This window comes from Neocloeon triangulifer, unplaced genomic scaffold (assembly GCF_031216515.1).
Source record: "Neocloeon triangulifer isolate White Clay Creek 2 clone unplaced genomic scaffold, ASM3121651v1 ptg000002l, whole genome shotgun sequence".
NCBI lineage: Eukaryota > Metazoa > Arthropoda > Insecta > Ephemeroptera > Baetidae > Neocloeon > Neocloeon triangulifer.
In genome coordinates this window covers 979,714-1,469,711 of record NW_026775545.1, presented here as the reverse complement: position 1 = coordinate 1,469,711, position 489,998 = coordinate 979,714, and the positions used below count along the sequence as shown (strand labels likewise).

At 35.5% G+C, this 489,998-nt stretch overlaps 39 protein-coding genes across 73 annotated transcripts; 16 read left to right on the top strand and 23 right to left on the bottom strand.

Annotated features, from left to right (window-relative positions):
- Nucleotides 1–7,312: 7,312 nt before the first annotated feature.
- Nucleotides 7,313–11,328, bottom strand: LOC132203725 (CLIP domain-containing serine protease B8-like). 2 transcript variants are annotated; one of them, XM_059631711.1, is made up of 12 exons: nucleotides 11,011–11,327; nucleotides 10,651–10,720; nucleotides 10,425–10,592; nucleotides 10,250–10,371; nucleotides 9,863–10,045; nucleotides 9,292–9,403; nucleotides 9,014–9,199; nucleotides 8,721–8,948; nucleotides 8,554–8,669; nucleotides 8,226–8,399; nucleotides 7,805–7,967; nucleotides 7,313–7,661 (listed from the first exon to the last, which is right to left on the bottom strand). In XM_059631711.1, the coding sequence occupies exons 1-12, from the start codon at nucleotides 11,119–11,121 to the stop codon at nucleotides 7,426–7,428; spliced, it is 1,869 nt and encodes a 622-aa protein (XP_059487694.1). In that variant the 5' UTR covers nucleotides 11,122–11,327; the 3' UTR covers nucleotides 7,313–7,425. The 2 variants fall into 2 exon arrangements, with proteins under 2 accessions (XP_059487694.1, XP_059487703.1); XM_059631720.1 differs by lacking the exon at nucleotides 9,863–10,045 and having other exon boundaries at nucleotides 11,011–11,328.
- Nucleotides 11,329–13,720: 2,392 nt separating this feature from the next.
- Nucleotides 13,721–39,377, top strand: LOC132205304 (uncharacterized). The gene is made up of 6 exons (XM_059634273.1): nucleotides 13,721–13,880; nucleotides 29,017–29,142; nucleotides 34,688–34,852; nucleotides 35,847–35,944; nucleotides 35,999–36,227; nucleotides 37,382–39,377. The coding sequence occupies exons 1-6, from the start codon at nucleotides 13,769–13,771 to the stop codon at nucleotides 37,612–37,614; spliced, it is 963 nt and encodes a 320-aa protein (XP_059490256.1). The 5' UTR covers nucleotides 13,721–13,768; the 3' UTR covers nucleotides 37,615–39,377.
- Nucleotides 39,378–39,504: 127 nt separating this feature from the next.
- Nucleotides 39,505–53,337, bottom strand: LOC132205326 (uncharacterized). Of its 2 annotated transcripts, none has more exons than XM_059634306.1 (14): nucleotides 51,375–53,337; nucleotides 50,855–50,988; nucleotides 48,222–48,378; nucleotides 47,721–47,834; nucleotides 45,604–45,752; nucleotides 44,244–44,417; nucleotides 44,033–44,183; nucleotides 43,836–43,979; nucleotides 42,481–42,653; nucleotides 42,288–42,388; nucleotides 41,548–41,667; nucleotides 41,391–41,480; nucleotides 40,699–41,066; nucleotides 39,505–40,199 (listed from the first exon to the last, which is right to left on the bottom strand). In XM_059634306.1, the coding sequence occupies exons 1-14, from the start codon at nucleotides 53,278–53,280 to the stop codon at nucleotides 39,835–39,837; spliced, it is 4,146 nt and encodes a 1,381-aa protein (XP_059490289.1). In that variant the 5' UTR covers nucleotides 53,281–53,337; the 3' UTR covers nucleotides 39,505–39,834. The 2 variants fall into 2 exon arrangements, with proteins under 2 accessions (XP_059490289.1, XP_059490290.1); XM_059634307.1 differs by having other exon boundaries at nucleotides 40,699–41,060.
- Nucleotides 53,338–72,284: 18,947 nt separating this feature from the next.
- Nucleotides 72,285–76,766, bottom strand: LOC132204459 (beta-1,4-glucuronyltransferase 1-like). The gene is made up of 6 exons (XM_059632975.1): nucleotides 76,409–76,766; nucleotides 75,338–75,719; nucleotides 74,426–74,704; nucleotides 73,997–74,158; nucleotides 73,814–73,939; nucleotides 72,285–73,585 (listed from the first exon to the last, which is right to left on the bottom strand). Exons 1-6 carry the CDS (start codon nucleotides 76,666–76,668, stop codon nucleotides 73,379–73,381), a joined length of 1,416 nt encoding a protein of 471 aa, XP_059488958.1. The 5' UTR covers nucleotides 76,669–76,766; the 3' UTR covers nucleotides 72,285–73,378.
- Nucleotides 76,767–77,543: 777 nt separating this feature from the next.
- On the bottom strand, nucleotides 77,544–139,941 carry LOC132204577 (tyramine receptor 1-like). 4 transcript variants are annotated; one of them, XM_059633179.1, is made up of 9 exons: nucleotides 139,808–139,941; nucleotides 86,635–86,788; nucleotides 85,405–85,549; nucleotides 84,075–84,303; nucleotides 82,833–83,063; nucleotides 82,460–82,540; nucleotides 81,584–81,681; nucleotides 79,528–79,710; nucleotides 77,544–78,895 (listed from the first exon to the last, which is right to left on the bottom strand). In XM_059633179.1, exons 2-9 carry the CDS (start codon nucleotides 86,782–86,784, stop codon nucleotides 78,702–78,704), a joined length of 1,311 nt encoding a protein of 436 aa, XP_059489162.1. In that variant the 5' UTR covers nucleotides 86,785–86,788; nucleotides 139,808–139,941; the 3' UTR covers nucleotides 77,544–78,701. The 4 variants fall into 4 exon arrangements, with proteins under 4 accessions (XP_059489162.1, XP_059489179.1, XP_059489170.1 ...); XM_059633196.1 differs by having other exon boundaries at nucleotides 86,635–86,784; nucleotides 139,808–139,844; XM_059633187.1 differs by lacking the exon at nucleotides 139,808–139,941 and adding an exon at nucleotides 88,629–88,719.
- On the bottom strand, nucleotides 97,729–98,843 carry LOC132205007 (endocuticle structural glycoprotein ABD-4-like). The gene is made up of 3 exons (XM_059633813.1): nucleotides 98,765–98,843; nucleotides 98,578–98,705; nucleotides 97,729–98,138 (listed from the first exon to the last, which is right to left on the bottom strand). The coding sequence occupies exons 1-3, from the start codon at nucleotides 98,813–98,815 to the stop codon at nucleotides 97,865–97,867; spliced, it is 453 nt and encodes a 150-aa protein (XP_059489796.1). The 5' UTR covers nucleotides 98,816–98,843; the 3' UTR covers nucleotides 97,729–97,864.
- Nucleotides 139,942–146,743: 6,802 nt separating the features above from the next.
- LOC132204858 (uncharacterized) lies at nucleotides 146,744–148,498 on the bottom strand. The gene is made up of 6 exons (XM_059633703.1): nucleotides 148,340–148,498; nucleotides 148,188–148,277; nucleotides 147,932–148,091; nucleotides 147,765–147,875; nucleotides 147,466–147,631; nucleotides 146,744–147,400 (listed from the first exon to the last, which is right to left on the bottom strand). The coding sequence occupies exons 1-6, from the start codon at nucleotides 148,428–148,430 to the stop codon at nucleotides 147,173–147,175; spliced, it is 846 nt and encodes a 281-aa protein (XP_059489686.1). The 5' UTR covers nucleotides 148,431–148,498; the 3' UTR covers nucleotides 146,744–147,172.
- A 132-nt stretch (nucleotides 148,499–148,630) lies between these two features.
- Nucleotides 148,631–151,769, bottom strand: LOC132205431 (uncharacterized). Its single transcript, XM_059634472.1, has 5 exons — nucleotides 151,547–151,769; nucleotides 150,952–151,358; nucleotides 150,592–150,889; nucleotides 149,413–150,455; nucleotides 148,631–149,278 (listed from the first exon to the last, which is right to left on the bottom strand). Exons 2-5 carry the CDS (start codon nucleotides 151,319–151,321, stop codon nucleotides 149,058–149,060), a joined length of 1,932 nt encoding a protein of 643 aa, XP_059490455.1. The 5' UTR covers nucleotides 151,322–151,358; nucleotides 151,547–151,769; the 3' UTR covers nucleotides 148,631–149,057.
- A 152-nt stretch (nucleotides 151,770–151,921) lies between these two features.
- LOC132205432 (proline dehydrogenase 1, mitochondrial) lies at nucleotides 151,922–160,927 on the bottom strand. Of its 2 annotated transcripts, XM_059634474.1 has the most exons (12): nucleotides 160,416–160,927; nucleotides 155,757–155,965; nucleotides 155,498–155,509; nucleotides 155,181–155,218; nucleotides 154,986–155,129; nucleotides 154,859–154,923; nucleotides 154,620–154,804; nucleotides 154,392–154,566; nucleotides 154,094–154,336; nucleotides 153,815–154,011; nucleotides 153,671–153,759; nucleotides 151,922–153,613 (listed from the first exon to the last, which is right to left on the bottom strand). In XM_059634474.1, exons 1-12 carry the CDS (start codon nucleotides 160,707–160,709, stop codon nucleotides 153,408–153,410), a joined length of 1,857 nt encoding a protein of 618 aa, XP_059490457.1. In that variant the 5' UTR covers nucleotides 160,710–160,927; the 3' UTR covers nucleotides 151,922–153,407. The 2 variants fall into 2 exon arrangements, with proteins under 2 accessions (XP_059490457.1, XP_059490458.1); XM_059634475.1 differs by lacking the exon at nucleotides 155,498–155,509 and having other exon boundaries at nucleotides 151,924–153,613; nucleotides 160,416–160,926.
- A 1,575-nt stretch (nucleotides 160,928–162,502) lies between these two features.
- On the bottom strand, nucleotides 162,503–165,552 carry LOC132205433 (sialin). Of its 3 annotated transcripts, none has more exons than XM_059634477.1 (4): nucleotides 165,263–165,356; nucleotides 164,642–165,203; nucleotides 164,153–164,586; nucleotides 162,503–163,844 (listed from the first exon to the last, which is right to left on the bottom strand). In XM_059634477.1, the coding sequence occupies exons 2-4, from the start codon at nucleotides 165,166–165,168 to the stop codon at nucleotides 163,210–163,212; spliced, it is 1,596 nt and encodes a 531-aa protein (XP_059490460.1). In that variant the 5' UTR covers nucleotides 165,169–165,203; nucleotides 165,263–165,356; the 3' UTR covers nucleotides 162,503–163,209. The 3 variants fall into 3 exon arrangements, with proteins under 3 accessions (XP_059490460.1, XP_059490461.1, XP_059490459.1); XM_059634478.1 differs by having other exon boundaries at nucleotides 165,267–165,329; XM_059634476.1 differs by lacking the exon at nucleotides 165,263–165,356 and adding an exon at nucleotides 165,379–165,552 and having other exon boundaries at nucleotides 162,504–163,844.
- Nucleotides 165,553–165,774: 222 nt separating this feature from the next.
- On the top strand, nucleotides 165,775–169,415 carry LOC132205430 (uncharacterized). The gene is made up of 14 exons (XM_059634471.1): nucleotides 165,775–166,018; nucleotides 166,089–166,226; nucleotides 166,485–166,829; nucleotides 166,887–167,016; nucleotides 167,069–167,193; nucleotides 167,261–167,395; nucleotides 167,450–167,600; nucleotides 167,656–167,849; nucleotides 167,903–168,053; nucleotides 168,110–168,258; nucleotides 168,316–168,469; nucleotides 168,518–168,757; nucleotides 168,813–168,956; nucleotides 169,008–169,415. The coding sequence occupies exons 1-14, from the start codon at nucleotides 165,959–165,961 to the stop codon at nucleotides 169,196–169,198; spliced, it is 2,307 nt and encodes a 768-aa protein (XP_059490454.1). The 5' UTR covers nucleotides 165,775–165,958; the 3' UTR covers nucleotides 169,199–169,415.
- Nucleotides 169,416–169,949: 534 nt separating this feature from the next.
- On the top strand, nucleotides 169,950–172,763 carry LOC132205543 (T-complex protein 1 subunit gamma). Its single transcript, XM_059634647.1, has 12 exons — nucleotides 169,950–170,062; nucleotides 170,126–170,187; nucleotides 170,325–170,501; nucleotides 170,666–170,820; nucleotides 170,893–171,079; nucleotides 171,136–171,285; nucleotides 171,346–171,504; nucleotides 171,559–171,702; nucleotides 171,756–171,953; nucleotides 172,008–172,164; nucleotides 172,215–172,330; nucleotides 172,388–172,763. The coding sequence occupies exons 1-12, from the start codon at nucleotides 170,023–170,025 to the stop codon at nucleotides 172,499–172,501; spliced, it is 1,659 nt and encodes a 552-aa protein (XP_059490630.1). The 5' UTR covers nucleotides 169,950–170,022; the 3' UTR covers nucleotides 172,502–172,763.
- A 97-nt stretch (nucleotides 172,764–172,860) lies between these two features.
- Nucleotides 172,861–173,915, top strand: LOC132205547 (cuticle protein 7-like). Its single transcript, XM_059634652.1, has 3 exons — nucleotides 172,861–173,014; nucleotides 173,205–173,358; nucleotides 173,425–173,915. The coding sequence occupies exons 1-3, from the start codon at nucleotides 172,985–172,987 to the stop codon at nucleotides 173,667–173,669; spliced, it is 429 nt and encodes a 142-aa protein (XP_059490635.1). The 5' UTR covers nucleotides 172,861–172,984; the 3' UTR covers nucleotides 173,670–173,915.
- On the bottom strand, nucleotides 173,712–179,361 carry LOC132205542 (protein Aster-B-like). 4 transcript variants are annotated; one of them, XM_059634643.1, is made up of 14 exons: nucleotides 179,268–179,361; nucleotides 178,276–178,366; nucleotides 177,703–177,900; nucleotides 177,479–177,647; nucleotides 177,221–177,324; nucleotides 176,984–177,160; nucleotides 176,145–176,288; nucleotides 175,698–175,968; nucleotides 175,502–175,645; nucleotides 175,312–175,433; nucleotides 174,820–175,255; nucleotides 174,574–174,766; nucleotides 174,403–174,523; nucleotides 173,712–174,347 (listed from the first exon to the last, which is right to left on the bottom strand). In XM_059634643.1, exons 3-14 carry the CDS (start codon nucleotides 177,865–177,867, stop codon nucleotides 174,231–174,233), a joined length of 2,163 nt encoding a protein of 720 aa, XP_059490626.1. In that variant the 5' UTR covers nucleotides 177,868–177,900; nucleotides 178,276–178,366; nucleotides 179,268–179,361; the 3' UTR covers nucleotides 173,712–174,230. The 4 variants fall into 4 exon arrangements, with proteins under 4 accessions (XP_059490626.1, XP_059490629.1, XP_059490628.1 ...); XM_059634646.1 differs by having other exon boundaries at nucleotides 175,698–175,842; XM_059634645.1 differs by lacking the exon at nucleotides 179,268–179,361 and adding an exon at nucleotides 179,116–179,134.
- LOC132205544 (putative GPI-anchor transamidase) lies at nucleotides 177,079–181,096 on the top strand. 3 transcript variants are annotated; one of them, XM_059634650.1, is made up of 9 exons: nucleotides 177,079–177,171; nucleotides 179,458–179,606; nucleotides 179,674–179,801; nucleotides 179,869–180,004; nucleotides 180,065–180,273; nucleotides 180,329–180,446; nucleotides 180,507–180,617; nucleotides 180,679–180,842; nucleotides 180,903–181,096. In XM_059634650.1, exons 2-9 carry the CDS (start codon nucleotides 179,550–179,552, stop codon nucleotides 180,994–180,996), a joined length of 1,017 nt encoding a protein of 338 aa, XP_059490633.1. In that variant the 5' UTR covers nucleotides 177,079–177,171; nucleotides 179,458–179,549; the 3' UTR covers nucleotides 180,997–181,096. The 3 variants fall into 3 exon arrangements, with proteins under 3 accessions (XP_059490633.1, XP_059490632.1, XP_059490631.1); XM_059634649.1 differs by lacking the exon at nucleotides 177,079–177,171 and adding an exon at nucleotides 179,223–179,241; XM_059634648.1 differs by lacking the exon at nucleotides 177,079–177,171 and having other exon boundaries at nucleotides 179,385–179,606.
- Nucleotides 181,097–181,338: 242 nt separating this feature from the next.
- Nucleotides 181,339–184,021, top strand: LOC132205545 (Golgi phosphoprotein 3 homolog sauron). Its single transcript, XM_059634651.1, has 4 exons — nucleotides 181,339–181,703; nucleotides 181,837–182,083; nucleotides 182,389–182,564; nucleotides 182,982–184,021. The coding sequence occupies exons 1-4, from the start codon at nucleotides 181,509–181,511 to the stop codon at nucleotides 183,228–183,230; spliced, it is 867 nt and encodes a 288-aa protein (XP_059490634.1). The 5' UTR covers nucleotides 181,339–181,508; the 3' UTR covers nucleotides 183,231–184,021.
- A 7,921-nt stretch (nucleotides 184,022–191,942) lies between these two features.
- Nucleotides 191,943–198,701, top strand: LOC132205146 (long-chain-fatty-acid--CoA ligase ACSBG2). The gene is made up of 12 exons (XM_059634046.1): nucleotides 191,943–192,096; nucleotides 194,759–194,977; nucleotides 195,380–195,772; nucleotides 195,885–196,080; nucleotides 196,149–196,250; nucleotides 196,329–196,475; nucleotides 196,531–196,781; nucleotides 196,839–197,004; nucleotides 197,057–197,191; nucleotides 197,258–197,548; nucleotides 197,606–197,731; nucleotides 197,790–198,701. The coding sequence occupies exons 1-12, from the start codon at nucleotides 192,071–192,073 to the stop codon at nucleotides 197,982–197,984; spliced, it is 2,247 nt and encodes a 748-aa protein (XP_059490029.1). The 5' UTR covers nucleotides 191,943–192,070; the 3' UTR covers nucleotides 197,985–198,701.
- A 138-nt stretch (nucleotides 198,702–198,839) lies between these two features.
- On the top strand, nucleotides 198,840–199,921 carry LOC132204128 (cAMP-regulated phosphoprotein 19). The gene is made up of 3 exons (XM_059632413.1): nucleotides 198,840–199,052; nucleotides 199,124–199,240; nucleotides 199,376–199,921. The coding sequence occupies exons 1-3, from the start codon at nucleotides 198,975–198,977 to the stop codon at nucleotides 199,580–199,582; spliced, it is 402 nt and encodes a 133-aa protein (XP_059488396.1). The 5' UTR covers nucleotides 198,840–198,974; the 3' UTR covers nucleotides 199,583–199,921.
- A 789-nt stretch (nucleotides 199,922–200,710) lies between these two features.
- LOC132203402 (RNA-binding protein 7) lies at nucleotides 200,711–201,697 on the bottom strand. 2 transcript variants are annotated; one of them, XM_059631182.1, is made up of 2 exons: nucleotides 201,551–201,697; nucleotides 200,711–201,497 (listed from the first exon to the last, which is right to left on the bottom strand). In XM_059631182.1, exon 2 carries the CDS (start codon nucleotides 201,483–201,485, stop codon nucleotides 200,940–200,942), a length of 546 nt encoding a protein of 181 aa, XP_059487165.1. In that variant the 5' UTR covers nucleotides 201,486–201,497; nucleotides 201,551–201,697; the 3' UTR covers nucleotides 200,711–200,939. The 2 variants fall into 2 exon arrangements, with proteins under 2 accessions (XP_059487165.1, XP_059487172.1); XM_059631189.1 differs by having other exon boundaries at nucleotides 201,561–201,694.
- Nucleotides 201,698–201,720: 23 nt separating this feature from the next.
- Nucleotides 201,721–203,240, top strand: LOC132203394 (proteasome subunit alpha type-4). The gene is made up of 7 exons (XM_059631169.1): nucleotides 201,721–201,841; nucleotides 202,090–202,132; nucleotides 202,216–202,378; nucleotides 202,434–202,600; nucleotides 202,661–202,791; nucleotides 202,844–202,967; nucleotides 203,020–203,240. The coding sequence occupies exons 1-7, from the start codon at nucleotides 201,839–201,841 to the stop codon at nucleotides 203,151–203,153; spliced, it is 765 nt and encodes a 254-aa protein (XP_059487152.1). The 5' UTR covers nucleotides 201,721–201,838; the 3' UTR covers nucleotides 203,154–203,240.
- A 1,362-nt stretch (nucleotides 203,241–204,602) lies between these two features.
- Nucleotides 204,603–207,408, bottom strand: LOC132204466 (CREB-binding protein-like). Of its 2 annotated transcripts, none has more exons than XM_059632988.1 (9): nucleotides 207,116–207,408; nucleotides 206,616–206,835; nucleotides 206,421–206,558; nucleotides 206,109–206,371; nucleotides 205,987–206,056; nucleotides 205,682–205,912; nucleotides 205,447–205,629; nucleotides 205,276–205,395; nucleotides 204,603–205,224 (listed from the first exon to the last, which is right to left on the bottom strand). In XM_059632988.1, exons 2-9 carry the CDS (start codon nucleotides 206,830–206,832, stop codon nucleotides 205,070–205,072), a joined length of 1,377 nt encoding a protein of 458 aa, XP_059488971.1. In that variant the 5' UTR covers nucleotides 206,833–206,835; nucleotides 207,116–207,408; the 3' UTR covers nucleotides 204,603–205,069. The 2 variants fall into 2 exon arrangements, with proteins under 2 accessions (XP_059488971.1, XP_059488978.1); XM_059632995.1 differs by lacking the exon at nucleotides 207,116–207,408 and adding an exon at nucleotides 206,888–207,026.
- Nucleotides 207,409–215,842: 8,434 nt separating this feature from the next.
- LOC132203228 (uncharacterized) lies at nucleotides 215,843–218,491 on the top strand. Its single transcript, XM_059630855.1, has 5 exons — nucleotides 215,843–216,032; nucleotides 216,137–216,373; nucleotides 216,431–216,884; nucleotides 217,130–217,627; nucleotides 217,685–218,491. Coding segments are annotated over exons 1-5 (1,950 nt in total). The 5' UTR covers nucleotides 215,843–216,030; the 3' UTR covers nucleotides 218,444–218,491.
- A 262-nt stretch (nucleotides 218,492–218,753) lies between these two features.
- LOC132205341 (vesicle-associated membrane protein 7) lies at nucleotides 218,754–220,494 on the top strand. Its single transcript, XM_059634333.1, has 7 exons — nucleotides 218,754–218,883; nucleotides 219,067–219,277; nucleotides 219,338–219,475; nucleotides 219,541–219,631; nucleotides 219,685–219,752; nucleotides 219,810–219,902; nucleotides 219,970–220,494. Exons 2-7 carry the CDS (start codon nucleotides 219,074–219,076, stop codon nucleotides 220,099–220,101), a joined length of 726 nt encoding a protein of 241 aa, XP_059490316.1. The 5' UTR covers nucleotides 218,754–218,883; nucleotides 219,067–219,073; the 3' UTR covers nucleotides 220,102–220,494.
- A 2-nt stretch (nucleotides 220,495–220,496) lies between these two features.
- On the bottom strand, nucleotides 220,497–222,220 carry LOC132205342 (lysozyme P-like). Its single transcript, XM_059634334.1, has 2 exons — nucleotides 221,913–222,220; nucleotides 220,497–221,449 (listed from the first exon to the last, which is right to left on the bottom strand). The coding sequence occupies exons 1-2, from the start codon at nucleotides 222,165–222,167 to the stop codon at nucleotides 221,108–221,110; spliced, it is 597 nt and encodes a 198-aa protein (XP_059490317.1). The 5' UTR covers nucleotides 222,168–222,220; the 3' UTR covers nucleotides 220,497–221,107.
- Nucleotides 222,221–222,730: 510 nt separating this feature from the next.
- Nucleotides 222,731–225,721, bottom strand: LOC132202970 (uncharacterized). The gene is made up of 5 exons (XM_059630352.1): nucleotides 225,416–225,721; nucleotides 225,309–225,361; nucleotides 225,152–225,232; nucleotides 224,814–225,097; nucleotides 222,731–224,728 (listed from the first exon to the last, which is right to left on the bottom strand). Exons 1-5 carry the CDS (start codon nucleotides 225,464–225,466, stop codon nucleotides 224,349–224,351), a joined length of 849 nt encoding a protein of 282 aa, XP_059486335.1. The 5' UTR covers nucleotides 225,467–225,721; the 3' UTR covers nucleotides 222,731–224,348.
- A 370-nt stretch (nucleotides 225,722–226,091) lies between these two features.
- On the bottom strand, nucleotides 226,092–231,598 carry LOC132205279 (neuronal synaptobrevin-like). The gene is made up of 6 exons (XM_059634236.1): nucleotides 231,461–231,598; nucleotides 230,697–230,841; nucleotides 230,248–230,326; nucleotides 230,111–230,190; nucleotides 230,000–230,051; nucleotides 226,092–227,875 (listed from the first exon to the last, which is right to left on the bottom strand). Coding segments are annotated over exons 1-6 (498 nt in total). The 5' UTR covers nucleotides 231,463–231,598; the 3' UTR covers nucleotides 226,092–227,735.
- Nucleotides 231,599–232,454: 856 nt separating this feature from the next.
- LOC132202535 (transient receptor potential-gamma protein-like) lies at nucleotides 232,455–321,652 on the top strand. Of its 13 annotated transcripts, none has more exons than XM_059629538.1 (26): nucleotides 232,455–232,577; nucleotides 277,939–277,981; nucleotides 292,627–292,784; nucleotides 295,926–296,056; nucleotides 297,862–298,099; nucleotides 298,859–298,888; nucleotides 300,437–300,579; nucleotides 303,404–303,605; nucleotides 304,091–304,162; nucleotides 304,231–304,329; nucleotides 309,353–309,587; nucleotides 309,652–309,846; nucleotides 310,863–311,002; nucleotides 311,096–311,208; nucleotides 311,798–312,067; nucleotides 312,244–312,439; nucleotides 314,546–314,740; nucleotides 314,872–314,913; nucleotides 315,942–316,082; nucleotides 317,110–317,293; nucleotides 317,717–317,865; nucleotides 318,206–318,496; nucleotides 319,199–319,473; nucleotides 320,087–320,415; nucleotides 320,714–320,812; nucleotides 320,868–321,652. In XM_059629538.1, exons 3-25 carry the CDS (start codon nucleotides 292,665–292,667, stop codon nucleotides 320,743–320,745), a joined length of 3,822 nt encoding a protein of 1,273 aa, XP_059485521.1. In that variant the 5' UTR covers nucleotides 232,455–232,577; nucleotides 277,939–277,981; nucleotides 292,627–292,664; the 3' UTR covers nucleotides 320,746–320,812; nucleotides 320,868–321,652. The 13 variants fall into 13 exon arrangements, with proteins under 13 accessions (XP_059485521.1, XP_059485505.1, XP_059485498.1 ...); XM_059629522.1 differs by having other exon boundaries at nucleotides 312,244–312,511; nucleotides 317,720–317,865; XM_059629515.1 differs by having other exon boundaries at nucleotides 312,244–312,511; nucleotides 320,714–320,808.
- Nucleotides 289,514–290,985, bottom strand: LOC132205330 (beta-2 adrenergic receptor-like). The gene is made up of 5 exons (XM_059634312.1): nucleotides 290,636–290,985; nucleotides 290,352–290,566; nucleotides 290,162–290,282; nucleotides 289,926–290,069; nucleotides 289,514–289,870 (listed from the first exon to the last, which is right to left on the bottom strand). Exons 1-5 carry the CDS (start codon nucleotides 290,792–290,794, stop codon nucleotides 289,517–289,519), a joined length of 993 nt encoding a protein of 330 aa, XP_059490295.1. The 5' UTR covers nucleotides 290,795–290,985; the 3' UTR covers nucleotides 289,514–289,516.
- Nucleotides 321,653–322,162: 510 nt separating the features above from the next.
- LOC132204167 (LIM domain only protein 3-like) lies at nucleotides 322,163–477,371 on the top strand. 4 transcript variants are annotated; one of them, XM_059632497.1, is made up of 9 exons: nucleotides 322,163–322,306; nucleotides 322,606–322,826; nucleotides 415,073–415,139; nucleotides 433,086–433,117; nucleotides 456,920–457,020; nucleotides 457,571–457,708; nucleotides 458,307–458,432; nucleotides 473,002–473,143; nucleotides 476,684–477,371. In XM_059632497.1, the coding sequence occupies exons 5-9, from the start codon at nucleotides 456,941–456,943 to the stop codon at nucleotides 476,909–476,911; spliced, it is 714 nt and encodes a 237-aa protein (XP_059488480.1). In that variant the 5' UTR covers nucleotides 322,163–322,306; nucleotides 322,606–322,826; nucleotides 415,073–415,139; nucleotides 433,086–433,117; nucleotides 456,920–456,940; the 3' UTR covers nucleotides 476,912–477,371. The 4 variants fall into 4 exon arrangements, with proteins under 4 accessions (XP_059488480.1, XP_059488471.1, XP_059488499.1 ...); XM_059632488.1 differs by lacking the exons at nucleotides 322,163–322,306; nucleotides 322,606–322,826 and adding an exon at nucleotides 381,567–381,645; XM_059632507.1 differs by lacking the exons at nucleotides 322,163–322,306; nucleotides 322,606–322,826 and adding an exon at nucleotides 401,116–401,244.
- Nucleotides 323,160–325,045, bottom strand: LOC132204157 (brachyurin-like). The gene is made up of 7 exons (XM_059632477.1): nucleotides 324,906–325,045; nucleotides 324,624–324,789; nucleotides 324,377–324,572; nucleotides 323,997–324,160; nucleotides 323,832–323,933; nucleotides 323,633–323,772; nucleotides 323,160–323,498 (listed from the first exon to the last, which is right to left on the bottom strand). The coding sequence occupies exons 1-7, from the start codon at nucleotides 324,987–324,989 to the stop codon at nucleotides 323,322–323,324; spliced, it is 1,029 nt and encodes a 342-aa protein (XP_059488460.1). The 5' UTR covers nucleotides 324,990–325,045; the 3' UTR covers nucleotides 323,160–323,321.
- On the bottom strand, nucleotides 325,761–328,292 carry LOC132205443 (brachyurin-like). 3 transcript variants are annotated; one of them, XM_059634491.1, is made up of 7 exons: nucleotides 328,224–328,292; nucleotides 326,963–327,134; nucleotides 326,721–326,904; nucleotides 326,506–326,669; nucleotides 326,347–326,448; nucleotides 326,139–326,278; nucleotides 325,761–326,086 (listed from the first exon to the last, which is right to left on the bottom strand). In XM_059634491.1, the coding sequence occupies exons 1-7, from the start codon at nucleotides 328,272–328,274 to the stop codon at nucleotides 325,913–325,915; spliced, it is 987 nt and encodes a 328-aa protein (XP_059490474.1). In that variant the 5' UTR covers nucleotides 328,275–328,292; the 3' UTR covers nucleotides 325,761–325,912. The 3 variants fall into 3 exon arrangements, with proteins under 3 accessions (XP_059490474.1, XP_059490476.1, XP_059490475.1); XM_059634493.1 differs by lacking the exon at nucleotides 328,224–328,292 and adding an exon at nucleotides 328,144–328,163; XM_059634492.1 differs by lacking the exon at nucleotides 328,224–328,292 and adding an exon at nucleotides 327,417–327,538.
- Nucleotides 328,122–334,138, top strand: LOC132205442 (probable multidrug resistance-associated protein lethal(2)03659). 2 transcript variants are annotated; one of them, XM_059634489.1, is made up of 15 exons: nucleotides 328,122–328,376; nucleotides 328,429–328,623; nucleotides 328,682–328,786; nucleotides 328,863–329,067; nucleotides 329,127–329,349; nucleotides 329,398–329,554; nucleotides 329,602–329,921; nucleotides 329,974–330,650; nucleotides 331,140–331,690; nucleotides 331,748–332,247; nucleotides 332,301–332,428; nucleotides 332,493–332,600; nucleotides 332,657–332,902; nucleotides 332,953–333,113; nucleotides 333,278–334,138. In XM_059634489.1, the coding sequence occupies exons 1-15, from the start codon at nucleotides 328,369–328,371 to the stop codon at nucleotides 333,411–333,413; spliced, it is 3,720 nt and encodes a 1,239-aa protein (XP_059490472.1). In that variant the 5' UTR covers nucleotides 328,122–328,368; the 3' UTR covers nucleotides 333,414–334,138. The 2 variants fall into 2 exon arrangements, with proteins under 2 accessions (XP_059490472.1, XP_059490473.1); XM_059634490.1 differs by lacking the exons at nucleotides 328,122–328,376; nucleotides 328,429–328,623; nucleotides 328,682–328,786 and having other exon boundaries at nucleotides 328,925–329,067; nucleotides 329,195–329,349.
- LOC132205440 (ATP-binding cassette sub-family C member 4-like) lies at nucleotides 333,430–340,728 on the bottom strand. Its single transcript, XM_059634486.1, has 17 exons — nucleotides 340,501–340,728; nucleotides 339,048–339,266; nucleotides 338,799–338,930; nucleotides 338,521–338,746; nucleotides 338,171–338,393; nucleotides 337,953–338,109; nucleotides 337,607–337,896; nucleotides 336,919–337,062; nucleotides 336,214–336,857; nucleotides 335,724–336,162; nucleotides 335,439–335,661; nucleotides 334,852–335,354; nucleotides 334,663–334,796; nucleotides 334,250–334,606; nucleotides 333,950–334,119; nucleotides 333,761–333,890; nucleotides 333,430–333,607 (listed from the first exon to the last, which is right to left on the bottom strand). Exons 1-17 carry the CDS (start codon nucleotides 340,524–340,526, stop codon nucleotides 333,473–333,475), a joined length of 4,152 nt encoding a protein of 1,383 aa, XP_059490469.1. The 5' UTR covers nucleotides 340,527–340,728; the 3' UTR covers nucleotides 333,430–333,472.
- Nucleotides 340,899–349,970, bottom strand: LOC132205441 (probable multidrug resistance-associated protein lethal(2)03659). 2 transcript variants are annotated; one of them, XM_059634488.1, is made up of 16 exons: nucleotides 349,903–349,970; nucleotides 349,518–349,708; nucleotides 348,095–348,304; nucleotides 347,290–347,421; nucleotides 347,029–347,233; nucleotides 346,757–346,979; nucleotides 346,436–346,592; nucleotides 346,089–346,378; nucleotides 344,068–345,499; nucleotides 343,482–343,754; nucleotides 342,713–343,073; nucleotides 342,114–342,470; nucleotides 341,890–342,059; nucleotides 341,348–341,477; nucleotides 341,169–341,279; nucleotides 340,899–341,101 (listed from the first exon to the last, which is right to left on the bottom strand). In XM_059634488.1, exons 2-16 carry the CDS (start codon nucleotides 349,547–349,549, stop codon nucleotides 341,039–341,041), a joined length of 4,146 nt encoding a protein of 1,381 aa, XP_059490471.1. In that variant the 5' UTR covers nucleotides 349,550–349,708; nucleotides 349,903–349,970; the 3' UTR covers nucleotides 340,899–341,038. The 2 variants fall into 2 exon arrangements, with proteins under 2 accessions (XP_059490471.1, XP_059490470.1); XM_059634487.1 differs by having other exon boundaries at nucleotides 349,774–349,919.
- LOC132204996 (protein catecholamines up-like) lies at nucleotides 366,286–367,551 on the bottom strand. The gene is made up of 2 exons (XM_059633793.1): nucleotides 367,263–367,551; nucleotides 366,286–366,791 (listed from the first exon to the last, which is right to left on the bottom strand). The coding sequence occupies exons 1-2, from the start codon at nucleotides 367,402–367,404 to the stop codon at nucleotides 366,403–366,405; spliced, it is 531 nt and encodes a 176-aa protein (XP_059489776.1). The 5' UTR covers nucleotides 367,405–367,551; the 3' UTR covers nucleotides 366,286–366,402.
- LOC132205201 (uncharacterized protein DDB_G0271670-like) lies at nucleotides 368,853–369,518 on the bottom strand. The gene has a single exon (XM_059634140.1). It carries the CDS (start codon nucleotides 369,516–369,518, stop codon nucleotides 368,853–368,855), a length of 666 nt encoding a protein of 221 aa, XP_059490123.1.
- On the bottom strand, nucleotides 389,228–391,252 carry LOC132205042 (tetraspanin-6-like). The gene is made up of 6 exons (XM_059633869.1): nucleotides 391,038–391,252; nucleotides 390,887–390,967; nucleotides 390,727–390,834; nucleotides 390,471–390,659; nucleotides 389,882–390,094; nucleotides 389,228–389,821 (listed from the first exon to the last, which is right to left on the bottom strand). The coding sequence occupies exons 1-6, from the start codon at nucleotides 391,122–391,124 to the stop codon at nucleotides 389,756–389,758; spliced, it is 744 nt and encodes a 247-aa protein (XP_059489852.1). The 5' UTR covers nucleotides 391,125–391,252; the 3' UTR covers nucleotides 389,228–389,755.
- LOC132205069 (G-protein coupled receptor Mth2-like) lies at nucleotides 424,014–426,427 on the top strand. Its single transcript, XM_059633922.1, has 8 exons — nucleotides 424,014–424,234; nucleotides 424,286–424,432; nucleotides 424,487–424,569; nucleotides 424,627–424,894; nucleotides 424,949–425,027; nucleotides 425,358–425,539; nucleotides 425,601–425,784; nucleotides 425,866–426,427. The coding sequence occupies exons 4-8, from the start codon at nucleotides 424,711–424,713 to the stop codon at nucleotides 426,227–426,229; spliced, it is 993 nt and encodes a 330-aa protein (XP_059489905.1). The 5' UTR covers nucleotides 424,014–424,234; nucleotides 424,286–424,432; nucleotides 424,487–424,569; nucleotides 424,627–424,710; the 3' UTR covers nucleotides 426,230–426,427.
- A 5,551-nt stretch (nucleotides 477,372–482,922) lies between the features above and the next one.
- Nucleotides 482,923–485,016, top strand: LOC132205063 (uncharacterized). The gene is made up of 6 exons (XM_059633912.1): nucleotides 482,923–483,181; nucleotides 483,441–483,488; nucleotides 483,700–483,739; nucleotides 483,811–483,872; nucleotides 483,943–484,057; nucleotides 484,167–485,016. The coding sequence occupies exons 1-6, from the start codon at nucleotides 482,966–482,968 to the stop codon at nucleotides 484,403–484,405; spliced, it is 720 nt and encodes a 239-aa protein (XP_059489895.1). The 5' UTR covers nucleotides 482,923–482,965; the 3' UTR covers nucleotides 484,406–485,016.
- The last annotated feature ends 4,982 nt before the right edge of the window (nucleotides 485,017–489,998 follow it).

The following is a 489,998-nucleotide window of genomic DNA, read 5'->3' as shown; positions in this document are numbered from 1 at the left end:
TAATTAGAAAAAATGAAAATTCTCTCTTGTCAAAGTAAGAAATTTTCTACGATTGTTAATTTGTTAATTTGAATTAATTAAAAATAATATACTCGGTGGCAAAATAGAAATTCTTTGAATTGATTTTTTTTATATTTAATTATTTAATTTGTTTTGACAAGAGTGCTTTTTTAAAATAGAAACAGCCTATAGATGAAATGAGATTTTAAATAGGTTTGGAAATAATTTTTAGTTTTTCAAATATTTATTTCGATTTTTTATATTTGTAATTATTTTTCAATTTAAAGAAAGTCAGAAGTATTTTTCATAAATATATTATTATAAGAAAAAAATTTTGATTTCAAAAAGTGTAATTTTTTCTTCAGTCTTTACTTAACCGTTTCTTTAAAAATTTCCACTTTAGATGGTATCGATATCACGTTTGCTCACCCCAACACGTTTCTGCACTTCAAAGTCTACTCGAGTTATCTGTCGACGCAGAGAAGAGGCAATTAGAATGATGGATGAAGCGTTATCTTAATAGAAACTGCGAGAGCCCAAGAGGAGTTCCTCAAATCTTGTTTGAACTGCAAAGATGATGCGAGCCGCTAGGAGGCGCGAACGAATATCTGCTGGGACGACTATATAGTTGGAGTGGTTTGCTAACGCCTGCCAAACGCAAGCTAGGCATTACGCTGTGCAGCCGAGCTTGCCACGTTGCCTACGCGTGCAGAAGGCGTTTGTTTGCCAAAGTTGGGCGTAATTTTAGCAGACTTATAGGGGGATTAGCAGCGAGGACGTCTATTGACAGCTCTGTGGTGTTGACAATCAAAAGATTAGCAAACTTTGAGAAGAACTTGGTACAGTAAAAAAGTAAAAGCTGCAAGATAAAAAAAGAGAAAGAAAAATATTTATATTTTGTAAATTTTGTTTATTTTTTTACCAATGCAGAGAAGCTTCAAATTTTAAATAAATATGTGACTATTTTTTTTAATAATCTCTCTTTAGCTATATTTAGGTTGAATTATGAAAATTATAAAAATTATTTTATTTTAATAAAAAAGCAATGAAAACTATCTTTTAGTTCTAACAAGGAAAGGATAGTCGACGTTGTTCAAGTTAATCTAGACTCACATCCCTCTGTGGCTTGTTCTCCGAACGCTTATAAGCGAAATCCTTTCCGAAGACCAAATTACAATAAGCCGCTCCACTCCGTCCTCTTTTGCGGCAGATCGACCAACCAGAAGCGACAACGGATCTTCTTCTTTTTCGACCCATTCCAGCCAAATCTGTGCTCTCGTAAAAGCTGCAGCAAGATACATACACGCATTTTGGGCAGGAGAAACATTTATCCAAGAAGGACGCTCCAAACTCTCGGTTGATGATGATGTTTCGGGCGTTTGGATGGAAAAAAAGTTGAGATATAAAGAGAAAGAGCGTTTTCTTCCCCGCGAACTCTGACCTTTGCCAACGTGGCGCCAACTTTTTGCATAAAACGCTCGACCCAAGCGCAAATAAATATACACAGCCGCCACTCAAAGTCATGAATAATTTATTCCTATCAAGGCTTTAGTTACTTCACTTACAAAGGTTGATTTAAAAGGGAAATTTTACAAATTTTGAAACAGATTTTTTTTTCATTAGGCGTCAGGTATTGATTTGCGAGGGTTTGTTTATGGCCTGTCAATAACTTTTGTCTTATCAATAGTAAATTATCTCCCACAAGCACAAAAGATACGGGGGCGAAAGCGGTGAAAAGGGAGTGTAAATTCTGCTTATACACATATGTGGTGCGCTGCTGGTGTCACGGACAGCACTCTCCATTCATTCCTATCTCATTTGTTATCTCCCGAGCAATAAAGCGCCGGCCGTAATTCCCATCATCTTCCGACTCAGAATAATAAAAAAAGGGGCAGTATCTGACTTTTGCGACGGTTATTATTTCCCGTCTTTATGATTTAAAAGCAAAATTTAAATAGATTTGCATAACTTTTTTTAATTGGGCCACTTAATGTTTTATTGCAAAAATTAGAAAATTATTACTTTAAATAAAATTTTGAATAAACATAATAATTTGTAAATTTATTTATTAATAAATTTTCACTTTAAATTTATTTATTAATAAATTTTCACTTTAAATTGATTTATTAATAAATTTTCACTTTAAATTGATTTGAATATTTTTTTCATGGTTTCTGTGTTGCACGTAAATTGCAGTAAAATTGTCATAATTACTCTAATTTTTTTTATTAAATCAATCATTGAATTAAAATGGCAAAATATTAAATAATATTATAGTGTTTAATCTAAATAATATTTTTTTTTTATTTTTTTTTTACTACAGTCACAATTCTTCCGCAACCCTCGCGGCGCAGATCTGCACTGCTGCAAGCAAAAATGCCATTGTTAGTAAAGTTGGAACACATTCAAATTTTGCAAATTATTGCTCTTTGGCAGCAGCTACAAATACGCAGCTCACTGCCGCACAGCAACCGCATTTATAAAAATTTCATAATATTTTTTTTTCTTTTTATTTAGCAAAAACTCATTTTTTTAGCGAGACCAAGCAAAAGCTGACCGTATTTTTTATGATCTTTGAAGTAATTTCATATATTATGTAATCAGAATATTCGTGTCAATCGTCAAACTCCATTTCCCATCTCTGTTTTCTTTTGAGAGCGGCACTTACGGAATTTCAAAGGCATGCACAACCAACTTGAATATCCTGATATCCTCCATCCGCAAACAGTATTCGCAATGCAGATTCCTCACAGGCAATTATTTGCCCGCAGCATCACTTCAAAGCGAAGTGGATGCATTTCTATCTAGATCATTTAATTTAAATGGAACATCACCTATTTTCAGTGTATTTTTCTATTATGGAAAAATCAGTAAAGACAGATGATCAAAACATAGAAAAATGTGTTTTGTTTTTCTCTAAAAGCTCATAATTGAATAAAAAATATTGGTTTTTAAAAAAATTCATTCATTTTTTAAATTTGAGCTTAAAAACCTAGAATCCTAAGTCAAAACGAACCAATTGAGTCCCAGAATATTTTTTTTTTTGCCCACTCAAATGCCATTGAACCGTGTCTGTTGTGCAATTCGGTGGAATTATTCGTTTTTGAACCGACGAGAAATTACACTCGTCCCACGAGCGGAGTTGAAATGCCCTCAAGTCCACACAAGCATGGTATTACTGTTTGACTTTTGAGCTCACATCGCTCTCATATTGCGTTTCATAGCCCCGAGTGCAGCACATTTTTGTGCACACGACCCACTTATTTCCCGTTTTATTATTCGCCCGCAGAGCAAGCGAGGGATGAAGCAGCTGGAATTTGGAGCGCTCGAGCCAAATTATGAGAGGCCCACCTGCTGGAATTAATTGAAGCAGTCAGGGTTGGAATTAGTGCTTGGGACAAATTGCTACTGGGATTAAGACTGCGAGACTCCGCCCGGCGAATTACTTGCATTTTGCCTCTTATTAGATTAACTTTATGAGACATTGCTTCGTTTCATTTGTTACAAACGTGTACAGCGGAATCGGGCACCCAGTTAGTTATTTGGGTCTTATTAACTTTTATTATTACTGCACGTCGGGATGAAGTGTGTCCTGGACATTTTATTTCCTCCAGCGCCGATCTGGCTAGTAAACAAAGCTTGCTGTCATAAAAAGGAAGGCGATTTGCGACTTGAAGGGTTAAATCGTTTAAATTATCGGAGTATTGAAAGTTTTTTTTTTTAATATCAATGTAGTCAAAATCAGGACATGAAAAAAAAATTAAAAATGAAGCCTATTCGTTAGAAAAAGTGAAATTAGGGGGAAAATAAATAGAAATATCCACTTTTAGTTTAAAAAATTTCAAAAATCAACACAACCATGCAATTTGGCTGAAATAGTTGACTGAAGATTTAAAAATACATGATTGCTTATGTGATTTGGTTGCAGAGTAGGTGAAAATTTGTAAACGAAGCTAACTTTTTGTTGTTGTAAAACTTTAATAAAAAAACAAAAACTTCTTTTGAAACTTTAATTATGCTTCGAGTGAAGTTTTTGAATGCGATAAATATGAAAGATTATTATATATCACAGGGGCAATCGATTCCATTACAGTTTTATCCAATCATAAAAAAGCAATCGGTTTTGCAACTTTGTGCTTCAACTTTTCCCGCCGATTTACCAGTTTCTAAAGTGAACGGAAAACTTCTCGGTCTTTCTCGTCTCGGTGGAACTAATCAAATTTTTTTCCGAAGAAAAGTTTCAAAGCAACTTCAAAGGCAGTTGATAAACAGCTTGAATGAGGTTCCTTTTTGCGGCACCCTGCATTCATCAACACGGAGAAATGGCTATTTTTGTATACTTGAGCCTTTTTCCGAGACATTTCCTGGGTGACGTAAGTCGACGGCTGCTGTGTCATAATTAAATTCAGTGTTTCTTTTTCTGTGCGAATTATAATTTGCGGTTGTTGTCTTCCTTTGACGACTTACGCAGTGGGATGATGAAAGCCAGGGTGGGCTTCTTTGCTATGGCAACCACGTCTCGAGAGCGAATAAATTATACGCGTGCCCATAATGCGCGCAGGCAAAACACACCAGCGAGGCTCCGCGTGCTGACTACAAGATGTACTTAATTGCGCCTCAATCAGCAGGCACATACGCTTCTATGTGCTGGAACTAGATTATCTTGACCTTCTTTCGCGATGAATCTTAGACATAATGCAAGGAGACAGGCCTGTTCAAGTTAATTTTTCATGTTAGCAGCAAATATAGAAAAAAAGATAAGATTGAAGTAAAAAAATTACTCAGCAACTTCAAACTGACTTACTATTAAGATAATATATTATATTTTTCAATATTTAATGACATATTTTAAATTAACTGTGTATAGATTTATTAAACAACCATTTTTCGTTGGTGAATAATTTTAAGCTCATGATTTTGAGTATTAAAATAGGATTTAAAAATTTGAGCGGAAAAATTTTTAAATTAGAAAAATATAATATAAAAAGATAATTTACATAATTACCTGATAGCAGCACAATAAAAAGACAATCTTGCTAAAATCGTAATTAAACTGCTCTGCAAAACCATTTCTCTTCTTTTATTTCAAAGACGTAGAGACGCTGCAGTTTGGCGCTTCGCAGAATGTGCCAAAGTAGGTGTCTGGATAACCGGAAAGACAAGTGGAAAAAATTGTACTTAAGAGCAAAAAAATCTCATAGTCATCACTCAAAAGCCTATCGAAGAATGATGGATGAAAGCATCTCTCGGCACTTGTTCCATATTTGGGTGGGCATGTCATGTATAGTCGCGGACGTTTTTGATAATGTCAGCATGACGCGATATTGCGCGAATGAAAAATGACACAAAGCACATCCAAAATAAATCGCCATAAATTAAATGGATGTGCGCAACCAGCACGCCGCGCTCGCCATGCGGGTGGCATAATTGCTTCCTCTACTTCAATAATACCGCCATGATCATAATTCAAGAGCGGGGTTTTACAGATCACAGAGCCGAGAATAATGCGATGAAAAGATTAAAAACGGTTTAGCAAATTATGCAAGAAAGATTATCAAGTTTCTTAAAAAAAAAAGCGTAGCTACATATGATAATAATAATTGCCTAAGAATCATGTAACTTATTTATAAATTTTAGCTAAAGTATTAAAAAAATAAAAAATATTATTCTGTATTGATTATAATTTTCACTATATTTTTAATTATTTAATATTGTTACCAAATTATTAAAACAATATTCAAAAATTTTTAGTTCAATTATTTATATTATTTTAATAGATTAAGCATATAGTTAAATTTACATCATTATATTTATTTTAAAAGTATATTAAATAAAAAATTTAAATTATTTTAGTAATTTTCATGATAATTTAAATCATACAGCCAAATTATTACATTTATTTAAATAGTAATTACAAGTGTCAATTATTTAAATAGTTTTGCCAAATTTGTTTCAATTTACTAAAACATTTTTACTCTTAATCTTGAAGCCCCTGTAAATATGAAATTTGATGAATTTTCAATAACCTACATGTGTAAAATATGAATATTTTTCTTCACCCTTAGAGCAACCGATGTGCCAAATATTAAATATTATTTAAATCAGTCCCCCTTAAAAAAATTGCCTTCAAATAAAGAATGAAATGAGTTCTCCATGTACGATTTTATTTAAATAATATAATATTATACCGTTTAGAAAGAAATTTTCTAAATTAGCACATACAATTTGTAGGAATTTATTTTTTGGAGTATTTTGCAAAGAAATTTGAATATTTTTTCTTTAGGTTGACACATCGATCCATCTCCTTCAATTCAATGCTTATTTCCTTATTCAAGTGTAAGAAAGGGGTGCGAATTTGCTTCCCGAAGGAGGATATTGGATTGCTAGCGGCTTAGAAAGGCAAATACGGCGGCTGATGTGAGGGCGAATAGATCTGGAGCATCACAAGATATATCAAGAAAAAGCACGTTCGGATCTCTATTTTACATCGAGATGAAAGTATGGAAGGAGAAGCACCTGAGCGTAATCCAAAGAGTTTTGCCACCTGCATTATCAAGCCGCTCGTAAAGCTCGCGGACAGAATGAGATGAGTGAAGATGGTGAATCGTACTATAATTATAGTACATATTGTATGTACCTGCAGTACATGGTATTTTTGCGTGCGCTAACGGTGCTCTCATTGTGGTTTTAGTGAACACTTGAACAAACCCAAACAATGCAACTCTCAATATGAGCTCCAGTTCTCTAGAGAACGCGAGCAACCCTTAAGAGCAAACAAATAAAGCTGTGTCTGTATTTCCGTTGTTAGAGATGAAAACGTAATGAGAAACATAGAAATATATGTCTAGTATGACATTAGCCAACCCGGATTTACTCGTTTGCATGCATGAGCTGAAATAAATTATGAATGCAAAAAGTTCCAATATTTAGCAAAAACATTGTTTAACTTAAGTTGGTATTTTGATGTTTTATGTTTTTATGAATTGACGGAAAATATCATAATTTTTCTATTAAATGTAGAAATTTAATTAGAACGATAGTCCAAAATAATAATTATTGAATTTTCTGAGATTGATTAAAAAGAGGGGTTTACAAGTGGATTTGCTCCGTACTCAACAAATTAGAGAAAGATTAAGTTTTTAGCCTTTAAATCTTATAGTTTTGAAAGAAAATTAGTCAATCAAATAAAGTTTCTAAATTTTTAAAATTAAAAAAAATAAATAAAAGCAGGACAATTGACTAAATTTTATTAATCAACAAGAAATTGACCAAAAATATAAGTATAATAGTCATGAAATAAACAAGAATAATAGCAAGTGTATAAATAATTTATTCAAATAAATATTCCCCAATCCATTTTTTTTTGGCATAAAGAATTCGAGGAATTGAAAATAACAAATGCAAGAAATTTCCGGATTCAAACTTCTATGACTGGGGTTGACTGATATCTGGTATTTTGTTCACGAGCCACTGCATGTAATTGGTGACATCAGTGTAGAGTGCGTAGTAACTAGGGTTGCAGGTATTGACGAATTCGCCTTCATCTGTCACCACGGTTCTCGAACGTCCGGCGCTGACCACCCCGCGCAAGAAAAACAGCTCCAAAGTGTCATTGAAAAAGACAAAACCACCACCACTGTCTCCGCTGCAGGCGCTCGTTTCTATAAGCAAGATTTAAGTAAATATATATTTTTTTTACCGTGGTCATGAAATTCAGACCTTTTCAGGTAAAGAAATTTGTTTAAATTGTTTTCTATAACGTTTTAATCCAAAAATTTAATCCAGTTTGTGCAAAAAAACTTACGATTGTGTGGAAAACCAGCGCAGAAGTTCTCGGTGGGTCGAAGATTTCGAGAGAAGAAAAGCCTCTTGCTCTCATAGCACTCCTCGTAAGACGCGATTTTCAGCACAGCCTCTTGTAAAATATTTGCTTGTCGGTAATCAGACGTGTGGCCCCAACCTACTACCTGCAATTAGATTTTAAATGTTATTCCTAATTTACAAAATTTTAAAAGCTGAAGCAAGCTGAAGATCATTCATAAAAAAATTAAGAAAGTTAAATTTCAGCTTTCAAAGACCGTTTAAGACTCGCATTATAACAAATTTCGTTATTCTCTGAACTCTGGTTTCAATTTACATTTTATTCTCAAAATAAATATTATTAGAACGAGAATTTTCACGACTTGAGTGCCAAAAGGTTCCAAGATATCTGCGGTATGACTTACTTTGCCTGTTTTGTTTGCTATTTTATCCAACTCGTAATCGTCGTTCCATAAACAAGTTGGTCGGACGTAACTGTTGAACCTGACCTGGCCCTCGCGAAGAATTATCACTGCTATGTCATCTCGAAAGTCACCTTTTGAATGGTTATAACCAGGATGAACATGGAGTTCTAATGCCTGCAAATTTAACTGATTTAAAAAGCATACGTACAAAATTAAAAAGTTCAAAATTTTTCTTTTTTCACAAAATTTCATTTAAATAACTAATTTTTTTTGTTAATTATTTAATTGAAAAAAATTAAAACTGAATAATTTAAGTATCATTCAATACCCTGAACCTTTGCCTTGAATCTTCTTCGTCTTTGGACGCATCGTGCATGCCCAGTGTTATTCCAAGTCGCGCTGCCTCTATCAAATCCGCGTTTTCGTCGAATAGACAATGCGCAGCTGAGTATTAAAATTTTAGAGAATAATTATTCTTTCCAAAAAGATTTTCACCTGTGATAATAGCCCTTTTGGAGACCAGCGTGGCTCCACAGAAATCAATTGCAAGAGGGCCTGTGTCAGAATAACGGGTTAACGCCGCGTGCCACGGCGCTCTTCCTTTGATTGCGTCGTAACTATTGAAAATGAAACTTTCGGCTGAAAACTTTTCATCTCTTTTCCTTCGAAAACCCCGACGTGCCACTCGGCCACAGCCAGGGAAACTCTGATTCTCACCAAAATCTAGAAATTTAAAGCAGTTTAATGGATTCATAATTTTACATTTAATTAATTTTAGCGAGTCCTACCAACTTTTTCCTTCGGCGCAGGAATATGTGGCAGCATCGCTAGCCCTGCGGACGCTGACACTATCTGGCTCGTAAAGGGAAGCAAATCGACCCACTGTTTAAACTCTTTATTACTCGTCCAGTTGTACAACATTCCCCTTAAATAAAAACGATCATCTCGATTTATCACCAAGTAAAATCCAGAATCTGTTACATGAGAAACATAAGCCATTAATTAAATGTAAATTTATATAAATCATGGATTTTGAACAAACAAATGACAATATTTCATGACTCACTAAGTCCTTTGGTGCAGAGTGAATTTCCATAAAGGTCACACTCTCCTTTTGTCACTGTGCCTAAATAACAGTTTTCCTCTGGATTAATATTTACGTCTATGCTGTGGCCTGTCTGCACGTAAAAACAATTTTTATTTTATTAGATTTTCTTCTCACAATTCCTCTTTGTAGTAAATCTCAACACGTGTGCATTTTATTGCTGGGCATGCCAAGGATTGGGAATAGGATGAGCGGCTGAGTCCTTTAAACTGAACCACCTCCACTTGTATGTGGACCAACTGGCCAGAAACAAAGCTTTTATATACCCTGGATAAAACCAACAACCACCAGAGCACTAACCATTGAACCTCATCACAGTCGTTCATATTCCTTTGTAAAAAAATTCAATAATCTCATCATTAAGCAGGACAGTAAAAGGGTAAGATTTTCTTTACTGGCCACCTTGAGTAAGAAAATTTAGCTGAATATACCACACGTCATTGAAGAAAGGAAAACTATTATAAAGAAACTTTTTAATATAGTTGTTGCAATTCTGATATACTAAAAAAAGTAAAAAAAAAAAAATACTGACTCCAAAAGCTAGACCGTAATATTTTTCAATCTTATTATTATCATCATTTTTTTCGTTGCGGTTCCACAAGCAAATAGGCTTCAAACTGTCGGAAAATTGAATCCTTTCATCAACTTCCCAAACGTGTATAGTGTCTCCGAATAATGTCTTGTGTCCTATGTATATATCTGACACTTTGCGGATCTGCAAGTAAGCCCAACGTCAATTTATTAAAAATAAAAATTAGAAATCACAGTAAAAAATTATGCATTTTGTAAATACCACAACCACAAGCCCCGCTATCTGCAAGAATGGCAGGCTGCATTTTTGCATTAATCAGCAGACAGCAGTAATTATCATTTGAAATTATTTGAAAGAATAATAAAAAAAAATAATAATTTATTTCACCTTTTGAGTAATTAAACGGTGATTGAATCTGCAATTGTCGCGCTCAAAACATCTTTCTCCGCCGTAAATTGAAACACCCGTAATTTCATTTCTATTGTTGAATCCTTTGAGTAACGGGCACTCTTTGATAAAAAATAATTAATTATTACACTAATATTGAACTGTTTTTATTAACCAAACGAGATGAACGTTCTATCTGACACAAGAAATAAAGAACAAGTGTTGCCATCTTTTCCATTGTTGGCCAGCCCATGCCACGGACCAGTTTCATTTGCACTTGCACTCCACCGCCCGCAGTCTTTGAAGCTGAGATTCTCTTCATTATACGTTTTAACTCTGAAAACTTATATTTGAATTGACAGTGAGGAAACAAATAACTTTTTAAATATTTAAATTCTTACCAGGGGCAGGTCGAACAGTCTTCTCGTGGTTATTCAAGCAGTTTGTTAACTTCCTTGTCTGCTCAATGCGCTAGAAAAGCAAAAGAGAGTAAAGCAGCCAATACATAATTTTGTGTATATTTATAATTTGCCGGAATCATACAAAGTCTAGTCATTTTTTTTTTGTTTTTTTTTTTTAAATTTAAAAATATGTATCAATTGTCCATGTGGGAAAAGTGAGTTATAATGATTTGTTTATTGATTTTTTTTAAAGCGTTTAATATTAATTTTTATTTTGTTTAATAATTGAGCAATGTAAAAATATTATAGGATTTTTGATAAAACAGTATGAACGATTTTATGGACTAAATGCATACTTACGGTTTCTAGCTCCATTGGATAAATTATGGGTCCATCATCTTGAGAGAGAACGCAAATGCAAAAACTGGCAAAAAGAAGCCATATTTGACAGAAATCAGTCTTCTTTTTCATTTTTGCCTTGAAAAATGATGCTGTACTGTATCGTGCGGGAGGTGAGCAATTTGAGAAATTAATATTAATTAGAAATGTCCATATCTTCTCAATAAATAAACATGCAATATTGCAAATTCTTTTCTGTAATCGAAGAACACAACTTGCCGAGTCCGTATGCTGATTCGACTGCGCCACGTATAAGATTGTCTTCCTAAAAAAACTTTAAATGTGCTTAAAAGGGCTATTCAAAATGGTAACTGCAAGCGTGCATTAATCTTGAAGATGCTCGAAGCGACGGCAACCCAACTAATTTGAATACCCTTAAGTTGAGTTGCGATGGTAGGCACATCCTGAAGGTCATTAATATCTTATTTTAGAAAGGTGCTAAAAAATTGAAAAAACAAAGTAAATCCCGTTCTCTTCTGTTTTATATTTCAACGCCATAGTTTAATAATATTAACATTAATGAATTAATTTTCATTTTAATTATAAATTAGGTTGGTTTCTTTAGTCTTTGATACCGGCGTGATTGGGAAAATTCACAAAAGGAGGCGTGCGGTGTACGAGCTGCACGGGTCCGCTTTTATTTCAATGGAAACAATAACGGGCGCACCTACAGTAGGAGGCAGCAATAATCTGATGTCGGCGAAACTCAATAAAGCGCTCGCCGCTCAAATTAAGTGGCTTCGTTTTCAAATTGCGTGATCGAGAGCCGGCCACTCAATTTACATTAATGAGAAACCGCACGACATAAGCGGAGGCGCACATTATTTCAGCTGTCAGTGCTGCACGTTGCACAAATGATGGCTTACAAATCAGAGCGGGCCCTTTTAACTAAAGGAAGAGCGGCATTAACTGCATACATATGCTAATTGAACTGAGAATTTAAATTAATTGATAACTACAGCTGCAGGTAATTGCACTGCTAAACTGCATTCTCTTCAAATGCAGCTTGTTAATTAATTTTAATTTATAAATAATCAATAACAATTAATTTTTTTTACAAATTATGATTCATAAATAAACACTGATGCATGTTGCATTAAAAATATTGCATTTTTGCATTTAAAAGATTTTATTTAAAACTAAATGCATAATTTGTATTTCAAATGTTTTAATTTTTTTGAGACTTAACAGCTGAATAAAATTGAAGGAATCATTTGAAGTTTTTTCTCCTCATCCCATCCATTATCCGATCACGCTCCAATTTTACAGTCGAAGGAGTCGCGAATTCGCAATTCCGCTCCCAAGTTTAATGATCTCGTCACACGTCTGACGTGACAAATAGTAAGTGGCTGCCGTCGCTGATGAGCAAACACCTCAACCTTGACAAAGGTAAAGGGCCCGTCAGCGTTTGATGCCACCTTTGTGCAAAATTATTTCGGTGTGTTTGCACTGCGATCCAAAACTTATGATGCTTTTATTGTCGCTCGCTCTATTTGTTTTGCCGCCTCAATCGATCAGAAAGCGTTCGCCAGCTCTAGGGGGTGCGCTAGACTCAAATGGTACAAAAGACTTACATAATAGCTCAGAGTACGGACTGGAACGCCAACTGATCAATATTTTCACAATTTTTACTAATGGTCCTGCAATTAGTGCAAATATGTCTTTTTTTAATGATTTTACATATCTTACAGCTACAAAATATACATTAAATAAGTACATCAATAAAAAATTTAACCTATCACATGGAAATAGAACTAATTTTAAAATCGATCAAATTTTAGGCTCTAAGCCAAACATTGGCAAATATATGAATCAAATGAATAAATTTTAAAAATTTTAAAACAAGTATGGTGCATATTTAAAGCACTTTAAATCAAAATAAAATATTAAAACAAAGTAAATTTTTAATAAGATATAAGTAATAAACTAAATAATTATTTTTTACATAAATAACAAATAAAAACAATAACTTTAAAAAATATTTAATATTATATAAATGTTATTAAATTTTTAATATTAAATGTTTTGTGTTATTGTTAAATACGTATATTTAACAACAAGCACGGAAATTATTATTGATTATCAACATAGCTATCATTTATCAATCATTTTCTCCTACTTTAACATTATTTTTTCAATTTAAAATTATTTATTTATTCATGTATTACCCATTCAAATTGAATTATTTTAAAAAAAAAATTTTTGGTAAGAATTCATGGGTAGTAAAATATTATTGACAATTTGTATGAAAATAGTGCATTTTTCTATTATCATACGAGAAAATTTCTGGATTTTTTTTTTTAATATTTTAATAAGAATAATTAATTCCAAAACTAGATGATGAGAGTCGAGACATTCGCGGATGAGTTTAGGTTTGAACGCTGTCCGTACCTGCGGAGAGCGCTTTGCGCACCTGTTGTCAGGCAGGCCGTCGGGAGGGGGCATACCTGAGCCGGTCTGCGGTGCGAGGCTAGCGCGGGCAGCCAGGTATGGCAGCCGGAGGGAGGGAGGGAGGGGAGTCAAAAGTCATCCGAGTGTTGGCGGCGGGGAAAAGAGTTGCACGTTAAAAAAGAGCGGCCGCCGCATTATTATTTGTATCTGAATTTTTTACAGCGCCCTCCCTCCCTCCTCCTCCGCCGCCGCTGCCGCCGTCGGTGTTGGCGCTCCGAAGGTGGCCAGTCAGTTAGTTAGTGCTAGCCTACGTGAGCCTTAAGATGTGATGGATAAGTCGGTCTACACGACCATAGTAGCCACGCTGGGCTTTATTTGCTTCACTGTGGCCGCTATCGCCGTCGGACTGCCGCTCTGGGGATACTTCGACAATCCTGACGGTGAGTCCTGGCCCTCGACCCAACTTTGACCCTTCGCGCTCCAACGATTACCGCACACCATCCGCCAAACTTTCACTAATCACAAAGTGAAAAAAATGGGCTCGTCCTTTTGTTTATAATTTTTTTTTTAATTATCAAAATTAAAAATTTTGAAAAATAATTAAAATTTTACTGCTTTAATAATCCTATTTTTGAAATGGATTTTTTATATGAATTAACAATGAAAACGATAAAAAAATTCCACAAAAAATTTCACAAAACTTTTTTGACCCCTTTTTTGTCGGTCGGCTTTCTATATCTCTTTTTCTTTCATTTCTATTTGTTCGGAGAATCGCCCTTCACCTTCACACAGGTCGTCAAGGGGTGATGCACTTAATGGTACTGATAAGTGACTCGCTCGCAGGTGGAATATCAGACACACGCCTTCTCTTTTCCTGTTCTCTTTTATTTCTTTTCAACATTTGCGGCGAAATCGTAAAATATCTGGTCAAAACGAAATTGCGATTTTCGTGTCACTGGCTTTGGCGTGGAGAAAAGTCGATATGGCTCTCTCGAAATAGATTTCCGTTTGCACGATGAGGAGAGATTGGAATTCCTGCGGGTTCCCATCAGATGGATCTGTGGATTGGTTGTGCAAAATTTATAGACTCTTCTAGAAAGCCATTTCCACAACCGATACTTTGTTTATAATTAAATTGATGCCATGAAAGTTTGAGCCAAATTAAACATACTTTGCTTTTTTTACAATTTTGCTATCTGACTCTTGCACTTCCTAACTACGCAATATGCAAGTAATGTCAATTTGCCAGCTGATTGAGTTTTATTGACTTGAGAGAAAAGACGTGGTGTCTCCTTATGCGACACGTTACGTAAAAAAACCACAATTCTTTTTGCGTTTAATTTTTTTATTTAAATTTTTTGAACGTTGTGACACGCAAAATTTTTATATACGCACTTGTTTTACAGTTGTATTATTTTGTTATTGCATCCATTTTGGAATTTCCTATGCATTATTCAGCCGGTACGTGTGTTAGCTAAGGGGCTAGGCATGCGCGTGGTCAATGTTGCATAATTCACTTCACTATAGCAACCACGATTCTTATTTAAATTAAATCGATTAACTTGAGCCGCGGCGAGAGTCAGGCGATTTATTCTTGGACTGCTTTGTATTAAGTTTGCACATCATTTGAACCGAAGGTGAAAATGGCAAATGTATGATATTTGGGGATTAATTAGAGGCGCACCTGTCAAGCTGTAAGTTTAATTATTTATTATTATGAATTCATGATTTTGTTAGATAATTTAAATTTATTCATTAATTTAGGTACTATTCATTTTACTCATTCCACATTATAGAGAATTACAAGAAAATAATTAGTGTTATCTAATTTTCTGTTTTTTTTTTTTAAATTAAAAAATGTTGAGTGTTCATTAAAAAATTAATGACTAATTATTTAAAGAAATAAAAAATGTACATACTTATAAACTATTATAATTTTTATTTTTCACAATAATTATTAAAAATTTAATTTAAAAATAATAAAGTTTTTAACAAAGTTAAATTTTATTATTTTTTATTTCTATGTTACATTTATTTAAAAAGTATTTGAAAAATAATTACAAAACCATTGATTACTGCACAAAAATGAATGATTTCGTACGCTAAATTTTCAGCAAACGTCAATACTGAGACTTGCATGCGGCATAATCGCATTTTATATTTGTGCAGTGCGTGAGTGCAATTAAACGATAGGCGAATATCCGAACGAGCCTCTTCTGTCTGTCTGGCTGAGCGAGGCTTAGACTCCGTTATGCCGGGCTTTGTTATTCACAGTTTAGCCGCTTTCATAACGGCATATCGCTCGTCGCCTCCATCAAATCCATGCACTGTTCACGCCGGCGGATTCTCAATGCTACGCAGTCAGCCTCAAATCGGATAATCCGTGCCTCTGTCGTTTTCCAGCGTTTCAAATCGTTTTAATGTCTCTCCGAACGTCACTATGCTGTAAAATTTTTTTCTCCTTGCTGGAAAAAAAATGTATAATTTGACGCCTCCACTGAATTTCGTAGCTGCAAAAAATGAATGGAAATTAATGTTAACATTCGAGCAAAGGCCAAAAATGGAGAATAGAATTATATTTAGTGAAGTTACCGATAGAACACAGAATTCCTTTGTGTTAGGGAATTATACTTTTTCAAGATACTTTATTTTTGTTGATATTTACAAATTATTCTAATGTAGTAGTGATTAAACTAAATCCTAACTCAGAGATGTGAAACTCGATAAAAAAATTTAAAATAATTTGATAAAATTTTATTTTTTAACCTTAATTGTTACTTTCAGGATTCACTATTTACTAGAGAATTAAAAAAATTAACAAAAAATAGAGTTAAATATTTCTAATATCATGGTTAAATAGATTAAAGATCCCTAAAAAATTATTGAATGGTGTGCTTTTTGGTAAAGAGCTAGGCTGGAAAGTTTTCACATGTGTGGCTCATTTACCAAGAAAGAAAGATAACTGTCCGATTCATATATTTCAACCCTATTTGCTTTTTATATTATGCACAAATTTTTCATTAATAATTTAAACCAATATTAATTCCGCTGTAGTTGAATTTTTGAAAACAAAATTAATTTTTTAAATTTAAACCTTATTTTAGAATTCGCAAAAGTATGATTTGTCTCTCATCAAAATAATAATAATGCAACTTGGCAAGTGTTGGCCTGTGTGCAATATGGTTTTTAAGTGGTGTCGTCTCAGCCTGTCTAGTCCTCTTCCCTCATTAAAGCACGCGCGCACCGACAACCTACGTACGAACGTTAAAGTGGATGGCGCTCTGGGATTATTTTAAGAAAATGTGTGTGTCTTTGGCCAGCACACCGGCGCGCTTTTGTTTTTGTGCACACACAGGATGAGCGCTGATTGCACGCGGCCGGCTAATTTATTCCGTACATATGCGCGGCTCTGGAATGCGGCGCGAGAGAGACTTTTTGCGTTTCCACGCTCTCAGTCAGACCAACTCTTATGAGATTTTCTTCTTTATTTGCGCTCGTTTTTTTTCACAACATTCAACGGATGTTGACCTTTTTACTTTGGCCTCGAAACAATTAGCGCCGGAATTAAACCGCTATAAACGTCCAAATTTTATCTGTGAAACAATTAGAGTTGTGTAAATTATAAATTTATAAATTAATTTCCATTGCATCCGAATACTAGGGAATTTTTCTTTAAAACTTACTAGAAAATAAGTTGATATAGATTTATGAAAATGGTGTGTCATTTTGATGTTAAATTTTGGGTTTTATGAAATACTTTTGGCTTTTTAATTGAATTTCCTGCAGTATTTTTAAAATTCACACCAATAAGTAAATGTTTCTCATTAATAAGTAAAAATTGCAAGTGTATCAAATGCATTTTTTAACATGAAAATGAAAAATTTTTTTGCTAATATAGAAAGAATCGTAAAAAAATCAGAAGAAAATTGATGCGGTAGATAGACAAATATGTTGTTTTTAATTTTATAGAATTAGTTTTAAAAGTCCATTAAGAAAAAGTGAGATTTTTACTACGTTACTTTTTTATTAATTAAATCTGAGACTATTGGTTTTTTTCTTGATTATAAAATGAATAACTTTGACGAGGATTAGTAAAGTTCCACTCTTACTCATGATTCAATTAAGGACGACTTGTTGCTAAATGCATTGAGCAGCTCAAGTTCAAGTTGAATTAGTCATTTCTCAAGAGTGAGTGAAGCCACTCGAATTGGGTGCACTGCGCTCTGCTCTGGCAATAAATGTAGGTTTGGCCTCTGACCTCGACGCAGTGACCTTTGATTGACCTGTGACGCGAGGTGCCCACATAATTAGAGGCTCTGCTGGCTGCACGCTCGCGGTGTTATGTTCTATCTGGTCCAGCAATATATAGGCCGTCACCCAATCCACTGCAGTGTTCTCAAATCATCACAGCAGATGAACCTAATTTTAGCAAGTGCAAGAAAATCATGGGTTCATTCAATAATTATTGGAAGTTTTTGCTTGAACATTATAAAAGTTCTCAGTAAAAGGACCAAAACTAATAACAATTTATTGGAAGGAGAGAGACGAAAGAGCATCATACACGGTATTATAAAAAATACAATTTATAGAGAAAATTGTATTAAATAAATAATTATTAAGAGCGTATATAAAATTAACAATTTAGTTGCATTGGAAATCATAAAAAAAGAAAAAAAATTCAAAATTTAAGTTTTAAAAATAAAACAAAAGTATAAAACTAAAATAATAAACAAAGAATTGTAAAATGTATTGAAAAAAGTTTAAAAAAAATACAATCAATAAAATAGTTATCATCTAATAAAGATGTCAATTTTTATGTGTATACAAAAAAATAAAAAGCATTAAAAAAAATAGAAAATTTATAACTTTCAGCCGTATTGGAATTTCCAAACAAAGACAATTACTCTCTGTACTCTCAAGTGGACATCTGTTGCTCCTGATTAAGCTCTCTCTTTGTACTTAGTGCCTGGGGACAAATTGAAACGTTTCGACGTTTGTCGCGCAGCAGATGTCTCGTCATTAAGAGCACGTGGGAAAGATAAAAGCTCAGTGGCATTGGAAGAAAGTAAAAATATATCGTTATTAGTACGAGTTCGTTTTCTTTCTCTTTCTATTAACTACACTCGGGAGAAAGCAGCTGGCAAGGGGATATACAGAGAGAGAGAGACCAACCTTGCCTTGCGCACCGACGAGAGATGATGACCTTTGGAGAAAGTCACGTCTTTTGCCTTAACTCGTCGGACGTGCCGCGCTATTATGGCCAGGCGTTTTTCGAGTGGAATAATCGCTTTTCGGGGGTGGTGGGAAAATTTCCATGCTCGGAATAAAATTCGAAACGTCCGCGTTGATGGATGACCGCAATTACGGCTTGAATGCTAACAAGGGGGATAAATCAAGATAAAAATAACAATGATAATAAAAAGGAGTTAAGGGAATTTTATTGAATTTTTATTTTAAATTGATCTCGTTTAATGTTGGTGTTTGTGAAATTTATGCCATTTCCAGTCTTCTTTAATAAATTTTGAGCTTGTTGAGCATTCATTGTATTAATATTTGCCTTTAATTTGTGATATTTGAAATTTATCTGCAGATTTAGAGAATGGAAAAATATTTATTTGATTTTCAAATCACATTTACTAAATCCTTCGAATTTATGATTACAATTTTTATTATTTCTGTTATTATTTTTTACTCTATTTAAACCTTTTGCTGCATTAAAGTCGTCAATTTGTTTAAGCAAAGAAAGCTTATTTGATTTTTGTGAAAACATATCGCAAAGTTTAAGGTGGCAAGAGACAAATATTAATTAATTCGGTTAATTAATTAATTTTTTTGTCTGAAGGTTTTAAACAGCATCCAAACTTAAATTTGGATGGAGTGGAATTTATCCTTTTATGTTTGTTAATTCTTTTACAAGGGCCTCTTTTTATGAAGTAATTCTAGGAAAGATGAAGTAAATAATTTTTTACTCCATATAAAGTGAAAATTTTATTTATTGTTTTTAACGTGAGAATCATTTTAAACATTTACAATCATTATTTTGAATTACTGTTTCATTTAATTTATTATAAATATTAAAAAAAAAATACTACATAAGCAAAACCAAATTTTATTAAGAACGTCAACCTTTAAGATTCCAAGATTAAAAGGATTGAACAAGACGGAACAAGACTTTCTTGCAATACGCATGGCTTGCTTGGGAAACGTCTCTGTGAAGCGAAAAGTGTCTATCGGCGGTTTTTATCATTCCGCTCACGTTGGGGTGGCGCACAAATGAGAATAGGCACACATAAATATTCATCCTCACTCGCTGCCGCGCGCTGTGCATTTATCAATGTTTGGAATTCCAGCATGCATTGAGCATTCCTTTGAGATAAGAGAGCGAGCGAGCGAACGGAGCCATAAAAATAAAAATTTGATAAAAAAAAACCGCGTGCAGCTCAAGTGGCGTGGGCAAATGAGTAAAGCAGGCAGACAGAAGCGAATCCTTGAATTCTCTCGTTGAAAGGAAGAAGAAGAAGCGGCACCAAAGAGGTGTCAAATAACATGCGAGAGATTACTCTCTAAATTAGGTCACGGCGTGCGCGCCTTTTAAACGAGAGAGACGCACCAAGAAAATTAAAAAAATTCCCTCGTCCAACAGCAAACCAACTTTAATAGCCACTGTGTACAATAAAAGATGGCTTTTCCTGCACCACATTTTTTCGTTGTAAAACACGAGCGGGATTATTGTTTTTTGCTGCGCGAATTTTATTGTTTTTTCATTTTTTGTAATGTAAATTTCCACGTCCACACCAGATATTGTAATGCGTATACATGCGCGTTGTTATGGCTCTATTATATTGCTTTGAAAATTTAAATTAGCTGCCATGCAGGAAAATTTATGGACACAAGGTAAACTTTTTGATAAAGGAAAAATTGGCCAAGCGAACGCACAATTACAGGTGTAATAATTTTTGATGAATTAGAAATTGGAAGCACAACATTATTTTAATTTTTTTTTTTAACAAATTACACGTTTGATTAGATAAAAAAAAAAATTAAATAGGAAGCAATTATTTTTTAAAGCTTCACATACAGAATTTTAAAGGTGACTAGACACTTCAGTAAAAGTTGATTGCAATGAAATCCTTTTAAATATGTTTTGTCAGATTATAAACTGTACAGGCACTTTAACTCCATCAAAATGTTTTATGATATTCAAAACTAAAAAAATTTGGTTATCTTCTCAATACATGGCAAAATAGAAAGAATCCTGAAATTTGAAATTTAAATTTTTATGGCTACAAATTTACATAATTTAACAAATAAAAAAAGATGATTCATTTTGATTCAACTTAGAATTAAAAACTAATTTCCCCAGAATTTTATAGATTGAAGCTCATAAAAAATTGAAATTTTTCTTATTTTTATGATATGTTTAAAAGAATTTTAGAATATATTAAATTATGATTATTATCAACTGTAACTTTTTTTATTCAGGTCTTCCTTTGAGCGGATATTGCTCATTGAAGGTATAAAAAAATTAAACAATATAAGATTCACACATTATAAAAATTAGTAAATTTTTATTGGTGGGAATTTCAGCGTGTGAAAGACAAATTATTGAATATATCCGTTGGCGGTGCCGTGCGCGATCGATAAATCAACAAATACTTGTCACGCTCCTCGTCGACAATAAAACTGAAAGCTTTGTGTCCATTTATTAATTTCGAGCGAAGCTTCCGTCCATTTAAAATGCCTCCGTGTGGTAAAGTGCACAACGAAGGAGAGGCGATTTCCTGCGCGTGCATATGTTTGTGTCTGGCCATAGCTTGTTTTAAAATATGGGGGGCCCCGCCGTTTATAAATGCAGAAACCCGAGAGCAGTTTTTTACGGGCCCTGTCACAGGTGAAACCCCTCGCTATCTAATTTTATCGCACCTGCAGCAGCCAAGCGTGCACTCGGCCGAACCGCACCAAGCGCACTGAATTCGAGTAGGCGTGTTTGGGGACCGCGTGTTTGTTGATTCTGCCTGAATGTGTGCGTAGGCCAATTTATTTCATCTCGTGATATCTTCAAGTGGGTGGCGGATTTGCATAGAAATTGCTTTGATTCTTTCAAATTTTTCAAATTTTTAACAGCGTTTTTTATACAGTCATGCAGGGAAAGAATGAATATAGCAAGTCTGCAAATTTAATATTTATTTTAATTATTCTTTTGAAAAATAAAAACGGAAACTGGAATGCACCAAAATTTACAGACAAACACGCTATAACAAATTAACAACATTCTTTTTGTTCTTTCTATTTTTGTTTTTGAATGGTTGCTTAAACTTTAGTAATAATAATTATTTTTATTTTACCCCAATTTTTCAATTCCAAAAAACAAAATAATGATTTGTCTTTATTGATTTTTTTTATTTATTTATTGATTTTTTTTTTTTATTAATTTTTATTTTTATTTCCTATTATTTTTACAGAAATTATTATTATATACTCTTCTCGGTCAATACAAAAAACTTATGAATTGGAAATTCTAATCGAAATTTGTAAGCATTAAGCATTTACTTGACATGAAATTAATGGGGAATAATTGAATACAAGTTTCTGAAACGCATGGATATGAATTAATTAACAGAACACAGAACATAATTTAATATTGCTCTTTAGCGTTTAGCACAGCTTTGGCATTTTTGGCATTTGATACCACAGTTTATCATTTGGGTTTACGCAGTCATGAAATCCTATAATTCTAGCTCTGTGTGTCTTTTGCATAAATAAGATCAAGTGAAGGAGTGACGCAAACATACAGAAATGATTCACGCGAAACCTTGTGCATTTCAGATCGTGATTCTGCATTAAAACAAGCTGCTAATGAACTGACTTCCACATAAGTTGCTTTGCAATCTTTGCTGAAAGGGCAATTTTAGTCACGTAACCTGCAGGATTTAATCAGGTGCTTAAAGATCATTAATTTCAACTAGACCGTGAATAAATTAGATTCATAATCAAAAGGCAAGCCGGGGATTAGATTAATTAGTTTAGGGTACATAATATAATTAACTTTGTCAACCAACAACTCTTGGTTTTTTAAACCAGAAAATGGATCATAGGGAGTTTCAAACGAAAAAAATATATTTCTTGTCCTAGAGTTTCGTTTTTGAAAATCAAAAAGTTGTCTTGTTCAGTACCAAATAAAAAATAAAATGTGGATATTTTTAATTTTTATGATTATCCAAATATCTGAAAGTGCTCTGTGTAAAAAATAAAAATGAAAGGGACCAAAGTGTCGATCACACACACATGACTTGCCCATTAAAACCGATCTTTGGCTTGTCCCTTGAGTGTGACGTACCGAAAGTGTGAGGTTGCGGGCTCGTTTCAAGCGCGCAAATGGGCGGTCGGCGGCCGTCCATAAAATCAACCCTTTGACGTCAAAGTCTGTTGGTGAGACGGAGTGCAGCTTGCGGGGGTGCGTTTCGCACTCGAATTCGCGGTGACGTCGGAAAAGATTCATATTTCCTCCACTTAAAAGGGGTGCACTCGGTCGAGTAAGTGAAACCGAGATTGATCCTTGCCTTTTACGTCAGTTTGTAGAAGCGAAGCGTAGATTCAGGAAATAAATTTGTTCTGTAAGAAGAGAAGAGAATGCCAAAAATATAGAATTTAATTGTTTCTGGTTTATTTACAGAAACAGAAAATATTAAACGCTGGATATTATTTAATTTTCTTTCCGCATCAAGCTTATGCAATGAAATGAAAAAAATTTAATTCTGTTGATTTTGATTGATCATGAAATGACAGCAGAATTTTCTATCATGCACAATACACTATTAAATTTTATTTATAATTTTTAAAACATACAATCATAAGAGACTTGTAGGTAATGATAAGTAAATATGAATATAAAATAAGATAATTTATATAAAAACTATAAATTAAATATTTCTTTAAATATTAAAACAAAGAAAAATAAGTTTGTTTTATTTTATTATAATAAGAAATAAAGTAAAATTTAATTTTGTTTTAATAACCACTGCTATTTTTTTATATACATTTACATAATAGCCACCCTTTTGATCCACTTTCAGAGCCATATCAAAATAAAAGTAGAATTTGTAATAATGGGACTAAAAAACAACCTCAAAAAAGAGATGATCGTTTGCATCCTCCCAACAAATTCCAGCCTGGAGTAAAGAGAACCCAAGAGAATGTGCGTTTTAACCTGGATCGGATATTTATCAACGTGGAATTATTTTTTAAACCTAGAGAAAATAGGAAATTTAAAAGGATTTTCGGTCGTGTGCGACATTGTCTAGCTACAAAGTAGCGGAAAAATTGCATCTCTTGAGGGAAAATTTCAAAGGATCTAGGTCCAATAAATTGCTCGTCTCGGCTCGGCTGTAATTTGATACATGCAATCATAATCTTCTCTTCCCAGCTTGCACTCAATTTCAAAGACGAAAGGCTGAACTCTCTCATATTTTATTTATCGCTCCAAATAGACGGCGAGTGGAACGAGATACGAAAACGGATTTGCGTAAGAAAGTCAAAGTGACGCTTGGAAAGAGAGAATAGCGGATTGTATGCAAATGCGGTTTGTGCGGATCAATCAAGGTTACGGCGCTCGTTTGCAAATATCGATCCATTTGCACAGATCGCGTTCGGCAATATTGTATTTTTCTTGCGTGGGAACAGAGGAGGTGTGATCTTGATCTTATTCAAGTGGCTCATGTGGTTTTGACGACGGACAATTAAGTCACCTTCACTCCAAATATAGTGTTTCAAAAAAAAATTCGACACCATTGTTTTGTCTATTCGTTTTGCAGAGCTCATTATTTTGTGTGCAGAAAATAGACTAACAATAAGAACAAAAAATTCAATTACTTTATATAAGAATGAAAAAATAAGTAATTTGACTGGGGATGGATATAAAAATTAAAGTAAATAAATAAATCACATTTATGCGAGCAAAATGTAGAGTTAATTTTATCAGTAATCCTCATAATAAATATTATATATATAACAATTAAAATGTGATTTATTTGAGCCCAGTTTGGTTACAAAAATCAGTTATAGCTATCGCAATTTTTCTGATGAAACCAGCAACATCCCTTTTCTCATTGTCTGCAAACACAATGTACGGAGAAGCAGAGCAATTACCGGAGGAAGAAGGATTTATATCCATCATCTCCTAACAATCGGCAGTAGCAGGAAAAATCTCAAATTGCTGCTTCGACAGTCCTCAGCACTTTTCCACGCTCGAACGAAATTAATCTTCCAGCAGAAGAGATAAAAAAATATATATTATATAAAAAGCATCTCGGCCGGAGTAAAGTGCGCGCGGAGAATAAAGTGGGTGCCACGAAATCCTAAACCCACCTACACATACAATGCAGCCTCCGAGTCATTGAACTGTCCGGCGGCGTTACTCGGCGAAAGGGATCGTCCTTTTTCGAGTGTACGTGTCCTGGCAACCTGCTGCTGCTGCTGTCGGAGAAAAAAACAACAATGTGAGTTGCGCGCATTGTTCTTCTCGAATCACGGCTGTGTTTGCGAGACGGCATCGATCGTGCGAGTTCGCGATGGCTTCGTTAGGGCGAAGAATGGCAGCGGCATTCTTCAGGGGCGCTGGAGCTGAAACAGATTGATTTGATATCGATGATGATCGCGTTCAACAGCTCATTCGGCCAAGAGTCATGTCTCGATGATGAGACACATGACTTTTTTACTTAACAAAGATTATTTTTGTGCAGAAAAATAAATGCGCAATTACTGCAGGAATTATTTTCTAAGTAAGAGTAATTTAACGTGCAGATCTGGTACAAATTTCTAATCAGATATTTCAATATCTCAGTTCAAAATTTTAAAAATATGGATTTTTCAGCCTTAATTAATCTACAAGTTAAGTAACTTCCCATGTTATAAATTTTGCGAATAGGGCACACTGTGTATAGTAGTACAAAAATCTTTTTAAAATTGCAATCAATAAATTGAAGCAGTAATTGCTTATGTTATTTATATTTAAATAGATTACCTTTGCAATTAAAAACCGGTTTTGTATTTCAAAGTTAAAATTTAATTTTATCTTAAATCATCAAATATATTATTCTAAAAGCCATTAAAATTTAAAAACAACAGATTTAAATAAAAATGATTTAATTCATTATTAAATTATAGTTAAAAAATTGATAGACTAATATCTTGTTAGGCGTTTCAGCATTATGTTTTACGTTACAATTTGTTCTTTGTACAAAATGTTATTGAAAGCATCAAACTACCAATCGGTAAACCAAATTATACACTTTAACCTGTAGTTCATTAATTAATTTGTATTTACCCTGCAATTATTTACACTATTGATCTTTGGAATCAAGTAGAGCAAACAAATCTTCACCCACGTCAAGGACTTTCTTTCACCCTAGCGGTGAAATTGCCTGGCATTGTTGGACGAAAAGTTGGATTAGCTCTTACTTCTCCTGGTTTCCTCCTCCGCCCGCCTAATAAAAGCTACGGGCAAATACGGCACGCGGCGCAAATAAATAAACAAAAGAGCCCTGCGCGCGTCTTCCAGCCGGCGTAATTGTGTCTGAGAGATAACGCTTTTAGTTGAAATAACACCAACAACTTGGCCACCGGTGTTATAGTTGACTCGCGCTTCTATAAATATTTTGCCTCCAAATTAACCCAATTTCTGGCTCTAAATTAACCCCGTTATTAGTCCGGTTTATTTTCATAGCGAAAGTGCGGCACTAAACAATAACACCCCGCAGCGAGAAGGATTATAATTTATTATTGCTTAATTGTTTTATGGACTCATTGCAGACAGAGGTTGCTTTTCCCTCATGTAACAAAAAAAAAATATTGTTAAAATTGTTTAACCAATTTTAACAATGATAAATGCGTTAAATTTTCATTCCACGCTTCTACGTTTATTTTCTTTTCGTTGATTTAAAAATCAAAAGATTGTTCCCTTTTAAATTTAACATTATTCACTGCTTTCTTAAAAATTCACTTGCATGAAGTAGTGAAACGAAATTTTTCCCATTTTTTCCATCATCAATGATCATTTATAGATGAATCAAAACTGAAAATTTCACTTAACATTCATTAAAAATATGTAATAAACTTGAGAACAGTTAAATAAAAATGAAAGGACGTAATTCCCTTTTGATAAAATATCAAAATCAATTTTGAATTAAATCTAGGTAAATTCGATTTTATTTGTCTGATCAATTTTTTGACAGCAATTCAATTTCTTGTAGCTCGTATATTTTTTTGCCAATGCCACGAATAAATAAGCCAACTTTTCTTTTCAGTTGCCCAAATCAATAGCCTCGAGGTATTTTTTTCCTGGAATGGGTGGAAGAGATTTTCCTCAAAAGGGCAAACCGAAGGCTCAACGGAAACTTTTCCGTCAGATTGCCTCTAAAAATCGTATATTTTTCATATTTTCTGACTTCTGACCGATGGAAAAACTCCAAATGCATGGATCGCGTGCGTGGCTTTGTACTTTCATCGAAGTGGACATTAAACTTGCGGTTGGCGACAAATCAATATAACGCTCAAAGCCTGCCCCACAGGCCAGCTCTTTTGGTCGCAGCCAATTTAAAGCCATGGCAGCCATTCACCGACAGAGATTTGATGCTGGTGATAACGTGCAAGCTGCTTAGAAAAGAAAAGCAAAAAGATCAAAAATGCTGAGAGGGAAGTGATGTATATGAATCATGTGGGAAAAGAAACCATTTATTTCTTTTGACTTAGCAAATGTTGCAAAAGAAGGAAAAAGTTATTTTTATATTTTAAAAGATTCATTCCGATATGAGGTTTTTTTTTCAAATAAAACTTCATATTTCTAGTGAATTTCATATTGACTCCAACAAATAAAAATAAATACCCTATCCTAACATCAAACAAGTCTATTTTAAAGGACAAAAGGCCTCAGATTTAAGTGGGCCTACTTTCACTGATAAAAACTGTTTAAAATATAATATTTTTTTAAAGAGTTTAGTCAGTTATTTGTGAATTTTTTGATATTTTCCAAATATTATGAATAAAATGTGGGCACTTCAGGGGAACTTCTTAAAAAGAAAAACGGCTTGTCTTTGCTATAAAAAAGCGCTGTACCAGTTGATGGCGTGCGATAATATTTCTTCAGAAAGAGATTTGCAAGGAAATAAGAAATAAGTAATTAAAAATAATGCAATTCTATGGCGAAAAAGGAAAATGATTTAAAATTTTCCAGGTTTACTTTTTAATTTGCGTATTTTCATATTTTTCTTGTTCTTCAAATAGGATCTCAGACCTTATTGATCTCTAAAAAAAAAAATGAGTTTCCAATGAAGACGGTTTCCTCTTCAAATGAGCAAATTTCGTTATTATATACGTATGCAATTTTTATAATCATAAACAAAATATTCACTTACGTTTGCCTCTTGAAAAATTAAAACCCGTTATTAATAGTTGTTTGCAATTATTTGTTTTAAAACTGTTAATACATAATACTTATTAAGTTAATGGAAACGTTCTATTAATTAGAAATTTATAAAAATATATTAATGTACAAAAAGCAAAATTATATCTGATTTAACTTCCAATTTGTGAATGAAATCTGGGATATTAAATTCTTGCAATCACAATTTTTTGTCCCTTTTCCGCTGCACATTTTGCTCTCCTGAATGAACACGGCTGACAATTTTTAATTGCGTAATTGCACCACATCCGAAATGACGCATTTAATGCATCTCTCACTCTGGAGGAAACAGACGACGCGTTTTACCTCTTATAAAGAGAAGTAGTAATTCAGTCAGGGATGCAAGGCACACAGTGTGTAGATTCCGAGCCGAGATTCCCTGGCGGAACTAGTTTTATATATGTAAGTCGGCGGTCGTTGAACTCTCGAGCGTTCTCCGTCCGCAAACAGGCAAACTCGGTCTGGCTTTGACGCGCGGGAATCCTCTCGCGAGACTCGGCGTTTGCTTTCTTTTCGCACTTGAGCAACATAATTAAATAAGTTGTGGTAACTCGCCGTGCACCGAAGGACTAAACGGAAACTCGCCATTAAAAGTGCCAGGGAAGAGAGTCTTCAGGGCCCCTTCAAGTTTGCCTTTCTCACTTAAATTATTGCTGTAGTTTATTATGGATATTTTCATAATAATTGAGGTTTATAATTTTATTTATAATTACAAATCAAAATTTATAGACTCATCCATATAACACTATCAGCTATTTGTTAAATCAACTGTTACTGCATACATAACTAAATGCATGAAATATAAATATTTAAAATATCTCATAATACATTAAAAAAAAAATTAATCAGTAAATCAAACTAAAAAATTAGCAAAAAGACGTTTGTACCAATTAAATTTAAATATTTAATTATTATACACAATTTATTGTTAAATTACGTTATGCAACATTAAAATAAAATATTAAAAAATTTAAAACTATAAATAAAAAATAATCTTGTTTTTATTTTACTTCAAAAAAAAAAAAAAAATTATGTTCCCGCTATTTTTGTTTGACCACACGACTATTTCAAGTTCTTTTTTACTTTCCTGCTCATTGTCAGTTCTTCCTCATTTGTTGCAGTTGGATTTGGCTTTGGCATCAACAAAGCCTCGGAAAAGGGCTACTTCGGTCCTTGGAAAGTCTGCCAGGAGCTGCTCTACGGCCGTGAAAGATGTGGGACTGCAATTTCCTCGTTTCAGCCCATCGGTGAGTCATGTTTAGAAAAAAAATCGTTTAACATTTAAAACTAAAAGAAATTTAAGGGGAATATAACAAAATTTGTTAAAATAGTTTTATAAGAAGTGCAGCGTTTGCTTACTTAATTTAAATCGATGTGTTGATCTTTTTTTAAATTTAAATTCATCATTCATAATATCAAATTAGAAAAATATTTACATAAAAATCAATAACCTTAGTAAAAAGGCATCTCTAAATATATTAAAATTTCATCCGCCTTATGAGAGTTTTTTTGTGTTTAACAAGTAATAGAAACATTAACTTCACATATCAAAAGGAAGAAGACAGATTCTTTTATTAAAAAAATCATCTATGAAGCATCTTGCAAATGTCTGTTTGCCTAGGATGCAAAAGCTGTCCTGCTAATACCGGCTTGCAATTTGCTGACTTACAAAAGCCGGCCTGAAATTTTTAATTTAATTTAAACGGTTTTATATTTTATCAAATGGAAGATTAAAGCTTTCTTATTATTTTATTAAAAAAAAATTCTTATTTTGTTAAGCTAATTAAATTTGTTTCCCTTTGACTTTTTTTTTTAATTTAGCTGTATGGAAACTGCCTTCCTTTGAGAGTCAAAGCCCTTTTGACTCAAAAGACTCATGTTATTCAGTCTCCAGTTCTAGGAGCTGATAACAAAACATTAGCGCGTAATCGCTTTAATAAACGCGCGCTGGCCTCGTTTCACTGCTTATTTTGCACGACTTGCATGTTTTGGTAAACAGGTGCATGCACTGCTTTTGTCGCTGCAAGTGCACGCGGAATATAATTACCCGGCCAATTATACAATATTATTCACCTGCTGCCTTGTGTATGCAGAACATTTCACGCGTCAGCAGCATAGCCGTGTTTTCATTTGCTGCGCTTTTGACGAATTCACACGCGATGGTCACGCAGCCGGAAAATTTGCTCCCATTTTTGCGAGGAGAAAAATCATGATAATCACGAGCGTGTTTCCTAATCTAACATCACCGAAATTGAAACTTATTCCTTATTGTTCAAATCTTTCAAAACAAAGCAAGGAAATTGCGCAACATTTCTGTCACCTTTGGCAATGTCATACGTTTGCTCAGGAATATATTTGAAAAAGGCGAAAGAATAATAAATTGCGCAAGGAGTTTTATTATTTTAACTTGCAAGTTTGTTCAACACAAGGCATTCATTAATGTATAATAGAAAATTGTGATATTGAGTAAATGCATATTGTTTTCAATATAATTAATTAATAATAATTAATATAATATAATTAATTAATATAATAAATATAGCAATTTATTTATTGATATAATTTAAAAAAAAATCACGCAGAAATAATATCAAAGATCCGTCAACATCTACCTAACAATAAATTTGATTTCTATACATGAAAATCATTGTTTCCGAGGACCACGTCTACATAGTAATATTTTTCCATCTCATTTAAAAACATTTTCGTTGATCTCACTTAAGCCCTATGGAGGGCCTGGAGAGGAAAACGTGATTTCCTCTTGTGATAACAGGTGTATAAAAATTCCTTATCAGGAGGGACTCGTCAGCCTAAATAAAATAATGGAGCGTGCGCTCATTGTTGCCCCGACTTAAACTACTCTTCGAAGGAACGCGCGCAGAGGAAAGTAAACAAGCTGTTTGTGTGCATTGACTGTGCATGGTTGTAAATCAGCATAATATGCCCGTGAGTAACCGCAGCTCAAAATAAAATAAAAATGCACCGCCCATTGTTCGCAGGTGTGGCGACGCAATAGAGGATTTATGCTGATTATGTTCAGGAATTTTGTACCCCTTGAAATGGCTTTTCCTATATTATCGGCGTGAAGATTCAGTTTTTCACTATACATGAGATTGCACATGACATTGGAAATTTAAAACTCAACCAAAATTATTTATAAAGATTGAAAAATCAATTTTGCTAGTGATCACCCTAAATTTAATTCAAATTACAAAATAGACTTTGTTCTCTTTACAAGGTATGGAAATAAAATGAGAAATAAAATGAGATAAAATGACGATGAAAGATTTCACAGAAGTTTCCTTTCCGAAGTTTAGTTGCATATTATGCAACTCGATATTATGTTTGCTCGGTGGTCGGTGCAGTGCTCCTTAGCTTGCTTGAAAGGACGCTCTTGGCTTGTTCTCGAAGAAGTCGTAGTGGCGCATGCAAATGCAAATAATTACTTCTCACGGCTCGCAAGTCACTCCCCGGAGCAACAGCAAGGACGCTGATGATGATGCGTTTACACCGAGTGTAAGAGGGCAATAAAAGTGGTTCCGTCTTTTGCTCACGAGAAAATTTCCCTGCAGGATTCCAACCTTCTTTTAGCGGAGAAAGAAAGAAAAGTTCAGAGAGAAACAACACGTCGGCTTGTTTTCTCCCTGGAGTGTTATTTTCATATTTGTTCGAGACATATTCATTATTCCTGTTGTGTCACCAGCAGTGGCTCTCTTTTATTTTTGTCTCTCGTTAGACCGATTTTTCTCCCGCCTCTTTTTCTTTCCACACGTACTAATTAACGCCGACACGCTCCGAGCATGATTTACGTGAGCGTATTGAATATTTTTAATTTTTAATTTTCGATTTCAGCGACCATGAAGGTCGATATAATTCAGGACCGCAACAGGTTTGCGCGTCTCCCATTAATTTTCAACGCTACGACTTGGGTTGTTCCCGAGAACCGGTTTTGGCGAGTGTGGATGAGAACGAACGTTATCCGAGTTAAGCTTTGCCGCCTTTTTCTACATCAGAATAGGCCAAAAAAGGACGCTTTAAATTGCAGCACGGGAATTCCCAAACTTATTGAAATGCCTTTTTTGCTCACGGAAAAATAAAATGAAGTTAAATTCCTGACAAAAAAAAATTATTTTTTAATGTTATTTTTATAAATGGAAATTGAATGAATCAAAATCTATTTCAACTAGCTTAAAATTTGGAGGGTTAGGTGAGATAAAAAATTATACAAGTTAAAGTTGTTTTAGTTGTTCATAATGTGTTCAGTACATATGCACTTAAAGTTGATGTAAAGAGCTAATAATTTTGTTATCAAAACTCAGATATTTCCAATAAACTGCACAACAAATTTACAAAACTATAAAATTATTGCAACATTTAAAGCTCAATTAAAAGAGAATGCAATTTAGTCAAAAGCTCATTCCCAATTTCAATCGTTTAGACGTTTTTAATTCATTTTCCAAAAATCATTTCACAGAAGAAAACTGTCTTATTCAAAAATTTAAAAGTCTGATGTTTAGAAACAAAGTAAAATTTAGTCATTCCACTTTTAATCAAAGTTTGTCTTCCCTGTAAAGAGCTCTTTAATGTATGTATTTTACATATAATGTATTATTCTTCCGCTTATCATGCCGCGTACATACGCAGTGGTGTTTTATTCGCGTCTAATAAAAGTTGCAAAACTTGGCAAAATCGCTGGCAGGCGAACGAACTTCGCCGAGCGTGGAATAAAAAGGTCCGCGAACCAGATTGAAGGAGCCAACGTAAAATTCACAAGCTTCTTTCGCATCAGCTTTCGTTCGTCTTTTATTGCCCTGTAATGGAATTTATTTTGATATGAGCGTGCCCGGCTCGAGAGAGAAACAAGCCTCAGAATTTGTATATTTACCAGGGAATTATTTCCCAGCGCTGACGGGTGGGCGCACACCGAGCAAACTTTACATCTCTGATTTATTTTTCTTTTGATCTCTCTTGGAACACACAGTTAATATTATGCATAAACTGGTTCCGGGAAAATATTTGTTCTCAAAATTCATATTGATGCAGAATTTGGTTTATAAGAATAGAAATTGAATTAAAAAAAAAGGAAAAAATGTATGGCAAATTTTCTTTTTACTCTAAAAGTTATTTTCGATTTTGAAATTCGTCTAGAACAGAAATTAAAAAAAAATTACTTCCATTTTTATCAGTAGCTAAGATCAGTAGATAACTGTTAAAACAAGAAGTTTTGACTAATTAAATCAATTTGTCCCCCGTAATATGTCAACCTATTTCCTTAAACAAAATAACCTGAAATTAAATTAGCCTATAACATTTTTAAATTTTTTATTTAAAAATTCAAAAGCCTTATTTTTTTATATTTTGTGCTTGGCCATGGCAGCATATTTTTCAAATAATAAAAAATTACATTTCTTTGAAATTAAAAATCTGCTCTTAACTTTAATTACAAAAGTGTTCTTATTTTTTAACATTTTGTGAAAATAGGCGGTGCTGTAATCATCTTTCTTTTATAGAACATCTCGCATGATGGCCCTGTAAAAAGTTTGCCCTTTGCCTTTGCAGTCTATAAAAAAAATGTGTCTGCCGTTCTCCGAAAGGGTTTTTGATCGACAGAAAACAACCTATTGACTTATTTTCTTTTACGTACCCTCGAAAGTTCTCGATTGTTCTGCTCTCTTATTTTTTACGAGCGAATAAAAAAGCGCAGATCGTATTTTTCTCCAGAACCCCTTTTTATTCTTCCGCGTGTTAACTAAAAAAAAAGTTCAATTTCAGTTGAAGGGAAATGAGAGAGATTTTTTGCGTACACTACTCGAATTTCTCACTGTTGAAGCGATTTATCGCACCCCGTTGGTTTCGATTGCTCGTGTGTGCGAAACAGAGATTGCGCTCGCTCAGTTGGTTGTGGCGAAATCTAATCAAAAACACGCATCACAAGTTGCATACCACCGCGTTTGTATAAATATATCATCTGCTCATACATTGGAGGGATGAAATCGCGTAACTGTGAAACGAGGAATTAATTTCTCGCCGAGCGATTTTGATTATTATTTTTGCTGGGGCGATGCAATCCATCTCTCGCGCGCGATTTTCATTTGTCATTTGGCACCCCCTGTCATTTTATGCGAGGGCAAATTGAAACTCGATCCTACGCATATGCCAACGACGCACATATTGCGCCGCGGTGCAAAAATCAACAACTGGATTCTGATGCGATCCAATTTGTAAATAGCAAAGGGGTTGAGAAGTGACCTATTTTTGGTAAATTGGCACAATGAATTTTGCTATACAAAGGTACAACGGTGTTTAAAATGATATTGGTGTATTTTATTTTAATTTTTTTTCTAGCCAAATGTACATAACAAAACCTTTAAAATAAATTCTTGCCACAATTTTAAAGTTAATAATAACTTATTATTGTGCCGAGTTGGTTTAAGTTTGAAATTTACAAACAGTTGAAATACTTTTGGTTTGTCTAATTTTTTGCCAATTATTAGTGACAAATAGTCGCATTGCTTTGTCTTGACCTGAAAAAAGTTATGATTGTAAAATGAATATAACCTAATTTTTAATTTCCACGACACTGTTCGATATTTTGTGAAATTTAATGCTAGCTCAATTTTCAGCTTTCATAATTTTTCAATGGACGTGAAGGAATTTTCAAATATCCAATAAAAAAATTATTTTTTTGCAACGGTTTAGACAATTTAGAACGAATTTTAATTCAACTTTTATTTTTGGCATTGATTCGAACTTTGATGCAAATATTTACAAATTCGTCTATTCTATTTTCAGGCGCAGTGTACGGAGCTGGAATTGCGGCAGCCGCAGCTACAATCCTTCTGGGCTTGTTCTGCGTGCTGAGCGTGTTCCAGATTGCGATGGTGGTGAGCAAGGACCGAGTTGTGATGCGCTACTCGATGCTGGTTGTCGCCAAACTGACGTTCGCCATCTTAGCAGGTAATTAATTTCAGCAAGATCCTCCGATAATCTCCCTCTCGAGCGAGAAAATAGAGGGAAAAAAATATTGTTTGGTTTTAATTAAAACTCAACACACGATACTTTTTGTCTTCCGATGAAAAAAAAGGAAAGGTTTAAAAAAAAGGTACCTGCGGGGCGAACGAAGGCTTGGTTTCCTCTTCGCCTGCAGGAACTGCGCGCATCTGCTCTAATTAAGCGCCTGATTTAGTTTTAAGGGAAGACGCAAAAAGTATTGGATTTCCTGACGGCTCGAATACCCTCGGGGACATGCGTGTGTACGACGAGAAAATTTATATGGATCTCGGTCCGCTGTATAAAGCAGCGACGCGAGAGAGTGACATTTAATTATCAGATAACGTTATTTGTGTGCCCATGGTAATTGTTGCAAAACCCACACACGTCGCGAAATGAAAAGTCTCAAGGGGGAACATGCAAAATGATACATGTATTTTATTCGAAGTGACGAAAATCAATTCTCCTGTCAATTTCGTAGCAACCTAAAAAAGCTCAGAGGTTGGGAAAAAGCGTAAATTTTAAAGAGAGAATCCGCTTCAAAGTGTAACTCCAAAAGGCGACTGAAATTTCGCAGAACAAAATAATGTTTTCATTTTATAAAATGTATGCAGGTTTGGGTCTAAAAATAAAAATACAAAATTAGAGGGGTAAATAAATGTCATTTAATTTACTAAAGCTCAATTTGGGAAGAACTGATTGCTAGGATAAATTTTATTTATGACTTTGAGCGTGTCTGAACTTGAACCTTTGGAGTTGAATTAATCATTTTTTAAACAATTACATGACTACCGAAAATTAGGGAATGAGATCCGAGTCTACTGGGAAACAAAAAGTTGGAAAAGATCAAGAACTACTTAGATTTTTGCTTGAAATTATCTTACAATGAAATCAGCAATATTTAATATTTTTCAAGTTTTTTCTCAGCCCTAAACTAGATTCGCTATTTTTTTTTTTACAGTGTTGCTGTCCATTCTAGCAGCGGGACTTTTCGCCATCCAGACAGATGATCTGGACCACAGATTCGTCATCACAAGAGGACCCTCATTTTACCTGGAGGCAATTTCATTTTTTATTTTTTGCTTAAAAAATTTAATATAATCTGATTTTTAGGTGGTTTCCATTGTACTCAACTTTGTATTGTTCCTGCTCGCCCTCTACGACGTGCTTTTCTCGCGAAGGGAAGACGGTGACCCGACCAGAGTGGATGGTCGCGACCCCACGGGAGCCAGGGCGGTCACTTTCGGCAATCCGGGCTTCAAAGAGAACGGCGTCGCAGTGACTAATGCCAGTGGGAGGCCGTATTCGCCCAACAGGCCCTATTCACCACCTTACTCTCCAGGTATAGCAAAAAATAGTTTAAAACTTTTATGCTTTACTTCAATACAATTTAAAACTGATTTTCAATATAAAATTGTCTTTAGGCCATTTACAAAATATTTATAATTCTTTATTGTATAAATTTCATTTGCAAATTAATAATATATTATTATTAATTCATTTAAACCGTTATTATTTGGATTATTTCCATTTTTCTGTAAAATATTTTTAAAAAAATAATTTGACAAGGTGAATTTCACAAATTGTAGAGTGAACTAATTTTAAGAAAATTAAGATGCTTTGACACAAGGGATCTATATTAGCTATGATATATTATGAAACTTTAAAAATATTTCTTTATAATCGCAATAACAATTAAAAGTTAATCAATTTAAAATTAAGTAACGATTTTTTTTCAGCAAAATATTTTAATCTTTTTGCCATTCTTTCCCTTGCTCAACAGTTCAAAAATTAGATTATATTTCTGACGAATTAAGCTGCACATTCGCTTCTACGTTAGATTAAGTTTATTTGATGCGCAGTTTTAAAAGCGACGTACTTAAAGAATCCGTTGATGAGATCTTCGTTTTGGACCCAAAGTTTCCAAGTGCCACATTTCGCTCTTGATGAAGCAATTAAATTTATCTTTCTCGCAATCAGCAAGTCACTTCACTTTCTGTGCGACGGAATTGCTCTCATTTAACCCGGCCGCCGAAATGAAATATTGATCTCTGCCTGCATTTGTATAAATTGTATTTCGCAACAACGATGGTTGCAAAATCTTTCCATTTCATCTCGGCGACGGTATCGCAACTGGAGCAAATTTTCCATTTGAATTATAAGCAAAAGCACATTTATTTTCTTCCTCTTGGAAAATGAGAGGGCTTTGTATATTTGATGAGAGACATTAATGACTAAATTACGTAAAAAAGTTTTGCAAGAAAAGTTTTAAACGAAAGGTTCAAAGTGAATCATAAAATCTTTTTCATGCATAAATACAGTGTTTAGAAGTTAATTTCTTCTAAATCATTTCAACTTAATTGATATTTCTTTCATTTTTACTTCATTGCTTAATAATTATAAAACTACAGTATTAGTTTTCATAAAATTTTCGTTAAAATTAGAAATGAATTGATTGGAATTAATTAAAAAAATAAAAAAATTTTTGATTTTCAGGCTCTCCATCGACAACAATGAGCACAGTAACTGGAAGCATAGGATCTGTGGCGACGATTTCGACCAACGGTTCGACGCGAAGTCCACTGCGGTCGAGTCTGAAGAAGCCGCGGCCGAAGGGGGTGGACGGCCTGGGCATCCAGAACCCCGGCTTCAGCGGCGGTTCGCCCACGCTCTCGCGGAACGGCAGCGTCAAAAAGGTGCGCATCCAGACACACAGTACTGAAGTTTGAGTACAAAAAGTGGTTGGTTAGTGACTGACTGTGATACTTCTGCTTTCGAGTGGTCCTGTGACAAAAGAAAAAAAAGAATAATTTCTTCATTTTTGGAAAAAAAAACTTCTGCTTGCTTTCACCTCACTATCGTCGCTAATTGACTCTATACATTCCATCGTGTTTAGAAGTTTTAACTAGTCGCAGACTGTATATTAACGTTTATACATATATTTTTTTTAACAAACCGCGAGTAATTTTTATTGTACATGAAGAAATTTGTTTGTAACTAGCGAGATTTATCAATGTTCGTCCCGGCTTTGAGAAAGCTCAAATTTTAACACGTGTTTGTTTTGTTGGTGTTTGTGACTTGTTGATTTAATGATGTTATCAACCCCCAGTGAACCACACTGATATTATAATTTTAGACAGTGTTCAATTGAAAATCAGTATTCGCTGGCGAGTTTCCCAAATTTAGCAATGGGAGAGTTACGAAGATTTTATGACGAGCGAGAAATTTACTTGAAAAAAAAAGGAAATCTCACTCTCGTCACGAAATCTTCCGAGGGTGAATTTCTTAATAGAATTCACCTTTGTAAATGTACAGCTTCCATTGGTGAGTTGGAAGACTCGCTGGCCAAAGTAGGAAAAGTTTTATATAAGATTAGATTTTAATGTAAAAAACTTACGAGATGCCTTGCGAAATCCGTCCATTAGAGTAAATCTCGCCAGGGGAAAAGTTCTTTCAAGAAATTGAAAACTCTTTGTTCGGCGGGACCAAGTAGTTATCTTAAGTAAAAAAGATTGCTTGCGGGAGTAAATGATTAAATTTAATTTTCGCTGTGATTGAAACTGAAAAAAGTGTGATTGAGTTAAAAATAATAATTTAAGTGCCCTATTTAATTCCGTCCATTAGAGTAGGTTGGAGCGAAGTTTTTTCTGAAAAAATTCCTCTAATTGAAGTAATGTGCGATTGTTTCAGATGCAAGTAGTTTTGAAACGGCCTTTTTTAATTAATTTTTAGTGAGCATGAATGAAGATTTTTATTTATTTTCTATTAAGAAAGTGTCCTTGGGAAAATCCGTCCAATAGAGTAAGTTTCAGGTAAATCGAGAGTATTTTACTCTAATTTCCTGTCACTGAAGTAGATTGTAAATAACTTGCTTGATTGTCAAAATGTACATTTTTTTAACAGAGTGACTTACTTGGAGCATTTCAGAGTGAACCATCGAATGCCTTATATACTTTATTGAAAAAAACTAATCTCAAAACTCCGATGCAATATTATTAATTTAATTGTACAGCGCGTTTTCTAACCTGTATAAAGTGACCAACCCTCAAACAACTAAGTAATAATAAATAACATATCACACGTTCATGTATCATTTAGAGCAGGCGGGATAGACGATTCCATGCATTTAACATCAAAATTAATTTTTAGCATTCATAATTATTTGATGTAACTCTCTGGTGATGGTGATTTTGTAAAAAAATTCAAGTTATCGTTCAGTTTGTTTTGCTGGGATGAGCACTTCTTCAATTATCATTGTGATCCATACGGAGATATTTTTTTGAAATAATTTCGGTGAAAAATTGCAAATTTAAAGCAATTTCTAAATAAATTGGCAACAATTAAAATTGTGCTTGGTTAAATTGCTGGTCAAAAAGTGTTGATTTGATATATTATTTGTACTTCAGAGGAAAAATTTCCATTACGATTTGTCCATTACTGTGTAGCAAATTTTGTTTTCTTAAAAATAAATAAGCGACGTTAAAAGAACAGATATTGTATTTGTTTTACTATAATTTTTAATGATAAATCATAAAAAAAGTGAAATATTTACTGTTTGCTTGAGTAATTAAAAAAATGCAAGATAAAATTAAATAATTAATTAATTAATTGCAAAAACGTTTTGTTTATTATTTTCATTTGACTTCATTATTTGCTCTTTATTGAATTTTGTCACATTTAATTTCCACAAAAAATTTATAATTTTTGTAAAATCCTTTTTTCTTGCAGTTGATCATATTTTTGCTGAGAATATCACGAAACAGATCACCAAATAAATCACCGCGTCACATATATTTACTATTTTCTACGAGTCCTCCTCTTCTTTTTCTGTCTCTGGGCGGCACATTTTTCAAAATATATAAAAATAGCGTGTTCATTATTATTCTTGTGTCACTCGGAAAGTCGTGTGTGTGTGCGATGGGATCTCGTTGGTTGTCAAAATAATTAATTCACACAAACGTCTCGTGCTCTTTGGGGTCACTGGCGATCAGTTCGCGCCGCTTCCACTTCTGCGAGGCGCGGTTCGAGTCGGAGGCGGGCGCGGCCCCCGCACTCTCGAGCGCCTCCACGTCTGGAAAGTTGACGGTCTGGTGGCGCGTGTCCGAGTATCGCCGCCGCGTGTACTTTTTCTTCTCCTCTTTGGCCGACGGCGTCCGCTCCACCTTGCGCAGCACCGTGTGCAGGGTCGTGGTCACCTTCGACCCCGAGGTCACCACCTGCAACTTTGACTCGGACGAGGTCATCAATTTTGTTTTGCTCGGCTCTTCTTTTTCCTTTGGCTCTATCGTGACTTTGGTTGGGATGAGGATTCGTCCTGAAATTATAAAAAGAATTTTGTTTTTCTGTTTTGCTGGAAATTAAAATTATTTAAAATATAATTACAAGGCAAAGCTTCCTTTTTGGTTAAATTCCAACAAAAAAGGGATGGGTTAGTTTTATCAGCTATAAAATAAACCTTTAAAATTGATCATTTGGTGAAAAATTATACTATAAACTAGACCCTTAACGCAACAAATGAAATTGGCATGAAGATCAAGATCATTTTTCACAGGAATATTATGTAAATAACATTGTTCTTGTTATGAATATATAATAATTGTTAATACTAATTAATACAATTGTAGAAAAATAATCATTTTATTATACAAAAAAAATGCAATAAAATTTATAATAATTACTTGTTAAAATTTAAAAAACATAATAAACTATGTTTAAATATAAAAAGTAAATTTATTGAACTAAAATAGATAAATTTTATTTGTTAATAAAATTTTAATTTAATTAATTTTATTTGTTATACTAATTATTATTACCTGAAATTCCCTCATCAGAGGGTGAACTAGCGCCAGACACAGGGCTGAGGGTTGATCCGATGGCCGAATCGGTGCTCGGCCTGCTTCTCGTGGTCCTCTCATCTTCAATGTAAGGAATATCGTCCAGGCTGAACGGGATCTTGAGACTGGCAGTGATGACGCCCGAGGCGTCCAACGATGGCGAGCGGGACGACGGAAAACTGAGGGTGGGTGGACTTGTGATGGGGGTTGCGGGTTCGCTGCCGCCAGACCGACGCCGCCGGCCTTCCTCGGACGAACTTTTTTCTCGCTTCCGCGACCCTTGGAACCAGCGAGAGGTGCTTTCCTCCTCCTTTCCGCGCTTTTTCGAGCGCTCGCGTCCCCTGTTACTGAATATTAGTATTTGTAAAGATTGTCTTTCAATTGAAATTTTCATTTAAATTTAGTCCGAAGACTTTGGATTTATTTTACGATTAAATAAAAAATATGTATTTTTTCCTGTTTTCCCCTTAGAATTTAATAATTCAATTTCAGATAATATGAAAGTTTTATTCAAAAACCTGTAACAAAGTTAATCAAATTTATTAAAACTTTTCTTTTTACTTGCATTTTTCAATTTGATACAAAAAGTCCAAACGGTAAGAAGAGGAATTATGAAATTCTGTATATTTTTTCTATTAAAAACATGGTAGGAAGAAGATTGCAATATTTACTTGTTTCCCAAGTCTGGTCCTCCCATGCCGGCCGTTTCGTGCAGGAACTCTTCTCGCGTCCACACTTTCTTGGGTGAGTCAGCCCAGCCCCTGTTGTGACGCAAACACGCCATTAATAAACACAACAAAAATTTCGCGGCTCATTTCGCTGCCTCACCTCTGAGGGTCTTCTGCTGTTATGGAGACGGGGGTGAGAGTTCCTTCTGTGGGGGTTCGCGGCACCGAAGAGCCACCCTCGCTGCCTTCGAAAACGCTGTTGTCCCCATCATCAGCCAGACTGCAACAATTTGAAACATTTTAGTTTAAAATTCATATTAAAAAAAAAACTTCGTCTGTATTGGATTTTATTGAGATACTGATAATTATTTCTTTATATTTTCTTATTTTTAACTAGTACATGAGTTTTTTAGTTCCTTCTAACTTTATATTCTAATTACTCTGACTGAGCAAATCGTATCATGATTTCCTAAAATTTAACAGAGTGGTCTGTAAATTTTCAATATCCGTGTGCCTGGAATATTACCACAAACCTGGTTATTTGATTTCTCATTAAATCTTAGTAATTCATGTCATCATTTTTAAGAGGAGGATACTTTTTCTTTCATTTAAGTCTGTAAAAAATGAATTAAGTTCATGAAAAAAAGTATTTCTTTTTTCACGGTAATAATTAAATAAAATTATTTAACATGAGGTGAGATGGTTTTCATAACAACAAAAAGTATTTTGATAGTAAGAAAGCTGCAAAAATGTGGGTCAAAGGTTGAACCCAGGGTAACCTGACTCTATGGTTGAAGGTAATGACCAAAAATATTAATATAACATGCAAATATAAGGAACTTATTTAAAATGTTTTAATTTAATATGAATTGGGGATTATGAATGAAAAGTTGTTCTTACTCGTCGCTGCCGTAGCAGAGCTTCCTCAGTAGCTGGTCCAGAGTGTCTGGGTGACTGTCCATCATGTGCAAATACACCTCGTCCAGCAGCTCGGCGGACACCTATGCGGCAAATCATCGAGTTAGACAGACGACGAGAGAGCGAGCGAGGGCTGGTCTAAATTTAGGCCTAGCTGTCGATATTTATCACTCACTTCAAACACTTCGGCGTGGTGATCAATTAGAGATCGCGTCACGTTGATGGCGTCAGAGCGCTCCTCGGGTTTGTCCACCTCTTTGGCGCCCTGCTTGAAGCAGTGCAGAATGTTTGGAGCGAACAGAGTGGCCAGGTTGGTGCTGTCCATTTTGTTGCCGGCCACCACCTCGCCTGGAACAAAAGTTCACGATACATTTCACTTCTTCTGCTGGCTTTTTGCCGCCGCGTTTCGATCACACGGAGACGAAACGGCAAACAAGCAGGGCGGACTGTTTGTTTCTGCGAGCGCCGCCGGCTATTTTTGCAACACACACACGCAGACTTCAATCATTTTGCCAATTACTGCAACAAAAGACTCGTGTCTGCCTTTGAGTTGCGACCCTCAAAACAATAGATCACGACTTAAATAAATTCTCGACTATATTTGTAAGTTCTATTTGTGTGTTTATTTAAATTCAGGGCTGTTTCTGTAAAAATCCTTCAATGGTTTACTAAAATATTTTCAGATCAATACAAGCAGAACGCGCAAATAAATTCGTATAATTTATTGAAAACTGATGTAAATAAAAAATTTCCAAAATAATTTTCTACTTAAAAAATAAAAATCTTTCTTCTTTGCAAGCAATCACAGCTTTAAACATTTTGATACATGGAAAAGGTGAATTTCTTGAGATATGTTTTGACTGATATTTTTTATTTTTAAACTTTAAAATTCATATCCAATTATTATTTATTCAAATTATATTTAATACGTATCATTTTGGAATGAAGTCAAAATTTGTTCAAATATGTAAACAATTTGGTTTAAATGCATCGATTTATATTCTTCTCAAAATTTTGATAATAACAAACTCGTCTTTAAAAAACAAACTTCCAACGTAAGCGAAATCATTAAAAATTCGTTTTATTTAAGTATTTACTTAAAATGATTTTAAAGCTGTTTTAAAAAATAAGGTAAATATAAAAATTATGAAATTAAATTATTTTTGCTACTATTTAAATATATTTTAACTTTACTAATATAACATTATCTGCTAGCAACAAGTTCTAATCGTTTTTTGATTGGATCAACTATGTCTTTGATTCAATTAGAAAATATACAAAAGCAATCTTTTAATTGAATACTACACTTTGCAATGGTCCAACACATCTCATAAAACGTCAAATAAACCTAATAAGGTTATTTTCAATACAGTGAAAATAATTTTTTTTCAAAACGGGTGTACTGCAACAATATTATTTCTGATTATTTCCAATAATTTGGTCTAAAATTGGAAAATAAAATAAAAGGAATTAGAAGATAACTCCATAAAATAAGCAAATGATTAAATACATTTAAAATTATCACAGTACCTGAATCGTTTTTTCTATCACCGGCGTTTTGCGACACATTGTTGAGGAAAGTGAGAAGGGTGGCGAGCGTGTCCCTGTTGGCGACGGGCAGGAGCTGCACCAAGTGGCACAAAGCCTCCAGTTGCAGCCGCCGATTTCTTATTCCTGCACAAACTTTCGTTATTTCCATTTCCTTTTCGTTTTTTCTTCCAACTCACGCTGCGTCTGAATGAAGGCCGGGTAAAGTTCTCTGCTCATCAGCGGGTCGGGCAAGTCTCGGAAAAACTCCTTGAGCAGCGCGGCCGCGTCGTGTGGGCAGAGGTCGGCCGCCATCTCCACGTCGCGTCCGCTGTCAAAGTCGTCCCTCAACTGCCGAGTAAAAAAAAATATTGGTATTCGTGGCGCTATCCGAGTCGCAGCTTTAATTACCTGTCGGACCCGCTTTTTGGAACTGCTCACGCGGAAAATGCCCAAGGTGGAGAGACCGTATTTTGATATGTGGTTGCAACAGGTCGAGACGAGGTGCGGCACCGACGGCGAGATTGGATCGTCGTCCGAAGCCACTTCCAGAATACCTGCCGGCAGCGATTCGCAAGACCCACCCTGAAATCAAGACAGATTTGTGACTTAATTAGAGCTTGAACGGAAAAGAATGAAACTGTATTAATAATTTTCAATAACTTCTGGCGCAAAAGTGATCAAAATTAATTACGAGGCTTAAATCAGTAATTCTTTGTTCTTACAGTATTTCACATTAAAAATGACGTTTCCTACATTTTTTTCGTTTTTTATTATAAAAATTCAAGAACCTCTCAATTATAATATTTCGTAAATAAGACACTATAAAAAACTATTCTAAATTTTCTTCTGAAATTTGAAGCGAGAAATATTGCGAGTGCGTTTGTTTTCTTTGTGAAATATATTGAAAACTTTTGCAACCACTTTTTATGTATTGCTCATGACTTTGTTTAAACCAATGTATAAAATTAAAACGATTTTCTATTTGCGTTTCTGTGGGATTTTACAACAGACTTATGTTTATGTTGTAAATCGCTATAGAATGAAATTTAAAATTAATACTATCATAAATATTTTTCGTGGCATTCTTTGCATGTGTAACACAGTTTAACAAAAAACAGCAAAAACAAGATAAACGTATATATTTTTCAACTCAAAGTTTAAGACAGAAACCAGAGGTAGCAACAATATATTGTAATAAAAGTTTTTATTTTTTATAAAATAGCCAGTAGCACACTAAGTAAGTAAGATGAAAAAAATTATTTGAAATATTTAATAAATTAATTGTAAATAATAAATTTAAGTATAAATAATTATAACTTTATATTAAAGCAACATAAAATTTTTATTAATAAAAATTTTTGTTATAATTAATACTTGACAAATAAACTTTTTTGTATGTTGTTAAAATAATATATAAATATTATCATTTTTATTTTGATACAATTTTAGTAAGGTCATTTATTCAAAAACTGATATTTAGCTCAATCTCTAAATTTGCAAAAATTAACTGTATTCAAGAGTGCTTGATCTACTGATCACGTTCGGACAGACCCTACTCGATTTCCGAAGCACACACTCGAAACGCCTACGATCGTTTGCACTCGAGTGAGTGAGACGAATGCGTGAGCATGTGGTGGCGTCGCTTTTCCTAACAAAGTAATGCGACGCTCCATTAGAGGCAATTTGCTGCGGCTCGCAATTCATCGCGGTTATGCAGCCCGCGCGGCGCGAGTGCGGCTCGGGTTGCAGCGCTCGTAAATTGCAGTACCTTCTCGGGCTTGGCCGCCTCGGCCAGCGAGGAGCAACTGGTTCTGCTGCCGTGGTGCGACCGCCTCCGCAGCTCGGTCCTGCCCTCGCTCAGCCGGTCGTTGGCGATGCACTGCACCAGGGGAATTCCGAACACCAAATTGGCACCATCTGAAAATCAATCACATCCGCCAAAATTTATTTCCGGTGATTTTTTTTATAAAGTTTTATGTAAAACGTATTTTAGAGCTTAATTTTTGTTCTAATTAAAGAACTCTTACCTGTCTGGTTTTAATTTTCCAGATGTGAGATTTGTAATTTAAAAGTGCCTTAATAGACTCATTTTTCTTCGATAACTAATTTGATACATTTTGCACAATCTGTGTTCATTAAACTAAATTATCTTACTTTTTTTGTAAGATAAATAATGCAGCTCATAGTAACAATTTCAAATTTGAATGATAATCTTAATTAATCATGAAACCAAATTTAATCTTTGCTTTCATTAGTCCACCAATAATTAATACACGAATTCAGTAAAAAATATGTAAATACTTAAGTAAAATTATTATTTCTAATTGTAAGAGCAGTTCTTCTAGATAATTAAAAATGCAAACAGCTTAAATACTCTAAATCAACTGTGAATGAAACTTAGACTTTTCGAATAGAGTTCAAAATTTTGTATATAAAATAAAATCTCTTGTTCTCCTTTCTAAAATGTCTGGTTACCCATTTTCTCAAAGCAAAATCAACCCCGCTCGTAAAAGGGTGGAGGAGATGATGATGATGAAGGGGGTGTACATCCAGATCAATACCCCTCTCTTTTTTATATTAAAAAAGGAAAGATGGGAGAGCGCGTGGTGCATTTATTTAGATGACACAAGAGCCGATATTTTGTTTACGCCTCGGCCTTGTTTATTATTCGCACACGTATGTGTAGGTACAGGGGTAGTTGTATGTATAAAAGGCAGTCGGAGCTACGAAGGCAAAAATAGAGCGCGTTATTTGTTGATGTTAAGACAGTTTCACTTCTCTCGCTCGCGTCGTTAATTCGATTTTAATATCAAAACCCGCCAACTCTCGATTTTATTACGCGATACGCTATTTTCGTCGCTGCTCATTTGCATCCGCCGTCGGCAATATTAATTAAAAGCCGGTTTTATTGCGCCCCTGTCACATTTGGCCGCCCCACTAAGTGCGAAAGAGCGAGGGAGGTTCTGCCAAATTCTGCGCGGTGCATCGAGGCTCTTGATTATTTTGACTGCGGGAAGTGCCCTTGGGAGTGAATTCAAAATTAACAAAACCTCTAATTAATCTTCACGAATACATAAACTAGGAAAGTTTGGTTTAACCGAAAAAAGAAATCTTAGCAGTTTTAATTTTTACCGTTTATGGGTAGTGCTTTGAGGGACATTTTCCAAGATTTTCCACTGCTTGTCGTTTAAAATGTGGTGTATTTTTCATTAATTTTACTACAACTTTGTAAAAAAAATCCTCCAAAGATGGTAAATTTTAATAGTTCAAGCTAATTTATTATCACCATAAGACAAATAAAAAAATGACAATATTGTTACTTCCATGCAAAATTGATTATGATATAAATTATGAGTGATAGAATAAAATGAAATTTTAAATATTTAGTGAGCTTATGGGATTCGCTGATTCTAACTTACAATTAGTATGTGAATATCCTCTCCATTATTTTTTACGTCTTAATCTTAATTCATTCGGTTTCAATTTTGGAAAAAATACAAAGTATCCTCTGTTTTAATTATGTCTACTTTCAGTGTTGATAATCTCATGATAAATTAATCTTATTACTTAATCCTATTAAAATCATTAAATCACATAATATAATTATGTATGAAACAGTTAATTACCTATTGATACATTTGATATACTTGCAGGTAAATCCTTTCAACGATATATTTTATTTTAATTAACTTTTACTGTTGAAAATGTCTTTAAAAAAATACATAAATTAGTGTTATTGAAGTATTTAAAATAAATATAATCAAATATAATTAAATTAAAAACAATTTTGCAGCCAATAATTAAGTTATTTACTTTTTATCTTAGATTTAAAATAGTTGAAAATTAAAATATTTATAAACGTTTTAAAATGTTATAAAGTTTTACCTTTTTCTTTGTTTTCATCTTTTCTGCCCGTGTCAAAGAAGCCTGTTGTGAGCGCTTTCCTCTTCAAAAGATACGGCCTTCTTTTCGGCTTCGCGGCGGGGGTTGTGCTTTCGTCTGAAATTGGACAAACACAATTAAGAGAAATTCTTCCAGCGCACCTTAATTAAGAGCAAGATTTCAATTACTCAACGGGGAGAATTAATTCCAAGAAATGCGGAAATTCTCTCTTGTTCGGATTTCCAAACAAAAAAATCAAATTCAGGTCATGACGCGAATCGCGTCTGGTGCACGTGGAGGAAAAAGCACGTTGAATTGCACACCAGAGAGAGATAAATTTGCGTCTCTAGCTCGATTGGCGGGTAATTTGCCCACGTTTGTAATCATCCCTTCTTGTAATTAGCAGAAGGAAACACGATATTCAGTATGTTTGCGCTCAAAGGGATCTAACGACGCCTAAAATGATCGCGCAGCCGAGTGCAAAATCGCGTTCGAAGAAATTACCTGCGGGCACGCGAATGCTGACTCCCAAGTTGAGCTGCTGCAGTTTGGCCAGGGCCACCTGTTGAAGGACGACCCTCTCGATTTCCGACAGTTGCAGCAGCGACGATCCCAGCAGGTTGACGCTCCTCCCCGTCACACTCGTCCACCGACATTGACCCTGGAAAGCAACGTTATTGAATCAAAGGTATCTCACTAAAAAAAGTAGACCGCTTAGAGAATATTGATTTTCTATCTAAAATTATGACAGAGTGCTAATTTTTCTTTTTTAATAAAAAAAAATAATGAAGAAGAGACTTTCGTGAAGTAAAACACAGGCTTGTAACCAAAAAAGAAACTGCTTTCGTTGAAACTGATCAAAATAAATTTCTTCTGCTAGGATAAGCTCGTTTTTCACTTCAATATAGGCATTTTGTTTCATAAAATTTAAATGAAATGATTCAAATAAATTATAATCATTCAAATTATTTCATTAAATTTAGGCTTAAAGCTTCAAACCAGTTGGCGAAAACATTTTAGTTACAAAAGTTTGAGCTAAAAGGGAATTCACTAAAAAATTAGCAGATCAAAAAATGTTTGGAAATTAATTGCTTTCCTTCTTGCTATTATCGTTATTTTTCTTGTTATCCCTATATTATTATCCTCAAGGCTCAAATTACGGAGGAGAAGTGGCGCAAAATGCGAAATGTGCATTAGTGCAAACAACCAGTGACATTGAGTAAATTGAATTCAGGGAAAATTTAAAAAAAAAAATTATAACCACGTACCAGTTCTATACTTGTTAGGACAGCTGTTTAGGCAAATTCGAGCTCTTGTCAGGTACTTAAGTTACGTGCTTAAGATTTTTCGCCAAGAAATGCACAGGATTGGTTTGTACTTTAAGAATATTTAATTAAAATTAAATTTACAAGTTGCTCGCTTTGTTTACTTTCCTGTCCTATATTTTTACCAATTTTTAAGACAGTCAAGATTGTAGATAGCAAATAATCATTTTTTGCTTCAATGTAGCAGGGAAATAAAAAATTTAGCCAGAAAGAGCCGAACCAATCAATAGAAAAGGCTAAAAAGTACTTTCATTAACTAATTTTTATGAATTTTATTTAGCATTTAGCATAGCTTTAAAAATATGGGCTGAAAATTTTTATTTAACTTTTATTAGAGTTAGATATATTTAAGTACTAGGCTACTGTGGTGTTAGATTTGTTAAAAAGTAAACACCAATAATATAATAAAGTTCTCAAATAAATTGTTACTGTCTTCCTCTAAACATCATTAATCATTACTTTATTTAACAAATTTTTAAGTTTTTAATAACTTATTATTTTTACAGTGATTAACAGGACTATATAAATATTACATTCAAATTTTTTTCTGGCTTGAAGATCAAAGTTAAAAGATGATGACGTACGACGAATCAGAAAAATAAATCCCCTCCTTGAAGCAAATATGAATAAAATTCTAAATCAATCGGCAAGGGAAATCCGAGGCTTCAAAGGGTATTTTTAATCATCCCTGACTCGACCGGCGGCACAAAGGAGTGAAAAGTGGCCGTGTGAGAATTGCGCTCTCACTCGCGTACGTCAATTCGCTCGTAAAAGCCTCACGTTTATTTTAATTCAGGATGTGCACCCTCAACAAGCCGGCATATTTATTAATTTAATGAATCATCGGGTAATTGCGACGGAAGGGAGAGTGCGAAGGGCCAAGTCTTTTTCTTAGAACGCACGCGACTCGCCAAAGATAATGATCGCGCGCGCCGGCCCTTTCAATTAATGATGCTCGCTATCTAAAAACGCCCGAGCCTTGCTGCCGTCACAGATTTCAAAGAGATGCGCGCCGAGCAAGAGGAAAAAACCGGCAACAACTTCAAACATCTCGCGACGACGACCAGTTTTTACTTGCAAGGTGTAAAAGGGTTAAAGGCTCGAGCAACAACGCGCGGAATTCGTGTAAGACGCGCTCAATTTGCCAAAGGATACGATCTCTCGCGGAGGAGATTTTGCTCTTTTGTCTCTATCATCGCACTTTCAAATGAAAACTGTGCAAAACAAGTTGCGAAAGAAGACCTTTGCATTTAATCAGAGGTCAAATGAGGAGGAAAAATTCCATAAATTAATTTTCAACTATGATTCCTTGTAAGCTTACGATATAAGTATAACTTTTTTTGCTATACACAGTTTTTTAGTCATTAAATAAATTTAATTTAAAGTATTTTATATTAACGATATCAATATTAAAAAAGTGTTCTTCATGGTCAAACATAACAATAAAATTTCATTTTATTTTTCAATATTTCCTCATACAAGGTGTAAAATAAATAAAATTTAGCACATATATTAGAAATTGCTTCACATCCAATTGAAGATTTTAACTGTATTTTAAAATTGAATAATGTTATATTAAATATATACCAAATATGTTAAAATTAATATTTTAAATATTATAAAAATTAAAGAAGAAAATTATTTGCATGAGGATAATAATAAATTTTCATATTTAAATTTTTTTTAAGAAACACAAACTGATATACACAAACGTCATTTTAAGAAAGCGCTTTTTCAATATAATTTGGGTGGAAGTGAATGGCCCCCGGAATAGGGTCTTAAAATTTTACGAGAACAAACTCCTCCACTCACCTGCGGCGTCCACAATGACGTCGACGATGGAGTCGCTCGGCTCTGGCTCTTTGATCGCGTCCTCCAAATTTTCTTGGCCATTAATCTCGATCCGTGGTGACCGACGTGCGATGAGGACTTGGACTTCTGCATTGCTGCAACAGACACGGGAAGCGACCGTTTAAAAATAGTGTCTTCTCACACGCGAATGCGTCTATTCTGGGCGCTGTAATTAATGATTCGCGATATTTTCAGTTATGTTTTAATGGGTTGACATGTTTTCCTACGGCTCGCAACTTATGAATTAAATTGTGACTAATTGAAAAAATCCATCTCGCGCGAAACCAGACCTATCCGAGTGAATAAAAAATTTGTTTGTTTAAATGTGCCAAAAATTAGAGAGACTTTGAATTTGGTCTCGCTTCGGATTAGAAAATTTTAGCGAATTAATATCTTTGAAAACACGGCGGGCTTATTTTTAAACTGGCTCTTTCTCTCCAGCGGCTTTTTTAATTCAATTTTATTTTTTGATTGGCAGTACCTGCTGCGTGCTGCAGACCGCTGAACAGTTGTGACAGAAAACTCTGACCCTGTGACATCTCGCCGGCGTCAAAACTGTCCCTGCTCGAGAAACCCAAATCTGATGAATCGGAACTGAAAATAGCCGATTCCTCAAATAAATTCGGGTCTTCCGGCATACCGAGCCAGCTCTCGTTTGTCTGCACACCCTTTTCATTCTCGTCCTCAATCGGCCCTTTGGCCTTGATGAAGCGCAGGTTGCGGTCATAGTTGACCGTTTTGAAGCGGTCAGGTTTGTCGGCTGAACTTTTTTTGCGCGCCATTTTCAGGTAGCGCATCAGTTTGTCACCTACGGAGGGGCTGCAGTCGTCGACGGTGCTGCCCCTGTCAATGCTCGTCCTCCGGGGCGTGGAGGTCTGCGAGGGTGTTTGTGAGGCGTTTTTCGGGGTCGTCTCCTGCGGCACCGGAGATTGCGTACCTGACTCAGGAGCCGCTTCTTTCGGCTCGTGGATTATTTTGAGATCTATGATGGCCATTATTGCGTCACTAATTGCTAGCGTTTGCACTCCTTGATCACAAATTTTGGCGCGGCAAACCGGCGCTCTCTCAGACTTGTTATCTTCCTCCGTTGCCGGGGTGACATTTTTGTCCTTGAAGGTCGTCTTCAGGTCGGAGGTTTTAAAGGCGAAACGGAACGACTCGTAGGTTTGCGTGTCACGCGTTGACGTTGACGGCGTCGGCCGCAGGTCTGCAAAGGATTTGGGACTTGAGGGCCCGCCCTCAGAACCATGGTGGTATCCACTGCCACCTGAACCTCCTTTGCTGCCGCTACCCGCACTGGAAGTAGAAGAAGGTACGAAACCTTTCGTTTCATCTGAAGGGCTGTGCCGCCAGTTTGCCAGGTGCGACTGGAAACTGAAAAAGTCGCTTTTGCCAGTTCGCCTGGCGATGGCTCTCTCCTTCGGTTGAATTTGCCCTGAACTTGGGTAGTTCCCAGGTCGGGAGAGGGAGAGCCCTGGAAGGGTTAGATTGTGCCTCAGGTTGTAATTTCTAGACGAATAATGCTGCCCTGAGCCCAGGTTATCATCGTCATCATCGCTGACTAAAGTTTCAAGATTTGTTTCGTCTACGGAAATTGAACGATCCAGGTTGCGGGTGGAAGGCCGGTAGAACCTGGAGGTTGCGGATTGGTGCAGGTCGTGAAGGGCAGTTTCACTTTTGCGGATGGCGCCCTTGAACCAGGACTCCCTGTTGCTGTCAGTCTTTCCATCCCTTTCCTCTCTATCAACGTGCCTGAGGCGCACCTGCTCCCTGTCAGGGCTGCTCTCCACAGGTAGGTTTCCAGCACCGTACCTGATATTCCGGTCAATGGTCATTGTGCCCTGATCTTCCGTGGGCACGGATTTCCGCACGTCCTTTTCCTCTTGGCCGACGTTCAAACTCCGCACACTTTCGAACGACCCTTTCCCTTTTTGGCTTTTCTGTCTATTCCAGAAATGCGGTTTCTTTTCCACCTTTGACCGCCTCGAAGGTCCCGCCGCATCAAGGTCTACCCACTCATTCAGCTCCTCCTCCAGGGAGTCGCCTGGCAGACTATTTCTCGCGCCCCTCAAACGCGCACTAATAATGCCCAGTTCAAGTTCCGTGGTCGAGCCGGCTCGATCCTTGACCTTTCCGGGCCTGGGCGCCGCCCGAAGGCTGCGGCTCGTTTTCAGTGCACTCGGGTACGAACTTTTGCGCCACAAAAGGAATTTCTTCTCCTTCTTGCAGACCTCCTGGAAGTTGGCCTCGATGGCCGGCAGGTCTTCGTCCTTGTTGGTGGCACCTTCGGGGATCAGTTTGCGACCTGCGTCGGCCATGTAGCGCCATGTTTTCCGAGTTAGCAACCACCGCTCTTTTTTGCTTTTCACACATTTGAATGTAGCCATGATGTTGATGGCCCCACTCGCCTCTACACCTATAGCACTGCCAGAGTTGTTGGACTAACTGACGGGCTTGGAGCAAAAATATCTTTTACTCTTCTCCGAGAAACGGCCCGTTACCCCTACCCCCTAGGTCTACTGGCTTGAGAGAAGATCCTCGGCTCTACGCCACTTCGCTCTCTCTCCTACTGTTTATATCAATCCGAGGTGTCATCTAAGAGCGGTGTGATTTAATTTTCGCCGGCTAAAACTTCGTCCTCAATTAACTCTGCGCGCAAGAATTTTAACCCGAGCAAAAATATCCTCGGCTAAATATTTTTGGAACGGAAAAAAAATTATTTAGCATCATCTCGGTATGAAAAAAAAAACATGCGAGTAAACACGGAACAAAATTAGAGATCGTGGGTTGGAATTTCAAGCGCCTAGGTGGTTAAGAATTTTGTCACAACATAATTGGAAACTCATTTCCAGTGTATACGATTTGGCTGAAACGCCCAAATTGCGCCGCCGTAAACACAACTAGCCTCACTCAGTTTAGGTTACTTTCGGCAGCCGCGCTACACAAAAACACACAATTAGAATGCACGGAATGTCTTTGGCTTAAAAATAAACGCTGGCCGTCATTCTTGAAAATCACGTGGAAGGCGGTGAAAATTGGAGCTTTTTTTTCTCCCGCATTCGTCGAAGCGTAATTATTAAATTTACGCCCGGCCTTTGAGGAAATTTACGGAGGCGATAAATAAAAAACGCATAAAAATCAATTAAGATTGATGACGCACGTCTGTCATGTTCACAGCGGCGGCCAAAACAAACGATTTGAGTAATTATCCGGCGCGTGGATTTTATTATTATTATCATTAGTGTAGTATATAGTAGGCCTAGTTTTCCTGCTCGTAGCAAAGAAAGTAGTATGTGTGTAATTGTTTGAGCGAGCGCGCCAACTGAAGAGTTTATTATTTTTACGCGAAAATGACAACCCGTCTGTTACGTGTCTTGCGAAAAATGTAAAAAACGGCCTGATGGGTTCTAAATTTAAAACCTCTCGCATTCTACGCGCTGCTTTTGTGTGTTGAAGGAAAACTTCTTTTGAGCCGGCTTCTCTTACTTACTTACTCATCACGTCAAAGCACTCGCTTTAACGTGCTCAAAAATATGTTAACTAAAAAGGCCATAATTGAATGATTTTTTTACATGTCCCTTTCATCTTGCCTATAAAAAAACATACTCAGAAATTATTCTTTCATTTGATCTCACATTTTAAAGATTTGCCAATTATAAACTCTAATTAAAATGTCTCTTTAGGTCTACATTTTTTTTTAAACAAAAAGTTTTGCTCATTACAAAGGTACTAGTAATATTTGATTTTATTTTGCCGATTAAATTTGGTTGATAAGAAATTGATTTGGTAAAATTTTAAGGATTTTTTCATGCTCCTGAAAAAGGCAAAGTATATTTCCAAGAATTTATTTTTATCAAGATTTATCGTGCCATAAAAATTACCTGTAAGAATAAAAATGACAGATATTATCAAGATATAAACCGTTAAAAAAATGAATAAATTACATTATGAAACTTTTTGTTATTTTTAATTAAATTGTATAAGAGTCCTTTTTGATTTTTAATTTTTCTTTTAAGGAATTAATTTTTATTTGAAATTCATTTAATTGGCTGTATAAAAGAAGGCAAAGTCAGTTACCAATAAAGCGTATTATCAATCTTCATTAAATTTCATAAAGGACTCTAATGACTAAAATTTGTTTGATTTAATCTTACATTAAAAAAGTTTATTTATATCTAAAAAATATTTTTTATTAATTTTTTTGTCTATTGTTGCTTTTCTCTGCTGTTTTCAATAATGGCTATATTTATTGGAAAATAAAAAATTTCACTACTTTTCCAAAATTAAATGGGATTGAAAAGAAATTGAAAGAGGAATTTCCTAAAATACGTTATTTTCTGACATTTAAAATTTGATTAAATTAAACGTTGCATATTAAAATTAAATTTAATTTCAATAACTTTCTTGAACTGTTTTCAAAAAGCATTTGGCTTCGGAGTGAGTTTTGTTGCTTGTGAACTTGGTCTCGATCTCGTGTCACGCGGCGGCTCTCTAGAGAGTCGCGGTCCCGAGCGGCTCGCTTGCGTCACAAATCCTGAATTAAACGCGTGCAATTTATAATAAAGCCAACAATAGCCGCGCTAGGTATATTTATAAGCCGTGTGCGCGCTGCAAAACATTAAATTGCCGCGCGCTATTAAATCAACACGCTGCTTCGTCTTCGGCGCGAGTGTCTATTTGCAAATTCCAACTTAGAATAGCAGCAGACATATACGCGCGCGGAGAGTGGCTTCATTCTTTGTTGGCAGCTCGAGAGTGTTTTCGAGCAAACATTGTCCAGCAATAGACTGTTTGCCTGTTTGCAACATCAATTCTTCACTAATGGTCAAGACTTGAGAGCTACGCGGAATTTGAAGTTCACAAATTTTATGAGGTATGAAGCAAAACACATGTTGGAGTAAAAAGATGCATAGAGTTAAATCATAAATCCAGGGTATCTTAAACTTCACTCGCAGTTTACAAAGAAAATATACTGAAATCCAACAATAAGTCAACTTTCAATGAACTTGGAAATTTTCATTTTTTTTTTTTTTTTTTAGGATATGTAGGTCATGTTTATTTGAAATAAAATAGACTGGCGGAAGGTGAGAAATAAGTTAAAGTGGATCTTAGGCCAAAAAAAACTAAAGTTTTTGGCAAAACATTTTTAAAAATAGGAAAAGCATTAAATTTTTATCAAGATCTGCTTTAGTAATGCATCAGTCTCATCAAATCCTTGCAACAATAAAACACAATTTTCGCGATTATAGGAAAATTAAGCTGTAATGTGCAGACTTGTTGCTAATAAAGTCTTCAATACACCAACTCAGATGGTGGCTAATTTCCTCGTTGGAGTGGAAATTAAATTGAACAACAAAAAGGTTTATAAAAAAAAAGGAAAATACTTTAAAATGAAGAAATGATAAGAAGAACAGTTATTGTGAAAAATTTAAAGCGTCATATTTATTTAAATTAAGGACAAAGGCGAATCCATTCTATTCAACAATTGGTGAGTTCAAATTTCCAATTGCTAAAAATGTAGAGACTTAGTTTGACTATGCAAATAAAGTCCTTGTTAGAAAGCTCTAAACTTATTTTAAAAGAATTTTTTTTTTAATAGTTCAAATTGAAAATAATTTTAAAATTCACGTCATTACATGTGATTAATTACCAAGTAAGTTTATTTCAGAAAATATATTTAAAAAAATAAAGAAGTCGGGCTTTTTCCTCGTTGAGCCCTTTGTTTTCTCATAAAAAACAATTTTTACAACGAGGAAAAAGCCCGACTTCTTCATTGCCATGATCATCTCCTCGAGTGTCAACTTCTTCAAACAAGTATTTTTAAAAACATGCTTTTTTGATGATTATTAATTCAAAAACATAATAAATGCTCTGGAAAAAGGCCAATTTTTAGTGAACTGAGAGATAATTAGTTCAAGCGGCTTAGTATTAATTTGTAATATGTAGTAAAAATAAATAAACTTTAATTAAAAAAATTAACCACCAAAACAAAATAATATTTGATACTAAAATTATGTTATTACAATTGTATACTTTGGAATGAAAGACAAGAAAATGACGGTCAAAATTTTTTCCCCTCCGATATTTATTTTAATTTCACCTAAACCTAACAAATTTGTAATTATGCGAATTGCTTTCAATTCGCATCTTGTTGAAATTTTGGGAGTACGCGAGCGAGTGAGCGAGCAAACGGGCGCTCGATCGAAAGACACCCTTGATGAACGTAAATACTGAGAGAGTTTGCAAATGATCTCGGCACTCCTCCTGACGGCTGGATCAACAATGGCCTGAAATAGCGGCGCCGCTTTCAAGAATAGAAACATGCACCCACGGCAGGAATGTGCCGTGCCCGACCGTCGCCCCCCCCCCCCCCCACCCCTCCCCGCTCGCTGCCCATCTCATAACTCAACCGCTTATTTATCACTGCATGGACACTCGCTAATTGCCGTCGATGTCTCTCGCGCCGCCGCACAAAATTACTGCCCCAAAGGCACGCGTTCGAAAGAAAGCAATTTATGCTGTTTCCAACTCAAGCAAATCACATTTCATGCATCTCGACCAAAAACATATTGACCTTCGATGTTAAAAATATAAAAATAAATCAATTTATTCAGAATAATTTATGATTACACAGATGATTTATAGAGCAAAATTTTGTGGAAAAATAAATAACAATTGATAATTAATATTTACAGTGAAAATTAGCTCAATTTTGGAATAAGCAGTTTTTTAAGTTTTCATGACTTTCACCGTTCCAGCTCAGCACAAGTTTATTAATCAATTTTATTTAACAAAGCTTCTTTCAAGAATTCAGTAAATCAGTGACGGTAAGCAATTTTTTTCATTTAAAAAAATTAAAAATTAAATAACACAATATAATCATAACTAGGAGGTTGATAGAAAATAAATTACAAAATTTATTACAAAAAATTAAAAGCATTTCAAAATGAAAAACTTTCTCTATATTTAAGCTTAAAATGAGTTCACTTCCTTCTTTTCAAGATGGCATTGTTTTTGCATTTTTTTTCCTGAGTATGCAATGTGCACTACACGAAGGACGCGCGAGTTGCCTATGCATCACTGAAACATAGTTTATTATGCTACTTAATTATTTTATTTTATTATTGGAAAATAGAGGTGGATCTGAATTTTATTCAGGGCAGGAATTATTTAATAGTTTTTCTACACTTAATTTTTCTTCTTAAATATGCAAAGAAAATATTAAAAATTTATAACCATCTCTAGTGTTCTTCGATTTATTTTTAATTCTACATGCATTTTTCTGATTGTTACATTGCTAAATTCTACAAAGAAATAAATGTTGAGAGGGAATACTGTTTATTTAAATTATCATTTTCTATTAGCAGTCGGCTGTATTTTTAGGATTTTTAAAAATAAAAAAGGCCTATAAATAATATTTGGATCAAATTTAACTTTCCTCCGCGTGTCCTCTTAATTAAAACACAAAACAGTGGCTGTTGGGGCGATAAATTCATCCGGGGCGGTCGAAATTTATGTGTTGGTGCGCGCCCACCTCAAGGTGGAAATAATTTTTATGAGACCAATGAACCGCGACGTGCGAAGAAACACGGTGAAAAATTCACTCACGTGGCAGCCGACACATTAATAAAAAGCGGCAAATATATTTCATCTGGCTTGCGCTCGCCCGCTAACTAATGCGTCTTCTGGGGAGCCTTTGAGAAATTTGGCAAAGCGCAGGAATTTTTAAGTCCGCTGGACTTTTATTGGCTCTAAAACAACATGCTGCAATTAAAGCTGCGCGTAAACGACCCCCAACCCTTTCTACACGCGGCGGCGGCGGCGGGTAATGACATTTTTAACGAGTCTTTTGCTTTTTTCTTGAGCTGTTAAAAAAGTTGTTCAAATGTTGATAATGATATGCGACAGTTTGTTTGAGCGCTTTGGTCTTTGTCAAGGTCAACAGTGGTAATTAGTTTGTGTCTGTTCAATAAATGCCCACATAAAGCATCGTTAAAGACCGCTGGAATGTTAATGATGAAGATAAATTGGATTCATGTTTACAGTTTTTTTTTTATTAAATTAGCCGGTTTGAGCTCAGAGCAATTTTGAGTTGAAAATGTTTTATGAGATTGAATGAATGTTAAATTAATCATTGTATTTTAAATTTTACTTTGACTATTCAGGACAACATGATGAAATATTTCAGCGAAAGTTTGACACGAGTTATTTATGAATTTAGCAAAATTTCTTAAATTTATGAACAAGCGATTAATATTATTCATTTATATAAATTGTGGTACTTTATTAATAGTAAGTGCATTTTAAATATACGCAAAGAAGAAAGACAAGGAATCATTTAAAAATTCATGAAAATTAAAGATAATTTATTTCATTTTTCGCTCTAAATATGTAAATATAATTTTTAAGTTAAATAAAAATAAATAAAAGCAGATATTCACAATTCACAAAATGTAAACAATAACTTTAAAAAATTTAATAAATTTTAAAACACAATTTAATTATAAATAAATTTAAAAACTTTTATTCTACTTTATTGATAAAATAAGAATTGTTATTAAAAATTTGTACAAATTAAATTGCTAAAAAAATTTATAAAATCATACAAAATAACAAAAAACCAAATAATGATGAGTACATTGATTGCACAGCTTTTTAAATCCTTTAACATCTTGCCACTAAAAATTTTTACAAAAATGTGGTTCCCAGCAGGTTCCTCGGACAATTGTTTTGATATAACATATTGTATTGAAAATTATTAAAATTAAATTCAAATGTCAAAATAATTAATAATAAAAAGTGGGATTTTTTTTAGTTAATAGTTAAATTTTCAATAAACAGTAAATCCAGTGTGTACGATGGGGGTATCATATGTGCACATTGAAAAATACTTTTTAATTGTTGATGGCCGCTTTTTGGTACTATTCCTGATTTTTCCACAAGCAATGAAAATTGGAATCCATTGTGGTACCCCCATTCCTATCAATGAAGAAACAATGACAAAAATGCAAAAATCATCCTCTAAAAATTCAATGTTCGAAACACTAAAATAGTTGTAACGAAATTATGGAAATAATCAATCTATTCTATTTTCCTACGGATGCATTTAATTTTATTATATTCCTCAGCTTGCTTTATTCTTTTTTGGTGAGAGTATTCTTTTTGTTTCGGTGACCAATTTGGTGTGAATGGAAAAGCGAATTTCCGGGCGATCACATAATAATCGCGGTAATAACATTATTGGGTCAGCGCGCGACATTCACAGAGTCGGGAATAGAAGTGCTGAAAATAGACGCGAGAGTGTCCAAAGGGGATTGTGCGAGGAAACGCCGCGCGGCCGCGAGCAGATATGACGATTCGCTCGCGGTCGCACGCAACCAAAATATTCCGCATTCGCGCCAGAAAAAGCGAGAAAGAGAAAAGTGCGGCGGCGGCGACAAAAAACGGCCATTCTTTTTCAACTCGCGCCAAATCGCCCCTCAGATGTAATTTTAATTGCCCGGCCGGATAATTAGGCGCGCTAATTGAAATTTACAGAGGCGTCTCGTAAAAGTCGATGTGGCGCAATGATTAAATTTTTACGGCCACTCCTGCTCTTTCTCTCGCTCTCCTTTTCGCCTTTTGATAAATATTTTTGTTGCCGCGCTGGAGCCGAAGTAAGTGTTTCAAGGTGACGCAGGCACGTTGCCAAAATCGTCACAAAGCAAGTTCGGTTCACGTGTGCAGCTCTTTGTGATGCACCAGACGTTCGCCCCAGGAGAGACCTTGCAAAAAGGGAAAGAGCCAAATGGAGCAGAGACCCAGGAAAAGCGGCTCTTTGAACACTCGTGGACAGAATAAAATTTGTTTGATCATAGCCAGGAAATTTTGACAAAAAAATTCACGGAAATTCGAGGTTAAAACTAAATTAGAATATTAATTTGTTGTAACGTTTCAAGATGAAATGAATATTTCAATCTGATTACTTGGCGCAAGTAGAGGCCAGAGCGAACCTCTCAACGTAGCCTTAGACACGAAATTTTGAAAAAAAATTTTATTCGTTTTATTGAACACTAAGAAATAATAATAAAAATGCTCTCTGTATCCTAGAACTATGAAATATATAATTTTTGAATTATACTTAAATATATAAACAAATCAAAAATCTTTCACTGCAGTAGGTAGGAACGTTTTGTAACTTAAATCAAAATTATTTTTATTGCGGTTAAGCTGTTTTTGTCCAGCAATGCAATGTTTCCTTTTAAACAATTAATTATTTATCATCTGAAAAATGCTCTGTGACAAAGTTGAATAGAAAATGAAAATATTCAAATAAAAATAAAGGATTACAGTGAACTAAAAATATGAGATGATTTATTTAAATCAATAAAAATATCAAAAAAATAAAAAAAATGTTTAAAATTACTAGTCAAATTAGCAAAACAATTCTGTGGAAATTCTTTTAGTTTCATTAGATTTCAGATTCAGCTGCTAGTTTGTAAAAGTGATAAGGACCATTGGGAACGGCGCATGTCTCTAATCTGCATACAACTGAAACCTGCTCCGTCGAGGCCATTAAATTTCTACTCAAAACGGAATGCGTAATTTGCAACACTTGACATTTTGCTCTCCGCTGAGAGTTTTTTATCTTCACTTTTATCTCTGCGACATCCCTCAGCTCCTTTCGAAAAAAAACTCGCTTTTTCGTAATTTAGCCAAACGATTTTGGCTTAAAGTATAATATTCGGCACCCTTTCCGCCCACGCCACCCTGAGGCATTGTCGCAGGTCAATGTTACCATGACAACTGACCACGGGGCAGCACTTTCTTCGGGCGGCGCTCTCGGGTGCCGTCCAACTCCGTCAGATGGACCTCGCAGCCTCTCGGTCTGGATGGAGCAGTTGGAACGTGGCCAGTGAATCTCTTAATAGAACTCCTCATGGCAGAGAGTGATAGAAATTATTCCACGTCAATTTGACGCCGAGTTCATTTGATTTAGTTCGGTTAGAGCAAACCAATTTTTCCTCACATCATTTCAATTTCTTTCATTGATTTTGTTGCCATTTTAGCAAATTATTCAATTTTTAAATGCATCTCAACACATAGGAGAGTGTTACCTTTTTTGGATACTCTGCATGCAAAAATTTGATCTTGAAATTCAATAAATTATGATTTATTATTCCACATCATCAAACATTTTTTTACGCTTTTTATTTATAAAATTGGAACAGAAAAATAAAATATGTTTAAAGGGCGATTATCATCGAGCAATATTAAATTAACAACTGAATTAGAATAATCCAAATAATAACAATTATAGAGTTTACGTGTTTGGTTCATCAAATATGAATTTTCTTCCTTAAAACAGACTTTTCTATTAAAATTTATGATATCACATACATTAAATCATGATGGATTAAAAACTTTGTGTCTTAATATTATATACTAGAATAAAATAAAAATTTATTGACAGAAATAATAGTCTTCAAGGTACTTGGTGCCGATTGGAAATCTTTGAATGTTATAATAATAAATTTTTGCCAAAAGGTTCCTCCTTTCGCAATAGTGATTAGATATTTAATTATAAAAAATTTAAGTTTCTCCCAGAAACGTTCAGGCCCTTTACAATATGGAATGCATTTTTAAACAATTTCTTATTTTTCCAAAGTCTCAGTTTTATTTAAACTATTGAAATTGTTTTATAATTTACTTGTTGCATTGAAACAGATTTTTTTAGTAATAAAAATTATTTTTCACTGGAATGAACTTTTGGTTTCTTTGTATACGCCAGGGATGAATGTTTATTGGTACATTGTACGGTCAATTTGACAGACCGGGTGTGTACGTGACCCGGAAAGCTGGCAATTAATACATCTGGCGTGGCTGCTTTTTGATATGAGCCGCGGCGGCTCAAGTCTCGCGAGCTGGACTGGAATAAAAATGGCCCGCGCGCGTTTTCAGTGTCTGCCGGCTATTTTTAACGGGTGATGTTATGGTATGGAAAGAGAGCACCAACTTTTCGCATGCAATGAATCATATGATCAAACAGAACAAGGCGAAAGAGACGCATGGGCGCGAACCACCAGAACCGCGCGCGGCCACAACGAACATCTCTTAGATTAGCTTTCGTGCAGGGCCAGATGAGAAATGCGAAAAGTTAATTTATTGCTGGTCCTTTCTCTTGCAAAAGTGACAAAATTAAAAATGAATTATGCACATTCCATAATTATTCCTTTAAATGAAACAAAAATATTTATTAATTATGAATGGATTGTAAAAAAACCCTCTATAGATCATTTTAATGCCAAAAACCCAAAACCGTGAAAATCGTTATCCAATCAATCAAATTAATTTATGCTTTTTAATTGATTTCAATTATTATTATTATTATTTAGCTTCAAGTACATTTGAAATTATTAAAAAAAAATCACAGTTAATGTGTTTTGTTCAAATTGGATTTGATTTTTTTTAAATTTAATAAGCTCTTCAATGTTGAAATTTAAGCGGTATAAATAGTTATGCTTCTCTCCAAACTTTTGCAATCTGTGGGCAAGAATAAATTTTGATGCGTTGGTCAGATTTTTAAAATGTGGGTATCAATTGTTGGAAAAAAATTTTGATAGTAAAATCAGCAGTTTGAATATTCTTAAATTGAAATAACACTGGTTTTCATTTTAAAATAAAAGGTTTTAAATTTTTATTAAAAATTTAAAACCTTTTATTTTAAAATTTTTTAAGAAAAATCCTCGATCATCTGTAAAGACCAGCAAAATGATGTGTAACGTATTCGCAACAGTTAAATTAACAACAATTATTAAATTTAATGACAGTAACAAGTTAAAGATGGAGACTGGTAAATTTATTGCTCTTTGTCATTACTAAAAAAAAATAATATATATTAATAATAAATGCATGAAACAAGGCCAAATTTCATGATCGTGATACAAAATCTGAAATCCTTCCATTAATAAAACCAACTCCTTTAATTGAAATCTTCACACTATACTTTTTATTTTATAAAAATGCAAATAATCAATTCAATCGAATAAATCAATTTCGGAGGGCTAACTTAAGTTAAACTTTTTCAGTTCTTATATAATTGAATGCTCTTTAATTAAAAATTTATTACGCATCACTTTCCAATCCTTTAAAGAATGCTTAATCAATGACGAAAAAATTTCCATTTACAACCATTTCTTAATACGTCTATTTTTCTAAGTTTGAATTAAACTAGCAAAATACGGCCATTTTTTCCAATTTTGAATTAAATTGGAATTCTAAAGATTTTTTATTGTCGTTTGAGTTTTTTTGAGTTTGCTGATAAGATATATACATGTAAAATTTTACAAATCAGGACACATAAATTTGCTTATTGTTGTAAATAGCCCTTAGGAAATACCCAAAATACCACCCTTAAAATTTCCATTTTTCCTCTCAACCTTTTCCATTTCTACAAAGTGTAAAAATTGCGCCCCTTTAGAACAAATTGCGCGTAGTTGCAGCGGTTAGAAGTGTCTGGTGGCGGCGAGCTTTGTGGAGTATTCGCTTGGTGCAATTATTGGGAAGGCCTTCCTAAAAATACAGCCGGCCAGAACCGATCATATACCTTTTAAAACAAACGCGCGCGCCGCCCTCGAGCCCGCTCCAGCCAGCCGCAGTATATTTTTAGCGGCCAGAAACCTCCTCCTTCTTCTCAGAATATGATCGGCGCACTAATTATTGGGCCGCTTCTTTTCGACTGGGAATTTCGGCCCGTGCGCGAGATTTCCTCGTCGCTTCTCAAGAACTCGTTTACCCTGCGACTTATACAAATATCATCCACGGTTATAGATCATAACTGGCCTGTCAAGAAGTGTGAGGACGCGAGCTCTCATAACGAGCATGCTCTTGACGCTGAATCCGATTTTTATCTGCTTTTTCAGGAAAATATTTTGAAAGATTTAGTTTTACACAATAAATTAAAACCTAACTAAGAGCAAATTTACTGTGATTTGTTGAGGATTCTTATTAACTTAAAATAAACTTTGAATTTTATTGTCGCTCTATTTTCGTTCTAAAATTTCTAACAACACTTGAACTTGTATATATCATTTTTAATGGGAATTAAATTTTGTTCATAGATTATAAAATCATTTATTCTTGAATTTTTAATTGAAGGGATATACAATGTATCGACAATTAGCATAAATTAAGTATTGCATAAATAAATGCAACTAAATTAAAATCCTGCTGAAATGAAATAAAATGTGAAAGAAAAAAAGGCCAAAAAATTCTCAAAAAATCACAAAGTCTATTTCTTTTAGATTCTAATAACTAATTATTTAAAAATATTCACAATTGGCAAAAATAAATTTGCCAGAATGAATTTCGTAGCGAATTCACACAAAAATCTGCTCGTTACAAAAAAAAAAGAACAACCGGATTTAACATTCTCTCCAATTTGTGCTACGATTTGGCTCAAAACACATCACACAGTTTACACTTTTTTTTCGATAAAACTCTCGTCCAGTTTCCTAATTCCAGGCCTACTTCATTTGCAAGTGAGGCAATTTTTCACTCGATCGGCCCGAGTAAATTATGCGCGAACACGATTTTGCTCCATCTGGCGCCGCGGCCGCGATTAATTTTCCGTGAAACTCGCTGACGCATTTTGTTGTTTTGGCCGCGGCGTCGCCGCCCGCGACTTTGAAGCTGGAGAGCCGCCGCCGCCGCGTTAGACGATGCCATTTGTTTCGCGCGCGCGCCCTGTTTACACAAGGAGGATCGCTTTAGTGGCTTTTATTCTCCACAGGGGTTATGCCTGTAATAGTTGCATATGCTCCATCAGCCTCGAAAAACACACGCCAATCCCGAGTCGCAATCGCGCCTTCATTGGATTCCGTCCATCAACGCGATGAGACTCTTTTCGATCCTGTTTGCACGCAGAAGTCAAATGGCAATTTTTTTTCAGTGAAATATTTAAAATTAATTAATTTTTTTCACAATTATTAAAATTCCATCGTTCAATATAAAATATCAATATCTAGTTTTAGTTTAAACTTTAATTTTTCTTCGGTATTTTAGCTCGCAACCAACTCTGAACACTTAATTTTTAAAAATATATCTTTTGCCTTCCTTATAATAATCTTGCTAAATTGCGATTAATCAACTCTTTCGGGAATGCGAACGTTATAAATTTTGGGTAAAAGTCACTCAAATACCTGTGATTTTTGCATTTGCTATCAGCTTGTGAAATGAATGAAATTAAAAAATTGCTGATTTTAAGTGTTTCTCCCACATTTTTATTTTTTACTGGTGGACTTGTTATGGCGAAAAATAAGTCAAAATCTCTTTAATTTAAACAGATAAGTTTTATACAGATTTTGGAATTTAGCTGAGCAATTATGGTTGATCTGATTTTTTATACGCACGACACGCACGTGTTGAGTTGGCCTTTTATGAATCAACTATGGATAATTAATAAGGTTAAATAGCACAAATCACATTAATTATCCTTGGCAATTCAACAACAATTTTCATTTTTATTTTATTTTTAATAAATCTATATTACATTTCAATGCACAGCACTTCTTAACAGTGTTTTCTCTAAAATATCATGTACATGTATCAATAATTAATTAAGCCCTCATCCACAAGACAAATGGATTATTTAATCTTTAATCACATTATATACGACGTGCAAGACTTTGGACAAAACTTAATTATAAATAAATTTCTAGCAAATCTCAGTAATGTAAATTGAGCATAATTAGCAAACATTATATTTTTTAAATATTTTTATAAAAAAAAAATATGAAAATAAGAATAATAATAAATTTAAAATACATAATATTAAGAATAAAAAATATTAAATTTCTTATCTGCAAATCAATAATATTTTTTTTTATAAATTTGCAAAATTTTTAAGTTTTTAAATTATTATTGTTTATTTTCAGTAATTTGCTGTGTTTCCGTTGTTGAAATCAGTCTTCATTAAACAAGTTTTAATACTAATAATATATAATTCTAAAAAATCTGGCGATTTTTGGCGTAATAACAGCAATCCCATCAAAGGACTGCATTCCAAAAGAAATGAGTTGGGTGTTCGGAGTAGCTGTAACTTGCTTTTGTATTTATTTTCGTGGGGGTGTGTAAATAAAATATGTGGAAAGACGTTGACAATTAAATCGAGAAGTCTATTTCGAGCTGCGACCGCCTGCATTGTTATAAATAGCCGCGGCGTTTGCAAATAAACCGGCTGCAATTTCTAAAACAAATCTCGCGCGCGCGTTTATGTCGCAAAAACGGACACGCGGCAAAAGTCACCGCAGATTGGAGCGACCATCTGAATGGGAAAAAATTTGGTAAAATGAAGATAAGATTCGAAATGCGATTTGTTTGGTTTAATTGGAGATTTGACTGAAATCTCGTATTTTTCATGGCTATTCTCTCTAAAATTTAATTTTAATCTTTTTAAACCACAATTTTGTTATGAAAAAGAAATTAATAATGGGAATTTTACAACAAACCAAAACTAATAAAGCTGAGCTTGAACACCCTGAACTAATATTTTTATCGTAATGACTCAAAATTATAAAAAAAAAACTGAAGAACCCAAATTTTTAAACATTACATATTCTTTTATGAAATCGGAACGCCTTTTTTTTTAAAAAAAAAAAAAAGCCAATTTTGTAGCTTCATTGGCCAAAAAATTTATATTTTGAACTTATTTCTATGGAGAAAAAAAGACGTTTTCTCGATCGCGTGTTGGTCGGCGGCGGCGGCAGAATGACGCCCCATTTACAATATTGTGGTCGCGAGAAAAGCGAGCGAAAGATGCCAATGTGAGTGTCACGCGGCCAGCGACTTTCATAATATAAATATCAAAAGAGCGGCCGGCGCGGCGGCCGAGCTATTTGTGAGTCAAAAGACTCGAAAATGTTGTACTACTTGCAGTGAGAAGGAGAGGGGTGTGTTTGCCACTATTTCCGGCCGGAGGGAGGAGGACCGACGAGCCACGAACGCGGCGAGCGCCACTTGAAATTAAACATGTGCTGCCGATTAAAATTTATTTACCAATTCACTTTTGTCAGAGAGATTTTTACCCACTCGGCTTTTTCTCTCTGCCCGCGAGGGCGAACGCCTCGCTCGCACGCACGAATTTCTTCTCTGCTCACCCCGATTAAATTGTGTAAATCAGCCGCCGGCCGGAGAATGTAAATATTTAGCCGAGGCGCCCATTAATTTCGCGAGATGAAATTCCGCCGCGAGAGTCATGGGATTTTGAGCCCACCGACGTATGTGGTCGGCGAAAAATTCGAGCTGCGGCGCCAGCGAGGCCTGCAGGCGAGAAATCGTTTTTTTAGAAGAAGAATTAAATTTTTTTTTTGTTCCCGAGAAAAAAATTTGGAAATTATTCAGCAACAAGCTATCAATCTTTTCTGAATTTGAAATATTACTCACCAATAAAAAAAATATGCTACAACCTTATGAGGAAGCAGTACAAGCCGATTAGATTTCATTTTGTAGCAAAAATTTGCATACAAACTTGATATTAAATTAATCAGTACAAACTAAATCAAGTGTAGAAAGTTGAACTTGTGGCTTAAAACCTACAAAATCCTACAATCAAACCACTCATTTGCCAGTTTCAGTTGATTCTAATTAATTTCAAATTTTTAAGAAAATATCATTGAATAGTTTACAGTCTCTACAAATTTATTTAGTTTACGCTGGTTTTTTGTAGTAACAATTATCTCTAGAAGATTTTAATATTTAACTCACGTAATTTTCAAAAAAATTAAGAAGCCTTGCATATTGTGATAAAAATATTTGTAAAAAAAATCACAAACAGATAATGAGTTTCAAATTAAATGATTGTTTAGACAATGAAAATAGAATAAATTTAGAATATCCTTAAATTTCCGAGCTGTTTGGAAAAACTGAATCTGCAAGAAAGGCCCAAATATTTTTTTATATTTACCAATAGTTTGTAGAAAATCATCTAGCGAGAAAGATTAGGATAATTTTGATTAATTAGGACAACTTAATTTTTTTTAAATGAACGCGTCTCCTGAATTTCCAAAATATAATTTATTTTCTTAAATCTTCCCAACTAAAATAAAAAAAACTCATCAACACAAATTGGCAAAATAAAATCAATTGTGTAGCTCAACATCAAAATTTGCATTGAGGAGTTCAGTTATCATTTTTTTTTTATGCAACAAGCTTTTAACGAAAATATGCACAGCTGCTTGTCTATAGTAAATTCTAATTTAATTATGTCAATATAATATATTTTGCCATTTACTTTTGCTAATATTAAAAAAATATATATGATTATCTGGGTTTTCCCTCTTATCTCATTGAAAAAAAATGTAATGTCGACTAAATTATGCAGTCGACACTTTTTCCTCCTCCTATAAATTAAAGCAATTAGCAATTACCCACTCAGTTTAATTGGCAAATCCTTGATCAAACCCCACCAGTTAATTAATCCATTTCCGCGTGAACAAAGAAGAGAAGCCGGCTCGTTACACGACTCTGGCAACATCATAATCGAGAAGAACCGGAAATTTGCTCAAAATAAACAGATTTTCAAGACACGCAGGTCTGCGGAAAGTTTTGTCTCCGTCAGCACCGAGTCCGTCGCCAGCCATCACAAACAACAGAGTGTCCGCGAGATCAATCAGTGGCCGCGCGTTCGAAGGAATGTTTGGAACTCACCGTTGCCTGAGGAGTAGGGGTCAGCAGTGGTGGGTATGCCCATGAGCGTGACCTTTGACCCTCGCTCGGCTCCAGCGCACCACACTCACACGTTCATCACTCAAGGGGGACTAGTGCAGGCCCGCAGGCACCCCCGAACACTAAATGCTGCTCTAGCACTGCTGGCCGACCGCTGGCCGCGTGCCCACGTCACGTGACATCTATTTGCGGACTCTCTCTACCGATACTCGCACTTCAATTAAATAATTATTACTGCCCGCGCGCAACACACACCGCCCCAACGCAGCCACTCACACGCACGAACGCAAGTAACACTAAATAAAAACGTTATATTATAATAATTTAATTTTGAGGTTTGATTATTACTTATTATTTAATATTAAATGTTACTCATATTTAAAAAATTTTATTTTTTAATGTTATTTTATTATTTTCAGGTGATTATTTATGTACTAAATTCAAATATTTCAAGGGCTTAACTTTAAACATTATAATATTATTTAAATAAAAATAATTTTTTAATAATCAACAGCGCATTCCAGATTGTTGTATTAATAACTTTAGCAATAAAAGTGTCAAAAGCACTTTGGTTCATCTTCAATCTTCATCTTATGATTTAGCCATTCTGGTTTATAGCATAGATTAAATTTCCTCTCCCTCTCCACAAGTTTCATTACATTTTATATACAAAGTATGATCAATAATTGTTGATTGATGTTTTGTGAACATATTTTTATTGTGTAACATTTCTTCTGATTTCTTGTAAAATCGATGTGAAATTTAAACTACATTTAAAAAGAAGACATCGTTAGATAATTTCATGCTTATTTCTTCAATGAAGAATAAAATTAAATAATTTTAGACCGATATTTAAAATTTGTTGGATATTCATAATTCATAAAGAAGTAGAGTCCGAAATTTGAAATTTTTTAATTTTATTCTATCGCTATGAAGAGTATTTTTATAAAAAAAAAGCAGGCAGTACAATACGCATGTCCTTCTTTCCCCATAAAAATTAAATAACTTTTTTTAATCAAATTTTCTTTCTCTATATATAAGCAATTAATATTTTTTATTATAATTAATTGCGAATATTAAGATGCGATGAGAAATAATTGCTAAACCCAAAAAAAAAATGGAATTTTCAACGCTTTGTAAAAAATTCAACTATATTCTTAGCTCTATTGTAACTTCAGATTTTGCAAATTATTTTTGAGAGTAAAAACTTTTTTATTATTTTAGGTGGATATAACTGTGAGGAAATGTTAATAGTTAGTTCTTGTCCTCAGAAAAAGAGGTTAAAACGTGTCGTATAAGGCAAGGTTTCATTAATCCAGTATGGCTTTTGCGGTTCGTGGGTTGGTGGCAATAAAATTATTATTACCGCGTGATTCACGGGTTAGTACGTCTGGAGCGCCTCTAGCTCGCGTCTTCTGGACGCGTGTCACTGCAAATGAAACACCAGCAGGAAATTCTAAAAACGAGAACTGAGAAGTAACTCAATCGCCGAGGAAAAGTGATTCAATTCAAGTTTATTTTTAGAAACGTTTTTCGCCTAACGATCAATTCGTTTCACCAGTACAAACAGGTTGTTCGTGTTTATAATTACTTTTGGCATGCCGATGAAAGCAAGCGAAAGTCAAACTCAAAGTGACAGCCGTCCATTATTTTGAATAGGTTATTATTAACGAGGCATTCCCATCCCACTCAAAAGTTGAGATCATTGGCGTAGGAAAAATATTATGTTGGTAAGATCACCTATTTTTAATCTGCTCTAAACAAAGACATTCTCAGTATTAGCATTAATTTAAGCTCATCAGATTAAAGTTAAAATTCAGTTGAAAAATCATTTTGTATAATGCCAATAGTAAAAGCCGTATTATAATGTGAAATAGATTTTTCTACATAAATATGATACCTGCAGTGCCTGAATTTGAGATTAGGTAGGGATCGGGAAGGGATCAACAGATTTTTGCTACTGAAAATTTCAAAAATGAGTTAAAATCATATGTTCGTTTATATAAAAAAAAATAAAATAAAAAAGTAATAATGTAATAACATGTTCTGAGCTTTTTTCATCAGTAAAGGATCAGGATGGGATCAGCAGATTTTTCCTTCTAAAATTTGAAAAATCAGTTCGTCATATTGTCGTGTAAATTAAAAAATTCCTATATTAAAAAAATCTGATTTTTTAAATTGACTAATAAAGACTATTTTTGCAAAATCCAGCTGTAAAGGAGACTAAATTTTTGTTAAATCATCTAAAAAATAGTTGACTTTTTTACCCTTAAAAACGAACTAAAATTGGCCTAGTATTTATACGTAATTTTCTATTATCAACGTTTGAAATTTTTACTGCGTTAATTTTAAAGCGTTCATTTCTATTCGTTTCAAATATTGGCGGCTTTAATTAATAAATTATATCCTCCTCAATATCGAAGTGACAAAAATTTATAGAAATTTTGGTAGCATTGATAGTTTGGAAATTAGAATCAAAACTTTTGGACATAAACTTATATTCTACTCGTATATAAAAAAAATTAGCGTACCAAATGCTCAAAACCAAAACTTTTAATTTTTAAGCGTCATATTATTTCACCTAAATTAAAATAAAAATTCAGATATATTTTTGTCTATCACAAACCAAGTAGGTCGATCAAAGCCGTATATTATTTTTTAAAGGAAATATGTTGGGATTTCTTTGTAAAATTTTATTTTTTGCTCCGATCAACAACATCGAAATTGAAATGCATATATTATACATTATAATTATATCCCCAAGGGTCAATTTACATATAATTATTCACGTGTGCTTTTTCTATGCTCACTCATATTAGACAAAATGCGCAACACCGACAGCTTTGCAAATACAAGAATATTATAAAAATCACTTCATGGGTCGTTTGGCAACACAAATTGGTCGTGGATGACACACAGATTACATAGTTTTTGAATCGGTTACGCCTAACATTCACAAGGTCCATGCTAACAAGTCGTGTGAAATTCAGACTCGTAAGGGGAAAAAACACCGACAGAGTGAAATTTATGCATTTTTCTTTTTTGTTTAAAATAGTCTTCCACTAAATTTTGCTAAGCGCGGCTAGGGACAGATGAATTTTAGAATGAGCAACGCATTCTAATTCTGTGGAGAGGCTCTGCGTCACTTTGGTGTTTCAAAAATTATTAATATTATTCTTCAGAATGTGTGTTCTAAATTCTAAACTCGTAGGAAAACAGTTACGTTAAAATTGAAGGCTAAATTGTGGCTATGGTAAATTTCCAGAAATTTTTAATTTAATAACTCAAATTTTATTAACTAGGGAATGCAAGGGTTGATAAAGGGTCTGAAGACTTTCAGAGAATGAATAAAATTATGCTGAAGAGAAGATCCTGATAAATCTTTTTGGAATTATTTTTAAGAGAATGTTTTTTAACAAAACAAGTGACAGAAAAATACTAAAATGGCTTTTGATAATGCGATCAATATTGGTTGTTGGTCCAAAATAATTTTTTTTTTTAAGTTGCGCAAAGGACCATCTTTTAACTTCAACTTATCTATCGCAAAATTATTAACTGTTGAATTATAAGAAATTGTCAACCTCTCAAGAGACCCTAGCCTAAAGATAAACTTCAATTATAGTTTCAAGAGTTATTCAGCATAGTTGTGTGAATCACAGACATTACAGATTTTATTCTACAGCTAGAAACTCTAATCGGTAGAAAAGAACCTCAATCACAGGAGGAATTTAAGTATAGAGTGCCTAGGTTTACATACAAATGCTGCACTGGTAATGGAACTTTTCATTGAAGTTTGCAACGCTGATTTGGGTTTTCGTACTTTTTAAGCAAATTCTGCGTGATGCTGATGTACAATTTCATGTTTTTCTGCTCGTGGGGCTTCCGCCACTTACTCACTATCGGCGACTTCCGTTTGATTCCTGGCGAATGAACTAGAAAAGCTCGGTCCAAAATCACAAATTTGTAACCCTCCAGACACATCTGATCCATCTGAAAAAAATTATTTTTATTAAATTTGTTTCAATGCAACACGATAAAATAAATAAATCAATTCATTGCTTCATTATTATATCATTATACACCACGTATTTTGACTTCACAATGAAAAAAACCCATTAAATTTTCACCTAATCAAATTTTATGTGATTCAACCATAAAAATGTTTAAAACAAACATCAAAATATGCTTTCACGTTTTTTAAGGAAAAAGGACACCTACTTGGGTCATTTTGTCTTGCTGACCCTCCCAAGTGAGCTCCTCACTGTAAAGTGGTTCATTTTTAGTGCCAATGTACACTGGCTCCCATCTGTGAAAAGGGTATTCCCGGTTCACCACTATCAAAGGCTGGAATTTAAATTTAAAAATAGAGAAAAAGAAATATGCAATTTATACAAAATCAACCTGAATGAAATCGGCTTTCCCTTTACGCTTGAGCCACTTTTGTAAGCCTGGGAATTTCTGGCAGTGTGGACAAACCCAGCGGTGAAAAAACACGGCCCTGTCCTTTGAGTAGAGCTTCAAAAGTTGCTCCTTGTCTTGCGGAACAGAGGCTGACGGCTCAATCTTTAAAGAGAAACACATTTCAAGCTTTAAAACCATACATTTTCAATTAATATTTTCCTGTGAATTAATTAATTGGATGCTATAATTTTATAATAGTATTTTGATTTTTATCAACATTTTTTTTTTAAAGTAGCAAAAATCTGGTCAAGAAAATTAAAAATTTGAATTTTATGATTTATATTAATGAGAACGTATGATTAACAGTTTATGGAAATCATCAAATCCCTGTTATATTTTAATTCTTTACTTGAAAAGAGAATATTTAACCTCAAAAACGGGCAGAACGTAGACGAAGCCCTTGCCCGTCCAGTTGCTCACGGCGCGAGTTTTCATCAAGATGTTTCTTCGTTCAGTCAGTCGGCGCAGCAGAACTGCGAATTGATCGTTGAGGCCCCTGCTTGGAATTAATTCGATGTCCGAGACGAGAACAAAATTGGTTTTTGACGCCTGTCGGGCTGCGTTGCGACCCACGTTGACTGGGTACGTCAAATCTTGCGTTTTCCTTTGCGTGTCGATTTTCTTTGCGGGAGGACTGCAGTCGTCCATCTGCAGTAAGGTATAAATTAAAATTTTTACAAACCCACACTAAAAACCCCGGTGGTACATTAATAAACACAATTTGCAACTAAAACGGCCAAGTACCAAATGTCTAAAGTAAAAAAATGTTAAGAAAAACAATCTGTCGTCTTTGATTCAATCATGTTTTTTTTTTTTTTTTAGTGTTTAAATAGCTTAATAGGCTTAAGAATTATTTAATTATCTAAACATAATATGAAATGTTAAAATAAGACAAATTTAGTCAATAAAAAATTATGAAACCCATTTTTTTTTCTTTTTTCTTAATTAATCTAATTTTTCGATTATTAAAATTGGCTTCGCAAATCCAATATATGCAATTATGTACCTTATTTTAATCATTTTGATGCTTTTGCTGTGGATATTTATTTACATATTTACTATATTATTATGCACTTAATTTTAAATTAATTTTATCTTTGTAATAAAAAGTATATGAAGTAGAACTAATAATAAATTATATAAATATTTTATTTAGATAATATTATTAAAAAAATATTAATGTATATTGTTTTTAATAATAATTATATTGTTTTGATGAACAAAAAATATTTTATTTAAATTTACAGTATGTAGCAGCTTATTTTTAAGTATTAAATTTACCTTCAAATCATCGACTGTCACCCAGTCACCCTTGACCGGTGGCATATCCTTGGGGTAGGAGAGGTGCACGGACACCTGTGCCATTTGTGGGACGCATCTGCACAGTTTGTCGACCAACAGGGCAGCCAAATGTGCGTCCGAGCCGGGGGCGTAAAGCGTCACACTGACCGCGCCGTCCCAGTGCAGCAACAACTCGCTCAGGTGGAAGATGAAATCGGGGGTGGCGTGCGTGCAGTACGTGATGGCACCCCGAGACGCGTTCAAACTCGAGACGACGTTGTAGACCACCCTGTACGGCCCATCCTCTCCCAGTTGCACGCTCGGTTGCACCTGGCCAGGGTCGAAGGCCAACATGTCCCAAGGATCTGCAGAATCCACAGGCCTATGGAGGAAATTTATAAAATTATTTTTTCTATCATTCCAAAAAAAAATTTATAAATTTTCCAAATATTGTCATCCGCCCTACTAATTCAGGACAAATTTTAGAGAGGCAACAACAATGGATAGGAAATTAAATATGAGCTTTAAAATACGCAAATTGGGAACTTTGTTTTAAGTCAAAAGTCTCGTTATTAGGAAAATTGTAGACAATTCGTCGTTTCTGATCGATTTTATGTTTCCTGCAGTAGAATTCTCAAAATTATTATAAGGCAATTTCCCTGAGTTACTTAAAATTTGATGTGCAAAATATTAAATTTATTTTTTCCATCAAATTTTGCAAGTTTTTTGTGGAACTTTTTTCCAGATCTTTTTATTTTTATTTTGGGTACTAATTGATTTTGTAATAAAAGAGAACTCTCTTATCATTTTTAATTTTCTAAATTAAAGTAATTTTTATTATTGCTTTGCTTGGTAAAATGAGAAACAACAGAACTTTTAAGAATTTTAGTTTTTTTTTTAATTTAAGTGTGGCTGGAAAATTTTAATTGTCCGCGTAGCTTCAAATATCTATAAATATCATGCTTTTTGTGTTTTTCCCCTCTAATTATTTTTTAGTTCAGATCGGAAGGAGGCGCCATGGCAACATAATCATTCATTGGAGTCTTTGAAAAAAGAGTTTGTTATTCGTACTTGAAGGTGAAGTTGCAATACGATTTGCTGCTGAAGGGTCGACCTTTGAGGTGTTGGCCAGGCTGGAACTCCTCCATCATGCCGAGGTTGCGTCCGAAGTGGTGGGGGCCGTGGAGGCGGCCGAGGTAGTCGCCACGGTCCTCCACTTTGAGGTAGAAGACGACGGCCGTGCCTAGGGTGGCCACCATGATGAAGACGAGCAGTCTGAAGACGTTCCTGCTTCGGTGCAGGCAGGTGGCCACCACCCTGAAGGCGCCCATCGTCCCTCAGGTCACCGGACCCATCCTTTGTTTACGAAAGGGCAGCCCGCCCGCAGGCCCTCGCAGTTGCAATGCGTGGGCGCCCCGTCTTGCCAGACCCGTCGAGCCATCTCCAAGGCACCCCGCCAAGTAAAATATCGACCCGTCGAGGGTTGCCAAGCTCCCGAGCTCCATCGGCGGCCCGAGAGACAACTTCTCTGCAGGCCTCCGTTTTTCTCAATGACTCACCGTTCTACTATGGAAAAAAATGATGAATGAACTCGCAACTTTTCCTGCTCTGAACTCTTAAGATAAAAATTTATGCGAATTCATTTAAATAAAAAAGTTTGTTATTTTTAATTAATATTTTAAGTGACAATATTCCTTATTTAAGGATAAAATGTGAGTATTTATATTTTCCAAATATTCCTTTTTTTAATTGCTATAAATAATCCATAAACCTACTGTTTAAATACATAATAAAATTGTTAAGTATTTTCATATAAGGCATATGTTACGCGAGATTTTTTTTAAATTTTTATTCAATGCAATACTGAAGCTAAAATAAATGTAGATTTAAGTTTTAAGTAGATATAAAGCAAAAAATTAATGGTTTCTAATTATTAAAATCTATTATTTTTCTTATTTTAAACTTGTTTTAAATCATAGGAGTAATTAATATATTTAACTATAACACCATTATAAATACATTATTTTTATTTACTCTTATTCATTGTTTCAATATTAAACAAACACTGACATAAAATGGTTATATGGCGCTTTCCTTTTTTGGTTTTTTTTCCAGAATTTTCATAATTAATTATTTAATTTTGTTCAATCGGTTGAAATCTCAACATTTTAAGTTTTAGAATTCATCAGAGATTTAATAGAGCGCATTCTTATTACTATTTTATTAAGAAACTAATAACTGGATATTTTTTGCTTTGTATAAAGGTATATCTTTGATCCTCAACACTTAAAAGAACAATTCAGCTTGTGCCGTTCGACGTGGCACATGACCGAGAGGCCCTCTGCTATATTGACTGGCTAGTTGCCCCAGTTTAAGCTCTATGCAACCGGGATGACAAATATGTCGCGCGTGTTGCATAAAGCACCTCATAAGCTGGTGTTTAGTTTTGACCTTTCGACAATAAAAGTTTTTTTTTTTTAATATTTGCTTTATTTTTCCAACATTCACAGCCGCCAATTAATATTTTTTTCCAACATTTATAATAGAGGATTGCTTGATTCACACGCAACACAATTATTATATTTTTTTTCTATCATGTTTTGTAATTTGACATCACATTTTGATTTTTTTTTTACATTGCAGCACAATTATTAATATTACTTATTTTTCGAACCAGCTCCATATAGACTGAAAATTCAGCTTACAATTAATTACAGGTCCACGAATTTTGACACAAAATTTTCTGGCGTGGTGTTTTTTTTCTAGAGAATTTACCCTTACATCCGATTAGAATTTAATTTTGTGTTAAGACATTTAAAAGTACAAGTCTATTAATATGACTAGACATGTTAGCCAGTGGACGCCGCAAACTTTGAGCGGAACATCTAACACTGGGTTGAGATCTGTTGAACGATAAAATTCCATAGAGTGAGATTAATTCCGAGATGGGTGAATTTTTTTTTAAATATTTTGAATTGGCACATCAAACGCCATAAAAGCTCGTAATTCTGATCAAAAGCGAGAACTTCCCCTTACCGAATCACAACTTAAGATCAAGTAGTTTCACTACGTGTTTTTTTTTTTAATTGCAAAATTTTCACATGCAAATTATAAATATTAATAGAGCTTATAAAACATTAAAAACATTAAAAATGCATTGGCATCATAGAGATCAACCATTAAATTTTAAAACCTGTTTAAAATCTAAAACATTTCCATCACTAATAAATTTCTTCAACGTCTGATCACTTTTTGAAAAAGTTCATTCTTTTGTCACCTTCAAGGAACCAATAGTTTGTAAGTTGTTTTGTCCTTATTTTCACAACGCCGAGTCGGCGAGAATGTCTCATTGAAGTGCTTTGGGTCAGGTAACCAGTAGGGCCTGCTTGCGGCGAACAGAGCTGTGTTCCGAGTGGTGGTACAGAGGATCGGCCACAGCCGGAGCAAAGGGTCGCGGTGATTTGGAAAAACGCTGGCAGGTCAGCCGCCAAAATGCCACTCGAAAGTCGGCGCTGTAGAAGGCGTAGATGAACGGGTTGATGGCCGAGTTTATCCAGCCTGGGAATAATCAATGATAATAATTTACTTAATTTATTTTTTCAAGATACTTTCAGTAATATATTTTATTTCTATTGTTTCCAACTTTTTTTATAAATTAGGATAATTTTTTTCAACTTTTTCGCAGACTCGCCTATGTTGCAAAATTTAGCCGTTTGAATAAAATTGAAAAAATCCAGTAGAGTCTAAAAAAATTCAATTGTGATTCAGTTTTTTTTCTTTGCTTTTCTAAAATAATTTGTTAAAATTGAGTTTATTCATATTTTATAATTAATATTTTGCATATTATTATCTTACAAAACTCCTGTGTAAAGGAATTGCTCTGAATCATGTTTAAAATATAATCTTCCCATAAATTTCCAACTTTCAATAGAAACATAAATTTCCCACAGTTCTATAAAGGTCAAAGGGTGCTGCTATCCAGGAATTATTACGCATTTTAATGTGCCACTCTCATTCGCATAGAGTTGGATGGAATAATTTATGCCTTAGAGTGGGAAGTGAGGCAGTCGCGCGACTCGGAATGCGTCTAGTTGTAAGTGAATTCGCATATAAATCATGAGCTTGACCGTCGTCTCGAGGCTCAAAATTCCGACAGAAGCTTTTAGGTGGAGGAAACTTTGGGTGTTTACCTAGCCAAGTGAAGTAGCTCTGCAGGTCAGGAGACGGGGCCGTCGGAAGGAACGGCGTGATGATGTAGAGCAGGAAAAAGGGCAGCCAGCAGGCCACGAAGCCGCCCACCACCAACAGCAGCGTCTGGGCTGTTTTGCTTTCGCGCCGGAACGAAGACACTCGGCTCGAGTGGCTCTGCAGACCTGCGGAAAAAACACACACACCGGAGAGAAGAAATAAATTTGGGGCTTAAAAAGTTAAAAACACTGCAACTCTGAAAATTTGGCACACTTGAAAAAACGGACCATTTATTTTTTTATCATTTAAAAAACATGAAAAAAAAAATTTCTCTCCCATCTTGTTATTTAATATTATTCGTTTGATCCTAATTAATGAGTTTGAAAGATGAAAAATGTAATGTCAATCAATCTATGAAAATAATTAAGAGCAACGCAAATTTAATGTATTTTCACCCTTCGATATTTTTGAAAGCTGGAACCCCTGTTTGTTTTCCTGGATTGCTCAGCTAGGGTTTTTAGTATAATATTTACATTTGGAGATTCTTAGTATAGAAGAAACTTTATATAACTTAGGCCAGTAAACGCTTTTTAGTCAAATCTACTTTTTTTTTTTTTTTTTTTTTTTTTTTTTTTTTTTTTTTTTAAATTATTTGCTTGTCGATCTTTGTTAAAGTGAATATTTTTCCTATGTTATCTAAAGCCAGTCCACGTCATTTGAATCGATTTTCGTTTAAAAGCTTCAACTGTTTACGCCTGCTATCGGTGATTACGGCCGTTTATTTCTATTCTGCATCGACCTGTGGAAACTCACCAATCTAGAAACCAATTTCAAGTCGTTTTCACCTAGATAGGCAAACATGCAGTGCAGCTTAAAAAGCAATCGATACTATTGAAAAGAATGTGTCAACGAGGTCAAACAATCTCGAATGTAATCTCGCTATGGTTTACGATGAAATCGACAGAAGAAGTGAAGGGTCCTTTTTTAGCTACAAAGGCTCATTCTCTAGCAACGTAAAATAGAAAAAAGTAACAATAATATATAAATAAATTAACATAAGTAATTGCTTGCATGATAAAAATGTGTAAGAAAATTTTATACACATGACAAAATTTTAAAAGCTATAAAACCTGGAATATTTTTTATTCAACCTTGATGATTTAAATTTAAATCGTTGATAAGTAAAATTTTTTCATAAGAAAAATATTGCTAACGTGCTAGGCACAAATAAATTAAATTTTACTTGGCAGCACCAGTTTTTCATGGCACAGAACCATTTTATTGACTTGACATTTTGCTCTGCGATTGTCGTAAGGCGTGAAATTTATGAATTGCGCCCTTTCAGGAGACATCTCTTAAGTTGGATTCAGTACTTTACATTTGTTTTGTGTGCCTCCCGCTGGCGGCATTTCAATTGTGAATGTCTACATGTCTGACGTCAGATCTGGTTTATTTGTGGTTTGCGTGAGCGGCCTCCCCGCTGGAAAATCTACATAAATGCCGAGGCGTTCTCCATTTAATTGGTCTTTACAATTTCAAATTCCGTTGTTAAACCAGATTGATCTAAATTGCCTATATATTCAGGCTTATCACGATTTACTAATGCTGAGAAAAAGTATTTGCATCCTGTCCTTAATGGTCGTTTAGGACGAGGTAAAAGAACTTATTTATTTCATTTCCAGAGAGCACTAATTTATTACCCAGGTATGAATAAATTTGCGCCCAACACTCAAAGGACTAGAATATTGTTCAAATTTTTATAAAATTATGATTCTTATTATTAATTAGAACATTCGCTTGACAAAAATTAAGATAACTTGCTTGGGGAAAATAAAAGTTACTTATTCTGCTGCAAATTTATGTCCATAAATTAGCTTGTTGGGCAGAGATCTATTATGTAGGACCTAAACTTTTGAATTTAGATTTTCAGAAAAGTTTTCATACCCTTTAACCAACGCCAAGATAGTTTGAAATTAGATCTGCAGACACGAGAGAAACAATTCGCGGCAAGGGTGCAAATTTTCGGACCGCTCTCTCGTTTAATGTTGAGTTAATTACCTTGAGCTGCGGCGTGTCTACTTAATGTCCGCACTTCGTGTTGATTGGAGCAACAGGAGTGGAGCCTCTGCAGTTGTGGGGTGTTGCACGCCGACGCCCTGCGGAGGGAGAACACCGAAATTAATGCGCGTGTATTCCGCTGCGGATGAAATGGGTCGTGAAGGTGCTGCTGACGAATAATATAATTCTCTAGACTCCGTCTGGCCGCCAAAAGGAGCACAGTCGAGATTGCATTAATTAATAGCTTATTAATTATTATTTGCATGAAACGTAATGGAAAATGCGCGGAAGGAAAAGTAAGCGCAATTTATTTTTATTAATTTTTTTAATTTATTGTGTATGTAAATATTAAATTGTATCAAATTACTAATTTATTCACATAATTTCTTTGTATAACTTTGAAAGATTACTTTGTTTCTTTTATGTGCCGGTGTTCACAAATTTTTGTATTGAAATTAATTTTTCTTTTAACATTTTATTCGTCTCAAATTATTTCAAATCAAACTAATTACGAAATTTATTTTTATAAAAAATGAGAATAAAAAATATATGTAATTTTAAAAATTCAAATCTTAAAATATCTGAAAAAAATTTACTTTCAAATAATAACACAAATTTTGTCACACACAAAAATTGAAGTCTGTAAAAATTAAATGCATTTTTTTGTCAAAATAAATCCATTTTAAAGTTTAAAAAGAGGTTTGATTGCAGTTGATGAACTTGAATTGTAAATTTAGTAATCAATATTTTTTTTATATGAAAGTTTCTGAAATGGAGAAGCACATTCAAGTAAGAAAAAAAGTTTGTTGCAAAAGCGCTATAAGCTATTTCTTTTGCAAGCATTGGAATAAATTATTTAATGTTGAGCACGCAAACCTTGAAAGTTTTCTCTCCTCTGCCTTTTCCACAGTTACGCTTTCCAATTTCCGTTCAAATTTAAACATCCAAATGTACGAGCTGTTGAAAATTGAATAAAAAGAATATTGATCACATTCAAGAAAATGTTAAAACTTTCATATGTTGAAAGCGAGACGAAATTTGCTGTCGGCAGATTTTGGTTTCAAGACCATTAATTTTGAATGAGAAAAGTGTCAAGTTAAATTTTAACTCGGAAACTTTGTATGCCAACGCGCAACGTCACTTAAAATAAACAAAAGGTGTGTTTCGGAGGAGAGTGGCGAAGAGCAAAAAACGGAGTGACTTTAGCTGTTGGCTGACGTTTTTTTCTCTTTTTTTTTGTGTGTCTCACCCGCGGTGTTCGTGGTTGTCGGACGACGAGGGCGCGCGCTCGACGGGAATCTCGGTGCGCGCGGCCGCGGCCAAAGGGTCGAGGCGTCGCGCGATCACGCACGAGATACGTGCGTAGACATACAACATGACGACCAGCGGCAGGAAAAATGAACCCATCGCCGAGAAGACGACGTAGCCCACGTTGCGGTTGTAGCGACACGTTTTGTTCTCGTGACGCCCGTGCTCGTACCTGCAAAAAATTCAAAAAATTGCCCTTTTTAGTGTGTTTTTTTCCTAAACTGCGCATTTATGTCTCTCCTAAAATATAAAAAAGTCGAGAAAAAAAGGCGAAAGGGAAGAAGGAAAATTACATGTCAGACTGCGAAAGCGATTTAATAAATAATGAAGGCTTGTTGCTCACTTAATAATGACCATGAATAAGGTTCATATCTGAAATTTAATATATTCAGAGTGATTCAGAGGCTATTTTGGTCTTTCCTTTTTCATCTATGTTAATAAGGTGGAAACTTTCCTTGTTCTCTTGCTAGTTTCCAAAAAAAAAAAAATGTATCAAAACGATTCAATTTAACTTGAAATAATATCACCACAGAAGAGGTATAAAGATAAGTCAGACGTTATTAATTAAAATAAAAAAATCATTCATCCATATTTTTGCTAAAAAATAGTAGAAAGGAAGAGTTAAAACTGATCTAAATATTGCTTGCACATTTTTTTTTTTTTTTTTTTTTATTGTTAAAATAAGTTATATTGAGAAATTTTTGTCCACCTTTGTTAAATTCATCTTTTTTTAAACTGATAGAATTACAAAGAAATGATAACATAAACAAAAAAGCACTTTGAAAAAAAAAATAGCTAGTAAAATTAACACGGATTATCAACATTTTGCCTAATCAAACTCACTAGCACTAAATTGAAGATATTTTCTGATCATATTTCCATTTTTCAGTTGATAAATTATAATGAAAGAATATATTTTTGATTCGCATAAAAAAAAAACACATTTGCATATACAACAAAAGCAAAATATAATACTGAGAAGTGCGACGAGGCAACTTTGTTATTACAAGAGCGTGTCTAGACGTTGGAGGAGAAGAGTTTCTCTGAAATTAAATTAAAGGAACAAAGTGAAATTTTTCTCTGCCTACACTTCTGCAGAAAATTGAAAGGAGACGTCTGCGTATAAATTTTTTCATATATTTATAGAAAAAAAATGAGATGCAAATGAAGTGAAATAACGCACCAGCCGAAGATGGGTGGGCACGTGATGGCGGCAGCTGCGAGCCACACGGCCAGAATCATGGCGAGGGCGAGTCTCTTGGAGCGGCGGCGCCTGCTGTAAATTAGGGGCTGCGTCACCGCCAGGTACCTGTCGATCGAGATGGCGCCGAGTGAGAGGATCGACGCCGTGCACAGCAGGACGTCCAGGGACACCCAGATGTCACACAAGACCCAGCCCAGCTCCCAAGAACCTGCAACACGCATTTTGTTTTTCGATCTCGGCGCGGCACCAGGCAAAAAGCTTTTATCCTTTATCACATTTATTGCGCGCTCGAGTGGGTTTTCTGGAAAAGCAGTGGAAAAACTTTGCGCTTGAATGCATTTTGAATATTTCATCTCTTTCCCCGAAATGAGGTAAATCGAATCCAGTGGAAATGTCACAAGAGACGCATCACTGGAAAGATGAGCCGAAAAAATATGAGGCACGCATCCTTAATCTCACATTTTTTGCATGTTGTGCGAGATTCACCGAAAAAATTGAAAATGAAAGACTGTTTCGTGAATCAAAAATTAAAAAAATCTGGTGTTTTAAAGTGCAAAATAAATTTTACATGAATATGTTTTTTTTATATAATTTTGCTGATTTATTGTATTTTTCTTGTACATGAAAAAGGGTCACAGAGAGTGACCGAAACTGGTAGAGCCTTTTTGTTTTTGTATGAAAAACAAAATTTCTTTTTGGAAAAAATTCCGTTTGACTTCAACTTTAATTAATATTTTTCTTTTTTTTTATCAAAGCATCAAATTTTCGAAACAAATCAAAATTAAAGCTAACTCTTGCTTTATATTTGGTCACAGAACACTGGCTGAGCAAATTTAATTTTTTTATGCTTCAACCCCCCTACATGAAACTATCAATGAGTGTACTGACATTGAGATGAATTTAAATCCAAAATTATATTTAATAATTCTTCCTCGACTTTCAGATGTTTCATTAATTCATTCAATATTTCAACAAGCGAAGAACTTGCATATAAATTTTAAACCCAATTTATTATTTTATTTTTTTAATTAAACAAAATCACACGCGTATATTTCCGACAATGAGTGTATTGATGAAAAAAAAATTAATGAACTCGCGCAGGACAAACAGTTTTCATTGAAGCGAGAGAAAAGAAATTGAAACAACAAGTACTTGACTTGTCTATTGCGAAACTTTGGCTTGCGCAGCGCAAAAAACAAAACTCATTAGACGCTCTCTTCGTCCGCACTTGGTCTCGCAAACGCAACGTCTTCACTTCTTTCTCTGCGCCAAAAAGTGAAGGAAAAAACTGTGTGTTATTTGTACTGACCCATGACCTGGTAGGCGATGGCCGGCGGCATCACAAACAGACCCACGAGCCAGTCGGCCACGGCCAAGGACATGACGAAGCAGTTGGTCACCGTCCTCAGCCGGCGGGTGGTCAGCACAGCTGCGATTACCAGGGTGTTGCCCACCTAAAATCAATTGACCGTTATTTGCACCAAGGCCGTGTCAATTGACACAGCCATCGACACTTCTGTCGAGAGGGAGGAAACTCATTATGAGAAAGAGAGCTATTTTGGTATAGACAGATCCTTGATCGGTCAATAGTTCTTGGGGCTTCTGTTGTGTGCGCTCAAACCTTGGCCAAGGGATCAAGGTCTTAATAAAATTAATGTAAATAGCAAAATTGAAATAAAGGATTGCCTACAATTTGTGGGTAAAAATTTTTTTAATAAAAATTCGGAACATTGAAAACTAAATTTTCTTGTTCAAAATTAACTAGCCCATATTTTCTTTAAAATATTTAAACAGAAAAAAAATTTTGCTGCTATCACATTTTTTTTTTTTTTTATTTTAATTTTTATTTAATTAAATTATTTAAATTATATGGAGAAGCCAAAAATATGAGTTAATTATCATAAGCATGTATAATAAAATGAATTAGGACAAAGAGAAGACGGAGGAAATTATGAACTTTATAATCAGCTTTGAATCGATTCATTCAATTAAAAATCAATTTTGAAAACCTCATATTTTTGAAACCACTTTTGGAATACATTACTTTTTGACAATGAACATTATTACGTTCAAAATTGTATATTTATTATCATTGAAAGAATTTCTCAATTAAAGCTGATTCAAGTGAATTGAACCTCAAATTTTTATTAATTCGTCTTATCCCGATTATAGAATGTGTGATAATTAAATTAACAAGTTAATAAAAGAAAAAAAGCACTTTTATTTTTGTATCTATTTTAGCCATTTTGGGCAAACTTCCATCACGCAATTGTTATGAATCATGAAATATGAGAGGTGCACGTGAAAAATGTCTCCGGGGAAATTAACACAAACGTAGACGAGTTTTTTCGCACAACACGGAACAATTACTACAAAAAACCCCTTTCATCGCGCATCCCCACAAAAAGGCTAGGAATAAATTTCTTTCTCCTTTTCCTTTGTACTTTTTTTAGGAAGAAATTGAAATTTGACACTTCCCAGAAATGTATAAAAAAAATTGTGATTATTTTCGCCCTCCAGCCTCCCCTAACTTATTCACCATGGTTACTGCAATGACGATGCTAAGGGTCGTCACAAGGATCACGTTGTTCCAGGTGAACGAACTCCGATGCACCTCCTCTTCGGACGGCCCGACCACGCTGCTGTTCCAGTCCTCTGTGAGGTTTGGCGAGCTCAGGTTTGACTCCATCTTTCTGAAACCATAGAAAAAATAGTAAAATTTCACCTCCTTGCAATAAAAAAAATTTGGGTCTCTCAGGCCCATCAATCACGTATGTCAATCACAGTGCTATTTTTATGACTTATGCAAAAAAAATTGAAAAAAAAGTCGTTGAAATTGATTTCCAATCGATACGCATGTCTGCATCCCGCGGCGTAAATTGAAGGCATATCCGCGAGCCGCGGGCTGTTTGCATTGGAAATCAACCTTGTGATATCGGATCCAACCACAACACCTTTGACTCCGACGTGTTCTCACGACAACATAATTAATTAACTTCCTCGCATTAATGCTGCTGAATCTTTGATAATTGGATTGCGTATCTCTCTCCGCTATCAATACCACCGAAACCCCATAATTTGATTTGTGGCGCATGTAGGCGTGAATTCTGCTTCTGGATTGCTTATCAATTAGTATTTTTTAAACAGATCTTACCGGTGTGGCATAAAATGTAGAAAAAATATTAAATTGCAAAACTTTTTTTATGCATATTTAATTTCTGCCTTGTTTGTTCTTTTCTATTGGAGAATCTAGATAAACTTTATTCTCACAATTTGCAGATTTCTATTGATTTTATTACCATTCATATTAGATGTCAAAATAATAACTTAATTACAACGTAAATGAAGACAAGTCCACAAGTGTTCTATATTAATTAAATAACTTATTTTAAAAATAATAACACATTATTAAAAAAATTAAATAAAAATTATAAATTAGTCACAATTAAAAAAAAAATAATAATTGTATTGTAAATTAAATAAATGTAGTGAAATAAAAAAAATACATAATAACATTAATTTGTATTAAGCTTTTACACTTTTTACTTATTAATAGGTTAAAAATTTTATCATGTGCGTCTCAATCCTTTTCTGCGCCATACGCATCATTCACGTTTACGCGAAACGCCGTAAGTCGGTAGCTGAAGACGCCATTCGCTCGCATTAGCGATCCTTCAAGGCATGCACATATATTTCCATTTAAATTGTCAGAGTCTCGTCCACACTTCTTGCTGCGAAGAATGTGTGCCGCAGCAAAAGCGAGTCTTTCTTTCTTTTTGCTGCAGACAAAATGACGTATGTGTGTGTTTGCACGGATCGGCCCAAAACCGCGATCAGCCTGAGGCTGGCACGACCCATAATTAAAACAACGCTGTCTGCTTAGCGTTCCGATGTGTGACGGCGTATTATCATAGCGTGGGATATTTATTAACCTGTCAACGCTGCTCTCCTCATGCGACCCATTTATGCCGCAAAACTGACGCCCTTTCTGCTGCGCAAAATTGATGATGTCAGTTTTAATGCAAATATAATGCACTGATTGATGCATAACAATGAGCATAAAAATCGATAATTAATCTCGAATATGTTATTACAAAGAGACATTGTTGGATGTGTCTATTTTCATTGCTGAAGTAATTTGCGGTCGAAAATCGTTAATTTTTTTCTAGCGAATTTTTAGTATGATTTCAATTTGCAGGTTTTAATTCAATCATTGTTTTAGTTCCAAATTTTTATTGACGTTTGCTTCGGAAAATTTAATTTAATTTAATTTAGATTTTTTTAAAGTTGTATTGAACTTCAAATCAAAGTCATTTTTAGAGTTGATATGGTTTTTTTTAATACAGAAATTATTTCATGTTGTGCATTTCAATTGTATTTTTAATTTCCATGAAATAATTTAAATAAAAAAATTAAAATTACAATTTCAAAATTATAATTGTTCACCTCCACTTAAAGTTTTACCCCATCAGTTTTCAATTTGTGATTAGTAAATACATCCTAGCAATGGCTGATTATTTAAATATAATTTACCTTAAAACTTCAATTTTTTATAACACAAGCTGACAATCAGACATGCTGTTGTGTTTCCTTTGGGTTAAAGACTGTTGAATGTTAGAGAAATTCCCACAGCATCAAAGAGACGAGTTTGGATTATTTAAATTGATACAGTTTTGTGCCAGTCCATGGGAGTTTCGTCGGTTTTGCAGATGTTCCGGTCGATAAGGCGGTTGTGGTCGCGGTTTTCAAGTGCGCTGCAAATTGCATCATAATAGCAGCGCCGGAAAAGCAACTGACGGTGCTTCCAAAATGACCACAAACACAAGCCTCAATGAGGAGGAAAGGAATGTGTGAAAATGCAAAACGACTAATGAAACCCACACAGAGAAATTCAAAGAGACCCAATTCAAACGAGGCAAAACCAAGTAATTACTATTTAAGACTTCAATACCTACTTAAAATTATATTGATTTAAAAAAAAAATTCTTTTAAAACCTTTTTTTAATAAATCAATTTTATTTTACTTAAAATTAAGTAAACTTCATGTTGTCAATGTTTGATTGGAAATCTTGATATTGTATTCATTCAGCGTGTTTTAATTAAATAAACCAGATGTACAAACAAACAGTGAACAGTGCGAATTTCTCATAACAATAAGGAAAAGTTCTCAGAATTCAGGCAGTACCGTATTTCGCACCCAAATTTTAACACAGGCAAATTGTTGTTTACCTCATGAGCAAATATTTGATTCATTTAGCAAACACAATGAAGACGGGCGAGCTGTGGAGTTCAGAAAGGGCTGATTGCGAAAAGGTCTCGTCTGCATGCGTCTGCAAATAGCTGTTTTGCGAGCGCAAATACGCGTTCTATTTGCCCGAACATGCGTGCATAATACCCTGCTGATTTTTTTTTCTTCAAATATAACAGAGCTGCAGATTTAATGAAAAAAATTCGGCCGTAAACACTCGGAAATAATTGTGTGCGCCGAGAAAAATGTAGGCCACGGACGTTTCTTAACGAGGAAAAATTCCATTCAACCGGCTGCGCTTTTTCCACGTCTAGTTTCTTTTTAATATCGTGATAAAAGGACGGGGTGTGTTGAATTAAACAAGACAGAAATAAATTTTTCCAACCCAGCCTTGGGTGGAAAATAGCTGGGCCTCTTTATGTTTATACATGCGTAGGCGGCAAGAATTTGCACTCATGGGAGGTTTTCGTACGTCATTCCGCGACAAGGTGCGCGTCTACAGAGTTTTCCACCATCAAATTTCAAACGACAGGGAGAAAATTTTGTATAAAATTTATTAAAAGATTTAAAAAAATCAGCATTAAGTTATATATCCTCTTGATTTGATTTGACAAATACGCAAAATAACTAAAATTAATAAGAAAAAATTTAATTATAAAAATGTGGCATGTTCTTTTTACCTGTAACTTATATCATTTAATTATCCTGCATAGTTTCAATTGTTAATCAGTAGAAGATTTAAAAAAAATATAGTATGAAAGTAATTATCTTGGTCAGCTATAATTAATAACGTATATTTTGTTTTCAGAGTATACTGCGCCTTTTGTAAACATTTCGTATAAAATATTTTTTTAAACTTCTGTTTGGTTCTAATTTCCAAACACTCTCTAAAAAATCATGTTACAATTCTTTTTTGCTCATTTTTTTCTATTACATAAATAAAAAATCTTTCATGGGGGATAAAGTTTCTGCAACAATTATTGAAGTCATTAAATTTAAATTTTGTTCCGAGCTGGAAATATAATCATGGGGGATTAAATTGCCAGTGAAAAAATTGTGTGCTTTTTGGTATCGCGTGCCATGTGAGGGAGGATAACTCTATACACCTGTCTCTGTTGTGTATAATAAAGGCCTCGTGTTCATTGTGTATCAATTTGCGTTGAATTTTTCACATTCTTGTTGCGCGCCTCCTCGCGCTAATTCACCCCTGGATGAGAAAGTCGATTCGCTCATCGGCTCCTTTTTCACCCTCGGCGAAATTTGTATAAAATAATATTCCTGCAGCATTTTGAAGAGGCAGCCAGCATAATCATAATCTTGCAGGCTTGGATAAACAAGAATTTTCTGCCTCGTCTCACTGCAATATCAGACAAAGACATCATTGTATTGAGGCCCACGCAGGCGTGTTGCAAAAAAGGTAAATTTCTTTTTGGTATAAATGCATTGGAGCAAGTAGGCAGCATGCATGACATGAAAATTTTTGCTTTACGAGTCTGCAGAAATTGTAAAAGAGCAGCCTAATGGGTCAAAGTGGGTCTAAAAATGCTACTTTTTTCAATATCGTGGATGATTCTTCAATTTGCTCGTAAAGGTCAAACGACTAAACTAATTATTGTGATCTTGCATTTATTTTATTTATAAATTTATAATAAACCATAGAAATAAAATTAATCAAGTCTCGAAAATCAAGCTTTTACAGGTTTTTATATTTTTATTTCTTAATATACTCGCCCATTGTAATCAACGTGATACTTGAAACAAAAATATAATTATCTTTACATAATTATCAATATTTTTTCTTGGCATTTATTAAAAGTAATTATTTCCTCGTTTCATTTAAATTAGATTAATTAATTAATTTATGCAAAATTCTCTTTCCTTGTTTTTTTTTTCATGGACATCATTAGCTCTAATTTTGTGGGCTGGGGACAGGTGTGCATTCCATACCAAAACCATCTTTTGTCTCTCCCCCATTATCGTTCAAATTTATGTTAACCATAAATTACAACAACCCACCCTCTTAATGAGCTCCTCGGAAACAAGAAAATTCACCTCTTGGAGATGGAAAATCATTAAAATTTGGCTCTTTGGCAAAGAAAAATAAAAAAAACTCACGCGTCCATATCGGCTATCGCTGAACGCAACACATTTCAAGAGCACCCCTAGCCCTATGTTGGATTTAGGAAATTGCCAGTGATAAATCCGGTGGGGCAAACTTTTTGTGCGGAGAGTCGACGACCTGGCATTGCATTCTAATTCAAAGTTTGCCTGCCCTCTTTATTGCGCACCGCCTGAATTTATGATTTTAATCCTCATCGTTTGGACTTTTTTTTTCATCCGGCGAGGATTTTTTTTTGCACAGTATAGAGGGATGCACACACGACGAGCCGTCCAATAAAAAGAGACGCGAATCGTATAAGCCCCACATTAGCATAATCGACTTTTATCTGTCACAGGCAAGCTCCAGAGGAAAGGAACACGACAGAGTCGCAAAATTCGCTTCAAAGTGGTGAGAAGATGGGGATTATAGATTATAACGCCGAAAAAAGTTTTTTTTGCAATATAAAAAGTATTAATAAAACTTTTTGGCGAAAACCTCTTTAATCCCCTATAAAGGACGGAGGCAAATATGTAATAAATATTGGTAGGCTGGTTAAAAATCTCCTCTTGAAAATAATTATGCTACTTTTTAGGCTTTAATACAAAATGTCCAAGATAAGGTTTTACAAAAACATACATTTTGCATTTATCTTTTTTTCACACATTCTTTATTGCCCAATTAAAAATTTATAAAATTAAATTCTTGTTGTACAACTTAAGGCGCGGAATTCAAATAGAATTTTTAAAGTTTAATTGTTTTGACATGCAGTAGATTTGATTTAAAAGAAACTAAATTTGCAAAAATGATTTACGACCGTAAATTTTGCAAAACGTCCTTAATAAATCATAATTATAAGTTTTCTTTGTGCCTGTGACAGTTTATTTGCATTTAAAAAAGGGTATTATTTTTGGAAAACAGCGGTTCACTGGCCACTTTTGAACACATTAATCATACACAATACTCGTTTATTTTTTAAATAATATAATTAATGTCTGCAAAAAAAAGAAGTTGCCCTGAACTTTTACGACTTGTTTCAAACTTCGGCGATAGAAAAATTCGCTTGCGTGAATTATAGTTGAGAATCTTTCTCCTCCACATAATCACCGTTCCGATTAAAATTTGTGTTGGGCGCTTTTTTACAACGTCACAAGACTGCAAGTTTTTATCCTCGGATTACAAGTTGCGAAATTGCTTTTTCGCGCGCGCACCCTCGCGACATTCGCAGAGCGCACTCGAAATTATTAATATTTTCCGGCAGACCCGCAGTGATAAAACTGGAAAATCGATTGCGAAGCACGCAAGTCCATATTGGCGTGAAATCCGCCCCGCACCAATTCCCCAGGGATGAAATTATAAGCGTATGCGTGCGTGCGATGCGTTTGCAAATAAAGTTTGCGCACCTCATGAATATATAAAAAAGTGCGAGCCAAGTTTTCATTTGCAAACATCGCGAAAAATCACACCTTCCCAGTCATGTATCTGCCACTTGCAAATTGGGGTAATATTTTTTTATATGTGTTGGAGGGAGGCGGAAATGCAAACAATTCATGGCTTACCACACTTTATACGAAAAGAGATTATTTCAAAAGTGAATTTTTGTTTCCGACATCGTCAAATACGAGTTTAAAGATGAAGTTTAAAATGGATCAGATGTAGGTTCACTGTCACTACTGCATTCAAAAGTTTAGAGGAACCATGGGAGTTTCTACTCTTCGAGATTTATGATAAATATTTTTTGAGCTATTTAAAATTTCATTGAGTGAAAGTTCCCAAGTGGAAACTTCCTAGTGACTTCAAGTATTGTCCAAACTGGAAGGCAGGTGGCGCTGTCGAATCTGCGTGAAGGCACCTCTTCACCGTGGAAAAAAATGTATATATTTGGGGAGTTCCAAATAAAAACAACTTAAATTTGTTTTTAAGTATGAATATGCAAAGGGAAAAAAACATTATTTTCAAAAATAAAACATAATTTGTTTTAATTATTTCATACTATCTATCAAAACTTGGTTCAAATCTGGTTTAGATCTGGTTCAAAACTGGTGTAGAACTGATGCCAGAACAGCTGATCCGGTTCTGCACTAGTTACGTACTAATTTTGAACCAGGTCTGAACTAATTCCAAATTTTAAAAAACTTTTTTAAGGAAAAAATTTTAAAAAAATTAAAAATTTATTTCTATATATTCATGAAAACAAAACATAAATGAAAATGGCACCATTCTGTATGACAGAAATTGACCCTTGGTTCAAATCATGTTTAGATCTGGTTCAAAACTGGTGTAGAACTGATGCCAGAACAGCTGAACCGGTTCTGCACTAGTTACGTATTATTTTTGAACCGGGTCTGAACTAATTCCAAATTTTAAAAATCTTTTTTAAGGAAAAAATTTTAAAAAAATTAAAAATTTTATTTCTATATATTCATGAAAACGAAACATAAATGAAAATGGCACCATTCTGTATGACAGAAATTGACCCTTGGTTCAAATCTGGTTTAGATCTGGTTCAAAACTGGTGTAGAACTGATGCCATAACAGCTGATCCGGTTCTGCACTAATTACGTACTAATTTTGAACCAGGTCTGAACTAATTCCAAATTTTAAAAAACTTTTTTAAGGAAAAAATTTTAAAAAAATTAAAAATTTATTTCTATATATTCATGAAAACGAAACATAAATGAAAATGGCACCATTCTGTATGACAGAAATTGACCCTTGGTTCAAATCTGGTTTAGATCTGGTTCAAAACTGGTGTAGAACTGATGCCATAACAGCTGAACCGGTTCTGCACTAGTTACGTACTATTTTTGAACCATTTTTTCAATTGAATTATATTTATGTATTTATTTGACGATTTTGAGCGTCTCATATCAGCAGAGAAAATTGTCGGATAGATTAGAATGTGTGAGTCTAGAATTGAGGTTTAAACTTTACAGAAAAACAAAACAAATGACACTGTATATATTTAAAAAAAATATTATTATCAATAAATATGATGAATATCATTCGCAATATATTTAAAAATTTCTATTATACCTGATAAGATTCTCTTTTCAGACAAATTGTAGCGACCCGCATCTTTCGTGTTTTCTCATAATTTATTTGCACTGCTATGTTTACGAGCGCGCGCACCTTTCATTCGCACGCACGCAAAATCGCAAACCGCAAATTGAAACTTATGCGCAACAAATGCACGAACGTGCCAGGCGATGTGGGAAAATGAGTGTCGTAAAACATTAATCAGGGCCAGATGTTCAAGGGTTGGCAGATTTATAACGCGCGCGAGATCAAGATGTTTTAGTAATGACAAAATGTTCATCATTTATGGAGGAGACGCACTTTCCGCCCCCGCCTCAAGCTGTTCTGCAAAATGAGAAAAACTCCTTGATTGTAATTTTTATCCGTCTCTCAAGAGACGGAGGAGGAGCAAAAATTCCCTTAAGAAATAAAATTATTATTTATTTTTGGTCCGTCTCGTTTTTATTCCCTTGGGGTGGCAAAAGCGATCGATTTGTGTGAAGACACCTCTCACCGCCAGCTGCAGATTTTTTTAATCTTGCAGACGCTTTCCAGTTTTTTTCCGCCCGCTGCGTTTTCTTTTGCTTCTCTGTTTGCTCCAAATATTGTCAGAGATTTTCATTCTCCCTTGCTGAGAAACGTATCTCGGTGTGCTCATTTCACAAGGGAGACTCGCTGCTCTTTTCTTGTGCAAATCTGCGCCACACCTGCTGGTATTGAGCGACCTTGGAGTGCACCGCGGGTCGCGACTTTCGGTGCTCAAGCGCATTGTGTGCACTTGCAATTTGGCCGACAGTCCCAACACGGTGCAGCTCCCTTTGGCTAAACGTGACCTGGATGCAAATTAATTAATTGCTCGCCCACTACTAAAAGGTAAAAACAGAACAATGGAGGACTCTTCTAGCAAGCTTTTTCATTTTATTTTCAAGTTAAACAAACGCATGTTTAAACTAAGTATTTGGTATTCATTTGATAACAAAATTAGCTTAAATTATTTTACTTCGAAAGTATAATTTAAATGCTAACGTTGCATTATGAATATGATCATCAAAAATTACTTACAAAAATATCTCTGTTTTGTAAAAATAAAGAACAAATTATTTATGCTAATTTTTCTTTACTTTAAAATAAATTTATAACCCCCAGTAAAAAAAATCTTTTTAAATTTACTTCAACCTACTCAGTCGAAAAATGCAAAAATCTTCTTAGAGTGAATTGAGCTGATGTTTGAACAACGCTGCCTTCTTAAATCTCGAAAAACCAATGAAGTTTTTTTCTTAAACTAGAAACAGTTCCTTATTTATCACAGAATTTTAAATATTCAACAGTAAAGACACTTTTCAACTTCATAATGAGCGGGTTTTGATCAGATATTTTGAACCAACTAGGTTGAATTTTAGACTTTTAGATTGTATTTGAGGTAATTATTCAATGCAAAATGAATCTATAATAGCAAACTTTATACATACATGTAAAATTTATAAAAATTTCAAAAATTCAAAATTATTTATGAAATTTGTCAAAAAAAAAATAATAATAATAATTTAACAGAAATATATGTTTGCTTATTGTATTATACAAATATACACCAAATCATTTAAGTTAAATTCAGCCAATGAAAATTATATACTGATCTTTTCAACAAAATTTAGATAAAAATATAAGTATGATATTAATTTAATGATATAATTCGTAAAAACAAAATCCCTTTACATTATTCAACAAACACTTTTGGTGCTCAGGACATTAGCTATTATGATTGCTATCACTGCCTGCCCGTTCTCTTTACCCTTTGATTAGTGATAGCAAAATGCACGTTTGTGTTTTGTCGTCGGTCGTCGTCACTCGGCACATGCATTTGCAAACACACAGCGAGAGAGCCTTCCTTCGACCGTAATTAGAAACTCGGCTGATGATTATCAGCCCTAAACAATCTCGGCACATCTCACATACAAACAAGTGAATGCGCGCGGATTGAATCAAACTGCTTTCGTGCTGCTGGTTCTGCATCTGATCAGATAAGCGCCCGAGCTAATTCGAGAACACCGCGCTGTGTTAGTAAATGATAGAAATTATCCGAGCGCGTTTGCACTTGCATGACTGCGTAATGTGCGATGTGTGCGAATAATTACTTGTTCTATATGTTAAATCATGTTGGCATAATTTTTGAAAATAATTTTGAAATAAATAATATTGTCGAACGCAAACGTTTTGCTATTGACGTGACTTTTTTCTTCTAGGACATTCTTCTAACATGGAATGTTCCCAGCAGGAAAAATTTTTTAATTAAACACACCAATTATTTAGAAAGGAAAAATTGCGCCTCAAATAAGATTTGGCGGTAGCTATGAGCAAAACCACTACAAACCATTCTATAAGAGTTTAGGCGAAAATTTTAAGGAAAAATGCGGGAGGCAAATTCGGGTGGACGCTCATTATCCGATCAGCTCGTTTTGCTTCGTCTTTCATGGATTTGCTTAACAGAGAAAAACATAATACACAGTTTACATTATTTGATATTATTAATAGATTCAATTAATTAACATTTATTCTTTAAAATAAATTAATTGAATCGATGGAGAAATAAAAAAATAATAATATCAGAGAAATTCTGAGGCAAGTGTTACTGGAAAGAATTAAATATCTTGTCCCAGAGAAAGGAAAGCATTTAATGATTTTAAAATGGTAGGAAGCAAAGGATCTTAAGTAGTTGATTTAGTTAAAATTAAATTTAATAATAAAATTAAAAGTTTCAAGTATGTTTATACATAATTTAATGTTCGCATTAAATTTTTTTCAAACTCACAAATAAAATTGTAATTTAATCAAACAACAATGCAATGCATAAATATAATGTTCACCAAGTCCCGGGAAAAATTTACTTGAAGGTAAGTGTAATTGAACAAAAGACATTTTTGCGCAAGGAAGAACTACAATGTGAATATTAACCTCGAGAGGATTCGCACGCGTGCGAGTGGCATTTTGAATAAAAACGGCGCGGTCAAGGTTGGTTGTACGCAGGCTGACCAAGAGACAGACAGACAGAAAGAATGAAAGTGAGCTTCAAGTTTGACCGCAGGCGTGTGACGCACGCGGCTAATGTGATGATGAACTTGCCAGATTACATTATGTGTGCGCGGCACCTTTCCGTGACATTTAAGAGAAAGAAAGGCAGATTCTCACAATCAGTCGATAGAGAATAAGACTTTTAAGGATGCTTTAAAGACCAGCCGGTTTATTAGCCGAAAGGAAAGGTTGTGCGAGAATAAGACGAGTTTGCTTTTAGGGTTCGACTGATTTACAGGTTTTTATTGCTTTGCTTATAAAATTAGCAAGGATTTTTACATATTATGTACATTATTTGTGCATGGATGGGTGATGATCAATTTTTACATAATTATTTTTTTACTTCTTCTGCACCTGAGGGGGAAGGGTGGCGAGGTAGTCGAGGGCACGCTGGATGGCGGCGGGGATGGGGGGAGGGGTGGGAAGGTGGTTGCCAGTGGGCCTGAATCCGTTTTCGTCAGCCACGTAGTTGACGGTGATCACCTGGCCATCAGGGGCAGTGTACGAGTATTGACCTTCGGCGACCTGCGCGTTCTGGTTCTCGGGGTCAGTGCTCTGGATGGGCTTGTTGTAGCCGTTCTCGCTGGCGGAGATGCCGTTGGCCGTTTCATAACTGCCAAAAAAAAAATTGTACACGTCATTCAAATAAATTTAAAGGTTTGAAGATAAAACTAATTTAATTTTAGGTTAAAATAATTTCAATTAATTTTTTTTAACTTTCGTTGCTTGCAAATAATGAAGGTGTCTTATCTGTTTAAAAGAAATGTTGAGGCCAATTTATCTTTTAATAATTTAAAGTTATTTTATCAACATTAAGCTGAGAAATTATTTGAAGATATTTTATTATTCATTTAAAAACCATTTATAAAGAACTTTTTAAAAATCAATATCAAGATTTATCAGGGCTATCTTAAGATGTCTCACTAAAATTATAAACATAATAATAAGGGCAGCATAATAGAATACATTTTGCATGAAAGAAGATTAGCTCTGCAAAGGCATAAGCCAAACTTTCTATGAATAAAAAACTAAATTTTGTGAGGTTTAATTACCCAAATTGGTAAGAGCCGTCGAAGTTGACTCCCTCGTTGTCGTATTTGAGGATGGCGGCGGGCGCATCGGCGCTCTTCTGTTGGGGGCGGGCGGAGGCGGCCGCCAAAAGGGCAAGGCAGATAGCGAACTGAAAAAGGAAAAGTGGAAAAGTCAGACGAAGCCGCTGTGGAGCGAGCGAGCACCTACCTTGTACATCTTTGAGTATTGAGAATGAGTGTCCTGCCTCTGGATCCCCATGAGCGGTTTATATACTGCTAGAGGAGCATCTTCCACCCCACTTTTTTTTCATGCTGATCATCTTGAATTGGCGCTTTTTAGTTAGAATATATTAATTTAATGCTCTCGCTTGCTGGAATAGAGAGATGCGATTCACCTTTCATTTAAGAATTTCTCAACGGTCAACGCAATTTGCCATCAGGCCGCTCGCTACGAGCGAGACAGACGGTTTACAAGGTTGCCTTAACGTGTTTGCTAAAATCAACCTGTGTGTTTCATCACTCTTCATTTATTGCATGGCGTTCCAATCTAAATAAATTATAAATATTTTGTTGTGTAAAAAAACGTACTTTCGTTTTCTTCTTTGGAATTTGCATTTTATTTCCACTCATAATTTTCGGCCGCCAAATTCATAAGGGTGGGAAATAAAATTTCTTAAAAAAAGCAAAGTTTTTTAAACAGGTAAAAAAGTTTCTACGTCAAAATTTTAAGTTTTTATCAGGAATGTAATACTCTCAAAATTTAAACAAAATTATTCAGAATCAAGTTAGTTCTGTATATTTAAAACTTGGCATAAAAGTTGATATTTTGGCATTGTTTTCCGCTCAATTAAATTATCAGGAAATACACAGTCGCTTCAAAAACTATATAAAATTTTTGTGTAATATATAATCCTCTGCCTATTTTATTTTTAAACAATTTCCTTTACGCATGTTAATAAATAAAAAAGATGTTTATTTAACATTTAGACCAATTTGCAATTTGCGGTTATTGTATAGAATAATAATTGCAGTTGTCCATGTCTGATCGCATAGGTGCAACGCAATCATAAAAAATATAACAAAAAATTAAATTACCGCGATGATTGCCGCTGGCCTGTTTGAGTGCGCGTAACCTCTTTGCCGCGCGACTTTTAAGGGATCGCAATTATAATTTTTTTCTGTATAGAGATTCTGCAAGGTGACACAGGCAGAGATTGACCGACTCAACTAAATTCAGTTTATGAACAAACAAGGCTCCTTTTTCATTCATTCATGACATAAACTACTCCATGATTCATTCTAATGCGACACCAATGCATATGAGAGATGCCTTTCTAATTGAAAAAAAGGTAACCATTGCAAAAGTTAAAAACACCTTGGCATAATGTAAAGAAGTAATACTTTGCCCTTGTCGGGACAAATTTATTCCCGTCAAGAATGGTAAATTGCTCGCATATTTGCAATTATTATTAATTGTAAGCAACATAAATATAGTTTAATATATTTTTTCCTTAAAAGAGCAAGTACCAAAAAATATTTTCAATTAAGCTTGGATAAATTAATCAACACGTGTGGCATTCATAATTAAATTAAGCACTTCAGTGGCTTCCATTTACGGCGGAAAAACTTCAATACACGTCTTTGTTTCATTCAATTTTAACGTTGCCTGGCCATTTTCGTGTTTAAATTTTATCCTGTTTCTCCTGGTTTATTTTATGTTCGAATAAAAATATCGCAAATAGGCATTGTTTGCTCAGAAAATAAGCCGCATTTGACCCTTTGGGTTCAATAAAAAAAAAAACGCAGGCGTCGCAGGCACACAATTTTACAATTTTCCGCGTCGAAGCGTTGGTACATCTAGCGGAAAAGTGCCTCAAAAAGCTGAGGAAAAAACCAGTGATCGATGAAATGCGCAAAACAAAATGAAATTCGCGGATAGCATTCATCACCGTAAAACCAAAAATATGGGCATAAAATCATCAAAATGTAAAAATCGCATAAGAAGTTTGCCGATAAATTTATTCCCCTCCAAGCAAAATCAGCAGAAAAGTTTGATACAAAAGCAGGTCGATTTCCTTTCACATTAAAATGCAACAACAGGTTAGTGATAAATGACCGGCTGACTCAGGGAATACCAAACCTCGTTTATTCTCATTCCGCGACTGAATTTCGCCGCTTCAACCCGCCCGTCGGTGTCATTTCCGCTTGCGAAAAGTTACAATAATGAAAAAACTTTTGATGTGCAAATTCCGTTTCGGATTCCTTTTGAATTTATGCGCGTGAGACGAAGAATTTCGTCTGCCTGATAATGAAATATCCGTTTCCGAATGGTCCCCATGAGTTGGGCAAACTTTGTTCAAAACAAGCAAAGCGCCCAGATGCTACTTTTGAATATAAATGTCGCCCCAGGCAGGCTGTTTTACTTTATTTGAACCCAAGCGAGACTCGATATGCCATATTTTTGTCTGTACTTTTGAGGTAATTTTGGTGGGCGTTCGAAGGGTCGCCACACGCGCAATAGTATTAGTATTGCCAGTCAGACGTTCCCCTTATTTTTATTGCAGTAAAATGGTAGGAAAATTCGTTTAAAGATTTTTAATTGTGGTAGATTTAAAAACACTTACTCCAGAATTTTCTTTTTTTTTACAAACAGTATTCATAGGAATTTCTTCTCAATGACACTTTGAATAAATTGAAGACCTAAAAAGATAATTCAGCGTATGAACAAATGCTATTTATTTTATATTTTATGATATCTATCAATTGCAAGTATATGCTATAATCTATAATTTATTCCAAAAGAAAATACCAGATGGCAAACATCTAAAAGAAAAATTATTTTAGTCTAAAAAGAAATATATAATTTGTTTTAATAATAATAATTTTTCATTACACAGTATTTATTAATTTTTCATAAGAAATTGAAAATTATATTTTATTTACTCTAAATTTTATTTTAAACTAACATTAAACAATAATTATTATTTGTTGAATTTAATTTAAAATTTCAATGAAGCTTATTTTAGCCGTTTTTTTTTTTTAAAACCAGAGATTATAATTAAAAAATTTCATTATCTCAAAAGAATTCCACTTTGACCAAGGAAAAATTCGAGTCCATCAAATCGTGACCAATTCATGGTAGCACGCAATCACTTTCCAATGACGCTTCAGCCTTAGCCACACGCTTTGTAATTAAGTTTCAGGTGACGCCTCTTTTTGTACCAAAAGGGTTCCAAAACGAAGCAGAAGCTCGGTTTTGCTGTCCGACAGCTTCAAAGGATTCGCCCTCGTAAATAAGACCCTTTCCCTCCCTACTGACTGATTCGCAGAGGAACTCAATCAAATTACTGATTCATCCCTGCAAAGAGAGACTGCTTGCTCGGCACTGCTCCACTTATAAACGCGCTGATCCTCTCGATTCCCCAGAGGATTTCCTATTGAAAGACAAATTTCCAGAAAACCTCAACACTAAATAATTCTCAAAAGGCATTTTCGATCCTGTAAACAGGTGTTTCCAACTCTCCACACCGCAGGAATAAGTTATGAAGCAAAACTCCAGTCAGTGCGGCTTGCCTTGCTTTAGAAATGAATATTTTTTTCATTATTCCTTTTGCAGAAAATTACAGTGTGCATCTTTTGATCGGATCGGAGAAAATTGCAAAGGCAACGTCCTTGAGTGCAGGAGAGAATCTGGTCGTGAGAAGAAGAGAAAAAATAATATATTGCGCATAATGTATGTATTACTCTGACTTATACTTATGTCGGAAAAGTAGGTGACGACGTCGGCAAACTGTGACAGAAATAAGCTCTCCATAAAACGCGAAACGCGTCTCTAGTGCGAATATAGAGTCGTCAAGTCACCATTGTGAATTATTAGCGGTGTGTTGAGAAAAAAAAATCAAAATGTGCAATATTTGTTTTTCCTCTTATAATTTGAGAACGCTAAGGAAAAATTATAGTATTTATTTTGTGACATAATAATTTATTTTTATTTGTTTGAAAAAGGAAGTTTTATCGTAATATCAGACCACTGCACTGCCCGCAAATATGAAATGGAATGTCAAATAGTCCGCGATTATAGTCCAAGTTGGCCTCAAAATTAAAGCGCTTCACTGCATGCGTTCAACAAAAGCGGCGCAATTTGGCCCAGCATCAGTTTGCGGTCTGTGAAGTTGCACGCGCTAACATCGGACCACATTTATTACGACTAACACTGTTCCCATGACTTTTGCGCGGCCCACGTTCACATGTGGAATTTACGAAACGACCCAATTCAATTTAAACTCCAATGAAAAAAAAGTTTATATATGCTTTACGAAATACGTGAAGCATTAACAATTCTCTGCTCACGCTGTCTTTCTCAAAAGCTTTGATATAAATTCAATAAAAGCAGATTCCGAACGAATCAACTTTTCTCATTACATTCATTCATTAAATAAATTCCTCCAGCGCGGAATGATGATTAAAAAATTTATGCGCATTATGGAATAAATTGCAACTTGTGTGGAAATTTCCAATCGATCATGTGCAAATTAATTCAACTTATCGGAAAATAAATTTTCCTCTCGGCCGACGAACTAATTGTGAGCAGATGCTCTGCAGACCAAGTTGCGAGTCATCATTTTAAGCCCGACAAAAGTTAAGAGAAACTTGCAAGCAACGGAAACTTTGCTTTCGCCAGACACGCTTATGCGGTTGGAAAAAAAATTGCAGAGCGCGATCGCCATCGGCCTGTCAATTTTGCGAGGAAAGGAAACTTATCCAATAATCTTCCCTTGTTTGTGGAGAGTGCGGCTTGGATCTGTGTGAATTGGAGGGCTGTCCTACTTTCCTCCAATTTTCAAGGGTAGATGATCTTGAGAGGTTATTAGAGGCACACTTTGCGTCAAAACCCCTCAATTCTCAATTCTATTAAGCGCGGCTACTCCGTTTTATCAGCAGCCCGTCGGCCCTCAAATAAATCTATTTGAAAGAAAGATTTTTTTTGCTAAGATTCCATCCATGGCCAAATCCATTTAATTTGCCAAGCATCGCAGCAAATAAATTCAGAGAATGTAAATATCGAGATTTTTCCTCAATAAATAATAAAAAAAAAATTAAATTAAAATACGCTGAATATCGTGACTGAAACCTGAAGATTAGGTATAAATTTACTAAAAAAAATCAAGGAACAGAAATTTCGATTTGTTTTCAGTAATATTTAAATTTTCTTTTTAAAGATTATCTTGAATATTGATACAATATAATTATTTTCATGTCATTACCGTATCTTCTGCAAATGCAGCAAATGAAAACTTTCAGATCTTCCTTTTTAAATAAATAACTCTAAAATCTCGAAAGTGCCATTCTATTTGCGATTCGCTTTTAATTCCCAAGTGTGCCTGCGCAGTTCTTCATAGCTTAACGGTTAACTGCACTTTTCGCTTTGTAGCACGGAGTGCACTTCTGGTAAAGCGAACATTTGTTGAAATAAGCTACTCGGCGAATGCAATTACTGCGGATAAAATGGAAGCGCAATCTGATTAGGTGCCGGCAGAAGTCGCTCGCAAACGGACATTTAATTAATAATGGGAGAAAATTCGCTCACGCGCGCAGTGTTCGTTCTGATGATGCTTTAATGAATCTAGCGAAAAGTGCATCCTCATCAGCCACGGATCGATTCAAGCAAGGCCAGCTGAAATGCGAGTTGGTACGGGACGAACCATCAATACAAGTCACAGCTAAGGCAAGATTAATTATTGCACGGCCTAGGTGTTTTGTGTGTCCGCCTGATGGATAAGAGAGGATTATGTTGACACTTGTAATAAATTCCAACTTTACTTGCAGAGAATAATGGAATCGATCAAATTTGGCATTCAGATTGGAATTTTCGGAAGTGGGACATTTTCCTTGTGTGCGGTTTGTGGGCTTTTCAAAGTAACACCATTGGACAGATGGCGTAAAAAATCAGGAATCGTCCCTTTTGCTAAAGCGAATATACGTCAAACAGGGAATATATGAATTATTCATCGCTTTGCATCGTTGATCCTCCTCGAGGCGCAAAACAAAATTCTCTCCAAAGCACAGACTCGGTTGTCATCACTGTAATCCTTGTATACAGAGCTTACTTTCTTCATTTCCGAATCAAAACATGCATGTGATAGGAAATTCTAAAGTCTGATGTAGACAACCAGTATGTATTATTCGCACTACTGGAGTAAATCGAAGCATGGTTGATGGTTGAACTTAATTCATTGATTGATCTTGAAAAAATTGGCACTATTGGAAATTAAAATGAAAACGTTATATATTCGTTTAATATACATTATATTGCGAGCCCAAAGAACACTTCTTGTTAAACAACAAAGCACTTTGCAAACTTTTCGAAGTGGAAGTTTTCGTTAGAAATTAATGACCCTGTGGGATCATAAGCAGCACTTACAAAACTATAACGCTCTGGAGTATTTTTTTAGGAGGAGAAGCGATCGATATTGTTTTTCTTTCATAAGGGAGTTTGCTTTTTGATTAATGGGTGCTGGAAAATAAACTTCAAAAGCGTAATCATAATCAGCAACGTAAAAAACAACCTATCCTAAATTTAAAAACACAATCAGGTTGGAAAAATATTGTCACCAGGCAGTATAATATAAGTGATGGATTATTTTGTTTCTATCAATTCTAAATTAAATTGAAGCCCTGAAAAAAATTTTCTTCGGGTAATTCAAATACCACGTCAAATTCTACGTTTTTGAAAATTCATCTTAAAAAATGAAATTTAAACTAAAACCTTACTTTTAAAAAATCTATTCATTTTAGAGTATCAAAAGTTTTCATCATATTTTCACCAATTGCGTAGAAAAATTTTAATGCGCCCATTTCACAACGAAATCTCCTACATTCTTTGCTTTCATTTATTACATTGATAAATATACATTCAAATGAAGGCATCGTTTTGATTAAATTATAAACTTATTGATTTTCACAAAGTTGTTATTTGTGCTGTGTGCAAATAAACAACATAAACTAATTGTGAAGCACCGACGCGAAACGCAGACATGATTTATCGCACAAGTCAAAGCAAACAACACAGCGGCAAAATAACGTTCGCCAATTAGAAAAAAAATCAACCGGCGCAACGTTCTAAACAAATGAGCTCAATTTGCAAGTTAATATTTATATTGAAAAAAAATCCTCATTGTTCACTTTTCCGACGGCCTTTTGCAGCGCAAGGTTGTGCGCTCTGTGGTGATTTTCCGAGCGGAAGCAGGTCTGCAAAATTGATTCAGCCATTCAAAGGGGCAGCGGAAATAAAACCGCGCGCTTTGTGCGCTCGCGGGATGTGTGTGTATTCATTTGAGAGTAAAAAAGAGTGAAAGCACAGCACTAATCAAATTTCGACTGATCAATCAATCAATCTGGAATCAATTCATCCGGCGGGGAAAAAGTCTTTCTTTGATTTCGTTTCCTGTACGTGAGACCGTCGCGAAAGAAAAGCTCAAGGACCCTGCTCTCGTTTTCTGCAGAATCTGCCCTTCGCCAACAAGGAGGATGCTTTTGTTATCAACTCGGTTCAGTCTTGAGAGCTCGCAAACTTTCAGCCTTGTTCGCAACGGAGTAAATTTTGCCGGCGCATTCCTCCTTTAATGAGATTTTAATTATTCTCCCTTTTCTATAAAAAAAGTAAATGTCCATCCCCGACAACCCCTGCTTGTAGCTTTAATTTTTATTTCCAGTTTGTAGCAAACTGCAGATGCAGACCGTTGAAATTACACAAGGGAATTCATGTTGAAGCGATGAATGGAAACCGCTTTTGCCGCAATGAGACCAAGATCTACATGCGGGCTTGAAAGTTTTAGAATAATAAAAAGTAATTCCAACAGCCATCTTGGGATTTCATTAATTATTAAAATACAAATGAAAATATAGTTTTAAGGTGCTAAATGAAAAATATTAATTTACATTTTAAGGAAAATAATAATAAGGACAAACTGTATTTATCGTTCATAATTATTATATATGATAAACCCATGTATTTTCAAAGTTTTGTGTTAGGTGAAGAGGAAGGCTTTTATAGATATAATTTTATTAAAGCTCCTGCTCCAACTTTTCAAAAATAAGCCCTCGATTAATTAAAATTCACAAATTGGAAGTGAAAAGTGGAAAGTGAAGTTTGAATTAATTATATGCTTATTTAAACTTTTTAATCAGAACACAGAGGGTGAAAATATTTTGAGTGGCGTTATAAAATCTCACTCAGGAGAAAATATCTAAATAAATTAAACATCCAAATTTATTTCCGAATCTGCATTTTTAATTTTTTTAGAAATTTGGGTAGAAAATTTTTTTTCTTTAAGCCCTGGACCGAAATCACAGAAATCTCATTGCAGAATTCAAAATAATTTTGTGGAAAATGATAAACGTAACGTTAAAGTAAAGTTCCTTTTGATGTGCCACTTCTATAACAGCATGTTTTATACCCCGGCGTGTGCAACACGTCAGGCAATAAGGAACCACTGGCATGTGCAGAAACAAACTTTGACATTTCTGATCCATTTGCTCCTGACGTGCCCGCAAGTTTGAAAGCCATTGTTCCTTCCACATTATTTGTCACCGTCGGTACAGATTGCCTTTACCAGCGAACGACGTAGGAAGTGAATGCATGGCTGAGTGAATGCATTTTGCATGCACCGTTTTTTTTTTTTTACAGAAAAGTGATTCTGCTGCGGTTTGATGCGCGAAACATGTCATCGTCGAGATTCTCGCTTGTTAAACGATCAACTTGAATGCGAGGAAAGAAGAATTTAAATTTAAGCGCCCTCCTGCAAAAAGGCAAAACAAAATAAATTAACACGGAAAGAGACGAGCAAAAACGTGATTTCAAGTTGCCGGCTTGAAACTCATTTACATTAAAAATAATATAAAGCATCTTTATGAACAATAAAATTGAGGCTCATGACGAGAGCTTAATGAGCCTTCAAATATTATTATCGATGTTACCAATCTTTTTGATATAAAAGCAATTATAATCTAGTTTAATTTCAAATTTCTAATCTCCTTCCATAAAATATCCAACAGGGTTGCATTCAGGTCAGCTGACACCTCTATTTCTCCTTACTAAGAAATATTGATTTTTCCCCTCAATTTTCCATAAATAAAATAAAAATCTGTTAAAAAAGAACGAGAAAGAATTTTAAAAGTTGAAACAAAATTAATAAATATAATTTTTTGAACCTGGTACGCACATAAGCTATTCGTCGCAAAAATTTCAAAACATTTTATGATTTAGGCTTATTTGTTTAGGCCAAATTAAACATACAACACGACTTTGCATAATCAAATAGAATGAATCAAATTTTTTAGTAAATTGATAATTTATTTATTTTGTTACAGGTTCATGTTGATTTAACAATTTTTGTGTTTGAACAGAGAATAATTAAATTAAATTGTGATGCGAATAGTTATTTTCCTATTTTTAATGAAAGTTTAATTCACGGGAAAATCAACAACTCAGCCAAATTGGCAATCACAACGCAAAAGAGTATTGATTCGCCTGCGACGGCGAATTAAATTTAACTAGAGGACGTAAATTGATTGAAAGAAAATTTCGTGGTTGTAGCGGATAATGGGCCTCATACGCGAAATTGCTTTCTGATCTCGGTGCTCACAGAAGAGATAGATAGGAGAGCTCCTTTGGCAGCCACATGCGGGAAGAAGCCCTTTCCCGGCAGACGCAAAGCCGCCTTGGCAAAAAAAGTACACACGCATAATGAGACGACGCCAAACTACTGAAGCGGCCAAAATTCTGATCCTCTTCGCCGCACTCGAGAGAGACAATCCCTCCCATTACAGAAAGTGGACCGGCGTGAAATGGCCAGAGGGCTTTCGGTGATAAATTTTGCCGACTAGATAACACGGGGTGTGAATTTGTGGCCTAATATGCGAAAGGGACACATTTTTGGTCGTCTATAGTGAAAATGAGGTGTTTGTGGCGCACCGACCGGACTGTTATTCGCTTGCGTTTCGCGTAATCACGTCCTGCTGCTTTTTCAAACTGTGCTGGTCATTTTATCGCTTCTGCTCAAATTGATGCAGCATTTCGTGCCAAAATGCCAAATTGGTTAGTTTTGCCTTTTTGTTTGCGATTTCAACGCTGATTGCAGCCAAATATAATGTTCTTATTTAACACGAAGCCTTGTTTGTTCCAGTTTGATCAATACACGCATTGTAGCTTGAATTAATTGGAAATTTATTATTTTGATATAATGATGCTCTTCTGCTCAGCCTGTTGATTTTATAATGCATCATAATGTTAATCAAATGCCACTCAAATATACTGATTTTGAATTTGCAAGTAAAATTAGGACAGATATTAACATTACTGTTTAATTATTTTTAATCATTAAAGCCAGCAATAATTTAATTTGCAATCTATGAACTACTTTTAGTAAAACTTTTTATAAAAAAAAATTATTAAAAGTTATACTCGAAAAATAGTTTTAATAGAACGTTTATACAAACAGAAATTTTCTTTTTAATGTTTTAATTTGCCTTTTCATTTTTAATAATATAAATCAACGGAAAGAAAATAAACTTTTTTTTATTAAAATATTCAATGGCATTATAAATTTATTTCATAATATACTACAACTTATATTTCATTTATTATAAAATAAAACCCACTTGACAAATGGAAGGAATAAAAAAACTGAAAAAAAAAACTATAAATTCTACATCGTGAAATAACCCAGATGATAAAATACCTGGTTCACAGGTCGGTGCTTGTTTTCTAATTAGGTTAAAACAGATGTGGCCGTTAATCTGAACTCTGCGGCGCCCTCAAGTTGTCCGTTTGGAAATTTGTGTTAGTCTTTCTCTTCTCCAGCCCATTCGGTTTAAACGGCGCTGAATTACCTGCTTGGCACAGCTCCCCAGGGCTGCAGTGTGCTTGAATTCTTAACCCGAACGAGAGTTGGCAAACTGGGCCAAGCATTAAAGATGTACCTACCATTTGTTCCGCAGCTCTTTTGGCGCCGGCAAATAATAGTCGTAAACGATTCCCGCGTGTGTTAAATTGAGGCTAAAAAACGAAACGATTTTGTTAAAAGAAAAAATAAAAAAGTTTTTACTCAATCTGATTGTGAGAGGAAATATTTTATTTGAGCGCGGCTGGAAATCTAGTTAAGCCCGAGATTTATCCGTTCGAGTGTGTTTGTACATCTATCTATCCCGTGGGAGACGTGAGTGCGGTAGTTTGGATGGGATAAGAAGCCGAGTACTGTTCCAATATTTACTATCGATTGCCCGTTCTGAAATAAATTCGTGTGGCAACACCTGTCTGCTCAAAAGATCCATTTGTTCGTAGCTCTTTTGAATTAGGCTGAAAGCTCACAGAATAATCCACGTGTCTTGCAAAATATTTATACCTGTCGCTCCATCCATCTTCTGATTGATTGCCTCATTGATAAAATTCCACCCACGTAACGATCGTTTCATGGTTATTGCTGTTATAGTCGCCGAAGAGAGCATTTTTATATATAATGCCAGCAGCCCAGAAGTAACTCTTCCGATACACTCGACATGTCATATGAAACCGGCCAATTTGTAACTTTGCTGACCTGTGTCATTGTTGTTTTTTTTTCTCCATTCAATTTTACACTCGAGTTAATGTTCTCTCTGGTGGGAGTTTTCAAGTCTGCTGCGTTTCCATTAAGTAAGCTGTGTTAACTTTTCCGCCCGAAGAACGACGCCGATTATCAACTCTCGCTCAATGTTATTCCACGTTTAATTAGCGCGACTAAAACACGGATACACCCTGGAGTGTGTGTACTTTTGTCCCTTGAGATGCCATACGAAGGAGGAAAACGCGAATTATATTACAAGACTTGCAAACAGTTGGCAAGTTATAATTAGAAACCAAAGCGGTGAATTAAAAATGACAGGGTGTCGAATTAATATCATACGCAGTTGCTTGAAGATTGCTGCCGACTCTCTCTGGCTGGTAAAATTTTCTAATAGGTTTGAAAAAAAATGATTAAAAAAGTGTTTTTTTTCCCTAGAGCTTTTGTAATTAAAATAACAACGTTCAAAAATCAAATAAGCAGAAAAGCAGACCAAGCAGACAAAACGAAAATCTGTTTCTTGTCCAAATTCATACAACAATATTGTTTGTATTTTAGTACTTCCTTTTGACACAAAATTAAATAATTAAGGTCTTTGAATTATTTTAAATGATTTATACTAAAAATTAATCAGTTTTATTATTAATTTTTTTTTAAATGCGTAAAATGTTTAGAGCCATCAAAGTAGAAAATCAAGAAAAAAATGATAAAATTAATAAATATTGTTAATTTTTGTTCTTCAATCAAGTAAATTGATTAACTATTATGAAGCATATAGCAACAACTTGCTTGGCTGTGGTTATAAGGAAACTAATTACTTTCATAACTTCCGTTAGTCAACATCACCCTCTTAAAAATCAAAGTCTTAGCTGCTCCCGTTTTCTTGATAGGGCAAGGAATATTAATTAAAACGTGAATGCACAAACTTTGCGGTAACAATGGCCTTCCTAGTTTGTATAATTAACACTGCGCTCTTATTTGTTTGTTTCTAGGCCGCGTCTGTTCCTTCCAACTCTCTCGCAGGTGCATTATGGACTTTGCATTATTTCCGCGCTCGCACCTTCGTCTCTCACGTGTCTCGAAACAAATTATGCGGATTACGGTGTTTCATGCATAATTTATGAGAACACGCGAAAGGAGATGTTTCCAGTCGAAGAAGAGTCTCTCTGCCGCTCTGAAGTGTATTTGAAAGCCCAAGAACAAAGGGGGCGAAATGGGTTTCCGTGCATTTTAACAAGCAAGAGTAATCACTGTCTTTTGAATTTCCCTCCAGTGCGTTAGAAAACTGAATTGCGTCAGCAGGTATTAACACTCCTTCAATTTAATCCCTTAAAAGGTCTTTTCAAGGAGACGAATCTTTTTTCTGAAAATAATAATAAATAAACGAACTAAAATTCCAAAAAATGTTAACTTTTTTATGCAATAAAACTTCATTTTTCATCAACCCTTAAAAGAAATTCGTTTTGATATAAACTGATAAATGGCACAAAGAACGTCTTGTCTCAAAAAGAACAACTCTTTTGCAAATAAATTCCCTTTGGGTAGTTTGTAATGAAATATAAAAGCCTCTTTGTGCCACTTTCACCCTGGCCTTTGGGGACGCCTGTCCAAATAAAACAACGCTTGACTGCTTTTTAGCAAGAAAAGTCTCTTGAATATTATTCAGACCGGTCTAATTACGGCGAGGGCAAATAAACGCGTGTTTCAATACTTTTGCACGCGGGCAGGTCCACTTTAAGGGCGTGCCATTTTAAGGGACCCACCATCAAAAGGCACACGCACCCAGGGCACTGCTGCAAATTAAAGCGAGAGCCATTCATTGTGAACTCGTGCAACAAACGCACGACCCTCGGAGTTTTGTTTTCATAAATTCCCTCTGCAAGTTGTTGTAAGTTATTGTTTCGCAAAGTTATTCCTTGTTATGCGCAAAAACACAAATTTTCAGGCCGCGCACGCTGCATAATTAGCTCGCGAAGCTCGATTTTCCTTGCACCGTTGGCACCGGCGCCAAATTCTCAGCTATTAATTTATGGCACTCGAGCGCGATAATTAATTACCTCCTCTGTATAATCATAGTACATGATGGTGGATTATATTGCAGCGGAGCAATGAAGCGTCTGTGAGAGAGAAACAGCAAGACCGCACATGGCCGTGTGCTAAGTGTCCAATATCTATCAACTGAGAGGCAATTTGCAGTGAAAAATGAGCGAATTGTCAAAATTTTTAAAGAATGCCAGCTGCTGCCCCTAAATTTAGTGTTCATTATTTGTCACTTATAATTTATAAGTGCGTTTAAACTATCCTTTTATTTAAATAATAGGAGAATTGAAGTTTAACAACCATACGCATTTGTAAGCACCTTGAATATAATTAACGTGTATTTCTTTTGATTATAAATAATTACAATTTTTTAAGCCGATTTTTACGTGGATTATTGAAATCGTGCGAGATATCAAGAAAAACAAGTTTTGTGATCAGACTTTTGCTGTCGAAAACCATATTATTATTTTTGTTTATTCTTCACAAATCAAGTAAAATAATAAGAGCGCATTATAAAATGTCAACACTTCTGGCAAATAAGTAGTCGAAACTGAATAGATGTGACTAGATGTGCCTCATGCTAATTATCACTTTTAATAAATTATCTCAAAAAACATATTAATTTGAAGAAAAAATAATGCAAAAAAAATTTAAAATAAAATAAAAATATTTCGATGTTTTTAATTTATTGAAATTTAATTTCACTAAAATCTACATTCTATTACGCAAATAGTGCCAGGTGTGTGTAATTTTGGGTGGACCTTATAATTAGCAGCACTGTTTCATCTCACAATAATCAGTTAAAATCGATCGCGCCTACATTATATAATTAACTACTGTCAGTCAAACGGAGAAACCTGCCACTATAGCTGATTGCTGTGTTGCTTTTGATATATTCAAAATAAGCTTTGGGGCGGACGCTGTTACTGATAGCAGAATTATTAATGTGGCAAACAGTTAATAAAAAATTAAAAATTGTGCATCCACTTGAGTCGGTTCAACTTTTTTAGCCGCTGGAGACCATTAAAAAAAGTATATATTGTTATGTGAAGCGCACATGTTGCCTTTTTGCCTTTTAATTTCATCACATTTACTTCGCCGTGCGCTGACCTAATTATATGTACCTGTGCATGTGAAACCACGAAAACGAACTACCTTTATTCAGAACACGCTAGAATATTTACCTCCAATATTGGTTTTTCGTTTCACATTCACCTCGTTTTGCGTCAACGTGATTTGCATGAAAGGGACATTCCTCACGGAAAATTCAATAAGAGAAATTTTATCGGGACGTGCTGCGCGGCAAAGACAATCGATCAAATTTTGTATTTCCTGTAAAGTCTGCAGATAAATTTGTTTGATAACGAAACTTTATAAATTGGGTGCATAAATCACCGAGGGCCAAATAGTCATTTGCTTTATCTCAAGGTACACTCGAGGCACTCTAGTCAATTATTATGTACGCATCTTCTCTTCTTTTCATTCGTACTGAAAACAACGAGGTGTGATAACGACGAACGAGGCGAGAAATTCAGTCGGCTTTTGAAAAGCGTCTGACAATTCGAACGTGCAGATAAAGCTCGCTCGCGTGGGCGCTATTTTCTCGCTTGTCACAAACATGCACGTGCTCGGGGCGAGTGACAAATTAGCACGACTATTCATCCCACACGGGAAATGTTTGCGTAACATTGTGCGAGCACAGTTGGCGGTTCCAAATAAGTCGAAAGCAGACAGTAAAAATCATTGTGTAAAATCATGAATTTGTATTGCATGATGAAATTTTACTAAACATTGGAAAAGTAAGAAGTGAGACTTTCTCTTCAATTAACAAAGTTATGAATGAGAAAATTTGTTATCTTTCATTGTCTGTTTAATACACATTTTGATAAGATCGAGGTGTTTTTTTTTTAATTTAGTAAAAAAAAACATCAAAATCCTGTAAAATTTTCCTCGCATTTTTTAAGAAGAGAAATGAGCACTAGAGGAGACGTTAATGTAGTAACAAAAGTTCTGGTTGTTTTTGAATATTTTTTTTCATAGAACCAATTTGTTTTTCAATTAAAATAAAAATATGAACAAAATATTTAACCACGAGGAGCTTTTTTAACACTTTAGCTCTAAAATTTACAAACTTTCGTGTACTTCAGTAAAGTTAAACTGTAAATTAATTTATTAATTTACAATTTTTAGTTGGAACAAAAATGCAATTTCTGAAATTTCAGAGAAAGGATTTGAAGTTAAATGCATCCATTTTCCCAAATTTATATGATTTACCTGTAAAATAGCTTTTTCGTACAGCAGCACATGCACATGTATGTGGGTTCAGGCATTTTTAATTCTACTCATACCTTATACTCTTGGCAAAACGCATTTCCCAAAATGTCCGTATTCCTTTGATATGGTCAGTGGCGAGCCAAAACCTCATTACCGGAATGGGTCTCCTAGCATGTGTCGTGGTTCGCAGGCCACCCACACAAAACAAGTCCATTTGGTGGCAAAGAAAAAAAAAGCGAGCTATGGCAGTGAGTGGAGATCATTATCGATATGTTGGCCTCCAGATGACATCACACTTGCTTGTGAATTGGGCTTTTGTTGGGGGATAAAAGCTTTCGGCCCGGGCTATTCACAGGGGAAACTGATCGTCAGATCAAATGTCACAGCAAAATATGATATTTTTTGGCGCGAAATTTCTTTTGAAACTTATTGCACTATATATAATATTCGATCCGAAGAATTATTTAAAAATATAAATTTTTTATTTGTTAATGTTATTGTAAATCTGCCGGATGGAATTAACAAAGCCGCTTTGAAACTTGCCAATTTATTAGAGACCATAACGCGCGCTTGCTGAGAGGAGGGTGGAAATCAATTTGGCCGCCCTCGCACAGCCTAATTCAGAAACTTGTGCTCCCTTACGAAATTTCGCAAGGCACTTCTGCGGAAGACTGCAAGGGAAGGGGACATAATCCGAAAAGTTCATACACAATCTTGATTTAATCAGACTGAAGCCTGCCTGCCAGTTTGTGTACTATGTTGACGGAGCTTTGCGAGATTGCTTTCTAAACATTTGACCTCTCATTTTCAGCGATTTTCGGAAAAGATCGCAATAATTTCAATGTATAACACGTGATATTTATAACAAAAAATGATAGAAATAAATTAATTTTGCAGCATTTAAACTTTCAGTTCCAATTGGGTTGCTATGTATTCCCTACTGTTTTGCTTTAATTACCAAACTACAGTAAGAAAATAATTAGCTTCAAATTTACATGTGCTATAAGATTTGGTTTTCCCAGGTTTCGTAAGAGCCGCCCACTCCCAGAAAGTTCTAGAAGGATTTTCAAAGTTAAATATAAAAGGCAAATAGGATGGTATGTTTACCTCAATTCAACTCTGCGTCGTTCTCAAAACGAAAGAATTCATAAGTTTACAAATTATTAAATAAAACTTCATGTTGAACTATTTTTAATAATTTTTCAAATATTTTTAAGTCTACAAAAATAAAGTAAGTTTCAAAATTTCTTGTTCTATTATGATTTATAATTTTACACAAAAATATACTGAATCACTAATCTCATTGTCAATTTGGCTTTAACAAAATAAATAGGTGTTTTTTTTCACGAACTAAAATTTCTGATTAAAATTGCAATACTGAATATAGGTCAAAAATTAATCCATCGGCGCACCAGCGACGTCACCATGAAACATCAGCAGGGAGCGCATCTAATTTCAAATGCGTGCGGTTTTGTGTGTAGGTGAGGGATGACGCGAGCAGAGATATCAAAGGTAATCATTTGTGACCGAGCGAGAACCGTCACGCTTATGTAATCTCGTACAACTGCGAGCACATTTATCGATGTGACTGCCTGCAAAATTGATGCCAATGTAACCCCGGGATTTCGTTTTAATACCGTGGCGGAGCGTTAATTTTTATGTGTCCTTTGCGACGACCCACCGGAGAGCGTTCATTGATTTGGCATGCCCCAGTAACAAGCATTTTGGCGAAATTCCACGCCACTGACCATACAATCAAAATCATTCCAAATTTGCTTTTCCAGGACTATGAGCTTTGTGTTTGTAATATGATGTTAACAGTTTGGTCTTTGAATGCTGTAATATTCAGGCTTTTAGAGAGAATCTAATATAATATAACTGATATGCAATTTAATACTACTAATGAGATTTAATTAATTTTCGGTGAAAAATATCACTTTCACTTTTAAATTTATGGCACTAATATGAATATATCAAATTGAAATTGAAAATATAAAATAAAACATGTAATTTAAAATTTAAATATATGTTTTACTAAAATATGAGTGTGTAAATTACACAAAATTTTAAGAGTGAATGTTTCAAATTTAGCTTTAATTGTATAATTTTATATCATAAAAATTACTTTAATACATCTTAAAGTTATCAATTTTTAAAATAAATGATTGTATTTAATAAGTTTCATAACACAACATATTTTTAGAATTACGTGATTTATTCAAAATTTCTTTACAAATTAATAATTATTGTAGAAAGATTGTATTTTATAGACATTATTGTGCCAAAGAAAATAAGTAATATGTATCGCATCAAAATTAAATTATGTTTGTATGGAAGAAGACAAAAATATATTATGAATATTTTAATTCATTATTTTAATTACTTCAAAATTAAAATGAATATAATTATACAATTTGCATCTTGAAAACTTAAGACATGTCTAGGACTATAAAATGCAAATTCACTTTCACCAGCTCTGAGCCATCCTCTACTCACTCAATTACGCACCAACGCAACGTGGGAAGAGCGTTTAAGCTCCACGGCGTGCAAAAACAGAGTTGCCACCAGTGCTAATTTAAAGTGCTCTCTCGACGCATATATTTAAATTTCAAAGCCCTGTTGAGGGCGCTGGCAAAATAATTGACTTAAATGGAAGTTGAAGTCTGTGCAAACAAAAGGTTACCCTGATTTACATTTCATTATATAATTGCCTTAAAACGGGAAATCGGGAATTAAATTCACAAGTGCGAAAACAAGAGGAATAAGTAAACTGCCCGCGGGGAAATGAAGAGCCAAAGTTTGCGCTTTTCTCCTAGAGCGTAATTAGAGTAATTAATAATCTTGGCTTTGTTCTCTAATGGAGAGAAGTCTGGCTGAGGAGGTGCTCGGTCCGCCGAGTGGAATAATGAAAGCGTGCAACTTTGATGTTCTTGGCACTTATTCTCTTTCTTGTCTGCGATTCGCGCTTGAGACTTTACTCTCATTGAATCAGCGAGAGGAGCTGCCCTTTCTACGTGCGCAAATGTTTCTTTTAAATTTCCCGACAGCAGCTTAATGAAATTTGCATGAACCGGGCTTCTTTTGCCACTTTCATGTATTTCGCCCCCTCGCATTTTTTACGACCGCAAAAGTTTCCCAAACTTTGTTGTTATTACAATTTGCATAAACATGCGGTTGCGTGGCCTTACAGATCATAGAGTTCAGACGCACACCAACTCGCGAAAAATAAGGGGTCAAAAGTCTTAATTTGAGGTATGGGATAAACCTTAAACATTTAGAGTTGAAGTTATGACTTTAATCTTGTGCCTTACAATTAGTATATCGCTTGCAAAGCACACCAAGAGAAATATTAAATTTTTATCTTTCTGATTTTTGATTTAGTAAGGTTTTTATTAGTCATCAGACTATTATATATACACTTTAACATACACTCATGTTAACGTCCAGTAAATTTTTCTCGGAAAAAACGTCACTATTTGTTCATTGCACTGTTTCATAGCATACACTAGATATGGATTTCAAATATTTAACACATTCATTTTTAAACATTTTAATATCTGTTATACTTTTCAATGTATCTGGTAAATCATTGTAAGCTACAAATCCACTATGGAAAAGCGATTTCACACCAAATTCACTTGAGACTTTGTTCACATAAAGATCCTCTTTATTTCTTGTATCATAATTGTGAACATTACTTACATATTGCACATTATTCATCAAATAATTTGGGAGGTCCCCTTTTATAATTTTCTTTACCATAACAAGAACGTTCAATTTAAGTTTTTGTTCTACATTAAGCCAGTCACTTTTTTGCAGTAAAAAAGATTTGCTTGTGCGTCTTTTACAACTTAAAATATGTCTCATTGCTGTATTTTGAAGTTTTTGCAACTTATTTAAATTTTCGCCACTCATTTTCCAAAACACCGTTGAGCAATAGTCAAAATGAGGAGCAACGATACAATTATACAATAGCTTCTTGGTGCTCCTTGACAATTTGTTTCTAAGTCTCCCAAGGAACATTATTTTCTTTCCTGCTTTTTTAATTACATATGAAACATGTTCATCAAATTTCAGACAGCAATCAATCATTACACCAAGGTATTTGAACACTTCCACTCGTTTTAGTTCATGACTCTCTACTTCAATCGGATTATTTTCAATACTCTGCTGAATTTTGGTTATCTTATATTTCGACTTCGCAATAACCATGAATTTCGACTTCTCGATATTTAATTTAACCTTAAACATTTTCAGCCAAGCTGACACAATTTTTAGCGCTTTATTCATAATTGCGGCAGCTTTTCCGTAAGAGTCCGCCGAGACTGAAAGCATTGTGTCATCCGCAAATATTTTGACAAGTACATCCTTTAATTGGTTTGGTAGATCATTAATATACAATATAAAAAGTAGAGGTCCAAGGACAGAACCCTGCGGCACTCCTATTTCTACATCAATCTTATTTGAAGATTTGTCATTCATATATACATATTGTTTCCTTTCACTTAAAAAACTATTTAGAAGTTTCACACTGCTCTCGGCAAATCCATATTTCACAAGCTTTTGAATCAATTTATCCCTATCAATGGTTTCAAACGCGCGTTTAAAATCTAAGAAAACAGCTATTGTAATTTTATCTTCCTCTGCCGTTTTCCTCCACTCTCCCAGAATATATTGGATGGCTGATTCACATGAGTGATTTGCACGAAAACCTGATTGCATATCATACAAAATAGATTTCTCGTCAAGATATTTCACAATTTGTTTTTGAAGAACAATCTCTAGCACTTTTTCAAACAAGGGCAGAATATTAATGGGTCTGAAGTCCTGCGCTTCTTTTGCGTTTTTAATTTTAGGAATAGGTACCACCATTGATACTTTCCACTCTACTGGATAGGTGCCTTCCCTTATTATAGAATTTATGACATCCAAATAACACTCCTTAATAATGTCAAAAACACTCAAAATTACATTTAAATTGGTGTTGTTTGGCACAGTATTCGCTTTTAAATTTTTTACAATTTTCACAAGTTCTTCCATTTGAATTTCTCTAAATGAGAAGGTACGATCAAGTTGTGGAATTTCAGAAAGCAACCCCTTTTCACTTTCATTTACATCACTTATCGACCTTACAACTGGCTGCAAACTTTCCACAAAAAAATTATTAAAATTATTTTCTATGGAATCGTTTGAACAGCTCCCAAATTCCACATCCTTAATTTCCTTTCTAGCCTCATTTTTTTCATCTACAAATCGTTTTAAGGTTTTCCACATTAACTTTGGGTCATGCTTAGACCCATCTATTGTCACAGAATAATGCTCTTTTTCACCTTTTCGGCATAAATCAGTGTATTTGTTTCTCTCTTTAGCATATAATTTCCAAAGTCTTTGAGCCTCAGATTTCGCTTTCTCAATGATTATGTGCGCGCCTGTCTTTTCAACAAGAGAGAGTGCTACGGCAGCTTGATAGGCTGCTTCTCCCGCATCATCCCTCACTCCTCTCTGTTTTTCCATTTCAATACTGTACCAGGGTTGCATCTGGACTTTTCCCTTAATAAATATGACTTTATGTTCAAGTAGTGAGACAACAGAATTTTCAATAATATCACTTAAAGCCATTGCTTTTTCTTCGGAGCTCAAGTTCAAATTTCGAATCCAGTTAATTTTGTGATTTACTAAACATCTCAGTTCATCATATTTAAAATTTTTCCAGTCACGAATTGATATGATTTTAGAAAAGTTTCTATCCATATTGAACATATTGCAACTTATTTTAATCGTCTCATGGTCCCCAATTTTGTTTCTTTTTTGCCTACTCACAGAAACATTTGTGGTATTACTTAAAACAAAATCAATTAGACTTGCCGACGTTGGCGATATTCTGGTATCAAATGTTACCAGTTGTTTGTAACCTTTGATATGAAACGCATCTTTAGTTGTTCTCGTTACTTCATTGGACAATTTCAAATTAATATTAAAGTCTCCAACTATAATACTTTTGCAATTACTTTCATCATTTTCATCTAACCAACTTGAAAAGAATTTCAAAAAGTCACTCACTGAGTGCGAGGGGGATCTGTACAATGCAATAATTCTGTACATTCCCTTATCTGTTCTTAATCTTACACCACACAACCACCATTTCGGTGATTCACACACGCAGATTTCATTTTCAAAATTTATATCATCTCGTACGTAAATTGATGCTCCACCTGTATGTCGTGAATGGGAAAATGAATGCACTGATTTGTAGCCCGTTATTTTTAGTTCACTGTCTAATATATTTTCAGTGACATGAGTTTCCGAAAGACACAGAACAGCTGGATTATTTAAGGAGACTGTTTTTAAAATGTCACACAAATTATTAATTATTCCACATGCATTGGCGTAAACAATCAAGTTTGAGTTATCCCCGAACAGACCGCACCGCTATTTTTGTTCTCTTTTCTTCAAAAAGTTTTTCTTTGCATTTTGATAACTTTCACACTTTGGGTCATTTGCGCTGTGATTTTCACTCATTTTGTTCTGGTGTCCCTTTTTGTTGAAATTTGAGCAGTTTATGCACTTCAATTTTTCGGCACTTGCTGTACACTCGTTTGAAAAATGGTCACCCGCACATCGGATGCAGACGGCCTTTTCACTGCTGCAGTTTTTCGCTGTGTGTCCAAAACCCCGACACTTGAAACACGCGATCGGGCTGCTGCTTTCCGCTACTTTGCAGAGTTTGACTCCAATTAATAGGCCACTCTTCTTCATCATCTCCTTTGTTTCAGCATCAACAGAGAGAACAATTTTCACCTTTTCGTCCAGCTGCTGTCTACGTCCCCAAATATTCAGCTTGTAAATAGCAAGAACTGAAATTTCTCTCTCTGCATAAAGACCACTGCTCTTTATTTCCTCCAAAACAAACTGCTTGTTTACGTCTGCTTTCAGATCCTCTTTGTTCGGGAAATCCTCCACGTAGGCCCCATAAGCACATACACGTGCGCGCGGTGGGTGCTGCTCACGGCGATCGGTCGGTATGCGGACACTTTCGCTCGCTTGCAGCAGGTCATTGATAACCTTTTTCCCCCTTTCGTCGCGGCAGCGGATTACCACCCCTGTTTTTGTGGTATTTTTTCTTTGATATTTTTTTTTGTTTTAATAATTTGAAGATTTTTTCCATTGCATTTATTGCTCAGCATAAAATCTTCCAAGAATAACATTAATGATACGTGTTTTGAAATGAATTGTGAATATTGAGGTCTTCCAATACATTGACATCTAAATTTGGAGGTTTCGTAACGGAGTTAATATTTAATTTAAATAGAATAATTTTAATTAAAATGGTATTCTTGTATAAGCCTCCATATCAAATGAATCGATTACTTATACTTCTTTAAAAATAGCCCACTTTGCCGAATTCATCTATTTTCCGTCAATTTTAGAACAGTTCTGGAGTATTTTCTTATTTTTGCACACAAGCTACTTACTTTTAGTGCAATAAAAATTTTGCAATGACAATCGAAATTTTCCTAAAAAAACGTTTCATTAAATATCTTTAAATAATTTATTTCTGTCAATTATCTATAGATTCTTAGCTGAGAATGACAAAATATAATTTAACATATTATTTGACAAAATTTCCAAAAAAGGCACCTAATTTGTAGTATTAAAATATCTCTATTATGTTCTCTCTAGACACTGAAATGGTAAATCTAAATCTCTGATTCTTAATCATCTGCTCCATATTTCTGATCCGATTGTACGTGACTAAAAAAAATTAAATTTTTTATCACCCATTCTCATCCCCTCATTAATCAATTGTATTTTGACTCCACTGATTTCCACTTTTCACGCCTTTAACTTGGATCAGACCATCCTAAGTTGGCTGTCGATCGTCAATTACCAGCTGTCACATCTGGCAAGCCACTGGAGGCGCGAAGAAAGAAAAAAGTTTTGGCAACGTTTCAGGGCATTCAGAACAAGGAAGGGCCCTTGAGGAAATCGCAGCCAGCGTTCGACTGCGCTGATTGATTCAATCACTCAAGACTGCGGTCCATTTTCCCTCTCTTCACCCTATAGTGTCAATCGTCTTTTTGCAACTTGTTTGATTCGCACGTCCCGTTAATTTTTACTCGCAGCCCGCAGAGAGCGAGCGATGTTTGCTCCCATTTCCTGGCCATTTAATCCGAAATGCAACTTGTGATGGGATTAAATGGCGCAAGAGAGGATGCATAGAAATCCGCGCTACTTATTGAGCGCCGAGTGAGAGAAAAAGTGCCGTTTGAGTGTCCTTGCACGGCATAATTTCGCAGTATGGGTTTAATGGCGCGCAAAAACAGCTTACTCGGCAAACTTCTTTCTTAAATTTTATTTTATAACTCGCAATCGTCCTTGCCAGTATAATTGTGCACTCAAAAACGAAATTAAACTTGCAAACGAAATTGGAATATAAAAGCTTATATGGGAACATAATTTTCTCTTAAGTTCAAAAGCAAGGTGCTTTTGTCTGTGTTAAAAATGACATGAAAATGTCTAGATTACGTCCTTTATAATGTCTTAATTAGTTACAATTTAGAGCTGTAAAAGCAAAGAAACTGTCATCAAAGGATTTAAAATATTAAGTTCTGAAATTTGAAAATTCTGACAGACCCATCCGTTACAATTTAAATTTTTTTCAACAGAAATGAAATGTAGGTTAAGTTTCCTAATTTTTAAACCAATATAAATTTCGGGAAACTTAAGATTTTATTAACTCATTTTAAAGTTTATTCGGTTAATTATTCAATTTATTTATTAATTTAATGAACTTCATTTTTTGAAATTTAATTCAAATCAATTTTCTAAAAAACTTTTAAAGTCTCACAATGTATTTGAGACATAACTTCCTGTGTTCTGATGGGAACCTAAAAAAATCACACCTTTAATTTATCAATTTCAATCCAATTAAAAACGTTCAATAAAATATCATTATTTACTTAAAGACAGAAATAAAACTCGTTTAATTTGATTACATTAACAAATATGGAAATAAAATAAACTAGATCTTTTATTAAAGTTGGTTGGTTAATTTGCATTCCAACAATCCTCTCCCTGACGATTGAATTAACAAGGCAAAAACTTTTTAGGAAACTTCGAACAAGTTGCCTGAGTTGGCAGATCTACATCATACTTACGTGCATACATATTAGATTGACCTCGTATTTCATATTCGCGACTTGTACCCAAACTTGCCTTTTCCCCTAATTGGTTTCCGAGTTCTAATAATGAAGACAACTAAAACTAGCACTTTCGAAGTTGGGTTCTGGCAACAGATGCATTCAGTGCGCCTGAGCATTAGTGCATCCTTTGGTTTTGATCAATATAATGTTGCCTGCACTCGGATTTGATGATATGGAAACCGATGCGCTCGGCCACTCCACCTTTGATGTTTTACATCCCGGCTTTGCAAGCATTTTTTTGCGAGAGTTCATCAAACGTAATGTGGAAACTCAGTCAAAGGGCGGAAAATCTTTTCTCGTACGAACGTGCGGGCAAATTGAGCGAGACCGCGCCGAGCATAATCCCCACTAATGCAATTTAAGCTCTCGCGGCATCCGCACCAGGGAATTGAAAACGTTGTTTTATCATCCACAGATGAAGGCTGGGAGCGTAATATCGAGTTATGTTCCCATGAAGTATTAAACTGATGGTCGCTCATGAAGAAAATTGAATGTATTCCTAGAATGAGACTGAACATTTGGATAAATTAATTTAATGCGGATAGGCATCAATCTCAATTTAGCCTCCAGTTTATTACGAGGCTATTTTGAAAATGTGATCTTTGTTATAAAATACTTTGCAACTGGAAATATTTTCAGTGTAAAAATTATTTTAACAATTAAATTGAAATTTCACAAAGTATTTCTCTTTTTATTGTCTAGCACAATCGATTTTATTTTTCACTGAAAAATTTATATTTATGGTGCGTAATTATTTATTTTGATTAAAGGTTGCAAAAAAATCTTTGTCTTCACGGATTTGTCTAACATTTGAATAGAGAGAAAAGTACAATCAGATCTCTAGATTTTTCCGGTATAATTTAAATTGAACTTTGATCAATTCCCCGTCCGAACCCATCGTAACAGCCCGGCTGGGAACTGGAAATTACCGGCTGATCGTTTTGCAACATTCTTCTCACCAGATCGATCTCTTTCTGCGCGTCCAGAGAAGAGGGCGATAAAATCGGAATCGCCAGAGCCTCTTTTGCGAAAAGAAAAATCACCCCGATGTGTCTGGAGGCGTGAAATTTATCTCATTTTTTAGCGTACGACTGCGTGAATCGCGTGCGGGCTGCTTTTTCTCCACCGCGCCCATCCGTGCGCGCATATTAAATTAATGCGGGGCGATTTTGCACGGCACATCCCCCGCACCTGGATTAGTGTGTATGTGTGTCATTTTTTTCGTTTGGTTGTTTTGATAAGGCCATTTGTTTTTGTTTGTGTCAGCCGTCACTCAAAGATCATTATCTTAAAATTGAAAAACGTGTGCAAAAAATTTGCATGAAAAAAGCAGCACGAATTTTTCGGTCGGCTTTTTTTCCTTAATTAACACTGGGGCTGCGAAAGGCCAGTCACACAAATTAATCGCCCTCTCCCTTAACACGCAATCTGTGTGCTAATTTCGCGATGTGCGGCAATTTTTTTTCTCCAGACACGAAAAAAAAATCTGTCCGCGCGACAACTGCCGCCGTGAGTTTTGCTGTGTGTGCTCGCGCGTTTTATATAGCGGGCGGTTAATTAATAATTAACCTTAATTGCCATCCATATGCGGTGTGTGGGCACGGCTAGTTTTATGCGATGGTCCCTCGGCCGGCGCATTAATTACAAACAGTGCCGCACCATAAATAAAACCGACCGGTCATTATCGCCCGACAAGAGAACTGAATGCAAATTCGCCGTCGCTGCTGCCGAGTTGATAGTGACTGCATGAAATGATAAAAGCTGCCGTGTTGAATCAGCATCCATCGCTCAAATTGATACCGCTGAAACATTTTTAAGTGGCAGCTTCAATAATTAAATGTTTGGCCTAATGGATATTGAGCTGTTGCTCAAATATTTCATATTGTATTTTTGAAGCTTCAAATATTTGTTTCTATATTTAATAGAAAATTAATTCAGTTGAGGATATCAGGATTTTATCATAAGCTCAAATTGTTCAAATTCTGGCAAAAAAAATCATCAGAAAATGAAAACTACTTTAGTAATGCCCCAATACCTTATTTTAGATAATCTCCTTGCCCCTCTCTGGACCTATTAAATGCTTTGATTTAATTTTCAGATCAAATATTTCCATTTAAATTTTTATTTATTGGGTTAATCAAATTTAGTAAAATGAATGCGATTGTTTTCTTATAAATCAAAATAAAAGATTTGTTAGCATAAATTTAAAAAGACTTAACAATTTAATATCATTATTAAATCTCTCATCGCATTAGTGATCGCTGGGATATATTGAAATTATTATCTTTGTAGGATAACTAGGAACTATTAATTGGAAACTTGGAAACACACCAGCGTTTCATTCAGGACTTACAATTAATAAATTTCATTTTGCCTTAAATTCACTGTGAAATTTCAATTCTTCAAATTTTGTATACCATTTTTTTGTGGACACAGTTTATGAATATTTTAAACATCAGTATAATCCGATTTTTTCGATCCCTAACCTGCCCTCTTTCATCCGTGATGAGGAGCCATCCAAAATTTAGGTCATTAACATTTTATTCTCAAACCGGCTCTTTTTATACTTGACAGTAGCATATAAATGCTAAAACTTTTGATGTTGCATTTTGCATTTTGTTCCGTGCAGTTAGAGGGGTGGCGGCTAATAAAGAATAATGACCCAGAGCCCTCACAAACTTTTGAATCCCTCTTTCCGAGAGCCGGAAAGGATTACAATTTATACCCCTGCTAGGTCAAGCTCCTGATGACACGCACTTTTTCCCCGTCGACTAATTTGGCCTTTCGCTTTTCCACGCCAAATCCGTTTGCACCTGTCAGAATGGTCCTTTTTCACCGCGCCCAACAGGTCCGTCCGAAACAAAACTTTCTGCTCACCTTAACCTTAACTTCAAGTTTCAGAACGTTGATTTTGTATTGGAAAAGGACGAGTGAGCTAAATAAACGAGAATGCAGCTTTTTTTAAATTATATAGACGGAAAAATGCACTCGTAAGTCATTAAGTCCCATTGTTGTTGCGAGAGCGAACTCTTGAGGGCAAAACATATCAGCACAATGGCGTGCAATCAAGAGTCCTCTCGATTTGCTGCAATGGCCATTGGGCATAAAACAACATTTGAAAAATAATGTTTGCAGTTTTTCATTCCAATCGAAACTTTTTGTATTTTCCAAGGACGAATGTTTATTCAACGGATTATATTTTCCGCATCAAAACTAAAAGTCGAGTCCTATCTGTGATGCGGATGGACACGGCCTCTCTCTCCAATCGAACGAACCGCATTCGTCAGCAACATCTGCACACAAGCTTCAATAACTGATGCGTGAATAGAGCGAGAGCTATCGCGAAAACAGATCGTAAATATGGATGGCCGCGTATTTGATTTTGATTTATACGTGGCCAGCGATGAGTAGGGTGACGTTCTTGCATGTAAGAGAGAATATGATAAAAAAGTCAGCACAGCTGCGATAGTGATGCCAAATGTTCCCATCATCGATTTCATCAAAGCACAAATAGACACGAACACAAAATCTAGATAGATAATGTCTGTTTTTGCTGTGCTCAGAATGGTAATGAAGGCGGTGCAAAAAATTATGGATCTATACTGATTTCGCTAATTGAACGATTTTCTTCTGGTTAATAGAAAATTTAAATGTTTTGAATAACTTTTTTTTGGACACTTAAAAAATTCAAATAAGCACGTCGATTCAAACTAATTAAAAGGTAATTTAATTAACAAATCATTGTTTTTAGTTATTTGAGCCAAAGTTGTTCAGAGTTCAGATGGAATTAATCAAATTAACGCTCTGATTAAAAAGTTATTTAGAATTTTGGATAAAAAAATGCACATATCTAAAAGAATTAAAGCATCGCGGTGTGATTAATTTTTCGATTTGTGCAACCAGGGTAAAAATTGAGCCCTAATTCGGGCCGAAAGAGGCGAAAATCGGCCAAAATGTATCACGATAAAGAAACATTCCAGTCGGCAGAGCAGCTCGCAAGTCAGTCAGACTCGCCGCCGGAAAGGTAAAAGTTCACTTTTTATACTGCAAATTGACCTACGAGGCTCATAATAGTTATTAAGTCTGATTTACTTGTTTAACTATACCAAAAACGCCAAGTTGGTCTCATACATGCCGTAAACAGGCCAATTTGAGAATCTTTTTTTTTAATTCGTTGAATTTGAGGCTTTAAAGTTCTCTATACCTCCGCAGTACTCTGTAAGAACGGCATAATAATCAGCCAGAAAATGCATTTGAATGCGCGCCAGCAGTTATCAATGACAGACAAAAATAGTCCATCGAATGAGCGCAAAAGGTAAAAACGAGTGGGTGCATACTTTGTTTTGCTGCATGTGCAAAACTGTGCTTAACTGCACCATAAATGTCCGACCCTACTTGACGGCAGTAAAAGTTTCCGTTCTCGGTTGCAATTTCCATGTTTGTTTTTCAACTGTAAAAAGTTGCCGTTTTCGATCAAGCTCTCATTCTTTCAATGGAAATCGTTATTAATCCAATTCATCCTGCAAGCTTTTTTATAGAATTTTATTGATTATGCAGTAAACAATTATAATTTAACTGGTTTTTTTGCATATTATTTTACAAGATAATTAAAAGAACAAAAGAAATTAAAATTATAAACTGTTGATTCTTTAAACTGCTTTAAACATATACTTTTTTAAGATGCATTCAATTAATTGTAAGAGGCAAATAATACCAAATAAGTTATTGCTGTTTGTTGTTTTAAAAAAGAATCATATTTAGTTGCTTTGTTTACTTCTTTCACCCTTATTCACTTAAAGAGAATATGCAAAAATTAGTTTCAAGGAGAATTAAACATTAAAAAACACTATATGTATAAAGAAAATCAAAACCTACTTGTATGAGGCTTGTGTTATTTAATACAAATTAGTTGATTTTAATTTTGAATCAGAGCTGAATTTCTCATATAATGCAATCTTCAATTATTTCCCTTTAAACTCTGACAACACAATTAAATAAAAAATTATTACCCGAAGTAATTTTTCAGAGAAAAAAGAAATCTATTTTAGATTTCCTTCGTCAGCTGCGGCATTGCCCTCAATGTGACTCGCACATCTGTGTACTTTTTCTCGATTCCTCCTGCAAGGGTAATCGCTTTGGTTCTGCCCACCAGAGTGCAAGCTATGTTTGCATAAATTTGCATACTGCTATGGGAAAGCAGAAGATAGTTGGCGCTCCGAAGAGCAGCATGTTTAATTACAACTTTGCTCGTGGTCTTTTCCCAACAAAAATAAATCCACAAGCAAGCCTAGCTTCAACGCGGTGCGCAATTTATTTAGATGAAAAGCATGCCTTGCAGCGGAAAAGGAAAATAGAAAAAATAATGATTTGCTGGCGACAGAGAGATAAAACTCCTTTGAACTCCAGGATGCACCCTTTGTGCGCGATGCAACAGATTTACCTGCTGCGAGCGAAAGCGGCGCTCAATTCCTCCTCTAGCCTTGCAACAAGCTAAAGCAAAAAATAATTGGTTTCGAGAGCCTTTTGTTGGAAATGTCATAGCTGTGAGAAATTAAATCCAACTTAAAAGAGGATTGTCACTATTTTAAACAGTTGTATTAAATTTTTTAATATTGTTTTGTGGATAGCCTGATTGAGAGAGAAATTTATAAAAAGAAATGGTTGAAAGCAGTTGAAACCAAGCAAAATATTATAGGGGAGAAACTCTCAAGAAAATACATATTTTTTTTTTAAATAAAAAAAAATAATTTAAATATATTTTTGTATAAAAAAAAATAGTTTTTGGATCTTTAACATTTTTTTGATTTTATGAACGTGTCTTACCACTTATGGAAAATTCTTCGTTGTAAACATTTTTTAGGTTTCTTTTTATATTTCACATTTTGACACGCTTACAAAACAATTTCATTTGTGGCCAAGAAGTTTTGTACAGCATAACTGTGGAGGGACAAGCAAGATTAATTTGCAATTTCCATCACACAACTTTGTTGCACTTTTTTTTTAATTTGTGACGTGGCGTCAGACGAAATTAATGATTGCGGTACTTAAGATGATTGATATGGGGCCGCTGGGTCTCGATTTCTCGCGCCCAAACTCATTAGGACCCAAGAGAGGAATCAGGCTGCCCCCCATTCTGCACAGCTGTCGCACTCGCGCCCTTTAAAAAGATCGGCAAAGAAATTAGCACATCTCCTTTTAGCGCCATTTCGCCTGCAGCTTTCTTTCCACGACCCAAGCAAATTAATTTCCCCGGCAAAGAAATAGTCTTCTGGGAAAACATGCGATTCTTTTCCTCGTTGCTCAACGTGGTTTTATTTTCTCGTATATTTTTTGCATTTTTCGGCTCAGCCAAGTGAAATGAATGTTTTTTACGCAACTTGGTTTTCATCAATTTTCATAAACTGCAACTTGATGCAGATAAAGATTGGAATATCTTGCACAATTACATACAAATGTTGATTAAATGTCATTTTAACTAAAAGAATTTCTGAACATTCCTAGAAGTTCAGTCTTACCTCAAGTACATTGCAGGTCAAATCGCTCATTGATTTTATTTTGCATTTTGCAAACTTAATTGCGGTAGAATGAACTAAATTGACGGTTCTATGAAATTTTTGTTAATCGCATAAATTGATCAAGAAAAAATTTAATTAAATCCACCTAAGAACCATCAATAATTTAAAAAAAAGTTAAGTTTTCACAATTAATCAAATTTGTATTAACATCTAAACGACTTACAAAAACATTGCTAAATTGACAATTTTTTTAATTTGAGTATGATGTATTTGGGTAGATAAATCAATAAAGACATTTTGCAACTAAATTAATCTAAAAAATTTGTTCACAAATAATTACATAGTACAAGTAAGTCTAAATTTTTTTTTTATCAAGGTATCCAAAACCCTTTGAAAAAGCTTTGAAGCTGTCAAAATTTCTCTATTTCTTTTTTTTTATCAATAATGTTAAGAACAGTTAGTTTTAGTTGATTAAAAAAGTTTCTTGTGTTAATTTCCAGCGAGCATCAAGATTACTTTCTAAGTCAATCTCTAATTTTACTTTTCGCTTTTTGCAACCAAAACGTTTTCCTTGTATAGAGTTGGAAACAATCAAAAAGTTTCAGTCTTTCTTTCAGTCAAGCATACATTTCGGAGAGAGAAAACTAACATTTGGTAACAAGGTGCAGACGAAAATGAATTAAACCTCGGAGCAGCTTTATTTGTCCGCAGAACTTTGTTTGAAAGAGTGCGTCGGCTGAAATAAAACTCTGTGCTGCTTTCTGTCTAGTGCAAATTGGAGCGAATCGCAAGTAATTCCGGGCAGTGCAACCTCTTTCTCTCACTCTCTCTCTCGCCGTCATGTATATATTTACAAAGTTATAAAACCCTTTCCTTCTTTCCACGTCGCGAACCGACCCAACCAGCAGAAAAGTTGTGCCACACGTTTCCTTTCTTTGTTTAGGTGCTGGAAAAATCAAAAGCCCGGACTTACGTTAAGCCTGTGTTCCTTATTTTTCAAGAGTGAGCAGAGAGAAATATTGATAAATGCGCGGCCTTTCAAAAGTGGGAAATGTTCTTTCTGTTGCTCCTTGACCCGTTCGCAAACTTTTCTCGGAAAAAATAATAAAATTTATCTTGGTCGTTGAGAAAAATAGGATCTTGAGTTGAATAAAAAAATCACTGCGGAAAGTCGTGCAACCGATTTAAAATGCAGCCTTGTAATTAAAGCCCTTCACATAGCGCTCTGAATACACAAATTAATTTCATCAGCATAATAATTAAAATGGCAACCACTAGATGGGTAAAGTGGGTTTACGCATGAGTGTGCGTTTGGTTGCATGTGGATATAAATGAATTTTGATTAATTTATCTGTGCGCTCGGAAAATATGCGTCGACTTTCAAGAGAGAAATCTGATTAACGCGCACAGGGATTTTGCGCCAAGGTGGGAATATAAATTCAATTAAAAGAGTCCCCATTTCGTTGGTTGCTGCTGGGATGAAGGGGAGAGAAATGCTCGGATTAGGAAATTTTTCTCGCTTTTTTGCCATTATGTGCTGGCAAGCGAGAGGGAAGTTTCCAAAGGTGATAAATTTTTAGCAGACCACTTTTGCTCCGTTTCCATTTCATGTGGCGCATTCAAGTGATTCTATTTTATAGAAGGAAGCAGTAATTGGGTGCTCTGGGAATATTTTTGAATGGGATTCTAAAAGATATAAATTCGCAGTAGTTTTTATCAAAGGAAATAATATGAACCGTGATAAAAAAAAAACAATACAAACTAGCAGCTCTATAGTAATGTGCAAAAAAGTAGCCAACAAGAAGCCTAGAGGGAGTACATCATATTGCTTATTTCGTTTTATTGGTTTTTGTAAAATGAAATGACACACCAAAATAATTTTTATTTTGATTACCCATGAAGTAGATGACAGAATCGTTCTTACGAGAATTGCGACCATGGGAATAAAAAATATTTGTTGTAAAAGATCAACCAATCTTTCAGAAAATGTTTGGAATAGAGTGAGTTTTTTTTTATTTTTTACTATATACTTTAAATTTGCAATGAAACAATAATTTTCTCATGACATAAATGAAGGTAAAACATTAAAAATTGTATTCTTATCTATAAATACAGCTTTATTGTAAAATAAATATGATTAGCTTATTGCGGTTGATAAATTGAATTAAAAAAAAAAAAAAAATAGTCATTAAATATCCCTCTAAATTTAAGAGAATTTTGTCAAAATGTAAACATATGAAACTTGAATAAATAAACTTTAAATATAATTATTATTAAATTAAAATTGAATAATTCATGTTGCATAAAACGTTTTGGCTATCAAATCTAAAGCAAGTGATGAAATGTTGCCATGCTAAAAATCAGAAACTTTAGAACAGATATTATTAAAAAAAAAAGAATAATAATAGCTCATTTAGCGAGTCAAAATTTTATCAATTCAATTTTACGTTCAAGGTGTGCGTTTTGCAAGTAACTTGTGCAAAATATATTATCTATTTAATTTTAGAAGAGGCAGAAAATTATTTTAACTATAGGGATTATGTTGAGGATCGCAACTTCAATTCCATCGTTGGCACATTTCAGTTTGGAGTGTTTGAATAATCCCAAGCTCGTTAATGCCACTCGTTAATAGCCCTCTCGCAATTTCTAAATCCACCTAATCGAGCGGCAGCAGGCGCCGGAGCACTTTTTGATAGTGAAAAAAAGATAGGCAAAAGGGGTCATCCGGGGGGAAATTCATTAGCACTTCATTCTCTGGACGGGCCCTAATCTTGGTCAGGCACTCTAATTTGCATATAAATTCCGCCAATAATGGAGAGCGAAAAATGTAGCAGCGGGGAAAAACGTCAAGCCTCGCTCGAAATTGTGGCGCTCCGGAGATAAACAATGGCAGTGTGGAATTGTAATTTAGAAAAACGAGAGCTGCTTGCTTTTTAAATGGGAAGTGCTCTGGTGCGATTTAACCTGCCTTCAGCGCAATATCACTCTCTGAGAATCGCCTCATCAATTTGTGTAGGTCTCTCGCAAAGAGAGTTTCATGGAAGAAGCACGGCAGTAAATAACGCGGCAATATTTATCAATGCTTGAAAATGCGACTTTCCGAGTGGACTCCTCTAGCGAGCGAGTGCAACTGAAGGGTCGACGGCGCTCGACCTTTTTGCAACGAATTTTTTCGCTCAACATCTGCTGGTGAGGATGCGTTTCATAAATTTTTTCCACGCTCTTGATTTAAAATCAATAAATCTGAACATTTTTCTCAACATAAATTAAAAGGCACCCTTTTTAACTATCAATTTTTTTTAATATTTTTTCAACAAAACGTAAACTGATATATTTTTTGTGAGATAGCCTCATAATTCTTCATTATATTTGTAATTTTACGCCAAATCTGACTAATCTTTTGAATTTCAAGAAAGCTCTTATTAAAAAATAATCTGCCTTTTATGTGAATGCTATAAAAGATAAACTTTTCATGGTTATTACAAAGTTTTTATTATGCACTCTCCAAATCTATTATAATTTCAGTTGATGCGCAATAATGATAAACATAATATATGAAACATAATTATCAAACTTGACGCCATGAAATATTAATATCATGAAAGCCTTCATTTTTAATTTTTTGAGTTTTCCTTTTCTTGGTTAAATTAAAAAATAAATAACAATATTTACATTTTTTTTGTCTGTTTCAAATCAGTGGTAGAAATTTCTATACTATGTTTAACGTCGAATCAATAAATTTGATCAGGTCTGATTAGACGAACGTGAAAAAGGCTGATAATGAATTGCAATTATTTCACGTTCAGCCAATTTTAGATCAATTCACAAAGTGATTTAAATGAAACACGGGTGCCCAAAATTCCCTCTGAGCCTCGGGCCGCGCGGATAGCCCCGTTTTGATATCCGATCGGAAAAGTAGTAGCCAATTTCATGCAAATGACGCTCGTCGTTAATTCAAAATCCGGATTTCCGCGCCGAAATCGGATAAAATTGCTCTGCGGTGCCAAGTGTAGCCAATTCATCGTGGCCCTTTTTGCGCGCGACGCCGCGAATCTGCTACCCTATTGATAAATACCCAGACGAAAAACGACCAAACACACCGGCCAGCAATTTATCAAATGGATTCACTCGTCACGACTTGCAAGTAATTCACTTTCCGCGGTCTATTCACGAGCTGGCACGCAATTTGCTTCTTTTGCAAGCTTTATTCAATTATCAGTTCTTTGAATGGCTGAATTTTAGACCGGCATTGAATTTGCATAATAGCAGTAAAAAAATTTGGGTGGTGAAAAAGAGAATAAAACTTGTAAAGCCGCACTTGATGGAGTTGAATTAATTTGTGGAACGAAATATTAATTTAATCCAAGAGGAAATGAATTGATGTGTGTTCTGAATAATTGGCCGGACGCGTTATGACCAGACCAAAACCAAAAATGGTTCCGCCTGAATTTATTCAAACGCTTTTGCCTCATAAAAGTGAGTCAAATTAAATTTTGAAAAGTGCGCTAAGTAAGCTCTATTATTAATTTTAAGCTTTAAATAATTGGGAGTTCCTTAAACGTACAGAAATAATTTTTTAATTAATATAATTTAAAGAAAATTTACATTCAAATTGAAATACTTCACCAAATTCAAAATTTAAAAATTAAGTCCTTTACTCTTGATCACCTTGATTTCATGATATGATTGGTTTAACCGTTTCTTAAATAATCACTAAGTTTAGAAAAATTTTAATTTATGTTTTAAATTTTCATAATAAATATAAAAACAAATTGGATATTTATAAAAAGGAAACAAGGTAATAGGAAAAAATATATTTATCAATTTAATCATTAGATAAAAAAATAGCTCGTATAATATACCCTTGCTTCTATACAAATAGTTAATAATAACATTTAAGTAAGAATGTTAAACGTAAAGGAAAAGTAAAACTCGCATGAAATAATTTCCAGTCATGTGCGCCGCCAATTGCAATTAATTATTTGAGAAGTGTTTTGGCGCCTAACCGTGGGTGTCGGTTGTTTGTTGCCGAACCGGGAGAGCCTTTGAGGACGTTCCAACCGTGAAATCGCCCACATTCCGCTCATTTGCGAATCACAAGGGACGATATATTTTTGAGCGCAGTGTGTCTCTGGAGAGAAGTTGCAGGGCACGTTAAATTGAATGAGGCAGAATTCGCCACCGAGAGTCTTTACGACGTTTTCTGCGACGAAGAGAAAAAGCAGAGAAATGCGAGTTGTGTGCAAATTGTTTGCTTGCCTCGACTCTCCACGCGAGGAAAACACTCAAGGGCAATAAAATATGAAAGCCTTCAGTCTGCAGCGTGCAGTGTGTGTCCCCAGACCACATTTAAATGTGCTCTATACGCACGCAGGAGTTCTACGTCGTTTACTCCATTTTCGTCTCTTGTCTCTGCAAAGAAGATTTTCCGTGACATTTGCAAGTGGGAAAGGGCTGAAGACGAAAACTTTACTGCATCGGTTCAGTGCTGCTTTATAACACAGAATTTTTTATTATTTAGTTACAAAGTTAAAATTACAAAATACTTTTTATTTGGAGCTATGACTATAATCAGGATAATAGGAGTTAGTAATATTGATTTTTTGTATCAGTCTATTTAAACCCAGATAATGTGAGCAGCTGATACAAGCTTATAAATTAAAATATAACAAAAAACAATATAAAGAGAATTAAAGTTAAGTTATGCATTCATATTATTTTATAACAATTATACTTTCTTATAATTGTATGTAAATAGAATAATTAATAAATTGAATAAATTATATTTGTTATATTGCAATTAATAAACATTATTATAAAATTTAATCTTGTCATTTTAAAGTTGCAAAAATTAATTAATAAAAAAAAAATTGAATTATGAAGGAAACTCTAGTCAGTATTTTATCCGTTTCATTGGTTTACAAGTGTTCACTAAATTACATGATTTTTTTTAGTTTCTAGTAAATTTAATTATCATTAAAAATAATTTACACTTAGTAAATTACAAGCACGTATTATTTGTAACGGCTGTGAATCTTAAATACACAGTTTGAAGCAAAATATTTTTGATATGTATTAAACGCCCTTACAAATTTTTCCTTCCGATGTAAAACGATGCACACAACAAAGCAAAAATTAATTAAAATAAGGTTCTTTTCATACATAGGATTTGCGTCAACCTATCCTGTTTACATTTTCCCTAGTGATGCGACTAAAAAAATTTCGCGTAAGTAAAAAAAGCTTCGACTTGTACCGCAGGAGCTTCTTTTTTACAATTTATTTTTTACCCTCCTTGCAGCAAAAACAAGAAAAAAAGAAACTAATCAAAAGGCAGCGCAGGTATTCAGCTGTGCTGTAAATTCCCACAACAAAAGATAACAAGCATATGGCTATTAATCGCCTTTTGAAAAGAATGTGCCCGCAAAAACTGTTCGGTTTTATCTGCGCGCGTGGAACAAGTTGGCAAAAGTGTTGAACATAGTCACGATTTGCAGGAAGCGCGTTGCATATGTGGGCTGATAAATTTTTTCCAAGCCTCTCGTATTTTCCGGCAGCTCGGCCATAATTTAGCTCGAACGGGTTGTGCGCTTTTCGCCGTATTACGTCTCTTTCTCTCTGTTTCCACCGCCACCCCTTGCAAAGCGTATCCGGCTTTTTAATTTGAGGCAAAGCTATCCCACAAAAGGCACACACAGAGTACTTTTGCACACACAGAGAGAGAAACACGTCCTTGTAATCAGAGTGAACACAATTTTAGCAGCAGACTTTTTATATCGAATTTTCCGACTAGAATGAAATTCACCTTCTCGCCACCGGAAATAATTATTATATACCACATTATGCCGCGTTTCTGCAGTGGTTCCTAATTCCTTTAAATCATAATATATGCAAAGGCAAGCCATCAAATCTCCATTTGAAACTTTACAAGAAACTTCCCCTGCCAATTCCACGCAGAGATTGGCCGCGGCTGCTGGTGTTGCTTTAATTCGCCACCACTGCTTTTGCAGAGAAATTCAAGCTGCACCACCCCCCAATCCTTTAATTAAATCTAAAGCAGAATATCGCACCTGCTCTCTGCACTGCCAGCGCATTTACTTGTTAATCCAATTAATGGAGAGTCTTGTAATTTTCAACTCCGATGCTTCCTAATTAACAAGCGGAAAAATTATTCGAGCCGTAATTAAGTTTATTATTCACTCATAATTTTTCCTCCGTACAAATATTTTTAGCAAGACTGACAGAAATTTTCATTATTGAAATGATATTAAGTACAAAGTGGAGGAAGTATGGAGAAATGTAAACAGAAAATACTGATTTTTGCTAATTTGGTAAAGAGAATAATATCTTAAAAAATACCTCTAGAGGAAATAAATTACCTTTAATTTACTGGTTAAAATTGCACTCTAATTAAAAATTATCGATGGAAAGTTTTTTCTATAATCTGAAAATTTGAAAATTGCATTGTTGTTTACGAGTTTGAATTCCACCATTTTAATAAAATTTAGGTTCATTTCATTGATTTTTTTTTCTCAACCACGAGTTTGGCCTTTTTTGGCCCGAAACATTTATCTCTTTCTGTTTTGACAAGCGACCAAAATCTTTCCAAGCGTGCCAAGTTCAATAACAGCAGTGGGCAGCGATTGTCTCGTTTCCCGAAACAATGCTCACAGGCCAAATCAATGATCTGGAAGTTGCAGCTGCGCCGACTTGATGAACGGCTTAATTGCCAATATTGCGGAGTAAACAGCATGAAAGGGTGTGTCCATAAACGCCAGGTTGCAATTCAATTATTTATAATACCTGATCGAACCGTTCGGCCGTCAGCAAGTGTTTGGATCGGCACTTGGAAATCGACGCTCCATTATCCACGTTAAGAAGCAATTAACTTGCTATTAGCCGTCAAATTAGAAAATCATTGTACGGAAATATTATAAGTTGGATTGAATTTTCCACTCACCAAAATGAAATAATTAATTAGGTAAAGCAAACGCATCTGCTGTTTATACATAATTGCCTACTGTATTTCAAAATAATGTTTATTCATGGATCTCTATGACAGTTTTTAGGGCAAAAAATTAGTTTTTCATGGAAATCGTGATCATATGTTGATAAATTGTCCATTAACTCTAAAATAAAATGTTAAAAAGAAAATCAATATTTAAAAGCCTTTTAGCTTAAAAAGCTGAAAAACATACTTTACTTATTGATTTAAAAGATATGAAAATGTGGTATTATGTGTTGACGCTGGAGAGAGTTCCAAAGACATTTGCATAAATTTTAACACATAATCTGCATTACTTCGTTAAGTCTTCAAAATCAGGGCAGCTGTAAAGGTCTTTGTTTTGAACTAGGTCTCCAGGAAAAAAAATTATTCATGAATGAACAAACACGCATATTTAAGAACTATTCAAATTTTATCTTTTCCTGCGGTAATGTGACTAAAGTGGCTAAATTATGTGATTCAAAAGTTTATGAGTTTGCAGAATATGTGGCGAACCAAGCCGCAGAGAAAAACAAAAGGAAGTGTGCTTTTGAGGATGCGATTACTGTATTAAAAGTATGATTGCTAAATATGTGGACTCGCATATAATTCCTCTATCTTGATTAAAAACCATTTTACGGCGAAAACAGCCAGACGTTTTTGCGAAATTTTGGCACAATCTTACAACAGCACATTGACGCAAGACCATTTTCCAGATTTATTGCAAACGCCGTCGGCGTTTGACGACCTTACGAAGCTCTCAAAAAGATGTGTGCTGGAAAATAGCTAGGCCGACAATTCATTTTTATTGCGAGCGAAAGTAAAAGGTCTGGGGCGTTACTCTCAACGTGAGAGTTGCGAATCATGAGCAGGACATCTTCTCAGGGCATATAAAAATTGCAAAAAAAAAAATCTTCAAAGATCAACCACTTTCAAAAGCAATATATTTTTGATACTATACATAAAAGGTTTAAATTTTGTGGTCTACAGATTCCAGCATTTCAACAGTTGTCGTTGTAACAAATTTATAGAGTTTATGGAAGAGAAGAAAATCATAACAAAAATGTGAAAATTGCAATAAATTATTTACAAAAAAATGTTATCTCTGTAGTACTTTATTCTTACTTTAAAATATAAATATTATTTTATTGATGTCCACACGGCAAATCAAATGCTTCAAAAATTTGAATTAACTGAAGTTTTAAAAGTAAGGGCGCTAAAGATAATGTGCGAAATTTTAACAACTTGGCAAGCCAGGTCACGCTCACATTGCGCGAGATATTCATCAAAAAGTTATACAGCAGACCGACACGAAGTTCATCGCACTAATGAAAGATCGTTCTTGGTCATGACGTGAAAATGAAAGTGTTTTAAACTGAATGATAATAATAATTTAATGATCTGTTGAAAACATGAACGAGATTTTTCTTTTCGTAATTCAATCGGTGTGCAAAGGAAGTAACTGATATATTTAACCGCGAAGTAGGATTTCCGTCTTGAACGGGAATTTTCATTTTGATCTATAAATATCCTCAAAGTCAAAACCTTTGATTAAAGCTGGTATAAATTCATTTTTGCCGAAATTCTAAAAAACACCTTATTGCGAGATAAACGGAAGCTGAAAGAGAACCGGGTACTCACCCTTAGGAGGAGTCAGCTCGAGGAGGGTTGCACTGGCACTGCTAGCATGCAAGGCGCCTCATGATCCCACCAGATAGGCAACTGGCGGCGGCGCATGCTACATAATACAAACGGCGCGGCCGCCACTTCCACCCGGCGCTGCGCTTAACCAAATGTTGTTATTGCTTCATTGTTCGCGACCGCTCGAATTTTAATCGCCCACGGTGTGATAATCTTCGGCACGCAGAAAACCCCTTCGAGAGACCCTCGATATGACGCCTGTTTGACGTCACGCACCTTTATTCTTGGCAGAAGGTGCGACATTCATTTCGGGCACAATGGGTAATTCTGGCCTCCTAACAATGCCAGTCCGAAAAAGGGTCTCGTTTTATTTCTCTTTCGCGCAGGTGAGGGATATAAAAACAGCGTAAAAAGAGTGAAACTCATTTTTGTCCTTTTATGCGCCAAAAGTAACAGGTCAAAACAATAAATTTATTAATTTCAATTTCCTACGCAAAAACTTTGTTTTTTTTTTTATTAATAGGAAATAAGACCGAGCGTTTTAGTCTAATATCGAGCAACAAATCAAGTCGGATTCCTTTTCAGTCGAAAACAAAAATTTAAAAAACCTGTTTTTATTTTTAAAATTTTCATATATAGTTGTTGTTCTGCTTCATCAGCCACATTCCAAATTCTCAGGGGTTGACAGGGTCTAAAAATTATCAAAATATAACGACCTATTTTTAAACACGCGCTAAGAAATTCCTTTCAACATATATTTTATACTTCAGCATCTGTGATAGAGATATTTCCAAAACATTGTTTTGTTTTATCTTATTTCAATTTCTATAAGAAAATTTTTGCGTTAGCTTTATCAACCACCTGATACATAAGATTTACTCTTTCTACAAACATTTTGCGAAACTCGGGAAAAAATTTGACACAAAAACGAACAGCTTGCTATAATAATTAATGTTTGCTTTAAGAAAATTATTTAATAATCCAACATTGTGTCCAGCGCCTTCATATAAACATTTTTTTGCACTGGATCATATCATATGTGTACAGCGCAAACCGTGCAGGACGAGGAAATAATGTAATTAATTTTTTTTTTCAATTAGAATAATTGAGCTACGTGAAGACTGGGCAAACATTAATGCTTTTGTAACTTTTGAATTAAAACATACTTTTTCCTTACTGGAGTTTTGAGTCGTTCGTTGTGTGCGTTGAAAAAAACCAAACTACCCTATTTTGTTCCTCTATTATCATTTTTGCATAGTAAAAGTAAAGCATTTAGAGATCTTTCATTGACTTTTATTCGTTCCTTTGCTACAATGATATAGTTGCAATTGTGTTTTATTAATGTATCACCGGGCATTCTCTGCCCAAATGATATACGATCATACGCTGTAACTCTACTGTTTTGTGCAAAATAAAATTAATATTGCAATGAATGTATCAATTTTTTTTAAAGAATCAATAATATATTGGTCCTTAGCATGGAAATTAATCAAAATTTCATGATGAGACGAAACTCCATTAATTCACGAGTTCCACGAAAATCGTCTTGTGTCTTTTTCTCTATTGTCACTTCAATTTTGACTCGCTTGATTTCACCGAGAGTTTACTCTCAAAGGGTTAACAAAAAAGGCATTGTCACATTAATTAAACGAGGTTCAACAAAAGCTAAAAAGCAGACCTTTATTTCATGCTGGCGCCTTTAACCCGCCCAGAGAACGGCCGACTTTCCTCCTCTCTACACTTTCTTTCTTTTCCGAATCAAACTGAAAAAACCTTCACATCGGGATATAAATTTTACATTTCCAGCGATGACACGCACCGCACGATATCACTCCATAAAAAAATCAACGAAAAGAGCGTAGTGGTAAAAAAAAATGAATGGCCTCTGATTAATCGCCGGGCAAAGAAGCCGCAGCCGACCAACATGGGAGAGAAAAAGAAAGAATTGTCGCCCTAAAGCAAGAGGGCACAGCATAGAAGGGCTTAATGAGCGACTTGAAAGCCCAGAAGGAGACAACTAGCTTTATGTTCCTCGATATATCATTTCTCCTTTTTCCTATTTTTTTGTGTGCGATGTGAAAATTACTAAAATAAACGTTGTCGAAATTATTTTTCTCTATTTTCTTGATTATCCATCTAGTGCCTTGTTATGTGCGCAACGTGCGGCTAACGAGTACGGAATTTTCAAGTTTAGTTGCCTATCTCAAAAGTTATTATTCTAGCTGCGAGTCTCTCGCTGAGAATTGCGTGCCCGCAACTAATGAGAGAGCTCAAGGCGCGAAAATTTTTTGCGACTGGAAACTTTGCGTGCTTTTCGTGTCTCAGCTTCTGACTTCGCACGATTAAAGATTTAAAACCTCTCCTCCGAGAGTCACTGAGAACTTTTCCCTCAACTTTCTAGTAAAAATTTCAACAATAACCTCTTTCGTTTCCAGAGAGGTTAAAAAAAAACATTTTATGAATTGTAAGAAAATTGAACAGATAAGGCAGACTTATCAACGTAAAAGCGTCAATATATATGAAATATAATAAATTATTTGAAGTTTGAAAATTTAATGATTAGTTTAACTTTAAAAAAAAAAATTAAACCAAAGCGAAAAAGAAAACTTTGATGATAAATGCAATTACATTTTAACTCTTTCAAAAATGTATTTTATAAAAAAAAAATATGATTGCAATTTGTACCAACTGTTTCTTCAGTTTTTATTGGTTTCTTGCAAGTTTAATTTTATTCGTAAAGATAAAAAGCCGTCCTGGTCTATCTCTAACGTCAACGGAAATTGAAAACCACTTATACTTCGATGTGAGAATGACGTATGGTGCAGTCAACTGATCAAGTTTGCTTTCATCCAATTTATCAAAGCGAGATTAGAGGCGAAGTGATTCGTGTCCGGCTATGAAAGCGACTGCGGTTCGATACTGGAAAACGAGGCTAGGTGATAATTAAGCAGCAATCTCTGCGTCTTTCCCACGATAGACCTTATGTGATATGCACTTTGCTCGCCCGCCACCGCATCGGTAACATATATGCGCGCTGGGATAAGGAGGTGGGCATATTACTCAAGTTCACCCCCTAATGGATAATTAAAGGAGAACGACACGATGACGCCTGATTGCTTCTCCCGGAGGGACACACGCGACGACGTCAGCCGGAATGCTCGTTTCGGAATTTGCAATTTCGCTTTGTCCCATTTCAGTTTTACTGCTCGCGTGCTGTGGCATTAGTCGACTTATGATACGCCTCATCTCCTGGGGATTAGCAGCATAATTCTCATAAACGTAAAACGCAGCTGCAATAACTGACGTTTTATCAGGGCGCATGTAATAATTTCGTGCTATTGCCTGAAAATTATTTAGCTGGGTATAGCTTACTCATTTTTCACCGTTTCAACCAATCTACAAATATTTTGTAATGGAGTGTATATTGTTTTGGAGCAGGATATTGTTTTTCTTAAACAATAAAAACTCACAAAAACCCATCGAGGAAAAGCCGAATTTAAATTCAATCCACCAGGAGTGTATTATTTTGTTAATAAGAATAAAAAAAAAAATTTAAAAATGAGATCACCTGGAAAAATTCTGCCAAATTTGAGTCCCCTAGTGACACTAAATTTCAGCGTAGAAGCGATATTGAGGGCTCAAATAGAAACTATTACCTGCCGCCGCCACTGGAGCAAAGATATCGAAATCGAAGGTTCTAAAACACGAATTTAATTTTTCTCCAATCCAGTTAATTTAATTATTACTAAATATTATATCTGGTGTGCATTAGACAATGCACTTCTGGAGCAATAAAAATTATTAAAAATAAATTGGTTACAGGAGTAAAACTAACTTCATATTTTTAGTACAGAAAAACGTTAGCTTTTCTAAATAATTATCAATGTTTGGAGTGAATTAAAATAAAATTTAGCTCAATTGCGCTGGCCAAAGGGCGTTGAGATTAAATCATTAAATGGAGTGTTTTCTGGGTTAAATTCGTGAATTAAATCCTACAATGAACATAAACAATATTATTAAGTAAAAATAATGCATGAGGCGGTTACAAGAGAAAATTTAAGGGTGCATTCTGGGTTTAAGACATGAATTTCATTGTTATAAAACATGAGATTCAGCCTCGTGGGCAAAAGGAAAAGGATTAATTTATTTCTCTATTGTGGTGACTGGGGAGGACGGTGCAATTCGCCTGTGCACCCTTGCGGAGAATGCAGCTGCACAGGAACATAATTGCAACGTTTACCAATTATCTAATAAGGTCGCGTGCACCCAGGACGCACCGAGGCCTTCCAGCACCAATGACGGCTTCCCTCTCTGTTCTGTTTAACCCGTTTGTATTTGCGGTGCACGTTAATGAAAGCGTAATGCACGTACGCACAAACATACCCACGAGTTTTGATTAAGCAACTTTGGACTGTGTTTTAATAACCCACGCACGTGTGTCAGTCTGCTGTTTGCGATTTGCAGGAAAGCAATTTAGCCCAACATTCGCTTCATTAAGCTACAAGAAGTACGTCAAAGTGCTGCCAATTTGATGTTTCTGGTTTCTTAGCCGCGGGCTTTCCATTCCCTGTGTTGGATTGGCAGGCTATTTATACATATGTATGTGTATTTTAAGGGAAGAGAATTTATCTGTTTATATTGCCCCAAGGAAAAGTTAAGGAGTGCATTTTTATCAGTTCCAATAATAGCATTTTGGATTTTGGAAAATTTAATACGAGTTTTATCAACTTAATTCTGTCTGAATTAATATAATGTTTCTGAAATATTTATTAAATGAAGCCACCTATAACATTTTATTTTTATATATAGAAAAGAGCAAGTGTTTTGCGTTAAATTTAAAAAGTAAAAATTGTATTAAACACTTGTCAAGTAATTAAAATCAATATTTTATTGCAATTCATTATTACTAACTTTTAAGAGAAAAAAGCAACAACAATAATTTTTATACAGTCTAAAAAGGTTTAAAATTTGTGTTTCTGAATAATTTTTTGTCGTCAGTTATTTAAATATTTTTTCATTAAATAAAGAGATGAATTGTTAAGAATGAAATAATATTAATTCAAATGGAATTTATATATTCTTTAATATGATTTATTTAATATTCTTTATGTCTAAATCTGAGAATTATATTTTATTAAATTTTATTAAAGAGCGTGAAAAAAATAATTTGCCATCTCCTTCACTCATGATACTCATATTAAAACAATAAAACTTAATTCAAAATAGAATTTTCCCCTCTAGTTTAATTACAAGCTGCGGCATTTTCTCGCCAAGAGCGCTGCAATTTTTAATTACTCTCAGTGCGCAGAAAATAAAACAATGAAGAACAAGGATATATTTTTTGTTCCAGTTTCAGGGTCATGCAGTTGCAATGCCAGAGCATTGGCAAATCATGTATAATTCATATAAGACTCAAGAAGAGTTGCGTTGTTCCACAACTTTACTCAAGTATGATTCTAATAATAAAATTCTGCCAATAAATCTACGCAGAGCCACGCACCACTTCTTCCAAGAACTAGATTTTATTATTTGTGGAATATTTTATTGCGCTATACACGCGTGCGAGTCTACGAGTTGCAAAAAAATCTCCACAGTTGGCTGAGCGACAAAGTTTCAATGAAAGTAGATGGAGTTTCTGGAGGAAATTCCGGCACTCCTGCCGCAACCATATTGTTTTTTTATGACGGTGCCGACAACAAGAATGGAGCGGCTGTGGCGTGGGTGTAATTATTGATGCCCTGGTGAATGTGTGTGTGAGCAGCCCGTGGACGCGATAAAAACAAGAGGTGCTCGTAAAAAAGGCAATAAAATCGGGACAATTATTGCAAAGTTAGGAAACAAGTGCCAACACACTTCATCTTCTCCGGGGACAGACTAAAATCGGGTCTCTCGCCGCCGTCACCACGTGCGGATTACCGCAGAGGGACCGATGGAATTTATGAGCTGGATTGTCTCAACTTTTCCAATAAGAAAAGGTTGGGAGCGGCGAAAGAAAGTGAAAGTATAAAAACTTTTTCCATTTCTTTATAATTACATTTGAATGAGAATAATAAAGAGTTTTAATTTGCAATAACCAATTTTATTTGAATTCAGATGCAGTTTATTAAATGATTTTTGTGTTCCGCTGACCTTATCTCCGTTATAAGATTTCCATTCAAAGTTAAGTTTAAGTTGACCAGACGACTAGGTTAGCATAAAATTGGATGATCGCAATTTTCGCCCAAGAAATTTAAATATTGTTAAAAAAAAATCTATCACGTGTATGGGCAGGAAAATTTCAAATTATTTTTCTTTATTTTGAGTGATCGAAAATATTCTCCGAGTACTCAAGACTAGAAAGCTTTGAGCATTTTCCGTCTCACACGACAGAACTTTTCGAGTCTAAAAATTGTTTATTCACGCGCGATACGCAATATGCCCTTTCTGTGTAGCTGTATATTGCAAGAAAGTTAGATGCGATGCGGCCGCCGCTCTGATTCTCTGTTTTTTTATTCCCTTTTGGCAAAAAATAAATACACACAAAACTTTGGCTCCGCCGTGTAAGATGAGAAGAGCACATTGGTGGATATTGAAACTACACCTTTTTATGGTATATATGTGTGCACTCATATCAAAGAGAATGTGTTAAAAAAAAATGCCAGCACCGTGATATAAAAATTGTTGTGTTTAAAAAAGGCAAATATTTTTTTAAACATACTTATTGATTTATATTTCTACCTAAACTCAATAATCGATATTCTCAAGGCTGTTTGTGGGGGTAATTAAGTCATCACAATAGATTAAGATGAGTTCTGATCAGATTGGCACATGGAAACTTGTGCTTTAATTAACAACTCTAAGCGCTAACTCTGAGAAGCCAAAGTCTTAAAGTAAATTGAGTAATGAATGACCTATGTTAAAAAGCATCAATTGAGCTATCAATTAAGAGAGGAAAAGTAAATTTAGAGCTTTTGTTTTTATTAACTTCACACACATACGTGCAGTTTTGACAGCTTTTAATAAGGAAGTGCTTGAAAAATTAATAATTTATTGGTTCTTATTTATTTCAAAATGAAAATAATTTAAAAAAAAAATATACAAAAATAATTTTATACATCTGCAACCTGCCTCACACTTGTGCGTAGCCGGCTGCATATATTTACATCGGGCAGGCGCGAAGACCAACAAACACACTATTGTGTTCTGTTGAGTCCACAAATTTTTTCTTTTTTATTTTTGCTATTATAATTTATTCTTCTCAATCAATTCAAAATTTTTTATCGACAATTAAACGATGGTTAGAATTATTTTGTTTAGAATTTAATTATTGTTATAACAATATTTAATATTCACTAAAGAAAATGGTGTAAAATTGTACTGATTGAATTAAATGTGGTTTTCGGTTTCATAAGCTTGATTAGTTTGACCCCTTTGATCTGTTCTGCTGCTTGCCGCTTGTTCCTCAACAAAGCCTGAGGTTGTATCCGTTGTTGCTTCTGACGGCACAATAAATCCTTCCACAATGATCGTCTCGTAGGCCGGGGGAAGAGAACGGAGAGTGCCTGACAATGCTTGGGCCGACGGTAAAGTGGTAGTTGTCGACGCGTAGAGTACCTTATAATGATAAAAAATATATCCAATTACTATTAATTAAATATTTTCTGTAATAGACTCGTTACTTGATGCGTTCCAATTTCTTCGTACGTTGGAAGCTTCACTGGGTGGTCCGGATTAATTTCGGCAAAAGCGTTCAGGCCGTACTGATCTCTGGGCAATCTGACTTGCCTTCTCCTGTGCCTTCTATCACGCCTGATTTCCCTCATATATCTAATTCTGTCCCTGTAACTAAATAAAAATCATCAAAATTATATAATTCATTTTGTTGAATCAAAAACGTATTTTTACAATATTAAATATGATATTTATAAAATAAAGCAAATCATTTTTAAAAATAATTATAAGTTAAATAATAACTTACGTCCAGCAATATTTACAAGAATGGATGCAAAATGCTATGAGAGCGACCAGAATTGCGCAGCTAAAAGCCATCAGTGCTGCTATCATCATTTGGCGAGACAATGAGAACGGACTGGAATTGATAAAAGTTTGAATTGGCTTGAATTTTTAGATTGTATATTCTTATACTAGCATCTCCAGTTTTTCTCATCCCATTGGTAATAATAATCACATTTGCACATCGGGTAAGGAGGAGGATTTGGGATCCCAATTGTTTCATTCCAGTGCCAGCAAATCATGCTCGGGATGGCACAGCAATCGTCATCAGTCCGACATTGCTCATTGTGATCTAATCTCGAAATAGCCATTAGTTTTTGTTTAAAATTAAAATGGCATAATAATAATAATAATTTGTGTTAGCAAATTATATATAAATGGAGCCTACCTTTGCAAGTGCTATTGACATCTTTGTGTGAATAAAGGCTCACGTCTGATCCACTTTGCGCCGTTTCAAGTTCATTATAAAATATAATATCTAGATGGATTAAAATAAATCTGGTTATTGTTTGACGAACAATAAATAAAATTGTCACTCACCTCTATCTTCTTTAGGAAAGAGCCCATAAAATGATTCCGCAAAGCAAGCGCCAGCGAAAAGCTGGATTAAAACAATCTGTTTCCACGCCATTCTTCTTCGGCAGAAACAAAAGTGCTTTATTGAAAAGCTTGGCTCAAAGCTTCGCTAACAACTTATCAGACGTCACTTTTTATCTTTAATGGGTGCAACACTCATTTTAGCGCAGGTTCTGATTGAAAGATAAGATAATATGAACTCTTTTATTTCTTGCCAATATTCAAGATTAATATACAGCAGCTGCTGATTACTGGAAGCTTCTATAATAAAAACGGAATTTTTTCCATCTCTTATTTAATTTATTTTTGAAAATTGAAATTACACTCGATACAGATTTAAGTAGTTTCAAAATTTAATAACTATTTCCTAAGCGATATATTTTTACTTCACACTTTGGTCCATTTACGACACTAAATTATTCAAGCTCCTCTAAATCTTATAAAAAAATATACTCAAGTTTGAATATCAACACAGAACATATATCACAAAATCATTATGCGCGTGAAATTTGTAGCCCTGGAATATTTATCTCTAAAGAGTTATTAAAATACGATACAATCTCAAATGAGCATTTTAAATTAGAGATTTACAGTATTCAAAATTCATGTTGAATATTACAAAAATATAAATGCAAATTTTATAAATCACGTAGAATTACGTGAAAAAGGCATATCCATTTTTTTAAATAAGATGGAAGCTCGGCACAGCTCCAGTGACAAAATCATTTAGATGCATATCGATGGCAACAATGTTGGCCTCATCCACTTTAAACTGCAGACGTCTGAGCAATGGTATAGGCAAAGGGAGAGTAGCAAGGGCTTCGGGCAGTAGTTGACCCTTTCCCACCTTGCAATTGCTCCTGATAGCATGAATGCAAAGTTTCTCCAGCGATAGCGGTTGTGCTGAAAATGTGAAACAAATTTAAAAATAAAATTAGCTCTAATATTGCAAACAATTCCTGGATAAATTTTATGCTAACAATATTGCAATTTAATTTAATTCAAATTCCATGGGAACAAAACATTTTGGGACATACCATAATAATTATTGATGATCTTGTTGGCGTATTCTAGAGACTCTTCGTCCATGTATTTTGCGATGACTTTCTTGACTTTCTCCAAGACCTCTGATCCATGAGGAATGCCGAAATGCAGCAGGATTGTCAGCATTCTACTGTAGTTAATTGTTGGTTCGCGCAATCTGTTGAAGAACTGATAGTAGCCCAGGAAGAGGGCTGCTGGTGGTTGTTTCCAGTATTGCAGCAATCGGACGATTGCTCCAGTTTGTAAAGTCCAGAAGGAACCCAGCAGTGCATCAGGGACAAGCAACACCTCTTTCAGGTACAAAAAGATTTCTGGGTATCCAGGGCAATACCGAGTTGGAATTGCATGCCAACAAATCTGATTGACATCTGCACCATTATTTATCATGTAGTTGAAATATTTGTGAAACAGGGCCACAGTTTCTACATCATTGTACTTTGACCTCAAATTTTGGCAAAGCATGCTGAGCGGCGATTGAGTTAGTTTGTCTGGGGTAGCTGCGGTGAATTTGGCCTCCATCATCATGTCCAAGAGGGTTTTTTGTGGTTCTCCAAAAAACGGGCACGCATAAGCATTTGAACCGGGTAAGAACAGAGGCGCAACTAAGGGAATTATAGAGGTGTACGAAATGTTCAAAGGAAAATGAGACAATTCTATCCCATTGAAGACGTCAGGGATGTCAATCAGGAGTGTGTCATTTTTCAAGTAGGGGTGGTCCAATACGAACTTCAATAAGCGAGGCGAACTACTCTCAAGGGCAATAGTTTGAGGATGAGTTCCGTGCATGAAAGTGAATTCTTGGCAGGCTTGCACTCCATCAAGGTTCATAATTAGGTTTTGCAAAGATGTACTGTTGCTTTTGAACACTTCCGAGATTAAGCTTGAGGCGAATTTTTTGGAATCGGCACCAAACTTGATGATGAGATTGCAAGTGTCAATACATCCAAGCTTTACAGCTTCGAGTAGAGCTCCTCGTCCTACGTCAGGATTTGCACCTTTCTCGAGTAAATACTCAACTTCTTCCAACATACCAAGCCTGTAACAATTTTTTTATGTAACACAGGCAGCAGACATAACTATTTGAGTTTTTATATGTTGTTAAAAGCAAGTTGTTTGACAAGGAGAAGCCTATTTTTCCACGTTAATCTTCAAATTAAAACAAACAAACTTACCAGACATACTGGGTGAGCAAAGTTCGTCCTTCAAATTCGGCGTTGATGTCCATCAACTTTCTGTCCAGGATTTCTTTGACTATGGGCCACCAGCAGGCACGGATGTACTGACTCAAAATATCCCTTGGTTCAACAATTGCGCCAGCTCGAAGTAAGGTGAACAGCAGTTCTTCAGGCTGCATTGACGCCAAGGCGTGTGTCAGTGCAGAGAAGCCCTTGGAATCTCTAATGTTCAAGTCTGCCCCACACTCGATGAGAATCTCCAAGGCCTTCAACGGCGGACATCTCTTTGAGGTTACTAAAATTTCATTTAAGAATTAGAGCAATATGTTTAATTGTGGACAAAATATTTTCAAGTACAGTGAATCAGGGCCGTCATTTGGAGATCAGTGTCTTGTTTATTGAGCAGCGAGCCATCGACTTTGGCCATTCTGCGGATCAGATCCAGGTCCTGTTCGATGTGGACGCAAGCGTACATGAGAGGGGTTAGCCCTCGCTTGTCCACGCCATACTGCAGAGAAGGAAAGCTCTCCAGCAGGAATCGGGCCACCTTGCTCTTCCTCTTCGCAATACTGGTGTGCAGCAAGTTCCCTCCGCTGACACCGTCTCGCATGCGTTCCACATCCCCGCAAGCGCTGAGATTCTTCAGGGCCTCGGTGTTTTCCTCTTCGATATACTCGGCCACTTTGGGGCTGATTGCAGCCCACCGGTTGTCATTTGCGTTCTGCATGTTGAGTACATGTAGTCTCGAATCCACAACCAAGCAACTAAAAAAAAATGGAAAAACAATAAAATATAAACTTGAATTTATTATATTTTTTTAATTCGTGTTTAACGTACATTTAAATTTCACTAAAATATATAATACATGCATAATGTATGATGGCAATTAAAATCCAGAATGATTTTAACAATTAATTTAAAAACTAAGTATTTAATTATAAATGGCTCTCACCTATTTAGTTATTCTTTCCCTCACAATGCTTTGACCCCAGAATAGCGGTCGGTATGTTAATATTGGCTAAATAATTAACAATTTAACATTAATCCATTAATCGTGCAAACAACAAAATGATTTCAGACGCTCTCTGTGTGCATTTTTTTGTTTACGTTTTTCAAGGACAAGAGCGCCACGACGCCACGACCGACAAGTCAATGAACTTTTATCACGTGACGATGAGCGTCGTATATTAGAAGCGGGAATTAAACCACCCCCTCGGGATTACTGTCATCTATAGCCAAGCTATTTGAATGGAACAATGTGATCAATTTTAATTGACATGTTATTTTATGTAAGAAAAGTCTATTTGCATTTTTGAACATGAAAGAAATTTTTATTGTCTCGGACATATCACTCTTATTCTTCATTACCATTACATGACGGATCCTTTAATTGTGTGTACAATTTTGTTAATGAATAAAAACACAAATCACACCCTGCTTTTAGACAAAATGATAATTCTCTCGAGTACAGCACTTCATTTGAATAACTCACAAGTTTAACAATCTAAATGCAAGGATTGTTACAAAAAATTAATGAAATGCACTTGGGGGATTTGCTTTTTGGATACAGAAATTCGACTAGTTGGCTGGCAGGAAAGAGAATTATGTTAAATGTCCAGGGCACTGTTTTATGAATGTACGGCAAAATTCAGAGTTTGGTCAGGGTTGCCTCTCAATTATACAAGTACGTGAAATTTAAAAATTATAAAATAAGTACGTATATAGAGTAAAATGACTTTCCATTGGCAAGAATAGTTGTTAATTCGATACTTAAAAATTTCTGCTTAACCCTAGTTTAAAAGTTAATTCTGATTTTGACGAATAGCACAAGGCAACCCCAAAACACACTTGTTCAACAGAGGAATGATTTTAGCACTTGAAGTGAGTTTATTTCTCTATTGTGTTGCGTGTTCAGCTAGCAAGAATTAATGATCTAGTCCAAGACTTAAAACTAATATTTTTAGCTTAAAATGTTTTGTTTTCTATAAAGAGAAATAAATAACATGACTGAAAATTCAAAAAAGAATTCGCTTCAAAATAATACTTTTCAGTGTGCCAATCATACCACGAGATTCAGCACAAAAATATAGTATTTCTTTTTCTCTCTCTCAAAATATTATATACTTCGATAAGTACTTAATGTTTTCTCTGCGCGAGCTTCCAGTTTTTCCCGGTTGAGGGATTTTCTGTGTAGGCCTCTTGGCAAAAATGATCAAGAGATTCGTACATCAAGAAATCAGAGATCTGTGTTGACAAGCACGCCCTGTTTATGAATCAGAAATGATAATACTGTTATTTTAAGTTACAATAATAAAGAAATTACAACATTTCAACATCCATCTGCAAATTGTTGAAATTTAACGGAAGTTGCAAGCTCAATTTCCTTGTTTCCAAAGGATAGCTGGGGCTTGGAAACTTTTCAAATTAAAAATGGGCGTTGGCAAGAAATCTCTTTGATCATGCAATAATGCTTTCAAATTGTCAGTTCAATCTCCAGGATTTAAAAAAAGAGTTGATAATGGAGTTTTGTGTCTTTTTCTTCTAAATTGATTATGCTAAGTACATTACAAGATATGACAGGCCAACATCGTGTCTCTTCCTTCATTCGTCTCTTTGCAATATCTTTTTTTAAGTACTATTTTTGTTAACATTTGATAATACTCGACAATCATCCCACCAATGTCACTACTGTGTTGTTCTGTGGAACTCGTTTACATTGTAATTAACTAGTAGTTTAATCACACTGATGAGGAGCTTCTTATAATTATTTTAACATCTTGTTAAAAGGGGGATCACATTACTGCTTTTTCCGCTTAGATGGGCCTGTAATTACCGTTCGGTGTGTAGTACAACTGACCCTTCAACATTCGCCTTGTGAGTTCCTTGAAAAGAAGTGCCTTTTCTTTCTTGATCTTCTTCAAAATGCCCTTGTTTTCTTGAGCTCGGCGGGAAAGGTATGGCAGAACTTCGTTCACCGGTCCGTATGGGATGTATTTGTACACTGAGTAACCAGATTGACCTGTACAATATCAGATATTGAAGTAAATTCCACACTAGCATTGCAACAAGTCCATACCAAGTGGGAAGGTTATGTAATCACACATGCCTAGCAACTGTCCAAAGCAAATGACTTTGTCCTCCGGAGAAATTCCATACTCCTTCATTCTAAACATCGGTTTAAAATTAAGCATCGTTGGCATGATATAGAGATGAAACTTACGCATTAAGAGTGAAACGGACTGTGTCTTCATTGTGACTAGCCACCATGATTGCAATCTTTTTACCCTCTCCTTTAGACTTGCCATCCTTGATGCGCCTCAAGCACTCGCTCAAAGTCTTATAGTACATATCTGATGTTGCCTCGAAGGAAGGATTTGTCGGGTCTTCGTACCCTAGAGCTTCAGCTCTGGCTCGTTCCTGCGTAAAAAAGTATTGTGTGTGTAGAACAACTTACATAACACTTGTAACCTTGACAATTTGATTTTTATATTGTAATTACCTGCTCTAGGTAAGCGCCTCGTACAAGCTTTGCTCCGAAATAGAAATTCTGTCGCTTTGCCTGTTCCAAGTCGGTGCTGACATTGTTGAAAGCCTCTTTGAGGTAGCACTGGTATGTGTTGAACATGATGGCCTTTTCCTTGTTGTGTTTCCTCATCATTTCCAGGGTGATTCGGGTGATGGCTGGCTGGAAGTAGGTCTGCTCAGCATCTACCATGATGCGGACGTCCAACTCTTTAGCAAACTAACACACAGACAATCTCAGTACCAAAAGAGAATTATTTAAAAAAGAAAATTACTCTGCAGAGGGTATCAATGCGGCGAATCATGTTGCGGAACATTTCCTCTTCTTTAGGGGTCAGCTGCGATATGAGACGAACCATCCGGCCTGTTTTCAGATCAGGCAGTCTAAAAGTGTCACTCAGCTGGGCGTCTTCGTCAATGATTCCCGACCAGGGGAACAAATGGATGACGCTGTGATTAATTTAAATGAAGGTCAAAAAAGTAATAAGCGTCAAAATATTTACCCTTTCTTGTCGTAGGTGAGTTTGTCTAGGAAATGCTGGACTTGCACATCATTGATCAGCCTGGCTTTGCCGAATTTCTCTGCTAAATCTTCGGGCTTAACGTTATGGCCAATGATGCTTCCGTGATGACCAGTCAACTCTTCGAAGTAGCGACGGGCTCTCATAATGACCTCTGACAATTGCAACTGGAGTAATAAATAAAATGTAAAATAAGCATACAGAAAAAAAATTAAATTTACCAAAAGTTGGGGTCTTCCTAAGGCCGTCAGCTTAACTGCGGTAATACCAGTGGCACCAGTGGTCCCTATAGAGCACGAGATTTGATTTTAAAATTATTTCAATATAAAATTTGTTTCAATGGATTACCTGAAACAGCTTCCAAGCACTTCATGAATATTTCCATGTTCCTTTCGCACTGGGCCTCGTTGAGATAGAAGTAAGTTCGAGCGCTGTCAACTTTGTATCGTCGGTCCGCAAATTCTTGGTGGCTGTGGTACCTTTTTATGGTTCCTATAAAAAACTCTATTTAAACAAAATAGTGAAATTCAAAATTTTCATTACCCTGAGAGTTGTCATCTCCAGCTTCAGACACGCATGACCTGTAACGGAAAACGTTATTCAGCAGGTTATAGTTTTGTGAACTGAGAGGAACAAATTAAGAGAAAATACTAATCTAAAGGCAGAGAAAGAGTTAACTTTTAAATAGGCAGAGTGGCAGAGACACACTTAAAATTGCATGCAACAAATCAAGCCACCTTTTGGCAAACCTGGAATCAAAACAAACTCCAGATTAGCTGCAGAACGCCAAGGAAACAAAGAAGAAATGAACCATGCAGAGTTAGTTTCATGCACAAACATAAATTTTGTTAGTTCTTTACCCATCGTGAATCCTTTTTGGAGAGAAGAGTGAAAAACACAAGACCGAGGAATTAAAATACTTTGGCTAAGTTAATGGTTGGTGCTCATTGCAAAATCAACTGTGCGCATGGTGTAAGGATGAAATTATTGGATTGAATTCAAATAAATTATCCTCACTCAAATGAATTTGCATATTTTGAAATACAAATGTTATATTGGTTAAAAATACGACCACACTCCAGAGGAATACTTTTGCACCCAAGTGTCCTCTCAACTTACTCAGTTTCTCGTCTCTGCGCTTCTTCAGTGCTGATGTCCTCCTCCACCGAGTAGTCGAGAATGGACTTGACCCCAAAGGAACGCAACCTGTCGATGGTCGGCTTGATCGTCACCTGATCCTCACCAGCAACAAAGTGGCCGTAGAAGGTTCCCTTCATGAACCAGTTGAACAGCCTGTTACCCAGGATCTTCTGGCTTATTTTCATTATCTGAAACAATTCAAATGTTTTTGTTAACTAATTTTAAATCGATTCACTTTTTGTAAAAATATAATTAAAATTATTATGATAAATGATCGTCTGGTTACCAAGAAAGGTTTCCCTCCTCCGGGCTCAATGTAAAATCCATGATTGACTTCAATTTAGCACCTCGGACTAAATTAAAAACAAATATTTGAGCACTTTAATTGGTACAAAAACCATTTTTTTTTTAATTCCATTCTAATGAATTAAGATTTATTTAAAATATGAAGCAGTAAATTTTTATTTATTATGACTTGTTTTGGTATATTTATTTTTCCCTCGTCTTAAAATTGTTAAAAAAATATTCAATGTAAATTATTTTGCAGGGTTTGAGTGCTTCAAGCGGCTGTCATATTATGGATGCCTGTTTTTAAAAGTTTCTTTCTAAAACTTCGGCAATAACAAAGTTCGACTGATGTGCGCACTCAGAAATAAGCACGTCGTCGCTGTTTACAGATATTCCGACGGAACCCTTAATTATAAAAGCGCGCGTGTTATATTAATAGAGGACTTATTGGAAACGTGCGGGGGAGTTGAGCACGCTTTGATTTTAATGAGAGGCGCGCCGGTGGAGCAACGGGGGCGCCTACCCAGCCTGCAGTATCGATCAGCCACGGCGAGATGCGTAAAAGTGGATCAATGGAAGCAAGCACGTCTGCTCCAAAATTATTTTACGTCTTGTCGCATCACATCGTGCACCAAAATCTGGCCGACGTGAAAATTGCTTTTGTCAAAACATAAATTAATGTTTGGAAAATTTAAGGCGCAGTTTCTTGATTAGAAAGAAGAGTAATGAAAAAATAAGCCTCAGTTAAATCATTAAAATAAAATAATAAAATAATTTAATTATTAAAATTAAATTTTCTTCCACTTCAATATTGTAAAAGTTTGAATAAAAATTTTATTAGACACATTATGCAAGAGTTCTTGGTATTGCTGTTACGTAACTGGTTTAAACAGAATTCCACAAAACATTTCCCCATCCTGCGGCGACCCCAGGTCTTCCCGACTCTCAACAAAAGGTGTTTGGAAACGAGCAATTATTGGTGTCGCGCATGGTATGATGCAACACGCGCGACACATGCTTATCTCTTATTCATTTTTTTTCTGCGCGTTGTGATGCCCATTGATAAGGCACAAAATTCAAACGCTAATTAGCAGATTCTGTTGCCAGATCTCAGCAGACCGGGTTTTGCAGCTGCCCATCAATTTGGTCCCGAAATAGAAAATAGTTCGCGGAATGGCTTCCAAATAAGTGGTTACTCACTTCGCAGTTTCGCACACAACTTCGGAGGTGCAATTAAGGAATTATAAAACAGGTCTGTGGAGGAAGGAAATTGGCCCATCTTATGTCAGGCGATTTTCTTGCGGCCAATGAAAAAATACACCACAAGAGATAAATGAACAAAGGAAAAAAGTTATAAATAACCGAAAAAAAGCTTCCAAGACAGCACAATGGAATAATTCAGCCTTAAAAATAATCTTTATATTCAATTTGATTTTTAGTTTGCTTAAGCAGTATTTTTTAGAAAAAGCTCATATTTTATGTTAAAATGGCTATTTCAATTTTCTTTAAAAATATTTGCTCATTTTTCATCTCTAGAACAATAAGACGGTTTTAAAAATTTGAGGATCACAAAATAAATATACATATTATTAGTCTGCAATTATAAAATAAATTAAACTTCATCCAGCTCTGACGCTTTAAATTTATTTCTCTCAAAATGAGTCACAAGCTAAAATGATATATTGATGAAAAATTTCCAAACCGCCTAAGATTCAAATTTAGCCGGCGGCCTATTTGTGCTCCTTGTGCAAGGAGTTTCATACAAAATAAGTCCCGACTTCTTCAACAATGTGTACTTCTTATTTTTTGGCTTTGGCCCCTGCTTGGTCAGATGACTGATCGTAAACGCATGGCCTCAATGATGCTGTTCCTTAAATAGCCTCCGAGAACAAATGAAAGTGATTGGCGCAGCGACGAAACGAGCCTCTGCCAAAACTGCACCGCACCGGCAAACCGCAAACAATTTGCGCCTCAGTGCTGCTTCAAATTGCAAATGGACGAGACGTAATTTAAAATCATGGGACTTGGACACGCAAACGTGACGCATGAAAATTTCACAAGAAGTAAACTTCGTGTTATGAAAGTTAAGAGACGCTGAAATGTATGTCTTTGTTGAGAAGAACTGTTAATAATTAACCAAAATTCTAATTAAAATTTTTGTGTATGTATCAAAAATTCGTCTTCAATAATTTAATTTACATTAAAAAAAAAAAGATACAATTTCATTTCTTGTGCGAAGTTCATATTATGTAATTAATTAATTTAAAAAATTTCAACAAATAAAAAAAACATATATATAATTTTTTTAAATTGTCCTTAATTTGCAATTAAAAACGAATAAATATTTTGTTCAAAGCTAATATAATGTAATAAATAATTTTAAATAATTCCAATAAAAAAAGTTGAAAAATTAACTCTAGGTTTTTCATTTCAATAGAAAATTTGAATTTTCTTAGATCATAACTTTCCTACCAAAAATTTAAAAATTATTTCACAATTTTTTTTTCCAGAATTCAAGGTTGATCAGTTTCTTGTGTGTTGCCTTGGCGTTGCAGCGGAATAATGTCACTTGGGCTGACGCAAAAAAGGATGCCGGCTGCGAAATCAATAGCGCGCGGCAGCAAGTGATACCGACTGGTTCGCCATTGATCTCGCTGCTCCAAGTCGCGTTGGCCTAAATCGCCCAGACTCACCACTTTTCGCATGCTAATCGCGCGGCTAGACTTTTTATACCTCGTCTGCTCTTCTATTAAAATTAAAAAGCCTCCGAATGGACTTCAAGGAAAAATACTGAGATTACTTCAAAGAGTATAATTTTTACCGTCTCGGTTTGCGCAAAAAAGATGAGGATAAATTGGGGGGCAATAAAATTATTGCTGCGAAAAGCAAGAGAATCCAAGGTCAACTACTTGGAAATTCAGAAATTTAAAAAAATTCAGTTGGAGTTTCGCATATAAAAATATTCCGCCTAATTGTAGAGGGAAACGCGATGTTTGCATCAAGTACTTTTTGTAAGCTGATAAGAGCTCCGACTGAAGCTGTACAATTCGCATATTGTTGGGCGGCGGCGGCGGCCTTGACCACCCCAAGTGATTTGCAAACTGTGTTCATACGGTGGGCGCAAAGACCAAAAATACTGCGATGCCAGACAGACTGGCCCATTTATATAATCCCACCCACCAAAGCAAATATTTCCAGCACACAAAAATTTTTATTTGGATTTATATTAAATTTTTGAATGAAAATTTAAAATTTTAAGGACATTTTGAAATAATTAATAATCATAAATGTTTCCTACGTTTCATTTAGGAGCAATAATTTCAGATTTCATTCTTAAAATTGGATGTAAAGAAATTTTGATTGAAGATTTCATCAGCTCGGCAAAAAATTTAATCCGAAATTTCTCACAAGAAAAATAAAATAATCTCAATTATGAATAAAGCCAATGATATAAACTTTCATCAAGTTGGCATATATTTGAGCACCAATTAAAATTAATTTTCTCCAAAGCTGTCAAATTTTCACAAACAAGGCCAGATTTAATTAATTAAAAGCAGGTGACTGTTGACGTCGGAAAGTAAAGTGCAGACAGCTATTTCTCATTAACGTTCGGAACAAATTCATTCCATTACCCGTGTCCGCCGGTCATTTATTATCAACAAACAGCGTTGCACCGACCAAGCTAATAATACTACAAAGAGCTTAAACGAATTCCAGCACTAAAATGCAAGAAGTTGCAGACAAGGCACTTTGCGAATTTTCACCTTCAACGGCGCAATAGTGCTTCGCGTACAATAATTTTTCAATAGAATTAGCAGCATTTAAGTTTTTTGGAAGTTTTTTTTTGCACTGAATTAAAATTCTTGCGAGAAAGTAAAAGCGTCTTTTTTTATAAAGAAGCTGTTGAAAATTTCCGCACGTGTACTTCGAAGAGCTGACACTTAAAAATCAATTGTGTTGAGTTTGCATGCGCAGCATTTCTTTGGAAATTCACAAATATTTGTCAAAATTACAGCGATTTTTTGAACACAAATTAAAATTAATTAAAATCTAGGACAATTAAATTATTAATATGATTTATCATATAAAATACTATATATAATCCCTCTGTGCAGTGGAAATAATTAGATTTAAAATCTATAGAGATCAAAATTAATATACATCTTAAAATAGCAATATTTCGTTATTAATTAGTTCATTAGAAGTTCATCTATTAAAAAATGAATACGAATCCCATCTCAACTCCAATCATTCTCGAACATTCGGGGGTGAAAATTCCATTCGCACAGTAATACTGTTCTAAAATTTAATTTTTGACTTAAAATCTTTAAGTAAAATATTAATACACACCTGCATGTTGTTCTCGACCAGGTAGGTGGAGGAGCAGAGCGTGTAGACAATGTAGGCCCTGAGGATTTCCCATGTCGTTTTGCTCTTGAATGCGGCCTGGCAATCGGTGAAGTTTTGGTCGAGGGGGTCGCGCGGCGGGTTGCTGTTCTCGTCCGACTTGGGGTTGATCGCAGCCTCTACATTGATGGCGTGCGTCGACTTGAAGGTGCTCGGCACAAACTGCACCAAGGGCGAGTTGGACGCGAGTTTCCTTGTCGTGCAAATTCGCTGCGAAACGATCCGCAAGTACGCCATTGAACAGGAAAGCACCGGTGTTGTGAATGGAAGTTTTGCTCGCTCGTATAAATCGCTGTTTGAGCAATGCAGGAATTCCGTGCGGCGGCGACTGCTCTTGACCGGACGCACACAATACCAACGACTCAAGTGTCCCAACTGCCTCGTCAATGAAAGAGACAAGCTCGTGGGTTATTTTCCTCACTCCAAACGAGTCTCGACGGGGTGGCAAGGGAGGGAGAAAGAGTAGAATCCGAAAGAGGCGTAGCCTTGCACCAGACCTGGGGCGGTGTTGCCAAAATGTTTTTGCAATTTATTGGCGACTCGATTTTTACGATTCTTTCGAATTTTTCCACTGAAATTGGCCAAATTTTCGTTACATGCGGGAAAATTTGATCTACTATGATGACATTATTACCATTTATCAAATAAATAAAAGGGTTTTGCCTAATCTGGATCAAGAGCTGGCAGCAACGCTCAAAGTTAGAAATGATAAATAAAAAATAAGCCCGTGTTTCTAGACGTAAAATTCAAATAATAGAATTGACAAAAATATATTTCTCTGCTAATAAAAAATTTATTTCAAAGAATATATCATTGATTTTAAATTTAAAATGCTTTAGAGAGAGGGAAAAACAGTAAACACAGTGAAATCATTTGATTTAATTTCAGGTTCTTCGATTTTTCATCTGACGTCATTGGAGAACTACGCTCTGATTGGTTTAGAAAGGGGGTGTGTTTCAGCATGTGCGCATGTGGGTTTGCTTTGTTGATTTTGAGTTTTGAGCAAACACAAACGAGAAGTGTAACCAGTTATTAAAGACCGAAATTGATAATTATTGTGTTTTTTTCCGTGAAGCTGCTGATTGACAGCGAATTGCCATGTCTCATCTGTCCGAGTTGGAAATTGTCCTCGTAGGCACGTCAGGCCGCAGACGAGAGACGTTTGTCGCTGAGCAAGAGCCATACATTTTCAAAGTTCCAGAAACCGGCAGCTGCTGTCGGCCAACATTTCTCAAGAAGACTGATAGAATTTGTTATTTTGCAAAAAAGAGACAAGTTTGCCTCGTTTTAAATTCATATGCTTTTTACTTTCTTCTCGACACATTAGCCAGATCTTACAACTATCGATCTGCTTGGATTTGTCATGTGAAGAAATTTTGCTTAACGAGGAACAAAATAATCATCTTTGAAGTTCTCCCCGAGGCATTCTATATTGACAATGCTTGGTAAATGTTTATTTTTTAATGAAAAATTTTTGACTTATTTTTCTCTTTTTATAAAGGGGAAACAGAATGCTGTATTTGGCCAGAGAGAGAGCAGAAGTGGAACATGCTTTTTCTTGGCTGTCGACTCTGGGAGGAGCGTTTTCTGCCCTCGGTGATAGCTTTTCTCATTGTGTAAGTATCACATTCAATTTTATTAAGGGTTTCTCTAGAAAAAAGACAAATAAGTAATATTTTATCCTATTTGTAATAAAAAATTAAATCTTACATAATTTATTTCAGGCCGTGATGGCAGGAAAAATATCATGGGCGCAGCTGAAACTGGCCATTCGTCTCGGAGATCCAGTAATGAAGTCTCGGTGCTATTTATATTTTGCAATCAGTCTTGCCCAGCAGGGTGACCTGAAAAAGGCCCGCTTCATTGTACGAATTGTGAAAAAGTCTCAGCCTTCTTTGAATTCCATTTGCCAGGGAGTTAAAGCTCATTTTTTTAGACTGAAGATGAATCAAAGAGGCTGAGGCTCTTATTATATGTTCCATGCTTCAAAAATGAAGATCAAGCATCTTTAATAATACAAAAATGTGATAGTTTTATTACAAATAATCATACACACTCAATTTGTACCTAAAAATGAAAATTTATTTGACTTAAATAGAACTAAAAACAAACATGGCATTTTAGAGACTTCATATTTAACATAATGGGCAGTAAAAATTATAAAAAGAACACAGAAGGTTGATTAATAAATTTTGATTGACATGATAAATTCACTTTTAAAGTGATCATATTAATAAAATATGCTCCCAATTTTTTTATGATAACGACGATTAAAGTCTTATAATTTACTCTTAACATCCAAAGTATTGTGAGAATGGCTGCCTCGGACCACTTTGATGTCAAGAATTATAACAACTCTGAAGATCAACAATTGATTATAAAGTGGAATGTGTGCCACTATTGTCTACGCCTAAAAATATTTTAAATCTAGTTATAGAGATATTTTCTTAATTATCACTCTAGTTGCATTAAGTGAGATACAATCTCAGCTTAGTATGCAGGCAAGTCCTTACCAGCAGAACATTCAAAAATAATATATGTATTTAATAAATATATTCAAGTACCATGTTAGCGACTCAACACATTTCGTAATAAAATGATCACCTTGTCCTGCACTAAAAAGGTGCTTAATGGGCAACTATAAAAAAAATACCACTACTTTTTTACATTACAAATCCACCATTTTGAACAAAAAAAGTCATAATTAAGTATGCAGTTAAAATTTTAAAGTGCTAATTTAAGTTGCATAAGGTGAAGAGCGATTTATTTGCTGGTCTGTCTTTGAAATAGACTGCAGGGGCTGGTTTGTGTCATCAATTTGAATAGGTGATTTATTGTCAGGATAATTCCATGACTGGACTTCGTCCGTGCCATATATTTGAAACATGAAATAAGTTGTGACGGAGACAATGGCTGTTATTGCAAAGACGATGCGCCACTGCTCCAAGCTTTGATTTTCTTTCAGAACAAAACCGGCAACGATAGGTGAGAGGAAACTGGCCGACATGTGAATGGTTTGTGCAAAGGCCAGGATAGGACCAGCGAGATTCGGCGCAATGTCCACAATGCTGGCCATGGCACCTGCATAAGCAGCAGTTATGCAGCTGACAGCAATGAACCAAACCACCAGGACAGGTACAATGTCGCAGCCCAGGTAGCCGATGAGGACGCAAATTAGTCCGGGGACTACTTGGGCAATAGCTGTGTTCATTTTGCGGACGTTCTTCAACGTCATCATGTTCTTGGCTACGATGACATCGGCAAGATAGCAGAAGATGACAGAAGTGAGGTAACTGAGCAAGAAGGGTGCCCCATTCAGCAGACCGTTCTTCTGGATGGAGAAGCCCAACACGGTTTTCATGTACATAGGTCCTAAAATGCAAATTTAAATGTTAAGTACGCAGAAAAATAAAAACGTATAAGCTTATTTGAAATTCTTTATCATTAATTAAATAGAATTTTAAAAAGAAAAAAAAGATTAAACTGACACACTAATTACGGTATAGTTTAAGAAGAAGAAAAATTATAATATCCATTATTTTTCCTTGGTTAAAAGAATAATTTTCTTTTTGCAGATTTGATTAAAATTCTACTAAATATTCAATAGATATATGGATAGCTATACCGGTTATATAACACACTGGCAGATCAATAAATCCCTATAAGGAAACAAGTTATACCTGAAATGATGAACGTGTAGCTGACCCAGATGCGGCCAAACGTTGTGATTCCAATGGACCACACAGGCAGGGACTTGAAAAGCTCTTTCCAAGGCACTGGCAGTCCCTTGCCCTGGATCACCGTTTCCCCGAGACTGATCTCGATGTAGCGCCTCTCATGTTGGGTTATGCGGGGGTGCACTGCAGGGGTGTCGTAGGCAAGCAGGAACCAAATAACGCACCATGTAAAGCCCAAACTGCCTGTCACGTAGAAAACAATCCTCCAGCCAAAGTTGGCAATCAGCCAGCCGCACAGAGGGTAGGTGAGGCCGATTCCAAAACTGAAACCTTGGAACGATGACATGAATCTGCTCCTCTCCTTTGGCGGAATCCACCGGCCGGCCATAGCATACATCGCAGGCCATGTCAGTCCCGAGGCTATTCCTTGCATTGATCTGTTAAAAATTAAAAAAAAAAGATCCAATCTATCTGGGTTTTAATAAAAATTACCGCAGGAAAACCACAGCAGAGTAATGGATGTCGGCTGCCAGAGGGATGCATACAGAGCCGATGGCGGTGATGAACTGAGACCAGCCGAAGACTGCCTTTGGCCCAAACTTTTGGGTGAGATAACCACCCAAGATCTGTGACATTACGTAACACCAATAAAATGAGCTGATAATGGAGGACTGGATTGTGCTGTCCCAGTCAAGGTTGCCCTCCTCGTAGTTTGGTCGACCTGTTGGTTCATCTTCATCGTCAGTGCTGTTGGCCGAGTGTTCAGGACCATAACAGTAGAGGTCGGTCATCGAGTCGTTGGTGGTCAGATTTCTGAGAGGGTGGCGCACCATGGCGATTATGGCAAGGTTGATGTCGTTCCGCATGACGAAACTGACGAGGAATCCTGAGAAAGAGAGCAGGTACAGGACGGCCCTGGCCGGGATGCGCGCCCGCAGCCGGCGCAAGGACCATGATGGGAATTGTTTGAACGTCGGATCCCGACCGTCGATGTCGACTTCCAGAGGCTCTTGATCCATTTTATCACAGCTAACGCGGGTCCACGTCAACTAGCCTGAAAAAAAAATACACGACAGGTGAACAAATATGTAATCTTGAACGCGTGCCAAATACAAACGTTGCAGGCTAGAGCAAGCATACGCATAGGAATATAATTATGAATGATGTTTCACAACACTGATAAAAGCAATTCATGTGCGAAAGGGTTTGAGAGAAAAAAAATAAAACACCTTTAGTGCGCTGTTCGTGCGGCGAACCGGTTTCCATTCTATCTACTGACTGTATTCCTTTGAATAAACATTTTTATCTTTGCTGAAAGCGACTGCGTTATATAATTAAGTAGTTTTTACCCAGAAGTCAGCAGAATATTGTGTGTACGAAGTTTCGACCCATCCCCTCCCTCCCCACTTGATTCTCGTTTATCGTAAACGGGATAGAGTGTGTACAGAGGGGCAACTGAAATACACACATTACGTAATCAAAAATAAATAATTAAAATAAATAAGTATCATCATGCCGAGAAAACGTAAAAATTGATCTCGTTAAAACGTATAATTCAATTGAAATTTAGAAATAAAATCATTGGTACTTCAAAATACATTCTACTCCTCTCTGTACGTCCTATGAGGGTGAAAGGGACAGCGCCACTGGAGCGGCGGGGGATTTAAATTATTTAAGAAACACCTGCCCCCGGCGATGGCGATTGTGTGCCAAATGGGTTGCAGAGGTTAAATTTCTCAAATAAGCTGCACCTGACCTGTGACTCTTATGGGTCTTATGGTTTAACAACTTTGACGTCAGCCGGAAAGCATGGAGAGGAAGATTAAGTCGCAAAAACTCCTGCAGACCTGGGAATCTGTCAGGCAAAAAGTGAGTTTTTCTAATTTTTTCGTTGTAAAAAAGTTTGCCAGCTGGAATTATACATATATATTGATTTCAGATCACAAGTATAGACCAAAGTATTGCCTGCAAAGTCGAGACGGAGCTGGCTGAAAAAGATGTTATGGTCAGCGGCAAAGGGACTGATCTTTTGGAAACCATTGATGTTCTGCACGAAAGCCTCCAAACCAAATCTGCGGTATGAACTTCGAGTTGTAGTTGATATTAATAATCTCATTTTTCAGATAGTAGTTAAGCAGAGATGTTATTTTAATTTCTATAAATTAATTTATTAAACGTGCTATATTGCGGCAAGCCGATGAATTTTTTTTATAAATTAAACTGAAAGCTTTTGTGATCAAAAATCCAAAACAAAATTGATTACACTCTTAATTAATTTTTTTTCAAGATTTTACAAATTTTTTTAAATCAGGAAATGTTTTGTTTCTTATTTTAGGACATCCTTCCAAAGGTTTTCAATGCTTATTTAGCATTCTGCCTTGCTGTCCTGAAGCACGAACATACAAGAGATTCAAAACTGACGGAAATCCTAAAGGAGTGTCAACTGCAAATTTTAAATATTAATCTTCCACTGACCAAAAACATTACCAAAATGCGAGACATGGTAACCTGCTCAAAAAAATGTACCACCGCATTGTGGAAGTCGGCAGACCAAATGAAGCCTTCAGAACAAAACCGTCACCTCCTTTTAGCAGACCAAATTAATGTCAGCCTTGGACTTTTAATGAAAGCTGTTGCTCAGTTTGAAATGGACGAGAAGAAAGCCTGCAAAAATCATCAAGTATATAAAATCTAAAAAATCTTGAATTTAAAATCTATTTATTTGATGTTATTTCAGACTGCCATCGAGTACGTTCTTGGACGTCTTTTATGGTGTGTCAAGGACACTGGCGGTGAAGATCCTGGCGAGTGTGGCCAATTTCTCCAAATCATGGATGAAGTTCTTGATTTGTTAGAGGGAAATAGTGGTAATTTTTTTAAATATTTGTCGCCATAGTTTACTATTCCCTAGCTCTTTAGACAAGAAGCCAATAGATATTGACAAGTTGAAAGATACATGCCAAACTCTACTCAGCCATGCCTTGTCTGTTGCTCATGTTTCCTTGGATCAGGACAGCCAAGACATTTTTTACATCAGTCAAAAGGTCAAATTTAATTACATAAAAAAGGAATAGTTTTGTTTATTCCAATTTTTTTTTTTCATAAACGTAGGTCCTGTCAAGAGTTGAGTCTTTGCACAACGAAGGCAATTCAAACTTGGTGAGTCTCCAGCTTGGAGCTCTTGCGGACAATTTACTCCAGCTTGAGCAGACAGTGAACAATGCTCTTTTGAAACTTGTCCTCGAGGTATGTAGTCCGAAAAAATCACTTTGTAAAATAGTTTTTAAATTTATAAATTAGGTTTTTTCGGACGTTGATGCATCTCTTGCTAAGCTTGTTGATGCTGACAAATCTGAGGACTTCGATAAGTGCATTTCTGATTTTGACCTGTATGTAGACCGAATCATGCAAATCGGGCTTTTTGCCATTGCCTGCAGCAGCAACATCAAAAGTGAGGGGGAAAAGTTTTAAATTATTTAGAAACTGAACTATCAAATTTGCATTAGGAGTTTCTGGTGTGCGTAGCTGTTTGGCAAGCATAGAGAGCTTGGAGCCCGAATTCGTGCCATCGATTCAAGCTTTGCGATCTGGAAAAGGAGAATCCGAGCTCGTCAAATTTTACAAAGATCACTGGAAAGATGAAATCGAGAGGCTGGAGACTCTCCTGGACCAGTTGATTGATCCTGCAGCATTTTCTCAGGTTACATCATAATTTTATAAGCTTAATGTTTTGATTACTTACAAAAATTTCAGATAGTCGCAAATAAAGTCATGGCACTTCAATCTTCCGCAACTTCTGCTCCCAAATTGGTATTGTGCGCGTCAAAACTACGAAGTCTGATCTCTCATTTAGACTCAGTTGAATTAGATTTGAGCTCCGAGCTGATTAAAAAGTTTGACTATTGTGAGTGCTGATTATAATTTTTTTCAGTCATAAAATGCTAATATTTACACATTCAGATCTAGCTGAGCTTAAGGGAGCTTTGGATCAACCGCCTAGCGAAAAGTGGGAAAGAAGGGTTCTTGAAAGAGCCCGACTTTTGAGTAAATCCATTCAAGTAATTGCTCAAGAATTAGTGGACCATTCCGAAACCGTTGAATCTTTCAGGGTTAGATACCAATTCTTGTTTTAAGATGAGTGAACTTGATTTTTTTTTCTTTTGCAGAGTACAACTCCAGCCAAGTCGAGTAACACCATTCCTACAGAAGATGAAAGCATCCCAGAGGAGGAACCTCAAGCTCAGAGATCTCCACATTCTTTGTTTAAATTTCCTGATAGTGTGCGTGACTTGCCTGTAGACATCACAGAAACTTTGAAAGGTAGTTTTTACACATTTAAAATTAAGCGATTAAAATTTAAAAATTTAGGCACCAATATTGAGCCCTTTTTCATCGCTGGCAAGAAACTTAACAGAGAAAGAAACGTCTTGTACAAAACGCCCCAGCAAGCTAAAACACCACTTTCCATTTTGAGGAAAACACCGGGAAATATTATTTTACATGATCCCACAACGCCTAACACTGTGGCTAAAGAACTATTTCCACAAGAAAACGCACAAGAAGAAGTTTCCGAAAAACTGGAAACTTCGATGGGTTTAAATGTCACGAGTAAATGAAATCTTTATTGTCTAATATTTTTGTATTAATAAAAGAATTTTTTCAGATATTTTGGAAAATCTGTCTGGAACTGATGACACCTTAAGTCTTCTTGTCGGAATTGAAGAGTCGATGGGCACAGCCCTTGAGTGTTTCAAACGACGGCGCTTCAAAATTGGCGCATCTGCCCGATCAAGAAAGTTCTCAATTGGTAATTTCAATATTTTTTTTCAAACTCTAAAAAATTAATAAATTCCCGCAGGTAATGGTTACATCCCAGCACAACATACTACGGTAGCTACAACATTCTCACCCAGTATTGGCAGCGAAGGTATTTCAGTAGGGGAGCGAGAGAAGGATCTCTCTTTTCTTCAAAAGAAAATCGAAGATCTGAAAACTGATCTGGAGGAATTTGGTAAAACTGTTTTGTCCTCCCAAAATGGAGACTTTTAATACGCATTTTGATGTTTTCATCAATGACTAATTTATAATAATAATACATTCTACATTGTACTGGTATTGGAAAATAGTGTATTTTGTAATATTTAAATTTCTGTGCTTGTCCCCTTTTTAATCCCTCTGGAGTTTTTGACATTTTTGTCAGACCTCAATTTGTACAAATTTTATTATCAGCTTTTATCTCATAATTTTTTATCAATAAATTGTTCGAAATCAAGATTTTTGCTTTGTTTTACTCTTTGTTTAAAACACCAAAATTAACCATAATTATATAAATCCGTAGATTGTGCCATTACTGATGGGTTATTGGTTTTTACTTTTAAAATTTTTCTAATATAGCCTAGATTAAAACAATTTATTTTATTAATTACATAATTTAATTTTCTTTTGTGTAAAAATTTCTTTATGAATACTCCAAGTTATAAATTCATGATGAAGCTAAAAATGAAACATGTACAGTAATTATTAAGTTTTAGAAATTAAAATTCAATCATGCAATATGGAAAATATATTATTTCTGGAATTTTTACCGGCAAATGATAAGACCTTGATTGAAATTTTTATTCATTATTATTATAAAATGTTTCACGAAATATTAATCATTCAAAGATATGAGATACGTACGTTTAATAAAAAATATTAAAAAAAAAAAAAACGTTATCAAAAATCCAAATGTACACTATTTCTCCCGCCACATATTTGTGAAAACAGTTAGCTTCCTCTTGCGGCCCATAGGTAGCAGCACGATTCGCAGATATTATTTCCGTGAATTCCGTGTATGATTATCAGGCCGACAGCAACCTCGTGCTTTCGCTAAAATGTTTGGTTCTCAAGGTTCAGCTCCCGTTCTTGTTCTCAGTGAGTGAAATTAGATTAATTTATCTTATCCAACATCGCTTTTACTCATAATTCCGTCCTCAGGTCAGAACACAAAGAGAGACTCCGGTCGGAAAGTGCAGCTGGAGAATGTGCAGGCCGGCAAAGTAAGGCGTCGTTCTAGAACTTACACCGCCCGCCCACGCAAATTATTAAAAATAATCCCAAAATTCCCAGAGACAATTCGTTTTCTTTACTTGAATTGATGCGTTAAATGTTTGCTCATGGTAAACTTCAATTTTAGGCTATCGCCGATGTTATTCGAACATGTCTCGGCCCACAAGCCATGCTGAAGATGTTGATGGACCCTATGGGTGGAATTGTGATGACAAATGATGGAAACGCTATTTTGAGAGAAATCACAGTTCAGCACCCAGCAGGAAAGTCGATGATCGAAATCGCTAGGACTCAAGATGAGGAGGTACAGTCGTAATTACCAAAATCAGTGATGCGTGACTTGTTAGTAAAAAATGATCCGCCCACACTTCTAGGTGGAGTGGTATCTTTAGAATTTTTGTTGCTTGTTATTTTTTATTGAGTCAGGTAAAATTAAGTAACAATGTAACAATTTTTTTATTATTTTAGGTTGGTGATGGAACCACTTCCGTCATCGTTTTGGCTGGAGAAATGCTAGCTGTTGCCGAACAATTCCTAGAGCAACAAATGCACCCCACTATCATCATTCGTGCCTACAGACAGGCTCTTGAAGACATGATTACCATCCTTAAGGAACAAGTCAGGTATGAATCAATATTTCTATAAGCTATATTTCAAGAGTACTTATGTACTTGTTAAACTTCGGAAATTTGCAGTATTAAGTTGGACACTAACGATCGCGCGAAGCTTTTGCAAGTCATCAATTCTTGTGTGGGCACAAAGTTCATCAGTCGCTGGTCTGATTTGGCATGCACTATTGCTTTGGATGCTGTAAATACCGTTGCATTGGAGGATAATGGTCGCAAAGAAATTGATATCAAACGATATGCCAAAGTTGAAAAGGTATTATTTGTAATACTAGTCGTGTCAAATGCTTAATCTTAAAAATTGTGCTTTAGATTCCTGGTGGCAGTATTGCCGACTCGTGCGTCTTATCTGGAGTGATGATCAACAAGGATGTGACCCACCCTAAAATGAAGAGGAGAATTGAGAAGCCGAGAATCATGCTGCTTGACTGCAACTTGGAATACAAGAAGGGAGAGAGCCAGGTTTGCATTATCAGTTTCTTACCAAAACGATCAATAATTTACTATGGAATTAAATTTCAGACCAATCTGGAGATGACGAAGGAGGAGGATTTTACAAGAATTCTGGAACTCGAGGAGGAATTTGTTCAGAAAATGTGCAACGAAATCATTGCATTGAAACCAGATGTACTGTTTACTGAAAAGGGTGTTTCGGACTTGGCTCAGCACTATCTCATGAAAGTAATTATTCCTCAAATTTAGATAAATACAATCTAAATTGAATACTCTACGCAGGCTGGAATTTCTGCTATCCGCCGAGTCCGCAAGTCGGACAACAACAGAATTGCTAGAGCTTGTGGTGCCACCATTGTGAACCGAACTGACGAGCTCCGGGAAGAGGACATTGGAACTGGAGCTGGATTGTTTGAAATCAAGAAGGTAGATTAATATTTTGTTTTCCAGAAATGTGGTGATTATAAGTTTGGCTGCAGATTGGCGACGAATATTTCTGCTTGGTAACCGAGTGTCAGGACCCAAAGGCCTGCACCATTCTTTTGAGGGGTGCAAGCAAGGATGTTCTTAACGAGGCAGAACGTAACTTGCAAGATGCTCTTCACGTCGCTCGCAATATTATGCTTGATCCCAAGTTGGTGCCTGGTGGTGGTGCTGTTGAGATGGCTGTCTCAAAGGTAAATTCTTTTAGATTATTCCTTGTTGAAGAAAAATTACCATCTAAATTTCAGGCGCTCATGGAGAAGTCGAAGCTTATCGAAGGTGTTTCTCAGTACCCTTATCGAGCTGTTGCTCAAGCTTTGGAGGTCATTCCACGAACTTTGGCTCAGAATTGTGGTGCCAACACTATCAGGACTCTTACTGCATTGAGGGCCAAGCACGTATCAGGTAAAAACAGGAGATTGCAAAACTTCAGATTTTTATAAAACAAAAATTAGGGGAGAGCACAACTTGGGGCATAAACGGAGAATCGGGCCAAATTGCCGACATGCTGGAGCTGGGAATCTGGGAACCCCTGACTGTCAAAATGCAGACCTACAAGACAGCTGTGGAGGTGAATAGGATAGATGAAATTTTTCTTAAGATAATTAATATTTTTGCTTTGTGTTAGACTGCAATTTTGCTCCTCCGCATTGACGACATTGTCTCTGGATCAAAGAAGAAGGGAGATTCTGCTGAATCGAGAGCGGCCCCAGCACCCAGCGAGGAGGCTCTTAAAGAATAAAAACTTGCAACTGGCCTTAAGTCGAGAAAAGTTTCTCATCCAACTGACCTTTTGCGATTTTTGCATAGGAATTTTAAATTGTTCCTGGCTTAAATTTTATCAGTTGCTGCACTATTTCCTTTAACAACACTCAGTTTCTGCTGTCATTCACAAGAAAATTTCTAATTTATTTTGCTGAAATGGCATTACTTACACTTTGTATCTCACAATAATTAATATTTTGCGCCAATCTGAAGGAAATAAAAGTGAAAACGCACTTAAATCACTTCTTGTTATTTTTTATAAGAACACCAAGCGACTTATTAGATCCGGTATTCAAGTGACAAAGGTCATGGCTAAGGCGCCAAAACGAATGGTGTCTGCCTGTACCTTGCTGCTCCAGGCCAAGGTGATGCAGACCCTCAGGCGATTGTAAACTTTCACTGTTGCTATTGCTTTCATATACAAGAGAAAAGGTGTTCAGTGTTTGCTGGAGCAGTCATCATGAAACAACAGATATTAATTGCGCTTCTGGTGAGTACTAGAAATCGTAGAATTGTGTTTCTAATGGAAACCGCAAGCAGTTAAAGAACATAATTGGATATTAATTGAATTGGATTGAAATTTTGTCCCGGGTATTTATTAAATTAAAAAGGTTAAGTGCTATCAAATCATTTTAATTTGAATGTTGAAGGCAAAATATCTTAAATTATTCATTTTCAAGCTTGCTGTGGCAGCCTCTGCAGTTCAGCAAGTTGAGATTCAAGAAGACGAGGCACCTCCACAACCATACGCATTCAGCTATGCTGCTGGAAGGCGTCCTGGTCATGTGGACAGAACCCACTCAGAAACCAGAGATGAACTTGGAGTTGTTAGAGGTACAATAGTGAAATATGAAGTAACCTCAAATCGGCTAATTTTCTTGTTTGATATTAATTCCAAAGGCCAATTTTCCTACGTCGACCCCCGAAATCGTGTGCGAACTGTCCAGTATGTGGCGGACGCGAATGGATTTCACCCAGTTTTGAACACAGGATCCGCGCCTGTGACGGACACCCCAGTTGTTGCAGCAGCCAAACTAAGGCACCTTGCGCTGGCCGAGAAAATTGCCGCTGACCACGCTCGCATTGCTGCAGAACGAGCAGCGCTTGCTCCTCCGTCAGAGCAAATTCTCGACGGTCACTTGTAATTAACTGAAAGAGCAGGGCAGAAAAATTAAATAAGAATCTAATGCATTTTTCATAATCCTGTATTGTCCTTTGACGTAAGATAAATCTGACATGTAATATATATGCTGCAATAATTCTCTCACTGGGAAGCTATACAGATACTGTTTTCGAGTGGAGTAGTTTTGCAAGCTTTATACTTTTGATTTCTTTGTAACAGCAGTAAATGCAGATTTAACTAAAATTAAAATTTGGATAACAAAAGTTGAGCCGCTTCTTTTAATTCAACACAATCAGTGGTGTTTAACTTTGTTGGGGCTTAATTAAAAGCGTCTATTCATCCTCTCGTCTGCGATATATTGGAATATTGTGACTCATTACTATTTGTCATGCTAAACTAATTCAAAAGATAGTGTGAAATTACGCAATGCAACAAAATAGACAGCTATCACATCATGAAAATAATGACAAGGAATCACTTTTGAATACCCTAAAAACCTGGCTGATCACTGAATGCTCCAAGTATTTAATCCTATTTGAAATCGGGTGAGAGCAATGAAAGTAAAGAGCTTGGTTGCAGGAGACTAGAGTTCATCACTTGGTGGAGAGCTATTGCCGTTACTTGTGCTTTCGTCTGCCCACACTGTGCTAACGGAGGGCCCTTTGATTGAGGAATGCAGTTGTTTTAAAGTCTCCTCTGCCTGAAAGATTTTTTTAGGTGTTAGTTAAATTAACGAAAAAGCTATTGAAACGCACCTGCTTCAATAAATTTATGGCAGCATCTAAAAATCTTTGCCAGTGATCCATTTCTCTGCGGTGAAGAACCTCTTGCTTTTGAAGCAGACGAAGCCAATCTTCGTGACTCTGGGGTTTATCGCTGATAACAATTTATGTAATTAAATTTAAAGACTTGCAAGTTTGCTCTACTTTTCAAAAGGCAGTTCAATTTTGTTAAGAGCCACTTCACGGCCCCACTCCTCAAGGCCCCAGAGTTTGTGGTACAAAACAGCATTCAGCAGCAAGAGGGCCAGCAAAGTGGCAAAAATAATCCAAGAGCAACAAGTCGGAGCCTCTCCTGCATTCATAGGTCGGTCACTCCCCACAAATTGGGATACCAATGCTGAAGAGCAGAATAGTTAAATATTGATTTAAAATATCAAATAAATTCATTACCAGCTCGGACAGTTGGGCTGCCTTCTCCAGAGGATGCAACAGTTGTGGTGCAAATGGGGGTATCACTTGTGATTACAACGTGTCCAGCTCTAACTCTACGGTGCCGTGCTATCCTGTTTTTTCGTTTCACAGCAGCAGAAGTTGCTTCTCCGGCCAGAAGTGCTTCTGCCTCAGCAGAAAGTGCCTTGGAGAGGGCTTTGTAGAAATCCTCCAAGCCCGACCAAGAGTTCTTCTCGATGAAAGTCTTCACGAGACCCCACACACTTTTGCGATACTTCAGATGAGAGTTGACCGTCAAACGGCACTCGGTGTCGGAAATTTTGACAAGACAAAAATGGTTTATGATGTAGAATGAGTCGGCATATGGAATTCCTGCTTGGTTCGCTTCCACGTCGATCACATAAATTTTTCCTGGACTAGAAACTGGCGACATAACCTGCAAGAAAGTAAAAATTATAATTCAATTCAATTACTTATAATGATATTCATTACTTGATCTTCTGTGACTTGCGCAGTTTTCGGGCCAACTGAGTTGTTAATCGAAATCGTCATGGTCACTTGTCGACGTTTAATCCCAGTGCTTTTGTCAGGTGTCCACGAAGTAGCTTGGATATCTAAAAAATGACAGGATAGATATACAATCTTTTTCAATTTTTGAAAAAAAAAATAATAAAATATTTACCGTATGTTTTCCTATTGGTGTGCAACGCAACAAAGAAAGTGGAGGTAGTAAAGAGAAGGGAAAAAAGTTGATCCACTGGTATTGGAAAGACGGCGTCCAGCATTTCTCGGCCGTCATGAGGCGATGGACAAACAGCAATAGTAGCTAAATAATTTCAAATAATTTATTTTTTAAATAAAGGAAAATAAAAATTTACTATTTTTCTCAGCATCAGACTCTGTTGTGTCAGAGAGATCAGTTTGCACGGACCCAGAATCTGCAGTCGATGGGGCTGCCAGAAGATTAGAATTGATGGAGGGCTGCACGACAGCATTAGGGTCCAGCAAATTAATAGGTGTAGCCTGAGAGCCATAGGATTGGTTAAGGGGTTGACTATTGGTGACAGGCTCTGAGTCCTGGACACATGTGGTCGTGATAATGGGAGTAATGGGTGCCTCGATCATTTCAGGAGTCTTGGAGGATTGGTCCTGCGCAAGACGTTTTTTCGTTACTTAATGAATTTCTTTTTTAAAATCTGAACAAATAAAAGAATTAACTTCGAAGAGAAGAAAACAAGGAAAGAAGTGTTAAAGATTTTAGTGGCACAAAAAAAATCTTGACAGGGTTAGTAGAAATTTCAAAAATGCATAAAAAGTATACTAACCATGACGAGTGAGCAACTGAGGTTGGCTACCGAGTCTTCGTCCATGCCTGTCGAGCTCACATAGTCTTCATCATCACTGGTCAGGCCCAATTCATCACCGTAACAGGAATGCACCAGTTGCCACAACTCTTGGTTGGTCAAGCTCTGCAAGCAATGCAAAAATTGTGGTGAGTGTTTTTGTTGCAAGTCCAAGTCTCATCAGGCACCAACCGCAAAGCAAAACGTAGGCAACTGGCTGTATTATAAATAGAACTAAACGCGTCTCATCAAAATCAAAGCTTTGCCAATACTAATACTTGACGAGGAGGCGCATTGCTCCAAAGCTGGTATTATCATGATTGCATTTTTATCTCTGTACATCTATCTATAGCATGATAAATTTAACAGATCAAATTTTGCGAGCCATCATTAATCAACCCTTCAATTTTGTCCGGATCGATAAAAAAAATATTCGTATGGGTGTAACAAAAATTTATGGCTTATCCTTTACTTGATTTTCTGAAGTAAAATAGTCTTATAAACTAGAAGCAAATTAATTTTTGTATAGACAATTGGCTCTAATTGTAATTCAATTTTTTTTTTTTTAATCCAGCTATTCAATTCCCTTTTATCACAAATGCCAATATTTCAGAAAAATAAAATACCAAAACCAACCTTTCTAAACGAACAAGTCTGTAGGAAAAATAATAATATTAATGAGGTGGATTTTGAACATTCCGTGTCTCTTTATCTCTGTTTGTGACAAAATTTTAAGTTCAGCGCAAACGCAGAGAAATAAAGTTTATGGTCCCGCCGTACTACCTATTTGGATAATAAAACAAAAAACGGTGTTAACTCACCTTATCAAGAAGGGCGTTCTGCCAAATTCTAAACAGCATGAGGAAAGTTTTATCTCGCGCCCCGAAAGATGTGAAGAAAAAGCGTTCACTGTTGGTAGTTACTAGAATTGCATTTGGAATGACTAGTGCGGTTTTTTCTTTCGTTAATCCAGTAACTTGGCGCCAAGGGACAGTCACCTTAGAAAAAGGTAAAAATAGACTTGTGTGCTTTTTATAATCACAAGAAAGGATCCTTACTGAAGTTTCCCAGCCAAATATATTTGCGTAAAAGCACAAATAGCCTGGAGACACATACAGCCGCCCGTGGACCAAAATGTCTCTTTGCAAAGCACAAGAGTAGTCTGCAAATTTAAATAGTAATTTTTCATTAGATTCAATTGAACTCAAGTGGTGGATTAAAATAAAATAAAGCAACTGTTGTTCCTTTTAAAAAATTTTCTAAATCTAAAAAAAGTAAACGGCACGAGCAAAACATTTTAAGAAGTTTAAACTAACCAACAACAAGCCGTTCCTCTAATGGCAATTCTTTGAATAGGCGCTTGAAACCTTCCGACCGAGTTTTGTACGTAGGGTAGAGGACGCTGTACCACGAGGATTTCTTTTTTGGTTTCTCCCCAAAAGACTTTTCAGACTTAATCTCCTTTTTGTTGGCCCCTGATGAATCCTTTAATTACGAAAAATTGAATGAAAAAATCGTAGATTTTTTTTGAAATGATTACTGTGTCAATAGGGAGAAATTCATCACTGCGGCTCGAGTCTCGTTTGCTGCCGCTTTTTTTGCTGATGGTCGAGGTGCTCGGGCTTGGGGTCATGGTGGTGGGCACCGGGCTTGAGGGGCTGGTCTCCGCAATAATATCCGGCTGGATAGGTGGAGTAGAGGCCATTTTTTGACAGCCACGCGGCTACATTTTCATAGCCTGGAAATAAAAGCAAAATGCGGCTTGCACAGGAAGTATGACACGATAAAGGACACGCTATCACTGAGGTAATAATATTGAGCACAGGAATTCAGAGATATGGTTTTCGATGTCTGATTTTTGGTATCATATAATTTTAAAATACCAGAAATAAATCAATAGCTGTCCTTTTATTTGTAAAACAAAGTTAAAATTTGTTAATTATAAATACTAAGGTTGAAAGCAAAAATAATTGCAAAAATAACTCAAGAAATAGTGATTGATGGGCAATATGTACTCAAGCTGCATATATAATATAATTTTAAATTTTGAGCAAAAAAAATACTGTGGCGTTTTGCTTACTATAAATAGACATTAATTAAGTCAATTGCTTGCCTCAAATGAAGAAGAGCAGGCCTGAATCGTTTCCTGGCGCACGCACTTGCTAATTGTAGTTATTTGCATTATCACTTCTCTTTCGTCGAAACTGAAACATTTAATTAAATTTTACTTTGACATTTGAGAAGCATATAATTTGAAAAAGAAGGAAATGTGAATCTTTCATAAAAGCAAGGAAATATTCTTAATTATAAGTATAATTTAATGCTGCATGTAAATAAATATATTTGAATGTTATTAAAAAGACAGTAAAAAATATTTAAAAAAATCTAATCTGCTTCATTAAGGATACAAAAAAGAAAAAAAATGAGTTAAAAGTTTCATTATGTATTAAAAGGTTAATTTTTTGGAACTTTGGACATAAAAGTGATAAAAGTCAGAATAATTTGTTTAAAGATCTCAAATTTATGGACGAAGGGCTGGATAAAGAGAATAAAATAAAAATAAAATAATTTTTGACAACAAAACAGAAACACTAATCCTATACAATAATTATAGCATAGCTGCAAAAGATCTTTTTTAGACGAGGGAGCAAGTGTCGGAAAATGGGGGCGTTTTCTCCTTGTCTTACATTACATTGGATTAATATAATAATTACGTAAAAATCTCCCTCCCGTTGTGAATTTTGCCGGTCTGCAAAAATTTCTTTGAGCTTCACTATCCCCTTAATTTAATACTAAATGTGTGGCATAATTTCCGACAAAACAGAGGAATACGTATAATGTGATTCGTGGCTCAAGATAAAGGGAACTCAAAGTTGGCACAGTAGCAAAGGACAATATGAGGGCAAAGCTTGCTCGCTCCAAATTGATAAAATCGCACAAAATTAGAAGGCACCTGCGCGCTATCAGATCTTCAAGACCGAACGTTGACCTGACAACGAGAAAAAAGAGGCAATGTAATTTAAATGAGACTAGGGTGACCTTCAGCTTTTACTAATGAACATTGTCAGCAAATATTGAGGTTAAGTTCGAGTGTGCGTTACTTACCATTCAAAAATTTCAAGAGCTTGAAATTCTCCAAAATATCGTCGTCTAAAAAGTGATGCTCTTTTTCGCCAGCTGTTTCCAGTCAAAAGTTTTTTTATGCGGTCACGCCCCCTCCTGATTGTGTTACGCCCACCAGTAGCCACTAATACTTCTCTGAGCCGGTGTTTTTAATTTCCTTCAAATTTTACAGTGTTTTCCGCACTCTGCATGCTAAAAGTGGAGGATGCGTCGCATGGAAGACTGATAAATTTTCTGCAATAACTGGAATAACCCTGAATTGCAATGGACTTCGTGAAGATCTCACTGATTTTGGTCTCGTGTTTTGTGTTCTCGGCCAAGGTATGTAATGTTTATTGTCAATAGTAAGCATTGAGTGCAATTAATTGTGAAATGTTTCGTTTTCCAGGCCCAAACCACTCACACCAACAACTGGGCTGTTTTGGTGGACACTTCGAGGTTCTGGTTCAATTACCGGCATGTCGCCAACGTCCTATCAATCTATCGAAGTGTCAAACGATTAGGAATTCCTGATAGGTATGATTTTCTCAGAACAAATTTTGTTTTCGAAAACAATTCTCTACAAAAAATTAAAAAATTTCAGCCAAATTATCTTGATGGTTGCGGATGATATGGCCTGCAACCCGAGGAATCCGAGGCCAGCTACAGTTTTCAACAACGCAAATCAGCACATAAATGTGTACGGAGACGATGTGGAGGTCGATTATAGAGGCTATGAGGTTGATCAATGCTTAATTTTTTTTTAATAATTTATTTAATTTCAAAATTTACTAATTAAGGTAACCGTTGAGAATTTTGTGCGTCTTCTGACGGGAAGACTGCCACCAGGGACGCCTCGGTCAAAGCAGTTGTTGACAGATGAAGGTAGTAATGTTCTAGTCTACCTCACTGGACACGGAGGAGATGGATTCCTCAAGTTCCAGGACTCTGAAGAGATCACAAGCCAGGAGCTGGCCGATGCTTTAGAACAGATGTGGGAAAAGAGAAGGTAATATGTTAATACTTTACATTTGTATAAAATTTTGTTAAACAAAATTGTAAAGGTATCACGAAATTTTCTTCATGATTGATACATGCCAAGCAGCTTCGATGTACGAGAAATTCTACTCGCCTAATATTCTGGCAGTAGCGAGTAGCTTGGTTGGAGAAGACTCACTATCGGCAAGTTTATTCATATTTTTCTAATGAATTTTAGCTCATGTATTATTTTTAAATTTGTAGCATCATGTTGATCCAGCCATTGGTGTCTACATTATCGATCGCTACACTTATTTTGCTCTCGACTTCTTGGAAAAAGTGGAACCCGATAGCAAACAGTCAATGGGAGAATTTGTAAGTTTCAAAAGGGAAACATTTTTTTAAATGAAAAAAAATCTTTTTTTTCATATTCCAGCTCAAAGTTTGCCCGAAGCAAGTCTGCATTTCAACCGTAGGTGTTCGGAAAGACTTGTTCCCTAGAGACCCATATAAGACTCCCATAACTGATTTCTTCGGTGCCTTGAGACCAGTCGAATTCACTTGGGCCGGCTTGAATCTAACCTCAAAAACAACTATTAAGTATGGAAATCAAATACTCTTGATACAAATTTACTGAATATGTATTTTTTATAATTTCAGAGGAAAACCAAAGAATTTGGAGAAAAAGGAAAAGGTTAAGCTGCAATATGTCCAGCAATTCCCATCACATTTATTTGAAACGTCAAAATCATAAACTGAAAATCCTGTTAAATTATAAGTTGTATGAGTGGATGTGTTTAATACATTTATGAGAGCATTTTTACGGCACTTAAAATAGTTCTTGCATTTCATTTTTAATTATTAAAAGAAAAAGACATTCTTCTGCCATAAAAGTGATTTTTCTAATAATTATCTGTTTACAAACTTATGAAAAAAATTCCATGGGTTACCAATGGTTTTGGACTACATAGAGAATTAATGATTTAATTTTTTATGAATGGTGCAAAAAAAGTTTAAGCGGAGAAAGTGGCCGCAGGGAGGGGTCACGTAGGTGCACATTCGCGCCGTTCCGCTTTTTTCCGTCCGGCGCAGTGCGCACAATAACCCGATAAGCTCGGGAGGCGGCCATATTGGAATGGCGAGTGAAATGTCTTGCTGGATGGAAATGTCAACAAAGTAGCGAATTTGTTTTGTAAATACTACGTGTACTATTCGCAAGAGCAGTCGTTGGCGAAATCGGCGAATCGACAGTAATCTTTAGCAAGCATGAACCGAGCTGACGGGCTGGTTCAAAGACGGAACGTCCCGCGGGACACCTCGGATGGGGCCCAGAAAGATGCCACAGACGTGGATGACAAGAGGTCAGCAGAGGGCGAGGATGACCTGGAAGAGGGCGACTCCAAAGAGACGAGACTGACACTGATGGAGGAGGTCCTGTTGCTGGGACTCAAGGACAGAGAGGTGAATTTTTAGTTCGAAATTTGGCCCTCGACGGCCCCGTCTACGTGGAAATGTTGGAAAAATGGCGGCCTGTTTTCCTGCTCTTGTCTCTCACTGTTAATGACCTCGTTTGTCTGACGTTTCGTTTTTCCAGGGCTACACTTCATTCTGGAACGACTGCATTTCCAGCGGATTGCGAGGATGCATTTTGATTGAGCTCGCCATCCGAGGACGGGTTGAGCTCGAGAAGGCAGGAATGCGCCGCAAAAGTCTTCTCAACAGAAAAATCTTGGTAAAAAGCGACACACCGACTGGAGACGTCCTCCTCGACGAAGCCCTGAAGCACATGAAGGACACAGACCCTCCTGAGGCTGTCCAGAGCTGGATAGAATATCTCAGTGGTGCGTTATAATAATTTTTAGAAAAAATTTTCTAAAAAATAAAAAAATGTGTTAAATTATTATTTAATTTCAAAATTTTAAATTTTGCTTGGAAGAATATAATTGAGTTTCTCCTATTTTCAAATAGGCATTTTTTGCAATTCACTGTTTTAAAGACAACTTCTGACTTTTTATCACATTAATTGTATATCCTACGCAAAAGTCGTCGGAGCGCCATACTTTTTTAGATAAGAAAATGTGACGCACAATCAGACGCTTCGTCAGCAACTGGGCTGTTTAATTTCCTTTGTGAATTTATTTTTCAGGTGAGACCTGGAACCCACTTAAACTGCGCTACCAGCTAAAAAATGTCAGAGAAAGGCTGGCCAAGAATTTGGTCGAAAAAGGAGTACTGACGACTGAGAAGCAGAATTTTTTGTTGTTCGACATGACAACACACCCTCTCACAGATAACGTCACCAAGAGTAGACTTGTCAAAAAGGTATTGGGCTATTTCTCTAAGGCCTGCCTTGAATTAAAATCTTATCTTTGTCGAGTTAGCGTGAAATGCGTTTTATCAATTTGTGTGCATCCAATTTAAGAGTCCGTGAATCCAAGGTTAATTATTTCCGCTAGAACCTTTAAAATAAGCCCCAGTTCTCAGAAAATGGAACTTTAATAGTCTGCTCAGATTTTCAAAAAGAAAAGAAATTAAAAACTAGATTGATTTAAAAAAAAAAAAAATTTGTTATGATAAGAATTAAAATTGATGAGAAAGAAAATTTATATTTTTCACAAGGAATCTATTGTGTTTCTATCTTCTCACGATTGACATCTTTTTTAATATTTATTATTATTATTTTTGATTAATTTTACGGTTTTATTGAATTTATTGATGAAAATTTTTTTTACCCATCAGGTTCAAGATTCAGTGCTGCTTCGGTGGGTGAACGACCCTCACCGCATGGATAAACGGATGCTGTCGCTGATTATGCTGGCCCACAGTTCTGATGTGTTGGAGAACGCCTTTGCGCCTCTCAACGACGATGACTACGATCTCGCCATGAAACGAGTGCGAGAGCTCTTGGACCTGGACTTTGAGGCTGAGAGCATGAAACCCAACACCTGCGAGGTTTTATGGGCTGTGTTTGCTGCGTTCACCAAGTGAATGTCCTGACATTCGAGCATCAACTCCCACGCCAACACAATGTTAACAAAAAAATAAGCAACAGCAAGTCAACCAGCGTCTTAGTTCTTACCCAGCTGCAGTGTTTTCGTCGTCTCCGTTCGATTGCGAGACTTGTTCATTTTTGGTGTCAGAGGAGTTCGTAATTTAGTTCTGTCAATCAAACCCTCTTTGTTGTCTGTGCTGAGCAAACACTCTGGCCCCTGCCGGTAGATTTGAGCAGAAAAATAACACATTCCATTGTGTGGCTATAAAAAGTCTTAATCGAAAAACTTTTTCGCACTTTCGAAATTAATGAGTTGAAGCTGTATGAAGAATCTGCGCAGATTTCCATTGGCAATGCAATTTTGTTTTGTTTTGTGTCATTTGAAAGATTGCCTCAGTCAGATTTTCCTTCTTTTTTTATTTAATGTGGATGAAAAAGGCCGTTGGTAGTTCCTTGCAAAAGTGTTGCTTTTCTTTTATAATTTAATTTCACACTTCGTCACTTTTGTCCTGCCTTCCGTCAGCTAATCTACTTGTCACAGAGAGCGTCTGGTTCAAGGAATAATAATTCACAAATTGTTACACACATCCAAAAGGAGAGAAAATTGTTGATACTTGAGAAAGATAAAAAAAAAAATAATTGGTTCATGCAAACCGAGGAATTTTTGTATATTGTGTTAAATATTTTGCCTATATTTTATTCCACTATCACTATGTCCATTGTATAATTTCAAAGATGATTTATGAAATTTTGCTGGTGCAATAAATTTAAACTTTACAAACATTAATATCTCTTGGTATTGAAAATAACTCAAAACTTGTTCTAGACACCTTGAAGGTTCAAATGCACCGACGTGGTGCAACTGCTATTAGGACATAAAATGCACAAGCAGCTTGACTGAATTGCACTGTAAACACAGACAGTCTGACCGACATAGATAAAAAAATTTGTCTGGTGTGTTTAAAAAAATTTGGAAATCTAATTAATTATCCAAACTGATTCCATTTTAATAATTGAAAGTTTGCGACCCAATGATTGCAAAATTTTCTCTTCCTCCCCATTATTATATCACACTTCGGGTGTATTGATCCTTGCCCTTGCAATTATATTTTCTGCAAATTCAGCAAGTTAAAACGCCTCTTGTGCTCGGAGCCGCTTGCGTCTTACAATGCACATTTGCGTCATTGGCGCAAAAAATGAGATGCTCGTTATTTCATTGAGCACTTTGAGCAGCAGACCTTTGGTGCTTTGAAAGAAAGAAAAATAATTCATGAAAAAAAATACAGCAATTAATCTGATTAATCTCACAACTAATTAATATATTATTTGCAGTTTTATTTTAATTTAGCAAATTAATAAGTTTTGATAAAAAAAATTAGGAATTCTCGAAATTAACAAAAGTTGTTTCGAGTAATTCAGGTCATTCAGGACCTCTGATTGATCAGTGTCGAAGGCACGCGATTTGCATGCGCCGAACTTTGAACCGTGTGTCAGGTGCATCTGTGTCGGCGCATGCGTCCGAACACGGCGCGCCTGGAAGGACAGGACTGGCCTGCACAGCACACAATACATGCTGCGAGAACGCCGTCGTCCATCATCGACTGCAGGCGCAACCACGGCTCCGTGATCTCTTCTATTCCAGACATTCCAGTAGAGAAAAGGCAGAGGCGAGCTGAATCACGTCTGGAGCCGCAAAAAGGAGCCAAAAGTAAAGGATTAAGTTTCTGAAAGAGTTCACACGCCCGCCGACGGTGAGCAATCCTTTTTTTATTTTCTCCTTTTACGTTTTTCGGTCTTGTTTATTTTTGTCTGGAGAAACAAACATTTTCGTTAAGGAATGCGCCGTATTTTTCCGTGCTCTCGTCTCGCAACTCTCGCAAGCCACAAATAATACAATAAAAATTGTAATTCCAACCTCTTGAGCTCTGCACTCCTATTGCCAGCACACGGTGCGGTAACAGGTTTCAACCCGAGAGTCCCACAAGTGAAACGAAAACAATGTAGTCATACATATCTAATTTACATAAGATGCTACATACCAAATCTTCAAAATATAAGGAAATTTTAAATAAATTTTATCGCACGAAAGAAGAATTTTTTTAAGGATATTTACAAATTCTGTGTCCTGTAATTTTTTTAACCCTTTGCCCTTTTTATAGAACCTTGATTAAGTCGCTCACTGTAATAGTGCAGCCGGTGTTTGTGTATATAAATATGTAAATGTGCAGCAGCAGAAAACGCGAGGGACACGCGACCACACACGGAATTAATAATAACCACAAGCTCGCGCCGCGAAATTAGTCGATACGAAATTTAATGATTGGTGTGTGGGTCGAACCAAAGTGCTATACTTGGATAACCCACACACGATTAACTATTCAACAGGGGGTGAATCGGCACCCTTTCTAGAAGTTTCGCTTCAAAGTTACGCGATCATTCCCTTATCGGTATCAGCGATCAGTTCATTTTATTAATATATTATTAAAAGATTATTCTACTAATTTTAAATAATATCAAAATAATGTCGTATTTTTGGAGCTTTTTAAAATAAAATAAAAGAACTAAAATAGCAGCAATAAAAGATTGGTGGCTGTAGAGGAGAAAATAAAATAAATGACTCCATAAAATACTCCAAAGTATAAGTTCACAGTTTTGGGTTACATTATTTTGCATTTTTTATTTTTATTTCATTTAATGACTGTAGGAGCAGTGTAGGAGGTTCACATCGGTTCACATAAAAAAATCATCTTTGAATAGAAGTTATTAAAAAAAAAAAAAAAAAAAAAAGCCGATAAGAGAGAACTTATCTAAAATTCATTTAATTAAATTGATTTAATTTATTGCCTTAAAAATACATCCTTCCGTAATTTATATCTGGAAATCCACAAAGTAGAATCTAATTATAAAATTAATTGAATTGTGAGGCAGGAAAGGGTCACCTTGGTCAGCGATAGCAACTGATTTCCATTCAAATATCGCACATACTGATTTGATAAGCGATCGAACGCGGTCTGATAGGGTGCTCAAGAAGATGGATCGTGTGGTGAGTTTTTTATTATGTTTGCACCGCAATTTAGTCTTTTGTGCTTATCTCCCTAAACCATTTGGGTCCCAGGTTCAGTACGTGTTTCAACAACAATTTCAACCTTTGAATTTTGGGGAATTTGCTTGGCACTGATAAGCAGTTGAATTTTAGCTCATTGAGAGAACTCTTGTATTTTATCTTCTGTTGCGTCAAGTGCAGGCTCCTTTAGGAGGTGCAAAGAGTTCATAATTAATTTCTTGTATGTTCTTGGCTCATATTACAAGTGCGGGTTATTTTAGATAAGAAAACATTTGTTGAAACATTTTTTGGAGCTCTTAAAATTAGCTCCAACATTAATTTTATAATTTTTACTTCAATGAAATGGATTTTTTCATTTAAATTTTTCATACGAATTTTTAAAAGAGCACTCACGGAAAAAATAGAACGAATATAACTTGTAAATGAAAATATTAAATTACATTATTTAGCTAGCCGCCCTCAAATTAATCAATTATTCTGTTCATCAAGGATAAAATGGATGATAAAATAATTACAAAAATCAAAATTTTATTTTAATAGATCATGCGGTTTCTTTTGTATAAAAAATTTAAATTTTTATTTTTCGGAGAATTGTGTTCAACTTCTATTGTAAAATTATTTTCTCCGTTAAAAATTCAGGCGACCTTTGCATACCTTTTTTTTTTAACTATACGGAGTGTTTGCTTGTCGACATCCTTTGGACTTTTTGGAGTCTCTGCTCTTACAAAACTAATTATTACCATTCGCTCCTCGCGGACTTTGGGACTTTGCACGTTGTCTTGTCACTAGACTTTTTACCCATTTATAAAACGAGGACATTAGAGTGCAATCAAATTTACGGAATTACAAAACGATCACTATAGGGACAAGGGTCGATGCAAGAGAGGTTACGCGCTGCCCCGAGCTTGAATGATAATCTTATCAGGCGAAAGAATCCAAGGACAAATTTTTCAAACCACACTTGAATTAATTAAACTGATAAGGGAATTAATATTCACAAAATTTGATGGCGCCTTTTTTGCGGCCACGAGATTTTTTTAGATTCCTCCGATTCCTCCTAACTTTTGAGCAATATAAATAAATTAATAAAATAAAACGATTTCATTGTCGGCGTGGAATGATTATTGTAATGTGCATGTTGTTGTTTTGCGCGCGTGGCCAATGGCAAGGCTTGAATGGCAGTGGTGTGATCGCACTCATGATGACACTGAGATTTTTTTTTAATTGGCGCCTCTGCTCTTTTTTCCTGACCACAAATTACTACTCCTCTTGTTTTGTTTCTTGATGGAAAAGTTGCGCAATCTCTGTTCCTGGTTGCCAAAGTGACTAGTAACAACTAACGACCACAAAAAGGCGGAAAATTTGCGACACCTTCTTGCTTGATGCAAGTAATTCCATTTATTTTGAAATTTTCGTCTTCCCTACAATGCAGAACCTTCCGTAAAGAAAGAAAAAGATTAAAAATTTTATTAAAATTATTAAAAAGCGTTTTGTTATTTTACTATTATGATGATTTCTCTCTTGGTCTGTTTTTTTTTTTTTTTTTTTTTTTTTTTTTTTTTTTTAATAAAATAAAATTAATTTGAAGACCTAAAAAATAGCATCAATTTTAGCAATTTATAAAATAAGTATTTTGATTTTTATTAAAAAATGTGCTGGAAAAGTTTTTTTTTTCAAAGTTTCCCTGAATGTAGGCAACCTTTTCATTGGACGAGTCTTGTAGTAGGAAATAATTAAATTTTAATAAAATTATAAAGCTCAAATCTATATATTGTATCAATTTTTATTTTTGATACAAAGTCTACAAAGATCTGCACTGTTAAATTATTAATCTCTGGAAGATTTAAATATCTTATTTTTTCCAAATGAGATCAATTTTAAATTTACATTCACACAACTGAATGATTTGATGGTTCTGCATATTATTTATTAACTGACAGTTATCTTGTTATCTTTCTTGCAATGAGAGTGAATCAGATTCTCGTGATTTACGGTTCTCTCTAATCAAAAGTTTAAATGCTCTAATTGTTGCAATCTGCATGTATATTATATGTGTTTTCAATTTAATTATAGAAGCTTGGATGTGTCAGAGCAGTAACGATCACACACATTGAAAGTAATTATGAAATTCGAGCGCACCACTCTCTGCATTACAAATTTCCATGTGATTGTAATCGATCCATTACCACTCCAACAATTGTATCTAACTATAATGTGACACTTCTTGTTCGTACATAACATTATATAACACTGCGATGAGTCCCGTAGCATGGTTAGTTGACAGCAGTTTGGAGCTGAAAGGGAAACTTCCACGGCGTAATTTGAATATATTATGACGCGACCTCAAATGACTCTTCCGTGAAGTGAAGTAATCACGTTTTTTTTTTTAATTATAAGAATTAATGATTTTACTCTTTTGAACGAACGGAAATAAGTTTAATTCCGCTTATTACAGCCTCTGTTATGAAGTATGAAAATTTTAATAGCCAATAATTACAAAAATAAAGTTGCCCAAAAATATGATATAACTCAAGCGCAACAAAAATTGACCTTGCCTAACTCGCCAATAAAATAATTACATACAAGCCGTACAGAATTTGTTTCGGCAGACAATGTGTTTCTTAAAACATATTACGTAAAAATTAAAAATGTTTACAACTAAAGGACAAACACTGCTATTTTTTTCAATTGAAATTATGTATAATTATTATCATTTCAATTTTAGTTTATCTAGTTTTTCTGCATTTGAATTAAATGGTTTTCCAGTTAAAGTCATCGAAGTTTATTAAGGATTTTGCAATACTTTTATTTCTATCCCGACCTTCAGTCTCACTTAATCTTGCGACCCAAAGCCCTGAAATAACGATTCCAAGATAAGAAACTGCCCCAATAGATAATCAAAATTACAACGCATTTGTAATAAAAATGTTGGAAAAACTTTTTGTCATTATAACTTTTGTGGAAATTTCATACCAATTTGAAGTCTACGGCGCCTAATTGATGGAAATGGAACTATTAATTTACTTATTTTGACTTGTTTCAACTTATTAAAAAACTAATGTTAATAGGTCTTGATTTAATTATTAAAAAATTGCACAATGAATATTTAACCATTAATATTAATTTTTTATTTTTTATTAACCCTAATAATGAGGAACATTTTTTTTCTTAGATAGCTGGAAAAACGTGTTTTGAAAGGTTTAGAAGTAAAATGCAGTGCATATGTTCACTTTTACATCTATCAACCTGCATATTACCGTCGATCTCTCAAGGTGCTCTGCGCTAGGATGGATGCATTTCCATGCAGTTTTCCTTGCCACTGACCTCTCAGTTCATTTGCACTGCAAGATGCTCAGGGCCGCATTCATCTCTCTGTAAACCGCTTCAGTTGCACGCACCTCTTCTATGCTTATGTTCTCCTAGTTGAAGTCGAGAGGCATGATTTTTTTTCTAAAATCACACTTCTAGAGCGGATTGAAAAGGAAATATCGATCTTGCTTGCGGTTGCACTGCAATTATATCCTAGATTGCTTCGTGATTGCATTTTAATTAAAACATCAACCAATCAAAACTAGCAACACAACTTCTTTAATATTAAATTTTTTCATTTACCCATTTCACACATTTCATTTAACAATAAAATTTCCATTAAAAGATGATTTGACGCAACTGATTATTTTACAAGTGTGACCTCATTTTATTGTTTTTAATTTATTTAGGTGAGATTCATACAAATTAAAAAGTTTAGATTAATGCTGATATTTATATTTGCCGAATTGAATTTTGTAGTGATTATGATTAAAATAATTCTTTTGTCATTCCAAATTTATTTCTGCAAACGTTTTATTGCAGTTTTTTTTACCCATCTGCTCTTATGAAACATTTAGATTTACCGGCCACAAATTTTTCCTCCATTATTTGCGCCAAATGTCAAAGTGAATAAGCGACTCTTCAGACTCGTGTTCTTCCTAATCGATACTCGGTTTGGTCTACACGTGACCCTCTCAAAACTCTATGAATATTGATGATTTTTGGCCTCATTAATTTATTTGCTAAAAACCTTCTATCATCTCCCATTAATTGCGGAACCAACGGAGAAATTCGTTGCCTAAAAGTCCTGGAACCAGTTTTGCGCCTATCGCGAAAATCACGCCTATTTATAAAGCAAAATTTTGGGGAGTGGGTATATTTCCGCGGCAGTTTATATTTTTACATAAGGATCCAAAAATATTGCGCAACCTTCTCACCGTGCCTAAAAAAATTATATGATGTGACGCAAGTGTATAAACGTGCAAATTGAATCGATCGCCACAAATTTCAATAAAGAATAAAAAGTGTCAATAAACCGCGCTAAGAAAAAGCAGAAACAAATGGATATTCAGGCCTTGAAAGCACAAAGAAGCAAAATAGGAAAACGTCTGTTTCTGCTCCAAGGTGCAACGCAGCATTGTAATGGAGCAAAATGTATCTAGTCATCCTTGCTTGCTGACGACGAAGGGAAATGACGTGAGAGACACAGTCGCGTGATTGTGCAAATCTCAGGTGATATTTGAGGATGGGGCTCCTTGCATACTCTTTTTTTTTTTCGTATTATTATGTTTGAAGATGATTTGATAATGTTTGGCCTTGTCCTTCCAGTCAGGAACATTATTGGCCCCCACGCGGTTCATTGCCTACACTTTCGGGAAACTTTAATGCACACCATTACAAATTTGAGGTCGAGTTAGCGCCGCAGTGTGCGTAAAAAGCGGTAAATTGAAGCGTTTCCATGGTGAAGGACAAAGTCGTAAATATTCATACGCGAATTCCGCATGGAAGAGCGAATTTCGACCTCCATATTTTTGTATGGATAAATTCTTGTCTCCATCTTGACGGTGTTTTAATTTTTTTCGGTCTTTAAAGATTTTAAATTATAATTATTAGGATTAAAAGAGCATAATAATTCAAAAATCCAAACATGCCTTACATAAATTAATATTATTTGAAAACTTACCTATGCTACCAGAATAAAAGGAGTTTGAATTTGTATCAAAATGTAATAGTTCAAAATATGGTCTTTATTGAAAACTCAATTGAGGACAAAATATAATCTTAAATAAGGGGCTTTTTTTAATCGTTTGTTTGAAATTTAATCTTATTTTCATTGCTCTTTTAAATTGATTTTCCCGGATTTCCCTTACCTCCTCTCAAATTATTACACTATGTTTAAATAATTATTATTATTCATTCTTCTTGGTTTGTGTACAATTGTAAAACAAAAAATGGAAAAAGCGAAGCTATACGTTTTAAAGCTGGCAGCAATAATACATGCAATTTTACTAATTGCAAAGACTGTAAATTAGTTTATTCCTTTAAAATACCATTAGGTAATTTAATTTTACAAAAGGGAGATTTCCCCAAACCTAAAATCTGTTTTTCCAACTCGAGTATTCTGAAAAACATTCGAAGAATATTTCCAAATATTAGGGAATACCATTCATACTCAAACACACACCAGGTGTTGTTTGTTCTGATTGGTAGAGAAAGACCTATGCTTCGGCAGGCAAAGAAGAGTGTGTGAATTTTGTCCCCACCGTGACCTAAATCGCGGCTTGAAACTTATACACAAGGCAGATATAGTAGTGGGACTTATGGATGGCATAGCGCAGTTGAGCACCAGCCTTCCGCTTTCATTCACAGTCTGCTGTTTGCAAATGTAAACAGGCCGCTCTTCACTCTTTGGGATAAAATTAAAAATTAGTAACGTGAAAGGAATTTGAATTCGGCGACAACATGGTCGTTGTGCAGTGGCATGATAGGTAAGACCGTTATCAATTTTCTCATAGTCAATAATGAGCATTTTTCACGCAATTGATTGGAATTATTTCCGTAATTTTCTTAATTTTTAAATCATTTACCCTTTTTTTAATGAATTTGTTTGAATTATTACCTCCGTAGATATTAAAAGAGTAATTTTATAAATTATTCTGCTGCATAATTTGACATCCTAATTTTATTATTTTTAGTTAAAATTCATTAAAACAAATAACAATCATTGCTGAAAATAAATTTGTTGACCAGCAGTTTAATGTAAAATAATCCTTTCTGTTTATGCTTTTGAAAATTTTCTTGTTTGTGATTCCCAGGAGTGTTAAATTGTTAAATAATAAGCAAAAAGCTCGCGGTATTTCCAAGCCGTCGTGCGATAAGAAAGCTTTTTATTACTTAAGGATAACAGGCGCCCCTTGCAAGAGGTTGAAAGCTCCGAGTTTGATTTTAATTTTCAAACATGATGGCCTTATTTACTGAGACAAGGCGACGCACCATACTAGTTTTTCAATCTTTCATTCAATCCACGAGTTACACGTAATTCGCACCCACGCAACCATAATAAATATTAAAAGGCGGGCAGCGCGCGCTCTCCTTCCTGGTCCTCAACACGTTGCTCGGCGCTTTGTTGTGTGTGTGAAAATGCGCGGCTCCCACTTTCTATATCAAGCAGCCAGCGAATATCGACTTTTCGCAATCAGGGTCATTTGTAGTTTCCAACCTGCTCAACCCACAGATAGCCCAATCATAGTTTCTAATGCCGAAATAACTGTGATTTTTTAACTTTTTTATAATAACATTAACAAAAGAAGAGGAAGGAAACAAATGGATTGTTCGTTTTAGCATCGTTCACTTAATTAATTGCTGAATTGTGAAACGAAAAAGTTTTCTAGAGTATTATGCAAGCGTTTGCATATTTGAAGGTTGCATTCTGAGAAGCGCGAGAGTCATTTGTACACTCGATCCGAAGAACAAATATTAAAAGTGCAATAAGCCGTCTTTTCTCTTCTTCACTCGGTAAACGCAAAGTTCAAGCAAATATAATATCTAAAGTGCAGCGAACGTGATATGCAAAATAGCAAAAAGAGTTGACAATCATTTCCTTTCCTACATAATTCTCTTAATTAATAATAATTCACTCCTTCCGACTCTTTCAATGCAAATTAAATAATCGCCTTTTTACTGCATAAAATTTGAATTGCATAAAAGCCTGAGATGCGTCGCTTAACCGAAGAGTTTCTCGCGATCAATTTTATTTTTTTTTGCGTGCGTGATGCCCATAAACAGGAGGGACTGACATGGAGGCAAACATTGCCGCGCCACTGCCTGCCTTTCCTTTATCAAAAGCAAGCAAACCCTTATCAGGAAAGTAGCAGTGGGCTGATGATTCGCACTCGGTCAGGCCACCCTTTTATATTTCTTTCCCTATCGCCATGTGTGCAATGAAGAGGTTCTTTATTTGACTCAAAGTGCGAGAGTTTTTATTGTATTATTTGCTTCTTATCAGTGGAAAAAAATAAAAATGAAGAATAAGTGTGGAGACTTATCATTGAAGTGCAATAATGACGTCCAATCACAAATTATATAAGAAATTTATATTGAACAGACTTGATAAAATGTAATTGTTTTTGATCGAAGAAAAATTATAAAATATTATTTAATTTTTTACACTTCCAGTACTCGGAATGAATTTTTGCAGTATATCACAAGGTCTGGATGTGGAAATTGGGATACTGTAATCTGAATCGTTGTTGAAACCCAAAACTTTTCGGCACTTTAATATCAATGCCTTCTTCAGCTCTTGAAGAAAAAGATATAATATTTCATTTCCTCTCTCTTAATTAAATATTTAAAAAAACTAAATAATCAATTTAGGAAGTGACATTTTATACCTACTTTGGGCATTCTTTGAATTTACATGAAATTAAAACCCAACAATTTTCAAATTTTGTTTTTAACGAGAAACATTACCTTTTAAAACTATGTCATAAAAATTGATTTGTGGTTTGCGAGGTTTTTTATCGTATTTTCCGAGAGCTATCAAGGAGGCCGAAATTTTTCTCTTTCGTCAAGCGTTTCAGCAGCTGTGATGCCCTTTCTTCCCTTTGTTTTCTTTTCAATTCCAAAATAATTTTTTTTATTATTTTGACTGACAGTGATAATAATAAACATTGTAATGTTATGAGCTTTGGCTTTGGCTACTAATTTTTTTCATTATGATAAAAATGTTGATAATTTAGATGTAGACTAGAATTATCATCTTTTAAGGAAAATTAAAAAAATTAGAGGAATATTTCAGAGAATTAGTCATCTTTTATCATCATACAAACTACATCAATATTTTTGTCCTATATTTAAAAAGGAAAAAATATTTTGTTCGCACTTGGCGCGGAAACTGGGCAGGTTTTCCTATGTACAATGCACGTCATAATACAGTACCCGCGGAAGGAAAAAATACATGCTTGATAAGAATTGGGCGTTTTTTGTGAACGCAAGCAGTATTGAGACTTCCTGCCACAAGCCGCGCTTCCCCTTTTTACGATCACGCCACTTTGGCAGAGTCAGTGTCTCGCCAGACGCCAAACAGGCCCCGCGTTTTTAACCCCGACAAAAAAAATTTGGAATAAAGATGGTCGGCGTGGCGTGTTACAGGAGGATGGAAACGGAGAACTTGAGCGCCGAGGTCGCGCCGGTGGAGCAGGTGGTGCCCAAGGACGACGAGCCCAAGGGTCACAAGGTCAACGGCTTCAGCCTGGTCGACTCGTCCAACGAGGAAGACCTGACGCCACCCTCGGTCAATGGCCACCACAGCCCCGTGCAGACCAAGAAACAACCCGCTCCGCAAGTCATTGAAGTGCAGCCAACGATTGAGTAAGTGGCACTTTCGATTTCGGACTTTTTGGCACTCGCGCCCATTGATCGTCCTTAGCGCGGACACGCAATCAATGAATCAAAAATGAGATCAAACGCAGTTTTGATCTTGCATCGGCTGCAAACGGTTCATCTATTTCTATAATATATCATTTCTGTAAGTCCAGATTTAATACAAATTCAGTTAAAATTAAAATCATCAGACACATTTCAATTCAAAAATTGAAAAATCTGATTAATTTAATGCAAAGGTTGAGCAATTAAATTCCACTTTGGGTTTTTCAATCAATATTTTTTACTTTTCTTAAAATTAGAACCTTAAAAATTGTGGGAATAATAGTTTTTTATAACTTTATGGGAGAAATATTAACGCAAAAAATAACATATTTTTGGTTATTTCAGAGTGATAGCAGAGCCTAAAGCCAAACCAAAAATGAAGGAGTACTTGGACGGTCCTGACCAGTTGATCCCAAGCGAGGCTCTTTTCAACTGCCTTCCTGATGGCGCCGTCAAGCTCCGCGTTGGCACCGAAGGGGTTGCCGCTGAAAAACCCATCTCAGTGCCCACCATGCTGAGGAGGACCGTCGAGCGTTATCCGGACCGCACCGCTATGGCAGTCAAAGCAGACAAGAACGCCGACTGGACGAGGATCACCTTCCGAGAGTATGAACAGAATGTCCGCACCGTGGCCAAGGCGTTCATCAAGCTCGGCCTTGAGCGCTTCCACTCGGTGAACATCCTCGGATTCAACTCGCCTGAATGGTTCATTTCTGACTTGGCAGCCATCTATGCAGGGTAAAAATATGATGAATTTAAAAAAAAATTATTTGTCAAGTTAAAATATAAATATTTAGAATGGATTTATTTCTAAAATAAACGCTTATTAATGTATCTTTTCCTGATTCAGTGGTTTTGCTGCTGGCATCTACACCACAAACAGCGCCGAAGCTTGTCTTTACTGTGCTGAAAACAGCAGGGCAAATATTATTGTTGTCGAGGATGACAAGCAGCTCAAGAAAATCCTTCAGGTCAAGTCTCGTCTCCCCCATCTGAAAGCCATCATCCAATACTCAGGGAAAGTTGAGGCTGAAGGAGTGCTTAGCGTAAGTATATAATTTTATTTTTAATTTTCCATATTTAATTTATTTTTTATTTTTAAACATTTTCACAGTGGGCGGATGTGTTGAAAATTGGAGAGGAAGAGAAGGATGATGAGTTGAATGAGCGCATCAAGAGGATTGCCGTCAATCAGTGCTGCACCCTTGTCTACACTGTGAGTTATTATTTTGCAAATAGTCACTCATTACTCATTTCCCATTTTAACACTTTTGCTTTATTTTTATTTATATAGTCTGGTACCACTGGTAACCCCAAGGGTGTTATGTTGAGTCACGATAACCTGACCTGGGACGCCCTTGCCATCGGAAGCTACCTTCAGTTAAGAACAGGGGAGGAGGAAATTGTCAGCTACTTGCCTCTTAGCCACGTCGCAGCCCAAGTAAGATATCGTGTGGGGACATTTTCCTCTCATTGTAATTTTTATTGTTTTTTAGGTAGTTGATCTTTTTATCACAATAAGTTATGCAGCCACCGTGTTCTTCGCCCAACCCGACGCCCTGAAGGGAAGCTTGTTGCCAACTCTGCTTGAAATCAGACCCACCAAGTTCCTCGGCGTGCCCAGAGTGTGGGAGAAAATCTACGAGAAAATGCAGGATATTGGTCGGCAGTCGACTGGCATCAGGAAGACCCTAGCCACCTGGGCCAAGAGCAAAGGTCTCGAGTACAACATCAACAGAATGAATGGGTAAAACTTGAGGAATTAAAAAAGGAAAAATTTGTTAATTTAATTTTTATATTCCAGAAACAATACGCCTACCTGGGGCTACACTTTTGCCAGTTTCCTTGTGCTGAAGAGGGTAAGGAAGGCCCTCGGACTGGACAGGTGCAATCTTTTTGTTTCTGCTGCCGCCCCTATTGCCTCAGATGTTGTGAAATACTTTATGAGTTTGGATATTCCTGTCATGGAGGTAAAGCATTGAGAGAAGCTCCTGTTCATATACAGATTAATTTTTTTCATAGGCATACGGAATGTCCGAAGCAGCTGGTGCCCACACGTTGAACACGAACGAGTTCTTCAAAATTGATAGTGTGGGAAAAACTTTGCCTGGAATGCAAACTCTACTGTTCGAGCAAGACGCCAGCAAACAGGGAGAGGTAAATTTAATAAGCATATTTAAGCACATATTATGTGTGAAATGATATCTAATTTTTTTTTTAAAGATTTGCATGAACGGAAGGCAAGTTTTCATGGGTTATTTGAACAACGAGGAGAAGACCAAGGAGGCGATGGATGCCCAGGGCTGGCTGCACTCTGGAGACATCGGCAAAGAGGACGAGAATGGATTCCTCTACATCACTGGTCGCATTAAGGAGCTTTTGATCACAGCCGGAGGAGAAAACGTTCCACCTGTGCCCATTGAGGACGCCATTAAGTCTGAACTTCCAGTTGTTAGCAATGCCATGCTGATTGGCGATCGCAGAAAGTTCCTCTCCATTCTGCTCACTCTAAGGGTATAAATTTCAGCCTTGGAAGCTTGTAATATATTTTTAATAATTTTGACGTCACAGACTGAGACTAATTTGGACACCGGCGAGCCTCTCGACAAACTCACAAGCGGCGCCAGGGCATGGTGCCAAGAACAAGGCAGCTCGGCAACTACGTTGTCTGAAATTATCAACGGTCCTGATGAGAAAGTAATTCAAGTTTTATTTTTGTCAGTGAGATATAAATCAATTTTTTTTAATAACAAAGGTCATGAAAGCCCTGGAGGCTGGAATAGTCCGTGCGAACAAGTTGGCCATTTCAAATGCTCAGAAGGTGCAGAAATTCAAGGTCTTGCCCAAGGACTTTTCGATTCCAGGAGGAGAGCTTGGCCCCACCATGAAGGTTAAGAGAAACGTCATTCACGAACAGTACCTGGATTTGATTGAGTCATTCTACAATTAAACAACGGATGGAAAATAATGTGCTAAATATTGATTTCTGCAAGTGCTCAAGTCTTTTATAATGTTTTATATTTGTATCTTCCATCTACATGTACACCAAGAGGCCATGAAATTTTGATTTTTACTTAGCTCCCTTTGATAGCAGTATTTTGCCATGCATACTTAAATGGCGCTGATTCCAAAATTTTGGACCATTGCTTTACACACAAAATTTTTCTTGTCAAATCTTTAAAGGGCTGAAGAAATTAAGAGTGACATGATAACTTTGTTAAAAATTGAAAAAAGTTAATTTCTTTAAGTCCCTTGAACCCAATAAGCCTTGAGTGAGCCTAAATTTTAAAGTGTCTGTGATTAGTTTTAAGTTTTTATGAGTTGTTGAGTTTTAATTTAATAGCGTATGTTGCAAGAGAGAATACAATATTAATGTGATTGCAAGTCCTTTGGACTGGATATGCACAAATCAGTGTTAAAACTACTATTGAAACGTGAAAGGCACTTATTTATTAAAAAAATAATAGTAAGCGCTGTGATGTAAAAGGAAACGAAATTGTTGTATAAAAATTCCAAAATAAGATTGCCAATAATAGAGAATTTATGGTATGTGCCAATGTTTTGAGATGTTTACAGTTAAAATTGGATGTAAATATAAAATGTATTTTGTTTAAAAAAAAAATATTATTAGTTTTATTTTTAATAAAAGTGCATGAATTGTTTTAAATATTTTTATTATTAGAAAAATTAAGATAAATGAATCATGAATCCATAATATTAAAAAGTTATTAGTTGAACGCACGTTTGGCGCGCTCTTTTAAATTCTAAGTGAAAAGGGGCGAGGCCATAAATCGAGAAGACAAGTGACCTCGAGGAGGACGAGGAGCAAAGAAGTCTGTTATTCGACTTGTTTGCAGCTGCTGACCAGAAGCTTCTTTTCATGATTTGTGCGTTTTTGCGCATTTGAACGACTTTGCCGACCAACACGAATCAAGCCGAGATGTCGGACAGCGCGGAAAATGCGCCGCAGGACGAGGTGTCCAGCCCTGAAGAGGCCGAAACAAAGGAGTTCGTGCAGGTGAGAACGGGCGAGAGGAAAACTAAACTGCAGCCTTGAGTTTGAAATTGTCATTGATTTCGCATTTTCAGCCTTCGCAACAAGAGATTGAGAAGCTGGAGGAGGCCAAGTTGAAGGCCAGATACCCCAAGAACATCCAGCCCATGAGCGGACACTCCGCCTTTCTGCAGAAGCGACTCGCCAAAGGGGTACGTGATTGGACATTTATTTACACACAATGGCCAATTGTTTTTAATTAAAATTTGTTTTCTTGGAATTCCAAGAAAAGAATTAATTAGCTTCTTTATTTATGATAGGAAAAAACTATTATTTTATTTTTCCAGCAAAAATTCTTTGATTCCGGAGACTATCAGATGGCCAAGCAGAAGAGTTCTTCAGTGGCGGCGGCAGCCAAGCCCAGGGTTACATCCGTCATGCAGCCTTTTGCAACGGGCGAGGCAATCCCCACGCCTGAGACCGTGCCTGTCCGCAAGACGTCCATCATCCAGCAGCCCAAGCTGAATTTCAACAACACCAACAGCAGCAACTAAGAAGAAGTGATTTTCTCTGCTGCTTCCGCACCTTGGCAGACTCTGCGGCCTCTCGGTCGCCAATTTTTTTTTCATCCTTAAGCTTCTCGTTTGCTGTTTATGATAAATTCAATCAATCCACCGGTGGCATAGAATGCAATCGACTTGCTGAAATTGAGATTTGTGCGACTCGAAGAAAATTTTAATTATTATGCCACACGACGAGCTATTTTGTAAGGCACAAATCCAGTCTACTTTGAACCCGCTGTTTGATCTGTAAATAAGAAAAGTAATACTGATTGCTAGTTTTAGTATCTTGTTGTACGATGAAAAATGACGATTTAATTTAATTTAAACATGTTCGACATTCACATTCAATAGGTGTTGTTTGTAAGGTCCAAAAATTAGATCTCTCCGCTGGCCGATTAGTGTAAAATTAAAAATCTGTCATTGGTCGATGAATCAGTTCGCAGTTTATTTGGTGCTTGTTTGAGCATTGGAGTTTCTGTCTGACACACAAAAAGATAATACGGTGATAAAATTGAATGTGTTTGTTCTTTAGATTTATTGTTAGTTTGCTTAAATGATTCTTGTGGCTTTAGAAGATAAGCTTGTACATTATAAGCAGCAAGTACACACAGCATTTCGCTACAACCACCCTCAAAACCGCGATTCATTAACTTGACAATGCTCATTCTTGCTTTTCCCCTCAAGTGGATAAAACAGCTGCTGCAGTTTTTGTATTCAGCATCCTCTAAAAACTGTTGAAATTTTAAGATAATACATCACTGTACAAAAGTATTTTCTAATTAAATTTGAATTGTGCCAATAAAAATTAAAATGATGTACCACTAATTTCACAGGTTATTACGAAACTATTATTTAAACGATTCCAGCTTGAATCCATTTTCATAAAATTAAGGGAGGATATTGTAACTATAGTTATTAAAAAAAGGAAAAGCTTCCTCAATCAACTAACCTGCTATTAAATTGCCTTAATTTATTATTATCACTTTTTTACTTCTAATTTAATTTTTTATTTAAAAAAAGTAAATTACGGAACTATTATTAAACGATTCCACCTAGAAAATATTTTCATAAAATTAAGGGAAGATAAAACGGAAGTAAAACATCTAAAAATTTCCAGATTTTAGAAGTTATTTATAAAGTTTAAATTTATTTTAATTTTGGCATGCAATATATAAAAATTAATTTATATCCTCTTCCAATGTCTGCCAATCTCAGGCTACCGAAAGCGCGCATAAAAAGTTCATATTATTATAAAATAATAATCTGCTTGTCAACAACTGAATGTCCATTCGTGACGGATACAAACATTACAAACAAATAAATCACAAGTATAATTTACAATTTAAATTTATCGTCTGCTGCGATTATGACGCTGGTAGCCTTGTTGCTGATTTTGATAGGGGTGTTGCTGTCGCCTCCGGGAGTCTCGGGGACGCTCCTGGGGGTGGTACCGTTCCTGAGGGCGGTCTTGGTACCGATTCCTCTCCTGCGATCTATCGTAATGCCTGCCTCCGCTGTGCTCGTAGACAGCCCTGTCATTGTGCTGCTGGTACATTTGGGGCGAATACATGTCCTGGTGCTGCTGGGGGTGTCTCGGGGTAACTGGCGACTGCTGGGGGGTGCTGCCGGCACCTCCATCACGCAGCTGAAGCTTTAAGGGACGTCCAAAGAGACTCGACCCGGCTAGGACATTTGTGGCGTACAGGACGGAACTCTCGTGTTTAAAGGTGACAAAGCCGTAGTTGGCCGGGCCTCCGTTGCCCTGCTTATTTTTCGGAATCACCACTTTCTGTACAGGGCCGACTTGGAGAAAAAGTTCGTGAAGCAAAGCTTCTGTGGTCTGTGGCGTCGCCAGATTTCCAACAAATAAAGATCGTTTCCGTTCATCGTCCATGTTAGTAAAATTCTGTAAAAATGCGAAAATGTTATAAAATATGTACTTAAGAAATTGTTATGTACATCTGCTTACGTCTGGTTGTGTCTTAAAATAAATATTTTAAATATGAAAATTCTTTTATACAATTCTTTTGATCATGCGTTTGCGTTGTTTACGTTTGTTTATATGTACCGTTATGCTGGCCAACCTGATCTTCAAATTTCAAACCCTTCAAACCTGAACCATTTCAAACTTTTGAAGATTGTATGTTGGCTGCCCTGACGTCAGTGAGTTTGTAAATTTTTGTTGACGGTGGAGTCAGCCTTCGAATTTACTTCAATTTAATCTGGAAGTGGAATTACTCTGAAACTATGGTAATTTATGAGTTCGCAACATCTTCTTTCCACGCCTTAAGTCTCAAGGAATCCCAATTTTGTTTTAAATTGTGAAATTCTGGAGAATCTACAAAATTGCAACCAGCTAAAAAGTCTCCTCAATGTGCCTTGGATCACATTAATCACACTTATGCCGCATTTCTCGCTCATTAAACTAAAATAATATTTTAAGAGTAGAGGGGGACGTCAAAGTACTAGTTTGAACCTAAAACTAACTTTTCTTTCAGGCTCGCCGTTACGATACAAGGACCACAATCTTCTCTCCTGAAGGTAAAATAAAAACTTTGCATTGCAATTTTATGCCACATTTTTTTTTAATTCATGTTTTTTAATTTATTGTTTAAAAATTTTAGGGAGACTGTTCCAAGTCGAGTACGCTATTGAAGCGATTGGTCACGCCGGCACCTGTCTGGGCATTTTGGCCAATGATGGCATCCTTTTGGCTGCAGAGCGAAGAAACACCAACAAACTGCTGGACGAAGTTTTCTTTTCAGAGAAAATCTACAAGATCAATGAGTGCGTTGATCTACATTAAGATACAAATATTACAAATTTTTTTATTAATTATTAGGGACATGGCGTGCAGTGTGGCTGGAATTACATCTGATGCCAACGTGCTGACAAGTGAGTTGAGGGTGATTGCTCAAAGGTATCTCCTGACCTACGGAGAATCGATTCCCTGCGAGCAACTCGTCTCGTGGCTTTGTGATATCAAGCAAGCCTACACTCAGTATGGAGGTAATTTAAAAAAAAAAAAAATTGGTCAGTGTATAAAAAAAATCTAATCACTAAATTTAGGAAAGAGGCCTTTCGGTGTGTCAATTTTGTACATGGGCTGGGATAAGCACTACGGCTACCAACTGTATCAGTCCGACCCCAGTGGCAACTACAGTGGCTGGAAGGCCACCTGCATTGGAAACAACAGCGCTGTAAGATTTCAGATTTTACTTCCTAGTTCAGTTTATAATGGATTTGTTTTAGGCTGCGGTCTCCATCCTGAAGCAAGAATACAAAGAGGGAGCCACCACTCTTAAAGAGGCCAAGGGTTTGGCCATTAAGGTGCTCAGCAAAACTCTGGACATGACCAAATTGAATGCAGAGAAATGTGAGCAATTCAAATAAGTGAATAAAAAAATGATAATAATGTGGAATTTTAGTGGAAATGGCCATCTTGGTACGTGAAGACGGAAAGACAAAAATTCGCATCCTCCCTGCAAAGGAAGTCGAAGGCCTTATTTCTGAATTTGAGAAGGTTGAGGCCGCTTCGACTTCTGCTGAAACTCCAAAATAATTTCCCCTGACTTCAGCACACATCTATAATAAGATTACTGAAAATAATGTTATGGTTTCAAATAAAAGTGTCAAACGTAAAAGTTTTCTTTTTTTTAATGGTAATTTTTAGAGACTACTGCTTATCGTTGTTATTGCCTTCACTTTGTCCACGAGTGTCTGCAGGAGACGATTCGATCGAGGAACCACCAAGCAAGCTTGTTACGGAGTTAGCCAGTTGTCCAAGCCGTCTTTTAAACGTTGCTCTTCCCAAGCCTGCCTCTCCTCAATTTTGCAACGTTTACAATCAAGTTCATCCAGTGTTTTCTTGATATGTTCTTCAAAATCAGATTTTTCCATGTCAAGCTCAAGACGATCTCTTTTCAGTTTTCCAGTCTGTCTAGTAATGTCAACAAAGGCCTCGCCAATCTCCTTCAGCTTGCAATCTACCTCTTTCTAACGAAGATCCCACGGAAGATCTGGCAACCCCTGAGCAAGAAGCTTTTCAACATCTGGAATCATTTCCCGCTTCCCTAAATAATAATAATTTAAATTGATTACGATACAATGTATTCCAAATCGTTTTTACTCATGGTTGGGCTGGGGTTCTTTCCATTGAGGCAAAGCAAGACGAAAGCTGTGGGCAGGGGCAGTTGGTCAGCGCCGCTGGATGCGATGGTAAATTGGAGAGACAGTCGGAACACGTCTATTTTCACCACTCCGGTGTTGTCAGGGTAGTCCACCATCACAAAACTACCACCAACTACTACTCCACGGCCTTGACTTTGCCAGATTCTTCACCAGGTCAATCATGTCCTTTGGAGCTGCAGTACATAAATTTTATTTTTAAGATTTGTAAATTACTTTTTCTTTTAACATATTACATAATATATGGCTTTAAACATACCTAAATTAAAGTTCACTTCCCCTTTTTTCTCCGCATTCTCAAAAAGCAGCAGGGCAGCAACCAAACTATTCATGAGACTCAGTTCAGCGTCATACTGGTCAGGAGCCTGGAGGTATCAGGTGAGCTATGAGCTGGTAACCTTAGGAACGCGCATCGAATCGCTCAAAAAGAGGAAGAAATCTCTCAAAACACAGATGCAATGGTCAATATTGACAAGATTTCACTGGCAGAAACTTCGGAAAATTCTTTCTTAAAAAATTTCAAAAGTTGGATGTGTATATTAAAGGTGATTGTTGCAGGAAAACCGTTGTCTTAAAAAAAAAATTCAAATATGTACTAAAACAATCAAATTTCTGGATTGTTGAAATATTTTCATCTATATCTTTATGAAATAAATGCAATAAGATAGATACATTATACAAATATTTGCCGGAAGTAGTGTGGTGCGTTTTGGAGACGCGTAGGACGGAGAGCGGACACCGTTATAATTATTATATACACGAGTCTGTATTAAGATTACTGAAAAAAAAATGTTATTATGGTTTCAAATAAAAGGATCACAAGTAAAACTATTCCTTTTTTTAATGGTATTTGTTCGGAGCAAGTACAAAAATATTAAGTAATATTTCGTTTTGCCATTTGAGGGCACTAAAAAATAAAAGACCCAACTCGAAGCAGCACCAGCATAGAAGTTACAATATTGGTACAGATACATTTCCAGAACAACTGTCTGCTTCACGAAAAGCTGGAGAAATAATGCTTGTGGAAAGTTTTTGGCAATGAGTTGAGCAAACTTTCTTTCATTGAATGTCTGAGTAGCTTAAAATAGGAACTTTCCATGTTCGACACAAGACTGAAAACACTGATTTCCAACTAAACAAAAATACTCGCTTGATTCTGGAAAGGCAGAGAATTCTTCCTCCAGCGTTTTAAGTGTCCAACTTAACAAACTAATATTATATTCATGTTATTAACTTGAAATGAGGAAGTTGTACATAAGGCTCTTATAAGGCTACGCCGTTGACCAAATCTCATCCACTCTTCTCTTTGTCTAGAATTTTACAGGCCTTCTCGACATCGAGGTCAACACTACGCAAAATCTCCCCAAGCTTCTCAACATCTCCGATATAACCTTTAGCAGAGAGCTGCAGCACACCTCTTTGGATTTGTACGTCCACACTCTCTTCTAAAAACACCCACCTCTAATACTGTAACTACTAATAAAACAAGCGTTTACCCTCTGAATGTGGAGAACTCCTCTGCGAGGTTCCTGGAAGTGACTGCGTTGGAGTTGGTGCTGTCGGTGCCGGCGCAGGGGCCACTTGGGCCACATTTTGATTTGGATATTGATAAGGCGCTAGAAAATTTACATTAAAAATTTGCATAATAATTTAAAGATGGTCAGTACGATCACTCCACATTTGTGGGGGGTAAGGCTGGTTCATGCCAGGTCCCATGGGCATCATTGGCATGTTGAAAAAGGGGTTATAAAATGGGGACGGTCCGAAATATGGTGGAACTTGAGCGAAAGTGGGTTGCTGCGGAATGTACTGAATGGGTGCTCCATGAGGGACCATTCCAGGCGGCATACCTTTGGTGCAAGAAAGGTTTAGCTGAGAAAGGTATGCGAGATAAATAATTACCGGTGCCAAGTGGGTTTAGGGGTGAAGGCAAGAGAGGTCGTCCAGTCACTGCCACTGTTTGAATGCGTGCCATCATTTTGGGAAATACCATGTTAGCCATGCCGTTTGTAATTTGATGGGCGGCTCCATTCACGACTGGAATGGTTTTTCTCGGAGTGTTGAGGCCATTCCCGTTTACGAAGGCAGGCTGAGGCGCATGATCACACTTGCTGCACTTTCCTACCTCAGCATCTGATAGCAAATTTATTAATTTAGATACATATTTTTCAATCTATTAGATTTGAGGAATTAGGTAAAATACTAGCCTGCTATTTTTGCAAAATTTATGAACACTCTGTTCATGGTTCCCTCTCTCCAACTGCTTGGGCAAGTTCTCTGCACAAAATAAATTAATTTAAGAATTCATGAAAATTTTAATTAAACTCACTCTAAGCTGGCAACTCCAGCAATCTTTGTGTTTGCAATCCTGCTCTGCCATTAGAATTTTGAGCATTTGGCAAACACCCCCGACCAAGCTTTCAACCCGAGAGATGACCTTTGGCAGTTTCAACATTGGATGTTCGTGGACGGATTTGAGTTCGCACGGATGACAAATATCGTAATCGACACAAACTACACATCTGTAGCGAATTCCTTTGATTTCTTTCTTGCACTCGTTGCATTTGATATTAGTGTGCACAGCCGGGATAGCTATAAAAATATTATAAATTGAAGTTAAAAATTAATCAAAACAAAGTACTTTTTGTCTTCTGAGGTGGAGCTGACGAAGTAGGGTTTGGTGTGATTTTTGCCTGGAGCTTTTGTGGAACATCCTTCTGCTCCAAGCATAATTTAAGTTCTTCATCTGAAGAGACCGTGATGGCATCGCCTTCCAAGTCTGATAGAAAAGAAATTCAATTGATAATTTAGGTTTTAAGTAAATTTAATAATTTACCCTTATAGGAGATTGAAAAAGTGTTATTCTTGTGCAATGCTGGAAATGTTTTTGATATTTTTTCCTTGAATTCATCAAAATGAATGTTGTTCTTATCGATGTTGAACCGCCGAACCTCCAGCTGTCTTCCTTCTGCATTGAACAACTCAACTTTCAAGACGTTTGGATTCGCAGGCTGGCTCACATTATTTCTTGAATTTTTTGGTTTTGCAGCCATGATCTGAAATTATATTTTTCTCCTTAACCGCTATATCTTGAAAAAATTAAATTACTTCTGCCTATTAATTTATATGACATCTTAAAAACTGTTATAAACAATACGTTGCCACGTTTTTGGTGACACTTTTTTTGTCTGGAGAAAGTGGGAAATGAATTTAATGCATTATGTAGTGAAAGATACGGAGAGATATATCGAAAAACAACTGATACAAATGCAGAAATGTGTCAGAGCAAGGAAGATATTTGTGATATTTGTGAATTTCGACGAACAGAAGTCCTACCTCCGGAGAGAATAATTCCAAAAAGGCAACCAAACATCGAGTTAAGGTTTTTGTTTATGGCAAGCGGACTTCGCTTTCTTTCTATGTACGACGACGCACAACTCTCTGGCGTTTTGCTTCGAACGCTGTCTCTCCTTAGATTCGTTGATGGAATGTGAATTCACATGGCTGATGAGACCAGAATTCGCTTCCTCTGCAGCTTCCTTTAGTTTTCGTACCGAGATCAAGAAAATTTTATTTTTGTTTCGAGTGCACTGCGGCTTGCCGCAACCCGCAACGCAAAAACGCCGCGATCGCAGCAGATGATGCCCGAGGACTGCCCAAAGGCCACCAACTTTTGCAGAGCTATGAAAATAATTAATATTATTTATCATTGCTCTGCATTGCTCATCACTGTTATATTTTTTTTAATTTATAACGATCATAAATTTTTCTAGACAATTTTTAAAAACGATTCGTGAAAAATATTACAATCAAAAATATAATAATTTATTGTTAGGTTTAAATTTTCATAGTTCGTGCTGCCAAATATAGGTGGCGGCAAAGTGATAATACATATTTGTTTTGTTTCATTTTGATTTTGATTTGATATGTTCATTTGTTGGTGTTAGTTGGAGTTGGAACAAAAACAATTGGCATAATAACAAATCTTTCTTTTCTTGGAATCATTGCGTAAAAACGACTGTTTTATCGTTGATAAAATACAATAATGGACAGTTAAGTTTTAAGTTGAGAGCAAAATCAGCCCCTGGTCTCTGGTTCAGCCACCAAAACCAAACACGTACGCCAGGAGGTGTTAAAACTTAGCTCTTTGTTTTGCTAACCGGTGTTTTTTGTTTTTTCTTAATTTTTTATCTAAAACTTAAAGTTGGCCGAATTTCAAAGGATTATTACCGGATATGAATGCATATTTTTTTTAAGAAGAGATCAAGGTACGATTTTCCATCCATATAAAAATAAACAATTTATTTCATATAATTATGTTAAATATATACATAGTGCGGTTTACTTTTGCGCCAAATCAAAACAGCAAATTATAGGGCTACTTGATTACTGCTGAGCTGATTGTCGAGGTGCCTTATCTGCTTTCCTGTCACTGAGTTCTTCATCTTCTTTGATCAGGTCAGCCACAGTCCTTCAAACGGAGTTGGCCAGTGAGTGTCACCACAGCCAGCCAACAACTTGATTTGGAAACGGAGCTGATCGCACATTGCGGCCTGTTTTTCCTGGTCCAACTGTCCGACTTCTGACGCTTAATCTGCAGCTCTTGGGTGACTCGTTTGACGTGGTTTTTAAACGAGGTCTCCTGACTATCCAGTTGGTCTTGCCATTTGTCCAGTTCGTCGCAGCGCCTCTTCAACTGTTGCCTCTGGCTCGCCAAATCAACAAAAGCCACTCCAACTTCCTGTAGCTTAGCATCGAGTTCTCGTTTTTTCATGTCCCACGGCAGCTCAGGAAGCCCTTGGGACAGCAGCTGTTCAACCTTGGGGATCATCTCCCTGGTCCCTGGATGCGATGGTAAATTGGAGAGACAGTCGGAACACGTCTATTTTCACCACTCTAGTGTTGTCAGGGTAGTCCACCGTCACAAAACTACTCCACGGCCTTGACTTTGCCAGATTCTTCACCAGGTCAATCATGTCCTTTGGAGCTGCAGTACATAAATTTTATTTTTAAGATTTGTAAATTACTTTTTCTTTTAACATATTACATAATATATGGCTTTAAACATACCTAAATTAAAGTTCACTTCCCCTTTTTTCTCCGCATTCTCAAAAAGCAGCAGGGCAGCAACCAAACTATTCATGAGACTCAGTTCAGCGTCGTACTGGTCAGGAGCCTGGAGTTTTTAAACGAGTTCTCCTGACTATCCAGTTGGTCTTGCCATTTGTCCAGTTCGTCGCAGCGCCTCTTCAACTGTTGCTTCTGGATCGCCAGATCAACGAAAGCCACTCCAACTTCATGGAGCTTGGCATTCAGCTCTCTGGTCTTCAAGTCCCACGGCAGCTCAGGAAGCCCTTGGGACAGCAGCTGTTCAACCTTGGGGATCATCTCCCTGGTCCCTGAATAATAATAATTGATAACGACGTAAACTTTTTATATGATTTTTACTCAGGTGTATGCTTGGCTTTTTTCCGTTGATAGCGAGCACCAAAAATCCAACACTCAGGGGGAGAGAATCAAAGTCTCGGGAGGCGATCCTGAACTGGACGGAGAGGGAAAAACAATCCAGTTTGACAATTCCATCATTTACTTGATACTCGAATATGTCAAACTTCCGCCAGGTCCTCGATTGTGCCAGACGTTTGACCTCCTAAATTGTGGCACAACGACCTACAACATAATTTTTATGCTTTAAATTTTCTTTTCATTCATAAAATTATTATTATTTTTTTTTTTTTACAAACAAACACCCAATCTAAAAAGTTCACGTCCCCTTTTTTCGCTGAATTCTCAAATATAAGTTATAGGGCCACGACCATACTGTTCATCTGATGCAGTTCTGCGTCAAACTGGTCAGGGACCTGGAGGTGCTGGGTCAGTATAAGCTGGTGACCTTTGGAATGCGCATCGAATTGCTCAAAATGGAATAAATTTCAGATTTTGGTCAACGATATTGCTGGAATTATTCCTTCAGAACTTTTGCTTCAACGGTTTTTGAAAAGTTTGATGTGAAAGTTGACTGTGTTGCAGGAAAACGGTTATTTTAAAATTGTCAAACGGCAACAATCACATATCTGGATTTTTGACATTTTTATTAAAATTTTATTATTTAATATTTATAATCTTATCGTGTAAATCAGTGTAAATTTAATTTATATTAAAAAAAAAGGAAAAAATTGTGTGAAAAGTGAAAAACACTATAATATTTTGGTCCTTGTACTAAAGTAATTTGCATCTTATTATATTTTAAACTTTTCTGATTTATTTCTCAGATAAAATAATGAACAAAAGTAAATAGTGAATTACTTAGCGGAAAAGAAAAAGGTGCAAAAATAACAAAATACATAAGTCGTTAGACCGGGGGTGGAATTGGAAAAGAGATTTCCAAACAAACTGAAGTTTAAGTAAAAAATTTAAACAACTATCACATACTTCTCTGGGTCCTGGGGTAGTTGGCGATTTTCAGGACGCGCATTGTGTCTCAATATCGTCCTATAAACCCGCACACATCTTGAATTTCGGCTCTCTGAAATCTCTGAGAATTTTCAATGTGCGGCGTTTGAACCACGATGTTTTTGAATGAGAGTTGGATGCAACAGATGATTGTTGCAGGAAAACCGTTATATTTATACATTTTCAAATACACTGCACAAGAATCAAATTCAAAATTTTGGATTGTTGAAATTTGAATGAGTGTTTATAACATTATTTGATTTTAAAATGTATATTTACCGATATTTAAGATTTACAAATAAAAACAATTCAAATGATGTTGCGTGAAAAATTAAAAAAATATTATAAATAAACAATTTATTACATTACGAGAAGAATTAAAAATATTTGAAAATATTTTTCGAGCGCTAAAATATTAACAATTAAATTAATAATAATTTAAATTTTGTCACTCATAATTATTGTGCCTTGCATTTAATGAATATGTTTGTTTTATCTTTTTTCCCCTAATAAAATGTACCAAAATAAACAATAATTTACGTAGTAGAGAGCGGAAATGGAAATCTTGTAAATTTTTGTTTTGATCTGCTTTATGGCTGCTGCTGTGCTGCAGACTAAGACTAAAAAAGTAATTTGCTGTGCTGTATAAACTTACTTAAATAAACTTATAAAGGGTGGAAATTGAAGGGAGGAAATGGATTTATGTATGTACTGTTCTAAATGAGTGAAAATAACTTGAAATTTAAAACTGACGAAAAATATTACTTTAACTTCAATTGACACTCGTAATTTAAAATCGACGCTAATATATAGATTATGATATAGATTTCCCCACGGACCTAATAATAATGCTTTTATTAAACGCTTTTGCGTACAATTACAACTATATAAACTACAAAACACCACCTAACGGTGGCCAGTCAAATTACAATCATCTTAAAAATCAGTGGCGGGAGACTGTGAATTTTAATATACATGACCTGCTATTTCAGCAAGTGTAGAGAATGGCGACATTTCGCAGAAAATACAATGATATTGACTACAATATTGGTAACAAAATTTGCATTTACATGTTTTTTCGGCAAAATGAAATTCGGCTTTAGAACAGAATTTATAATGAAATCCATGGACAAGAATACGAGTGAAAACATGACGGTCCTCTTGCAGAGGCTGCCGCCATCGATTCGGCAAAGTATTAAGAACAAATTCGACATCTGGAGACAATGACAGAATTTTTTGTTCTTGTTCATATAAAAATTCACCAAAAACAGCAGTATATGGGAGATTAAACGTAGCCTGCAAATAACCGACAAATGGCTCAACATGTAACAAATAGTGAATGATCCGATTTTTTGAGGATTTATGCACACACAACATTCGTTTTAAATATGTGTCAAAAACCATATTCAGATGTAAATAATCAGTTTTTGTAAGATAGGGCCATATCACTGAAAATCCGTAACTAGCGATCGGAGCTACCTTAATAAAAAATAATCGGATTGCGGCATCCACACTCAAATTTCGCAATTGTTTTATATCAAAAGTAGCTACATTTGCTTTGAGCGTTTTTGCTTCAATATGTTTTGCAAAAGATTTAGGAGTATAATTGAGGATAACACCAAGATATTTAAATGAATTTTGAAATTGAATCTCGGTACCTTTACAAAAAAGTTTATCAGTCTGTTTAATTTTTCCTCCTTTCCTAAATTTTACAGCCACTGTTTTTGCAGCATTGACAACCAAATCATTTGAATCAGAATAAGTAATAAGCCTATTTAACGCTGTTTGCAAAGCATGTAGAATTTTTGAAAGCAGAACAATATGTCATCGGCAAACGTTAAGAAAAATATATCATTCTTTAAAGAGGCTAGAGATTGATTTAAATCATGTGTGTAAAAAATGTAATATAATGGAGAGGAGGAACCTCCTTGCAAAGTTCCATTACTCTGAACAAAAATTTGTGAATTTTCTACACCATTAAAAATTGACAAGAAGTTTACGTCCAGCAGAACTGCAATTAAATTGAGTAATTTCTGCGGAAACACTTTTTGGTCCACAAGTTTTTGAAAAAGTTTTCGCCTGTTTACCGAATCAAAGGCTTTTTGGTAATCTACGAATACGGCATAGACTGGCGAATTGTTCACATGAACCTCTTGTACAATCCTATCATGTAATTTGTGCACTGCTGGAATTGCGCCTCGTCCAGGTACGTAACCAAACTGTTCTGTGGGTATTACATTTTTCAACTCGGAAAAGATTCTACAAGTAACTACCTTGTCAAGAAGTTTGAACAGTACATTACTCAGCGCAATACCTTGAAAGTTATTTACATCAGTCTTATCACCTTGGCCTTTATACAGCAAGTTTAAATTTGAGATCCTCCATTTCTCAGGAATTCGTTTTAACTCAACACACTTGTTGAACAGTTTGGTAATTACAGGAACCATATTACATTTTGCAATCAATTTTATATGCTCATTTAACATTTTATCCGGCCCAGGCGCCTTGCCATTTTTCAATTTTGATATAGAAAGCAGAATTTCAGCATCCATAAATGGAATGAAGGGGACAGACGGTTCGTAATCTTTTAATAAGTTTTCTAGGTGCAGCGAATCATGCTCAGCTAAATTTTCTAGATTGAGAATATTTGAGAAATGCTGCACCCAGTTATCCATAGATATAATCGACGATGTTTTCTTTGCCTTCGTGTTTCTCAATATAAGGTACGGAGTCTTTTCTGCCTCTGCAATAAGTTTCTCCTCTTGTTTGCGGTTAAACAAAGTTTTTGACTCCGAACATAATGCTCTATACTCTGATTTTGCTATGGAAATTTCATTTAGCAGAGTTCGTTTTTCAAACATTGCATCATTTGCTTCTTCAAGAAGGGCATTGTGTGTACTTACAGCGATTACATACTCAATGTCATTTAATTGGTGTTTCATTGACATAAGATGCTTATTTTTCAAAAGGCAGTCACTATTATACCATGGTTCCGCAGTACGGGTATTTTTACATTTGTCTGCGGCAGAGGATTGTACTAATTCAAGTATTAAATTGTAAGTCTCATCTATTTGATTGTTGTCTAGTAACTGCATAAAATAATCAAAATGATCCTTAAAAAGTATCTCAAATTTATCTTCATTAACTTTATAAACTGGTTTAGAATTATCAATAGGCTCAGACTCTGGTGTGTTACGTATCTGTAATTTTGCTTTAACAGGGATATGCTTACAACTTTCAATGCATTCCATGGTCTCGCATGAGATCAGTTCAATATAATATTTATCAAAGAACAATAAATCAATTGTTGAGCAACCTGGCCCGCTTATGAATGTTAGATCATGTGGATCATTAGCCAAAGTTAAATCAAGAGCTGCCAGAGTCTCTATCAATATATCAGTCTTTTTGCTACGCGCAACTCCTGTTGGATCAATACGAGCATTAAAATCTCCTAGAACTACAAGATTCATATCAGACTGTACAAATTGAAAGGCGTCTAAGAGAACAGACTTGAAGGTAGCAGTTTGAGTCTGTGGTGGGCAGTAAAAACAAGCGAGTATAATTGTGTCAAGAAAAACTAGCAGACATTCGTCGGTCTGCTCCAATTTAACAAATTTTCCCACATGTGGTTTTACAAAGCAGCTTATTCCTCTTCTCCATTTATTTCCACCCATTTGGGTTGCATACTGGTGATAACTATAAAATCCCGGGATTTCAAAATTTTTACCATTTTGTAAGAACGTTTCGCAAAACACCAGAATGTCAGATTTGAAATAAATGCGTGTATTAGGGATCTTTTCAATTGCACTTTCTAATCCTTCACAGTTCCACAAAACAACTGAAATTTGTTGATCATGTCGGGGCCCACTTATAAAGTTTGATTCTTTTTACTTCTTGTAGAAATCTTGTTCGGAGAGGGCGTGGGTGGAGGTGGAGGCTTAAAGGCCAAGTTGCGTCTTGAAGTAGAGGTCTCAGTCTCAGTTGGATGCAACGCTTGAGAGGGTGGTGATGGGGTGGTTGTCGTTGGTGATGGAGAACCAACGCCCTCCACTTGCAGTCTTGAGCTTTCAGAGTTTCCGCCAACAAAATCTGGGTCCAACTCAATAGATTCCAGTGCTTGCATGGCGTGCGCTGCAACAGCTAAAACTTCAAGACCTTCTTTGCCTGAATTTTGGTTTTGAGGCTGGTCTGCTGTTGTAGTGGTACCAACCTGAGCAGGCAGGGGATGATTCTGGTTGTCAACTGGGACCACCATCGCATCCTTCACAACTTTGCTTGGTTCAGAGGGTACCCTGGGCTCTGGCGGAGGACGATGAACATCAACCAGGACTTCAATGATGTCTGCACACTGAGTTGGTGTAGTATTTGGAGGCACAACTGCAGAAATCTGTCTTCGCTTTCGTGGTAATGAGAAGACTGAAATTTCAAATTGTGTATCAGAAAAAAATTTCCAAGAATTTGTACTTGACAAAGGCATATTCTAGGTGATCCATGCTACATCCTATGCGAGGCATCGAAAATTTAAAGATCTTATTTGCCATGCAAAATTCATGCAGAGATTTGAAAGCAGTCACATAGTTAGCCACAAATTTATCAGGATTGTGGGCTAGCTTATCATATCTGTGATACTTTGTGTTTAGATGTAAAATCAGGGTCTTGGTAACAGGGTCAAATTGCTGCACAATGGTGCCAGGTTCCCGGAATTGGAGCGGAGGAAACGTGGTTGGATCTGATGGACAAGCTTCTTCCATTTTGGCAGCAAACCCTTTCCTTCGCCCTGTGCCAATGTCAGAAGGTGTGGCATGCACTAGAACCTCAATTTCACCTCTTTTGAACGCAGATATTAAGTCACCCTCAACCTCATGCAAAATAGTCGGGGAGGCAGGAAACTGTAAATCATGCATTTTTTGTGCCTTTAAAATTGCTAAGTACTCATTCAAAGCTGTGGTGTACGGAGCACAAAAAGTTTCCAAATACCGATGACTTGGTTTTGAGAAGGGTGGTGGTGGCTTCGGCAGTTGCTGTTGATGCCAGGGCTCGTAGTACACTTGCTCGTAGTGTTCAACCTGCTCGTGTTGACCTCGAAGAAATTTCACCTCATTTTGAAGTGTGGTCATAGTTCGACGCATGGCAGTCATTTGGCGTCCCATGGAGTCAATCTTGTGGAGCAGACGACGTACCCATGGCGGCTCGTCCTGTGATCCACGACTTGGGAGACCACCGGGACCAGGGCCTCGGGCCCAGTCCCAGTTACGTGGCGGACCTTGCCGGCCGATCTGTTCTGTTGTTCGTCGTTGAGTGGCTTGATGACGACCATTTTGGCTGTTGACAAATTCTCGGGCCCTGCGGAACGATGACATAATGAAATTTCAAGGCAGTGGAAGACCAGTAGTCCCTCAATTGAGCTAACATATACCCAGCAAGGGTATTTATACCTTTAGGAACTGCTAGAAGAAGCTTCGCTGCCTTTTTCCGCTGGAAAAATAAGAATTTCCACGAGCACGCCGAGAGCATATACGCTCTCCTTTTTCGCGCGCTCTCCGATTCAAGCTCCGATTCTTTACACAATGCGACCAATGATGGTCATCTAGTGTTAAAAAACTGAACTACGATCCTGCTTCGAAAATAAACAAAAACACCGGAGTTGAACACGTGTGTCGTGAATTTTTATCAAATTCGGAAACAAAGGCTATTTCAATTGCAGCGGATAAGGAAGAATTTCTACTGAAAGCTTGGATCCATAACCATCTTTTAAAGCTCTCATCGCTTTTGCTAGATTTACCAGAAAATTTTTCAAAATGTAAGGATTACATTACACATAAATGTATTTTTATGTACTTTTACAGACAGCGTGTTTTTATAATTTTTATTTTAATATTGTAATTATGTGATTTTACTTTGCAGGGGGAAGTTCAGAGCTGTAAAGACGATGAAGGTGAGGGAGGGTTTCAACAGATCCAAGCACAGCATGAACCCGGACAGGCCGACGGAAGGCTTGAAAGGGGTGGCCAAACCCCGAGACAAATCGACCATCAAGCGTTTGCAGATGTACAGAAATTTCAAGCCAAAGAGAGACAGAGGAGGAAAAATCGTCCGTCCTGCCCCTTTCCAAGGATGGCTGCCCTCAGGTTCCATGGCCAGGTAATTTGGATTTTTCTAAAATTTTATCTTTTTTATTTAAAATTAAATATTTTACAGAGTGGAGCCCAATCAAATGTGGTTTGGTAACTCTCGGGTGGTCACCCAGTCTGCACTTCAAACTTTCCAAAAGGAGCTGGGTGCTGTGATGAAGAACCCCTACCAAATGGTGATGAAGCCGACCAATTTGCCTGTCAGTCTGTTGAGCGACAGCAAGAAAGTTGGCAGGGTCCATGTCTTGGACACCCAAAGCTTTGAAAGTGTCTTCGGTCCAAAGAAGACCAGGAAGAGACCTGGAATCTCCCACTGCAGTCTGGACTCTATGGTGGCAGCTGCAACCGAGGTCATCGAGAAGTACGAAGAGGAAAAGAAGGAGTCGGACTACGATTTGGTTTTGGACGACACCAACACCACAAAAAACATGGCCAGGGATTGGATCATGGGTGCTGGACAGAGCAGAAGAATTTGGAACGAGCTTTACAAGGTCATCGACTCTTCGGATGTGGTTTTGCAAGTAATGGAAATTTAATCAACACATAATCTTGATTTTAAATTAAAATACCGACTTTAAATGTGGCTGAATTCTCTAACTTGCAAGTTAAATTTAATATCAACACAGCAAAAATATTTGACAAAACATTCTATTAAAAAATGCCTAAGAAATCTTTAGATTTTTCATTGTTATAAAAAGATGATTTCAACTCAACCCTGGCACTCTTATTAAATCTCAATATTTATTAATATATTCCCTTTTTCAAGGTTCTGGATGCTAGAGACCCAGCTGGTACTCGCAGCAGCCACATCGAAAAGTTCCTTCGTACGGAAAAGCCCCACAAACACCTGGTTTTTGTCCTGAACAAGGTTGATTTGGTGCCAACGTGGGTCACTCAGCGGTGGGTGGCTCTTCTGAGCGCCGAGTACCCCACAGTGGCCTTCCACGCTTCCATGAACCACTCGTATGGGAAAGGCACCCTGATCAACCTGCTCCGACAGTTTGCTAAACTGCACTCGGACAAAAAGCAAATCAGCGTCGGACTCATCGGCTATCCAAATGTTGGAAAGAGCTCAGTCATCAACACCCTGAGGTCCAAGAAGGTGTGCAAGGTGGCACCAATTGCTGGAGAGACCAAAGTCTGGCAGTACATTACCTTGATGAGGAGGATTTATTTGGTCGACTGTCCTGGGGTTGTTTACCCTTCAGAGGAAACTGACGCCGAAAAAGTTCTCAAGGGAGTTGTGAGAGTGGAAAATGTTCAGGCATGTTATTTTTTTTTTTAATAATTCTGTTTGGAAATTTAATTATTTTTATTTTAGGACCCTGAAATTTACATCAGTGCTGTATTGGAGAAGGTACGAAAGGAGTACCTGGTCAAAACATACCAGATTAAAGATTGGGAAAATGACGAGGAGTTTTTAGAAAATCTAGCCAGGAAAATGGGCAAGCTGCTGAAAAAGGGTGAACCTGATTTGAATGCTGTTGCCAGGATTGTCCTGAACGATCTTCAGAGGGGCAAAATTCCTTACTATGTTGCGCCTAAAGACTTTGAAATTCCCCTTCCAAAAGAGGAGAATGCCGAGCAAGCGGAAGAAATGAAACCCAAGGCAGAGGAGGAAAACCCCACTGAAGTGAAAGAAGAAGAAGAAAATGAAAAGGTCGTGGCCAATCCCATTCAGGTCTCGCAGGACTTGGGCAAAATCAAACTGGCCATTGACTTTGACAGTGTTGGAGATGACGATCCTACAGCAGAGAAAGCGCCGAAAATTGACATTGACGAAATTTTAAAACCTGAGGACATGCCAGACTTAGAGGCTGCCGTCGCAGATGACAACGAGAGCAGTGAAGACGAAGAAGTAAGCGAAGAGACAGAGACAACCAGTGGAAAGTTCAAAGTGTCTGCCCTTAGCAAGAGGGAGTCTGACACAAATTTGAAAGCTAAAGATCGTCGAGCGATGGACAGGGCTCAGAAGCGCAGGAAGATTGGATCAAACTTCTACGAAGTTACCAACGTAAAGAACAGGAACAGGAATAAAATTAAACCAGGGGCTGAGGAAATTAAAAAGAGGAAAAAGTGAATAATTTTGTTCAGAAATAATAAAAATTTGAAATTGAATTTCTACATATTTTTCATATTTTTATTTGTGTCACTTTTTTATACAAGTTAAATTTAATACGATGCGACTTTATTATAAAACCGTTAAGATTAAATTTCTTTACAACACCTGTATTATTTGTAGGACACGTCGGAGATATTTGATACACAACTATTAATTTCCTTGAGCGAAACCATTCATGCACCAACTACTCAATTTTCGAGCCAACTCTCCAAGCTGGCCGGGATTGGCTGGAGCGTATCTTGAGGACTCATGTTCATTCGTGGTATAATTGAGATGACGTCACAGGTCAGCTGACTATCACTCGACTCCTGACAATTGCGAAGTAAACACGCAACTGAAAGCTCTGCTCAAAGTTTCAATTTTCACCGAAATTTGAGAATTTTGGCTCCTGAATTTGGGTGGGTTGTTATCAATGGCAATTTTTGTGTGTTGACATTTTATATTTTATTTCGATTTCAACATCAAACTTCAATATTTTTCACAATCTTCATTTTATGTTTGTGACTTAATTTTACTCTAGTTTATTTTTACATTAATTACTAATTTTGGTATTGATCGTGGTTGTGAATTTTAAATTTCAGCGTCAACATGCCAATTTTGTACAGCGTCGTCGCCAGAGGCATCACCGTGCTGGCCAAGTATGCGTCGTGTCCTGGAAACTTCTCCGAAGTCACAGAGCAGATCATCTCCAAAATCCCTCCCGAAGACTCCAAGCTGACCTACTCACATGGAAGTTTCCTGTTCCACTATATTTGCGAGGACAGGATCATTTACATGTGCATCACCGATGATGTAATTAGTGAATCGTTTGAGGAAAAAAAATTAACAAACTGAAAATCTATTTTTATATAGGAATTTGAAAGATCGAGGGCCTTTCTGTACCTTGGTGAAATCAAAAGAAGATTCCAAGCTGCTTACGGCTCAAGAGCCCAAACCTCTCTTGCCTACGCCATGAACACAGAATTTTCACCAATCTTGGCCAATGAAATGGTAAAGTGGAAAAATTATAATAAGGATTTCTTTTAACAGAAATTTGATTATTTAAATTTTCCTAGAAACACTATTCAGAGTCTCGTGATGTTGATACAATTTCAAGAGTTCACGGGGAGTTGGATGAACTGAAAGATATAATGGTCAGGAACATTGGTAATATTTACTATTATCTTTTTGAATTTTTAAATTAAACTCCATTTTTTTAGACAACATGGCTATGAGAGGAGAACGACTGGAACTTCTTGTGAACAAGACAGACAACCTGAGTGCCAATGTAAGATTTTATAAGTTTAAATTCAAAGTATTTTAATTATTTTATATTCTTTTCTAGTCTGTTACATTCCGTAAGACGAGTCGCAACTTGTCCAGGGCATTGTTCTGGAAGAATGTGAAACTGTACCTGATTTCTGCTGCTATTATTGTGGTAAGAAAACTTAATCAAAATTTAAATCCTAACTAGCGTTTTTAATTTTTTCCTCTTCAATTATCAGTTTATTATCTACATCATCATTTCTCTGGCCTGTGGAGGCTTCGGTTGGGGTGAATGTGTTGCTTCTTCAAGTCCGACTCCCACGACGACGGTCGCCCCAACCACGACCACTGCAAAACCTCCTGCGCCGTGAAAGCTGCAAGCAGCACCAAAATTATGATCTAAGTGAGTACCCGTGAAATTTACAAGGAAAATGGAAAGTGCTTATTTGCGTCGGCCGGCGTTTTCTTTCAATATATTTTAGTCTTTTTGCATATTTAACGGAACTATTCTTTAAGATAATTTTACTTAAACTGAGCTGTATAAAATTAGTTAATGGAGATTATTGCTTTTTGTCCTGGATTGCATTCAGAGAACAATAATTCATTCGACTGTGTTAGAGCAAACCAAGAAATGTTGAAAACGAGGCTACATGCTAAATAATTTTTATGTGGATAATAGTTTAATTATGTCTTTATTTTGTATCATTCAAGTATTATTAAAAGACCGCAAGCTTAATTAATATTTCAATACGCAGAACTTGCCTTTGATTAAAAGTAAAAACTGCAGTCTACTCCTTGCGCAACTGTCAATTTCTTCATCTCTCCGTAGTAGAGAAGAAACGGTCCTTTGTGGTGGAAGAATCTCCTGTAGAGGTTCATCACGTCCAAACACTTCCTGCAGTCCGAGTCAAAAGTTCCGTGCCTGGGAAAACGCTCCACTTGGATGCATCGCTGGTAAAAGTAGTCGTCGCCTATCGTCGTCACCACAATCGGGAAATCGGCAAAGTCACGCCAGTCCAACTTTTCGATTTCGCACAGAAAAGTCGTGTTATAGTTTTTCACCAAATCTTCCAACAGTTTCCTCTGGATGCGCTGCGTCGGAGGAGCGGTGTATCTCGTGGCAAGGGTTAAACAAGTCAAAGTGAAAAGCAGCAGTGGCCATAAAATAAGCCGCATTTTTAATAATATGGCTATACATACTGAATTAACAAAATAAACTGCACATTAAGTAATGCTTTGTTATTAAAAATAATTTCTGCTTACGGTGCGAAAGTTTCCATGCTGAGTAATTTATTAGATCAGGGTATTCATTTCCTTTGAAACTTTTTTTTTTTCTTAATTTAAAATACTTTTATTATTTTTTCTTCTTTACAACTGCTATCGTCCATAGTATTGAACTTGGTGGTAATAGGGATAGCCTGGGAAGAGCCAAGTCAAGTGGGCAGGTTGATGAGCAATTTGCACACGCTGCTGAACGGCAAAGGTGCCTTCCGCGTCCTGGGCTACCTCGGGCGCCTCGAAGCAGTCATTCGTGTATTTCGCTTCGTTGGCCGCTCGTCCGCTTGAGCAGTGGGGTCCGTACACGGCCCACGCCCTGAACCCGTCACCCTGAAGACCTTGGTGTGCTCGGAATATCCTGCGGGCGCAGGTGTAGTCGTCTCGGATGTCGTCGTCTAGAAGCGAGTTGCAGTCCAAGCCACACGCACCCCCTATGTCACCCTAAAATTTATCACAATATATAAAAAAAGAATTGTGTAATCGCTATTTCTTCTTAAAAGCAATCAACTTTGTTCTGGACCTGGATATTCACTTACTTTTTTTAACTTGCGTCGCAAAATGTTAATATTTTTTTTTTTACGAAAATTGTTAATTTATAATATAATGCAAAACGGACAACGGACAAATATCAAACACAAATATCTAATTTTCTTAATACATTTTTGACATCAAAATAAACTTTTTTTTAATTATATTTTTATTTTTGAAAAAACTAATTTGACATTTAAATGCAAGATTGAATTCCAAAAATTAATTTATCTGGAAGAATGTTTTAATTTTTGAATCCTGATGTCTTGCTTCTAATGAATTTTTTTCGACCCTTATTTATAAAATTTAATTTTAATTACTATCCTACAAGAAAATTATTTTTCATTTAAATTTAAAAGCATTTGTTTTTTTTTACCGTTTCACACCAGAACAGGTCGCTGATTTGAAAGAGTCCGTGGTCCTTCCCTTCAGCGAGGGTGCCGATTATGGAAGTGTTGAACCGCGACTCGTGATCTGCAATGCAAACCCAGGTTGCGAGTTGCTCCGCAGGCACACGCAGCCGATCCCTGAGCTCTTTGGCCAGTTCGCAGCGCTCGTAAATTTTCGCGTTGGCGCTGCCAGCGAATAAAATCAGCGCCAGCAGGATCAATCTGTATTCTCTCAGCACCATCGTGCAATTTTTTATTCCGTCGACGAACTGCTCGTCAAGAATCTGAGAGGTCCCTTTTATAGCAGCCAGCGACCCTGCGTTCAGGTAGAGGTGTCGTCACCAAACTGGTCATATCGTAGATGGAGGTGGTCGCAAGCATCATCCTCACAACGAGATCAATATTTTATTATTTTTGTTGCGCGCATTTAATTAATTTTCATGACGAATATTGTTTTATGGAAATCAATATTATTCATATTTTTCTTTTTCAGAAAAAAGCCATTTAATTTTGAAAAATTGTTAACTTTGGAAGAAAATGTTTTTTTTAAACTTATTTTAAATTTAGTTCTGGATTATTAAGCAGAGCGAAATTTTTTAAATACAGCTTTCAACTATTTTTATAATGAACTAAAATAATTAAGTCAATTTTAAAATTTCTAAGTGATGAAATCTATAAAACCATAGACCTAAAATGATTAGGAATCCAATGGAAAAATACCAATTCAAAATAGTGTCACAATAGTATATAATAATTTATATATATATTTTCCATTATTACGGCGTATTACTGCGCTTGAGATCGATTAGTGCAGGTTTATTGTAATTACTACATCAGGCTTGCTGAGCGAGACGACAAGGCGCTTCGCCCATATATTATCACTTTTTGATGAACCCGCTTGACAACTCAATGAATTTTACTGAAGAAACTGGATTTAGGAATTTGCATATTAAAAGAGAACAGGACAGTGACCCCTGCAGGGAATGAAACAGAAGAGATTTTCTGAACAAAATATAATTTGTGCACATCAATTCAGACTAGCTTAGCATGCACATACATGTACAAAATCAGAGCTAAAATTTCTCGGTGGAATGCTCAATACAATAAAATATGTGGATGTCTTGACTAGACTTTTTCCAACAAAACTAATCGAAAACTTTAAAAATAATTAGAAAATAAACCATCAAGATTTAAACTTTCTTTTTCAATTAAATTGGAAGACATCTTATTTCAAAACAGAAATATAACAATAAGAGATTTCTTAGATTCAGAAACCAATTTGCAGAATAGCAAAATGACGGCAGAGCGTAAATTTTTAATCAGCGAAAAAGTGAAAAACTGAGAAGGAGACATGTGTGTGCGTGTTTCCAATACAGAGCGATAATAACGGTACCTTTTTAACTTGAAACGCGACATTTACCGTTGCAGTTGTCGATTGAATAAATTATTAACCTTTCCACTTTACAATTTAACCACCCTTTACAATTGATTTTTACGACCTTTACACCCGTTACAGTAATACAGCAGCGTCTTACAACTACATAAAGGGTATTAGATTTACATAATGATTTGATGGTTGCCTTGCACACATTCAACAGCGTTTGTAAACTTCTTCTTTGTCTTTTGATTGATTCTCGCAGCTCGGCATAATAATTGTTCCCCAGTCATACAGATGCAAAATGTTAAAAAGCGGCTGCTCGATGCGAACGTTTTGATTTCAACAATTTTATCATTAGTCCTTAACGCTTTAAAAACCAATAGTTGTCGAGGATTTATCCCTTAATATCCATCTTGATTAAAACGAACGCCAATATATTGAGCTAAATACAGTTTTGAATTCACTGAGGCAGATTTTAAGGGATTGCGCCCCCCAATGAAAGATTATCAGTAAAACAGCAATAATTATTAAGGTACAGTTGAATAAGTTGCGTTGCATAAATTACAGTGAGAGGCACCGAAGAGCAAAGTGGAATTAATTTAAATTTGTAAACGAGAGCACGATAAAATCACATCGCCCGTTTCAACGTGCTTGAAGATTCCATTATTCCGAATAGCCACCTAAAATACTAGATTCATTGTACAAATGCTTGTGTTTTAAATATTAGAGCCAAATTTGAGAAGCCAGAGCAAAAGAAGCTCCGACCTCAGGCACCATGTACAAATGGTGAAGTTGCGAATAGTGCAAGAGATGACGCGACTGAATTGATGAAATAATAATAATAATAAAAAAATACTGTAAGATTATTTTTTGCCACTGAGCAGTTTTTTCTCTGCCAACAAGTCAGATTCTGTAAACGTTTAGGCAAAATTCTTAACAGGACAGACTAGTCGTTGTGCGCAAGTACTAGAGAAGAGGCCATCCCATCCAGTCGATGATATAACAAATGAAAGAGCTAAGAAGAAATTAGTGTCCGCGTACATAATCACAGTGCTGTGGGACTCGAGACGGGGCTGGTCGCCGTCTGGGACGCCTGGTGCAAGGTCTGAGGCCCTTGGTCGTCCTCGGAGGTGGGCGAACACGCCTCCTGATGGCTTGTTGGTGTCATGGGTGAGGGCACCTGTGAGGAGGGACAGCTATCCTGAGAGCTGGTCGCTTCCGACAGGGGCGCCACCAGCAGGTGGGTGCCTGAGGGCCCGGCCTGGTCTTGCTGCATGACCGACTCGTAGCTGGGCGGAGGGCCGTACAAAATGTACGGATTCATCAACTGCATGCCCCCGGCTGTTTGGGGTACTAGGACGGGGTCAGCACGAGCGGTGGTGTACGAGGGCGGACTGTCCAAGTGGTGAATTGCTCCTCTGGAATCTGAAAAAATAAATGTTTTAAATTACTTAAAATTTATAAGGATTTCAATAAAAATTTTAAGTTTGCTCTTGAAATTACTCCGAACCTTTCCATAGTCTGTGCAGAATCAGTCTGTCACCAGATGAGCTGTAGCTGACCCTTGCCACTTGAAACTGTCCTCCCTGAGGTGTGAGGTTGTCCCCTGCGGGCACAGCCATCGATGAGGGACGAGATCTGGTTAAAATGGCTGGCCTGCGGGAAAGGGCCATTGAGTTGTTTGTGCTGGTCCGAGTCACCGAGGTTTGCGTTTCTGGAAATCGATTCCTGAGCCAGCAACGGTACCACCATCCTCCGCCCGAGCACAGCAAGAACATGAATATCACCAATAACCTGATTTAAATAAAATAAAATAAATTTATTTAAAAAAAATATCCTTAATCTCACCAATAGTACCACAGCTGATAAAACTGGAATGCAGGCGAAACGCAGCATCCAAAGTTGCAGCAATATTCCGTTCTCGGACACCTTTGGAATTAATTCAATAATAAATTATATGCACAGATCCAGGGCTCAAGGACAAATAGAAAAGTGTTATCCTTACGTATAAAATCTGGTCTCGCCATTGACTTCGTAGGCGCAGTACTTCGCCTCCACCTTGATCAACACCACAATTAATTTATAAACTAAAAATAGAAAAATTTTAACTACCTCACGGATTACAAAGAGCAGGGCCAGGACGAGGAAATTGTCCGTGAGCATTGTAGTCCAAAGAACCCCCTACCCAGCCAGTCGAGATGGGCGACGATCGACAAGATCCGTCCGGACCGATTTCTGCATGCCTCTGGGCCTCGGATTTCGGACAGGACGACGCAAAAAATGGAAAATTCGCGAGTTAAGAATTCGTTGTTCACCGCGCAAGGATGCTGCTTGCGCTGCTGGCCCGAGAAAGATGCCAATTTTCTATTTTTTGCGAGTTATTTTGTGCGACTGCGACTCGGCTGCTCACTTATTTATTTCTCGCCACGCCCACTTTTTAGCCACGATCGGCGCGTTTAAGCAGCCCTCATTACAAACTTGTTACTGCCCAATTTCGTCTATTTCAGCGCAGTTTCCACCTCAAATCGTCGAGAAGAACGTTGATAGCAAGTTTTATTAACTCGTTTCAGAGCTACTCCTGCTGCTTAAAGTCATTTACGTCTCAATTTTTGTGGGCTAAAATATTCAGCATACTAAAGTAGGCAACCTGGTCTTCATGAAAGTCGCGCAAGTTGCCTATACAACTGCACTGATTTTTTTCTCTCGAATTTTTCAGAGAAGAAATATTAAATAAAATATTATATATAATTGGTGTTTCAAATTGACGAAATAATAAGACAAAAGGGAGTGATATATTATGTTCTGGTTTTATTGTTATATATCTCATTTACATTATTTAATCGATAATAATAGTAATCAATAATATAATAATAAGGGGCAGCACAAATGAATGAATCCAATAATAGTTAATAAGCCTATTATGGTAATGTAACATGATGGTAACATGATATAGCGCCCATTATGTGTCTCTGTATTTGTTGATTTATTAATTCTCGTTACCTACATGCGTCGTCGGTCTTGTATATATTTATAATTTACAGCGTGTGTGGTTGTGTCTGTTACACTCTTTTCCCTCAAATAGTCAAACTGCTCTTAAAGAGACGTTTTCATTCTTTTTTAAATTTAAAATCTCACCTGCCGCCACGAATTTAAGTTTTTAGTGTGTAATTCATTACCTGCAGCGTGTGTGTTGTCTAACGGAATAATACCCTAGTGATATACACATCTTTTAAATAGTCAACATTGTAATAAATGTACCTCGTGATAACAGCACAGTGCGCCTGAATAGTTTTACATAGCGTCGTTGAAGAGCTGTGAACCGCACCAAACAAGAAAATTATCCAAGTTGAAAATCGGTATTATAGTGGTGTGTACATGTAATTGTTCCTTCTTTTTTTTTTAAATATATATATAACTTGCTCTCGCTCCTTATTATACAACAACGAGTCTTCCCTTAAGACCCTCAAGACTATTAAACTTTTAATCATGGTAATTATATTTAAGTACACACACATTTTATATGTTTTTCTCGTCAGGCAAATCGAGGAATACAAAAAACGGCAAACAATAAGGATTCAATCAGCTCGTGTGTGTTGTGTATTATCATTCGGGCCATAACGGAATTAATGAATTATGCAACATTCAGTGACGCTCTGTGATTACATCCTTGATAATCAAAGTCTCTACAGACTCTACATTCATTCACCTATTGTACAGAATGAGTCTCATTTTATTTCGCTTTTTTCATAAGTACACCGATAAACCTGCGGGCCGACTCGCGGCGCTCGGCCGACCCGACGCCGCCAGTGGCCCCTGCGCATATTGTTTCAATTACACAGTGCAAAAAGTACACATCTGATGGAGTCCGTTTCTTTTATTGTATTTAATTATTTCGCGCACCCCAGCGTGCTGTAAATGTCGTTTCGAGAAGTGCGGCGCTGCTCTTTCCCAACTCTTAGATATTAAGTCTTAGGCCAATTGACTGACGGCCGAACTCCTCGGAACTGCAAAATTCGATTTGGACACGCGGGGAGCGGAAACGCGGGACTTGTATGGAGCAAAGTCGGCGCTCTGAAAGCCGACTCGGCGCACATATTCCGTCAAAAATGTACACAAAAACACACAATTTTCTGGGTATTTTTATAAGTGGTGTTGATGACTTCTTCTTTTCGTAAATTTTGCTCAGTAAACAACTAGTTTTATTGAATTTATTAGAGAGATCTTTTTTTCATGCCCGGGTCTAGAATTTGGAGGAAAATGTGGCTACCAACGACAGTGAAGGAGAGCGGCCGAGTTAATTTTTCTTCCTTTTTCACAGATACAGACCCAAGGGTTCGGTGGTAATTGGTTGTACATGTGGTCGAGACATTGATACAATAATAGAAACCACGCAGTAAAATGAATTAAAGTGGATAGAGGTCTGTGTCTGCGATTAGGCGCCCTTGGTAGGGGCTGCGGCTGGGGCCGCTGCTGCTGCTACTGCTGGTGCTTGTTGGACTGGAGGCATTTGCATGGGTGGGTACATGCCAGGTGGGTAGCCGGGCTGCTGAGGCTGATCGGGCATGAACTTGGCTAAAACACGAAAAGCGTCAAATCAGCACATTGACCATCAGTAAAATCGCACTTGGCAAAATCCACTCAATCTTTAAATAATGCCAGGAAATTTAATTTTTTCTTTGCAAAAAAATATGGATTTTGCCAACTTGAGAGAAAACACAAATTTTACAAAATATACATTTAGCCAATTAAATACAAGTACAGCATCATTTGACGCCAAAGTTGAGCGCCAAAATCAACAGAATTTCCTGAAGATCACCCAAATATACAGCTACTTTCACAGAATATTAACAAAAGAAACCAACATTACAACCAACACGAAGAGTTTTATGTATTACAGACTCTGATAGTAGTTTCTCTTTTTTTTTTGGTCTGCTGCAAGGAAACCCAAAGTCTCGGTATGAATCGTTTGAGACACTCTAGAGAGCTGCTATAAATTTCAGTAAGAAGAGAGGGGGTAAAGTTTGCCTGGTCAAATATATAATAGTGTCAAACGGAGTTCGAGGGAGAGTAGAAAACCAATTTGTTAGCAGGGTTGTAGTAGAAGTTCATCGTTTTTGGTAAAGAAGAAGTGTGTCTGTTCGGAAGAGAGAGATAGAGAGTTTTGTCTATAGAAATTAATTAAAAGAATTTTTTATGTACCTGTGGGGACAGAGAAAATAATAATGAGTAAAGAAATGCACAACAATATAATAGGAATATAGAGTGTGTGATAGAATGGTATGGTGATGTTTCAGTGTGCAATAATAATTTTGACAAGATGCTATACTAAAACACGTTCATCGCCTTGGAGCAGTTTCTTAGAGTGAAGTTGGCACCGCCACTTGAGTATGTTACAAAATCTCAAAGGATGAACGTGTGGGTAGCTAATGTGTGTGGTTCTACTGGTGAATGAAATCCATTATGAAATATATCGTATATCATATATAAAGAGAGAAGGGTTGGTCTTCAAAGAGCTGAGAACAAATTCTCCACAAAGCCAAGAAGCAGCAGCAGATCAAAATCGTGTCATGCATTTCTCGAATAGTATGTCCAAAATCGTGTATAGCAAAACTTGTTGGGAAGTTTTGTATCAGATGCATTGAACTAATTTTTTACATATTTTTTCTCCAGAGTCCATATTAACACCCAGTAATTCATCAACAACAACATTAAAACGCACACGGCTACTCTACTTTTCCACATCATGCAGTGTTGTTTGCAAATTAATTCCGCTCTAATAAACTAATGCGAGGCTCATCAACCACGTTATACAAGACGCCAATTTTATGAGTGCAACAAACATAAACACACAAACATTAATTAGAATAAAAATATATATATCTGACTCTGGACCTTTTCAAACACAGGTGGCATCAAACTCAAGCTGTGGACGAGAGAAATAAACAATTAAAGCCTCCTATAATAATATCAAATCTGAATTTTACTGCCAATTAACTAATCTGCGACAAAGTTGCTTTCAAGGGTACATGCATCAAACGACATTCCAAAAAGGCATGCAAAAAAGTCCCCTGCGTGAAAAAATATTCAGAAACTAAATAAGGAGTTTTATTGTACTAGAATTATAAAACACTGACATTTATAAAAGTTTTTTTTTCAAAGATATAATAAACACGGAAGTTACTAAAAACCACAGTTAGGAATTTGTAATTTAAGGTCGGAACATTGACGCAGCCCAGAACATTTTCTCTTTGATTATTTTTCGAAAGTTTTGTTTGATGTAAAATTTGACAAATTTTTGCGCGGAAATGGCCTGGGCTGCAGAAACACGACAGATACACAGCGATCTAACACGCTGCTAACCTGCCTGTAGATATGGAGGAGTAAGATTTTTCACGGCCTCGATTTTGCAACCAGTGTGCTCTTACATGAAGTTAGCTGAAAGTGAGAGACAAACGGCGAAATGGGCACGTCAGATTATTATTATTATTTTTTTCAGCTTCGGTACGAGTGGGATGAGATAAATGAGCGAAATCTTACAAAAGATATCTCTTCAGAGGAAACCTGTCAACGACTGTTATTTGACGCTTTTAGCTTTTTGGTTGTAATGTCAGCAAGTAACTGCTTTCAAGCAGTTATTTTTGAATTGCAATTTAATTTAAGAAAATGAAGATGGGAGATAATTAAAGTTGTACTTACACACGAGGATCGCAATAATCACGAGGCCAATGACTCCCATAATAATCATCATCTAAAAAAGTACAATTTTTTTAATAAAATTTATTCATATTATAAAAATTTATCTCCAACCTTCAAATTTTGCAGCCAGAATTTCCTCTTGAGCTTTCCTGCTTGCTGTTCAAACTGCGAGGCTCCTTGTTGCAGCGCATCTGTCGTGGGACATAAGTCAAAATCGCAGCAACAGAATTAATTATAAGATTTGTTACCCGCTCTGTCGTCAAGCTCTGAAAGTTTCTGATCACGCTCCAGCACCTTCTCCACATTGGTCTTCATGATATCAACCACCTGCCATGATCAACAAAACACAAAATTTATTGCGCGCAATTGCAGCTTTCACAATTAATTAGAGCCGAGCGCCTGCAATTAACGGAGTTATGCAACTCGCAGGACAGCCGTGACGCACCGGTTGCAGATTGAATAAGCTCACGCCACAAAGACGCACTTTTAAGGTTTAAAAATAAAAGATTTCGCAAAAAATAAAAAAAAATTAGTCAGAGTATTGTAGCCAGCGTGAAATTACTGAGCTGTGTTAGTTTATGCCTCTGGAAAATTTAACATTTTCCTCGTTCCAGAACTGAATGAATTTATTTATGAATTTATTTACTTCCTTGTTCGCTTAATTTGATTTATGAATTAGCGTAATGAAAGGGCTCACCTCATCAACTTGTGCCTGCGTCTGCTGCAGCCTTTTCTGCGCGGCAATCTGTTGGGGCGTCCTTGGTCCTCCGATGGGCTCCCCGTCGGGGCCTATTTGGGGTTCGAGGACCATGGGAGGGCCGTTTGGGGGAGCTCCAGATGCCCTGCAAGAGATCACATGTCACAAAAGACGTTAACCAGACTGATTTGTTTGGCCTTTTATTCAATTTGCGCCACCCTGTAATCACGTCTGGCAGACTGGGGTTTGATTCCGAGACTGGATGGCCTAATTCGGGCGTCCTTTGCAAATGTCAAAGAGGCTTGTTTTCGATGTCAATAATAATACACAGGGCGGGTACGAGGCCATTATGTGACGGGGCTATTTTCGTTCACACACTTTGTTGTTCGCGAAAACAAAGTGCAAAACGGGAAAGGCACGGGAAGGCAAATCAATCAAGGGAGGATCGCCCACGTAAAAATGAGCGCCTCCATCATTCGACACCTACATTTTGCTCTTTCCGCCAGGGACGGCAATTAATCCCTGCGAGCAACCAGTCGATAATTTAAGCACCGAGAACAAACCCCCTCGGGAATATTTTCGCCAAGGAAAGGGGCCTCGTATCGACTTGTGGAGAGATTTGAACGGATTTTATTGAGGGCAAGGTGGCGAGTGCCGAGCCAGGCCGACGTTATGAAAATCGACCCACACCAAAAGTGGTCTGCGGAGAGTCGGCGCCCCCCGTCGGAACGGGGGGCCGTTCCGCGGGCACTGCGAATACTTACATGTTGTCTGCTGATTTTTAATTGCAGCTGGGTGATTTTGGAGCTGCTCTGGGGGAGTATTGATAAAGCAGTACAAGTCAAGTACGGCACACCAAGATACTTGCAATCGCCGCTCGCGCAATCGATAGCGGCAGAAGCGCCACTTTACTTCGCCATACGCAGGCGCCCCTTTATTCCATAAAATAAGGCACCAGTGCAATGCAATGTGGGCGTTTTTGACCAATATTTTCTTAACTCCTACAAAAAATATTCAATTTACAGGAAAGAAACAAGGAAAAAATATTCTTTTGAAAAATTTGCTCTCCGATCCACTGATAAATGAATTTTTCTATTTTATAATTTTTTTTTGCAAGTACCTAAAATTCGTGTAATTTTCTACGTGTATTGTTTTTGATACCAAAATTTTTAATAGGGCCGTGGTCAAATTTAAATTGTTACTTTTGACTGCAAGTAGGGCACGGCGCTGCGGCTAAAAGTGACGTCACGCGCCGCTCAATACTGGTCGGTGCGTGGGAGAGTGCATTGGACTATCAGAGAGCAAAGCAAGCTCGCCGCGATCAGAAGCTACATTGAAATTCCCACCTATTAGCATCCCATTAGCAGACCTATTTATTTGCCATTTGAACGAGGAAACAAAATAAATGAAGATGTCTTTCAACCCTTTCCTTAAACTCAAAAGACAAAATAAGTGCATCTCAACAGTAAAAGTTTTAATAATTACATTATTTATTATTAATTTTTTTTATAATTAATTAGTAATAATAAAGGAGAGTATTTCATTTTTTTCCAAAAGAGCGATCCATCAAAGGATGAAAAGAAAACAAAGTGGGTGCATCGACGCGCTCTTTCATCCTGGGAGAGGGTTAGGGGTGGCGCCCACGGTGGCGCCAGACACCCCTCGCGCCCAGTGCTGCGTTCTGTACCCCGACGGCGCAACTACGAGACCGGCGGCTGGAGAGGCGGTTTCGCGGCTGGAGTCAGTCGGACGGTGGCTCCGGAGCTCACTGGCCTGCATCGTCGGCTGCAGCTGAAACGCACCGAGTGCAGCGGACATCAACTGGATCAGCTCAGGAAAAAGTCGCGCCTCATTGCTGCGAGCAAATGCAGACAAGTCAAGGTAAGACCACAATTTTATCATTCACACAATCGAATGAGAAAAAATATAAAATTTCATACATAACTCATTGCAATATTACAAAAATTAGAAAACTTAAATGTTAAAACTTAAATTTTGAATTAAAATTTGATCATGCTTTTTAAATATTTCATAACTATATTTTGTTATTATTGATTATCATTTTTGAATTTTTTGATCCAGAAGAAGTGAAGTGTTATAAATTATTATGTAAGAATGAAAGCGAAACTTTGGCCTCGCCTTCCGTGCGAAAAGAATTGTTCTCTGCCAAATTCCCAATTTTCCGCGACTTTGATTTCGCAAAAGGGCAAAAACCCCTATTTCATTCATATCACCGGGCAGCATCCATTGGAGATTAAATCTCAATTCAAAATGTATTGATTCCTGTTGAGAGAGTCCCTGCGCTACTTTTCTTATATATTCTCTTTTATTCCGTCCCCTTGACGGGACAATGAAAAAATTCTGTCATCCGCGAGTAAATTAATTGCCCGGCGCGCGCGTTAGCTGACAAAGTTTTAATCGAACTTGTTTGCGAAGACGCTGCTCTGATAAATACGAAAGGCGCGAGAAGTGGAGGCCGTAATGAATTTAGCCCGCGTTATTAAGTTGTTGTTGTTGGCGTGATTTAAAGTTATTATTAATAATAACGGTCGTTGTCTCGGCTCCAGCAAGTTAAAGGAGGGAGATGATATGGAAAGTGGTGCCAAAAACGGGACGTTTTTTGTTGGCCGCGTGCCGCAACCGCCGAAGCAAATAAAACGTCTCTCTCGGTGTTAGATTTTTTGATCTGTGGCCGCAGCTGCTGAAACAATGCAAAAATCATCGCGACTTTCCGCACACATCCATCGTACAGCGTGCAGATGGCAAACGAATGGATGTGTTCGAGTATTGATAGTGGTGGTGTCCCTTCAGAAAATATACGACTCGCGCCGTCTGCAATGGGCAGATAAAATTACCAAGGCTCAAAGGCATTTTCAAACTAAACATTCGCATGTCCGCCGTAAACACAGCCAAGTGAGATTTATGGACTATGCTCTCAAATATGTAAAAAAAAACTCACACTTTCGTTCTCTCTTTGGCAGGACCAATTTTTTCCCTTTCAAAAAGTGACACCATTTCATAATATTTTACATTTATTACAAACTGTTAGATAAAAAGTTCAAAATTAATTAAAAAATTACTGTTTAGAGATGGGAAAGATCTCCTACGTTTTTTCCGTCAAATAGAAATTGAAAAACTGTGAAAAACGTTAAAAAAAAGGGTGTCTGCGCTAGAATTCCTATAATGATAACACTAAAAGAGACAGGAGCCGTGGTGAATCTAAAATAACTATATTTCAAAATTTTCAAAAAATATTTCAAAAAGAGTTGCAGTAAAACTCAAATTTACAATTTTTATTTGAAAAGCTTTATATCTACCTAATAACTTGTTTTGCTACATTTGATTAATTATTTTGAAAGATTAACCGTTTCAAGACACATATTTTGATAAAATTTATTCAAAAAATCACACATGCAGGATTTTCGTTTAGAAATATAATGCATTGGCTAAAATTGATCTTTTTGTGTACTTTTAATCTGAAAAAAGCTTATCTGAATGTGAAAATATTTAAAACATAAAATAAGCAAGTTGTTCTTGTTAGACAAGAGAACAGTAGCATATTGAAAAATGTTAGGTTGGAAAATCAGCAAACTCTTTTTCGTTGCTTGGTGGTTGAATGAAGTTAAAAGACGCGGACGAAATTTGTTGAGTTTTGAGAGAGAAATGAGACTAAGCAGCACCACTAATGGGACATTCCTGATATTCACCACGGGGACACTATATTTACTTTTTTTGCACTCGCGTATGCGGTCGTGAATTTTAATTAACAAAAAGTTTTGCCCTCTCGACCGCAGTGGTTTCTCTCTGGCGGGTCTTCCATCTCGGCCAAACAATCCTGAGAGCGATTGCTTTTCTCCTGCACATCCACCAATTTCGCAAGTTTTCACTCGGCTTACTTGACCGATAATGCGAGAGCGGCCGGGATGCGAGAATTTAGTACGCGCTGGGGAGGAATTTGCTGCGTTGGAGCGAAACGTTAATGCGATTCCTTAAAGGGCCTTTTGTCAGGAGCAAAGGTCGGCACTCAATTTGGACTGAAGCAGACATTGTTTACATGATATTTTTTGGTTATTCTACATAAATATAAAACCAATATTTTTTCAATCTCTGAAGGAATGAACAGTTTATCAAACTAAACAGCACTAAACGGATCACATTCTGGAATAAAAAGGTAAATGAAATCCATTATTATTTAGAATTCGTGAATGGAGTTTTATAAGTCTATTATTTATTATTTTTCTCGTCGATAAAAATTAAATTCACATACATTTGCATGAAAGACCAACGAACAACTGGAGAAATGGAGATATCATTTAAATTATCATAAACGCTTTGTATCTTTATCGCCATGCGAAAGAGATTTATTTATTTTTATTTTCTCTCTTGAAAATAAAGTTAAAAATATATGGTTTATGATTAAAATCTTAAAATATATTAATTTATATTGAAAAAATATAAAATTCAAATAAAGAAAATTTATAATAAGTTATGCTAAATTAAGAATAAAATTTAATAAATTTATTAATTTAAATTATAATTAACATAAAAATATAGCATATTTAACTAAACAGTATCTTTTTTTAAACAAAATTCTCTTAAATTTAGCTAACAAATTATGATTTTAACGTAAAGCAGCGGTGACGAGGAAAAATCTCCGACAGGAAATCACAGTCAGGGCTCTGTATGGAAAAAAATCCCACAACTAGAGTGGCGAGCGAGCATAATTCCAAATGAAATCCCTTCAAAGGCGCCGCGCGCCACCCACGAGTGTGCAGGCGTCAATTTGACGGGGGTGCTGCCGGATCAAAGGCGCAAATCGAATTACTCGGCGAATCGAATCAAAGTGCGCCCCGCCAGTCGAGCGTTCCATATTTTTATTTCGCCACGCGCTGCCTGAATTGCAATTATCAACGGCACGGACCCCAACCGCAGACAGGCGCGGCCCGTTTAATTACTCGCCGGTGCAGTTGACTTTTATTGCGAGAGGGATGCTTTCGTTATACGAGGTCAAATCAATTGGTCGGAGGCGCGCCGAGAAATAGATAGGCTAGCAACTCAATTGTCCCACACGCTGATGAAGTTTCTAGTAGTTGGCTGCAGACTGCCTGATAAAACTCCCCTGCAGAGTGCAACATCGTCTACCTTGAGCTCCAAGTTTTCAATGGGGACGCAATCAAATTAAGTTGTTCTAAAATTGCTCCATTTTCACCTTTAATTGTATTATCGATGTGAATTTTCTTGGTTGATCATTACAATTTCTAGTCGGTTGCTTTTAATTTTGTAAGATTTTTATAAAATTTTATTTTAATAGAGATTTTGAATTAAAAGCTTAAATTTAAAGATATTTGGGAATTTTAATTCATTTTAAAGAATTGATTTTCCTCGTTCAGATCTTGAATTACAACTTAATTTTTTGTCTGAAAATTTATTTTTTATTTTTAATTTAAAAAAAGTAAGTTGGAATTCAAGATCTGAGTGAGGAAAGGAATTCTTTAAAATGAACTAAATTACCGAATTTTTAAATTTAAGTAGTAATTCAAATTTTCAATTATTTGAATTTTTCCATTCAGAAATTGCGTTATTGTTTGCCTTAATTTTGTAAATATAATAACAAAAATTAATTTCTGGAAACAGATATTTCAACTTTAAACTGCTCCTTGAAAATGCAAATCTGAAACTGGGAAAAAACTACAAACTAAACACCCAAACCAGCAGGATTTAAAATAAATTAATCAAATTTAGATTTTCCATTTTTTGTATAGTAACATATAACAACTATTTTCGCTATTAATTATTATTCAGGCTATGATATTTTCATAAAATTTAAAAAAAATCAACTCAGAAAATATTACATCATATTTTGCATATTTTCCACCCTTGCAATGTCAGAATAAGGTCAAATCAATTGACGTTCTGAGACGCAGAAACATTGCAACTAACTAAATTGCCCTGCTGATGGAGTTGCGAGTCGGCTGACAAAAGTGGCGCAGCGGGCGGAAAAAGCTCAATTGCTGCGTGCGGTGTGTGTCTGTCTCCTTGGCGGATCCATTTTCTGCCGCCCTCGCTCATCCTTAATTGTGGCGGAATGCGGTGGGTGGGTGGCGCGATGCAAAAAATCGGCCAATGCTGACAAATGATGGAGAAATTGCAATCTCGGCCGGCTTGTAATTACCCGGAGCGCGCGTTTCTTGCGCCTTTTCCTCTTGGCCCAAATGCGAGAGTGAGAGATGCTTTTTTGCACTAAAATGTGGTGCGACGCGTTATCTGCACTTGCGGCTATTTCTGGCCTTTCTGCTGCTGGCGAGTCCATTATGTGGCAAGGCGAGGATTTGTTTTTCAAGCCGAACGCATAAATTGGCCGGGATGGGATATTTTTAAGTGTGACTATATCATTGTTTAGTTGAAAATAAAAATTGAAGAGTATTGATGAAGAGTTAATCGTTTTAAAGCCTCATTTTGGGAATTATCTGTTCAAGTTATCACCCATTGAGTACAAATACTGACAAAAGTAGTCTTTATAGTTCAAAATTAAGATTATTTTGTTCCACAAAGCAATGCTTATGTTGATGAGACACGTGAATGATTCAAGATTCAATATTTAATCAATATCAAAAGTGAGAGGAAGAAAGCAAATGTTGTGTTTGTATAAAGCGTGTAATTTAAACTTACGCGCAAATTAATAGTTTTAAAAATAAAAATTTAACTAAGCTTTATGATCTGAGCTACAAAATACATTCTTATTTTTTAGAAGTATTTCTCGTGATCAAGAATTGATGCAAAATTTGAATTTTATGCTTTTACTCATTTATTGAAATTAAATTCAACTAATTAATGTAGAAGAGGTTTTCACTAATAGCAGATACTCTCCTTAAAATCTTCCTCAGTTCTTAATATTTTATATCTGGTTGAGTTTTTAGGATGCAAAATGTAGTCAAATTTTTCATCACAATTCAAAATATCACGGAAAACCGACGCGTTTTTTTTTTTTGCGAGAGCAAATCCACACGCGATTTGCAAAAAAGCGGCTTTAAAAAATTGAGCGACGAGAGTGCTCCATTTAAAATATTTAATTTAAATCCGTCGCAAAAGTGGTGCCGCAAATCTGCGTTGCCAGCGTGCAGCGGCAACGAGCAGTGCTATATATATATTCATGCGACACAATATTACACACACACATACGTGTAGGGGCCCCTGGTATTTTTATTGTTTGTCATTTTTCGCTGTCACCCGGGAACAAACCTTATTTCGGCCTGCATTTGTCGGCCGGATTTGGAGCACCTCTTTCTTTGGTGCTGCAAAAAGGACAAAGGCGATAACCAAGGATGAGCCATTCCGCGTGCAAAGATGACAATCTCTTATAATAGAGCGGTCGGGCCCTTGCTTTTCTCATGAAAAATCTCCCTTCCTTTTGATAAAACCGAACGGGGGTGCCGGCCAAGAAAAATTATGTTGCACCTCCGCCGATTGATTTTCCCTTCGAAGCCCCTTCTTGTTACAAGCGACGGGCGAATCTAGGCGTGAGATTAAACTAGAAGAGGAAAAAAATCCCCCTGCTACCTCTTTGAGCCACTTAACGGGCGCAGGCAGACACGCCGAAAATTAACTGCCCAATCCGCTTGTTAAAAGTTCAATCCGAAGGTCGAACCCTTTTCTTTGCTCCCAAGAACTTTTCCTTGCTTCGGATGAATTTTTATTTTATTTTTGCAGGCGAGTGCGAGTGACATTCTGGTGGGTTTGTTTGCGAATGAATACGCATTTCATATTTCTCTGCGGGTTTTGTTTTACTTTTTCCTCCGGTGACACAAAAGCTCGGTGGAAATCGCGCTCCCTGGATTTAACTCTTCAATTCTCGGCGCGGGCATTGAATGTGATGTATGTGCGCCTGGCGAAATTTTTGCACGGCGCAAAAGATGGAAGAGAGATCTGTTGTTGAGGGCTCGAGCGCTGGAACGAACCGCAGCGAGAAAGAGAGGGAATAAAACGCGCTCGCAGCGGGGAGGGCATAAATTATCTCTTTCCGTTAAACCTTGCGAAATTTTCCGTTCTTCCGCGACGTGGAAAGGGTTTTGTAATTTGGTTTGAGAGCTAACTTTTCTTGATTAGTTCCTGCAGGCGCTTTCAGCTTTTGTTGGAAATTTTGTCACATTTGCTGCTCGTAGAATTAACAGTTGTTCTCTTTGGAAAATAATGAAGATATGAAATTTTTAGTGTTTATCTAGTACTTGTTTAAATAAAATTACCAAATTAATTGGAAATTTCTAGCAAATAAGTTTTTTTTACCACCCGAACGGTTTCATCTGGACCAAAATGTTCTTGTTTACCGGGTTTGTGATTAAAATTTCAGTTTTAACAAAATTTATTTAAAAGAATAACCACCGATTTGTAATTTTCGTTACGAAAGCAAAATGATATAGATCCCGATAAGTTGAAAGAAATAAGGGAAAAACAATAAAAAATTCCATAGTTAAACACAACTTTCTTATCGGCTAATAATAAATACAAACATATTTTTTTTTTTTAGACAAGTGATATTATCTGCGTCGGCGTCTTAGTTTTTGCTTTTCCACTTCAGCAAAATATATACTTTCAAAATTGTGTTTCTTTTACCATGTTACAAAGATTTTTATATCCTTGTCTAATACAAAATATTATAAATGATTATAAAGATTTTTACCATTTAAGAATATACGCGCATGAAGTACTTTATTGTGTTTTTCTAATCTTTAAGATATTATTATTTGCAAATTATAATGACGCCGACGTCTGATAAGAAAATCCAGTCGGCGACAAAGATAACTAACAGCAAACAAAGCCGCACATAATTAATTACAAAGTTATAATTTCATAAATAAATCTTAATTTATAAATTCACATATTTAACTAAAATAGTTTTGTTAGAAAAATAACAACACGTTTGTTCATTATATTTTACATTTATTATAAAATATTTACCTTAGTTATTTGATTTGTTAAAAACATATTATTTGTTTACAATTTTACAATATTTATAATAATATATTTTATATTAAAATAGAATATTTTTGTTCAATTACTTCCATCATTTACAATAGGAAAATTTCTGATAAAAATTTATATATTATTTATTCTGTATATAAACTTTGTGTGGATTGTTATTTGCATTAAGAAAACAGTAATTTACTTGTCAACGATCTGTTGTATAGGGTAATAATTTTCATGATAAATTATGTAAGCCACGTTCAATATTTAGTGAAAGGAGATCGAAGAAAAAAATAATTCAAATTGTTTAGAGTAGAATATTTCTCCTTCCGCCAATTGATTGCAATAATGACTCTTTTGACGGTTTTCATCCCCTTATCGGATTGTTTTTTGGAGCCTTATTTTGATTAAAAAAATTCTCTCCATTTTGTCCCATAGAAAATATTTAAAAAGGATTATAATAGATTTATACCATCAAAGATCGTGTTTTTCTTTTCTTCAAGATATTACTGATTGCAAATATTAAGACTTATCATTCTCGCTGCATCAGGGCCAAGTCACTTTTCACTGCCTCTCCATCTCGCAACGAGCAATTCATCACCGCTCTTGGATCCAATGTGTTTGCATTTGGTGCGTCTCAGAGTGGAGCAGTTGGCTTAGGAGATAATTATAGAGAGGAACTGCGGCCGGCGACTTGCGATTCATCTGCGCAGTTCGACGTTTCCTCCCTCATTCTGTATTTCGAAACGAATTTACTTATTAAGTGGGTTACGCATGCAGAACGCCGGACATTTTGAAACATGATTGACCAACTGCATCACTCTTCATTTGCATAGAAAACGTTCCCGCTTAATGAATTTAACGCGTGTGAGGACTGATTTTGCCATAACGCAATCAACTCTTTCTCTCCGACAGAGAGAAGTTTAATTAATTGCGAATCAATAGATCGGGAATTAGTGCGATTTAATTGCTGCTGCTCGGATGAATAAATATTAACGAGGTGACTCTGTTTGAATTTGTTTGTGTGAGGAGAATCCTGCTCTATAGCTGGGAATTGCCAACTGCGCCGAGGAATTAAATGCACGCTCTAAATATTCAGCGGCGGCGGCCAATAATTCACTCTCGGCTCCATTTTGCTCGCAATTGCAAATAATCGAGATTTATGTTGGCCGAGAGCGAGAGGGAGTGCGCGAGTGTTTTTAATTAGCAGAGGGATTTGCATAGAATAAAAGTGAATGGTGTATGAGCAGAGAGACTAAAGAGAAACAACTTTTTCGGCTCTGGCGTCGAATAAATTTGCAGGCGGTGATGAGAAAAGAAAGGTCAGACTACTTTGTAGCTGAAATGAAATAGGGTGAAGGCAAAGTCCCTCTGCCACAGAAATTCGTTCCTTTGGCAACCAGGCCGCCAGCCGAGAGTTCTCCAAAACGGCAGAAGTGCTTTTTTTGTTTGGAAACAACGTGGCATTTCGTTTCCTCTTTCTCTAGGTGAAATTTTCTGAGCTTTGTATTGTGATAAAAAGAGGGTTTTTCCTAAATTGTTCGGGAAAATAAAGAAGATGTGAGAAAAAACTTTTGTCATTTCATGCCATTCAATCTTTCCAAGAAGGTTGCTGTCGTTATTATTAATATTGCTTTATATTTTATATAATCATGACAACCATTTGATGCATGATAAAAAAATAAAAATATAAATTGGTGGAAGGGCATTTAATTATTATTATTATAGAAAAATCTGCAAACCCACGATAAAAATTAAGATAAATCAATAAAATCCGGGAAAAATGTATTCTATAGTTAAAAAGTAGTCTCGCTGAGATTTTTTTTAAACCTATTTACCCTTTTGAAAGTTTCAATTCTTTTTACTGAGCAACCCAAAAATTAATAAATCCTTTTCAAACATCACCTGCCAATGCCGAGTTTTGCAAACTGAAATAAATGGCCGGCGTAAATCACTCAATTTGTTTCGCAGCTCCGGCTTTTCTGTTTTTCCAGTCGACTTGGCCCTTCGGTTAGCACCTCGGCTCGCACGTTTGCCGCCCGGCTGCGTAATTCAGGCGAGTCACGCTTAACGCGAGTTTGATGTCGCCCTGGAGCCGAACAATGAATAGAATGCATTTACTGGTCCTTTTTATGCCGAGACCATCAGTGGCCGAAGCGCCTGTTAAATAGACCGGTTGTTGGCACCGCTTTCGCGCAGCTGAGGCCAAAATCAACACATCCACGCGCGCTGCCCAGCAGATGATAACAAATTATTTATTGCCGAATACTTTCACCAAAATTGGCTTCATTTTTCTTCTGGTCACGGCTGACAAAAAAATAATGGTCGGTTGTTTCACCATTAGCTTTATTATAATAGCAGATATTTCTTTTAAAAAAGAAGATCATACATTTTTAAAGATTTATTTCCAAAGAAATTGTTTTTCTGTAATTGAAAAAATACTAGTATTAGTAGCAACAATCAGAAACATTTTTATAGTAAAATAAAACTTCCACATAATGCTTTCCAAGAGGATAAATACAATTTAATTATTTCTCATCATACGTTTTTTTTAGTTGTGATAACAATCATGCCCTGACCTCTGAATTTTCCGACGCCTTTTGAAACTCCATCGCTCGTCAAAGCCACTCACGTGCAACACGTAAAATTTCCCCATTATTTTACGCCCAATTTTGCTTGTCGTGTGTGCACGCGGCGGTGCGTAAAAATTATGGTCTGTGATGTGTTGTGTCGAAAATTTGTTGTCGGCTAATTTTGCTGTTGAGCACTCCACGGGGATAGGGTGTGACAAACAAACTCGTTGTTCTAATTACGTACGTACGATAAACAGGCTGGAAATTTCCCCATTCTTCGGACCAACGAGCAGCTTGTTAGTATGTGCAACTTACTTTTGCATACAAGTGCACGGGCGCCATTCAGAGATGCAAAAACTCATTGAAACTCGTCCACGGCTTATTTCTCTGGGCGCGCACGTGGAACTGGGGAAAACTTGGAAATGGAAAATTTTCCAATTGCTCTGCTTGGCTGAGTGTAGGTGGTATTGCAAAAGTTTCTTTCCTCTCCAATATTCTATGGAAATGTGTTGGCGCGCCAGAGAATTTATATATGAATTCCAACTGGTGCAAAGGAAAACGCATCGTTAATGCTTGCAAATTTATACGCAGATTTTTGCTATTGGTGTCGAATAACTGGCGATATATTATATCTTGATGAGCAGAGGATTAAACCCGGTTTTAATTTCCATGATCCTATTATTTCGCAGCGGTGAGTTTGCGAGAAACATGACTGATAGTTGAGTGGTCAGGCGAATTTTCGTTAAGTCGCAAACTTCGTCTTTTCAACTGCTGCTTGATTGATCGGCTCATTAAAGGCGTACTCCATTAGCAGGCTAATTAATCATTTGCAACAATGGGAGAGATGAAATACGTGACGCAAGAAGTATGCTAATTAGTGAATTTCAATCCATAAAACAACGAAATTGCTTATAATGAAATTTTTGACAGCTGTCATCATGAAAACGCCTGATGTTACTGATGTTGCATTTTGAAAGATATTCAAGCACCTGAACAGCTAATTTTTATACCAATCAAATCAAGTTAATTATTATTATTAAATGCAGGTTTTATTTTACGTTTTAGTTTCGTTGGGAACAAGATTTCATATAATGAGAAACATCAAATGAATGAATACAAATATCTAATCTAATTACAACAAAAATCAAAGAGATTAGCTTGAAAGAAAAATTTCAATCGATTAAATTATAATTTTCGAGCTTGGTTTGGGTCACCAAATCGATTTTCCGCAGGCTCACCAAACATGTAAGCCCTGGTCCTGCCTTCGTCTATATATCTGGTGGAAAGATCAGCAGGGTAGTGGGTACTGCCGCCTTTGATAAGGGTTTTTGAGAATCTGACAATGAAGCAGTATGTGTCCATTGTCGCGCGCGGGGACACTCTCAAAATCAATGTTGAAGCGGCGCCAGACTGATCTTTTCCCTTCGAGTGCCTCTCATCTTTATTTTGATCCTGAAAAATCGATGGAGCAGAACGAAGATTTCTAGAAATTCAGAGAGACATATAAACTAAATTTATTTAATGACAAATTTAAAGATTTTAGCTACGGAGGGGAAAATAAGAGTTTTTTTTGTTTTATTCTGAGGTAAACTTATTGTAAAGAATTTTTAACGTTCAAAATTTCAAAATTTAGGAAAATAAATCAGTTTGTATTGAGATTTTTATTTAAATTTTTCAGTTTATACTTTATCCAGTCAGGCACAAATTCTTTTTTGTCCTACAATGTTTTGCAAAAAGACAAAATATCTGGAGGGTTTGTTGAATTTTGTATTCAAAATATAATTCTGAAAAGGTAAAATTTCATAAAAGTGGTGATTTAAAGGTAATTGAATTTCATTTTAAAATTGTATGATTCCAGCTTAACTTGAGTTTTTTAGTGTTAATTTTAAACTTTTGCAAATCGTTATCTAAAAATAGAAAATGTCATTTGGTTTAGCAAAAAGGAGGAAGCAAAGCCGCTTGCAATATTGTGCGCTCAAATATGCGCATTTCGGTCTGTCCATTGCTTTTTAATATTGTATGTGATGTCGTTGAGCAGAAAAACGTGAACTTATCGGAATCGCATAATAAAGTACGTCATGCAGCCATCGGTCTGGTGTTTTTTATTCAACATAGTACTGCCGATCCTCTTAGGGCTGTTAAAATGGGATTTTGCGGCGCGCTTCGGAAATTTCGAACGGAGAAGAAGAGCCGCCGCCGGGGAAAATGTAATTTGAAATGCAGCCTCCATTGAGAGTTGAGGCCCGGCGGACGAGCAGCTCCTTCCCTCTTGACGTACAACAGGGCAAAAGACAAGTGTTATCACCTCACGTATTGATTTTGGTGGAAAAAAATTGAGCCTTCAGCCGGCGCTTCTTCCTCGAGAAACCTCTCTTGTTTCGCACTAATTAGCATTCTTTAATTTCCAACTAGGCACCAAATTAAATTGGCGCGTGGTCGGCGGATGTTCTACTCCCACTCTGACTTAATTAAACGCTCGTTTAGCGCGACTTTCTGTTTTCTCTCTCGTGCAAAATCAATTTTGGCCGAGTGCCGTTTTCTAAAACCGCGGATCGAGAGAGCCGCCCATGAGAGTCGAGCAGAGTGTTGTTGATTTCTGCTGGCGCTGCAGATCGCAATGGAACTCGTCGACGCTTAATCTCTAAAGTTAAATCACTTTTTGTTGCGACCAGCGCCGCATGCTGCTGCTGATGCCGACGGTTTCGTTTGTCTGTTGTTTGCAATGGACATCCAGTCGGTGACAAAGAGAATTAACAACACACATGGCCGCACACCATTAATTGGAAGTTGTTAATTTGATCAAGACGTTCACGTAATTAAAATGTGATACATTTTATGTTCATTGTCAGCTACTATTTTAATTTTTTAGTATTTATATTTTATGTTATTTTATATTTAGTTATAATTTTCTGCCTTAGATAATGTTTTTATTATTAATTAAATTAATTTTTTTTATTTATACATAATTATGTAAAAATTATATTATTTCATTATATATATTTTATCATGATTTATATTAAACTTTTTTTTGTTTTTAAACTATTCAATTTTTTTTTCAAATACTTTCAGTTACCTTTTTCCTGCATCGATAATTAAAATTAAATTTCTTAGACTAGAACAGGTGTGCAGTAGAGACTTCAGAATTCATATTTATCAGATATGGAATATAATGGATTCGAAATTATTAAGTTGAAATTGTACATCAATTGACATGAAATGAAATTTAAGTGAGATGTGAAAAATTTATAAATAATTTAATGAGTTAACCTGGCAGTACCACTTGAATAAAATCGCACTGCAAAATTTTTAATGCTACATAATAATAATAATAAAAAAAAAATAGTCTCCTTATTGATCTTTGACAATAGTTATTTAAACTTATTTTTTTTAGGTTTAAAATGTTTATCTGTCATTGCAATGTTTCTATTTTATATTATAATTTTGTATTTATTTCTTTGTGTAGAACTTTTTCATTTACGTCTATTACAATAACTTTCTAGGTGAGGAATTTTATTTTTCAAATCCGGAATTGTATTAAAAGACATGAGTTGCTGCCTTTTCAATTAAGTGACGACCAATTGGAAAGGGCAAAAAGTGACTTTTGAGATTGAATTTCTAACTAATTTTGTGGCAAATCATAAATGGTTCCCTTGTTCAATCATGGAAATGTATTTTTGAGACAAGTATGCATGAAAACTAAAAATTGTTTCAAATGCCGGCGGCTGAACTCTTTTTTTAAACTCCAGAAGGAACTCTTCATTCCTTATTTGGATGATTGTGCCACCCCAGAGCGTTGCCAGAAAAAACTCACATGTAACTTTGTCGGCGAGACGTTTCTTTCCGCTCATAAACCTGCCGCAGCAGAGGACAAACGGCGTGCAATTTTTCTTTCTCCCTTTTCCGCCCACCACGCAGACGAACGGTGATCTTTCATTTCCCTTATCTATCGCAAAACACGAAAAATTTAGCCCTGAACTGCTGGAACGTGACAATTTTAAATAGCATCTTTAATCATAATTTGAATCCATAATATTTAATTGAAAGCAGGCTCTTCCTGCAGTGACAACCAATCAAAAGTTTTTAAACAAAAATTTACTTTCTCTTAATTTATTTAGCCTTCAATATTGAATGGAAAATTTATATTTGGAATATGATGGTAATGACCAAGCATTTCCTTCAATTTTAATTAACACAAACAGAAATGAGTTGTTACTTTAACAATTTTGATTGCTATGCAGTTATGCAATATACAAAAATTATTATTATTATCAATAAAGTGTGATGGAGAATCAAATATAAATAAATTCAAGGATTTAGGCTGCTTCTATACTTTTCCTAATAACCATAACATTGAAAAATTTACTGCTTCTACCAGGCCATTTTTCAAATTTAAAAAAATTGTTTTTTCGAAACCTGAAACACCAAAGATTTTGGTTTGGGCATGTCCAATCGAATGATTATGCGTGAAGGAAGTGACGTAGGTACACACATTCATGCGTTCCAGATGCCGGCCGTGCTGCACAATAACAAACCGCAAGAGCGCCTCTTCGGTGAGCTGCTAACCAGTTAGAATAGATATGCATCTCGGCAGCTGTGGCCTTGCTAAATTGGGCCTCTACGCGCTACTAGCTGGGTGGCTTTCGCAGCCACACACTCAAATTTGTGTGTTAGAAGCACCCCTGCCTATTTGTGAGACACGAGGCACTCCGACGGCAGGCGCGACGTCTGCAACATTTGCAATTGGCCCACGCTTGGCGACAAAGCTTCACGAATTTGCATAAATATTTGCCAGAGAGCTGCTTTAATTGGATTGCGGGGACTCTTGAACCCTGACACGATAATGGAAACCGAAATTAAGTGTTCTAAAGTCAACAAAATAAATTAACATCAGGAAATTCATATTATGATTTATAATTCATAAAAAATCTTTAATTTATTTTCAAATATATTGAGATATTGATTTGCAGTGATATTGTTAGCTACATTAAGTAAAAAGGAGAAGAATTCCGCTGGTTCAAATAATTAATCAAAGATTAAAGATAAAAAACCATACATTTTTTTTAACTAAACAACATTTTCCGTAATTTGTTTTTCTATTTAACGGGGAGTAAAAAACAATCAGCACCAGAAATATGATAGAAAAAGAGTCTAATTGAGAATTTTAAGCAGTTGGTCTTTAGTCTTTGTTACCATCACTCTAGAAGTCTAGAGATCTGGTCAGATTGATAAATTGGTGATTTTAATTTTAAAATTTATTATTATTATAAGTTTTTATGCATTCAGTTCATGGAAAGCTTCAAAGCTTAATGAATTTATAAATATTTTAGGATTAAAAAGAATATTAAATGTCAACTTGAAATTTATTGATTTATTTGCTATTACGTATTTACCAAATTATTTTATAACATTTTAATGTATTTTAAAGTGAAATTTATTTTGTCAACTTTGAAATTTAACAGTCTTTCACGTTGTCAGTTTTCATTTGGAAACTTTTATAGAGGTCAGTGTGGCTCCCGGTGATTAATTCAAACGGCCCAATGTTTGTGCTACTACGGTCGGCTTCACGACTATTGCTCGATAAATAAAAACGAATTGGCCATAAAAATGAAGTGGGATGAGAAAATTGGCTCTAATAGATTCGGCGCTTTGTTTTGCTGGTGTCCATACAGAAACGCAGTCGGCCACACTCAAGTGTGATAAATATGATTGTGGGCACTCCGGGAGAGCGCAAAAAACCTCTCGCTTGGTGCTGCTCATAAATACCACCAAGGCCGCTCCTCCATACAAAACAAATGCGCTAAGCACTTCTAGCAGTCAGCTCCCGTCTCAAAATTTCCACTCCTCCATAAATAAAAGCCGAGGCGCGCATGAAAAACATTTTTCCCCCTCGTTATTTTGCTCGGCGCGCACAAGATGCGAAAATAATGATTCAGCACACGCTTTGTTAAAATAATATCCTTACATACAATGTATTCATGCACGGAGGCTGGAAAAAAATTGTGCTAAAATTGTAAGTAAAACATTAAAAATTTGACTGCAAAAAGTCAACTTGAGGCTTAAAATAATTTAAGAATTTTTGGACGCTGAAGTAAGCTTTCTCACAAAATAACGGCTTCAGTGAATGGGAAAAATGGGACAAAAAGTCCATACAGTTCAAATTTACATATAATTTTACTAAAAAAGAGATCAGAACATTCTTGGAGATTATGATAAATTTAGAAAAGTGAAAACAAGTTTTGAATAATTCTGAAAAAAGTTAATCCTATTTTCTTATTACCTTATAAAAGATTAAAGATAACATTAATCATGTTTAAAATGGTCTTACAAGGGAACATTTTTAGGTGCCTGACTGCGATTTTGATCAAATTTGGCATGTCAATTAGGATCCTGAAGTAGAGCGCAAATTGTGGTACCACAGTGTGGGCGCAAATTGTGGTACCACAATGTGGGCGCAAATTGTGGTACCACAATGTGGGCGAAAATTGTGGTACCCCAGTGTGGGCGCAAATTGTGGTACCACAGTGTGGGCGAAAATTGTGGTACCACAGTGTGGGCGAAAATTGTGGTACCACAGTGTGGGCGCAAATTGTGGTACCACAGTGTGGGCGAAAATTGTGGTACCACAGTGTGGGCGAAAATTGTGGTACCACAGTGTGGGCGCAAATTGTGGTACCACAGTGTGGGCGAAAATTGTGGTACCACAGTGTGGGCGCAAATTGTGGTACCACAATGTGGGCGAAAATTGTGGTACCACAGTGTGGGCGCAAATTGTGGTACCACAGTGTGGGCGAAAATTGTGGTACCCCAGTGTGGGCGCAAATTGTGGTACCACAGTGTGGGCGAAAATTGTGGTACCACAGTGTGGGCGAAAATTGTGGTACCACAGTGTGGGCGAAAATTGTGGTACCACAGTGTGGGCGAAAATTGTGGTACCACAGTGTGGGCGCAAATTGTGGTACCACAGTGTGGGCGAAAATTGTGGTACCACAGTGTGGGCGCAAATTGTGGTACCACAGTGTGGGCGCAAATTGTGGTACCACAGTGTGGGCGCAAATTGTGGTACCACAGTGTGGGCGCAAATTGTGGTACCACAGTGTGGGCGAAAATTGTGGTACCACAGTGTGGGCGCAAATTGTGGTACCACAGTGTGGGCGAAAATTGTGGTACCCCAGTGTGGGCGCAAATTGTGGTACCACAGTGTGGGCGAAAATTGTGGTACCACAGTGTGGGCGAAAATTGTGGTACCACAGTGTGGGAGCAAATTGTGGTACCACAGTGTGGGCGAAAATTGTGGTACCACAGTGTGGGCGCAAATTGTGGTACCACAGTGTGGGCGAAAATTGTGGTACCACAGTGTGGGCGAAAATTGTGGTACCACAGTGTGGACGCAAATTGTGGTACCACAGTGTGGGCGAAAATTGTGGTACCACAGTGTTGGCGAAAATTGTGGTACCACAGTGTGGGCGCAAATTGTGGTACCACAGTGTGGGCGAAAATTGTGGTACCACAGTGTGGGCGAAAATTGTGGTATCACAGTGTGGGCGAAAATTGTGGTACCACAGTGTGGGCGCAAATTGTGATACCACCAAGGCTTTCATTAAAATATATGATGAAATTATTTATTATCTATTTTAATGGCAAACTCAAACCCTTCTGTAGGAGTGGAAAATGCATTTCAGCAGCTAATAATTTAATTCTGGACTCTACTAGAGAATCCTAATCGACATTCCATATTTGATCAAAATCGCAGTTATACACCTAAAAATGTTCCTTTGAGGTGATCACAACTCGTGAAAGGGCGAAAAATTAATCTCACTGACGAGAAAACTCGCAGTCACGGACGTCAAGTATTTAGCTAGTATGCAACCGGCACGTCTGACACGCCGAGCAAAAAGCATACAGGCCCGGCTTAAGGAGGTGGAAAATAAATGGACCCATTTTTTTGCCTGCTCAACCGCGATAAGAAGAGTTTTATTGCACGTCTTGCGAGATTAATTTGGTACACGCTGGGGAATTTGCGAGAGATCAATTATGAAAATTGTGTTTGTTGCTTTTTTCATTTACGGCTCGTCGCTCTCGCCAACAGGCAGGCCATCACATTATTTCTATCCCCCAACAAGTCGAAAGGGAGGAAATTCGATTACGGTTACCTGAGAGCAAATATTTAGTCGCGGGCCGAGTGCAAATATTTGAGGGACTGAGCGCTTGGTCCCTTTATGACTTCCGCCTCCTGAGGGGAGAAACCGCAGATTTTTCGCACCCCCATTCGCATAGGTTATGTGAGAAAAAGCGCGCGGTGTGATTAATGTTGGCACGCGTTTTTCTGATGGCTTTATTTTATTTCCACCCCAGCTCCGTCTGGAAGATTTATTTTCAAAAAATTTCAGACCTTCTTTCTTTTCCCTGATGAATGAATCGTGACGGAAAGTGGATAACAAATCCCGGGAAAACTCGGGATGAATATTTTATGACTGGGATTTCTTCACAAAACCGGGAAATTGCTCTGTGCTTGTGCATGAAATTAAGTGGATGTTTGTTTGGACGAAAAATATTTTTTGAGAGAGAAAATTGCCATTCCGGCGGAGCTTAAAAAGCTGAAAAGGCAACAACTTTTAGTCAGCAGCGAATCGCTTGCGTGACGGAGACGTAAACAGGCCTTGGAAAAAATAAGACGGCGAAGAAAAACATCTGAAGCAAAAGCAGCAGCAGACGTCTGGCTAACAATATTTATTCTAATTTACAAATGAAATCACTTGCTTCAAAGCCCCCTGTTTTTCGTCTAAAAAGAATTACAAAGGTTTGCCCTTTGATGTTTAAAAAAAATAAAAAATTATTCAAAGCAAAATTTTCACTAACAAAAATAAATAACCCAGATTGTATGCGATTTTGAAATTTGGATAGAAATCAATTTTTTTTTCTAAAATATGCTAGCTCAAAATATTAGTTGAAAAAGTCCTTTAATTTCAGCAATTTTTCGTGAAAAGTCCAAAAAGATTCTTCTGTCTCACATTATAATATGAAACAAAATGATGAATGATACAATTCGCAAAGAAACATTTCCGCAATTAAATTTTGAGCTAAGCACAAATATAATTACAGTAGTAATTAGCATAATTACCTGACGACCATTAATATATATCAAGCATTCAAACTCTAGCATATTGAAGCTTGATTATATTATTTTATCTTTTGGGTTAAAAAAAAGAATGGAGATAAAATAAAATTACTTGTTTTGTGAAAATCCAACTTTTTGGCCTGTTATGTATACAGTTTTGTTCTTATTTAAGAAATTTGAAATCTTTTTCTAGTCTTCAATTACTATAATTTATAAGAACATTTTTGAGCATAAATTATTTTCACTAAGCAACAATCATTGAAAAAATCACATGAAATGCGGTATTTTAATTTTTTTTAATACTCACCTAAATTGATCTCTCCAAACTTCATAATTTCCCCCCGGGGACGATAATTAGAGTTTTACAAATATTTCTTGTAAAGGGAAACATTTTTTTAATCATAGCCTCCATTGGCACTACATTTTGAATCGTAGGCTCAATTGGGATTGCATTTCGAACGTGGGCTTAATTAAGCCTACATTTCAAATAGTAGGCTCAACTGAGACCACGTTTTGAATCGTAGTTTCACTTCCTTTCCTAACGTAGACTCAATTGAGCTTTTCATTGTGAATTTTAGACTCGATTGAACACTACGATTTTACCCTATTTCATGTGAAAAATTTGCGTTTACAATTTTTTTTTTATTCAACATCATTAAATATTACGCTGCGATTCGTCGGCAATCTTTGTTTCCTTCAAAACAGATCAAAGCGAGACGAAGACAGATCCGCTTTCTGCGAGGTCTGCGTTCGCTGCTGGAGGCGCGTTTACATGAAACAACAATATTATTGAATGCCTGCGGCACACAGAGGCTTAAATATAGAATTCTTAAGCAGCCCGGGGCGTCTTTCACTCGGCAGTACGCACGAGGGAACCAGCCAATTTTGAGCACCAAACTGAATTATCGCGTCACCGGCAGTGCCTGTCGTTAAATTATTTGATTCGTCAAGTGAATGAATGCATACAATAAATTAAGCTGAAAATAATTATTAACGAGAGAAGCGTGAATGCCTTTCCCGCTCGCTTCACTTTCGAGCAGAGGAAAAGTGGTTTAACGAGGCGGATGCACTCACTCTATGCGCTGCATAAAACATTTCGCTGATTAGCACCGAGCTGCAAATGTATGAAAGGAGCGATGCTTGCATAAATCTAATGGAAACGTCAAGTGCAGAGGCTGATTTAATTCAATGCGTCCATCTGATTGTGAGCTGACGTGATGGATTACCTTGAAACATTTTTTTTTATTGTATCTAGCAGAACCCATTGCCACTCTTGATCATATTTTATAACTTTCAATGCCAATACAAAATTGTACAAAGTCCTTGTACTTCTTATAATCATGAAGTTTAGACTCAATTTCCATATTTTTCCAGTTACAGATCAGAAATATTGCCCTTTTCTACGCAAGAATTTGTATTATTATTTTTTCCTTTTTGAAAAAATCTCAGTTTCTAGTCTTCTGCATGATTAAAAATTTTCCAATAATATAAGATAAAGTTTTTGTCAATTTTTTTAAATTTTCTCTTCTCAAACCAAATTTCTCTTACCAAATTCTATGTGCAATACTGAGACAGTAATAACTCTCCGTTTATCTTCCAAAGAATTTTTCTATATTATTTGATTCTGAAAATTTAAATAATATTGTCCTAGCTTCACCAACATTTGAAAGAGACACTCGAGTAACTATGTGACCTTCTCGCTTTAAAGTCAACCAACATGTTGTGTCCCCGGAGCGAAATTTGCCGATTGAGGCTAGACTAGGACGAAATATTTTGCGGGCTCTCCTTGCGAATTAATCGCGGCGCGGTAATCAGAGTGCGGTTTTGGGAGAGGGCACTGCATCGGAGCAGCCTGCGCTCCACTCTGGATTTGGACGACCGCACGATTTCTGTTGCCAATACCCGCAATATATCACGGGTCCTCTTTCGCCCTCTCGAGTGCGGTTTGGCCTCGCCAGATTCGACCTCTGCTTCTTCTCCGCTCCACTTAAAATTGAATTCCTATAGCTGGAAAGGGCACGTTACGCCTGGTCACCAATTTTTGAACAGGCACGGATCGGATAGATTATTGGGTAATAAAGTTTGTTTTATACAATTTGGAAATTTTAATATATAATTATGTAATATAGTTATTTGGGGAGTCATATGAGTCATAAGGCAAAATCTACTCAAATTGAGACACATGAACTAAAATTTTCAATAATTTCAAGCAAACAAAAGCTTCAATAATGTAGAGGAAAGACGCATTCATGTTCCAGTATTTAATAAAAACTATATATCTAGATAATTTTTAAATTTGTGGACAATCAAAAAATTAATTCTGACAATTTTAATTATTTACGTTAATATTTTAAAATGATTGTTTATATTTAAAGAATACAATATTTATTCAAATACTTATTTATTTCACAGCATTTAAACATGAAACTGTTACAAATTTAAGTTTAAAAATAAAAGAAATTATTGATTAAATACTATTGTTAATTTTATAAATACCTTTTGTGTTTCAGAAACTTCAGTTTAATCGAGAGAGAATTATTATTTTAAGTTTCTGAATTTTTTTTAAATAGAGGCAAACACAGCACGCACTTACAAACTAAAGTTTAATAAACCACAAGCAAATTTGCTCGCTGCCAGGGCCCTCGCCATTCATTATTTTTCAAGCCGCTCGTGCGGTGAGACGTCGTGTAAATTTGCACCGCTGGAATTTATGACCAAGTCATGCGCAATATCCGCACTTTGCCAGCAACACCGCGTGCTCCGATTTTCCCTGGTAAATAGCTATGAAGCCTTCAATATCATCGTGCTAAATAAGCGGCCGATAACAAGCCCGACTAAAATTGGGCCTCATTGTTTCAATTTGGCTCTTTCGGTATTAACACGAGCGGCTCAGGTGCTTCTGACGCGTTTCAAATTTCCAACCAGCCCTAGATTCTCAAATACTTTCAAAGAGGCATCATTTTAATTGTGCAGCATTTGGAGAGGATCCTAAACAAGCGTAACAAAATTTCCATTGAACATAATCTTTGAAATTGCCTCAAAATAATTTGGCTCCTGTTTTAAATTTCAATTTTCTCCAAATAGAATAAAAAATACAAAATAAAAGAGCTTTATATGAATATAAGAATTTTTTTCTCAGCATACTTGAAAGTACAAAGTAATGCAGGACATTGATTTGCTTTATACAACGTTCTTATTCTGCGTAGAGTGGCGCAAAATATGAGGAAATGAGATTCCGCTGAATAAATGGGAAGAAGCAATTGACATAAAATTGCACTTCTCTCTTGAAATTGAGGTTGATGCTTTGCGATCCATCAGTACACACTTGAGTACACATTTACATAGAAGCAGATAGTTGCAAAATTATACTTTGACCTGGGAGGATGGAAAAGAAGTTTCCAGTAAACGAGTTGTAGGTCAATAGGTTGAAAAATCTGTGTTCAGTTTAAATGGTAAAACAAAACTATTTCAAATTTGAGATGTCACCTAATGAAAAATGTTGGATAACTTTTTTATACGGGTCTTTCCAGGCTCATATTTTTTTTTTTAATAGGTCCCAGATAAAATCTTTATCAAGCCTAAAGTGGAAGTTATTGAAATTCTTTCGTTAAAGTAAGTAAAATAAAATAAGGGATTCTAATTTTAATTTGTTCTACTTTTAATGACGGCAATGATATTCAAAGAACTTTAATTTATGCCTATTTTTGAATTAGAATTGATATTTAATAATATTTTAATAATTGTTGTGTCAAACAGAAGCTATTAAAATTCCCCAAAATATACGTCAAAAGTCTAGAATAGTCCAGTAATTTGATATTTTTTTGTGAAAAAATAATCAAAAAATCTCAAAAGTCTGTTTTGATTATTGTGTGAAGAAGAAAAAAAAATGTATCTTGAATTTTTGATCAAATACATATAATTCGCACGCAAATATGATGACGCGCATATAATAAATTTTATTTTTAGGAGGAAATGATTGCTGCAGAAAATTAATGGACGTCAATATTGGTCTAAATTTGAAACTTTACTCATAAAACTCAGTAAAGCCAATGGCAGGCTAATTAAAGGTGCGAGCGTGCAAAAAGGCCGGCGAGCCATTTTAATTGATTCGCGCTCGAGCACCACTGAATCCGAGCACGCACACCCTCGACAAAGCGGCCGGGGCTTTTTTCGCATCCCGCCGCAGTTTGCTTTTGCAGCTCTCACTAATAAGCCACTAGTGAGACGACTCGATTTTCCCGCTGCGGCGATTCTCCTGGCCCAAGTAGTTTGCGCCTCCGGATTACAGGGTTGCTGTTGAAAAGATCTTGTACGGCCGCTGTCTTGCGAGAGCGACTTACGTCTCTGCTGAGCCACGTAATAGGCTTTCACCCACCGACAGCAGATTTTCTGCCGCCAGCATCAAAGACTCGATTTTTTCCCCAGCAAAAGTTGCAATTTTGCACGCCATTGAATTTTGCCTGCTTTCCAGTAAGCCAAGGAATCCCTTAAAAAATTGAAGTAGATAATAGCAAAGTTTAACTTTATAATTTATTATTTAATAATAAAAATTAAATTAGATGTAAATGTTGTATACAATATTATAATATAAATAATTTAGTTTTTTTGTGCACTTTAATAATTTTATTAATTAATCTTTAAATTAGCTCAATTTTTCTACCAACTTTTTATTTGGTAGTTTATTTTAAATTGCAATATTTTATTATTTAAACTTGTACTCAAATGAGTTCAAAATAAAAATATGTATAAATATATATTATAAAAATAATTCAGTAAAATTTTAAATATATTAGTAGCAAATGCGTTTATAGTTTTTCAGCTTATTGATGATAATATTATGAAGTAATAAATTTCTTTAACAAGAGCATCATTAAACCTCAACATCAACACCATTAAAAAGTTGGATGAAGATTTAAAAATAATTGACACGCCTAATTGAGGATGAAAAAAGCTTTTTATAATCTCTGATAGACGGGTGATGAAATTTCTGCTGAGAGGTCACTCCTTTATAGAGGACGAAGTTTTATCTGCACCAAAATGAGGTCGAACAACTTGCTCGCCTCCCAGGGAAACATGTTAACTTTTTAAATATCCCTGGAGGGAAAAGTTTGTCGCTCCCTTATTTTGTATCAAAAACATTGCTTTTGAAAAGGGACTAATTTTGAAACTGCTTAAAATTCAAATGACCTCAATGAACTAATCTGCATGCCAAACGAAAACTTTGTTGCGAAATTAGCCTCCGCACCGACCCACTTGACCGGTCAATCGAAGCAACACATTCTTTTTTTCCTGCTTGTTTGTGCTCAAATTTTGCATAATGAAGCTCGTGGCGCTTGTTTTTTGTGTGCGAAAAAAATAAAAAAATCAACTCATGCTGGAAGTGGAGAGCTGCACACACCTTTGGAGCCTCCACGCGAGCAAATACTCGCTCGCATTACCACTTGTTTATATTCCGTACGTGTTCCTCGTTATGCCGGCGGGACAAGAGGACGCAGTATGTGCATTTGCAGCCGCAACGGGCGGATCTCGCAAATAGACCGGCAGGAACCCTTCTTGCTCGGATGCAGCGCGAAATAATCCCATAATGTGCTCGGGGAAAAGCTGCATGTGCGCGGCCTTGTGTGTTACATTACACGGAGTAAGTCGAATCCGTTTTCAGTCGCGGCTGCTCCAGTTGCCACTCGCCTCAAGGACATATCCTTATAATTTAAATTTAACTTTCTAGTGCTTTCAAGCCTCGCATTTTTCCTTAAAAATATTTCTTTTAAATGGACATAAAAAAATTCCACTGTAACTAAAGAAAATTTTGATATGTTATATAAAATTTATGATGTTCATGTCTTAATGTTGAATAAGATCATATCAAAAACTCAAAATATGCTAATTTTTCGTAAAGGTATACAGCGCCATTTTTTAATACGTAAATAATAGTAAAATTTAAAATAAAAATTCTTTGTAACCAGGCAAACTACGTTTGCAGCAAGGCTCGCATGTTATCCACCTCAAATTTTACCAATCAATTTAAAAGTTTAATTTTTTTTTTTAAATTTTGTAGTTTTGTATATTATATTTTTTGCTTTATAATTTATTAACAGTTTAAAATGGCACTAGTAATTAACAGTGGTCGAAAATTTTATTCAAACATTAGTAAGGTTATTGGTTTTTTATGGTAATTATTTATTGTTAATTGAATTTAAATATTCTTGTAACTCCATTTAATAAAAAAAAAAACTTTTATTGATTGAGGATTGAGGTAAATTAATTTGATCAATGCAGCAGATATGCTGTATTTCCGCATCCCGGCCGCTGCACAAACTTCACACTTTCCGCCTCGTTTAGAGCGCAACCCGAAAGTTTTAACACAAATTTTATTGGCCATTTTGAGGTCGCTCTGACAGCTCTGACGTTTCGCCTACCTGCATACCAAACGTTTACTTCGTCCGCTTTAAGGTCGGATGGCCACAAATTAAACCAACAATTATATAGGGTGAAAATTTCGTCTGCCACATACACGGGGGCGCATTTTGTCTGAGGCCATTTGCAATTAATTAAACGGGGAATTCACCTGCATGCGCAAATTGATATTATACAACAACACAGCGTTCACAAAGCGGGCGGCAACTCGCGTCCCCTTTAAAAAAAGGACGCGCGGCCACTCGTTGACCTATGCTTTTAATAATTGACCGACCGACCCATTATTGCCAATGGTGGACAATGCAGATCGAGAGGCCTTTTGGGAAAAATGCTCTGGATCGAGAGGTCACGATGATCTCCTCCATGAATTAAAATTACGAACTCTCATATGTCTTCATATTAATACATCTAAATTTGTATTTTTAATTTATTTTGAATTCCAATAAATTTATTATTAGGACACGTTTCGCCCCTTTTTACCTGACTTATGGAGTTATTGTGTAGATACAATTTACAAAATACCAAGTTTTCTCGCGTTCACGATAAATAAATATGTATATTTTTTTTTATTATAAATTAAAACAATTCCCAAAAAATATAAAAACGTAATTAAATGAATATAAATTTCTGATGATAATAAATGAATTAATACCTAACAAAATAAAATTATTTGATAAATGTTAAATCTTATTGTAATTATTATTTTTAATTATAAAAATCAATATTTTGAGGTTGTTATTTAATTGTCTAAACTATATTAAAATTTTTAAATAAATTTGATTTTTTAAACACTGATTTTTGTTGAGATTAATTGATCTCCAGAGCTAGAGTGAGTCAATTATAAATTTTTATCTCTCGTTAGTCAAACCTCTATCCCACCTAGTTAAAAGCAACCATTAAAATTCACGTAGTAAAACCCAATATTTTGCAATTTTTGTTTAAAAAAAAAACATTTTTGAATTCAATTTCACATCTTTTGGTAATCTTGGTTTTCCCAATGGTGTAATTTCTGCAAATCCTAAATCCCTGGACCCACCAGAGCCTCTAGTCCACCGTAAAAACGCAATTAGCCGGAGGAAATGATTTTCAAATTGAAATTATCTCGGTCGTAAAAAGTTAGCGAAATGGCAAGGACGAGTCGCCGAGTTTAAAATAGTTTGAGAGTGCAGAACTGCGTCGTCGTTTGTGTTTTATTAACTCTAAAAACGAGCTAGTCGGACTGAATGTGCTTGTTCCACGTTCAAATTGTTCGCGTGGGGCGAGAAAGCCGCAACGCGCTGCCTCCGCAACAATGCATTATTATATGGAGCACATTGTAAGTCCTCGACGCGAAACAAAGACCATATTATGCTCTAATTCAGTCGCGGGTCACAAGGTAGAGTGGCAAAAAATTCGTCGCTCCTCGAAAGCCTACTTTGAAGTTTGGCGAGGCCCGCTCGCTCACTCCCCATTCATCCACGGCCCTTGTGCGCGACCGGGTTCGGAAAGCAGTCGAGTCCTCTTTTTGCTGGAAACGCAGCGCGCGGGGCTGTTCAATATTTGAGCTAATTGCTCGCGTGCGAGAGTAGAGAGGTGAGAGCTCCAGAGTGGATCTGCGTCAGAGATCTTGCGGTCCACGCGTCACTCACTTAGCAATAATTGCCTCTGCCATTTGCAGTCATCACCATCTTCTTTGAATGATGTAATCCTTATTTTGTGGATTTACCGAAAATTGAAATTGTTTATTAATTGTGTTAGTAGTAATTTTTATCTTCAATTTGAGATCATTTATCTCGTTTGAAATAATTATAATAAAATAGATATTAACTTGCTTTCTGGTTTTTTTATACATTTTAACCAAGCAATAAGCATTGTATGATGTCAAGAAATTAAAATTTGCCTTAAAAATATTTAATCTTTGATTATAAAAGACACATTTACAAATATAATAATATACAACTTATTTTATATAGTATTTAATATCAAAATTAATGTTTTTCCAATCATAATCAATTTAAAAAAATTGGAATATCACACATATCTTATATTCATATTAAAAAAAAAACACAGAAAAACTATATAAATTTTATAAAAAAAATTTATGACAAATTTAATTAGTGGTAAACAAATTATAAAAATAAATTCATATTTAAGACTGTCTTTTTCAAGTACAGATAAAGATTTTTTTATACATAATAGTTTAATTTAATGGCTTATTTGAAACTTGTATATTTTAAATAAAATTCTTATATGCGTGTGCTGTTTGTATGCAAATTTTAAAACCACATAAAATTTTGTGACCACGTCAAGCCCTGCCTGGAGTTAAGTTTTATTTTGGGCAGCCCATGCCTGCGTTTCTGTCTCGAATGGCATTCTCTGCTCGTACTTGCATTACATTATTCAACAAGGATAACTTGCTGGCTGGGGACAAGAAATCGCGTTTGCCTATTTCTGCAGAGAAAGAAGGACTCTCTTTGCGAAGCGTAAACCCATTTGGGCCATTCTTGGGCTAAGTGGTTTACAAAAAGGCCTAGGATAAGAAAGAGAGCGGCGAGAGAGAACGGATTGATATGTTTGCGAGAATTAGTAATGGAGGCACGGACGGAATAATGAATACAGTGTGGATCCCACCTAGGCATTCACAAACAAACTTTGCGCCCGTGAAGATGTTTATCATCATCGAGAGGGGCCTCTTAAAGAGCTGATGAAAAGTCTATCTCTCGCCCTTTCCAGCTCTCGACTCGAAAATTAGCTGACCCCCGGGGAGTCTGCTGGAGCTGTGTAATTTATCCTTGCTCCGAATGGGTTTATATCACGTCCACAGGGAGATACGGGAATTCATTCCATTTACATAATGTTTAATCAAGGTTGAAATGGAACCTGGGATTTGAAATTATTTAAAAAAAAGTTGTAATTTTTATTTCCATATATAAAATAAGCATAATATTTTAAGGAAATTATTTGTAAAATCTTCATGATTTTTATGGTTTATGGATTCAGTTTAAAGATACAGATCCCTTTTTTATTTCAGGATTTTTTAATAATTTAAGAGGTTTGTAAGTGTTATTTCAACATTTTTGTTTTTTTAAATTAATTTTTTAATCATTCCATAAACATATATTATGTTAAAAGCAATAATGCACTTTAAATTAAAATTTAATATATTTTAGAATTAAATTAAAAAAAAAACATCAAAAACTGGCATTTTCAATAAAGTACTAAATCAAATTTTCAAATTTAAAAATTTAGTTTTCAAGTTTTGTTCATTGAAATAATGAATTAAACCAGTTTTTTTTGCGTTTAAAATTGCTTCAATTAGTTCTATTTAACAAAGAAGTCTCTTTCTACTTTTGCTATAAAAATACTTTGAGGAAAACGTATTCAAGGAATTTAATTCCATTGTGGTAACAAACGCAAGGCTCCTCTTTTTGCCAATGTTGCAGCTAACTCTGACGACTAATCGCGTTTAGGGCGGGTGGTGTGGGGATGGGTGCGGGACTATGTAGTACTTGTGACGAGATAAAACGCCGCACACTGGTAAGTGCTCGGAGGTGTGTGTGTGTCTCTCGCAAATTGACTATCATTGTTCTAGCAGCAGAGAGATGATTACCTGTAGACTGGTGTTTCCCTGCCAATCCAGCCGGCAGCGGCGCACCGATCAAAATTGGATTCAGAAAGCTCTCTCGAGCGAATATTGTTCTCAGCTCATTTGCATACGCATTCAGCAGCTCCCACAATGAATACATCACATACGGCTATATATTTTTGTAGTGGCTCAAGCTCTTGCATAACTCCAGATGGGAAATTTTGTCTGTTTTTTGCTCAAGCAAAACCTTCAAGGGCTGTAAACTTGCAGAACGTCAAATTTCATAAATTTATATTCTGATAAACACTTGTTTTTAGAAAAAGAGAACCATTGGAAGCTTTAAATGTAATTATTAAAATATTCTTAAATTTTTGACCAATTTATATATGTATATTGCTTTTAAGCTTCTTACATACTCAAATCTTCAAAATTTTTTAAGGTTTCCAGACCCTTCATATCTGATTTATCTTTTTTTACTTATTTTATTTTTTATTTTTTTTTCATTAATTTATATAAAGACGTTGAAAGCGTCTTTATGACCAACATTAAATGTTGGTCAAATTTTGACAAAACATTCAAAACTTTTTGTCACAAATAAACGCACCAAAATAATCAGTAAATGCCAGCAGTTAAGATATTAAGGGAAAAAAGCTGCCACGTTGAAGAGATATATCAAGCCTGCATTAAAAAATCTTAATTAGACCCGTTTATACAATTTATGGCTGACTTAGAATTTTAGCCAAGTAAAACTAGTCAATCAGACTTAATTATGAGCCTCGTAGGCCACTTTGCAAAGCGAGAACGAGAAGAGAACTTAAAATATTACTTTTTCTGCCGGCAAATTTGACTGGATTGCGGCCTGCTCTGCCGAGTCAATTAGCACTCAATCCGCATTTTGCATTTCTGTCTATTTCGGGTCGAATTTTGGCTCAATCTTGACCCTGGCGAGACACAATGCATTTTTTCAACCAAGAAAGCCAGAATTACCTCCAGGTTGCTAAACTCGTTCCCCGCTTCTCTCCTACCATGCGAAAATCGGACACGCCCATTTATGATTAGTAATGGAGGCTCTCAATGTTAACCAAGTGCAACGTGTCTCGCCGGGGTCAAGATTGAGCCCAAATTCGGCCCGAAATATAGGCCGAAATGTAAAATGCAAAGACGCTGCAGCAGTGAAGCGAGTGCCAATTGATTCAGCAGAGTGTGAGAGCAGCTCGGAAGCAAGTCAGACTTGTCGGCAGAGGCGGAAGAACAAGTAAGTTGAAAGTTCTTTTCGCATTGTCCTGCTTTGCAAATTGACCTACGAGGCGCATAATTCATTACTTATCGAGATTTTTATTTTGAAAATACCTGTTTTCTTCTAGTAAAACAATAACCTGACTTAAGCTGCAAATTGAAAACGAGCCAAGTAAAGGGGAGCTCTTGTTTTAACAGAAAATCTTGAAAAATAATTAGTCATAAAACTTCATTACATACATACAAATTAGATTATGTATTTTACTGAAATTGTTCAAAAAATTAACCCTCAGAAAAAATTCGCCGTCAGTTTTTGTCGACACATTATTTATAAATTGCTTTATTCTCGTCGTGGATTTATTTAATTCCGAGACGCCCCAAATTTCGCTAATGGCTTTTCGCTCTGGCAGAGGAGCTTTTCTTGCGGCGAAATTCTGGCGAATGTGATGAATTATTTATCATCCTCCGCGGCTATACAAATTCGTCGCGCTTCGCCGATTTGTTTTCTCTGCTGCTTCGTTTAAAAGAAAACTCTCCGCTGGATAAATTGCATGAGAGAGCGATGGATTTCGAGCTTCGGTGCCTTCGCTCAAGTTCTGACTTATTTATATTGATGGACAACTTTGCACTGAAATGTAAAGCTCGAAACAATTGTTGACGTCAGTGCGTGAAGTAGTGAAATTTGAACGAAACAGAAACATGCATTGATGCATAAAAAATGAAGTGAGCGAGATGACTGACGATGAGTGATTTTTGTTTAAAGCAAGCAAAGATTTGATAATAATTATACATTTTCTGCGTAGATTAAAAAATCTACAAAATGATTTGTAAAATCAATATGAAAAGAACTTCAACGTTTTAAGTTAAAATTAAACCTAATATATTCCTGCATTTTATAATAAAGAGAATCCTTAATAAAAATAAATAGTGGAAATCGTATTAATATGGAATTATAAAAAGTACACGCTGTGTCTTCAATGATTTATTTTACAAATGATTTATTTTCCAAATTTTATGAAAAATAATTATACTTTATTATAAAAATTTGGAAATAAATATGAATTTTTAAATTTAATATTTCCCATTGATGACAGAAAACTAATCTGAAGAACATATTTAATACCCACAAAAAATTGATATTTAAAGTGTAAATTTTCAATTGTAAAAATGGGCTTTCAGATAGGTTGAGAAAATGAATTTTGGCCCATCCGTTTGCTTGAGGCAACCTTTTGAGAGCCTTCAAGCATTTATGAGCCACTCTGTGTTATTTGCTGGAGAAAAAGTTGTTTGAAAAACCTCATGTCTTTGTGCAGATCTGGCGCTGATGATATAATTAATAATAAATTAATAGATTTATATTGTTATTGCTCTTTGATGCGGCAACTTAGAAAGTTTTTAACCCTTTTACAAAGTCATCTCTGGATGGTTAAGCGCCGCGGCAGTTGACGGACGCTTTTGTCTGCTGCAAACGAAGGCTCAATAGCGGCGCGACGACAGGCATATTAATTATAATTATTCATTAATCACACGACACCATCAGACGCGTGCATGTTTAAGTAGCCGAAAAGACACGCCCATCCGCGGGGGCCTGAAACAACAAACGCACACGTACGAGAATAAATATCTCACTTTGGCCGGAACAAAAGTCACGAACAATTTCGCGGTTAATTAAATGTCTGGAGATGAATCTATTAATTACGCAAAAACAATATAATGCCCATGCGAACTAATGGAAAGGATAATTAAAGCGGCGCTCAAAGGAAGTGACAGAAGCAGCGAGTTCCTGTTTACGTGGTTTTGGGCAAAGGACTGGAGATTAAACAAATTTAATATTCTTTGGTGCAGCAGGATGCTAATTAATTTCACCTCACATTCGTGTGAATTTTTAAGCGCGTGGCCCGGTGGTGCCTCTCGCTTGCCAACTTTTTGCCCCACGTGTCGTGCGGCATGTCAAGAGAATTAATTCTCCTGACAAAAGCGGCGGCACCGCGAGCGAACAATTACGCCGCTTTAAAAGCCTCGCATTTACCAGCAATTATTTTTTCTCACTAAAATGGCGTTTAGCAGCATTAGGCGTGACACAGTTAAAAGGTGTTAAATTGTTTAAAAGTCAATTACTAAATTCACCAGATAATATTTGAATTAACTCAAATTTTAATTTTATAATAATCATAGCTCATTAATTTATATAAAACGATTTTATGTGCTTTTCTTACCTTTCTTTTAATTAAATATGACGCATAAAGGATTTGATCCATTTTTTTTTTCAATAATTCTCTGAGATCATGCGACAAAACTGTCAATAGATCTGGCAGAAAGTCTTAAGATGTATTTTCAAATTTTAAGCATTTTAAGAATAATAAAGTTGTAAAATATTTTCTTTTTCGCAGGTTTAAAACTCTTGTGTTACCATTTTGCCTTAATTCAGGAGTTTGAATTTAAGTTTTGATTTTCTTCAAAGTAGAAAACATTTTGATATTTATTTAGAAGTTCAAATTTAGGCAATAAAAGTCTGAACACAATAATTGTTTTTATTGATCTCACTCACGATTTCAGTTATCCACGTAAAAATAGGTCTAAAAAAAAAGTAGAAAATCTTTCTTCGTTTTTTTGTCGGCAAGAATGAATAATTATAAATTATTGATAATCCACAAAGAAGAATAAATAAGATTAATAAGAAATTAAACCATACCAAATTATATCGAATGTAAAGAACTTTCGATTCTCATTTTTTTTCTGTGAAGTGGCAGCCACAAAGGAGGCGGAAACTGTTTTATCGTCATCCAGATATCCAGCAATTTGCCAAAGAAATCAAAGGATAAGGGGGAAAATGTATGTGACAGAGAGAGTCGCATTGAGGTCGATTTGGTGCGTGCGGCGATTTGTGGAGGCGGTGCATTTCGGGGCCTAATTTATCGCCGACTCTGCGTCCGACAGGGTGCATTTCGGCTGCTTTCATGAGCCGCACTCACGCACACGAGAGATGGTAAACTTTAGGGGCCGTTTGTTCCTTTTACAGTCCGAATGCATCTCCCCCAAAAGTCCATGTAATATTCACGAGCTGTTCCAGAAATACATTTTGTTGCCACCGCCTGCGGCTCTCGGCGCAAATTTGTGCATGCAAAACGAGCGTGTAATTATGTAAATTATGAATGCGCGAGTTTTTATTTATTCATGAATGCAACTGGGTGCATATTCCGCCGCGAGGAATTCGCATCCCGACACGACGTTAACCGCTCTAATAAAAAAACTGCACACACACTTGTGCCAGAATAATGTAACTAACAAAGCACACTTACCGAATGGCGCGCGCCGACTGCATTAATGCGACAATTCAAGGCGAGCACTAGAGCTGGTGCATAATTTTCGACCCTTGTGAGCCGCAGTTCTCAAGAGAGTAAAGTAAGAAAAAAAATGCGCTTTCTAGATGTAGCTACTTTACGAAAAAGAATAATTATACCCAACGTGAAAATTTTAAAATTTTAGCTTAGCCTAACTTCTAGTTACAGTGCTTAAATTTCTGCTTTATTTTTCAGTACACAATAAACTTTATAATACTTAAAATTGGTCAGTGTTTTCCTGTTAAATTAAACTATTCAATATCAACAAATGTCATTTTTAGTTAATAACAACTTTTATAAATAAAAAAATCAATTCTTTAGAAATTAATAATTTTAAATGTTTGAACAATATTTAAATTTTTATTTATTCATTGATGATTTTATTAATTTATTATTATTATTGTTATGTTTTGATTTAAGTTAAATATTTAGTTCAAATATCATTAGAAATTTCACCTGTACAACCAATTTTATTAAAACACAATATCTGCATAACTCAATAGTTTATAAACAGGTCAGGTGTGCTAACTAATGAAGTTTTAAATTAATAAATTTAACATCGTCTCCTTCAGTCAAATTGAGACTAAAATTAATGTATTTCCATTGCAAAACGTATTCCCACTTAAGAAGCGGATCATTAAATTCGAGCATCCATTAATTAGCAACGCTCGACTCCTTCCTTGTAACACAAAGAACCGTCTTTATTGAATTTCACGGTCCGTGTTTATAAAAGGCGAACAAATTGCTGCTCTCTCTTTCGTTTTTAATATGATCTGCGTGTCTCGTCAGAGGCCGGTTTATTGATCGGGAGGCTGATTCTCGCAAATTTGCTCAGTCAGCGAGAGCAAATACTTGAGAGAGCGCGGCGTGTTTCGTTCATTATTGAATTCGAGCCACGCGCTCGCCGCCGCCGACTCATTATATCCCCTGTGTGCTCACCTGCGTGTTGGTTTCTGCACAAACACACTCGCCAATCAGCACGTAAAAGTAATTCGTGTGAATTTCATTTGATTTCGCAAACCAGCGTCTCTCATACGTGTCTGCAGCTCAAATTAAAAGGGTTTAAAAGCAAATTGAAATACAAATCAAAGCAGGCTTTTCCATGCTTACAAAATTCTATTTATTTATCCAATGACTAATGCATTGGGCTGGGCACACTAGTTGATTTAAATAAGAACCAGAAACTAATGGACTTGATTGTAATTTTTTTTAATTTCCTTACAAAAATTAAAAAAATGCCAAATTTTAGTCAAAATTTTACTGTTAAATTTGTCTTTAAAATTGTGTGGACTTTTAAAGCTCTTGTAATAAGTTTGCAAACAATGACCAAAATTTGTAGAGCTGTTTTTTTATTTATTTAAATAAAAATTTAATATAAATTTTCAACGAGGATTGGCACGTTTTCCATGTTTTTCACTAATTCTCCATCTATTCTCTAAAACTATCGTCATTCTTAGTCCTTTTACCTTCAATAAAATTATCATGAAAATGTTAAAAACTCCACAATTTTATAGCTACTGGAATGTAAATTAAAGTTCCTTCCTTTAACTGCAAATCGAGTTTTTTTTTATAACTCGGGTAGCAAAACATTGTGCACCAGTTGCAAAACACTGCGCTCTCTCGGATTGGGGCGCGCGCAATTTGCATCCGTCAGACGATGGGGTGACGGTCGATGTATTAATAATGGTCGACTTGAATGAAAACGGCATTAAGCGTGCGCGCGAGTGGCAAAAAGTGCATCCATCGCCTTTTCTTGGCTGCTGCCAGGGATGGTGCGCCGTCGTCGCAGAAACGTGGCGCCAAAGCGATGGAATACATTTGCCACCCCTATTCTATGTATGGTTCTCTCGCTCGCGCGCCGGCAAAAAGAGTTTTCGCTGAACCAGAGACCCTTGTTTTGCCCCGAACGGCGCAATCAACTGAAACAACAAAGACTGCTGGAAAATCCGCGCTGTAAAACTCGAGACACAAAACGCCTCGCCGCTTTTCCCTTTTCACTTGGATGTGGAAATTATCTATTGGCTTCGCGTCCGCTTTACCATTGAGGAGTGGCTGCGCGTGAAACGCAATCATTTGGATTAGCACGCGCCCCCAAATCAGCCCCTCGAGACGATTTCGGTTCCGTTTCAAATAATTCTATCAACAGAAGTGGATTTTGGTAAATAAAAATTATAATTTTCCTTATCAACATCAATTTCTGAGCAAGTTTCAGAATTCCATGTTAAACTTCTCTTTGATAGTGAAGTATTCTAATAATTGATTTAATTTTGGAAATTTTAGAAACGGTGTTTTGCTTAAATTAATAGGATGAAGGGATTATTTATCTCTCCTCTTGCACGTTGGATTTATCTCAATCTCATAAATTTAGACGAGTAAAAAGCAAGTTTGAGTAAGCAATTTTTAATCCTATCTCATGTGTAATTAGATCAACTACTGATAAATTTCAGCGTTAGAAGGAAAGAAAGTTATTTCCAAGCAAGTCTTGAATGCTTTTTATTTAGGTTTTTTTTTTCAAATTTACCAAATAAAGTGGAAGTTCCACTTGGAAGATTTATTCCTTTCGCATCGATGTCCAGCTACCCCGAAATTGAATCACGTGCCACAAAAAGAAACGGTTCCAGAACTCATAATGATGCGACAAATCGAGAGGAAGGGACCGTTAAAGGCGTGCGCGACCTCAAGTAATACAATGACCGATATCTTTGATTTCCACGGCAGCGGCAATAAAAAAAATCGCAGGGATGGTTTTCCTTTCTTGGGCCTGGCAGATGCATTCGCTGCTGGAGTTGAAGCTGCAGCCGCGATAATCAAAGGCGAGAGACGCGCGACGTCGAGCATGCCGAGCGACTTTTCATACACCAATCAATAGACATCGCGAAGCAAGTCACGATAAGGGTGAAAATGACTTTCAACCCCGGCGATCGAGCGAGGGAGGTAAATTCCTGCGCCTGAACCGGCTGCTGCGGCTGGCAAGGCAAATGAGGAAGAAAAGCGGCGCCGCTTCAAAAGCTGCAAATTGCTGCCCGAACGACTCGCCACAGGTGAATGTGAATAAATAAAATACATACCCGGCCGTTCTTGCCAGCTTTCGTTCGATTCGCCTGCGAAATAAATTCATTTTGGGAAATTCTGTACAAGTTTCTTCCGATGTAATTCATTACTAGCAATAAATTAATTTACTTTTAATTAAGTTATAGGTAGAAGCTTTTTCAGAAAAAAAACGCCCCGATTAATGTTGCTGTTAATTTTTCTCTATCATTGATTTGTATGCATAGCAAGGAAAATTGAATTTATTGGGAGAACTGAAAATTTAAAATTAAACATTGTTCCTTATGGAAATTTTCAAAATAATTTTTTACTCAAAATTTGCTGCACGAAAATTGATTAAAATTTTACAGAATCACGTTCATTCTTATTAAGATGGAAAAATAAAATTAATAGGTGAGATAAAAAAATTTACATTAGTGTTATGGGAAAAGGTTGAAAAGTTTTATTCACCAGAGTAGATGTCATAAGCTCCTTGTTTAAGTCCATAATTATCAAAGTTAACTGATATACCCAATATTACAGGGAATTATAAGTTATAGTAAAGCTTTCTATTTTTTTTTTAACTTTAATTACATTTTAACAAAATAAATTTTCCACCACCAGTAGAAATAATTTTTTTTACTCTGTGTTTTGCACAAAACAAAGCCCAGTACATTTAAATTTGGCATTTGGCATTCAAATCACCGCGAATCAAAGAATCCGTCATGCAAAGTATCAATCCGCAGCCGCAACAGCTTTTTTTAAACGAGCCCGATGAATATTGATGAATGTGGAGAGGGCGCACGCGTTAAAAAAATACGTATAATATTTATTCATGCAGAGGAAGAACAATCATTGCAAAAGGTTATTCAGCCGGGATTTGAATTTCAAATCGGAGTCACAGTGAGCGCACAGCTGATTGAATAAAAGTAATTTTCTGCTCTCCTAAACACCAAATGGAGGCAGATTAATATTTGACGAGCTCGATCAGAGCCCTAATTTGAGTGGCGAAAACCGCGACGTGATTTATATTCAAAGTGCAGCAGCTCTTCTCTGGAAGCTTCAAAGAAGATTTATTTTTAGGCTGAATATAATTTTGTTTTTAGACAGTTTTTGCGGTTTTTCCTAACAATTTTTTACTATTTGAAACTTATATTCCACATCAAGAGCAATCTTCAAGTGGATTGATTGTTAAAATTTTCAGGATATTAATCAGAAGAATTTTTTAAGAAATAACATGGAGATCTTATTTCAATTTTTTTAATCAGAACCACTACATATCAAACACATTATTGACTTAAAATTAATATTTTTCATCTCGCCTCGCACTAGATGTTTAAACTTAACTATCGCGACTTTTTAAATTAATTAAAAAATTCAGCTCACACATTTTTTAATTTAAATAGTTCTAACAAATTTCAATTTGGTTTAAAATAAAATTAGTAAAAATAAAATAAAAATTTAACTATACAAAATACAATACATATTAGAATTAAAAAAAATATAATTAATAATAAAAATTAGATTCTGTGAATAATTATTTAATTTTTTGTTTATTATTTATAATGACTATTAAAGTTAGTTTTTGATGGTTTTCGCCTATTCAGATTATTTCAACGGGTGGTAAAATCGTCTAAATTTATTTTCGTCTCAATAAAAAATTTCTTCTTTTACACTAGAGAAATAAGGAAGCTGATCTAATTTAATCTCCTCCTTCACTGCTCTTTTAATATTTACAGAGATATTAAATTGAAAGACAGGTGTGGTGTTTGTGTGTAGATGTTTTAAACGCGCTTCTTTCGCCGCCCGCCGGCTGTTCACCCGACACGTAAACTTGTCGTGTTTTTTTCTTTCTCTACGGCGAGCTCGGCACCGCACTAAATAAATTTAGCCTTAATTAGCCGGAGGACACTTAATCTTCGGAGCTTTCTCGTTCGCGCAGGCATGTGTGTCAAGAGCACAAGAAATTATTCTGGCGGAATAAATTTGTACAAAAGGCAAATTTAAAGAAAAAAGTTAAATGATATCATTCGCTTCTTTATCATGGAATTTCCACGAAAAAGTATAGTTTTAAAACCCCCAGAATCGTAAAAAACAGAGGCAGTAAAAAGCGGAAACCGACAGAGAAATAAAACAATTTGTCGCCAGAGTGCATGAATTTTTTAAGGCGCTCTCTGCACCCCGAGTCCATCTATCATCGAGTTAGATCTGACAAGGGGCCAATTCTGTGCACCTCTCTACTTTTCATCTGCTGCTTAACAAGGGGTGGCAGGGGCCGTGAAAAATTTACTACTTTTTCTTGTCTGCAACAATAAGTTATGGTTTGAGAAAGAGCGCTTTTTGTAAAGGAAGTTTATACAGGCTTATTTAATTATTAATTGTAGATAAAAAAAGAACGGTGGGTCAAATATCCAGTGTACCAAATGAATTCAAATTGTCCTAAAATAATTAATCAGAAACAATCTATAAAACTCTTTAATAATAAAATTAATTTATAACAATATTGCTTTAAATATATCAAAATTTTATATTATGTCAACATCTGCCTTGGAAAAGTATGTTCTTGTTTTGATTTTATGTAATTTATTGAATCGAGTTGATTGGTATATAAAATTGTTGAATGTATAAAAATCTAAAAAAAAATTGTGTAGAGCGTCAAATAATGATATATGTAGAACAGATTCAATAAATAAACCTTGAAAATAATAAAATAAATATAATAAAAAATTTTATGAAATCTATTTTAAAGTTATTTAAGTCGAATATTAATTAAAGTAATAATAAATTAAACATTTAAAAATTTAAAATAGTAAAATATATGTTGTAATTAATAGAAAAATCTTGAATAACTGGCCAAAACATATTTCAGATAAATTAGTTTTACTGGAATCAAATTTCATGGATTTAACAAACCCTTTCGGTGCTCAAATTGGCAGAGGATGTTAAGGGGGAACGCTTGTGATGAGCGCCATTTCTCACTGCCCCTGCTCTTGGTCTCGAGGAACATCCTCGGAGGGCACGGGTAATGATTTAGAGGCCAAATGCACGCATAGAGAGTCTCCTGATGATCCAATATGTGTCAAAACACGCCGGCCATAACTCTTGTCAAAAGTGCGCGGCCGCCCGCTCTGCATTTCTCCCAAAATAACTTGCAATAAACGCTGCCTGCGAAGAATGGAATACAAATATCCGTCTTTTACGTATTTATTTTGGCTGCGGGCGGTCGTTGAACCCAAGTTGACTCTTTTTACGAAAAAAAGAATCGGAAGGTTTTTGTTGACAGAGTTATTTTTTTAATTTTTTATTTCTGAATGCTTATTAAAGCAGTGATTCCAGCGGTTTTTCTTCTTAAAAAAGAATACAGTCCATTTTTTTTTAATAATGTACCATTTAGGAACCTGTAGTTCAAAAAATATATTTATCAGCCTGAACCCTTTTCAAAATATTGCGATTTTCATCTTCTTGTAGATTTCTCGGCAAAATAATGCACTGCTCGTATGAAAAGACGTTTCGGTTGAAAGCAATAAACAGTGTTTGCCACCGCAGCGAGTGATAAATCTGCAAATAATCACCGCGACGAGGGAGCTATTACTGGCGAGTCCATAGAAACGCGAAATGAATCCACTTTATCACCGGCGCGCGCAAGACGCGAAATGAAAAATGGGAGCGCGATATTTCTTCCCGTGTGCAGTTTTCGAATCGCAACACAGACACATGCCCAGAGAGCACAGCAGGATGAAATTCCAATTTATATCTGGCATGTTCTGGGTTGTCTGCAGAGAATGTGCAGAGAGCTCTGCACCCTTTGCTTGAGTGAAAAATGCAATGCATACTTTTGATGCAAGCGCCGGGAATGCACCGCTCTTAATTTTATGCAGGCGGAAAAACTGTTTTGTTACCCTTTGTTACCTTCTCCACTGTGCTCGCGATTTACAATACAGAAGAGCGATGAAAGCAGGTTTCGTGTTTGATGAAGAAATGGATTTTTTTTTTGTATGCAAAACCGCGGGCGAATGTGGATGAAACGTTAATTCGGCCGGCGCTTGTGTTGATTTTAGCAAAGCAAACAACACAAACAAATGTGGAAAAAAAAATAAAAATCCGCGCATTGCCCGCACAGTCCGAAGCGTATTTGTTTCATTTGCCGATTTTATTGTTACACTTGCAAAAGTTTTCAGACGTTTTCTCTTAGGCAGAAGCGATTCTTTGTTTGTTCCTTTAACAAGGAGAATGAGAGGACGATCCATTTGAGAAGAGAGCGAAACGTTCTTCACTGCTTCGACTTTTCCGATAAATTTATATTTATTGTTTCCTTGAACGAAAGCGCAATGTGATCCAATCTGATACGATAAACCATTTATACACCTGAACAGTGTCTCAAAGCTGGAAATATCCAGAAAAGCTATATTTTTTAAATTCAGTGTTTAATTGATGAAGTTAATGGAATTTAAAAAAAAAACGTTTTAAAAAAAAATAAGAATATCAATTTTTGTTAAAATAATTCAGGCCTAAGCATGGGTAGGATCTCGTTTCTTCATCAATGAAATTAAAATGAACAACTCATAAAATCCGTTGCGGAAAATGCCTGTTTTCAATTCATCCAATTCCGAAGAAGCTCATATCCGTCCGTGCTATCTCAAAATAATCACTTATTGATCAAAAATGTTTTCCTCGTCACGTGTACCGATCCGCTATTGTTACAAATAAATATTGAGCCGACAGAGCCGGAGCAAAAAAGGAAACGAAAAGGCAGAATGGGCTTTCATCTCGAGCAAGAAGAGATTGTTTGATCTTGCAAAAAAGTTTGTCACAATGACGAATTGGATGCTGGTTCTTCGGACCTGCGATGGAATTTTATTTTGGTCCGAAAGTTGGGAGATTAAAGTTGCTTTCGAAATGCGCGCCGGTGAAAGTTTTCATGTCCGACGGATGAGATTGGATCAGTTTGCGTCGTTTTTCCGGTTTTGCAACCACTGCTAATGGCCCCGAGATTAAAAGCCACGTGATCGCTGCACCGGTGGTGGGTGGAAAAGTAGTTTTATTAATTGGAGCTCAACTCCCGGCCTAATGGATTCCAGTCAATTAACTTGATGCGACGAGAGACGCTCGAACGAATGACCCGCCGGACTGTTGATGATATCTTCGGGAGGAAAAGCTGTTTCGGGGCTGACGTCATGAGGAGTTTGGAAAAATAGATGGAAATTATAAGTCGAATGTCAAGATTATTTTAGACAAGAACAACAATATATCTCAGACTTTTTACCGTCCGACACAATATTAACAAATTTTGGGTCAAATTTTTTTTTTAAATTTTGAATAATAGAAAAGCATTTTTTTAATGTAGATAAATTAGTTTCAAATGCAGTTATATTCAAATGAACTATAATATAATAAAAATTTAATTAAAAATTTCATTTACATTTAAAAATAATGAATATGAATTGATAAAGAATAAGAAATATATGCACCTTTTTATTTATTGTTTTAACCATTTTTCACATTATTTTTGAATGTTATTTGATAATTTTATTTTTGGTTTTTGCATATAAATGTTTTTTTTCTGTTTTATTATAATTTTTTTTTGTGCTCGATCAAGTAACTTTGTAGAAATAATTGAAACAAGCAATTAAACTAGACAGTCAATTTTTCAAAACAATATAATAAAAATGTAATTAAAAATTTCATTTGCATTTAAAAATAATGAATTTGTTTTGATAAAGAAAAAGAAATGCAACCTTTTATTAATTTTTTTTATATATAACCATTTTTCTCATTATTTATGAATGTTGTGTGATAATTTTATTTTTGGTTTCTGCATATAAATGTTTTTTTCTATAATAATTTTTCTATTATAATTTTTTAACTGCTCGATCAATTAACTTTGTAGAAATTGAAGCAAGCAATTAAACTAGAGAGTCAGTTTTTCAAATAAGATTTTAGCACAAAAAATTGCATTCATTGTATGATAATTGAAAAGCAAAGCCCTAATTGGTGCGGCTCAAACGTGACTCGTCCGGCGGAAGCAAACAAGCCTCGAGGTCTCGAGTTGCAAAACGCTGAACGCTGTCACAACCCTTTCTTTGCTCGCATTAGCGGCGCAATCAATTTATTTTGACAGGCCGGGCCGCGATGAGCTGCAGCGATCGAGCCTTGGAAATCTGGTACACAAGTAAGCGAGCGGTGATCAATAACACCATATAATTATCTTGTCACGGGGGGTGGATTAATAATTTTTCGCGATGATATAAGACGATGCAGGCGATTAATCATGGGTCGATCTGCGGCTTTCGCGCGCCGCACATTTTTTCGCCTTGTCTCTTCCAATAATGTGCAAAAACGGCGCGAGCTGGGGTGCGACGCAATGTCGCCATTAATCATAACACGCGCGGCGTGTTTGCCGCCGCCGCCGCCAACAATCACTTTTTGCGTCCGACCCGCAGCAGCTTGTGTCCTGTGGAGGCTGAAAATCATTCGCGACCACACTCGGATCTTAGCGGAAGGGAAACAATTGCCACGGAATGCGAGCAACGTTCAAGTTGATTTTTTGCTTCGGATGTTGAAGGGAGATGCGCCTCTCCTATTTTCATAAGCGATTTTCTCCTGAAACATTGACGAGGGATTGAGAAGTCAATTTAGTTGCAAATTATGTTTATTAATGTTTCACCGGGCATTCTCTCAAATTTAATTTAATTTTAAGTATAAATAATGTTTAAATTCAGAATCACTTATTTTTCTAATTTTAATTGAAATTTTTGAATAATAATTTTTTTTTTTAACTTCAGTTCATTTTCCAGTGAGCAATGTTCATAAAACTTGTTATTTGCTGGTTCATATGTTCGATGATTTGTCTTGAATATATTGAATGAAAAATAAAAATTTTATTACTATATGTGGAGGATTTGTCTTGATCAACGAGAACAATGCAGGTTTTATTTTATATCAATAGTGGCTCATTATTTTATTATGTACTATCAAGTTTGTTCCAAATTATACTATCAAGAATGAAGTAAGAAAACACTGAAGAGCTATTCTAATTATTTAACAATGAGCAAAATAGCTTGAAGACGTAATTTATATATTTATGCTCTATCTTTCTGTATTAACTAAAAAAATTATCAACAACGATTTAAAAAAAATCTAATGTTTGTATGTATTATTCACTGACTAATAGAAATTTAAATAAAAAAAATCATTATTACCTTAAATATTGTTTATAATAAAGAATATAATAATATTTGTTTTAAATTTAAAAAAAAAATACTACTTTAAATTAAATTATTGTAAAGTGCTTTTTTGTTAAAGCAAATCTCTCTTAAATACCTTCTTTTTTTACACTTCAAACACCTGCTTTTGTTCCAAGGTTGGGAAATCTCGAGAGCGGCGCTCGTTGCAGTTAAAACGTCGCTCTACATTGACTTTTTCATCTCGGAGCAAAATGCAAAAGAGGTGGAATTTCTCAAATTTGCATTTTTTTCTTCCCTCCTCCTCTAGTTAAACATTGAAAACCTTTCTTTTTCGTGCTGATTCTTCTCTCAGCAATTTTTCAAAGAATGAGCTATTTTTTTTATCAGATCCGGCAAAAATGTGCTTAAAAATATTTGCTCAGAGAAAGTTACTTTTTTGCCCAAAGAAAACAGCAGTTATTTTTGGAGAGGGATCGAAATCGGCAAAATAAACTGACGCCAAAAGAGCGAACGCAAATATTGGTCTTCCAAAAGTGTCACACACGTCGATTTTGCACCAATATTTATAACGCGGTCTGAAAAATTCTCCGATATAAATTATAAAGAAAAAATCCGAATGGACCAGTCTTTGTACACGCAATCTTGGCACACTTCGAGATAAGAAAAATCCCATTTTTTTTCATTGTTTCTTGGCACAGAAAAAGTTCTTGGGCATCGCGTGTGTTTTTTCAACAAAGTTGGTGCGTCGGTCCTCTTGCAGGATTAAATGTGAAACTGGTTAGTGTTGGCGAATAATTCACTTAGCAGGGCCTGTCATCATCGCAAGTCTGATGAGAGACAAGCAGCAAAATCTGGTGGTGCTTCTCTTGTCAGCGGAAGTTTTCCTTTTTCTCTCAGCGGCGACGATGACGGCCGCCCAAAACTTCTTTTATCAGCGCCAAAAATACATTTCGAGAGCGGAGAAATATATCTTTGTGTCCCAAGTTGCACGAGTGGAGTCAAAGAAAGCGAGGAAATTGCTTAAATTCGTCGTGCCGACGAGAGCGAATTCTTAGGAAGTATTTTTGCTGCTCGTTAATATGAGTGACACTCTTAATAGCAAAAGTCTGCAACTTTAAATTGGCAAATAATATCACTTGTATAATCCATCCTGAATGAATTTAATGTGATTTTGATAAATATTGTTTTTTAGAAACAACTGGCAATTTCCTTTAAACAGGAAAAACGTTGAAAGTTTTCAATTATTCATAGAAATCGTAGAACAAAAGAATTTCAATTTGCACAGAAAAATTCACAGTTGAAAGGAATATAAAAATCTCTACGCTGATGCAGGTTTTTATTGGTTTCTTGTTTAATTTTTTATTTTAATAATTCAAAACATTTTGATTAGGGAACCCATCAAGGAAAAGCTGAATTTGATATCAATCAAACGTGAATCAGCCCTTAAAAGTGAAAATTTTTGGCAAAATTAAATTTGAGATAAAAAATAAAATCACTTAAGTTGATTTATTTAACCCTTTTCCATTATTAGGTCACTTTGTTTTTCAAAAATTTGCACTCTATTATGCATAATTTTTTTTTATCTTTGATCAGCTAGTTTACATTTGAGTCGCCAGTGTGCATAATTTTCAGCCTCGGATTGGAAAAGCTGCAAATATTGGCCGGTGCGGATAATTTTCTCCTGGTCACGATCACCTCGCTGACTGGGAATAAATTATCCATTCCGGCGGGGCGTTGATTTTGCAGCTGCAGCAACTCTCCAAGCCCCCCACATCACTCATTTCAGCGGAACAAAATCTGATCTGTGTGTCTTTTTCTCTCTGTTCCAGTTCTTCGAACGACGAGGTCATGACGGCAAGAAGTCGAAAAGTGGTGAGTTGTTTTCATCCCTTTCTCCCTCGGTTTGTGCAAAGTCTGCACAGAATATTCGCGCCGAGTTGCGAAAAGTGCCCCGGCCAAACAAAAGGAGCAATCAGAGGGCGATTTTTCAATGCAAATTGCTTCCTCGTAAATTTCGGTCCCGACAAAAGCAGCCCCCGAGAGATACGGCAAACACTCCATTTGCCAATTTTTATACATTGATTTCGTCCTCTTTTGAAAGCAGTGCTTGATGGAAATGGGATATTTTCGCCGTTATGCGCTGCATGTGGAGAATTTTCTTTTTGAAAGCTTTAAAGTATTATTGCTCGGAAGGGAAAAAGAGCAGTTTCTATCAGCTGTGCCCTTTTATGCAAGAAAAACAAACTGTTCCTTGCGAACACTCGCAACTTTTGCAACTGTTAAAAGCACCACTCTGACTCAAGATGGCTTTTAACTTTTAATCCAAAAATATTTTTCATTTCCTAGTGGCATAAACCGTTGGGGTAAATTTGTGCTTTATTATATTTGAGAAAAAAATGAATGTTAACTTATTGGTTGGAGGAAAAAAATCATGCATATTATAAAATTTCTTAATTTTTAATAAAATGGTCGCAAAACAAAAAGAAAAATCATGATTTAAGATTCATTTTTTAATGAATAATAATTGTATTAATTACTTCTTATAACGGAGGGTCTGAAATTAATTAAAAAATTGAATTCAAAGTTCTCAAAATATTATGCAGATTTTTGGAAGCAATGTTTTATTTTAATATAAGTTTGGAAAGGATGTAACCAAAGGGATTTCCTCTATGTTCAACCTCACTCACCATGATGACACGTGCGAGATGTAACAATAAAGGCCGCTCCACCCTGCGAATTGTGTCACCAGAAGTGGTCGATCAGGGGTCGCCGCCGAAACGCCGGGCGAGACGCGCGCGACAATTAGCGCAAATGAGAGTTGTGTGTCCTCGTTTCCTTGCACGGCCCGCAAACAATCCGTCAAGGCAAACAATTTATCATCTCGCACTCCTCAATTTCGTCACACCGAAAGACCAAAACGGAAAACAAGACTCCTGCATTCGACGCGCGCTTCCAAGGTTAATTAATTAACTCGCTCCACGACTTCCAATTTGGGCCTCGCTAAGCCCTTAAGTGCCTCAGCTACACACGATTTGCACTAAATGGTACCACTTGTAATTTAGACTGAAAATAATGCTGCAATTTTAAATTCTGATAATAATTTAGAAATAAATTTATGTTCCGCGGCTTATGTTGGAATGGAAATTAATGTATTATTTGTAATTTTACGGTTTAAATCAAATAATTTATTCTCTCTGTTTGTAAGCACAAAGTATGGCTGAAAATTTTTTATTTAAAAATTGATCTGGCCAAATTTAATTCATTAAATAATTTCAATTTAAGTTACCACAAATTACAATATTCAATTCAGGAGTTCTATAAAATTAACGAAAAAATTCCCAACTTATAATGAATGAAACGTAATTTAATCGTTCAAGCTCGACACCATTCCCTCAATATTTTTTATCATTCTGTTTAATGATTAAAGAATTTTTACAGCATACATACAAATTTGTTAAAAAAAATTGCAGATTTAATTTTTACTTTAATTTTTGGTCAATCGAAAAAAAAAAAATTTTTTGTTTGAATAAATAATTGATTTTGGGTTAAAAAAACAAACTGAAAGAAAATTTAACAATACAAAGAACTCATAATAAATCTGATCAGAGGGAAATCAAATGAGTAAAAATATAAATAAAATTGCAATTCCATTTAATGTTTTGAACGATATTTTTCAGCACATTCTTTTTTCAATTTAGTTGACGATGTGACATACTTTTTGATTGATACACATGATGAAATTAAGCATGACAGGGATGCTGAGTTCCATGTGTGGCCACGTGCTCATTACATGAGATGTCACGCTCGGCTGGAAATTCGCAGAATAATTGGATTCGGGCTGCAGCTCTCGCCGCTCGTCGAGTGCATTTTTGAAATGATTTTGCCGGCGTAATTTCTTTCCGTTGCACGCACGGCAGCTGCAGTTTAATGGGTGCTTGACCCAATAAGCGCAACAAAGCGAAATCCCCATGTTCCGACAGCATCCCTCGTCGCTCCAGTTTCGCGGCTCACCTCGTCGGCGTTCACATCAAAGACCCTCCGCGCAAAACCAACGTACATATCTGGATCTCGTGCGCTGCGTACATCACTCTGCTTCCTTGTTTCAATTGTTTCCACCACTTTGATGCTCACCGAGAGAGGAGAGCGGCTCGCAATTTGCAATAAAGTGCTCTTTTATGTAGGAAACATTTCGGATACGCTCTCAGTACGTTGGGAGAGAAAAAAAAATATGGCATTTGCGAGAAATTTTTTAATTTTCATAATGATAGTTTTATTAAAAAAATATTTAGAGCACCGGAAATTATATGTACTTTAAATTTTTTATGTAGCAAAAAATTTTAAAGCGTGAAAATTTATCAATTTCTTACTTTATTTTAGCTTATTTAAATTTACAAATTGTTATTTCATTTTTTTTTATACTTTTTACTTTTATTTTTATTTAATTAAACTTAAATAAATTTCAAACAAAATCCAAATTTTAATTTGAAACTTTTCTAATAATTGTATTTACATTATTGCAAGCATCAAATGATGAACCAATTAACTAAAAAAAAATATGATGCCTTCAGACAGTTCAGGCCTACGCTGAAGTGCAATTGTTGATCAATGAGAAAGTCATTTTTTTATGAATTAATTTATAAAAATTGATGATATTCACCCAACATAATGTGTTGAAACTTCAATGATTTGGTTTTTCTGGGAAAGCTGGGAGTCTTCAGCGCCATTGGATTGTGGATGCAGCATAATTAAATAAACATTGCACTGCAGCGGAGAGTCACGTTATTATTGGACGGAACAGCATTGACCGTGAGCAATAAAAAGCCGGCCGGCTGTGGATACCAAAATGAAACGCCATTAAAGCTATGACAAGACGAGTGGAAAGATACAGCAGATGTAAATTAGTTTTCTTTGTGGCGCTTTTGATGAGAAAAATCTGGAGCATGGGCAATGGGAATTAAAATTACTTAAAACTGTTTTTGTAGAAACAATATTTAAAACGTAAAAAAATTTAACAACAATTCTTTATTTTATATTATGTTTAATTTTATAAATTGTTTTTTTTTTAATAAATTTAAAAACTGTTATTTTTAATGAATTAAATTTCAATAAACTTAAATAAATTACAAATTAAATTCAAATTAAAGCTTTTCTGATCATTGTATTTAATATATTAATAGCACCACAGAACCAAACATTATTTATATGTGCTACAACTCAATTTTTGTTCCATCTTTTTTGTCTTTTATGAAATTTTTTTATAAAATTTGATGTTATTCGCCTAACATAATATGTTGAAACTTCAATGACTTCGTTTTACGGAGAAAGTGTTCTATGTTTTCCACACTAAAATCCTTCAAATGATGTGTATTTTCTATGTGCATTATGTTACAAACACCTGCAAAGATGAGAATTTTTAATTTTCGATCTTCTGCGCCATTGAATTTCAGATGCAGCTTTTTTAAATAAACGATGAACTGCAGCGGAGAGTCACGTTATTATTGGACGGAACAGCATTGACCGTGAGCAATAAAAAGCCGGCCGGCTGTGGATAGCAAAAGGAAACGCCATTAGAGTTATGACGAGACGAGTGGAAAGATACAGCAGATGTAAAAAAATTAGATAAGGGCTACAACAATGGTGGGTCAAGTGGGCGCTTTATTTGCCGACAACACTGAAAATAAAGGTTGAGCAAACAGAAGAGCGGCACGGGCGTCGGCACCGGGCTATACCGTGCTGCTTTGAGGAGAAAGTACGCCTGGAAAGGTGCACTTCTCAAAGAGCAAATATGGCCTTTCCGCTGCATGCAAATTTGCGAATTCAAGTCAAGAGGGAATTAACAGCAAACGCTCCGCACTGCTTTACCTGACGGCCGGAACGAAAGAGAGAGTGCTCGGAATGCACTGCATAATGCATTATTGATGGACACGGAGCACTCAGAGGTCGGAAGTGTGAAGATGAATTGAAGTGTAATAATTAATTAAAACACTTGCAAACGTGTCTGGCTTTTTTCAGAAAATTATGATTATTTGTCATAGTTAAGTTATTTTATTTTTCAGCGGTTTTTGTCAATTTAATCGGTCGTAGTTCATTTTTAATAACAAGAAATTTTTTTTGTTAATTTACAATTAGTTTGCTTTCCGGTGAATATGAGAGTGTTTTATTGTACATAAAATTGCTAATTTAAAAGTTGAGAAATATCCAAGTAATCCTTGGGTTTTTAAAGAAGCTTCACCTGTTTTTATTACATATCATATTTCATTTATGAACCAGGATAAAATCAGTTTAAAATTAATAATTTTTTTCATCATAGGTTTTCTAAAAATTCTTATAAAAAATCAATTAAATGTATTTTTTATCAGATTGGGCGCTTCCGACGTTGTGATTTATTTCTCTTACTTTCAATCTCGAGTGCAGAGCAATATCTAGTTTTTTCTTCTTTTATATATCAGCGCAAAAATGACTGTTGAACTTCAATGTAAACACTCACTGATGACACATACACAATATATGGCATGCCACTCAAAATCGTGTACAATTCGCCAGAGCAAAACGACCTTTTTCTCTCTCTCTATCCAACTCGCCGGTTATGTAGATACTCGGCGAGATTGCTTTGATGGAGCAGGGGCTGCTTAATAAAATTGCAAGTCTCTCGAAAGTGCGACTCCATTCTCAGTCGGTGCGACAGCAAAGTTCAAAGCGCGCCCACTTCACTCCAGGTGGAATGCATTAATTTCGATTCATTCAACGGCGGGAAAAATGCGAGGAATGCTACTAATAGATTGATGATGGCGTCTGGCGTTACAAAGGAAAGCAAAGACTGAATTATTGAGTTCTTTTTCGGCGGCGCAGAATATAAAAGCTGTGGGGGACGATGGAAAAGAAATTTACGAAGCTATATGCGTGGCCCCTTAATTTTCTGGCTGGAAATCGATGTGGATAAGAAGCAGGAGACTGCAGCTGTGCATGCCGAGAAAAGGAAAACGGCCCCCTTTCGACGGCCGTTGCTGGAGAACACCCCTATCAAAACACCCCTTGCCCGATGCAGTTCAATGACATGCATGCAGCGCCGCCGTTATATATCAAGACGGCTATGGCTGTTATCTGGTCCTACCATCTATCGGGCCGATATTTCGTCCTTTTGAATGTTTTCCTCCTGCAACTGGAACGCTATTTCATTTTGAAAATTGCTCTATTTGTATAGAGAGAGCCATAATTTGACTTTTATTAACAAAAATCCTGCACAAATTTTACTGAAGCAAAATATTAATCATGTACAGTAATAAAATGGTACATGAAAATTATAAGTTATTAATAATTGATGAAATGGAAAAGCCATGAGAAAACTTAAGGGTGACAGAAGTCTTTTCTTGGTATTTTTTGAGAAATTTAATTTCTTTCTGAAGAAAATTGTATTAATAGATTTTTACAATCAATTAATAAATAATAATTTTATAAAATAAATACAAATACTTATTGAATCAACAAGCCTTGCCTTCTTTGACAAATAACTTGCTAATAGTACTTCTTTACTTAAAAAAAAATTGTCTGATAATTTAAACTTGAATTTTGTCCTTCAAGGTGACCTATGTGGAATTAATTAAGTGAATTTTTCAAAACATCTATTGATTATTTGAGTTACGATTTGATACATAAAAACACAGCTAACTATGCAAATTTAAGATTTCAAAATTTAATACAATTAATATTTCAATCAGTTTATACCGCTATCTAGATTCATTTGCCACGTTTCTTGCCGATCATTACAGCGGATTAGCGTTGAATGACGAGTAAAATCATGCGTGCGTTCGTAGCAAGATTATACCGAAATTGCCGCTCACATGTAAATCAAAAGCTTTCAAACATAATCCAAAACGCTGTTAAAACAGAACACATTTGGAGGCAGCTTGTGCTTGCCTTTTAGCCCAGCGTATAATTATTATAAAACATACACACGTCCCTTTATCATGAAATTCAATTTGCGGATGCGGAAATTTAGAGCCAAGACGTTGCTCTCATAGGAAGCAGGCAGCGCCTAATTTACACGGCAGTTATGCAACCTGCTCGTGCGGAGTGTGGAGCGCGTTGCCGCCATCCGCATCTGCCAGAGGCAAATTGCGGGTGGAGTGGTAGATATAAAAATTTATCTCCGGCAGCCAGAGCAGACTAATGTTCCACGTCACCAGCCAAATTCAATCCCGCAGAGAGCGAATCTTATCAATTATGGGCTGGCGGAAGGCCTCATTAAAGGCGACGAGAGAAGACGCGCGTTAAACTAATGGACGCTGCCACGGCTCTGCGGTGATAAGACAAAAACGCGCTCGTTTTTCCTCTTGTCAGTTGCCTGCCGAGCTCTCCGCCGGACCGAGACAACGTGTGTCGCTGCTGCTCACAAAAAGGTGCCCCTGGGAATCGGCAATTAGCGTTACAGATGAATTATAAATGACCTGCCGCTTTTCTGTTTTTTACACGCTGCTAACCGATGAATTAAAACACCGGACGGAGTGGAAATTTTAAATTTTACCATTTGTCACGCGGAGTGTGTGAAAAGTAATTATTTCTGTGACGTGTTTTATGCGCCCGGCTTGATTAATGTTATAGCAAATGAATGCTGACAATTTTTGCAAATTGATGTTTTGTTCAAATGATTTTTTCAAATAACTTCCAAAACCACAATGGACATGTTTTTATTCCTGAACGTAGCGATTGGAAAATAATGCTCACTTTACTTGTAATCCTTGAGATAAATTTTAACCTTTTTCTGAAAAATATGCCTTTGAACATTGTAGAGGAAACGTTATTTAATGCCGTTTTAAGCCAATCTTGTATTTTGGTAATCGCAAAGGACTGAAATTTCAACTTCTAGATTCAAGAATTATAAAATGATTGTATGAAAATCCCACACTTACCAATCTTTAAGTCTGAATTTAGATATGCTTTTAATAAAAATTTTTTGTTTAGAACATCAAGTTTGAACTGCTCAGCCACCAAAAAACATTCCAAACTTTTATAAAATTATTATTAATTATTTTAAATAAAATAAAATTTCATGCTTTAATAAAAAAAAATAATAAACATGATGTTAAATATCTGAATAAACTAAATTATAATTATTAGAGTTTGTAAATAAGATTACCTGTTTAACCTTCATTTGAGAGAGAAAGACGCTTGAAATTTTACAATGAAGCACAATATTCATTATTTTTTATTTTTACTTTAAAATCACCGTAAATATCATAATTGAGGAGTTTTCATTCTCTTTAATTGAAAAAAATATTTGTATTAAAACGGTCCTTTAAAATGCCTGAGAAGAACCTGAAAGACAAGTTTTTATTTAAAATATCTTACTTCCATTTACAAAAAAGATCAGCATTTTTCTAAACATTTCATAAAAAGATTTGCATAATTTATGCTTATTCCATAAATCTAAACTTTTTCACCTGGAAATTATAATTTTTCCTGAAGATAGCAAAGTTCTTGCAGTATTTCCTTTAAACGTCCGAGGAGTTGTTTAACACGTCAACAAAACGGTCCCGGTGCAACCTTTGTCTCCTCCTGGCTCCGTTCACCCCTGTGATGTCAAACGCAGTTGAGCCAATTTGAGGAAACAATAATTCGGTCGGGGGCGATAAACGACGGGCGTTGTTGCAAGTTACTGCGCGTTGTCCTTCGAGGCGTTTCGAGAGAGAGGGACAAAGATGCTATCAGGGTGAATTATTCATGAACCACAGCAGCGGTAAATTGCGACGCAGCTTCTTCTTTGTCTTGGTTGCGCTCTCATCCTTTATCGCCCTCGTGTGTCGTCTCCTGCCGGCCTGCCCGAAGAGAAGAAAAAAAAAACACAACAATCACACGCCGCTGATTTCCCAGTCGATAAAAATGTAGACTCGGGCTTTGTTGTCTTAAGTCAAGAGTAAACGCATTGCTGCGAAAGATCGAGGCAATAGATTGGAACAACGTTCGTTAACCCTCACTTGCAGTGAGCGACAGATTTGTGCAAAGCTCTCTCACTGTGCTGCAATTACTCGACTATTAACGTCGGAAAGACGTAAAATTCCACAAGAGAGACAGACAGACGGACGGAGCTTTAAAAACGTCCAAATGTCGTTTGCGCGAGAGCCAAATTGTAACATGCGGCCTGTAATAAAAAGAAAAGAGTCAGCAGTTATACACAAAGTTTGCTCTTTACGGTTATTCAAATAAGCGTAGATTCTTGACTTCATTTTGAAAGTATTTTTTCTGCTCCAGCCGAAGAAATTCAAATAAGATTATTGTAAAGAAAGAAATGTATCAGACGATTTTTCCGCTTTAATTAATTGAAATTGCTCTTTTTACAAAAAAAAGTACGTAATACTTAAAGTGTTTTATTTAATTTGTACTTACATTGTAAATTTATCAATAATTTTACAGTTACCAGAATTAATATGACAAATAATAGAATGTAATTTTTATGAACTCCACCTTTAATTACCATTCAATTTAAATAATTGAATGTTGTAATAATTTAATTAAGTTTTAATGTAAATTATTTGTCAAAATTAAACAACTGCAGATGGTTAAATACGATATAAAAAAATTATTTAACAAAACATTGAATAAAAATATTTATTCTCAAAAGAATTTTACGTGGATTCAGAAACTGAGCGAGAAAACCAATGCTCGGAAAACGAATTAAAATGTCCAAATTTCAACTTTTAATTGGAAATTTGATTCTTTTAAAAACAAATTAAAATTTCTGTTTTAAAATAATTAATATTTCCACTTAAAACTCAAAAATTAAGACAAGCGGCAACACCCTGAACATGACTAGGATCATGATTTCGCTTATTGAAAGCTCATCAGCTACCCTTTTCCAACGTGTACCTCGACCTGCACTTCTTACCTCTCAAATGAGAAATTAAAAAGAAGTAAAAAGTTCCCCATTATAGCGCCACAGTTTAATTCAAGATTCAATATATTAAAGCCTAGCAAGTTATATTTCAGATTTTATTTATACTATTAAAGGGCGTTTAAAATTACAACATGATAAAAATTAGATTATTTTTTGCAAAAAAAGTAAGACACTTTCACTCATTCCAATAAATCCATCAAAAATTTTGTTAAATCAACAGCAGAAAATTCGTGGAGTGGCTACGCACGTCGATCGCGGATACCACTTTTTGTTATTCCGAGTAATCACATATGAAAACATGGTAAACCCGTCACGCGGTATTATCCACCGTTCATGTTTACGCCGGTGAAAATTCAGCAGGGATGAATTTGCAATCCGGTCGATCTAGTTGTCCCCACCAGGTTCATTCGGCCCCATTTAAAAAAGCCGCAAACATGTCCGACGAACGGCGAAAATGGTAAAACCACGGCATTATCCTCTCTCTCCGGCGGGATGGGCAAACACAAACACGGCCGGGCAAAAATAACCAACTAACTCTCGCTCGCACACACGCCTTGTAATAATAATGATTTGGCACAATTGCGCGGTCGGAGAAAATGGCGAAAGTTGGCTGTCGGGCATCGAGCCGGATTGAAGTTTATTGCGGCTCAATATCTCATAAGGCAGTCGGCGAGAGATCAGTAAAAAGGCCCGACTCATTCCCCAGGACATTCGCTTTCTTCGCCAATTCAGACATTGCGAGAGGGGTATATTTATATGTTATGGCCCAAACGCTATTTTGTTCTGCTCTGCCTATTGATTCAAATAAAAACTCGTCAATTTAAACTTTCAAATTATCTGTTGTAATGAAAGTCCATCTGGTTTAGTACATATAATCTTTAATTAAGTGATTTTCAGTGGGAAATTATTAACAATTTACTATTTTTTTTTTTTAATAATTATTTGGATATTTTTAGAACCACACAATTACTTTAAGTAATGTCTTGGTAAATAATTAATTGTTATTGATTACTTAAAAAAATCAAGCTGGTATAGAAAAAAATCCAAAGAAGGCGCTGTTTCATTTTTTAGAATAAGGGGGTACAATTAATCTATTCTAATTTAATATTAAATTTTAATAAATTTCTGTTATTAGTAATTTTTTTAAATTTTAAATTCGTCCATAAAGGGATCAATAAGTAATTTAAATTTACACTGAATTGCGTTTTGTTCATAACACATTATATTTATTCGGTCGGCCATTGTGCTCTTTCTTTGCTCATTTTTTCTGCTTATTCCACGGCGGAATCTCTCGCTATCATCTGTAGCCGCCTTTTTGCTCCTAGCTCACTTGACCTTTTATGGGGCACACCAGACTTGCAAGAGAGAAGCAGTTCGTCTTCCTCTCCTTTTCTTTTTTCCGCTGCCACTCGCGTGCGCGCCGGCAGATATGCTTAGTTAGTTAATGTTGACACAATCTGCCGCAAAAAAACAAGTGCCCTTCTTCTTTCAGCTGCGTTTGCTCTCTTTCTGCCGCGCGGCGCACGAATTATTTCTGACTCTGTGAGAGACGAGTAATTGAATTACCAGAGAAAATATTGACTCGGTGCACGTTGACCATTTTGCCAATACTGGAGCGGCGGGAAGTCCATTTCTGTTTCTAGCTCGAAATGAGACTTGGAGAGTCAAAAAGTCAAAATAAATTTTGATTTCTGGAATTGCATAGTAAAAAAGTTATTTGATTTAAATCGTTTCCATATGCATCTTTTGTTAAAAGTTATTTACATAAAAATCCCTTACAGATTGATTCACATGCTGTGGAACTAATTGAACTAATCAGAAAAAGGCATTTTTCTCTTTCAATTTATACAAATACAGAATTTCATTTATTTCCATATTTTTACCATCACATTCGTATATTATTCAATGCACTGTGAACCAAAAAGACTAAACTAATCATTTTGACATCTATATGTATTACATTTCTATGTTAAAACACTCCCATGTAAACTTTATTTCATATGGAATGCAAAAAAAATACTTGTTAAGGAATCAAAATGAAATTTTTATTTAAAAATATGATAAATATTTTTAAAATTACTAAATATAATTAAACAATAAAAATACGCTTATTAATTTATAATTTAAATTCACTATAATGTATTCATGGGAAAAAACTTTGCAAATTGTACAATTTAAATTTTTAACTATGTAAAATATTTGTGTATATCTAGTTTGTGTAAATTGTAATTGGTAACAATTTATTTTTTAATTATTAATATAAAATTTAAAATAGACCCAATAATTTGCAATAATTCTAAACTTTCTTAGAAAAGATGAGGTCACGTCAAAGAAAATAATGTTTAAATGAATTAAATTCAGGTTGCTCTAGTTTTGAATACTTTAGCAATCTTAATTGAAACTGTCATAAAAACTTTCTGATACAGAACATGCGTGAATATTTAAAAAGGTGAGAAAAATTAATATTGTGTTTTATTAAATAAATGGAAAGGAATGTTTTAAACTTTTTTTTATGATTTTTATGATTTTTCGGACGAAATTTCGGCCTCCGACACTGGAATAACATGAACGTTTGGAGTTTGATGACTTCTTATGTTTGTTAGGTGAAATTGAGCCACATTTTTCCGACAAAAAAGAATCCGTTTAAAGGCTTCTCGAAAGTGAGTAGATTGACACGCGTAAATTATTGGATTCATAAACGAATTGCAGCACATCAGTAGGAAGGCAATATCTCCAAAATTATGTTTTGATCTGAAATACTTAATGAGATCCGCTTTGTTAGAAGCGTTATGGACAACATATAGCTCCCGAAACATGTTGATCATTAATGGAATCCAGAAAACGCTATAGCAACCCAATATCAAGAAAACCGTCTAAAAATGTAATGCGAATTAGTATAATTAATGTGTATAAAATCTATTTTCGTACCTTCAGTGGCTTGTAAATGGTGGTTGACTTCGACCAGGCAATGAAAAATACTTTTCCATAGCCAACAAAGAATACAACTTCCAAAGCTATGAATGGTATGAAAAAGAAGAAAAGGAAGTAATTGAAGTCCATTGCATGGAAATCCTAAAAATGAGTAATTAGAATAATTATACATTGACCACAAATAATAATATTTTGCATGAAATGATTGCTCAAAAATGGCATTTGATACTCACACATAATCTAATATAGTAATGGGGGTCATAGGCCCAAAATGGGTTTCTGTTCCAAAGTATCATTATAAACGCTATAAATGTTGCGTAGAGGAATACAAAGCCAATGGCGATTCGAGCTTTTCTATAATTGATATTGTATATTAATTATTTTTTTTCAACAAGATGTAATATTTTTAATTTTATTACTTACTTTTTAGTCATAAATTTGCGGCGTTTGAGAGGGTTGATTAACGCAAAGAAACGGTCCATGAAAATCAAGAGTAAGTGAATATTTGTCGCGATTCCAGACATTAAGGCTGGTATTAGAGGTGAAACACACTGGATCAAAAATTCAGAATAATCGCCACCCCTGGGTCCTTTTCCGTAATAAACCATGGCCGCATTGTACGGTAAAGCAAATGCAATCTAAAGGGGAGAAATTTTAATAGTAAATTTGAAATAAGTTGTCAGAGAATAATATAAAATTAATTTTACCAATAAGTCGGCCGCTGCAAGTCCCAAAATGAATTGATTTGATATTGTCTGCAATTGAGGAGTTCTAGCTACAGCCAGAATGGTCATGACATTGCCAAAAACAATAGCAATAACGATAAAGGCAAGAATTGATGTTGATACTATATTCATAACACTCATCTTTGAGAATTTAGAGAATTATTCACTGCTCATGCTGATTAAAATAAAATAAGAATGTGCTTGTAAAACAATGACATGCTGCTGCACTGCTTGAATAACACTCACAAAAAAGAAGCAAGAGAGAAAATGCGATATGATGAATTTAATTTAATATAGAAAATTATGTTAGATTTCTGTTCTTACAACTGAGGTTTAAAATATTCTTAACTATTAACGTGGTTTCTGCCCGTGAAGCACTAAGAAAATCTATGCTACTTTCATCGCGAGTAATAGATAATTTAAAACCCCCTCTCGCTGTTTGATTTTCATTTAAGTACTTTGTTTTGTGCGTGATTATTGCAATAAATGCTAAGCTTATCAAAAGGAATGGAAGTGGTTTTCTTTTGCAAAATTTGAGATAGCGTCGGTCGGGAGCAGAAATAACAAAGCCAAACCCTTAGGTTTCCGGTGGTAGTGGTGAATGGTGACGAGCGCGACCAGATTTCTAACATTAAATCCTGTTATCAGAAAGACCAGATCCACGGCACTTAGTAATTATATATAAAAATATATGATGACCGATGCATCAATGCAACAATGAAATCACGTTTCTTTTGTTTGTGGGCCTAACAGAAACGGTCCTAGAAGAACGTAATTTATCTGAGATTCTTATAAATCTTCTGTTTGTACAGTTAGCATTTCAATTTTTTTTTCTAAATTTTTCAGAATATTACCTTAAGAAAATCAATTTTTCTTTAAATTTTTTGCTTGGGTTTTCAAATAAGAAAATTTTCATTAATAAATTTTGTTTCTAACCATATGGTCGAATCTAAAGGTAAAATTCTGCAAAATAAAATTATATTTCCGTACACAATCAATTTAAGTAATATCAGTTCTAAATAAATGACATCATCCACTATGCCCATAGCAACGCGCTGCAAATTAATACTTTTTTTTTTTAACTCCAGCCAATTATTTTTGCTTTTTCCGTATAGCAGTGATGGAGGTTTGTGTGTCGCAATTCTGTCTCGACTTTGACAGTGTGTCAAACGGACGAGGAATCAATATGGCACACGTGCACACCGTGCAGAATAGGTCAACGGGTAATTTTTTTCCCGCGAAAGAATTTTATACTGAGCACATAATGTCGTCGTCTATGCGCGGGTAGAATCTGGAGCTTACTAGGAAATATCGATCCGAGCTGCATCTCTGCCTTCAAACCGCACACACGCCCGTAAAATACAGCGCATAATATAATAACGCGCGGAGCGTGGGAAAAGTGCCGCGGGCCAAATTGATTGCACGCGCGTGTGTCACAAATGAAAGAGTGCACCCGGAATGAAAATGCGTGCTTTCAGAGTCCTTCCGTCGAAAATAAATATATTATTCTCGCAGGGGTGCTCTTTTGCAGCAGCTCGAGAGAGCGAGAAATGCCCCGGAGGCGGCGGCTCTCGCAGAACATTTGCATGCCTTTGCTCCACTGCCCACTACGCACACCCAAAGAGCTTAAAAACACAAAAATCTGAGGGCAAGTTTCCAGCTTGTGCAGCTGAACTTTCACTCTTCGCATACAACGAGACCCTTTCAAAATTGCTACACGATTAATTAAAAACTGCAGTGGTTAACCTAAAAAAACTAAACTAATACATCTAAAAATCCTTCCAAACACCAAGCCTGGTGAATTTTTCTTAAAAAAGGGATGTTTAAATCAAAACAATTACAAAAAATCTTTGAGGTTTCAATTACAAACTGTCACAATAGTAATAAAGCTTTATTGAAGGAAAATCAACGAAAATATTTTACATCTGAAAGGAAAAATTATTTAAATTAAAATTTGTTTTCTGTTGTTTTAGATTGCAAAGAGGAAGCAGTAGAAGAGGAGGACGACGAGATGGAGTCGTTGGACGAGGACGTGGAGGCGGCTCCTCCGCCTCCGGCCTATGCCCAATACCGGCCTCCGCAGCTTGAAGGCAGCACTTTAGCACCAATACCTTTCGACAAGAGAGTGAAGGTGCGTTCACATGTTTCAGATACTCATTTATTGTAACTTTAATCTTTTTATTATATTCATCAGAATAATCAGGCCACTTGAGTCTTTCTCCGCAAAATATATTTAGTAGAAGAAAAATTTATTTTTAAATTCAATTATTCCTTTTATTAATTATTGAAATAGACTTTGGAAATCGACTGGTCTCTCTTAAAAGATTTGTGGATTTTTCTTCCTCTAATTACACCAGCCAAATTATTGAAGCCCAGCATCCAGGAAAAAGCTCAAAATTGATATCTAAAAATTTAGAACCAAATATCAATTGAACGTAAAATTTGCCTGAAAATAAATTCAGTAGACCACATACAAAGGGAAAATTAAATTTTAAAAAAAATTGAAAAGTAATAAAATTCAATTTACATAATTATATTACATAACTATTATAATTGGATTAAAAATATATCATAAATTGTAAAAAAAACATGTTTTTTTTTACTCAAATGCAACTTTAACAAAAATATAAATTTCAACAAAAGCATTTAACTTTTTTGCGCGTCTGAACAAGGAAAAAACTTGATTCATTAGAATGAAAACCTTTAACTGATTTGCGTTTTCTTTGTTGGTGCTCACGTGCGCGCCCAAGAAGTTGTAATTGATCGGTCGCCGGATGCAACGAAACTAATGTAATTAATTCACCTCTCCATAGAGGAGAAATTAATAATGCGATGCAGAATAATCGAGTAGTCTTTCGCCTCGACGCTCGCGTCTCTCAAACTCCAATTAAACGGATCGACACATGCACGATTATGCTTCATGGGGCTACACACGGAAGATGCGAAATTTAATGGGGACTGCGATTAATCACGCGATCAATTATGATGATGTGAACTGGCAATGAGAAAATTGCGAGTGCCAATTAGCGTTGATTGCTTTTTAAAAGTGTCCGTAATTAATTTAACTGCCAATCACGGCGCTGCCCTCTGAGCTTCTTTGAAATTCGTTCACGTCCACGTCGAACTGATTGAGCTGCGAAACGCGTCAATGTTTATGTGCGGTTTACAGTCTCCAGAAAAAAAGGCTGTTTTTTCTTTGTTACTTTTTAACAACCTTCTCTCTCTCTAGGAGAGGCGCAAATTTCTTTACGCGCGCGTGTAAAACAATGCAAATTTAATTCACTCTGACGCACAAAATTTTATTACGAAGCTGTCGTAAAACGAAAAGAAACTAATTAGCACGAAACGACCGAACAATGAGTTTGACGGTAATTGTATTTTAAGAAGAGAGATAAAAAAGTAAAAATATTTTTGCCGTAGAAAAACGGAAAGTGAAATTAACGAAATTGCAATGGTGGAAAGGACGATTTACATTTTTATTAAACGATATCCTTGAGTACCCAGGAGAGCTGCTGGGATGAACTTTATTTTATGAAGGATGCACGGGATTTACTCCCCTGTCAATTAAATTGCAATTAAGCCAAATAAAGGATGTGTGCGGGATTTAAGCGCAGAGCATTCAAGTCCTGTCCTGGGAATGCACCCAGAGGATCAGCTTGCTAAGTCCCTCGGCCTTTCAGCGAGACCTGCTTTTCTCTTCCCTTTGTTGCCCAACATCGCCACTCGACCGTTCTAAAGCAAAGTTTCTGGATTCCTCCGGGAGATATTAAAGGGAGATGCGTAAAATACTTTTGTGCAACTAAAATCTTCAGCAATTATTTCACATTTTAAATCAATATTTGAAAATTTACTTAAATGCATTCAATGTTTCTCTCTCTTATTAAATGCTTTTTTTTAAATAAGTTCAAATATTTAAAATATTTTATACGAGTGATTTTTTTTAAATTGGCTATAAAATTTGTTCTAGCAACGGATCTTAGTTAATTGTGTCATTTGTCTGATTTAAAATGAATTAAGACTTTAGGCTTTTTATATATTTTATGAATTAATTAATTTATCTCTTTATTCTGTTACGACGTAATTCGTTTCGGCGAATCTCCCTTCAACGTCTCCACTCGTATCAAAGCAAAATAAACAAGATTCTTACGAGCAGATTATTACCTAAAACTCAAGCTCATTTCGTCTCCCTAGAAAGCTCAAGCAGGTTGCGCCTGCTCCTCTTTGCGCATAATGAAATGCAAACAGAGATTATTAAAACTTTCTTGAAGGAGTAGATTTTCACATAATACGTCTTTGACCGGAATGAAAATCAATAGCTTCTGCAATATGCATGTCGTGCCTCGTAATAAAAAAAAAAACGGTTGGTCGGTATTAAATCGAGATGAAATCTCTTTTGTGGTGATTGAGAAAAAGAGAGATGTGGCCAATATCTGTTGCGAAAGGGGAGAGAATACACATTGACGACGGCTGGAACTAATCTTCCTTTCCTTCGCCGACCGTTTTGTGAAAAAATATGACGATTGTGACTTTTCTCGTAGCCGCGCAAGAAATATAATTATCCCAGACGTAATTACCGGAAGACGTCAGAGAGTTGAAGCTCATTATAGGCGCGCGACTTAAATGCGACATCGCTAAAGAGCAATTAGGATTCATTTTGCGGCAAAAGCAGATTGTAAACTTTTTGTTTTAGAAGCCCATGCAAGTAAATTATTTATTCTAATGAATGAAACTTCACGACTTAAGTCACAATCGCGATGGAAAAATTAGCATCTTTAAGCTTTAATTATACCTTTTTCTACTTTTCTGGCCGTCAAAAGTATTATTGAGCTATTGGAAGATAATTAAATTCAGATTTCCAGATATAACATAAAATAACAAATATTTCTCTAGGAGTTCAAATTCATTTCAAGGGGTAAAGTTAAAAATTTATAGTGCAACTTTGCTTTACTATTTCGATGTTAATTATGATTTTTTTTTTTAATATTTTTGGTATTGAAAAAAAACCTGTGTGGTTTTTAATTTTTAATAATCAAATTGAAAGGAAAAGAGGCCAGTTGACAGTAGGAGAAATTGCAATTTCTGAGAAGCGTCTCTCTCGTTCTTTTGTGGGTTGGGTGTGCGAGTTCTCGGGAAACGCTCGTTACAAGATGAGCTGTGCAAAAAAGGGCAAAGGCCCTCCTTGATGATGGCAGAAGAAGTGTATTTGCCCAAGTCATTAGGCACACGGTGTCTGCAGACATGTTTTAATTGGACAGTGTGTATGTTTTGACAGAGACACAGCATTCACGGCATGATGGAGGAGGAAAATGTGGTGCGACCTCATCAAGAAATAGCCCAGTTGTCGCTGGATGAAAAGAAATTCCTGCTGGCTGTGGAAAGGGGTGACGTCGCCTCCACCAGGCGGTACGTATGAAAGGGAGCACGACAAATCTTTGCTTTCCCGTTCACGTTTTACTGCTTTTCACATCGACCGAAAGGTGTGAGCAATGCTTTTTGCCCGACCGGCGGAAACGAAGAGTTTTCGCTGCGCAGTAAACTCATTAAAAATAATTCAGCAAGGCGAGGTCTTTTTTACTTCAGTAAATTCGTTTGAAGGGTTGCGTAATTTTGAAGTTAGTGCACTTTATGCAACATTTAATTTGATACAATATGTTATTTGTATTTTCATCTTCTCTAATTATCTCCAAATTTAATTCTGCTAAATATTATTTACATTTTATCACAGATGCAATCAATCACTGCCCATTATGAGATATGTTAATGAGAATTTCAAAGAGTAGTCAGTTTAATTTTTAAAAAAGAAGAAAAAAATTGTAGACAATATACAAATTTAGAATTAAAATTATCATTTTTTACAAGTAAAAATTACATAAATTTTTATATTTTTCATATTATATTTTATAAATCATATTACAAGTTATTTGTTGCAACATATGGATTTAATGAAGTTTGTATTAACATTGCATAAATATTTACTAAATTAATTTTAAGTTATGTAATATAAATTTTAAACCAATGATATTTAATTAAATTCATTCAATGGTTACATGTATTTTTTTATTCGAGCTTTCATCGATAAACTGAAATATTTTAATCATGAAGTTTCAAAAATTCCGAAAGAACGGTATAAATTCAATTTTTTCATCATCTTATTATTATTAAAGAGAAGCAAAAAGGGCACGCGAAGAGACATTCAAGAGATTTTCTTTGTCTACGGAAATGTTAAAATTAAAAACTTAACCATTCATAATTATAGTTTTGCCTTGAATAACACTTTTCCATAGCAAGGAAAAGCCCGTTTTAAGCTTTTGAGATTCTTGTTTCAATTTTAATTATTGAATTTTCTGTGTTGAGATCGTTATAAGCAGAGTGCAACGTTGCTGCGAAATTCAATTTGGTTGCTGGAGGGGCGCGCGCGTTCCAACGGAGAGAACAATAATTGTTTTGAACGCACTCAAACAAATGCAAACGGGATTCAGCTGCTTTAGGCAGATCTCGGTGACATGCAAATTAAGCCAAAAATTAAATCCGCTCGCTTCGTTGCAAATGAAATTTCGCGTCTTTGTGCACACGCAGAGCTGCCGGGGCGTAAAAACGCTGGTAGGGCAAACGGATAAATTCAAAGGCTTTCACCAAACGTGGGAAAAAAACGCACAGACAATTAATTTGGGGTCTATGATAAATTCCAAATTGCATTCTGTCCGGCTTGCACCGCCCGGCAACTCAATTTGGTCTGATAAATTGCGTGTGAGGCGAAGCAAAATCTGTTTTGCTTCACACAGGAAATTTCGGACACCATTTTTCACGGGCACGATTCCCACAATCCAGAGGAAAAAGCACAAATGTACCAAAACACGTTAATATTGAAAGTTACATTATTATTTTTTAAATCTGAAAATTCAATTAGTGAAATTTTTACGTTTTTCAAGTGAATTTTAAAATTCAGTCTGTTAATAATGCTTTCTAAAAGCTTTTAAAGTCCATTGCTCTCATCAAGCTATAAGTGACTTTTTTCTTAATTCTAATTATCAAGACACTTTCAGATTAATAAAAGCGTCCTGAAAACTTCTTTCTAGATGGATTTTAAACTTTTATCTCACAACCTGTAATTATTGTAGAATAAATTATATATTTTTTTTAAATTTTTCATTTCATATTTTGAAATATTATTGATTAAAACAATTTTAATGTGATATTTCCCTGAATAGAATGCTTCAAAAGGCGACGGACACGGGGTACATCAACGTGAACTGCGTCGACCCTTTGGGCAGGTCGGCCCTTCTGATGGCGATCGACAACGAGAACCTGGAGATGGTCGAGTTGCTGCTCGACCAAAAGTGCGACACCAAAGATGCCCTTCTACACGCCATTTCGGAAGAGTTCGTCGAGGCTGTGGAGGTTTTGCTGGACCACGAGGCCACCAGACACACCCCAGGAGAGCCCCACGTGAGTCGAATATGTGCATTAACTGTATCAACAACATACACTCCCAGACAGATCAGTTTTCGTATGTCTGCTCATCAATAGCGAGTAATCTGGGTCAATTCCCAGTTCGTAAAAACTTCGCCTTTAATTTTCTATATTAATTTTCTGTCCAATTACGATCATGAATTTCGTATGGGCTAATTTAATTTTATTTGTTAAATTGGCTGATTTTTCCGTAACATAAAACTAAAAAGCACGTTGTTTTATTTTATTTTAAACCAAAGTTTAAAAATTAGAGGGTTTTATTTTTTAATATTTGTCACCCATGCCAAATTTGATACATTTGATATTTTTTTCCGTCATTAACGCCCTTGAAAGATATCATTTTTCGGAGAGGCGCCGGCGGTGGAGTTTGAAAAAAGCTCCCGGTCTGAGCCTTTTCCTCTTTGCATTTTGATAGACCTGTCATAACTTGACGAGCCTGCGAATCTAGAGAGATGGAGGAAAGTATCCCGAGCAGAATTATGGAATAATGAAATTTGCAGACGCGTCACTAACTGCGCTGGTGTTTCTCTTCTTTTGGTTTTTAAAGTGACTAACCAAAGAGATGATCCTCCATCTCGGATAATTGGCATGCTCTGATCATATAAAATTTTATTTATTTGACTGTTTTCAAACCCTCTCATCATCCCTGGAATGCCCTGCCTGTTTCAATGTTGTCACACACTGACCTCTTTACCACTGTGTGGTGACCTCTCCATTACTCTCACCCCTCACCAGGACGTCTGTAAGCAGCCCCAACACCATCAGGTGAGCAGCACAACAACATAATCACCTAATTTAAACACCTGACCATGTTTTTTTTTTATGTAATTTTTGCATGATCAGTACTTGTAACAAATATTATGGAATCTAGATATTAGTCAAAAATAATAATTCAATATATAATTAAAATTAATAAACTTTTAGCTGAGATTTATTTGTATGCAAAAGGGAAAAACCTGGTTTCTATTTTTTTAAATGTTCAATTATTTAATATATTATGAGTTATTATAATTAAAAACAATGAAAATTTTCACGAAAAATTAGACTTTCAATTAAAACAAACCAGCTTTCCTCCTTTGATAATTAATTTTTATATCTTAAAAACTCAATGGCGATGAGTCTGTATATTTTTAGAACTTTTCTCATTTACGAGTTAACAGGAAATTTTTGCTCCCAAAAGTTGCGGAAAGCTAAAAATGCAAGCAGCGTGCAGTGGTTTGGATATTCATGAATAAATAATTTCCTAACTTTTCGCCCGTGAGTCGTGCCGAGCGGCAAATCTATTATTTCGGCCCGTTGTTTATCAACATTTTCATGGTGGTAAACACACACTCGAGGTTTAATTAAACCAACGCAAACTTCTCAAGTCTTTGATTACAACTTGGTTGCATATAACGCTCGAAGAGGGTGGCGCAGGGCGAAGCGTGCATGCATGAATTATTCAAGCAAACTCACGCGTGTTCTGCAATGTGACAAGCAAGACGCGACTTGAAACATTTAACATTGAGAACTTGAACAACGACCCAGTTTGATACTTGCACTCTCAGTCACAGTTGCAAGAGTTTATCACGTTCGAGAGCAGAAAATAACTGTGGAAAAATTCGTGATCTGGTTTTTCTCGCATGGTTGAGTATCTTTCAAGGCATCTTTTTTTAAAGCTTTTAACTCATGAATAAATATGTTAAATGTTTCTTTATTCGAAAGAATTGGAAAAATTAAAGATCCTGATAATGATACAAAGTTTTATTTATTATTTTTTTTCCAATATTTAAATAAATTAAAAAGAAACATTTGGTTTTTGAGCCACATTTCATCGTTTCATTGAAAAAGTCTTTTCTTCTTATATTTTATTCTTCTAAGACAAAAAAATACTGAGGAAAAGCGGACTTCCAATAATAAACCTTTAAATTTTGTCCAAAAATTTGAATTATTATTTTATAATTAAAAAGGTATGATAAAGCGTCTGAATTATTAAGCAATCTTAGATTCTCAATATATTTTTCAATTTCCAACCTTAATCTTTAAATTATTTGTAATGCAATGACAATGTGGATCTCATCAGCCTGAATAAGTAAAAATCAAAATATTTTAGAGTGAAATAAAATAATACAAAAATAAAATCAATCAAACGTGAATACATGAAATTAGCACTTTTGTTACATGTGGATGATCGTGATCACTGATTTCTCTCAAGTTATGAAAAAGGAAAAAATTGTCACCAAAATCTTTGCTGTTTTCGACCTCTCTGTCTCTATTTCTTGCAACAAGTCGGAAAGTTTTCTCACCAAAAAATTCTCGGCGGGTTTGTTTCAGAGTTGGGAAGCGCTGCCCCCTGACACTGCCACTTTCACCCCTGACATCACTCCGTTGATCCTCGCAGCCCACAGGGACAACTACGAGATCATCAAAATCCTTCTGGACAGGGGCGCCACTTTGCCTATGCCCCACGACGTGAGGTAAAAAAAAAAAAAAAAATATGAATTCTTTCCACCTTGGCGCCGACTCGCCATTTGAGCTGCTTTTAAAAAGCAATTGCTCAAAATGATTGGTCGTTAACGAGAGTGTAATGCCTGTTTGTTCCGCTCCAGTAATCGTATCACGCACTTTTATGTGTGCTCGGCGTGTGTCGACGACACACCACCCTTTCTCCCACATGCCCAGACGAAAGGGTTGTTTCGTTTTATTAGACACCGTTTTCCGCTACTCCCTTGCGAGCGCCATGATTTCAATATGAAGCGTTTCTCTCTTTTAATTATTCAGTCCGATATTATGCAAAAATCCTCTCCTCCACGCTTTTCCCTGCGGATTTTTCCAACACCGTATCGACCGCTGCCGGTTCTTTGAAGCTTATTTTTATTTACATTCATTTTTGCTACGAAGCCCCATTTTTTGTTTGTTTAAAGATATTATTTTATTTTTATAAAGGCAAGGCAATTTATTATAAACACTTTTTGTTACAAAAATATTATTTTTTGGTTAGAATTTCAGTTAATAAATATGTAAACCTTATTATTGATATTACGGTCTTTCGCAAACAAAGAGTACCAAAAAAGAGCTTATTCAGCAAAATTTTACAACAACGAAACCTTTTCTTTTAGATTTTATTTTTACTGCGCATTATTTTTTTGCTCTGATTTTCCATTAGAAAAGATCCCAATAACGGTTAATTAAAATGAATAATTTTTTTTATCGCACACGCAACATAAATTATTTAACTTTTCTTTCAAATTCATTTGATTTGTTTTAATGATATCATATTTTTAAGAAACACAAATTAATAATCTAAAATTTCACAAAATCGGCAATGAATCGCGTCTCAAAGTAATGCTATTTTATATTTTGTAAGCCAATTAAGATAAATCTAAATGAGGATAAAAAGTTTCATACATTTAAAATTAATTTTTTCCGGACATTTGTGTTTATTTGTTTGGAAACTTGGAAAAATTATGTTTTCCTTGTTTTTCAATGGAATAATTTGAAATTTTCCTATTCTTGAAAAAGATTCATGCATTATTGGATAAAAGTCTATTGTTGTTCGGCGTTTGAAAATTTTTAAGTAGTCATGAATTCTCTTCTCGTCGTTTTCCTCGCGTTCTGCGCCCTTCAACTTCAAACCGCCGGCGCCCTTAAAAACGAATCTTCCACCTTGACTGGTTCCTGCAAAGCAACCCTCCCTTTTGTCGGAGGTGGCCAATGTCCACTGGAGCAACCAGACCTAGTCTATGACTTCATGTTTTTCGAGCAAGAAAACGCGACTTCAACTGAGGTGCCGACGGACGCCCAAAATGAAACTCTGGCCTCGCAGAATCAAACCTCATCCGCGGCTGCCAAGGATGCAGAAGAAAAGACGAATGACATCATCAAAGAGCACACGACGAAAATCTTGGTGCTCTTCTATGTTGTTTACTTCGTGGCGATTCTCCTCGTTTCATGTCTTTGGATGATCTATCTGGGATAGAAGAAGAAATTGAGTCGTGATATTAAATTTCCCAACCAAAAACATAAATTTTTAATAATAATATGAAGTCAAATTTTAATTAGTTATATTCTACCGACTCTACAGTATTATTGAGCAAAAGTCAAAATCATCAAAACGTCATTTAAAACAAAAAAATTATTCAGCTTTAATTTTAAAAGGTTGTAAAAAAATTATTGATGCAAAAATAGGATTAATATTTAGTTATTTTAAAGTATACTATTGTTTTAAATGTAAATTATTTATTGGCTATTTTTACTTACCAACAAAATATATTTGACTTTATGGTATAAATATAATTTTTATGTTTATATCATTATTTTACTTCATATATATACTTTTTTTCTGATGAAATGTAGCCAAAGTTTATGAGCCTGTTTTTTTAATTTAATTAAAACAAACTTTTTTATACATTAATAAATATTAAGCGCGGTGCAAGCCCATATTGTCATGAAAAGATAAATCTGTATGGATGGAGTGTGGCCTGGTGATTGTCGTCCTTGTCAGTGAATTCATAATTTCTACTGCAATGATATATATTATAATGTTCACCACCAACAGTTCTAGATTGTTCTGATCTATCTTATCAAAATATCTGAAAATTTCATAATAAAAAAATAGCCCTATATTCAGGAAGACGAAAACTGAAAAGTACAAAAAAAAACCTCTCCCAGATCATTGCAAATTTTACATATCGGAGATTATTTTTAATTATTACGAAAGTTATTATAGTTATCACTTGATTGTATTTGTTTTATTAACAAAACTTTTTATTTCCCTGTTCTATCAATATAAATTTCCCACTATTTGTAAAGAAATTTGAAATGAAGAAATTAATAAATAAAATTACTTTAAACGTAAATTTCAAAGCGGAATTGCTTGACGCCTTAAAAACGCTCTGTCGATTCAGCGGATTCGACTTGACAAAGTAAAATTTCATCACATAAAGTATGGAGTGGCGCTCGCACGAGGAAGGGCTGGAAATTCGCCGAGAGGCAAAGGGAATGGCTAATCAAAAAAATGTCGGTGTTTCGCGAGCCGCTCGCAGCCACACACGCCTGAAAAAAAAGGAGAGCGATAAACAGTGTGTAACAAAAAGCAGGCCTCGCAAAGCATGTTTCGTTTGAGAGAGAATCGTGTGTCGGCCAGAAAGAGCAGAACTTTGCAATGCGACGTATCACCCCAATAAAATTGAGCCGGCAGCCATCGGCGACATGCACCCCAAATTTTATCTCCTTTTTTACTACTTTGGCGACTCTTGCTTGATGTATACGCGGCGCCATTTTTCTCTTTCTTTGGTGCAGGTGCGGGTGCGACGAGTGCGTCACTTCTCGCCAGGAAGACTCGCTGCGCCACTCTCGCTCAAGAATCAACGCCTACCGCGCCCTGGCCAGTCCGTCCCTGATCGCCCTCTCCAGCAAAGACCCCATTCTCACGGCCTTTGAGCTCTCGTGGGAGCTCCGAAGACTCAGCTTCCTGGAGCACGAGTTCAAGTGCGAGTACCAGGTAAGAAATTGTGCTCTTTTTTTAATTGAAAAGGTTTTAATTGTTGTGGGCAAGACTTAGACTTAAAAAATTAGTTTGTTTCAATAATTTTATTGATTCATTGTACCCTGAATTTTGTGGAAAATAGACTTCTTAAGAACGTTTTTTAACTGGCGTTATGTATTCAATTATAAATTATATGAACAGAAATAATATCATAATTAAGAAAAGTGAAGAAAATGGTATCCAAAACTTATTGAAAATCCTTTAAAAAACTATTTTGAGTCTAAAATAAGACCTCATTAATCTTTTGAAATGATTATATATTTGTTCAAATTTAAATATTTTTTTTCTTGCACATTCTCGCATTTCCCAACTAAGTTTTATAGAAATGTTAAATACCCACATAAATTCCAATTTACAGAGAACTAATTATGGAACGACACAAATCATTCTAGGTGATTGACGAATTGAATTAAAACTCTCGGCCTGGTTGTTTGTTTCAGGAGCTGCGAAAACAGTGCCAAGATTTTGCGACTGCCCTCCTAGACCACACCAGATCATCTTACGAGCTAGAAGTGCGTCCATAACTGCTGGATTGTGTTACAAAGGAAATTGACATTGTCTCTGGCAATTCTTGTTGCAGGTTTTATTAAATCACGACCCAACAGGACCAGCATTCGAGCATGGCGAGCGAATGCACCTCAATAGGCTTAAGCTAGCAGTCAAGTTGAGACAGAAAAAGGTAGGATTCAATTTTAATTTTACTAGCATAGTTGTGTTCTAGTAATTTAAATTTTAAACAGCAAATATATGAGTACTTTTACAATCATATTTATTACCAAACTCTCTCACGTTGGAAGTTTTTATCAAGTTGTTAGATGTAGCATGAAATTGTTGCATTTTTTTAAATTCACTTTGTTTAAACGTTTCAATAAAGACCTAAATTTTATAATTCCATTTTTCTATAAAATAAATAATTATTAATAGGATTAAAAGTTAAAAATTAAATATTATAATAAATATTTTAATTTAAAAACGGGTTCAAGCATTGAATGATAAAAATAATAAATATTTTTTTAACATTCTGTCCCAACATAAATTATAAAAGTTTGGCAAGGTGCGCTAAAAAAATTGTTTTATGTCAAACTGTAATTAAGACAATTCAATAATGTGAAATCCGATACACTAAGTCACTTATGTATAAATTTTATCAATTTATATCATGCTTAATGACAATAATTACATAAGTGACTTGCAATGTGTTATTTTTTTCTGTTTAATTAAATTTTTGTGGTTGAAGATTTATAAAAAAATGTAATTTTTACAAAAGAAAACGGTTCTGAAAAATCAGCAACAATAAAATATGATTCAAAATCTTCCCATTGTTGCTATTATATGACAAACTGGCAATTTTAAACCTATTGTTGCTCAAATTCAATTCTTTGGTTTCAAAATCGCTTCCGACTTTCCCTTTCTCGAAATCGAAATTTTCTCTGCGGAATGAGCAAAAGCGGCGACCAAGTAAACGACCTGCGAGTGCGACTTGTGGTGCCCCGAGACGCCTCTCTTCACCAGCCGACGCAGAAGCAGAAGGAACCTGAAAAGGTGGACCTGCACCTGTCGCTGTCCAAACACCCGGAAACGGGACAGAACTTGCTGACGATCGGCTCGCAGGTGAACAAGAAATGGACCAACATGAGTCTGTGCCACGAGACAGACTGGTGGAATCGGCTCCACTACATTCCCGAGCGGTACCGCAACGACAGGGTGCAGCCAAATCAGAGCAGCCCTGGCTATCGCACGCGCGAGGACGAACTGAATAACAGGAGGTGCCAAACTACTTGAATTTCAAACCTTTTAAAATAAAAGTTTCAAATTTTAGAGATATATTTTAAGGATTATTAGAAAAAAAAATAAAAATTGAAATAAATCCATTAATTTTCGTCCTTTGATATATATTCAATAAAATCATTTAAATATTTGATACTTTCCGCACCCTTAAGTATAATAAAGGAACTAAAAATATCTATTTCGAAAAGATATTTGAAAAACTTGGCCCACCGTCCGGCTCGGAAGCTTCCAGTGGTGTCCGCGCCTCCCTCCTTCCGGCCAGAAATCAACGACAAGAGCAAGAGTTACGAAAACCCGTCGTCGTGGTGGGAACGACTGAGCCAACCATCCTGGGTCCAGGCAAACGCCCTGCGAGAAAGGTTCAGAAACAAAAACAACTCCGAAGACTCGAGTCCAGACTTTTCGCTCCTCCTGCAGTCCTCTGAAGATTCCCTCGAAGAACCCGACGAAGAAGAAATTGGCCAGGATTTGAGCTATTTGGCCTTCGAGAGGGACATTCAAGTGCAGAGGCAGTCGACGGCCCGGGAGGAAATCGAGGACCTGGTTGGTTCCAAAATCAAAATAATTTTATTTTTAATTTAATTGAAATCAGGACAATGCCATTTTTGAGAGTGAAACGTTCGGAGATGATTTTGCTTTGGAGGACGAGGAAAATATTCCGTTCGAGGAGGAAAAAGTGGGCTCAGGTGGTTCAGAAGTAACCGAAGATCTCGAAACGAGTGTCGATCAGCAACTTGACGCGTCTGGCACGAGTGACGTTGAGGAAGAGGAAACTGACGAATAAATTTCTCGCTCTGCTCCTTTCATGAACACGGTCGTTTTTATTAAATTGCTGAAAATCGATCGGGAATATTTTTATACAATTTTCTAATTTTGATCTTAATGAGTTAAAATTTGTATAAAATGCAAGAGGAATGCATTTTATCATAAAATGTATGTTTTTTTTACTTTCACCTAGGATAATGCGACAAAAAGATAATTTTTAATCACTTCTAAAGTCATATTTTGACCAAAATTTTATTGAAATCTCATAAAAAAGGTAGTAAAATGACTCTGTTTAATGTTTTAGTCACTGGCTTTGAATCTGTTTTAAGAGAAAACTCCTCAAAACTAGTATATCCTCTTTTTCAAAATATAATAGATTAAATTTAAAGACAACATCTAGTTTCATCAATTCATTGTTATTTTTTTTTTTTACATTTTTCCTTTTTTCTATCTCAGAATAAAAAGTCCTATTTTTGACCCAATTTTTAAAAATATCAACAGTCTGTTTTGTATAAAGTAATTTTAACTTGAGCAGTTATAATGGAAATGAGAAGAGCGGCAGGTATTTTTTTTTTTATACATGATTGTTATGCACGGCGCGTCGTGCTGCTCTGTTGCTAGATCGCCCTAATCACTAGGTCGAGAGTGTGCACCTCGGCTCAACACTTAATTCTTCTCGATAATTAAAAAGAAAACTGCTAAAACAGCAAATGCAGTGTAGCAGCAGCGCGTTATCTCCGGGCGGCGTAATATAGCCGAGACGATTAACGCGAGCGTTATTTTATTGCGCGGAAAAACAAGCGCGGCCTCTTGAAACGAGCAATATCGGTTAATTGCGTTATTCTTATAGCCACCCATAGCCAGCAGCACCTCCTTCAGATTCCGCTTATTGTACAAGGGGTTTTTTGCTTGCAAAGTATCTTGCAGAGATTTTCCTGTGTAATAAGAAAAAAATAATTGTCTAAAAAATTAATTATTTGACCTCTTTTAAAATGTAAAAGATTTATTGTGCCTTATAATTAATTTTAAGGACTGCTATAAATAAATAATCATATCATATGCAGGCAGCCTAGCTACTGTTAAAAAAAAACATTTGCAAAAATTTATTTTTGTGTTTGCTTTTAAATTTATTTAATATTTTATAGAAAATAAAATCAACAATAATTAAATACATATATTTATTAAGAGGAATTTTTCTTGAGCAAATAATGAAAATGGGAATATTTTGAAAAATATATTTTATCGAAGATTTTTTTTTTAAATATTAAACTACAAAAAAAAAAAAAATAACAAAGTATATCAGAGCATAGGAATTGTTAAATTGTCTATTAAATTTAAAAGCCTGGTGCTTGTCATATTTGTACTTTAGAAGTAAACCGACCGAGATTAAAAAATTACTTCCTCCAGATTTCTGAAAGGAAAACATTCTCGTCAGCTATGTGAAGCCACCATTAAAAAAATTGCAGTGGCTTTTCATTTTCGTAATGCAGCAGGAACTAAACATTGCTCTTGCATAGGGATAGGCGCCAAGATGATAGAGATGCTCATTTGAAAGTGCATTTATCTCTATCTCACATTTGCAGGGGAGGGAAATAGCACCGGGGTGCCGCTTTTGTGTTGCTGCACAGACGAACGACTTCCTTCGTTGCTCCAGATTTGAGTGATATTATTTTTCAGCGCCGGGCGAGCGCTCTCGATCTCTTTTTGTTTTGCGACACGAGCTTTTCATTTCCATAATGCACGGGACGTCAGCTCTAGGCCGGGATCGAGAAGGGGTTCGTTGACCCCCCGGCGCGCACCCCGTGCATCAATAAGATTGCTCGGGTGTGAATATAATCGTGGACATGCCCAAGTGTGTGTGTGGAACGGTGCCAAGGCGTCCTGTTACGATCTTGGTGTTTCCGAGTGAACGGGGGTGCACCCGAGACGTAATCCCGAATTATTGGATAATTTATCTCCCCAGCCGCACACGAGCCGACAAAAGGGTTGCAGCTAATTTAATCATTGGCCACGAATTTTGCGACTATTCTCTTTAAGAAGTTGTTGTTTTGGCTGGGGACGACGACATTTCATATTAAAAGGTAGTTTGTAACTTTTTATGTTAACAATATTAATTTAATAAATCATTTTTATATCAGAACATTTTTAGAATGTAAATAAAAATAATGCAATTTAGTGCGTATAAATTTATTTAAATAATAAAATAAATATATAATTATTTTTTTTAATTTTTTAAATTTGTTTTCATCATAACAATAGACTTTTCATTTATATAATTAATAAATAAAATTAATTTTATTGAAATATTATTTATATAAATACAATACCTACAGAAGATGATTACATTGAACAAAAGGAAAAATTTCCCTTACGACGTTTTTTTAGTCTCATATTTAAAAGTACGTTATAACGCCAGTAATTATGAATGGAATAAACTATGATGAGATTTTAGGGTTTATAAAATTTTTTACTTAAATTTGCAACCTACAAAAGTACAATTTTTCTCACGCAACAATTTATATACTTTTTCATGCAGCAATGAGTGGAGTGTAAATAATTCATTGAACTAACTAGCTCACAATTGAATATTGAACTGTCACCAAAATTGGCAGTAAAAAAATCAGTTTTGATTTTTATTTTGCGCCAAGAATAAGAAGTTTTGATCGTTTTTATTATTTTTACTCTTAACACAAAAAATATTTTTACACAAAATTTGAATAATATAGATATAATACATTAAAAAATCATTTAACAATCTTACGAGCAGCTTCAGACAAACTTAATTTATTTTTTCAGCATCAGCAGTATAAACTATTATTTAAGATGAGAATTATTCACAACATTATATTTTAATTGACTTACTGCTGCTGTTTGACTCAATATGGAGATTGGTAAATAAATTTCTTAATCTTTACAGAACTTTTGAGCTGACTTGCAAATGTACAATTTTTGTCAATTTTTTATTGACAAGATATTACGAACTATTAAAATTTTAACACCATGAATAATATATTGATGAAAATTGGAGCAGGAAATTAAATTATCTTAAAACTTATTCCGAACTTAATCCAAACCTTATTAGCACTTCTGTTATTTTTTTTTAAATATTACAATTAAATTTAAATTTTGCACTACTTGTTCTCTGGCAGTTTGTAGCGCATCCGAACGTGCAGCAACTGCTGGCGTCCATTTGGTACGAGGGTCTTCCGGGCTTCCGGCGCAAAAATATGGTTCTGCAGGCGCTGGAAATCGTGCGGATCGGCATCCTCTTCCCATTCTTCTCGGTCGCTTACATCGTCGCGCCGCACTCGTCCGTCGGACAGACCATGCGGAAGCCCTTCATCAAGTTCATCTGCCATTCCGCCTCCTACTTCACCTTCCTTTGTGCGTTTTCCAATGCGATGATTCAATCTCCGAGTGTAATTTAATTTCCACTCTCGGTTTGCAGTCCTGCTGATTCTTGCGTCCCAGAGGATGGAGAATGTGATCGGCGAAATTTTCAACGGCGACAGTAGTGAGGAAATCTTCAACAAGTCAGCGGACAAGTCCACGGACGACTCCTCGGATGACTCCAAAGACGAGCCCAACAAAAGGGGCGACGCGCCCTCCTTTGTTGAGTGGGTCATCCTCGCCTGGGTTTGCGGTGAGTAGAACATGATTTTGCTTCTATTTACAGAAAATTAATTTTATATCGTGTCTCATCATTTTACTACATTCTTATTGAAAAATAAGAATTTTCTATACTGAAAAAAAAAATAAATTCATTATGCAATTTTTTTAATATTTATGATAAAATTAAACAAAAACCTTGGTTAATTTTCAATTTTAACCAATTCCGCAAATTGGAGCTATGCTTGTGCTATTAAATTCGCATTTTGTTTATCGCGGGTTGCATATCAGGCGCCCTAGTTTAGCAAAACAGTGGATTTTAGTGAAACATTAAAATCAATGACTGGATTGCAGATATCTAGATTCAATCTTATGTGAAATGCTAAAATTGCCTTTTTTTATTTTTGGACTTGTTTGACAGACTAAAACTTTCAATCTTTAAAATTTGTACGAACCTGTAGGAAAAAATTTAATTTTAAAATTTAAATCTTACTTACTTGGAGAGAAAAACTCAAGGTGATAATAAATTTATTTAGACTTTCTATTGAAAATTTACTTATAATTTTTTCAACTAAAATTGTATCTTGAAACATAAGTTTTTTTAGGAGCGTAAAATAAGATGATTATAATTATTATATAAATTTAAAATTACTTGCTTACTTATTTACTGTTTGTCAAACTTTTAATACTTTCCTTTCAAAAGTATCATTATTATATTATAACTAATCAAAGTAAATTGCATAAATTTTATTCATAATTCACCTTAAACTACTTGGTATAATAATAAATGCTTAATGAGCCGACTCTATTAAACTTTGCGCATATTCAAAATTAATGTGTTCTCCGCAAAATTAGCATTTCGCTAAAGCAGCTTTCAAAGTTAGCACATCTAGGCGTAAAATAAATCCTTTTCCACTCTCCCTTGACTTCTACTGAGGGATAAAGAAAAAAGCATTTCTATTGTAAATACATCCATAGATCTTCCTCTCGCGCGAGTGAATTCCTCAGAACACATAAATCTAGAGCGTGTTTCTTTTTCCGTGTTGTCAGGTCTGATCTGGAGCGAAATTAAACAACTGTGGGACGTGGGCTTTCAAGAATACGCACGCGACATGTGGAACGTCATCGACTTTGTCACCAATTCCCTGTACGTCGCCACTGTGGCTCTCCGCCTTGTTTCCTACTACCAGGTGACTCCTTTCACTCCCTCTCGCTTGTTTATTTAGAGTCAAATGACTTTGCTCGAGAGCGGAACTTAGAATTAGAACATGTCGTTGTTTCAGGTGCAAAGGGAAAAAGCCAATGGCTTCTACGTCCACAGCAAACGCGAGGAGTGGGACGCGTGGGACCCCATGCTCATAGCCGAGGGCCTTTTTTCAGCTGCTAACATTTTCAGGTAAAACACAAAACCAATTTTATCATAGTTGTTATTTTTATACTTAAAATAATTTATTTATTCAATTTAATTCAAGGAGCAATTTTCATGAACCTTTAATAAGCAAATAATCAGATTTATAAACGGTAATAAATGATTAAAACTTGATCAAATTAATTTTAAATTATTTTTAACAACTTTTGTGGATGTTGCAATTTCTCAGAATTGTTTCCAAGCCTAGAGATATAGATAATCGAATAATTTACTTGTTAATTGAAGCCAAAATAAATATAACGTGGCTTCAGATTAAACAATTCAACTCTTTAAAACATATTGCCTTTGCCACCAGCTTTATTCAAATTTAAATTCAGTAAAATCAATTTTATTTGAAACCACAAATTTTTATTTGTATATAAATTTAAAACTGCGTCTATTATGCTCTGCTTTTATCGCTTTTATAATTTATTTATTTTGTATTTTTTAAACTATCTCATAAAAAATAAACTAAATGATTTTTCTTCATTTAATTTACGTTCCTTTTACTTTTACAATCAGAGTTTGAATCGATTTTTTTTATAAGTAAATGAGATTTTTCCCTTTTTCGTTCCAGTTCTTTGAAACTTGTGTACATATTCTCTGTGAATCCGTACCTGGGACCGCTGCAAGTGTCCCTCAGCAGGATGGTGATGGACATTATGAAGTTCTTCTTCTTGTACGTCCTGGTGCTCTTTGCCTTTTCCTGTGGTCTCAATCAACTTCTGTGGTACTACGCCGACATGGAGCGACAGCGGTGCCCCAATCTCGCCCAAGGCTCCGAACTGGGCAACACCACCACCTCTACCGACACTGACGCTTGCATCGTCTGGAGACGATTTGCAAAGTAAATCAAAAAAATATTTCCTGAATTTTATCTGCATCAAAATACTCATTAGATTTGTTATTTTTAAGTCTTTCTGGGAGTGGCACCAGATTTAATGTAAAATTAATTTCAATAAATAAATAAATTTGGAGAAAATAAAGGGAAAAAATTAAATTAATTTTATTTTACAATTTCAGCCTGTTCGAGACGACGCAGACACTGTTCTGGGCCGTGTTTGGCCTGGTCGACTTGAACAACTTCGAGTTGGCCGGCATCAAGAGCTTCACCCGCTTCTGGGGCATGCTGATGTTCGGCACGTACTCGGTGATCAACATCGTGGTGCTGCTGAACCTGCTGATCGCCATGATGAACCACTCGTACCAACTCATCTCGGTAAAGAGCCAGAGCAGCGCCTCATCAACTTTCCTAACAAAACACGAGCTGCGGTTTAGGCAACCTGCAAAGGTAGCCTCATTAATTGCCAGTGGATGCAGCACACCCCTATTATGATTTCCTCACATTTGGTTTTAAATCGACTCCATTTTGGTTTCTCAACTAATTTCTAGACTGGTGAAAAAGGCTTTTTTGCAATTCGTTATTTATTTTGAGGCCTCCGGAATTAATTCTTTAATCTGGGAAAAAATGCAACTGGTTTAATCAACTTTTTCAAACAAAAAGAGACAATTTCTGTTTTGAGCTGTTTATTGACTATTTTTAATATTATTAAGTGCTTTTATTAATACCGTATCTATAGGCCTTAATTATTACAAAATTTTATTAAAAACTCATGAAGCTATAAATTGTGTTAAATTACTTTAAAATATATGAGCCTCGTCTTATTGTTAGTTGAAAAGTGCTGTCATAATCTTAAAAAAATGTAAGATTTACATTTCCATCCTTTTTTTAGTTTTTTTCTATGCATAAAATAATAAAATAACCTTGCTTAAAAATAATTTCAGCCCTCTTTTTGACTGTTTAAAAATTTAATCTTAAAAAAAGCCAAGAGGTTACTTTTTTTGAAGACTCTGCTTCTTTCACCAGTCTATTAATCTCCCAAACCTTCTCATTGTATTTCGTATACATTCTCATCTCTCTCTCCCCCTGAAACACATTTGACTGCTGGCTGGCTGGGTGTTCTATGGATGTCCCACTACTCTACTCTACTACAACTACATACATAACTACTAAAACCATACCGAGAGCTTCACTCTCGCGACCTGCTCTTGTGTGCCTGCCTGCGGTTTGTATGTGTCGCCCTGCTGGTGTATTAGGAGCACAGCGGCTCTTTCTCTTGATCAAAATTAATAGATTGGCCCTTTTTATTATTTTCATTTGGTTTGTGGCGCCCAACTCTATGCTGTTGACGTGAATTTGAAAGAAGATTATGCCCTATTAATTCACTTTCTCTTCATATCGTAATACCAAAGAAACGTTACACACTGGTTTACTTTGAGTTCCGAAGTTTTGCTTCCTTCGATCCTGGCGTTCAGTGTGTAGTGATTGGTAGTTTGGTGTATCTTTTAGAATATATTCTAATGTTTGCTTTTCCATTACACACACTAATTGGACGACATGAAAAATCAAAATCATTCCTTTTGCAGTGGATTTTTCATTATTAGATTTTTCAATTACTGAATTCTCAGTTCAGCAATTTATAATTTAAAAACGTAAATTTATTTTATTTTTAATATTAGGATTATGATTATTTATTTGAAATTATAATTAATTTAAATATAATACCAATCTATGTACAAGCACACAGATCACTGAGAATGATTTGACACTATTAACAGATCTTAAGGAAGTAGAGAAACTTAATAAATACAATTTATCAAATTTGTGTTTATTTATTTAAAATTTGAAATAATCCATGGAAAATTTTTTTTTGTGAATGAAATTTATAATTATTAAGTTTAAAATATATTTAAAATTCAAGAAATAAAATAAAAATCAGTAAATAAAAATATAATGTAGAAACACATATTATATTTTATTTTAGAATCAATTATGTAGCTATTTGTCAAATCATGACAATTTTTTTGTTGAAACAAAAACTTTTTTAAAAAATATTTTAATGTATAAATAAGAAGTTCGTTGATTTTTTAGGTATTTCCCAATAAAAGTGTAACAAATTGAGTAAATATAAAATATTAATTTAACTGTCCGTAAGCTCTGGATAATTAAAAACTTCAGACTTCTTAAAAAAGGACCGGTCTTTGTCGTATTTATAGATTACAATTAACCGTCAGAGAGAAATTTATCAGCAGTTGGGCGTTGCTACCCTTTTTCAATATTAATTTAATGGCCTTCAAAGGTTTAACCGCTGCATCCTGAGAATGCTCGAAATTCGCTTCCACAAATTCATTGGCTGATATCCACTGCATATTCTGTAGCTCGAAGTTTTATGTCCTGATATTTATACAAACAGCTCATACACAAAAAATGCTGCAATCTTTAAAGACGCCGTCCGAGAAATTTCTAATTTGGGATTTTGCACAGGAACGAGCGGACACGGAATGGAAATTCGCTCGCAGCAAACTGTGGATCAGCTACTTTGAAGAGGGTGGCACCGTTCCGCCTCCGTTCAACATAATTCCGACTCCGAAAAGTGTTTGGTACTTTGTCACGTGGGTTCATCGCAGGGTGTGCGGCCACTCCAGGGCGGCCAAAAAGGAACACATGCGGACAATCAGGGTAAGTATATTTGATAAAAAAAGTAGATAGAATTTTCCTTTTTGTCTTTTGAAATAAATTAAACTTTAATTAATTTGAATGCTGTATTTTGGTCTGAACTAATGTGTTTGGATCTTTTGTGCTTTCCGTAGAGGAAGGTGAAGCAAGCGAGTGCGAGGGATTTCCGCTACCAGGTAAGGTCCCATTGCAATTTCCAAATTATCTCGCCTTTATTATTTGAGTTAGACATTTTATGACTTTGTAATACATACAGACACTGTATACTCGACCGTTTTGCTTGCGTATGTAAAAATACATGAAAATACGTAAATCCTGAAGTTCACACGCAGCTTTAAAACGCAGTTCCGACCTTTTAACTTTACGCTCCCTTTCGCCTTGCATCTGATATAAATCTTGAGACAAAGTTTATTTTTCAATATACTTCCTTGTTTCTCTGCGTCATTGTGGCATGTGCAACTCTCCAAAGCAGCCCAGTGATGGTGAATGCACTTTTTGACTGCCAGGCTTTGAGATATTTCGACCAGCAAAACCCGCCGTTGCGTTTACCCGTGGATTGTCTGCATGTCTGACCTCCCCTAATTCTATTTGAGTCCTTTTGAGCCTGCAATGGAACACCCAAAACTGATAATTTTTTATTTTATTACTACAAATAAGACGTGCTCAACTTTTTTTTAAATTAACAGTCAAATAAAAAACAAATTACATGTTTAGAAATTCATTTTATAATAAGTCATACATTCAATACTTTTATAACAGTTTTATAATTTAAAATATAATACCAAGTAATCAAATTAAAATAAACCTATTTTAATTATATTCAAACATTTAAAAAATCACGTTCAATTCAATTTCTTTGATTTTTTTTATTTTATAGCAAAATTTATTAAGTTGGAATTATTTGAATTTGAATTTTTAATAATATTCACATTGACTATCCATATATTTGATTGAAATTAGTTTATGAAAAACAAATTATGAACCCTGATGTGATAATATTTACTTGTTTAAAAAATGAAAATCCATACATATAAAAAAATTGTCCCATTGTTAGTCCCTCTTTATCCTGGTGTATCTGAAATTTGTAGTTAAACGCTCTCTATTGATCTCTCTTTTTTGACAAAACAAACGTGAACCTTCTCTCTCTGTGTCTGTTGCTGGCTGGCTTCTTATTGTTTATGTTAATTGCTCTGGTGGGTCGCAGCAATGCTGCGGGAATTGCTTGCCCGATTCCCCGCCACCCCGGCGGCGCCACGACAAAGGTTGCCCCGCGTTGGACGTGGAGGCGACCACCCGGAGCAGCTTAATTAGCATGGAGCGTCGAATCGGGGAGCTCAGAAAGCAGGTAATCGCGAGTGTGCGACCGCGCGGCCTTTTCTGTTTGTGTGTGTGTGCGTGTGACCTTTGATTGTCGCCTGAGACGCATGCTGCGCCGCATCACTCTTCTATGCTGCTTAATACTTTGATTCTTTTGCACATTTTTTTTGTCTTCTCTTGCCGCACCACACGCCAAAACCCACGCGGAAAATAATTCACACCTATATATTTGCACAAATTCATTTCCTTCAATTGCTTTCATAAATTTAAAAACCATCACAATCACCGGATAAAGTAGATGCCATACGTTTTTTCAAATTAAATGTAAATTTGTCAAACTATTCACCATCACAACCAATAAAGGAGACCCACATTTTGTCAGCAAATGCAATGCCGGAAAAAAAACTACAATGTTAGCTTTTTCAGAAAGAGTTACGCTCTAATATCAGAAAAAAAATGATTTTCTGTATTCGGCACATTTAAAATTGGAAGCGTTCTTTTCATTTTGACTGATTCCCCTTACAAAACTCAAATCCGCCTTTCAATAAGCCCTTTGCCGTACGTAAAAATACTTTTTTGCAGTGTCCAGCTGGTGGTGTGATCCCTTTTACCTTTTGTAAAGGGACATATCGGAGTCCCTCAAAAGGCCCCCTCAAGCTTAAAGTTTGTACTGACATTCAAATGGGACGTGAAAGAATTTCTTCGTATTCGCCAAATACAAAAGCAGCAAAACTCAAGAATAAAGCTCGATCTTATCCCAAATTTCCAGTCCTTAATTTTTCATGCAAAAATTAAATAAATTTTGTAAATTCATTGCATTGTTAATTGAATTGGATAATTAATATTTTATGACAAAATGTGGTGCCTTCACAGAAAAAGGCAAAAAATAAAATGTGTGTGGAAATTTAAAGAAAAAAAAATAGTTCTGAATCAATTCTAGTTTTTTTTTGCTGTCGCAAAATTATAATTCATTATAAATGATATATAACAGAATTAGAGAGAGTGGAAAAACGTTCAGATCGTTGAAGGCAAGAGTTTTTTCTGTGCACTTGCAGAGCATCATGCGGAACCTGGTGAGGCGCTATGTGACCGTGGAGCAGCGCAAGGCTGAGAGTCAAGGGGTGACGGAGGACGACGTTAATGAGATCAAGCAAGATATCTCGGCATTCCGCTGCGAGCTCATCGAGATTTTGAAGAATTCGGGCATGAACACTGCCACGGCCAGTGGCGTCGGTGGAGGTGAGAGATTAGATGCAGATTATGCACACCCTCGTGCGTGAAAGGAAAGCTGAATTCGCAACACACGATCCTCTCACGTGGGTTTCTTTTGTCAAAATATAAATTTAGCTTGTACTTAAAACAGAAGAAAGTAAATTTACTGCCGATTAAAAAAGTTGTCACAATTTTTTTTTACTAGCTTTTTTAAACGCCTAAAATTAGTTAAAATGTTTTGTAACTTAAATATTTTTTATTTTGTTCAGCTTTTCTCTCGTAAAAATCATTGGCAATTAAATTTTCTACAAAAATTTAAAATTATTGTAGGACAATTATTAGTCTTTATTTCTCTCTTGAGAATTATCATTTCATATATTTAAGCTTCTCTTGCTTTCACTTTTTCCGCTAATGAACTTGAGATTTAATGCGTGACCAATTTTTGGCAAGGAGCTGGCGGAAAGAAAAATCGTCAGAAGGAGCGGAGATTGATGAAAGGCTTCAACATCGCACCACCGCCTACTTCGGCTTCGTCGCCCAAAAGCGGGCAGGCGACTGGCATGTCTGCAGCAAGTGCCGATTTAATTGCCACACTGCAGGTTAGTGTTTTTTTTATTTTAAAAATTTTAAGCAAATTTTTATATTAAAAATATTTTAAATTTTTTATATAATTGATAAATTATTTAAAATTTTTTAATTGAGTTTTCCTTTTTAAATTTTTTATATTTTATAATATTTTTTTATTAAATCTTTCAATATTTCAAGTTTTTAGTTTTACAATAATTATTTTTTTATATAAAACATCTGTTTTTTTTTTTTTCAAATTCAATGCTCATCAAATTTGTTCATAAAAGGAAAAGTTTTAATATTTGAATAACTTTATTCGGTCATTTCTGTAAGTAAATTCTTAACTTATTATTAATTTTTATATTTGAACAGGAGGTGGTCGGGATGGATAAAAAGTCGACACCGCGCATGGGACGATTGGCTCGGTTAACGGGCTCGACGCCCAAGAGGGAGAGTTCGAAGCGGCGGTGGGGCACCCTGATCGAGGCGGCCAAGACGGGCAGGGTGCGTAGACTGATGGGCAGGAGTCGCTCGCAGGACTCGATGTGCAGCGGCGGTCCCGAGGGCAGCAGCACCAGGAGCAGGAGGGGCGGCGTGGCCGAGAGGGGCGACAGCAGGGATGAGGAGGACGACGACGATGATGAGGACCTTGAGGACGAAATGGTGAGAAATTCCACTTCCCAGTCACACAATTTGTTTTATTTACTAAATTAAACTTCAATTTATTCTAATATTTGCAATTCATTCTCTAGTTTGAATAAAAATTCCAAAACCCTTTACATTTTTATTTTTTCTTTTGCTCAATTAATAATTTAATTTTAATGTACAATCATTCAGTTTTTTAAAATTTGTTTTTCTTTTAATATATTTTAAAATTGAGTCGAACTGTAAATATTAATTGAAAAATATGAAGAACTTAAACATTTCGAAGATCTGTAAATTAAAACACAATATTTGTTTTCATATAGATAAGGATAAGTAACATTGAATTAATTTTTTTTCGTCATTATTACTACATCATGAAGACGTATTAAAAATTTTAAATTTCAATTTGTGTATTCTGCCTAACTTCTGCTTTTTTGGATTATTTTATTGACCTCAATCTCTTTAATTTTAATTTGATCTAATTCACAAGCATAATTGAATGGACAAAGTTGACTAAAATATTAACTGTTAATTTGAACAATCACGAATAAGATTAAGAATATCGTGTTGTAATTTTTATGCTACCCTTTCAATAATTTTTCCAAATGCGATCTTTGATTTTTGGCTCCTATTTTTGTTAATTCATCTTTCATATTTTTTATTTTGTTTATTGACGCAAAAATGTGACTGGGCAGCGTGATGAGGGTGCTTTGTCTGCAGGGTAGTTCGTGCTCTGGAAGTGGGAGGGACGACGACCCCCCTCGTGCCGGTCACAAGAGTCCGCGACACCACGGCAGTCTGAGCGCCCTGAGCGCCGCCTGGGGCGGGGGACTTCGCTTAGTCCGCAGTCTTCGCAAGAGGGAGCTCTCCGTCACTAGCCGCGGCGGCGGCGGCGGGGGCGGCTTTTTCCAGCCTCCGCTCCGTCTGCGTCTCTTGCACCACCACCACGGCTCTTCGTCCACCGAGAGCGCCCCCGGAGGCAGCGTTGGTAGCAGGTCAGTGTACATAATTAAGTTTATTGTTGACGTTTGAAACTTTTAAATTCATTGATAATTTAAAATTTATTTATTTTTCTGAAATTATTACAAACATGTTTATAACCTTCACGTACACAAATTTAAATAATTAAAAAAAAAGACAAGCAATTTAGACAAAACGGAAATAAACCATTTTTGAAAGCCCATTTTAAAAAGCCGAGCGTTCCAAAAAAAAGGTCTGCCCAACATATTCAAAGTGAAATATGCAGCTATTTAAATTGTGTACATTTGAAATTTAAATTACACACATAATTATTTCACATTTTTACTGAAATCTCGCTGTAAGAAAACGCATTAAATTTCACTTTGATTAGTTTTTGTTTGTTTTACAATCTCATTTTAAAAATGTTAGCACGTGGTCGTTGGCAGCTGGTGTGATCAAATTATAACCTGTAGGATATGCAACCTGGTCGACACAGTCATGCAGAAATTGCATACCGCTGCTTTTTCAGTTAACGCGTTTCGTCCATATTTCCCATTTGATTTGTATTTTAAAAATTTGAATGTAAATATTTCAATCATTGCCCACTGTGTATAAAAAATAATAATTTGAATAATTTATGCATTTCAGTGTCATCAGCAGACCTGCAAAGAAAAGGGAGAAGCGACTTTTGCGGGCATCCAGTGTGCCTTCGCGTCCTGACGAGCCAACGACGCCCGTCGCCACCACCCACAGAGATTCAGGAGAAGGCACCACCTTGGCCCCCATTTCGCCCCCCACAAATGTTCCCTTTGAGCTGGTGCCGCCTCCGCCTTTCCCGCCGCCTCCCTTTCCACCGCCGCCTTTCCCCACCGAGCCCCCAGTGTCCCCTTCAGCCTCGCATCAGGGTGCGCAGCAGATGCTCAAAAATCGCAACGGCACCGTTGTACTGCCCAACCTACCAGGCATTCAGCCCATTGGTAATTATTTTTGTAATAATGACAAAAAAAAATTATGTTGATCTAATATTCTTTATTCTTGATAATATAAAATAAATGGTAAATTTTAAGGCTAATTCGTTATGTCAAGATTTGGACGGATTAAAAATTGATAATTATATAATTATTATTTTTATTTTTTTATTTCTTTATTTGGTGAATGCTGGAATTCCACCTTATTTTCTCACAATAAAATATATATTTCCGTCCTTTACCATTACCACCTAATTCTTTCTTGTTATTGCTCTAATAGAAATTACACTTATTTTTATTATTTTAGGAGGTCATCAGATGTCTGCTGGTTGGCTCTGATCCATAAGATGTTCCACCTTTGGTGTTTTGTGTTGATCATGAAATTTCCGCAGTCTGTGTTGAGTAGGTAAATAAATTTACATAAGTAAGACTTCATTTGAAAAAAATTAATAATTGCGCAGATTCAGCTGGAGAGGATTTTGTTGCAACCCATTTGTTTGGATTCGCATCGTTGGAGGAGAGATGAAGAGGCGCAAACAGGGATTTTTATATATAAAAGAGGCCGCACTCACACACTTGGGCACTTTTGCAATCTCATTGAATACGTCCATTACACGGTTTTCGAGCAAGGAGTGTGTTTTTTTTGCACGCGATTAATTAAAATATCGAGCGCCGGTTTGTTGTTGAGGAATGCGAGAGTTATATTTGAAAAATGGCCTATGAGAAATATTTGAATATTGAGAAAAAGAGAGAAAACGTGTTCAGTATTGAGCGACGGCGACAGACAAACACACGCGCACTTGTGAATTTTGCTGATAACAAACTCACACACACATAAACACACAATACTATTTTTACATCAAGAATGAAAACTAGAACTCTGTATAAAATAATATGCATTAGGGACCATTCCTCTTGTAAATTATGGAAAATCACACTTTCAGAGGCCAAAGAGTTCATGGAGATCTAGGGGGAATGAGTACGACTTGTATTAGAACAATTTTTCAAATTGAAAATGAAAATCACAAGTAAAAAAATGTGTTAACTAAAAACATGACAAGCAATTGAGAATTTGAGATTAAGATGTTCGGTAATTATCTTAACACGCGCAGGTTATAATAAAAAAGTGTTTTTACAAGGTCTTAATGAATATTGTATATTATTATTGGTAATTATTCTACGATTATATGAAAAGTTATACTCGGAATTAACAGCATATTTATCATTGTTGAAGCACAAATGGAAATAAAAGTGTTGAAAATTTTATACCAGCTCGTTTGTTATTTATAAATTATACTAAACCAAAATACGCAAAATATGGTCACTCTCTGTGGCAAGGCAGGATGCAAAATTATTGAAAAGGATTATTTGCACACAATGTTAAATTTTGAATATTTTCTTTTATATCAGTTTAATTTTATAATTTTCGTTGGCTTACCAAGAAAATCAAATCATTATATTATCATTAATATGCTTGTCAGTCGATAAAAAAAAATCAACTTATGTGATCGTTTTATTTTGCACGAATATTTAAAATAAATCAATACGTCCGAATTATTTATGAAATTTCCTCTGGAAAGTAATAATAATTATTCTACATTTCTTCTGGTCTCACACTTACAATATGAAATTGAATAAATGAACATAATATAATTTTTTTAATATCCCCACCTGCTGCCTCCCCTCCTCCGCCCTCCTGTCCTCTCGCTCCGACCGACCACAGCAGCAAGTGACCTTGGCCGTGACAGTGGCCAGTGCATCATGGCGGCACCGGTGCCGCTAATTGTTAAGATTCGTGTTTTGTTGGCCCTCTCGACGAAAGAAAGGCTTCTTAGGGTTCGTCCGACCCATCCACGGCATGGATCTTGAGGCCCAGCTGACCCTACCCTGACACTCTCAGGTATAGTTTGAAGTTGGAATGGCGCCCATATCCCGCTCACAAATCACATGCGTTCCCTGTTTGAATCTTTTGGTTTGTGATTTTATTCCTCAACTTTAGTACAACTACCGCGTCAGTGAAAAGAACAAAGCAAATTTATCTAAAAAAAAATTATTAAATTTTCAATGCCGATTTTTAGCACGCCTAAAGGTTAATAAAATTTTGCCGCAGCGAAAATAATACATTACTTAATTGGAGGGAAATTTGTACATACATAATTTATACATTGCTATCATTTTAATGTTTAAAATTTGAAACAGGTTTGAACCGCAATAACAACTCCACTCAGGACTGAATGCGTGGTTTCGGCAACTCCGTCAGCTATGGTGGAAAATGTGGTCAGCCTTCCTTGTGTCCAACTATGGACTCCGCAATGTTTACGGAGAACGCTCGCATCGTTCGACAACTTCGGCGAGACATGAAGGCATCAAAACCAGAGCATCCGAATTTCATCTATCATCGTCAAAACACAAAACCAAAGGTTAGAAAATTCTTTGTCCAAATAATTACAATTGTCACGAGTAGATCTTTCAATTTTACAGTTTTTTTTCTGTGAATTTTATGTTAAAATTGCCATTAAATTTTCAATCAGCTGTCCCTGAGTTAAAAAATTCGCAGGTATAAATTGAAAATCACATTCAGAAATATTCTCTAAAGCTTTAGCCTTTGGAAAAAATTAGAAATATAATTTTTTAAACGTTAAAATTACACGAATCTTCTTCAACCAAGTTTTGAAGAAAAAAATTATTTGGGTTGGGCAATGAACGCGCAAACCATTATTTCAAGAATACACATTGATTTTTTTGCACTTATTTTTATTTTTACTGCAAGATTTGGTAAACCACAAAAATAATGCATTAAGAATAGTATAATTCAGACCATTTATCGAAACAAAAACAACCCTTAAGAGGCCGGTTCATATTATTAAAAAGTTGTGAAGCTCTCCTTTCACCCAAACCAAACCGTTATGCGCACATTATGGTCTTATTGCAATGCCTGTTCTCATGGAAATCCAATTAAGGAAGGAAGTAACTCTTGCATAGCCAGCAGGTGTTCCCACGCATCCATCGATGGAACCAAATGACACAATACCAATTTGAGTGAATCTATTTGTAGAAAGCTCTTTGTACATCAGTGCACTGCCACTGTCACCCTGGAAAATAATTTTTTTACAGGATCTTTAAAGTGTCTATACTTTTTATTTGTAAAACAAAAAAACTTTAAAACATTTAAATTAAACGCGAAATAAACCCTTTTTTAAGAGAGATAATTAGAAAAAAATATTACTTCGCAAATTGATTTTATGGGATCGTCGCCAGTGCAGATTGTCGACGAAATCACAGTTGCACCTCCATAGTAAGCGGCGCATCTCGAGTTGATAATCACGTCCAAATCAACTGTGAGTAAATAAGGGCTCGCCAAAGATGCTGTGCAAAAACGGAAAATCAATTTTATTGAATTATATTTTAATAATTTCTAATTATACAATCGTTGACTTTCCCAAATCCTGCTACGGTGGCTACAGTCCCAGCAAAAGTGTTTGTGGCGTCGGATGTTCTGGGCAACTGAATCACATTGATGTATTGGTCTGTCAACAATTTTGGGCTCGGTCAATTCTCGGGATATCATAATGTGCACTATTTTATTTTACTTAATACAAACGAATTCTCCAATTGTATGACGGCGATGTCGTTATTGACATAGTTGTAGTTGTATTCCTCGTGACACCAAAATTTGGTCGAGTATCGAAAAGATTCAAAAGGCTCACTGATCGTCTGGTCCACACCTCCGGCATAAACGATGGCCAAGGAAATGCTAAAAATGTGCTCGAATTAGTTAAATTACAATCAGCCAGTTACACCAAATTAATAATCATTTGAACAAATCAATTTAATATATTTTATTCAAATAATATAGAGCTAATTTTTTAAATTAAAAGAAAAAAATCTTAATTAAAATCCGTTCTGCATAGGTTGGCAGCTCTAGTTGATTAATTAATTGAATTGTTTAATATATCGACTTTAAGTTTACTATTCCGTGCAATGACAAGCTGTGAGGACCCATCTCGCGCTGATAAGAGTCCCGCCACAAAGTGAGCCGAAGTCCAAAATTAGCAGCGCGTACCAAGGGTACTGACGACTCAGTACTCTGGTTCCGGAAATGATTTGGGGAGTCAAAATTGAGGAATAGCCGACACTGTCAGGAAGATAGGAAATGCCCGCACTACCTTTCATGGAAAAAATTTAATGTATAGTCTTTGAAAAAATTAATATGATACTTGGTTGAGGATCTTTTCCAGCAGAATTTGCGTATTTTAAATCCTGTTTGGGCAAATTGCTTGAATTTGTTTCATAAGCAATCACTTGTAGGGGGCTCATGTAATTCAGTTGCACTCTCCTGTCAGCATGTTTCCACTTTGTTACGTTAGGGTAGATGCTGGAAAGCTGATTAATACTTAATGAAAATATTCCATCAACTCATTTTTCATGAAACTCGGTATAAATTTAATTTACAGCGTTTTTATAAAACATTAAATTTTTATGTATTAAAGAAATTTTACCCGAACTCCGTGGCAATTTTGAATTAAATTAACTGTTAGCCAGATAAAGCCAAAGGAAATGACAGAATAAACGAGGACGTTCATGTTGATGCAAGCTTAAAAACGTACTGTTTGAATTAATGCAGATGACAGAGAGTCACGGATATTTGTTAAACTTTCATTTTATCTTTTTGCATAACAAATCTTTTCTTTTGCAGCAAAATAAAAATGGTATATAAATATAATCTAGGTTAAATTATGATGTCGATATGCAAATATGTTTAAATGTGTCTCTGATTAGTACATAATATTTATTAATCATATTCTCTCAATATAATAGACACGCCGAATAAAATAAATTGCTCTCAAAAATAATTTTCTAATATTTTTAATTTTGAAAGTATAGTTCAAAACAAATCAATATAATCAAACCTAATAAAAATATTGAAGTATTTAATTGCATGGAAATCAATTTTAAATACCGGATGCATTTTACTACTCATTTAAGAATATTTTTAAAGAAAAATATTATGTAAAAAATGTTTTACATATTATTATTATTTATGCATTTCCGATCTTAACTTCTGAAGTTGTGCTCTAAATACGTTGTGTGTTGATCTTATTCAACCGTCATAATTATCAATAATAATTATCTACTTTCAAAAACATTCCATGCACAATATTATTATTATTCAAATTTTCTTCTTTATATTGTTTTCATGTTAATGCGATTAATTTAATTATTTAGAGGAGCAGGTCGCCGTGACTAAGCTTATCACACTCGAAGAACTCTAGTTGCAGCGACCAGAGTTTCTTTTATTTTTATAATTTTTTTTATAGTTAAATAATTTCAACAACTTTGTTTATGTGGTTTAACTTTTTATTGGGAAATTTTTATTATAATTGAATGAGACTTGAGGGCAGAATTAAAAATACATATTTTTACGTGAAAATCAAATTTAAAATATTCGTGGCAAATTTAAATAGTAGAATCGTGATTTTGATTCAAAATGCATCATCCACCTTGGTCACATTCTGATAATAATGCCGGTCTTGGCCGAAATCCAGCCAAGATAGGAAGTGACCCTTGTGTACGCTGCCGGCGCTACTAGGCACCCATCAATCGAGCTAAACGATACAATGCCGATTTGCGTGTATCTCGTTGCTGTCTCTTTGTAAACCAAAGGACCTCCGCTGTCACCCTGCATTAATTATCCTTTGATTATTTCCGACTGCATTTTTAAGATGAATTACTTCACAAGTTGCTTTTGTTGGGTCAATTCCGGTGCACAACGAGGAGGACACAATGCTTTGGCCACCATAGTACGCAGCACATTTTGAGTTGATAATGGTGCTTAAATCAGCCGCTTGCAGAAATATGCTGAATGGAGATGCTGCAGGTCATTAATAAAATAATTATAATTTGATTGTTTTAAATGCAGAGAAATTTTTAATTCTTTACAATCACTGGTCCTTCCATAACCGGCGGCAGTGGTTGTGATTCCAGCAAAATAGTTGGTAGCGTCAGAAATTCTGGGCAGTTGAACGACATTGACGAATTCCGCTATCACGAATGAAAACAATATATTAGCTATAATTTTAATTAAAGAAAATATAATACTAAGTGTGAACGGGCTTGCCAAGCGAATGACTGAGATGTCGTTGATAACATAGATATCGTTATAATTCTCGTGACAAGAGGAGCTCATAGAAAATTGGAGAAATTCAAACGTCTCGTTTATCAAACGGTTAATGCCTCCAGCAAATATTAAGCCCGACCACATTCTGCGAAAACGAAATTTTTGAGATTAAAAATATCAATTAATTTAAAATTACCCTCGCGTGCAATGACACGCAGTGAGAACCCATCGTTCAGAAATAAGTGACCCACCGCACATGGAACTCAGGTTGATGATGATCAGCGTGAGCCACGGGAATTGGCGTTGCTGAACTGAGTTTCCTCCTATGATTTGCGGCGTCAGGGACGAGTTAGAGTCGAGAAATGAAATTCCCGCAGTGTCTGTCAATATGAATTATATTTTTTATCCTCGCATATACAAATAATATTTCTGTTATACCAGGCTGAAAATAAGTTCCATTCGTGTTTACAAAATCTATTTTTGGCACGTTGGTTTCATTTTCTTCATATGCAAGCACTTCAGCAGCAGTCATATATGATATTGGTCTGCGCTTATCCAATATTTGAAAAGGAAATGTCAAGTTGATTGATGTTGCGTTGCTTGAATCAAACTGTTTTATAAAAACTTTATATTAAAAAGTTATGCATTGAATAATTTAATTATAAATTTTTTGTGGTTGGAGCATCCTTAACTGAAAATGCCAAGTTAAGAAGATACAAAAAAGTCATAATAAATTTTATGTGGCCCAATTGGCCAATTTTTTTTACAGTTTTTGTAATAACAAATTAATTAATACATTTTAAATAATTAAAATTAATTAATTATTATTAATAATAATTTAATTAATTTTCAATTAATCAAATAGAATTCAAGTATCAATATTAATCACAACCTTAACAGCTCCGAGAAACTTTGGGGACAAATCAAAAGATACCAGGATGAGGCAAGAAAATACGAGAGGATAAAGTTGAACGTTCATGATGCAAGAAAAGAACAACGAAACTGATACATTTTTACTATCATAAAAAAGGCATTACGTAAGTCGTGCGAAAAAATATACAAATATTGAATATTATTAACTGGTGCAAAAGTAAATAAATGTGAAAACTTTTACGCATATCGTTAGATTTGTTATTCAAATTATAAGTTAATAAAATTGGCCATAACTTGTTTGAAGCTACAATTTCAAACACCTTGTAAGAGATTTTTAATTCAAACTTTGAAATATGTTTCAAGTAGATTAAATTCTTAATTAATTTATAACGTTGTATTCCATAGTGATACCGCGCGCGCAATTTACTTTGCTCAAAGTTATCTAATTACTTTTCTGTTAAAGAAAAATCTAATTTAATTTATCAGACATTTTTATTTTTGTACTCGTGAAAAAATATTTTAAGGCTTTTATTTATATAAGAAGAGAAAATTAAAAATTAATTAATCATTACCAAATTTTAAGATTTAAGATATTATTTACTTTTTTACAATCACATTTCTTAATTTTGATAATGAGATGAAGTGAATGTCAAATCAAGAATTTAAACGATAAGTTATTTTCGTTATCAATTAGACTCTGCGATAATTTTTAACAGACTGCATTGAGCCCATTGAGGCAAACAAACACTAAGCCATGTGAACGGCGAGCGAACGAGGGCGTTTTGTCGCCAGCGTTGTTGCCCAACTCCACTGACGAGATAATTACGCTCAGACATTCAAAGCACACTCGGACGACGACATTCACGCTGACTTGCATCTTATTGTTAGTATATGCGTTCAAATGGTGCGGTGCACGACGAGATAAAAAACATCCGTCGCCGCTTCGTTGGGAATCGCAGCCGTGAAATATCATGGACGGGTAAGACTCGAAATCATAATTAAACTTGCGTAACCACAAACATGACCGGTAGGTCAGACGTGCCTTTAAAAAATAACCCGCTCAACCTGGAGAAAATATCGCTTTTGGCCAATTTGACGTTCTGGTGGACCAAACCGGTTTTCCAATTTTGCAGGAATTTCAAAAGTTTCCACCCGTCTCGTTTGAAAGATTTTTTTAAGATAAGTGAGAGAGACAAAGCCTGCCATTTAGCCCAGCGATTAGAAAAGTGAGATTGCTTACAATTATAATTTATATGAAAGCTTTTTTTGATACCTCTTATTTAGGGAGTGGCGAGACAGAAATAATTTCCTCTTCGCACTACTCGCCACCTTCAAGTATGACATATTCATAACGGGTTGCATGACATTCTTCAACGAAGTAATTTTCAGGCAAGACAAATTGCAGCGCCAAAAAAATTATATATAATTCTTGACTGACATTAAAAAAAATTATTTTTAAACTCAGGTGTACGCAACCAGTTTTGCTCGGCGCTTTGCTGCAACTATTCAGCGCGAAGAGCGAAATGAGTCAGCGAGAGGCTTTTTTTATTGTGACCGCACTCATATCAACCCTGTTGCTAAACATTCTCTACATGAGCCACTATTCATTTCACTGCTACCGTGCGGGAATCAAAATGAAATCTGCTACTTCAGCCCTCCTCTATAAAAAAGTAAATTTCAAAACATTTATTTGTTTCATTATAAATAATCTAATTGTTAAATTTATCAGATTTTAAAAACGAATCTCGCTGAATTGGAAAAATTGAAAAGTGGGAAGTTAATCAACATATTTTCCAGCGACGTGGCCAAGTTTGATCAGATGCTCTATTATGCACACTTGATGTGGAGTTCGTTGACCGTCGGCGTCGTCACCAGTGTGCTCATAGTGCGAGAAATCGGATGGGACGGTCTGTTCGGCGTCGTGGTTGTTCTTATTGTGTGTCCCATTCAATGTAAATTGAAACTGATTTTTGGCTGTTAAAGAATTATTTTATATTCAGCGTGGACTGGAACGATGACGGCGAAATTTCGGAAAAAGTCTGCAGAGTACGGTGACCGCAGGGTTAAACTTATGAGTGAGATTTTGGCTGGAATCGAAACCATTAAAGTGCAAGTTTGGGAAAAGCCATTTAAAATAATTGCATCAAAATTACGAACGTAAATATTAAATAATAATTATACAAATTTAAATCATTCAATTATAGTTCAGAGTTGAAATGGATCGCCAGAGCATCATATGTGCGAGCGCTGTACATGACATTCAGCATATTCACAACAAGGATGGCCCTTTTCATAACCCTGTTTGTGTACATTGTCAGTGGAAACCGATTGAGCGCTGACAAAGTATTCGTGATCTCATCTCTGTACTCAATCATGTCAAACACACTCGCCGGCGCGTTCATCAGAGGAGTTGCGGAGCTCTCTGAATTAAAAGTTTCAATTCAAAGAATTCAGGTATTTCTAAATATGAAGGAAAAATCAGATGAAGCCCGGACCGGAAAAATAGAAATTGAAGAAAATGAAAGTAAATTAATTAAGTTTTAAGAAAATTTATGTATAAAATTTTGCATTTCCAGATCTGATAAAAAGTGATGAAATTGCGACCGAATTGAAAGGAAATTTGATTAAGGGAAGGATTTCTGTTAAAAACGCTTCCGCCAGTTGGGTGGAAGGTGGCGACGTGACCCTGAACAAAATCAACCTGAGGGTGGAGCCCGGGTCGCTGGTGGCTGTGATCGGTGCCGTGGGCTCCGGCAAGTCGTCGCTGATCCAGGCGCTGCTGGGGGAGCTGCCGTGGGGTGGAGGCGGGGGAGGGGTGGAGGCGCGGGGGGTGTCGTACTCATCGCAGGAGCCGTGGGTGTTCTCAGGCAGCGTGCGCGAGAACGTGGTGTTCGGGCGGCCGTTCGAGCGGCGCAGGTACAACCAGGTGCTGAAGGCGTGCTGCCTGCTGCCCGACCTGAAGCGCATGCGCAACGGCGACGCGACGCTGGTGGGCGAGCGCGGCGGCGCGCTCAGCGGCGGCCAGAAGGCGCGCCTCACGCTCGCCAGGGCTGCCTACGCGCAACACGTCGATGCCTACCTGCTCGACGAGCCGCTCGCCGCCCTTGACGTGAATGTGGCCAAGCATGTCTTTGACGAGTGCGTTGACGGACTCCTCAGGGGCACCACCCGCGTCCTCGTCACCAACCAGCTCCACTTGCTGCGCAACGCCGACCTTATCGTTGTCATGAACAGAGCAAAAATTGTTGCTCAGGTGAGAATATTTTGCTTACAAACCCTTTTTATATTATTTTTATCTATTGTTAAAATGTCTAAACATATTTTTTAAGTTTTGTCAAAAAAACCAGAAAGTTATATCAATATAGCTATAGCTTCAAATTTATATTCATTTGAAAAAAAGGGGCAGGAATTTATTAATTTGTTTATATTTAGAAAAAATTAAAAAGTTGATAAAGTTAACAACAATATTAAAATTTGAGAAATGAATTGGTTTTTCATTTTATTTAAATTTACATAAAATAATAAATTAATAAAATGCATAATAAATTTAATTTTTTTATATAATTATAAGCCTGTAATTTTGTTGTTATTGATATATAATATCTCTTATTATTTATTGTATTAAAAATTAATATTAATCTATAATTATTATAACTTCTATTTTTATACAAATATTTTGACAAATAATTTGAAGAAGCTGAATGCAGTTACTAATATATACTTTAATAATATCATCTTAAAGGGGTCGTTTGTTGATGTTGCTAATAATGAATCGATGAATGAGCTGATAAAGGAGATTATCGTGCAACCAATACTGAAAGAAGGAGCCCGTGATAACGACGGTGAAACTGACCACCAATCCTATAAAGACAAGTGTCAACCTCAAAATTTGAATGAAAATCAACGCAGAGTTAGATTGCCACTATCGCAATACCTTCTCTACTGGACTAAAAGCGGCTCCTTCACGTGTCTGTTTCTTTTAATTTTCTTATTTTTCCTCACTCAAACCATAGTCAGTGTGTCTGATTTCTGGGTGACTGTTTGCATTGGCAAAGATAACAATGCTTCTAACTTTATAAACAATTTCTTAGCATCGGACTCGGTCTTTAACTGCTTAAATGTCTATTTGGCGTTAATGACACTTTTGTTCACCTTAGCTCTAGCAAGATCGATTTTGTATTTCCGAATTTTGAAAAATTCCTCAATAAATATCCACAAATCCATGCTCTCGTCCGTCTTGAGTGCAGAGTATGAATTTTTCATAAAAACACCAAGTGGCACAATTCTAAACAGGTATTCTTTTGGGGGATTTGAACTAGCGATTTTCACAAAATTTATAAATACTTGCAGATTTTCCTCCGATCTGCTCTCAGTTGACGTGACCCTTCCGCGAATCATGCTGGACACGATTCAATACTTCACCTTGATCTCTGGTTCGCTAATTATAATTTTCGTGATAAGCCCTGTGTTTCTCGTGCCCGTGGGCGCATTTTTATTCGCAATCCTCAAAGCCAAGGAGTATTATTTGGAGACGAGCAGAGTCTTAAAACGGGTCGACGCTACCTCTCGAAGCCCGATTTTTACCCGTCTGAGTGAAACTTTTGAAGGAATAACTTTGATTAGAGCTTTCGTCAGGGAGGAAATTTTGAAGCAGGAGATGTCTGAGCTGCTCGACGTTAATTACTCCAGCTCGCTTCTTCTTTTCGGCACAAGCACGGCTTTCGGATTTTTCCTGGACGTGATTTGCGTGGCTTGCGTCGCACTTCTGATAATTTATTTTGTCAATTATTCAACAACCTACACAAGTGAAAACGTAGGTTTGGCGCTGACCCAAGCCATCTCCATTACTGGTGAAAAATTTTATGTTGAACTTTTTTTTTAAATTTGCAATTTAAAATAATAGGTTTACTTCAGTGGTGCGTGAGGCAGTCCGCTGAGACTGAAAATCTGATGACAAATTTTGAGCGGGTCATGGAGTATTCAAATCTCAAGAAGGAAAATGAAACCGTCCCCGAACTTAGTGTGCCAAAGGTTTTTTAAGCTGAGATGTTAAATTTAAAATTTTACTTAATTTTTGTTTTTAAATGTATTTTAGGGCTGGCCTAATTATGGACAAATAAAGTTTGATAACGTTTCTGTTAATGCCAGTGGAAAAGTTAGTATTCTTCAAAATATTAATATAAGAATCCAGTCTGGGGAAAAAGTGAGTTTCTTTTTTAAATACCAATTATTTATTGAATTTATAATATTTTTCAAAAGATTGGAGTAGTTGGAAGAACGGGTGCTGGAAAATCAAGCCTTATCAAAGCCCTTTTCCGACTAATCGCATTTGAAGGCGAAATAACTATAGATGGAGTCAACATCTCAAAAGTCCACACGCACAATTTAAGAAGAAATATCTCAATGATTTCTCAAAACCCAACAGTATTTGCTGGGAGCATACGCAGAAATTTGGACCCGAGCTATTTTTACTCTGATAAGAAGCTGTATGGTGTTTTGCGAGACGTAAATTTAATGACATAATTTTAAACTATAAATTAAAACTTCTCTCATAGGTTGGTCTTTCAAGTTTGATTTATGGCCCAGATGAAATTGGCAAAGACGTGGATTTAAATCTAAGCGTTGGGCAAAAGCAACTGCTATGTCTAGCTAGAGCCATACTAAGAACTAATAGGATTTTAATTCTTGACGAAGCTACGGCCAACATTGACTTTATGTAATTTCTAAACCTTTTAATATTTTATCCCAAAAACAGTCTTTTGTTTTTCCTAGAAATTCAATTCCATTTTATTAATTTTTCTTCCATTTACCAGATTTTTTAAAGTTTTTAAATTTTTGCTTAATTTTAAAATAAACTAGAAATTTGTCTGTTGTCTCTAGAACTGACTCGCACATTAAAAAGCTTCTTGACGAGAAATTTCCAAACTGCACAGTGCTGACCATCGCTCACAAGCCTCGCAATGTGCACGAATGCGATAGAGTAATATTACTGGAGAGCGGAAGAATTGTAAAATGACTATAAAACTAACATGCAAATTTGAAAGAAATATATATTTTTATTTAAAATCGTAAACATTAATCACTTTTGCTATGATATGCCTTTTCTGCGACTTTTTCCAAGGCTTTGGCAGTGTTTCGACCAGTCTCATCAACCATTTTTCTGAAAGCACCAGCATCAGTTTGAAGAAGCTCAAACGGCGGTCCGTATTCCTAAAGAAAATGAAAGAAGACAATGCATGCAATTTATTAATTTATTTTCATATTTTCCATTAGTGATTATTGATCAGCGGAAGATTATTTATGAGAAAGTAAATTCAAAATCAGTTGTTTGCAAGAGTTGAATATTTTGAAAAAGCAATTTACCACAAGTTGGCCATCAGCCATAACAAGCACCATATCTGAATCCATGATTGTGTTCAATCTATGTGCAATAGTGAGCACAGTGCAGTCCTTAAATTGCTTTCGAATAGTTGCCTGAATTAGAGCATCAGTTCTGCAATTTGATTAATTTTTTATAGCATATTGTTAATAAATTTGATTTTGAAAATTTACTGTGGGTCGACGTTAGCAGTCGCCTCGTCGAGGACCAGAACTTTATTTCTGCGAATAATTGTGCGCGCCAAACACAAAAGTTGCCGTTGTCCCACACTCCAATTTGTCCCGCCAGCAGAAACTGGACTGTCCAAACCAGCTATTTCTGCTACTGAATCTTTCAATTCCACCTTGAAAATTATTTAATAAGCAAAAAGTATGAAATGAAATAAGATCAAGAATATTAAAAATAGTATGCACATTATGAAGAAATCTAGGTAAATGAAAAATCTGTTTGTAAATAATTAAAAATAAACTCACATCTTCGAGTGCTCTCCAGAGCAAAAAATCTGGATATTCGCCAAAAGGGTCTAGATTGTATCTGAGCGTGCCAGAAAATAAAACGGGGTCTTGCGGAATGATGGAAATTTTCGAGCGAAGGTCCTGCAGGGTTAAGGTACTCGTGTTGACTGAGTCTATTTTAACTTCACCTTCAAGAGGTGCCAGACGGAACAGGGCATTTATCAATGACGATTTTCCAGCACCAGTTCTACCCACTATGCCGACTTTGTGCCCCGGCTGGACCTTCAGGTTGAAATTTTTCAGTATCAGCGGCTGGTCAGGGTTGTAACGAAGACACGCGTTTTTAAATTCAACCTTACCATCCGAAGGCCAAAACTAAAAAAGAAAAAGTTTTTATTTCTAATAAATTATTATTCTTAAAAAAAAAATACATTTTCTGGAACGAAAGTATTTGAAGGATCAGGCTGCTTTTCTTGTTCTAATTGTGTGTATTCCAATGACCTCTCAACTGACGTCATTAAATTTTCAACCTCGGCTGATTGGCGGACAGCCCAATTCAAAAGTCCTGGTGAGAAAAATATTTTAAATATTACTGGAAAAAAATATAAGATTTAGAAAACCTGTCAAAGCCATAGCCTGAGTTATGGCCAAGCCAACAGCAGAACCAGAAATGTTGTCACTTGGCAGCAAAAGGAATCCGAAAGTGATGAACGCGATGAAAATAAGGACGAGAATGTCCAGCAAAAATCCAAAAGCTTGGCCGACGGAGCAGTACATAAACCACGCAGCCGTATGCGTGTCTTGGAAATCCTCAACTTTGGCTCTCAACATTGATTCTGCGCTCAAAGCTCTGACTGTGGATAAATCACTCAGCACGTCGGCCAAAAGGGAGAAAACTGGACTGCGAGCCGCACTCTCCAGGCGTTTAATTCTCCGAGAGGAAATTAGGTATTTGCTTCGGATTTTTGAAAAAATAATTCCCGTGATTAAAACTGGAATAAGAAAAATTGGATTCACGATTCCGACAATTATGACGCTACCCAGCATGGCAGCCAAGTACTGGCCGGCGTCCAAAGTTGCTTTTGGTAGATTTTCGTCAACGCCGCTCAAGTCGCGAGCGAATCTAAATTAGAAATATTAAGTTAAACCCCCGAATATGTACAAGTTCCGCAACCCGCGGTGCAAAAACGTTGGGCAGGTTGCCTACCTGTTCAAAATTCTCCCTGCTGGATTCCAGGAGAAAAAATGCATCGGCGTGTGAACAATCGCGTTGAACATTTTGTCATGCATTCCTCTTGACGCCTTCATTGCAACAATGTAAAACACCAAAGATCGGCTGATTGCAGTGACAAAAAGGGCAATCAAAAGTCCACTGTAAATTTGTATGCAGGTGTCGGTTGACATGAGGCTCTCATACTCTTCATAAACATCTATTACAATCAAATTTGGTTTAAAAAAATTATAATTTATAGCAAAAAAAGAATAACAATACCTTTGCTCATAGATTCATTCAGTGTTTGGTTAAAGTAATAATTTACTGCGTATCTTTTCTGCTCGGTTGTGGTCCAAAATGCAACCCAGAAATCAGCAGCACTGGCTGCCACTTGTGTTAAGATAAAGAGAGCAACCATGCTTGTTAATGTAAAACAGTTTCCTCCCAAGGAATAATATTTTTTATATACGGAAATGTCCACGGATCCTTGGACGTTCTTTTCCGCATCAATTTTCGGCTGTTCCTGATGGTCCTCTTCAACCTCCTCTTCTTTTGGTTGATTGAGACTCTGCTGGGAGGTACTGGAAATTTGGCGTAGGAGAGATTTTAAAGGGGTGCCTGCCCGTTCTCCCTCTTCGGTGCCAATATCATCTCCAGCCGGCTCACCCACCATTTGAGAAAAGTTTCCCTCTCCTTTTATTAATTGTTGAAAAGTTCCCTTTCATAAAAAAAAGTTTGAATATAATGGAATAAAAAATTTATTTTTTACTTGTGCAACAATCGATCCATTGTGAAGGAGGACGATCAGATCTGCCCTTTCCAAAAGATGAATTTGATTGGTGACGAGGATTCGGGTGGTGCCCCTGAGGAGTCCGTCGACGCACTCGTCAAAGACATGCTTGGCCACATTTACGTCAAGGGCGGCGAGCGGCTCGTCGAGCAGGTAGGCATCGACATGCTGAGCGTAGGCAGCCCTGGCGAGCGTGAGGCGCGCCTTCTGGCCGCCGCTGAGCGCGCCGCCGCGCTCGCCCACCAGCGTCGCGTCGCCGTTGCGCATGCGCTTCAGGTCGGGCAGCAGGCAGCACGCCTTCAGCACCTGGTTGTACCTGCGCCGCTCGAACGGCCGCCCGAACACCACGTTCTCGCGCACGCTGCCCGAGAACACCCACGGCTCCTGCGACGAGTACGACACCCCCCGCGCCTCCACCCCTCCCCCTCCTCCACCCCACGGCAGCTCCCCCAGCAGCGCCTGGATCAGCGACGACTTGCCGGAGCCCACGGCACCGATCACAGCCACCAGCGACCCTGGCTCCGCCCTAAGGTTGATTTTGTTCAGGGTCACGTCGCCACCCTCTACCCAACTGGCTGACGCGTTTTCAATGTGAATCAGTCCTGGACGGGGACTCCTGGGTCCTTGTAAGTCAAAAAGTTGATAATAATTTTTTTTTTTTTGTAAAATACTAAGAATACCTACCTTCAATGTAATTAAGATTTTCTTGGCTGTCGTCAATTAAGGGAATGTCTTTCAATGGAATTCCATTAGATTCGTCATGCGACAATTTTTCCTCGCAAATGGAAGTCTGTTTTTGTCTTGGCTGATCAGTTTCATCTTTTATTTCTAAATAATCATTAAAAATTTGTTAAATATAGAAAATAAGTTTACATTCTTTCAAAGCTAGCAATCAGCCTATTCTTATTTAATCTTTATTCTGATCATTAAAATTTTGGATTCTTGCTTGATTCTTGGCACTTTAAAATTAATTTTAAACGGGCTCAAAACTTGTAAAAATCGAATAATTGAATTTATTAATTACTACACATGATTATAAATTTAAAATTTGACGGCTTTATGCCTAAAAAATAATACTTTCACTAAATATTTTAGCAAATTTGTTTATTGAATTTAAAAATTTCTGTTGCGTGGTGAACAAAATATTTTGTTCATTAAGAATAGTATAAGGCCCATACTTTTTCCTTAATTTTCTTTGCCTCATTTTAGAAAATTGTAAGTAAAACAATATAAAACCACAACTTTTTGTTAAATTCTCCAATTATAATAACAGAAACTGTGTAAAAGTATAAAAATTGTTTTTACATCATACTAGATCACCAAATTAGTGCACTGATTTTATTTTTAATATTAATAATATAAACCATATTACCAGCCGGTCTTCCTCCAAATTCGTCCCTCAGCAAAAAGGTCTGGATCCTGTTCATTGACACCCACGCCTCAGAAAATTCTGCCACTCCACGCACAAAAACTCCAGACATGGTTTGCGAAAGCAGCCCGAAATACGCCGACACAACGAAAACGTCCTCGGCCGCTAAACTATTGCCGGAGAGGGCGTAGGAGAGGAGAGTGCAGAAAAGGGCCATCCTAGTCGTGAACAAATTGAAAGTCATGTACAGGCCTCTTATGAAAGAAGCGCGCCGAATCCACTTAATTTCAACCCTGAAATAATTGTTAATTAAAAATTACAAAACCTTATCACAAAAATGCAGAATTACTTGCGAGCTTTTGAAATGAGGATCCCGAACGGTTTCTCCCAAGCGTACATTTTAATCGCCTGAATTCCATTTATTACTTCATTCATGAGTCGAACTCTGTGGTCAGTTCGCAACGCCGTTTTCCCCCTGTATTTTGAGGTCAAACTACCAGTGTACGCTAATATTTTAATACAAATCATCACAAATTTTTTATATCAGAAATTAATTAGTCTACTCACATTGCAAAGGGCAAACGATCAGAACCACTGCTACTCCGTACAATCCAGAGGAGCCAATCTGCCGGTAAATTAGACAACTTGCAATGACAAAGACAACGATCGAGCACCACATCAGGTTGGAAAACATCGAGATCATATCAAATCTGCTCACGTCGTTGGCCAAAAGGTTCACAATTTGGCCCGTTGCGGTTTGTCCGAGGCTGGTTTTGCTAAGTCGCAAGGCCTATAAAAATATTTATTGTTTATTTAATTATTTTTCAATCATTTTTTAAGAAAGTTGAATTTAATTTAAATTAATATTTAATTTTTATGGCAATAAATTATCAATCAATTTTTAAATAAAAAATTACCTTTCTAAAAATTAGAGTACAGGTTGCAACCTTCATTTTTGTACCGTTTTGAATGGCGATGAATAAGTGGTGATTGAAGCAAAAAACGCTACAGATCTGAAGAAGTACGACCATGCTGGCCAAAAACCAAGCCCTTTCGTAAGAAACTTCTCCCGGAGCGCCGTCTTTTGAGGGCCCATGACGGAAATATGCGATTAATTCTCCCAAAAAGAGAGGTTGAATAGTTCTTGAAAATCAATTATCAATAAAATTATTAATTTTTAAATCAATAAAATTACCTTAGTATGCAGTCGTTTGTGAAAATTGCAAAAGCTGCGAGTAAAAAGTCCCTCCATATAGTTTTCAGCAAAATTAATAAAATTCTCGGGGGATTTTCTTTGCCTCTCTTTGCAATAGCCGCGTTCCAGTGCCTGATATTTAAATTTTTTATTAATAAAATTTATGTTCTTATTGTAAACCGGATGAAGTTTGAATAATTGTAATAAAATTTACATGCTCAGCATTTGAATAATGAAATTCACATTTACTTTTCCAGTGCGTTGCCAAGAGCGTTCGCCTCGTCCTTTGGCATCGGCAGAAACAAGTCCTCCAGCTCCAGATTCTCCTTTTCTTGCGATCTGCGAAATATTGGCAGGGTCCACCAGTACGTGAAAGCAGATAGAGCGCTCGCTCCAAGCCTCGGCATAGGATCCCTTTCTTTGCTTTTTTCCTCCTCTTGCTCCATTTCTTTCACTGGAACTCGCGTCCTTCCGAAAAAAGTAAAAAAAAAAAAAAAAAACAGTGAAATAAATTTGTGTCGAGATCGCGTTAAAAAAGAGAATTCGTGTCAACACACAGAGCAATACGTGAAACAATGTGAACGGGCCGCTTTTCAAAAGTTGACTACCAACAAACTTGTTTGGCGATGAATTACAATAGCGACGAGAGAGCGGTCTTGTCTTAAACAAACAAATTTGCTCCAGTCATAGGTTAAATGGAGCACACCAATCTTCATTGATGTTGTAATAAAACGTTGAATCAGAGGCAAGTTATCTGCATCAATTGAATAATTTGAGATAATTATTTTACGGTGGGTTATTTATTGCAATAATTAAAATTAACCCAGCACTGACTAAATTTTAATTTTTTCTAATTACATTGTTTCAGTAGCTGATGAGCACACTTTTTTCAAAAACACATTTTTTATCATAAATGCGCTGAGAAATTTTCTTCGACTCTTGAAATCTAAAAATTCAATAACCTATTTGGATGTTTAATTTATATTATTTAATTTATAAAATATGCATTAGTTTGAGTAATTAAAGATGTTTATTATTGAATTGAATGCACTAATTTATATTATAATTTTAATTAATAATATTACTAATTGCTCTTGTCAATTTTGTATAGCAAGTCGACGTCATAAATATTCCAGTGCATCTCTAATTACTACCGAGTGGTTTTGAGTTCATTGCATAAAAAAGCAATTGCGGGACGAGAGAAGCTGGAAATTAGATATGGGCCGCGGGCGCATCTCTGTCTATTAACTGCTTGCTCAGTGGGGACCAGTGTTGTGTTGCGCTCTTTTATCAGAAAGCCAGCAGCAGATATGACGTAATGCGAGTGGCAATGGCCTTGCAGCCGCAGTGTGAAAAATCGGTCTGTGTGATGCTTGCTGTGGTACCAAGGCCACCAGCCGGCGCTTATTTTGGGACAGCGCCAAGTGCCCGCAAATACACGCATTTTACCCCATGCACTAATTTAACTTGCTTTACTTACAATTAAAAAACCAAAATTAATTCCAGGCAAATTTTGATAATAAAATAATATATTTGAAACTCGTTCATAAAAAATATGAAACCAGGTAGGGTTACCTTCGTTAAAAAAAAAATAATAATGAGGAAAAGACACAGCTTAAGATAGTTTGAGAGGAAATCCACCTCCATTGTTAAATTTTAATATTAATTTATAACAGACATTAAAATAAAATTAAAAACGTACCATTTTGTTCCATTTTTCTTCTCCATTCTTGGATGTTAAATTAATTTTCTGTTCGGCGCTCTGCTAAACTATTTTTTTGAGAGCTTAATAAACAAGGAAAATAAGAGCCGCACTGAGTGAATCACATGTTGAAGCGGCGATTTGCGAACAATGACAGAGAGACCGGTTCACCGTCTAGAGATGTTCTGGTGCTGAAAGGCGCGCCGTGGAAACCCGCAAATCAGCATAATCCCGGTTCACGCGTGCGTATTTATATCCGCGCAGCTTTTATACGCTTCTTAGCAGGAGGTGCGCCGCTTTAAAGTTGCACCTATCGCCTGACGCAAGATAAATATTTATTGCACTTTAAATTTGCCCAAAATTTTTATATTTCGCAAAATTACGAAAATTGAAATTTACTTAGCGCAGTGCAAAATGTTTGTTTTGCAATTAATTGACACACATCTCTTTATCTCGCCTCACTATCACACGGTTCTATTTATTTACACTCCCATTGATAAAATGTAAGGCTTATTCCAAAATCAGTCTTTTTGCATTATCACGATATTGACTGATCTTCGGTGACAGCATCTTTTTCCATTTCCAAATCTCTCTCGAATTTCTGGCAGAAATATAAAAAATTTATTAGATGCTAAATTGCTGATTTCCATTTATTTTAATTTTATTACCTCTTTAGCAACCTTCTCTAATGTCTTTGCCGAATGGAAACCGGTTTCGTCCACCATTCTTCGGAAAATACCATTATCCACTTGCAATAACTCATAGGGGGATCCGTATTCCTTTTAAAAATAATATAATGCATTATTAAGTTTTTGTATCATAAGAATGTAGAAAAATTTAATCCTACCATTAGTTTGCCATCTGCCATAACCAGCACTCTGTCTGAGTCCATTATCGTGTTCAATCTGTGGGCCACTGTCAGAACAGTGCATTCTTTAAACTGTTTTCGTATTGTGGCTTGAATCAGCGCATCAGTTCTAAAATGAAATTATAATAAATATAAACCAGGTTTTGTGCTTTGGTCTGAAATTTAGATTATTGTTTAAAATTAACAAACGTCACAAACCGTTGTGACTTTAAAATAATCTAATATAAAATATTTGTTATTTAAAAAAAAATTTAATTATTGAATTTTGATAAATATAACAAATATTTTAATTTTAAATACAAGTTCCTATTTAATGCAAATTAAAATTCAAAAATAATAACTTAACACTACAGCATTGAAATAAAAAAGATTGTTAATTATTTAAAAAATTAGTAAATTTAAAAAAAATGTAAAGTAATTAAAAGAAATTAAATTATAATTAAAAATAAAATGTTTTTTAAATAAACAATTTTTTTAACTTCAGTATTTAATTTAAATCGTGATTAAGAAAAAGAGCTTACTGAGGATCAACGTTAGCAGTGGCTTCATCTAGAACAAGAACCTTGTTTTTCTTCAGAATTGTCCGTGCCAAACACAAAAGCTGTCTTTGCCCCACACTCCAGTTAGATCCGCCAGCAGCCACAGGGCTCTCCAGTCCAGCAAGTTCAGTAACAACATCTTTTAATTCGACCTTAACACCAAAATTTAAGAATATAAATAGTCATCAGAACAAATTTCATTTTACGTCTTCCAGCGCCTTCCACAATTGGTAGTCAGGGTACTCGCCGAATGGATCCAGGTTGTACCTGAGGGTGCCGGAAAAGAGGACAGGGTCTTGCGGGATGATGGAAATTTTCGTTCGCAAATCCTCCAGGGTCAACGAGCCCGTGTCGACCGAGTCGATTTGAACTGAACCTTCCAAAGGTGCAAGTCTGAAGAGAGCGTTGATGAGGGACGATTTTCCGGCACCAGTTCGCCCAACTATGCCCACTTTGAATCGCGGTTCTACTTGGAGAACTAAGTTCTTGAGCACTAGAGGTTGGTCTGGCGTGTACCTGAGACTCGTCCCATCAAAATAAACGCAACCCTCCGTAGGCCAATTCTGAAAAAGAAAATGTTAATTATAAATAAACTAGTGATCAAGGTAAATAATTTAACATCATTATTTAATAAATAAATAAAACATTCCATAAAGCAATAACAACAATTTAAGGAGACTTCGTAAAAATTAAAAAAAATTATAATAATTGAATAAAAGATTTACCATAAAATTTCTATAAATGAATAAATCGAATAAATCTATATTGATCAACATGTAAAATTTAAAATAGATTTTATGTATACCTTTGGCACAGGGTCTGAAATGACTGGTTCGGGCTCCTGTTCCAATTTTGTGTACTCGAGCACCCTTTCCACCGAGGTCAGGGTGTTCTCCATTTCAGCAGACTCGCGCATGGCCCAGTTGAGCAGCGCGGTCATCATCATGATTTGGGTGATCGCCAAACCGGCCATCGCACTTGTGTTTGCGTCCGTCTGGTCGATGAGCAAAAAATTGAATGTGATGAACGCGATGAAGACGACCACAAAGAGGTCCAGAGTGAAGCCGTACGAGTGGCTAATGGAGAAATAAAGGTACCACGCCGCACTGTGCGTGTCCTGAAACTCCTCCACTTTTCTCAATAGCATTTTCTCGGCCTTCATGGATCTGAAGTAAAAACAAATATATATTAATTTTATTTCTTCATCTAAAAAAAATCCGTGTTATATTTATAATAAATAATTAAAAGATTTTTCTATCTAATTATGATTATCAATATACATATTTTCAATGTTAAATTTTATACATATAGGCAAATTTATAAAAAAAAATCAGGGCGAAAAAATATAAAAATAATGAAAACAGCGTATTTCTTATAACATTCCATGCAAAAATCCTGTATTGACAATAATTCTAATTTAAAATAAACAAAGCGAAATGAAGATTAGAGAATCCAGTTTAATTTGCCATTTTTGTTCCCTGCTTTAATAATATGAAGAGAACAATTAAATTTTAATTGCTTTTAAGGATTATAAGGAAGGGATCATAATTTACATATAAATTAATTTTCTTCACCTTACGGTTGGCAGTGAATTGAGCACGTCTGCCAATAGTGAATAAACAGGGCTCCTGGCTATGTTTTCCAATCGCTTTATTTGCCTCGATGTAACAATAAAGCGACGGCGGCACTTGTGTGAAATGAAACCCATAACAGCCACGGGAATAAGGAACAACGGGTTGACATAGGCGGCGACCAGCATGCACGCGGCCATGGAAATTGTGAATTGGAAAACGTCCAACGCAACTTTTGGCAGATTTTCATCAATATTGGCCAAATCTCGAGCAAATCTGTAATTAAAAATAATTTTAATTATTTGAAAATTATTTTTATTCTAAGTATTGTTGGTAGATTTTTTCATGATAGAGGATACCAGAGGGGGTGATTTAAGGGGATGCAAAGAAAAAATTAAAATCAATAAATTTTAATAAAACCTAAACAATATGTAATTACTTTTTTGGGGAAGAATTTTTTTACTTGGAAATAATTTTCAGATAGACGTATTATTAAATTTTGGACATCAATTCATACTTTAATCTTGTTGAGAATAAATTTGATGATTATTTTTTTTATTAATTTAATATTGAAAGTTAAATAAACAACCTGTTCAAAATCCTTCCCGCCGGGTTCCAAGAGAAGAAGTACATCGGTGCTCGTACGATTGACTTAAACATTTTCTCATGCAAATTGATAGACGCCCTCATCGAGATGATGTAATATAAAAACGATCTGCCCATTGCCAGTACCAAGAGAGCAAGAATTATCAGTCCGTAAATTAAAATGCACGTTTCGGTGGTCATAAGTTCATGATCCTCCTCATCTTCAACGATTGCTCTTTTCTGTTCGGTTGTAATCCAAAATGCAACCCACGTGTCAGCCGCACTGGCCGCAACTTGGGCCGCGATGAAGAGAAATGCAGCGAAAAAAATGACGAAAATTGAGGCACCGAGGAGCAAAAATTCTTTGTAAGTTGAAAAACTGACGGCGCCTTCGTCCGAAACTTCCTCGTTAGCCAAATCCTCCTTTTCAGTTTCGCTCGCTTGATAAATCGACTCGGCGTCGTCCTTGATGGCCTGCAGACTCTGCTGTGACGTGCTCGAGATTTGTCTGAGGATGGACTTCAAAGGCGTCTCAGGTCGGTCTTCATGGTCTGTACCTAGATCGTCGCCAGCTGGCTCTCCAACGACCTGAGAGAAAATTCCCTGAGATTTGATCAATTGGTCAAAGGTGCCCTGCGTGAGGATTGAGCCGTTGTTCATGACAACGATAAGGTCGGCGTTGCGCAGCAGGTGGAGCTGGTTGGTGACGAGGACGCGGGTGGTGCCCCTGAGGAGTCCGTCGACGCACTCGTCAAAGACATGCTTGGCCACATTTACGTCAAGGGCGGCGAGCGGCTCGTCGAGCAGGTAGGCATCGACGTGTTGCGCGTAGGCAGCCCTGGCGAGCGTGAGGCGCGCCTTCTGGCCGCCGCTGAGCGCGCCGCCGCGCTCGCCCACCAGCGTCGCGTCGCCGTTGCGCATGCGCTTCAGGTCGGGCAGCAGGCAGCACGCCTTCAGCACCTGGTTGTACCTGCGCCGCTCGAACGGCCGCCCGAACACCACGTTCTCGCGCACGCTGCCCGAGAACACCCACGGCTCCTGCGAAGAGTACGACACCCCCCACGCCTCCACACCACCCCCGCCTCCACCCCACGGCAGCTCCCCCAGCAGCGCCTGGATCAGCGACGACTTGCCCGAGCCCACGGCACCGATCACAGCCACCAGCGACCCTGGCTCCGCCCTCAGGTTGATTTTGTTCAGGGTCACGTCGCCACCCTCCACCCAACTGGCCGACGCGTTTTCGACCAGAATCGTTCCAGGTTCGGGTTTTGAAATTTCATTTTCAATTATTGCTTCTTCAGACACTCCGAGATCTTCGTCTTCTAATATTCCGTCTTTTATTGTATTTTCCTCGTCTGGATTTAGCTTTTCTTCGCTGATTGAAGTATGATTGAACGACTTCCTTTCAAAGGGAGCACCCTGTTCCATTGGCAGTTCTGCAAAAAAATTAAATTTTTAAAACAGAAACAATAATTATAAATATAAAATTTACGTTGTGTTGACGATGAAATGATAATTTAGTTAATGGCAACATTTTTTTCCTTAATTATTTCCTTTTGTAACATGTGTTTTCTATTTGATATTATAATCTTTTTGTAAATTTCAATCATAAAAAACTTTACTTTAAAATATAGAATTTCGTTATTTTATATAATATTTTTTTAAACATGTTAACAGTTTCACAATATATTGATGTTGTTCATGGAGACAATTTTTGATGTTTGTACATTGACAAGAGAAGAAAATTAGCAGGATTGTAGTTTTTGGACTATATTAAATTTTTTGTGCATATTTTAAAAGCTGAATTTAAAATAAAAAATGTACGCAATTTTTAACCTCTGAATGAGTAAAAAATTATGTAGATTTCTCTTAGGTTTACAAAAATTTGTTAAGTTTTTAACTTCAATATTGTTCCGCTGAAAAATTCATGACAGTTTTGTGCAGTTTTAGAAAATTTAGCAAATTTTATTAATTTCTAAATTTCAAGTCCGACTTCAAATTTGTATTTGTAAATAATCTTTATACCTGATGGTCGGCCGCTGAATTCTTCACGGAGAAGAAAAGTTTGAATTCGGTTTGTTGACACCCAGCATTCGGCACATTCAGCCAGGGCTCTCACAAACGTCCCGGTCATCGCTTGGGCGAGAACGGTAAAGAGCGCCGAGACAACGAAAACTCTGTCCGAAGAAATGGAACTGCCGGCCAGGGTCACCGCAAGCAGGGCGCAAAACAGGGCCATCCGCGTCGTGAACATGTTGAACGTCATGTAAATGCCCCTAATGAACGACGCCCTTCGAATCCACTTTATTTCGTCTCTAAATTTTATCGTTTTATTACTAGACAATTATAATTATTAAAATTGTGCGTTTTACATTCGAGCTTTCGCAATCAAGGCACCAAACGGTTTCTCCCAGGCGTACATTTTTATGGCCTGTATTCCATCAATGATTTCGCTCATCAGTCTGACTCTGTGATCGGTTCGAAAGGCCGTTTTGCCTCTGAACCTTGAAGTCAATCTCGCTGTGTAGGCTGTAAACACAATAAAATGCATACATTAAATACAAAATAACATTTTTGAAATCTTAAAATTTTCATTAAAAAATAATTGAAGATTTTTTTCAAATTGGCTGTTATTCCAAATAAAATAGATAAAAAGTTGGTTAGTTAAAATGGGAGCAAAAAAAAAAGCTTACATTGAATTGGGCAGACAACCAACACAACTGCAATTCCGAACAGGCCAGGTGTGCCCATTTCTTCAATCACGATCCAACTAACGAAGATTAAAACCAACACGGAAGCCCAAATGAAGTGAATGAAATAAGCCACGAGTTCAAATCTGCTGACGTCATTCGCCAGCAAATTGACTATTTGACCAGTTGCTGTTTGACCTAGGGCAGTTTTGCTCAGTCTGAGGGCCTAGAATTAATTAAGTGATCATTGTGTCCGTGACAATTAATTAACGAACTTTTCTGAACATGAGAGAACACGCGGCCACTTTCATTTTCATGCCGGTGTGGAACGATTTGTGCGAATACTGAGTGACTAGCACGGCGGTCGCGGCTTGCAGGAGAACAATTCCCACGGCCAGCATCCAGGCCTCTTCGTAAGAAACGACGCTGTCCTTATTGAAGTACAGGAGCAGGCGGCCAAGTAAGACTGGCTGCAAAACTCTAGAATTTTATTTTTGAATCAAGCATTTAATAGTGACGGTAAAGATTTGTTTTACCTTAAAACCGGCTCAGAGAGAAAATCCAAAACTCCAATCAATAAAAACTCGCGCCAAAATGTGCGGAACATTACAAAAAGCAGTCTTGGAGGTTTTTCTGGAGAGCTCTCACGCAATTTTTCATTCCAATGTCTATAAAATTGTATTAATAAAAAATTAAATTAAAGTGACAAAATAGATGCAATAAAGATTAAGAAAAATTAAAATTGGCGAGAGATTTGATCACGTTTATACAAAAAAAATTTGATTAAATTTTTTTATTTTTTATTTTTAAATATTAAATCTTCACCAATATATTGGGCTGAATTTATTTGAGGATATCAATTATTAAATATAAATTATATTTTGAAAATCATTTTATCACTGGAAAAAGTAAAAGACTGTTTTTCACATAATTTTCTGGCTCAAATTTTAACGCTGACCAAATTTGCAATTGTCACCGAAGTCATTCATAATGCCAAAGGTCGAGGGCACTTTTTTTCGTGACCATCAATTTGTCACCAAATACACACGCGCGCCTGATATGATTTGATAATGCAAAAATGTAGCGCTGCTGTGAAATTTTAAATCAGGTTATTGTCTTTCAAAAAATGGCAATTTTTAATTTCAGCTGTGTTTTCACAATATCAAAAAAAAAAAATTTTTATCAAAATTATCCGTTGGCCCCTTTTACTACAAATTTATCAATTTATAATTAAACAATTCCCACATTTATAATTTTACATTTTTTTTAATTTATGCTATTTCATTTATTTGATTTATTTAATCAGAAATAAATTATCTCTAGGTACCCAATTTAATTTACCTTTCCAGTCGATCGCCCAAAATTTTAGCTTCGTCCTCCGTGAGAGGTGCACACAAATCCTTCAACTCCAAACTGCCCTTTTCTTTGGGTCTCCTGAATATGGCGAGCGTCCACGTGAAGAACGCAACGGAAAAAGGGTTGGCGCCCTGTCGCGGGTTGGGCTCGCGGGGCTCTTCGTCCAGCTTCATCTCCTTTCGCGGAACTCGACTCCTACGAACATGACAAACGCGAGACGAATGAGAGTTTCTTCTCGCACTTGTGAGGTTCAAAGGTTCATTTTTGTTATTCGCAGGCCATAAATCATCTCTTAATTTTCGATCACACCACGGCTGGGCAAATAAAGGACGGGAATGAACTTGCGTTGGCACTGTGCAAATGTTTTTTTGCATACATATTGTGTGGCAACAAATTTCAACTGATTATTTCACTTCAAATTGTTTTGCTTTAGAAATTTGTGATAAATCAGAAATGCCATAAAGTGTTGAACAAAAAATGTCATGGCATGGATTAATATTTTTTTAAGAAAAATTTACTTTTCATTGGTCATTAAACTAGCAAAAATTTTGATATAATTTTTGAAAATGAGTCATTTTTTTTATTTTAATGCTGAAATTAAGCTGCTCATGAGCTGAGGAATAAATCAAATTTGTATATTTTTTAACCTCTATTGAAAGACCATGCACTTATTCTTGGCTTACTTGACAACAATAAAATACAAACACAAAGCATCCATGCAAATTTCTGGAAGCTCAGTAGATAAATTTATTAATATTGAAAAATAAAATGTCATTTTTTATTTTTAATAAATTTAATTATACATAAATATGCGTAAAAATGAATTAAAAAGGTCGCATTCAACTCGAATAACTCAATGATATTAATCACTTAGTATCAAGTTTTTTTTAAATATATTCTAAATTACTTTTGCAGCATAAACAGTTTTATATTTTTATGCTAAACGCAATATACAAAGAGTATAAAAATAAATTTTGAATAAAATGAAAGTACATAATTTAATTAAGGGATAAAATATTATTTGAAACAATTTACTCTTGACATTCCTAAGCATTATTTTTTATTATGATTATTTTTAAACAATAATTCTGTCGGCGTTTCTTTAATAAAGCCGTCTTATTCTTTTCACGTTCAAGGTCTTAGGGCAGGGCTTAAGACAGTCTGTGGCTTTTTATGATACCAGCATTTTTATATAGAGTTGTCAGCTCGCGAATGATTAAAGCTGCTTAATTATAGTATGAGATGGAGGCAGACAGATCAATTCAAATGTTATTTATGCCCTTCCATCGTGAACTATGATACGGAAAAAATTAAATCAAGTGTTGCATAATGTGTATAACTAGAGACAACCTGCTTCTCCCTCCCTCACGACTGTTTATTTTTTATATGGCTCGTTAGCGCTACGCACCATTTAACATCGCCGTCTTTTTTTCGCTCCATTTCGTTGCTGTCGGGCTGCTGAGAGATCACATCGAACTGGAAGTGGCGATTAATATTTCACGTGCCGGTCTCGGATACGAAAATTATGATCGCCTGAGGACGGGCAAAAACTGCTGATCTCGCGCGAATCATCATCTCGTCAGCTGGAAACGCGCACCACTTGAAAAAAACAAAATTAAATGCTGAATACGCTTGCGTGACTTTTTTATGAAGTTGGCACAAACCTGATAACCAGATTATTCAATTAGATTAATTAAAATGCTGCTGATAAAAACTTCAATTTAAAATTAACATTTAGTTTTTTTCCAAGGTACAAAAAAATTTGTAATGTTTGAAAGAATTGTTTTCTGTACCTTTTTGTGTTTAAATTAGACTACCACGCAAATTAATTTTCATTAAAATAACAGCTTCATTGCAAGAAGTGTAGAGACCGGCAAGTTTTCTCTTCTCCGGGAGATGTCAGACTAGGGTGAGAAATGAAGAGGATCGATGGGATCGTTGCGAGTGTTACGCAGAGAGGGCTGAGAAAGCGTTCATTCACAAATTTACAGGCTTGTTGTTTACAGGCATCACTAAATTATGGACACGAAAATTGTAATGTAAGTTGAATTAAAAAAAAAGAAAAGTAAATTTAAAATGTTTGATGTCAGCTTTATTTAATTTTTCCACCATATAATAAAATTAAACAAAGAAATTAAGAATGTCTCTTTTTTAGCATTTTCATTTGTTTGTCAATTTTTTTTTCATAAAATTGCAGATTTTAAATTAGAGCTTGCATCGTTGATAAGATGTAGTTATCTTATTACAAACAAGCTGTTTTAACTAATGATTACATTATATTCTCTGAAGATAAAATTTCAAGTACTTTATATTTTCAAACCACGACCTTGTACCTCGTTTGAGTCAATTGTAAAGTTTATAATTTGTGCAAAAGAAGTTCACATTAACTAGTTCTGGTGGCATTATTGTGCTTGTTAATGAATGTATATTTTGTGCTCAAATGAATGAATAAAAATATGTAATATAATCTAATTAATTTATGTAGTACATGGGACATGAAAGATTTTTAAAATTCAGCCAATCCATTTTTAAATACAATCTACAGAGGAGATTTTCAAGCAGGCATCGAGCCTCGTTGTAAACGTAACTTTCTTCGAAGTATTTTCCAGTTCCAAAAAAGCATAAGATATTACATGAATTTCCCTAAATTTTGTTAAAACTGCCGAGAGGAGACGCCGCGCGAGTACCGCGTTCTCCGAAAGATGTCAGAGAGGAGAACGCCCTTCAAAAAGATCTTTTCACAGACTCCGCAGAGAGGGCTCGAGGTGTTCAGCAATTCAACTGAATGCTACAAAATGCAAAAATTAAGTAAAAAATTAAAATGAACGGAATATTAATTATTAAATTTTTTCACCTCTTTAATGCATCAACTAATTAAAATAAGAAATTAAATACAAGTCCAACAAAATACTAGTAAAATCTATTTTAATCTTTTTTGGATGTTTCACAATTTAATTAAAAGTTAATTCACGTATCTAAAAATCTTTTTTTCTTTCTAAAAATCTTACAAATGCCACTCGTAAATTACTATTTTAAGATTTACAAATCATTGAGATCATGAGATAATATAATAATATATTTTGGCTGATATATAAGCTTTGAGCTATCCAAAGAATTATGATATTTATTAAATACTAGTTTTTTTAATATGAATATAAAAATAATATTTTATAATAAGTTACGTTTCATAAAAATGGATTTTTTTTTTTAAATTCAAGTAAATAGTAAATAAAGAAACTTTTGCATGCAGCTTTAAAGTGAACAAAAGGGTCATTAAGGGTTACACCATTATTATTATTTATTTTTTTTTTTTTTTTTTGAAATTCATTGTAAAGCAAATTGACTGTGTTTCAGTACCGCATTTTGCATCAGTTATAATGCTGTGAATGCAAGTTTTTGCTCAATATATGCAAGTAGTTGAGTGACAGGACGAGCAATCATCAATTAATTTTGCGGTCGGTAGCGGATCGTCTGCGTGGATCAATCGGGTATTGCTCCACAGTGGCTGGCATTCATTCAATTTTTGCTTCTGATTACGAACGTGTGTCACCCAGCGTGATAACGAACCTTCATTAAAATGATGAGGAAACTGCGGTCGTCGTTATCGTGATTGATTTTGCTCTTTCGTCGCTTCCAACTAAAAACCACAACCAACAAGAAAATTCATTTTTTCAAAGGTCAAGGTGGCGCGTGAGTTATTCGGGCGGAAAACAAGCAGCATTATTAAATTCGGTTTATGAATATTCGAAAATATGACAAAACGCAGCGCGGCGTGTTTACTTTTGAAAGATCACGAGATCGGCATGCAAAGAAAAGCAACCGTCGGCGCTTATTTCCGAAAATCTGGAATATAAAAACAGTTTGAATAAATTATAGCAGATGATGGAGACGATATAATTGAATATTAAATGAGCAGGTCTTTGGCTCTGAATGTGTATAAATAATAAAAATATAAACGCGTTGGCCACAGATCATGGCTTTTGGACATGAAACAGCCAATTCCCTTCTCTTTACGTTGTATGTAAATTGCGTCGGAAATGACCACAAATGAAATCAGCCGGCTCTGCCACCGCTGTTTCGCCATCACGCGATTCCATTAAATTTGCTCACCAAAACGCCTCCCTTATTATATGACCGAATAACAAGCAGTTGCTGGCCGTTTATCAGCCCATTCACGCTAAATTATAATGTATTTAGCAATTAAATATGCGTTTGTACCGATCCGTATCTAGCCACCGTGGAATGCTGCTCCAAATTCAGAATAATAAAACCGTCCCAAACCTTCTTAGTCAGTCGTTTTTCCCCTTATTTGAGTAAATCTTTTTTTTCTTTAATATCCTTTAATTTCAAAGTAGGAAAATTAATAATTTATTTTAATATACGAAAATATTTTACTGAAATTATTATGAAACGTTTTGGGCATTATTTATTAAGGTAAAATCACATCTTATTTTAAAATTCAATGATATGCGACATATGATTAAAAAAAAGTATTAGTAATTGATTTGAATCAAATTTAAATTATGAATTTCTCCGCAAGAAATATTATTTTGCCGGCCGCCAATTAAAAAAAGTCACATATATGCAGGAGAAATTTCATAACATGCATAGAAATGTAAATTGCAGAAGTAATTCCCATTTTAATGCTGTTTGCCCTTGGCTCGGCGGTGGCACCCCAACTCGCTCAAAGTAGACGTCTCGGAGAAACTTCTGAATATTACAATAATTGAAGCAGTTGAGCGTGAGATAAGAGGAGCAATTTGCCTCTGGCCGCCGCCATGTGCGCACCTGATTTCATAATATATAATGGGAGGGGTGCAACACTCGGCCAGAACGGGATAAGCGCGGCGTTAGATTTTAGTATTGCGTTTTGCTCATTACACAAGCTGCTTCATGAATAATGAGGCTTCGAGTCCACCGTGTTTTCTGGACCTGAGGGTGTGTTGTTGTGCCCGGGCCGGGGTAATTAAGTGTAAGGAAGGAGAGCAAAAGCAGCCAGCCAACAGCTTAGTGCCGCCTAATTAACCGATATGTGCTCGGCTGCTACACACCGAGTTGGCAAACAAAAACTATTATTAAGGGATTTATAATGAAGGAGCGAGCGCGCGTGTTTGCTCCGCCGGCTTTGCGTTGGGCTCGGCTAACGCCACTCCAGCGGCGGGTCACTGATCAAAGGCATTAATTAATATGCGTTTTAACTTAATTTCGCGCGAAACTTTGGCCAGATGCGGAGATGTTTGTTATTAATTAATCTGCTAGAAGCTTATAGACTAAGAGCTGCGCACTTGTTTGATGTTTCATCCACAGTGTTGAAATTCCTGATCGATTTAATTAAAATTTTTGATGGGCTGCGTACAAGAAAAATCAAAACGTTGGATTTCTTACATATTTTTGTCAAGAGGAAATAACTATTTATAGGGCATTTTGTCACATACTTTAAAACTTGCACTAATTTTGTATGTATTTTCAGTGTTTATTTTTAATTTTTCATTGTTGAATTGATTTGAGGAATGATGTAGTGTTTTTTTTATTGATGTATTGAATGGTGAATAAATAAATTTTTAATTGATTGCAAACGAGCTTCACATTTTTTCTTTCTACTTTTCATTAAGAAAAATACAAAAAATTTGATAAGGGACAGAAATAGTTGTTATTATAAAAATAAAACAATTACTCAAACAAATAAGAAGTAAACACATAGTATTTCAAACGTATATAAAATTCATTTAAAATTTGTAACTTACTTTGGGTTGTTTGGAAAGTAGCTAAAACATGCAAAAATTTAATAATTCCGTAATATTTCTCTATATTTATGATTTTTTTTATTCTTTTTTGTTAATAAAAGTAAATATTACTATTTGCTTCAAGACACTATTCCACGATCATTCTATTAAAATTGCTGTTTTAGAAGTTCTACTTTATTACAATCAACTGAAAGTATTATAAATAAAAAAAAAATGATATAAACAATTGCAATTAAAAACGTGTTTATTAATAGAAAAAAACTTTAAAATAGTTTATTCGTAAAATAAAAATCATTCTAAATTATGTAAATTTTAAATAAAAGATTTTATTAAAAAATGTAATGTCAATACTTCGAAAAAATTAAGTAAAATTAAATAATTTAGCGGAAATTAAAAAATACATAGCAGTACATTTAAAAATCTTCACCATTGAGTTTTGCCTATTACGATTTTAGAATTTTAAGCGTTTGTGATATTGTTCTTTTTTTCCTTAATGTGGGTTTTACCGCGGCGGCCGAGTCTCTTTTGATGTCGGGCTTTTTTGCAGACATCTGCTAGTTGTAAACTATTTCTTCTCTTTTTTCCCAATTTCAATTTTTTTTTTAATATTTATTTATTGACCAAGAAGAAAATAATCATACATGAATAATTTTTTTTTTCATCAAAGTCTCTACTCCAGAGAACGGGGGTTATGATCTCGACGAGATGAAAATCATGGTTGTTAAAAGCACTGCAAATTTTTTGAGAGACGACACTGGAGACACGTCGAATGCGAGACGAGAAGTAAGAATTAATGGAGGCGAGGCGCACATTAATACTACTTTTTAAGTGTCGCTGCCGCTTTTTTAAAATTGTGTCACTCTCCCCAAAGAATACACATTCCTCCGTAGCAAGAGAGCAGATCTCTGTGCTTTTAAAGCTCTTTCCCTGAGCGCTGTTTTTTCCTCCCTTTATTCCCGGCAGCGGGGCTAATGGCGGAAATAAAAAGGGCCGGGATTAAGGAGACTTTTTATTGTAATCGCGCACAAGCCGCGCAAAAAGAAGAAGAAGACGCGTCGCTCTTCAGGGACAACAATAATAATTTTGGTGCAAAAAAAAAATGTAAATTAGGATATATTCAGAATCGGTAGTCGGACCAAAGAGGCGGAAAGCGTCGCGTGCTGGAAAAGGCCAACTTTGGGGCCGCTTGAGGATTGGAAGTAAAAAGCTTGTTGATGTAGCGGCGTCATTCTCTCTCTCTCTCTCTCGGCGGCGGGAGAAGAAAGTTTAAAATGCAAAAGCTCTCGGCACTCGCTGATTAAAAGAGTGCTCTTTTTCGTAGGTAATGCATGTCCATTTATCCCGGGGCCGGCAGAAATGTCCGGAAACCACATGAGAGTGCGAGAGGAGAAACAAAAAGAAAAACTTTTACAGCAGAGCACTCACTCTCTCTCCGAGAGAGCCAGTGTTGAGTGGGTTAAGGTTTTACATTAGGCCGGTAATTGAACCTTATTGCTAATTCCTGTTCCCTCAAGCGACGTCTAAAAGCAAAACCTAGTCGCACTTTGACGTCGCAGAACAAAGTATGATCAGCTTATTAATACCATTTGTTTTGAATCACTCAGCCGGCGCCCGTCGTCCCGCACCACTGCTTTGTCGAGCTGCGGAAAAGGGAGGAGAGGGAGAGACCCTTTCTGGCCGCGGGGTACATATTTAAATCACAAAGCATTCCAATGCCCTCACGACCTAATAAATTAAATTCTTAATTTTCATCCTTTTAAATTACTGATGCGAAAAAAATGCGAAAAATGAAAGAATAAACACAAACGATTTTTACAAAATTACCATGTTAAATTTCAAATGAGCGATAAAAAGATAAAAATAAAAATTCTCCGACGGAACCTTAATTAGGTGTGAAATTAATAATCGCTTGTTGCACATTCCTTTTAAAATATCATGTATCGTTTAATACATTAATTCCTTCTTGTGTTGCAATTGAATTGTTTCACTTGTTTATAACTGAGCGTCATGAATCTTGCTGGCTGAGTTTTTAAATTGATTAAAAAAGTTGGATAAAATTTATTTTATTGTAACTTCATAATATAAGCACATAATAATAATTGAAAACTCAAATTTGGAAAACACCAATATTTCTGATGCATTTCAATTTTCAGATACTTGCCTATTTATATTATAATTTGTACGTCTAGCATGAAATGTTTTCAGTTTTAATTTCATGCTTTTTTTTCAAATTGAAGATATTTATTGGCAAAATGTAAAAAGTTAGACGACATCCAGCCCATCCAGGAATCACTGGTATGGTCTACCAAAAATTTAATATTGAAAACATTCTGCTAACAGATTCAATTTATGTGTATTTTACAATTTCAAATATGTTGTACTTAAATCAAGAAAAACTCATCAAATACATCATTTACGGTCATAAGATTAAACAAATAATAAATTTATTTTGATTAATTTTAAAATATTATGTAAATGTAATAAAAATAAAGAAACTAAAAAAGGTGATACACAATTTAGAAAATAAAAAATTTAACATTTTTTTTAAGTTAAACTCTAAAATAGTTTGCAAAAAATAAACATATTAGTAAACTATTTAGCTTAGTTCTAAGCAGTTTTTTTTATGGATATCTTTGATTTTTCCAACAAGACTCTCTCATAATACCATGATAATTAAAGAAAAATACAGGCTGAAATTTTGCCAAGAATAAGATAATTATAATTCAATATTTAACTTGTAGGTTTATTTTGCTTTTCGCGTCAAATTCAAAATATATCGCAAGAAACAAAAATTGCAATTCTCTGACATTCAGCATTGGGCTATTAACAGAGAAAGGGGTAGTGAAGCAAAGTGCCTGCGATAAGTGTATGTGTGACAGACGGGCTCTCCATTAACGCTAATGCACCTGATTCCATTCGACTATTCTTTCGGAAAGGCGGCGCGCACTCATTATGAATATTGATTCGCTCGCTCTCTCAAATGTATTTCCCTTCTTTCGCATACTCTCGGCAGTGCATTAGGCGCACTCAGCATCGGACCGATTCTCCGCTTTTTCAATGAAATAGTGTGGCTAAGTAAAGATCCATGTCAAGCGTTGCGCTTTGCAAAACAACGCAGAAACTCTCTTTATGCACGCCAGTCGGCGAAGGCACAGCGGCAATACTCTTGAGGCTTTTCTCCTCCCTCTCATATAAATTTATGCCTCAAAATAAAGAAACTTTTTCACGTCAATTTTCATAATCTTATATTCAGCATCTTCAACTATCTTCAAAAGCCCGGGTTTAAGCCCTTAGGCCTGAGTGTAAACTTTTTTTAGTGCTAAAAATAACTAAAATAAAAATAAATTATCAGTTTTTGTTTGTACCATACTCGTCTAATTTCAATATCAAAGATTGTAATATTCAAGAAATAATTTCGTTCATAATAATTAACAAAATTGAGAAAAAAAAAAACATTTTTTTCCCAACCGTTGACTGCTTTAGTGTATTTTAGTAAAAAGATTTCTAGGTTCGTTTCTTGTTCTATTCAATCAAATGTGAAAGTCTTAATTACTTAAAACAATTTTTATTTTATTATCCTCAAGTAATTTTTTAATTCCGCGTAAATTTGAGGTTTCTAGCCTGTTTGTTTTTTGCTCAGCCTTTCGGCTCCAATTAACAATTTATCAATGATCACAAAAATCTATAGGATCAACAGAAGCTTATAGTTTATAGTAAATTATTCAAATTATCGCAGTATAGCCAACAAAAACACAATAAAAAAACATTTTTCCCCAACCGTTGACTTATTTAGTGTTTTTAGTAAAAAGATTTCTAGGTTCTTTTCTTTTTTTATTCAATCATAAGTGTCAAATTTGAAAGTCTTAATTATTTAAAACTATTTTTTATTGTCCTGAAGTAATTTTTTTAATTCCGCTTAAATTTGAGGTTTGTTGCCTCTGTTCGTTATTTGCTCAGGCTTTCTGGTCCATTTAACGATTTTTCAGGGATCACAAAAATCTATAGAATCAAAAGAATCTTATATTAAATTATTGAACTTTTGGCAGTGTAGCCAACACAAATATACGAAAAAAACATTTTTCCCCAACCGTTGACTTATTTAGTGTTTTTAGTATAAAGATTTCTTGGTTCTTTTAATTTATTATTCAATCAGAAGAGTCAAATTTGAAAGTCTAAATTATTTAAAACAATTTTTTATTTTCCTGAAGTAATTTTTTTTAATTCTGCTTAAATTTGAGGTTTGTTGCCTCTGTTTGATATTTGCTCAGGCTTTCCGGTCCATTTAACGATTTTTCAGGGATCACAAAAATCTATAGAATCAAAAGAATCTTATATTAAATTATTGAACTTTTGGCAGTATGGCCAACACAAATATGAGAAAAAAACATTTTCCCCAACCGTTGACTTCTTTAGAGTTTTTAGTATAAAGATTTCTAGGTTCTTTTCATTTTTTATTCAATCAGAAGTGTCATATTTGAAAGTCTTAATTATTTAAAACTATGTTTTATTGTCCTGAAGTAATTTTTTTAATTCCGCTTAAATTTGAGGTTTGTTGCCTCTGTTCGTTATTTGCTGAGGCTTTCGGGTCCATTTAACGATTTTTCAGGGATCACAAAAATCTATAGAATCAAAAGAATCTTATAATAAATTATTGAACTTTTGGCAGTGTAGCCAACACTAATATACGAAAAAAAACATTTTTCCCCAACCGTTGACTTATTTAGTGTTTTTAGTATAAAGATTTCTATGTTCTTTTAATTTTTTATTCAATCAGAAGTGTCAAATTTGAAAGTCTTAATTATTTAAAACTATTTTTTATTGTCCTGAAGTAATTTTTTTAATTCCGCTTAAATTTGAGGTTTGTTGCCTCTGTTCGTTATTTGCTCAGGCTTTCCGGTCCATTTAGCGATTTTTCAGGGATCACAAAAATCTATAGAATCAAAATAATCTTATAATAAAATGTTGAAATTTTGGCAGTGTAGCCAACACAAATATACGAAAAAAACATTTTTCCCCAACCGTTGACTTATTTAGTGTTTTTAGTATAAAGATTTCTAGGTTCTTTTCATTTATTATTCAATCAGAAGAGTCAAATTTGAAAGTCTAAATTATTTAAAACAACTTTTTATTGTCCTGAAGTAATTTATTTTAATTCTGCTTAAATTTGAGGTTTGTTGCCTCTGTTCGATATTTGCTCAGGCTTTCCGGTCCATTTAACGATTTATCAGGGATCACAAAAATCTATAGAATCAAAAGAATCTTATATTAAATTATTGAACTTTTGGCAGTATGGCCAACACAAATATGAGAAAAAAACATTTTACCCAACCGTTGACTTCTTTAGAGTTTTTAGCATAAAGATTTCTAGGTTCTTTTCTTTTTTTATTCAATCAGAAGTGTCAAATTTGAAAGTCTAAATTATTTAAAACAACTTTTTATTGTCCTGAAGTAATTTTTTTAATTCTGCTTAAATTTGAGGTTTGTTGCCTCTGTTCGATATTTGCTCAGGCTTTCCGGTCCATTTAACGATTTATCAGGGATCACATAAATCTATAGAATCAAAAGAATCTTATAATAAATTATTCAACTTTTGGCAGTGTAGCCAACACAAATATACGAAAAAAACATTTTTCCCCAACCGTTGACTTATTTAGTGTTTTTAGTAAAACCATTTCTAGGTTCTTTTCTTTTTTTATTCAATCAGAAGTGTCAAATTTGAAAGTCTTAATTATTTAAAACTATTTTTACTGTCCTGAAGTAATTTTTTAATTCCTCGTAAATTTGAGGACTGTGGCCTGTTCGTTATTTGCTCAGGCTCTGAGCCATAATAGAAGTTTTTATGGCAATCGGGAATCCATAGCATTATTGTTATTTTAAACTGTTGAAAACATTTCAGCACCACCGTTTGATAGTAGTCAATAATTTTTCCAAAACACAAATTTTAGTTTGTGTAGTTCGTGTCAACTCTATTACCCTCTAAAATGCCATTTCCCCCATTCAATATCAGCAATTTACAATTTCTGCCTCGCGGAATTTATCGATAGATTTTCGCGTGCTCTCTCCCGCGGCGAATTTATGCCAGTCCAGCCTGTATGTGAACAGGCGGCGTGTTTGTGCAAATAACAATATTATGAATATTCAATTATAAAACAAGGCGCGAGTGATGGTTCTAATAAACGGACAACAACCAACACTGCTGCACACCGTGTGTGTTTGGTTATTGCACGCCATTAAATTATGATAGACGTATTATACAAAACACACGCCGCGCGCCGATATCCGCGATAAATATTCTATGTTAATGAGAGCGCGCACCACCCCCCTTAGAAAACATAGTGTGTATGCTTTCCCCTAATACACATAAGCTCATGCCAGTTCCTGCATATTTTTGACTGACAACAATGATTGAAAATGAAAAGAGATCATTTTTGTTAATACAAATTAAAACATAACTTATGTTTTTGGTTATTTAAAAATTTATAGTGTCCAATCTAGTAGAGAATTACATTTTTTTTATTGCATATAAAATCATAATATTATATACTGTACATTAATATCATGATAGATCATAATAACTGGTTTTAAATTATTTCTGTATTTTATGGCTGAATAATTTTCTGTAAAAATTTTATGCATGTTAAAAACATATTTTATAATAAAAAAGAGAGTACCTTATAGCTTTAAATTAACATATATTATAAAAATGAAGTGTCATAAAATCATTTAAGATTCAAAATAATAATATGTGAAAAATGTACAGGGAAAATACGGAATTATTAAAAAAAAAACAAGCCTTTTTGAAATTAATTACTGAACTATGCTGACCTGTTTTCAAATTTAAAGGTTCGAATTTTTTTGCAGAAAATTATTAACTTTTACTTATTGGTGGATAAAATTACAGTACAAACTCCTGCAAATTTGTTTCGGTAAATCAACGCTTACAAAATTTGAAATAACAATAACCTTAATTTTTAAATTTTCTTTCAAAAGAAAATAAAAATAACAATTTATGGTCAAAAACAATTTTATTAATATATTTTTTTTTTAAATCTCTACACTGGGACTTTTTTTAAACTAAATTATAAGCACAGAAATTCCCCTTATCAAAAAATAGGCTTTTCACCATTGTGTGTGTATGAATGTCCCACCTCGCCGCAAAAATTCGTAGGCCAGAGTATGCACCACGCAGCACGGTCGGGTCGAGCGGGTTGCATGCCGGCCGGTCGCGTCTCGTGAAATTCAAGGCTGAATTATTTATTCGGAGTAGAAATATGAGCCGAAACTGCACATCAAAAGGCTCTCTATTGTGGTGCTTTCGGCATGTCTGAAGGAGCGGCACAAAGAGAGTGCACTGTGGGGTTGTTCACCCCCGAGGACGCGCACACTGACCGCACGATACATTAAACACAAGTGGCGTAATTCGGGTGACGCCGCCGCTGCGCCATTTATTCAGAATGCAAATAATATACAAAGCTGTGTTGAATAATTCCACATTGTTGTCTGCATACCTCTTGCTATACTCCTCTGCCCTAACATTTGGGTGCGTGTATTTTGTGTGCCTCTCTGACTTTGTAATGGACATTTCGACGGTTCGCAGATTCTAAAGTCGCAAACTATAATCTAAATTTTGTTCAATAATTAATTAATATCGTTCACTGTATTTATTCAAGATGAAAATGTAAATTTAATCGTTTCACTCTTTTTAATTATTAATTAAATCAAATGTAAAATAAATTAATAGAGAATTCAGTGAAATGTGGAAAACGTCATTCAAGCAGGGAATCTGAGCATGAGCTGCTCATGAGCAAGGTTGAGCAAAATTTTGCTCATGAGCAGCGTTGAGCAAGGGTATCTTGAGCATGAGCATTGAGCACATGCAAGTGAGCACCCTGCAAGTGAGCATGCTCATGAGCAAATGCGATTGAGCACCCTCCAAGGTGAGCATGCTCATGAGCAGACTAAGTTGAGCACCCGGAAAGTGAGCATGCTCATGAGCAGATGTAGTTGAGCACCCAAAAAGTGAGCATGCTCATGAGCAGACAAAGTTGAGCACCCAAAATTTGAGCATGCTCATGAGCAGAACTGTTTGCTCAATAATATCTTCATCTGCTCCTATGTATTTTCGTCGCTGCAATAAATAGGAGATCATAAATTCATAGTGAGACCAAGAAACTCCAGCGTAAGGCGCTTATGTATCGTCTCCAATACATTTTCCCCATACCCTTAAAAACTTCAGTGGCCTTCAGCCGCCGCACCGCTTGCCGCAGCCACCCTCTCCCGGCTTCCCCTCTAGTCCTCTACTAGTTCCGCTCAACCACCTTTATTATTATGTGCTCCTGGCATTCCTTCCTTTTCAATGGACCAAATAATCCAAGTATTTAGAGCCAATTACAAATTAATTACGTTGCGACTAGAAAAAGATAAAACATTCCCCATTTTACTTATTATACATTTGACTATTTAAAATTTTAATTTTCTCTATTTAATTTTGGATTTAAATACAACCTTTAAAATCATAATTAAAGTCAAATTAGATCAATCATTTAATAATTCGCTTATTATTTTATTGTTTTAATTTTATGATATTTTTGGTCTCCTCATATAAATTGAGCATGAGCAAGATTGAGCAAAATTTGCTCATGAGCAGCCTTGAGCAAAGGTCCATTGAGCAAGAGCATTGAGCACATGCAAGTGAGCACCCTGAAAGTGAGCATGCTCATGAGCAAATGCAATTGAGCACCCTCCGAGGTGAGCATGCTCATGAGCAGACTAAGTTGAGCACCCAAAAAGTGAGCATGCTCATGAGCAGACGTAGTTGAGCACCCGAAAAGTGAGCATGCTCATGAGCAGACAAAGTTGAGCACCCAAAAATTGAGCATGCTCATGAGCAAAACTAGTTGAGCAGACGAAAATGCTCATGCTCAGAAACCCTGCATTCAAGAAAAATCTTAGAAATTTTCCGTTGCTGGTTTATGTGTTAAAAAAATGAAAGACTCAAATTTCTGTTGCTAACATCATAGGTGGTTTTGACATGAGAATTATTTTTATTTAATCTACATCCTAATAAAAACGGAAATTCAGACAGAAACATTGAAAATTGGACCCAATATTTGTGTTTTGAGAGACAAGTTTATATTTTATTGAAGATACGTATATTATGTATGAATAAATGTTTAACAATACGTATGCGTGTTAAATGTTTATAGAATTGATTGTTTCTTTCTTATATTATTTTTAAAACAAATTTTATATGAAACCAATGTGCACTATGCGGCGAATAGGGTCATTTTGGAAGTTTTACCAAAATTCTTGCTGGTAGTGGTGCAATTTTTTTCTGAAACAAAATCCAATTAATTTTTTTTTTTAAATTAATAATGTTGATTATTTGTCCAAATTGCTACATCACATTGTTTGCATCCAATTGTTGAAAACAATTTATTCGAAAAAAAAAAAAAAATGAATTTTTGGACAAAACGGCAACTTAATTTTAAATTAATTTAACTTTTCAACAATTGATTGATAAAAAATATATTTTAATAATGTGGACAAATAAACGGCAATACTAATAACACGCTTTTCTCCAACTTGTAGTTAAATTGAACAAAATTAATTAGATTATGTGGATTCCCATAGTAAATGATCGCGGGGGCCGCGAGCCGGTTTCTCTGATTCCAATAAAACAAAACTGCGGGGTTGGCCGATCACCGAGCTGTAAAATGCGCGGCCGCACGCCTCTCTGATGCCTAATTTAGATTTTTCTGCGCGCGACACGCTCAACGAAATTTCCATAACTCGCTCAAATATCGTGTTTGTATGAAAAATAATTGCTCTATTTTGAATGCAAACAGCGGCGCGCTGATTAAATTTGCATGCATAACAACAATAACAAATGATGTTTTATGTAAATACGTTGTTCTTCCAATAACACAGCGAGAGAGAAAGCAGCCGGGGTCAATATAATTTTGAAATAAATTTATAAATCACGTGGGGATCATAAATATATGTTCGATGTTTCGCACGCGTATGACAAACATGGCTCTCGTTGCATCGCTCACTTTTCTGCTGCGGGCGTTTGTAAAATGAAACGACTGGTTTTTATCATGATTTGTTTGGATCGAAATTTATAATTAACATTAAAATCGGGAATGTTTGCATGCTTAAAAACACATTTCATTGGTGAAAAATAAAGTTATAATTCAAATAATGAAAATTTTCACTATTTAGTTGAAAAATGATATATTTCCTATCAAGACTTGTCAATTGAGGCTCTGTTTGAACATAATTATGCAATAATGCTTTCAACGTTAAGTAGATCATAAAACTATGTATACAACACCCCCATAATAAGTATTAAATAAATAATTAAACAAAACAAAATGATCTTGTTTTAAAATAATTAATGAAGCTCGTTTTTACAATTAAATTTCTAGTGTCTAACTATCTACGTATTTTATTTAGTTTGTCAAAATTCTCACTTATATTGTATTATTTAATTATGAATTATTAAATTTTTTAAATATTTAATTGCAGCATTTTGTGCATAATTATGCATGCCATTACTCTGCAATTTAATGTAATAATAATACGTATAATTAATGAGTTTCAATATTTTCAACTAGAAGTTTGTTTTATATAAACTTGAGAACAATTTTTATTAAAAAAGAGAAGATTTCAGCATGACTAAAATGACTTTAAGATATTATTTATTTCTTAATGCGTGGATTAAATAATTATCGTGAATTTTTATTTGAAATCAGTGCCATTTGAACATGGCTTAAAAAATAAAGACGTGAGAGAAAACGTGACTTTAGGTAATTCTTTTTTTCTTTCTTTCAAGGAACTGTCCAAGAAATATTATATTAAATTTGAGCTGAAAATGTCGCCTTTTTTTATCAGCTTAATGATTGGATTGAAAAGAAGATACATATTTTCAAATTTTAAATTTCTTTTCAAAAATGGCATTCTAGCCACTGGCTAAGCTCAAGGGCTTTGAATCGCCCTCCCTTCCTCCCTTGCGGATCAACACAATAATATTTCAGGCAGAGCGAGACACAAAAGGCATTAAAACCACGGAGCTATTAAATATTCCCACTGCAGAGAGAGAGAAAATGCCGTTTAAATAATTAAGCAAGACGGACGGCCACGCATGCATGCAGCGTAAACACTCATTTTTCTTGGCAGGGAGGAAAGACGTAGCAGAGCTGCTCTGTGAGAGAAGCCGAGTTATAAATGGCGTAACTGGCAGCAGCAATTAGTGTAATGATAGCAGGTGCTACTAAATGTAAGGACAGAGTCTCTGACATCCCTCATGTGCTTCAAATTACTGCGTGTAAACAGTAATATACCTAAGTGCTCGCAATTACATCAAAATAATACACGCGCGGGGAGCGATGGCGGCGCGCATCCCTGCAAACACACACACAACACCCTTGGCATAACAAAAAGCAGCGGCCCAGAGCAAAAACGACGACGACAACGAGCAGCTGCTAATTCTTTGTTGTGCGTCTTTAATATTAACACAAAGCGACAGTCATTAGAAATATTGCAATTTCGTCAACACCTTCGTTGGCCATACACAGTTATGATTATTTTTAGGGTCAACTTGAAAGTATGGTCAACGTCAACATTAATAAAATTTTGAATTACACAAATTTAAATTCAAAATTTGGCCTGTTTTTTTTTTATTGAAAAAAATATGTATTTCTTAACAAACATTTAGATTTAAAAATTTAGGGATGGAATAATTTAATTTTGATTTGATATACAATAAAAATTTTCACTTTCATTTGGTGTATAAGTTTTATTTGTGAAAAATTATTAATTTATGTTCATGATTCACAACTTTGTATGTATCAGAAAAATGATTGGCTAGTGAAGCAAAATAAACTCGAGCTAGACTAGAAAATTCCAAAAAGTTTACAATGGTTGCCAAAAATTTCATACATATCTATTTAATACATTTTTCACCAAATTTTTTAAGAATAAATAGTGATTAATTTAATTGCACAAGCATAATTCCAATAATTGGTAATAATAATAAGTTCGAACAAACTTTAAAATAAAAATCGTTAATTTTTTATTTTAGCTGGTATTTTACGAAGCGTACCACGCAAAATACAGCTCATTTCCTCCCACTTCCTAAATCTTGAGAGCGACTCCAGATTTTTTAATCAATTTAATTACCATAATTACCCTCGCGGCTCAGCCGAGCCGCCTTTCCGCAGAGGAAATAAAGAACTCTTGACTTGTCTTAAAACGCAGCCAGTGAAGGAGAAATAAGATTTTGCACCCCGCACTTAATTTCCTTAATTATAAATCTAGTGACAAAGATTAAGAACAGATAAGCAGGCCGTTATTTCAAGCTCTTCGCTTTTCTGTGTAATTAAATTTTACGCACTAATGGGCGCGAGAAATAAATTTAACTCAAATTGTAACGGACTTTGATTATATTTATTTTTCTGCAAGAAGCTAATTCAAAAATCACCAAAAATATATTTTGATCGCATATTTCAATGAAATAAACAAAATTATAACTAAAACTATAAATATTTAATCCGAGTCGCTGCTGGACGAGCTGCTGCTGCTGGACGAAGAGCCGGACTTCTTATGTCCGTGCTTCTTGTCTTTCTTGTGCTTCTTGTGTCCATGCACGTGACCCGGCCCGTGAACGTGTCCATGTCCATGCTTGTGGTGTTTCTTCAGCTCCTTGACTTGCTTCTTGAATTTCTTGCAAGTTTTGGTCGTTCCTCCGCAGTGGGCACAAACAGCCCCAATCACAGCCCCCACTCCTACGGCCGTCCCAATGGCCGCTCCATGAGAGTGTCCATGCGAGTGTCCGTGGTGGCTGTCGTGATGGTGTCCGTGGCTATGCGAGTGTCCGTGGACTGAAGTTGCGGCGAAAGCTCCGTGCTGCCCTGCAACGGCGACCTGAGGAATACCTGCAATTTAAAGTTAATTTTTATTTGTTATGTTATAAAGTTGCAAAAAAAAATCAGTTTTTCTTTAATTATTTTTTTACGATTCATTAAAATTTGCTTAAAAAAAGTTAGTAAAATATTTAGATATTTTAGATAGATTTTTTAATATATTTTACTTGGTTATATTATAAGTGCGGAGTTATCTGCCATTGCTTATGAGAGTCTGGCGTGATGACAAGACTGCCAAGCGCACCAGAGCAACTCACATTTTGTTACCGTGTGAATTTTATGTGTTTTAACAAAACATTTAAATATAATTAAAATAATAAGAAGAAACATAATTATTAAATTTTGTAAATAAGTCTAATCAAGGTTCATTTTTGTTTCCTGTCAAATTATTAAACAAGACAACTACTTTTTTTTAAATTTATTTCCCACTGACTATAATTGAGAACTTTAGTTAAGGGCTTTAATGGACTTTTGTTCACATACCTGTAGGGTAGGGTGCGCCGATCGGATGCCCAGGGACAGCTGTGAATCCCACGGGCGCCGATGGCATTTGATGGACAACTGGAGGCACCATCGGCGGGTGGCCAGGTGCAGGGAAACGAGTTCCGTCAGGTCGCAGGTCCATTTTGGCGTAAAATGTGTGGAATTCGTCTGTTGCACCGCCTTTGTTTTATTTGGCCAGCGACAAGGAAAGCTGCCGAGGTCGCTTATCGCGTAAGCCACCGCTGTTTTGAGGTGTGGGTATACCAGAATAAGTACAGTAAGATAAGTGACGCGAGGTTGGAGTCATCGCGGTGATGACGCAATCACCGTTATCAAGAGTGGGGACCGTGCAGCAGCGCGATTGAATTGCAACACTAAAAAGAATTTTTGTGAAGTACAAAAGAAGTGTCCAAGGGAAACATATATGTATGAACAATCATAATGAGATAGATTAAATAATTTTAATTAATTTTATCTTTTAAAAGAAAAGTATAAAATTTTAGTTAAATAATGTGTATATGGGCAGCATAAATAATTTTTATAATAATATCATTTTAACACAATATTTTAATAAAAAAATTTTAATTCGGTTAATTTTATTTAGTAAAATATTAACTCAGTAAAGGTTTTAACATATTTATTTATCTATTTCTGTAATTTAATTTAAATGTATAAAAAAATTCTTGTAATTCATCTTAATACAAATAGATGTACAAAATCAACAAAGCATGCATTTCTAAGGTGGAAAACTATTGAAATTACAGAAACAAAATAAATTTACCAAAACATGAGCATTTTGTAGGATAAAAAAAAGATATCCTGGATTTCACCGTTCACATTTTTTTACCTTTGGAAATTTTCTTTAATATTTTTAATTTGTTAAATTATTTTTAATAGCTAAAATTTTGGCTACCATTTAAATAATCGTAAATTCACAGAACAAAACTAAAGATAAAAAATAATCAAGGTGGTTCCAAAAGATTAAGCTGGCCCAAACTATCTCAAGTATACATTTTTAACGGCCTCTGCTAACTCAGGATTTTGGATCGCCCTCTAAAATAATATAATTTTTTGGAGTACAATGTACAATCATTCTTGAATTGGTCTTTAATTTTGTGAGTATATATTTTTACTTTTACTAATAAAGTGGTCTTGAGTAGATTTCAATTTACATATTTCGATTAACTTATTTGTAAAGAAATCGCGAATATCATCCAATTTTTTCATATATTTTTTGTTCTATTGATATTAAGAGATGAAAAAGCAATTAAATGCGAAACTAATAACAGGGCTGATTTAAAAACGTGGAAGTAGCATAAAAGGTAGTTGAATGCCATTAAGATTTTGGATAACCATTAAAAAAAAACACATAATTATTAATTTTTTTGTCAGCGAGCGGAGTCTTTATTAAAAAAGAAACAATTTTCACGTATAAATATTAATGAAACCCATCATGGTTTTCAGTATATAATTTACATTCAACTGTAATTATAGGGAGATTAAATATTCCATTTAAAATCCTGGTAATTAGTTTTCATATAAAAACATAAAACATTGTATAAAAATTATAATTCCACAAAAATCTCTGAATTATTTCTTTTCATCATCACTTTCAGAGGATGAGCTACTTCCTGAAGAACCGGGCTTCTTGATTGTGGACTTAATCCTGTCGAAACCTGCTCCAACATTCTGCCCGACAACCTCCCTTTTCTTTTTCTTCTTGCCCTCGGAGACGATCTCCTTCTTCACCTCAGCCTCCAGTTTTTCCTGCTTCAGCAATTGCTCGCCCGTTATCCCTGTTCCGCACCAATTTTCCAATTTCCGCATCTCCTGACGTTCGCCCCCTGAGCTCGAGACGAAATGCTCTTCCCTGGTGGTGCTGGACGAGGAGGACTTGCTGGAGCTGCTTGAGGTCAAGGTGACCACCCTTTGCGTCATTTTGACTCCGGAAGTGGTGCTGCTGCTCTGGAAACTGGACTCGACCTTCCGGCCGAGGAACTGGGAGCTGCCGGAAGAACTGGAGAAACTTTTGAATTCCTGGTGAGACGCGGAGGACGAAGAAAAACTTTTGCTCCCTTCCTGGGTACTCAGGTTCTTGAAGGCGTCGCTCAGTTGGACCTGCGTGGTTTTCTCTTTTGGCTTTTTTTCCTCATCACTGCTACTGCTGCTACTTCCGGAGTCTCTCCTCGCCCTGGTGGTTTTCGATTCGCTCACTTTCGTCACTACTGGTGCGTGTTCCGGGTGTCGCAATTCCATTTTGTCAGACAATTTTATAAACAAAGTTTGGTTCACTTTGGGTTTTTAGTGCTTTACCTGTACTCTGATAAAGCCAAAGCAGCAATGTTATCGCAACGGGCGTTGGACATTTCACAAGTTGACATTTTATTATCTTTTAAGCAGATTCAGCGCGGTAACATATCGATATCAGAACTAGTTTTTTTTTTTTTAGATAACAACCTATTCAATTTAAATAGTTTCTACCATACAGTATATTATAGATTTATAACATATGTATATTTTTAAAAATTTTACTATGCAAATAAAAACTTAATATTTAATAATTAATAATGTTTTACAAAATAATATCATTTTTTCTAAATTTAAAACAAAATTTAAGTATTCTTTTTACGTTTTTACGACCTTTATATTATAATTATGATTTTAAATAATAAAATCAATCCTAAATTAAAAGAATTAATTTAAAAAAAATATATATAAATATTCACAGAATGAACAATGAAAAATCAAATTAATATCCATTAACGAGCAATTGTTATCTCGTTTCTTCATCTGCTCCGTTTCATTTTACTTTTCATGAAGTTCATTTAAATAAAAAGAATTGGGAGATATTCATTCACAAGCTAAATTAGCACCAACAATTTCAATAAGCTGCCCTTGTTCATGAACCCAATGAAAAAATTCCTTTACAACTAACTGACAATAAGCGTATAAATATCCCCCATTACATTTGAGTGAGAAAAATGAACCAATAATTTATTATTTCCATTTGAAATTCCATAATATGCATTTTATAATTAATTTTTCATCGGATTTTTGCTTTTTGTATATAAATTTAAAATATTTTATTAACGATTTGCTGATTTTGATAACATTAAAATATTTTAATATTTCAAAAAGACATCATTACCTCCAAAAAAGTTTCAAATATAATACTTTGATAAATAAATGTAGAAATTGAAGTCAAAATTGAATGCGATATTCACAAATAATATTGCACGTTTTTGAGAAACGGAATATAACTTTTTTGCGGCCAAATTTATATCCTACGTACTCTTAAATAAGGCATTTTTATGCTTTTCTTGGATTATTTATCCTCAAAATCTCATTTTTCAAATGTATGCAACTGATTGTCAGCATCAGGTGCCCCCTAAAGATGCGTCTGCCGGAAAATTTGCCTTGCCGAGCTCCTTTGCATAATGTTTTCCGTCAAGTGGCATTATTTTAATGCGCGCCAGCCGTCGCTAATAGATACGCCGCTGCAATAATAAGAGAGAGGCAGGCAGTGTTTTAAGAAGTCATTTGCATAGCAGCTTCTTATCAGCATTGAAACCAAACTTTTTAACTCAAATGTTTTCGCAGCGCGAGACGAGAGAGAGAGAGAGGAAAGTTTTGCATTGCTGTTCATGGCGAGGCACCATCTGCGCGCAATCCAGCATCCTGCCCGTGTCTTTAACTCGGAAAGTACACACGGCCGCTTAAACGGTGCCACCCCCTTCTTAAACATACACAACAGTCTCGGCAGTTAAAGCTACCGACTTTATGGAAAACTTGTTTCAGCTCGGTAATTTATTCTGAAAAGATTTTCTTGCGCGCGCTCAGAGAGCGAATAAAGAGAGCGGGATCTCAAAACGCTCCTCTCCAAATTATACCAAGCTTTGTTTACACGGCGCCTCGCTCGGCGAGAATAATTTAAATTACAAAAATATGTTCCTTCCACCTTGAACAATTGAGCCATTCAGCAAATAATTGCTTAGCCTTTCGCACAAGTGTCTCAAAACCTCATCCAAAATCGACAGCTGACTTGATCATCAATTTTTGCAGATGCAAATATTGGATTTAACGTTCAGAATTACATGATATTTCCACCACACGCACAACATATTGGAACAAAGTAACGAAAATAATGTAAAAATGTTAGCAAAACATTTGGTCAGCAATTAAATCTTTATCTTCTTTATTCTCTCATAGAACGAAAAATTCATAAATAAGGTAACCGGTACATAATTGTTTAACTGCTCTATTGTCAGGTACTTAATTAAAGTACATTATCGTCATTGAAATTGCAAATTTGTGTCCAAAATTTGAATTCCAAATTCAATCAATATACTCACTGATTTTGAAATTAAAAAAAAGAAATCATGAAACTATCAAATCACAAGAACAATCAAAAAATGTTCATTGCATATAACGCTTTGAAACTATGGGCTTAAGCTAATAAAACAAATAAACTGGTATTAGATCGCTCAGAATGATTGTGCTTTAACCCAACATGTTTACTGAGAGTGCGAAATTAATAATAAAAAAAATTAGGCAGAAATTTATAAAAAAAGGAAGAACTGCATCAACAAAGGTAAAGTAATTTTTTATTTTGTAATTTACGTTGCCCCATTTGTTATTATAAATAATGTATCTAAAATTTTTGATTATTTGACCAAATGTTTCATCACACTCTATATTATGCAATTTTGGAATTTATTAAATTGTTCTTGGGGCCGTTCACGAATGATTTAAGATAAATTGGACAGATTTTTTTTGTTAAGAGCACCACTCTGATTTTTAGATATGTTGTTAGGGTTGATGAGAAACTACTTTGACCAAATTTTTAGACCAAAATATTTATTACTTTTTGAAATATTCGGGTTTTTTGAAAAACTCAAAAATGCTTATATCTTTGCTCCTCTTAGTTTTAGAGCAATTTGGTTTTCATTCCAGTAGGTAACTTTTTATTCTGAACAATTTTGCTGTTGACCAAATTGCCCTAGGTCAAAGGTCAAGGTCATTAAAATGCATTTTTAGTTTTTGAGGTCATTTTTCTCAAAGAAGCGTATTTTTGATATTTTTTTAGCAAATGCAAAAAATGTAGCCCGTGAAATTCTACATCTGGTCCAAAATATTTGCGATGGCGTATATCTTAGTTTTTTAGTTATTTTAATTTAAAATTAAAAAGATGCGTTTTTCCGATATGCGGTATTTTGACATTTTTCTGTTATATTATTTCTAAGCAGCCTAGAGCAATGCGGTTTTCACTGCTAGACCTATTTTTTAATTTTGAACAACTTTTCCGTTGACAAAAAATACCTAGGTCAAAGGTCAAGGTCAGTAAAATGCATTTTTAATTTTCTAGGTCAATTTTCTCAAAGAAGCGTATCTCAGATTTTTTCGGCAATATAAAAAAAAATGTTGCCCATGAAATTCTACATCTGGTTGGAAAAATTCAGAATGGCGTTATTTTTAGTTTAAAAGATATTTTAATAAATATTTAAAAAGTTCGTTTCCGTATATAATATTCTGACCCTTTTTGCCTTTTTTTTTATTCTTATTGAAATATCTTTAAATCTAAAAATAATGCCATTCTGAATTTTTCCAACCAGGTGTAGAATTTCATGGGCAACATTTTTTTCTATATTGCCGAAAAAATCTGAGATACGCTTCTTTGAGAAAATTGACCTAGAAAATTAAAAATGCATTTTACTGACCTTGACCTTTGACCTAGGTATTTTTTGTCAACGGAAAAGTTGTTCAAAATTAAAAAATAGGTCTAGCAGTGAAAACCGCATTGCTCTAGGCTGCTTAGAAATAATATAACAGAAAAATGTCAAAATACCGCATATCGGAAAAACGCATCTTTTTAATTTTAAATTAAAATAACTAAAAAACTAAGATATACGCCATCGCAAATATTTTGGACCAGATGTAGAATTTCACGGGCTACATTTTTTGCATTTGCTAAAAAAATATCAAAAATACGCTTCTTTGAGAAAAATGACCTCAAAAACTAAAAATGCATTTTAATGACCTTGACCTTTGACCTAGGGCAATTTGGTCAACAGCAAAATTGTTCAGAATAAAAAGTTACCTACTGGAATGAAAACCAAATTGCTCTAAAACTAAGAGGAGCAAAGATATAAGCATTTTTGAGTTTTTCAAAAAACCCGAATATTTCAAAAAGTAATAAATATTTTGGTCTAAAAATTTGGTCAAAGTAGTTTCTCATCAACCCTAACAACATATCTAAAAATCAGAGTGGTGCTCGTAACAAAAAAAATCTGTCCAATTTATCTTAAATCATTCGTGAACGGTCCCTCTTAAGAAATTAAATTTTCTCGAGATAATAATTTCATTTCCAAAAAAAAAATTTTTGAAAAATACATTTAAAATTTTTTTAATAACCTTTTAATTTAAGGTAACTTAATCTTAATTTATTAAAATTATAGTAAACATTTTATTCTGCTTACTGGTATAACGAGAAAAATTTCTGAATGCCACTCTTCTGCTTCTATCAGGAATTTTTGAAGAAGCTTTGGAATTGCTATAGAAGCTAAGCAACTTGCAGCAGGAATTTGCACTACTTGCTATCTAACGAAGGTACCCCAGTTTCTCCAATTTGTACAACTAGCCCAACTATTTATTCAGATCATGTGATGCTAGAAAATAATGTTAAACAATTAATTTTTCAATGTTAAGTCATAAATCTAAAAATTCTAATCTGTATTCTTTACTCCACCTTATTTTGTAACATTGTTGCTTGAAATTGTAATCGTTACTGAAACTTTTGAATATAAGAAAAGTTGGAAAATGTCATCCAGGAATCGCACTTTCCTCGAGTGCTGTGCAGGTTGCATAATTAATGCATCCTTCAGGGGACAGACTGCAGATGGGGCGCGACCGGCTTGCGCTCTCTTTCACTGGTGCGCCTGAACTTCCGCATCCCCTAGGAGTTTCAATGAATATTATTAAACGCACCCCGCCGCTTTTTCATCTTTGCAAAGCGAGTGTAAAAGATTTGTTACCTAATTAGCGAGGAACTAAATGCCCTGAAGGACCTTTTCCAAAAGCAATTAAAGGAAACGCGTAATTTATGCAAATGAGATTCGCGTGGTAACAAATTGGGACGAAATAAACGGCTGGTTTACAAATTTCAGCACAAGAATTCGGTATATAATCAATGGAGTGAATCAAAGATTTGCTCTCAGGCATAACTTGTAAATTTTATTTACAAGCAGCGAGAGAGCGAGAGTCGTTAACAAGGGAGAAGTTTTCGTTTCGTGCACACGCGAGTGTGGAGCTCAGAGAACCGCACCGCTGTGTAAAATAATACCGTTGTACGCGCCCGTTTATGCAGAGGGTAATAAGGTTAAATTTAATGTTTATAACTCTTCGTGTGTTATTGCAGCGGGTGTTCAAACATACCTGCCTGCCAGCTCGTACAACCGAGTGTAAATGTGTATAGTTATTGTAATTCAGCTGATACGGCTCTGCTCTCTCGTCTCGTCGGCGCATTACACACACACACACACACACACTCTCCAGACGGAAAACACAAACGGTGCTCATTTCACTCCTGAGGAGCGCCCGCTCTGCTTGAATAATAATATCACAAAAGCAAGCACGCACGAAACGAAAATTTGCATTGCGATTTCCCGATTTTCCACTTCAGGCGTTTGTGTCAAGTGGAGAAAATGGGCAGGTTTTGAGCTTTGGCTATCAATTTGCTCTTTGTAAGCGTTAGTAAAAAATTAATTAATTAAGTTAATAAAATTACATGAAAAATTTCAGGAGAACTCAATTTTTAACATGTGTTTTTGAAGCTAATATTTCGGTCGCGCTTTTTTTTATTTCAATAGTCCTATTTTTGACTTTTTTTGTGGTCTAAAAATAATTCATTACGAATAATTTGAGTAAATTTTTATGAGAAGAAGAATTTTAGTGCTTGAGGGTCTGATAAAAACAGAAATCTAAGAACTCAATTTTAAACGTGTGTTTTTGAAGTTAATATTTCTTACGGCGCTTTTCAAGTATTTCAATCGTCCTTATTTTGCTTTTTTTTGTGCTCTAAAAATAATTCATTACGACTAAATTCGATTTTATCACAGCGGCACTCTCAAAATCGAGTTAATTTTTATTAGAAGCAGATATTATAGGAAAGTTAAAACTGGAATTTTCAAGGAATTTTTTAATGCGAAAAAAATTAAAAGTATATTTAAATTTTTCTTCTTCATTAATTACCGCTATGGTAATAATATTTTCAAGTAATGTTTTTATTTTTGTCCTTCATCAGCATATTATTTAAATCTTTATCATCTTCCCAGTCTACATTTTATTTATTTAACGTTCTTCACAATATTAAAATTTTAAAAAATATTTTAACAGACACAAACTTGTTAAAAATTTCACGTGTAGCTTTAACCAAATAATGCAACCTTTTGACTTCTTGTTAGGTATAAATTATATTTTATGATATGAAATTTAATGCGACGTTTGTTGCAATTCTCTTGGCGGAAAATTTTCCGGCCTGAAATGCGCGATAAAGAGATTTGACTTGGCCTTTAACTAAAGCGGGCTCCGTGTTCTCCAGGTGGCATTTGGGGAGCGTTTTGCCTCGCGAGCGCTTCAGGCGCGCATTAATCAGACGATTAAACAGGCAGTTTGCTCCCCAAGCACCTCCGCTTTATGCTCGGCTGCTTACTCGCCGCCCGGCGAATTTCCTTCTTTTCCACTTTGATTGTTCCGCGCTGACATTTGGAAATGCCGCGCGTTTTCTCTTTATTATTTCCAACCCCCATGGAAACGCAACACCAATCCACAGGGAAAGCGAGGCAATATCAGAAAATTATTCGACGATGGCCTGCAACTCCAATATATCGGGGAGCAGAGAAAAAAATAATATCTGGACAATGCAGCCAAAGTCAATTAGGCAGAAATTTAATATTGCGACGTACACGTCCCTGTGCGTGAGCTGGCGTTGACCGTGTTCGATTATTCACGCCAACAGACCATGCTGCCAGATGTCGCACTCGGATCCCTGTCCGACGAGAAGCTGCGATTTGCACCAAATGCTGTCACTCGGCTCTCCCTGTCTCTTCATATATATATGCTGAGTAAAAGGGTTGCAGGTGCAATAATGAAAGAAATTATATATTAAAAAATTGAGAGAGTTTTCTAGCAAATATCTCACTAATGAGGAAAGAATATAATTTCAATTCATATTGTTGTTTGTTTGTCCACATTGTTTTTCATTCAATTATTGAAAAAAAAAGGAATTATTGGATAAAACAGCATTACAGAACGAAAGTTCAAAAAACTATACTTCGACTTGTATGTGAGAAAATAACAATAATATTTGGGAAATTGTTATTCATGAAATCCACCAAAAGCAACAAATTTTCCAGTATTAATTTTAATTGTGGGAAATTTAAATTTTTTCACATTCTTAATAAATAATTTTGATATTCCCTCCCTACAGATGGTTTAAATTTTTTATTGCCTAAATATCTTTACGAAGAAAAATACAATTCACAAAAAATCGCACCCTTAAAATTTAATATTATGTATAACATTGCAGGAAATATGACAAGACGTTTTGGTCGATTGAGAATCAACTGTCTAATTTTCGTTAGATAATCCTTATGATTTATGTTTATTTTCCTAATCGTTTCAAGTCATATATATTACAGCTACAACTTCTTGAAATCAGTAACTCACCACTGAAGCATTATACTTTTGTTGTATCTGAAGCAGTTTGCTATTGGTACACACAAAATAATTAAAAAAAAATTATTTTAACCAAATGTTAAAAAAATAAATATTTTTGTTTAATTTTCATTAGTGTAAATTTAAACAAAAATTTATAAAATAACGCGCAATATTAATGAAAAAAAAATGTAAAATTTTTTAAATAATATGTCGTATTATTAAAAAAAATAAAAATGTTATTAATAAATTGTTAAAGAATTTAAAAATAAAAATAACTGTTTATATTTTAAACTTTATTAGTTAATTTTTTTTAGCAATGCTAATTTTGCATGCTTGAACAATCTAGTATTCTGCTGCCCTATATACGTATTTAACTCACCTGCAGCGTCAAAACAAACTCGCTGTCAGTCTCGCCAATTATTAATTAATTAACGAAATAATTAATCACCGCGGTGCGGCGGTTGCAGTGCAGTCACGAGCAGAATTAATCAGAAAACAAAATTATTTTTCACCCCGCGAGTGCATTGTTGTTTACGGGCCAACGAGCGGTTGCACGGCGGGTTGCATGCATCAGGCGCAGGCCCCCGACCAACCAACTCTGATCCATCGAGCGACTCTGCAGCTCGGCGGCGGCGGCGGCGGCAGCTTCAATATTGGCGTTGAGTCAACATCAATCAAAATATGTGCCTGATAATTGAGCCTTTCTAACGAACTTGTGTTTTATAAAGAGGCAATTATGAAAAGTAAACTCATTTGCTGTCCAAATATTGATCGAACCCACCCACCCCTTTTTGCAGTTTTCATATTACGTACACACACACATTCTCTCGCAGCTCGGCTTCTGCTCTCTACTCTCTGTGAATGTGTTCCTCATTATCTTTTTATCGGCAGTCCTCCTCGCCTCAAAGAGCTACACTCCGCCGCCGTTCCGCTTAATTTGCCTTGGCTGATAATTATGCAGCACATATAGTACACGACGACCGCCTGCAGCAAAGAGTCGAGCTCACACAGACCCGCTTTATTGGAAATTTTGCGGTCGTGTTCCGACTGCTTATTGCGCGACACTTACAGTTTGCCAAACTGACATTATCATTACCACAATCGCGAGTCGATTGAACGCCAACTTTTTAGGATGAAAATATCAGACATATTATATTATTTTTTTCTCTACAAACATTCAGGATAAATTTAATTTACTGTACAGTAATGACATTAATTTATTTTGAAGTCAACTAAATTATTATTGCTTATATTACTTAAGCAAATTATACATATCAACGGATGAACTTAAAATTGAAACAATAAATTTTCTGAAATTAGTATTTTTTTTATAAAGCAGTTGAACTAATTAGATTCAAAATGTATTCATGGCCAGAAAAAAGTTATCACATTACAGCTAATTAGGGGAGATTTGTGACAAAAGAAATTACTTGAATTTAGGCACTAACGATTCCATAATTGTTTTTTTTTATATACCTTGTTATAATATGTTTTCCGTTTCATATTTAGCAATATAAAAATTAAAGCCAATAGGTGTATCCCAGACCTCTCAGTTAATGTTAAGAATTGATACATTAAGAAAAGCTCATATTGGCTGATATCTTACATAATTTTTTTAATTAATTTAATTTTTATGTGGGTAAGATATCATAATAAAAAAACTGTCATGGGCTACTTTTAAAAGTATAAATATTATTGAAATAAAATTAAATTATTTAAAAAAATATTAAATACTAAAATGATGAAAAATATTGATAAATAAAAATAAAGTAGTACAGATTATTATTAGTAATTTTAAATAGTCTACTTTTAATGAAGTAATTTTATCCAATAATTTATTGTCAATTTGTTTGACATTGAATTAATTCCTTTCAATTGATTAATTTGTTTGTTTGAAATCCACAGTGCAAAGTGATGCGATATATAGAAAAAATTTCAGCAAGCAAACGGACGCGGCGAAACCGTGGAATGCAAATATAAAACATGATATACATCAAGCCGTGAAATTTCCATACCGCGCGCAATTAAGCCCCTTCGGGCCGGTTGGGAAAGAATCGCACGTATTTTTCTCGGTTGGTAAGTCTCGCGACGACACGCGCAGCTCGGAAATAAAAAGGGCTGGAACGCGCGCGCGAGAGGACACAAAAGGCATTTCCTCCTTAAAACAAACAAAGGCGCGAGAGGGCTAAATTGCGGCCAACAATGCAGTCACAGATTAATGGAGGATTTAATCAGTAGGAGGAAATTTGCCGGCAAAATTAATGGCCCGCATTGTTTCTGCCGCTCTGATTTGTGTGAATGCACAGCGAATGCATAATATAATAACGCGCGCGAGGGAATACAAAGGAGCCAGCCGGGAAGCTGCGTCTCGCAGATATTATATAATTGCTCGGCTCTTTTCATGTCAGCGCCGTTAATTGATCGGTTTTAATTTGGCCGCGCGCACCGCCACGCAAGCGTATTATTTTTCCGCACAAAAGCCGCACTCTTTGAAATAAAAGGCGCTGCTCCGTCTCTCGGCGCGCCGAGACTCTCTAATTAAAATTCATTTGATGACACCCACAAATCATGCTTCCCGCCGCCACTTTGCGGTCACATCTTATTCCGAACAAGTTGGGAAGTCGAGGATGAAGAGAAAAAAATAGTTTTTGAAATAATTGCCCAATCCATAATATTTTGTTTTCGTTGTGATAAATTATTTCAAAACCTATTAAAAAAAGTTTTTTTTAATGGATGAAGAAGGTTTTTCTGTGTACAAATAACTTGAATTTTAAACATAGAATGCTAGGTTTTTTTTTATAATTTAATCAAATAAACTCAATATTATCCTCGAGTGTTATTCCCACTTCCACAAAAGTTTAATCAACTTGCCCAAATAGGATAATATACCAGAACGTCTTAAAAAAATTTCGCCCATGTTTTCCAGTATCCGTTTTGAAATACACAGCACAAATCATATGCAAGCACTATCGCTTCAGACAGAATAAACAGAATACAAAGACAATTACACCGTTAAGGAAAAGGAGCTTTTGATTTTGGTCAAAGTTACTCACTAAAATAATAAGTAATTTCATACACAAGGCATCACTATTATACAATTAGATTAATTGAACGACAAATTTTCCTTTTTTTTTAGATATATATGAAATCCTCCCCCCAACTACAATATCATAAGATTTGAAAGCTAAAAATATTGTGCAAATTTCAATGGTTATGAAGCTTATGTGAACATTGAAACTTAATGATGAATGCAAGATTTATTTAAAATACTGCGATAATGATTATTATTTATCATAGACATAATTATTATGAATAGTAGTAAAAACAAAAACCAGACAATAGGAATAATAAATCACTATGAAAATTGTAATTTATTAAATTTTAACATCTACGACATTACTTAAAAATATAAAAATCCTGTGAAAATTAATATATATTTTTTTTAATTATTTTGCAAGTACAAATATATTATAAATATAAAATTGAAGCAAAATAAACATTACACCAAAAAATTGCAAAAGTAAAAGGAAATAAACTTTTTCACAAATTACATTAAATTAAAATAATAATAAAAGTTTTAAAATAACAATTATAGAGGTTTCAAATTTATAATAATATAAAATTATAATAATTATTTTATATAATTTAAATTCATTGGTGCACTACAAGGCAATCTCTCAATCTCTGCCTAAAAAGAGATAAATCAATTAAATTATTAATTTATTAATATTTTTTTAATATTCTAAGATTGTAATGTTTAAACTATAAATATTTGAGTAATATGATACATAATAAATTTTCGCATAAGATTTTGTAAAAAATCAAATATTTTTTAAATTATGAATGTGAAGAAAACGGGCTTTTCCCTTATTGAATTTTTTAATATTGTTGTTTTCAATGAAAAAATATAAACCAATTTTTTTACAAAGTCAAACTTATTTTCTTCACATGTTCCGCAATAGTCTCGTTGAGTGTCAATTTGTTAAGTGTTAAGTTTACTTTTTTTTTGTGAAAATCATAAATTTGAAGTTTAAATTGATTACGTTGCAAAAAGAAAACTTATTTGTTTATCAACACTATAAAGCGTTTAAGAACGAGAATTTTGAGACGTAAATTTACAGATTTCATTTTTTCACATTGCATTTCATTGTAAAACCAACTTAATAGAAATTCTCTAGTGGTTTTCTGCATTTCCATTGACTCTAAATATTGCCACAAATATTTAACATAAGAAAAAAAGGAATGAATGTGTCTTTGAAGTGAATTCCCTGCAGAGTGAGCGGCGAACAAGAAATAATGGAACTGATCTGCGGCAACGACGAGTCTCGCGATCTCCCGACAGACGTTCCTGCACTTCTCGCGGCGTCGGATGCACAAAGTCTCATAAATATTTTGGTCTATTATTCACGCGGGGCGCGCGCTATCTTTGCGAGAGTGAGTGTGTCAGGGTGGGTGGGCGCGGGTCGGCCGCCCCGTTGCCCATTGTTGGCTGAAGGTACGCAGGCTCAGGGTTGGCGAACCTCCCACCGGGGCGTATCTCCGTCGCTCGGTCCGCCCAGCACCACTTATCCGCTGGAGAACACATGCACAGTCGAGCGTGGGACTCAACCACCGGCACCCCCTGTGCGCTCAGCCCGCTCCAGACCCTCCGGCACGTGGTCGTCGACAGGTGAGTGAGACACACACAGGCCGCGCTGACAACATTGTTGCCGCCGGAACTTAAATGATCGAAATCAAACCGATTGAATAAGAGTTTTCACCCTCAATACATTTTAAAAAGAAATTGTTTGAATGTGAAATATTTAAATTTTCCATGCGGAAATGGTACAAAATATTTAAAGTTACGCATACATGCAATTTTGCACTCTTGTAGTTAAATTGATAACTTTCTAAAATTTGGGTAAATAAGTTTTGGGATAAATTTTTTAGCGGTGTAAATTTGAAAATTTACAAGCCTCTCTTAGCAAAATTATAGTTAAATGCGCTTTATAGGAAAGGAGGAATATAATAGACTATAATTATTTTTTACAATACATTTCTTATCTCGATTAATACACATCATAGAATCGACTTATTTTTAAATGAATTTGATCACTGCTATTTTACGAATAAAGAAACGTGCATTTCATTTCCAAAATCGATGATTAGTAAATTGTCGAAATCACGAAAATTTGTGCAAGAAGGTGAACATTGTTTAAATTTTAAGTCGGCTTTATCTCCATCGGTATACATGCTTTTTATTTTTCCTGATGGAAAGAAATTGAACTTCAAATTAGAAACTAGACTTTTAAAATTGTCTACAATATCTTTGTAATTTACGAAGTAGGCAATAAATCTTCATAACTAGGTATTTGCGGCTAAAGTGGAAAATAAAGCTGAAAGATTATAATAAAAGAATAAAAATTGTTACCATGTTTGGAGGTTTGTAAAAAGAAAAAAAAAACGATAAATATTCCACATTTATTACATTGATCAGAGATATTTATCCATTTTACTATTTAAACTGTTGATATAACTTTTTTTAATAGACAAAAACTTGAGCGATGAATATTAAAATAACGAAATGTCATATCAAAAACAATAGGCAATATCGTATAATTATATATATGAAATATATATCAAGTTAATATATTTAAAGTGCCGTTTTATTTCTTGGCTAAATATTATCTATACTTATAAAGCACTACAAGGTGAATAATGAATAAATCGTTTGAAAAAAATGTGTCAAGTGTCCACCACATAGATCAATAATAATTATTGATATGATTTCAATTCATGTAAACGAACAATATAAACTTCCTGATTTTAGAGGGAATGAAAAAAGGAAAATTAATTTTGCACAAAAAAATATATAATTCTGCATTTTTTAATTAAAAATAAGCCAGCAGAGTTTGAATCAAGTGTTTCATGAAGTTTATTCTGGCCACTTGTAGATCAACAGATATTTCTTGATATACTTTTAAATAAAAAAAAAATTAATAATGACGTTCACTTTGTAAAAATGGAAATAACATAAATGGTTATAATTATAAAAAACTTTAAATTGATTTAATGCTTAAAAAATTAACAATATTTTTACTCGAATTAATAGTCTATGAAAAATAAAAATCATTTCTCAAACTTTTTGTTTTGTTTTATGTTTTTTTGCAATGTTTGAAAAAGTATCTGTGCGTATGGCGCGTATATTCATTCCAATTTCCTGTGTCAATCTTGCACACGTTTGGGGCCGGTCGGGAGAGCGCAGTGCAGACAACGCAAACAAATCGCGGTCCGCGCATGCAAACGCGTGTCTCTGATAAAACAAACGGCAAAAACAGCGAGGCTCATCTCGCAACACCCGATGATATGATTCGCAATCGGTTTGCGGCTTGTCGACTCATCAAAACGGACGCGGCAGGAAACGTGCGTGTCGCTGTCAGCGCGCGGCGAAAAAGAATCAAAACGCGCGACGCGCCGAGCTTTGATATGCGCGTCTGGCCGGAATATTTGCTCTTCATTTGCGAGAGAGAGAGACACGGAGTGACAACCCAATTATCGAGTGTTTGCCTGCGAAGCGAGCGCGCGTTATGTAATTCAATTAAGGAGCGCACCGGCCCAAATGTGTACACAAACTGCTGCCAAGCACTTGCTGGAAGTAACGCGAAAAATAATTATTGCCGGACGGGCCTCTCGTTTGGAAACAAGTGCCGATTATTATTAATTCAAACGGGTGCGCATCATCTTTCCGTCCCGCTGGGAATTAATCAAATGCTGTGTTTCATTCCAAGGCTCGCGAAAATGTGCAAAAGTTTTAACATTAAAAAAGCGTATAATTTCCTGTTTCATGCTATTCAGTATTCAACCCTTTAAAAAAAACCAAGGCGATACTAAATATTTTCAACAAAATTTGAGAGATAGTAAAAAATTTACAAAAAAAAGAAAGTATTGAGAGAAAAAAAATAAAAATAGAAATCGGGGCTATATAGTGTTATCTTACTGAAAAGGTTTATTCATCAGCTGACTTGTTTTCTTGTCCTCAGTTCAATCTAGAAACTAATAAAAAAAAAATTATTGATACTATATATTCGCTCAAAAATTAATTCTCAAAATAATAAACGTTTGAAACTTATGTTCAGATTCAAAGTCATGCAAGATAAAAAATTTTTATTTATATTATTTGAATTAATTGAAAAGCTTATTTTAAGCCTATTTGCTAAAAAAAAGCCACGGATATTTATATTTGAGCAGATATTTTCATCTTTAGTGAAAAAATGACTTTTCCGCAAGACAATTATTGAACGATCTATTATTATATCTCTCCTCTCTTAACACAATGAACTAAAAAAGAAGGTCACCAATACTTTTGTAGCAGTTGAGATGTATTCTAAATTGCGATTATTGATTACGTTGCTAACAAAATAAAATATATAAAATTTTAAAATTAAGAAAAAAAATACAGCCAGATTTGAGAAGATAAAATTAAACATTTGTATTATAATTAAATTGGAAAAATAAAAAAAATAGATAATTTAAATTAGGTATTTTTATCACTTTTATAATAATTAAAAAATAAATAAAATCGCATAGCAATACTTTAATTTTAAAATAAATAAAATGTTGTTCGTTTTAAAGATTTAGATCAATACTTGCAATACCAAATTTCTCCAATTTGTCCAATTTGTATTTTCCCTCTGAAAATTGAAAAAATAAACACGGCCTTACTCAATTTACAGATTAATTGCCTTTGTGTGGACGTCAAAAGGACACAGCCTGTAATCACTTGACGCGCGAGAAAGTGATTTACGAATTGCTAAAGGGTCTGGATTGAAAGTTGATTGACTGGACGGGCCTCTCGCGTGCGCGCAAATTGGATCGCGAAATTGTTTGTTTACAATCAATCACGGCGATTAATTTTCTGGCAGGGCAAAAAAAAACGCAACATTATTCCTCAACTTTCGTTGTTTATTTGAACGTTCAGATTGGAACAAATCACGGCTCGGATGGAGCCGGATGAGAAATGACCGCGACGAAAATGACACTGCCAGATTGGCGGTATAATTATTACAGGGCAGGATGTTGCCACGCGGCCTGATATTGGCTAGGTCTATGTTGGGCCATGTGTTACCGCTCTTTGTCTCTCTCTGCACTTTGCCTCTCATGCAAATGTTGCAGCAGCCGACGGCGACAAATTAATATTATATATTTGCGCAAACAGCGAGAGACAGACAATCTGCGGAACTAATTAAATCTGAATTATCACGTCGGCGGAGCCAGAGCGTTTTGGATTTTATTGAAAAACGAGCTGTCATGTGAAGTGAGTGTAAGGGGCGGGAAATTGAAAAGAGCTACTTATCTTTAGAAATTTACAGTAAATTGAGTTTAATTTGAAAGGGTTTCTGCATTTGACAGCAAATCCGAGCTGTAAATTCGTCTCTCTCGTCGTCGTCGTCGCTGCGAGAATATCTTGATTGAATAAGTAAGTAATGAATTAGCTGCTGCTGCTGACTGTCTGACTGAGAGGGCCTATTCAGCCCAGCCGTAACAAGCAGCAGTAATTAGCATCTGTGAAAAGAACTTTGATGCCAATTATTGCCTTATAATGAGATCTCCATATTCATAACATGCACGCACCCCGCATGCTTCACTCTCTTTCGCTCACAATCAGCACAAGCAGACTAATCAAGAGACTGTTTGTGCCGTCGATGTGTGGGTGCACTGTGTGTATTTACTGCCTCGCTCTTCACTCTCCGAGAAAGCAAGTAGTGACGGCAAATCGCGGCGCGCGCGCTAATTACCTAATTAAAAACTCCATTGATTGCCACTTGCCTCTCTCGCTCCGTTCGCCTATTCCAATAAGAGCATTTCAAAGAGAGCTCTGCCGGCAGACGTCATAAACTAAATTAGTTAGTGTACGTACTTGCGCCACTGAAAGACGGACAACTTAATTAGCAACTAGAAATCTCAGTAAGAGGTTTTAATTAAATCAACTTATATGTTACTAGTTATTTTATTAATCACATTTCTCAAGAAGTCACAGCCAAAAGAAAAACTATGTAACTAAATTTTATTTTATTAAAAAAAAATTTTGGTACGTACATAAATAATATGCTTAAACGTTGTCACTTTGAATTATATGAGTCTTGATATTTGGTACAATATAAAATTACTGCAAAAAATCAGAACATCTTATGGAAATAATTAAAGTGTGTTATTGAATTAAAGTTCAACAAAGATGAATATTTTGCAATTTTTAACAACATTAAAAAAACATAATTTATAAAAAAAAAAGCTTTTTAAGGCGTTGCTCGTCTTCTAATTTTTAGAAAATGTTTGTTTTGAGGGAAATTTTATAGAAAAAGGTTTACAATTACTGTCAGAAAATGATTGGGTTGAAATAAGTAGATTTTTTCTTAAACCCTAAAACAAAATTTAGCAACGTTGACATAATTAAAACTATAGGACACCCAACCTTTTATAGCAAAACTAACTACAATCGACGGCCGCGTTTTTACGCTTTTTAGTTTCTTCAGGCACGCCAGGTCACTAAAATCTTGACGAAAAACAAAAATCTCAATTTCTCTGCAGTTCTTCTTCTTATTATTTATATTCATTGTTCAATTGAAAAACAATTTGTTTGAAAGAAAGGAAAATTTTTTGACATAAAATCTCAATTGGCATAGATTAACCCCAATCTCGTGTAATAAACTAATTTTCAATCAAATTTCTCATGTCTTGTAGGAAATGAGCATGAAATAATATCAAACAATTTTTGGACGAATATTTAAATTTAAATTAGAAAAGTCTCCATAAGAACGTATCTTATTTTTTTTTTAATTTACGATAAATTTCTTGTTAATAATTTTCAATAATTAAATTTTCCAATTTTGCTGATGATGTTTTTGACAACCGTGAATTTGGTTGCAACATGGTTGACGGCACAACTTTTCAAATAGCATCTCGGCGCGGCGGCGTTGTTTCGCAAAATAACGTAATTAACGTCAGCAAGTGGAAACGCGATTAGCGCTCACGTCGGCAAGTATCAAGTGCAGGAGCGGTGATTTTTCTCGGAGCGTTCCATCGCAGGCAACCTTTTATCGCGAGAAGGTGCTCGCTCGGGGCTGGTAATATCCATTGACGTAGTTACACAAAGGTATGCGGCGGCGGTGGCATTATTATTATTACATGCAAGAAAAGGGATTTTACACGAACGGAGGAGAGAGAACGAGCGAGCGAGCGGTGAAAAGTTATGGCTGCAGAATGTTGTACTTTGCTTGATAAAGTTTGTCTTTCCTCGCACACATACACATACACATTCTCTGATACATGCATAATGGCAGGGGTATGTATATTATCAAGAGAGTATAAAGTCGCCCTCTTTTACATAAGAGGGTCTCTCCGAGTTAGAGGAGGCGGCGCCACTTATTCTTATAGACTGCTGCTTTTTCATTTCATTAGCACCCTCGTTGTTCCTCCGTCAGCCGTGTTTAACTTCAAAGTTGCCGCGCGCTCAACACAGTGGAATAAGTAATCAGCCTCCCACATTTTTCATTCAATCCCTGCCGTGCCGCCCTCTTCGCCGAAGGAAGTTGAGGCCAGGCAAAAATAATGCTCGGCGGGCGGGAGCGAACGAGGCTGCGCGACAACAGGTGGCCACTACTCGCAAAATTTTTTTCCTCCTTTAGTCTTTCGCCTTCTCGATGTGTGCTCAAGACGATGCTCGCTCTCTCGTCGGCCCGCTTCCCTTTCGAGCCTCAAAAAGTGCCAAAAAATGAACGGCAAACGATTTAAAGAGAGATGTGAAGTGGCGTGTTCCTTTCTAAGAGACCACTCCAAATGACCACTTTAAAGCTGACCTGAAAGTTATTTTGAACTTTTTTTAAAAATATCATCATTTATATGGTTAAATAAAGACAATAGCACATGTTTAATGTGGAGTAAAAAAATCTTTTTTTGTACTTGTTTTTTTTTTTCTTTTTTTAAAAAGTGGCAACAAATTTTTCCTTTTAATAAAACTAATAATATCAACTAGCAATGCCTTCATTTCATTTTGAATTTTAATTTCTTTAAATCAATTACATAATTATTTTGAATGTAAATCTTTTGTGTAAAAAAAATGCTCACAGGTATTGTTAGCTCTCCCTCTATTGGTATGCAACTTGCCACGCATAGCTGTTTGACATGTTGCATAAACTATATATTTTGTAAATAGCTCAAATCTAATGATGGATGATGGACGAATTTAAATATTTAATTTAAATGTGTTAATTCTTCAAATTTTTTATCTTCTAGTCAGGAATCTGCAATCTGAGAGCCAAATTGGCAATAATTCATATTAATTTATTTCAAAATACGGGAAAAATTCCTATCAATGAAATTATATTTAATCAAAATCATCAAAATCTTAAATGAATTAATCTATGAGAAAATATTTTTTTTAACAGATCGGATCAAACTGAAACCTTTTGAAGGGGCACGCTTTAATGGTCTCGCAAACTAGAAACTAAAACATTGCACGCTTTCATCACAAGCAACTCTACCGTCCAGCAATGTGAATAATGAATTATTTTGAGGTTGTTGAACGTTAAAGGCATAGATAGCGGGAGTTGCAAAGTAGCATTGGTGGGCAGAGGTCACGAGAGAGAAACTCGTCCTTTTCCACTGCACACATTAGAATACATTTTGTTGTGCTCTGAAATTCTGCGGCTGGAATTCGGCTCCTTTGAGTGACCGAAAGCCATTTGGCGTTGAATGCCGGCCAGGGTTGTTGTGCGGCAAAGAAGAAGAAGGAGATAGCGTGACCAGCCGGCTCATGCATGCATGGAATAATCAGCTCTCGTCCGGCCGGCGGACACCAGAGTTAAACTGGCCTCATTAGCACATGGCTCGTCTTTCTGCGGTTCCGCCTCATCTTTAATGCAACTTGCCTTCGAGACAGGCTTTGCCAGGCCCAGACTTATTTTGCAAATTCCACCGAGCTGCAACAACTTCCGTGTGCCTCTGTCATTTGCATTGGCCGAGCAGGTCACCCTATTCTGCGGTTTTGCTGCTAATTCACAAACTGAAAGTTCTCAGAAGTCAATCTAAATAAATCATTTTGAATTACAGCTTAATCGGAATTTAATTCAAGTATAGATTTTTTTAAACTCAAACAGCGAGTCTCAAATGGAAGATTTAAAGCCGATTTTTAGATCATTAAAAAATTCAAATTCCCACAGCCTTGTCTTGGGGGAGCACTTTGTTTTAAAAAGAAAAAAAACATTAGCCTTAAGAAATTTACTAGTTTTATTCATTGGCACAAAGGTACATAATAAAAAGAGTCAACCGTCAAAAAGTATTGATACTATTTTTTACTGACTTTTGTGCACAAGTAGAAAGCATGAAATAAGAAAACTATAATTATATAAAACTGACAATGATAGTGGCAACCTCAAAAAATATTTTTCTGATGCAACAAAATACGCAAAATATAAACCGTATGTTAAGATAATACTATAAAATCCTTTTCATGTTCAACTTACTTAAAAATTTCCCCAAAATTGAAAAATATTTCAAAAATTTGTTTTAAGATCAGAATAATCTGAACAATTATTTGAGACTGTTAACTTATAAAAGCTGCAAGCTATAAAAATTGTAATGTTTTTTTCAAAAGTCAACCCTTAAAAATTGAAAATTATACACCTTTTTAAGGTTCTCATGTTTAAATAAAGGTGTGTGTTATTGATCCTGCTTAAAATGCAAATAAAGAGGAAGAAGCGCTTCTGGCTGCCTGCTGAATCAGTTCTTGATTTCTTCAGCTACACTCAATCATTGATTCTTATGTATTCAGTGCCTTGAGCCTCATTCATGAAGAAATTGAGCCATATGAACTGAAAATTTTTTATAATCAATGTCGAGATTGAAGTGTAAAAACAGGTTGTTTTTCATACCTGTATAACTGCAGTTATGAGCGAAAAACATGCAGCTGCATTTACCATGGTGGTCAAGAAAGATCGTAAAATTGTATAACATCCCTCATGGTAGAAACCATCGTCCCCGCAATCCTTTTCATTGACCTTGCATTTACAAGAGTCGGGGTAGCCTTTCATCTCAGGTCTCAGCGTTGACCAATCTAAGTACGAACTAGTTCCGCAGCAGTGGTACTAAAATCAATATGTTTGTATTTTTTATTATATTATTTCTGAAAGTTTTTCCCCCACAATTTATATATCAGTATTACAAAGACTGTAGTTGTCCTTTAATTTTGTTAAAGTGTTGCACTGCTGCTGCAGAAATTTTGATTAAAAAAAAAATGAACAAATTAACTATAAAACGTTTTAAATAATAGAAGTCTTTATATTTGCAATTATTTTTAGGAAAGTAAACTTTTATAAATTTTTGATAATTCACATTTGGATGTTTTAAACAATTTTAAGGTGTATTCAACAAATATTTGATGAAATTTAAGCCTCTTGAGATGTAAATTCATTGAAAATAAATAATAATTATTAATTAATATTGTGAATAAAAAAAACTTACATTGATTTGCATTTCGTCCCAAGCAACTGTGGCTCGCAAATCGCCATTATCAACTCCATGAACAAAATAATTCTTTGCTGCTGCGTTCATTTTTGCCAGAACTACAGTTGAGAAGTATTCTTTGAAGGCGAAGGAGCAAATGCTTCCAGCCAGTTGAAGAGTAATAATCAGAAACAGAAGCGTGGCGTACTAAGAAATATAAAACAAAACTAAGGCTTTAGTTATGATTTCATAAAATATGTAAAAATATACTAACCGCCTTTATCATCCAAATAGTCATTTTTTTCAAACCGCAATAGCCAAGAAGTGAAACAAACATGAACAAACATCCCGCAGTGACCAAAATTATTGCTCCAATACTGGTCTTATAATTCGAGAGGTTTAATAGTGTTGAAAATTAATTTATTTTAGTTTACTTGGTGAGAGTAGAAATAATCCAGTTTAACAACGTTTATCAAAATAATTGACGCAAAAGTTGAACTAGCCAGTGCTCCAATCTAGAGATGAGGACCAAATTAATTTAAATTTTGTCACGTACGCGCGGACTGGAGTGAAATAATAAGTTACCGAGAATAAACCGATGAGGACAAATCCGAGGTTTTGGCTGAAGTTGGGTAAGGGTGTCCCTATGCAGTCCATCAGTTGACAGGTCATTTTTCTCTCGTATTGATAGTACTGATAGATAGTGCATGCACACTGACAATTGTAAAGTATGACTAGCAGATGACTGCAAGAAGTCTTGTTATTCTGTATGAATTAATCTTAACTCTGTACTCTGTATAACTCTTAACTCATTATCTCGACTTTATGTAACAATGGTGATAGACTTTGAAAAAGTCTAAGTTATTACTTAAACTTTTTTTACTCATAGCAATCTGTATCCGATATTGATTATTTCCTTGAACATAAAATGCCAAGTAAAATCGTTAACTAATTAATTTTAAATTAAATGGATATTTGTAGTTGAAAAACTCTAATCATTTGTGATCCAGAATCCAGATTAACGTTAATTGAAAAAAATATTAGATCTCTACAAAATGCATATAAAATCTGAAAGAAAAGCAAATTTGTGGATGCAAAAGGATGGAAAATCGGGAAATCGTAGATCACAGGCCATGTTCACCTTTGACGAACTCGTGATTTTTTGACGCAATATTTAAGTTTGTACCTTATATTTTTACGTGAGAGTTAATTGATGTAAAAATATGAAAAGATTGCATAACTTCAGTATAAAAAACATCCTAGCTTCGTAATAATGTTAACATTAAACTTAATCTTTAATCTAATTTATATTTTAATTTTTCAACTGGCCACTGCGATTACAATAATTATGTGAATATTTGTTAAGGACTCCTTATTGACATACTCAAATCAAGTCCTTACAACAATATAAACAATTTTATTGGAAATTGAATAAAACATTGTTGAATAGACTTGTTTAGACTATGTCAATAAGGAGGTCTTAAATAAAAAGAAACAAATTGTTGGAAGAAAACTTTTCTTAGAAAAGTCACCAATATTTGAAACAAATTAACAGTTGCAGTAAAAAAGAAATCATCTGCCGCAACTGCCGTTTATTTGCAACAAACCGAAAAATCATTCTCACAAACGTTTTTCAGATTTTATGATGTACAATTTTTTTTATTATTATTTCAATCCCCAGAATTTTACAGTCAAATTATTCTTTCTGTTAACATTTGAATTACAACACAATATTTAAATGGCACTTACATTAGGAAAAGGGCAACAGTTAAAAGCATCCGCTTTGGTGCAATTTTATATGTAAAAAATAAAAATAAAACAGGTATAGCCAATAACCGGAGGGTGAGGGCAGAGGCTGGCGAAAAAAGAACACAGGAAAACTTTTAATCAGGACACGCAGGCGCGTGCTGTCAATTACCATCGACGTCATTACTCATCTCGCTGCAAAATAAATGAATAATTCCGCCTGCTGGGGATTTGATGGAAATAACTGTTATTTAAGTAATTAATTGGATTAGCGCGCGTTTATCTCTAGAGCCTCTCCGCTCTTTGCAAAAGTACCTGGCGCCGGCCGGCGGAAAAACAAATATTGCGCCAACGTAAATAATATCTAATTAAAAGAGACGCGCGCAAATACAGGGAGAGCGGACGGAATTCGACGAGAGGCACCAGTCGCGCCTCTGTGTGATTGATGTAACTTAATAGTGTCATGATGGAAATTAATTACAAGCGAATTGAACACAGAGAGAGCATCACGCTTGATTAGCCAATGCTTGCACTGCAAAAGCAAATAATGCTCTGCTGGCTGGCGGTGCTAAATATCGACGCTCATCCGACTCGCAAACTGCAAACACGCGAAACCGACCATTCCGCATCCATTCGACCGAATTTCGCTCAGTTGCAAATAAATAAAAAAAAAAGATGAAGTGTTTTTTTCATATATGGAAATATATAAAATCTTCTAATTTATATCAAAGGGAATTTATGGTTTAGCAAGATTGATCGAAATCCAAATAAATTAATTTTTTGTAAATTTTATTTATTTATTTTTAAATTTAATTATATATTCTGATCGTGGTCAAAATTTTTTAATATTTTTAATTTTTATGTTTTTACTGAATCATTGAACATGTCATCTAGAGTGCAAACAATGTACCATTAGGGACTTAATAAAATTTTAAAATAAAGTGAAATAATGCGTAAATAGATATAAAATAATGATTTCCAATAAATATGTAAATTGGGGATTTTGCAATTAAATTAAAATTTTGTTTGCTATATAATCATAGTTATTATTTTTTTTTTTTTAAATCTTTTGTTAGAATTGCCAAATAATGAGTGAATTTAATAAAGTACGTAATAGATATAATGGAATGATTGTATTCTAATAAAGAATAAAAAAATCGTGATTTTAAAATGAGATTACACCTGTGCATACATGGGTAATTTTGTAAATCCATTTTCTCTATAAAAAAATGTGGCTTTAAGGCTAAAATTTTTGCTTGAGAAAGTACAAGTTAAATTTTTTTATTTTCTATAAGCAAAGAAGATTCTAAAAAGCCTTTCTTCGCGTCTTTTTTTTTTGTTCTTCATTATATCATTTTGATAAAATAAAAAGGGGTAAAAATATTTAAATTAATTTATGTAAATCAAACTTATTTACTACTGCATTTTTCCAAAAAAAAACAGGATATTTCGATTGCGAATTGTACTAAAGATCAGTAATTAAAAATTCTATGAAAAATTCACATATATTTAAATAATTTAAACGTTCAAAATTTCACTGCATTCACAATATTAATTTAATTCAGTTTTAGTTTCTTTTATAGAGAGTTGATGCGCCTAAGTTAATGCGATCGGCTAAACGTCGGCTGGCGAGCGTAGCAGCTTAGGCTGGCAATTATTGTCCTAGTCGTCGGTGACACAATACGCTGCGAAATTAATGACACACCACGCGCGCGTTGGCTGCGACGAGTTTGCAATAGACACACACACAGCGAGTTAACTGGCGGCATTAAGTAAGTCTGCGGCTCTCACTCGGCAGCGCAGCTTCGCCCGTGATTACATAAAGGCTTCAATCAAAGTTGTAAATCATTGTTACGTGTGTGACACGCTCGGATGTATTATGTGCCTTTCCTGCCTGCCAACCCGAGCAGCCCGTGTTTGTTCATTTTCATATAAGCAATTATGGTAATGGTGCGTCGCCGTTTAATTCCAAAACCGCCGGCATGTGTGGATAAGGGAAATACGGCAAAATCGAATGGATTCGCACACACGTGCATATTTTTGAATAGGAATAACGTATCAAGTTTACTTTTCTTTGAAAGGGAATATAAGGATTGTAAATTTTGTTACTTTATGAATATGGAATTTAAATTTTCAGGAGCACACGTTGCTGAAACATAGAGAATTACTTATTTTCCTTAAATTATAATAGCGTGATTTCCTAATTACAAGATTTACTTGAGATGTTAGATTTCGAAGAAATTAAAGAAGATGGTAATTTTTAAGAGTATTGGAAGCAGAATTTGTGTGATGAATCTATTTAACTAGCTTTTAGCTCTTTGTATTTTTATTTATTTATTTTTTTTTTTGCTTATTTAATTATTTAGTTTCAAATTTTTTAATAAAATTAAGAGGCAATTAAATTAAGCAGGTAAAAACTTTTCAAGATTTTTCCATTATTATTAGGCAATCTTATGAAAAAGTTTTGTTGCAAAATATTAAAATACAATTCTTATTACACCGCTTTGTTCTTTATTATTTTCTATAATAAATATATTACTTTAAATTTTTATTTAATTATATTATTATTTTAAATAATTAAGAATAATAATGTACTTCTTTGTTTTACACAAACACAAAATAATGTTATTTGAAAAGATAGTTTGTCTCACTCAGGAAAATTGTTCAAATTAAGAAAGAAAATGAGATTAAATTTATAAATTTGCAAGCAAAGCACATCATTCACATGAGTAAAATTAATTTAAATGGAAAAAATCTCCTGGGGGATGTCGTTTCTTGCGTACAATTTGTAGCCGATAAAAATAAATTTAAGTAGATGAGAACGTTGAACTTTTAATAGGCATAATTTTTACAGGAAGTTTCATATTTATTATTCAAAATTTTATCTCTTCATAATTTCAAAGAGTTATAAAGAAAGTGATCATAAATTTAAAAACTCAGCAGTGCAGAATTACTGAATTAGTCCCTTGTTGGAAAGACGCGCGTCTCTCTCGATGGAAAAATTCTCACGTTACTTAAAATTTGCATAATGGGCTGCTGATAACGGATTCCGGCGTGCGCCGCGATATGAAAGGCTGGCTGCCTGCCTGCCAAGGGGTTAAATTGGATGATGAATCTTTAAGCTAATTAATAAAAGATGCGGCTGTATGCTAATGTGGAGATGTGTATCCAGGCAGTGAGTGGGAGCTTTTTGATTTAAGCCGCGGGCGAAGGCGAGAGAAAGAGGCGAGACGACGGAGAAGAAGAACGCCTTGGGAAAGAAAGGGTTAAAAAGAGAGGGTTGCAGCTGCCGAGAAAGAGATGGAGGAAAAACACACAGCCTATCTGCCGCGGATCTTGAACGAGTGGATTGTCGCGCGGGAATCTGCTGTCATCTCAATGAATTTCAAGAGGCGGCAATCCGAGCGAGTGAACTCACTCAGTCTCGACGAGAGACGCTTTAAAGGCTTTAATCTGACGCCCCGCGCTGGATAATAATTCATTTATAATCATGACGCGTCATCTCACTCCGGAGAGGAAGCGAGAAATTTCACAATTTACTTATCACTCTTTGCAAAACCACCAAAACGTAATGTAATTTGACTCTTCTTAAAATTAAAATATTTTCTTCGTAAATCATTAAAAAAATATTCTGTTTGTTCAATTAAGTAGGAGTGAGTTCGGCCAAATTTATGATAAATATGACAATTTAAACAATCAATACAAAAAAAGTATACAATTTTTTGACTGATGAACCTTATTGTTAGCTCTGATTTCCGCTCCTTTTTTTATTCAAATTGGGATTTGTCTAGGTTATTTTTGTGAAATCTTGAAAAAAATTTATTAAATTCCAAGACTTAAAAAAAATGCTCAAATTCCATAGCCTGGCTGTAATATCTGGAAAATAAATAAAATTTGATTTTCTTTTATTACTATCTGAAAGTTAAAACTTTTTATTCCATAACAAAGAGGAATTGAAATAAATTAATTTTGATCATAATTCATGTTTTGAGAATAATATTGTTTGTTTCACAAGTTTTGTATCCTCAACTTCAACACGTAGATTTTTTAAGTTACTTCCTTTGGATCAAATCAATTGAGTGCAATTCCAAATATTTTTCACCCTTTGAACATGCAACTTTTGAAATTCCAAGTCAATTTAGGTTTTTTCAATAAAATTAATTAAATTCTTATTAATTGTTAGTGCGATCATCCCGTAATGAATATTTGAGTTACTATCAAGTGCATACTTGGTTCAAGTACGCCATGTTTGCAATTAATTGCTCGTGAAAGATTTTAATTGATACTAATGCCTTTGCTCTATGCCGGCGCCTATAATGGTCCATAGCAGTCCATGGAGCAATTAAGCGATGAAAAATTATATTACACCGCAGTAACGGGCATCATTTTGATTATTGCCTCACCCATACAATTAATTAGACGAGGCGCACCATTTACCTAGAGTGCCACATAATATCGAATTACATTCACGGTTATATTGCCCCTGATAATTATATTGAGCATTCCTGTGTGCTGCTGGCCTGGCGAAATCTAATCGCTGCAGTTATTGCTTCTTCCAAAATGCTCTCAATATAATAGCCAAGTGTTTCACTCATAATCAGTTGTTTGTTATAATTGATAGATAATTTTTTTTTAAATATTGAGCAGCGTCCTTGAATCAAAAGTACTGATTATCTAAAAGAAAAATGCGCATTTGATTTTTCAGATTACCACTTTCAATTATAATAAAACTTTTTCAGGCAAACTCTTAATATAATTGAGTAAAATACAGATAAATACAAAAATAGATGAATTTTATAAGTAACAAAAATGAATTAAAGTTTTTATAATTTATGGCTGGATATTGCATGGCTTTTTAGTCTTCTCACAATCAACACATGACTAATAATTTAAATTATATCTAAAAATGTTGAATTCAACACTTCCTGTTTTTCTTCTCCCTCTTATTACAATGATCGATACATGTTACAGGCAAATTTGTGATTTCTGTTGTTCTTCAGACTGATTTATAACTTAGTGGGTTTCTCACAATTAGAGCATTTTTTTTTTCCGACGTATTTACGTTAATAAAATAAAATGCAAAAATATTTACTTTAAATTGTAATAGAACAAGCACTATAACAATGAAAATCAGAAAATGTATATAAAAGAGATTGTGGAATCATTTGTATTTTGAATTTAGTACTTTGGTTATTTTTTAGGTATATTTCGCATCACAAATATTTATCAGATATTTTAGAAATCAAGACAATTAAAATTAATTAAAAATGGTGGCAACTGCATTAGCATGCTCTTTTCTTTGGTCGCTTTTCTTCATCAAATCCGGCACGAAAGGGCAAAAAAAATGAGCAAAACGGTGAAAATGTACACGAACTTGTTCGTTTTAATTACTCGTATCCTGCATTAGCGCGCGGGACAAAAATTGCACGCTCGCGTCGCTCAGGAGGGAGGGAAGAAAACGCGAGCGAGCATCTTTCTCGCATCAGATGAAGCACAGCGAGCACTCATGTTAATTAAGGCTGTTAATTAATTTTGCCATGTTGTTCCCCTTAAGGTGTTACACGCGGCGTGTAATTTTAATTACACTCGCCTTGCACAGCACAAGCGGCAGTTAGTTGTCGGCGTTTCGTGAGCCGATTGTAATTTTCCTGCTCGGCACAAAAGCGCCGCTTTTTTCGGACCAAGACGCGAGAGTGAACAAGGCACTCGGCTAAATTAGATTGTTATATACCGAATTTATGTCTCTTCGGTGGATAATAATATGAGGCTCTACAAGGAACAGATGAGAAGCACATTGCTAATATTAAGAATTCATCTTCAAAATTATGCAGTATAATTTTTAAGAAAACTATTAATATGAATGCAGTGCGGTTGATTAATTTTAACAAATGTTTCATTTAATTGACATGATTTTCTCTAAAATATAATATTAAATTAACGCATTAAACACAGGCCTTTCAATTATCAATACTTCTAGTGCACATCAATGACAATTTTTATCATATTTTTCAATATTATAAAATATATAAATTGCTTCTTAATTTTATATAATTGAAATAAATTAAGCTTAAAAAATGTAAATTAAATAATTTAGTTTTTAGTTGTTGTTGTTAACACTCTCTGTATTATTCCCATGAGAAATAAGTGTGTAGCGACACACGTCCCTCAACAGCAACTACTGCAAGTTGTGAGTCTAATTAAATTGAATTTCGAAAGTGCCGCGAACGTGTGTGCGCGTCTTTCTTGCCACACACGCGATGCGACGTGCGTGCCTCGGATCCCCAGCCACGGAGAGCAGCGCGCAAGTGAAGAGCGCAGAGTGCAGGAATGCCTTTGAGGAGGCGAATTATTGTTATTAAAAGAGCGCTGCAAAAATCCGCAGGAACGCGAGCGAGTGCCAAGGAGGCAGTTAGTTCATCTTGTATCTTGCGTTTCACAAAGGGTTGTGACATTAGAGAATTTCAGACGCGAGCAGGAAAATCAAAACACGCGCGGCGCCGGGTAATGAAAAGCGCCTTTAAAACACACACAGGCCCTTATTAATTTAATCAGCTTGTGAAAAACTAACTCCCCCTTTTCGCAACTCTCATCTCCTCCTTTTACACGTGAAACGTTAATTAAAATTGTTAGCGAAATTAATTTTCTCTCATTTTAATAAATATTTCTCTCGTCGGCACCTCTGTGCTGAAACGAAAGTTACTCTCTCTCTCTCTCCTCTGCTGCTTATTTTATTAAAATTACTCTCGTGATTAGCATTCTTCGCAGAGCGGCGGCGGCGGATATAATCATCATTTCAAACGGGTGGTGCGGCATTAATTAAAAATGGACACCGCCTCCGGCGGATGCTGCGCTTTAATTTGCAATTATTGTATTAAAACGCGTGCTCTCCGCTCCGGTTTTTCCGCGCCGAGGATGAAATTATTTGTGTTTGTTTGCCTGCCAGAGATTTTAATTTCATTACATTTGCGACTCGCGTTTCCGAGTTGGACGCGAGCGGATGAAACGCTGGAATGTCAGAATTCTTCCACATTAATTAAATTTCTAACCAATGCATTATAATTATCATGATTATTAAAACTTTCCTATTATGCTTTTACAAAAATAAATGAAATTAGAATTTTTTTAAACCTCCAAATTTTTACTTTGAATTATAATTTATATTAATTTGCTGAGTAAATTTAGACTAGGCTAGAGATCTTGACCGTTTTAATTCAATTAAGATGAAAACAATTTCAAATAAATATAAGTCTATTTTGGTATTAATCTTTTTTCTTGACTTTTTTTTACAAGGGACATTTATATTGATAATTGATCAATTTTGCCAATTTGTTTATAACAACAATTTTGACAAAAACTTCAATTATTTTTTATAAATTTAATTGTTGTATCCATGTTGTTTAGGAAAATTTCACCTACAGTGATTAATTTTGAACACATACATCTGGACTGACCATATTAAAAAATCTTCAAATATTATAATTTTCTTCTTAATTTTTATTTTCCTCTTCTATAATTAATTTTGGTTACATCATGTTATTTAATTAAAAACAATATTTAATAAAGCTTAATTTTTATTTGATTTTATGTTAATGCTTTTCAGTACACAAGTGAAATACTATCATTGCTTGTCATAATTTTTTCCAAAACGTGAATACCTCTATTCGCATACAATTGTTTCATACGCCATACTTGTGTTATATTTTCTCACTTTGAGAGCTGGTCGTTGTCTGAAGAGGAGAGAAAAAAAGTAGCAGTTGTTGGCATGCCGAATCAGCAGCAAACTTTTATTGAGATTGCTCTAGTTAGGAAAACTGCTGCTTCGTCTCTCTCGCCACACTTTATAAGAAATATTGTTCATTTTCTTAAGTACCGCCTCAGCCACCGGGCGCCGGCTCTGCTGCTAATGTATATTAGACAACAGCACGATGAATGGCCGAGGCAATAAAATAATCCCAACGACTTCAATACCACGCGGCGAGCCCAATAAATTATTTAAGCCGGCCTGTCTAATCAATTGCAAAAAGCGCCGCTTTTCTCCTCTGCTCTTTCTCTTCGCCGGATTACCGTCCGACGAAAAACTCCTTGCCAAATTCGCAGCCGGTAAACACGGCAGAGCCACGAGTGGATAAGAAACGGACATAAATCTCCACCACCGCCACGGGGATTACTTCATTTACATCAAAATATTTGCGGTTTTTTGCACTTCGGTTTGAAGAAAAGAAGCACTTTAATAATTAAAGAAAGAGATTTGAGAGCTTCTTGCTTGTTCAGAGAGCTTAAAAAGGAGAGAAAGGAAAATAATTTTTGTTAAAAATATGTCTCCTACCTTTTGCTGGAAATAATTCTCGGAATGATCCATTCTTCTCAAAACTAAATTGATCTAAAACTGAAAATTAAAGACAATTTAATTTACAATTATGTATGCGACATTTTACTTTTGATACTCACAAACTCACTGGAACACATTTGGCCTGTGAAAATTAACAAAAGTTCACGCACTGAAAGTGGCACCTTTAATATGCTAGCAAGAAGAATTTTAAAATTTGAAATCGTTCTGTACCAATTAAGAATTCAATCACACGACATAAACATAAACTACACTACACCCCGCTACGCCCATTTAACTTCTCCCTCATCGTTTGACTCCCCACTCTTTCCTTCTCCTCCTTCCCCTATCCTGTTGGATCATATTACATAAATGGTCAGTGTTCAGTAAGGAGTGTAAAATAATTAGGAGGGGCGAAGGGGTGGGACTGTCTAGGTGACCTTGGGCCCAGTTCTATCTTTTAACATTGAGCTGGGCCATAAGGCCCATAAGCCACCTCCTCTTCGCCTCTCCTATCCTATTTTACACTCCTTAGTGTTCAGTGTTGTTTACTTTCTCCACCTCGCCTCGTGTTCTTGCAAATCACCAAAATTTTTGTACTTTTCTCGTGAATATCAAGCTTATCATAAACTTAACAAAGTGTCAGAACTAAACGTCAGAAGAAAACACCGAAAAGGAGACAGAAGAGGACACACAAAATATCTCGTCTAGTGGAATTATGTAAGTTAACTTGTGTTCCCTTTTTTATTTATATTGAAGCAAAACCTCACATTTTGCTCATCTTTCTAGCCAGTACATTAAATTGGGTACGGATTTTTCAAGCTTCTGAGAAAGATTTTTACCCACGATCCCAATGAATAGTTTAAAAATGTTGAAAAAAAATTGGCCTGCTAATTCCAAACGTCAAAATTTACTGAAAAAAAGGACTTTTATTTTCTTTTGATGGACAATAACTTTTATATCCTTCTAAATAATCCTTAACTACATTTTATTCCAAAGAGTTGAATTATCATGCCGCCTAGAGTGTAAACGAATTTTTTGATCGTTCATTCTAATATTTTTATCCCAGGCTAGGGAACAGAATCTTAAAAAATACTTAAATTTCACATTAAAATTTTTTCTTTCGCCATTCTAAAAATTACTGTTAATGTTTAAATTCACAACTAAATAAAAAAAAAAAATGTATGCAGCATTGGAGTAACGTGCTCGGCTTTGCCTTGCTCACCAGCGGCCAGCCCCTTAAGCATAAAAACCATTTTATACGACAAGGAAAAAGCCCGAGTTCTTCACTTCAACAATTATTTCCTTTATTTATTTTGATAGAAATTTTGCATCGAAAAACTGTTTAAATATCTCTTTCAAACGCAGACCTGACAGCACAAACGATCCAAATCCAAAGCGATTGGGGGTGCGAGCGTTCCTTTGGTAATTAGAGGAACAAACAGCCGCATCAGCAGAGTGCGGCAGGGCGGGTGGGTGGCTGGTTATACCTCCCAGCACAGCACGGCGGTCGAGCAGGTTGCCTAGCGCCGAACGCCTCGGCAGCCGAGTCATTCATCTTGCTCTCCGGGAACAAAGCTATCAGTGCTGGGCGGTGTTCATTGAGGCCGTCACTCGAGAACATCACTCTTTAGCCGCTGACAGCCCGCAAAAAGTGAGATAATTTCATTATAAATTGACACGCTGTGTGTTTCTACCCAGCAGAAAAAAAGGAGGAAAATTTCCCTTTGTTTTCCAAATTGACATTTAAAAGATAATTTTCGAATTGAACACACAAGTAAAAATTGAAATTTTCAGTGGTGCGAAAACTGACTTTTATTGTCCACTTGTCAACTGATCAGATTGCAGGGTCGCTCTCTTTGTTTGGCGGGCAAAAGTCGTCGCTCTCTCTTTTTCTCGTCAACCGATTGCGATAAATCTTTCCGCGCGGCCACCCCCGCCAGCTCTCTTGTTAAAATTTATTAATTAATCCTGCCAACCGACACAATGGCTCGCCGCGTTCAACTCGACGCTTTTTTGCTTTCTCCGATGAATGGTGGTGCTAAAGATCTTGACAGCCTTTCTTTCGTTTTACATTTGTTTGCTGTTGTCGCTTTTAGCAATTTATTTCACGCCCTAAAAAGAGAGCAAAAAATAAGATCTTTGAAATGGGCAGAGAAAATAACCGTGAATTAAAGTATTAAAAAAAATTATTGAAAATAGAATATTTTTATAATATAATTTATTTTCATCAATAAAAATGGTACTTATCGGTACAAAACGCTACAAAATATTTATTATAATTCCCTTGACAAGCAGCCTCTGAAAGACTCGAGGCTCACTTCGCTTTTGACTTTTGACGCAAGTTAATATAATCAAATTTTATGAATATCTTTTACTCATATTCATTATTATTATTTTTTTTTTAAGAAGGAATGAACTATATTAAAGAAGAATAATATTGAAATCAAATCTTATAATGAGGTTTTTTTATGAAATAAATGATTATCTACAATTGCGTAACTGACACAAAAATCTATATATTTCAATTTAAGTAATTTAATGTATAAAATTAAAGTAGATTCCAAACTTTAATGCAACAAATTTTGTATGTTTGGAAACGGAACGCAGAAGTATGTTGGCAAAAATATCCTAGGCGGGTATAGGATGAGAATGGCGTAGCCGTATTATTAATGTGTTGGCCGCTGCTCACTCTCTCATATATCTAATTAAACATCACGCGCGCCGGCCCATTTAGGGGCGCCGGCTGAGGGTGGCCTGGAGCCAGAGTGGCCAGTTGGTTGCACTCCCAGCCCTTATCTGCCGGCTGGCTGGCTCTTCTCGTGTCGGTAATTAAGATGCTGATAGCGCTGATGAATATCTCCAGCACAGCAGCGGCCAGGTTATAAAACTATTATTATGGCAAGCGGCGCAGCCACGCCGGCCCGAGCTTTTGCCTGCTGGCGTGTAAATTATTGCGCGCACCATCTCGGCGTGCGGACGCAAACTTCGGGCAATATGCAAATCACGAAAATCCCACACCCCGTTTTATTGCTGAATTAGCAAAGTGCACGCCGCCGTTTGTCACACGTGCAGCATTAACTTTTGAGCCGACACCAAAGTTGCTCTCTCAACACAAGTGGTCGGCCAATTCTCGTCTGTGTTAACGAACCCGCAGAAAGTTGACAGACGCCAGTAAAAACTGTTAAATAATTTAAATATATTTAATTTTGATTAACTAAAAATTATTTAAAATATACTGATAGATAGTATTATAATAATTATTTGTTTAACAGATTTTTTTTTAAAATTTTTATGAAATTTTAAATTCTACATGTTAACAATTTTTTAATAATTGGAATTAATATTTAATACACTATATATTTATTGACTATTTGAAAATATATATTCAGAGCTTTGGTAATAAATTGGATTTATCAATGCGGTATATAAAATCGGTTTTCTTGTCATCTACATCTAATGATTAATTTCTGAATTCTGAATTCATAATTTTGGAAGTTGCTTCACATTGTGAGCGCTGATTGAATATCTTAATAAAATATTGAAAAAAAAATTACATAAAATGGATGGTAATTAAATTTTTGTTTTAAAATTATTTAAAAAAATATGCTGTATCAAAAGTTGTAGTTTTTTTTTCATAGAGTATTTCTATAATAGAGTATTTGATAATTACCCTGCATCAAACCCAATAAACATATCTTAAAACTAGTAAAGGTTACGAAACAAAGTTTCAACCCATACCAATATAGAAACTTGAGGGAAAACACGTCAAAAGTTCATCCCTTAGTTAGCGCTGTATAGCAAGAAAAATATATATATCGAGTCAAGTTCAATTAAACTTGCAAGTTTATCTGCGATTGCCACCAGCACACTCTCGGCCGTGGCCAATAAGAGCGAGCAATAATCAGCTTATGGATTTGATCTGGGCGCCGTTATTTAGCCGAGAGTGGCGGGCACGTCAGCTCGGTGGTTATCGCCACCTAAAAAACGCCCCCTTGCCAAAGTTCAGCGGGCGATGCTCGTTTTTCAAGTGCCACGGTCAGCGTCGAGAGAGAGCGAAAGCGCAACACAATAAATCCTTCATTAGTCTGCCGACCCGCATGAAATTGAAGATGAAGAGCTTCTCGCTGTTTTTGCCCAGAGAGTAAGGGAGTTCATTTTGATGTCTTGCAAAAACTTTCGTTTGCTGTAAACATCAATCTTTAGAATAGATTCGAAACGCTGATAAATTAAATTTGAATGCCATTTTTTAAGTTTTAATTATTCTGGTGATTGATTTTGTTTACAACCATCTCTATCCAAGTATTTGTATTGAAATGAGAAAAAAACCTGCACAAAAACAATGCATCATGGCTTGAACTCTTTAAATTTATGAAAAATTACCAATTTGAATTCATTAGATTTTTTCAGCAACATGTTTAATTAATTTATGCTCAATTTTATATTTGATTGAAGGACAATTTTAGCTTATTAATTTTCATAGATTTTTTTAATCCGTTTTGAAAGTATTTTTTTATTTATTATATTTTTCTGGCACCCTTTTAGTTATTATTATTTTCAATTTCAAAAGTCTGACCTATGGAGAAGTCTTTAACTCTCGTTTTGAGTTTTATTTTTGTGCAACGACGCGCTTCAAAAATAATTTTGCGCGGCCATGGCAAAATCTCTCTGGCCCGGTTAATTTGGCGGAAAGCGAATTTACGAAAGTCGTCAAGTTGGATTTGGAAGAGGGAAAAGGGGTTCGGCCGCGGGTGCGTGTGGAATTAAAAAGGCCAGGTGGAAAGAGAGGGCGCAGAGCTCTCGCTAGGCTCATTAGCCTAATTACCGCGGCTCGTTAAAAACAGACAATAATTATCCCCCGGAATGAATTGAAACGACAGCATTTTGCAGCAGCACTCGCTCGCTCACTCTCACAGTGGCATCCAACGCGGCGCTCGGCACTCATTAAGCGAGCCGCCGCGTACGCCGCATTAAAAACTTTTCACACTAATTATGCCCGTAATGACTCTGATGATATTCTACGTACAAATACATACGTGTGTGCGCCACCGAATGCACGACTGACTGAACTCTTGCCAACAATTATCGTCATTTATGCCGATTCCCGCAGCACACGCACAACTTTTGCCATTGTTGCGACGCAGAGTTGCAAAGTCGGCAAAAAACATTTGCCATATCTCGGTGGCCAACATCGTCGCAAAAAGTGGCCGTTTCGAGGAAAGGCAGACAATTTTCCTTCATAATGGGATCTAAAAATAAACCCACAGCACAGTTTTTTTTCTTTTCCTCTATTTATAAACTAATATTCTAAACTTCTGTTGAACTAAAAATGTTCAAAAGCTTAATTTATTCAAAGTGGTTCCTTTTCTGATTTAAAAAATATCACCATTTCATAGGAATCTAAATTTTTATATAATGATTTAAAGTAAATTATTTTTCATTACTTGATAAGGATAAAAATTAATGGGAAATAAAAAAACTGTATATCATAATATTCAATATTTACCCAGTAACATGGTTAAATTTTGCGTTTCAAAAGACACAACTTTTTACTTATATAAATATTGGTTTTGTTTATTTATTTGATGGCTTTGATGGCCTTTAACTTGACATTCTGTACCAATTTAAGAAACTGGAATAATGCTATTAAAAACTAAAAAAATTGATCATGAATTTTCTCTCAGATGAAAACTCAATCTATATATTTTTAGAAAAATATTTAACTGTTTAAATCTTTCTACTGGCCTAACTCCTCTGCGTATTTTATTCTCATTTAATTATTTAATTCCCCTGTTTAAAAAAATTACAACAATAATATTTTAATAATTAAAGAATCAAAATATATCTGAATTAGAGTTAACAATTCCACAATACAAATTTTGTTATTTCCCAGCAGCCTTTTGACTGCCAGGACAAGAGTTTTTGCAAGTATCAAACAAAACGGGTGGAAAATATCAGGTGCAAGGGGATTTATTGAATAAATCAAGCATTTCTCGCTACACCGATACACATACCTTTGTCAGCATGCAAACTCACAGGGCAGCGCAAATTTCAAAGCAACAAGCGAAACCGATATTGCAGGCGAAGAATGCGCGCAAAAATTACTAATGAATATGGAATTCCGATGAGATTCCGCGATGGAATTATTTGATACTCATGAAGTCGTCGATTGCGCGCTTTTGTTTTATTTGAAACCGGATATCGTTGACAAGGAGCGTTGTTTAAATATTGAATGTCCGCGCGCGCGTCGAATAATTATAAAAGAGCCAGAAAAATATAAAGCCGAGCTGCATGTTTGTGTTTTATTTAGAGCCGGTAAACGAGATTGATTTTCTGAAAGGGCTCCAACACACAAAACTGACGCGTAGGCAAACAAATCACTTCACGCATGAATTAGTAATTAGCAAACTTTTTTAATTAACCCGGCCCGAAAGGTTGTTCGCTCTCTCCGCCGCCCTTTTTTTGTTTTTATTTGGCGGCGCACCCGAGCGATATTCTATTGAAATCGGCCCCATTGATTTCGCTTAATTATAAATTATATACGCGGTGCCCATTCTTTTCAATCCGTAAACAAAGCGCCGGTCGATCCCCCTCTTTAATTCATCGCTCGCCGGGTGCAGATACACACATTATAATTTATTTATTTATAATGCGAGCGCGACATTCATATTTATGAGCGGGTCATTGGAATAAAATGTTTATTCATATCTCAAACGTTTTGAAAGCCGCGGCCGGGCCTCTCAAAAGGAATTGTAAATTTCATTTGCGTGCTCCTCTCTATTTCAGGAAGGTGTTGTTTGTTTGCGCTCTCAGCCTGCTGGAGGATATTTCCATATTTTTTCCATCACCGCCGCTAACGACCCGCCCGCCACCGCTTAATGTATATGCATGCCTCGCGCCGACAATTATGAGTCGCGCAAGCACTCGTGTATTTTTCCAACCAAATGATGAAAAACGCCTACCGACATTGAATTAAATTATACACTTGATTAATTCTGCGTGCAAAACTCCATTACACATACACACGTTTAATTTGAATATTTACTTCGCGTGCATATACCATGGTCAGCAGTCGTTTCCAATTGTTCATTTTTTTCATTTATAATATTTTAAAGCCACTTTTAATCGCTGCATTAATAAAAATTGAATTTTTGAAAAATTTCCCTTTCGTTAGTAGAAAAAAATATGCATTAAATTTGTGAAAAAAATTATGATGTTATAACTTTTTATTATTATTGTTGTTTATTTGTCCAAATTGTTACATCACATTGTTTAAAATTTGGACAAATAAATAACAATATAATAATAAAAAGTTATAACAACATAGAATGATTTCTGATACAGTTTAAGATAATAAAAATGATCTACCAATTTTTTCCTCTTTTCAATAGAGCTGGTAAAAAAATAGGATTTTTTTTGCATCAAAGTTTAACCTGTTTTGGAGAACCACAGAAACTTTCCAAATAAAAAGTAAATTGATTTTGGTGCAATGTGCAATCTTCCTTCAAAAAACAGACATTTGGTCCTGCTCGTCCAATTTCATCAGTTTTGTTTTGCAGTAAATTATCAGTTTTAGACCTTTTAATCTATTTTAGTTGATTTAAACATTGGTTTTTCATTCGCAATAAAATTTTCATAGTAAAAAGTCACTCAATTAATTTTAGTAAAATGTAGCCCAGCTTTTCTAGCAATATAAGTTTCGGTTAAACTTTTCAAAAATCTTTCAAAAATTTTTTCTTTGATAGGGAAAAACTCCGATTGGTTGATATTTGCAACTTTAAATATTTCAAATGAAAACGTTGTGATACCCTTTCTGCTCATTTTTTCCAATTAAATTATTTTCATGTATGACTTGAATGAACAACAAAAATTTAAGCTACAAATATTTATTGCATCCGCAAAGTGGTGTTTAGTCAAACAGTGAAAAAAAATCATCTGTTCTGGCGTGGTGGAGATCATATGTGGTGGGTCGTGTGGGCTTTGGAGTGTCACCGAGGGTGAGTGTCAGGCATCAGCTGCGAGTTTTATTCAAGGCTCTGTCCGAATGTTTGCATGTGCTGCAAAAATAAGGCATGAGGGACTGCACGAGGACCGTACGTCGAGCCAGGCCGGACTGGAGAATGGACCTCGCGGGAGCTGTAGAGAGGCGGGTTGGCACGGCCCAAGTTTATTCCGCCATTACCTGCGAATCAATGGTCACAGGATGTAGCTAGGAAAATACGAATCGCACCCGGGAGACCGGCAAAGAGAGGAGAGCTTACAGTATTTTCACCTCCCATTTGTTTTCGCCCGCACCGGAATTATATAGTCATCTAACTTGTCTCGTAAATTAAACCCGCTGTCGGCTTCGATCTCTAATCTTTTTTGCAATATATGTATGGACAAAAACTTGTTACGCACACCCAAGCTCCCGCCTCTCTTATCCACCGAGGATTTGCCAGAGCGCGCGGCTGTCGAGGGGTTTGCTTCGGTAATTGAGAGTACGCGGCGCTCCCCCCTTAAATTTAAATAAAACGCTGCGTGATTCTTTTCTCATCTGCGGACGGATCGATCTGGTAAATTGCCAATTAAAGTTGCCACAAAGGAAATCGGTTTTGGTCGCCAGATATAAATCACAAGAGGGCTTTCGATTGGCAAACGTAAAAAAAGTCAAGAGTTTTTACGCTCATTGAGATTAATTACCAAATGAGGACATTTTTTTCCTCAAGATTTTAATTTGCTTCGTTGAAATGGTACTTTTTTCAGATTAATACATTTTTTTCTGATTTTGGCTGATTTTGTTTAATTAAACATATTTATATAAGTTCATTTCCTTTTAATGTTTTATCTGAATATATTTTGCTGGAAATTCATATAATTCGAAAATATTATTGTACTCTAATTTATTTTCCTCTATCTAAAATAATTTTTAATGTTTCAATTGAATATTTTTAGCTAAAATTTGTATGATCATTTTATGTAAAATCAGTTGAGAATTTAAGCTTATAATAATATTTAATATTAGTGCTGTACTAGTAGTGCTGTTCTATTCATCCCCAAAATCAGTTTTTTTTTTACTAAAAAATCGTTAAATCGCTTAAAAGTGACCTTGACCTTTGACCTTCAGCTTTGGGTTCAACAGAAAAGTTTTTTGGCATAAAAATTACGTCCAGAGGTGAAATTTTTATCACTCTAGCATATTTCAAGTGGCTGTAAATTATTCACGTCAGTTCACGTTTATTGTTCGTTGAAATTGATTCATGGATATTTTCAAAATAAAAATTGAATTTTGCAAATAGCGCGTCTTCAGATTAGAATATGAGATTATTATAATTTTTTTTAATAAATTTTTTAATAATTTATTTTATTAACTTAATAAGCTAAAATTGGTGTAATATTGAGTAAAAATTGCATTCAAAGCAAATATATGAAGTAAAGAGAAATGAGATTTGGTAATTATGATTTAAAGCCTCTTAGTAAACTAAAAAAATTATTATTATCATCCCGTCTGTTCATTGATTATGGAATAAACGCCTGTGATGGGCAAAGCCAAAAGCAGCGAAAGTCTGAAGGGAACACTTTATACACCTTATCGCCAGTTGGCTGCAAAATCCACATGGCAGCGAAGTAATCGTGTTTTCTTGTAATGGAGTCTGTAATCGATGTTAGCAGTAAATTAATACGTCAATTGCCAGCTCTCTCCGCAGCGGCGCAACTACTCGCTTTTATGGTTTGCACCGGGGCAAAACAGCGCCGCACCATTTGGAAACAAACTTACCTGCTGCTGGGTGCAGGGGAGGGCCGGAGATGGACGACCGGCATTGTTTAAAATGTGCTCTGGGGTCCCAGAGGTGGAAAATAGGACTTTAGCCGAACGGAAAATAGCCATCAGTTAAGGTCCAAGCGATATTTACTGCTGACCACTCGGGCTGGCCGGCCGTGCAGCAGAAAACGCTCTCTTGTGTGGTTGCGGCCGGCAAACAAATGTGAATAAATTCACGCAACACACTCTCGCTGCGCACTAAAGCAATTACCGTTGCCCCTAATTTGGGAAGTAATAGACGCGCGGGTCTTTACTGCACGATGAGCTGTTAGGCTTTGTTTGCTTGGCTAAACACTTCTGAATAACTTATACGTGCAACAAATCACCACTAATTTTGAAAACAGAATAATTTGAAAATTAATCAGTTGCAAAATTGGAATATAGTTCTTTGTTATTATATCTTGCGTATTATGTCCAGAATCAGGGAAATGGGATTGAACTGATTTAAGTTCTTTATTTAACTCTTTTATCCTTTCGCATTTGTTGAAAATATCACTGTAATTTCAAATCAGGATATTAAAAGTTTAATCAGAAAAATTCAAATTATTCAAAATGGTTTTAACTCATAATTACAAGATATCTGTACCATTTCATTAGCGGCTAGAGGAGAAAAGTCTATATAAATTACTTAAATTAGAACAGCCATCCTGTAATTATCAGTGATCGCTGCGTTTGTATAAATTAAAAAAAAATATTTTTTTAAGTGGAAAAGTTATTGAAAAATACGGATACTAAAAAAATCAACTTAAAATAATTTTAAAGTAAATTAAATATATAATAATTAATTAATATTCTATTTTATATTTATAAATTTAATTCCAAAGTGGAAAAAACATATTTGTATGGAAAATAATTTTTTTCACACTTTGTGCTACAACATACTTTGGTTTCTCTTGCAACTATCTAGTTTCCTGCAAATCTAAACGTACTATCACATTAAAGCGAGGCAGAATCAGAAAACAGGATGTTCCCTGTAGATACTTGCAGCGTTCGTGGAAATGCTGCTCATTTGTTTTCCAACAGTAGCTGTTTTGATGCTACGGAAATGCGCCTGTTTTGCAGGAAATAAAGCAGTGTGCGACATTTGGAGGGACGAGCGGCATGACAAAGAGGTGTATTGACTGCCTAATGGCGGGGAAAATAGGCAGCAGCAATCACGCCAGACACCGTCCAAATGCACCGTCCACATAAATTCGGTCTGCAATACAAATGGCGCAGTCAAATGCGGCCTAGGATGGATAAATGGCGCGGTCGTAATCCGCGGTCGAGAGAGATGCATGGCCAGTGTCCGGTCGGGTAAATAAAGTGGCCGGTATTACGCGTGCTTTAGGGATACACAGAGAAATAATGCGAGTGCCAGAGCACATTGATCACACGCCACGCTGGACGCGACTCTATCTCTCTTGATGACGCCAACTTGAAAAATTTCACTGATTTCCAAGCAAATATATGACTTGATCTTTCCGGCTTCTCTTCCAAGCGATTTTCAAAGCAATTCAAGTAAAAATATTTCAAATTATATCTGTATGATAACAGAAATTATTTAAATAAAAATATAGGAAAAAATTATAGTTTTTTTTATGGCAATACCAATATTTTTTGTACATTAATTTAGTTAGATATAAAGCGACAACGCCAGTTTCTGTCAGCAGCCCTGTGTCTCCTTAATTTAAAAAAAAAAATTATAAAAAAGCAGAAAAGGTAAACTTTAAGGTAACCAAAGAAATGGGATATTTTTTAATTTTTTTTTTTTTTTTTAATTTTGAGCTTTCAAAAAGAACATTAATTGTATCAATCTACTTCCACTTAACATATTAATATTTTTACACTGACCCTAAAATTTTCGGTCTTTGAAGTCAGATCCTTCAAACAGCAATTTTACATTTTTAAATAATGAAAAACTCCCCTAATTCTGATTATAAACAATTCCACCGAGTATATTTTCCTTTGGTCTACTGCGCTTCTGTGTGACAGGCTCAGATTTTACAAATGTGTAGGATGTATGTTTTCCATATATCGGAAATGAGTATTTTTATTAATATTAAATATTTTTATTTAATTGTTTGAAAGCTGCAAAAGTTTTGGCGGAAGTGAATTAACAGTTCCTAAATATTAACTCTTTTTGTGTGGTAAATATTTTTCTTTACCATAATTAATCAAGAATATAAATAAAAAAAAAAAATATTTTACAAACTACGTTAATTTTAATCTGCTTGATACTTGATGTCAGAAACTTGACTGGATAATATAATTTTAATGGTAATAAACAAGAAATAACTGAAAATTTATTATTCGTAATTGGATCATTGCATAAAAAGAAGTTTTGCTCTATATTATTCAGCTCGTATTTTTATTGAATTTTAATTTCCACAATCTTGAAACTTCAATGCTCGATATTCAAAAAGCATACATAATCCCGTCTGCAAAAGTTGGAATGGCTCCTGCTGTTGTAGTAGTTGTAGTACGTGCAGTTGCAGAGGCACGACTTGTCGGAGGACGAATAATTATTGGAGCTCGAGTTGTTTTCGCGGCTCGTGTGGTTGGGGCACGCGTATTTTGAGGTGGAATGATTTGAATTACAAACATTTGATCAAGGGTCGTGGAAGTAAGTGTAGTAACAGCTAGTGCAGTTTGGACCGTTTGAGTAGTTAACGTCGTTTCAATGGTTGTGAGCGCTGGAGTAAGCGTAGTTTGGGGTGGGAGTGTTTGCGTAGCTATAGTCTCTTCAGGGGTCGTTGGATTAAGTGTAGTTGGAGCCCGTGTTGTTTGGAGTTGGACAGTTTGAGTAGCCGTAGTTGGTTCAGGGGTCGTTGAAGTAAGTATAGTTGGAGTAATTGTCGTTTGGGGTGGAAGAGTTTGAGTAGCTGTAGATATTTTAGGGGTCGTTGGATCAAGTATAGTTCGAGCAAGTGTGGCTTGGGATGCGGAAGTTTGAGTAGTCATTGTTGGTTCTGGGGTTGTTTGAGTAAGTTTAGTTTGAACAAAAGATGTGGTTTGAAGTTGGACAGTAAAAGTAGCTAATGTTGGTTCAGGGGTCGTTGGAGTAGGTATGGTTGAAGTAACTGTCGTTTGGGGTGGGAGAGTTTGAGTAGATGTAGATATTTTAGGGGTTGTTGGATCAAGTACAGTTCGAGCAAGTGTGGCTTGGGATGCGGAAGTTTGAGTAGTCATTGTTGGTTCAGGGGTTGTTTGAGTAAGTTTAGTTTGAACAAGTGTCGTGGTTTGAAGTTGGACAGTAAAAGTTGTTAACGTTGCTTCAGGGATTTTGGTATCAGGTGTGACATTTTGAGTAGTTAATATTGATTCAGGGGTTGTAGGTGCAATTGGGGTTAAATCATATGTAGTTTGAGGTGGAACAGTTTCAATGACGAAGACTTCTTTGTCAGGGAGGGATTGATTATCGAAAAATTTTGTGGTTTCGGGTTGATAACTTTGAACATCAAGAGGTTCTGTAGGAAGTGATGATTTAGTTTCGGAACTTTGAACAATGGATATTGGTGCATCATATTGTGTTGTAATAGGGCTCATTTTTACATCTATTACGGTTTTCGGAACACGTGTAAAGGTAAATTTGTGTATATTAAATACAGTTTGAAAATGTGAATTGCCTGGTCCATTTGAATCTCCTAAGTTCAAGAACATTATATACAAGGCACTTTTGTTGAAACGAAAGAAACTTACTTTTCGCAACTTTAGTTGTTGTTCGCATAACTCCGACACTCGTTCTTCCTGTTGCTCTGCTCTGAAGGTTATTTTGCGTAAGGTATTTTAAGTTTTAAATATCATAACTGTACCCATATTTTCGTTTTGATATCCTTCAATAGAACTGATGTTGAAAAAGCTTTGACCGGCTTATCAAATGTGCACTTTGAGTTTCCACAGCATTTATTTATATTTTCTCTTCTTAATTGCATTGCAAGTCGAGGAGAAGAGTCGGTTCCTATTATGCAGGAAAACATGAGAGAGGTTTAATTTTAATTTATGAATATAGCCTTTTACCTTTGACAGGGATTAACTTCAATTTCATTGATAAGTTCCGATTGGCCATTATAGTGCCACAGTATCCCTGAATTTGAAAACTTAAAAATTCGAATCATTAAAAACAGCTTTCGGTTTAGTTACATGATTTGCATAAAATATCAAGCACCCAACGATGAGATATTGCACTGCGAGCATGGCTCAAAACTCTACTGTGGAAACTTTCCATGGAAACACAAAGCTTTTACAAAGGTCACAGGATGTTTGTTTTGCAATCTATTGAAAAGCGAATGCATTGTTAATTTTTTATCGTTTTGTTTGTGGCTTGAAAGCTATACAACGTTTTGACGTAAATCAACAGCACGTTAAAATTTGATAGGTTGTTTATTTCAACAAATACATAATTTTAAATTTAAAGTGGCTAGAGGTTTTATGCACTGATTTTTTTTTCTTTAATTGATGTGGCAGAATTTTACAGCTTTTTTCAAAGGTTATTGTAAGATATTTATTGTTTATGAATGAAGGACATTGTTTTTCTTAAACAATAAATAAATAAATAAATAGCAAAACTCAACGAGAAAAATCCAACTTTAAATGCAAATCACTTATATTCTTTAATTATTTTAAAAGCAATGAAATCATTTTTGAAAATTTATTCAACTACAGTAAAAAGAAGAATGAATTATTTTTCTAAATTAAATCCCTACCCTATTGTCACTGTTCTTCCCCTTAAACATGATATTAAAGCCTTGCAAAAATGTGTTCCAGACGGTGCAGGTTCTCGCCACACGGTCCGGAAATTAGGCACCGATTGACGTCCGCTCTTTGGCCACAGGTAAGTCTGGCGGATTAAATGGATAGTTGTTGTGCCGCTCTCTATTAAAATATGATGGAGCGGCGCCGGTGGTTTGTGTGCGGCGTAATTTATAGCGGAGGAGTGTGCGGTAAGAAGCGTGGCTGAGTGTGTGGTTATACGAACGTGATGCCCCCCCTTGAACCCTTATCGCCGGCTCACGCTTCGTGGCTCCCGCTTTTCAATGGGCAGGCAGACACGCGAACTGCTGTCACTTTTCCCTGCCCTCGCAACCCTTTTGCGTCGTGTCCTCGCTGCGAAGCTGGCAATCGCCGGCACGTCTCGTTGTCCGTTTGTTTCCACTCGGTTTGCGGAGGAATAAAATGAGCGACTCATGCACGCAAACGGGACATTTTCCTTAATTAAAATGTGCATTCATTACACATTTTATTAGTTTTTTTCTGCATATTTTTACTTTTCTTTCAAAACAGAATATATGGATGAAAATAGATCCACTTAAAATTCTTAATTGCTTTTATTTTATCACAAAAAACGTTTTGAAATGTAAATTTATTAGGTTTGTTAATTTAATTAATTTTACGTCATTGGAAATATTTTTAACTTTATCACTTAAAAAACAAATATCATGCTTGACTAGAATTCGCATGTATATATTTTAAAATACTGCAGGAAATGATGATTTTTATTTTGGTAAATTTTAGAAGAGAAATTTGTTAATTTTTTTAATCGCCAAATTTTCAAATACATAACAATAAATTATATCAAATTGATCAATTTTTGGCAACTTCTACAAGCATTACATATTTTAATAAAAAAATATTGATATTTTTTACAATTAAGTATGCAATGCTTGTAGGAGTTGCCAAAAATTGATCTGCGGCGTTAGACTGAGTTTGTTCTCGGATTCCAATCACGATCTCACAATTTCTCACTTTTACGACGAGCACCACCTTTATGGGCCGCTGCTGCTACTTTGCGTTATGATTCATTACTTTCTAATAAATTTTAAACTTTACGTTCCCCTCCATTCCCAGTAAAAGTTTAAGTACAGTTCTAAATTAAAGTTGGCCGCGGGTGCAGCTCAAGAGAGAAACTTTTTATTGGCGTACGGGTTGTGCAATTTGTCTGGCGAAAAAGTGCTTCACACCCCGAATGGGGAGCAGCTAGGCGGACAATCGCGTCACGCTGAATGCAAATCGCTTTTTTCGCTTTTAATTAGCCCACGCCGGGGCGCATTTGCATCATCAAAGGAGCGCGCGCAAAAAGCTGCAGGAATTCGCTCGCGCTTCCTTCCCCCCTGATGAATTTTATTCAGCCAAGGGTGTATGTGTGTGTGTGTGTGCGCTCTCTTCAAACAGGGGCTAATTACCCGCCGCCGCCGTTGCTTGTTACCTGCATAAATCCGCGCTCGGCTAATTTTGATGCCGCCACTTGCAAAGTCATGCTCAAAATCACGCCAAGTGGCTCCCTAGCTCCTGCGATATTGTCGTGCAGAAAATAATCCGCGCGCCATTCACTGCGTTCAAACAGGCATTATTCCATTCAGACCACTCGAGCTCTTTCTTTGCTTATGATTTTATACGCTCCGCAAACTGCGGATCCTCGATTAATGTCCTCATGCCACATTTTGTGTGCATGTTTACTCTACTTCAAATCGTGACTCGACTCTCAGCGCGGCACTTCTGAAATTGTTCCACCGTTAGATTCGTGAGCAACCTCTTCCGTGTGCCTGTGTATGAAATATAAAATTGATTATAAAAAGCGCCAAGCTCTAAAAAAATTGACCATTTGTAGTTTTCACTTATTAATTTTTTTAACTTAATTTTTAATCTTAATGTAATAAAACTGAATTAAAATAATTTAAAAATATTGCATTAGGTGACCATAGTTTTCTTTTACTTTTTAGATTTTAATTTTTCATTATTATTGCTTTCCTTTTAACATATAAGAATTAAAATCCCAAAATTTGGATCCAGCCAAGGAAGAAGCTCATTTTTTGGCCTCTATTTCCCTGAGTGCATTCCCAGAACTATTCTCTATTTTTAATGTTGTTCATTTGTCCATTATCTAGACTTCTTAAATTCCTCTTTTTTTCTCAAATCATTACTTTAAATTTAATTCAAATGAAACACTGTTTATTTTTGTGACTTTTGCATTAAAATTTTGTGTAAAATCAATTGATACTAAAATTTTTTTGGATTGAAAGGAATTGTTAAACAAAACGGCACCACCACTCTAGCAAAGATTTTGCCCTCCCGAAATCAGACATCATCCGCCTTGCAATTAGCGAACATCGATTGTAATTATTTTACCCAATTACATTATTAAAACCAAATAAAATCTAATAGTATAAAAATAATTTATGAAGAAATAATATTAAATTTAAGTGCTTTAAATTCTTTGAAATCGAGCTCCATACAATTTTTAGATAAATGTTAATTATCCTAAATTCCATTTCCCATCTGAAGATCTCTTTCTCAAAATAAGAAAATAATTCTACTAGCCACAATGGCTTTTTGCTTAGAAAAATTCGAATTTGATCTTAAAATCAAAAGTCTTTTTCACCTGCGCCCAGCAGTATAATTTTGAAATGAAGAAAAAACAGCAATTTATTAACTGTTACAAAAACATTATCTTGCACTTATAAAATTAAAACATTATTATTTTCTATATTTATTAATTATTAATAAAAAGTTTGTACTTGTAATTTGGCAATTAAATGTGACCCTTTGAACTCTACATTCTATATTACAAAAAAAATATACTCCAAACTTGAACAAGCGTCATTACCAAAGCAGGCGAATTTTTTAAACGAAAATTGCGCACTCGACTTTTTTAATTAGTCTTGCGTTGGCACTGGAAACGCGATGCTCTCGCTGCAAACTCTTGAGAACAACACGGTAGCAATAATTCCACGACCGCAAATGCTCTCAGGCCGCTAATTAGCGATGGCGCCGTTTTAATCGATAAAGTATGTGTGTACAGCTGCAAAGCAAGGGAGGCTGTGTCGCTTCTCATCCCTCATCGTCGTCGCGCAGTGCAAGGGGCTAAAAAGGAGGCAATTAAAATTCTAGCCAAGAAACCATGCCACCGTCTTTGCTCGGCGCCGCGCGCTGCTTTTAAAACTGCTGCTGGCTCAGTGAAAAGCTTATACAGCCATGAAAGAAATAATACTCGCGTCCGTAATTAGCGACTGTCAACTTAGCGTTAAGTTTGTGTAGCAGTACTAACGAGCAGCATATTACACGGTGTGTGCCTCTCTTTTCTCTTTGCTCGTCTTTATGCTTGCTTGTTACTCAAAACAACGCCGCGCCGCCGCTCCAGCAATTACCCTCGAATTTATGCACTTTGCAATCAGCATGCAAATTTCCTCTTTAATCGGCGCAGAGCTTCTGATTGAGCGGCGTGTGCTTTTGTTACGAAAGGGTTCGGAATTTTAATTGCCGGTTTGATTGCCTCTCGCGCCCCCTTTGTATTTATTATTCTCTCTGGTGTGTGAGAGTTGAAGCAGCTGCCTTTGTGAGACACTTTTGATGGCTCTCTGGTGATAAAATTTGATAATTTAAATTCAAAACTTTCATTTCAATTTCGCTTTAAGCACTCGCATGAGACAATCATGTATTGGAGCTTTCGCACAATTAAAATAATCAATCCCAAGGAAGAAATAAGCTGTTCAAATAATACATTAGCTATACCATTTTTTTTTATTAAATTCGCCTCTGCCAACCTCATATGATAGCACATTAAAATTTTAAATAATTTAATTCCATCAAGAATGATTTATAGTTTATTTTAAATAATTTACACAGACATGTGTTTAGAGAAACTAATATTGTCTAGAATAAAACAATTTATCCAAAAAAAGAAAGAAAAAACGTAAAAATTAATCTTTTAAGTAAATATATTTATTTTACATTTTTTTTAAGCTTACAAGCGCATCTTTTCAAAATTTATGAGCAGATTTTGTTCCGGATGACAAACTGTAGTAGTTCGTTGCTCTCAGCTCTTTTTTCTCCACATTTCCGCTTTCCAGGTGGGAGTTTGCAGGCTGCAGTGCGTGTGTGTGTCTCGTTTTTCCCTAATTGGACGGCACTTTGCGACGCAATTAAAATCCACCTTCTCATTGACTTTGCACCGAGCAATTTGCATGAATACACAGGCCCGTTTTGCCCCGCGATGTCTTTATGGCCGCTCTGGCTCAAGGCACTGCATGCGAGCACAGCATTCATTTCTAGAGCTTCTTTATTAGCCTGCCGGCTACACGTGGCAATTAGAGCGACGCGAGAGAGCAGCTTTACCTTTGCCCTCTCTTTCTCTCGCTGATTATTTCCACTGGCGCGCGTGCAAAAATTCGCTTTTGAATAACAACGGCCGCGAATTTGTGCACGCATTTATTACGTGCGCTCGCTCTTATTGAAAACGGCTCTCGCGCCCACACACATTAATTGCGAGTTCAAAAGGCGCGCTAATTGGCGACTAAAACTGCCCACGTTTGGTTTCAGCAAATCCACTGCCAACTTCCAGCGTGCACGGAACTTTTGAATTCATATTATGGGCAGTCCACAAAAAAGGGGAGAAGAAAAGACTAATTATTTGTGGAAATTGCTAGAGGGTTGGGTTCAATTTAAAATTTCGTTTTACAAAATGTTAACAGTAAATTAAAAAAATACTAATACAATTAGTCATTAATCTTATAAATATTTGCTTTTATTGAAAAAATTAAATAAAATTTGGGGATTTTTTATTTAATTTTTTATTTATAATTATTTGAATTATTGATTTTTGATGCGTAAAACAAACGATTAGATTACATCATTGTTGTCAAGCACTTTAAAATAAGTATAACAAAAAAAAATATATATGTTGCAATTAAACATTTAAATTAACATTATAATCTTCAGCAAAGATATAGTTAGATGTTGTGATTTCTGTATATGTTTTGTGTTTATCTAAAATTAAAATGCTACAAATTATAACTGATTATTTTAAAACATTATTACATACATATATAAAGAAAATCAATATATAGTTCATGTTGCAGAATGCTGGTTGCACTGATAGGAAGCAGGGATGTGTGTAAATGTGATAAATTTTACTCTAGTTCAGTGCTTATTATTAAAAAAAAAAAAAAAAAAAAATCACAAAGGAGTTAAAATGAATTTCATTAATTAAAGTTTTTCTTATGAATCAATTTAAGCAAATAAATGTATATTAATCTGCATGACTTTTGTTGCGAGAGAATAAATATGTGAATTGTTGTATATTGCATCAAACTGCTTAATGTCACGCATTTTTAATCGTTAAATATTTCGGATGCGATTTAATTTACTTTTAATATAAGTTTCAATAAATTTTTCCAAAGTTGAACAATTTCCATCATTGTGACAACCCATTTGCAGGGACAGTAGCAATAGAGACCAAACGGAGGGCATTCGAGTCTCTCAACTTGAAGCATAAATCAGGGGTGCACATTGCACAATCAGATTGAGCTATGTTTGTGGCGCAATAATGTCCAGCGGCTGCAAAATAACTTGGTCTCGTCATCGCAGCGAGAGGGTTGTTCTCTCCCAAAGCACAGAGATAGCGGCTGCTGGATCCATCATCCACCAACACAGTGTATTAATATAACGTCCCTGCAGATAACAAAGCACAGTTTGGAAAACAAAAGCAGTGACTTCTTCTCGTAAACGAAATGCAATTTTCTTCTTTAGTGTCAGTAAATGCCCAAGCATTTTTGAATTTTAAAAGGAGCAGTCGGATTTGCAATTATTATTTCGACGCAGGCGGTGCAGATTTATGGCTCGGCAATAATGCATTAAAGACAAACGTCTTCCAATTTCAATTTGAATCTGCTTGAGAGATGAGGGAGGGGGGAGAGAGGTATCATCAAAAAGCATTTTCCCATTCAGGTCATGTAACAGAAGGATGCTATAAAAAGGAAAATAGCTCTGCTGGGTAATATGATTTACAGCCGAGATTTTCAAATTTCATTACGTTCTTTCTCGCGTTGAATAAAGGCTGCAGTAGTTGTTATAATATTGGTCGCCCACCATTGAATAAATGCCGCAAACGCGCGCGGCAAAAAGTCCACCGGCGACAGGAAAATTAATGCATAAATTTGATATTACTTTTTCTTTGTTGGAATTCCTGACGTCGCAGGTGTATTATTTGATTCCATATGCCGGGTCATAAATTATTTCCACATTCCTGGCGTGCGGCAACTTTCTCATTCGCGGCGATCAGCGCATTATTTCCACGCAGCGAAATGGAAAAAAAAAGTGGAATTGAATAATAAAATCCGGAACGTGTACAATCCTTTCTGCTGGAAAATGAATGCATTTGGAATTGTGCTGTGCTATTTTTTATTAATAATTTATAAGTTTATTGAATAAGAGGCAAAAAATAATTTTGAAGGTAAAATATTTTAAATAATAGGCCAGGGCAGTTGATAATATCAATATTTATTACTAACAAAAATTTTGCTAACGCTAAGAAATTTATGAGAAAATGATATGAGCAAAAAAAAAATTATTTTACAGAGGATTATAAAATTCTTGGCATGATTTAGAAATTAAAATTTTTAAAATAGGTTTTATATTGTTTTCTGCTTTATTTTGTGTCTTTTGAAGTAGAGTATAAACAAAATTAGAATTGACACTGAAATACTTTATCAACTTTAGGATTTAATTTTTAATTTTTATAATTTCAACTATTCTTAAGTCTAAAATTTAGCATCAATTATAGCTTACAATATTTAAAATTTAATATATTATCCAACAAATTAATAAATAAATGAAAATTTAAAACTGTTTTCTTTTTCAGTTCTTGAATACAAAATTAAATTAACCTTTTCATGTCATTTTCTTGCCACTGAAATTGTTCACTATGAACTAAAGGGTGAGGTTTCTTACATATATACGCAGTACAAGGTGGCTTCTTTTGCTCTTTTTTCTCATCAACCGTTTCAATAGGCCCGGAAATGAAGCTATATATCAGGCGTTGGTGGATGATAATACTACATAAATTGGCCGCGCGTTCACCGCCGCCGCCTCCGTCGTCGCCGAGACTCAATCCTGTTCGCAATAATAATAATAGCGTGTGCGGCGGTTTTTTTTTAAAGGAAGGCGAAAGTAAGCAGTATTGGTGCGGCGCAAGTGGATTTATTGTTGCTTTTGATAACCCACCCGCCGGCGGCTGTCCAATTTAAACAGCACAAAATAAGTCCTCCCTTCTTAAGACGCACCTGCTTTTATGTGCGCCGCGGCCCGTTATTTGCTGTTTCTCTCCACGCTACTTTTTATTAAATAAACTCCGCACAAAGACCCACCGCCGTCTTTTGTATTGTTTGAATTAATTTCCCTTTATGGCGCAGCCAAATGTCAAACGGGCCGCAATAATTTTCAGCCCTCCACAATGCCGGGCCCATTTACGCGCAAAAAAGAGTTAAACATCCTCCGCTTTGAAGTGTTTTTTTGGGTCAGATTCGATGCCATTTCCTATACTGAAAGCGACCCGTGGTTTTTGTGAAAGGTTCCTTTGGCTTTGTCACTCATAAATTATTAGCCAATGTTGACCGATTCTCGCAAGCATGGCACCTATTCACACGGAATCGTCGATAAAAAAGATTGAATTAACAATAATGAATTTTGGTAAAATACGCTATAATGATTTATTAAATAATTTTTTTAATATGATTACCAGTGATATTGGAATTAAAAAGGATAAAAGGAAATCATGAAAAACATTTTCAGGAATAATTAAATTATATAATTAAGTCTCTTTTTGTGTAATTTAAAAATCATTATATTTTAATATGGACTAAGCAGTATTTTAAAGTGCAAAAAAATGCATTATTAAAATTAAATTTGGTAGAAATTGAAAACAAATTTAAGAAATTTTGATTGGATTTTGTTGCCTGTCAGCTCTTTGAGCCGAAATTGAATATTCCAGTAGCAATCTGCGCGGCAAATTTGTTGGTGCCTCGCTTGTTGAAATTATGCGCGTGTCTCAACCCTTCAATCAGCGAATGATATTTCGCAGTAATTGGAGGGCGGCGAGAGAATTATTACGGCGGCGGCACACGGACGTTCGTAAAATGAGAAACTTAAATTGGTGTGCTAATGAATGAGAGAAGCCCCAGCAGCGTCCGGACGGTCGGTCGAGCCGTTCGCTCTCTGCGCCGCTTTTGCAAAGTGCGGATTGGAGAGGCGGGTGATACATGCTCAAGATAATTGCTAATTAAGTCCATCCAGCAACTCGATATCTGCTGCAGGGGATGCAATCTTCGTTCGTTCGTACGTCCGTTCCGGCCGGGAGAGCTCGGCTCGGGCACTCAATTTCGTGAGATGATTATGTAATCGAAAAACAACATCACCCTTTCCGGAAGGCCTTTGCTTGATGCGCCCGGTTATTTCGCGGCTCACGCAGATTACGGCATCAACTCGTAAATGGAAATTTCACTTTGGGCGCTCACGAGACACAATTTGACCGTAGATGTGGAGTTTAATTAAATCAAAACTGTGGGCAGAACACAAATATTTTCACTATTTGTTGACATTTTTTCAAGTTGATTTTTTTGGGTAAAAATTTAAGGAAATAAATTAACAATAATCCAAAAAAATCTTAACGAGCTTAGCACATTCAATTATTCTAATTGAAATAAAGCGGTATGTGGACCTTACGAATCAAGTAATTAAATTTTAATTTGGATAAAATTGGCAAATTTAATATCACCTTCCTTCCAATTTACTTGAATAAATAATGAGACGGAAGTTTGCGCGAGCTGAGCCTCACTTGCGGTTTTTTTAGCCTAGATTGTTTTCCTGTATTTGATAAAAACAGAGGGAAGGAATTTCCGTTTATCCATTTATTTCACTTTATCAAAATGAGGCCGACGAACGGGCTGAGCACGTTTTTAGTAGTTCTGCTGCCACTTTCGTTTGGAAAAAATTGTGAAGAGGATCAAAAGTTAAAATTGGAAGATCCTGTAGCGATTAGAGATGGGGGTTTGCTGAACAAAGATGCAGTTTACGCAAGAGACGAATTCTGGAAGGAGGGCCAAGACTTTTACATCTGCCAATGCGACATTAAGCCTTGCATTAGACTTTGCAATTCAGGTGATTTCCTGACTTTTTAGTAATTCATTTTTTATAATATTGTCCTTATAGCAATAGTTAAGAGCTTAAATTTCACCATCAATGATGCAACGCTGCCCGAGAATAAATACCAAATCGACATAGTTCATAACATAAGTTTAAATAAAACAGTAGATTTGAACGAGCATTTCTATGTCATTAAGGAAGACAAATGTGAAGGTGCACTATCGTTGGATCCAAAGAATAATGAGGGAGATCAATTTACAATTTTAGCAAATGGATCTATTCATTTCATCAACAAGGGTGATGGACAAAATTCTATTCTTCATCACCAGGAATTCTGCATACTTTTTGATGTGTGTTAAGGACCTTTAATCCAAGCTATTATCAAATTTAATTATTCAATTTTTCAGGAAAATGGCACACTTCAAGTTTTCGAATGCGTTGACCTTGCGTCGGACGAAATACAATTTCAAGTCTATGTTTACCCGATCTTCATGGTCATGTCCATCATTTCCCTTTTCCTCACTTTGCTCGCATTTATCTTAACGCCGGAGATGAAAACCTTACACGGAAAAAGTGTTGCGTGCGAGTCATTTACACTGATGATGGCTTTTGTAGGCCTCACTGTGACTCATTTGTCAGGCACTGACAGTGCCATTATAGTTTGCAAAATTTTTGGTAAATTTTTAAATGAAATGTTTATGAAAAATTGCTAAATCTATAAATTTTTAGCTTACATTGGGTTCACCTTCCTTCTCAGCTCATTCTTTTGGCTAAACACAATGTGCTTTGACATTTTTTGGACTTTTGGGTAAGAGGAAATGAATTTTTATATTCTAGGGCCTCTCAATTATTAATTTTCACTTTAAAAAATTAAAATTTTTTTACTGAAATTGAGGTCGCAATCAAAAATTCACATAGCTTAAGGCTTAAATTTTGCCAGGTATTTCTTAATTGCAGAATCACAAGATTAACAAATAAACAAGATTCTAGACTTTGAGATTGAAATTCCTCAATAGTTCAAATGCTTTGGTGGTAAAAGTTGTAAATTTTATAAACTTTTGTCTCCACCTTTTATCGCGTGTGAATAAAATTTCAGTCATTGTGCGGTTTCAAATTCATTTTCATAAAATTTTTACAGAAATTTTGCAACAATGACTGGGTCATTACAGCAGACGCATGAAAAGAAGTTTCGAATGTATGCCCTTTACTCGACGCTTTATCCCTTGATAAACTTGGTCATCGTTGTAATATTTGATTTCACTCTCACTGAAGACTCATTTTTGTGGCCCGGAATTGGCCATGGCAAATGCTGGTTTCGATGTGTGTATTGTAAATTTTTCTTTTTATTCAATTTTTAAACCTTTAATGCATAAATTGGCAGCGCACACTCTGGATTTTTTGTACTACCAGGGACCGGCCATGATTCTGCTCGTTCTGAACATAACTTTCTTCTTCATAACCCTGATTAAAATAAATAAGATGAAGAGTGAGGCGCGAATTCTAAAAAAAGGCGAAAGTATGACGCACGGAGGAAATGGTGGTTGCGCGTGGGACGACAAACAGAGGTCCCTGTTGTTTATTTTAATTGCTATCATAATACACAAATATTTTTGTTTTTCAAACTAAACTGAATGGACATTTTATAGGTTTGCCTTGTACGTGAAGATGTTTTTGCTGATGGGTGGTTTGTGGATAATGGAAACGATTTCATGGGCGGCCGAGAGTAAGCCAAAGTGGCTGTGGGTGCCGTTCGACATCTTCAATAGTTCTAGAGGTGTTTTCATTTTTCTCTTCTGTGTCGCCTGTAACCTTAAAGTTCGGAACTCGCTGATGAGCCGTTTTAAGCCACAAAATGTTCATCCTGAAAGGCCAGAAATCAGCTGCACTGCTCAGAAACGGTCCTGCCAAATAAACAAGACGTCTGAAGTGTCTATCACATGCGGCGAAACACTTGCTACGAAACCGCTTCATAATAATCATAATTTTAAATGGGCTGAAACATCTGTTTAATTGATATAATTATATTGTTACATTTTTATGACTTGTACATAAAATATAACATTTTTGTCGCAAACAACATAGAAAATAAAAATCAAGTGAAAATAAATTTAATACCAAAATAAAATAAATAATATCTTTACAGAAATTTTATGCCTGAGCAGGATATTGAAAAATTAAAAGAATATAAGCCCTTAAATAAAAAATAATTAATAATTGATTATTAAGTTATCTGGCGCATTTTATTTCTCCACAAGAGCTTATAATTATAGTTTTCTAAAATAAAAACATTTATTTTTTATTTTAATTCGTACATAGATTCACAAAACAAAGAAGCTGTGAAAAATTAAAATTATTATTGTTGTTTATTTATGCAAATTGTTATATCACATTGTTATGTGATGCAACAATTTTGAAAAATAAACAACTAGCAAGAAATTTATAGGTGCACTGCTTAATATTAATCATTGTTGTGAACCTCATTTGCATAAAAGATGACATTTAAATATAGATTAAAACCTATTATTAATGATATAATATTCATAAATCGTAAAAAGAATTGACCATTAAATCAAAATTCTTTTATTATTATAACAAATTTCTTGCAATTTCACATTCAAAATTTTGAAGTTATTAAATTTTAAAATGTGAATAATTTCAATAAATAAACAGTAATGAAAATTTTTGAAAATTGATAAAACTTCAATACTATTTTTCTTTTTTTTGGCAACACGCAATAAATTATTTACCGTCTCTTGCCTAGAATTCTCTATCAAAAGAATAGAGAGGGTGCGGAATTGTATGTTGAATTTCGCATCGCAAACACACTCGGCGGGCGACATGCCACCAAGAAGTTGTGGGAATTTGCTGTCGCGGGCGCATCGAGCACGGCTGGGCAGAATGCAGGCGAGGAAGTGGAGTAACGAGGTGGCGTGTTTACATATCATCAGGATGTGACTGCTGTGACATCGGCACCTGAGTCAATACGATATTCTCGTCGGCGAGAAATTGAGCAAACACACCCAGTCATCCACCCTTCAAACGCACATTAGAGGGCCGTAATTACAGCTCGCCGCCTCAATCAAGCGCTTTCCGCCGCATAAATTGAGCCAATCGCCACGTCAGCATAACGAGCAGACATTTGCGGCTGGAAATCGAGCTGAAAACCGCACCGACGTCTATCTCTTCCGACATTAGAGGTGGGCCGCGCCGTAACGACGTTACACTCTCGGAGAAAACTTCAATCTTGCAGAGCAACAGGGAAAACCGAAATTGTGTTTTCTCTCTCCGGCTTCTCATTTCATTATGCTCTTTCTCGGCGGCGGGTCGCGATCTTTTGAAGTGCGTTGATAGCACGGGGAGGAGTTTCTTTGTCGACGGGATTTTTCTTCTCCGTCTGCCCCACACCGAAATCACATTATGCGCTAAATTAGTCTTTCTTTCTGGTACGACGAACCGCCTGTTTTACGTCGTTGCCTTTCATGGCGGCACATTATTCTCATCATGGCTCAATCAAGAGCGCAAAACCTCCGCAGACCCTCGCTTAACGACCACCTAATAATTTTTTACGCACATCAATCAGCAGTTGGTTTTAATTAATGCGCGTAAAAAGGGCTGAAAAGACGATTTGGATTTCCTTTTTAACACGAAAAAGAACAAACGTTCTGTCCCCCTAGTGCCGAATCTTTTTTTTTCTTAACTTCCGCGTGGTAAAAAGCACATTCTTTGGCATGGTTTTTTGCCAGGAAAAAGCACAAAAAACCGAATAAAATAATAATAATAATAATGTATATAAAATCTTTAAAATTTTAATCTAAAAAAGTTACAACTTCATCTTGTGCATATTCCTCTTGATTCATTTGGCTCTTAATTTTAACTTCTAGTATCTCTGTTTGTATTGAATTCCTTAAAAATATAAAATTAAAAACCTGTTAATGTCTCTCAAAAACATATTTTGAACTTTTTTATGAAAATCATTTAATTATATCAATCAAACCAAAATGAAAATTGTCTCAGAATTTGTATCAATCAATCAACTACATTTTTTCAAAAATTATCAAATTCGTTTGGGTAAAAATATCTAAGGAAATCTGGAAATCATGAAATCTGAAAGATCATAAAAATACATGTTGTAGTAACAATATTTTCATACTTTGCATCAAAATTGAATATGTTATTTTTTTGGCCCCCTCGCGGAAAAAGAATTCCAATCCAGCAGAAAACAAGGGGATGAAAGTTTAATTTGAATTGTCACAGAAAACGCGCCGTCTGTCCGTCTCGAGCGATTCCGCCCTCGACATGTTCTCGAATTGAAGGGTCTTCTCGGACCATCGCCGGCAAAAATAAGCAATTTCGGCGGCGGGAATCGAAAAAACAAGACGAGCTAGAAGTTATTTGGCTATAATCTGGCCAGGAGAAATGGAAAACACACAGAGCGCGATGTCGCTGGGGACCGGCTGCCCTACCTCAATGCTCTCTGACAAATTTAAAAGCCAATTTGCCATGTTAGCCGCCACCGCCACCGCCGCCGAGCCACTTTATTTATTCCTCGTGCATATGCATAGGGGTGGGTGTTTGTCGAGGCGCGGGGGCGCTCCCCTCAGGGCACTTCTGGCACGCCAATTTCTTGCCTAGCAAAACATCAGAGCTCTAGCAAGTCCTTGCGCCCGCCCAATCCTCCAATTCAATTCCGACGCCCGTGCAGCCTGCCAGCCGCCGCAAATTTGATACATTTGTCTTTCCCAGATCAAATTTCGCTCCGGTGACGGCAGATGCTGGCTCAGATGGATGGAGATAGAAACACCACGCAGTTGCTAGTTGAAACAAGACCTAGGGTTTAAAGCGGCAATTAATATTTTATATCATATTTTTCAGGAAAATATAAAAATAATTTTAGTATATTAAATTTTTTTACTTATTAAATATAAAATTTTTTTGATTTATTTATTAAATTGTATTATTTTATCATTTCACTAGTTTTTAATGTAATATTTTACCTTTTTTTATCCTTTTTAAAACAATTTAGTATTTTAGATCATTTAAAAAAAAATTAATACAATTTGAATGATGATGCCTTTTAGATGCCAAAATCATTACACAATTAATTGAAGATTTTAATTGCATTATCAAGCATTGGTGAAGATTTTATTGATGTTAATAATTGATATGCACAATAATGGAAGCAACATTGACAATAATATCTAACTATAGTTATAATTCATTGAATGCAATTATTAATGTTGTATTATCTTCAAGAAGCTTCCTTACTGAAAATATAGTTACTTTCTATTTAATTATTTATTGTTAGTTGTTTGCCGAGTGATCATTGAAATATTTTGAGTCAATTTACAGCTTTTTGAAGTATTTGAATTAAATTTTGGAATTTCTTAGATCGTAAAGTGGCTGGCCACTGGCTGAATTTGGTGTATTTACAATGAAACAGGTCACTTTGTAATTTCTCTGACATTTGCTCACTTAAATGTGTCCGCGATCCTTTTAACTTAAAGTCGATGCCAATAAATCCAAAGTTAGCAAAGTTGTCCCTGCGCCTGGGCGCTTTCGCGCGAGGGCTGTTAGTTACCCTCTTAAGTATTGCACGAAACTTTTACTTTAACTTGGGCTGCAGCCGAAGCGGAACAACTCGGGAATCAAATTTATCGGCGCAATCTCGCTAAATGCACACACACACTCACGCGACACACGGAGCGGCTTTTTAATCTCATGATTTGCAGGCGGCGCGCGAATTAGCATAGCTGCGGATGCAATTTAGATAGTGGGGGGTATAATTGCCGCCGGAATCTGAGAGAGCGGTAAATTTTTAATCAGCCGTAATTGATTTATTATGCGCGCCGGGGTTATTATTTTTTAATAAGCAGTTTACGCGGCGCTAAAAGCCAAAGTCTGGATAGAAATGCCTGGTTGGGTGTGCGCGTCACGAGAGGCTTGTAAAAGGTGGCATAAAACAAATCATTTTTACGGCCGCGCAAAGATAAACAGATGACAGTGAGAGAAGGCGGAAAAATCTCCGGGGCTAAACTGCGCGCGCGTGATACATGTAATATCGCACCCATAGGGCTATTTTTATAGCCGATAAATAACCTTAGAGAGTTGCTTAATAAATATATTGGTGCGCGTAACGTGAACGAATGGCCGAGGAGGTGGAAAAAGAAGTGGCACCGTTTGTTTGAATTAAACGCCGAAAGACACAAAAGGGAACAATTTTTCTTCGGGCTAAGCCGAGCACAAGAAAAAAGAAATAATAAATAAATTGTGCGGAAAAATGACCCCGGCGCTTATTTTTCTTATTTATATTTTTCCTTTCTGTGGGGAGCGGATCAAAAGCGGCCAGCATTAAAATGCATGGGGAAATTATTATTTAAGCGGACAATGAGATTTGTTGGCTCTTTGAAAGCAGCCGCTCTCCTTAGAGACTTCTTTGCTGCGACAGCAGGCAGGTGGGCTTTATTTTTTATGCCATGGTACGCGCCAGTTTGTTTGCGACCCGCTCTCTCTCGTCGGAGCATGCATGCATGATCGCTACACGACGACTTTGTCGTGAATTATTGAAAATATGAGAGCATTGTTATTCACAAGGGCTCAGTCATTTTCAATATGCATGCTGCTCAAGTGGCTATTGCCGTTCCCTACGCGCTTGCATGGGAATTCGTAACGGGAATTCAGTGGACTGAAACGAGACCTTTTTCTCTTTTCTGCTCGGTCTATTTTTTTGTGAAAAACGCTGACCGGAAATATGGAGTACGCAGAGAGCAAAAACGAAAGCGTCTCGTGTTTTATTAAAATGCCTCTTTGAAGTTGCGCCAATCGAATTTCCTTTCCGAGAGAGGTTCGCTTTGAGCAATTTCTTGAATTATGCAAAATGCTGGGGAATTTCATGTTGCTAACAGGACACGAGTGACAACCAAGAAATACAGGAGACGCTTATTTGTCCAAGTTTGAAGTTTGTTTTGTTAAATAGAGGCAAAGTATGCAACGCGCACAACACTTTTGGACCGCGGGTTGCATAAATAAATTATATTAGTAATAATAATGATGATGATTATTATTTATTGGATTTATTGAGTGTACAACGTGGTCTTGCAGATAGAGTGCAATTGCACAGTGTATTTATTTGATCCACACACTATTAAATAAAAATTCATTTACAAAATTAAAAAATAATAAATCAAATTAAATAATTAAAACAAATTTTTGCTAAATATTTTAATATGTTGTTACTATTATTGTTAATTTTTTTATTCTAATTTTCTTTATAATTAATTTCCTATTTATTGAATTATGTTTTAACTTACAATTAGCTTTGATTCAATAAATAGATTGCACTCATGCATTTAATTTTCTCAATTCTATGCAGGAAAATTAAAAATTTAAGCAACCGTGCAGCACAGTTTTCAATTGCTTATATTAGTATAATTGACTTGCATGTATTTACCTAATGCTGATTCCAATACGATTGATTAAATGAATTTAATATATAATAATAAATATTCATAAGATAAAATTGATTTGAACAAATTTGAGGAAGAAATGATCTGTTATCCAGAGGAGAAAATAATGCTGTGGGTAAAAAGAGGCGCCAAACAGAAGCCGCAGAAACACCTATCTCTGAACTTGAGTCCCTTCTGCTGGAGCGATTTCGCGGAATCGATTTAATCATGCAAACTTATTATTAAACGCGCAACATTCTGAGGATTCATTTAATTAAATTTGGAACCATTTATCATTCTGGAACGCGAATATATTAAATTTCAAGAGCGAGCAAGAGAGAAGAGCGATGCGTGGCAATCACTTAAAGATTTAAACATGATTGCCAAGCGCTTCTAGTCTCTTCTTTTGTTGCTAATGCGAATTTCGAGACAGACTCGATGACAAATGATATCGAAATTGTGTTATGCGCCGCCCGCACACATAATGAGAATTCTCGGTCTAGAGGGGGACGAGATGATTTCTTCCAACGTCGCGTTCATCCCCCTCGAGAAAGGGGCATTAATATTGCTTTCATTTGTGGCGCGGCGCATCGATCTGGCCCTTCTCGCGCCATTATTTGACCGTATAATGAGGTGGCCCATCAAGCAGCTCGCACTTCTTCTTCTTCCTTCTTAGCCCTCGTTAATTGCTGCGCGATTTGCGGCGCTGCGGCGCTTTTTCGCCTCTGCTTTTCCTTCTACTCAAAGTCGAATCACGCGGCAAATGCAAAAGCGGAAAATAAAATCAACCTGACGAACTGGCTCAAATTAACTTAGCGCCGCCGCACCGCACCACCACGCTGAATAGCAAACGTGCGCGCAAATTGAGCGTTTTTCTCCGGCAGAATTTCTCTCTCTCCTGTTTGTGCCGCCGCCGCCGGCGGAAAATATGCCGCGCGAATTTATTCCGCTGCTTGCTCTCGCGGTTTCTCTTGCAGACGTGAGCGATGCAAACATACACATACCGCCGTCGCCAGAGATATTTTTGGACGCTGATGAATTGAATCAGAGAAAATCGAGTTCGCCTAAAAACAAACCGAGAAATTTGCCGAGAAAAGTGAGGTTCACGATTTTTTTTTAAATTTTGAAGCAGGAAAAAGTGCAGCTTTCAAAAAAATTAATATAGGCTCCATTGAATGATCAGAATCAAATTATTGAAACAAACTTGGATTTAAAGCTAGGGCTAGTATTTTCTAGGTTAAAATTTTTGAAATTGTGGGAAATTGTTTAGATAAATTTTAAATATTTTTCTTCGATATTTTAAAATTTAGGTTCATTTTTCACTTTTGGGATTATTTTTCTTAAGCAAGTTTGTTGCTAACAAACATTTTTGAAAACTAATCATTCATATCTCTTTTAATTCCATTTTTCTGTTATGTTTCAAGGAAGACGTTGGCACTCATGAGGACATAATTAAGTAAGTACCATCATCCATAATAAACAGGCACCTAGCAGGTTGAAATTATAAATTGAAATATTTGCTATAAATTATTTTTCAAAGAACTTGGTTGCTTCTTGCCGCGATCTTGCCGCCGTAATATATCTTGAAATGTCAATTAAATGATTATTCCAAATTACTTATGAAGTTAATTCATCTTATTTGAAAATCCTAGTCTCGTAATAACTAGACACACAGAAAATAGTCATTTTTGGATCATTTATTTGAGATCCAAATAATACAGTTTTGCTTAACAATTGAGATTAATATGAAACAATCCTAATTGAAATTAAAAATTTATGCAAGATTTAAATTTTGGAAGGTTTTTTAAGACCAATTAATTACAGATAGGCCAATTGGTTCTAAATTTAATCATATCGGCCATGCTCTGACGTCGCCTTACAAGTTTCTTCTTTGAAGTTCAATAATTTATTTATATAGCCGTTTTATTGCCTTTTAATACCGTGTTGCAAATTGTAAACACGAATCAATTTATAACATTCAACTCTAGAAAAATTATTGCTTTTCCTGTGCTTTTCGCCCTCTCATAAATATCCTGAAGCATGTGTGTGCAATAAAACTTTTCAAATAAACACAGCCATCTCTTTTAAGAGAGTCCGAACGTCCCCCTGCGCTTTTTTTATCGCCAACTTTGAGCCATAACACAGTTGTTTATTTACCTGATACCGACGAATATATCACTCTTTAGAAAGAGCGAGTTGCCCATCTTTTTGGCCTTTCGCTTGTGAATAAAATCGGCGGTCAAGTTTTGAGACGGTGGCGGCGGAGAAAGCGAGAGCGAAATCTCATTCTGGGGCGGCGGCAAAGGGAGAAGGTCTTGTGTTAAGTTCACTCTGGCATATAATGAGCTCTTCACTCGGCGGGAAATGGTTTTGAAAACAGATTTCCCAGCGAGAGCGCAGGGGGCAAGAAACCATTTCCGAGCGCAATAGAAAAATGATTGACACGGTAATCAAAGCACAGCGTTCCCTCTGCCATATTCCATCGATTAATAATATCCTCTCTGGTGTGGCGCGCGACTTCGGCGCGCCCGCGTCTCCCATTTTTCCTCCTTTGCATTCTGCACCACATGTCTTGCCTCTTTGACAAAGACAATAAATTTGCGCACAAAAAAGTTTTTACGGAAAAATAATTTGATTCATACAATCAAATCTCATTATAAAGAAACATATTTGTCTTAATTTATAAATTGCTGAAATTCAGGTTTAGTATTAATTTTCATCATGTATATCAAAATTAGTTTGCTAGACTAAAACTAAAAAGCTGGGGGAAAAATCAAATTCAAATTTTTAGTAGCTCGCATTATTTTGATGGGCACATTTCATCTTTAACATGATGTCTTATGCAAATGTGAGCCTCAAAAAAATTGTCGTTTAACATAAAAAACTTTTCTATTAACAAGTGTTATAAGTAACATTATTTTTAATTTATAAGTATTTATTTCTTTTTACATTAAATTTTTTTAAATGTATTTTTACCTTATTTAGATTATTCTTTTATTTTTTTCCGTCCAGTGCAGCATTTATTTTCCATACTGGGACTCGGATGTCATTGAAAAAAATTAATCTAGAGTTTTAAAATTTATAAGTTCCAAACACTTGTTCAAGAAGTCATATTTTATCGAAAGGTTCCTTATGTAGTTTAAATAATATGTAGTCCTTATTTATTGAAATTCTTAATTATACATTCAACTTGATCTAATCCTAAAATGATTGTTGACTGTAATCAAAATCAACAATAAAAATGTAAGTGAATGTTTAAGAAAAAATTGAATGTGAATATCGAAATTCATTAAAAACTTTTGATAATTCGTGTTTGCGATTTTTCTCTTAAGAAAATTGAATGAAATTGATCACATGCATGCAACTTTCAAATTTAATGTCTGATAAAAACGTGATTCCAGAGATTTGGGAAAATTTTCCGTTTTTCCGTGACACGCCAACAATGTGGCTAGTTAGCTTCCAATTTTCCGTCTGGCTCGCTCATTAGTCAGAGTTGAGCGGAGTCTCATCCTTTTGCGTGCAATTAAAGAAGGCGGCGTGTGCTGCGGGTAGTCTATCCCGACGTCCATGTACCCACATGCATGTGGAGCAAGCTGAAATAATTGCTCGAGAGCGAGAGACACAGCTCGCTCGCTGTGTGCCAACTTGTGTTAATTTCAATGCATTTGCAGCAGGCAAGTGACGGGACGGTGGTTTGTGCTGGCAGTCCACCATTTCTAATTACATTTTGTCACACTTTGCTGCAGATAAATGTATTCCGGATTATTCACGGCGACATGTCAACTAATTAATTCTCGGGCTGTGAGCTAAATTAACTTGTCTCTCCTGGATATAATATCCTCCTTCTCTTTCGGACCGCTGACTCTGAGGCTGCACGATTCACCTAAAAAGCTCGGCCAACTGTGAAAAACACAGAGGTTGGAGATTCTTTCAATTTCCACAAATTATTTTCAGAGCTAGTTCATTTTACCAGCGCTCTGATTTTGTTTAAAGTTAGTGTAACTTAATAGAAATTTTTTAAATTTATTTTTTCAAATTTATACATTTATCAAAAATTTATAAGTACTTGACATAATTTTTATATAAATATCAACAGCTGATATTTTATATTAAATCTTGTATTATTACTTCTCCTTATTTCATCTAAATCAAATTTTCGTTCTATAATTTTAAAAATTGAATATAATAAATGATAGTTTACTTATAAATTCCTTTGTACTCTGTTGAATACATAAAGAATTATTTTTTTCTGATATTGACAAAGAACATCTCTACGTGTGATTAAGAAATTAAATTGTAAACTTTTAATTGCACTCAATTCGAAATTTATAATGAATATTAAAAAGAGAATTATAAGTTTTTGTAATAAAAAAAGCTCACTATATTGAGCCCAATTAGTAGAAAATTATTGAAAATTTGATAATAAATTACCAAAAATCTTCATCATTACGCTCTTTCAATTATTTTAGTTTTTATCATCAAGGGGCTTAATTGGCACTCTAATTGGCGATGATTTGCAATTTGTATTGGTGGCAAATTCGCTCAAGTCCAATTATGGCACCCTTGCCGCGCTGAATTCCGGCAAAGAGCGATCAGGAAAATTTGACATCTGTCGGCCGGGTCGTGGGAATAATAATAATGTGGTGCCAGTTTCCTGGGAAATCGCGCGCGGCTGCGTCAGCTCCAGGGCAAAAGGAGAAAAGCAAGCAATGCTAGTCCTCATTAGAGAGCTTCCCTGCAAGTCTTTTAATTGTCCACTTAACGAGCACAATCCGGTGGTGTAGGAGAGAGAGAGAGGGACCCTGTCTAATTGGGCGACCCCTTTTTAGTTTACCATTAAAAGAGGCCCGGCCAACGCGATTTTCACAGAAAGAGAGAGATTTATTTTATTCCTCTTTTAAAATACAATAAAAGTGTGTATTATTGGCCGTTGATAATCTGAAATTTTGAATTTCCTTTGTCAGTGGAATTTATTCATCTCTCGCGGATATAATCCAATTAAATCTTGGGCCGACCCTTCCCTCTCTCTCTATTATTATTATTATTATTGCCGCGAATCGATTTTGTTTCGTACAATGCCGCCGCCAATTTTCCGCGTGGATAGTTTCGCTAATTATAGCAGGTAAACGCGCGGCTATTTGCAGTTAATTAGATCATCAAATGTGCGCACGAGTGAGCGCGAACGCTGCTGCGAATAATTAGCAAAGCGGAATTTTCAAAAAGCGGCAGTTTGTTATGTTAGCCGCACCGACAAAATTGTTCGGGATTTGTTTGCGGTCGAAAAACGCGCAAATCATCATTAAAAAGGTAATCAAGTGTCATAACAAATAATAATTTATACCAGAAAACTCTTTCATCTGCCACATGCCAAATTAGAATGTCAAACAACTCAAATCAGCGGATTGTGATTTCGTCAAAATATGATTTCCTCTTCTTTCATTTTTATGTTTGATCAGTGGACTGAAAACCAATCAAAAAAATTATCGAATTTCAGTGACGCAAAACTTTTTATAGAATAGAAAATGAAAGGAGCTTTTCAATTATTAATTAGTAAAATCAATTGTAAGTGAAACAAAACCCTATGAAAATTATTTGCTCTATGAAAAATCGCTGGAGTATAACTATTATTTTTTATAAATTAATTACATATATGTACACTATTTGTCTAGTGGAAAAATCCATCTGTTGTAAAAAATATATAGATTAATTAACAGGATCTAAATTTGGCCGAAAAAGTCTCGTTAGTGACGAGTCACTTTTTTAAATTAAAGGAAATTATTTATTATAATAATAATAATACATCAATCGTGTTTTGATAATTTTTGACTGTCAGGTTATTTAATTAAAAGCAAATTTTGAGTAATTTTTTTCACTAATTTTGCATAGGTCGGATGCTAGGAACTCATCAAACAAATCGCGCCGTGCCTATTAATTAAATTTAGACAGTGTTTGCATGGCAATGTAATTAAACAAATTTTCCGCACATCTAATGATATAATAAATCTCAATTTCTGGAGAAGCGAATTGCGTGTTGGATTCGAGTCTGAATCGCACACATTCACACTCGGAACGTCCATTTTTTTCAATGAAAGAAAGCTTTTAGGGCGTATAATAAAGATATAAGAGCTGTCATTGCCGTAATGTACACCGAGACTCTATCTCTTTTGAAGCGGTGTAAAGCTGGGATACAATGCGGGCCGCATGCACACACAGTTAATTGAGTGATGTCTCCAAGTTAGCGATCTGCTTTCTGCAAACACGACTATCCACTCTCCTTAATCCCGCGTCTTATTAAGTCGCGCGCGCAGCGGTTCGCCTCCCCCGGCGGCATCTTGTAGATTAGCTCGGATGACCCTTGGGCTATAACTTATACATCATGAAACATAACTATCACATCAGCAACACACAATGCAGCCGGGCATTAAGAGTTAAGTTCAAGACGCTGTAGTGTGCGCGAAACCAGGCCCGAACTTTCTCTCTCAATCAGAAAAAGCATTTCAGTGTTTCCTTTTTAACCCTGCACCTTTGACGGATGAGATCTCGACCAGAGAACGTTCCTTGCACAAAATACGCTCCTCCATCATCCGCACTATCAAAATTTATTTCACCTGTTTCAAATATGAAACTGCACCTGATTAAACTAAAATTTTACAAACTGCAGTTATTATAAATATTTATAAATAATTGTATTTATTAAAAATATTTGGTTTGATATTATTCCTTATTGTTAGTTTGAATATTTTTTCATTTACTTAACTTTTTTCATTTTTTAAATGTCAATATTTCCGGTATTATTGTTATAAACTTTGGAATTTATTATAAAAATAATTTTTCTTTCCTAATTATTGATTTATTATTATTTATTATAAATTTATACGATTTTCATTATAATATGTTTTTATTTCCCTATCTGGAGTATATTTGATCATATTAAGCTTTGCTTTTCACAAAATTATTTTCCATCAGCAACGTAGAGTGACTGTCGTGATCCCCATGAAAAATTTAAATGCCGGTTACACTTGGCATGCACGGCTCACCTCCTAATGATGGGACATAACTCGCGCGTCTCTCTTCTCACTTGGTGCACAAAGTGCGCGCCCGGCCGGGATTAAATAACTTTCCCCTTTACGTGTGCGGTTTGCGTGCAGAGGTGTGTGCGGATGGCAAATGAGTCGCACATCTAATTTGAATATGTCACCTCGTCCCCGCTTTTTCAAGAGCCCCTTCGTCACAGAATGAATATTTAGTAGATAAAAAATGATGAAAACCGTACCATAGTAGTATTTTCTACAATCTAAAAAATAAATAATAATGTTTGGACTGGCGAATAAAAGAGATTTTTTTTATTACAAATTATTGCTCAAAAATTAATTCCAAATCAAAAAGTTTGACATTTTTTACTTACAAATAACTGGGTCTTTTTTTAACTAAAATTTGAACTGAATTTTTTTCTGTTTCTAATTATTCAATTAATTTTCACCAGCCAACTTAAGCTTTTTCCTTTTTCTTAAATTTGAATATTACCATCCATAACATTATAAATCAAGAAAACTTGATCCACAGATGATATTATTTGTAATTTATAAAATTTCAAAAACTGTACTGTTATATCTTAATGTATAATCATTTGTTTGAGAGAGATCCAGTTTTATGCTGTAACTGCTGTTTAATTTATTCATATTGAAATTGTAAGAATTGAAGCAATACACGTTTGTTATATAATTGCTAATTTACTGCATAATGCAATAGGATAAATTTTAAAAATAAATAAAATTATTTTTAACTTTAAAATAGTAAAAATTAACAGAAGCAACAAAATATAGCTTGGAAAAATAATTATAATTTGTATTTAAATAATAATTTTTAATTTTTATTTTACAATATTTATTATTTTCAAGTGCAATTTTTTTACCCATTTGAAAGTTGAGAAATGTTTGATTGGAGATCACGCGGGGCATCAGGAGGTTCATTTATCAGTTTCACAGAGACAGCGGAGCTAAACGTGCTTAGCGGGTTGCGGCGGGCGACACAAGGGGAAATCGGTATGATAGAGTGGAAAAATGCCTGGTGGTAAAGTGGCAGTGCTCGGCTTACACACGTTGGCAATGACGTTCGTCACCAGGGATTGGAGCGAGTGTGTGCCGTTATCATTACAAAGGGTTGGCTTGTCAAACTGCAGCGCAGCATCTCGCGTGACAGCAGAGACAAATTTCCATGCTTTCGGTTGAATTCCTGGCAAGGAGGATATCTCGCGCAGCTCTCACTCTAATTACGCGTGCAAACATTTGTGTGCGAAGGCAAATGAGCATATAAAGACAAAAGTTGGCGGCGAAACTTTCAAACAGATAACAACTCTCTCTGGCTGCTCCTTTATGCGCGAGACAATTGAGAAATTACAAGAGCGGGACTGCGTCTTCTTATCGCCGTCGAGAGATTATGTAAAGAGATATTCGCGGAGCAGTAAAAAATCATCGCCATGAATTTTCCTCTCTAGCTCTCTCCGCCGTAATTCACGCTCCGAGTTTGCTTGCTCTTCTCTCTCTACCCGATTTTATTATGCGAGATGTAAACACTTGGTTAAGTTTAATGCGTTCTCATTAAAATTATTATGTAGAAGAACCGCACACTCTCGGAATAATATTCCAGAGAGTTTCCTCTTTTGTTCTCCGCTCCGACTCTCTCTCTCTGTTATCTCGTCGTCAGTTACGAATTTTTGCACCCAAAGCAAACACAAGAGAGAAAGAGAGACGCGAGCAAAAACATGGTGTTTGCCTCGGATGTAATTAAAATTAAATTTTAACGCGTGTTTTCTCCGTTTTGTGTGCCGTGAGAGAGGCAAAAACTGTGTCAATAAAACTTCTTATCTTGAGCTTGGAATTATTATCATCGCGGCGGAAAGTCATGCTTTAATTCGCCACGCTTTTCCTTGCTGAGATTTCTCAGAATTAGGCTTTCTTATTAGAAACGAGACGCAAAAGTTCTGCTTCCAAAAACGAACATTCAAATGATCTTTTTGCCATGGTTTTCAAAACAATGTCATGTGCCATTTGCATCATATTATATCAAATAATTTTTATACTGTAACAAATATTTCATTCCAATATTAGCATGTTTTTACTCTTTTTAATAGAATATTATTTTTTAAATGAATCATAATTTGTAAGGGTTTGAATAAAAATTTAAACCAGAATACATGTTTTCATGCAATTAATTTAAGAATTGGAATTATAACAACAATGAATGTTGAATAAAAATTTGTAAATAGTGAAAATATGGATGTGAATATTTGATAAAAAATAAAGTTAGAGAGCCCCAAACATTATTTTGTAGCATTTATTTCTTGAAAATCAACTTCAATTAATTGGATTTTGTTCGGAAGGAAAAGTCTACTCTAATACATAATGCAGCCTGTGAATTCCTTTTGTGTTATCTTAAGCAATTCTGAAAATCGGTGGTAAAATTCAATTCTTTTTTACGTAATTTTTTATAATCTGTTATTTTTATTTTACTTTATCAATTATGATAAAATATCTGAGAATTGTTTTTAATTTCGTTGCATCTTTCTTGCGATATTGTAAACAATATAATGAGTATAAGTCGAAATGAAACATAATTTTAAATGAAATATAATTTCCATTGTGTGTAATCTAAAATTGATTGAGATAGCAAAAAATTGCCAAAATTTATAGTATTACTACAAAATGCTTGTTCCAAAATAATATTTGCTCTTGGAAACTCTAAAGTTTTTTAGAGCTGATTTTTTTAATCCTCTGTTTTTTGCGCATTCCACAATCTGTCTGCCTTTTCAAAACAATTGACCGACTCAGCACTGCTTTCCTTTCCACTCCGTGTACATGCATGATTTTAAAAATTTCAACCACGTTTGTGGAGCGCAGTTCTCTTGAGCAAATAATGGAGCAAAAATGCAAATTCGTCGGTCTCCGCAATCTGCAGCACAGCCGGAGCTCATAAAGAGCGCGGGGACGTACGAATCTGGCGGCGGACAAAGCGAGCGTGTCCGTCGGTCCGAGCTGTAAAAAAGCAAGATAGGGCACACACACACACCCCTGACTGACTGCTTTTAATATTATTTTTTACAGCGCACGCATCACCGAGTGTGTGTGTATGTGTGGCCGGCGCTCTTTTTACACCTATTACATCAGTAATGGCCGCGTCTCTCTCTCTGCGAAATATTCACGGCTGGAATTTTATAAACTACACACACATGAGCAGGGGTGCCGCGCAAACGTCCGCTTTTTTATATTTGGCCGTCGACTGTAAATCTCCCTCTTTCTCTCGCACTCGCTCATTTATAATTCAACCCTCTCCGCTCGTGCTAGGATTTAATTAAATTAATTATTTTTTATTACGGCTAAATGCATCGCTTTTAATTTCGTAATGAAATGAGATTTGCCGCTTACACCAGCGCAGGCAGCGAGGGCGAAAAATGCGACTGTGAAAGGAACTGCTTGGCGAGGCCGACTCGAGTGCAAATTTAAACGAATTGCGCACGCCACTCGCAAATTGGATAATTAGAGTGAAAACTTGAAAAAAAGCACCAGAGCTGCCGGGCTGTGCATGTCAACTGGAACATTAAAGGGAAAATTTCCACTCAAATCTCTGCTGGAGTTTCGCACTGAACAATTTTGTTGTAAGTCATTACAAAATATGTTGATAAAGTTTTTTACTTTTACTTTTTTTAATTAAGGGAAATCAAAAATTTTAATTCGCTTCAAATAACTTGATTTTTTTTTAATCAGCCAAAGTAAATAGCTAACTAATAAATAAACGTTGAAGGAATAATGCAATTTGCTGAAACGAAAGAATATCACCAATTTCAAGTTCTTTAAACAATTTTCAATTATTTATATTGCTTCAAATTTTAATTTTACCTTAAATAAGTTTTTTCAATTTTAGAAATTTGACTTTTAAATATTAATTTTGAATTTTTATTACCATTTCTAAAAATGTTGTCTTTTTTTTAAGGTGGCACAATCAATTTCAAAAGATCAAAAGAATTATGTACATAGTAAATATAAATTCATTACATAAACCATTGTAGAGAAGAACAAATTAAATGAGCATTACATAACACATTGGTGTCCTCTACATACTTCTGCATATAATAATATTTTAAAAGATATTTTAACAGCATCATCTGGACATTATTGACCATTCTTATTTACAACAGATTGATTATCTGTAACTTATTGTGTACGTATTTAGAATTGTTTATTACTTTTCTCAGAAATAAGAGAAGTGTAAAATTTGCATATCAATCTAATCATACAATTAAAATTTTAATTTACTACCTTTTGGTATCCTGGTTAGCAATGTGTACAAAGTAAAATACATAAAACATTTTTACAATGTTTTCAATGAGGAATGAGGATATAAACATTTTAATTAAGGAAGCACTAATTACTTTCGAAAAAAAAGTCATTGTGTAATCCAAAATTTAAAAATAATAAAATTTATAATCTGTCTTTCAGTTTTCTTTTGAATTGCCCTCACGAGTAAATCACTGGAATTTTCTGTGACTGCGGGCGACAAAAGAGCGATTCGCACGAACCGGTCGGACAAGAAGAGGCCGAGACGGGGGTTTGCAGTTAAGAAATGAGCAAATCTAAGTGGATCATCGCGCGGTGGCCCAAATATAAAAATGGTCGAGTTGCGGCGTCGGCGGGACGAGCTCCCCATTTATATTTCCCCGGGGTCACATAATACGCGCGGTTGGTCTTCATCATCATCTTTCACAAAGAATATCGCACAGTTTGGCGGTGCTTACATGTTTCCGTATAATAATGGTTTCGTATTGATCAGCACGGCCCGAGGCGAAACCTTAATATCCTCCGAAGCTGATAACCGACGACTCTCTTCTTCGTGTTGTTGAAAAAACGACAAAGGCGAGCGAGCAAGGGATGTGCGGCTCTTACAAAGGTTTTGGGAAATAATGTTGTCGCCGGATTAGAAAAAGCAGAGCAGGCCGTAATAGCGCCACACTCGCTGATAAGCCTTTGTGCGCTTTAAATATGCCCCTGCTCGATAAAAATGCTCGCTCGTAAAAGCGAGCAGTTTGCGGCGTTCGCCACTACCGCCCAGATAACACGCTGATTTTGCAAATTTTCCAAACACTCTGCGGTCGCGTGCCTTTCTTCGGAATTTCTTTTACTACTTGGCCCTTAGAAACTGCAAAGTACTTTCACTTTTTAATATCTTTTACGTCTTTTGAAGCTTAACTTGCTGTGCACTATGTGTAATTAATAATTTATGATTATTTTATTATTATTTCAACTCAATGAAAACTTTCCAGTGATTATTAAATTATAAAATTAAAATAATTTTCTTTTATTTGAAATAAAATAAAAATAGAAAAAATATTGAAAAGATTGTATGATTGGAATTGCTCCTCTGTTCTTAATAAAATGAAAATTACTATAAGTGTCCAAAATTACTACCAATAAAAATAAAATTTAAGGTGCCTATTTATACTTAAATATTCGGCTTGACACCGAATTATTTTTGATTTTGATAAAAGCTTGAAAAATGTGGTTAAGAAAACCAGAATCAAATCTACACGCTACAAAAAGGCTATTGAATGTATTAATTATCGTTGAAAAATATTTTACTTACGACGACTGAATTTGTTAAACATAATTTTTTTCAGCCAAATTAAACTTATTTTATTTTGAAATATAGCCCCACTAATTGTGAAAAATAAAACTTAATAACAAAGAATATTATAATAGAAATCAGCCGAGGAAAACCGCCAAAAACTGAAATGTTTTGTTGAATATTATTCAACATTTTTTTATATTCCGTTCATATTCACTGCTTTTTTCCTACCTATCATCATTGATTAATCAGTTTGGTTTGCTCAAAACAAAAATAAAAACCAGGAGCTTTAAACGTCAAAAATTGTTGCAAAAAATGGGCAAAGCGACAAAGTGGAAAATTGGGGAGCTTGAAATTGACAGCTGGTTTTTGTTCCGTCCGTTTCGTTTTTATTCATTTTTTCTATGTTGTGCGAAAATCGAGCCCGGCAGCTCCTTTTGATATAAACAAAGCTGCTCATTTCCCGCGCAATTAATATTTGAGGCCCAACAAGCATCACCCGTGAAATATTTAAACTGCCTGCGGGTATTCCCCGTTTTAATGCGATTAGTTGGCAAATAAAAAATTTCAGCCGGCTCTCTGTCATTATTTTTTCCATCCACCCTAGCTCGGCTCTTTTTCATTGTCCATATATGCGCGGTGCAATTTTTTCATGCGTGGTTAATCTGACAAGCTGTTTGCTCATTTTTTAAGGGTAATTAGTTGTGGCAGGCCACGGTGAAATATGAATGCAAATCCGGACACGCGGCATGACCAATCAGCATCCGACCAGCCTGCACGCCTGTCCAGATAAAAATAATGCCGCTTTCGCAAACACACACACGCGCTCCCTTGAAATTTGGTGACGCACTTTTTGCTCCCCGCGTTTGTCCCGTGCGCGTCCCAGTTGGCATTACATGGTTTGCAGAGTGTGATCCAAATCCTCATTTTTTTTTATCAAAAGGGATGAAAAGGGTGGAGAATTGCATATAAATCTCATTATTCTCTCCATTCGTAGGTTGAAATCAATTTTTCTCGTTGAATTATCACGAATAAAATTATATTATTTCAGATGGTTGGGAAAAATATCATCTTGATCAATTTTCTTGCATAAACGTTTTATCAGTAAAAAGATGAAGTGATTTAATTTAACTTTTTAATATTACGGTAATTACTGGAAGTCAAAGTTATACTTTTGTTGAGTATATTTTTGCTTTCACTAAATTTTTGCTTAAATTCTAGTATCCATTTATTGATAATTTTATTCTAGAATCTTGTGTTTGGAAATTTTAAAATATTCATTTCAAATAACGACATTATTAAAAATCTTGTTTTCAAAATAGCTGAAAACATTTCAGACATATTTTGCCTACTTGACTGTCTTAAAACATAATTTTAACCTGTTTTGATTAAATAATCGCCATTAATAGTTAACATAAAGAGCCATTTATGCCATTATATATAATATTGGGCTATTTTGCCCCATCATTGGAGCTCCTTGGTCAAAAATACTAAGTGACGTTAACTGCAAGAATGAATAGCGGAAATAATTTTACGAAACTAAAAACTGTTTGTGAAAGCCGTGCATATAACAGCTCTTAATTTATTATAATTATTAACTCTCATTAAAAAATTACAAGATTCTTTGAATTAAGTTAAATTTGGATTACTTTTTACTTTTTTTCAATATATAAAATTAAAAAAAAATATAAATAATCATGATTTAAATTTACATTTTTTATCAAAATTACCTTGAAAAGTTAGATTTATTGTCTGCATCATTTCTAATCCACGTACAATAGCATTTATTTAAACTATATATGCCAATTTTCAATTGCAAGTTACAAACCGAAAATTGCATATTGTTTTAGACGAGGTGCACGCTCGAACTTGAGTATGACGAGGGAGGTTATTGTGGGGACCCATTGTCAATGTCAATCCACTGACGTCGAACGTGTGCGCTGCAGCAATAATTCGAGCTGAAGTAATTCGTTTAGCCGCGCCGTCAAACTCCCTGGTGTGTGTAGTTCGGGCGTGTGTTTGCCTAATATCTTAATGTGCCGCGCCATCAGTGTTAATGATCACCAGCAGCCGCCGCCGCCTGCACGCCAAAACATGAATGATAATTATCGCGGCGGCGACAGCGTCGGAGTGCAGCCGCTCATTTTTCAGAATTAAGCTCCCCGGCTCGATCTCGAATTTCGGCAAATTTCGCCGTCAATTATTTATGATAGTTAGCTGAAATTTACTGACGCGGAATCCTTTAAAAAAATATTGCTTTTCTGAACTACTAAAAGAGTTAGAAAAAAATGTATTTGTTCAATTTGCACTAATTTTGTGTTCAGATACTTTGATTACATTTCACATCAAAATTTATTATAAAACTGAGAAAGTATTGAAAGTAATATTTTAATCGATTCACCTTATTGTATTAAATTTGAAAACCTGTGAATGAAACTAAAATACAATTTTATGAACTGGTTTCAAAGTGTATTATTTGCTTTAGACAGTTTTACCTTTCAGAAATCATATAGCAAACGCAAACTTTTTACATTTTTTGCCACCCAAAATGTTCCCCACTCGTGGGAGAGAAAGAAAACTTTTGCCCCAGCACGAACGTCAAATAATTTGTGCCAGCAAATGCTTTTAATGGCCACTATACCTCAATAAACGCAATATATTTTAACTTTTATTTCCTTTTCATACACACCAGGCCCAATTGAATTATTTCGCGTGCGACGCCGCTCCTCAGTTAATCTGTTTAATAGCCGCCAATAAATTGCGCAATAAGCCCGTAATTTAATATTTTCCCCCTGTTTTGTGCCATTCGGCAAACATTCCGCCACTATATTTATTTGCTGGCGCGACACACCATGTGAGGTATAAATTATTATTAAGGTCATTTTGTGAATTATGTCATCTGTGTGGGCAGTGAGAGCGTGTAAAGTCACATCAATTATTTGAAACTAAAAGAAATTAAATAAATTTAATAGAAACATATTTTTTAAAATATTAATATTTATTAATTAATTTTTACGTCATATTTTTTTTAAGAAACATTTATTTAACAAATTTATATTTTTATTGCATAATTTTTTTTTAATAACTAGAAATGCATTTTCTGATAAATTTGAACCATTTTCTTTTTAATCAAAGGATTTTGACATTTGATAATGCATTTAAGCAATCAAATAAATAAATGCAAACACAAATTCTCATTCCATGCATGTTATAATGAAATTAAATCTTTATGGGGGCTACGATATGCCGATTGTGTATAAGTATAATTTTACGTTTATCATATTATTAGAAGAAATAGAATATCATTAAACATAATCAGACTGAATCAGACCTGACATTATAACTGATGATTCATATCATCAATTACATCAGACTCTTCAGAACTAAATTAAAATTACATAAAAATAAATTCTCATTGTCAATTGCAGAGATACGAGTAAATAGAATTTGTGATCAAAATTTTAAATCCTCAAATTTCAAACTCGGTTGGATGCATTTCTATATAATGTCCACTGGAAATATACAAAATAAAAACTTCCCTCTCTCACGATATTCAAATCCTACACAGTCATCTCTGCTCCACTGGATTAGCAACTACACCGTCAGTTTCATCTCTACACGTTTTTTTTTTTTAGGATTTCGAATGAATAAGCGAATGAGAGACGTAAAAACAGACTTATCTCTCTCAACGCGAAGAGCTTTTTTCCATGCGCAGGGATCCGAAATAACATTAAACACACGTAGGGATATCTCTCTTCCCTCCGGTGGTAAAGCCGCGCCGAACAAAGGAATTTATCGCCGCTCCAGAGAATATCTGAAGCAGTTGTTTTTGCACACACTCGCACGGCGGCAACAACAATCACAATAAAAATAATAAAACGGCGAGAGCTAGCTGGCAGCTTTTATCATTTATTTTTTGTATTTTGTGCCCACTCGGTGTAAAAAGTTATTATTTACAGCGGCAAGAAATTAATTTCTCTCTTACTGGCGCCGCCGTTTTTTAATTAAACCGTCATGTCACAACGACTAGATACCGTCCCACCCGCGCGTTTTGTATTTTTTATATGCACAATAATAAAATTTGCCCGCGCGCCCGCCGGCCGAGGGAGCAGATAAATAATAACGCCGGGGCGCGGCCACTCCGTACCGACTCGGGCATTTTTCCACTATACCATGGAGAACTCACTGAGCCTCCAGGGCTCATCAGAAAAAAATTGTAACCAGTTAAATTGTACCGATATTTTTAATGAAGCAATAAGCTGATTTAATTCAAAATCATTAAATACTGAGCTTAGAGTAAGCAATATTAAGTGTTGAGGCGGCTCTTTCATTTAATTTTAAAGCTTTTTTCAAGATTTCAAAGTGCTTCGAGCAATGATTTGGCTGTTTTCAAAAATTTTCAATAATACAAGATTCCGTGCTTAATAAGAGCGAAGCAAAAAACTGAGCTTGCACCAAGCAATATTAAGTGTTGAGGCGGCTCTTTCATTTAATTTTAATGCTATTTTTCTGATTTTAAAATGCTTCGAGCAATGATTTGGTTGTTTTCTTAAATTTTTCATTATTATGTTAAAGATTTTGTGCTTAATAAGAGCGAAGCAAAAAAACTTTTGTTCTTGTTTACTTGCCGAATTTTTGAAGAGTTTTTTACAGTTATTGTAAACTGACGGAAAGAAGCTTGTCAAAAATTATAAATTATAATATCAGCTAAAGCATCATATAATCTTATTAAAAAATATGAAAGGTAGGAAAACGTCATGGAAGAAAAATTTTAAAATTCGAACTGCGATTTAAACAATGTCTATATTTTTCAAAAATATGGAAACAAAATTAAACGGTTTCTTATGTATTGTTCTACATTGCCTTTGATGTAATTTAAAGTTTTCTTGATAATAAAATCTTAAATAGTCATGTCAAATAATTATAAATAATTATTTAAAAGATTTTAGACATTCCATAACTTGATGTGCATGTCACAAGTTTCAGTTCCTTTATTGTAAATATTATAATTATTATACAGTGTAAATATTGAATGTAAATGTATATTATGTATAAAATGCGGAAACCAAATAGGATTGTATACCATTTTTTTTTAGATGCTCTTCAAATAAAATGAACCTGGCAGAAGCCGCGTGAAAATGTAAAAAATATATTGTAAAATTTAAAAAATCTGGATCTACAGCATATAATATTATGTTTTTCTACACCTTGGTGTCTAATAAATTTTCTCTATAGAAGATAAAAAAAAATTAAAACTTTCAAGTGCGTAAGTCATTAGATGCAGATATTATTAATGCCATTAATACTATGGTAATAAACATTGTACAATTTATTCAGCAACATAATATCAGAGAAAAATCTATGGATTGAAAATATAAAGTCAGAAATATAAATTTAATGATTAATAATAGCGACAGGTGTAGCATTCCTTTTCAAGATCTATAATAATTTTTTTCTATTAACGAACACTCTAACCTTTTAAACTAGATCCGCTGTTGTGTTTATTGACAGTAATGACCCATCATAATATTAATTACCATACACAAGAGATAATTTTATATTTAAATAATTTTTTTTATATTACTGAAAATTACTTTAACCAATTACTTTTTCAATGTTACTTTAGGTAAATAGTGTTGTCAAAAATTTCAAGTATATCAAATTTAAAAAAATAAATTTTTAATACTTTTAACACAAATGATATAAAAGTAGATAATAGTTGAATTAAAATATGTTCTGAATATGTTTATATAAAATATCTGTTAAACTTTTTGTAAGCAAAAAGCATTTTGGAGAGCCCCCAGGTTAAGCGCGTGGAATTTCGCGCTCAAGTTGCTCCTTGCTGGAATGGTTTGCGCGCCGGCGGAGAGGCTAATATTTATGTTTCGGCTCAAATGACCCGCCGCTATCTACCCTTTATCTGGGTGTGCACAGGTGTATGTATACGTGCATGGTAATTCGCCCGGCGCGACATTTTATTACACGCGCGCCGCGTGCAAAAGTAAATATTCCGCACGTGAGACAGTCGAGCACAAAAATTAATCCTATTTGCTACCTGCTTTTTTTTCCGCCCGCCGCGTCCAGCGTCACCGAAAGGAACGTTAAAAAATAAATAGCAGGCGAATTTGTATGCACGTTCTATGCCCCGCCGCAGTGAGAGTGGATTTTCGAAATAAAATAAAAAATACACAAAAGAAAATTCCTCTCCGTTTTAAAATAATACGAGACAGAAATAAAATAAAGCGGGAACCAAAGAAGGAAAAACAACACTTGCGTGTTTTTATTTTATTTCGCGCGCTGCTGAAACAATAAAAATGCAAATTCCTCGTAGGATAATTTGAATTTCGTTCCATCGGTCGCGATTGACGAGACACGTGAATGACATAACAACCGCCGGGTTTGCCCTTTGATCTCGGGGAAGCAACCCCTTGCACAAAATAGTTAACCCTTAACCCCATGTAATAGCGAAAGTATGCAGAGACGCACAACACAGTTTATTGTAATCTTCTGATTTTTAATTAAATTTATAATTCACTTTCCTATTTCAAGTAAAATAATAATTTCTGGCTCGTTTTTCAAAGCTGATGATAATTAAAAATATTTGAAAAGTTTCATAAAATTATCTAATAAGTAAATTTCAATGACTTTTAATATTTGGAATTGAATGCAAAGCACTTAATTTCTATCAAATAAGCTACTTTTTTAGCCGTACATTTTTATTTTTATTTAAAAATTTGCATTTGTGTTCTCTTCTGGATTTTATTTTCTTTGTGGCAATAACAATTACATTAAAATATTAAATTAATATGCATTGCGAATGATTTTTTTATCATTGCTGCCCAAATAATCTTCAATTTTAGCACATTTAAAAAAAAACCAAGGAAAGAGAATTTAATACAGACTAAATTCAATATAATACAGTCGCTTTTATAAATTTTAATTGAAACTTGCAAACTGCAAACTGCCCCATAAAGATATTGGAGAATTCAAAGGAAAGTCTTATATAAATAACATTCAAAAATATTATTTGCTTTTGCCTTCTTTCATATTTTTTAGGAGCTTTTCTTATGAGCAAATTCGTGTCATATCGTCGATTTGCATAAATCTGCATTTGGTGTGCAAGAAAGGCGTGTTGTTCTCCGCGCGTTGACAGCACTCTTGCCTCCGGTGTCACGCCGTCGAGAGTTGATAAAAATTTAAAATAATTCCAACAATGTGCTTGTAATGACAAGACTCATTACGCGAGGCGCGGGAGGGAGGGAGCGTGGCGCGACCTCGTTATCTCTGTTTTAATAAGAGAGAGAGAAAGAAAGAGGATCCAGAAGTTGATGACACTAGGGCCGACCAACAGATTGAGCCTATTACGCCTCCAAATGAGCGGCCTCTCTATGTTTGTGCCGCTGGCAGCCACGCGCTTTTCAAAAAATAACGCGCGCGCCACACCACTTGCAAACACTCTGCATGCCCTTCTTTGATAATGATAGAGAGACCACGCTCGGCCCCCGTGCGCGCGTTGTTGAAATAAATTATCGCTTTGAGAGGAGATATATATGCGCCGCCGGTGGAAAAACAGAGATGCAAAACTCCCTTTCAACTTGCAGTAATGACTCGTGCATGCACACACAGTTTCTCATCTTGCTTTTAAGTTTTAAGTTGATGGACGTTGCAGTTCCCAAATCTTCGCAGTGTTTTACTGGTAATAGAAAAACTTTCGGATTAAAGATATTATTATTTATTCAACTTCGTTATATCTTTTCTAGGGATTTTTATACTAATAGGTAAAAGTTGATGAGGACATCTATTATAAATGTAAAATAACATACTAAGGAATGACGCCATAAAAATGTGCTTAATTTAATGAAAATGCTTTCCATTTATTTAGGAAAAACATCAGACTTTCCAAGAGCTTTCCCTGATCATGATCGCTCTAATGAAGCCCTGTTTTGCAATTGAGATATTGTATTTTATCTTTTTTTTTTTTGGAATGCAGTATTGTCTAACCTCGTCATAAAATATTCAAATTTTTAATAGGCAGAATTTTAAATTAGAAAGAAATTGAAGCAATCATTTTCTAGAGATGGAAGATCACAAATTTTTGAATATTTCTATGGTGAATCTATTACAACCAAATAATTATTTGTAATAAATAGAGTTTCAGTTAATCAGAACATTTGTTCTACATTATTACTTATTAGCATTATTATTATTATTATAATTATTATAAATTTGTGGAATTATGCTCCATTGTAAATAATGTGGGTAAAATATTATATTATAATACAATTAATTTTGGTTTTTCATATGTTCACGCTATGCATCATCAACATCTTTGTTCACCATTTTTCGTTAATAAATTGCCGAAGTGAATTTTGATATGGTAGACTAAGTATTAAATACATATGTTAGAACGATATTGCAATAGTAAAAAATTGTAGATGTAGAGTTAAAACGTGAAAAAGGTTTAATTGCCTCTCTATTTTCTTACAATTTTATAAATATTTAAAGAAAAATAGATTTAATATCTAAATTATGGGTTTAATATTGATTTAAAATTAAAACGTTTAAATTAAATAGTTATAAATACGCAAAATTGAAGTGCTTTTGTTTTTTATTAACAATTAATGAATACTACGGCGCCCTCTCTTTGCAAATAAACTCCCATGTTTGTTAAATTTGTAATGTTATTTTGAAAGTTGCGTGATCTAATTTTTCTTCTCCAAATTTTTTTTTTTAATATTATTACCATTTCAATTTTTCTAGACTCTATGATGGTAAACTATCTCGAAGTAATGAGTGATTTTTAAAGCTTTTTATGTGTGCGTAAGACTCAAGTCAGCGAGACCAATGATTAAAATTTTTTTCCTAAGGAAATAGAATAAAGTTATATTCAAAATAAATTTTTTCTCTACAACCGTTTGCTAAAAGTGCGAGCGATTGAAGTAGTTTCCCGGCCGCTCTTTTGTGCATCTCTAGTCGGAAGATAAAAAGAGCATGTTGCACGCTCGAATGTTAAAGATAAGGAGAGGGCGTAATTAGCACAAAGGGAATATAAATTCGAAATTAATTCAATCTTGATGCAGAGCGGCCGAGTGCGGCCGACTTGATTTTAATTAAAATTTCATAAACCTTTTGAAATTGACCGACAAAGCGGCGGCGCGGCTGCGGCTGAATAATGCAGAGCGATTCTCTCCCATGGTGTGCGCGAGTGTGGGCCGCACGCCAGCCAGCCAGCCAGCCGTGGAGGGGATGTTTCACCAAAGGGTTGCCACTTAACTGGATATGGAGTTTCAGCAAACACTATCATCGAGCCTCGAGGGCCGCCACAAAAAGAGATAACAACGCGAATTAGCAGCGCGATTCGCCTCGAGGGCCGAACGTTTTCTCTTTGAACTCTTTTTTTTTATTTGACAATTTTTATAATTATAACCGCGAGGGCATTTGTGATGAAATATGTACTTTTCTGGTGAGCCCGAGAGAAAAGCTTTTTATCGCGTGTAAATGGAAAAGCGTGTTTTTGCGGCGTTGTTGGCTCTATTACCGCCAGTTGATTACCGCTGGCTGATCAATGGATGGACCAGCTTTTTGTTAACCTCCTTGTCATTGCTGGTAAAAAGCTTTGCCATCAGCGGCGCCGCTACTAAAAGTGCTCTCGCTCTCTCGCCGTGTAATGTGAAATCCATACACCCCGGCTACATAATATGCTACTTTCCGAAATTCCCCGCGTCCACACCCACCGGTTTATGTCATTTTATTTTAACCGCTAATGGATCCTTTAATTATTACATTACAATGTCATTAGCTAATTAATAAGGGAAAGGATAGTCGTGTTTTATTCGTTTATAGCGAGACCCGCCGTTATATCGCACACGACTGTTGTTGGCAAAGCATTTTCTCACTGGTGTTTTTCGTCCAACAGAGATTCACACTTTGTAATTGTGAATGCGCAGATTGTGTTAATTTATGTAGAAAAATTAAAATTTAATATAATTTTAACTTCTTTCATTTAATCTTTTAATCAGATTAACCATGTATTGTAAAATTAAATTAAATAAGATATTTTCTATAATTTTTATCATTCTTTACTCACAGATTTTTTTAACAAGTTACATTCAATTCTTGTTTAAGTATCTAAAATGAACTTTTTTGTTTTTTATCATAATTACATACATTAGTCACTGCAGCCTCAATAAACCTAATCTAATTGTAAGATTGATCAAACGTGTTTATCAGATTCCTCAGTGAAGGTGGTGCAAGATGGTACTGAAATTATATGAGTAAAATTCAATCTATTTATTTTATAATAATTAACTCCATCAACAGAAATTATTACATGATTAATCACTCAAATTCTAATAAAATATGGAATTTGTAATTGTAAAAAATATTTTGATAATTCTTTCTTTATTGGAAATTCATTCTTCCTCAAAATCAGGCATTGAAATTAATTGAGATGATTAAATTTGACACTTTTTGACATTTTCAATTACTTTTATTTTTATAACATCAGAAAGAAGATCTGCATGTTTAATATGCTTTGAATATTATGTTAGGGCTTTTTTTGGAAGGCCTTATTTGTAATAAAAAGCACTGATCAATAATACAATTTGTTTAGGAATGATTGATTTAAAATTTGTATTTAAAGTCAAACAAAAACGTACAAAAACGGCTTTTTGCGCTTAGCAGGAAAATTTCACTCAAGGGTCAGTTCGATGGTCAGATGTCGATTGGAATAAAAATCTGGTATGAAAAACATTGAAAAAAATGGAAATCTCTCTCTCTCTCTCTCTCTCGTTTTCCTCTCTTCACAGAGCCAATCATAAATCAATCACTTAAAGCAATGAGGCAAAACAAAAAAGTGCGTGTGTACAGGCTGTGTGCGCGAAACGATTCGCGACTGATTGACAGCAAGCTGTTCTCTCTGCTGACGCTCGATTACGCGCGCATGGAAATTTTCCGCGCTGAAAAAGTTTGACAGGCATGACCTCGCAAATTACCGCTGATGAGATGGTGAAAAGAGGAAAAACGAGGGGGCGAGCGAGAGCACAAAGTCCCCCAGCATGGCAATGTCACCCGCAGGAGCAGTGCTGGCCAGAAATGAATTTTTGTGACACTCGTGCGTCCGTTTGTGACGAACGACGTGGAGGCAAATTTCTGTAATTGCGCTGAGCATAAAAAAATATAGTTACGAATTTAGAGAGTAATACAATTTTGTAAGCGAATGAGGTAAAATTATTATATTAAAATTCAGAGAAAATCAAACTGACTCTATTAATTGATTTTTATGTCAAATTTTTATTATTAATCTTCTCAGTTGATACATAATTTTTTAAATCTGAAATCTAAAAAAAAAAAAAAAATAAATAAAAAGGCACATTTATATCCTTATAGATCATTGCGTAGTGATTAAGGGAAAATTTACATTAAAATTACTAGGTAGGCAAAAATAGAAAGAGGTTTAAACTTTCAATGATTCCTTAGCAAGCTATGAATTAAAATCAAACATTTTTATCATCAAAATAATTTCTGAAAATTATATACCAAGATATTTTGATTATGTTAAAGTGGACGCGATCTCAATTTTCAGCATCTCAAACTGATATGATATCAAGCGTACAATACAGTGTAACTGACATAAAAGTAGAAATTACTTGTTAGATTTTTAGCCAGCTTAAAACAAATACACGAAATTATAAATTATGGGAATTTTTATAGTTTTTAAATAAGTCTTTTTTTATTATTTTGTAATTACAAATTATATTTCACAATATTCTCCATTTTCATTGTATTAAATTAACACATGATATTATTAAAAAAAAGTGTGCTACTGCCATTCATTAAATTTTTTTGCAATATTAACTTCAAATATACATATATAAAGGCAATAGCACAGATCATTACAATGATTACAAATATATCATATTCTTTGTGAAAACTTCAGTAGTGAAAAGATTTTCTTCATTTACCGTAGACCGCATTAATGGTTTTTCTTATTTGAATTTATTGACGATGCTTATAATTATACCTTTTACACATAACACATAATTGATGGGCCAAATCTAAATATGTATAATTGTAAATGCCAATCGCTTATTTAGAAATTAATTGGAGAATTTGGATCGCATTGCATTTTGGGAGAGGGAATGTATTATTGGTGTTTATTTGTCCATATTGGTACAATAAATTTAGTATACTTGAGGGCGATCCATTTAATTTGTCAAATAAATGTGCGCCGTGTGCGTTTTGTTTGTATTTTCCATTCACATACACACAATAATTTGTATTTCATGCTTCTGGACCCGAACGCCGCGTTCATTTGTCCGTACGTCGACTCGCTCTTTTTTTAATCAACCCGTGGACATGAAGCTGAAATTAAATTTCTAGCTGGCTTGCTTGCTCACTTTGATGACAATGACGGCTGATGTGAGAGAGAGAGAGAGAGAGAGAGAGAGCTGCTGTTGTTATTTTTTTAATTAAAAACGCAATCAATAAAAATATTGCCGGGGCGAGAGAGTTTTGAAGAGGCCAATTTTAATATGTTTTTGCGCGAGAGAGCGCGCCAGTTAATTATCGCGTCTGCGAGTGACACTTGTGCTAATTGTTTATTAATGCCGGTCTCCTAATTGGTCGGGCCTTTCTGTTGCAGATGTGAAGCGCGACGGCCAGCATGACCATGGACGTCAAAGCGGAACCTCAGACCAAGGCATCGCAGGAGTGCGCCGGTTGCGGAAAACGAATCACTGAAAGGTAAATTTAAGTCTATACTTCTTCAAAATTTATTTCCTAAAGCAAAACAATTTGAGCATGAATTTAAAATTTAAATTGCTGATAGATTAATTGAAAAATAAATTATTAGAAAAATAAAAAATCAGATTATATGCAATTTGTTTAATTTTGCATTGATCTTGTGAATTATGGAAAAGAAAAATATTCAAAATAAATAAAATATGTATTCATATCTACATATTTTTTGGTTTATTAGCTTAAAAAACATACGGGGAAACTGTAATGAGATGGATCCAATATAATTTTTAGTTTAGATCTTTGAAACAAAAAATTTTACGCAAATTGAAAATCAATTATCAATTATAATGCAGGCAAATTTTTTAATGATAAATTATAAATCATTGAAATAGCATTGAAAAATAATAAACAATCAGATTTTGCAATAATTTTTATAACTTTGCATTTCATCATTTTTAACGATTTTATTTTATGGTTATGTATTGAATAGCAAAGGATTGAACTTGCATTTACAGAAAAATTTCTTGTCAGTAAAAGATTTTGTTTGATGTAGGTTTCTGCTTAAGGCGCTTGACCTTTATTGGCACGAGGATTGTTTGAAATGCGGCTGTTGCGACTGCAGATTGGGCGAGGTGGGATCAACTTTGTACACCAAGGCAAATCTCATCCTCTGTCGACGGGACTATCTCAGGTGATTTATATTTTTAGCAATTTGTAGGTCACTTGTTGGCCCCTCCCCAAATACGCTTGAACAAACAAAATTCTTTCATTCCATATTTAAGGTATTTTTTTTTTTACATGCAAAATTGTACTCTAAATCTGGAATATTGTGATTAATAATCAATTGAATTGAAAAAATGTAAAGTTGAGAACTGGCTGAGAATTAATTTGAAACGATTTAAAAAATATTTTTTCACCCTTAATGTACAAAAATTTCATTTGATGGGATTTAGAAGAATTATTATATTAATATTTTAGAATTTAAGAAATTTCCTTAATCACGTTTATGTGAACTCATTTATTTTATGGAAAAATTTAATCAAAATTCTCAATCCATCCTTCCCATCTTCCCATATTACAACACATTGATTACCTTTTTTAGTAGAAATTCTAGACAAAGTTTTCAAGCGAAAAGCAATCCCTCTCATTATTTGTATGGAATCTCCTCAAGGTTGATAATTTTTTTGTCATTTTCCTTGGTTAATATAATATTGATTTCAAGAAATCATAATATGATATTGCAGTAAATTTAAATTAATTTAAATTTTTTACTCCTTTTCCTGTTCAAGGTTGTTCGGAAACACGGGGTACTGCGCGGCATGTGCCAAAGTGATTCCAGCCTTTGAGATGGTGATGCGCGCCCGGTCCAATGTGTACCACCTCGAGTGCTTCGCCTGTCAGCAGTGCAATCACAGGTACGCCCTTTCGCTATCTTCACCCCTTATTGGCATGCAAACGTCCGTAAAATTCAAATCGCGCTCCTGATAAAAGCCGAACGGAAGCCAAATTGCGAATTTATTCCAGTGCGCATTAAAATAAGAAAGACATTAGGGTCGGGAATTTATGCGACGAAATCGGGCCGATTATCAGAGGAAGGAAGAGGAGTGGTTCCTCCGCAAGAGTCGCAGGTGTTGCGTCCAACATTGAAATTTATGGCCGGTGATTATTGCGGGCGTGGGCGATTCCTGGCGCTGCCCGCCGGGTTGCATAAGTGTCCGAGTTTAAATCGCCAGGTGATGAATGGCCTGGTCTCTGCTCGGCTGCCGCGTTTAACTGTGAAATATGTCGAGGTATTAGCCGCGCCTAATGGATACTAACTGTGCCGGATCATTATAAATTGCGACTCGCAATCTGCCCTCCAAATTTTAAACCTGAGCGACGAAATATTTCATGCGTTGTTTCAGCACTTTTGTCAATCACTCACTCTCGGGTATTGATCCATTCTGGTGACACCTTCATTGATCTCCTTCCGTATAATTGGCAAACTTTTCAAACTGGAAAAAAGGCTATTTTATTTTACATAAAAATTAACTCACTTCAAAATGATAAATATTTATGAGCCATTTTTTTAGCTCTCGACATCCATTCAAAATTATTGTACCAAGGATAAGAATTAATTATAAAAAATGCAGTTCAGTAATAATAAGCATGATTTTTACCATCGAATTTAACAAATATTGCAGAAAATTTTTTCATTTAACATGAAATATAATTAAACTGTTAAAAGTTTCTTTTGAACTTTAAACAATCCGGATTTCAATTTAACACGTTCAAGAAATTTATAGACACATTATATAATAACGATTTTTATTTTCATTGGGCGAAAAACTTTTCTCATAAGTGTTGAATACAATCACATTGTATCAAACTGATTGAATAACAGGCACATAAACTGAGTTGTCCTTCAAACGGCAGACGTAAAAGTAGCCGCAGAGCGAGGCGATCAACGTGATTGCCACGAAAAATAGGGTGACGTAGAGAACCATTTTTTGGGTTTTGTGCAGTTCTTCTTCACTTTTGAGGATCTCCTTTGTCTGCACGTTGCCCTTTCCCCCCTCGGCCGCGGCATTAGTCTGATTTTGGTCAGCCAGAGTTTCATTCTGAGCGTCCGACAGCAACTCGGTTGAGAGGGTAGTCGAGTTTTCTGGAACTTCTTCTTCATAGTAGTAGTCAAAGTCTAGGTCGGACTGTCCGAGTGGGCACTGGCCATCTTCGGTCAAAGGACCGGTCACGTTGCAGGAGGCTGTTTCTGAAAGAGGATGCAGCGAGGGGGTCGAATCGTTCTCAAGGGAGGCTGTTCGAAGGACGCAAAATGCGAGAAAAACGACGAAAAGTGGAGAATTCATGGTTCAAAACTTTCAAACGCCAACAAAATGAATTTTCAGTCAACAGTGATTTTGAATCTCTTTTTTTCCAACAATACAACTTGTTGCCTATCAACATTGTTGGAAAGTAAACATAAACAAAAATAGTCGAAATAACTATGTACCGTTTTATTAAAAAAAAAAGGTTTTTTTACGATGTTGTATGGCTCAATATTGCAAGTTTGCATATGAGAATAAAAAAAATTAATAAAAAAAAAATGGAAATTAAGATTTATTGCAAATTGTTTTCCTAAAAAAAGGAAATTTAATTATATCCACTAATTTTTAAAAATCATAAAATATTTTTACTTTGAATATTGTTTTCTTGGTACTTTTTTTAATTATAAAAAATAATCACTATCTTTTGATAAACCTATTTTTCAAATAATAATTGAAATAAAAATAAGGTAGCTGATATTTGCTGAAAAACTTTATTTTCTTTTCCAGGTTACAATTTTCAACTCCATCTATTTTCTCTTCAGCTCTAAAAATTGGCTGTGTTTTTTCAAACAAACGCATGTAAGCAAGAGTAATAAAAATACCCCCTATGCTGTACCAAGTCAAGTTACAGATCCATAAAAAAAAATGCAATTTCATTTCACCGATTTATACATGTTATGGAAAAATCAAATCTGACGAACACACTCACGCACATTTTCCGCAATAACAGTTAATAAAATCCCCCCACGGAAAATGGAAAAAGTGCAGTGGCGGTCGGTTCAAAAATGCATTAGCGTTGGCAATAATGGCCGGGCGCGCGAGGCAATAAGAGAGATTTTCGGCTGCATCTGCTCTCGTTTTTCGCGTGTTTTATTCCACGCGGCTGCGAAACCTGCAGCCACGTGGGCAGATTACAAAAGATGAGGCGGCAGCTGCTTTGATATTGCACCAGCGAGCAGGCACTCCATCAATATTTATCCACTCTCTCTCAAGAGAATTGATCCTAAGGGGTGTATAAGAGGGTGTAGCAAGAAAGAGAGACAAAGCCGCGTTAAGCATTCATAACTTTAGCGCTCTTTTAAGAAGACAGACGCACACACCACGCAGCCAGGCTATATTTATTTTCGCCATCACGTACTGCGAGTTTCACACACGCAGTAGGCAGATTTCCCCATCCTCATAAAACATACAGACACGAGAAGCTCTTGTCCAAAAATAAAAAAAAAACGCGTATACGAGCTCCGGAAAAACATATACATTGTGGGCCTTTAGTGCTTGTTCCATCTCTCAAAGTGTCACTTGCATTTTATGTTGCGTCAAGTTCCCCGTTTATTCTAACCTTTCACACAGAAAGTGACAAAACAAATTTGTTTTATTGAAATAATAAAAGATTTTTTTTTTTCAAATTCATAGCATGGCTATTATAATAGAATTCACTTAATTAATTTTAATTTTTCCATATATTATTTCATGTTAAATAAATTGTAAAGGTCTACTAGAAAATCTTAAAATAATATTTTGCGTTTAGTTTTTTTTTTAACCAAAGGGGGAAATTACTAACAAATTTAGATTGCAAGTTAATGAGTAAAATTTCCCAAAATTCACAAATTTTATATTAAAATTAAATAATCTTTTTATTATTACACTCTGAAAAATGGCTTTTAAAACACTAATAGAATAAATATAAAGTGAATTAAAGAAAATTTATCATAAAGGAAAAAAAATCTTAAATGTTCAGAATGGAACCTTTTAAAAATACAAATAACTTCATTGAATTTTTCTTTTTATATGTCTTTATATAGCTATCAAGATTCTAATATTTCTTTATGCACGAAAAAAATAGTGATAGAGATTAAATCTAATTTAAAGTGTCTGGTTGATTAAACAATCTCTAATGGGAATTGAAAAATAAAATTAATAAATTTAACAATTTCGATCCTAAGCGCATTAAAAAAATGTTTTAAATTAGAAACTCATTTATTCTGATAATTTTCCAACCCCTTTAATATAAAACAGAAACATTTTGTTGAATTTTGTGTGAATTTCCTTCCCATATTTTTACCCTTCAGGAAATATCACAATGAAAAATGGTGCTCGCGAGCTGGAAAAATCCAATGTTTTGTTACAGGAACGTCTGCGTTGAATAGTCATGTGGCAGAGCTCGCTGGTTTTGAAAAATAAATAACTATATTGGCAAAAATGCCGCTTTTCACGTCAGAGCGGCGGCGTCAATCTTTGCTCTGGTGTTGTTGCACATTGTTGTTGCCCCGTCTGAATGAAAAGAAACAAGCGGTGGCAAAACGAGAGGAAGACTTTCAATCACAAAACGAAACCCAGCAACGACACCGCCGCCGCGTTTGTTTATTTATTTCCAATGCCGTCGACAGCCGAAGTCAAAAGACCCTTGGAATAATAATGCTGAGGAAAAAACGTAACGAGAAAACTTGATTTGAAAAATTGAATTCCATGAAAAATATATCTTATAATGTTCATGTTATTTTTAATGTACCATTTCTCTACTCCTAAATTTAATTTAATTTTAATCATTTCTCATTTTTATTAATTGCTTGAGATATAATTCATTTTAATTATATCATTCAAATTGCACACAATTTTTCTAAAATTAAAATCGGAAGTTTTTCACGATATGAATTTTGTCTTTTGTATATTAAAATTCCTTTTATTTTACTAACATCAATTATTATTCATTATTGCTAATAGGTGCCTGTATATTTCAAATAATTTACTTACTTTTCATTCTGGGCATATGTTAAATTTATAAAAATAAATTGGTTTCAATTAAATCTATTTCATTTAAAAGTTTCAAAACAAATTTTCTTTAATTTTATAAAAATTTATATAAACATAATTTATTTCATCGATTTAAAGTATATTGAAGATTTGATAATTTTATTTCACAGCTAAATTTAAAATTTTGATCATATTTCCACAGGATATTACCCTTTTCTTACAACCTCTCCAATGAATATTCATTACGAAGCGTTCTCCAAATTTCTTCGAGAACATTTCCAAACTTTCCTCCTTTCCCTCTCGGCGCCGTGTATGTAATTAAAGAGCGAAAGAAACCAGGAGGGGGTTGAGACGGAGCCAAAACAGAACGATTCTCCGGCTAATTTAGTCGGCGTGAATAATTCATGCGGTTTGAAATTTATAACAATTTGGCCGAGCGCGCGCGCTCGCGCGACCAGAAGTTTGCCTGCGATTTTCCCACAACGGGCATAAAGCCGCCTTCGGTCCCAGTAGGCGCTTTAGCACAATGGTCGTCTAGTGCACGCCAAACTTCTTCTCGCTCTGCTCCCGAGCCACACAATTGTAAATTGCAAAACACGTGCGGAAAGGCACAATGCATAACAATAAGTAGCCGGTCTCGTGTATAATGACACGCAGGAATTAGCTCGAGTTAGTCGAGGGGCCTCGCGCGCGTTATATCCCGAATGATATATTAGACCTTAAGTTAACTTTAATTGCGTGGGGATTAGGGTAACTCCTTCATTAATCACATAGTCTGATAATCTTTTGCACCGCCTTGTGTGTATTAACTTTGCTAACTTCATCATCTCTCTCTCTCCATCTCTCGGCAAATTCCGCCGAGCAATCCCTCGAGCCGCATTATGGACCAACACCTGAGTTTAAGCCCTGCCCGTCGCTATACTGATTGCGCTCTGTGTGCTGCCTAATTACCAGGCGCGGATTAAGCGCCGGTTTAACCGCTGAATATACACACACGCCACTGACGCTTCTGCAATTTGCAGCCTGGGTTTTGAATTAATTAAGTTTTTTAAACTTGGTTTTTCATGATGGAACATTTTATGAAATATTAAGTCAGAGTTTTGAATAATGATTTATTAGAAAGAGTCCGCTGATGCAATAAAAAAAATTTTTATTCATTCATAAACCAAGAAGTTGTAATAAAATTAACTTTTATCATCATTTCATCAATTCATTTATTTTATTACTTTTTAAAATGATATTATTTTCATCAAGCCGTTCTCTTAATTAAAATGTTTAATCCATCTTGTATCATCAATTTTATCATATTCATGGATTAACTCTGATAATTTGCATTTCGCTAACATTCTATTGCGCATATTTGCTTAAAAAAAGTAAAAAGTTTACAAATTCCTTGCAAGCTTTACAAAATTCAATTCTACGTCTGAATTATATAAAAGGAAAATTAATTAAAAGAGAAATCTGCAATTAAAACAAAATTAAGTTTATAAATTATACAGAATATAATTAAGCACAATTAATTTTGCTCCACGCTTTCCCCACGAAGATTCTGGCAACGAAACACAGGGCGGACATAATTTGAGGCAGAGAGTGCGGAATAAGCATCAAGCAAGTGTTTGACTGTTGAAGGAAGGAACATGATAGCGCAATTAGGGGTCCCAAAACTTGTATGCTGGTGGTACAAAGTAAGACAGGCATCGCAGAAAAGGCTGACATGGCGTGAATGTTTCATACAGCGAGAGCAGCTCGCTCTTTCATGCCCAATAGCTATATTAGCTGCGGCGCAAACTTGCTTGTGGGACGCCTTGGGCGGCTCGTGTCAATCAAAAAAGGCTGCTAATCAAACATTTAATGTGTGTCTGCCAGCCGCACTGACAGATACCCACCCGCTCTCATCTTCATCTATTATCCAGTTCGGGAGAGAGAGAAACTGGCGCGTTCAAGTTCATATGTGAGCTCGCCATCATACAATTCTATTCAAATCTGGCCTTTCTGTAATTATAAAAGATTAAAGTTAAATTTGTTTAAACAATTTTTGTTTTCTAGAAATTCTGTAAATTATAATTTCACAAAATTTCTGAATAGTAATTTAATCAATTTTTATCCTTTTCAATATCTCGGAAGTACACGTCTTGAGGGAACTATTTGCATAAAATCATAAAACACGGTACTTAGAAAAGTAAACTGCGCCGTAATAAAATCCAAGCACACGCAACCAAAACGACTCTTGACTTTTGTGTGTTTCCTTTTATTCGCGTCATTCGCCGCAAACAGCCTTTTTATTCGGCGGAAAACTTTTATGACATTATTTCTCTTCTTTATCTGCGTGTGGCGATTAAGCCGAACCGCACACGCGCGCGGATTTGGACCCGGCTATGAATTATTCCCGAGGAAAACAACGTGGCGCGGGTTTCGGTTCGCAACTCAAGTCGTTATATGCGATCGAAGCGAAAATGAATTAAAACAAAACGGCACCGCCGATCAGACCCATTACATTACATGTGCAAGCGAGGCCGTTATTATCATTATTATTGCAGCTCTTGGTGGTGGAGCCGGCCGTGTTTGCAATTGCGAAATTACCTCCATTTGAATAACGACTTGGCCAATTCGCTTTTATTCCTGCTGTTTATACGGGACGCACACAGCAATTACTGCTCTCGAGTGATCTTTTGTCGCCGCTGCGCGACCAACCAAATTGCCCCCGATTAATTAATTCTGCAATCAATTCGAGAGAGAGCTCGATTATTTATTTCAATTGAATTTTCTGCCGGTGCGCGTTTTGCCATTACGCTGAAGTAGTTTTGTTCACGCTTGGCCAATTATTCAAATGACACTCGCACGTACGCGCTGCAAATAAAACTCAAAATGGACAAAATATCCAATTGAATTTTATGAATTAAAGAGGAAATTTCTTGGGTTTGTTTTGTTTTTTTCTGAATCTATGTACAACATTAATATGAAATCAATTAAACGTGATTTTGTTTATATGAAACTGCAATTTATTTTCAATTAAAAAGTCACCTCAAGCTCAAGTCAAGGCATTTAATATAATTTTTTTATTATACAACTCGTTTTTAAAGGAGGTTTTACAAATATAAAATTTTATTGAAAATTCTAAAAATCAAATCAATTCTGGCGACGCCACGCATTGGTGATTTATCCACGTACGAATTTGATGGATCGACCTTTATGGGACGCGCGCGCGTGGATCGAGCGATATATAAATGGAGCCGGCGTGCGTCTGTGATATCAGCTCGCAGTTAAGCGCTAATCGACCACTAAGCGTTGCAGCATCTCGCTCTAAGTACTCTGCTGATAAGCGTGTCTATAAAGTTACATGTCAGGTAAATTACGGCGGGGGAAAAGACGGAGGGTCCCGCTGATAACAAATAAAACTACTACATTACTACTGATAGTGCCAAACTTTGTTAAAGTGAAATGTTTTTCGCTCTCTCTTTCCAAGACATGAGGACTCGCCGGAGATAAAAAAATAAACGCATCCGACCTATAGAAAACTTTTAACCAACTCTTTCTCCCAAACGAATGGAACTAAATCTAGCATAGTCAACACCGACACTACTTTGATATTGATTTTGAAATTTAATTGGCGCTCCAAATAATAGGGCTGGAATATGTATTGGCAGGCGCGGAGCGTATTTACCGATTGATAAAACATACCTTTCCATCACTGCTTCTAAATTGATCAGCTCATTTACCGAGGCAATCCAAACAGAAACGCGGACAAAACACAATAGACGCCGTGAGACTGGATTTAGAGTCATCGTTTGGGGGGTAGGCAACCTGCGCGACCGCTCTGTTGGCAACGGCTGCATAATATCCATTCAAAGTTATGCTTCGGCCGGGGTTTAAAAATAAAATTGAACGATGCAAGCTTGATCAGTGCTATATAAAAACAATAGGATTTTATGTCTTTAAATGAAATCGCATGGAATATTAAAGGTACCTATATTTAATTGCATTAAATACAAATAAATAAAAAATTAATTAATTAATTCAATTTCTTTTTTTTTCATTAAAAATATTAATACTGACTTAACCCTCTGGTTTTTTTAGTATTAAAAATAAAAAAAATTGCCCCCTATCAATATTTTTCATGAGCTAAATAGAAGGACAAAAATAAATCAATAAAATGTTTGATATCAAAATAAATTAAGTGAAATGGAACAAATTTAAATTTCATTGAAATGACAGGAAACTTTTTTACTTCAGAAGTCGATTTGAACAACTGTCGTAAATTTTATAGAAAAAAAAATCAGTATTTTGTGTTGTGATTCCAGTCTCTCGGCTCGTTTGATGAGGGGGGTGTGTATGCGATGCTAATGAAAAGCCGTGCGATGCATTTGCACACGAGCGCGCGAAAGAGAGATAGCGGCATTCATCATCAGTCATGATAAACATTTGAATAGCCTCTGTGTATGTGGAGTCACGTATAAAAATTACCACAATCATAAAACATTGTCACTGCGCGCGTCGGCCGAGCGCACCAAATAATTAAAAAATATGGTTTGGAAATTTAATTTATAGACAAAAATGATGATGATGGCCTTTTGCGCTGTTTGTTTTGTTTGCGTCCCGCGCCACGCAATGAATAAATCAACAGCTGCTGCAGATTTCGCTTTGTTTTTTGTCCGTTGTGTTTGCTGTTATGCGGTGCGACCACGCGGAAGGAATTCCTCTGGTGGAAAAAATCACGTCAAAAATTGAAAATTCCACCCGCTCGTGATCGCAATCAGCGAAAAACGACACAAATTCCACCAGCTGCGTAATTTTATTGTTTCGTTTGCCCGGTTCCTTAAATAATTCACGTGCATTGTAGCGTTTTTGCACAAGAAGGAACATAAAAAAAAGTTTATTTTTCATTATTTTTAAACTAAAATGAAATAAATATCTTGGAAAAATTTATTTTTTGGAATAAAGTTTTCAATTTATTACTTTGCTTCCGGATGAATGGAGAATTTTTTTAAACATAAATATTTACAGAGATTCAAAATTTAAACAAATTTTTTCCTTGGACTCTTTCAACCACTTCCAGCTAAAATTCAAATTTTGATGCTTTAGCTTTAAATTAATTAATTATAAGTTAACACTTTTTTAAATATGATTTTAAGCCCCGAGTATGGATCAACCAAGGAGAATTTGACATTCAGATCTGTGCACCGAGTATTTACAATGAAACGATGCTCACGAGATAAACCGATCCGCAACACAGCCAGCAGCGATGAATGATAGGGCTTATTACTGAATCGTGTATGCATGCATGATTATTTGCCGAACGGAAACCATCAAAGCAGTTCGCCAAGTCTCTGTGGCCGGCTTTCTACAAAAGACAAACAGCGACGCAAGCCGCGGGCTCGTCTGTTGGTTTCTGTAGCGGGCGCGACCGCGGGCCATTCGCTTGTCTGTTTGTCATCTGCAAAGCCTTCTGCTTCATCGGTTGTTTAAGCCACACAAGAGAATGACTCGAGGACAAAATTATTGAATGCAAAAAAAAAAACGCATGATTTTCTTTCGTCTTTTTAATATCAAATGGTGCATGAAGTTGAAGATGCAAAGAAAATATTTTGTAACAAATGGTCTGAAATGGATTAAGGAAAAAAATACAAAAAATAGATCAATATTATAGCACTGGTGCGTTTTTTTTTAAATCATTCTTTCTCAATTTGATAATGATATCTCTACATTGAGCAGATGTAAAGAGATATCGATAATATATCATATTTGTTAATTTTTATTTTCTAATTTTGACGTTTTCAAATTATTTGGAAGGAAAATGTTAGATTTGGAAATCAACCTAAAATTTCATCAATGTTACACACAATTTTATTTCAAAGTGCATAAATCAATTACAACATTTTTTTAATTGCGTATCTTTATGCAAGAAGAAGTAGAAAATAATTTGTATCTACTGGTGTTTTAAATCAAATAATTAAATAAAATCGTTTTGAAAATAAAAATTCCACATATAAAACATAAATTAACCTTTTTTAAATTTACTTTCAAACATTGCACACAAGTAATTTTGTATGCTTGGTTTTTGTAGCAGAACCACTGAGTCTATGAATATCAGTAATGTTACAAAATTCCCCATTAATTTTCGAAGATACTCCTTCTCTCATCAAATTACACACGTTCCCAACTAATTATATCTGCAAAACGCGCATTATTCTCCATTGTTCCAAATGTCAAAACTATCACTTGCGTGGATCCAAACGCAGAACAATGTCACCTCAACGGATGCGGCTGGTTGCCTATCGGCGGATGAGATACCTGCCTCCTAAACGTCAGCGGCAGACGCTGGCAAAGACAATGAAATGATAATAATCAGTTACAGCTGCTGCTGGCAATGATAGTCGAGTGTCTCTGCCGCCGGAACTCTGTGCGTTCTAATTCAGTTAATTAAAAATCATTGCTCGCCGAATAAGCTCAAGTTTGGCAATTGCGCCGTAAAAGAATAACTTTGTAAATTATGCAAATTATCCGAAAGTTCAATTAACATTGTAATGAGTGCAAACATAACTGCGCAACTTTTCCAGAGAGAGGTTTGTATAAATAATTTAAAAATTTGCACTCCGGCCGTGGGGAGAGAGAGAAGAAAAAACTGCTCTTGTGTGTTTCGTCTGGCGCAAAGTGTCTTACAAATTGCACCGAAAGTAGTTAGTTTAAGTGCCCCCCGGAATGTAATAGACAGAGAAAGAGGCGAGGAGGTAATTATAGCAACGGCGCAGGCCTGCTTTTTATTATTTGATACAATGCGCCGTAAAAGGAGGAGAGAAAGTTACTTTTTCTCTCTCTTGGCGCGCAAGGGCAATCCTCTTTGATATTTCCAGCTCCATCTTTTTACGAGCTGTCCGTAATCTCGGCCCTATTAATATAACGACTCGCGCTGTGTCTTTTTAAATGTCAGAGCCTCTTTATAGGCAGTCATTAGCATATTATGTTACCCAAGTGAGTGTGCTGTAAAAATTCTCGCTTAATAAGAGAGAGGGGCTGCGCAATTTTTAACGCGCCGTCGTCAATTTTGATTGCGGCCGTATTATCATAATGTCATTAATAACTTCGTATTTTATATCAAAAACCATCGAACAAGCGGAATATTAGGATTATGGTGCACTAAAAGTAATAAGGAAATTATTACCTCGTAAAAAATTAAGAAGGAAAAATCAGCAGAAATTTAGATCAAAGTCAAATAGGAAAGATTTTTAAATTTTGAAGAAAACTTATTGATTTCAGTTTCTATGTATATGTAATTTTTATGTAGTTTTAAAATCCCATGTTATTATAATTGGAAAAAATTATATTTAGAATGAAATCATACAATAAATTTTATCCTATATTATCGCAAATAATTTAACCTTTCTTTGAACCTGATGAAATGATAGTCATATCACTCACTATTGGTGCTGATTCATATGGTTTCTAGGTAAGTTTCATTATATATTATTAAAAGGAAATAACTACAAAATATTTTATGAAGTCATATTTTTTTTAACTAAATAATTAAAATTTACCAAAAAAAAATTATTAAGTTATGCTTTTTAAATGTAAATAATTATATGAAATATTCTTTATTTAAGAAAGAGTTAAGATTTATAGTACACATAACCATTTATTTTAATTTAAATTATAATATTGACAATTAACAACTTCTTCAAATAACACTGGACGCCCTACGTTTCCTTTGGTTGCGTTTGGTCTTGTCAAGGCCATGGACTTGACGCAGAAAATTGTCAAAATCCTCGTCGTCCGAATTCTCGATCATTTCTTCGTCAACATATTCAGCGCCCGCCTTCAAATCCTCGAACAGCAAATAATTCATGAGTCCGTTGGGTAGTGAGGTCAGCTGGTGAATTTTGGCAACATAGTTGTTGGGGCCCAAGGCCTTGACCACCGCCAGTCTGCACGAACTGAGCAGAGTCCGCGGTTGGGCCATCATTTGCTTCAGGGCGTCGGCGATCTCTTCGCGCACCTTCGGCCTGCAGAAGTGGTTGTCAATCTCGTTCATGGGCAGGTTGGTCACGACGTTGATTGGCATGATGCCTTCGGAGTCCGTTTCCCACAAGTTGCAACCAAACTCATTCAAGATGCGCAGCAGTCTGATTTCGCTTTCAGCATCATTTCTAAATAAATAAAAGAAATTTGTAAATTCCTTAAGTTTTTGAAAAGACAGTTTCAATTAAAAAAAAAAATTGTCTGCATAGGTGAAAATTTTTTATTGTTTCATATTAAACAAAAATATTGATTTAATATTCAAATTGATCTTAAAATTTTAAAGACATTACACTTTCTAAGCAGAGATAAGCCATAAGGTAGCTTTAGTTAGTAATTTGCAAATTTAAATTTAAAAAAAAAAAACTAGTCAAATTACGTAGACGCATGTCTATGGGAAACAAAATTAAAAATTGATGTATCTTCAGATTAAAAATTCTTATAATCAGAAAAAATAGAGAAAACTACCTCAAATTCATAACCCAGTTGAAAATCAGGGACACCTCGTCTCGCTCAAGTTCATCCAACTGGAGGTCGTCGGGCAGTTGGGCTTTGTTGAGCACCGCTCCGTGCCTCAGCAGCAAACGCAGGCATTCATGTCTCTTCCACCAAATCGCAGTTACTGGCGAGTTGAATTTGAAGCAGGCCCCGAAGGAGCGGCTGGCGAACCTGACCTGCGTCGGACAGGACGCGCCCAAGGTGTCCAGCAGGTAGGCCAGGTTCCTGTGGTTGTCCCTGCAGACGAGCGTGTCCACCAGTTCGAAAACGACGCGATGCCTTTTTACCAGCGGCAACAACTGCAGCAGATCAAGGCCCAGTTTCATGGTCGTCAGCTGGCTCGAGTTCAGGGTGGTGGACACGATGGACTGGAAGACGCAGGTGTGCATAGTTTCCAGGTTGCAGTGGCGCAGGAGGAAACGAATGCACTTCCGGTGGCCAGCCCTGTAAAATATTTAATTTTTTTTTATAATTATGGAAAATTCTTAAGTGACCGTTTTCAAATGTTCACCTGGCGGCCCACCAAAGGGCTTCGATGAACTCTCGAGAGTCGGCTGGTTCTTCGGAAAGGAACACTCGGGTGCGCAGCTGACCCAGGTCACGAGTGGTGCCCTGGCAGGAGGACGGGTGGAGGTCGGAATGGTCAGAAATGTAGAACATCTTGAGACGTTTTCAAAATTCGTTAGGGAAACAAATGACTTGGAGCAACAATGAGAGAGATTTTCTCCTTAAATAATAGCAATTTTGATACTTTCAAAGAAGTTGTTTGTTGTAAATTACATTGTTGCTTAGGAATTTGTTTTGAAATGTGCACACTTTTATATAACAAAAATAAAATGCATTTTCTTTTTATAAAAGCACGCAAGACAATATATAATATAATTCTAACTTATATTACATAAAAATTAATTTTATTTCAAGTTATAAAATTAATTTAAAACAAATTTATTATATACAATTTTGTTGTTCAAATTTTGTATAATTTAATTTACAAAATATTTAATTAAATAAAACATACAATACCACATTTGTTTCATATTTATTTATTTATTTATTTATTTATTTATTTATTTTCTATTTCAAATAAGAATGTTTGGTATTTTATTATTATCAGATTATGTACTTATTGGTAACTCGTTAGCCAGGATTTCCTTTTTCTTATTTGGTTTAGTTGAAATGGCAAATTGGTACGATGTACTCAAATATTAAATTTAAGCTACAAAAAATATTGCCTCAATATTCAATTGAATAAAATTTATTTATAACATTTAATGTTATTAAATTATCCTTAGATTATCATATTACCAAATTATTAAATTATTATTTTTAATGAGTGTTACAGTGTATTTATTAGTGCACCTGAAGAGTAGAAAGTAAAAAAAAATTGATTGAAAATATCATTACGAATAATTTAAATTTAACAATTAATTCATTAAATATTTTGCTTCGCAGTTTATGTTTTTTTTTTGTGACTGATATTTTCTTCTTCTAGCAAACTGCTGTACCTGTTACTTACTAGGGAATTAAAATTAGTGCCATGATTTTCCAAAACACCATTCAAGATTCTAATCATGAACACCGAGTCAATTTATTTATTTTTTTAAAAAATTATAGCAGCATAACAATTTAATTAAGGAGTTTGACAATAAGCGAATGTCGTTTCGCTCTTAATAGACCTGACTATGAAGATCATTTGTTTCTTACGCTCCGCTCCTTTCCTATCCTTTACTTCATGTGACGACGTTGAGCGCCTACAAACAAATTGATATGAATGTGATGTGTTCTTAGGGTGGAACTTCTATAAACGAGTTAATATTTCCGTGCTAATTTAAGGTTTATTCGGAATTACATTTTGTAATAAAGTGAATATTATTGCTCCAAAAAAATGGTGTTCGAAAACTGAAATTCATCAATTCTGTTGCAGGTTTTGCGTCGGCGACCGGTTTTACTTGTGCGAGAACAAAATCCTGTGCGAATACGACTACGAGGAGCGACTTGTGTTCGCCAACATGGCTTACAACCCTCCGAGTTTGGCGCACCTGAAGCGCCAGACCAGCCAGTTACCTGTGAGTATATACGTCACCTAAATAAATTATAGATCGGGAAATGATGCAATTAGTTGATTATGCAAATTGGTAGAAACATAGAGAGAGAGACAAAGCGCCAAGGGGTTGGCGGATTGCGAAATTCCGCAGCAGCAATAATTCCGCGCATATAATCGTTAATACCCAAGCCTGCTGGGTGTGCAGTTTGTTTAGGATGCATCAGCAGTGTAATAAAATAGATACGCGGCTAGAGACGGGTTGTGTGTGTGTGTTTGTGCCTAGAGCAGCACTAATGTGCAGGTGGACGTTTGCATATGCATCTCCCCAGCGGCGCAAAGATAAATAGCGTAATGTGCTGTATCGCAATGCGCGCCACGTTTGTTTGGCCAGTGTCAGCATTGCTGAGTGGGCATTGATAATCGTTTAGCACACGCCGCGCACCTGACGCGTACGCACAATTTGCTCCCTCGTTAGGCTCTGACACGGCACCAGGGTTCGTGCAAAAACCGATTGGAATTTTCAATCAATTTTTTGCAGAGCAAATATCAAATATTTGAGTTTTTTTATTATTAAAAATGTGATTTTTTTAATTTACACATTTCATTGATAATTATTTTAACCATTTTAACTAATGAGGCTTTTTTGGTTCAATAATTTTCAGCGTAATCTTGAATGTTTCAAATCGTTTAATTCACGAAATTAATTCAGGGAAGTAAAAATTATTGTAATTCATATTATGTGGATCAGATGAAGCCTTATTTAGAAAATTAACAACTATTTTCAGTATTTTATTATGATTATTTATTCTTCTTTAAATTTTTTAAATTTGAAAAAAGGGAAGAAAGGGTTTACAACTAGCAAATGTCTGCTAAAACGCCCGACATCAAAAGAGGCTCAGCCGCCGCGGTAAATGAAAAATTTACCCCTTATCGTATTTTTAATGAATTTCAAACAAAACCCCTTTAACAAGTTGATAAATTCTTACAATTTGCTAAATACAGAAATAAATTTAAATTAAGTTCATTTCTTTAAGCATGTGATGCTAAAAGTAAATAAATTACAGTTTCTTTTTATTTAATTACTCCGTTTAAAAACGTTTTTTGAGAAGCAATCTTAATTTCGTACCCTGATTGAGCCGTGAGCATACAATGACTGATGTACCTTTTCAGTTTGCCAAAGTTATTGCCCGATCAGCAGTGCAACTCTGAAGAGAGACTTGCTCTTTCAAGGCACTAGAGTGCCATTATTATTATTATTATTGTCGTAATAACGTTGATCGTCTCAGCATCTGTTGTCATCTCACAAAGTTTCTAATTTCGATTGCCATAATTAAACACGGCGAGCACGAGCGGGAGGGTAAAATTAAGCGCCAGAGATTCTAATCCCTTCTCTCTCTCTCTCTCTCTCTCTCTCGGGCGGGCGCTCTGCACCGGCAGCACTTTGCCATAGTTTGTGTGTCAACAGCCATACGCTCTAATCCCACCTTAATTGCAATATCTCACGCCACCTCTTTTCCGAACTGTCTCGCAACACCTAATCCGTAAAGGAGTAATTAATTTTCTCCCCCGCGCTAATTAAACACACACACACTCTTCGTCCCTGCAGCTTCGTGAACGGCACAAATTACACTATTCATACGCGCCTCACTCCCTTTTCAAGAAGTTATACGCACCTGTGTGTTCTTTTCATTACACATTAGACAGTACGTGTTGTCTGCTGAATCAACACGCACGTCCAACAACGAGCCGAATTAATTTCGTGCAATGAAATCGGGATGAGTTTGTCTGCCAACCTTGCAATCTATCCGAGTTGGTAAAACATTTAAGATTTAAGATCAAGTGATGCTTTGTAAAAATTCAATCATGCATATAAATCTGCTTTAATTTTAGAAACTTAAATATTACGTATTTTGTATTGAAGTAAAGTGAGATACAAAGTTATAATGATTGCTTTATTTTAAAAAATTAATTAATAAAATTTACAGTTTTAAATTGAGTGGTCCATTTTTTTTAATAATCATTTTCGCATATTCTGTCCATTTGGAAAATTCAACTGTGCTAAAAAAAAAGGCAAATTTGTAATATCTATGAAAGTAATATAAAAAAATACAATAATGAGGATTCAGCAATTTTTATTATTTTCTAATCTAATAATTTGTACCATTTTTATATATATATATTTTTTATATTATATTTATTTTATTTATTAAGGAGAAAAATCGCGTGTTGCGAGTGAAATTTCATTAATTTCGCATCATATGCCACCGCGCAAATTATCTATTATTTTCGTCGGTGAATGACAAGCGCGCTGCAGTGTGTAGATTTTTGTTTCGCTGCAAACCTAAATAACTAGCGGGTGGTTCACATTCGGTCTGGCGTCGGAGGGCGGCCGGGGGGTTAATCGCGTGGTGCCCGCAGAGAACAAATGAGGTGAGAACCGGGCCGCGTGTTGCTCATTACGTGCAAAAGTACCTGAGTCGCTGACTGCTGTGTTCATTTGTCTGCCGCTGATATGTCTTGGGAACCGCGCCGCCTGTTATGTGTTTATATCTAAGCTCGCTGCTGCATCCCCCGACCACCCCTTGATACGCGCGCGAGAGACTCATCAACCCTCGGCGTGCAAACGTCTCGCTTGGATCATTTGCCAATTTCGTACGAGTCTCATGCCCACGAAATTGAAATTGCTGCGGATGTTAGGGGAGAACAAGTTTAGTTAGGCAGGATAGTTCTTACTAATGGCGCTTTTCAAATTTAGAAGGGAATGGAAATTGCAAATTAATTACTCAATTGAGAAATAAAAGGAGATGAAAAATGCAATTTTAGGTCGCATTTTTATTTTTTACGTACATCAAAGAATAAAAAATGGATTATTAAGGGAAAATGGAACTAAAACAGTTTCTCCATTTTCTGGGACGTTTAATTGAATAAATTAATTTAAAATTCAATAATTTAAGAATTTTTAGAACCTCAAAGAGACAGAAATACTTAACAATGTAATATTTTTTACATTGATTCTAACTTATTTTTCCTGAACATAAGCATCATGAAATTTAAATTAACAATTGTTGTCTTTTAAATCGTTTTTTTTTTTAATTTCTGAAATATTTGTGTACCAATCCAACTTAAGTTGCAAAAAAAAAACTTTATTACTCTTGCCTTTTAAAATAATTTAATCTTGAATTTTTTATTTACAAAAAATATTGTCAATTTTAATATAATTTATAATTTTTCAAGTTGTTTATAATAACAAAATGCGCTTTTTACTGTTTTAAAACGCTTTGTATAATTTTATATATAATTATCTTATAAATTTTTTTCAACGATGCAAGCTAATAGATAAGTTATGCAATTTTAAATAAATATATGCAGCCTCAGAAATCAAATTAAATGAATTTTATTAATTGTAAGCAAAAATGCTGTCGAAGAACTAAATATTTTAATTAATCTGCATGAAATTGATTAATTTTAGTAAGAAAAAGTGAAAATGGAAAACGATTTTTCAGTTTCGTGGACCTATTTCATGAAAACGCTAGTGAGTTTCTGATGTCAGTTTATTTTCCAGCCCCCTGGTCAGGCGGTGAACGGTGGCTCCGCAGCCTCGCGTCTGCACCCCGGCGTGAACCTCCCCGGCGGCGTTGGTCCCTTAGGTGGAGGACCGCCTATGCCGACCCTTCACGGCGACTCTCTGCCCCCCGACCAGCAGCGGCGCCTCCAGAACGGCGTCGACGGCGGCGGCGGCAACGGCTTCGTCGCCCCCGGAGACCACTTGGGTCCGTTCGACGCCAAATGAGACTTTCCGAAACGCAAGCGGAAACGGAGCTAGTCGCGCATATCAAGGAAAGAAAGGAAACGAAAAATTAGCAAGTTTGGTGGGGAAAATTTAAATTAAAAAGAAAATTCCGCCGCATATATACTCTCGGAGAGCAGGATCAATGTTCGATATTAAGGGACTTTCTCAGTCAGTGCATGTGTTCTCCAGTAGAAGCAGAACTTTTTTTGTTCAAATTTTATTATATATATTCTATATCAATGTATTGACTTTCGTTTATGATTGATTGTGATACTCAAATGCCAAACTCTATAAATGAAGCATTTTTTGAAGCCTCGCCCACTTCGATTGATATGTAAAATATTGCAGAGGCAAATGTTGAAAAATGTATTATGGACTAATTACTAAGTGTATAATCACACCTTCCGAAATACTGTAAAATCGTACATAACGAAGCACTTCTGTAAATTAAATATTTGAAGAAAGCACAACTGCATTATTTATTTTGACCTATGTATAGTTTAATTACATTAATTATAAAATAATCATTATGGCATTATAATCAGCTCTGTGAAATATTCATCTTTTATGATACAAAATTATAGATTTCGTTCAAATTTTTACTAGAATATTGATTTTAAAACAAAAAAATCACAGGCTTATTTTTTTTCCACCAAATCCAAAAACATTAATCAACCAAATAAACACTTATTTTTGCATTATTTTATGATGTTAACAAAATTGAATGAAAATTAAAAGTTTATTTTTATTTACCAGTATTTTTTAAGTATTTTATCCATACTTTGGTAAAATTTTTATGCAACAGTGTAATTTGGATTAGAAAATTAAAAAAAAAAAGTTACAAACAAGTACATAATTGAGCAAATTTGACTCAATGTATAAGAATAATTTATTTAATGATACATTTCGATATATTTATTTTTAGCTATGTTGAGCACTTGGTGACGCAGATTATCCATAAAGGAAAACAAGAAGATGCGCGTGCGGCTGTTGTGTCTGCAAGGAAATTGCTCGCCTCAGGAATCTGACTGTGAATTTAATTAATTTTAAAACCTCAAAGCTGCTGCTGCTCGTTTATTGCGCTATTTTGTCAGCTCTAAAAGTGGCAGAGCAGTGCGGGGCTTCTCTGTTATATTAGCAGCGGGAGAAATTAATTGAAAATTGTATTTCACTCATTGTTCGCTCCGCCGCCGCCGCCGCTGTTGCCGGCAAAGGAAAAATGTTCTGTGTATGTGAAATTAATGGAATCGCATCTGAGAGTGAAAAAGGGAAGGATTCATTATTTCAGCTGGCGAACTGCATGCTGAGTAGGAATTCGCATTGTCCATTCAGATTTTAATTGGAGTCTGTGATAAATCACTTGGCTGCTTTTTGTTATTAATCCAAAGTAATTATAGAGGAACGAGACACAGAGAAAAAGAGCTGAGAGCAATAATTTAGCCGGCGCGATAAATAAAAGGAGGAAAAAGCGCCACTTGGCTCTTTTTTGCGCTTCGACTCTTTGCTGCCATGTTGATTGCAAATGGAAATTTAATCTCTGCGCTCAGTCAAATATACGACGCAATTTATGTGTTGTGCATGATCTGACGTGCAATTTAAATGCTCCTTCCACGTAGAGTGACCCGATTTCCTGTAGTGCACCGGAAAGCAGATTTTCATGCCTTGGAAAAAGCAAGGCGTATCTAAATTAGATCTGACACATCAAAGTCTGGTCAAGACTTGAATTTAAAGAGAATTTCAAGATAATGAAATAGCATAGAACATGGTGAGTGAAGTTCAAGGTTGGAAAAAATTATCCTTACACCAATAAAAAAAAATGAAATTGATTTAAAAAATTATAATACATAATTTCAAATCAATCAGGATTGGCAGGATGGTATTCACGATTTCCTTCAGCAAAGCAAAACAAGTCAACATTATAAATTAAAAACAAATTCTTCTCTCAGAGCTAAAATTTCGTAAATTTTATTGCGCATTGATAACGTACACAGCAAAGTTTAAATGCTAATTAAAGCATAATAAAATAATTTTTTAGATGTTTATATATTGAATTTTTTTTCTTATTTTTATATAATATTTTAAATTAATTAATATTTATTTCAAACAAGTTATACTGTAATACAAAATTTATTGTAAATACAAAACATTTTATTATGGACTTTTCAAATCAACAGCTTTCTCATACAAAAATATAATGCACACAATAAATTTAAATATAAATACATTATCCTATCCCATATATTTGAGCCACACAAGGAGTTCTTGAGATGGAGTTTAATCCGAACTGTAAAAATATTCACAATCAATATCACAATAATAAAAATAAATATTTTATTTAATCAGGAATGTAATGTGGTGTGGTTTGAGAAAACATGTTTGGTTAATTTGTTTAATTAGAAATTGGAAAGAGCATTGTGATCAGATGCTAATTTGCATAATTAAATGAGTTGTGTGGCCGACAGTGGCCTTGTTATGTGAGCAAAGAAAATCGAACAGAAATAAAATTTTTAGTAATTGACCTGTCATACTTTTGATTCTTCATGTTGAATTTGAGATTTTATTAAATAATTAATTTATCAATGCCTTGAAAAAATAAAAATCTGTTAACTTTTTACTTAGGCTTTTTCGTACCTGAAAAAGAAAACAATTGTAATTACTTGGAGTTAATTGTCTTTATTAATTCCCCATTTATAAATTACTTATTTATGTTCTCTAAAAACGTACTTTTTACTACTAAGTTAAGCGATCCCATTTTTGCACCTGTGAAGAGCAACCAATTTGCAGGTTGAAGAGTGAACACTCGTGCGGGGATTTGTAGGTTGGTTTTCACCCTCGTCGGCGGGATCAGCAAAGGAGCCATTTCTGCAAAGACAACAAACAATAATCAGCTTGAGCCACTTACGTTGAGTGTGGCGCAGAGAGAAAGCGAGCGGTATTGGTGAGAGGGCGCGTGTTTTTAACAAGATAAAATCGGAGGGCAACTTTTCATCACGCTTTGACGTGTTATTTCAACGAGTAATTTATTTGTTTACACGCGATTTTTATTATTTTCCTTGTTATTAGAGAGAACGAGACGTCGCGGCGGAGCGTCCCATTTATTTGTGCCGATACATTTGTCTGATTACAACTTCTTCTTCTTCTCCTCCGCCCTGATTTATCTCTCGGCCCCATAAATACGAGAGTGTCCAATATTGCGAATTTTTCCATATTTTTATGCGCGCGTGCACGCATTTTTATCTGTGTGCGAGGCCGGGCCGGGGCATTTATATTTGCCTCTTTTTGCGCCGGACTCGTCGACACAAAGAAATTTAATATTAATAAAAAAGTTTCGCAATTCCGTCAGGCTCCAGTGCCTCCGCAATATTAAATAATAATGCGATGCACACGCTGAACTGCTCTTCAGGGGAGGATATTGCCGTTTGATCAGCACGACTGGACTCTCTCTTTCTCTCGTCCACTTTTCCTCTTCTCGTCCGTCGCAATCCCCATCTCCAATTCCAATAACAATCGCACGACACATCCATAGAATAGGGGCCTTGGCATGCGCCGCCGCGTCCGTGCACTCTGTTTATGCATATTGCGATTCCTAGCGCATTTCAACTCGTGCGAAATGGAAAAGGAAAAAAAAGAACTGTGTTTTTGCTCTTATTCGTCCTTATAAGCTTTTATTTTTAAATTCCTCTTCTAGTTCCATAACTAGCAAGACTATTGTAAATTATCTTCAGATAATTATGGTATAAAAAGTAGTGATTTTCAGAAACAAATTGATAATGGTTAAAATATGAACTAATACGCTGGTAGGAAAAGACGATTTGATTATTTTAAATCACTTCGAAATTTATTCCGGCCAAAATATGTTGTTAGTAAAATTTGTGCAAGAAAATTATAAACAATTATATCAAATTAGAAAATGCATTATAATTTCCAATTAATTTTCTGTCTACTTAAAAAATTAGTGCCATCATGTTTAAAAACTGAAGTTAATATAATAAACTGAAAGTTCCGTAATATTGTTATTTCCATTCTTTTGGATTTCCATTTTGATATGATACAAATGAGGTGTTGAGAATTATTATAATTGAATGAGAATTTTTCAACAGAAAATCTTATGACGTATTTTTATAAGTTAGAAAACAGACTTTATTAGTCTGAAATAATAATTAATAAATAATTGGTTAATTTAAAAAGTATGCTTTTAATATTTTAAATTCATCAAAAATACCGATAAATAATTACCTTTCTTACCAAATTAATGCATTATTTTTTTATCATTATCATCCTCTTATTTAAAATCTCTTTTTTTCGGTAAAACATGCAGCTTTTCAAATGCAACGAAAAAATAATAAAGCAACCCTTAAAATTAGAACGTGGAAAAGCTTCGCGAGGGGCTGCACTTTCATGTGAAATTAAAAACGGGAGTTAAAATTTTAACAGGAGCACTTTGATGAAAATCTCATTAATGAATATCCGCGCGCCACTCTTTTCTCGCGCGCAGAAGGGTTTCTTAATGCTCTTAAGGGATGCATTATTAGATTTCCATGACAGATTGTGTCGCGCGCGAGAAAGACTAATGGCTGCTGATTTGCATGAGACTTTTATAAAAGCTTAATTGCAAAATCCAGCCGCGCGCGCCGCCTTTTTGATAATGTTAATTGCTCGTCTCTAATGAAGAACTTTATCAATAGCAAGAGACGCGAGGAGAAAATTTACGCGACGTACACGAAATTACCCTCGGAAAATTCGCGATCCGTGCACACAGAGCTGCTGAGCAAATAATCCGACAGATTAAACAAAACAAAAGAGGGAATGCTGCTTGAATGCAAATTAACAAGACGCGCCGAGGTGTAATTGCATTTGGCCGTGGAAGTTTCGCTGAATTTGAATTTGCTCGGTCGGCCGACGCGAGTTTGGCTTCACACTTGGCTAAGTGGGCAAATCGCGACCAAGTTGCTGACCAAATGCGTTGTAAATAAACACGGGACCGTCCGAGTGGAAAACGCGGCCGGTGGAAAACTCGCTCGCTCGCCCGCTTTTCCTCTACGCCAACTTTGCTCCTGCACGGATTTGTGTTTTTTGCACGGCTCGCAGCTTAATTTATGCTCAATTACACTCATTTAGCCGCGCGTTATCTCGCCAGATGCGCGGAAAAAAACCGCTCCGACCACCGGTGTGGAAAAAGCGGCAAGAGTATCAACGTGTGCGCTCCGCCGACAGTGAGAATGTTGCACCATTTTATTTTTTACCTTTTCACTTTTTTGCAGTTTGCAATAAGAAAATACATTAAAGAGATTTTTTTGCAAAAAAAAGAGATATAAATCAGATTTGGATTAGTTAATTTTTCATATACACACTTCCTTAAATTTCCGATTAAGCTTGTGGGTTTTTTTATTTGAGTTTGTGACTCGAGTGTTGTGAAAATACTGATAAAATGAAGGCCAAAATCCTGCGTCAAATTTTAGCAACAATTCATAATATGAATTCAGGATATTATCCTAGGCAGGAAAATTAAATTGAAGTCTGTAAAATTCAATTATTCTATTTTTAACTTGCAGACTTCATTCTTCCATAAATAATTGATACCAATGTGAGTTTGTGGATTTTTATTTCTGATTATTTGCGGTATGCGAGCGCTGTGGAAATACCGGCTCGGAAATACCAATAGATTAGAGACTGAAATAAGTGCGTCAAATTTAAGAGTGCACGTGTACTTGACTGCGTTGGGCTGCCTTCATCCTCTACATTATCTAAGAATGAACTTCTTCTACTGATTCATTATATTTCGACTAGAGTCCACGTGCAAAACACCGGATATAATTTTTTTTTCAATTCAATACATTGTGATAAATGATAAGAAGCTGTTATTTTTTACGGTTTCCGGTTTAATGCTTATATTTGGAGGTCAATGTTTTTCCCTGCGCTCATTTATTTTTGTACTTGTTGTTGATATGATTATTTATTTCCTGACCAAAAATTTCCGTTCGGCTTCACACACGCGTCATTGAAATACGAAGTTCAGCAATTCCTTTGAAGAGTTTTCATTTCACTTTTCGAAACATGGAGAAGCGGAAGCTTCCTTCATTGCCGCAGGGCAACTCACAAGACTGTAATTACATCAATACAGAACCTTACATGGAAGTGCTCAATAATAAGGAAGATACGCAAGATAAGAAGAGGTGTTTTCTGTGGACAGCCGTCACAATCTTTGCCATCTTTGCCATATTTTCCATTTTAAGTTTTTGCCTCCTTGACTACTACATGCTGTTTAAAGTTGTAAGTTGAGCAAAAAAATATTGATTGTAATTATTCAACAGGCTATATTTGATTAGTTTCATATTTTTACCAAGAATTAATATCTTTTTTCCTTAGTTTTTCTTCTTAAATTTTTTACACCTCCTCTTCTTTAACTTACGTCCAAAAAGGAATTTTATGAAAAGCACACCTAACAATTTATTATTTCTTGGTATTTGATCTGTCGCAATTCAAACCTTTTGTTTTAATTTAAAAATGAATTTCACGACTAATTTTTCAGGTTGATAAAACTGATGCGGCTAGACTCGCTGATGAACAATTTCAACAGGTTTGGATGGAATTATGTAGTATAGTATTAAATAAACAGAAAGACAGCATTATAATATTATAGAATAGGATATAATAGTATGACAAAAAAATTATAATTGATAGAACGTATGGTATTGCAAAGATATATAGAGCTAGAAAAACAAATGTTTTTTTTTGTACTTTTTGTTTATAATTATACATAATATCTTTTAATTCGTCCTCATTTGCAGTATACATCGTTAAAAATGGTGCTGTACTGCGCATTTCCCCGTAAGTTCTATAGTTTTTTTTTCTTATTTAATTTAAAAAGACGATTTTTTTTAACTATTAATAAATTCTAGGATTAAATAACTTGACAACACTGGCCAATAACAAGAAGTATCGTTTCAATTCTTCGAATCCAGTTAGTTTTACTACTTGCTGAAGGCACTTTTACATATTTATCTAATGCTCGTTTTCCTATTCCCTGAAAGGTTACATGGGAAGTTGCAAAGAAATCTTGTGAACGGGATGGGTTGCAATTGGCTTCGGTTAAAAACTTAGAGGATCTAAAAGCGGTACACCAACAAGCAGATTTAACTTTGAAAGGTGCATTTTTGTGTTTATTTTATTTCTTATTACTTTTTCCTGCATACATGAGTTATCAATTAAAAGTTAATGTTGACAGCTCATAAAAAATTTATTTAATTTGCATTAGGTGCGGAGTGGTGGCTGTCGGCCAGAGATTATGGCAAGGACGGAAAATATGATATGCGCTGGATTGACGGAACTGTACTGGAAAGAAACAGCAGTTTGTGGCACGGAAAAGCAGAGAAAAAACACTGCCTCGCTTTCTATACTGGAGGAGATTTACGTTTCTACGGCAAGCTTTGCGATCCTGATAAAAAGCACTACATATGCGAACTTCTGCCTGAATGCTATGACTATAAACTATAACTTACGCATGATTTGCAGTTGAGCTCTTTTAACTTGTATAATATTATGTTAACTGTGAAACATTGCCTTATGATTATTTTTATTTACTTATTATTAGCAAAAACACAAAAAAGCCAATTAAAATTTAAACTATAGTTCATGCATTTATAAACATCTCATAATATTTGTTCACGCTTTATAATTCAACTCCCTCATCACACCAATGTCATCAATGTTTTTTAATCAATTGAGCGTTACTTACACTTTTTTTTCTCTTTCATATTTTATGTCGAAATCGAATGTAAAGACGCTTCATAGACTTCAATTTAGTTTCAGAAATGTGTATTGGGTTCAAAAGCTCAAATATAGTGATGATTTAATGTTAATTTAATACAAAAATTCTTCATCATTGGAAGATGCATTATTATTACTTAATTATTTAGTTAAAATTTTATTAATAATTAAATTTTATTAAAAATAATTCATTTTAAAGCTTGTACACTGATGTATAAAATATTTATGTAAAATAGATGTAAAAATAATTGAAAAAGTTCTAAATCAAATAAAAAAAAAAATGTAAAAAAATGCTTAAAAATAAACAGCAAATAATATTTTTATTATATTAAAAAAAAACAGTTTGTAAAACATATATACATCATAGTGTTGCAATAAAATTTATTTACCAAAAAACTTTTCAATTAAAATGTATTATTCTGTCTGACTGTTTTTGAAAACTTGATGCAACATACAACATTCTGTGTGGCCTAATATCAGTGAATTAAAAAAAATATTTGACCAGAGGAGCAAAAATAGCATATGTACCAAAAATAGAAAATTTAAAACTGTTCAAACTTGGATTACCATTTTCTTCAAATATTTATCATAGAAGGAAATTCAACTTCCCCCAAGCGTTGATTATGAATTTGAATGAAAGCAAGCCGGCGAGTCGAGTGGGGCCTTGAAGGGCTGGCGAATTTGTCGGTCGGGGGGCAGCAGCGGTGCATGCACGATATGAGATACGGCCCAGTGTTTTGTTAATTAAGGGTTAATTAAGCTTAACAAGTTATTCCAAAGTTCGACTATGATAGCGCAGGCAGCAAGACAAAAGCCCCGGCCATTCAGGGGCTTACCGAGTTAAATCCACGGGCTTTTCCAAGCCGCTTGCTCAATTATCCCGGCGAAATTGGCGGCATTAAGGTTTTGCCTTTGCTTGCTTGCCAGTGTGTGCTGTGCTCTCGCTGCACGTGTGCAACAAACAGAGCAAGTTTGGAGCTGATATGATAGCCCGGGATTAAGATGGCGCAATGTGATTCGCATTACAGCTCACTTTAATAACTTTATTATTCCGGACGGGAATCATCGGCTTTGTCCCGAATATAATATGCACGCACAGGCCGCCCACTCGTCGCTACAACTTGACAACCCGCCCGGCTCAAAGTTCGCACCGACACCAGACAAAAATTCCCCTGCAAAGCCTTCCGTGTGCATAAATTAGGAAAGGGTCCCTTCATTCTACGAAAAGAGATTACTAAAATTATATAGAAAATAACGTCTCTATTTCAATTAATTTATTTTTTTTTTAATTTTATTGCAATAATAATAATAAAAAAATTCCGCTATAAATATGTAAAATTCACTTTCTCATGCTTCCAGGATTAAGAAAATATTATAATATTCCCTTAGTCTGCGGTACATTAAAAGGTGTGCGTCAATCCTTTTTTCCCTTTAATCTTGGTGTATGTGATTTTTTTTTATAATTTTTCGGTAGATTTTATTTTGGCAATATTTTGGGCAAATTTACAGCTGAAATGCGTTATTTTAGGTGATTAAAGGACCAATTAAGTAATTATTTTCGTCGTCAAAATTTTAAGTCAAAGTCTTTTATATGTATCAATATTATTTTTTTTAATGTTCACTTTTTCTGAAAATAACTGATATTCAAGGTGAAATTTTTTGAATGAAACAAAGTGGAAAAAAAAGGTGATTTAAGGTTCAAATAGGTTTTTATTGCTCAAAATTAATTAAAAATCAGCAATTTTTTTTCTTATTTACAAAGCTCAATTCCTAAAAGTAATAATAACAAAATTTCCTTATTTATATTGTAATGCTCAACTAAAATATAATATAAGATATATTTTTTGTTAAAATATTACATTTATTTGAAGAAATTGACACTCGAGGAGATGATCATGGAATTGAAGAACTAGGGCTTTTTCATCGTTGTAAAAAATTGTTTTTTTATTCAAAAAACCAAAACTCATGAAATAGGGCCACTGACCATGACTGAAAATAGTAGAGCCGTTTTCTTTTGTATTGATAATTTTATTTGCTATTATTAATTAGATACAAAATGTTTAAAATAATGTTCATGGCTTTTTTATTATAATTTGTTTCTATTAAATAATTAATCTTAAGTAGCATAAAGACATCATGTAAAAATTTGTAAATTTAAATAATAAAAAACATTAATAAAATATCAAGACATGTTAATAACAAGAGATTTGTCTTCCTCTCTCACTAGTATTTCTTCATCGCATTTCGTCCTCTCTTCATCGGAAAAAATATGGAAATTTTTGTAACCCCGCCAACAAATAATTAAAATTTCTCTCCCAAGAGTCATCGGCAAAGACCATCAATTGCAGATGCAGCGGCAAAAGTTGAGAGGGTGGACTCGAGTTTCAATATAAAAAACCGAAGTTATGCGGCCGGGGAGGAAAAATTCTGCTCGCGATCTTGGATAATTAAATCGCGTGTTTGAATTGCGCGGAATATAAATAAGGGTGGCGCACGGGTGTACCTGTCGAAGGCAGGCGCAATTAAAAGAGAAAACGCCGGCGAGGAGGAAAAATAAATTTTATCCGCGAATCCAATCTTGTTTGTTTGCTGCTGGTGAGATTTTTTCATTTCGAAATAAAACAACATTCCGCGCGCGGCCTCTCATTTTAATCTGCTGCAAATCAATTCAGCGCTAAAACGCTGCTGCTCGTGATGGAGCTTATGAAATAAATGATGAACTCGCCAAGTCTCCTGCTTTGTTTCTCTCTCCTTTTTTTATTAATAAAAAACAAAACTACACCCTGCTGGATCTCGTCGGTACGCAGAAATGAAATGAAACAATCACAAAGGAGGAGAGAAGGATGAGATTCGCTCTCTCGAATTCCATTGTTGGTAATCCCGTTAAGCCTCTATTTATACAATTTTAATTGGATAAAAATCTCCGACGCTGCTGCTTGTGATGAGAGGAATATCGACCCCTTTTTATTAGGTTCATCCCTTTTGTTTTTTGTTTGCAGCGATTTTCCTGTTATTGCCGCCAAGATTGCTAATAATAACACTGCAATCTAAAATCAGGTGGTATTGTCAATTAATGCTGGTTTTAAATCTAAAAAATCTCTGCGGTTCAGCATAAAAAATTTGTGTATTGGGCTAATTTTGATTTTGTTGAAATAAATTTATAAAATATGTGCTAAATTAAAAATTTTTAACAAAATTTAGTTTGTAGCAAAAATTATTTGCATGTATTTAAATTTATTTATTATTACAATTTACTTCATATATTTATAATATTATTTTTTAAACTTGCTTAATTGGAAAAAAAGAAGCAGAAAAAGTTTTAATTTTATATAAATTCATTCCAGATCTGAAATTTAGAAAATTAAATTTATTTGAATTATTTGCCCTAGAATTGTAGCAATTTTCTTTTAAAAATACCTCTGTTTGTCTGTTTCTCCTATTGCACTGTGCACATTTTTTTTTTTTAATATTTCCTATGGAGCTTTCTTCACATGTAAATTCCTCCTTGTACCCACATCTTCGTGTTTTGCTTCAAAATAAGAAAAAGGATATTACCTCAATTTATTTTGCCCAATCCCAAACATATTCATATATGCAAAAGCTCATTTCAATACACGTTGTTTTCTGTGTCCCATAATATTTGCAAAGGCAAAGCAAGAATCAAAGTAATTTCGGTGAACGCCTCGCCAGGGGCTGTGTTTCGGTCAAATGTTTGCGCTGAAAATTGCACACAATAATCTTTCTCTGTTTTTTGCAAGCAAACACACGCACGCAATATTACTTTTATCCGGGCGGAAAGAGAAGCAAAAATAATAAAAGTCAAAGACAAATCCATTACCGGCGAATTGATTTTAAAATTCAAAACCGAGACACGAACGCAACGCGCGCACCTGCCGCTATTTTTTCGGTCTATCGTTTTTTTATTATGATGTCTTGGCACGGGCTGGGTGCGTCTCTGCTGAATTTGAGTGATGTTTTCGTGGAATACCAAATCTGGCGCGCGCTGCTTTGACCCAAGATGGAGATGGATGGAGAGCGGCGTTATTTGGAACATGTGCACGTCTCGACATCGGAATTATTACTTTTCCCCAGCATGCTGCCGGACGTTATATTTGACAAACAAAACTATATCCCCCGTCCGCCCTTCTCTATAACTTGATGTGAATCAAATTTGTTTTCCCGGCCGTGTGCGGCTGATGTGCACCTCCGGGCTATTTTTCCTGCAGCACGTTTACGAATTCAGATGGGCTGCTCTCCGCAGATGTGGATATAATTTTCTTTCTATGCGCGCCTCACAAGTTATTTCGCAAAGTGACGCAGTTTGCTTTTTACCGGCGATTTGGTGCTTCTTAATATTAAAATATTTAAATAATATAACAATTTGTGCAGCTATATTTAATTATTTCATTATTGCATATATAATGTAATATTTTATAATTAAAAATTTTTGGGTTTTTATAAATAAATTTTTAATAATCTTCTTAAACATTTTTTTGGTATTTTAATTTTTAACTGTAATGTGGTAGTTTTTTTGTATTTGTTCATATTATTTTTTATATTAAAAATTAAATAATGTTCATGTATTGAAGATCAATAATTATTATTACAAAGATAATCTCCTTCTTCCACGTTGTTGTTTCTTTTTTCATTGAATAATATCATATCAACTTATTCCATTTATTCCTATTGAAATATATACATATTTACATCAAACTAATGAAATGAAAAGATAATAAATAACACGTGTTGTTCGAATTATACTTACTTAATTTGTTTCATCCAACAAACTTGACTGAAGGGCATAATTCTTTAAAGTTTAGTTAATTTCATTCATAGCTATTAGCTGACATAACTTTGTAATTATTTCCATTACCATGTCTTTGACTAAGGATTGAGTTTAAAATTAACTCACCAAACGTATGAAAATTAATTCAGACTTTTGTTAATAATTATTTTTTTAAATTGACAACAATAATCATTGGATCCAAATTTCATTGTTTGTGCATTGGAAAACTTTGATTAGCATGAAATTGAAAGCAAAATAAAAGTATACAAGCCGTTTGAAAATGCACGAGGGTGCCCAACAAATATAGTGTCCGAACAACAATATAATTTATTTCTCTCTGTGCATACCTATTATCCAGGCACGTGCATTGTTTTTTGCAGGGCTGCCCAGCAGGAGGGTCGCACATACACGCATTCGTTCGGAGAATAACTTTTCAATTTCCCGGTGTATCCAAGTGGAAAATTCTCTCTTTGTGAGTTGCAACAACACAGAGAGAGAGACTCTCTTGTTTTTCCCCGACGCAATGCCTGGACT

Bases quoted from the DNA above. Each gene is read 5' to 3' on its own strand.
- LOC132203725 (XM_059631711.1), bottom strand. From the start codon at position 11,121: ATGAAAAAGAAGACTGATTTCTGTCAAATATGGCTTCTTTTTGCCAGT. The intron at 10,372-10,424 runs GTTAATAAAAAC...TTTTTATCAAAG, and splicing joins TAGAACGTTCATCTCGTTTG to AGTGCCCGTTACTCAAAGGA. The intron at 8,949-9,013 runs GTAGGACTCGCT...TTAAATTTCTAG, and splicing joins TGCGCCGAAGGAAAAAGTTG to ATTTTGGTGAGAATCAGAGT.
- LOC132205304 (XM_059634273.1), top strand. From the start codon at position 13,769: ATGGATAAGTCGGTCTACACGACCATAGTAGCCACGCTGGGCTTTATT. The intron at 13,881-29,016 runs GTGAGTCCTGGC...CATTTGTTGCAG, and splicing joins ATACTTCGACAATCCTGACG to TTGGATTTGGCTTTGGCATC. The intron at 36,228-37,381 runs GTATAGCAAAAA...TTTGATTTTCAG, and splicing joins TTCACCACCTTACTCTCCAG to GCTCTCCATCGACAACAATG.
- LOC132205326 (XM_059634306.1), bottom strand. From the start codon at position 53,280: ATGGCTACATTCAAATGTGTGAAAAGCAAAAAAGAGCGGTGGTTGCTA. The intron at 41,668-42,287 runs GTAAGAACAACT...AAATTGTTGCAG, and splicing joins CTCTGCTACGGCAGCGACGA to TCTGGCTGATGATGGGGACA. The intron at 41,067-41,390 runs GTAAATATTGCA...ACTAATATTCAG, and splicing joins GGACCAGACTTGGGAAACAA to TAACAGGGGACGCGAGCGCT.
- LOC132204459 (XM_059632975.1), bottom strand. From the start codon at position 76,668: ATGGGCGCCTTCAGGGTGGTGGCCACCTGCCTGCACCGAAGCAGGAAC. The intron at 74,705-75,337 runs GTAAATTTAATA...ACCTTACTGCAG, and splicing joins TGACAGTCGATGATTTGAAG to ATGGACGACTGCAGTCCTCC. The intron at 73,586-73,813 runs GTAGGTGTCCTT...AATTTTTTTCAG, and splicing joins AGCAAGACAAAATGACCCAA to ATGGATCAGATGTGTCTGGA.
- LOC132204577 (XM_059633179.1), bottom strand. From the start codon at position 86,784: ATGGAGTCAAACCTGAGCTCGCCAAACCTCACAGAGGACTGGAACAGC. The intron at 79,711-81,583 runs GTAATTAACTCA...TTTTTTCCGCAG, and splicing joins TAGACACGCCGCAGCTCAAG to GTCTGCAGAGCCACTCGAGC. The intron at 78,896-79,527 runs GTAAACACCCAA...GATTATTCCCAG, and splicing joins GAGCTACTTCACTTGGCTAG to GCTGGATAAACTCGGCCATC.
- LOC132205007 (XM_059633813.1), bottom strand. From the start codon at position 98,815: ATGGGGATCCAGAGGCAGGACACTCATTCTCAATACTCAAAGATGTAC. The intron at 98,706-98,764 runs GTAGGTGCTCGC...TTCCTTTTTCAG, and splicing joins AATACTCAAAGATGTACAAG to TTCGCTATCTGCCTTGCCCT. The intron at 98,139-98,577 runs GTAATTAAACCT...TTTTTTTGGCAG, and splicing joins GACGGCTCTTACCAATTTGG to TTATGAAACGGCCAACGGCA.
- LOC132204858 (XM_059633703.1), bottom strand. From the start codon at position 148,430: ATGGCGTGGAAACAGATTGTTTTAATCCAGCTTTTCGCTGGCGCTTGC. The intron at 148,092-148,187 runs GTAGGCTCCATT...TTTCGAGATTAG, and splicing joins TGTCAATAGCACTTGCAAAG to ATCACAATGAGCAATGTCGG. The intron at 147,401-147,465 runs GTAACGAGTCTA...TATCATTATAAG, and splicing joins AAGAAATTGGAACGCATCAA to GTACTCTACGCGTCGACAAC.
- LOC132205431 (XM_059634472.1), bottom strand. From the start codon at position 151,321: ATGCAGAACGCAAATGACAACCGGTGGGCTGCAATCAGCCCCAAAGTG. The intron at 150,890-150,951 runs GTACTTGAAAAT...ATGAAATTTTAG, and splicing joins AATGACGGCCCTGATTCACT to TAACCTCAAAGAGATGTCCG. The intron at 149,279-149,412 runs GTATGTCCCAAA...TCACATTTTCAG, and splicing joins GATCATCAATAATTATTATG to CACAACCGCTATCGCTGGAG.
- LOC132205432 (XM_059634474.1), bottom strand. From the start codon at position 160,709: ATGGCGTACTTGCGGATCGTTTCGCAGCGAATTTGCACGACAAGGAAA. The intron at 155,130-155,180 runs GTAATGAAAATT...AGTTTTTTATAG, and splicing joins TGGAGATGACAACTCTCAGG to GAACCATAAAAAGGTACCAC. The intron at 154,924-154,985 runs GTAATCCATTGA...CGTGCTCTATAG, and splicing joins GTGCTTGGAAGCTGTTTCAG to GGACCACTGGTGCCACTGGT.
- LOC132205433 (XM_059634476.1), bottom strand. From the start codon at position 165,168: ATGGATCAAGAGCCTCTGGAAGTCGACATCGACGGTCGGGATCCGACG. The intron at 164,587-164,641 runs GTAATTTTTATT...AATTTTTAACAG, and splicing joins TCTGCTGTGGTTTTCCTGCG to ATCAATGCAAGGAATAGCCT. The intron at 163,845-164,152 runs GTATAACTTGTT...TTTGCATTTTAG, and splicing joins CTACACGTTCATCATTTCAG to GACCTATGTACATGAAAACC.
- LOC132205430 (XM_059634471.1), top strand. From the start codon at position 165,959: ATGGAGAGGAAGATTAAGTCGCAAAAACTCCTGCAGACCTGGGAATCT. The intron at 167,850-167,902 runs GTTACATCATAA...CAAAAATTTCAG, and splicing joins ATCCTGCAGCATTTTCTCAG to ATAGTCGCAAATAAAGTCAT. The intron at 168,470-168,517 runs GTAGTTTTTACA...TTAAAAATTTAG, and splicing joins CATCACAGAAACTTTGAAAG to GCACCAATATTGAGCCCTTT.
- LOC132205543 (XM_059634647.1), top strand. From the start codon at position 170,023: ATGTTTGGTTCTCAAGGTTCAGCTCCCGTTCTTGTTCTCA. The intron at 170,188-170,324 runs GTAAGGCGTCGT...CTTCAATTTTAG, and splicing joins AGAATGTGCAGGCCGGCAAA to GCTATCGCCGATGTTATTCG. The intron at 171,954-172,007 runs GTAAATTCTTTT...TCTAAATTTCAG, and splicing joins TTGAGATGGCTGTCTCAAAG to GCGCTCATGGAGAAGTCGAA.
- LOC132205547 (XM_059634652.1), top strand. From the start codon at position 172,985: ATGAAACAACAGATATTAATTGCGCTTCTG. The intron at 173,015-173,204 runs GTGAGTACTAGA...TTCATTTTCAAG, and splicing joins AGATATTAATTGCGCTTCTG to CTTGCTGTGGCAGCCTCTGC. The intron at 173,359-173,424 runs GTACAATAGTGA...TTAATTCCAAAG, and splicing joins TGAACTTGGAGTTGTTAGAG to GCCAATTTTCCTACGTCGAC.
- LOC132205542 (XM_059634643.1), bottom strand. From the start codon at position 177,867: ATGGCCTCTACTCCACCTATCCAGCCGGATATTATTGCGGAGACCAGC. The intron at 175,434-175,501 runs GTAAATATTTTA...GTCATTTTTTAG, and splicing joins CACCAATAGGAAAACATACG to ATATCCAAGCTACTTCGTGG. The intron at 175,256-175,311 runs GTAATGAATATC...ACTTTCTTGCAG, and splicing joins CGCAAGTCACAGAAGATCAA to GTTATGTCGCCAGTTTCTAG.
- LOC132205544 (XM_059634650.1), top strand. From the start codon at position 179,550: ATGGACTTCGTGAAGATCTCACTGATTTTGGTCTCGTGTTTTGTGTTC. The intron at 179,607-179,673 runs GTATGTAATGTT...TTCGTTTTCCAG, and splicing joins GTTTTGTGTTCTCGGCCAAG to GCCCAAACCACTCACACCAA. The intron at 180,843-180,902 runs GTATGGAAATCA...TTATAATTTCAG, and splicing joins ACCTCAAAAACAACTATTAA to AGGAAAACCAAAGAATTTGG.
- LOC132205545 (XM_059634651.1), top strand. From the start codon at position 181,509: ATGAACCGAGCTGACGGGCTGGTTCAAAGACGGAACGTCCCGCGGGAC. The intron at 181,704-181,836 runs GTGAATTTTTAG...TCGTTTTTCCAG, and splicing joins TGGGACTCAAGGACAGAGAG to GGCTACACTTCATTCTGGAA. The intron at 182,084-182,388 runs GTGCGTTATAAT...TTTATTTTTCAG, and splicing joins CTGGATAGAATATCTCAGTG to GTGAGACCTGGAACCCACTT.
- LOC132205146 (XM_059634046.1), top strand. From the start codon at position 192,071: ATGGTCGTTGTGCAGTGGCATGATAG. The intron at 196,081-196,148 runs GTAAGTATATAA...ACATTTTCACAG, and splicing joins AGGCTGAAGGAGTGCTTAGC to TGGGCGGATGTGTTGAAAAT. The intron at 196,476-196,530 runs GTAAGATATCGT...ATTGTTTTTTAG, and splicing joins TTAGCCACGTCGCAGCCCAA to GTAGTTGATCTTTTTATCAC.
- LOC132204128 (XM_059632413.1), top strand. From the start codon at position 198,975: ATGTCGGACAGCGCGGAAAATGCGCCGCAGGACGAGGTGTCCAGCCCT. The intron at 199,053-199,123 runs GTGAGAACGGGC...TCGCATTTTCAG, and splicing joins AAACAAAGGAGTTCGTGCAG to CCTTCGCAACAAGAGATTGA. The intron at 199,241-199,375 runs GTACGTGATTGG...TTATTTTTCCAG, and splicing joins AGAAGCGACTCGCCAAAGGG to CAAAAATTCTTTGATTCCGG.
- LOC132203402 (XM_059631182.1), bottom strand. From the start codon at position 201,485: ATGGACGATGAACGGAAACGATCTTTATTTGTTGGAAATCTGGCGACG.
- LOC132203394 (XM_059631169.1), top strand. The intron at 202,133-202,215 runs GTAAAATAAAAA...TAAAAATTTTAG, and splicing joins CACAATCTTCTCTCCTGAAG to GGAGACTGTTCCAAGTCGAG. The intron at 202,379-202,433 runs GTGCGTTGATCT...ATTAATTATTAG, and splicing joins AAAATCTACAAGATCAATGA to GGACATGGCGTGCAGTGTGG.
- LOC132204466 (XM_059632988.1), bottom strand. From the start codon at position 206,832: ATGGCTGCAAAACCAAAAAATTCAAGAAATAATGTGAGCCAGCCTGCG. The intron at 206,057-206,108 runs GTGAGTTTAATT...TATTTTGTGCAG, and splicing joins GCTGGAGTTGCCAGCTTAGA to AGAACTTGCCCAAGCAGTTG. The intron at 205,630-205,681 runs GTAATTATTTAT...CTTGCACCAAAG, and splicing joins CCTAAACCCACTTGGCACCG to GTATGCCGCCTGGAATGGTC.
- LOC132203228 (XM_059630855.1), top strand. The intron at 216,885-217,129 runs GTAATGGAAATT...CCCTTTTTCAAG, and splicing joins CTTCGGATGTGGTTTTGCAA to GTTCTGGATGCTAGAGACCC. The intron at 217,628-217,684 runs GCATGTTATTTT...TTTTTATTTTAG, and splicing joins TGAGAGTGGAAAATGTTCAG to GACCCTGAAATTTACATCAG.
- LOC132205341 (XM_059634333.1), top strand. From the start codon at position 219,074: ATGCCAATTTTGTACAGCGTCGTCGCCAGAGGCATCACCGTGCTGGCC. The intron at 219,278-219,337 runs GTAATTAGTGAA...ATTTTTATATAG, and splicing joins ACATGTGCATCACCGATGAT to GAATTTGAAAGATCGAGGGC. The intron at 219,632-219,684 runs GTAATATTTACT...CCATTTTTTTAG, and splicing joins TATAATGGTCAGGAACATTG to ACAACATGGCTATGAGAGGA.
- LOC132205342 (XM_059634334.1), bottom strand. From the start codon at position 222,167: ATGGTGCTGAGAGAATACAGATTGATCCTGCTGGCGCTGATTTTATTC. The intron at 221,450-221,912 runs GTAAAAAAAAAC...GATAAATTTTAG, and splicing joins ACCTGTTCTGGTGTGAAACG to GGTGACATAGGGGGTGCGTG.
- LOC132202970 (XM_059630352.1), bottom strand. From the start codon at position 225,466: ATGCTCACGGACAATTTCCTCGTCCTGGCCCTGCTCTTTGTAATCCGT. The intron at 225,362-225,415 runs GTAGTTAAAATT...GTGTTGATCAAG, and splicing joins TGCTCTTTGTAATCCGTGAG to GTGGAGGCGAAGTACTGCGC. The intron at 225,098-225,151 runs GTGAGATTAAGG...TATTTAAATCAG, and splicing joins TATCAGCTGTGGTACTATTG to GTTATTGGTGATATTCATGT.
- LOC132205279 (XM_059634236.1), bottom strand. The intron at 230,327-230,696 runs GTGAGCCCTTTC...TGATCATGGCAG, and splicing joins CGCAGGCACAAGTTGATGAG to GTGGTTGATATCATGAAGAC. The intron at 230,191-230,247 runs GTAACAAATCTT...GTCCCACGACAG, and splicing joins AGAGCTTGACGACAGAGCGG to ATGCGCTGCAACAAGGAGCC.
- LOC132205330 (XM_059634312.1), bottom strand. From the start codon at position 290,794: ATGAGTGTTATGAATATAGTATCAACATCAATTCTTGCCTTTATCGTT. The intron at 290,567-290,635 runs GTAAAATTAATT...TCTCCCCTTTAG, and splicing joins TTGCAGCGGCCGACTTATTG to ATTGCATTTGCTTTACCGTA. The intron at 290,070-290,161 runs GTGAGTATCAAA...ACTCATTTTTAG, and splicing joins ATTACTATATTAGATTATGT to GATTTCCATGCAATGGACTT.
- LOC132202535 (XM_059629515.1), top strand. From the start codon at position 292,665: ATGGAGTCGTTGGACGAGGACGTGGAGGCGGCTCCTCCGCCTCCGGCC. The intron at 309,588-309,651 runs GTGCGTTTTCCA...CTCGGTTTGCAG, and splicing joins CTCCTACTTCACCTTCCTTT to TCCTGCTGATTCTTGCGTCC. The intron at 312,068-312,243 runs GTAAATCAAAAA...TTACAATTTCAG, and splicing joins GTCTGGAGACGATTTGCAAA to CCTGTTCGAGACGACGCAGA.
- LOC132204157 (XM_059632477.1), bottom strand. From the start codon at position 324,989: ATGAACGTCCTCGTTTATTCTGTCATTTCCTTTGGCTTTATCTGGCTA. The intron at 324,573-324,623 runs GTATCATATTAA...TTTCCATGAAAG, and splicing joins TGGAAAAGATCCTCAACCAA to GTAGTGCGGGCATTTCCTAT. The intron at 323,934-323,996 runs GTAAAATAAAAT...AATTGTTGACAG, and splicing joins GGAGAATTCGTTTGTATTAA to ACCAATACATCAATGTGATT.
- LOC132205443 (XM_059634492.1), bottom strand. From the start codon at position 327,503: ATGAACGTTCAACTTTATCCTCTCGTATTTTCTTGCCTCATCCTGGTA. The intron at 326,670-326,720 runs GTAATTTTAAAT...TCGTTTTCGCAG, and splicing joins GCGTGTCATTGCACGCGAGG to AATGTGGTCGGGCTTAATAT. The intron at 326,279-326,346 runs GTAAAGAATTAA...AATGACCTGCAG, and splicing joins TTATGGAAGGACCAGTGATT to CATCTCCATTCAGCATATTT.
- LOC132205442 (XM_059634489.1), top strand. The intron at 328,624-328,681 runs GTGAGATTGCTT...CCTCTTATTTAG, and splicing joins TTAGCCCAGCGATTAGAAAA to GGAGTGGCGAGACAGAAATA. The intron at 328,787-328,862 runs GCAAGACAAATT...TTTTAAACTCAG, and splicing joins TTCAACGAAGTAATTTTCAG to GTGTACGCAACCAGTTTTGC.
- LOC132205440 (XM_059634486.1), bottom strand. From the start codon at position 340,526: ATGGAGAAGAAAAATGGAACAAAATG. The intron at 337,897-337,952 runs GTAATTCTGCAT...CAATTATTTCAG, and splicing joins CTCATTTCAAAAGCTCGCAA to GGTTGAAATTAAGTGGATTC. The intron at 333,608-333,760 runs GTAAATTGCTTT...CATTTTCTTTAG, and splicing joins TGGCTGATGGCCAACTTGTG to GAATACGGACCGCCGTTTGA.
- LOC132205441 (XM_059634488.1), bottom strand. From the start codon at position 349,549: ATGGAGCGAAAAAAAGACGGCGATGTTAAATG. The intron at 347,234-347,289 runs GTAAAACAAATC...ATAAAATTCTAG, and splicing joins CTCTCTGAGCCGGTTTTAAG to AGTTTTGCAGCCAGTCTTAC. The intron at 342,060-342,113 runs GTAAAATGAAAT...TTTGGTGTTAAG, and splicing joins TGTGGAAGGCGCTGGAAGAC to GTCGAATTAAAAGATGTTGT.
- LOC132204996 (XM_059633793.1), bottom strand. From the start codon at position 367,404: ATGGACCTGCGACCTGACGGAACTCGTTTCCCTGCACCTGGCCACCCG. The intron at 366,792-367,262 runs GTATGTGAACAA...TTTAAATTGCAG, and splicing joins CGGCGCACCCTACCCTACAG to GTATTCCTCAGGTCGCCGTT.
- LOC132205201 (XM_059634140.1), bottom strand. From the start codon at position 369,518: ATGGAATTGCGACACCCGGAACACGCACCAGTAGTGACGAAAGTGAGC.
- LOC132205042 (XM_059633869.1), bottom strand. From the start codon at position 391,124: ATGACCTGTCAACTGATGGACTGCATAGGGACACCCTTACCCAACTTC. The intron at 390,968-391,037 runs GTAACTTATTAT...CCTCATCTCTAG, and splicing joins TCCTCATCGGTTTATTCTCG to ATTGGAGCACTGGCTAGTTC. The intron at 390,095-390,470 runs GTAAGTTTTTTT...TATTGATTTTAG, and splicing joins GGGACGAAATGCAAATCAAT to TACCACTGCTGCGGAACTAG.
- LOC132205069 (XM_059633922.1), top strand. From the start codon at position 424,711: ATGGTCATGTCCATCATTTCCCTTTTCCTCACTTTGCTCGCATTTATC. The intron at 425,028-425,357 runs GTAAGAGGAAAT...AAATTTTTACAG, and splicing joins GACATTTTTTGGACTTTTGG to AAATTTTGCAACAATGACTG. The intron at 425,785-425,865 runs GTCCCTGTTGTT...GACATTTTATAG, and splicing joins GCGTGGGACGACAAACAGAG to GTTTGCCTTGTACGTGAAGA.
- LOC132204167 (XM_059632497.1), top strand. From the start codon at position 456,941: ATGACCATGGACGTCAAAGCGGAACCTCAGACCAAGGCATCGCAGGAG. The intron at 457,021-457,570 runs GTAAATTTAAGT...TGTTTGATGTAG, and splicing joins GGAAAACGAATCACTGAAAG to GTTTCTGCTTAAGGCGCTTG. The intron at 457,709-458,306 runs GTGATTTATATT...TTCCTGTTCAAG, and splicing joins TGTCGACGGGACTATCTCAG to GTTGTTCGGAAACACGGGGT.
- LOC132205063 (XM_059633912.1), top strand. From the start codon at position 482,966: ATGGAGAAGCGGAAGCTTCCTTCATTGCCGCAGGGCAACTCACAAGAC. The intron at 483,182-483,440 runs GTAAGTTGAGCA...CTAATTTTTCAG, and splicing joins ACTACATGCTGTTTAAAGTT to GTTGATAAAACTGATGCGGC. The intron at 483,489-483,699 runs GTTTGGATGGAA...CCTCATTTGCAG, and splicing joins CTGATGAACAATTTCAACAG to TATACATCGTTAAAAATGGT.